Source organism: Cyrtonyx montezumae, unplaced genomic scaffold, assembly GCF_038088225.1.
Source record: "Cyrtonyx montezumae isolate F1298 unplaced genomic scaffold, pur_monq_1.0 scaffold_9, whole genome shotgun sequence".
In the NCBI taxonomy this organism is placed as follows: Eukaryota; Metazoa; Chordata; class Aves; order Galliformes; family Odontophoridae; genus Cyrtonyx; species Cyrtonyx montezumae.
In genome coordinates this window covers 7,561,536-8,050,000 of record NW_027072100.1, presented here as the reverse complement: position 1 = coordinate 8,050,000, position 488,465 = coordinate 7,561,536, and the positions used below count along the sequence as shown (strand labels likewise).

The 488,465-nt window shown below is 40.5% G+C and overlaps 1 protein-coding gene across 1 annotated transcript; it reads right to left on the bottom strand.

Annotated features, from left to right (window-relative positions):
- Positions 1-4,450: 4,450 nt before the first annotated feature.
- CDH4 (cadherin 4) lies at positions 4,451-413,502 on the bottom strand. The gene is made up of 16 exons (XM_065754409.1): positions 413,449-413,502; positions 411,553-411,664; positions 164,585-164,808; positions 149,757-149,933; positions 91,435-91,590; positions 84,787-84,931; positions 71,185-71,357; positions 40,278-40,415; positions 22,936-23,121; positions 18,177-18,430; positions 16,137-16,279; positions 12,273-12,506; positions 11,242-11,475; positions 7,458-7,597; positions 6,219-6,383; positions 4,451-4,690 (listed from the first exon to the last, which is right to left on the bottom strand). Exons 1-16 carry the CDS (start codon positions 413,500-413,502, stop codon positions 4,484-4,486), a joined length of 2,742 nt encoding a protein of 913 aa, XP_065610481.1. The 3' UTR covers positions 4,451-4,483.
- Positions 413,503-488,465: the final 74,963 nt, after the last annotated feature.

Genomic DNA, 488,465 nt, shown 5'->3' with positions numbered 1-488,465 from the left:
CGGCGCGCCAGTTCAGCTTTGATACACATTAAATCTGCAAAGCTGTTATCAGTTTGGAAACCAAGATTGCAGTGGCACTGAAAACACATTGAAAACATTGACTTTCTTCCCTTTCCCTCCCCCCCCCCCTTTTTTTTTTTCCTTTTCATTTTTTCCCCCCCTCCTTTGATTTTTGGTACAAAAATGGTACAAACAACAATACAAAAGATTTGTGCTGCTGACGGTTACAAAATAGGGGTTTTGAGCTCGGATGCAAACTGCTTCTTGCGTGAACACAGCAGAACAGCAGAAGTCTTCCACTGCCACACAGCTCCTGCACCGGCACCAGGAACATGCAAACTCATAACGAAAAGTGCTCCAGTGATACACCTACACGTCGCCGTGGCTTTTTGTCACCTGTTTGATGCTCTGCTTCAAGCACTAACTACATTATGTACACATCGTGGTGAGCGGCTGCAGATGGGTCTGTGTTGCTCGGGGTGGTTTGGACTTTTTCCCTGTCAGGGCTGTGTGGGGGCAGCTCTCTGCTCTGCTGCTGCCTTAAGCACACACAGCCATCAGCACACAGCATCCCCCCCCAACCACCCCCATTCTTTTCACCACGAAGAGCGCCAAAAGACATTGCAATAAAACCCTGTGTTCTACCTTAGTGTGTTTTCTTTGAGACTACACAAAGCTGCAGTCTTGGTGGGTCGTGTTGCACAGACCCTGCACAGAGCTTCGCGAGCCTCCAACGCTTGCAGCATGCAGCTGCAGCCCATGTAGGTGGATTCAAACCCTGCAAGGCCATTGGTGTGCCCACCTCCACCCTGCAGCCAGCAATGGCATCACCTGGTCTAGCAAAAACAAGAAAACACAAAACCAGAACCCAAACTATCACAGCACGGAGGACACCCAGAACAGACCTGCCCCTAATTACCCCTCCCTGTATTTGTCCCCATCCCCTGGACACTGCTGGGAGCTGCAGTGGTGGCTCCTGGCAGTGGTATGAGGTGTGGGGGAAAGATGTGAAAATGGCATTTTGGGATGGGCTGTTCTCTGCTAGTCCAAAAGCAGTGCTCCTTCCCCCAGCACGTCGTGGCATGGAAAAAGTGGGGGCTCCAGTGTGTCAGCACCACTTAGTTAGCTTCTTAAATTTAATGCTTGCATGTATTTAATCAGAGAGTAAGCCTGTGTGGCCTTTAAGAATATAGTCAGGGAATGTTGGTGTTTTCCTACCTCCGCTGCAGTCACCTCCAGTGAGGATGGCAATGCCACATCTATGAGATCCTTAATCATAGAATCACCAAGGTTGGAAAGGACCTCTAATATCCCCAACCTGAACCCCAGCCCACCCCACTGTGCCCACTGACCACATCCCTCAGTGTCACATCTCCACGGCTCTGGAACACCTCCAGGGACATGACCACCACCTCCCTGGGCAGCTGTGCCACTGTATCACTGCTCTTTCTGAGAAGAAAGTTTTCCCACTGCCCAACATGAAAGGTATGAGTTGTTATCTTAGCTGGGTTATAAAGCAGAAGCAATATTAACACACCAAACGATTTGCAAAAAGGGACAGCCTGATCTGGTGGGGGTCAACCAACCCATGGAAGGGGGTGGAATGGATGGGCTTTAAGGTCCCTTCCAACCCCACCTGTCCTGTGATTCTTGGGTTTTCTTGCTGCCTTACCTTCTGCCTGTTCCACCAGAGGGAAGGGGCCGTGTGTGGCACTGCAGGGTGGTGGTGGAGCAGAAGGTGGTCCTATGGAGGGAGGCTGAGCAGAACCGAGTCGAAAGATAATCAACTAGTTTGATTTATAGGCTTATGGGGTTGGAGTGGCTGGATTGCTAACGCTGCAGAAAAATATCCGCTGATTTCTTAAAAAAAAGTTTCCAATGGTTTATTTTTAATCACTCAAACAGTTTCGTTTGACTTAGGTTGCATAAATGTTCTTAAAAACCTGAACCGCTCAGATGAGCTGAGGGCTGATGACATCTCCTGCCTGACCAAGAACGAAGGGGCTCTCTGCTGTACAGCCCTGGATGGGGACCCCAAGTTATGGTGGCTGTGGGTGCTGGGCACAGAATGCTGCTGTGCGAAGGGCACTGATGGCGTTTTCATTACTCACTGCTGTGAGCGGGCAGTTTCCACAGGGCTGCAAACTCCGCTTGGTGAAATACTGGCACCAAGGAAGGAAAGGAACCCCTGGGTTAAGAGCAGCGGGTGATGGGGAATGCAGGAAGCGAGCGGTGCAGGTTGCTGGGGGGAGGGTGGCCAGGAGGCTGCTGGGTGACTGTGCAGGGTGTGTGAGCTCTGGGACAGAAATGGGAAAGGCGTTGGGTGCCAGTGCTGCTCATGGGATCAGGTGCACGCTGCTCGCTGCATGCGTCCTCCAGCGTTCGTGTGGAACAGGGAAAGGGCAAACGGACCGAGCGACCAAGGGGAAAGGAAAGGTCACATCCTGGGGGTCAATAACGGACCGGTTTACGTGCGAGTCCCCTCGGGCAGACTTTTACCACCTTCCACTTCATACAAGACACATTTCAAATGCTCGTTAATTTACAGAAATTGCATTTTATAGAAAATATGATACAGTGAAATATAAAATGCACTAGGAGCATTTCAAAAATCTATAGAGACGATCTTGCAGCCCAGTCTGTACCCTCTGAAACAAGGCCCACCCGCTGGCACAAGCTCTCTGCTTCTCATTCTCGCGCTCTCTCGGTGCATGCGCTCGCTCCCCCCGCCCCCCCCGGTTAACTCTTCGCATTCAACTTGAGAATTAATCAAGATATCAAAAAAGCGTGATTATCCCCTGGATAATCACCTTCCGGTACTGTGCACATTCTTGGATTTAAATGAAAATAGATCTAAGCACTTTTACAATTTTTAGCGAACCCACTGCAAAATCGTCTGCAGAATATAAAACACAGGTAATCCAAGGTTCCATAGCACATTAATTAAGTGGCTCATAATCCATTAAATGTGGTTTATATTACACATCCATGCAGTCTAAATCATTTTACAAACATTAGACAGAAACCCACTAGTCCAAATCAGTAAAGGAAAAATGTAATAAAAAAAGCTAATAACTATTTGTTATTGGTTAAACTGATCCTACATATAAACTAGGTAGTATGCTACCATTTATAATACTGATGTGGAGTTACGCCTGGATGCTGCAAAACCTCTCGCTTGCTTGGCAATGCTCGAGCACATTAACCACAAGATACTGAACAGGCCCTCGGTGCACTTCTCCAGAAAAAAGAAAGAAAACATTTACTACAGATAGCAGTGCCTACCCATCGAATAGAACAGACACACATTAGCTGAGTTACATGATGGTGTTGAGCTTTGGCTACGGATGCTCCAAGGCATTCACATCGGACTAGGCGAGCTCCACCCACACGGATGGCAGCGGTGCCCCCACCCCACGCGTGCCCTCCCCGAGGTGGGGGAGCACCCGGGGCCGTGGGACGGCACCACGCAACCCCGCCGGTATTTACATTGTTCGTGGGAGCCAAAACACGCCGATAGCATAAAAACAAACAAATGGGCCTTTGGTCAATTCACCATTTACTTGTAGGGTGTAGGCAAGGGCTGTTGGAGAGTTCTGCCGTGATAACCAAAGGCTTTATCAATGCTATAGTTCTATGCAGCTACATTGAGTGTGACCAGGTTACAGCAGAGCCCCTAGTCGGTATTTTGCATCTGATAACACTGAATTATATACAACATGACGACTGGTTCACCACCTGCTGAGGCTTAAAGATGGCTGTTAAGATTTCCACTCAAAGCATAACCCCCTCCCACCCCCCCCCCCCCCAGCCTCTCCACCCCAGAGTGTGTAACCCCCTTAAAAAAAATAAAAGAAAAATAAAATAAAAGGCAAAAAAAGAAACAATCTCCACAGTTCCTTTTTGTTAACTCCTTCCCAGCTAGAACTGGCTTAGGGTCACAGGGAGTGCTGCCCAGGATGGTTGTGTGTTTGTTTTCATCACTCCTGAGATTGAAGGGAATCTGATACATGCACCAAAAGGCACTTTCAAATATATATATATATATTTTAAAAACAGTGCTTCTGTTCTAAGAAATTCAAGTTAAGACAGAGTGCCTTTCACTCTCTTTAGTCATAAAGCAGATAAACGAGCAATATCCCAGCTGACATTAAAAACAAAAACCAAAACCAAAAAACCTGCAGCAGAGACAAGTGTTCATGCGAGACAGCTCAATATCCTAAAAAAAAAAAAAAAAAAAAAAAAAAAAGAAGGAACTGAAAAGGAAAGAAAAGGAAAAGAAAAAAAGAAACCTCCTAAATCACCACTAAAAATAACAATACAGTCAGCAGGGGATATTAATTAAAAAAGCTGCCACATCTGTACAGTTCTTGCTTCTGCATCGGCTCTTCTCGTTAATGTTGTCTGTGGGTTTGTTTTTAATTGTTTTTGTTTTCTTTTCTTCTTCTACTTTTCTTCTTTTTTTTAAATAAGTGAGGTCAGTTCAATCCTCCTCGCCTCCTCCGTACATGTCCGCCAGCTTCTTGAAGCGGGGCCCCCAGTCGTTCAGGTAGTCGTAGTCCTGATCCCCGGAGCTGGAGGAGTTGAGGGAGCTGACGGAGCCGGCGGTGGAGCCGCTGCCCTCATAGTCAAAGACCAGCAGCGAGTCGTACGGAGGGGCCGTGGGGTCGTTGTCCGCCGCACGCAGGCCCTGGAGGGGCACATGTATGTGTTAGTGTGTGCCAGGGCAATGGGGAAGGGTGTAAGGAGGTGTGGGTGCCCACAGCTAAGCTAAGCTTTCCTGCTGCACAGAAGTAGGGAAAGAGGAGTGGAATAGAGTTCTCCAGGCTCAGAGTGGGCAGATGGAGTGCATCCCATTGCACAAACCAGCAGGGCATAAAATCACAGAATCACTGAGGTAGGAAGGAGCACTCAGATCATCTAGTCCAGCAATCAGCCCATGGCTGTGATTGCTCTAGACCGCATCCCTCAGTGCTACATCTCCCCCTTTCTTGAACACCTCCAGGGATGGTGACCCCACCACTCCCTCTGCCAGTGCCTGACTGCTCTTTCAGAGAAGAAATGTTTCCTAACACCCAACCTGACCCCCCCATGGCAAAGCTTGAGGCCATCACCTCTCGTCCTATCACTGTTACCTGTGAGCAGAAGCTGATCTCCACCTCTCCCCAACCTCCTTACAGTAGCTGTAGAGGCATGATGTCTCCTCTGAGCCTCCCCTTCTCCAACCCCGTTCCCTCATATGCAAAAGAAAGCCTTCCTGTGCACAACTGTGTGTGCATGTGATTGTGAAGGACAGGAGGAGCAAAGCAAGAAGGAATTTTAAAGGCAAGAATGAAAAAAAGCACAGCAGGAAATTGATATAATAACAAATAAATCGCTGTAACATTTATTCTTTTGACTCATGAAATGGATGGTGGTTTTTTGTCTCAGAGGAAATAGTGCATTGATTGGCTTGTAACCAGTCAATCGTTCATTTTAAAACTAAAAAATGAGATACTAAATGCTAAATGAATTGGTTTGTACAAGTAGGTAAAGGAACAATAATCTAGCATAAAATAAAGGAAGATCTGATCAGAGATGAATGTTTGTGCTCTGCAAACTCTTTGAGGCCTAAACCAGACAAAGCTCACAAGAAGATGCAAACTGGTGAAATAATTAGAAGTCCAGGAGCCACAAATTGTGCTATGACATTATGCAGAGCATTCGGCTTCCTGGCCACATTGCTGATGTTTACACTGACAGCAACTGCACCACTCAAAGCAATGAAAAACAGGGCAGGATCAGGTCACAGAATCATTAAGGTTGGAAAAAGTCATCAAGTCCAACCCCAGCGCACTCCACTGTTCCCACTAAACTATGCCCCTCAGTGCTACATCTCCAAATTTCTTGACCACCACCTCAGGCAGTGACTTCAGCACTTCCCTGTGCAATGCCTTCCAGAGTGCTGAAAAGTGTGGCATTTTTGATATCCACAGACCAGAAATCCTGTTTGTTTATTTATTTATTTTTTGTACTTTGGCTTTCTGTAGCCATGGTACCTTTCTTAGGCCAAATTCTGCTTCCTTTGCTCATGGGAATTGTTCCCCTGGTTCTATTTAGACTCCTCGTGTGAGGAATAGCATCACTTGCTCATTAATACAGCCAGGAAAGCAGTGCACAAGCTGGTGCAGGCTGCTTAAGCTTTTAATATGTGATACAGGACACCCTGAAGAAGATACCTCATTTATGAAGTCACCAATATCCCCAGGATGGGGGATTACTGGTCTTATAGGATACTGTGGTTCAGCACCAATCGGTCTCTCATCCACCCTTCGGACTCCAGGTGCCTTGTTCAGCACGTGATCCATGGTCTCTGGCTGCTGGAGCTGGCTTAAGTCGTAATCCTGTGACAAATGGAAAGGCACGAAGTGAAACCAAGGGCTTTTCCTTCAGATCAGTTACTCTCCCAACATTGCAGGAACATACAGTGAAGCCAAAGGGTTTAATCCTTTCTCAGCCAGAGTTCAATGCCACATCTTGCCCCTGGATATGTAGCATCTCTAACTCTCTAAATTACAAGCAAACCTAACCTCTGAGTAGCTCATAAAGTTGACTTCCTAAGAGTGTATCTTAAAGCATAAGTTCAATCAAATATTTAAATGCTGCTTGAATATTTAACACAGTGTCCAAATCTTTGGGATAAAAAAATCAGCTTTGGTTTGCATATGCATAGATGTGTGTGTTACTTTTGGGTGAAATTCATAATATAATGGAAAGGCAGAGTGTTGGTTGATGTGTTATTCCAATTACATTTGTACAGAAGTAAAAACATTAAAATGGGTACTGCATTTATGCATGTAGGTCTTTTAAAGTAATTATGTTCTTTCTGCTTGTGAAAAATCCCAGCAGAATAAGTTTCTTTCAAGGAATGAGAACCAGGTAATATTTCATTAAAAATGTATTCATGGAGGTAATGGTGTTTTGCTGCTCTTCCTCTGCTGTTATTTTTAACGAATCCTTTCTAAAATATTTAGCCTACAGTGCAGTTGCCTGAAACCAGATACTCAGCTAGTTTGGATGTTTATAAGAGTACTTTGTTCTGCTGGTAAAACTATTCTTGTGCTCAGATGGGGATGATTGAATATCCAGGAGCAATATTTATAAATAACTTGTCAGTGATGAGAAGAAAGAAATGTGTGAGGGTTTTTTTTTTTGTGTTGAGTAAGAACTTCGCAAGTTTTGGACTAAGTTCCTGACCCGGCTCCCTGCTATGTGGTGCAGAGTCACATCACTATCTGAGAGTGTCACAGGCCCTTCACTTCCATTAGCTGGGAATCAAACAGCATCCAAAGCATGAGAGGCAAGGAAGCCAACAGAGCTGCCTGGGTACAAACGAACAGGAAGACAACCCACAGCAATGAGTGCATTACCACGAGGGATGGGGATGCTGCTGTTTCTGAGCTCTTGGCTCCTCTCACCTGATCTTCTTCTCCACCTCCCTCCTCGTCGTACTTCAGGATGTTGTCCCTCACGTCGTCCTCGGGGTCGATGAGGAGCTGCTTGGTGTGCCGCTCCTTCTCCCGCCGCTTCATCCACACCACGAACAGCAGCACCATGGCTGTAACAGCAGAGGGGCCGGGTGAGCAGCACTGCACCTGGCACAGCGGGGTCCTGGCACCTCCTCACCCCTCACCTGCACTGAGGGCCTGTCCTGCTTTATGCAACCACGTGAGGGGAAATCAGTGCCACTGCTATAGAAGTAGTCCCATTTTACAAAGACAAAGCTCTTGCTGATGTCAAAGGCTAGTGATGTTTCCAATTGTCTCCTGTGCAAGGATACTCTGCACGTGTCAGCATGTGCTGAGCAAATGCTCAATTAATTGCTTACAATGTAGATTACAGACTGCAATGAGTTTGAGGGAGAAACTTCACTGGCTGCTAGTAAGGGGAATAAAATGTAATCCTACTGCATGCTGTCATTTGTAAGGGAGAGGTCAGTGGGAGTTGTGAATACTGTGACAGGCCTCCAATCCAAATGACTCTTTGAACTCCATCATGAATGTGGATGAAGATGATGTTTATCAGAAGTAAAACACACAATCAAAGGGAAAGCAAGAGGCAAGTATGAAAAAAGCACCTTTAACGAAGAGATTTGATCTAAATCCTGAATTTTTCTACAAAAGGCATAAAATAAAGGCAAAGGAGAGAGGGTCACAAAGCTGCTGAGAAGCCAACAGGTTCAGACCAACGAACATCTGTGCATGAGTGGTGTTCTGATGTCAGTGCAGGCTGTGAGCCCATGCCCTGGCTCACAATTCTGCTGAGTTGTCTACAGTTTGCTAAGGAAGTTTGTTTTGGGGATGCTGGGTAACACTGGGTCATGTAATCCAATTTGGATTCACTCATATTCTTCCTTGGTAAGTAAGATAAGTTTTCTAAACTTCTAAAATCACATCAGATGGACATTAGCACGTGCATTTGGCATATGCCAAAGGGGGAGATGAACAATGGAGGTGGGAGCATGTGGCCCAGCTCCACCTCACCTGGGTTGACCTCAGACATACAGACATCCCAAGTAGGATGGATGATCCCAAGCTTTCGAAGTGCTTTTAGCTGTACAAGGAGAACAAACAGCTGCTGTTTCCCACCAGCTTGTGTTCTGCATGGCTTTCCTTCCCTTTGCCATGCAGACCACAGGGGCTGGGGTGGGCAGCCCAGCCAGCAGGTCTGCGGCAGAGAGAGATGGGTCAGGAGGATATGTGCTTTCCCTCCCAGCACCAAAGTGTTTATACCCAACAGGAATTCAGTGAAGTGAGCAGAAGAGGATGGACAGCTAATTACTGCCATTGTGTGCCAATTGGCTGCCATCCTTGCCTGCCAGCTAACAGAATTGTTTTCAGATAGTGCTTATCCTGCATCTATTCAAGAGAGAAAAATGAAAAGGAAAGAAAATGTAGCTCTTATCTGCAATATAAAACCTCAGCTGTTTAGCAGACTATTGAAGTCCTTTTCTCGTCTTCCCTTTTCAAGTCTCTCACAACAAGATACCTGCCTAGTCCACAAAGACAATATTATAATGGTTACCAGTATTTTTTTTTCCTTTTTTTTTTAAATGTGACTTTTTCATGCACTTGTGGAAAAAACTGTACCATTAACGCCTTTACAGGTACCTTGAAAAAAAACCCAAGACCTTCAAAGTGTCAATAGCGGACTAGTGCACTCTCCTTCCTTTTATTCACTCTGTAGAAATGGGAAGTGCTATTACTGCTGTTAGACCCATTTTCACTCTGCATGCAGTTTTTCTTGAAATCTATTGTCTTCACTCTTCACAATTTTTTATTGCGTTGCTTTTCTCCTAAATGTGTTATTTGTGCAGCTAATACGTCGGGCATTAGGAAGAAGAAAAACCCTTTCAGCAAAGGTAAAGACAGAAACTTCCTTCAGCTGAGCATCCTCAGATCTGTCCCCTCACTGCTTCTTTCTTTTCAAGCCATCAAACTTTGACCCTCTGACTGTAAAACGGACAAATAGAGCACACACACAAAAAAATCCATCTGCCTTTTTGTGGGCTTCTGATCAGAGGTCATGATATAAAATAGATACAAAGGAGGCAAAACACTTAGAAGGATGTAGCCAAAAAACTCTGCTCATTGCAAATTACATTTTTCATCACTGATGCAGTGCTTTGCAGCTCTCGAAGATAAAAAAAAGTCAATTAGAATTACAGTGAATTTAAAAATAAGCTTTTGTAATAAAACCCACAATTTAAAAAGGGATAATGTATCTGAAAACGAAAAGAGGAATCTCTTAAATCAAACGTCCTTCAGCTGCTGTTAATTTCAGTCAATAGGATTTTCGACTGTTTAAATTGTATTTTAGCACTGGATTTAAATGTGAGCAGCAAAAGGATGTCATGTGTTTTATCACCTCCGGGACCTGTGGTGCAAACTTCTCCTGTGTCTCCATCCTCTATGAACTCAGTGTCAGGAGCTGATCTTCAGTGGGGTGGTGAAGCCCACAGGTGCATTCACAGCAAATGTGTGTAGTGAAGGGGACAGCATCAAACGTTTCACTGCTGGGACCACACGTCCAAGGAAGGTCAGAACGTGTGCATCGTAGCTGTGCATGGGGATGTTTGCAACTTCTTGGATGTGCTGGATGAGGAATGGGGATGGCACAGCCAGTGTCTCTGCTGCTCCCTCTCTGAACTGACAGGGCAAATCAATTACATAGCCATGTATTGCGTTGCTGGCCCAGGAGGTGGATATTTGCCCAGAGATGACCCATTCTCTTAATGTACCATATCATAACTGCATTGGGTGACATTTGTAGCATACGTTGCTCTATCTGTTCCCTGTTTAAACACATTGGGGGTAAAAATTAAATGTGATTTAGCACCATAATTCCCATTAGCTTTAATGGGAGCCCCGTGGTTTCATCCTGTGTTTCTTGATGAATATTTACCCCATTGTTCATTTCGGCACTCATTTTTATCTATCCCTACTGTGCCAACTCCTGCTTGAAGTTATAATGATATCATTTTTATTTTAAAATGTGCACACACATGGTTATTGGCAATGCTTGTGAAAATCCGGGACTAATGGCACTGCTGGGCAAATGAGATGGCTGTGGCTCTGTGTTGTCTTACCCAAGCCCGAGTGCTTCCCCCAAACGGGAGATCTTTCCTCTGCAAACACTCAAAGCCAACCTTGTTTCTCCAGTCCATTGCAATTTTACAAGCAGTGAGAATAAATGCCAATGTTTTCTTCTCTTTGGATTGAACAACTGGAAAATTGCAGCTGTGCACTGGCTCTGGCAGGGGCCAGGCAGACTCTCATAACCAGTGCATTTGTAACCGGCAACCAGTACATCCACAGCCAGACAGGTGCAGGCAGTGACCCCAGAGCTCTGTCATAGGATTTGAGACAAGTCATCCAACTTCTTTTCCGTGAAACATGGAGAATCATGTATCATCCTCACGACCTACAGGATGTTGTCAGGTGTAATGAGTATTTGTAAAGCTACTGGAAGCTGTATAAAGGAATGCCTGAAGTGTGCAGCACATGCTTGCTCTGCTGACATTGCAGTAAAGGAGATTTGAATGCACACACACGAGTCACCACCCACAGCCCAAAGCTCACGGCTCAGTTCTTTGCACAGAGCTTGTATGGCTCATTAAAAAATAAAGCATTTAATGGGACAAAGGGGAGCGGGATGGGAAACGTGACATCCCTCGGTGGTGTCATCCCCTGTGGTACTCACTTAGTAAGATAATGATGCAGATCAGGATGGCAATGATGGCTCCCGTGCCCAGTCCTGCAGCAGCCACTGCCCCAATGGTGGTGCAGTCTCCGTTCTCATCACACGGGCACACCTTCACCTTGATGATGGATGTGTTGTACAAGGGGGGGTTTCCTGAGTCCGTCACAATGATTGGCACATCATACACACCGGCTTCCAGGTACATGATCCGTAAACTAAGCTGGGCGTAATCACCTGGTGAGACCAACGGAGACAAATGTGTGGCAGACATGGGCAGCCGTGCTCACATAGGTTGGAACTGGCTTCTCTGCTTGCCCACCCCTCTTCGGGGATTTGGGAAGCCTGAACCCCATCCATGATTTGCTCATTTGTGTTTCTCCTTCTCAAATTCCCTCCCATTGTGTATCAGAGCTGTGGGACTGAACCTCAAACCACACGGGCACAGGTCTCTCAGTGATGGGGACCAGCTCTGAAGGCAAAACCAGCCTTCGGGCTCCACGATGTTTTCAATCCTCTGCTGAAACTACTACTAATCAGAGGAGCAATTAGGGCCAATTGTGGTTGCATGCTGCAATATAAAAATCCTTCACATACTGGTAATCTTCACACTTACCTAGCCCTCCTGGTTCTATGGTAAATTAAAAGGCTGCCTTTATGCAATTATGGTCAGAGAAATGAACATTGATCCTGATTGTGGCTCATGACAATTACACTGGAACATAAGGAAGACTGATAATAGCTTTTTTCCCCTTGGCCATTATGGATGATTTATACTCTGTTCAGTACTGATAACCATTCATAATTATGAACTGCATTAAAAAAAGCCAAGTGCCAAGGCTCTTAGAGTTATGCTGCAGGTCTGATACAAATCATTTCTGATTAACTATCTTGTCTATAATGTCAGCCATAATGTGCTTTAAAAAATAAAAATCAGATAAAAAAAGTAGGAAAGTTTCAAAGTTTGAAACTGCACGTGGCCCCATTAGCGAATCAAGAGTCCAAATGTCCTTAGGATTGCCTGCCCCATTTACCATTCAGTCGTGTTATGGTCCAGTTCTTCCTCACTGCAGATGGCACACTTGGCAGCTCGAAGACAAAGGGCCCAACGTTTGGATCGATGTCAGCATCTGCGGCTGTTATATTGATGACATTCAGGTTTGGCTTTTCACAGATCTGTGCTTCCTTTGGCAGGAGCTCAGGAGCATTATCGTTGATGTCGATTAGGTAGATCTGCAGAGTGCCAGTGCCGCTGGCCGGGGGTATACCTGAGCCGAACAAGAACCGACAACCATCACTTGGGAAGCAGAAGATATGATACCATAGACCATCCCCACTCTGCCTCCTAATTTCAATAAACCTGGATTTTCTCACTCCCTCCTTGGACCTTACTGGAGACATACGGCACGTTCACGGTCCCTTGCTTTAAGAGGCATTATTAAAACTTCCCCAAGCCTCATAATGGTGCTGTTTTTTTGCTCCTGCAGAACACGGAGGTTCAGCTTTGCAGATTTGTAGCCTACAGCAATGTCTTTAGTCAAATTCTAAAAATACAAGGAGGTGACACAAGGCTGCTAGTGCAAATTTTGATAACTGCTGTTCTGAAGAGGAAAAATCATCTGAAATGATAGCTAAAAGGAGGAGGAAGATGAGGGTCTGGAAAGAAAAAATAAATAAATGGAGTCATCCTTTGGCTAGCATTTACAGTAGCACTGGCTATCCAGATTGTAGATTTGCAGACTATTACATTGCTCTAAAGAAAGCCCAGTTCTAACCCACTCCACAGTCAGTCCAAGCTTTAGGAAAAGGTCCTTGCTCAAAGCCTACAGTGAGAGCCAACCACCACCAAATGTGCAGGGCTGCTCATAATCCACGTGTCCCAACATACACTTCTTCAGCCTCTCCCCATTTGTCCCAGCCATCAGGGGTGCCACAGCACAGCAGCCTTGGTCCTCCAGCCTCTTGTTGCTGATGAGCCACATGTATCTTCCTGTGACCAGCTACAGAAAGCAATGCCCTCCCTGGCAGGAAGGACCAGTTTCTCCAAAAACAGCACAGTATTTTTAATTTCTCTCCTCATGCAACAGCTCTGCTCAGGTTTGCCCACTGCTTTCCTTCTCAGGTAGCTTTGCTTCAACAATTCTTTATTAAATTCAAATTCTGGACATAAAGCTACACAAACCTTCCCCTCACTAGCCTTCCAAGTATTGTTTCTGCATCCATGTGCTTTCCTGCCTATATTCTTTCCCATTTCTGCTTTATTTTATTTTATTTTATTTTATTTTATTTTATTTTATTTTATTTTATTTTATTTTATTTTATTTTATTTTATTTTATTTTATTTTATTTTATTTTATTTTATTTTATTTTATTTTATTTTATTTTATTTTATTTTATTTTATTTTATTTTAATTTTATTTTGTCTTTTTAAGGGAACCTTAAACTCTGGAGGAGCCTTGGAAATCCTTTCATTTTTCCTTCGTAAGTTCTTCAGGGATCGATCGCACCCTTTCATCTTTTAGGCACCGAGTAGGTCTCCCTCTAAAACAATGTCTTTGATCAGCCTTGAAAGTTTCTGGAGAGACAGACAGCTCATTGGGATACCAGCACTGAACATGAAAATAGAATTCTGGGACCAAGCAGAGTGATTTCACTGTTTTCATGTTACCTAGAGTATTTTCCGGGATGAATGCAGGGTCTACACACCTCCACAACTTCTGAGGCAGGCTGAATGCAAACTAGCTGCTCTGAGAGACACTGCCTTGCATATAGCTGAAATAATCTGCAATTGCTTCACGGACAAATGCAGTTTTGTGTGGGAATAGGGATATTACTGTGCTCAGGTTCCTGGTGTTTTTGGTTCTTTGTGCACCTGAGTGCAGTTTAGTGGTAGGCTCAGGAAAAATGGAAATTGAAATGTTCATTTCCGAGTATTGCAAACCATGCAACATTTCATCTAAATTCAGCTGTCTTAGGTGGAGAGAGTAGAGGTTGTGTGCAGAGCAGGTACTGATGCACTACAAAGGATCCTCAGACTTTATGCCCAGGAGATGTAAACTAGCACAGCACTGCTGACTTTAGTGGAGAAATTGATCCATTGCCTGAAGTTAAGATTGAAATAGCAATAAGAGTATTAAAAAAAAGAAAAAGAAAAAGAGGGGAACATACAACTGCTGCATCTACATTTAACTGCTGTATTCCAAGGAGTATTTGGCTGAACTACGTCTTTATAATATACTGAAGACAGCAAAAAGAAATTAAGGAAACAAGATGTTGCTGCTTCATGAAAGAATGAGAAATTCCCACCAAAAACCCCAACCCAGAGACTTTCTTTGATGAGTACATGATGCCAGAGAAGCTGGAACTTGGGGAAATGTGAAGAGTCTATTAGTCTAGATGGAACTTTTGATGTTATCCTAAGCACTCTAGACAGAATTTTAAATAAGGTGTTGCTTTATGTGCATTTTAACATCTGCAATATACCAGTGATAGATTAATTTTTCAGAATAAAGAGATTTATCTAGGTCCTTACTTTCTGAGCTTCTGAATGATGGATGTGGAAGTTCTGATGCATTGCAGCATCAGCACTGAAACAAAGGAGAGGGGTTAAGTTCAGATCACATTGTACTAAGTGCCCTGGATTTGCAAGGTGAGATGGAGAAGATTAGTTTGATGGGTTCAAGCTGTATCACTGCTTTTGTGAATAGCCTCAGCCAGCTCATTTTGCCCTGGGAATCTTCCAAATAAACATGGCCAGAACTCCTTGGGCTGTTTTGGATTCCACTGCCCCTCCCTGAACAGAGGGGAAGCTTGGGATGTGTCAGTGCAGGTGGGCCTACCTCTGATGGCACAAAGGAGGGGCAAAATTGGCTGCTTGGTACTTCTGCTTAGCATTCAAACTCTTCAAGTTTGACTTGTCCCTCTGACCCAGGATGCAATGACTGAAGTGAAACTGGAAAACCCACAGCAAGAAAGTTTTCCTTAGCCCTGCAAACATCACCATATCTACTTATAACAGACATGGCACTGTTCAGTGTTAAGGGACAAGAGCTAATACAGAAACCATCCTGAGAGCTCCTACCGTGTCTAAGCAATACACCAAGACTAGACTGAATTCTGTTGCTGATGTGCAGGTTTGGTGTGAGCAACCAGCACCCTGCAGGGGGAAGGTGAGGGTGGGAGAGGGGAAGAAGGCTTTTGCTTGCCCAGGGAAGCTGCTGTGGCAGCAATGGACCCAGCCTTGAGTGAGGCTGGCACTGAGGTTCACAGTGCTTATTTGGCTGAAAGCACTGTGTAATCTTTAATGAGTAGAGGAGGGCAAGCCTCGACTTCTCTGTGAGAAGATCTGTGCGGGCTTCAGTGACTTTGATAATAAAGTACACCAGGATCCAGATGCTCTGCTGGTGGCTGGACATTTCAGAAGTCATAATGGACACAGAGATTAGCTCTGATGACGGACAGACACCTTTCTTGAAGGCCATTCCAATTCAGTGGATTTTTAATACCTTTCTGCCATCCCCTGCAATTATTTCTAGTTTCCTGATGGAAGGCTTCCTGGATGCTCTGATCAGTGCCTTTGGGACAATTACCAGGACCGGTGTGTTCAACAGCCCTTGGAGATCACATCCCTTTGATATTTTTTTAAGTTCAGGCTACACTGCTACAGTGAACTCCCCAAATCGATTTTCCATTTGCCCTCCCTTTCCCTTAATAACACTCTCTGTATACTGTGCACATTTAATTTACTCCAGCAATTTCCCATCCCACTTTCACATTTTTGACCATAAAAACCTGGGAAAAAGATAACTTATACTGACAACTCTGTCAGGGCATCATTTCTCTTAATGCATCACATTAGAGTCTTATTGAAGCATGAACAATGTGAAGCCTGGGCTCACCATTGTCAGCCGCCAAGAATGTGGCCTCGTAGACATTATTCTTAATGTAGTCTGACTCTCGATCAAGGACAGCAGCAGTAGTGATCTGACCATTTGTGGCATTAATGTTCAGCCAGTTTGCAGGATCTGACAGCTTAGAGTATCTACAGAGAAAGGAAATAAATACATGGCAGCCTTTTCACTGACATATCCTTAATATTGCTTGAAATAAGGTTTTTCTGGACCCCTGACCCACGATTCAAAGGACCTCTGGATAAGCAGTTTTGTTTACAAACAAAATACTAATTGAGTAGCTGGTTTTTGACCTCTATAATTATTCAATTTTTCTATTTCTTTCCTTCTTAAGATTTTTTTTTCTTCCATTAAGTGCCACTTAATGTCAGCTTCCTGCTACTGGGAGCAGTTTAGTCCAAGGATTCTGCAGCCAAGAGGAAATGGGGTATGCAATGACTGCTGCATATGTATGCCTGATCTAGGGGCAGATTCCTGCTCTCTCCTGTTATGTAGCCTTTCCTAAACAAGCTCATGCTCAGGCAGATTCCTGAGCATTGGGTAAACTCAGCCCCAGTCTGTTCAGGTCTTGTATGGCCAGCTATGAACATGGTTTGCTCTGGGCAAAGATTTTCCATGTTCTCCAGACTTTTTCACCTGCTTGTTTTCTTGCTTCTATTCTCCTCCTAGCTATGGATTTCTGCCTCTGTTTTATAGGGCTTGAGCTGTGGTTAAACTGGAAGCTAATAAATGGCCATCCTATAAAACACTGAAATGAGCCAACAAAAGCTGAGCTTATTTCATGGGGAGCTCAGACCTGCTGACAGTTTGATATCAATTTTTTTTGTCTTGAGATACAGGAGAACTTCTGGCTACTGGTGAATATCCTTTTCTAGAAATGGGCTGTCTGAAGCTGCAACTCAAAGCAAAACCTGAGCTGTGTGAATCCATGTGAGCAGGAAAGCAACGGTACAGTTGCACAAGCTGCTGCCAAATGAAAGAATTACTTTTTATGGAGCTAGACCCTTTGGGATGCTTTCATTTCTTTTTAATATCATTGCTGTGAGTCTCTTGCCCTTGCACAGCTAAATGACCAGGGATCCAGCCTGGCCTTGTGAATGCATCTGTGGCTAATGAGGATAACCTGAGGTGTGACATTGGCCATGCCAAGCTGTGCCTGCTTGGAGATGCTCCCGCTTCCTTATCTTGTATTTGTAAAACCTCACTTTATTAAAAACTATTTAGAGAGAGGCTTTGAAAACAGTGTGCAAGGCTACAGCAGCTGAATCAGCTCTCTGAGAACTGCTCACCATGGATTCGTAAGCTTAGCTTTTAGGGTATCTTTTTTCCTAATTTACCATTGTCAGTGGTCAAGGAAGAAAAGATACCTTTGGATGGCTAGAGGACCTTAACAACACCCCACTGCTTCCTTGGCATCAGGATACCCTGACAAAAAGGCAGCAAGAGAGATTGTGCCTGTGCTGGGAAGCAAAGTGCTCTGGGATTCACGGAATGTGTGACCTGGGAGCCCTAGGTGTTGTTTCTGGGGATGAAGGGAGCGAGCATTCAGCCACAAACAAACTGCTCTCTCCTCTGAAGAACCAGCACTGCTACGTGTGTCTGGGAAACAAAGGCCCTTCAAAGGCCAATATTTCAAAATGAATAGAAGAAAAACTGGCTTGTTAGTTTGGAGGGTCTCTCTCCTTAGCAGCTGCAATACCTGTCTAAAGAAACAAGAACAAGGCAGTGAATAAGCAATAATTCCCTAGACCAGACAGTGCTGCACCAGGTGAAATACTGCACTCTTCCTGACACAAAATATCAGTGCCAATGGAGGTTTCAATGACCTCTGCTGTGGTCACAGCGTGCTTATGCTTTGCCAAGAATGCCACAGTCCTCAAAGACTGGGAGCAAAAAAGAAACTTCTGTGGGATCTCCCAGCTCATGGGGTGTCCTGCAAGCACAAGACCTGCAAGAACCCACCAGGTCTTGCACTGCTACTACATCCCCTGTGTGTACCCGCGCTCCCGCGGCTGCCTGCTCTCCCACCTTACTGCCTGCTGCATGAAGCGATCCGGATCTACAGCTGAAAAGGTCGTGAGGACTGTCCCTGTGGGCACGCCTTCCTCCAGCCTGATTAGCTTGTGGTTGGTTGGGAAGTACGGCGCTTCGTTGACATCCGTAACTGAAATGGTGACTCCTGCTGTTGACTGGAAGGACATCTGGATTCCGCTGGCCAAGGGGGCTTGGTTGGACACCATCACCGTCAGCATGAATGCCCTGTTCATCTCATAGTCGACTGCCTGAAACAAACAAGCAAGCAAGAATAGAGCCAAGCAGGGAATAAATCCCACCTTCTGGCTGAAAGCTGCAAGATTTAAAAGGCAGATGATATCAAAGTCATTGCCTATCTCATTTCCTTCCGAGCACAGTTTTTCTGAAGGGGTAAATTCAGACCAGCTTCAGTCCAGCGAGGATTTGGTCTTCCAGTGTTTTGAGGGCCAAATAGTTAAAAAAAACAACCCACAAAGTAAAAATTGCAGCAACCAGGGAGGATTTGCCCTGTGTTTGGTTCCAGTGCTAAGCAGTTTCCAAAACAGAAGCTGCTGGTGTTAGTTTAGCACTGAATGAACAAACTCACCAAGGGTTTGCTGTAAATGCAACAGGCAGAGCCTGCTCCGAACCGTTCTATCAGCACTCACAGCCGTGTCTGAGTAGCCAGGGCAGGATCCATGAGTCCGAAGTGATCTCACCTTTCCTCTTTAGTAACATCATAAGCAAAGGTTGAGCCACAAGGAACAGTGCCTGGTCAGCTCTGGAGGTTGACTGTGCTCGTACAGATGTTTTTTGGGATGCTGAAAATTGCTGTGTAAATGTATATGAAGACACTGTGTCAGAGGAGTCAGAAGGAATGAAGAGCCTTTGCTCTGACCAAACTGCAACAATATGATAGTTTCTTAACCATCTCACTAATTATTATGAGGGAAGTCACTAATCATCTGCCAGAGAGTCTTCAGTTATGCAAGATCACACCTCTGCTTGTTAAACAATGCTTGCTGCTGTTTATGATTGTAGAAACGTGACCATTCTTGCTCACAGCTCGTGGCACACCCTCACTGGTGTAAAATGCCACAGCTCCATTGACTTTGGTACAGCCATTCAGATTTACATCAGCCAGAGCTGGTTTCTGTGGTCTGTTTAAAATACAGCATTGTCAGGAGAGAAATCAAATCATAGGAGACTACAACAGAGAAACAAATTTCAGGGGCAAAAGGTAAAAGAGTGGAATCTCTATTCGATTGCAGCGCAAATGCTCCTACTGCTAAATGGTTTCCTGACAGGCAGGGACAACATTTAATAAATAAAAGGAAGCACAAAGATTCCCAGCACGCCCACTAGCACTGACTCATGGACTTCTGCCGCATTCAAAATAGATGGATGGTAAAAGTCCTCATTTAAACACTATTTGAGGCCTTGAAACAATTTGACTAATCAATTTCCCCAATTCCTTACACGTACCTGCAATTCATGTTCCTCCATTCTGTACTTTTTCATGTCCTGTCTGTTTGCTAACCTTGTCCTGGACAAGCTCCCAGTCCCTGTGGGAACTCCCAGCACTGGGGGAGCTGATGCAGGATTGGGTTCCCTGCTTGATGGTGCACTGGACACATGTTGACCCCACACACATCTATTGGATGTGAGTTTTTTAAATCTTACTCTTTTTTTTTTCCCTTAGAAAGTGTTGAGCTGCTCATTCTCCTGCTGTCTCTTTCCTGAGAGCTCCAAAACCAGGGATGCAGAAACGCAGCACGGGGACAGGATTCACCCTGTAACACCCACCCCATGGGCTGTCTTGGAATGTCTCTGAAACATCTGCCTGCAGTTGCTGCACCTTCCCCTCCTTCATGAGCACCTCCTGCCTACACACAGCAGAGCTAAGCCAAGGGCTTGCCACACGTCCCCCTTTACTCAAAATACTTCTAACTAAAGAGAACAAATTTGCCTTATGTTATTGTTGAGGCAAATAATAACTGCAACTTCAGAAGCATCTCCATTATAAATTCACAGCTCTGATCCATGCAGAGTTTATAATAACATTTCACTCAGCCAGCTGCCACGGGGCAGCCACCGCTGCTCCTGGAGATTGTCTTCAGACTCTGCGACGTCTCAGCTGTGTGAGAAGTTACTCTCTTTCCTTGATCAAGGCTTCCTTTGAAGATTATGGTCTAGTTATGGAAATGGCTTGGAAAAGCATGGACACAAAAAGGAAATGTTATGCTTTTGGTGATTGGACTGGAGCAGCAGATGCAGCTTTGCCGAGAGCAGCTGCAAAATGGCCATTGTGAGCCCTGCCTGAACTCCAAAGGGCTTCTGGTTTGGATTCTCTACAACATCCCCTTCTCTGCACGGCCTGTGATTGCTATAGCCCAGATGCCCTTTCCTTGCAGTGGTGGGGAGTTATGTACAACCAGCCTAAAGAGCCACATGAAAAATCTAGCCGTGTAGGGTCTGTATATAAAAGGTTCATTACTTGAATTCATTTGTTACCCGTGTTTCCAACCTTTACCAGGGATCAAACCAGCAAGAGTCTGATCCTACACTACGAAGAACAAGTGCTAACTGGCCACCCAGTTTGGTGCGCATACATTCCCCCTAACTTTTAAGCATATTCATTTATTAACCAAGAACAAAATATTTCAAAGAAGGTGGAATCCTAAGAGCCTTCTCTTCCTCACCATGAAAATTTAATCACAAGCAATTTCACTCATTCTCCTTGCTGAAAATACACCAAAAAGCCTCGCAGACTTGATAAGGGTAAGAAACTCTGGGCGCCCAGGAGGATAAGGTGAGGTTATATATGGAAGACATTCAATGCAATTTCAAGCTTTGAGCTCAGCTTGACAAGATAGGATTTTCATGTGTTTCTTTGCATTGTGATCACTGTGGGTTACACAGCAGTGGAAAGTCAACACCAGCATCTATGGTGTCTTGACAAATCTGCCCCGCTTTTTGCTTGCATGTTCTGAATAAAGGATGGTTCATTATGCAAAATTCCTTGTGTAGCAGCGATGATCTTGAAAATCCCCTGTTCTTCATTCTGACGTGGCTTTAAACTACAGCCACAACACTTCACTAGATTAAGAATAAGAGGTCTTCCCTGCTTTCAGTCAGAGTGTTGGCATTTGAATTTCAGACTGGCTGTCAATATCAACACAAGTTAAATAGTTCCATTTTACTTTGTTGAATGTTTTCTGTTCAGGCAGAAGATGTAGACATATACATGTATGTGTACTAAAATTCATGAACGTGTCCATACACGTGTGTGTCTAGAGCTACTGCTAAGCTTAAAAAGGTTGAGCAGTATTGCACCAGGTAAGGCTGTCAAATGTCATTACAGAGCAATAAAGGGTGATAAACACAAGGACCCTGCTGAAATATCATCGACCAGGTAAGATGATGCCTTCCTGAAAGTTTCAGCAAAGTGGCATCTGCAGACACACACACATAGTCCAGGGCCAGAGAACAGGACAAACTCGCCAGCTCACATGCTCCTACCAGCATTAACTCATTGCCATTCCTCTGGTGTCATTTTTTCTAATATCGAAACCATAAGTACTAAGAATGACTGCAACTCATTAGCTACAAGGGAGTGGGGCTCTTTTTTTTTTTTTTCAACACAGAGGTATTCCTTAATCAGCTTGCTCTTTAAACACTGGTGCTCCATCCTAAGTACTTGATTAAAACTTTCTGTTAGAGCAAGCCAGACCTCTCAGAAGTCTTTGTTCATCCCCGCACATATTATCCATTTCAGATGCAGTGTGTGCAGTGCAAGCTCCCACAGATCACAGCAGCCTATTCACGATGCCTTCACTTTCGTGGCAGTCAGTGGGAGCATCCATAGGCATCTTTTCTGGGAAGAGATTCAGTGAATGCTGAATGAATGAACCCAGTAGTTTCTGACTGTGTGTAATTACTGCAGGAGCATTCATTGCCTGGGCTGCTGGTCTCAGGAAGTGGGGAGTTAACTCTTGAGCAGTGATAGAGGCATAATCTCTGGAGGCAAGAAGGGAAACAGAATTTGACACTTGTTGTAAAGACCTGCAGGGTTTGGGCTCTCCTAATGTTGAAGGCAATGTATGTAGGAAAGAAGAAGTAGTGAATATTTACAGTCTTATTTCTTGGAGTCATTGGACAAGATCCTCTGGTGATCTAACACATGGGGCAGCCTTCACTTAGGATGTTCACACTGTGTGTTTATTGCTTGATGGTAGGAAAAGGAAAATTTGTCCAACTATTTACTGCTGAGTAACTCAGAGAAAAATCTCTCTTCTTTCCTTCTGTTATGAGGAAATACATTCCTTCTGAAATCTCTCCTGCACTCCTTGCAGATCAGTTATCTGATCCCCTGCAGTGAAATGTCACCCCCTATTCACAGGTAGCTGCGAGTTTTCTTGCTCAGAAAGAAGGTGCAGCCCCTGTCTGAGGCACCAGGCAGGGCAGGACTGGGCAGCCCTGGCACCAGCCCCGCTCCCAGAGCTCTAAAGGATCAGGTCAGAATCTGATGCGGGCAACTGCCCTCAGCATGTGAGTTTATGAGAGCTTACAGTAGGAGCAACCCAGAATTACTGGCATAGCTTGAAGGAAAAGTATTCAGGACACTTACACAGAGAGTGGGGAAACAACAGATTGAAGCACTCATACTCCCAGGTAGAGAAGGCATGAAATAACTGCAGTCTTCGGGCAATCCTTTTGGCCTTAGTGATCTTAAAAGGTGAGAAATATGGCTTTACTTTGGCTTCCCACTTACCTTCACCACGGTTACCATGCCCTCATTGGTGACGGGGTCTGTCCGGATGGTGAAGTGGCCGGAGGGGTCCCCGCTGATGATGCGGTAGATGGCATTCCAGTTGGGGGAGTGAGGCTGGTCCCGGTCCATCACTGTCAGATTTGCAACCACAACCTCCACTCTGTTCTCAGGAACTTCCCCCGAATACTGCAAATAAAAGACATAAACAGTCACAGAGGGGGCTTATTATTGGTTCTTATGGCTATGTCCTCTCTTCCTTTAAGCAGCACACAGACACAGACCTCAGTCCCGTGGAGAGGACCGTGGGGTTGCGTCTTGAGAGTGACTCATCACTTTCTCAAATCTGCTGTTCATATTTCCCCAAGTCCTTTGAAGTCCGGATTCACCTTATGTCCCAAATGAGAGCAAAGTCACTCTCACACAGCCACTGCCCACATTTGAGCAAGTGCTTGAGGAAAACCAGAAATGTTCCTGATACTCTCATTCACCAGAACAATCAGAGAGTTAATGTCAACAGCAGGTAAAAATGGCAGATTAAAGTGTGTCGTTATGTCCCTTTAAAATAAGGTATTTTGCCTCCCTCAAATTTCAGGGATAGCATTTTATTGCATCTTCAGATAATTTCTTTTCTTTCTTTCCTTCTCTTGATTTGTATCATTATTTAAAGTGTTTTTTGTGATTTTGCCACTACCCTTCCTGGTGCTTAATGCTCTCATTTAGCACTGATTTTCATGGAGCATGTCCAGTTCAGGCATATCCTGATGCATTAGCTGCATTCTCTCTGCTTTCCAGGCCTTGATTTATCACATGGCTGATCAGGGATCCTGGCCTCTGAAAACTTCCAGTATTTGGAGCTCAGAAGCTGCCAGTAAGACACATTCCCAAATTTTCAAATGTGTTCATCTCTCAACATTGCCTATTATCAGCACTTGCAAATCAACACTCTGATTGACATATGGCAAATTAAACACTGGAGAAATGATAGGAGCGGCTGGCTCTGAGTCTGCGAGTGAAAACCTGGCCTCAAACTGCAGGAGCAGAGCACTCTGAGAATCTGGCCTTTGGTGTGCACAAATGCCAGGTTATGTAAATGATAATAAATCACTCATTTGTTAGCACAAGAGTCCCTTTTCAGTACTAACCCATACCCATCCATCAGTGCCCTTCAGCGTGCTTATGTTTACTGTATATTATTCCACTACTGCCAGCAAAAATATTCAATCTGCCCTATGCTAATGTAGATTCAAATTTGCTCTTTAGTAGTATCTTGAATGGCATTTTGCTCTCTCCTGGTATGCACCTGTCCTAAACAAGTTTTCATTAGTGAATGCAGATGCTATCTCTTTTCAGCCATGCCGAGTGGTGGGGAAGAACAGTGGGAAGCTGAGAGAGAATTTTAGTTCCAGCACATGCTATAGGTCTTTATTTCCTACGATTTCACTGGTTCTTTACGCATTCTCTTGCTCAATTTGAAATCTCTGTAGCACACGGCTTAAACAGGGGAAATATCATATGGAAATTTATCAAAAGCCTCTTGAAAAATCCATTAGATTATGTCATACGTACACTCCTATTACCAATTTTGTCTGAAATCTGCTCAAAAGAACTCAAGGAGATTACTTTAGCGGGATCGTCTCTTACTAAATCCACGCTAGTTATCGCCTATTACATTACATTAGTGTTGTATGGCATGCCAGCAATGACAAACTGATAAGCTCCCACTTGCTTGGAGGAGATGACAGCACTGCTAACACCACGAGATCATATTTGTTGCAATTTCAAAGGATTTAAGCATGCTGTGCATCTGTTGCCAATCTCTGACCTTGGACCACCATTTTTGCCCACTACCAGTAGGCATATGCCATGCAAAACCAAACAGGATTAAGAGAGAGCTAACTGTACTTAAGGCATTGAAGAGGACCAGTCTTGCAGGCTGCCTAACACCTTTAGTAGATCATAATCCAGGTGTTGCATCCAATGAGTTTGGCTGCCTGGGCAAATACCACATAACTGCCTATGGATTTTGCAGCAACTTTTCTAAGAGCCATCACAACATCTGTTTTTGGCCTGCAGCAATATAGTTTACAATAAGGCATATTTTTTTTAAATCAGAGGTATATCAAAAATCCTAAGTACACAAGCATATCTCAATGTAAAGCCTGAAGGACAATCATAATCCTCCATAAAGCTTTCTATCAGGGTAAAACTCAAAGTGCTCTGCATATACTGAGCAATCCAGGAGCTGACTCAGTTGCTGATGCCTACTAGGGCATGTCTGGGAAACAATTTAGTCCAGTGCAGCTCTAAGGGTAGATATTGCCTGTATGTTCATATAGGCACATACTTTCCCGATGAGAGCAATACCTACACTTGAATCAAAAGACTCATCCGTAGCTATGCAGGTTAAGAGGCAAATATTAGAAGGTTTCACCTCAAAGAAAAGAACAACTTTTATATGTTTTGGATCAGCAGCTACAGGGAATCAGAAATGTAGCTCATCCTTCCTTCTTCTTACACTCTCCCACTATCATTAGTGTAAGTAAATGCTGTAACATGTGTTGCCACAATTGTCTTACCTTTAATAAAATTAAGTAATGACATTATGTGGCATCTGCTAAAGGAATGACAGCAGCTCAGAGCTACACACACTTCTTTAGTATCATTCCCTTCCTACTCTGGAGTAATTCTGGGTAGTGAACAATGCTATCTTTCAGTATGCTGCTTTACAGCATTCCCACTGCTGTACATTTTCTTTCATAAGATTACAATTGATTTTCAAATAAGGAGAAGCATATCTGCTCAAACAAGGTAAAACAATGGGCAACATGAGAGCTGCTAGAGTAAACATAAGATTGATAAAACACTGCTTGACCTATACTTGTAGCATTTACTCGTATTCCCCTGTAATTCATTTAGCTTCACTTTCAATTGTTGCATTTGAAGTCCTTAATTTCCAGAGTGCTTTTTTGAAACCATTCAGAAAGACTTCTATGGCTGATTGTTATACACTTTGCTTCCCTTCTGAGATAAGAATTTGTTCTGAACTTGTCATGTTTTTAAATTCTTAAATTCTGTATGGTCTTTTTTCCCCCTTCTCTCCATTAAAGCATGTGCTAGCAAAAGTCCTTTTCTCATTCCTCTAGAGCTGACCTGTCTGAAGTCATGTCTTGCTGAAAAGGTAATAATTCATTGTGATTTCCTGGTTGCATCAGATTCTACTAAAATTGTTTAATCCCAGAGTTTGTCTTTTGTCTCATCCAGTGCTTGACAGCATATAAACACGCAGACAAATATCACTCAGGAGGAGACAAGGATTGATGTGGGGGGACAAATGATGAATTCACACACTGACTTGACTTTGTGCTATAAATCTGGAGTCTGGGCTGTGAAGCCATGCACAGCAGAGTAAAACCAATTAGCTCATTGAAGCCACTCCTAGGGAGGTGTTCAATTGAAATAGATGAATATGGAGATAATTATTCAGGCTTTCTTCTAAATGGAATTCCTTTTTTCTAGTGTGCATGCCTTTTCCTAGCTGTTTTCAATAAAAAGCTGTGAAAGCCTTTTAAGTGAAAGTGTAGCCAGGGAACCCAGTGCCCAGAGTTGCCTGTCAGGCTGAGTTTGCCACCAAATACTATGCAGCATAATCCCATTGCAAGCCAAATGTTTACCTTTTCTACATGCTATTTAACAAAGATGCTTGAATGCACACAAATTAATAAACAACTACAGTCTAGTTGCAGCAATCTATGTGAAATGGGAAAAAAAAAGCAAAAATCTTCTAATAAATCATTAATTGTGACATGCCTGCCCAACTGCAGTGCGGAAAGAAGCAAATGCCATCCTAATTGATCTCTTCTTATTCCATCTTCATAGGCCTGCATTTTTTTGTTGCTGTTGTTGTGGGGGCTGAGAAAGCCCAGAGGTGTAAAATACCTCTAGATTGTACTCTGTATATCTGTCAATGTGATATTTAGATCAATAATCCTCTTTTTTTCCCCTTACTCCTACTACTGGTAATTTAGCTTTCCTTTCTAGAAGCCTAATTGCTGTTTTCTTAAGCCTCACTATCAGTTCTCCAACCTTTAATTTCCAATATTGTTCACTGTGTGGATGATAGTCCGAGGTCTGCAGGTTGTCCTGCTGCACAGTCACACCTGGATATCAGTTTCTATGACAGCAATACACTGAACCCCATGTTCTTGCTCCACCTTTGCTGTTGTGCATCAGAGACCACGAATGTGCTTGAATCTCTGAGTTGTGAAGAAAATGACTTGATACACAGTCATCCACATTTTGCATACAAATCAGATTTTGAAATGTGAATTTCTTAATCCCTTTTCATTAAAGAACTACTCTTGTGTGTTGCTGAATGACGATCATCTAAGCTCTGATGTCTGCGTGTTGTTTGGAAGCAGCCCACTGTGCCCAGCTCTACTTTACCCAGGCAGCAGCCCCTGCACTGCACCATCCCTGTGCTCACTTGGGTCTACTCCACAACCAATCCATGCACGCATTGACTACTTCAGATTCTTACATGCCATGTGGCAAATGCTTCCCCAAACATCGTCTATAAAGCCTGATGCACTCCTGCCAGCTCGCAGCTCTGCTCCGCTGGTGTGAGGCCCAGCTGTCACGGAGCTTGCTGTGAAACAAACTGCTTGGGCTGCAGGCATGGCTCATCGTGGGCTATCCGGCTTCATCTGGCCAAGTGCATGCAATCAGCTCACCAATTTGAGGAGGTTCTGCCTCCACGGTCAGCAGATTGTGCCACTGAAATGCCCCCCACTCCTGCAGAGCTCTCAGAGCTGTGGGCAATACCCCTTCTTTCAGAAGCAGCAGACGAAAACCCTCTCATTTCAGCATCTCTGCCCTGAGGAAGGAACGTACAGATCTAGCTTTCACCTTGGTTCAAAGACTCTTACAGTCCTCACCAGGAGTTCAGAGACACATAATAGTAAAAATATATTAAAATAACAACAAAAAGAAGTTTACAGGTCTGACAATGAGCACTAATTTTTTTCATTATCAGATGTTACGTTCCTGTGACGGTCTGGAAAGATACCACAAAAATGATGACACATGACACTTTGCTGCAAGATAGCCTTTTGCAGATAAATATGTCTTGTGAAATGAGGCTCAAAGTTGGCATAGAAATTCAGATGTTTTATAAAAATGCATTACAACACAAAGGAGCTTTTTACAACGTTCTTATGAAAGGTTTAAAAAGAGATTAAAATTAAGTCCTTGGAACGGCATATAGCCTTGTCAAAGAAAAAAAAATTCTACATTAACCCCATGTAGGAAAGTTGTACTTTATCTCTATTTCAAAGGCTATAAAGAACCACTTTAATCAACCTACTTGACTTTGGGGACTTGCACGTCTCACTGAAACTCATGAAATCTGGCATAGTGTGGCTTCCAGAACACAAAAGCCTTTAATCTGTAACCCGGCACTCTTGTACATTCAAATCCTGATACTATCTCCTTGTTAGGAAGAAAAATTGTGAATTTATCCAAAATGGGATCTCATCTCATCTAAATGATGAAGCCTTTGCAACAGTGACCTTTAACAATTGTTATACTCAGCAATAAAAGATTTTATCATCTCAGGAGCCAATGGAAACAGTGTATGTTAAAAGTCTGATCTGATACACAGCCTTTCATTTCCAAGTTTTAGACAAGGATACTTTGAACATTTCATTTGCTCTCCAGTCTAACACACCTTTGTTTCTTGCCTACAGAATGAGCAGCAGGAAAAGGTAGCTTATACCTTTCTACAGACTGCTTGATTGTCAGCTGCAATTAGTAACAGTATCTTTAAAAAAAAAGGCACAGATTTTAAAACAGCCGGAGGTGCCTGCAAAAGCTTCATTCTTAAAAAAAACCCCCCCACACAAAAACCTCTTTATATATTTATGTGCATTTATATAATGGATATACATCAGCGCTTCACAGCAGCTGACAGCTCTGTGCTTCCCTTTAGCTGCAGCAATACAGGTATCCGAGCCCCTGGGTTGGGGCAGACCCTGAGAGCATCACTAATTGCTGGTACTTAACAAATCCATTAGGTCAGCCCAGACCAGTGTTCCAGCCCCCCCAGCACGCTGTGACATCGCCCTCTGGGCTCCAGTGAGGGAAAAGCTTGAGGAAGGGATGCCGACAGTGATGCAGGGATGAGCTGCATCACCTGCACCGCTGTCCCCCAGGCTCTGCACTGCGTTGGCCTCAGCTGAGGGAGCTGCACGTCCTTCTCCAACTGCAGGCCACCAGGAGCACCCAGGCTTTGGTGCTCACGTAGAGATGTGCACTTCTGAAGAGACATTATGGTCACTCATATCTGCATTTTCTGCTTGTGTAAATACTATAAATAATAACTCTTCTTTAAAAGCAGGTGACATTAGTTCATCTGTCAGAATGTCAGACCTCAGACTTCTTTCTCTTTCTTCAAAGTCTGAAGTAGAAAATAGCCACAGTGCTTCAAACACAACCTCAGAAACGTATTTTTCCCAATTTACACGTAAACCAAACTGACAAAAATGATGTGACAGCATCCAGCTCCTAAGTGAGCAAAATGGACTTCAAAGGTCTGACTCTCTATTTCTTGGTGAAGTGTATATAGAAGAGAATATTTCTATTCAGGCCTCTGTAATAAAGTTTCATACTGAAGGGCCTTGAGCTGATAAATCTGGTTTAGAATGTCTTCATAACCGCCCACTTGACATAATGAGTTTTTGATTAATTTTTTTTTCATGTTTTAAGGCATATAAAAGCTGCTCATGTGCTTTTGGGATACAAAGATGGGTATTTGGGAAAGAGAGAATTTTAAGAGTATGGAAACTGATTTTTTATGCATGCCGTAATCGTAGTATTGAGATTTGACCCAAGTTTCCTGCGTAGCATCTGTCTGCATGCTGACTTCTGCCCAAACCTTCTCAGCACTGCAATTGAGATCTCTGTTGTTTCCAGACAAGTCTTGGAATTAGCACACTAAGGGATTTCCTTACTCTTTAATGACTGTCGTTGAACTCCACTATCAGGTGCTGGAAAGCCCACGAGGTCTGGTCATAAACAAGAAAGCAAAGGAAACCTGTGTTCCCGAGTCTAGGTTCTGGTGGAGTCACTGCAACCTGGCAGGAACAACAGAAATATGCATGCCCACCTGCTTAAAGCAATTCAGAGCACAGAATGATGACTAAATTAAGTGCTGTGTGATTCATCGGACTTGCCACGAGGAAGAGAGGGGAGCTGGATTTTGTTCAGTACGGAAAAGACAAAGTGCATGTAGCAGAGAAAAGGAATGTGGCGAGAGATGGGAGGATATGAGGCCAAAGAGGGAGCCCACATGTACACCTAGGAAGGAAAACATTACTGTTATTTTATTGTCAATTAAAGCAAATTCCTACACAAAGCCAAAGAGTTTGAAAAAGTCTCTGATGAACAAAAATTATGTGGAACCTTGAAACCTCTCAAACTTCCTCTCTGTTTTTATTTCTGTCTGCAGTCTGTGTTCTGACCCTTCCTTTTGCAGCTGGGAAGTGTTAAGGCATCCTGGGCACTTAGAAATGTCTGATAAGAGAAAACTCACAGCACTGCCAAATCCTTTGCTAAATCTCTCTCTCCCTTTTTTTCCCAGTATGTCACTAAAGATTTCATAACCAAAATGTGCTTAACGAAATTCCAGATATATATCCTCTTAAAATGACAACGCTTGGAAGCAACTGTTTTTAAGGCTACAGAATATTGATGAATTAAAAACCTGCCGACCTGAAGGAGCTAGCCAACTTTAGAAGAGGATTTATCTCAGTTCCTCGCAATAACAGAGTTGCAAAATGCATTTAAATTTCTCAGGCTAGCATCAGTTCCTGAGACACTGTGTGCTTTGAAGATAATGACATAATCCATTGCAAATAGGCATTTGCTGGGACACCCAGCAGAGGTGAGATGTACCTGCAAGGCTGTCCTGAGCACTGCTTGGTGCTGGCTGTGCACCCAGCACTGAGCTGTGCACTCCAATACCAGCTCTGAGCTGGGAGCAGAACTGGGGCACTGGGTTTGCATCCAAAAGCAGGAGGAGATCTGTCTGTGCTACACCCCATTGCATGCACACAGCTCGCTTGTGCTACAGCAGGATCAAACCTTCAAGTATTATGCATTGCCACAGTGCTGCTGATGGGCACATGTGCCACTTGTCCTGTAAGACAGGAGAGCACAGTGCTGCACGTTGCAGGAGAGCAGAGTGTAGGAGATATGTGCTGTGATTCCTGGGTTTCCATCAGCTCTGTGCTGGGTGTAGGCACTGTGAGGCATTCAGGGCAGCAGCCCCCAGGTGCTGCTGGAGTTCTAATTGGCTGCGATTGCACTCTCTCATACAGAGAGCAGAGGTGGCATTATTCTTGATTTTACACCAAGCAGTACATGTGTCCAATTTGAGAGAGACCAATAGAGCATTTTTTTTTTAATATTCTTTTTTTTTTTTTTTTTGGTGACAGAAAATTGAAATCTGTAATGAAACTATCGTTCCCATTTTTTAACTCACTGGTCTTTGGCAATTTAAACTCCAAGGTCTGAAAAATTCATTACTACCAACTTCCATCAAGGGTGTTCCTGAAACTAAAATTACTTAATCAACTCAATTTAGCTTCTTGTGTAGACCTAATTCAGAAAAACTTTATCTTCTTGAATTGTTATTGCAATTAATTTCCCCCCCCTTCTTTTTCTACAGCAGACGACATTTCAGTAATTAGATATTTTATAAAAATGAGTTATTCATTCAGGGTAGCTTCACTTTTATATTTGATTAATCATATTACCACCGAGGTCTGGAGTTTGTCTCGAAGGAAAGTTTAATGACCTCATTTTAATTCTTCTTTTAACCACCAGGCAGGTATCAATGAAGAGAAATAAAATTATCTTCTTTTTTTTTCCTTTCCTTTTTTTTTTTTTTTTCAATCTTAAGATTACATCTGATGTTTTTTCTTTCTTTCTTTCTTTTTTTTTTTTTTTTCTGTGACTGACCCATTTACAAGGAAGATTCTTATCTGATTCCAATTAGATTTAGGACAGAATCAGGCTAAACAGAGCCTTGAACTACGCCTTAAGAACTAATGCTGAGTGTAATGGAGAGGAACTAGAACTGTTTCACCAAATGGTAGTTGGTTTAAAGTACAGTAGATGATTAATTTGGTGATAATTTGAAAATGAATGTACTGAAAGGATATAAACAAAACAAAAACCACTGTAAGTTGAGGTTTTGATTAAAGGAGTCTATTAGTAAGAGAATTCTATCAAGGAGACCACATTCTCTTAATAAATGCATATATACACAGAGTGTAATAGAGTAATTCACACAACCACAATTTGTCTGGGAGTAGGGATCTGGGTTTTATAGATGACTGTATTATATCAGTATCTATCTATACTTCATCTCCACCTACACGTGTATTTATTTTTGTGTATTTGTGTGCATACATCTTTGTATCTCTCTCCCCATCCTGTAAAATACTCTAAGCAGTCCTGAAGGTATTTCATCCCTTCTGCCCTATGCTACACTGATGAAATGACAGAAGAGGCAGATGCTCTTGTCATTAAGACATGGTGAATTACTGTTTCATTTTATTCATTTTAGATGAAAGAAGTGATAAAATAAAGAGTACAAGGGAGTATCAGTATGTCTCGTTTCTGACAACATAGCATTTGAAGGGCCCCTGGGCACCTCCAGATGCTGTACCTGGGAATAACATAGGCACTACCAGCCCCCAGCCCTCAGCTCCTGGCACCCCTGGACACACTACAGGCTCTCATTCCTAACAGTCGCAGCTTGCACACGTGCAGAAATCTGAGCATGATTGAAGGACTGAAGTCCCACCAGAACAAACTACCCAGTTTCCTCAGACTACCCAAAGAACATGTACCAAGCTGCAAAACCTGCACCCTGGGGGGATGCTCCCGCTCAACCCATCTCATAGGCACCGATGGACAGGCTCCCACTTCCATGGGGACCCCCATCCCAAGGGCAGTTCCTGTCAGAGGGCAGCTCATGATGGGCATGATCTTCATCATGGTGTAACTACCTCCCTAACTAAGGCCAACCTGTGTGTTTGCAGCAGCAAAGCCTCCCAACATTCACACGGTGAGTGGGGACCAAGGCTGAGACCAGATGGGAAGAAAGAACAATTTCTGTGCTGCTGCTGTCCTCGTTTTCTACAGTTACCTCCTGACCCTACATCTGCATTCTAATTCATTGTCTGTGACAATAAGCAGTGACTTTCATCAGGACCTGCAATGTAATGAGAGGCAGAAAGCCCATTTCCAAGTATAAACACTGAATTGTTATTTTGTAAAACTGAACTGATTTGTAGTTTCTAGACTTCACTGACTATATATATTTAATTGAAACGCACATAGAATTAGGTAGGTGCTCATGTACCCAAATGCTGCTGGGCATATTGGATTCACTTGAATACAATAACTTATTTCAGTTAGAAGATGACAGTTCTATAACAGCCCGAGCTTTACTGTGTAGTTCAGCTGAGCTTCATTTTGATTGGAAAATAGCGAGCGAACGCAGTCACTGGGGATTTTCCATGAAAGCACAATTGATTTTTAACAATAAATCCTGTCTGCAGGACTGCACTGAACTCCTGGGTTTGTTTTTAAGCTGCAAAGCAACGCGATCCTGTAAAATTTTCTCACCACAGTATTAGGTCTTTCCCCTTGCCAGCTCTGACCTGCGCTGTTCACCTTGATTTCTGGCTCCTGAGACAACTGCCTCTAAATTATGCCATGGGCATTCTGATGATCTTAAAGTACTGTGGCATGCGAGCCCATCTATATTCAAACGTCGCTGCAGACTGAATGGCACAGGTGTAACATTGGGCACTGTGAGAGCTGAACAGGCAAAGGCACTGAGTTCCTGTGCTGGGACATGGGGTGCGTGGTGCTCGGGGTTTAAGTTCAGGTCTCTTCCAGGTCTGGACATGTGCCCAGGCCATGGGAGGCAGTTAGCTACCCATGCCTGCTGATTTTCCCAGCATTAGCTGTAAGGTGTCTGCTCAGGACAGTCCTGCAGAAGTATCCTGGTCCATTCTTCTGTCTGTGGGAAAGTGCAGAAATCCCTTTCCTGATGGATTCTCCCTTCATTGCATAACATTAATTAGTAAAAGACCGGCATGTACACAGAAGTGATTTCTCGTACTGCTCATGTCCTGAACACTTCCTGGTGCATCTGGTTATAAATGTGCTTAGGAAACCCCAAACTGTTTGCAGACTTACTTGGCTTCCTGTTTTGGTTTCCTGTGGCCATTAAAGATAATTTCTTCAAATTAGGCCTATTTGCATTTTTGCATCATAGTCATTTGAAAATCAGTATTTTTTCAGCTGGAATGAAAAGCTGAGGGTTTTCTCTGGCACTTGCTATTTCTGAAATCCCTGCCAAAGACAGATCCCAGCAGGACTCAGTGCAGGGAGCTGGACCCTGGGTACAGAGTTTGTGCAATTCTTGGCCACCTGCAAAGAGGTCACCACTATTTTACAGCTCAAGTCAGCAATGTCTGCTGGACAGTGTTGCTCTTTCACTGATTGATGTGTGGCTGTATTTTGACTTCAGTGTTAACATGAGAGCAAATGCACATAAAGGAAGAAATAGAATTTTGGCTTGCACTTGTTATCATTTCTGGAATTTTGGAAAGTTTGCAGAGTAGGAGGACTCTTGTTCAAGATATCTGGATGACTACATACAACTCTGGTCAAAAGAAAGAAATGTGAGCAGAGCCTGGCACGCAGCAGTCACTGAGATAACCACTGGAATGGAAAGCTGTAATGCAAAAAGGGGCTGGAGGTTGTCTGGTTTAGCTTCACAAAATGGTGTATCAGGGTGAAGATGAGAGAAAATGGTGTGGAAACATCAAAATGGGAGAAGGAAGAACTATTTATGGTGAAGCACACCTGCAATGAACTGAGAACCTGCTTCAAATTTCAAATCATTTTCCAGAGTGGGTTCATTAGCATTTTCCACAGGGCTCCAAGGAGCCAAAATAGCAGCAGAGACAAAGGTCAGAAATTCTTGGCAGTGCAGTGCCAAAACCAGAACTTCTTTAGCCAGGGACTCTCTCAGTGTCATTTTGCCCGTGAAGCACCGAGCTCACTGCTGACTGATTCCATCCTGGGTAAGCCAGGCTCCAAGATCTGACGCTAGTAATTAAATAGCCCAGTTCAAAACCATCAAGGACTGCTTTTCCTGATGCACTCACAAGTGCTTGTTCCTCCACTGATTAGCCAAATCCACTTTGCAAACAGATTAACCTTACCCAGCAACACGTCCCCTTCTGCTAGCAGACAAGCCTTCTTGGCTCTTCTGCTTTCACAGCCAGCTCTGGCCCTTCCCAGGCCACAGGGCTCAGCACTGCCTGACACACTCTGCTACTAAACATTCAGAGCTGTTCCCAACAGGAGATGAGCCCGAAAGGCGGAGCGGCAGCGGAGGCAGTTCTAGAGCCCACGCTTTAAAATATGCTCCACTGGGTTCATTCTCGGAAGAGGAGATTCTCAAAGCTGTGCCAAAGGGCAAATTTTAAAGTAGCTTTAAATAAGACCTCCTAAGGCTCAGGAGCTTAAAGAACTTGAATAGCCCAGTTTCTTTTTTTTTCCTTTTATTCTTTTTTTTTTTTTTTTAAAGGAGAGGTTGATTGCCAGCCAGGTTTTCCCAAAAATCCACCAGCTCAACTAATCACAAGCACTTCAGCCCTGTGAAATAATATTTCCCTTCCACGGGCCACTATAAAAACAAGTTCTGCACAGTAGGCAAATTTAAAATAACTTTTAATTAACATTTAAGACACAGAAGTCTGATCATGCAAATTCATCTGCGTCTCCTCTCTGTGCCTGATTGTTCCTGATTGAATACGATAAAAATAGACTTTGTAAGAGTCAAGTGTAGGCATGAGTTTCTTCTACTTCTCCTCCCCCCTGATTATGCATTTCCTTAGATAAAGTGGAAACCCTCAGATGCCGATTAGTGGTACAGTGGGTCAGGCCGGAAAGGGCATCCAGCTTGATAGAAGCATGAAAGGCATTCCTTCCACAAGCCAAAAAATGCCTCCACCTTGCATAAAATCTCACCTGAGAGTATCCAGCACTGTTCTGTCTCAGCTGAGACTTAATCTTTGGAACACCAACACTAATTTCAGTGTGCCTCCTCTGTATCTGAGGTGAACATCTGCCCAGAGGCTCCGTCACAGATCTGTACTAACGTGGAAAAAATGCAACTTGCCTGCACACGGGAGATAAATATTCTAAGGGTGGCAGAGGAATTTCCACACCATTACGAAGTGCCCGAGAACATGACCCTGCTATGAGCAGCAGGGACACTGGATAACAGATGGCACACAGATACTGCTAGTAGCAGATATCTTGTAGCAGTTAGGGAGCAAGTTCCCCAGAGGAACTTCCTACAAGGTCTTGGTGCAATGCAAAGTCCAGTTTAAATTTCACCATGTCATACCTGCTGATGATTAGGCAGGTGCAAACATACCAAGAATGCTACAGGAATGAATTAGCACAGCCAATCACTCCAAAAGGAAAACTTGGGCATGGTAGACAAAACTTTTCCAAGGGATTTGCCCTGGAGCCACAGGAGCAGGCTGGTCAGGCACGTCGCAGAGAACTCCTGCTGCTGCTCTGTGGCAGAGGGAAGAATTGAATCCCTCCATTTATTTTTGCAAGCAGCAATGTCACATGAAGAACACAACAAAAAGAGCCGGCTGCTGAAGTCCCTTAGCTAGCCAGAAGTGTTCCCTGGGTCACGGTCCTGCACTACATCATTAAAATTGTCCAAAATAGCTGTCTATGATGTTTACAGCATCATAGGATACTCCACTCTTCTGGCACAGATCTGACTGTTTCCCACTTTCAGGCAGTATCTCATGAGATATTTCCCCCCGTTAGCTGCTCTCTGATGCTTCTCAGCATGGCCAAACAGCATCACAGATTGAGGATGCATTCACCTTCATAAAACCCAGAGCTGGAAAGGACTTGGAGAGGTCACCTGATCCTTGCTACACCACAGTGCATCAGTTTGATGCTGGTAGTCCTGGGCATGCAGAGCTGGCCATGGCTCCACTGATGGGAGTTGGAGGGCTTAGTGTTAACAGCAGACTCCAATTGAGAAATATTTCCCTCAGAGACTGATCTTTTTCCCACCTTCTAACTTCAAAATCCTGCGTATGAGAAGGTAGAGATTCTTCTTCCCCTGTTACTGTGCGGGATCTTTCCCTGGCCTTTCAGCTGATGTAGTAAAGGATATGAAAAATGCATTTGATCCACTTTCACAAAAGCACACATCCATTTGGTGTTTTAACCAGGTGTCTTCAATTTGTACATTTAAGGATCTTCAGTGTGATTCTGTTGCTCCTCTTTCACTTCACTAGTGCTGCACTGTGACCACAGCCCACCTGGCTTTTGGGTGGTCCTTAACCAAAACACCTGGGCAACCCATGCCATCCTTGTGTCTGGACTTCAGCCTCCTCAGCCCCAACCCGTGCTGTGCCCAACTTCTGACGTGATCCGAATTTCCTGACCATTGCTGGGGCTGCATTTTCCTCTCCTGTCCCGTTGTTAAGTTTTACACAGCAACATTAATTCCTGCTGCTGAATACATGAGCTGTGACACCAGCATGTTGCGGAGCCCTCCTGAGCAACATTCTTATCCAGGAACGATTCAGCCTAAACCCACCCTGGCTGAATGACAGGTAATTTAGGAGTGCTATAGGGTTGGCCTTTGTGTGCTTCAGGGCTGAATATAGTTGCTCCAGTTCCGTTCAGCTGGCAACTTTCCAAGGGCAAGCCGCTATTTCAGGTATTCGGTCTATTTTGTTTTTCACGACAGCGTTTTAATACAGGAGTATTATAAATTAAAAATACTGTATCTCTCCAAACAGTCTCCAGTCTTAAAAGAGACCATGGGCTTTCTCACCTTCTGAGAGCTGTAGATTACCTGGAGAGAGATTTTTGCCTTTTTTCAAGGTGTTAAAATGCAGATCAGACTATCTGAGGACAGCGAAGCGATTCAGCTTCATTTTAAGGAGACTGATTAACCCGATGCTCTTCTCTGTGCCAGTCAGGGAAAAATCACATCGTGTTTCCATACTCCCATGAAATTCATCCTGGCTATTCCGGGTAGAATATCAAAGACAATATTTTCCATAAAATCAGAAACTATTATTGTAAAATGTCCTTGATTTTCAAATATTTATCAAGTCCCTTGTGCTGCTGTACAGAGCCCTTTGGCCCTTTGAAGAACTCTTTCTTCAGTGATTGAAATTAGAGAAATAATGGTACACAATAGCCATGCTAAGAGAAAGAGTAGCATTTTCTCACCCATTTAAGCCAGTCCTATGTGCAATTCTCTTGATGATCTTCATTCCTTCTAATTCTAACACACACTGAAATATAAAATACTTAGAATTCACCTGAAAGCAAGTTTCCCGTATCTTTCCTTCCATCAGATTCAGCTTTGGAAAATCTTTAAAATTCCCCCTTTCAGATACAGACAACAGCCTGAGTGAAGCCCTGCAGACGACACTACCTGAAATTTCATCTATCTTTCTTCCAGAGCCAAGGACCAGGCAACTTGGGTCATCTGGAACAACCTGTGCTTAAATGATGTGGCCACTAGATGTCATTCCTTTTTCACTCAAATGAAGGTGAAGGAGCTATTTACCTGATGGAATAACCTCCCTTTCAAACAGTAGCAAGATGGGGCTCAGGTAAGGTTGTACTGGAAGTCCTGTTGCCCAGGAGATGCCCAACTTTGTAAGACAGCCACTCAAAGCTTTCCCAGGGGAAACAATCCCATGCTGGCAAGAGAAAGGAACACGTGGCCCAAGCTTTGCAGCACATTTTTGTGGCTCTCCACAACCATATGTGTAATGTGTAAGGAGATATTTAATGACAGCTTTACACTACAAAGCTCAGTGTGTTCACTATGATGGATAGGAAGCACATGTGTTGTTGGAAAACCCAAGCTCTACCCACTGAAACAGCAACACAAGCTGCAGGCTGGTGGCCCATTTCTGACTCAGGAGAAATCTAGTGCTGCCCTTTTTCTGAGAATCCACAACACAGTCACTTCCACATCACTGGGAGATGAGTACACAGCACCCAAGAGCTCAGGGCACAGAATCACAGAACTGCTGGGGTCCTCATGGTGAGATGAAGGCAGGATCCCACTGCTGGCACGGAGCCCGTGGTGGCATCAATTGGGCTTCGCATGACTCTCTGGGGTTCTGCTGCATATTCACAGTCTGTAAGGGTGTAACTAAGGGGAAACTCTGGCACTACATGAATAAATATTTGCATATCCTTAAGATGCGATGAAAATTCAGAATAATATAAATAACGTACACATTCCTGAAAGAACATTCAGTGACATGAGCACAATGCAGTTTTGACTTTCTGTATTTTTAGTGATCTGGTATCAGTTCTAGACAAATCATTTGCTCTCCCTGGTTTACCCCGATATGAATATAGACAGTGGCTACACAGTGTTTTCTCATTTATTACCATGTAGAGCTCAACACTCCTTTGCAGTTATTATGCATGTTTTAGATGTCCTACCTCTATGGATTATGAAGGCTGGAAAGAACAAGACTGCATTATGTCTCCTTCTGTCTTTTCAATTTTATCTTAATCAGCTCTACTAATTTGTCATTTGCAGTGTCTTTATTTTTCCTCTTTCTCCCGAGTAATGAAGACTTGGAGCACACAAGAATGAAACAGAGAAATACTGTACTAATAGAAGTAACATCTTAAACTGATTAAAAGCAGATGTAGTAAAGTATGTCTACACATTTACTGCCGGCACACACAAACACATCTGTTAAAGCTATCAGTACAATACAAATTTCCTGGATAACTGTTACCATTTAGAATATTTACTACTTCTTTGAAATGGTATCCAGGCTACTAAACCCAAAATATCTCTTACTGCTCAGGATTTCACTCATAAGTAATAATAACTCTGAGATGTCTACAGCCAATTGCTGTGAAACAACTGTATCCTCTTTGGTGCAATCAGACATCATCTGTTTGCCACATTATTTCAGCTCCTTTAGTACCTCAGTGAAATTGGTTGCCAAATAGTTTTCCTACCTTATGGATCATTTGTTATTTTCCTTATCCCAACTTTTTCCTTCCCCCCCCCCCCCCAAAATTCTTTATTCCATGGATCTATCAAGTTTGTCCTATCTGCCAAACCAGCAAAGAGAGCCGACTGGCACAAACATCCCCGAATCACAAACACACTGTGTGTCCGAGCACTGCTGTGCTGATGTATTGCTACTTACAGTGCTGGTAGTGAATTCAGGGGGGTTGTCATTCACATCTGTCACTGTAATGATTGCAGTCGCCGTGTTTGAGAGACCGTAGTTAAGATTTCCTTCCATATCTGTGGCTTGAACGATGACTATATACTGCTGAACTTTCTGGAGAGAAAAACAAAACACAGAAGAGAATAAAAAAGGCATCCTGTTAAATGCCTTGGTTTATTTTCCATATACAAGTTCAGTCTTAAGGCTGACTACGAAGTTAGTCGGACTTGAAATGTTAGTAAGAAGACATAAAATTTTCTATTGGATTTTCAAAGCGGTTTCTGCATAGATTAGTGGTTATCACCTGTTTTATAGGAAAATAAAAAATCTTGTAGACAGAAATCCTTAGTTGAGACAGAGAATTTTGTTAATTTTTACACATTTTCTGCAACATTAGTTTGTGTCTTCTGAAAACCAGTAAAAGCTTGCCTTTTTTTTTTTTTCATCTAAAACATCACCAAACACATTAATAATCCCCAAACTGACAGCAGCATTGCCTAGTGGCACTCCAACTGGTTCTGCTCACACAGTTCAATGCCTTCTGACACTTAAAATATCTTCCTTGTTTCAATTCGTAATAAAATCTTCGTTAAAAATTCTCAATTACTTTGAAGAAAGAAAATATCTTGCAGAGCAAACCATCTTGCAGAGCTACCCACATCACGCTCAGGGCATACAGAGCACTTAATCATCGAATCAACTGGGTTGGAAAAGCCATTCAAGATCACCCAGTCCAACCATTAGCCTGACTGAGTCCCACCACTAACCATGACTTTCAATACCACATCTCTTAAATACCTCCAAGGATGGGAACTACACTTCCTGTTCCCGTGTGAGCTGGGACACAGGGACCAAGTTCTGGCAGAGCAATGGAGAGCCCGAAGGGTATGGAAATGGAAGCACAGTGATACACTGGAAAAGCTTTGCAAAAAGCCAAGTGGAGGGACTTTAATGGGAGGAGAGAGCAGCCCAGAGCAGCCATGTGCTGGATGGCTGCCTGCTGCTGGAGTCCAGCACTGCTACTCGAGTGCTGCCCTTTTCCTTTGCTGATGTTACAGCTTGTGCAAAATGTCAGATGCTCTTTGAAACTTCACATGGTGAAAATTAGGTCAGTTAGGACTACTTACTCCCGTAACAGTGTTTCTTGAGCTGCTGTAACTGCTTTAATTCTGTAATTCTTCTGAGCTACTAAAATAACAGAAACCTGAATTCTAGCTTAATCTTGACTCTAGCACTCTTAATTGACAGATATTAATCTGCTAAATTGACAAGACATCACACATAAGGATTCATCAGCACCTTACAACTGGAATATTTTATGGAAATGTACTTTCATTATCTCATGCTGCCCATAATAAAACATGAGGGAGAAACTCTACCTAGCCCTTATTTTTTCCTCATGAAAATATTGCCATTCATTACTCCATTTGTAAAGCACCAATAACTGTAAGGCTAAAATATCCTATGAAAGAATCTGTCTTATTAATCTCAGATTTACAATCAAGCTTTATTATTTAACTAAATACTGTTCACTTGCATTGCAGCACGGTGTTAATAAAATACCCAGGACAAATTCAGAACACTACATTAAAGAAACTTACCAGAGATTGTATCAGTCTAGAGAATACAAAGCCAAAAATGATAGTGCCCAGAACTGAGTTGGACTTGAATCTTTAAGGTCTTTTCCAACCTGAGCAATTCTATGAGTCTATGAGTCTGAGGTACAAATGCAGCATCCCCCAAGAACTGGCTCATATGGATGGGGAGAGGGAAGGAAAGCACTGGATGGACGCTCTGTCCCAGGACTGGTGGCAGCTGCAGCAGTGGGGACCCAGCCAGAGGACAACTGCTGCAAGCTTCACCAAAGCTGCACTCATTTCCATCAGCTGAAAACGTGGCTGTTGTGTTTGGAGTAGAAGAGTGTTCTGACCTGGAGAAAGATGTTGGCTGGCATGTGAGGATGTGTCAAACATGAAAACATGTAACTGAGAGTCGGCTGAGATTTGTCAGCCCTTTAGGCACTCGGTTGCTATCCATACCCATTTTCATCTGAATGCCTCTGGTGTGGGCAGATAAGGATGGCATACTCAAGCACCTAGTTTAAATTTATAACTAATTCAATCTTCAGTGAGATTGGTCCCAGCAGATAAGAAATTACTGATTTTTGTTTTGTTTTCTTTTTCTGTAGCTAACCTTTTTGCTTTTGTGCATTAAGCTGATTTTATTGAACTATTCAATCAATTTCAATTTCAACATGTCTTTCCAATTTGTCACCACATCTCCAGAGGCATCTGTTTGTTGTCCTACTGTTATTATTACTGTTGCAACTATTAAAAAATAGGCAGTCGCATGCCCCCTAGCATATGAGACATTTTCTTGATGGGGTTTTGATCACACAGAATAATTCTGATCTTCTCTTTCTTCACAGAAGTGACATTTTAAAAAGAACAGGATAAAAAAAATACAGCATTGGGGTTTCACCAGATGGCCTTAACCCAGAGAAGTAAAATAGTTTCTGAATGCTTGCTCTGATGGTGATGCTGTGGAACCAAAGATATGAACATCTCCCCTGAGGGGCTAGACTAAAAATCCACCCCACTGAAGTCACTGGAAGGCCCAGTGGCTGGTATTTTTAATAAATCTAGCAAATCTTCATGCTAGAGGAAAGTAAATGTGCTATTTCTACATAAATCAAGGAAAAAAAAAATGCTGATCCTGATAAGTGCGGAGCTTTTAGTCTGACCTAAAAACTAAGAAGAGCTTTTGAAGGAAAAAATTATGAAGGAAAGAATAATTTAAGCAATTGCAGCAGATCTAATCTGTCTGCTCTTCTGTCAATCATCTGATACAGTGCTACAAAGAAATACATCAGCTAAATTTCAGAGGTTGGGAATCAGTTGGAGAATTGGTTAAGGTGGTTAAAGGACTTGGTTAAAGTTAGGCTTTGTACATGGAGGTGGAACAGCTTGAAAGACAGGTAGACAGATAATCAAATAACAGAAACAAGAAGAGATCTAACAGTGCAAAACAGAACATAAAGCAGCAACGGACCAAAACTCTGGGGGCAGCTAGTTCAAGGACACAACCATTGAGGATGGGCTCATGTCCTGACCCCAGATTGTGCAGCAGGGACAAACACCTTCGGCACACGCACTGTGCACGGTGTAGGCCATGCAGATACAGCAATATTCACTCCTTGGGCCAAGCTCTGAGGGCTCATCTGGATGCTGTGTATAATCCAGGTCACTTGTATGAGCAGCCTGGACCCGACCAGGTGCTGGGAGTGAAGAGCCCATCACCAGAGAAGAGCCCGGAAGAGCCTGGCTTGTTTGGTCTAGCAAATGAAGGCTGCTAGCAGATATGATTGCTGTCTATAAATACCTCAGGAGGATAAACACTGGGAAGGCAAAAGAGCAATTTAAACTAAAGGACAATGTTGACACAAGAACAAATGGGTGTAAGCTGGCCAGGAATAAATTTAAGCTGGAAATTAGTAGGTCCTTCACTGCTAAAGCTGTGGGATGCTGGAGCAACTGTCTAGCACAAGGTCTGGGGAGAAAAAATGTTCAAAAGAGTACATTAAATCAGGTGTAAAGCCTTTTGGGTCTAGGTAGAAATTACGACAAATTGATCTAAAGCCAAAACTGGTTCTCTCTGTATTCTCTATGTTCAAACAACTTTTGAAGATAAAAAAGCCCACCAAACCCCACCCCTTTCACAAGGTTTTAGTGTGATGATGGTTTCAGACTTCATAGTGATCTGTATCACCAGACCAGCACTTACACAGGCATGGAGAAAGGAAGAGATGCCCCCTCCAAGTGCAGCTTTGGGCTGCCTCTGCCTGTTGGGGTGCCAGACAGCCCTGCAGGCACTGCCTCACACCCTTGGCACACACACAGCCCTACTGAGACAGGTTTTGAACAAATCGTATTAAAAAAAACAACAACAACATCTAAAGAGCAAAATAGTTTTTAAATGAAATCGTAGCAACAAAGTGCTATCTGTGAACCCAATTTTCACATGTGCGTGCCCAATAATTTTAGGAATACGGCTGCTCCTGGATTACTCATGCAATTAATATAAATCATACATGTGCTGGGTAACTGTGGATGCCAAAGTCCAAAAATGTGGTAATTATGTGATTAAATTAATCTTCATTACGGACAAAAGGTTTGTAAAATTAGGACCTGCATTTTCAAAGCTCTGTACAAATATTGTCCAATTAATTACCACTTCCTGGGAAATGTATGACTCACTACATTTAGCATCCTGTCTAAAGCAAATAAGTTTACCAGGATGTTGCCGTGGGGTTTATTGAGAAGGAATACAGTGGTGAAGGAGATGGAAAATCTGATGTTGGAAAAAAGTCCTATTTCCTCTCATGGTTATCCCTACCTTTTCTTTATATACTTTTCCAACTCCCTTGCCTTTTGCAATGCCAGTGAGAACATAGGATGTTCCTCTGGCTCCCTTTCTAAATCAATTCTTTACATGCTGGTGAAATTTTGATGTTCACTTCTTTGGTATACGACAGTAGCCCGTGAACACAGTAATAAATACTGCACCACAGCCAGGAAAGTCTATTTGAAAAGAAATACCCCAGACAGTCACATGACTCTGGCAGAAGTGCTTTATCCGAAAAGATCGAATGAACATCATTTAAACAAAGCTCACAGGCAGAACCTTGAGAGCATCTGCAATGCTCCCTATGGTTAAATATAAATGCAGATTTCCAGAAGCAGCCCCTGTGCTGGGGGCTTCAAGGAGGCAGCTTTGCTGATGCTGTCTGCAGCTCTGTCTTGGTGTCCAAGTCTTTGATGGAGCTTGACCTTTTCTTTTTCCACATGCAGCATAACACAGTGGCAGGTATGCAGCACCCTCAGCAGACTTCAAGCCCCGTGAGTCTTAATACACACTCTGAACCAAAAAGATGCACTTTGCTTCATCCCAATATCTCTATACAGGTCCAGTCACCCTCAGAGGTGCTCCATGCTACTAGGACAGGTGCAGAGGATCCCACTTCTAAAATGGGCCACTGAGATCACTAAGATCCCCAAGTCCAACCCCAACCAATCCTGCTGTGTCCACGTTTCTCAGTGCCAAATCTCCATGGTATTGGAACACCCCCAGGGACAGTGATCCCACCTCCACCTGGGCAGCCTCTGAAACTGCATCACCCCTCTTTCTGAGAAGGCTTTAACCCACTCAAAACCAGCAGTCACACAATCAGTCCTTCCAGCTTGGCCCAGGTTGAGCATTGAATTTTAAGCGTAAATGTGCCCTGTTTCAAATCAGTAGCTATTTTCTTTTCCGCGTGGCTGCTTCAGAAAGCGAAACAATGCCTGGTGGTGTGTACAGCAGCCAGCAACAGCTACCCCTTCACGTTCATACAGAAGCAGAAGGAAGCATTTAAGTTACCTGAAAGAACTATGATCACAGCGAGGTTATAAAATCACAGAGAGCTGGAAGACCCTCTGGGAGTTCGCTCTGCTTGGCCTCCCAGCAGTGTCAGACCAAGCAGTTCAACTCCTGCTGCCCCTGGCTGCTCTTTTTGTGCTCCTCAGGCAGTGGGAAGTGAGAGCAGAACCCCTCCTTAAGCACACTCCAGGTACAGTGCTGCCGTGATGGTCACCATCGGCCCCCTGCATCCACAGCCCTGGGCCAGGAGAGATGTGAGCTGGATGGAACTGCTCACCTCCCTTGTGTTACTGTGGGAGCCGTGATCCTGCTGAAGAGCCGGCTCCAAGAGTGGTGTTATTGAGTGAGAATCTCATCTCTGAAAGTGATCTGCTAGTTGTCAGGGATACCAAGCGAAGCTTGGAAATATCAACTCCAAACACTAAAAAGAACCAAAACAAAAACAGGGAACTGCAGCAGGGGACATCCAAATAGCTGAAAATGGTAGCACAGAGGGTTGGTCCCAGTGGATCATTTTCCTTATTTTCTTAATGTTTTGCACTACCAATACTGTGTGTAGGAAAGACTCTATTAAACAAGAACAGAGATACTTTTGAGTGTAATTCATCTGAGTTATACTTCACAATTTTTAATTTTTATTTTTGAGTGATGTTTCCTCCTGGTAGACCAGACACTGAGCCTGGGATCTCAAGGCTTTGGAAAACACCCAGGCTGAAACCCCATGGTGCTGGGACACGTTAAGAACAGCAATGCAGACAATCCTGGACAAGGAGAGGGACTTACTGGAAACTGCATACACTAAAACGTCCACAGACACAGATGCACTGTGCAGAGAGTTTGCCACACTGTCCCCAGTTGCCCTCCCTATAAGGTAATGGTGAGTTCTCAGGTACGTGGTATCTGAGATTGGTACGAATGCAGGAGCTGTTTAACCCCACACTCATTTTAGATTTGGAGTTGCAAAGGGTGAATATGACAAGAGGTCACATCCTTTTTATCTGATATTTGACCACAGGCAGAATGTCAGAACCTGAATGTAGAAAAAACTTCAATCCACCCAATTCTTACATCCTATCTGAAATACTTCTTTAAAGTCGATCTAATTCTTTGAAGTTCACTCAAAATCTAAATTGTACCACTACTCTGAAGATCGTGACATTATTTTCCAGTTTTGGAAGGTTTTATAATATGGACATAATATTTGTTGGGATTCTTCTCTTTTTTGGGATTCTTTCTCTTTTTTTTTTTTCACTCAGCCTTGGAAAATTAGACTCCAAGCCTGGAGCAAACAGAAAATAGGGACTGGGCTGTTTTCAGAAGATAAGTATGAAAACAACAATAACAGCAAAAGAAGTACCCACTGTTCTGGAACATTTTTTTTTTCATTCTTGAAATGTTTTATTTACTGATGCTGGCACTGATGGACCTAATCCGTTTCCATGCCTCAAGCAATTCCATAAAGGCACCCAGGTTGAGTCTATTGAAGCTATTCAGACACTACAGACTTACCTCAAAATTATTATCAGAATTATTACCAAAACTGTTATCAGAAAACCCACTGTAAGAGTATCTGTAGTCCTTAGACAGTATTGAATTTCCTGAATAGGAAGACTGTCAGTAAATGAGCTTCTCATATGGTTCTTATTTAATGCGTAAATTAGAATCACACAATCATTAGAAATGGGTTATATCTCATTCTTCAGTGATCAAAATGACAGATCAGACACAAGACCACAAGGAAGTAGGAGAAGAATAAGGAAAATAAATTACATGCTGCTGATTGTCGGCACTGATAGCCATGCGAGGGGGTGACAGTGAGCTGGTACGAGCTACAAATAAATTCCATTAAATAAAAAAAAAAGAAGAGATGACTAATATCTTGGATAATGTATTTTGATTATGACTACCACCACTGAGTTGGTGCCAAAAAAGAGGTGGGCTGTGATTAAGGCTGCAGGCTGAAGCATGGGTTTTTTTGCATTTTCCCAAACACTCCCCCAGCGACCTTTAGTGGGTCATTTAATTTTTTTTCCTGTGCCTCCAAGGAATTGAAAATAACACTTCAAAATAAAATGAAAACACTGTCTTATCTCACAGCGATATTGTGGGAATAAAATCCTTTCGTTTGCGGGAGCACTCGGGCTCTGAGAGGTGGAGAGCTGCAGAAGGACCCATTGCAGTGCCCTTCTGCTGGAGGGAAGCATCCGTGCACCACTGCGGGAGCGTTCCTCTGGACCTCAGCATCAACAAGAAGCAACTCAGACCAAGCAGACACTGCTTTCAATTCACGTCGATGTTTTGCAGGCTTTGTGCCCCAGAGATGTCAGGTCATCTTGCAAAGCACTTAAAAGGAGACCTGAGGAATAAACCTTCCATCTTTTGGCTGAGGCAATTTTTGTAAAACCATGAAATTACATCCAGCTTCTCTTGGACAGGAAGAGACAAGCAATAGTTCAATGTCTAGGTGGTCACAGAGCGACTGTCGCTGCTGAGAGGTGCCCTTTGGAAAATCTGCCAGCATTAAATTGATGCTGCTTGCAGTTTGTGTCTGCCACTTTTTGACAAAAGGAACAAGAGTTGAGAGAGGGGAAAAAGAAAACCACCAAAAACGCCAGGCAGACCACAGGGATGGGAAAGCAAACAACAGTCCAAGAAAATGAAAAAACAAGCTTCTTTGGACTGGTGCAAAACCCAATTCTTCCCATAGCGTATCGTCTTGGTGGTTACCCAAAGGCCAGGCTCATGGAAAAAAAAGAACACCTCGTTATGTCCATTGGACTTTTCTAAATTGCAAAACCTTTACTGTCAAATGCTGCCAGAGCAATTTAATAAACAGGGAGAATGCCTTAATGTATTCTGAAACCGAAAAACCACCCATCATTAGCCCCACATGCTGTTTTCCTACTTCCTCTGCTTTAAGCCATTTAGCTGTTGCAGCTGCTTTTCTTGTAAGCCTGACTTCTGTTTTTATCAGCCTGATTTGTTTTCTGGTCTATGGCTTGATTAAAAAGGAAGAAAAGCCTCTCACAATCCAGGTAAAACTGACTTCTCTAAGCTCTTTTGGACTGGAAGCATGAAAAAGATCATCAAGACGATCAGTGTAGGTCAATAAATAATAATATTGCTCATGATTTATACTTGGTCTCATTTTTTTGCGCAGACAGCCTCAAAATTCCATGCTCATGGCGCTGCTCCTATAGTCAGACCCCTTTATTCTGAGGTCTTCTAAATCCTATCAATGCGTCAATTAAACAAAATGAAACCAATGTGATATATATTCAATGTAATATATTCAAACTATTTTCTCTACTCCTGTCTGTTTAGACCTGGCAGAATGGTGGCAGACAGGAGACAAACCTTGAGAGTCTGTATGGTGTCAGCTCTGTATGGTCTGGATAAAATAAGTGCATTTGGTGCTATTCATTATTCACTGCTGAGAATTATTCCATCACTTTTAAGAAAAAGCTCAGCTAAGTTCTTTCTAGCTGCATATCATATATGCCTTCACCCCTATGAATTGAAAGGAACATCCAAATAATGGAGGAACAGGTTATAGTTGGAAAAGCAGCTGATTTAATTAAATTTGGCAGAATGAAAGGTTAGTGGAAAACAGTCAAATAACTGCAAAGAGATTAATGCGAGATGTTCCCTATTGTATTTCCCTTAAGAGCTGTTCTACACAGTATGGGTGGGGTCATATTTTGTCGATTCGCTGAGAGAATGTGACAGAATTACTGGAAAAGAAACTCGGTTTGGTTGTGAAGTTGGAAATACTAACGGGGGTTCTGTCAAAGACGGTTCTGGCTTTGCTTCACTGGCTTTTAAGAGGGCTATGCTCTCCCAAGTACTGTGACAAATACCTCAGATGCCATCAGCTGGGCTGGGTAAGTTAGTGGAGGCACAACTGGAAGACCGTCATGAGAACTACACCTGGGAGAAACACAGATCAATACGTCCACTGTCTATGGAACTGGCTCAAGGGATGGACTGCCGCAGGACACGCAGCTAAGAGTCCCCTCTGCCCACACCACTCCTCTCCTCCACGAATCTAACCCCCAAATCCACAGAAATATGACAACCACACTTGTAAAGCAGCAATTCTAGAGCTGCTTTGTATCGCAGTGATCCGGCAGCCCCTGCTCCGACCGCAGCATGGGTGATCCTTGAGCTAATCTGCAGGCCCTGCTGGGGAGGGAAATGTCAACTCTTGTGTGAAAACAGGTGCAAAGGAGGAGATCTGCAATGCCGTGGGAAAACAGACCAAAGCTTATCCTGTGAGTAGAAGAATGCTCCATGACATGAAACAATGATGTCTGAATGCGAACAAGATTTGATCTTGTTCAGTATGTATATATTAATAACATCAAAGACATAACACATGGGGAATGAAAATCTGCATCGATTCAGTGCTTTGTGGTTGCACTGTATCCTGGAGGAGAAAAAGGGATACAATCCATACTGAATCTGATGGACAAAATCATACAAGAGAGCAAAATATGGTAATAAACTCCGGGATAACTTAACAAATGCAACGTAACTACAATCACTTCAATGTTACAAATCACTCACTGAACAAGATCTAAGATTAATGGAGGATAAAATGTTATACTATGGAAGCAAGGCATTTAGGCAGTTTTTTAGAAGCTAATTATCCTAATGTTTATCTGTAGATCTACCAGATAAATACAAAAGATTTTTTTTTTAATTAAACACCACACTAATGGATTAGAATGAAGCCATGTTGTACTCTTACAAATGGAAGGCCACCAAATAAAGGAAATTTTTGCAGAGAGCAGTCAGCAGTGCAGTGCTCACCATGGAGCCTGCTGATGTTTGCAGCACTCTGGGGTGCAACACTAGGGGAATGAGAAGCAGATAGACCCCAGAAAAATACCAGTGACTACATTTGACAGTCAGAGGTTTGCAATGGAATGTGTCTGCAGGGAATTTGAGACAACAGCTTTTGATGACGATGTCTGCAACTTTTGTGGTTTGGGTTCAGCTGTGTGCAGAGCTTGCTGCTTCAAGGAGTAACGACCTGTACAACTCAATGCATTACCTGCTCGGAAGGCTTCAGACAAGATTAAAAAAAAACTGGGGAAGCGAGGAACAGGAACAAACAGCTCCATGATGAACTAAGAAACTGCTGATAAGTGAAACGGTTGCAAAACTGGGCTGGCAGAGTGCCACTGTGAGTGTTCTCTGCAATGTGCAGGAGTTTTCCTTTCCGTATTGGGGCTGTCATCCTTAATCGGATCCCCCAGAGCAGTGTCACTGTCTGTCCAGGTGAAACTACAAAAAAGCAATCGTTATCATCCTGGAAACAACACTCCATGTCAGCCATAGGAGGAGAAGGTGTTTTGTTAAGAAACGACTCCAGAAGTGTTTTGATATACACTAAGTATGAAAGGTAAAGCCTGTATTTATTAATTTGATATGAGAAGGAGCAGACCAAGAAGGATTTTCTATAATCCCTGAAGGTCCCAGCTGTAAAAGAGACCTTTGCCAGGGTAACGTGGGCCCTTTCCGTGACTGAATATATGAGGACGGTGCAGTGGCCATGAGCCACTTCTGTAACTGAAGGCAGAATTTAATTTTCTCAGATCACAGCCTTAATCAAACAGCATTTAATTTCTATGCTTTTTTTTTCATGTAAGGGATGCATGGGATTTATGCAAGTGTCAAAGGCTTTTAAGTGACCAGAAACACGTTCCATCTCAGCAGGGGAAAACTTAAAATGGAGTCAGCTCCGTAGAGACCCCATTGCCAACCAACCAGATTTGTGCAATGTGGAATAAACTTCACCTTGCCACAAGGTATGACAGAGGAACTTGCCAGCCATCTTCATGTGATAAAATGTAATTTTTGCAGTTACGTAACTGGAGAAATGTAGCAGATTTTTGGCTATTTGCTGCAAGAGGGAGTTTCAGCATTTCAGTTCTCTCCAGTTCTGGCTCCGTTTCCTCTTAAAAAATGTATGGAAGAGCTGAATTTCATGCAAGAAGCAAAATGACCCTGAATTCAGTAGCATACATTATAAGATATTCAAAAATAACAGACTGAAATGAAAAATCGCACTGCATAATTCTGCCAAGATAATTAACCCATGACCTGATCATCTATGACGCTGCACTGACAAGCTTACTGCTATACTGTAAATAATGCTGGCATATTTTATTTTCTTTGCAGGCACAAATATTGACAAATTCATCCTCATTAAACTTCTGTGAACTGGGAATTATCCCCACTTCTCAAACAAGGAACAGACAGAGGAACTAAAGCTATTTTTTCAGAGGCATTCATCAGTTTGGGGAGCCCAGCTTGAGATGCTGAATATGGTTTTAAGCTTTCTTCACACGCAGAAGCAGAACTATATTGATCAAATCCATACTGGCAATGTTACTTCCTCTCTCCTCACCCTCAGCTGAGACTTGTTTCTATGTGCAAGAAACGTCCTTTTGCTGAGATGCACCAACTTCCTGAGTGGAATTACTTATGGCAGAAAGAGATTTTTTGCCATTGTAACTAGATCCACTGTAAAATTTTGGCAGCAGTTCATCCCTTTACACTCCTAACTAGAACTAGCCCAGCAACAATAAAGTGCAGACTAAGGATATATATGAATTCTATTCTGAGACAGGCAGGGGTATGGATCTATAGTGCTTTAGCCGTGTCTCAGGGCCTGCTCCCACCTCCACCCACAGCCCTCCTCAGGCTATCACATGTTAACTGCAAATGATAGTCCCTATTCTATTCCTGATACTTTCTGAAAATTAGAAAGGACACAGTACTATGTGGCAACAAGAACTCCTCCAAATGAAGTGTTTTTGCTTTGGTTATGATGTGCTCCACCATTGGGGCTCCACGTGGAGCTGGTGAGACCGTTCTTTCCAGGCAGGATGTGCAGGGAGGACCTGGCCCCTGGTCTCTCCTAAGAAGGAGCTCAAGGAGGAGCTGTGATAAGTATGTGTCAAGTGTTTTGCGAGATGGATTAACTGTCTATGGGGAATAAGGTGAAACTGTGAAATGTATGTAATTTTATTGCATTTGTGTCCCAGAGGTGAAGAGGTTTTATCTCATCCCACCAACTGCAGTGTTTACCTTATTCTCGGTTAATGGAAGCTGTATGGATTTTTTATTTCCTTTTTCTTGTAGCAAATGTCAGAACAGTCCAGGTTTAGAAACATTATTATCTGACAGCAGAAACAAAGTGCTAACTCAAACCTGCTGCAACAGGTCCTTACGTTGAATCCTCTGGGTCCCTGACTAAACCATTAGCCCACAGAGCCATTGATTCAGATGATAGATGTTGCACCAGATGAAATCAGTCCTGTCGCTGGGAAGGGGCAGGTGTGGAGCCACAGCACCCATCACAGGGATGATATTCTCACTGCTTCAAACAGAGCAGAGCATCCTAGGCTGTGGATACTGCTGGCAGAGCTGAGGGTACGATCGAGGGAGGGCAATTACCCAGTTAATACCATGCTGCCTGATGAGTGAGCCCAAGGAGAGGGCATGCTGTCACTGCCCTGGATAGGCATGGGGAGGATGCAGGAGCATCTCCTTGGGTAGTTTTCTTGTTGGCTTTTCTGGGTACACAGCAGTGAGCCTGCTGTGTGCAGCTGCACCGGGGCAGGTTTCTGCTTTTGGGGCCGTGTGTACAGCATGGGGAAGGATCATGCCTTGGTGGTTTTACAGAAGAGAAAGGAGCAAACAAACAAAATCAACAGATGGAAATCCTCAGACGGAAGGGGACATACTGGTTATTTATTTAAAGTGCTGCTGAGGTCTAACACAAATTTTCAAGAAGCATTCCATTTAGAATTAGGAGTGGTTTATTTAGCCCATGTTTTCTGTTTGTTTTCAATAATTTCTCATAGCAAAGCACATTTGCTACCAGCGCTCATTCTGAGCATCTTCGATTGTATATTCCCCAGCACTATCCTGGTTGCTACGGAGACAACAGAGATTCCACAAACAACAGCAAAGCTCTTCAGGTGTGGAAGAAATGCACAAAGGAGAGAACCATCCTGTGGAAATGAGATATTCCTGCCCTTGTACACAAGTGTGGAAGATGGGTGAGGGCTATAGGACATACGATGTGCTGGGTCCTGCTTCTCCCTTGCCTCCATGGCACCGAGCTGCTTTTCAGACTGCACAAAGAGCCACGTACCATATCATTCTAGACTCAGTGCCAAAGAACATTTTCTACCTGGATTTGAATAATGTGAATATATTAATTAAAGTTGATAATGGCTGATAATGATTTCCATCAGCAGTAGAATGATGCTATATTTATCGTTATCTCTGAGATTCTCGTACCTAGCTAATTTATACAGAGAAGACTTGAAGTAACGTGACTTGCCATCTTAACAACTTTTCTGATAACACCTTTAAAGTAGCAGAACATTGTTTCCTCAGACAAACGAGTCTGTTTCTTGTTATTTGATGGAAAGCAAAGAGAGGAAATCAAAACCCCAACGTTTTGCTTTGATCTGGTTACCCTTGAAAAGGAGCTAATTTTGAGATGCCACAGCATTGGCAAAGATCTATTTGAGAACCATCTCGCATTTGTATTTATTACAGACATAGAATGCAGACACAAGTAGGGCTATAAGGAGAGGGAGGGCTGGAACAGCCTCCTTCTAAGATACAACAGGAGATACCTCAGAGCCTGGGAGCCCTGCACACACCTTCCCTGGCCTGAGCAGCAGTAGTTGGGCACAGCTCTGTGCACACCCATGGCTTGGGTTTGGTGGTACACACAGCTAACCCTGGCCTTCAGGAAAGCATTAACTCCCTTCAGGCTATGCTCAGGAGTCTGTCAGAAGGGGAGCCTTGGCAGCAAGAAGTAAGAAACTTCTTGTAAAAGCAAGAAAGTGAGAAGTAGGAACAGAGCTGGAAGATGTCTTCTGCAGCTCAGCCTTTGGATTGGGATGGTGGGGAATGCCTGGGATCTTCCCTTGAGGAGGAAAAGAGAAGAAGCACCCAAAGCCAAAGCTCCTCCAGTGGTGAATCCCAAAGGCCTAAAGCCCAGCAGGGCAGAATTCATGGCACAACCCTTCAAGGAGGAAATGTACAGAAACACAGTCAGACACTGCACATCAGCCAGGAATTGTGCTCCCATGGCCCCGGAACTTTAAAAACAGCTGAACCACCCAGACTTGGGATTTTTTTCCCCCTTATTTATTTATTTATTCAATACCAAGTCATGGGTTATACACCTGCAGCTGAAAATTCTGGGAAAAAAAAAAAAAGAAGAAATACGCATTTGCTACAAAACACATCCTGGTTATATAATGTGCATTCATAAAATATGAAGAACAGCTTCACTTTTAGCTAGTAAAGGCAAGACTCAGCAGCATGAGTAACTGATAAGCACAGGTCAGAAGAGCTCGCAACATTAACTACGAAGAAAACATTTTCAGAATTTCAGACTTCCTCAAAGCTGATGACATCACTGCTCATTGTCTCATCAGACCCAGCCTCAGAGAACAACAACAGAAATCTTCTTAAATATTTGTTGTTAAGGTAAATCTAAAATGATTGTCTAGCACAATGTTAATTACATTGTACAGCAATCAAAACAGAGACACTGAGTCTAATGAATCCCTACTCTCACCTTTGGAACAGAACTGGAGTGTCTTGTTCACCTCCTTATTAGTCCATAAATATTCTAATTAGGAAGCGACTCCAGATGAATAGGATTAGCAATAAGGACATTTTAGACTAGGTACACAAGAGATACTCAAAACTCTCATGTCTTATCTAAGGCTCTCCTGACATTTATAATCATGTAGAAACGCTAAATTTACATAGCTCTGCCTAATTAGACATGGTTGCAATTATGTTGTGGGCTTTCTTTTTATCCTGCCCAAGTATGACTTACACTGTCAAAACAGGAAGCAGGAACTGAATAGAAGTGCAGTAAGAAATAAAGGTAATTTCTGTTTTAATTCTTTTTCTTCCCAATTTGAAATTCACACTACAAACCCACTTTTTAGATCCCAGGCAAGAGCTGGCTATTATGGATCTAAGTCCAGATCACTGCTGCTTTAAATGCACAAATGAGGTTTAATCAGTACAGCTTCAAGAGCGGGCACTAAAGCAGGCCAAATTCTGTGAAAGGTCACACGTGCACTGCATGGAGTCAGTGGGCTGCTCCTGCTCTTGATGAGAGGAGGAAACAAAGCTCCTTGAAACTCTCCCCCTGCCTATGTATTTTGCTGACCACTTTGTGCTTTTCAGATTGAGTCCCTCTGTCCAGACAGAAAGAGCTGCAGTCTGACATTGCTGAAGGAATTCTGCCTTCCGTGGTCTTCAGTAAGATGGTGAGAAGCAGGTAATCCATCAGACTGTATTTTCTGAGCAGCAACCGCTGGCATTATTGGGCAGGAAGCTGATAAATGATGTGTACATTGTAGTAACTGAATTTCAATATATTGTCTTTGGTGTCTACAATCACACATAGAGTTCTTTTACCTTAGTTCAGACATAATTCAAAGTAAGTGCTATGCACACAGTTCAACATGGACGTGAGAACTCATAGTTATCGGCAGACATCTCCTGCATGGAGGAGATGGCCATACACGCGTATGGACTGCCAGGACGGGGCTGTTAGGAAGTTTCTAGGGCAAACAGCCGCAAATCCATTTTATTGACTGTTGAAGGTCTAATTCTCTCTGCTCCTAGAGACGTTGTTTATCAGAAAAGCTGCACCTTATTTGACTCATGTCACGTTTCAAGCTCCACGCAAATGATGCCAGCAGTGACAGAGCCCCGGGAAGCCGGGCATTCTGGTGGCAAAGGTCAGTGGCCCTAAGCACAGCACCACGAAAGAATACTGTTTTTAATAAAGACTCAGGAGGAATAAGAATACAACCAAAGAATGTATTGAGAATCTCTGAGCTTAGCTGCTGGGAATGTCAGAGAGGTGAAGAAAAGACAGTTCTGCTTGTGCAGGTGTGCAAAAGCAAAAATTAATCAATTAAGAAACCAAATTACCTCCTTTTGCTAACTGAAGAGAAGCGTATCATACAGTAAATCGATCCATGCGAGCACACTCAAACCGTTCAATGGTTTAACAGGTCAGCAGCATCCACCACATCCAGGGTCAACCCAAAACCTGCTGAAGCCCGACTGCAGTCTTCCAATGAATTCTGAAGTCATGCTCCACTGAAATGGACAGATCTGACATGTTTCTGAATATCTGTATGAAATAAGGGCAGCTGTCTGCTTCTAAAAGGATGTAACCCTATATTCTCTTTGGGTAGGATATCAGCCCGATGCCTGCTTTCTTATCAAGTTTTCTAACCAGGACTTGCATCAGTCATGATGGGTGGATCTGAAAGCTCATGATGACAGCCCAAGGAGTTGAAACAAAATCAATAACCATACCAACACCACTCCCATCCCCTGCTCTGCTATATTTAAGATCAATCAATATGCATAAGTGACTAGCGCCAGGCACATCTGCACTAGTCTAGCACATAATCAACTTTGTCTTGTCTCATTTTAATATAATTTTCCACCATATTAGCAGTCTTTATGATATCCTGTCTTTTCAAATAGACATAATTCAGAATCACTACATAGCTCAATTGGACTATTTCAGTTGCATGCAGACCCACACACACAAATCCACTCTTAGGTGACGGCCTCTCCTCACTGCCGTGGTTGGGATTATAGATGCAGTCAATGGGTTTGCAAGGAGGTGACACCCGAGGCCCCAGCCAGCTGCCATCAATACCTCTGGCAGAGCAACCCACGTGTAGGTGTATATGCATATCCTTAACAGACTGGGAAATGAAATGAACAAACCTATCAAAGAGCACGCTGAAGCACCCTTTAAAAACTGCACGCACTTTTAATGACTTGGGTGAGGGTTGCTGTTGCATGAATTCGTTTAACGTTAATGTCCCTTGTTTGCTGTAAATTTCACACTGAGAAATTACCAGGGCAATTCTAATGGAGCTGAAGCCTACAGCTGCTCTCTATGATAAAGGAGGAAGTAATTATGAATTCCTCTGGGAAGCCACAGAAAGTCAAAGATCTTCCTCGGAAGCGTTCCCTGAGGAGCTGCTCGGCAGCAGGCTGCCAGGCGCACAGTCACTCCGCGGAGCTGGGCACGGAGTGGGATGCCCATGCTGGCAGCCACCACACCATCAGCTGCTGTTCAGTCTGAAGGCACTGAGAGCTGGAGCCTGCAGCAGCCCCTGCCATGAAGCATTCCAACCACGGCAGAGCGTGGGAGACGTACTGTGTTCCAAGTTCAGGTGATACCACGGATCTAAATGCTAATGCAAGATGAGAAAAACAAACACTGAGCTCAGGGAGCTCATGGCTGAAGTCTGACAGATGTTTGCATCATGAGGGGATGCCAAAGTACATGAGCTGTCCCACTTAGAATGGCATTTCTAGGTAGGTTGCTCTGAATGTAATGCCTTCTAATTATTTCCATGGAAAATACAACGCATACTAAGAGCACAATAACACTGTTGGATAAAGCAAATTCTCAGCCACAAAATGCTATTTTTCAACATAGCCACCATTAGCTGTGCATTTTTGTCAGCGATGAACAGGAGCCCGCATGCTGCACTTGTACAAATCTGCACAAGCAAAGGTGATTCACTTTTAGTGTCACCACCCACCGCTTCACTGTGCTCACATTCACTGTTTGGTCCCCATAAATGTTCAGCAAGTGTCAATGAATGTCATTGGATTGCATGTTTTCCACACGGAGGAGTTCAGTTCCACACCTTTGCTTCATACGCATTTTCATGTCGGACACCATTGTGTCAGAGTGCCCCACTGCAGCCATCCATCACATGACAACAACGTGTAATGGAATATTGGTGAGAAGGTTCAACCTCCACTGCCATCCCACCAGCATCTGCCTCTGAACTCATGGGGAAACATAATTAAACAGCAGGTATTAATTTTGGAGCAGCCAAAATATATCCCTCCGAATCCAGAGCTTATAACCTTTGCCAGACTTGACATGAAAAATGGAAAAAGGGCAAGAACACTGCCTGCAGAAACTCCTGTCACTGTGCACAGAAGACAGAGTGCTTCATCCCCTTTGCTCAGCAGCAGCACCCCTGCACTCTGAAGGCACAGCGGGGGAGCACAGCCCCAGCCTGCACCCGGCCCCCTGCACTGCCCCGAGCACAGCCCCAGCTCACAGTCAGATCGTGCTTCTGAGATGATAAAGCAGCTCATTCCCAGTACGGAAAGAGGAGAAACATAAGAAACAAAATCACTAATGGAACAGACAGGCAGAATTTATGCTGTCGCTGCCCGTGCGTCACTCACAGTAACGCAGCTCAGTGTACTTCAGGCTTGTTTGCTGAGAACAAATATAATTCTTATTTATAATGCAACAAAGGATAAAGCGGGTTGCAGGTTTTCTGGTTCTGATAAGTGTCTCTGTGATTATTTCTTCAATAAAAGCCATCGTGTCTTTCAGATTATTCTTTCATGTTTCATTCTCGTTCAGAACAGAGAAGTTGCAGAGGAGCCTCTCCGTACCCTGAGTCACTTAGTTTATTTTCTCATTTGCAAAACCCGGGGGCCCACTGGAGAACACTTCAGGGGTACTTAAGAACTTCTGAGCTCTGGGTTGAGCTGCGTGGACGGGGCTTGTGGTGGAACGTAAGCACCGCACGGCTCTGGGAGGCGTCAGCGGTTATCAGGTAATTGCCTCCTGCGAGATGACGACGCGCCAGCAGCAGGCGGGGGGTGTTATCACGGCGGATCATGACACGGCACTCTCCTCGAATAGCAATCATCAGGCTTTCTGAATCAACAGTGAAGCACGATGCTGCTGGGAAGGCTGTCGGTGGCCCCCCAGCACATCAGCATGCTCCAGGCACGGCTGGCTGGGCTGAGAGGGGGTGAGAGATGTTAAATGAAACGTAACCACCTGCTCGGACTTTCTACTTACTTTTAAATTTCTCTTGCAAAAAATCTATCCTGTTATTTACCGTATCTTCTTTTAAGGTATCTCTCACCCTATCATTTAGAAGCACAAAACGCAGTGAGATTGGGATTTTCCGTGTCAAAGTGTCCCATTGAAATTCAGACACCTCCTTCTCACAGTCTGTGCAACGCTGTGAAGTAAACAGGGCCCGGACCTCATTGCACAAAATCCCCCAACAAACTGTGTGTTTATGCAATGGTGTACGTATTTAGGGCTGCTCCAGAGAGGTACAGCTGGTTAGACTTGAAAATAACTGCCTGTGTGAAAACACAAACAATAATTTATGGAACTTGAAATGAATTTTCGCAAGATGTTTTGATACATTTTCCCTGAGTGCTCCCCTGCACATCTAGTCATTAACTACGCTGTTTACCTTACCTTATTTCCTACGGACTCTGTAAGAAAGCACCAGGTCTGTGCTCCTCTCTCAGCACGCTGCAGTACAGCATCTGGGGTCAGCATAATAATGCAAAATCCACTTCTCAAACCTGTCAGTCAGCCTTTGAAGATGCTATACTGCAGGCGATGGCCACTCTGAGTTACATTAATAGGTTCTTATGGTGAACAGCGGAATTAGCTCTCAGTGGAACATCCCTAAATACTCTTCCTGATACGGCAGGATGACAGCAGTGGCAGAGACCATACAGAGACCTGAAGAGGCTCAAGGATGAAAGCAGGTGGAGAACACTGCAACAGTTTTTCATCGGAAGTCAGTAATGGTGAAAGTGCTCCCAAGGAAAGGCATTCAAAATCTCTTACTTGAAGTTTATTCTTACACTGCAAAACAGTCCCTTGTTTAATGGTTTGAGACAACTTTTTTAAAAATTGATCTTTCAAAATGCCAAACATCATTTTAGAAGGCCAATATCAATGTGACATTTTTGCTGCTATTAAAGAAAAGTCTGTTGGTTTTTTTTTTCTTTCCAGATTTTCTTCTGATCGGTAATTGTGATTTTTTAGATTCATTATTTTGACTTGATCTGGGGGCAGGAAACTCTCGTGGGGCATTTCATGCCTCCTCAGGATTATCTGCATAGATGGCTGCTGCTGCAGCAACCTGCACTGATAAGGATGTAGCTGAAATTTTCTCTAGCTCGCTCTTTCAGGTTGGATATAAGGAGAACTTCTTCTCAGAGGAAGCAGTGATGCAGAGGCACAGCTGCCCAGAGGGGTGGTGGGGTCACTGTCCCTGGAGGTGTTCACGAGCCATGGAGATGTGGCACTGAGGGACGAGGTCAGTGAGCATGGCGGGGTGGGCTGAGGTTGGATGTGGGAATCTCAGAGATCTTTTCCAACCATAAGGATTTCAAGATTCTAATATTCTCTCCAGCTTGTGTGCTCACAGAAACACTGCTGTGACAAAAGCAGCTCCAGGTGGGCCATCTAAAAAAGATCCACCCAATGTCCTGAGGTTTCCCTGGTCTACAGGCTGTTTTACCAGCACTAGTAATGCTAGCTCACAGAATTCAGCTTAGATACGTTGGTGTGAGCTTCAGCCAGGGTCGGGATTGCTTTGTAAACTGATGATACATTGAAGCCATGTGTTCATTCAGCACTTCTCCAGCCCGTGCTGGAGGATGCTGCCTTCACTTCTCATCTCTAGGGCAGATTTTTGGTTAGTGAGGAATCCCGGGTAATCTTTTATGTTTTTCCCTTAATGCTGAAAGATGTATCCATTCAAGCCACATCTAGCTGCTGATTTGCAAGCAAATGCTGTTCATTACCTGTTCTGCCAAACATCATGTCTTGTGGTATCAAACATCTAGGGGGAAAAATGCACATAATTGACAAATCTAATAATGCATTTCCTATCACACTCCTCTTGCACTGCCATGGCCACGAAAAGATGGAATCAGCCAAGATGAAAGCGCTTTCAGGGCTGAAGTTTAATGGCGAAAATAATTGCAGAAACGTACACATCTCCAAAACAAACCACTTTCCAGAATGAATAATGCGTCGAGTAGCCTCTCATCTACTACTTCAGTTCACCTCAGTACAAGCTCTCCTGCAAGCAAAACACATCCAACATTCTGTAGGATGTTTCAGACCCTGTGGATCTTTACAGCTGAGACATCTCCTCTCTGCTGCAGACACACTGCAGGGTTTGTAGACCTAAACAAAGAAGGATGCATTTCTGTTCCTCTTATCTCTTTAAAATTCTCCTTGAGAAAGCGAAGGCAGAGCTTTCTAAGTGAGTATTTTATTTTGCACACGTTTGCTTGGGTGATGTCAAATCCTCTCCTTGGAAAAGCAAGGATCTACCAGAAAAGCGATACCAATTCTGCAGAAATTGACTTACAAACCTTGCCTCCCACCAGTCTATCCCTGGCTGAGCATCTGTCCAAACTTTCAACCATTGAGATGAGATTCTTCCTTTTAAACTGAGTTCCATGTTGGTATGGATATGAAACTGCAACCTATTTATTTTTCATAAAGCTGTACAATTAAGACTGTAAAGGCCAACTTACTGAATGCCTGGGTAATATGAGTCACCGCGTTTTATTCAATTAGTCCCCCTTCTAAATTTTAGCCATTAGATATAAGGTCACTCAGTATGTGACCTGTTTACTTTAACTGAAAACGACATTTATTTTTCCAGAGAGTCATTCAAAACAGAAAGCACTTTAAGCATAAGAAATGAACTGCTTGAATAAAACATAATTGTACTGACACATACTCTACTTAATGAGGATTTCTTACATTAAATCCCCACTGATTTTAAAAATTGTAATAAAAGAACAACAAGGAAAAGGAAAATATTTAGCCTAAAAAATAGAGTGAGATTACTATGACAAGAGAACAATGTCTCGCAGCTCTGCTACTACCAGCTCCTAGGTTCTTTAGTGTGAAGTTCTGGGAAAAGCAACACACATCTCGCATGTGACACTGGGTTGGCATTATTCAAGAGATCCTCCTGCAGTCTGTAATCAGTGGAGAATATTCCAAAGTGTGGTACCTGACGTTGTGTGCGATGACTTGTAGTCTAGTGATGCTCTGAACAAGAACAGTTGCTCTCCCCTTCAAAGAACTATCTTCTGCACCATTTTTGGATACTAATTTGTACAGAACTCAATGAATTTTGCAGCATTAACGGTGCAGAATAACAAGCTCCCACATTTGTATCCCCTTTTCACACATTTTGGTCTTTATGGAAATATATTACTACCCCAACAACTACATGCCCTGTGATCCTGACACTATTGCAAATCTCTGATGAGTTGCACTACAGGCACTAGATACACTACTGCTTTAATTCTGGCTTACAGAGCACACAGTGGTCTCTCCTTGGTTTATACTGATAACTTTCCATTTAAAGGGTACTTTCAGAACACAGGACTCTGTCTTCTGATGGTGGTGTGCCTCTGCATTTAAGCTTTCTTTTTCTTATGCCCTGTTAAGAAAAGTAGCTGCTGCAGACTGAAACATCCTGTTACTCATTCATTCTCTAAAAAATGCATCAATGCTAATATTTTAATAAGAAATGTAGTCAAAGATGCTCATAGGAATGGGTTATGTTACTAAAGAAATACTACTGTAAGTAGAAAGAAAGAGTTAACAAAGTCTCTCTTTAAAATGCTAATAACAGACAATGGTCTGTGGATAAGTTAATTAGCGGAGCCAGCTTGTGTTTAATTATTTCACTTGACCTGGTGCAGATTTAGACAATAATCCCTTTAGAGAGGGGAATGGGCTGCTGGAAAGTATGTGATGTATCAGAAAAAAAACCTTTAAATCTGCCTGAGCTGAGAAGGTAGTCTTCTATCTAAAATTGGAAAGATACACTAGTCTCCACTGTACGACAAGCTCAAATGGAAAACGAAATGCAGGTCTGAACCAGAGAGATTATGCTAAGGACCCGGTGAGCTTTCCACTCCGATACTTAATTTTTTTTTTCTCTTCCCATTCAGCTGGGATTTTACTATTGAATAATGTATAAGCCAACCCACTGTAGAAAGAGGTGGGATTTTATGAGCAACTTGAAACAAGTGCAACCAGACTGTACCAGAACTCTCACAACATACTAAAATGTGTGTGAAGAAAGAAAAGGGTTTGTAGACTGATTAGTATACGTGGAATTTTCATACAGGAGAGGCTCTGAAGATTTCCACATTTAAAAAGAAAAGAAACCAAACCTGATTAAGTTGGGTATCAGTCCTATTCTTGCTCAGACTCTATAATCAAATCCAATTAAATTCAAAGGTTTTTTTTATCTGAGTAGGTCAACCCCAAATCATGTAGCTTTTCAATTTGATAACAGCTCTTCAGCAGCATGCCCAAATATGAATAAGAAGTCATTACAGTTTAGAAAGTGAATCAGCACCATCTCCTGCAGGAGCTGTAGCATCCTCGTGCCAGCAATACCTGAAGGAAGCCAGGCAGATAGAAGAGGGTCTAAGCCAAATGAAAAAAAAAAAAAGAAAAAAAAAAAAGAAGCCAAAACCAAAACTGAACTGGGACCTACTTTGGCAGTAAATAGTTTCATACACGATGTGTGAGTGTCAGTCAAAGGGTAGGACTCATTCTTAGTGGAATTCACTCCACGGGAGATGTTAACTGGTTGTAGGTTAACTTCATAAACTCGCTCTGTCTGTTCTGTGGCTGGAGCATCCTCCTGTATGTATGAACGATCAGAAAGGACGTGGTGCACTGGGACCTGAGATGAAAAACTTCATAGAACAACTAGACTGATGAAAGCAGCATTGTTGTTCCATTTGATTTTCTTTATTAAAAATGTAACGTGATGGGGAATTAAATGCTGGGACAAGAGCAAGATAACTGCACGCCACCTGTCAGGTGTTCACTGCAGAGAAAAATGCTGCAGGGCCGAGGTGGCGTCCCCATCAGCACCTCTGATAGCCACAAGCCATAAAGCTCTTCATCACAGAATCGTGACAGATGAAGCCCCCTCAGCCTCTGCAAATGTGAAACCAACCTCTGAAGCTGATGGCATGTCCAAAAAATGATGGGTCCTTCCTTGACCCTCACGAACCACTGTGATGTTCTCCTCCCATGAAGGGCAGGAGCCAGGTGGGGAAGTTTCACTGCGGCCCTGTCACGAATAGAGCACTTCAGCAAAGCCAACAGCAAGGCAAAGAACTGCTGGAGATGAGTTCAAAACCAACATCAATAAAATGTTAGAACAGAGAGGGTTTGTAGGACTGTTGTCCTGGCAACGTGTTGGCCATGATTGTCTGAATCCCAAAGAATTCATGGCACACAGCTGAAATAACAGCAAGAGTGTGATAAGGTTTCATGGAAACCATCAGCTTGAGCAGCTCCCTTAACCAAATAGGTGCTGGCTGGTCATACTATTGCAGGATGTGCAAACTGCTCCTTCCCCAAAAGCAGAGGTGTGAGGACCAACAGCTATCGGTCAGGGGCCAGCAATGCAAGCTGCCATGAAGTGTGCTCTGTCTGTCCAGGCACCGTGATTAATTGTGGGTTCTCTGCTCTGTCCTACTTCCTTCATTAGTGTTTATCTTCGTTTGTCAATGTTAATAACTTCCTAAAGCCCTAGTAACAACAGGGCCATTAGAGTTCAAGCACAGGGAGGAGAGTGGTGTAGAGGAGAAACCAGAGCTAGGCTGAGCTCCTGCTTACACAAACCCAGATCCACACTGTGCCAGCAGGTCAGCACCGTTTGTCCAGCCCATTGCATTTATGTCCTGATCAATCTGTAGCTGCTTTTTTTTTTAAAGCTCTTTTCTTCCTTCTCCAACCCCCCCCCCCACCTTTTTTTTTTTTTTGGTGTGACACTTGCTCATGTTTTTATCTTCCAGACCCTCAGCTCTATCAGTTTCAATGTTCTACTTAGCTAACAGTACAACCTAGCTATCAGTTTTATTATCAAGAAAAAAACAATAAAAAATAATAAGCCATGAAACAACTCTGGGGCCAAGCGTGCAGAGCAGACCCAAGCTCTTCCCATCTGCTAACTTCTGCTATGTCAAATTACTATGAGTGGCCCTCCACTGGGTGCACAATACATTTCCAAAGGCACTAAATGGTGTTAACAAAATGAACCTTCTTTACTGATGAATGGGAGTGCTCCTTTCCATAATTTGCTGAAAAAGGTCATTCTTGCCTATAATGAGAAAACGAAATGCATGCTGGTGTGATGAAGCAAGCTCAAATCAGTTCTACGTATGATACAGAAACATATACCAGAATCAAACATAAATCTACCAGCTAAATTCTGCTTATGGCTAATCAGCTCATCCTTTGACAGGATATGCTGCTGTGGAAATGGGATAATTTTATAACTGAATAATTTAACCAGTTTTATCTTTAAGTGATAATTTCAGGCAAATTAATACATGAAGTCTTATTATTTATATTTTTTTTTATTACATGGACCTGAAAATCTGCTGTGTTTCAAGAATAGCACAGCACTCAGTGATTAGGGATATTTATCAATGGCTTTCGAACCCCAGAATGTCTTTGTGCTTCACCCATCCCTGTGACGACATGTGGACCCTGTGTGGCTTCTCAGTAGCAGAGAGGTAAGAAAGGACAAGAGGGGCAAGTAAAGGTTTCTAATCAGCTGGGCACAATGTAGTATTTTACCTGCTTACCTCTGTCAAGACTCTGGTAGTGTACGTCTGGCTACTTCCAATCACTATTTGAATACTGTGAGAAGTGAAAAAGCTGCTTTCCCATGGAAATAAAAGCCTTGGACAAACACCTGGGAAGTGTGCAAGTCTACAGTCTAACTATGGAGGTCTGTCGTCCACCTTCATAGAAATGGACTGTCCAGTCAGGAATATTTCCTGGTGCAGCAAGCAAGGCTCAGCCTTACCCATTTGCTGCAGTTGGAGATATCATAGAATCATTAAAGTTGGAAAGACTGCTAGGATCATGAAGTCGAACGGTCAGCCCAGCCCACCATGCCACTAAGCCATGTCATTCCATGTGACATATACTCTTTTCTTGAACACACCCAGGGATGGTGCCTCCACCATCTCCCTGAGTGGCCCATGCCAATGCCTGACTGCTCTTTCCAAGAAGAAATAGTTCCTACAGATGATAAAACCAATCATTTATCAGGCTTTGGAGGAGGAGGGTACACATTTTTTTATTCTTTAATATAATGTTTCAAAATTCTGCTCTAACACGAATGTGTATTTGCACCAAGACCACAGTGTTGGGAAAGAAATCAACAGTCTCTACCAATAAAGAGAATTTTCCTTCTCCCCCATCCAAATCCTGATGCTTCATCCATAAATAAAATAAGGTACTAACTCAGTTGCTGGCAAGCTCTCCCTTTTATCTTCCGCTCACTTAAGGAAGGCTAGCAACATCACATTTTTGGAAAGCCAAGTGTAGTAATCATAGAATTGGATTTCATGTATTTTTAAAAACATTTGCAGCAGCAGAGCTCAAATCATTTTTAAAAGAAATATAAACATTCAGAAATTCTGAGGAAGCAGCTCAGGGCTCCCGACTGCCTTCATTCCTTTAGCACCAGCCGAACATGCTGAGAAGGGTGTCCTTTCAAAGGAAGGCTCAGAAAGTTAGCAACATTACGCTACAAGCACCGCAGAGCTGAAACACTTATTATCTCAAATAAGCCTGGATGACATTTGAGATATCTCGACGTTTATTGGCCTGCCAGCAGAGCATGGAATCAACCAGCCCCTTTTCTCTCATATAATTTTTTTTTCCCCTTTCTTTTTCTCCTTGCTTGCTCTGTGTTCATAAAATATTTAATGGAAACTCTTTAGAGATGATATTGCACATACTATAGCCCCAGTGCAGGTTTGCGGTACTACTGAGACAGATATTCTGCCCCCAGAGAAATCAGAAGAGCTGACGGAGCTGCATCTGCACCGCAGGCTCACAGGTGGCTGCCAGACCCCAGCACGAGCAGGGGTGGACAAACTGAGCAAACATGCACGCAGCTCTGGTCCCTTTGCCATTGTTATAAGGAGAGATGCTCCTTTTCAGAACTGAAAAGAGGATTACCGGTGTTCTGACTGTTTCTGAGCCCCAGCTGGGGACAGTCAACCCTTTTTTTACCTCTTGTTATTTTCTTCCGAGTGGAGAAAAAAAGAGCAATGACATCTGGAATCCAGATAAACTGCTCAATTGAGCTATCAGTTGGTTAGTAGTTCTAACTATTTCTGCAGCAGCCCGCCATAAATTAAATAGCATGGTTTCCTCCACCACTGAACTTTGCTGCAACCTGCCCATCTCCCATGTTCACAGCCATCCCTATTAATCTTGTACTCCAATCAGGATTTCATCTTTCCTCCCTAGGTTTCCTAAATCAGCTACAATTTTAGTTTGTTTTCTTGACATTTTCCCATATTCGAGCAAGTATCTACTTTTAACATTCTCACTCAGTCTGGGTGTTTGAATTGAACCTCTAGCATACACTAAATCCCTATCATTTTCCCCGTTAGTTCAGAGGCAGATGTTTCTTTGTTCCACCTTTGGCATTTTTCACCCTCAGGTAGCCAGCAGCTTAAATGAGACTACTGCCAACCTGTCCTCTTTTAATAATTTTTATGAAGTGCAGTCCAATTATCTTTATCTTCCTTGGGGATCCATTCAGTGGTAATGAGTGGATGGACACAGAGCATTGTAACCATATTTACATCCAGATGAATGGGAACCAGGTAAGATAAATTTAAAGCCATCCATATTTTAATCCCTCAGCTTTTCATTTTGCTATACTGCTTGTCAGACACATTTTGAGGGATCAGCACAACTTTACAGGCTGAGTTTTTAATTTCCTTCTTGGTTTGTGGAAATGAGGGTTTAGAACAGCAGTAAATGACATGAATTTGTCTTTAAATAGGTCTCTTGCAGGTTAACAGAAACACTTCTCACAACACAAAGCAAGATAGAAAGCTTAGTCCAGCTTCTTGGACATCTCTTGAATTGGACATAATGGAAGAAACCAATAAATAACAAATCCTTAAGTGGAGATGCTGAGAGCACTAGGTTAGAGAGCAAACAGAAGAGATGCTGAGCTAGAAACACTGATTTTGAAGCAAGTTTTCTCCCTTTTGAAAGACAAAGGTTGGATCTGGAATACAGAGCTGTCCTCCAGACAGCTCTGACAGTTCCTTTCACTCCAGCTTCAATACACCTCTGCACCACAGTAGCAAGGTAGAAGGATTGGACGTAGACTGCAAACTTGGTTTTCTTTCAACACAGCTTAAAATAACAGTTATAGGCACTGATAAACGTGTCAATAAGCATTTGGAGAAATAACTGGTATCCAGGGAATTTATCTTGTCTGTAGTAGTTTCAGCTGAATAGGTCAGATTTGTTAACATTTTAATTTACACAAAGCTGCATTCCAAATACTGCTCTTCATCTCCTTTTCCTAATAACAAGAAAATGTCAGTAGCTAAACCAAATTTACTCCTAATAGCTTTCTCAAGATTTGAGGAAAAACAAACAAAAAAACAAAACAAAACAAAAAAACAATCTGTGATACAGTTATGGGAGAGTTTAAAACATTTTTCAATTTAGACCTAATATAATTTTATGTTAATAAAATAGAAACTTTTTGTCAATTCCAGATGTAAACCTGAAAGGCAGTAGAGAGCACAGGGAACGAGCATGCCCCATAGCTGCGGGGCAGCCCCAGGACTGCACCCAGAGCAGCTTGTTCTGCTCGTTCACGCTGTCCCTTGCTCACCCTGGCATCAGTTGTGGGATGTTCAGCACCAGATTTCCATACACAAAGTGCCACCTCGCTGTCATTTCCCAGACCTGCTGCAACACAGGGACTAACATGAAGCGTACAGTTATCCTGCAAGCTTTAATATCTTTCAGATGCAAGGAGATAAATCTGAAAACATATCATCATCCTGGCTTACCCTTTCCCCCTATTTATCACCTGCCTTTTTTTTTCCCCAGCTTATTTTCTGAGATTAAAACCTCTCAACCTGCTATCACAACCCATGTCTCTAAAATTAATATAAACCTATGACCTTTCTTTATCTGTAAAGCCCTACATTAAAGTGCTCACCCCTACTGATGTCAGGGGGACAATAAACGTTCTGTCATTCCCATAAAGCTGTAGTATTTCTGCTAGAATTCAGATCCCTCCTCTGAGTCTCCTGCTGCTGTCCCCTTGAGGGCCATCGCTCCACAGTCTTTGCGCAGCTCCAGAGCAACAAAGCATCCCCAAGCAGGCAAGGAAATAGGCACAAGTCATTGAGTTCTCTCTGTTGATGTAAGGGAAGTTTGTGAAGATTGTGCAATGAATGTTGATGAAGGCACATTTTCATGACATTAATGATGTGCACAGCAATGCACCCCAGCCATCACCTGTCACAGCACTGCAGAAGGGTTGATGGGGCTGACCTGGCAGGAAAGAAACGCCCAATGTGCTGGATGGTGTCAGCTCTCTGAGCTGCAGTCAGCACTTGGTCCTTGCCATCGGTTGTGATTGAGGAAAGGAGAGAATGTGAACCCAATTCCCAATCCCTTCTCTCAGAAAGGCACCCTTGAAACTCTCAAGAATGGATTTTGACAGACTTCTTGTTTCTGGGGACTGCCTGAACTCAGACATCTGAGCTGAAGGTTACACAAGCCCTCACTTCTGTATTGGCTGCATCAGCATACCATCAGTGGTGATCCCTTCAATGAACAAATGGCCCCTCCTATTACTTACAGATTGATAAAAAAAAAAACAACCTCCCAGTTGCAGTGGACAGGTGACCCTCCATAAACTGTACAATCCAAGGGGGGAAAATGTAGAATTTAAGTTCTTCTTTCACTTCACACCCATGAGCTGCTGCCTTCTCCTTCATGGTCATTCCAACCCATCACTGATGCTATGCTGATTTTTGTTTAATGTTTAATGTTCAGTGCTCTCTCCTTGAGTTATGCTCAGAATCAAAGAAGGTAGAGCTATAAGAATCATACTACATAGCTCATGCTAACAGAGCATGTTTCTGTCCTTTGAAATCATATTTTTTCTATATTTGGAAAAGCTGTACCTTGTAAAATGCCAAGAAGATGAGGTATTAAAAACAGAGCTGCACACAAAACCAAAATCACAAGGTTGATAACATACACCAGAAGACATTTTCCTAGTCTGGAAATGATACAAGAATGCCATCATGAAACATGCCAAGTATGCGGAATACAGGCTGTGTAACTGTTTCCAAAGATAATATACAGAGAGCTAAGCAAGATAGGTCTAGAAAGGGCTATAGACATACACCACTTTATCTTTTCCATGACAGAAGGAAGATAAATGCCAATTTATTCATCTCCCTGTTCCTTCTGGATTTGCTACGTCTTTGAGTTGTGCACTGTTACACACAGTAAATACCAGCATCCTGAGCTGGAAGACTCTCTCAGCATTGTCCACTGTGGATTAAGACAACCATAGACATCATGTCTCACAGTCACCACAGAAGCAAAGACCATGAACTCCACACTGCAACTCCAACTTCTGTTGAGTTTGAATTCAAGATACGATAGGAAACTCGGAGTGGTGATTTTCAAACTCACCTCCCTGTCGAGGCCAGCAGCCACAGTGACGATATCTCCCGTCTCGCTGTTAATGGTGAACATGTTCTGCGATGGGCTCTGAGGGGTCTGAGTCACGATACGATATCTCACCATCCCGTTCGCCGTGGTGCTGTCATCAGCGTCGTTTGCCGTCACTGTCATCACATAGGTACCTTGGAACAAGAGAAGACAGAATGTCAGGATTATCTCATTGCACAGCTGACTGCGGTGCCATTGACTCAGGGGTTTGCGTTTTACTCAGAAATGCATGGAGACCACGTCCCATTTCAGTCTAGACAAGGTGAGGAATATGAAAATAGCAACAGTGCTGAGACGATCCGTAAGGAGACTGATTAGATGTAGCTGATATACAGAAGGTACATGGGGATATCAATGATTAACTTCTAATTCTTTCTGTGATTGTGAGTCTTAGGGTAGCGTTTTTTTGTCCTTCAATTTCATATAGATTCTCCTAGGTGATTTTTTTTCCCGTCTACCAATCATTGCATTCACAGGCATTCAAAAGTATTTCCAGAGTTTAATAGTAGAAAGCCTGTCAGAGTTCTCAGCAGCTTGAGAAGGACCCCATCAACATACTCAGGACCCCATCAATACACCCAGTGCAGCAAGCAACCTTCTGCTGCCTCCTGGATTGGGAGAAACGTCCACCCTTCCAGCTCTTTCCAGACAAAAAAAAACGTTTCTGCTGAGCAAATGGAACAGATGCTGCCCAGCAGGATGGAAGATCAATGATTTGGTATGTGTGGCCAGTGATGTATTGAGTCATTGGTTTGTTTCTTGCTAATCATCAGTGTCTTCATTTGCCTTGCAAAAAAAAAAAAAATTCATCCCTCCTTTCTAGATACAGTTGGGAGTGCATTGATGCACTGACAGACTCATTATCACTGGAGTTTGGCAGCAGGGTGTTTTGTTAAAGTGGGAAATTATCATTATGAGGGTAAAAGATGCTACTTGATTGGATGGACTCCTACAGCTGCATGGTCCTGTGACCACCCCAGAGCTCGTAGGGCCCAGCTTTACGCTTGTTATATTGGTTGGAGAGAAAGACTGAAAGGGCAGACGCATGCTGCTTGCAAAAAGCATCTGCAAGTGTATGAATCTAACATAGGAGACCTGAAGAGGAGGAGTGGGAGGCAAAGAGAGAGAGTGAAGCCAGACATAGCCTCGTTTAATGACAATCAGAAACCAACAGCGTCAATGTAAAGATGGAATGTACCGCATGTACACTGCTCACTGGAGAGCCCTAAACAGGAGGAGACAACATAAGAGCCTGCCAAACTCGAGGAGATACAAAGTTGTCCCCACAAGAACCTGGGCTCAAGGCACAGCTATGCGTTTTGCAACAATGAGCTGAGCTCATTCAGCCTGCTCCCTTAGATGAGAGCCACTTGCAAACTGAAGACCATGCAGCTACATCAGCATTACATCATGTCTGATCTAACAAGCCCAGCTTGGTCACAAAATTAACCGCTTTCCAGCTTGGGGAGAGCCCTAAGAGCTAGGGATCTTGTATCTGTTTGCAAGAGAGTTAAAAGAGCTACCCCATGCTGTAGATCAGCAGGTCTAATCAATGGCTGCAGTGTGCTCAAATCTGTAGCTTAGTCAAGTGTCCTGAAGACATTCAGTATGTGGGCAATTCCCCCAGCATCTTCCCCACCTTTGGGAAAACAACACTTTTCAGCATTAGCAAGAAGTGGTTTCCTAAGTTTGTATTTTTGCAGTGTGGAAAATTCTATGCTGAACTTTTTCCATCCGGCTCAATCAGGCTCTTTTTGTTCTCTGTGGTGATATATATCCCTGAGAGTTTTTTTAGTTCAATAAGAATTATAGATTAAAAAATAAATGAATGTGTAAGGCAAATTCTAATGATGAATACATTCCTATCTTTCTCCACTAATCCCGATTCACATTCATGAAATGAAAACAAACTATTCAACAACTTTAACAGCGTCCCAATCGATGAACTTTGGGAGACAGAAGGAACACTGAATTGAAACAAGGCTGTACAAGCAAAGGTTTTTCTCCTTTCTCCTTTCTCTTCCAGCATTCTTTTTTTATTTTTGCTTTTTTGCAAAGCAGTTATCATGAGCCAACTGATACAAATAAAGAAGCCATCCCTTAGATAGGTACAGGTGAAATGAACAGGAGAAATTTAAATAGGAAATATGCTGAATGAAGAGATGTTTGATTTGAGATCTATGTTATCTTAATGCATTCTATACAGAAAATATCTCTGAACAGAATGTCAAAACCTGGGCCTAATGAAAGCAGAAGTGGAAGAGGAAAACAGAATCTATTTTAGGATATGTACAGTCTTGGGATGTACTCCAAACAACAGGTGATATTCTGTGATTCTGTTTTAGTGCAGCTCAGAAAGAAAAGTTATCGGTTTTTTGGGGGGTTCAGTTGAACACGTCCCACTGTTCTGGAAGGATCCCTCAATCTGCACCACAGTTCCAAAACAAATAAGGACATGAGGGAGATGGTGGGTTCCCAGCCTGGCAAAGGGGTTGCAGCTGTGGTGGACATGGCGTGACTTGATGGTAGCTCTGCTATGAACGAGGCACACATATATATATTGGGTGTCCTTTACTCTTTCCCTGACCTTCTTTTCTGACATGTTGCATTTGGACTGAACGCATCTGCTCTAAAACAAATGAGTCTTTCAGCAGCATTTGACCTACATCTTCATAAAGGGAGAAGAGACTGGACAAATGTCTCTAAAGTCATGAACTGAGCACCAGGGAGCTGTATTTCAAGTGGCAATCTGCTTCCTCTTTATCTCATATCTTTAATTTCCCTTATGAAACTCAACCACAGAGAAAATAAAGAGAGGAATTGGCATTAATTACTAACTTGTAACTTAATAAAGCATCCTCTGCAAAGGGCCTGCATGGCTGCAGCACTCTGCAGGGCATGATGGAAATCCAGCAGCTCTTCCTTCCCCGGCTCTCCACTTCTCCCCAGGGCAGGTTGTCTGACCACAGTCTGCTGGAAACCAGTTGCAATTGACTCCTTCCTTTCTGCAGACTGCATGGCGGCTGGGAAGAGCTGATCCATCCATTCCTGTTTCTGCACACAGGCATTTCCCACCTGGCCATGCTGACCCAGGGGCGGCAGCCTGCTGGCATCTCCTCATGCTTTTGCCCAGAGCCATTCCTGAGGAGTGCTCCCAGGGGGCCCGCTGCTTTAACCTGCACTCACTGCCAATATTCTGCTCAGATTTCTGTACATTTGCTCTGTCTTTAAGCAAGATGTATCCTCTACATACTAGTGTGCTGCAGTGAGTGGCATAAACATATATCTGTGTGCAAGAATATTCAGCAGAGTGCTGCTGATATATACTGCTACAGTGCCGAACATCTTCTGGGTGCTATAAAACATCTCCCACTACAGTGAGGTGGTTGGTGATGATTTACCCACTATGAAGTAAATAATGACATGTTTCTATATCCTATGCATGGAGATATATCTTCATATACTTCACATTAAAATAAAGGAAATACACCCTCATAGCCAGCCTCTATTACTGCACAAATGAGGCAAACAAACAGCGGCAGACCGTACATTTCCACACACTTGAAGACTGAGATTCATACTGTTAGTATTTAAATGAAAGAAGTCCTAAGCAATGCACAGAATGCCTGACCCAGCTGTATAGTGTGTGTGTGTGCTCTTGTAGAAATCAAAGCATTAACCACATCATCTTTAAATCCTTGTACCCTGCCCAAGTAGAGACTGGCAGCAGTTACCAGGAACACTGGGCCAAGTCTTCCAGGTCCTAGTGAGCATTGAGCCTTGGCGATGGGACCAAAAGAGAGGTGTACAAATGGGGAGAGAGGGTCTGTGTGTGGAAGAAGTATCAGCTTTATTTTCAGCTCTGAAGGAGCAGACATGCTAGCATCCTCCCTACAAGCAAGCTGACAAAATTAAATGAATGCATGAAGTGCCAGAACTCAGGAATGTGCCCCAGTCTGTGCTGTGTATCAAATAATAAACACCCAGTCCAGACGGTGTTTGATGTAACTGTATTAACTCCCACACCTGGCCTGCTAACTCAGGTAGATAACCTGTTGAAAGGGAAGCATTTCTCATCAAATCAGGTGCATGGTATGTTAAATGAAATACCTAACCTAGTACGTCATGTCACTATTAAATCAAATTTGTTGCATGTTGAACAGCTCTTCTGAGGAGCAGATTGAATTATCATGCACAGCTAGTGATGACAAGATTACTGTGCATTAGCTTTTCATTAACTAATGTGCCATGTTCATATATCACCTGAGTTAAAATTAATGTATGGTAGGATGAAGGAAATCTATCAATAAAATGCAGGACCCCAAGAATCTGAACTTCACAACACATTTGCTTTTATTTTTCATAGACTGACATCTCCTAGATATTTTGTCAAATGAGATACTTTTGTTTCAATCTAACAATAGACAAGAAACAAGAGAGATGCTTGAAAGCACCCCTAATGGGAAACATTCCCATTAGATTAATCAAGCTTTCTACGGGGTAGGCAAAATAATACCTTACAGAATGCAGGGCAAGGGAAGCAAACAGATTGTTTTTACCAGTATGCTCAGTTTTATCGATCTCAAAATTAATTGCACCTGCTTGTAAAAGACTGAAAAAGGATTTTATGTTCACTGTATCTCATTTGATCTGTGTATGTTTGTAAGTTAAAAAGGGAGGAAAACAAGGAAGATAGCTGCCCTGCGTCCATATGAGCAATGCAGCTGTAAAAAAAATGTCTCCCCAGAATCACTCTGGAATCTGAGAAATCAGGGTGATTTAGTTTCTAGCCTAGCTGCTCCCAAAGCATAACAAAGTCTGCTGATTCCCACCACTGTGCCTGCAATCTCTGCTCTCCCATCTATGCAACTGCATTTCTCCATAAAGTCAGGGCTCTCCTGGTTTTAAGGCATTCAGAGAATGTCTCAGTGCAGTTGTGCTTCCAAAGTCTTTGTTACAACTGCTTTGTAATTACCATTTTTCTAAGCTGGTTTGATATCCATTAGTTAGATTTAATGCATGTTAAAAGAAAGAGCTAATGGGCACTTACCAGGAATCCAAATAAAAAAAAAGACAAAAAACTCTTTCACTTCACTCTTTATACTGCATAGTACTATAAAAATACATAATCCTCTCTGTCTACCCCTGTGATATAAACAGAAAACTTAAAAATTCATCCATTTGGTTTACTGATAATGCTGATTCTCTGTTGAGCTTTATCTTACAATTTATGTTTTTAATGGCTGGTAAATGGTTGCAGAATCATTAAAGGTTGGTTAACCTTCTCAGTCTAATTTTGACCTACAAGATACTTAATTTAATCATTCCCCCATAGAAAAGGATTGAATCATTATGCGCAGACATGTGGTGATGGCCATATTACATTAGATCTTCATTAACCCAAGTTAATAATGGCTTTGTACTAATGGAAACCTCCCCTTCCTCCTAATTTTTTTTTTTCCTATATCTGAAAGCTCTCTTAGTGAATACTCTGCATCCGATACTAGATAGCAGGAAGACAGTAATTGTTGACGAGAAGATTAAATACTGAATAGCAGTGTAAAATTTACAACACTACCTAAAAATACAGTTTTCAATTCAAAAGAATTTCCTGACAACGGTTCCTCCCCCACTGAGGATGGGATCTCATGGCACTACTCACAGTGGAGCACTTCACCCATTGTGTGACTGCACGTTGTGACAGCACAGCACCAAAATGGTGAGTAGGGCAATGGGATCCTCAGCAAGTCCTCCAAGCACAACGCTGCACATAACAACTTACACACGGCTTCCCAACAGGAGATTCTCTTACTAATATGCAGTCCAAAGTGCACTTGTGCAACGTGTATTTTTAACTGATAAAAAGCAAACAAACAAACAGCAAACTAGGTTCTTCTTTTCTCAGTGAAGGACAGAGACTGCCTCAACATATGCATCTCAGGAACAAGCAGCACTCTATTACCAAACAGCACAGAGCTCCTCATGGCAGAATTTTCCTTGTCATAAGAATGGATTTTAGGACAGTATTTGGAGAACTGCTGTAGTGTCAAAGAATAAAACATCTCTGCAAACAAACCTGCATCCTCAAGTGGAAACAAATATGTTCAGTAGGTGATTTGAAGCACTTTCACATATTTATTGTTAAAGGCTTCAAGTGAAAAACGAGGAGCTGACTCATCAAAGGTGCTCAGTGGAGTCATTTATAGGTAAACAGGAATGTGTGCAATGTATGCAAGACATCAGGATGACATGTGCCTGAAACACTATTGCGGATGTAATTAATTGCAAATATACTTAAATTAATCTGCATCCCACACACTCTGGATATAAAACTAAATGGAAACAGCACTTTCCTTTTAAATGATATTCCTTCAGTCATAACGGATGCTGCTGTCATTCTCTTTCACCATTATTTTTGCAATCACTGGCAATTTTTGACCTTTCAAGCAGCTAACCTAATTCATAAAGGATGCCACTTCCTAATTAGTGGAGACATCAGATCCTCAGCCTCAAACAATTCAAGAGTTGGCCTAATGAGAGTAAAGAGAACAAGAGGGGCTGCAGAGATGGCTGAGAGAACTGGAGCATCTGCTGTCATCCGGCACTGGAGTAAAACCTTCTTATCGTTAAAAAGAAAGCAAGTATCTCAAGAGAGAAGATGGAGAGATGCACCAAATGCAGCATGCACACGGGCACAGCCAGATAGGCAAACAGCTCCTGCACTGCAGCACAGCGAGACCCCGCACACTGCAGAGAGTAACAGAAGTGAACCTTCACAACGGGCAAAAGCACACTGAGCCTCTGAGCACACAGCTCTGATTGCATAAATCAATGAGCCTCCTCTCAGCTGAGCTCCTGCAGAACCCTCTCAATTCCTGCAGGCCAATTCAAAAATTGGAGTAAGCACAACTTGGGACGAGATATCCCGACTGGCAGCAGCAAGCTGTGCTGGGTCACACACCCAGATGAAGGCTCAGGCAAGCAGCAAGGAAGCACTCATCCTGCAGTTACACAAGGCCTGATGTAAAAAATCTCCAGCCCTGAGATTTTGACTGAGAGTAAGAGCCGCACAGATTCCTAACATGGTTTCTCAGCAGGCTAAGCTGTGGTGAACTTTTGCAGGCTGGTGGAAATCAGGCTTGTGTTCAACACATTGAAAGCAGAAATGGTGTACACGTACATCTGTGCCTACACTCCCAGACAACTGAATGCCTAAAGCACTGAAACTGTGTTTTGGTATTAACACAGGCTAGATGGCTTTGCCTCTTGCAATTCCTCATCACTTACCATTCTTGTTCCTATTCTCTTGCATGCAGTGCATCTGTAGATCGTTTGCTTAGTGGTAATATATATATTGCTGGACAGGGCTCTGAGCACTTGATGGAACTGCTCATTGCAGAGAGGTTGGACTGGATGGCCTTTGTGGGTCCCTTCTAACTCCAACTGTTCTATGATTCTGTATTATAATATAATATAAAATAAATACAGAAAACACACATATATATAATACTGTATTATTTTAACTGCTGGTTAAAAAGTAGTGGAGAGTGGACTCCTGGAGTGCTGTAACTCCCTTCAAGAGTGATCTCAGAACATGATTTCCACCTTTTTTCCCTTATATCATTCTGGCCATTTTTTTTCTGGAGGGTAAAACCACTGGCATTTCATTCTCACTTACATCCCTATAATTCACTTCCTTGCTACTGGGACTAGATGCTTCTGAAAAGGAAATTAAGAAGAGCACAGATTTCATAACGACTCACCTCGAAACAAAGTGGGAAGCACCACTGTGTGTGTGCAGAAAAACAATTTCTTAAAATTGTGCTTGGCTGAGCAAAAGAACTTAAAGAAAGAATATTGCGTGTCCCAAGTCTGCGTGCAATGTGAGAGAGCAGAGCTGGGATGGACAAAGGTGTGTTTTTAATGCACATGAAGTGCAAGGATTGGACTAGCGGGGAACAAGGCGGCACTGCATCGATGCATATGCTCGGGTGATGAGCCCAGAAATGATGCATCCAAGCTGTGAGGAGCTCTGGGAAGACTCGAAGAAACTCTGGCACTTACAAGTTTTTCTGTGCATGGTCTCTCTAGCATATGGCATTTGCATTATTTCTAGCTTTTAGTGCCATCAGCAGGAAAGCGCACCTGGCCCCGTGTGATGCCCACCACTGACAGTGCTCTACAAACGTGCCCAGGTGCTTTGCTCAGCCAGGGCTGTCCTCAGTACAGTGCACTAACAACTATCTCCATGCTGGTAAAAGAATATTAAACATTATATTGATGAGCAGCGCAATGACATCGCTGTAATGGCGCGCAATAGAAGAAAGGGGTCTTCACTCGTTGCCCCATTCATTTCTAAAACCACAGCTGCAACTCTGATCTCAGGCCCTGGTGCTTTCCTTTCCTCTCACACCACCCAGTAGCACCTGCCCTGGTTTTTCACTGGAAACAACCTGAAGGACACCCCCCACCTCTGTGCTAATTAGCAGGATGGGGAAGGGGAGGGAGCTACAGATGTAGAATCCAGATTCTTCCCATGAATATATATATATATATATACATGTGCAACTTTATGCTTTAAAAGATTAATTTCACAAGCTTTAAATTGCAGTTTAATTTGAAAACTAATTCAGCCTCATAATTGGCTTTCTGTTCAAATCACTGAGGCTAAAGATTTAAATTCTTAATATTCAGATGACTTTCAAGTTTCTGGCCCCATCTGTGCATTAGCCCATGGTGTTAATCTCTAAGGGAATCTCTGCTAGCATAGATATAAAATAAACAAACTGGGACACTAATAGAATAATTGACTTTTAAAACCTTTTTTTTTTTTTTTTAATATACTGCTTATTTTTATGAGATTTCTTTAACACAATTTGCCACATATAGATTTGGCTCCAAGCGATTTCATTTTTCACGTGGCATGCTTTCAACAGTTATTGTATCAGAGTTCCATGAAATCAGGAGCAGACGGGGAAATTTTAAATTACGACATTTTTCATGTAGGAAATACCAACTTCCCTTTATTTTGGGAGACTGTCTGTCTTTAACATACCTTCACACCACCAGAACAAACCCTCCTGCCCACACAATGCCAAGAGATAGACAGAGTATGCAAAAATCAAAGCTTATGGACTTTTGCTATTGACTTGGAAGGGACCAAGATGCATCCGTGGAGTCAGTGAACTGGAAAGGACGAATGGGAATGGAAAAGGCCAATCTGACAGGAACAAATGGTTTTGGAGAGACGTGTTAATTTTTGACAATCTCTCTGTTAAAACAAAATAGATACAACCCAGAGCAAAGCACTCGAGTCACTGTGGACCTTTTCACATTGACCTTTTCAGAACCGAATGCTTCACTTAAGTAAGACATCCCCACCCCACCGTAAGGTACATTTTGTGTTGGCTGCATACTGCATCAAAACTGAGCTTCTGCAGTGACCAGAGTAATTTTTTTCCATCACATTTTGTTTTGTGATTACATTCCTTCTTTTTTTTTTCCCTCTAAAATTTAAACACTCCCATCCTAAATCACTCTAAAACTGGAGGAATTGCTGTAAAGCATTGCTCCCCTCCCCTGGGACACCCGTGGGAGGCTGCAGGCTGGGTGTACTGCTGCAGTGTGGGGCTCTTGGCAGGCAGTAATTGGGGTCGAACAGAGGGAAAAACCCACCCCAACCCTGTGCAGAGCCACGGGCTTTGAAAGGGCAGCAGGAACCCGGGCTGTGCGAGTCGTCTCGCTTTATCAGTGCTTGAAAGGCAGCTTGGGTAGCTCCGGGAGAACTTTGCTGATTAAGGCTGCCAGAGGGACCAGGGGGATTTCAGCTCTAGCTTGCAGCTGCATTTTTAAAACTTGGCTGTGTTCTTCATATAGAGGCAAAGTTCAAAGAGGCAGAACATTATTCAATATGAGTAAAACACGGCCTTTTAAGATACACTTTCAAACAGTGGCTCGTTAAATCAAAACAACTTGTGGGGGAAAGAGAGAAAGGAAGGAAGATGTTCATGTGAAAAAGAGAATCCTGCATTGCTATTCCTGCTCTGCATTTTTGGAAGAGCCCGCATTTACACATTTAAGCTGTCCAGCTGCATGACCTTAGGCTGGATAAACCAGAAACACATTAACATGTTTCACAGGGTATCAAAAAAGGAAAAAGAAATGCAATGCAGTGTAAGAGCCAGCACGCACTGAAGGATTTACACGGGGCAGGCTGCGACACGTGCGTTCACACTACAGAGGATTTTTTTTTCGAGAACACTGTGCTCTGGTGTCAGACACTACTTCAATTAAGTTATTATAATCTTAACCAGCACCAACAACCTATTATAATTAATAATCCTTGATGATTTCTTTTCTATTCCTGTCAAGGGTTGCTTCAAGGTGACTCGTACGCCGCAGAGCTCCTGGGAGCTTGGGAGGCTGAGAGCTGAGCAGCTCTGGGTCACAAGCCCTGCTGCTGCCCCCAGTACTGCACACTGCTACCAGAGCTTCAGCTCTTGGACAGTCCCCTGAGAAGACTGTTTGTCTTCTAGGCTAAAGCAAACCTGCTCCTTCCGTGGGAGGCAAAGCACCCAGCAGCACTGTGCCAGAGGTTGGAGTGCACCATCCTTTCTGCATTCCCATTTTCTTGGTTCCTTTCACCTTATTCAACGCAGACACAGCAGTTTACATCTCACACCTTACTTGGTCACCCTCCCAGACCTGCAATAGCCAAGGCATGCTTTGCAGACATCCCACAGCATCCCAGCTGCATGAGCGGACCAGGCTGCATGATTCTCTGGAGACACTGTCCTGCCCACAAGACCCTGCACCAGATGCCTCTGCTTTGCCCCATGATGGCACTGCAGAGCCTCTCTTGCTCCCCTTCAATGTGATTGGCTCCAGTAATCCTGCCAAGGAGCCTTACATGGGCTTTTCCTCCAGCTCAAGGTCACCGTGCCCTGCTCAGTCTGTGTTCAACAGCATATCTGTGATGGTCTTGCTCTGGGAAATGTTCATGGGTAGAGTTCGAGCTCCATATGTCCCTTTTCCTTTTTATAAAATCTGGGCAAAATTCCTACCGACTTCAAGCAGACATTGGCTGCTCACACTAGCTGCCCACAGAGTCAGCATTTATTTGGGACATTAAGATTCTAGTTACTTTTCTCATAAAAGGTGCTCACATTTATAAAGAACACTGCACACACTATGGCAATCGAGGAATACTGCATTTTCAATCACAACCATTATAAATAGGCATATGGAGGATGTGAGAAATAACAATCACACAGGATGTCCAGGAAAGCATTTTCAGTCTACAGGCGTAGTTCAATACCAACCAATAGTGGAAAATGAGTGCTGAACTCCTATATCATATAGTAAGATTTTTTGGTTTGCTTGAAGCAGATCTCCACTTTATACGTGGATATACTCACATAAGCACATATATATATAGAGAGAGGCATATGTAACACTGTTGAATCAATATTGAACAAGTTTTGCTGTTCACTCTAGGAGTACCCACTGTCATTTGTCAGCCATTGCCACAGATCATCACAAATTCTAGCTGTCTATTTTTCCTTTTGCAAAGACTTGTGTTGTACCTCCTTAGTTGTTGTAATATTTTGAATCATCTTGAACCATAAGAAAACTTCCCAGTCTCTGCAAGATCTATGTTGAGCTAAATATATTGCTTAGACTTGTCTCTGCACAGAGCAGGGATACATATCTTTGAGGTAAATGAGGAGCATGCAGACTTCCACAGACAGTATCTGACCTCTCTATCATTTTCTCAAAGACATAACATCATGTTTATTGCCAGGTACATGGAATGAAGGCCTTGGATATCCAAATTCCCAGGTGGATTTACAAAAGCAAGAAACAGAAATTCAATACTAATATAAACCTTTAAAAGAATACTGATTAAACGGGAAAGGAGAGGAAAAAACAAATACATCAAAGACAAATGTAATTGCTTTTGAATAAAAACAGATTGCTTTCTACCTACCTGCCTTAAAGGCAAACACTCCAGTCTGGGATACAGAATACCACAATCACTGCTGGAAGCAGAGGCATAACCATTTTGTAGGCAAAGGTGTCCTATTCTGATTTAATAGCTCAAAGGCTTATCTGGATTTCAAACAAGAAGAGGATGCAATTTGCTGCTTCTTTCACACAAATGAGCACAGCTAGTTAAAACATCTGGGAACACTTTGAATATTGATTTGTCCTAGAGTAAGATGTAAGGAATTTGACTTGCTGTGGAAATGTATTAATCTTCCAACCTTCATATGCTGCAAAGTGGCCTTCAAAGGAAAGGAGGAGAAGCCCTCCTGGAAGATGCCATCACAATGAGCCTCCTGGGGACTGCTGGTGTCACCTTGCAAGAGCAGGGTGTGCATCAACACCTGGCACCCCAAAGCACTCCAGGAAGGACACTGCACCTGTATGTTCCTCAGAAGTACTGTCACACACAGTCCCCAGCACGTGTCACCATCACAGCCTATTCCTCACAGTGCTGAAAGACGATCAATCACGGCTGTGATGCACCTTGTTAGAAGCAGAGGCCGCCGGAGACTTCTCTGTGACACCTCGGGCAGTGGAGGAGCCATGACAGATGTTTGCAGACACAAAACAGAGCCACGTGGTGCCTAACCCCCAGCTCAGGATCTGTTTACCTTGGAAAAAGCCTCACCCTGATTTCAGGTGACTTACAAAAGTACTGGTGACAGTACTCATAGCAATTACGTTCAGCAACAAGCTAAAGCAAATCTGGTTACCACATCGGAAACTGCATAGTCCTGCTGCACTTAAGCAGCAGCTTGACAGTGCCATGGAAAAGAAGACATTCGTGACCCTGACAGCTGCATTTTTCCAAAGATATAAACATGTTATATAACAATCACCACTTGCACGCTGTGTATAGCTTGTACTCAAAGTTTTCACTTGCCGTTTTTCAGAACATCTGCCTCTGATTTTTCCAGATTCTACCCTCTGTACAGAATACCCGTGTGGACAGGGGAAAACCTGGCAATGCCAGCGGGATGCTGGGAGCCAGACCAGGGGACCTTTACAGGTCCCTTCCAGCTCAGACAGCTCTGCAATTCCACAGTTCCCACCAGCGGGGCTGCCTTGGGTCCCAAACAGCACAGTAGTTCCAAGATACTGAGCTTGTAAACGACTAGATTAAACACCAAGGAGTCAAGACATTTGGGCACAGGGTCAGGGAGAGGCTGGATTTGCTTTCTGTACTTCGTAGCTGGAATAATGGCACTGCACACCTGCAACAAGCATACGAGAAAGGCAATACAAAGCATTACTTCACAAAGCTGACGTTTTTGCAAAATCCGCCTCTAAGAAGAGACTGCCAGGATCTAACTCTAACCCAAGTTTGCTCTTTCTCTGCACCAGGAGAAAAAGATATCAGCTGAATTGTTCTCATCTCCATCAGTCTTCAACAAAAGAGCCAGCAAAAGAAAAGCTCTCCTCCATTCCCCATATTTCAAGAGGAGGCAAAGCCACCAAGGCAAGATTAACGTTTGAAAGCTTGTGATAACTTTAAGAGTTTTTTTTAAACTGTACCTGGTTTAGAGCCTTCATCAACAGATCCATTATAGACTTGGTTTATAAACTCCGGTCTGTTGTCATTCATATCAATCACATAGATGTAAAGGTCAATAGGATTCTCCACCTTGTTTCCATTCATATCCACTGCATGAGCCCGGAGCTGGGAATAAGCACAATGAAAGCATAATATCAGCAATTGGATTTGTTGCAGAATGAGAAACCACACTTTGCAAGAATTGACTTTGCCTCATAAATACTTTCTCACAATTGAACTGAGCGGGTATCTAATTCCAGGAGAAAGCAGTGATGTGGTTTCCATCTGAACTCTAGACATGCATGGTTTTTCAAAGCTTAACGTAATATTGAAATAATATTTTAAAATATTGTCAGTGGAAACACTTTGACTCTGGTGCGGTGACGCTATCTCCTTCACTGCTAACAGACTGCTCTGTTTTAATTTTTAAGATGTGCTCAACCTTGTCTGACAATCTGAAGAGCAAATTTTGCTGAACTCCAAACACAGGGAGGAAATGAGATTGACTTGAGAGGCTTTTTATGGGAAACTGCAGCCTTTCATACCCACAGTAACAGGGATTAATAAGTGCAGAGATTCCAGAAGGGCATTAGTATTGTTTATTCTTTGTTTAATCACAGTCTTTAGGGGCAGCAACCTCTACCGACCCCATCGCTCTATGCGCCAAAAGACACAGGGACAGTCCCTTTCCTTCAAATGCTGGGAGCCCCATGGCACTTAAGGATGAAATATTTTCTCAGGCTTAACTAAAATATCAGTGATGAAGCATTACAATAACCAGAGCCACAGCGTTAAGTCCTCAGCTAAAGTGGAACCGCAGCTTTATCTTATTAGCAATAACCATCAGTAATAATGCTGGAAAACAAGAGCATCTGTTTTCTGAACAAAAGGGACAGCTACAGCATGTCAAAATGAGTAATTAATAAAACAAAGCAATCAACATTAGACTGGAACAATCAGTAATCAGGTGAAGAAAATGGATAGCTTGCTCATTCAAGGGAACAGATGGCTACTCTAAATGGTGCACGTGCCAAACGTCGCTGTCGGCCTCTGGAAAAAGGAGACAAGAGGAGAAGGAGTCCTGGTCTAGGAGCCTGCTTTGGCAGGGGGGTTGGACTAGATGATCTCTAGAGGCCCCTTCCAGCCCCTACAGTGCTGTGATCCTGTGATTATGAGCAAGAGCTCTGCAGTGCTGGTCTGTGGGTGGGCACTGGAGGTACTTTGGCAAGGTGCTGCAGTCCTTGCCACCCCTCCTTGTATGGATACCAGATATGGACAGGGGGCCCTAAAACCTGCTCACAGCGAGCACACTGCATGCTCCATCCCCTCGTGCCAGGTAAGCAGTGGGGGCTGTGCTCCCCACCCCATGCATCGGGTGCTGTGGGTGTGTGAGCTCCTGAGCACAGAGGTCTCCAGCTCCTCTGATGCGTGACAAATACATGCACTAATTGTATTAGCACTGGCTCCTGACTCTCGCTTTCCCTGTGCTCATGACTGGTACCACTTTCTCCTTCATGTGTGGTGTTCAGAAGTCCAGAGCTTAACAAAAGAAACTACACGCTGTTATGATAGACTGGATTAACATTTAATCAAGCAAAGAGAACAAACTGCCACGTGAAATAGGCTGAACGAAGAACATTTTTTAAAGGAAGTTAAGCAGCACTTTTTCTTTAGTGATTGAAGAAGTCTGGCTTTGCTTTCAATGCAGGATGTACCGTTTGTATTTCTCAATTTGTAATGGTCTTAATATCTGCATTCCTTGCCTGAATATAAACTGCTTTGACTCCCACCTGTTGAGCTATCCTTCATCGTGTCAGATGTAGCAATTCAATAACTTTACAAGTCAGAGGTCAGATTGCCTTTGAAAAAAAGTAATTTGGAGCTAAAATTAAAGTTATTATCTTCAAACTGAGGCAGTACTGGGCTGCCTTTTGCTGTATTTCCAGGAGAGGAAATGGCTCCATTCAGAGATAAACCAGAGAGCAAGGCTGATATCTTTCCCCTCGGATCTGACTTTCCCCTTGCAAATTTTTAATTACATTTGATAGCTTTTGTTTGAAACCTCCAGGAGTTAGGAATTTCTCAGCAATGCGTGTCCATCTGCTTGTTGCAGTCACTGAGCACACATATCCATGATTGGGGTGCTGCTGCCTGCGCTCAAGGGAAAGAAGACTCAATGGGACAGAGGATCCTCACCTGCCTGTGGTGAGCAGCACAGCACCAGGACAGGGCTGAGCTGTGGGAGGAGGGCTGTCCTGGGGGACACAGGCATTCTCCTGTCCTTCTAAGAGTTTTCTCTCCGCACAGCTTTTTAACAGCTGTTTGTGGTCACACCTCTGTATCCTTTCACAACACACTGCTCCTCTGTGGTCTGTGTCTACTGCAGAAGTGGGACAAGGGATGTTTGAGACAGTGTGGAACCTAAGCTCAACTCAATGGGAGTTCTTCCTCATTAGAGATCAGTCCTCACTAGAGACCACACCCAGAGGATGGAGTTAAAGGAAATGGACTCAATAGGGCAACCTGTCCACCGGGAAACTCACTGTACCTCCAAGGCAGATCAGATACTGCATACCTTAATTCCTCTCTCTCTCCAGCCCTACTCCTTGTGCTCATCCCACATCCTCAAGCCAGAGAACTACACTTTGTTCTGGAGTCATTCTTCAGATGCCAAAACAGGGCTCATTTGTGCAAGGCACAGTAAGAGTGTGCTGTAATGCTCAGCAGATCAGGCGTGCCAAGTAGGTGATCTGGGGGGAGGATGGAATGGAAAGCAGATGAACACAAGTGCTCCTCCATAGTGAGTGGCAGTTGGCGAGGCACAAATGATGATGACTGCTCTCAAGTCAGGAACAGACATCACTGAGAGCTGGAAAAAACAGTACTGGAAAGGGCAGTGAGCACAGCTGGACTGCAAGACACACACCAGACACAGCATGCACGAGTGTAGATGTGAAGCTGGTGGCTTGCTGGAGTCACATCAGAGGATCATTTATAAAGTTAGTCTGAAATATTTATATCGTCCCTAAGAGGGAGACCATGTCAGGAGTAGAGTATAAATGATAACTGAAATGCATTGCAGAGAATTCTTATAAATCAATTCAAGTATAGCCAGCTAAATCTTTAGCCACTTCCACCAAAGAGGGGGCTCCATGTTCCTTAACAAATACTGTTTGAAAGTCTGACAATCATATTACTATCATATTCAGCAGCAGCTACCACAGGTCTCTAAGGGATTTTCACTGACAGTTTGCCATGTAAACGTGGCTGTTGGCATACAAATGATTCAGTATCACGATTATTGATTACACTGGAGGCTGGTGGTATCTGAAGGTAGTTAGTCAAAGTCAACACAGTGAATTGTGTTAAATATGAGTATTACTTATGCACTAATACTACTAATACAAATATACATTATCAATCAGTGACAGAGACTCTAAGCAATAAGCATACAACGTCATGCCTAATTTGTATGCTCTTAATTGTGATTAAAAGTGCAAATTAGGGTGTTGTGACACAAATGGCTGGCATTACTCACTAGAACTCAGTTAAATATATTGGAATTAGCTCTTGCATCCCTGAATTTTGACTCATCCATTTTGTCTCCTTGCACTACAAATAACTTCTTCTCAGACTGCAACTAACCTGTCCTGCTCCAGCCATTCCAGACATTATGTCACGAGTCTCATTCTGAAGGCACACACGTGTGTCTGGGTCAGGGTGAGGACTTGCTTCTGAGTTCCTCTATAATGCACATTACTTGTGTATCAGAAGCAATGACAACTTATGGGCATGCAGATGTTGCTGTTGGCTTTTAAACACCAAATATGAAATGCCTCGGAAAACAAACTGTCGATTTACTATCCCTACGACCAACCAACTGTAGCTTCATGCAAAAGTGCTGTCTGGATCAGGAAAGCCATTTGGAGTCACTAGTTCTGTCAGCAGTGCAAGCAAGGCTGTGGGAATACAGTTACATAAGGAGACTGCACGCTGAGACTCACTTGGCAGCAGTAACCACGAAGGGCTGACTGCGGGAGGTGCAGCAACAACCAGAGACCACTGCAAGCAAATCAGCAGAAGGGGATAGGCTGGGGCACACATCAGGAGCGTGCACTGAAGCTGCGCTTCCTCACGTGTAGCTCCCAGCACACATCCCTGACCATGTTTGGAGCTGGCATTGCATCTGGGAAGTCTGCAAGGTCCCTGGAGAGCTTGTTCATCTCATAGAGCCAGCGCTGCAGCTGCGCTCTGGAGTCACCTGGCAGACACGGTGAGCCCCAGAGGCACAGCCATCTCTGCATGCAACACACAGAGCATGTCCTCCTGGAAAGCTCATGAAAAACTATGGGGAAGTTCTGCTCCAGAACTAATGAGAAAGCACCCATTTCACCTTAGGGAAAAGGTTCAGACGAATGGCTCGCTAAGTGTGGGGAGAGTTAAAGTAGTAGTATTTTAAAAATGGTCATCCCAAAGCAATACAGATAATAAGAAAATACGTGTCGTGAATGTAGGAGTTAATGAAAAAGAACTCTTCACATGTAGCCTCGCAAACACTTGGATTTTTTTTTTTTAATAATTAGATTTTAGATTAGCTGGAAATGAAAGCACCAAGAACAATGCTCAGCAGTGACAGAAGCACCGAGCAAACTTTGTTCTGCTCAGGAGTGCAGAATGCTGGGCTCGTGCAGCCCTGCTCCTGGCCCCGTCCTGCATGGGGGTCGGGCCCAGAGCATCCAACAGAGCTCAGGAAAACCCTGCAGCAGGTGTCAGACTGACTCAAAGATGGTCAACCCTGAGTCACTGCTTTCCGGCACTCGGTACAAGGACTTCGCCTCTCACTGAGGCAGCAAAAATTCACTGACTTCTCCAAAACCTGGAACAGCCAAAGCTTGGGACTGGATCTTCATTCTGGAGGATGGCCAAATATTTCCAGCTTCCAGGATGGTCCATTCCTATTGCACATTTCTGTACCAGTGCTCGGGTCACTGCTTTGGAAAAGATGTATTTACGAACACTTTGTAAAGGATTATTAAATGAACAATTGATGATTCAATAAATCATCAGTCAGCTTCTACTGAGGCTAAAGGATCTAAAGATTGTTTACAGCCGTGACTGAAATGATCTCTATCATCTTCCACTGCTCTGCTAACAAAGATTTTCTATCACTCACTATTCTTGTCCGTAAGCTCTCATAACATATTTATCAGCTATCTGCTCTCCATAAACTGTATGTTCCTATAACCTTCAGAGAGTGAATCTGTTTACTTGTGCCTGGAGCTGCCAGGTCAAGGTTTCTGTAAGGAACGGGGAGGACTGGAATTCCTGTGGTGTGCACCATTCACAGAGGTGACAGTTCAGTCTGCTGAGTTCCCTGAAACCTGCAGGTTAAGTTTGTTATTAGGGCACTGCACAATTTTTTACTGCAAACAAATCTTTTTCAGCACATTTTTTGACTGAGAGTGTCCATTACTAGACACCACACGGACTCCATCAAAAGCATTAACGTGTGCATTGTGTTATAAACAACACAATTTTATAACAACCTGGCACTGCTGAAACAATATCAACAGCGATGAGATGACACACACACCATCCTCTCAAACACTCCTTTCCCAAAATGATCTCTCATCATATTTTCATAGGCACAACAAACAAAATAATTGTTTGTGTTCACATAGAAAAAATAATTTTCCTTCAGACTCCTCTTTACCCGGGGGAAATCTCCTTTTCCACCCAACTGGAGAGGTAATCTATTTCTTTATCCTCCCACCCCAGTCCCGAAGCTGTGTCAACATGGTTAACTGGACACCTGATAAAGCTGACAGAATGTGCGTCTCCGGCAGAGCAGTTGGGAATGGTGTCAGTGCAAGTGACCCGTACCACGTCACCGACATCACAGCATCCCTGGGAAGGGCTATTATGATGCCCACAGATGTGACTAATGCTGATACAAAGCAATCCATGAAACAACCTATTACAGCCTCCCTGGGAGACAACGAAAGCGTAGATGCAGAAAGTGTTGAAATTTTGCAGAGCCATCATGTGAGGTGCCACGCTTTTATAAAGCAATTTGTGGGGCTGTATCCTCTGTGCGATTACACCATGCAATATACAGTGTGATTTATATCAAAACATAACGACCAATTACACTCAAAACATAGTGCAGGTAGAGCATTTTATGAACTAGGGTAGTGAAAGGCAGCACTTTTGAGAGTAATTAATCTTAATTAATTCCCTCATATTTAATATTAGCCTATCTGCATATTTAAAAACCTATCTGACACACCCCCATCATACTGCCTGAACATCTCCTAGTAATTTAAAATGAAAAATGACTATGCCAATTATTGCATGTTTAGCTGCAGTAATGATTCCTAAATTAGCAGTTTCCCAAGACATGCTAATGCTGCGGATGGTTTCGCGTGGTGTTGAGGGGTTCAGTCCACGGATAGATTTGCATGGATTTAATAAGCAGTGTGCAGTTGCACCACTTTATAGAAATGAGGGTCTCTGTGCTGGAAAAAGACATTGGTTTAATGCTGTTTCGCATTGGTGTGGCTGATAGAGCCTGCAAACCTAGATAAACTCCCAGCTGTCTTTTTTTTCCCTCTGCATCTCATGCTTACATGGTAGGAAGCTCTTTCCTCTCTGTCCATCGGGCGGGTCACATACATCCTCCCAGACACGGGGTCAATGCTGAAGACTTCCATTGGTGGCTGGTCAGCTCCCACTCCAGTGATGCTGTACCTGATATGGATCTCTTTGTCCTTATCGGAACGAATCTGGATGGAATAACAGAGACAGCAATCAATAAGCTTTGGACAAAAGCCATATGGATGTTTAAACAACTCTAAAGATCTGAGCCTGGAAGCTGCATAAATGTAAAACCACTGTCAATTTTGACAAGGAGCTCAAGTTGTATGCCGAAGATTTGGGAAAAAGCCAGGAAAAGTTTCTTCCACATATTTTCAGTTATTTTTTCTCCTCTTTTATTCATGCTGATTCTCTAGGAATCATTGAAATTCTGACTTTTTGCCTTAGATGTGGAAGAATCTGTATGCACAAAAAATGCCATTTACTTGTTATTGAAACTGTAAGCTCCTGAAAGTGCCCAGATTGTTCAGCTATAGCAAACATCTCACAGCCATTCACCACTTCCAGAAATGCTCCCTGCTGTCCCCTCCATCCTGTTCTCAGTCCTTGTAACCATGCATACGAATGCTCCCATGACATTTGGAGAGCTGAGCTGCTTGCTCCTGCCTTGTCCAGCCCTGCAGGATGGAGGAGGGAGGCTGGGAATGCCTGGTGGGATGTTACCATTTGCCTATTTGCCCATTTACTCAGGAAAGGTGCGTTTGGCACATTGCTTTTGAAGCTCCTTTCCTCCCATACCTTGAGAAACACATAACAAATCAAATACTGCATGACGAATTACATGTACCTTGGATACAGAGACAAGAAAATAAAAAAGGGAGGTTAATATGTTGTCCTAGCAACCCTGACTATCTCTTTAAACCCAAATTTAATTTTATGATCAAATGCTGAAAGAAGTTCTTGCAACACCATGACTATTCCTGAAATAAAGTGCAAGGTACAAATAAATTACCACCCCCCCGCACCACCACAAACCATTCTGGCAGCATAAAGCAGTGCATTTTTTCTTGAACGGGTCTACAAATACAACAAGGTAGTGAGAAGATAATAGAAATCTTGTGAGTGAGTGCACGTCAGCATCTCAGCTCTGGCAGCTGCTGAGGGGGGCTCAGCAGGGGGAAGAAGGCCTCTGAGTGACCCCAGAGTGGCGAGCAGAGGTGCCTTCCCCAGTAGCAAGGGGTTGGGACGGGCGATGGTTTGCTCTCTCACTCTTTCTACACATCCCTCATCGCTATTTCCTCCTCTCCTGACACAGTGTGCTGAGCATTGGTGCAGAATGACACCAGATCCCCAACAGGCATCTCCTTTGATGCCTTTGTCCCCATCATTACCAAGCTTGTACTCTGGTTTCTTCACGCTGCCGCCACCGAGCAGCCTGCTGCTGCCAACAGCTAATGATGTCAGTTATTGCTCGGCACCACGAGGATTGATTCGTGCTGCACCCACACTGCTGGAGCTGAAGGTCAGGGAATACAGACAGTTTCATCTGTCTTTCTCTACAGGATTCGCTGCTTGTTTAGGCTATTAGCACCAAGAAAAACTGATAGGGCTTGCACTGGTGTCATCACTTAGAACAGGTACTGGGGACACAGAGGAAGTGTCCTCACGCTGCACACTGCCATTTATGCAGGTCTGTGTGTGCCCAGTGGGTATTTGTAATAGGGACCCAGGTAGTCGGGCAGGAATCCAGTTTTCATTAGCAAATCCATGGGCAAAAAAGAGTATATTAAACTTAAGCTTTGCTTGCACAACTGTGGTTTTAATGACAGCAATTGTCCCTCTGCTCAGGAACTGAAGTCTGTAGTGCCCATGTTTAGAAACTCAGCTCTTACTCCATCAGGTAGGCAGGGCTGGAAATGGAGTTCATGTGAATGTCTGTGCAAATGAATAACGCAAGTTGGGAGTTCAGGCTCTAGCTCAATACACATGTGTTTGTACCTAGGCTCAAGGAAAGTGAAAATGCAGGAAGCCACATTAGAGGCTTTGAGTCAGTGTGGGGTTTCCACCTCTGAAATTAAGAAGAAAGAACAGAAAAGGGTAACTCAGGGCATGTAGTTGTGTGTCTGTTCCCATTAATGTGCCTGCATCACGGTGTCTGCACGTTTGCTGCCCCATTGAAGCACAGAAGCCGGGAGGGGCTCCTCAGGCACAGCCCCAACCTGAAACCCAATTCAGCTCAACTGCAGCTATGGCTAGAGCACAGGCACCAAATAGTGAACCAGCCTCCCTCCAAGAACTGAAATGGAAGCAATTTTAACCTGAATCACGGAGGAGGAGGAGAGTCTGCCAGTTCTTCGTGGACATTTTTATGCTCTATTTCCTGTTGCATATACTACCCTGATCCCATTGTGATAGAAGCATTAGAAATGCATAGAGAGAGACAGAGACATGGAAAAGGAGGCTGGATTTAAATATTCAGTGCTAAAGGCACTATATTTTATTTTCAGGAAACACAGATAAACAGAAGCTCTCTAAGAAAGCCATGTACAGTTTAATAAAGTGCGTGCTATAGGATGTCCTTGCAGCACTTTATTAGCATTAATCGGGTCTAAGTTGTCTGTATGTAAATCACTGCAGATCTGTGAGATGAAATGTATCATAAGATCCACACAACTTACCCAATTATGCTATGAAAAATCCATGAGATGACTGTACTACTATACTGAACAAAACAAAGATTGGGAAATACATTGCAAATATTCAGCAATGACTCATTACTCGTTGCTAATTCCCAACATACAACAATGGTTTGCCTTCTACCTGTACTTAGTTCCATTTCCATTAAGAATACAAGGATGTGAAATGTTCAGAGAGCACGTACAAACAGCACTTGCCATAGAAAGTTGCAAAGACCATTGACAATGAAGCATACTACCAGGGAGATATTCATCGCAAAAAGGCACATACTTATTTTGGAACGTGTAATTTTGGTGCTTTTAATGAGATTAAAAAAGAAAAAAAAAATATATTTTTTTTAACAGTAATCCTGTAACATTTTGACCAAAAGTTTCATTTGCATAATTCCCAGGGTGCAATTTAGTAAATCTTGTTGAGAAGTTAAGAACATTATCTGAATACAATGTAAGGTTTACTTCTTTTGTTGGAACCGTTACTGAAGCAGTTTACCATAATAATAATAATAATAATAATAATAAATAATAAATCTTTATTCCCAAGGAACTCACTAGTTCAGGAGAAAAAAAAATTACTGGCTGGGGGAATTTACAAGCTCAGGAGAGAGTTGGTTTTTCATTCATTTATGCCTGGGAAGTGAGAAGATGGTAACATATCCATAATATAACACTCTGACTGCAGAACATACGCATGAATTTTATTCATTTACCTTTCATTTTATAATGCAGTCAGTAGCTGTGCGGGTTTCTGGGTTATAAAGCAGATGGCAGAAGGACAGTTTTCCTTCGCTGTAGTTACATGTTTTTTTGCTCAGGGAACCCTCAGTGCTTTGAGGTCCAGCGCCAGGCATGGCACAGCACCGGGACTCCTGATGGGAGCAGGATGAGTGATGATGCTTGGTGAATGTCATCATAGAAATTTGCTTGTAAAGCAGCTTTTACTCTCTAAAAGAGCCCTTTGGGATGGAGCTCAGATTGAATTGCTACACTGGTGAAGGAAAATGCCCCAGACGAGAAAGAAAGGCAATTTATGGTGGATGATGCAATGTCCTGATTTTATTGCATCTCAGGAACACAGCTGAGACTTCCCATGCAAGAACCTTGGGATGCAGAGTATGCACCTACACTGATGGATATAGACAGACCACAGCCCCACAGCAGCACAGGGGCTGTGAGGTCTGAGGTCCCAGACTGATGTCCCAGCCAAAATTGAGCCCAGGGGCAGCGGTCAAACTTTGCAACTTGGAACCAGAATGCATGGAGTCTGACTCAGCTCTTACTTCTACAGAGTAATCCCAGAAACAGGAGAAATCAGCATGATTTCACAGATGGGTATTTTCCACTAGAGGTTCAGATATAATAACTAATGTGTGTGAAAATGAGCATTGTAGATCTCGAGATAAGACAGAGCTAAGCCTTCAGAACTGCCTTTCTGCTTTGTAGCAATGTCACATTTAGATGGGCTTGAAAAGCAGCCAGCTTGTGACACAGGATTGCATCCCTCCTTTGCAGATAAAATCTTAGGGTTTGTGCACCTCTGCCAGGATTTAACGTGGAGCTAAACTGTTCTCACAAGTTTTACTGGCAAGCACAATTTCCACTGATGAGCTCCTCAGAGGTACCAGATTTTATCCCTCTGTTTGGCTCCTGCTGATCCTTAGCCACCCTGTGCTCCAGCACTGCCACCCCCCACTGCAGGCTGTGGAATGCACAAACCCTCTCATCCCACTGAGTGACAGGGAGAACTGCAAAGAATGTGGGGCACTGAGAACTGCATGGTCAGCATATTGGAGGGCTCCAGTGAGTCTGTAAATTGCACAGGTTTTAGAGCATGACATTGCCAGGGAAAAGTGGCACAGCAGAGGTTGCTTAGAGTAGTTAATGGAGATAGCAGGTTGGATATTAGGAAAAATTTCTTCTCGTGGAAGTCATCATCATGTTCAGGAACTGTGGAGATGTGGCACAGAGGGACATGGGCAGTGGGTATACTGGGCTGGGTGGGACTTGGGGATCTTAGAGGTCTTTTCCAACCTCAGTGATTCTGTGATTCTATGACTCTATGCCTGGAAGGCTAGGAAAGCAGATGTAGGGAAATGCTGAACAAGGGAGGATACTGAGACTACAGAGAGAAGACATGGGCAGCTCCAACAGCACTCCTGTATGTAACAAAACTACTTGTAGAGGATAGGAATAATCTCATATTTATTCCTCAGTTCTGGCCTCCCACAGCCTTTCTACACTTCTCAAACCACTGCTAGTGGAAGGTTGGGGCCAAATTTAAGTAAAACAGCGAAAGTGAGAACTTGCATACAACTGCAGTGAAGAGGATGATGTATTTTAAAGACAAAGCAACTTTAGTTGGGTTTCATTTTTCACAGCCTCTGGCAACAAGCAAACTAACCTTCTTATATGGTCTCCACACCTACAAATGCATGACTCTCTTGGAGTTTCAGGAGCTGTGAATTAATTAAGCAGCACATGATCATGTGTGGATTAGTAAACTCAAACCCGAGGTTGACATTTCTATTGCAACATGGGAAGAGCCAAGGCACAATCTAAATACAATGCTCAAGTAATTGAAGATTCACCCAATCATTTCCACATAAGAGCAGGGACCCAGGACAGCGCTGCTGGCTTCTCTTCTCAGTTTATGGGAATTAACACTCAGCCTCCTGAGTATCTATTCATCAGACAGTCAAACCCCACACAGAAGTACCTTGGTGACTTGCAATGCCTTCTGGTGTATACAGAAATTCAGATTACAGTGTATTAACTAGGTCCCTTCTTAAATCACCAGTGAGTTTCAGCGAGCTGTGCAGTCTAGGTTCTGCCTGTCATCCAGGGATGGTATACGTCTGCAGCTCAGAATGTGCCTAGAGAACCAGAGCAGGCAATTCATACAATCTGCTGCATTTTCTACCTACAGAGCAAGCAAAAAAGTTTATTTCCTCTAAAGTTCCTCAATTCACTCTATAAAGATATTGTGTTAAGAATATCTCTCAAAAAGATTTAATTTCCCAAATCTCCCATAAAATATACTATGCAACATTTGCACTAACATGACCCAGGGAGACTTGGGCCTGATTTTTTTGTTTTATAAAATCCATTATAATTATTAATGACCACATAAAATAATGTAAATGATAAGCAATAAGTGTCTTTTATTATTAAGCTCTTAGCTATTTTCTCCATTAAGAAAACCAAATTAAAATAATTGAAAACTATAATCTGTCATGCATTCAAAATGCTCCATAGAAATTCAGACAGGCAAACATATTCAACATCTTTAAATGAGCACACTTAAGAGTCAGTCTAAGCATTCCAGGATTGGCTCATTAATTTTAGTGGAAATATTTTAATTCAGCTACTCTTACTGCTTATTGAAATCTCTGTTAAGGACCGACTTATTTATTTTTAACCAAATCTGCAATATGGTTAAGAGTCATTTGTACAAAAGTTCTTAACTCTTATTTCACAGTTGTTTTAAAAGTCAATAAATAGACACATCTCTACCCCTGTTTTTCCAAACATATTACTGCATATTGCTTACTGAATCACATATGGTTTCAGTGAATATGTGCAAAAGTAAAACAGACAGGGAAAAATTAAGATAGATTTGGAGACCCAACCAGGTTGAAGCAATATTTATTAACACCTGTCTCCTTTTATCAGACCTGCCAATGATCCCAAGCTTCTTCCCAGAAAGATAAAAAAGACATGAAATGATTCTCTGAACTACTTCAGCTGTCTTCAGAGCAAATCATCCATTCTGCACCTTGAAAAGAGGATGACATGGCAAGAGCAGTTACCATGTTTGGCTAATGGGAAAACTTCCATTTACTGCAGCACTGGGCTTAATAGCAGCCTGGAAGTCCACTGCCAGACAGAACTACTGTCAATTGAGCTAAATTTCCCCTGCTGGCACTATTTGCAAACAAAGTTAGGTAGGAAAAGGAGTCTATTGGCAAAGAAAGAAAGGATGGAAGTGCCGTACACATTTACAATTGTGGGTTTCCTCCTTCCCTCATCTGAACATGCCACGTTCTAGAAACTTTGTGTCTGATCTAACATAGCTAAAGGAATGTGACAGCAGAAGAATTCCAGAAGAAGAGGCATCCTCTTATCCTGAACACTTAAGCATACATCAAATTTCATGGAAGAAGTAGTTTTCTGCTTCTTTATGTTATAGGGACAGACCCAGGGACTACGTTTAGACTCGATGCCCACTTTTTCCATGGCTGAAAAGCACTCTGATAAATGCTATTCTTCAGGAGCTTCAATCAGCATTTAGCTACTATCATTATTATTATCCAAGAGCTTAAATTTCTTCCTCTGCTTTTATAGTATACAAATCCAAAGCCAAACTATAAAAATGCTTGCTTTGTCCTAACAACTGAATGTCTTTCATGCTAAGATGTATTTTCCTCTAGTGGAAACTTGCACAAAGTGACTGATCATGCTTTTTTTTTTTTTTTTTTTTTAATAATAACACAGGGTAAAACTAGTATGTCAGATATATTAAGGCTCCCATAGAACTGCATAATTATAGAATGGCTTAGGTTGGAAGGGACCTTGAATGTAACCCATTTCCAGCTCCCTGGCATGGGCAGGGTTGCCACCCACCAGATCAGGCTGCCTGACCTGGTCTTGAACACCTCCAGGGATGGGACATCCACAACTTCTCTGGGTAGCTCGTTCAACCTTTCGCTTCAAGTGTTGATGTACCTGATGACACAGCCTGCATTAGTAAAAGAAATGAAGCTAGAAAACGAGGGCTGCACTCCCCCTGCATGACCTCATGAGTACTTGGAGATGCAGAGGCACAAACAGCTTGGCTGCAGAGAGCTTCCAGCCGCTCAAAGGTCCTCTGGCTTGCAGGTGGCTGCCTCCATCCAAGGGCTGCTTGCCAGGGCAGCAGCTCCCTTCAGGCTGACTATGTCTATGTGGATGTGTTCCTCCAGAGCTCTCCCTATGCACATTGTAGCTTTGATAATCTTTGCTCCCTCTCTCTCTCTCTCTCTCTCTCTCTCCCCCTTCAAGGTTTTTGAATTGTTTATCAGTGTTTTTCTCCTGTGTGTGGAGGAAGATGCAAAACCAAGCAGATGGAGAACAAGAGAATATAAATCTGGCTCAATAAGGAGACCAGAATGCAGGAAAGAAGAATTTCTGCCTGCATTGCTGACCAGTAACCATGTGTAACCCCAGGCGTGAGCATGGGATGAAAACGAACTTGTCAGGCTCCCAGGCCAATTGAAAAATGCCATTATCCTGCTTGGATCAAAAGCAAAACAGTGATCCTCAGATGAGACACCACAAGCAAAGAATATCTGATACACAGCACTGCAACTGGGATCCGGATCTGCAGCATCAAAGCTTTGCTTTCACACACTGCAAGTGCAAAGAATTGGTTCTAGCATGAGTTGCCTGATTGCAGTGGGACCGAGGTCTGCAGGATTTCTGTAACCCTGCAGCTGGGCCAAAGATTCTGAGAGGTGACTTGGGACTGGCAGTGGCTATGGCAATGCCAGCACTGCCAGCTCTCCGTATTTACCAGTGAAAACTCAGTAAATTGCAATTTGATGCATGGTCTTCGTGATTAAATAATTAAGCAATTTTCATTACTCGCTATTATGAAGGTCATGAAGCTAACGTCCATATCAGGAGCTGGCCAGTGCTAATGGATCATCCATATCTAATGATAACTGACAGGGCAGGGTAATTTCCAAAGCAACAAGTGCTTTCCTCTGGGCTCTTTGCAGCCAGCTCTGTTTTCAAGTGCTTCTCTGCAGCAATGCTTCAGTGCAGCAAGGTGAGCGAGAGGCAGAGAGCAGCAACGATGGGAAGAGGAGATTGCTACAGATTAGCAGAATGCTGCCACGTGACCAAGGGCTTATCACTGCCAGAATGTTGATAGCAGGAGCAACAAAACCCGTTTTTACTAGTCCTTCTCTTATCTCTCCTACAAGAGAGCAGATTCTTCAGTGCTGTGACTGAAGGCGTCCCAGCGGAGCTGCTCACGCTGCTATCTGGCGAGTTCTGGCCCCGAAGAACTGAAGCCAGTTCATACTGTGTGAGATGCAGTAGGCTGATACCAAATATCTGGGATTGGAACCAGATGTACAATCCCTCCTCTGCTGTTGAGGATGCTCCATGACAAAGGTCAAAGAAAATACCTCTGAGAATTCTGCTTATCCCTATAATGGAGGATTCGTGTCAGAAAAGAGAAGATCATCCTATAGAACCTACTAACGAAGGGCACAGTTATCCTAACACAGGGTACCAACCTGCAGCTGACCCTGCTGTTGCCTGCTATGGCTGTGCCTAAACGGTCAAGAGAAACAAATCACAGCAGCACGACTTTGTTCCAGTTTCTTCATAAATTCTGTTTGTCCCTATGCCTTACGCAGCACTGCCACAAAGGCAGCCTGGCAGAGAGAATCCAGCACCCTTCTGGGTAAAGCTGAGTAGTAGGCAGAGTGCTCAGCACAGGAGACAAACAAGAGTAGCTAATACTGACCTTCCCAGGAGTAACCTGATCACTGCAACTAATGATCGAAGCCCTCAGCTAGTATAAATCAGTGCAGACTCGCTGGCTTCAAGCAGAAGCATGCTAATTTATTTCAGCTGCAAACCTGGTCCGTGACATTTAAAAATTAAGCTGCACAGCAGAAGAACAAGGGAAAAATGGTCTTCGCACAATCTCACACAGCAATTTAACACAAGCAGCGTTCCTCTTGGTAAAGCAGTGAGCTTGGGCACAGGAAAAAAGCATTGATTGGGGAACAAACACACTTGTGTCCTCATGAAAAGAGTTTTTCCCAGACTCAAGGGATATAATTGGTCTTAGTATGACCTTTGTTCTGTAATGAGCGCTGGCTTTCCCCCACTGATTAGTTTTTCTGACCTTATATAAGCATGCACTGAATTTACATTCTGCACGGCACCTACAGATATCACTGATCACGGAGAAGCGGTGCAGTGGCATGATTGTGAATGCTGCTCTCAGCATAAAATTAAGCTTTTAGACCTGTCTGCAAATAGCTAACAATAGGAAACCACAATAAAACTCTCTAGTGTGTATATTTTGGTGAACAAAATCTGCTGAGGCTCATTTTGTGACACTACTTTGGGACGCTTGCAGAGCAGGATTTAAAGCTCTGCAGTTTTCAAAGTCTTTCTAATAAGTTTAATTATAGGAACAGCAAACCCATTGGTTTGTTCTGCGGGGCAGATTACTCCACACAGTGTATACAGAAGGCATTTCAATGGTCAGTAAATGGACCCATCAAAGCTGAGAAGGCTGAAAATGAATTTCTTCTTATGCACTATAGGAGTAACAGCAATGGGCACCACTGCAGGCTTAGTCTGTCATTTATTCTGCATTGAATGAAGCCAGTGTGAGGTGATCCTGCTCCTAAGGCTCTTACTCTCGTATGTTATGCGTCGCTCAGATGAAATGCCAGATCTTCCAGACCTTTTCCTTCATTGCCAACTTCTGTCCAAAACTGGATATACACTGCATCCCAGCATGGGCGTCCTGAGGCTTAAACAGCCATTTCCCCAAATCTGCTTCATGGGAGCTTGCCATCGAGGAAATTTCAGGCCGAGCTGAACTCTGCTCACTTGGAACGTTTTCACAGCACTGAATTTTTGGCAAACATTCCTCTTTCATTAACTGTACTTCTGTCAGGGTGAGAGCTGAGCCCCCTGCTTACTTTGACTTGAATTCATGTTAGCCTTCTCCATGTAACTTATTGATGCGATCCATGTCCGCACGCTTTTAATGCATGGGGCAGACAGACCTGTTGGAGGACACGGCGCTGCATGGAGCTTTTATGAGAAGCTCTACAGCCAGCTCATGTGGCACGGAGCCTTCCTCTGTCTCCTTGCCTTCTGTGGCACACTCCGAGTTTCTGAAATTAACCCCCAAAGCCAGCAACAGCCCTCACCAGTGCTTGGTAGGTAGTCTTTTTAACTGCAGATATTCCAGCAGACGTACTGAATTTGTGTAATGCATATATATTTTTGCAGTGTTATTAATTGATAATTTAATTTCCGATCTGGAGAATTACATGCAATTCCTTTGCCATCAGTTAAATGACAACTTTAGAGCAGAAAAGTTTAGGTAAGCAGATTGTCAGTGCTTATGGCTGTAAGACATAATTATGTACAGCCAACTGTGTAACGCGCTTGAAAAAATTATAAGCCTGGGCACAGAAATTAAAATTATTTCAAGATGAAGTTGTACAAATACAGCTGCAAAAAGCTGCAAAATCCTATTAATGTATTCCAACTGTAGTGGGTAGTGCAGTGGGGTTCCAATCCCCAGTGCCATGCCAAAGGAAGTTTAACTACAGCACACAACGAATCAAAGGACGGATGCTTACATCCAAACATGGCTCCAGAAAACTATTTCAGCTATTATTTATGTTCTCGTAAACTTCTGGGCATCAGCTGGTAGCTTGGCATGATGACTCCCCAGCATGACAGGGCAAACATTAAACACTAAATTACCATATGTCAGCTTAGGGTAGTTAATAATTCTACCACATCTTGGACAACTTGAAGGCTTTTCTGAAACTGCTGTCAAATCGAATCTTTCCTTCGATCAATAAAGCAGCACAATGAAATATGCTATTGTGGTGTCTGAAAGAATAGATTAGCAAACTACAGTAAATGCAGCTGGCAGGGACTAACTCCATTTCTTAACCAGAGACCCCAAGCGTGAGCATGACTACTCCCAGTGGTTCCAACAGCACGCCCCACATGAAGAATCAGCACATGGCTGCACATCACCTCGGTATTTCTCTGCTGTGTGCACTGCTGGTGTGTCAGCAGCCCCTCCTTGAATGGCCCCACAGCTGCATGTTACCCACAGATCTCACAGGCTGCTGTTAATTATGGGAGCAATGTTTGTTCCACACTGCTGGCTCTATCAATCTCAGCCTGAGGAGTAAAACAGAATGACTGCAAGCATAGAGAACTGGTCCGACCTTCCGTTTGTTTTCCAAGCTGTGTAATAGAGATATCTCTGGCAATTCAGAGAAGGCCCAGTAGTAAACTTTGGCAATAGCCAGATAAGGTAGAAATTCACTTCAAGGGGTAACGTGAACCCCAAATCACATTTCTGTTGCTGCTTTTAGTCAAGTGAATATACAACTAATACAGTACTACAGTAAAACCAGTTGGAAAAAAATGTTAGCTTGTGTGTTGGGCAGCACCAATGGCACATCTCAAGAAATTCAGCACTGGCAAGTTGGGGCCCAGCATTCAGCACAGTTGTCTTCCTTCCTGCCAAAGCACCTTCAACAAAGCTGAAGGTTTTGAGCATTTGAGTGCTCACTACGTATCTCACTATGAACCTTCAGAAGATCTGTCCCTGGCATCCCACAGTGGGGCCACAGGTCTCTTAGTAGCCTCCGAGTCTGCTAAGTGAGCTCTAAAAGGGGTTTTTACTTGACACAAGCTGAAAACAAAGGCATTGCATTATAAACATTTTTCCTGAGCAGCACCTAGCCTGGTCCTCTCTCATGAAACTGTTCCAATTTCTTATCTTGAAGGAAAAACAAAATCTGAGCTCTTATGGCATTTCTGCATTTCCTGTGCTCTTTGGTCACTTTGCTACATCCACTGTCTTGGCTGATATTATAGCCATAATTATGTCCTGCAGACCTTACAGAGCTTTCCCACACAGTGCATGACTCTTCTTCAAGCCTTGTGGAGGACTGGTAAGAGTACAAGTGGACCTGAAACCTGGCAGTCCCCAGCAGACATTGACTAAGTACGTGGTTACAGCTCCTTGGCACATTGACCCTTTCTTGCAAAAAAAAAAAAAAAAAAAAGGCTTGTCAAGCCATCAGCAGAATGTAAAGGAAAGCTATTTCTTTTAGAACACTTCTTGAGCATTTTGAATTTTAAAATCTGAATCACGGCTTCTGACTCTCCTTTGCAGGTGGATGCAGACACAGGAGTTGCTCTCAGGCTGCAGGACTCTGAGGAAGGGAGGTGAATGTTGCTGGTGGCAGGAAATTGCCTTCATAACACTTTCAATTTAAACAAGTCACTAATAGCGAAGGGAATAGGTCCTGTGGGAAATGGGAGGGCTGGAAGCAATCCACCAGTGCAAAAACTGTGAACTGCTGATTTCCAGCATTTAATTGGGATAGAATTACAGGTGGTCATCATCAATCAGTTCTAGACATGCTCAAAAGGTGGTAGCGAAAAGGAACAAACAGATTATTACTATTTCATGCCATATCTGTCTTCTTTCGGAAGAAATTAAAAGGAAACAGTCCATCACATCCCAAAGTCATGCAGCTGCTCTGTAAGCCATGCCTTGCTCTTCAATCCAGCATAAATCAGCACAGCTTCAGCAGCTTTGCACCGACTGGCAAGCTGACCCAGTATTTTGGTGGTGATTAGAGTGAGATATCTCTTCATGTTTATTTCTAGGCGAGCTCAAAGTTGGCTCTTGTGCTTTTCAGAAGCTGGATGTATGCAGGGAAAGATGTTTTTCAAACTCTAAATCTTCAGGGCTTTTTTTTTCTTTGCTTTTTTTTTTTCTTCCTTCTTTTTAATAAGAAGCAGGAGGAAGATTTCCTGACCCTCTGAACTATCCTTGGGTTTGAATACGCGATATGGTAAACAGAAGAAGAAAGCTCTAATGTGAAACTTCTTAAACTGCCAAGAATGAAGGACAGCAAATGGGATGCAAGCCAAGGAACATGACAATTAGCACAGAGAAAGTTTTCAGGGTTTATTCCATCAGTCAGCACTTAAGGAGGCTTTGAAGGGGAAAAAGCATCCTTTTATACATTAATCCACCACTTCTGCACTTTCCCCCTATTCCATGGATTTAGTGCTTAGCTGCTAAATATCTATATGCAGAGCTTTATTAAGAGGAGTTGGTTTATTTTTTGAAAGCTCCACATTTATTAGTTTATAGAGAGAAAAAGGTAAAACCATTTTGACCACAGCAATATCCTGAGTTTAAATGACAATTTACACTTCCCCAGCTAATAGCACTTAACTCCAGGGGTGAGCAAGCTAGCATTTCTTGCATTGAATTACTGTTCACCATCTTACTGAAAAGTCAGACTGCACTACCATGACAAAGGAACTCGGTGAAAGGAAAGAGAGAATCGCCCACATTTTACCCCCTTCCCATCCTGTCTTGGCAGACTTCACGTCTGAAGGGGCACCTTACTGTTCCAAGATAAAATATTTTCTTTTTTCTTGAAAAAGAAAAAGTTCTCTCAAGCAAGAAGTTGGGCAACAGCAGGGGACAATGCCATGCCAGTATTAATTAGCAAATTCCAAATGAATCATAGTTTGTGCTTAGCAGGGTATGCTTGAAAAGCATGTGAACTTTTCAAACGCTGTGTTGCACATAATGCTTGTAGCTTTTATTTTATCTTTTATTTTTAATAAGACTAACAAATGAAGAGTTGCTTTAGAAGGGCATCTTATTCATTCTCTCCATGGCCCCATTCCAAGGCATTTGTGTTCTTGCACATCTCTTTATTTGGAGGATGCCGCCCTCTTAGCTCATCCCTTCTGGTTTGAGGCCACTACCGGGGAGGCTGCATTTCCCTTTAATTAAGGAGTGCCATGTGTGGTTGTCCACACTGTGCCCTGAACCTCCTGGCAGGGAACGCGCTGTGACAGGCCACGCTTGTCATTTCTGCAGCTCTTTGATTCCGAGTCCCCAGGACTCCAGAATTTGCCTTCCCCACAGAGCAGTGCTCCTGCTGCCTGCTGCTCCTGAGCCAGGGCTCCCACTGCTTGGCAGGATGGGGCTTTCATGCACCCCGATCCCCACTGCTGCATGGGAGACAGAGCTGGGTACTGGCTACATATGGCAGCAAGCACAGTGACAGGCTCTGATCTTAATTTCAGGATTATTTAGGTTGTGATTGAGCTAGGGCACCTGCCTGTGCAAAGCTCATCAATTCTCTTTGATTTGGAAGACTCTGTGCATCTGTGTCAGACTGTGAACTTCAATTTCAATGCAGAGCTTCATTGCTGTTTTTCCTCTCTTTCACTTCAATATTGAGTTTAAAAGACACGGGAGTTGAGAAAAGAAATTTGTACAATCTAGGAAATGCCAGCATTTCAGCTCCTTCCTTCAGAGTGATTGATGGCAGATGAACAGTGGAAGCATGGGCTGATGGTCTGAGCCGAGCTGCCCCAGAGGCCAGCTGGGTGGGCAGGACATAGCCAGACCAAGCCACAGCTCAGCAGGAGCAGCTGGTGACTCAGCTTCCTGGGAAGGATGCTAGAGATCCTGGCATCCTACCTGAGCAGCCCTGCAGGGTATTAGGGGGGTCGAGCAGTGGGATGGGCTGAGCAGGGTAGCAGTGGTGTCCCCATCTCTGCAGGTATTTAAAGCTGGGTGTGGACATGGCCATAAGGCACATGTTTTAGTGATGGGACTCAGTGGATCAGGTTGATTTTTGGACTGGATGAGCTTGACGGTCCTTTACAACCCATGACTCTACTACAGGAGACCAATGCCTCCTTTCATAGGTGAACCACTTTTGAGGTGGATAGAGGAAAGGAAAGAGATGGTATTACTTAATGGATTATGGTCTAACTCCCCAAAATACTCCATGAAAAAAAAAGCATTATTTTCATTCTTTCTAGGTACGTATATTTCTTAAACTGCCTGAAGAAAGATTATTTTTACAAACTGCTACCAATTCCGTGTACTTGTCTGCTTGGAGGAGGAAGTAAAAAGGGAAAACAAGGAGAATAGAGTCCTCTCTCCATTCCTGTGTCCAGGATAAGCCTGCTGCTTGCAGAAAACAGTCTGTGAAAGGATTCAGCCACTCACACTGAACTCTCACAGCACAGGTTTCTTTTAACTCAAACCTGTCCACCATTATTTTAGCAAGAGTGGTGAGAATTGAGAGATTCATGTCTCCTTCTGCATTACCCTGGCAAACAGAAATGACTGTGCACAGAAAAGCTGGAGGCTACTGCAACCTGAAGAACAACTACAAGGTCCACTGGGATCCAGAATGCTCAGAGCTATTCTAATCAAATTACTATAGATTAGGAACAAACCAGAGTCTATTGAAGTTAATGGACAGATTTCCACTGACTTCAAAGGGCCCTGGAAGAGCCTGTAATACGGAAAACAAGCAGGTATCAAAATGAAGGAAACGTATTTTTGTCTAACCCTAATTACATGAGATGAAAGAACTGTTTCAGCTGGAACTACTCAAAAAATATTCCGAGACAAACATAAAACATCTTGAATGGTCAAAATCCAGCAAAGTGACCAGTGAATGAGGAAACAGTCTGATAACAACAAATGTGGTCAGCTGTGGGTACCAGAGCTCTAAGAACAGAAACTGTAGCAACTGTAGCTCTACTGACAGTCATGGAGGACCTTTACTAACTTAAATAGGAAAAAAAAAAAGCCAAACAAGAACAGAAACACTTTGCAATTTTGTGCATGTACAGATGTACACAAGAATTCAGTTTTACTTTCCACTCAGGATTATTTTCTTTGAGAAAAAGGAAATTTGGTTCTTGCTTTTTCCCCCCTTGGAAAAATGCTAGTATTTAATTCCTGGCCACAAATACATCATTTGTCTTTGTATCTTCACAAGACCTCATCATCTTCCCTGATGGATGAAGATTAAATCATGACACAAACAATTTCTTTAAAGTAGCTTCTCTCTTATTACTTAGCACTTTTTTGTTTTTGTCTTTAAAGTTATATATTTATGTTACAGCTACATATCTATTAAACCCCACAAATCTGAAGGCCTAAGATGTACAAGAGAAATTCATTCTTTTTAAATTTTGTAAGGAAAAAAATTAGCCCTGAAGATTGGGGGTTGTGATTTTACTGACCCGCAGAATATTAGGTTCTTCTCAGTGTTGGTGTAATTAAGCACTGAGTCTGTGGAAGACAGGTTTCTTCCCCTATTAAAGAAGTTAGATTGAGAAAGCACTTTAAAGAGCTTGTAGGGACCAGAAGCATCAAATAGTCCTCGACCCCGGAGTTATACTTCCCCAGCTTTCATTCATTCAAGAGGGTTAGCAGATAAACAGATAAATCCCACTTCAAGTCTCCTGTGCTGGACTGAAATGGCAGCAGAGGCGGTACCAGATTTTTTTGATCGCACAAGAGTTGAGCAAAAACGAGTTGAGCAAAAAATAGTTAAAAGAAGAGAGATCCTGGGTTAAAATGCTCCATCCTATCTATTGATTTTTTTTTGTCAACACTCAATGGGACTTTTTTGTTCAAAGTGTATCAGAATAAGTACCAGAATCTGCCCACACATATATATTTTTAATATCTGGATGAAGATCCCAGCACTCCCATCAGCATCAGAAATATACACACATCCAGCAAACACCTAGCATCCAGAGCCCCTGCTGACAGGTCTTTGTTTGGCAAAGCTGTCCTTCATACAAAGCCTCTGAGGAGCACAATTGGAAAGCACAGCAGTAAATGCTGGCAGCTCTCACGCCAGCCATGCACAAGCAGGGGAGATGCCATTTGCCCCTTTCCTCCATGTGGCTCCCAGCTGAATGGCCACCTCAGCATCACCTCCATGCAGCAGCAGCACTGGCCAAATCACAGTGCTTCAGATAACCATGACTGCGATTGAAAGGTATGGTTCAAATATCTCTTAATGTCCTATTATCTGTGGATCACTGACAGGGTTGATTATAACGGTTTGACATGACTCCAAAGGAGCTGTTACGGTCTATTGTATCAATAGGTACCTAGGGAGCCTTTAATCCAGATACACGTGTAATAACAGAATACTAAAAACATTCTTCTTTTTCCTTAAAAGTTGCTATTGCTGAAGCGGTAGAAAGAAGTGAAAGTAATGTACACTGAAAAAATAAAAGCCCTGTCATTTTTTTCACATGACAAGAACACAAAAAAGTCTAAAACCCAAGATTGTTTCCCCTTTCAGTTGTAATATAAAAATGATCCAAAATGTTTATGCCAGGAGACAATTTGGAATGACTTGTTTTCCTGCTGAGCTATAATCTTGGTCAGCAGGAATGCGACTGATGTGACTCAAACTGTACTGCTGCTACTCTGTGAAGGCAAGAAGGGGCAAGCTGTCATAATTCTCAAATTAACAGAAACGTTTTCTGTGTGCACAATGTGTGAAAGTATGAAAATAAGCATGGGGGAAAACTGTTTGTTTCCCTTGGAAACTGGTAGATGCTTTTGATCAAGAAAAGTCTACCTCCGTATTGGGTTCTCCTGAGGTTCCTGGATACTGAAGGAGCAGGGCGGTGTGGAAGTGCTCATACAGAGATGCTGTTTTAGGAACAGAATGGAAATAAGACCTAGAATAGGCAATTATCACCTCTGAAGTCATAAGCTCTTGTTTCTGTTTATTTTCTTCCAGAGTAGGTGCCTTCAAAACACTTATTTGTTGAGGGAGGTTTACGAGTTGCCATACAACCAAAACACAGAGACATTCCAATTTGAGTTTCTGGAAAATGCTGTTAAAATGATTTGCTTAAAAAAGAACAATGTTTACAAGAAAGGAGCTAGAAGATCTTCTGAAAACATTCAATTGCTTATTCTTTAAGAAATATCTTTTTGCAGGTAACGAGGTAGCTTTCAGAAAAGGGCACAAGGTACACAAACAACCACTCTCTCTGATGAGAACGGCAACTGCTGAACCCTATTTCTATTTAGTCCTGACAGAAACACATTCACAAGAAGTTTTGCAAGAGAATAAACATATTCATTATACTAGCTATTAAATCCTCACTTATGCAAGGGTCTTAAGCATTAAGGTTATAAGCATCAATATCTCCTGAGCACTTTGGTTCCTGGGTCCTCAGGGAAAGAAGGCTGGGTCAAAGCCACCCAAGGAGTAACCAACAATTCACAGTGTGTTTCCAAACACTACTTAAATAAGGACTTCTGTTCAAGTTATTAATGCCTTTAATATGGATTCTCATCTCCTCTTTTTATTGCTTTGTGTGTCTTTCTGGTTATTTAGAGAGTTCTGAGAAGAGCTGGTCAGCACTTCAGGGCTCCCACTGCTCAGCAGCGACAGATGCTGACCGTAAAGTTAAAGCCAACACACACAAATCCCAGCAACCCAGAATCCTTTCTTCTTCTCTCAGGGGAGGAAAGCCAAAAACATCAATACCTCCCTGTCCTGCTCGCCCAGCTTCCTACCAGAAAGCAGCACCAATTCCAGTACTGAGTTAATTCAGAACATGGGAGCACCAGGTTTCTGCAACTATTAAGCACTATATTGCCTGGACCAAACGTGCTGTGCCATCAGTGCCCAGAGGCTGTGAGAGAAGCCCAGGAGAATATCTCACATCTTCAAAAGATGAAATTGGGGCAGTGTGTGCCCCCTTCCCCTGACACAGCACTGCCCTTTCCTCGGGGCAACAGCTGGCCTCGACAGCCCGTGCGTTTGATGGTGCGGATGTCACACACATGGGAAAAGGGTCACGGTTTCCAAATCATCTGGTAGAGTAATGGGAGGAGACAGCTCCCCGGCAGTGAGAGCCAGAGCATCTCAGTGCTCTGACATTCTGTCCAGGCACCGGCACAATCACAAGAAAACCAGACAGCTCCCATGCCCCGCAACATCTGGTCATCTCCATCAGGCGGCAGTGGTGGCAGATTGTGCCAAATGCAGCTGGGCTGCTTTCTTGTTTGATTCATCTTCCACGTCTCCGTTTTGAAATAATTCAAAGCACAGATCAGCTGGTGAATTTTTATTGATCGTGGAAGCTGGGACCACTGAGCACAGGACAGATACAGTATGGGGGTAAAAATCTTCAGTCCTGTCTTCTAATACACACGCACATTCTACTCCCAGGTTCCCTCAGTAACCACTTATCCTGACATGCCAAATGTTTATGTAATGTTTTTCACATTAATAACACAGCAAGAAAATAAAGAGCCAGATAGTTCATGCTCATCAGCAAATTATCTGCTAGGCATACAAGGGTAGCAAGAGACCTAACCAACTGGAGTCTGAAATCAGGTCTCAGGGGATGCTTAAGATTATCGCCCAACAGGATGCCCAAGTTTTTATCTTATGTAGTGGCTTTCCTAATATCAAAATGCTACTAATGAATTTTATGGTTGGATGAAAGAACTTTTATATAGTCACTTGCAACTAGATTAAGTGTATCAAGATGTTTTCTTCGATATTGTCATGTCAGTTCATATCAAGTGACTCTTCCATGCTTTCATGTCTGGTAATTCCCAAGAAATTCATGGCTACAATCTAAAATAAATGTGTGACTTTCAATTCAGTAAGAACTGAATAATAGGAATTTTAAATTGCTGGGATAAAACTGCTAGCTACTTCATAACACTCACGCTGCTTCCAGATTTAATACCTGCCTTTTCAAACACTATCAATTCACTTAATATGTCAGTAGGGAATAACATTACTTTATTTTATTTTCCTTTCCAAGGATCGTGAACCATTTTCTCTGACAGAAATGTACCAATTACCCACATGCCAATTGTCCCAGCCACGCTCTGATCTTGCAGCGTGGACGTTCAGTTCAGAAGCACACAAAGCTTTCTGATGCTACAAAAGAAACACTGTGGGCTAAATTCAGGGCTGATGTAAGCAGGCAAATTTCTGCTGACATCAAGGGATCTGCGCTGCCAAACGCTGGTTCTGAATTTCGCCCTCTGCCCTAAGAATGTGACAAATGCAGATGGAAGTCGGAACAAAACCTTTCATGCGAAAAATACCTAATTTAAGGAATTAGCAGAGCAAAGCCATAAAAAGGAGGTTAGAAATAAGAGGCTATATTGTTGCACTTACACTGCGATAGACAAGTTGTGTCATACCTCTGCCAGGAGGGGCACTCGAGGATGAGGAATTGCCACTGGGGCCAGGAGAATGATGTGAATGCTTCTCCTTTGCCCTCCTGGGACCACTTGGCAGGATGAGTGCAGCAGGAAGAAGGGAACCAGCCTTAAGGGAAGGCCTTGGTCAGGGAAACATCAGGGGTCAGGTGTGCACAGTGACACAGCTTGGCTGCTCTGCGTGGAGCACTTGATGCAATGCCTACAGGAGCCAGCGCCAGAACGGGAAGCCGTGGATCTCAGCCTGCCCTCACTAATTGGTCCTGCTGAGAATTTGGGTATATTAGCCAGGGCAGAGTGCCATACTAATGAAGCTGTACTGCTCCTGGGCAGCTTGGAAGGGCAGTGCCCTGAGCCTGCAGACCTCCAGGCTGCCCTCAGCCATCTCTTCCTGGTGCTATCCTGCGGCGAGCTGACGTACCTGCGGCCGTGCCACACGTGCTGCTGGTGGAGCAAGCACTGACCAGGTAAACGAGCTTGATAGTTCTGAAGCTGCACTCCCTGACTGTCCCAGAGCTACAGAGTGACTGTACCTCTTGCAGCCTCCCATGGAGGAGATGGCACTGTGCTGCAACTCTGAGCACTGGCAAAGCTGGGAACCATGCACCAGGTCACAGCCGATTTCTTTCTCTAAATAAACTGTCCCACTGTTTCAGCACTGGGTGCAGTGATTTTTTAAGAGTATATCTGCATGTACATTATCTATGCAGTTCTCAGCAATGCTTGGTAGATCTCATTCTGCATTGATTGGGACATGCTGGGAGACATGCCAAACATAGTTAGCAGAGAATATCACATTCTACTTGGAAGCATTTAACCTGAATTCTTAACGTCTTTCAGCAACAAACTCACCTGTCCTGCTCTTTTGAGAACTATTAATGAAACTCCAGTTTAGGATTTCACTTCTGTATCACTTATGCACATTATGAACATATGTGCCATTTCCATCGGGGACTGATGATTCGAGTGTGATATCCTAAGCACTGGGGGAAAGAATTTCAGCCCAAAGAAATAAATAGGGCTTTGTAGATTTCAAACCTATTTAAGATTTTCAAATTTTCAAGCCAAAAGTGGTCTTGCTTCTGAGAAGTGAGCACTGCATGATATTCCTCAAGGGCAAGAAATGATGGAGTCCTCACATTGAAGGATACTGTCAAAGCTTTGAGCTTTTGCTCCAGGAAGGTGTCCTTTATCTGGCCGCCCATTCCTATAATCTCTGCAAGGATAGCTGCTGCTCCTCCATAACAGTTGGTTCAACCAGCAGAAAAAATCAAATACAATACAGCAGGCTTCTTTAGGAAGCAGGGAGAAAACTGTGTCACACTAGAACTATTCCTCTGTTTTCCAAATATTCAGCAACATGACTCAGCTGAGAGATGTGAACATCTCTCCAAAACACCATGTTATTGACCACAGGAATAGCTCGTGCTGAGGGTAGATGTGACACCATATGTAAGGCTGCTACAACATCAAGCTTATGGAGCAAAACTGTAATGCAGGTCTAATTCTGAGCCAGACCATTCAGATTTGTGTGATAACAGGACAGGAAAAAAGAAAGGCAAAAGAATTGGGAAAGCAATCCCTCAAAGCAGCACAATAAAGGAGAATGATCTCGCTGTATCTGCAGACTGTACTGTAAAACCTCTGAGCCAGTAGGAAGGATATTAATGAGCATCAGACAAATCTAATAGGAGGTATCAAAAGCAGACACCAAATGGGATGCAAATGATGAAAGAGAAGAAAATGTGCAGTAAGAGAATAAGGATGCTAAAAAATGGTGTTTTATATCTCTCTGACCTCAAGAAAGAATTTAATTTGCACTGACCTGCAGGAAGCGATCATAAATTTGATTTTAAATAAGCAGGCTGTAGCATCAGTGCACATGTCTGTGGTGAGCTGCTTGCCTTCCCCGTGCAGTGGCAGAGATAGGGGACCAAGCAGCAGCTCCTCCTGGAATCCTGCAGGTGCTCCTGGCAGAGTCAGGGCCAGGCCACCAAAGCCCCAGAGCTGCAGGAGCCAGCACTGTGTCACAGCCAGTTTGTTCTCCCACACCCAGCTTGCTCCTGGCGTAGTCCAGGTTGCTTTGGTATTGATTCAAATCAGTGAGAACTGGACTGTTCCCCCAAAGGGGTTGAGCGTTAAATAAGAAGAAATGTTCAAAAGACCCGATCTTCCTCATTTTTCATTCTTATTCCCAAAGATCCAACAGGAAAGAGCTCAAGGCCTCCTCTGCATTCCTCCCTTTTACTGCTATCCCTCAAAAATATTTTGAGAAAGGGAAGTTATCCTTGCCTGGCTTTGACACGTTGGGCAGCCAAGCATGTCCGTGCAAGCCAGGCTGGTGACCCGGCCATGTGGCTCCCTTGGAGCTGCACCGAGCCCATGGCCAGCAGCCAGCCTTGGACGGGGCCAGGTTTGTTTTATTGGTCTTCATTTTGTTTTCATTTTAATGCGACGGTAAAAATTTTATCTGATAATCTAAACAAGGTAATAATTTTGCACCATAAAAATGCCTGTCTTCTGTTGTTACTGCCACTGTCGTATATTGGAGAGTAATATTTGCAACATTATACAAAATTGTTATTCTATTAAAATGATAAAATGGCAGTGGTTTTATTACATGAGTGATTTTCCAGGCACTGAGATGCCCTTTACTGCAGACAAGAATAATAAACACATTATTCACCAACACATTAGGGAACAATCCTGTGATTTCAGAAAACAGTTGTAACAAACAAGTAAGTTATTGCAGTGACACTCAGGAAACACAGCCCCCAAATCTTACCTGCTGTAACTAAATGCTGCTAATGGCCAGGGACTCACTCTGCTTTGCATTTCAGCAATGTTTTCCCAAGAAGTTGGCAAATCATAAGAAAGACACTGAGAACTGTTTGTTCACTTTTTTGCAATCCCATCTAATCCAGGCCTTGGGATTTTAACCCTTTCTTCCTGACTGAAGTCTTAAGGATTTGCCATCTGTGTCTGCTGCATCCAAGAGGATCAAGAAGGGGAAAGGATTAAATTAATTAACGAATTCTAATCCTAAAACAGCGCTGGCAGTGTTATGGCGCTTTGAATTCTGATGAGGATTTAAAGTAATGCTGACTACTCCCCCATCAAAGAGGAGGAACACAACACCCTGTTGTGGTCGCCCTGTATGGTGCTCGCAGAGGGAAGGGGTCTCTCACAGGGAGCACTGGGTTATCTGAGGAGCACTCTGAGCCCCTCCTGCAGCTCACAGCTATGTCAGACTGTCACTTGAGGACGCTATCGAAACTACAGATATTGTTGTACATCCTCTGAGCTAAAAAGTAATCCTAAATCAGGTAATACAGCCTGATATATCTGATCAGCAAACAGACCTATGTCTTGATTCCCTTCTCTTCGTTACACCAAACACACTGGTGCCATCGTCACCCAGGGAACCTTTGTGCTGGGGAGCAACTTCAAATTTCCTGATGCTGCTGTGAATTTGGAAAGGAGACATATGGAAACCAGGTGACATATTTCACAAACTGACAAACAGATTTCACGTGGTTTTAGAGCACACGTACTCCAAGGAGTGTCCAAAGCAACTTGATGGGTCCTGATGGCTAACATTTGTTCTGAATCCTCATGCAGAAGAACTGAGACAGTCATTCATCTGTCTCGTGTTTCTGTTCAGGTGCACACTTCCCAGCCACGCTAGAAGGACAGACGCTGCTACTTTTTAAGGGAAGGAGAAATAAAGGGAGGCAGGGAGACTACTCAAGCGGATCAGAGGTTTGGATGCTCTCCCCCCGAGAGCCCCTGTGGGTAATGTAGATGTGCTGGCAACAGCAACCACTCCTTGAAGCATGGGGTCTTTATGGAAGCCATACACTGCACTGCAAATGAAATCCGTTTTCTTAGTAGTCTCCATAGTGGAATAACAAATATCAGAATTCATAGTACCCAGAGACCAGTGCCTAGGTTTTGATACTCAAGCTCTTGCAAGAGTCATGCGCAAACAAACTCTTCAAAACAAATGCATATTTGGCAGTTTGTGCAACAGTGAAAGCCACCTGGGGGGATTAAGGGCTGATGTACTATCAGGTGAAAAAAATGAGTAGCCCTGAAACAGAACTGGAGCTCCAACATTTGTATATTGATCCTCAATAAAGTTGTGCTGCAAGTAGATTCTGAAGGACACCACTCCTTATGTTTAAGCCTTTTAAGTTGGTGGAGGCTTGAAGAGATTTGGCTGCTTACATGTTGCAAATCCCGTTTTTAAAATCAGACGCTGTGTTTCAGCAGCAAAGTTTGTAGCATACAGGGTACTCAACTCCATTGCTAATACCCAATCTATTGAAGACAATGCACAGCTCTGAGGTCTTGTTAAAAACAAAGCTTGTAGTATTTCACTGGTATTTTGAAGCCTGCTTAAGAGGAAATATTGCACAGTGTGATGCATTTATAGGTATTCCTCCATCTCTGCACCCCTAAAGACGTAAGGGGCTATGAAGTTTTCTGAACCTTAACCTAATCTTAATCTATCATCTTAAACCAAAAGCATATTTGTCCTTCTTTTTCAAGAGGGCCTGCATCAGAATGGGAACATGGAGCTGCCAGTGCACTTGAAAACATCATTTCAGAAACTAAAGAAAAACTTCAGTGACAGAAATCCAAGTCCCATTCAAATCAGCTTGTGTCCTTTGAGACATACTGCTAGCCTAGCAGGAATAAAAAAAAAACAAAACAACTTTTCCTTCTGTACATTGTGCCTTAGAATACTGTTATCTTTAAGACATTTTGTTCACTTCTTGAGAAAGCCTTATCAGGGACGCGCAGTATGTTACAAAGACTAAGTCACCATGCACCCAAAATGTGTGTATGTGTGTGGGTGTACATCCACTGGCAGAACTAAAATAGATTTAAAAATACTTCCACATAGCTAAACAAAGCTGGAAGATGGGCTGGTAATTATATGTGCATTCCAAGTAGACTACACACAGTGGGGGTTCTAAAGCATTCATATAAATTATACCAATCAGCATGGAAAGGAGGAAAAAAAACCTCTGAGGACATCAAATACGACACTTCCCTATAACTGATACACATGAAACAGTGGCAAATAAGGCAAAACAGTGCCTTAGAAAACAGGGACCTAAAATGAGTTCCATCTACAGCTTTGCTGCCTCTGTAAGCGCATATGATTGTCTTAAGGATGTATTTTGAGGGCATGCGATAAATCAACAAATTAGGATGCCCCATGGAATGTGAACTGACATGGAGATTTTCTTCTGGAGGAAAAGAGAAATATGTATCGTGCATGTTCTGGACTACTGCATATTGAGCAGATTTGTTTGTTGGTTTGTGAGCGTGTCTGGTTAAATGCTGAGGTTTAACAGCTTCTGGGGTGTGATAAGAAAACTGGTTTGTGAAACCCCATGCAACCAGTGCATGAACAATGCAGGAAATGATGGTTCTGGAGTGCCTGACCTACATGCCAGGGAAGCCAGCACGACAATGCTTTGCCAAGGGATCTCCAGTCATGGTGCCTTGGGACAGGGGAATTAGAGAAAGAATTAGGATAATCTTTCCAGGCAGAATATTTAAAGTCTGCTATAGTTATGTTCGATCGATCCCCAAAAGATTGCCAAGAAGTGTGTATCTTAAAACTGCTGCTAATTAGGAGGTTTTAAGACACTGTTATAAAATACCTTCTGCTTGGTTTGTAAGGGAAACCATTTAGACTAGTAGTATAGAGAACAAAACAGTCATAAAAAGTTATTTGTAGCTTCTATTATATTACCATTACACTGTATTATCACCAGCATAGTTACATACCTAACATAAAACTACTTAATGAAACATTTGAACTTCCAGGAGACCTACCAGTAACCTGTTTATTTTTAGCCCTGGGATGACATCTGTTGTTTGCTGCAACGCAAACAACAATAATTACATACAGAGATGCTAATGAGGAAGAAAAGTAATATTTAGTGTTGCTGTGTGTTCATGATGATGCATGCATACACACAGAGTATGGGATGAGTAATGTAGAAGGTGTTTTTTATTCTTATTTTTTTATTTTCCTTAAAAATAAACTTGATCCATGCTGTTTGGGATGCCTTTGAAGTTTGCATTCAAAGCAGTGACAGATTAGCAAGAACACTGCTTAAATGATGCATGCAACAAACCCAGCGTTCTTTTCATCGGTGTAAGAGTAGAAGAAGCTTTAGAAAGTTTTCCTGATCAGTTTGTGCTCTGTGTCTTACAGCAGTTTTAAAACATCTATTTGGAATACATCGCACTTAAGTGTATGTTGCAACCAAATATTGCTGAGGTCTTTTCTTTTTAGCCAGTAAAGATGGCTAATCTTGCCTGGCCAAATTACATGACCTTCAGCTATTCCTTTAAGAGAAGCTAATGGAAGCTCATCCCAGGCAATTACTGGAGATGCCAACATGAAAGGTTAAAATAAATAAAGTTGTTCCCTCATTTTTTTCATGCTTTTGCTCCCCTTTGCCATTATTTGCACTTTTCTCCTTGCTGCTTGATTGTCTTGATTTCATCAGCAAGCCATAGGCTTCTGCTATTCTAGTTTGCCATCAAAATTCAAGTTTTGAAGGATGCTTATAGTTTTTGTTATTCATGCTACGTAAAATACTATTTACAACAACCAGATGTGAGAAAACATTCAGAAATAATATAGGTTGCCCCAAGAATTGATTTGTGTGGGGGTTTTGTAGATGATTTATTCTATTGTCTGTTTGTTTTCTTGCACTGGCTCACAGAAATTGCTTTCTTAAGACTTCTGTAAATGGAAAGAAATTGCAGGTTTAGGTAAACAGAATTAGTCTTGATCATAATTCAATTATAATGCTCCATCTCTAACAAGCAATGAGGGTGCAGACAGCAGGTCTGACTTGACTTTCCATTTGAAATCTCAGCTACTCTGATGTCTTTATGTCTCTTTTTTACATGTTTTCTCATGATAATTTAGGATTAGCAGCTCTGAGAATCAAAACCTAGAACAAAGTTTCTTGAGCTTAAATTTAATTCTGGCTTGATTCTCATCCAATGCCTTTGTACATTCGCCAACTGTGCCAAAAAAACATCACTGGGTGATCTTTTAGGCCTCACAGTTGCTTTTTTTTTTTTTTCAGTTGAAAAACGAAGAAGATTAAGAACTGTGTGTCCTCAGCACATTTCAAAATATTTGAGTAGGAGTTTAATATTGTAGGATTTATCCCTTTTCAGATCCACTAAAGCAACTGTGTTTTAATAGTGAACCATGGAAATCATCTGGTATATAAGAATGACTGGGCCAGCTCTTGGCCACGAAGCCCCAGTGTGACTGACAGGTGTTTTACTCAGTTGTGCACCACTTGGCTCTAGAGACCACAAGAGGAAGCCGCTCAAACACTGAAAAGCAGTGTGCAGAGATACAAGATATTGGTCAGCTCAAATGCAATGATTTACCCATTGCTGGGCCATAGCCATAAATATTGGGCGAATCTCTGCCTTCATCCCCAACGCTGGAGCGTCCTGCCTCCCTCCTGGCTGCCTCTGGTTCTTGCTGTCTCTCCCAGGAGTGACATCAGCATTAGAAATGTCACTGTGGGCAACAGCTTATCCCACTTTCACAGTGAAATACTCCTTATAGAGTGCCTGTGTGCAAATAATGAGGGTGCAGTACATTCCCACTCTTAACTGCCCACTCCCATTTGATCTCTGAAGCTTTTAGCTACAATATGGGAAATAAATACTGAGAATAGCAATCCCATCCCCTCTGAGAAATGACTGACCTGCTGCAAGGTATGGACCATGCTGCTTCTCTGGATGCTTCAGTGTACTTATGTCTCCATACTCACCCAGGAGCAACACATTCTGCAGCATGAGGCAGGGGGATGGGTTAAGACAAATACTGAGCAACTTGATCCACATGCATCTGCAGATGGAAAGAGGATTTGGGCAGTAGGTGGGATTCTGTCTGGGAGAACCTATTTCGAGTTGGATCAAGGCTGACTCTGTCCCCAGTGGTCATGCCCTTTAGCTCATAGCATAGCACAGAAGAAGGTAAAAAAGCAGAAGCTGCTGGGTTTGCTAACAGAAGACATTGCTAGATACTAGGGAGAGGCCTTGGGAGAGAAATGGTGGAATTCAGAGGGAACAGTAGCTTTCTATGAAAAGGATTAATGCGAGAAAGCCATAGGTTTAAAATAGCCTAATTGACCCAAGCATAATGTAGTTCACAGTCACATGGTGAAAGTCAGGCGGTATTTGAATGCCTCCTCATCATTTAATATAACATTTCTGGTAATAGAATATTTAAATCCTGTTTTATCAAAATCTCATCACTCAAATGTAGGAGTCTTTTCCATTGCTGGAACATACAGTGTTATAAATTCATGAAGGTCATAATTATGAGCAGCTTCAACACAGTAAATGTGTTTGGCAAAGATATTATGCCCTCTCTCAGCAAGATTTGAGCAACTCTCACACAGATTCAGAGTTACAGGGGTTTTGCCTCTCACACACCTTGTGAGCAGCAGACTGCTTCATCTAACCTGGGGTTCCCATTAGAATGGAAATGGCTGATAGCAAGGGGCCACCCCAAAACCACTGCCATCACTTTCCCATTGAGCATGGCACAGAGGAATACTGATCCTTTCTCAAGAAACCAGAAAAGTAGCACATTCAAATCCTCATTTAATTTAGCTCAGATCCATGCCCACCCTGGGATGCAGGGTCTGTTCAGAGTCTCCCGCTCTGGACATACTCAAAACCCACCGGGATGCTTTTGCCTGTGCAACCTGCTCTAGAGAACCCGCTTTAGCACATTGGATTATCTCCAGAGGACCCTCCCAACCCCTGTGACTCTGTGATTCCGTGATGCTCTGCTCAAAGCCAGACATCCGAGCATGACTGGAGATGCTCCTGCTACAGGTCCGGCAGCAACCAGGGATGTTTGTACACTGTAACTGATGGAAACAGCAAGTGCACGTCACAGTGCACCAGTTCCTCTCTGGAACACCTGGGCAATCTAAAAGAAGATTCACTTGGAGCTTTTGGGCTGCTCTTGATTTACATTTTAAGAAAGTAGATGAAGCTGCTGTGACAGTGCTGGCTCTGAGCAGAGTCTGCTGAATGATGAATCCATTGATGGAGCTGGACAGAACCAGTGATGCTCCCACTACTATCATTTAGTTATTTCAAAGGCCTGGGAAAGCACTCTGGTTTCTGACGCTGCCATAATGAAAGATAAAAAAAAAAAACCAAACAACAAACAAGCGTGCACTATGGCACATTTTAATACACAGGTGTTGTTTGTTTTAAATAGAATAGTATGACCCAAACCAAAATGCAGTCAGTTCCTCTGAGTGTACTGACGTGTAGCACAATGTTCAGCCCACGCTCAGGGAAACAAGTTCAACCACCAGTTACACACACAGCATAGCCCCTGTATTTTGTGGGCACACAAGAAGAAAAATATATCTTTGCACACTGAGAAGCTAGTGCCTACTCTTTAACGGAACACAACATGATAAATTAGACATCCTCATAATCTATTTTACCCAATGTTCCCTTACAATCACCGAGTATGTGATTAAGAGCCCAATGGCAAATTCCAACAATTTTCCAATTTTACAGCCACCCTAAGACTAAGATCAGTGGCGTTTCTCACCTGAGTGCAGCGCAGTTGGACTGGGACCAACGCGCATACTTCTTGTATACGGTTTGACTCTTGGTTATCACAAAGAATTCCTTTTAATTGAAAAGGCTGATTGCTAAATAAGCCAGGTACGGTGGGATTAGATTGATTTTCTCACTAAAGCAGGTAGTAAGCTTGGTATGGTACAAAGTCAGAGGTGACCTCCCTTTCCATTCAGATCTTAACTTTTGCACACAAGTATCAGGTACATAACTTTTCTACTTCTACAGTCAATGGTAAAATCTGTCATGAAACACAATGGGAAATCGCATTTAAGATCTGCACAAGTAAAAGGCAGCACACATAAAAGCTCTTGTACTAGTTTTTTTTTCTTCTTTTCTTCATGGTCATGACTCCTAGGTTGCTTTCCAGCAGGATACAGCCTTAAAAGCCTTTTGTTCACATTCTTTATTCTCTTCCTACTTGCAAACATTTAGCATGAATCAAAGCCAACCAGTTACACAAAGAACAGAACCAAAATGCTCAGATGCAAATAAAGGTCTGGGGTAGATAGTTTCTAAAACAATCAAAGCAAGCTTCTCAGTTCTGAAATACAAAATTCTAGAAGGGAAAGCAAAGCCTTTGGTATCTTCGCTACAGAAGCTAGGCAAGGGGACAAAAGCTGACAAGTAAATATTAAACCATACAGAGCCCTTGGTTAATATTTATGTTCATGCTCTACATAGTCTAATGTAATCGATCAGATCTGCACTTTAGAGGCAAAAGTCTGAACACGCTTTCCACAACTTGTATCTGAGTTGAAAGATGAGATTTTGTTGAAATTAAAAACATTCCAGCGTTGAAGCATCTTGTTTAGAGAAAAGCATTCACAAGACTGAACTCTTTGGTCACTTCTCACATTAGAGACAGAGAGAGGAAAATTCAATCTATCAACAATAAAACCCCCAAACGACAAGACCTCTCTGATAAAAAACAAACAAACAAACAAAAACACAATGCTTTCACACAACTCAGATTCCCAAAAGTTAAGATGTCTAAAGCATTGTATTTTCTTCCCATTAACAGAATCACAATCATGCTGAGGTGGAATTTGGGAGTGCAGGAATGCAGCAGTGCATGGAGCTGTGAGGGAAGGGCATGGTGGGGTGGCTGAGCATGAAGAGAGCTGTGCACACAGACCACAGCACATCCTTCATCACTTCTGAGCCACTGAAGTGGGCCTGAGCATGGAGCTTGGACAGTCACAGTCTCAGAGCTCAGTGGAGGATAGCGTGGGGGGGATGAAGTGAGTTGGAAGGGACCAGGAAAGATGGAGGAGGTCTCAATTAAACCCACTCTTTGTAAACCACTGCATCCAGCCAGCCCTAAAAATAAGCAATGCAATTTTATTATGTTACCAAAGTGGCTTTTGGAAGGCTTTTATATTGATAAACTTACTGGAATAAAATTCCAAAGAAAGAAGTGCAAGTTGTTGTACTAACAAGACAAAAACCAACATGACCCACTGAGTTTTAGAAGCTGAAATCAATCGAAGTCTTTCTATTGACTTCAGCGAGAGCTGCATCAGGATTTAAAGAGCTTACAGCTCTGAAGTTGGTCTGTGTTGCAGTTCAGAATTTTTCTTTTGTTTCACATCACATTAAAGATTCAGCATCTCTTTTCCTAATGCTCTGAAATATAGTATGATCTATAAGAGAACAGAAAACAGAACTAAAAGGGAAAAAAAGAAAAACCCTCCTACACCTCATTAAGATCTAAAGTTTGTCCTTAATGTGCCTATGAACTCAAAATGAGTGTCTAAATGGAGACATTTTTTTCTGCTACAGGGTAAAGTGATTATAAATGTCTCTTTGTGCAAAAGCTTAGTGGTATTTTATGCAGCTGGCACTGCAGAGTTTGAAACAAATCCAAGAAAACAGATTGTATCTTTAAGGTTAGAAATCAAACTTTCCATTGCTAAAGTGCACATTTCCTGGTAACGGGCTAAGCTCTGACACCAGAAGCTATGCAAACGGCATCTCTGCTGCTACGCTAAGTGAAGTGCATTGCTGTCTTTATTCCCTATTGCCTTTTTATCTATTCATTCCACTTTTGAACTATCGTTAAATGGACATTACACAGAAATTTTTTTGCAGTTTTCTATTATTTGCATTTCTGACGTTTTTTTCCCCTGAACATTCAGAAGTCTGCTCTACATCTTTTCCCTTAAGCCTTTTAGCCTACATTTCCCTTTACACCAGCAGATCTCATAGGTGCCTTCATCAGCCAGCAAAAGCAGTAAGCTTCAGTTTACAGGTAGAAATATCCTACACTGCTAAACCTTTGCAGCAATAAACCTCACACAAGAATAGAGAAAGCCCACATCCACATACTGCCATTCTTCCCAGCCTTCAGAAGGCATTTCAATGCCAAGCCCATATTTTATGTTTGCTCTTTCTAGCGGACTGAATCAACGCTTCTAAAAGCCTAAAGAAACCCTTCATAACCATATCACGAAGTCCCACTTTGCCTTCACTTCCAGCCTGTGCTGAAGAGGAGGGATGCTCAGCAGGGCTCCTGGGCTGAAGCTCCCTCACCACCCGGGGATTTGCAGGTTAAAAACAGCCCCAAGGTTGGTTTGCCTCCCACACAATCCTCCAAGCCATGGAGGGGGCTGCTTTCCACATGATGAACTACCCAGCGACTGGCAGCTGTGTTCTAATTTGAGCTCCCGACTAGTCCTAATGAATAACTTCATGTACAGCACAAGGAAGGATTGGTCTCCTATTCCTATCTAGAGGCAGATGAGAAAAATCCTATTTTTGGCTACAATTGCTGTTTGATCTGCCACAAGCAGCCCGGCTTCTAATAAAACTCCACACTCAATTGCGCTCAGTGGGGACACCGCAGTGAGGAGCGAAGGCCATGGAAGATGCAGGTGTGGAGAATGGCAAACGAATCTGTGAACCAGCGGGACTGATGACCCTCACTTTGATCCGACGTGGTTTGTGGCCAGTAATTCCTGCTGGTAGTGTACAGTACTGGCTTTGAGCTAGCTCCGTGCTACTTCTGCAGATGAGGCGAATCTATTCTTTCCAAGATCTGTGATTGCTGCTGGGGAACTCGGCCTATCATCTCATGTCTAGAACTTGCTTGTGTATCCATTACGGGTACAAAATACATCCTCGGTGTAGGAACACAGAAAGATTCCGCTTTTTCAGCAGTTCCCATCGGTATTCCTTAATACCTGTAAGAGTGTGGGTTCAGATGACATGTCACATCAGTGCACAGCCCTGTGACTCACATCAGCACGGTCAGTGCGCTCTTACATTACTGCACAGACCGGACCTGGTTGATACACAGCATCTCTGTGCAGCGCCAACCTCAGGTCCATAAATTCAAGTTTCCCTGTGAACCGCTAGGGGAAAAACCAAGCAGCTTATGTTTACAGTTTACCCAGGCAGGTGGAAGGTGAGTGCAAGTACACTGTATCTCCTCCCTGCTGGCATAACTCAGAACTGTGGTCTCTTGTCACAGATACCTGCTCAAACATGACCTCGACTTGGTCTCTGGCAGCCAAGTGCCACTAATAGCTGGTAGACAAACAGGCATATTTACTTGATGTTTACCTTCCTCCTTAACTCCGTCGCACAGGCTGATGCCACAGAATCAGGCACACCGATTAGTTCTGCTGACTGCTGTAACCCTGTGGCCTTCATTAAAGGAAAGCTTTTTAAGGGAACTGTAGCCATTCTGTTTTCAATCCTCAGCCCTTTGTGGAAGCAGGACTGAAAGCACCTCGGTGGTAAATCTACCACTCCCAGAGGTAAAATGCAAAGAGCACAGAACGGTGCTTACCAGCAAAGAGAGGAAGCGATTAAAGGACAGAGAGAGAACAGAAGACAGAGTGTTGCCTTTAAGAAGGGATGCTGGGGATAAATATTGAAATTCTTCATTTTCAAAGAAGCGCCTTTGTTTTGTTTTCTCCTTCAAGGAAATCAACAGTGCTACTCCCAGAAGCCATGACATGAATTAGACTGTTATCATCGGGCAGTCTGAGACTGTTCCCTGCTTACTGGGAGCAGGGATTTCACCATTACCTCTAATACACTGCAAACATTGGATCCTCCTGTCACATTCACTATTTGCATAAGCCGATACTCGCAGAAAAAAAAAAAAGGGAAAAAAAAGGAAAGAGTTCTGGGGGGTAGCAAAGATTAAAGGAAGACTGTCAGTCTGGCTCTGCTCGTTTGTATTTTCACTCAGATGAGTGGAGTGTGTATAAATAATGCCTTTGATTGCTTCAAAGATGGGGCTGTGTCACCATAGTGTTTGAATCGCAGCACTTTCTCTTTGTATTGCTTCTGTCAGTCGGGAACAATATAGAACTTTTTTGTTAAAGAAGCCTTTAATTTCATGTAGTAATTACCTATTTGATCAGACAAAAGGTGCTGTGAATGAAAGTCATTTACTTGTTTGATGTGACTGAGACTGAGTGTCACTACAGCTGCGAGACTGGCAGAGAAAACACTGGTGGCTGATTAGATAAGCAGTCCTGTGCAGAAAAAAGAGGTGAAAATGGAAATGAGGGGGAAAATCAAGTCCTACCTATCCTAAATACATAGAAAATGAAAACTCTGAGAACATAATTAATATAATTACCAAAAGATGCAACTCCTATATAGCTTCATTGAGGTCAACTTTTCAGCCACTGAGCTGAATGTCCTCCTTTCTCCCCCTGCTTCATCAGACAAGGCTGATTTACAAAGCCACTAACGATCTGGTTGGAACTTGCTGAACACCTGCTGCTGTGTCACACGTGCATTCACACAGCCACAGAAATCATGCTGCAAGGACATGAAGGAGCATCATCTGCTTAAGCCAATCTACACTATTCAGATATTTCTTCCTGTTTGAAATCAGAGATGTCATCTGTCTTGCCAAGATTTGGTACTTGCTGGGTCACAGCAGTAGTTCCAGGATGTGGTGGAGATGATGTGGGTTTGAGAAAACTGACTCTGCTGGTCTTCCCCAGATGAATTCTATCTAAAAATGTAGAAATCCATTAGACTGAGCTGGGCGTTCAGCTCACCTAGATCTAAGCCATGAGAACATCCCTGGTTTTGGCTCTAGCATGGACACAGCTGCAGGTGGGAGAGGGGCTTGGATCCACATGTGCAAACACATGCTCTACCCCACATATATAACCCATTCACCTCTGAGCACATCCCTAACCTCCCTGAGGAGTAGCTACCAGGATTTTAGGGAGAGAAGGTTCATCTTCTTGATGGGAAACTGACAAACTAGAGCTGGCACATTGAATTAAGTCCCCTTATATCTCTGTTTATGCAACCAAACCTCCACCCCACAGAGCAGCAGCATCTCCAACCCTCCCTGTTACACACAGGAGCAGGCACAGGGCTTGTGGCTCCAGCTCCCCCAAACCTTTTTTCCTCCTTCTTCATTCCCTGTGAGAGCAGTGAATGAAGGTATTGCAATTTCCAGTGGCTCTCTAGTGGTAAGTGTAAAGGCTGGTAAGTAGCAGGCTGCCTCATCCCACTAGCTGCTGGCCTCTGCACTAGCTGGCTAGTGCTGAACATGTTTAAAACATCGACTGGAAATATTTTATTCTCTTGGATAACATATCAAACACCACAGCAATGAAACTTTCAAGGATTTCAAGACTGTGCCTGCAGCTACTTGAGAGGTCTGGTGGACTCCTTCAGCAGCACAGCCCCAGAAACCCCAGGATGGTTTTTTTTCTGTGTCTTTTAAGTGACTCAACACAAGTGACTCATGTAGCATGGAGGCTGAAAACCTTGACTTCTCTTTCTGCACACTCCCATGCAAGGCAGAAGGTAGAAATTCAAAAGGAAAGCCCTCAACTGGCTGACCTCAATTTACTGCTGTTCGGTGCATCCCAAATGTGGAAGGCTACTGATGTGATATGTGCAGTGCTGAGGAAGGTTGGAGACCCAAAAAAGGATTCCCACAACCTCAGGTAACAGAAGGAGGCCACGTCCTCATCTCCATGCATGTCAGGAAGGCAAAAAATGGGAACTGGTGCCTGCTCCTGTCCCACCTCCAGGTGGGGCTGCTCAAAGCACTCCTTTGTCCTATGCAATGGACACTGTCCCCACTGCCTCACTCACCCCCTCTCCTCCAACAGCAGCTGCTGGACCCCCTGCACCAACAGCTCTGTCTCCATGTTTTCTGTCCACAGCCTCAGCTGGGATTGCTTTTGAGGAGCTGCAACACCATCTCCCAAGGAATTGCTCCAGAGCTGGAGCCATTCTCACAGAGGCAAAGCCAACACTACAGGAGAAAGTTCTCTAAAAAAAAAAAAAAAAAAAAAAAGCAAAAGGACCCTTTATTTCTCTTTAAAGCTTGCTCTCAAAACCTAATTTCACAGTGTGATCAGTTACCGCGGTAGAATTACTTGCCTTCTTATTTGAATAGCATAAAAATGAACATATTAACAAATCATACTCATAAAATTCACTGGACAACACAATGGAAAAAATTACACTGCACAAAGAACTAGGTTACAGGAGTTACATCAGCATTTGAATCAGATGTAATATGCATCAACCCAGAGAGCCTGTATATAGAATTAAAGAAATCATTTAATTTTAAAGTAATATTTTATTCAATGCATCCCTCGGTGCATGTAACTGCTAAATGAAATGCACCGCATGCTCTACAAACACATCATCACCTTGTAAATGAAATACCCACGATATTAAAACTGATATAACATTTATTAAAGCCATTATACAAAGAACAAGGTTGGATACTTGAACAGCTGAATGCAAGCACTAGTTCTGGCCTTTCAAATGCGCACACACAAAACGGTTTGTAGCTCTGAAACAATGAATGGGGAAGGCTTTCTGAAAGGGGTGAAAGAAAGAAAACTAGCTTTCTCTCCCTGAGCAACAAAATGAGCTGCAGCACCAGCAGAGAGCTGAGCAGGACCAGAGGGGCCCCAGGAGCAGCATTCCTGCCCCAGCACAGGGCACCAGGGCGCTGCCTGGTTCCACAGGAGGTCACTGTAAGAGCACGTTACATCCTCCACAAAGCTGAGCTCGCCGGTTTGATGTTGTTTCTTCCCTCTAGACTAATAGTCAAGTTTAATAGTAACATGTTTCAGGATCAGAATGTGACCTGTTTTCTCAGGAAGGCAGAGACTGGAGCGCAGAGAGGATTTGGTCTCTGCCTTACAGATGTCCTGTGATGGCCAAGGGATGTAATGATAATCCCTGGAGTGAAAGTAAAGGAATTATTTATCTGAGAGTCCCAGGGTGGGCAGGGGAGGGCTGAGCAAGGCTGCATGCAGGGGGAGCATCGTGTTGAACCCCAGCAGCTGATGCCAGCTTCTCAGGAGCTGTGTGTTCCCAGGCATCCCCCTGCACCCCTGCAGAGAACTCTTGCTGGCTATTCTCTCCATGTATTTTCAAGACTTCTGGCAAGTTTTTCAATCCAGGCACCTTTACCATCTTCTTCTTTTCAAAATGAAGTGTTGTAATACTAATTAATCTGTAGGGGATAGGTCTGGCTGCTTTAAAAGCACAGCTCTATTGTGTATGTTTGAAGCATACTTTTAAAGGAAAATCTTAGAATTCTACTTTATACTATCACTTCATTCTAGCCTATGACATTTTCAGCTCTGCACAAAGGATGCCTCCCCACAGAATGCAAGCAGTTCAGCTGAGTTACACATTATAAAATCCTTCTATTTGTCACTGCCTTCGAGCCTCTTCAAAACCAATTCTGGTTAGGATACATAAATGTAAGATGCTCTTGTTTCCTAATGAAACACTTTGAAATGCACTGTAGGAGAAGCTTGATTTTACCCTTCCACAGACACAAAGAGGAGTTCTCGCCTTTCAATGTTCTATCCTGAAAGATGAATTCCCACAAACCACACAGAGCTCAGGCTGTGAGAAATATAAACTCTCTTCCCCATCCCTTTCAACAAGCTTCAGTCTAGAGCACAAAGAAACGAAGCATACATTCAACAAAAAGTGATTAAGAGGGGAAAATCCTTTTAAATACTAATATCCACTGAAGTTAATCTCCAATCATACCCAAAGTGGGGGTAGGCTCTAAAGAAAAAAAGAGAAACCTTACAACTACTGTATCTAAATATACTTACTACTGTCAGCCTCACATCTTTCCCCAGCTGAAGTCACAGAAACCCATACATACTACAAAAAAGTTATTAGAACACCTACAGCTCAAGTTGTGAATTCCATGCATAGGTATGATATGCTGTGCTCCATTTACGAGGATGCCTGAACTTAGTTGTTGGAAAAGGCAAAATGGATGCAAACCTCATCGTGGTCACTGCTAAAACTAAGGTAAACCCAGCATCTCTGCATCTAAAATAAACCAGGGGGACAGAATGAGACTAAACAGTTTGTAGGGACTTCACACCCAGATTTGCACCAGTCTACATACACAGCTGGCAGCAGCTGAAAAGGAGAGGTGGGCATTCTGTGATGAAGCCTGCTTGCTGTGAGCTCGTGTCTGACAAATAGCTGTGCTTGTGTTCGAGCTGCCTGTCTGGCAGTTACCGTGCACTGCATCGGCCGTGATGCTTTGCCTGGGAGCTTCCAACTTCTGTTTCATTTTTTTTGAAAAGCCAACCAAACAGCACATGTTGGTGCCAACTTCCTAGCAGTTTTATACAGCCCCACATGGGACCACACACGGGTGGTAAGGCCGATTCCCAGCCACCCCCGCTTCTGCACTTCTAAGTGAAACCAAACAACTGAATTGAAACTTTTGAGATCAGAAGTTTAAACACTTCATGCAAAAAAGCATCACATGCTTTGACTTTGAAATATCTGAGCATTGGGAAATGACACTGTGTGAACTGACTTTTCCAATAGCACTGCTGTGAACTGCTCACTGCTGAGTCACACACCATGTCCTGGAGTGCTGTAGACCTTCAGGTCAGACATTTCTAACCTGATCAAGAGAACACCATGACATTTCATATGGTGATGTGCTGATAAAAGCTCTCCCACGCTTCATTATGTAAACAGGTATAACTGTTGATTAATGAATTCAAGTGGAGAAAAAAAATAAATATCAGCAGGAGTGGAAAGTTGGCCACAAATCTCCTCTGAGTCATGTTCAGTTGAGTGAATGAAGCTGTATTAGCACCCACTGCCACATGGGGTTGCAGCAGCCACCAAAGGCTACCGATGTTTTCCCAATATCCACTCTTCTCTTTCTGTTTCTCAGTACTGAGAGTTTTTAAGGCACTTCTGCTTGACAGCCACGCAGATGATATCATTACACATGCACAACAGCATTGCACATCAGGCACAAAACAAGGAGGGGAGGTCAGGCAGCACTCTGCCGACGGCACATGCCCGAGCGTTGCCATTTTCTCCTCACCTCCTGCCATCCAAACACGACAACATGTTCAAAACACAGTGAAGCTGCGAACGCAGCAAGCTGTTCAAACACGTCTTGGCTGCAGATAAATCTTACAGAAATTAAAGAGCATTTTCCGATTCAAGTGGAGGTTTCAGCATTTGCACGCGTGACGGAGCGGGACAGACTCTTTGGGGTGGCAGGGAATACTTGTGTTTAGGTGGGCAGTAAAGTGTTCAGAGTTAAGTAAGAGAACTGTAAGTGTGCTGGGTAGAACAAGGAAAAATGACTCCCTCTCTCATATTCCAGGTTGCTGATGTTCCTGTTTAGTTTAGTTACAGTTTTACCTATCATGAGGATTTCAGAAGTGCAATTAAAGCTTTGTCATTGACATCAAAAGCAGCAGAGTTGGTTTAGTCCCCGGTTTCTGCACATTAAGTACTACACTCTCACCAAGATGAAAGTGGTTACATTTCCACCAGATATGGATGGAAACCTTGGGTTGAACGCATCTTACATTTCAGGAGCAAAACCCCACTCCATTGTAAAGAATTCAAAGTGACTCTTCACTTTATCTGCAGAAAAGTAATGAGAAGCAGAAGAAAACGTACATAAAAATCAGAATTGTAATTTCAGACAGAACACTCAAATCCTGAACACTGAGGCCTCAACTCATTATGAAAAGTATAATGCTAATGACAATCATGTGGAACGTGAACACTCAAAATGAGTTTCAGTTTGGCTTAATTTTATTTTTAAAACTAGATTTGATGGGAATTTTATATCAGCTCCTCTATCACCTTAACACCACCAGAGCAAGCACAAAACAGGTGAGGCAGAGGGGGGATTACACTACAAGATTTGGGAGGCTTAGCTCTGTTCTCAGATGCACCTTGGATTTTCTTACTGACTTCTGCCAAGTCATTTAACCATTCTCAGCATCAACAGTGTTTGAGTCCACCATTCAGCTGTGAATTGAAATTGGAGACCATGTATTACATATCTGAGAATGAAAGCCAGGTAGCTAAAGCTGCAGATATATTCACAATTGAATCTGCAAGTGAGAACTGCAGTCATAAGAAGACATGTTGGTCCTCAACCTTGTCAGAAAATGTACTGCTTAATTCCTATCTATTTCTCATGTTACATTTTGCCAGGTGTCAGCCATAATTCATCTGCAATTGGTTCTGTACACTTGTATTACGAATATGCTATGCACCGTTTACTACTCAAGAGCAGTAACAGCTATTGGGATTTATACAACATTTTAGCATTTCTAGCGCTTCAAAGAGCATAAGAAAAGGAGATAACTCACCAGGACAGCAAGCCAACCTATCCATTACAAAATAAATAAATCAGTTTTAAGGTTCAGACTTCAAAAGGGAAACAGGAGATGCCCTACGACAATCTCTGTGGGCAGGAGCTTCCGCAGAGCCCGAGCTGAGCGGCTGCTGCTGCAGCATCCCTGGCTGACACATCACGGTCTTTGCCCAGCGTAGATTAATGAACAGCAGGAATGGAAATGCTAATAATTAAGAAAAGGTTAAAATGTTCACACTGTGTGAGAACGATGCATAAAAGGATACAACTGCTAAAAAAAAAAAAAAGTAAATCACTGCAGCAATGCTGGTTTTTTTTTTTTCAGATACCCGATTCCAACTGGGAATATATTAAGAATAAGAAGAAAGGAAATCTCAAAGAAGAAAACCAATGCAAAACAGTCAGTGAAAGCCAGGCAGCTCTGTGGCGTGGAGGCACTATATTCATTATAAACTAAAGCTCTATTCTGAACCAAAAGCCATTTGAAAAACAAATTCAGAGAAACATCCAGACATGACAAATCCAGAAATTACTGTCTGAAAATTATTTCCCAAAAAAAACCCAAACCCAAAATATCAGACACTTTGCTGTACAAACAGTTTGTGCTCAGAGCACTTGTCCCTTGAAACTTTCCTATTGTAGCACTAATGCAGACAAAGAAACACAGGGCCAAATTTCCAAGGCATGCACTTAGTATTCCTGCCTACTCCAGGGCCACATTAAACACCCAAGTGATCAGCTCTGCATCCATCTAACCAGTCACATGTTCACTGAGCCACATTTCCCTGCCCATCACGCTGCCTCTGTGCAGAGTTTCACACCCAAGCTTCCACAAGACCTTGCATGCAGAGTTTGAAAGTTTGCTCTCAGATCTTCATTTATTTAATTATTTAAGGCTTAGGAACTTACAGCTTGTGTAGGTTAAGGGTGGCCCAGCTCCATAATTTAACAGGGATGCACTTGCCAAAGCCTCTCTTGTTAAGGAGGAGCATCAGTCCTGCTGCCACATACCAGACCTTCCTCTTTCCTTTGCAGCTTGCACAGAGATCAAGGTCTCAGAGAATGTGTGATAAATGCTTCTTTACACCCCACAGGTCAGGAGACCTTTCTGTTGCTTCAGAGCAAACACTTAAAGAGCAACAGCAATAGCCCGGGGGCTCAGCTGCCTTTAGCGGTACATGACCAGGACTGACACACAACCTCTTCTCAAGGGTCTCAGCTCCGGACACGCTGGGAAATCAGAGTGGGTTTGTAGTTGCTTTTTTTTTTTTTTTTTTTTAAATGTGGTGGGTGTTTTTTTCTAGTCAATTTCAGAGTACATTTGAAAACAGAGAGAAGAGAAAATTTCCCAATACAGACAACCTGCAAGCCACCAGGTCAAAGCCCCAGCCTCAATCTCTCTCAGCAGGTCAAGACCTTTCAGCTACAAGAAAGAGAACAAGCCACGGATCCTCAGCTCAGATCCTGGAGTGAAGCCCTCCAGCTCTCAGTGATTCCTCCCAGCAAGCTGCACTGGCAGCCCAGACTCCCTCCCCCTGTGCTCACCGGGGCTGGCAGTTTTACACCCTCAGGCACAGCCATGTCCTGACGCGGTCCTCTCCATCCTCCACATCTCTATCAGTGCTTCCAGATGCACAATTTACACAGATGATTGTACCAAATCCGTTCCAGACAGTCACATATATTCATTTTTCTTACATGTACATAATTCATTGTAAACGACTGCCACAACTTTAGTAGATATCACTCACTGCACATTCTAGCAGATTTCCCATCTTCTATAACAGATACGAGCACCTTAGACCTTGGTAAAGGATGTGAATTCACCTGAATCTCAGTTTACCCATAGGTCAAATTGGTATACTCATCTGCTGCAGTCTTCAGAATTTCTTTGTCAGAGAGTTATTATCAAGTGTAAATTGCAAATAGGGAACTACATTGCTCCTTCTGTTAACAGCACCTCTGGCAGGCTGTAGAGATTCTCTGAAGTCTCAACAAGAAGATGTTACAAGGAAGTAAGCAGAAATATGGTACAGCCTCCTCCATTACGCACTACGTAGATAACTTCCAAATCCAAATTGCAGCATCACATAACCCAACAAATGTATCAACTCTATCACAGTGTCTACTGCAGCTGTCCAAAGAACTAATAAATCAAGGTAGCTTACTTCAGTAAAAGGATATTAAAGATAATTTTACTCTGTATTCCAAAATTTGGCAGTCACCTTCACTTCTTGCTAACCATGACCTGCTTTTTGCAACGCAAGGTAAGGGAGGAACTCCCTATCAGTAGTCAAAAGGTAGCATAAAGAACAGCAATGGTTCTTCTTGTAACAAGTACACCGGGGTTATATTATCTTTTGTTGACTACCACTTTCAAGTACTTGCCTGAGTTTATATGCTTATCTGAAAATTTTATTTTTACAGAGTTAATTTCCATTTTCATAGCAATTATTGTTTGCAAACCACCAGACTTGAACACAGCAGCCAGCATGTGAGGAGGTTTCTTTGAAGATAATATTAGCATTGTAGCAGAGAACACCTAAATGGAAAGCAGTGCCAGCAGAATACAGATAGTTCCCACCTGTCCAAGGGATTCTGTTAGCAACTGATTTTCTAATGGCCACAAATTCAGCCTCCCTTTGCTAGCTGTAGTTACACTACTGAAACCCAAGGTCTGATTTTTCCTTTTTCTTTTACCCCTTCCCTTACTCTGAACAGAATTCATTTTTAATGTCTACTGCGGAAGGCCAATGAGATACAAAAACCCCAAACATTTCACTACTCATGCACTCTTATTCATAATATCACATCAAATTGCTGAAGTAGTACCATATGGCGCTTGAGCACCAAGCCAGAACAAGTTGTTCAGCTTGTCATAATCTCAAAAGCTGCATGAAACTTAAATAATTTCTCTATGAAGTGGAAGATCTTTGGGTTTAATAAAACTCATCAGAATTGGCTTCTGCATTTTCACCCTATTATTTTGCATGTTTTCTGTGATTCACATTCCATTTCCCTGTGCAAGCTATCAGTTTAAGTGGCTACAACTACAGGGCTGAAAGGCTCTAAAAGCATCCTGTCCACACTTTCTTCTTGATCATTCATCAAGAAATTGAATGGATAAACATCTTTCTCAATCAGATAGATATATAATTATAAATAAAGCACAACCAGAAGGACTGAATGAAAAGATTAATGAAATCTCCCTCACTTGGATTAAATCCTTAAAGCAATACACTCAGCTGCAAAATGTCCACACTTCCTCCCACACTGTCCCATAAGGCGGCACTGCAACCTTTCAAAAATACTGTAGCTGTGACATTTAACTGGTACATGACTCCAAGGAGAGAAAACAATGGGAATTTCTCAAGATTTCATCACAGATTGCACTGTATTTACGTTCTCAATTCCCAGAGTCATCTGAAGTCCACTTGGTTTTTATTATTATTATTATATTGCTCATATGACTGAAACAAAAAGTTTGGAATGAAGTAAGAATGGAGACAAAGTGCAAGAAGTAGAGACTTGGGGTGAGCTTACAGCTTCCTGGGACTGTGCCCGACTCCTGAGCTGAGCAGTGGAATTGATCTCATCTGAGAGAGAGAACACACATGGGGAAACATTACCGGGCTCACACAACAGAACTGCTCAAAGGGAAGGCTTATTTTAGCAGCTACTTGATCAATTGAATAAAAAGGACAACACCAATCAAGCAGAATTTCCTAGATGCTTCACATATGGGATTGGGACAGCAAAGAACTACTGCTGAGAACCATGAACTGGCACATGTAGCACAGAGACTGCTACTATACAACCCTTTGCTTAAAAATAAAATATAATTGGGTCTACTCTTCTGGAGCTAGCATGCATTGGGAGTTTCCAGAAAAATATTTCTATAGTGGTTACATATGTGATTGTTCTTTTCTTTTTTTTTTTCCTAGCTATACAGAGAAAAAGCAACTTGTCACCAGCCCAAAGGGAAAAGCACTTGGCTGCTTGGGAAAAGACAGGACTTGTTACATCTGTGGCTTCACAGAAGGAAGGAACAGCTCTTTAAAAAAGCAAGACATGCAGAGAATAACTAAGCTAAACAAGTGGAAGGAATTGATCCACTTCTTCTGATGGAGAGCTATGAAAAATAACAAACCACTCCATTCCGGTGCACATGAGAACAGCTACCAGTGGGCAGCAGACGCCTGGAGTCCTGGCCTTGAAAGCAGTGGTGACAGGCTGCAAACTGGTGTCCCTGCTCCTGCACAGCCCCAGATCAAGGTTCACTCCTGGATCCTTCCATATTCCTATGCTTCCTTTCAATAGCTTCTACCTCTAAGGCTCTAAGTGTAAAAAGTCGAGAATAACCTTTCCCACGTTGTTTTCCTTTATCCTAAGGCTGCACCTCCTGACAGAGCAGAGAAGGGAAAAACGGTCCCGAGAGTCAGAAATCCACATATGAAAGGGATTTGGGCATAAGGAAGGATGTGCTTAGGCACACAGACATTGGATTCCCACTGGCTATAAGGTTAGCTACATCACCACGGATCGATGGTGCTTTGCCTAGTCCTCCCCTGCAGACTGCCCGAAGCATAGATGCAGCTTCCCCCACCACACTGCACCTAACATGAAGAAATACAGGAATGTGTTTGTCTTCGCATCCCCTGCAAGGCACTGCTGCATTTTGGTGCCTATCTCAGAGATGGTCTGGGCAGGTGGGCACTGACTGAAGTCCAGCAAGCCACCTCCATATTGCCATTGCTGGCTGGATGCTTGGGAACAAGCCACACTCAGGGTAGGGGTTTGGAGGCGGCTACAGAAGCTGGAAAGCATATTCTGCGTGAAGAACTATAGGAAGGCTGCAGTAAAAGGGGTCTGGAGAGCTGGTGCTTATGGCCCCTCAGCAGCCAACCTTCTCAACAGCCTGGCCCCAGCTTCTCTCCTAAGTACAGCATCTCCAAGATTCAAGCTTTAAAAAAATAAAATAAAATAAAAAAACAACAGTAATAAATTAAAAAGAAAAATCAGGATAGGGTATAAAGGAGATAGAATTAAATATTGGCTGTGAGCTGCTTTGCCATGCCTCGACATGGGGCTTCTATCAGCACAGCTGAAGGCAAGGCAAGAGCACTCCATAGAAACGCAGATCTCGCTGGGCTTGCAGCAGGTGTACTGGCTTCAAGAGCCCTGACTACACAACATTTTATGTTATTTTAAATGACGTGTTGAAAGCACCTTATCCCAGAGAAGAAAAAGGGAAATGAAAAAGCTGTTGTGTGTAATTAGCAGCTCCTTTTGATGAATCCTTTCCAACACTACCACCTTTATGAGAATACTTTGTTTCTTGAGGAACAGTTTTGATGTAGCCAACATGGGCAGAACTTCAGAATAGGATTATGAGAGGGAAGATGAACTATCAATTACAACATCAATTAAATTGGGCCAGAAAACACCCCCTAGTCTGGGTTAACTCCTCATGTGCCAGAAACATAGTGAAGACTGATGCAAAACGAAGCTCAGGCTTTGCTTGCTTCAGGACCATACCATTCAGCAGTGATTCTGCTTTTTCAGTGCTCTGTACTTATGAATACCCTCTATCCAATTAATACCCCATTAAGCTGCACGCCTGCAGTGACTTTATCCTCAGCCCACTGTATGGTAGCTTTTAACTCCATAATACCCTAGCATTATTACAATATTAGACTACAAGGGATTGATCCAAAGCTCACTGAGGTTAATGAGGGCTCATTAAATTTTGAATTAGGCCCTCACTGCTTAGCAAATACAAAGTGAAGTGAAACAGAACGTGTCAGTTGAGATGACAGAGGGCGTAGTAAAGTTTAAGCCATAATACTGAATGCTGATCATGACAAAGCTGGGCAATAACAAGGAACGTGTGTGGAAAGCAGCTGTGGGAGAGCATTATGTGTGTTGCACCCTGTATTAAGCAGCTTAGATTTCTGCCTATATAAATAGATATTGTCTGATTTGACTGTGATGTGATTGTCATCATAAGCTCAGACAACACAATATTGACATTACAGCTTTCCTGTAGATTTTAGTCTTGAATTTCACTTGACGAGTATGATACTAGAGACCTGAAATCAGTATGACTCCTTCCCTAATTACTGATTAATCAAGAGCTGAGGTTGCTTACATAAAGAGTCGTGGGGAGAAGGAGGAAGTCTCATTAGGAACAAGAGGGTGAAAAAAAAAAGCAGAAAGAGGGGAGGGGGACACTAACAACTGGATAGATACAGCAAGAGAAGAGCTGATTTCCTAATAGCATGTTACACCTGAATGGTATATTTTGTACTCATGTCTAATTAAAAATAAAAACAAAAAACAAGAAAACACTTTAATATTTACAGATACTGTGGGTTATGATTCAAAAGAATAATAGAAAGTTTTTTGGTCTTTTAACATCTTCCGAAATACATATACGCTGTGTCACTCTGTCCCTTAGGTGCTCAAAAGAACAGCAGCTGTTTCATAAATTTTGAATTGCTTTTTCCTTTAGCAAATACAAATCTGCTCCAGAAACATAAAACTGTCTGAAAAAGATTCGGCAAGCCCAGACAGTTGCTGGAAATGCTTCCTCCGATATTTAAACTCCTCTCTTAACAGGAGTTTCCCTGTAAAAACAGATGCTAACGAATAGAGTTTTTGCCATCAAGCTGAATGTGAATGCTTTGGTGCAGTATATATTTTTTTCCTATGGATACATTAGAGGGTACATTTTCCATCTCTGAAAGAAAACTGCCACCTTGCTGCTTCTCAATTCTGTGCTTTCAAATAATAAATAACTGCTATAATCTTCTGCTAAAGATCTATGTGCTGATGATGTCTGCTGCTTTTACTCTAATTTCTTTTTTGTTAGATGCAGCTGAATGTTATTTACTGGTAAGTAAACTGTGTCATCGTTTCACTGCAAACCACACCACTGAAAGCATTAAGATGGCCAAACATTTCAAAAACACAGAAAAGAGCCATGGAATAAGCAACACCACTTTTTAGTGTGGATCCTTCATGTTAATTTCTTCACATTAATCCCCTTCCAGGGCTGTTACTTCCAAAATACCCCCAGGTACCTTACAGTGCTTTCAGGAACATTGGCTCTTAGCCACAATTCCAACAGTGGTTCGGAGTCCAGCAGATGGGCCATTCCTGCTGAATTCCTCCAATGTGGCACAGCAGCAAGCTGCATCTGTACCACTTTCCCTAGCTGCAGCCAGTTACTCTAAGGGGAAAGCACTGGTTCTGCCTCCAACCTTCCCACAATGTGACATGTGTCTCTCTGTTCTCAGACAGAAGCAACAACCCTGCCCAGTATTTCTTCTTTAAACCACCGTGCTTCTTATGACAATAAAATCAGCTACTTTGCTTAAATAAACGTTACAGCTCACGAAGCCTTGAAGCACAAATCAAACAAGTCAACTGCAAAACATCCTGAAAGGGCGGTAAAACCAAGGACAGGTGCAAACTCCTCCTCAGGACATTTAGTGGTTTGATTAAAATCAACAGAGATTGCCAGTGAAGAAAGGAGTCCGGAAGGTGAACCATCACTGTAATGCCTGCCAACACTATGGCATTTAATGCTCTGTTAATATTTCCAGCACAAACTTTCAGTTTTGGGAACTTATAACTCAAGTCATGGAGGGTTGGTCCTGGTTTCCAAAACCTGACATCCAAAGTAGAATTGGTCAGGTGAAGGCCTGCATGGGGTGGCCCACATAATTTGGTTTGCTGTGATGCAATTGAACATTAGGTATAATTTTATTTTCTACTATATAGAAGCATAGAATCATTAAGGTTGGGAAAAACACACTAAGATCACAGAATCCTCAAGAGCTGGAGAGGACTTTTAAAGGTCACCTGGTCCAATGCCCCTGCAATAAGCAGCGACAAAGATCCTTAAGTCCAACCTCAACCCACCCCACCGGACAAACTGACAACACTCCTCAGTGCTACATCTCCACAGTTCCCGAACACCTCCAAGGATGGTGACCTCACCACCTTCTTACATGCAATGTATATTTGCAATGCTGTAATACAATGGGAAGTGCAGCAATAACAGCAGAGCATCGAAGTCCCAATCTGAAACAGGTGAGGATGTGGTCAAATGCAACAGCTGTGAGCACAGAAACAAAAAAAGGATAAAAACTGCTTACTTTTGGAAAATCTTGAGTACACATGGATCTCCAGCAAGATACCTTTGCCTCCACTGCCAGCCCTGACATGAGGTCTGGGAAGGGGTGGATCCTGGCTCCAGCCCTTCTGGTCACTCAGGTACATTGCATGTACCTGAGCTCCCCTGGGTTGGCCCTGCTTTCCCATCAGATGCTCAATCACTGGTTCAAGCCATGACTTAGCATTTCTGCTACAATATTATATATAAAACTTTGGTCAGAGCAACTTTGCTTTCTTCCCAGTCCTCTCTAGCAGCACTCTGCACATTCACTCACCTTGAAGTCCCTTACTAGCATTTCTCCCTCAACCTCAATGAAACACAAGCAGTCCTGCATCTTCCTGGAGCCCTTTTCCCCCTAGGCACCCTCAGTGTGGGTCAGTCTAATCCAGGTTCATCTGTTTCCTACTGCTACACTTGTGGCCAGCTCTGTCCCTCTGCAATGCTGTGTTCAGTCTGAAAAGCAAGCACATGAGCTTTCAGAGGATGCACGAGTTCCTGGCATTTCACAGGACTAAGAGAAATTCATCTCTCCCTAACCAGTACCAACACTAGAGGTCTACTGGCTTGCTTTTCAGGCTCCTGGCTTGGTGTCTGTTAGACAAAAAGGAATATGGTTGAAGTGAACATGCAAAGGCTTGGACGTGTGTACAGCTGGAATCACGATCTGTACACTTGCAGAGAAATGTAAATGACAACAGAACTGTAAGGAAAACCATAAGCATGGCCAGAGAGGTTGGTACTGCAAGATGTTAAATGATTGGTCTTAATCCAGTGAGGCACTGCTCACATCCTTGGCTTTCTGTCACTAAATAGATTCAGAAGAGCCACTGGAACTATGTGAAGGCTCAAATTTAGGCACGTACTTAAAATCTCTGCTGAACATTGGCCAAAATGTTCAGTACCATCTGCAGATACCCAAACTGCCTTGGGCAAAATGTTTCCCTTAATGTAATCCAAGGTTTTGCTTGTTTGTTTTAAATTGTCTAACTGTTTGGATAGGAGGAAAATGCCCTTTAAATTAAGGAATTTGGCAACAAATAGGAATTTTATTCAAATATGGTAATTATTAAAAATATGGTAAGAGCTATGGAAAAAACAAACAGCAAGGAGATGAGGCTTTAAACAAAACCGTGGTAAACTGCTGCACATCCACTCTTTGCTGCCCACAAAGTAACCATGGCTGATGCCTCTCATCAGTCTGCATTAGATGCAGCGGGAAAGGATTGAGATGGTGACACCTTTCTGTCTGAAAATCTCAGCAGTTATAAATAAAACAATTAACTGCAGCAGTGAGAGCTTAAAATTAGCTCCAGAGTAAATTCTCAAAAATCTTCAAAGCATTCATCTGAAATTCCAGGGTGCTGAATTTAGTTCTTTGGAGGTGCAGACTAGCAGGAACATATGCAAGAGTAAGGGAAGAAAAAGTGTGGATGCTTTTTTTGCTTTCTATCATTCCAGCTTAATACAGAGAATTTCAGCTGCAGCCTAGCTGTCAAGGTTATATCTGCACCCCTACTCTGCAAATCCAAACTCACACCCACACAGCCCCACTATGTTTTTGGGACTCCATTTCAATTCATCAAGGAAGCCAAGTCCCACAGTAACCTATTACTAATGTGGGTGATGAGTTTTAAATAATGAAATGTTGCAGAAAAGAGGCAGATTGCAAGTTCTTTGTTCATGTCTTAGTTTTTTCTTCATTATTATTATTTTTCTTTGGAAAAGGCAAGAGGAAAAAAAAAAACCCAAATCTTCTTATCAAATTAACCCACTGTTTTTACAGCATACCCTGTCTTTACAGATTTTCAATAGCTTTCATGAGCTGTGTACATTAGCTCTGACTACGCTTTTGCTCTACACTAATGACAGCCATACCAAGCAGCTATTACAGTTATCTCACTTTCTGTAGAGGATGGGGATGTAACAATATGCTGCAATATGTGCAGTGGGGCATTACAGCTAAATACTCTTTGGAGTATTGACAAACTATTTAGCAGTATGCCCGGGATGGCAGTTCAAGATGAGGGGTATTTATCTTTCTGAGACTTCCACGCTTCCTGTGTTTTCTGTTCCCAAGGTGAACTCAAAGCAGGAGCTAAAAGGTAAGGGATGGGCCAGGGTGGTGGTGAAGATCTGTCCCTATATGGAAAAGTATCTAAGCAAAGACTGTATGGACCTAACTTATTATTTATTAGAAGTAACACAAGGCATTAGGGCCACAAATAGCTATTAGGATATCCCTATCTGCTGCACTCTGGAGGTTCAAAACCACTGCCTAACAGGATAACACATTGCGCATGAGGTCAGAGCAGAGGTCTGTTACTGGGATACCCTCTCCTTTTGACTGACCGTGCCCAAATTTTTACTGTCCTTTACTCTCCATAACATCTCTGATTTTAGGCATGCAAATGTAGTAGCTAAAATTTGCCTTGACTTTGAAGGAACACATGTAAGCACCAAGCTGAACAGGATTGGTATCAACATTAGGTAATCATCTATTTATGTATCCAAGCTTTAGGACACAAAGTGCCAAGCACAAACGCTGATCCTGTAATGATGGTACCTGGATCCTGACTTGATTTTAACCCACACTATAAACCATCAAATGAAAAATACCATCCCAGGGCTTAAATCTGGAAACTTATCAATGAATTTTGACACTTCTGAAATTTTGTGCTGACACTTCTGGATCTGAATGGGAGCGGAGTCTCATTGCTGCCAACAGCTTCAGAGAATCTCAGGTTTTATGTCGTGTGGAAATTAAAAATCAGTTGGTTTTCTTTTTCATGCCACTGAGACTATATTTCATGGTAATTTCCAAATAACTTCCAAATCATATGACATTTTAATATTTACTGTTGTTTTCTTTAGTGATATATTGGAGCGTTTTCCCACTCATGTCACCATTCCCAAAGACTTTTGGAAAATGGCAAAATCTCAGTGCAATATTTTTAGCTCAGCTGGGCAATGGGAGTTCCTTGATATTTGTCTGCAAAGTGTCAATCACCTTAAAATCCCAAACTCACTTTTGACAGTTCTCCTTGAGTAAGTAACAAGGCTGAGCTGGCAAAATGAAATTCTTCAGTAAAGTACTGACAAATTCAGAACCACAAGGCACCAAACTCCCCCTCAGCCTGGATTTGAATGCATAAATAAATAAGCTTCTTGCATTTACTTCTGCTAGAAAATTGTATTATTCCATTTTGCAATTATGGAAAAATGCAGAGTAGAGGCAAGATTTACGGCCTGAGTTTTTGCTGCAAGACTTATGTCAGTAGAAAGGCATTTGTGCTCTTGGGAATCAAAGTTAGATTCACCCATTTGTGGCAGGTGTTTTAAGCACTCAGCCTAACAATCTACCCACGCATGGCACTACAGCAATTCAACGACTAAATTAAATCTCTGAATATTAAATTAATGATGGAAATCTAAAATATTAATATATTCTAATTGAATATTCTCCGATAAATTATCTAGGCATTCTCAGCAATTTGATTTTACTTTCATTTCTTAAGGAACTTTCAGCTGCATAAATACAGCTATTAAAGCAATTCAAAAAGGGAACATTTTCTGCTCAGACAAGAGAACTCTAAACACAAAGAATCTAAAAATTTCTTTCATATGATTGATTAAATCATAGAGCCCAAGACAGCTGAATCATTAAATGACTGCTTTCCTTCAGTCCCTCTGGCTTTAGCAAGGACAATATAAATTCCCCATGGGTCTGAATACAAGGAAATACAATATGTATAATTACAGTATAGGCTTGAATGCTGTTGTAAGAGATTTTCAAATGGAGCATTTATGCTGTAGCTGCACTTTTCAATCCACAATGCTGTGTGTGTGTGTGTGCATGTAAAGCCCATAAAGCACCAGGCATCTGCTTTCTCCGACCTAGATTCCCAAATGGAATACGCTGGTGTAGCCCCACCAGCTTTGGCAGAGATGCACAAATTTACATCAGGATCTGGCTTGGTATTTCTGTGAAATGATGGGAGAGTTAAGAATGACATCCAGTCTTCATACACCAGGGAGAATGTAAACAAAAGAATGTAGTCTGAAGAAAATATATAGCATGTTCAGTATTTATGAATCTGCTCTAAGCTGCCTACTTATAAGAAATGTCAAGAGAGCATTTCTCTTTCTCCCTTGTTCCAGAGTGTGATGATCCTGCCATGGTGATGCACACACATGGAGGACAGATCCATACCAGAGCTGAGACTGCAGCAACACCTGCTTGTGCTTCATTAAATATTTTCCTGCTAATATTTCTCTGTTTGGTTTTGGGCTGGTTTGTGCCATGCAATCTACCATCCTTCAACCACCCCTCAAAGAAAGGCAGAGCAGCACAGTCTGTGCAATGCCCCATGACTCCACCCTTGTCTTGCTCCTTCTCATTTCTCTGTGGGTGCCACAATGCAGACGAAAGCATCTAATTTCCAAATTTCAGCTGGTGACACTCTCAGGGATACCAAAGACAAGATGTACAGAGTGCCAGAATCACGGTGGGTTTTTCTTGTTGTTTGTGGTTAGAGAGGCAAAAGAAACACCTGTTCCCATGAAGAAGAAGATCTAGGCCTGTTTGTAGTCAAAGCTGTCCATGCGTCTCTCAGGAAAAGTGAGGTCTGATGTCCTTTGGGAAGCATTTGCGAGGCCTTTTCTCAACAAACCTTCTCTCACCACAGACAGATGCCATCTGTCTTGCAGCTGGGAGTTAATGGATTCTGAACTGCCAATTTCACAGCAGTAAGCAACGTGGTTGATAGAGGAGGCATGAGGGATCTCCTACAATAAAACTATTTAAAACAGTGCAAAGGTGCATGCTGAAATATCTGCGATGAGCAAAAGAAACAGCAATATTGAGGGCTGACAGTCTGTGCCAGCTGGGATTTCTCAGCTCAGCGTACACCTTGTGTGAACGTCCAGCACCAGGATTTTAGACTTCTGGAGAACTGTCTGACTACTTCTATTCCCTGTGCCAGGACAGCCTATAGCCCCCTAACAGGATGCACAGCTCCTGACTGTGGTATGAATTCTCTTCATACGGAGTATCCAATTTCGCCATATAACTTAACGTGTGCTAAATCCATTCATGAGTCCACTTTGGGGTTTTCTGGCACTTCTGAAAGACCTCTCTGCTCCATTAACATGCACTGCACTGTATGAAACACAACCAATCAACGGCACCACTGCCAAGAAACAACACAAGAGTCCTCAGGTATATTATATTCCAACTTTCCAAAGCACTTCAGGACTGTCTGATTAAATTTACATAAGATGCATCCTTCCTTCTTGTTCCCTGTTATACACATTAGATTGTTTCTAGTATTCTTGTGTCTGAGATTACCAGTGCTGGATAGGAGCAAGCATGCTGTGCTTGTAGCATGCAATCAAGGCAGTTTGTAAGAGCACCAAGATCCTGTCTCAGTCATCTGCAGTAGATTTTCATGCCGGTGTAATGCGAATGAACAAGTTGTTTATAGTAAGAGATCTCAGGGGCAAAATTTAATTTTTAATTGTTTAATACATGCAAGCTGGGAAAATTAGGGTCAATGCAGATCAAGTTGGAGACAGGCAGCTTCCAAGAGCTCTAGAAAAGCCCTGGAGGTGAAGATGGAAGCCTAGGAGCATTTGTGAAGTGAATGCTATTGCAGTGGTTGATAGAGGAGTCCATCACCTAAGCCTGCCATGAACAAAAGCTGCTCCTCCACAGCACTCTCTGTCTTGTAAATGAATGGCTTTCATACAGCTCTGTGAGATGGGCAAAGACTTCAGCCTGTAAAACTACCTCAGTATTTCCATCAGAAGAAGCTAGAGACTTGCATGAGGACCACAAACTGAGATACCTCTTGAAGTTAAAAAAGAGGATGAAATACAAGATTAGCTAATAGATAATTAGATAATAGATAATTAAGAATTAGCTACACATGTGGCTAAAAAGAGCATGAGTCAATGAGAAAAGAAAAGGTACTCAGCGAAGAAGCGACTATTAAGTTATTTTATCTTAGATGATCAGTGTGCTGTATGAGTCATTTGCTCAGGGAAGGAGGGGGATTCATATTGTTTTTGTATTTTTAATAGGCATTCTTACGGACCTCATGGTTATAATAATGAGAGTACCTGACAATTAGTAATGAAATTATCCTCACTACAGTAAAATATTTCACAGCATGTGAAATGTTATTCCTAATACAAAGGTGGAAGTTAGGCACAAGGAAATTAAACCCACGATTTTCATAAATGTTTGCAAAATAAATATGCATATATCAATAAAATTTGATAACTTTTTTTTCATCTTGAAGACAAACCAAAATTTGCAAAACATTATTGTAGCTAATAAAAAATTATTTTCACCTTATGCACATACGATATTTATTTATCCCATCTGATGAATTGATCCATTATTTGTATCTACAAATAGAAAATTTTCAGTATCTGAAACTCAGAAATTCCTTTTTTATATATACTATTTTTCTTAAACATATTTTCTTGTTAGTGTGGTTGATGCATATGAGCAGACACGGGTGTTCTTTTGAAAGAAAAAAAAAAAAACCCTGTAATTAACAGAGGATTTTTTGGCAGAGATAATGTTGTGACTTATTTTTTTTTCCATTTTTTAAAAAAGATTTTAATTTAATGTATTTTATCAGAATGAAATGCTTTAATGAGCACAGAATTACGTCTGATCCCAGCTGAACCAGATAGGGCTGCATTCCGAGGTGTAGAGCTCCCATCAAGCTGCATTCACCTTTGCTATGATTTAAACTTCATTCAGGCACAGCCTTGCTAAAAATACTGACAAGTAACTAATCAACTTCCACAAAATGGAATTTTTACCTTCACAATAGGAAGCAGGAGTAGGAGGGAACCCGAAAGATTTGCCTATGCATTTCAAATTAGTGTGACCTATAAAAAATGCAACCACTGAGTGGTACGATGAAAATGTACTCCTGGCAGGGCTTTTTTGTTTACTTTTCATGCCATCTTCTTTTCCTTCCATGTAACCAGAACCAGACATGGTAACAGAAGGACGGATTTCTGTTAGTTATACCTATAAGGTGTAAATACAGCAAGGCCCTCCAGACCACGCAACGCCCGGTGTCCAGGAGCTAGCATTAAGTTTGAACACTTTATATAAACCAGCAGAAAAAACTGTGACAGACTTCTTTCCATACAAATCTGTGCTGTAACTTCACATGTGCACATCGAGCTCCAGTTTGTGAGCAGATGGACAAAAAAATATTCAGTGCCCAGTGAGCAAAAGCATGGGAAATCAGATCAAAACTGTTACCTAGATCTAGGAGACAGCAGAATGCTCCAGGGCAATCTGAAGATTATGTGGATGGAAATAACCAGATAGTGCTGGTCTCTGAAATGTCGATTTGTCCTATTCTGGATAATTAAGGAGCGAAGCTTACCAGGGAAAGCTGTAACTCCTGCTAGGAATCACCCAGCCTTCAAGTTTAGGGGCCAGCAAATGGACCAGTTGCTGCAGATGAGCAGAAACTCGAACCAAGCCTGAAACATCAGGGGTTCTCATGCTTAATCAAGTTGCACCATTTGTACAAAGCTATGATCTTCCCTGTCATTACAATACTTTCTGTGTGTCAGAAGCAAGGGAAAGCAGCACTTTGTGAATCATTTTTCTTTCCTACTGCATTTTTTATTTATTTTTCAGTATATCCACTAGCATCTATATTTAAAAACCACATTGGAACGTATGTCTGCGACAATCTGGGAGCCCTGCATTTCCAACAGCTAGGTTATCTTTCCAAGGTTACTGGCAGTTTAAGTGATGAATACCAATTCTCCCATACCTATACAAAATTTAACATTTGTCATTCTCATTAATACTGGAGTACTGCATTCCTGAGGTCTCCTGTTTCATCCCCAGTGCCACAGAGATTTCAGCCCTTATAAATCAATATGTTTGCCACTGTACAGTGGTGCCAAGTTGTCCTCTCTCTGTCTCTGTCCCCAAAGAAATCAGTAGGGAGTGTGGCAGGGCTTAAGTTCATTTTGCAAGTAGCCCTTTTATTTTTCACAGGTATACAGGAATTAATCTAAACTATTAATACCTTATTAAAGCCATTTTTTACGCGTTCAGTAATTCTCTTCAGATATTTCTGCAACATGTTAGGGTAAAACCTTAATGGGTCACTCCATACTCAGCACGGCTGAACTCAGAGATTCATTGGCAGATTCCTTTCTATAGGACAGACACAGAAACATTTGTCACCTAATACTTTTTCATTCCTTGTCATATTCCCCTAATTACACAAAGAAATGTCACCAACAACTCAAGTGTACCTATTACTCAGTGAATGGAGCACATGCCCCTTCAGTCACTACAAGGATCCTTGCAAAGTTCAACTGAACTTCTGAAGGACTCAGCCAGCTCCTTCTGCACTCCCAGACACTGGCTGTGCAGGAAACTACAAGCTAATCCATGAGAAACAAATCATGACAACAATTCATTTGAATCCAAGCACTGTTTCAAGGTGCCGAGGTGAACCTCCTGACAAGGGGTGCCAGCTGCACACCACTGTTCCTCAAAATGCGGTCTGAAATTCTACATTTGTCACAATTTTCTTCCAAGGGAAGAGTTGAAAAACTCAACCAGGAAATTCTTTTTTTACATCCAATCTTCCTACCACTCCAAAAACTATAACTAGAGGAATATCAGCATGTAATTGTATGTGGCGAACACATATCAACAGCAATAATACACAACCATGTCTGTCAAAGCCCTTTTCCCCTTCTTTTTCTATCATCCAGTAACCATCACAGAAAGTCACACGGGCAAACCTGATCTCAGTGATCATCCTTGTAAAGAAAGAAGCCAGCAACATGCAGAGGACGAGGGATCCATCTGCGACGGCAGGCAGCCAGCCTCCTCCAGCCCTGCCACGCATCTGTGCTGGGCTCAGGGCGGGAGGGGAAGGACGTGGCACCCCGTGGTGCTGGGTGTCACCAAGCCCAGCTTTACACCTGCAGCCGTTTGCTGGATGACAGCATGGGCAAAGTGCCATCTTGGCTGCAATGCCGGCGTCTCCCGGGGGACTGGCTGGAAGGAGGCGATTAGGCTGCTATTCAGTCAGGGGAGTGAAACGGGGACAATTTGCTTCAGAAAAACAGTGCTTCAGCAGCATGTAAAAGGAAACTTCTGCACGAGGAAGAGCAGAGACCTTGCGTGTCAAGCCAGCCTTCATCTGCCACGAGCTTGGCCTACACCTTATGACTTCCCTTGACCCACTGCAACATTACCACGATCGCCATCCCTATGTATTTCAACTTACCCGAACCAGTTGCTGCGGAAAGGGGCCCCTTGAATTTTCTGGCACGTTGATGGGGGGGATGACCCAGTCTCGCTTCTGCCTCCGGAGCCCTTTTGCACTCTGGTACTGGCGCCAGGGGAGCAGGGTGTCACTTTGCTGCTGTGCCAGGTCCGCAGGTCCGCTCTTCCTTCCCTTTGGCTGTTTTGGAAGCAAGAAAGCAAACCCAGTTAGCTTCTGCCTCATTTCTGAGGAACTTTCCCAACAGCAGTGCTTCCCTGCTTGCAAATGGTCACATGGAACTGTGAAAATTATTGTTATTAACATGATATATTCCTGCATCACAAAGACACAATATGCTTTACTGTCAACTCAGCTGCCACTTCATTTTCACAGATATATGGAGCTGTCAGTCTCAAATCAAGATGCCTCCCAGAATATATCGTCTTCATTACACCAGCTGCAGGGAGCTTTAGTGGCACATTGGGGTAAAGAAGTTCCTGCAAATTTCTAATAAATGCAACCTACCAGAACACAGAGAAAAAAAAAAAAAAAAAGAAAATTCCTTTACTATTTTACGGGTTTGGGATTATAGTATGAAGTTACCCTGGCTCCTTTGTGTTAGCAGGGTTACAGCAACCTGTGGGATGTGGTTCTGCAGGCGCATCTGACCAAACCAAACACACAAGGACCAGAGGGAGAGTTGGCTGCAAAGGCAAATTAGCTCAACTTAGTACTTCACGAGGAGTGATCTCTTCATAAGAGCTGGATTTTGAATACAAATCTCAAATATGTATCTCTCTGTGTAGCCTGGGAAGTATAATTTATCTCAGCCAAACAGTTTTCATGATTTGAAGTGCTTGTGAGTCATTCTTGATTTTTTTTTTAAACTATTGATTCTGCCCATGGAAAACTTTGGTGCTGGTCACCCTGATCTGAGAGAGGCTTGTTTCTTGGCATTGCCTCCCAGCTTAGAAGGACTCTATCCTGTAACTGTGCTGGGATAAACATTCCCACTTTCTCACATGCCCATAAATTAGTGTGACTGACCCAACTTGCCTGCCATCCATGTTTCCCTCTCCATCCCTTATGCCTTGAAAAGCTCCTTGAATGGATATGCTTCTTTAAAGAAGCAGACGCCCTCCTTCAAAACCCAAGAACAACATAGAGCACTAAGGAAAAACAGCAAAGTTTTTTTTGAGGTCCTTACAATTTTAAGCTATGCTAAGTTTTAGTTTTACTCCAAACATACAAACTCAAATAACCTAGACGTACTTGCAAGCAGTTATTTATAGGCACTGAATTCAGCAAGAATCACTGCTTTGAAATTTGTAGTTTGATGTAAGTCCGTCTAGTACTGCATTTCAGTTCTCGACCTGGAAGTGCAATGAGGCAAACAGCTACCTGAAAACTAACAGCGTCTGCAGCTCAGTGGTGGCTGTGAAGCTGTGTGGCCTTTCTGGATGCTGAGAGCTGGACATGGCAGTGAGGAGGCCATTCTCACAGCTGGGCTGTGGCCCTGATTGCTGGTACCTGCAGAGCACAAACAGCCGCTGGCTGCAGCTATTGGAGGCACTTGTGCACAAATGCAGTTATCTTTACTGCAGACCTTAAAAATGAGTTGCTTTGAACAGAGCTGAGTTTTTAGAGAGCAGACAAATGTAGTATTTTTCAGTCACATACGTAGCCACGTTTCTCAAACTCTTTCATGCTAATTCACACCACCAAGGTGAATGGTGCTTTGTTCTGTACACCTTCTCCATGCTGCTACAAGATCACTATGCTACTTGTCAATATTTAGATGTTGTTCTACAAATACTCACTAAAGTGTGCACTGCACAAAGAAAGAGCATCACGCTATGGCAGTGGGAGACTTTTTCAGGGTATTCAGGATGTACTAGGGGCTGTTGAACTCATCCTTCCTATGGGATGAAGTATGCTGCGTTCAATAGTTTTCATCTAAAAAGGGCTTTATCACCAGAAAGGTATCCTTTCTGAAAGCTGATGGAAACCATTTTAACTCAAGAAGATACCCAGAAATAAATGTCAATGTGAAATAGGACTACCAGACAAGAGCTACAGAAAAGTGGATATCCTTCTTCTTTTAAATTGGCTTGTGATTCCCAAATGGGGTTCCTTGGAGAGCAGGTATTTGGATCAGTTTATATAATTGGCAAGTAAGCATGGGGACAGATTATGAAAGGATGGTCAAATAATTTGTGCACTGCTGAGTTTACACAGTGGAATGAGTCTGAACTAAAGACAGACTTGAGAATTAACACGAATCCCAAAGCTCCATGTATACTGAAATAATTAGTGTCAGCTCAGCAAAGCAGTACCAGCCTTTTTAGTCTTTATGAAATATTTGCTGGCAGGTGACTAGACAGTGACTAGCTTGCTTGTCACTCTTGATGATGTTTTCCTACATTAGAATAAATCATCAACATGACTCTGAATCTGGTATGTAGAATTTCAAAAGCGCCTTACAACAACAGTTTTTTTCTTTTTTAAACAACAGCTCTTTTTTATCTTCATTTGTTGACGATGCATTCTCATGACCTTAATTTCTCTGGTGTTGTTTAAATACGTTGTACATGTTTTCTGCTGTTTAAAAGCTGCGAGACAAATGCAGTAACAAAGTCTGGTGAGTATACAAATGCCAGAACTATTTAGATCTCCAACTAAAACATCCAGGAGAATCCCTGGAATAACAGCAACAACTAACCACGAGCCCCACAGTATTCCCCTGTACTTCTCAGTTTGTGAGTACCTAAAGTTCAACTCAAAAGCAGAATGTGACACCAAGATAAATTAATTATAAAGTACAGCTTCAAATTCTGTTTCTGCTGAATAACAGTTTTCACTGAGATAACAACTGTTGCCTCTCTCATGGCCTCACTGGCCATATGCTTTCCAGATTCTCAGGCAGAGATCTTCGAAAGACAAAATATTCCTCTACCTTTTGTAGTGTCATCAGAACACAATCTGTCCACAGTTCTTATCACAATCAATCTTGCACCTCTTGTTCTACTGCTTTGCAGTAGGTTCCTTCCATTGCTTTAGCGAGGTGCTTTCACTCTGTTACTCACAGAGAAATGACAACAAGAATTCCAGCAAAATAAAAGTCCACAAATTCCCAAGTCTCCACCTAGTGCCTTAATTACTGGGTTTCAGGAATTATGAGATGCTCCAACACACTTTGCACTGAGAAGGGCCATGTTCTGTGCTGGGATCTGCTCCCACTATGCTGTGCCAGCAGCAGGGCAGCAGCGACAATGAAGCATTGCTCTGTTTGTGTCTGGCTGCAGATCCTGCTGCAGCACAGTGCAGTCCACCCCTCAGAGCAGAAAAGGGAGCTGAAGCTGTGCACTGACACAATACTTAGAGGATGTGCTTGCACAAGTGGATTTTTCTAAGCATGAAGCCATCCTCTCTGCACCAACAAACACCACTGACATTATTTATGAAATGCCTCCAACATAACTTAATATGCAGCACCTCTCACATATAGGCACAGGGAAGACAACATCTGCAGCTCCTGAATTTCCAGGTGAGTTGTAGCCCATGCTATCTCAACATCAGATTCACTAGACTTGAGATTAGAAGTAGTGTCCTTGCATGTCAGGAAATCATCCATCCAGACAGCGCTGCATGATTTGTCTGCTCTCCAGCATTTAACTTTTGTTTTAGGCAGAAAAAAAACCAAACAGAAGCCAATAAAGCAAATCTTCAATTCAAACATCATATGCTTTGATCAGCTGAAGAGTCACACCGTCTCCTTCAGACACGGGCCAGGAAGACTATGTTGTTCACCATGATTACTGGGCCCTAGCCCAAATATTTTCAAATGCTGCCTACAAACCAACACAGTTAGGCCTACCTAATGTGTTTAGAACAACAGATTTTGTTTTACATCACCTTAGAGATATCTCATTATCAAGGCTACACAGGGTACAAAATCCAAGCTGCAGCACCGCAGCCCATTCTGCAGCAGAAGAGGAAACACATGCCAAACGGAAAATTACATCTACTTTCTGTTCTGCAAATGACATGGTGATATCCAAAGTTTGCTACAACATGATCAAACACCAAATGTGGAAGATGTGGGCATGGTCTTTAGCAATACAGTGACAATTAAACAAGGATATGATTCCATAATATAAAATAGGCAATTTAGTAATCACGTGTGTCTGTTAGTTTAGGCTAGACAAAAAACAGCTAAGCTATTTGAATATCTTCATTCAAGGAGAAAAAGTGATTATAAAGAACGGGGTGAAGAAAAATAACAGGAGAAAAGACTGTGCTGAGATATAAACTTCTTTTGGATTTGGATTCAGTATGATTTAATGCCTTAGTATTCATGTTAAGGCAAAATATTTTAAAGTTTGCTAATGAAGCAAGGCAAGGCGTGCATGGCTAGCTGTTTTATTTGAAGCTTACATTCTGCAAACCTGGGATCATCATTCTGCTTGGTTTCTGATGGGCTTGTTGTCCATATACACAAATGCACAGCAGAGATGCAGGTAAATCTTGATAAAGCCATTGCATTTTCTGCTAATGCAATGTTTCTTTTATGGAAGGTACATCCACAATATTTACTGTGAGCAGTTGTTGAGCAAGGAAAAGAGCCCCTCAGAGCCCCTGAGTTTGATCAAAGCCCCTCAAAGCCCCTCTGTTTGATCAGGAAATTGTTAACATGCTGAAGATTAACTTCAGGGCAGGGCTGCCATTCACCTGTTTGTTAGGAAGGCTATCAGTTAAAACCAACTCAAGACATACAGAAGTAAACTCAAAACCCATTACTGAAATGGCAGGTCAAGCTCTCAGAAATAAATGTGAGGTTGCAGGCAGCACGGCTTTTGCAAGGACTGTGCAAAGATCTTTCCTCTCAAAGGCTGCTCCACAGAAGGCATCAGAAGTGCTTCCCTAAAGTCTATGCCAGTGACTTCAGTAGCATCCTACAGGAGTAATTTCAAACCCTTTACAGTCTAGTGTTGCATTTAATGATGGTAAATGCAACCGGCTGCATTTAGAAGAGGATGTGTTTCTAAACCTCTAGGGACTGCTGGACTTGAAAGCTGAATGGATTTAGCAAAGTTTTCTCAGAACAGGTGAGGCTGCACAGTGCTCCAGGTGACTCCAGCTGTGCCATGGCACTGAGAGCTCATGGAGACTCCCAGTCTGCATTCAGCACTGGCAATAAATAGTAAGGCAGAACGGCCATCTAGTTGTAAGCCTCTGCGCCTCCAGTCCATGGCTTCAGACATTTGATTTTGGGAAGATTCAAGCTCAATTCCTCCTCACAAAAGAGATGAAAAAGAATTCACAGAAGGATGTGTGGGCTCCCTACAACCCCCAAACCCTACTACTTCTGCTAGTGAAAAGAAGGCTGCTAGACACTGGATTTCCACTAGCCCACAAATAAAACCAGTGAGTGTGAAGAAATACCAGCTTTCACCTTCCGCTACACTTAGCAGTAGCCAGTCCCGCCAGCTGGCACGGCTCCCCTCCCAGCCAACCTGCCTCTGATATCCGTCAGCCTCTGGCTACAGAGACATCTGGAAGTTATTATCCAGCAGAGCGTATCACAAACCCATTTACATAATATAATATCATATTTTGTGTTCCTGCTTAGCTGAACGTTTTGGATCACTCTAATGTTTGGGTAAATAAGCCACCATTCTCTGCATATAAATAACAGTGTGTCTTTGGGTACGTTTGTTAGAGATTATTAATTTTATAGGGCTCAACCTGCAAAATGGATGAATGTTCTGGATTCAGCACTAAGATATATTATTCTTCCATCTGCAATAAAAGCTAACTGTAATAGAAGGTGAGGTAATAAACCTTTTCTTTCCCAAATATCAATGTTACTTATGATTTAACTTGTTTTATTTATATGCTAGTCATATTATTAGAGAAAGTTTAGCACTTTACACTACACATTTTTCAGCAAAGAAATACTTAACTTGCTTTGTTTTAAGCATCACTTCTGGTCTTTAACTTGGTTTTAATTCACTTTTATCAATCCAAGGGGATATAAAGACGTTGTTATCCCACTGTTCAATCATATTCACCTTCATCTCCCTTATCAATAAACATTTTGAAAACTCCTATTTTCTACCACAAAAAATCGATTTAAAATATATAATCTGAAGCATTTTCACTTGTTTCCATGGTAGCTGGGAAAAGGACAGGAGAAAACGGTATTTACCAAACAGAAAATAAGACAAAGAAAATATAGCTTAGTTCTTTAACAAAGGGAACACAAGAGCACTGCTAAATAAACATTTGCATGAATTCTGTTCTAAGGAGACAACATTTTGCTGACATTAGGGATGGCAGTGGAGGATGAATGAGCCCTTTTTTCCCCAAAATACATCGTTTTCCCAGTTTTTGATCTTATAGCAGAAAGAGATACTTCATTTTGTGTTTTCACGCAGAATAATGAAAGGGTTGCAGAACAAAAGGCAAATTTATTTATTTTAGGGTAATTGATTCTTTGTATTTAGGTCATTGCTGAATTTGCCAAAGTTAAAGAAAGGAAAATATAGTTTTAAGAAGAGGAGACATCTTATTTTAGTCTTTCTTTTACTGCAGTCTGTCTCTGTGAAGGTATTCCTTACGAACCATGTGCGTCGGGGGTCCATAATCTGTTTTTCTCCTCATCCACCTTCTTGAATCCTGTTATGACTATCTCTATTAGCACTATTTACTAATAGTTGTAAACACTGTGGTAAATTTAATCACAGAGAGCTTCATATCAAGTCCCACTGCCATCAAGGCATAAATTGCTATTCATGAATGATTTGTGTCAAAGTGTTCTGAAAACTAGTGTTTTAGCAGCAAGATGTTCCAACGCGCGGAATACTTCAGCAGGGGCATTAAATTAATGTGTTTGCAGAGAAGCCACTAATTGACAATGAGATGTGATTTTGGCAGTAGACTTCCACTTTAAAGATAATGAATAGTGCTCAGATACAGAAAAGAACCCCCTCTGCTACTAAAACTATACTAATAATCTCTGGTATCAACAGGGATAGAGGGAACCAATCCTGATAGGATGTTTCAAGTGCCAGATCAAGCTGTTTGATCATCATGACTTACAAAAGCAAACAGTGGAATCTCAGCATTTGTGACCTTTCTCAAACCTGGTTCCATACAGTCAGGAATGTTATGTTTGGTTAGGAACTCATTAAACAAAATTACCTCTCCATTTATAGAAACCATACAATTACAGTATAAAACATTTTAATTAAATCAGCTAGTTAAGCAAGAATTCATTACTTTTTTTTTTTTGTTTTGTTTAATCAGTTAGCAGTGGGGCTGCATAGAGCAGTTCACATTAGAGTCAATTAGTAAGAAAAATTGTCAGACTTGGCAAGTGCATGAGCTTCCAGAATATATCAGCTGACAGGGAAGGAAAAGTTTGACTAAAATCTAACAGAGTTATGACCCTCAGAGGAGGAGAGCCATGTAAAATGCACACCCATGCATTGAGCATGCCAGACATCATGCTCTCCCAAGAAGTCCCTGTCAAAGCTGAGCATCTGCTCATATGTGCACTGTTCCTTCATTTCTGAAAGATGATGCATGCATGCAAATTCAGGGGTGTGAGGTACCTGGCTGGCTTTGCAGATTCTGGGAAATTTTATCCAATGTAACTAATAAAGCTCAACTGGAGCGACTGAGGAACCAAAATGTTCTTCAGCACTGTAGGGCTTTAAAGGATAGAAAAAGCTGAGGAAGGACACCAGGTGAAACCAGGAAATTTTCAAACACAGAGACCACAACACTCCCATTTTTAAGTTGAGCAGGAAAAGGTTTTTTTTTTTTCCACAGGGCCTTTACTGGGCAACTAGTGAAGTGCTAGAGTCTGGACCCAGAGAAACAATTCATTCACTAGCTTATGGCAAAACCCATAAGGTTACCATAGAAGACTCTTATTCAGTACAACAAATGCTGCTTAATCTTTTTGATCAGAAAAATCTCATGAGGTTGGAGGTGCAGACAAGGACTTCACAGACACAGACAGCCTCCAACAAAGCTTATGCTTGTGTCATGAGCTAGTGTAGCTTTTTGTGTGGCTTCTCACCAGGTGACCCCATTTACATCAGAACACATTGTTTTCCCAGTACCATTTAAGCAAGATCGAGAAATCACCTTAACTCATCAACACCTTTCATTTGCCCAAAACTTTGATATATCACCACTATTTTAAGTTGAAATCTGGTAAATGTCACCAGAGCACTTCATATTCTGCATCAGCAGAATACAGAGGCCTGCAGGCAATTAACACTCATGTTCATTACTGAACAGCTGTGAAATGCAAAAGGTATGTCTAAGGCAGGAGGAGTTCTGGCTGGTGTGAAGAGGCAGAGCCACACTGAAGCTTATTCCTCGTCACCACATCACACTGATGATTAGAGGTACTGCCTGTGCTGTGTGCTGCCTTCAGTTTTTTAAATGATGCTCTTTCTCTTCCATTCTCTGGGAGAATCAGATACCCAAGCAGGTACATAAGCAATCCTTCTGCCTTTGGTGGAATCTTTTATTGTTTCAAACACACAATTTTCAAACACCGGTGATACCTTTCTTGTCATTGCCAGGCTCTGAATATTATGAGAGCCTTCGATGAACAGAGGATGACATCATTCACTGAGCACAGCTCGAGTACTTTTCTCACTTTAAAGCTTGAACATCTTATCCCAACATGAAAAGTTCTGATGAGGCTGTTTCCTTGTAAAGCTCCCCACATCCAACCTGAGCAATTCTATGATCAACTTGACCTTTTCACATTCCCTTTGTGAGATCTAATCTTGCAATGCTTCTTAGGTAGGCTTGTTTAAGAAACATCTAAATTACTGTTGTTCTCTGCCTTCTAGTGTTTACAAAAAGAGGCTTCTATCTTCAACTTAATGTCATTCTCGTAATTGGAAGAAGCCATACACAATGCCTTCAGAACTACAAGTACTTCTCAAGAGTATGGTTATTAAATTACAGATTATTAAGTACTCTTTCGCTTCCTATCTGTTCAGATACCTATAAGATAGGAATAAAGGTAGTGGATCTTGGCACATATTATAAATTTTAAGAAGAAAACCTGCAGCTTGATATTAGCTCTCTCATTCTAGAAGTACCTTGCTGGGAAAAAAAAAATGCATGAAATATCTGGGCTGGAAAACCTCTTCTACCCTGACAGAACATCTAATGACTAATTTTATGGGCAACATTTTAAGTTTGCTCCAAAGTCCATTTCTGCTACTTCCAGAACAGGCTGATATAACTGTCCTTCATTACAGAAAGAAGTAGGAGCAAATCTACACCTTAACAAGCTGTGAAACATTCTCATCTCATTTTTTTTTTCTAAAGCCGTGATGTTCAAAAGATAAATGAATTATAATAATCATAATGAATTAAATGTAACAATATTCCTTCTCTTCATAATGTTTGCAAGTTAAAAGATGACAAGAGACTTCAGAGATCACAAGCACCACTGCTATGTAGCACAAAGCAAAATAATTCATTCTGGTACTTCTCCTCAGCACTAGCATAAGAGTTCATGCTTTCAAGTTATCCTTTGGTGACTTCAAGAGGCTCTTGAGAAAAGGCTGTTCTTCTCTTATTCCCTAGCACCAGAGCGTACCTAAGCATATGCTTAAATGTGAACACATTCAATTTATCACCACTTCCATGATGAAATTTAGGTGGGTACTTAGAAGCATTGCTGGACAGAGACAGTGTTTTAAATCCCACCACTAACCCATTGGCAATGACAGCTGGCTCAGCCCACTGCTATGCTGGATGCTCAGGTCTGCTGGTCCTCCTCACTGCTTCGGCTGGCAGTACTGAGGAGAAGAACACAAAGCAGCTGTGCTACCAGCTGACAAAGGCGTTCTTAAAAGGGTGTGCCTGCACAAAGGCAGTTTTGTCTCTTATACAAACTTATGTTTACACACAAAGCCAGTGAATTACCACAGCAAAGAAGAGATTTTTTTTAGGAGACCGAGTCCAAAACATTTTCTGTAGCAGCAGTCAGACTTGAGCAGTTAGCAGCAAAGGACATGAAACCAGAGGTCAGGAGTTTTGATCTTGTGAGGGCATGGCAGACATCACAGGCAGTCAGTGCACGGCAGTCTGAGGGCTTTGTTTTTATCAGAAAAGACTTATTTCTGTGTAGGTAGTTCAATCCTTGTGACTTCTTTTTGTTTGAAGGAAGGCAGATCTGGAGTGAATTTCACTTCAGGATGATCTTTCTAGTATGGCTTTGAGCCTGACCCTTAGTAAGATGCTGACTACTTAAGAACTAAATGCAGTGAGTGCAGTGCTTGGAAACTTCACATAGTGGGCTGATTTTCCAAGGCAATGAGCACCTGTATGTCATATCTTATCTTGGTTTTGGTGCAAGACAACGTGATTGAGTGCACCTGAAAATCAGGTCAGGAAAGTTCACATGTTGTCACAAACAGCACTTCCAGCTCATGCGATGATTAAATGCTAGATGTTCAAATTCACTTAAGCATGAAGTCAGACAAGTTCACCTGATGTGCCTTCATTAGACTTCCACAATTACAAGATCAGTCTCACTGGTAACAGTTATATCATATTAATTTATTAATTTACCCACAGAAGTGCTCAAACAGGGCAGCCCTAGGGCACCTGCTGGACAGCATAATGAGCTGGTTCTGAAATAATATCTACATATGGCAACAAAAAAGGTAGGATGACAAATACAATCCTTTTTCTTCAGCCCCTCTGTGGGGATAACACAGCTCGAAGGCAAACTTCATCACCTCAATGCCATGCATCATAGCGTGTCGCAGTACAGGGGAAGGAGGGAAGGGAAACAACTGAGGCTGCTTTTTCCCCCCCATCTCTTTCATGCACACCCACTTGAAAGAGTAAGGGGAAATGGAAGGACAGCTCCTGCTTAAGTGGTCATTTTCTTCCATCAAGGGAAGGATATGTCTTCATCGCTTCCAGCCCTGTGCAGGGCATCCTGGCTAGTGCAATAACAGAGGTCATAAACATGATCGGTGCTGAATAAGCCTTTCCTTGCCTGGAGACCTTTGTATTTGTGATCAGCAATAAAAGGCTGTATTGGAATTTAAAATCCCAGCTAGGTAAAATGCCAGAGATGATTATTTAAAGGCTTTAAATCAAAAAAACTGGCTGTAAGAATCACATTCATATTGTATGGCTGTGGATTCCTACCTGAGTAATGAAAAAAGCACCAAATAAGACAAGACAATAAAACACAACCTGGTCTTAAGCAAGCATTGTTTTTTTGACAGTGTTTCTCAGTGTTTTAAATGCTAGCTGCATACCCATATATTTGCAGGACTTTAATTGCACAGTTTCTAGTTATTCAACAGTACAGAAATTTACATACATCCATGGTCAAAATTTGAGAAACCAGAACTAGGTTTTCACACGCATGATTCAAGTAAAACTATATTTTTTCCTAAGGTAAGTCACTAGTAGAAGAGATGGCCAGCATCCTACACATGCTGAGTGTATGCTGCACCTCCAGGCTCTTTTCCTATGTTTCTATAATCCTGATATTAAATCACAGACTGATTGAGAGAGAAATGGGAGAACTACTAAATAAAAAAAAAAAAATTCCAGAAAACTAACCACACAAATACTTAGATACGAGCAAGCACTAAAAACTAAAGTTCAAAAAGAGTGGGCCAGAACTTCAGATGGGACAAATCAGTACTGGGAGCAAAGGATGCCAATTAGCAAGGAGTGATGAGTAGAGTCTGAACACAGGGATAGTGCAGAAAGCGAAGCACAACGTGCTATGTGTGCATTTGTGCACTTAGAAAGACTTGAACTTCTGCAAATAAGAAGCAGAGGGCACTCTCAAGACTGAGGTCTCAGCAATGTCACTGTTTGCAAACATAATCTTTGGACTTGCAGTTAAATCGATGTCCAATTGTTATACATAACAGCCTGCACTCTTAGGAAAGAAGACACTGCACTGCTAATTTCAGGTAAGTAAAGCCTGGCTTTACTTTTTCTTCTGGAGCATTATCCCACTCAAGTTTATCTTTCATAAATGCTGACAGAAGACACAATGACTTAATACTGTTTCATAAACAACTTTTTTCATTTCTTTCTTTCTTTCTCTTCTTTATTCCAAATTATACCCACAGGTCTGATTGATACTTTAAATTGCAACAACAGACAGCTAGATGAGAACACTGTAAGAATCTTTATCTTAAGTATTTATTGTTATGCTAGAATATCTCTCAGTTTCCTCTGGGGTAATTCGTCACTCCTTGTGGGAAATATGTGACCTCATTTGCATTTTCTAATTGAATTGCTATCATGTTTCCTGCAAGATAGAACAAAAAAAAAAAGTTCCTAGAGTTACTAACACCACTTGTGTAAACCAGAAATAAGTTTACCTCAATGTTTCCTGGGGAGGACGGGGAACACGTATGCTTCAGGTATCGTAAAATGCACATTTTAAATATTTACCTACTTTGCCATCATTTCATCCTCCTAGCATTAAACTTTACGGTAGTCATTATATTTTTTTATTACAGCAGTTGCGAGTGAAATTTTGCAAGTCTTCCCAGGTTATTCAGTTATAAAATGTGCTAATTGCATTAGATAAGGCCAACATTAAGAAGGAGGGAAAGCTGTTATTGTGTTGGACCGCTCACCATCAAAACATCAGCTTACACCAAGAGAAAATGCACAGCTGTGGGATGTGAGGCACGAGTGCAGACACCAAAAACACTGATTTTGCAATGAAAGCACACAAGGGGATGCCCATCCTGACAGCAGCCATCCTGAACTGATTCACCACCCACCCTGAGGACACACAGGTCATCAGCAAAGCTCTCCAAATCTGTCATGTGAATTTCCATTCCTATGTACTGCAATAATAAAGGACCACAAACACAAAGAAAGATGTTTTGGAGGGTTGTATCCTCTGCACCCCCCAGGAAGCAGACCACTGCCTCCACTCTGCAGGCAGGGTATAGGTTTGCTACCTACATCAACTTCTCCTGTAACATTCATTCTTTATTAACTTCTGCCAAATGTCTGATAACAGCCATTCCAGACAGGATAATTATGTTTTCATGAAGCTTTAATTCTTGGGTAACTGTGAACTGAATTCAGATTTGCCCTTTCAGTGATGACTCAGGAAGGAAAGAGGGGCTTCATCTCTCATGTCACCTCCTCCCTTCTCTCTAATAGTCTCTATATCCATAGTCTGAATTTACCACAACAGACAGAGAAGTCTTTAAAACAATCATGTAGTTTTGATTGAGTCATATTGTACCTTACAAAAACATATGTGAAATCTGTCTCCAGTAAAAGCCATGAAGTGTAGTATATTAGGGTCACGGCCTGAAACACATTGTACTGGATATTGTTGTGTTGTTTTCTTTTTAACATAAACACTGCTATTTTTGAAATGAACTCATAACTGTATTTATTTCTTTAGTAAATAAAGGATTATTTTGCTTGCAAAAAGCACAAGCATTTAAATAAAATAGAACTCAGATGCCTACTGTAGGGACTCACAATAAAACTCCTTGTGACCTTGTCATTAGTCATGTTTTTTATATTTTCCCAGCCTCAAACCATACACTAATAAGGCTTTTAGAAAGAAGGGATATGAATTTTAAAAAGCTTAACTCTCTTTATTTTGAACCAGAGTTCAGCTTACATTAACATCAGATGAATTTCCAATCAAATATTTTACTAGAGCACCGATGTGTACTTAGTTTTCTTTCTGCTACACCAAGAAGGAATTTAAAGCTGTATATAAGACACCTTACTTTGTTCCTTCAATATTTAATTACTTCTAGAAGAAAGCAGTATTTCTTTGGTTAGAAAATGGCAAATACAGCTGACATAACATACAGGGCTTAATTATATCTCGCACAAGCCAGAATCTTACTGAAGAGCAGCAGAAATGTATTTATACGACTCTAAGCCATGCAAAACCTCAGGGGTCAGCCCACTGGGTGACTACTAAATTTAAGACTCTCTGAGTCTTTTCCATCATCTCTCACACGTGATACAAGTCTTCAGATGCTGCGGTACTCTTAAACCAAAGCACAGAAAGCTTCTCTCCCTCTTCCCCCTCCTCCTTTGCCCTCTGCACCCAAGCTCTGCAGAAAGAGGAGAGGCCAGGCTTGCTGTGACAGCCACCGCAGTGCATTAATCCAATCTACAGCCATGGCCAATTGGCCCTGCCTGTCCATTCCCAGCTGACACCCACTTTCATCCTTGCTCTACAAGGTCTTCAAGACTCAGCAACAAATCGGGTCCTTGGCCAATTTCCTGCCAATTTTATCCTAAACATATCCTCAAACCTAGCAACGTGCTTAAATATAACCAGGAAATGAAGAATTCCTTTGTTGTTGTTGTATTGTTTTTTAAATGTAGAGAGTATATCCACACTTAGTGTTGCACGGGATCAGTCCAGACTTGAACCAACAAGGAAGAACTGCCTCTGCTGAGGATGATATGAAAGAGGTGGGCCAGAGACAGCTGCACTAAGAGCAGATCAGAGGGATTTTTGTGGGTATGTGAACCGTCCCTCAGTTCACTGGCACAGCACAGCCCATGGCTGTATTTAACCGAAGCAGTATTTTTGCATTGCTGGGCAGGGAAAGATTCCTGTTTTTAAGCTACATGCATGAGACTAACAAAGAAAGGAAGCATCAGTAAACTATTTGCCAGAAATTTGCAATTGCTTATGGCAGCTTCCAAGCAGACAAATCCTCTGGAAGAACAGACCAGATAGCACCAGACCAGATCAATCCTACGTTCCATCCTACGACTCAAAGAATGAAATAAGAGAACTGAAAGCATCATACCTTGTGTCCATTGTGCTGCAACTTCTCTCCCACCAGAAACCTGACGATCGCCTCCCACCTGCCCAGGGTCTGCGGATCCCAGGCGGTCACCATCAGGATCAACTGCTTCGAGGCCATTTGCACCTGGTGGACAGCATACATGGTCCCATCTGCTCTCACCTTGAAGTCCAGGCTGTTGGTTTCATACCGAACTCCCTTGTTACCAGCACAGTTATTAAATTTTACTAGAACAGAGAGCAAGAGATGGAAGAAAGTGTGAGATTGGCGTGATAAGGAAAGCAATCAAATACAAGTTTCAGACGTTTAATTTTCACTGATGTCTTCTATATCTCTAATAACCATCAAGGAAATGATTTAACTGTTTCTTCGACCTTTCAGGAGTGCTCTTGTGCTTAATCTCCATTCCCTGGAGAAGCTGTAAGCCATTTTTAAAGTATTTGATACAGTTTCATTAGATCTCAAACACAGCTGTTCCCCATTTCTACAAGTGGATTTCTCCCTTGTCACCATTATCTTTTAAATTCGACTGGAGTCTATTACCCACACTGTGGGTATTTTTTTGCACAAAATGTTCTCCATTTCCCTAACCCTTCAATAACCTACTTACCAGATAGCCTATTTGCACACTCTTAACTGAAATTTAAAAGCCCATAACAATTCCATTATCAGAAATAAAGAAACAAAAAAATTAAACAAAGAAGGAAAATTTAAACCATTTTGGGGAACGCATCTGCTGCTAAAAGCAGATCCCCACAACCAGAGCTGCAGTCCCACTGGATAACCACTCATGTTACAGCAAAGAAGAACTGCAAACCTTCACATCACAAATTACAACTTGTCGTTTAAAAGCTTGCACCATCGGATCCAAGCTCCCCAGTGGCTGATATTTTTATTTCTGGCATTTTTCGGTCAAACTCATTTGCAATCTAGTTTGAAAACTGTTTTTATTGGCATTATGAGGCATGTCACATACATTAGGTTGAAAAAACCCCCACCAACAATGCAACCCAAACTATTAGATGACAAAATTGACAAATCTGATAGAAACTGAACCTGCAGCTAATCACGTAGGAAACAAAACACTTTCTGCCATTCAAGTAATCCACAGGGTGGAACACATGTGGTGAAAGAAAACATACTGTACCCATAAAAATATCTCAAGTGAGTGTGAATGGATACAGAGCCTTCTAGCTAGGTCCATTACTAGGTTTCTTGAATGCTGTGGCTTCTGAGCGCTTCACAATACTCCTTGTCTGCTCTGAAAAAGCCAAATCTGCCAGCCCAAGTGTGTTAGGGCTTCAGCAGATGCTTTGCACAGGACAGACAGTAAGGTGGTTGCAGTGGGAGAAGGAGTTCAATCCTGGCCAGGGGAACTTCTGGGGCCAGTTTGACACCAACCATCTCATTGAACATCTCCTGACCACAGGACACCCTTCCTCCTCCTTCAAAGGTGCAACCCTCTCTCACCAGGATGCTGTACCCATGCCACATCCACACATTCACAGAGGCTTTGCAGGCTGCATACGGAGTTAAACCACATCATCAGTACGTTTCTATGTGCGTGTGGTAGGAACTGTTAGCTAATGCCGCAGTAAATTATTAAGCACAAACAGTAAATGTCAGACATTGATTTACAAAAAAGAAGACAGATAAAGTTACCTAGTACATAAAAAAGTGTGTGTAATGCTTTTAAGCAATTTCATTGTTACAGTCTACAGGACTAGGTTCTCCTTAAATCTGGAGGCTGGGGAAAACAAAGTCCTTCTATTTTGCTTTGGAAAGCAGGGGTTTGCTGTCTTTACCTTTCACTGTAGCTCAGCCTGCAATAAATAACATCCATGCCTATCTCATCAGAAATGCTTTAGTCCAGACATTTGACCAGTAATCTCTGCTTTCTATCTCCAGAACCATAACAAATGCTTTTCAGTGTAATAGGAAGCAGCATAGAATGAAACGTTGGCCACAATTTTTCTAAGGGACAGGATATTACTTAATTGCTACTTTGACCACAGATTGAAGCTCTGGGCACCCTTGCTTTTAGTTACCGTGTGTCACAGCAAGGTGATGATATTCAGCAGTCTGGAGTGGGAGATTTCTGTCTTATGATGGTGAAACTTCCATCAGGCTCAATAAATAAATAAGAAAGCAAGTCGGTGCTCAATACTGGGGTCAGCTAGCACAAAACAGAAGGCCAAAACTTCTTATCTCCCACAACAAAGTGTTCTAAATGGTGTACTGGGGATAATCCCTGCCATCACTGATCTGACTGCAGGAACAATCCCAGGTCAGCGCTCAGATCCACACCAGGCTTTGCTCACTGACAGTAAAGACACAGCCAACAAGCCCACACACTGACTTCGTTTTTTTAAGCTACTCTGTAAAATAACAAGTCATGAAAGCACCAAATGAGGCTGAACACAGACAGTTTGCTGGCACCTGCAAGAACTGATGCTGCATACCTGGAATGACTTCAGGGACACAGAGGGTGGCTGGTGCCACCAGGGAGATGTCCCAGTGCCCTGTGACGTTCCTCCATCTCCCAGGAACTCCTGCAAATCTCCCTTGCATTCACATCCATAACAAGTAGGTGCGAACACATTGAGTGCTTTGTTGCTAGTACTTATTTGTTCTCATTTCTGCACCATCAGCTGGTGTATTATAGAAATCTTCTGCTATATAACGGCAGTGTAAAAGGCAACTTCCATCCATACCTCCTGAAGTTCTGATGCATCATATACAAAAAGATATTTGAAGAAGAGAGAAACCAGTGATAACAACTGCACATTAATAAGAATTCAGAGCCTACCTTGATTTTATTGAGACTAAATGGAAGCCCTACAGTGTAGTAAGAGTCTGAGAGAAAAAAAATCTCTTCCTATATGTGTATGCAGTGATTTCAGGACTCAAAGTACTTAAACATCTGCTTAAGACACAGCGCGTTGCTCCAATATGCTGCTCTGTGTCATATGTCACCGTGTCGACTTTTATGCTCCATTATCTAAATATGGCTACCTCTTAGACAAAGTCCCTCTGTGCCTTGCTAATTACTTCCATTAGTTTAAAACAAACTTGACTAGAGACAGAGAAAATCCTGAGAGAAATTATGTCTAATTTTTTAAACAAGCACCGTCTCTGCTCCACACTGCGCTCTCAGGTAGCACAGGTAGAGGGATGCAGCAATGAATCACACAGCCAGCTCTGCTGAAGAGTCCTCAGGAGCTGCGAGCAGAGAAAGCTTTCAAGGACATCCAAATTCCATCACGCTCAGTCACAGCCAGAAACTGCATGGTGCACAACAGCCTGAGCAGCAGCAGTGCTAGGGGTACCCCAGGAGCTGGCTGCCCACCGCTGTGTGGTTTTAAGGCCTCATGCACCTACGACCATGTCTACACTAGGAGGTGACAGCGTGCCCCAGCAGCAGAAACTGAGGCCCCAGTGTCCACACCACAGGCTCAGGGTTTGCTCCTGCTTCAGAGGCTTGGCCCCACCCCAACCCCAGCCTCAGCCCTACAAGCCATGAGGCATGAATGTGAACTAACAAACTGATTCCACCTGAGATCTTCATTTACCCCTGTGACTGCCAGGTGATGTTCAAAACTCAGCACCACCAGTAAAGCCTGTACCTTGGGAGCACAGCATGCAGAACACACAATCACTCTCTGTCTTGTGGAAAGCCATACAACAAACAGCACAACTGCTAACCGTCCTCCCTGCTAAGTCCTCTGCTCTCCCACGGCTTGTGGCCAGGAAGCTGTGAGAGATGCCCACAAACAGATCTCAAAGCAAACATTCTCCTATAACCAGTGCTAATAAAGAAGCGAGCCTGGCTTTGCAGATGATTTCAGCCTCACAGGGAAGGCAATTCAGAAACTCATCAGGGCCTGAATACTGGGGATGAGGGTGTTTAGCTGCTGTTAGGTATTGCTGCTGCTATTGCTCCAGGCACCATTCGTACACAGCACAGAAAACACATCTGCAACGCAGTATGGATGAACAGCTCACATTTTTATCCACACGGCTGCAATGGCTGACATTAGTAATCCTGTGCTTGTTCTCCTTGCTTCCCTGTGAAATGATTCTTTGGAATGCTATATGATTACAGATAATTATTTCTTAAACACACTTATACAGATACATACACTGACACTTTTCTATGTGTATACATATGTTTGCATATCTACATATTTAATATTTTACCAGATACATATGTATCATTGGAAAAAAAACTAATTGTACTTCTGTAACAAATACCATAGCTCAAGAAAAGGAGATCCCCTCTGTATTTTCAAGTCCTGCCTCTTCCCTCTCCTCTTTGCTCTCACAGAGACAGAAATTAAAATTTCATCCACTCAGAAAATCTTTTCTCTTTTTCTTTTATTCCTTTAGAAAGATGTAAATCTATGCAATTTGCAGTTGATGCAACTCTTGACTTTAAAATAATTTAATAAATAAACAAGCATTGGCTCTGTTTACAAGACTTAGATCTCTCTGTGGACACAAATCCATCTTTCTCTGACCAGTTTGAAGTCTATAGAACACTGCATGAATTTAACATTCAAAAGCGGGAGCATCAGTAATTAGGATTTCAGATAAACAGCAGAGCCACACATCTATCATTTTTACAGGATGGTAAAAAAAATAAAACTTTTTTAAATATACTCTGGAAAAATGTTCAGTGATGCTTATCGAAAGCTTATGCTGAAAACAGCATCAAATGCCTGATGAAAAGAAAACCAAGAAGGCACCCTCATTAGCAGGCTTTTAGGTTTAACCCTTTACCCTCATCATTTTTAATTGCTTCTCTATGAAAGGAAGAAATACAACAATTTGATATATGCTGAAATAGGTATTGAGCGATGGGAAAAAAAAGCTGCAGGAGTCCGCATCAAACTGCTGGGCACCTGAGGAAAAAAACTAGGATCTTTCTTCAAAAAAGACACATGGTAAAAAAAAAAAAGAAATTCAACAAGTTTTGCATTGTTCTCTTTTATTATTTAGCTTGTTAAGCTAGCTGGACAGAGTCAAATGATCAAGTGAGGATCTTGAAAGATGTACGAATACACTGAACTTTCTTGCCCTCCAAATGCCTGAGAAACGCATTGAATTTAATAGGACTATAAATGGTATAAACCAAAGAACTGACTTTAAGCCTTATCCTTCTGGATTCTCCGCTAGCTTCTCCTAGTCCATTAAAAAGTGCCCCCTCTGGCAAGCTGCACAGGGCCAGAGAAGCAAAAGGGATAATACTTATTTATTAAGATATACTCCCTGGCACACCATCATCCCACAGCTCAGGACACAAGTCCCTTCAGGACTCTGTTTTTCACCATGGTTTTGATTAGTAGCACGGCAAAGTTGCTTCATTCCTGATAAACTTCAAAGCAGCAGATGTATTCCACTATTTACTGTAGCATCTCCTCTCCTCCTCAGGTTGTCTCTCTACACTCGGCATGACCGTGACAAACCCGAACCATAAGTCCACCCTTGTCAACGTTGCTAATAGGAGGATGGCTTAACTGTCACCTCTGGGAGTTTTGGATGTCTGGGCAAACATCAGTGTCCTGGGGCCTGCGTGAAAGCATGCCTTTCATTCCATCTTCTACTGCATTGGTACTTCTAGCCCAATGCTCCCAACACCAGCATCCAGCCTCATTAGCAGGTTGGTGGCAGCATTTACCCATGCGTTATCACGACAAAAACAGTACTTTCTTAGTGGATGGGAACCTGCCATCTGAGAACAGGCATCAAACCACTCAGTTAACCAAAAATACATGCAAATATATATAAGCAATATATATATGTAAGAAAAGATGAGAACTGAACCCTGAAATTCAGGTTCTCGGTTTCTCATTCAAACTGTTGGATTGTACTCCCTCAATCATCCGTGTATAAATTAACCAAATGGATTAACATTTTATATTGGAAAATGGACTTTGACATGCACTTCAAAAAGCAAGTTTCCAAAATTACCACTGGGTTAAAAAAAGATTAAGAATGTCACACAGCTTATTGCTGAAATTGCTTCATAAAACAGAGTCCTTTGGAGAAATACGAACGCTTTGGTGGAATTCCAGGAATAAATATTTTATTTACAGAAGTCTAATACTGAGATGAAGGGAAAAGGATACTCTTTCTCTTGTGCTAAAAGGACAAACGTAAACAGGTACAGCAAGCCTTTCGACTACTACTTGGGAGATGTTGCTGCTCTGGTGTTTTGTGGAAACAAAGCCTAATTTGAGCCACTTCACTCACAAGCAATACAACATATAAGTCCTGAGAGCTATTCTATCTCACTCCCACTTACAGTGAATCCAGTACTCTCACACGATGCACAACTATATTTGCTACTCGGTTAATAAAATACTCTGAGCCCTTCTCCTTCTGTACAGAAAGAACAATGCATAAACACAAGAAAACAATAGCTGTAAAGCCCGATAAAAACAATGTGTAATTTTCAACCTGCCATTCCTAATTTTATGGGTTACATTTTCCAACCACGTCCCCATAAAAAATATTACTCTAATAAACTCTTAGTGTCTTTATTTAATATTTATAGTACTGTGGGAGTACCAAACTCTCCTGGTAAAATGGTAAAAGCAGCAATTCAAACAGCTTCTTCAGAGTCTAATAAACATATCCCCAGTGATCAAGTGTAACGGTACACAGTTTAAGAAAATGCTTTGATACAGAAAAACATTGGAAATAAAGAGATGTGTGTTGGTTGTTATACAATTGTATATAAAAAAATATGCATGCCCACACCCTTCATAAAGCACTGATTGTTTTTAAGTAAGTGTTCACAGAATAAAAATCAACAACAAATGAATGAGTTATGAGAATTAACAAACTGACCAACATCTATGGCTGCTGAAGATATTCAGCATGATTTACCATTTTCTTTATGTTACTTTTCAGCAATCAATAATAAGGAAATCTGCTGCAATTTTATCTGTTTTCCATATCTCGGGTCAGTGTTAAACATCACAACCAATTTTCCAGAGGATTATATATGATCTCTGAGCTATGCCTGCTAACATTTGCCTTACTGGAATAATAATAAGTTACCATAATAATTTACTAAGTGTAATTATGTTCAACAAAATCTTTCTTTCTTTATCTTGTAATCTACAGTTACACTGAATTGTTCTACATGGAATACACAATAATACAAAATTCACGGCATTCTCAACCCATTGTATACTTGTTAGAAGTAACTCCACGTGCTAGTCAACTTCTGAAACAGCCAACGAGCAGTAGTAGGGTCCATCTCCAGAAGTGAGACAGAGTACATAAAAAAAAGTTTCTCATTTATATTTTGAATTCCTCCATTTTAAATTCCAGATCCCAACCCCTCCTCGATCAAATTATCCACGCAGGATTTGGACCCATGCTATTAAACTTCTAACTACCTCACAATCATTTGCAACTTGTTGTGCTTGTTGCAACCGGTAACGCCTCCAACAGGTTTTATGGGCAAACCTGCAAGCCCCTCCACGAACAGTAAGTTACTGAAAAAAGTATGTCTGTGGGTTTGTTACAGCTACACAGAAAATTCTTCTTTTTGTTTCCAGAGCCACCAAAACGCTTTCAAAGCCATTTCCAGTTTTACATTCATTTTTAACAGCTCTTGCTTACATAGGGTTTCTGTTTCCTTGGCCAGATAAAATGAAAAGGAACAATAACTTCCAGCACATTGAAGTCAGAATCCTTAGAAAGTCATTTTGTCACCTGTACAGTCAGCCAGTAGCAATGAGGACTTGAGAGTACATTAAAAAAAGATCTAAATCCCATTCAAACAAAACAAAACCAGCCCTACAGTAAACAAACTCCAATTCCCAGACAATGCCTGCCTCCTTCATACTCCCACCAGTGCTATTTTTCATTTACTTGAAGCCAATTCAACTAAAATATATGTTTTTAAAGAGAAAAAAAAAATGTGTATTTCACTTTTGGTATTGGAATTGGAGGGGAGTAGAGACCCCCTGGAGAGAAGGACTGTAGAACATGATAGAAAAGATGAATCACTGTGGCAACAGCCAGCCAGCCATTAATTTTCAGCAAGGCAGGAGTTGGTCCAATTAAAGCAGGCTCCTTTCTCTACATTAACATGCTTTATTCAGGATTTTTTTTATGAAGCTAAAACATCAGCTAGAGACCCCAAAGGCTTTTCTATTTAGGATCAATCAATCTACCTTGCTGCACTGTAAAACACACACTGTCAGCTCTGAGGCTAGCTCAAAAAGGAGCAACAGTGGAAAAATTTGATAAATCGACATGTTCTCGCAGTTAGTAGAGGGATTCATCCTACACTGTCACTTATTTTTATCTGATTAGAAACCACAGTTAGTAAATGGAATACTGCCTTCTATTCTCTTCTTGGTATTTAGAATTAGGCTGGGGGGGGAGTCATCTGATCCCTAGTTTTAAAAACCCAAGCCAGAAGCTTACCACAAAGGGAGATGCTATCCAGATTTCAAGAGGTAGTGAATTCACGCTGGATTTTCCCCAGTACAGGAACCCGAACCTGCATCCATTAGCACCCCACGTTAGGGAGGGTATTCACTGCTTCCCACGTACTTATGCTCAAAATTTTACCCTGGAGGTGCAACCTCACTTCTGGGTTTCCAGCACCAATATTGGCAGCGATTGCTTTACCTGTGATTTGCTTACTAATTGAAGAGCTTCTTACTTTCCCTCTGCACTATCAAGACATTTAAAAAGGAACCAGGGGCTGACACTGGTGGCCAGTCAGAAGGACACTTGCAAGGATCTTAAGTCCTTAACAAGGAGAGGGAAAGGCAGCCCCCAGGCTGGGATAACTCAGAGGATTACCACACTTGCTATGATATTTGCTGCAGAAAGGGCTGCTGACTTCCATTATTGTTTTCAATAGACACTTCTATCTTCCACTAAGAACCTCATCATAGCAGTTTCATTACAACAGCCCTCTTCCACTCTTAAACATAAGGTAGAATGAAAGCCACTGGGATCAGCTGCTGTAGCTTTTGTTTGGAATGTAAAGGCAAATAAAGAGAAACCTGGTTAAGTTAATCTTGAAAATACCTACAACACAACACTTCCTGGCAAATGCTAACTTCACATGAGCAACCATTTCTGCTCTTTGCTCTTCTTTAAATTCCACATGTAACACAATAGGAAGCGCAGCGATGACAGCAAAATAGCAAGGCCCCAGGCTGCAGCAAGTGAGGATCTGCTCAAATGCAACAGCTGTGGACACAGAAATGAAGAAAAGAAACTGCTTACTTTTGGAAGGCCTCAGGTACACAGGGATCTCCAGTGAGGTACCTTTGCCTCCACTGCCGAGGTGGGCAGGTCTGGGAAGGGGTGGATCCAGGTTGCACCCCTTCCAGCCACTCAGGTGCAGAGCTCCCCTGATTGTCCCTGCCTTTCCACCAGGTGCTCAATTGCTGGTTCAAGCCATGATGTAGCATTTCCACTACACCATGCATCCATAGATAGTACTGAGATTCACTATGGCACTAATGAGATCATTTTGCAATTAAAGGCTAAGTAGAAACAAACCTCTCACCATTCTACAGGAGAGTTTAGGTTCTCTGATTAAACATCAGTAAACAAACCTGTTTCTGTATTGGTCCTGTTGCACAGCCTCTCTATGATTAACTCTCCAAATAAGATGGACTGATTGACCCCATGGACTAATCAATGAGTTTCTCGGCTTCAGAGCAAAGTGCAAGTTGTGGGAGTTACCTGCAGTACTATGCATTTTAATTATTATTGCTACATCACTAAGTACATAAATCCCAGGGCACTTTACTTGGAGGATTTAACTTTAGCACTAATGATTTTCATAGCACTCTCATGTTTGTGAAACTGCCTATGTGGGAACAGATTTTCAACATCACTACAAATTTCTTGAAAAAAAGCAACAGATTTTATGGCAGCTTACTTATAAAGGGAAGATCTTAGTTCATCATGGGGCAACCTCTAGGTTCACTCAGCCTCCTGGTGCAGGAGCATCCCAGGGAGAAGATATGGGGTGGCTGAGGCTGGGAAGTGTTGCACTGAGCACTTCTGAGAGTTCTGGGTAGCAGAGCCCCAGCCCTGCCCTTATCAGAAACATCCAACATTTGAAGCAGAAGTGGGAGGTGGGCAGTGCACAATATCTGTGCAACTGCAGGCAGCTCTACCTGCTCCCTCCAGCCCCATCTACAGCTCTGAGGATTCTTCCCTTGTCCCAGATCCATCCTTTTCAACTTGCCTGAACTGTATTTGAAAATCACAGGGAGATGCAGGAAGATTTCAGGGAGGAAAAAAAAAAAAAAAGTGAACGTAGACCATTTACAGCCTGAGAATGTGAAAGAAATGCTCTGGCCTCAGCTGTGTCAGATAGCCTCCAGCCCTTCTCTTTTCCTGCCCTTCAAAACAAAACCTCAACACCTAGAAACAGAAGCTGCACTTGTCAGGAGAAAGAAATAATAAATCAGACACACCAGTAAAGGCACCAAACTCCTCACTGTTGGCTTGTGAGTAAACAGTGACAACTTTGGGCTTGGTTGTTCTCATCTTCCTGAGCCCAGCTGAGGAGAAAACATGCACTGATCCAGGGAGGTCAATCATAATATAGTAAAGGAATAGATGGTTCAGGCAACACTATAATTGAATGCTTTTATTCTATTTTTTATCTATGAGAATATACATCCAGCCTACAAAAGTCTAGGTTTCAAGATAAATTAATATTATTTGGACTTAAATGGCGCGGGCTTTTCTGCTCTGACATTTGGACAAATTCAGGCAGCTCTATCTACAGATACAGAGGCTCTCGGTTCTGTTTCTGGCACTTGGTCAGAAGGAGCTGGAGAAGAAGTGCCCACTGAATCTGTAGGAAATTCACCCATGGGTGCTTCAGATGGAGGCACACAGATGAAATCTATCATTTTTCCATTCTCTCTTCCCATTTACCCCTTTTGCCCCTTCTTACTGCATAAGTCTTCCCCTCAAGAAAGGCAGTGCTTCCCTCCCCTGAGGAACAACTGCAGGACTCAAACGACCCTAAAGTTAACAGAGTGCTTTTGGCAGGACTTGGTAACATCAATTAAAACAAAGAGAGACTAAAGGCACTAAATTAGAGGATGTGACGAATGCAGCACAAAGCACTGCCGATCCCAGAAGGTATCAAATTTAGTGTTAAAGTAAAGAAACAATAGGGAAGTCCAAGACATTTCAGAGTGTAGTGAATCAAATTAAATTGCCTGAAATTCCACATGGAATACATTTGACAAATTTCTTTCCCCCTCTTCAGCTTTCTGTTTGAGATGAACTGTCGTCTGGCAGCTTCAAACGTCTGGCACAGCTTCAGCTTCAGTTTGCTGGGGCTGAATCCAAACACGAACCTGAACTTTACCAGTTCTGCTCTTTTTGTAAACATACTTGCTGTGGCTGCCAAATGCTTTCCAAAAGCACACAAAACCCAGAATCCAAAAGGAAAACATTGTCTTGCTGCAATAAAATTAGCATTTTACCCCCTGTTGGTAGGACCTGCTTCGCAAAGCAGGAGGTCGGGGGTGAGAGCCCACTTTGCCCTGTGTATCCCGGGGATTTTGAATGGGACTGCAGGGAGCAGGGACTTCCCATGGGATGGATGCACACAGAGGGCAGGAGCCCATCCCATGGTGCCGCAGCCCCCAGTGCTGCTTTGTCCCAAGGGCTGCAGGCAGCTTCTAATGCACCAATTAACAGCAGGATTCCTCAGGCAGGCTAGCTAAGACAAGCCATAAAATGCCATTATACACGTGTCACTGACAGCGAGGACCAGTTTAGATTACCTCTGTGAGTAGTCTCAGGAACAAATTCATTTTAAGGTAGGGAACTTCAGGCAGGGGAAGAGACAGATATAAAGAGGGTTATGATCAAATTACTCCTGAGCGCAGATAGCATCAGCCTTGATATATCTTTTTTTTTTTTTTTTTTTCTGTTTTGCTTTAAAACAAAACTGTTTTTGCAAAACACTTACAGCAGTGGCACAGTTCTTTGAGGCAGAATGCAATCCCTCACCGGCAGCATCCCATCACCTCTTGCAGGAAATATATTATTTCCTCCTCCATTCTTCTTAAACTACCAAGCTGCATAAGCACTAGAGTTGCAGAATGCTGAAAGGAGGTGTCTTTAGGATGAAGAGTAGCAAACCTCAGAGGTGGGCTCATTCTGGCATGAGGCAGTCAGACAGATGCTGTTGTAAAAGCGTATTTCACTGTCCACAAAACATCAGCTTCATCTCTGAGGGCCACATGGAGCTTCCACCACTGCCCCGAACAGATAACATCTGGTTCTTATGCACTCTGATTTATTGAGTGTCCTCTCTCTCTCTGGATTTTAATTACAACTAGATCTTGTAACTATTACATCTGTATTTGGTTTATCCATCTAGATGTTTTTCTAAGCTATTAACTCCAAACTGAAATCTGTGTGCAGCTCCTTCTAAAAATAGTGAAAAAAAGCCCAACACAACAATATGCATGTGGACTTTGTTAAGGAAAACCCTCTACTGAATACAGAAAAAGTATTGAAGCCAATGCTTTTCAAGCAAGTGCTACTTGATTTCCTGAATAGGAAGGGATCAGAGAAATTGCTTTTTCTTTCAGTAAAAACACAAAGAAAATGTTATACAAAACTGGCTGCTGCTCCTAGCATTAAGCAGCATGTTAATGAACAAAACTCACTTATTGCTGCAGCACTCTGCTCACAGGAGATGTCTGAGGGATGCTGAGTCACTACCAATGGTCAGGTGTGAACATTTTAAAGAACCTATAGAAGGTGGCACTTTCTTCGTAGAAGAGACAGATACCGACTGTGCTTGAAGAGTAAAACATCCTTTTGCCCCCAGGAAAGAGTCATGCAGTAACGGATGAGGTAGTTAGAAGCCTTCATATGGAGAGGTTTTTGTTTGATTTTTTTTTCTGATGAAACTCTTGATCTTTCTGTGTATAAGTTGATTTAGAAGTGACTTTTTAATTTGTATGGCTGAGTAACTGCTACCACAAAATAATACGCAGCGCAATAAATAAATATCACTTGTGAACTTCAGATCTCTCTGCCACTGCATCATCCATCAAAACTAATTCTCTAAAAACAAAGGATGTGACAAAACCAACCAACTTTTTCTCTTATCTTACAAAAAAGCATGAATTCTATTTCTGGAAATGTCATAATGTTCCTAGGAAATGATCGAGTCTGTTGCAAACACTTAGCAGTCCTGCAGAAAAGCCACGAAGAACAGCATCCCTCCTCCCTGCACTCATGGAGGGGCTGAGCAGCTCAGCTCCCTGCTGCTTATTTTTCCAAGGGGATTACTAGAGGAGATGCTCTCCAATGAATGGTCTTTCAGGGCAGTTTTCTTAGTGCTGCCCATCACTGCGTTATCCGGTCCCATTTCATTTCCACTCAGTTGTGAGAGCTCTAAGATGACTTCAAAAAGTCAGGCCATTCGAGGGCAAAGAAGTCAGCCATGAGGTATGCTGTTTTATTTCTTTCTTATTGATTGGTTGAAAAAGATATATTGACTGTTGATTTATTTTAAAGGTTAAGTGGGTATGATGAATGGTATCAAAGAAATCCCTGCTAAACCTTAATTCTCGTCCTCCCCCTCCTTTTTTTTTTTGAACTATACAGACATTAGTAGCCTAAAGATATAATTAGCCTAATTCACTGATCGGTACCAGTGTGTGATGAAGAAATTTGAGTTGGAGACCCATCCTCTTTCTTACAGCTGTGAAGGGATCAGCTGGCACCGACCCCAAGAGGACATTGCGTTGGCTCCTACGTCCTGTTACCAACACTGGGAGTAACACTTCAACACTTTACAGTCACACATTTCCAGTTTTTTCAGATCCAGGCCTCTGTAAGGACTGCCAGCAACTGCTGTCAGTAATGTCTAGCTCAATGTAAACACTTCATTAGTAATGTGATGAAATTACGTCTTAAGGTTTACTCTAACTACTAAAATAAATCTTTTCACAGAATGCATACACATTCATTTATTCTGCAATTATATGACCGCAAGTTTAATTTTTACTATTTAATTATTCATTGTGTATCAGGTCTCAATTGAAGCTAATATGCAAAGATGAGGAAGAATGGGAACTTGTTTATCTCATTTTGTTTTTCCCAATTAACTCAAGTTGTTCATTAATCACATTACTTTTCTATTATGTGATAAGAAAAAAATAAATAACAAAAAAACCCAACCAGCAGCAAACATCCAAACAAGAAAAAACAAAAACAAAACAACTCTTGATAGACAAGCAAAATACTCCACAAAATGTACGTCTGCGAATAGACTCCATTAAAACAATTATAGGACTCATATATAGGGATGGCTCAAACTATTGACTTTTCTTACAAGTGAAATTTTTCTTCTTTTTTTTTTGCTTTTAATAGCACAAATGAATTGACCTAATAACATATTATACTATGGAAACTGGCACAGGTTTCACAAAGAATTTTGCCTTCTGTTCCATACTTGCTGTGGCAATAAATGCTGCATCAACTAGCAATTTCATCTCTATTACCAGGTGCTATATCTGAATTAATTAAAAATAAAACCCCTAATTCCCCAAAAGGTTTACTAAAAGAAACCATTTTCTACATTTGTATAATAAAAGACATGTGAAAGGTTGGAATAAGAAACAAGAAGTATATTATTCAGTCCATAAAATCATACAATTTTAATGACATTTCTGACCTTTAAATCAAACAGTATGAACAATGCACTCAGACCATGGGGCAAATATATATACAACAAAAACAAACAAACTAACAACAACAACAAAAACTAAGAAGAAGCCAAGCAAAGAAAGGAGGGGATACACAGGAGGAATGCTCTGATGCTCCAATAGGACCAAATTTCCACTTGGTAAAAAAAAAAACAACCCACCAAACAGCACCAGCCACTTCCAGGGCACTGCCTGAAGAAGGTTCCTACCACTCACCTCGGTGTTCTTTCAGTAATTCTAATGTCCAATTTCTGATAAGAACTAGAGATATATTACTGCTTGAAATGTGGTTGACAAAATAGAATGTTACTTTATTTTCCTCCTGCCACTGACTTTCCCTGATGCATTTCCAACTACATCTTACTCCTTTCTTCAAGCCAGCCTCCCTGACTCTCATTTCATAGCACCTGTGTGCAGGCACACACGCAAAGTGTGGGACTCTCCAGGTTGAGCCTGGCTGCCATGAACCTGTTTTCTGCCTCACAGGCTGCTCCCTGGCAGAAACATTCCCCAGAATATGGTGATCTGTGTACTCTCATGGTGGAAATGAGGTCACAGAATTGCACAAAGATAAGAAGGTGGGATGTGCAGCAGGACATGCTTTTCTTCCCGCTCTCCTCTGTGTGCCCATGGCAGGCCCTACCCACTGCAGGTTGGCTTGATATCCTTGTGTTCCAAAGATCCTGAAGCATTAAAATGAAAAGGTTGAGGGTAGGAATGTAACCGTTGGGGGAAGATCCTGCCAAATAGTAGTTTCAGAAAGAAAAATACAGGCTGTCTTGCTTTAAACCTTTGTCATATGTTTACACAACTCTCCTCCTTGGATATTTGTGCTACATGATGCCCCCATGGAGCGCTGATATTATATGCTAGCTCCTTACCCTGTTATTTCTGGCTGCTTAAGCAGCAAAGGACCAATATCCCATTCAGCTATGCTCCGTTAGTGCACCAGAAATCAGCGAGCTATCGCTCTGCAGCTCACTTCCTGCACCTCCTGTCCTTGTGCAGCACTGCTGGCTTTTGACAATGATTGACGACTTGTACCCATTGCTTTTACTAGGAATGGAATGGATAAATTTCTTCATGAGCAAACCCTTATCTTGCTAACTCTGAGAGCTTTAAGGGTAGAAAGCTTATCCTTCGGAACAGTGTTTCTCTTTTAAAACACCTCCTCCTTTCTGCTCTGATTTATTGTTCATTTATCTTTACTGGAAAGCTGATATTTCTGCGTTACAAACTAGAGATGTCTCAGGCTCTAGTTATGGAAAAGCCAGCCATGGAAACCCAAGAAATGAAAAGCCAACACTCCCACCAGTACCTCAGCTGTTTTTAGCCCGTAGCTGATGAGCTGTCAATTATACACAATTTCACATTTAATTTCATTTTCATTTACGTCACAATGGACTGAGCAGTGGTGTAGATATCCATCCACCAGTTTCCAGTGACCATCAATAATTAATAGCCTCTGCTCACCCTATAACCTTGTTTAGCAAGTTGACATTGACATCTTCCGGGCAGACTTGCTCTCAAGAGAGTATTTCCCCCTAAAGTAATTCACACCTGAAATGTAGAGCACACACACGATCATTCTTTTAATGATGGCTTACTTCCGTTCCATACATCAACTCTCTGTTCCTGTGCACAGGAAAAGCACTTGGGTCACTGATTTAAAGGGGAGCTCTAGCTGCACACAGCCAAATGTCTTAGACGTGGAGAGAATTCGACTAAGGGATTATTAAATTGTATTCAGCTATCACTCCACATCCTGCTGAAGAGCCAACAAAGTACTCATGCCCTCTCCAACCTCGCACCCTCACATTTGGTGGTGACAGTCCTGAAAACCTTCGTTCTTTGGGGCATTATATGCTATTCTCTGGCTTTTAAGCTGATGTCTGAAGGGAAGAATGAAAGGTGAACACCTTCAGCAGGGCCAAAGAGTTTTTGACAAGTCACACAACTTGGTATGCATAATACCATCACTTCATCTTTTGAAACGCTACCCAGTCTACCAGGGAACAGAAGTGTCATTTGAGCCCTAGCAGAATTAAGGCATCCAAAGCTGGTAGGCAGCTGCACAGCAATCTCTTGACCAGGTTTTTTCTCCAGTAGTTGTCAACATAGGCAAATTTCTTGTCAAGTGAGGGCCAAAGGATGATCAAAAGCCTGCAAAGAGTGAACCAAGTAAAGAGAAAAAGCACTCAACCTATTCTTGCATACTGCTAGCTCCAAGCCCTGAAAGTTAAGCTAAACAGTATTCAGTGATTTATTCTGCTTAGCTCTAGCTTGATGCAATACTAAAATATTCTCTTCCATCTAAGCAGCAAGGCAGGGTGTGGGGAAGAGAGGTGAAATCACGTCTGTTTACATCACCTTTTAATTTAGCTGATTTTGGCTGAAAGGATTACATTAGAGATTATTCCTTAAGAGGTTACTTTAAAGCAAGGATTTTTTTTTTAATAAATTGAAAACTTCAGGGCCTCCTAATACACGTGAATATTTTGCTGAGCTTCTGCCCAGGATAAAAATTATAATTCTTGAAGCAACAAAACTCTGTTTCTTCTAGTAATGAACAGTAAAAGCTTATCTGGGGGGGGAATAGTGATTAGATTGCAACTGTGAGTTCCATACAAATGTAAAGCCATTTTGCTTGAGACAATATTAAGATGCTAGTATGAAAGGTTTGATCATTAATTTTGGCTAACGTTACACATTAATGTTGCTACATTCTTACTTTTTTTTCTTCCCTGGTTTTAGACAGCCTTAATCATGCTTGCAGCTGGTTCTAATTGCTGAATTGTACCACTCTCCACCTTCTCTAAAATGCTTGGGGGAAAAGAAATAGTGAAGATTAATGATAGACATGTAATTAGAAGAAAATGTAAAGATCTTGTATTAATCATTCAGAAATAATTTGATAAATATGAAATTCTGAAGAGCTCTCAGAATAAAAGATGATAAAATGAGTACTGTAGCACAAAGCTAAGCAAATTTATATGTAGCACACTCCTTGCAACTGGAAAGAGAGAGCTCACATGAGCACACGCAAGCTTGTGGGTATGCTAGGGAGGCTTTATTAACATAATGGAATTCAGCATGGAAGACCATCTGTTTTAATTGAGCAAGCTTATTCGTACAATGCTTTGCTCCACTAATCTTGTTTAGATTAATGTTAATATTCTATTAAAAGGTAGTTTATCATCTCACAATACTGAGTTAAACTGTTCACACCCTTAGAAATATTCTCAGCTCTTATGGAGGCAGAGAGTTCACTCATTACCAGTCTATTGATCATCTTACAGCACAACTATTAAGGCTGATATTTTGGTTAAAATTAACCAGAGGCCTTTTTTTTTTTTTTTTTTTTTTTCCAGTAGGGTAAAGGCACAGATAAAAACCATTTATATAATTAATTTAAAATACAAAAAAACACAGTCCGCAATACGATTCTCAATTATGATTTCAGATAAATACCAAATAATGCTTTGGCTAATAATACCTTTCAGGGTGTAACAAAGCATAAGTATTAGACTGGGATGGGTTTCTCCAGAGAGCTATTTTTTCTTTCCTTCCTGTGACAAGTCTTCCTACTGTAACACTTTACCTACCCCTTGCTTTTGCTTTTAATGAGAAAGTAGGAAGTTGTTAGTTGGAAACATGCCTGTCATTAAAAAAGCAGACGCAAGGCAAGTCAAAGAAAATGAAGCAAACCACATTTCACATACAGATTCTAAATCCCAAAACCGTAGGAGGCATCAGTAATCCTGAAGCTTTAACTTTTATTTTATTTATTTATTTATTTATTTATTTTGTAAATATGGCAGGATCTGAAAATGAGCGCTGTGTCCTCCCTGCCTGGTAAATATTGTACCTAAATGATCTGACAATTCTTCTTAGAAGGTCCAGCCTCAAACCCTCTGGGAGGACTCTTCCTCTTGGCCATCCTTTTCACCTTGCTGTTGTCTGTCTTTGAGCACCCCTGGGCCCCTCTCCATTGCACCAAGCAGCAGCTCAGTGCCCCTCAGCCTGCCGTACTCCTGCCACCAGAGCCATCTTCAGCCAGAGAGTCCTGCACCTTTTCCCTTGTCTGCTCCATCATTTTGGAACCAGAGCAATGCTACCTCCACATTTATCTTCAGTCACTTCCTTCAAACCAGCGACAGGACAAGAGGGAATGGCCCCAAGTTGTGCCAGGGGAGGTTCAGGTTGGGTATTAGGAAAAATTTCATCTACGAAAGAGTGGTCAGGCACCGGAGGTGGAGGGGTCACCATCCCTGGAGGCATTCAAGAAACGTTTAGGTGTTTAGTAGGGAAATATTGGTCATAGGTGGATGGTTGGGCTGGATAATCTTAGAGGTCTTTTCCAACATTGGTGATTCTATGACTATGATTCTAAACATATCCTTTGCCAAAAATCTCTGCAGTAGTCAGGCAGCTGCTGTTCTGGATGGCTGCCTCTCACACAGAAATTGTCTCTGTTTCCGAGGACATGCCCTATCTGTACATCTCAATTCATTAAACATGCTTTGTCCAACATCAAAATGGCAAACCCACAAGAGCCAGGATCAGTTATTTTTTCTGTTCCTTTTGTACAATAATGTTTACAACTGCAGTTACTAAAAATCACTGTGGTACAAACATTTTAAAATGATGAAAGTGACAAAAGTAACTGCTTCTCCCAAAATTTCAAGCATAACTTGAAGGAGTCACTTAGAATTTTTATTTCCTAAGGGAACATTTTGTAATTACATTTTGGACATATGAACAAGAAAGATGAAGGTTACCAAGAGAAGATGAAATATACGTGAAGAAATTCTTCACATGCCATTCTTAAAACAATAATCTCACAATGCAATAATTCAAGTGAGATTTCTTCCCCGAATACCAAACATGCCAGCTGTTAATTAAAAGTCAGAAGAGCTTCTTCGTCCTACAAAAGGATCACCATTCCCTCTCTGCAGAATCAGGAACCTGAGAAGAAGGTAAATGGTTCATCCAAGAAAACCCAGATGGCAGTGTCCAAACTGAAATAATCCAAGCCACACTGGACACTTTGCTCTTACGTTGGGTTGTAGAAAGCTCCCAGTTTTAGCCTGGCTAAAGTTTTAAGTTTCTCAATAACTAAATCAGAAAATAGTCTCTGCACTGAGCTTTTGAAAATCCCATATGGGCTGACTCCAACATGCACTAATTATGTGGATTATGTAGGACACAAAGGCATTTTCTCATTAAAGAACCACGCTCCGAGATGAAATCCTCTCCCAAATTGGTGTACCCTGGTGAAAATGAGACCAACTGAGGACATCTGTGTAGGAGCCACGATTTTTCACAAGAATGTTGGATGAGACTTAAACAAACTCCTTAATTTGCAAGTGGAATTGTTAATGCCTCCATCGACAAGACAAGACGCATTTCTATCTCTAATGAGCGACATACATCTCCAGCTAACAAGCCATACAACCTCTGAGCAAATGTTGACGACTTCACAGGGGAGATACACAAGCCAGAGATTACTCTGGAAAAGCTGATAGTGATCAGGGTTAGAAACCACAGATTTCTTGAATATTTGTCAAATGCCCATTCAACACTCCAGGCTCTGTCTAACATGCAAAAAATTACAAGGGACAGAACAAAATTAAAATAACCTGACATACATCTCTGCCCCCATCTGTTTTCACAGTTTGTCGTCCTTCCTGAAGAACTTTCCTGTGCTGAGCACCTGATCCCACAGCCCATCCCTTATACAGAACAGGTCTGCCTCATGGCAACTCATCTTGTGGGACATTTTCCACGTTTTGGGGACAAGCATCCTAGCACAGATTGGAGAGCTCTGGACGGCACAGGGTCACCTGGCCCCACACACTTTGCTTCTCTGAACCTAGGAAGTGTGGGAGAGGCAGCCTGGGAGCGTGAAAATGCTGAGGCAGAGTGAGATTGCATGGGAAGTGTGAACAGACAGGGACAACACTCTAAAAGAATCACAGCTACCAGACAATTAACTTCCAGGCTTCCTAGAGGTGGTCTCTGCATAGGCTTTTTTTTTTTTTTTCTTTATTCCCTTTCCAGCTGTATTCAATTTTAACAGCTTTACAATCTCACTTTTTCTTCAGGTCAAAGTCACCCAATGCAGTGCTTTTCCATCACGGTGTGCAAGGATCTGCCTGATGGGCTCGTTACTTGAGAGAAGTCTCACAACCAATGATGTGGGCAAGCCTCTCGCCTCCCCTTCCTAGGCTGCCTTCTTCCATTTCCCTGTACAGACAGCAGGGAAAGCTGCTCTTCTGCAGCTGGCATTGCTGGGGGCTGCTCCTCTCTCCCTGGATGAGGTGCCAGGTGGATGTGTGTACATACATAGAAGGCACAAACCTGAATACTGCATTGAGTCAGGGCTTATTTTGTCATTAATGCAATGCTGAATGTGACTTGCATTTTTTCCCCTTAAAAGAGACAAGCAATGCATTCAGAAACCCATGACTAAGTTGCATGGGCTATTAGCCAATGCACTGTACCTACACATGACAAATTATGCATTCACCCATTGTTTGAAAGTTTTGAATTCACTGTTGGTGGTAAACTTTTTACTAGAACACACAGATGGTCCTGCCTGATCTTGTTAATGAAAAACTCTCACACAGCTACAAAAACAGACGTGATCATCTGTTTTTCAACATTCTGAAAAAAATCTACAGAGGTGTAAGGTGCTATACAAATGAGAATAATTAGCTTGTGCCATCTGTGGACATTAAAAAAAAAGAGTATCTGTATTTCTGTTTTATAATGATAAGTATTATATCTCCAGCAAAGTAAGCACTTAATAACTTTTCAATTTATTGTGACCTTGTGCTCCAATTTACTTAAGGAACTATAATACTAGCTGTGCCTCACACCTTTTCCACCTTATAATTAGCAAGTAATAAAAAATGCTATTAAAAAGTAATAAGTCTGAAGCTCTCTGACAATTCACTGATTAATTCTGAAGATTTTAAAGCACATTGGAACATACTTAGCCGAAACATCAATTTTATCCACTTCTCAGTACCAGAATGCTGGTGCATGATCAAGTCTTGCAACCCACCAACAGCAGCAGGAATGGAAGCCAGGTACATGGCTCCAAGACAGAGCAGTACTTCATTTTCAGCAGTTACTTTCCACTTTGAGTTTAGAACTGTATTCTGCCATTGCATATACAGTGTTGTATGCCTGGGGGTCTTCAGGAAGGCACGACACTGCAGCAGTTTGGGAATGGATGCTGCTGGCATCCATTGAGGAATACTTTAAACCGATGAGTGCCTTAGAGCAACAACAGTAAAAACTTATCAGATCTGGATTTCACCTGATTCTATATAACATCCCCTGGAGACAGTCAAATGCTGTGGGGACACAGAGCACACATTCTTAAGTTTCCAGAAGAAGGGGGTCACCACCCTGCTCCTGAACCCCATCTGGGTTCTCACTGGCAGCATGGGAGAGAGATTACTGAAGCAAATTCCGGCCATATGCAGGAAAAACTAAAGTGCTTTTAAAATTCTGTATAAGCCTACATTTGTTGTCATCTTCTGTGAAGTGGGTACTGAAGCACTGAAATACTAATATTTTTCATGTGGCAATGGGTTGATGGTTGGACTAGATGATCTTAGAGGTCTTTTCCAATTTTAATTATTCTATGATTGTATATTAAAGGAAAACAAATACTGTGCAGTGGGCAAATGTCAACTCTGTGCAATGCCAAACTGGAACACTGTTGCTTTAAAGCCAAGGAGAGCACGCACTGCTGCCATTTCCAGTCCTGGTGCTTTCCCACTCAAAAAACTATATTATTCACATGCAGAAGGAAAGCAAGTCACTTTGAGCCTCCAAACAACTCTATGAATGCAGCACCTTTCTCATCAGCATCTCCTCTAGAGAGATTCACCCATTACAAAGGGTTAAGTTCAATAACGATAACTGAGGGGGAGGCTGAACTAGCAACATCAAGTCCTCTGCATTCAACCTTGGCCACTTCTCAGCCTTCTCATGGGCACAGCTGGGGTCACTCAGTCCCTGCCTGGTCAGCCCAAGGGCTTGAGATATTGAGACCTTATCAAACACTTCCTTGGCTGATCCATTTTTATTTTTGTTCCTAGCATACTCCCTCCTTTCTCTCTTCTGATTGCTTTCGTTTGTGAGATGTGAAAGTACAGCCCTGTTTGTTGAAGTCTTTAGAGTACCTGCCTTCAATATCACCACTGTACTTGTTTAAGTTGCAGCACCTCCTAATTAATTTATCTTAAAATGTCTTCTCCCAGACTCCCACTGGATAGAAAGTGGCACAGCTTTACTTTCAGATGACTTCGAAGAGTCTGCATGCTCTGCTATTTCATAAGCGTACTCTGAAGTCAAATCAATTCACAAAGTCATCTTCATAAAATGGGAAATGATAAGAAAAGAGTGAGTTCTACTACACAAATTACTACCAATTCACTATGGTGCTTTAATGTCCTTCCTGTTCTTCAAAGATGTCACTGAGTGCACCCAGCAAGTAAAATGCCCATATGAAATTAAGAACTAAAAGTAAATGCTTGTTCCTATATTGTAAAGAACCTCATAAATGTCAGAAGTTTTCATTTCACGCACACAACAGCTTGTAGAGACACCAGGAAACATTTGGTTCTAATGGCAAACCAATGTTCACTTCAGCACTGTGCTGCCCATTAGCATCCAGTGATGTTTTCCCAGAGGTCTAACAGCCAGACATGAGCCTACAAGGACAGAACAGGAGCAGGAGTTTCATTTCTGTGTTGTTCCAAGTGCCAAGGAGGCGAATGATTCATGTACTTTTCAAAGAACATATTTTTTCCTAATACCCAGCCTAATATCCCACTCACTCCTGCTAATTCACAGCATTTTAGAGTGTATGAGTACTTCATAGTGTACCAATTGCATTGAGATAAGCTTGGCTGAATACTGTTACTCTACATGAGTTTTTAACCTGGATACCCCTATTATAACAAGGTATCCATGCATACCATGTATCAAGGAATGCAGTAAAAGTCCGATGCAAACAGACAGCGTCAGACTTTGCAGAAAGCAGCACCCCAGCAGTCCTCGCTGAAACACAAACAAGTAAGGGCATCATAATAAAGATGCTCTATTCCCATTACAGCCCATGCAGACAGTTCAGCCCCCAGTGACTCAAACCTTGCCATAAACCTGGTAACTTCATTAGGTGTTTCCATCACTAAACACCTGGCTTTGGCTGTGAGAATACCTGAGAACCTGACCCCAGCTTCCCCTGGCAATGGAGGCTGAGCCTTCTGCAGCACCCAGGCATTATCCCAGGAGCAGAGGGAGGAGATGCTCATGCGGGACTTCAGCCTGCTCCCAGGCAGGGTCCCCTTCTGAGGAGAAGCCTCAATTAGCATATTTTGCAGCCTTGGAAATGTTAGCAAGATTCTATTTATTTATTTATTTATTTAGCTTTAAATGAGTCAAATCGAAATTAAGGGATTTCCATGTGCAATATGGAACACACACACTTTTGCATGAGGGATTTGTGTTTTGTAAATTATCCCCTTTAGCCATATCACTAGTCATTAACCTAATTTAAATTTCAATAAGAAGATTCTCAGCTTTTATCATTAGAATTAACTAGCTCCTCACTGTGAAGATACAATCAGGAGGCTGAGGTGAAGGGATATCACCAAGTACCTCTGATTAAATCCACTTTTATTCAGCAGCTCCTTGTACTCCCCTGCAGTGCTACAAAAGCAACTCCCAAGTGACTTCCCCTCGCTGACGGATAAGGTGTCAAAGCATCCCTTTTGCAGTGTCTCAAAGGCCACTCACTGCCTGCTGTTCCTGCTAACCGCTGTCTGTCATGTATTGCTAAGATTTATAAAGACACTGCTGGGATCATCTCACAAGTGCCTTTCTACCCTGTGTTCAAATGCAGAAGGTCATTCCGGGAATTACCTGTGCAAGCAGCAAAGGTAATGCTCAGGAAGAGATCTCCTCTCTCTATGCCAGCTGTTATCTGTACTGTGAAGCTACCTCCGATCACAGCAGTGGGATCAGAGTGTGCGGTGACCCATGGCTGCAGGTGGTTCCCCAGGTGATGGGACAGAACTGCAGTCAGGACCCAGCGGGACAGGCATCCTGCACTAAAACTAGCTGCAGAAACAATCCTGGTAACGTTGTGTGTGGGGATGCAGACTTAACCCAGACAAACTCATGCAGCTCCAAGCAGGGATTCATGGGGGGACTTTATCTAGCTGAATTCTGGCAAGTTCAAGAAGCGTCTGGACAGCACTTTCAGATCATAGAATCATAGAACAGCCTGGGTTGAAAAGGACATCAAGCATCACGAAGCTTCAACCCTCCTGCCATGGGCAGGGTTGCCAGCTACTAGACCAGGCTGCCCAGAGCCACATCCAGCTTTGTCTTGAATGCCTTCAAGGATGGGGCATCCACAAGCTCTCTGGGCAGCCTGTTTCAGTTCATCACCACCTTCTAAGTGAAAAACTTCCTCCTAACATCTAACCTAAATCTCCCCTGTCTTAGTTTAAAACCGTTCCCCCTTGTACAATCACTATCAACCCATGTAAAGAGTCATTTCCCCTCCTGTTTATACATTCCCGTCAAGTATTGGAAGGCCACAATGAGATCACCCCGGAGCCCTCTCTTCTCCAAGCTAAAGAAGCCCAGTTCCCTCAACCTTTCCTCATAGGAGAGGTGCTCCAGCCCTCTGATCATTTCAGTGGCCCTCCTCTGGTCCCGTTCCAAGAACTCTGCATCTTTCTTGTCCTGGGGCCCCCAGGCCTGAACGCAGTACTCCACATGGAGCCTCACAAGAGCTGAGTAGAGGGGGACAATCACCTCTCTCTTGCTTTTGGCCATCCCTTTTTTAACGCAGCCCAGAATGTAGGATTTGGTTTCTGAGTGGTCCTGTGTGGAGCCAGGAGTTGGACTGTATTGTCTGCATGGGTCCTTTCCAACTGAAAATATCAGAGAATCATAGAACGGCTTGGGTTGGAAAGGATCCCAAGGATCATCAAGTTCCAACACTTCCAACCTCCCTGCCATAGGCAGGGCCACCATCCTTGAGATATAGCACTAGACCAGGCTGCCCAGGGCCCCATCCAACCTGGTCTTGAACCAGGGATGGGGAATCCACAGCCTCCCTGGGCAGCCTGTGCCAGCACTTCACCACTCTCTCTGTGAAGAGCTTCCTCCCGACACCATCCTTCCTTGTGCCTAAAAACATTCCCCTTCTCTTATCACTGTCTACCCATGTAAAAAGTTGATTCCCTTCTCATTTATAATCCCCTTTTAAATACTGGTAGGCTGCAGTGATGTCTCCCCACAACCTTTGCTTCTCCAGGGCTGATATTCTATGATTCTATGAAATTACACATTTTAACTATAACAAACCAAGACAGAGAAAATTCGAGCTCCTCCACTGAGCCCTGCTGCTGGGCAGGCTCCTGTCCTGCATCTTGGGTCCACCAGGTGAGGAATTGCAGCAATTTCAAAGCTGATTTACCACAGAGCATGTTCTCAATTCTTCCTCCCAGAAGTAGCTTTAGAAACAGGAGCCAGCAACAGCCAACAGAAAGACAAATGAGTGTGGAGCTGCAAATACTGTCATCAGAAGAATCTGGGAAGACTTCTCAGAGGCTTCATCTAAAAAAAAAATTCCTCTCTACAAAAGGACATTTCAGAACTAACTGAAGTGGCTCAGATTTTATGGGTCTTGGTGATGCCGTGGAAAATTAACAGGATCGTGTGTTTCACAGAAAACAGCAAGAAAGGACGTTGAAAAGAGATGTTGTTTTAATTGGATTTCTTTGTTCCCCTGTTATCTTCAGCACCTCGACAATGCCTGTAGTACTCAAAGTCTTCTGGGACTCAAGAAAGCTCAATTTCTTTGATTGTATTCTCATTTGAAACTTAGATGAGAAATATTTGTATGTAAGAAAAACCATAAATACGAGAGTATACAAAGGACAACCCATATTAACTGATGTAGGGCAAACATGCTCCACGTCACCGGCAACAGATGTAACCCAAGAATTCTAAATTCCAATCAAATGGAACTGAAGATTAATTGCCAAATCCATCACAGCACTTTGGGGAAAAGTGGTAAACTGTACATAAACATTCAGGGACTTTTGCAAACTCCCATAGCCTATAATTAGATTTACTGAATGCTATCAAATCCGAAGCTCCAATGCAAACATAGACAATTTTTGTTGTTTTAAGATGTGTACGCAGATACATGAAATGTGTCTAATTACCAGCAGTTGTTTTGCTTCCCTGCTTAATTTCAACAGCACAAATCCATTTGCTGCAAGAGCTTCATGTACACTGGAATAATTAACTGCAAAATCTGAATGTCTACAAAGTTGAAAAGTAAAACACAAAAATGGAAATACTCATAAGCACTCAATAAAGCCATTTTGCTAGAAAAATCAGGGTAGGGATCATGGTGCCTACACCTGTATTATCATTTACATTCAGCTTCATTAAATTCTCATCTTTACTTTTCTCCTTACGGAGAAGCAAACAAAATCCCTTAATCCTGCACTTTCATTCAGGTGAAAAGGACCACGTTTTGCATGAAGCCCTTATGGGTTTGGCTACACTCCGTGCCTGCAGCACTCTCTGACACCACAGAACCAAACCAGGTCATTTCTAGCCACAAGAACTTTGGGAAGTGTCCTCATTTTCTTCCAAATCCCTAAACCTTTATTTTATTTTTTTTAATGGACAGTTTTTAAGATTTTAAAAGGAAAGTCACTTGGCCATGTGCACCTACATTACGCATACACTCTGCCCAAATAAGATACAGACAACAGGGATGCTTCACTGCAGATGATATCCTATGCTCTGCTATTTATGTGCTTTTCTATCAGAGAGGAATTGAACCTACTGGTGTTTTTCCTTGCAAAACAGATGCACAGTAAAATTTCATGAATACTGAGAATACACCCAGGGCTAAAATGAAGCAAGACTTTCTGTTTCTCATACACAGTCCATGTCTGCACTCATGTGCTTGAATAAATACATTAGTATTTTCAGCAAATGCAAAATTACACATATTTTAAGACAGAAGACAGAGTGTTCACACTTTGAAGATGCACATGCAGTAGACGTTTTAGTAATGAAACTATAGATGGCAACCTTTAGTGTTCACTATCCTGTGCAAAACATTTAATGGACATGAGAAACAAGTACACTAATCCATTTGTTAGTCGATGCAATTTTAGAATTAACTAGAACACTTCACTGTTATTATTTTTGGTACCTGTGTTTAATATAAGAAGCATAAATCATATAATTAAAGTTCTGACATAAGAAATGATTATGTTCAAATGCAGCCCCCCATGCCACAAGAAAATATGTGATGTTTCCATATTTCTGTCTTTAGCAATAATTTCTTACGCTTCAGAAACACAGCAAAGAATATGGTAGTCAAGTTTTTTTATGCAAGTGAGCTAAAATAAATTCCTGGGCCTTGCCTTCATATAATTAGCTAAGCATTTTACCTTTCAGTCAAGCTTTCCTCAGGGCACACAGAAGTTTGCTACTGCATTGTATCAAGCATCTGCTTCTAGGACTCCAAAACTGATAGGTGTTTTAAGAAATTTCATGCTCCACCTGTTGTTTGGTGGCATTATCTGGGATTCAGAAGACAACATAAGGACTGCAGTAACTGGATGGCATCAAGGACAAGACTTCTGCTCTTTCTTTGATTCTTTGAAGCAGCAGTAACCTGATTTTTCTAAAATCCTAATTCCAGCTGTGTTTCTACATCATTCCCTTCCCCATCTACGCACACTTCTTTGAAAAGAATTAGCATTGCCAGTTTGAAGTGTTTACTAGTGATAGTTACACAAGATAAACTTTATAAAGCATGATTTCAAATTGCATGAATAAGCTTAATGTAATCCCATAGAATTCATCATAAATTCAACCCCAAGGGAATTAGAAGCCTAACTCACCTTGACTTTCCATTGTATTTTGAGTCTAATTGGCTTAGCATTCTTTGAAATTTCTAGCTTTAATTATTTGTTACATTAGTCCTTAAAGTTACAGCTGAGTAAGAAAAGTGAATAAAAATCTACTTGTCTCATTTTCTATGCAGGGTAACAACTGCTGGTATCCAAAGCACATGGTCTGTGTGTGCAGGAAGGCCATGACTCAGTGCCTCAAAAGAAAACAAACAGCCCAACACGATGAGTTGGCATCCACATGTGAACCAATGGACTGTAATTTCTGAATTACATATATTAAGGGACACTGATGATGAACACTATAGACAAGAGTAATGACTTCCTCAGCTTTCTCATCTTGCTTACTAACCTCCTTCATGCTTTTTTTTTGCTGTTTGTGTAGTTGACACTGAAACGGTCTATTTTTTAGAAAGAATGAAAACAGTATGTGCCACTAACTTCTTGCTGCTGAACAAGAGAGAATGCTCAAAGTGCAGAAATCAACGAGCTTCATGATTCTCTTTGCTTACAGTCCTTTTACATCTTGTACAGCTTCCACCACTGCTCAGCATCCAGACTGCCTAGAGGTCAAAATAAAAAGATACTTGGAGGAAGAAAGGGGAAGAGGGCAGCCTGTAATCACTGCATGTGTTCCCTCCACTGCCAGTGGGAAGGATTTCCAGGCAGGTCTCTCCTTTGCTGTCAGTAAAACCTTTTCATTAAATCTGCACCAGTTTTATACTTGCATCTAGATTTAAAAGGGTGTGTCCCATGTCCAGGGGAGTGAGGATAAGCAGGTGCTACTCCACTGACATCTAGAGAAGTTAAAAGTTTCCATCCTCCTACCATCTACAAACTTCACCATAGATGTGAAACTTTACATTTGCCCACATCATAAAAAGCTTTGTAGGAAACATCATGACATTGTCTCATTTTTTTCCCCCACCAAAAATGGCAAAGCTACACATCAAATAATTTCTAAACAGATGGGATGTAGGGTGAAGGACAGGAAAAGCTCATATTGTAAATATGTTGTTGTATGTGCTACACCTTCTTCCACTATGTTCCCAATTTGTTAATTAAATATTAGGATAGGATTGCAAAAAAATGATACTAGGAGAAAGTATTTTCCTATATCATCCATGCCCTGTCCCTGGAGACTTTCAAAGTGAAGCTGGATCAGGCACTGGACAATCTAATCTAGCTGTGGGAGGAGCTGCAGGTGAGTTGGACTAGATGGCCCTAGTGGTTCCTTCCAACTCTAAGGATTCTATGATTCTGTGATCTACCTGTGAGAGCCAGTCTGGATCAGCTGGGATGGAAACTGGTGCTGTGTCAGCTCCCACTGGTGGGGACAGCCAACATGGAACCTCAGCTGGCTCTGGTGGGCACACTTCCAGCTCAGCTGGAGCTGACTGGCAACTTCAAGGGTGGTTTCATTTGCTCATAGAGTGCTAAGCAGAAAAATAATATGAATAAGCTATGCATAAATGAAGTGCTTTGTAATCAGAAAGGGGAAATAAAAAGAAGAATACACTCAAAGGTGTTTGCTCCCTTGGTTACTATAGCAAATAGCCAGGGCACGTGTCCATAAATGCAGCTGGAACCTAATTTCAGCCATGTTTTAAATAGTAACACATTCGGTGCTTTCACTGACTATTTCCAATTCACATTCCAGTGAACTGAACTATCTCCTCCTGTTTCCCTCCAGAAGCAGAGTTCCCCTAGACCCAGGTCTCCAGAAATCTCTACAGGGATCTGTGAGGCACAGACCTAGGGCAGAGTTATTGTTATGGAGGACAGGATTTTTCACATTTGTCCTTAATGCTGGCAATTCAGACAGCCTATCTTTTTGTACAAGCAGTTCTACAGACCAAGGTGAAATGCGATTGTGAAATGCTTTAGAATTATGCGTTAGAAAGAACCTTTGCATACAAATTATTGCCATTATTATTAGTCTTTAAGGTAGGTTTCACCCTGCAGAGATGCTAACATAATAAATCTGAAGACCATTTTACAATGTAAACAGTTTGTGGGATCATGCAGCATTCAAGCTCTCACTTTGACTGCTAGGATGGTAAAAGTCCGGGAGAAAAGGAGAATAAAGCTGAAGTTCTAATGAATGCAAGTTAACTTCACACCTCCTCCCAGTCTCACTGCTCCCCATGCACAGCAGCTAACTTTGGAGGCTAGGTTTGTTTCCACTGTAGTACGTGCTATGAAGCTGGGACATCAGATTTTGTCATCATTATGATGGAGAACACTGTTCCTGAGACAGAGGAATAGATAGAATTATTTTCAAATATTCTGTGAAATTTGAAATCTCCTAGCTGCTATTTCATAATGCGACGTTTCAAATAGCACTCTTTCTTCCAGAGGCCTATGATTTCCACACTCACCCAAATGAGACCTTCTATGTTTCCATTTTCTATTGGAGATATTCCCACTCGGTGTTTATTTCACCACACTGCATGTGGAAAGCTAATGTTACATGTTTGACCTGTTCTGGGTAACACTATAGGGAATTAAAGATCCCAAAATAGTCAGATGTTTTTTCCTTAATGGGCAAACCAGGGAAAAGCAGGGCTGTTGGTAGCCCCAGTGCAGCCCACACCACCAGTAAGGGGCTTCTACCTGGGGGATGGTGATGGTGAAGCAGATCATCAGTGCAGTCCTACGTAACATAGAACTGAGAGAACAGACTGCACACGGGCAGGGCGGGAGATTTGATGGGCATAATTTTTTTTCTTAATTCTTATATAAAATAAACACAGATGTCTTCTCATTCTTAAATTCCACAATTTCATGTTCTCTATACTCTGTGTGGGTTTCCATGTGTGCCTGGATACTTCTTCTGTAAACCCACAAGAGCTCAGAACTCCTGAGAGAATACACTTCACTGATCCTAATATATACAGTTAAAAATACAGGTTCTAGTAATATTGGCATCAGAGAGCGTCTGTTTACTTTGAGTTAATCAAGACTAACATTTTATCTTCCGTCTGGCTAAAACACCCACCTGTACGAGGCACTTCGCTTCAGCTGCAGAGATGAAATCTTTAAGTGACAAAATACGAGGCAGATGCCAATTTTTTGACAGGGTTGTATCAGGTTAATACGCGATCGGGACTGACTGCCTACCCAGCCAGGCCCACCGCAGCACCCTGCAATAATCTGGGTGCATGTGCTACACGCACACAGAACCATATTGCTGTATAGTGTGCTCATGCAGACAGATCAGTGTGGGCACCTTTGGGTAATGTAAAAAAAACACTGAGTCATCTCTGGAACCTCCCTCCAACTATTTATTGCAACAACAGCTATGGCACGACGTAAAGGAAGACCAATGGGGAACTCTTGAGCCCTGTTCATGCATTTTCCATCAAGTGGTCATTACTAGGCTTACAGAAAGCCGTTAGTTACTCTGGTAGGTGCCCACTGTACATCATTAATAAGGGCAATCTGGTTGTAGGATTTCAAAGTCTTCGATTTCTGCTCTCAGAAAACACGTCTGTTTTGATCTTCCTATGCAGCCAACCAGTAAAAATGTTGCACATATTTTCTGCACCTATCCAAAGAAATTTATCTTTCACACCCTACTTCATGCCATATGTTGGGAGCTGAAGGAATGAAGGATTTAGCTGTCAGTCTCTGAAGGCAGCACAGGCCCTCTTCCAACTGCACACAGCGTCAGATCTGAAAGTATGACATTTCACTTTAGCTTCTGTCAGCACTATCTGCGGTGTATCACTGGTGCACTGTTGAAAATATTCTTGATAGGCAGCTCATATGCGCTGGATAAAGTGCTCATTAATCTTTCCTTTAAAGTACTGAGGAGTTGGGTGGTGAATTTCTTAAGTGAATGCGCTCTGCTTGGCGCAGGATGGATATTTCCACTGCATTCCCTCGCCAACAAAGGCAGTCCTCAAGAAGACGCCTGCAAAGCTATTTCAGCTCACTTTAGGTTTCTCTCACGGAAGCCCTCCTTCCCCATCTGGCTCCGTGGTGCCAGCACGGCACAGCCACTGCTGCAAGGCAATGGGTGCCCACTGGGTGCCCATGGGAAGGGCTTTCCTCCTCGCACAGCCTGCGGTACCAGCTCACAGCACACAGGACTCCCTTTCCCATCGACTCACTGGTGTTAAATTTTAGAACACTTTCAAATCATCTAAAGACATCAGTGCAATGGGGTGTTTGTGCCCACTGCTCCTCATCCCAGCACCAGAACGCCTCGGTGTTCAGTAGGGATATCTCAGGCTGCAGGAACCTGCTTCTTTGTCAAACGCTTTAAAAATGTTTCCACAAAACAAGAACACTTCATGAAACATTTAATGAATATATGGATTTTTGCTTGTTTTTAATCCCCCTCCTATTAATAAAAGATATTTTTTTAAAGATTCACTATTTATTTTTCTCTCTCTGCAATCGAATGCAGCAGAAACAGACAGTAGGTTTAGGCATTTGCAACAGCAACAAGAGAACAATAAAATGAAACAGAATAATATATTTTTAGCCTGCCCTCCACCTAAAAATTCCTCAGAAGAAAATGCATGATGTGAAATTCATACTGACAAAGAACTATCAATCACTCCTGGGCATGGCTCTCCAATTTGTTTTTATTGTTTTACCATTTAATGCTTGCATTAGCATTCATATGAGAGAACCCGGCTACATAAAAGAACACAGTAAATACTTTGCTAATAGCTGAACTGCTTCATTTTATAATAAAGTCAAACCCATGTTTTGGATGGAGTCTTCCAGTGCAACTCTATTAGGAACAAAAAGCCAAATTAGAAAACGAAACACCAAAGAGACCAACTACTCTTTTTATGAAATTTACTCACATCAAAATAATCAAATGACATTTATTTCAGCCTTATTGGTCTTTGAAGTCTGCAATGAGTCCTGCAGTAGGCAGACATACAGATTAAACCCTGGCATAGCCACTGACCAGGCACCACACCTGAAGAAGACATCAGCGTGCTGTGATCAGCTGCAGCACCGCCTGATGAAGCCCCAGACCTCATCAAACAAAGCTGGTAGGAAAGGGTCTGCAGCAACCCAGGGCTTCCTGAGGTCCAGCAGGGCAGATGCAGGAAGTTTATCTTTGATTCATTCATGTTTTCATGTGAATGAATCCAAGAACTTACCCAGAAATGTTCCTCAGACCCCATTCGTGGGTGCAAAACAAGCCCAGGCTCACCACCTCCCTGTCACTAATGCCTATCCTTTATTTTCCCATGGTAAAGTAAGTGTTGGTTTATAATCCATTTATATTTATTAGCCTTTAAAAATGCACCCCATGATTTCAGGTATGCACCCCATGATTTTAGGTAAAATCCTAAACCGTGTACATCTCACAATAACACCATCCATCCCCAGACTCTAACAGCTTCACATTAAGCACTCTCTGCCAATACCTTAACATATATATCCTTCAGAGCCCATCTGCTTTGGCAGAACCTGGTGAAGAAGAACTTCTGGCAGTGCCTATGTACCATGCCCTCCAGCACATGAAGGATTTGGGGAACAAACTGCAGGTCCTCCAACAAAAATGATCTCCAAGTCTTTGCTGTAAGGCAGTATTCATTCCTACCTCCCCTTAAAAATTTCTGGGTCCTAAAACCATATGGCAAGAATAACCATCAGGCTACTAATGCTGTTGTGAGTGCACGAATCAAAGGGGAAATATGCATGTCAGAAAAAGGCCTGCCTCGAGAATTCTCCTGCAGGGGACTTGGAAATGATCCAGAGACACTCCCACATCCATTGCTCAGCACTAGCTTCAGGAGGGATGGATACGAGGTCTGAAGTCCAGTGTCTACTCAGCAACACTGCTCAGAATGGAGATTCTCAGTGCTTGCAGCACCTGGCTGGAGTCGTGGAGAAGGAGGCAGCAGGAACACAAAGTGAGCAGGAGCACACCAGTTAGAAAGAATGCTTTAAACAACAGAAAACAACTGCTAAGTCAATGACTAATTACCACCCAAATGACAGTACTGTCCCTATCTGCCATGCCCCAGCAGGCAAGAAGCCCAGACCAACCACTGGGTGTAAACAGGAGGCAAAGAGTGAGTCTACAGTTCATGTGCCTCTGATCCATTAATTCTATAAAATGTCTGGAATTGGAGTTTTTGACAAATAAGGCTTGACTTAGCCTGAGAGAAAGTAATAAGGAAATGTATAAAATGCCTTTTAAGTAAAGCCTATTGAAGCTTTAGACCTCCATATTACATCTTCAAACACTCCATCTTATAAAGGTCAAGCATCCAAACAAGACCTTGACTGATGAACACGTTCAATGACAGATTCTCACACACACACAGTGTGTGCCAAAGTGACTGCTCTGTGCATCAGGTGCCCATCACACAAAGAGATTCCCAAAATGATTGCAGCCTATAGATGCACAGCTGGGCAGGGATTTCTACCTGCAGGTCTGCACACATGCCTTAACAAAAAGCAGAGCTGAAGAAAATAAGCTCAGCAGAGAATGTTTTGCCTGTGGCATCTAGCGCTGGGTCTACCCAAACAGCAGGCTACAGTGGGAGACAGATCTCACCCCCCAAGGACAAACTCAATGGGTGGTTCTTTAGGGAGGCACCTACATGGTGTTTGCATGTCTGGTGGGTCTAACGTGCCTGAGACAATTTAACTGTGCCACACAGAACAAGCAACTCTCTGCTGTGTCAACGCACACTGCGTCACTTATCAGCACACCCCTTTTCGGAGGAGAAGAACTGAAGTATTTGCAGGAAAGCAGCTTATGTGTCCGGCCACTTGAGACTTCTCCCTTTAAAATACCATGAAACAAGCATGCTATTATGAGAATTAAGGACATTCCTCAACAGAGCCAGCTGGAAATCATGAGAGGACGTGACTTCATCTCAAATGAGACTTCACATGTCTCTCTGACCCGCTGCACATCTGGATAAACCCAGCGTGAAGGCTCACCTCCAGAGAAACGTCACTCCTGCTGGAGCTACGGATGGGCGACAGCATGACGACAGGAGGAGAAACACTCCAGAAAGCTGTGACAGGCTCCTGGCAGTGCTTTCCAAAGGGAGAGCCCCGAAGGCAGGGACGTCGCCGCGATTCGGGGATGCTCGGGAATGTTTCATGAGGCTGTGCTAGATACTGGCTTCTGTTGTTGATTCACTACGACTTGACTTAGTAGACACATTTGGAAGTGTTAGAGTTTCCTCTGTGAAATTTAGCTCACAGAGAAGGCTCTCTTCTGACACATTACAAATTTCAATCAAAAAGTTATAGCTTGATGGAAGTGCCACGTAGAGTTTCCTATTAATCTTCCGATGGCTGGCATCCTGACGTGCTATATAGGACAGTCAGCTACGTTTATTTCCCCAAGGAAGTATCTGCACTACTTCAACAGGTAAAACTGGCTTGAAAAATCCTAAAAGAGCCTGAAGTATGCCAGTCCAGTGATGAAGTTTGCCATAAAGTCTTTTGATTTTAGAAACAAAACATTTTAGAAGGATTATTTAAGTAATTTTTAGTTGAAAATTTTCAGGTGCACAATCTCATGAGCAATTTTTTTTTTTTTTTCTGGTGTGAAATTCCATAATTTCCCCCACAGCAAAATTTCCAGTTCTACTCAGCTCCTGCCTAAGGCTCAGTCTGTCCTTGGTTCAGTGGGAATATTGAATTTCAGCACATTCCCACTAACAAATAATTGCATATATATTCCGAAAGGTGTACTGGCGATACCAATTTCTAACTCAGTACACGCCTACTTATAAGGGATAGTATCCTTCCACACTTTACACAATTAAATGAGGAAATATAAAAAAACCTCATCATTAATTATTCAATATTTGCACCCTGCTCATGGGGAAGCCAGCACTCACATAGTCAGCAGGAATGGGGCCACTGGGCACCCAAGACCATCCTGGATCTGCCAGCAATTGCCCCAAGGCACCAGGGAACCACTTCTCTCCCACCCTAGTGATATTGACCTGCTCCTCAGCAGTGATTTAGAGATGTGGGGCTAAGGCGTGATCCCTCATCATGGCAAGGTGCCCAATAACCCATCCCAGCAACTGTTAAGTTCAGACAGAAGGCAGTGTGGACACACAGAAGGCAAAATGCACATACATCCACAGTATTTATCCCCCCTTAAGCTCCAAGTGCTGCACCATTTTGGGTACTCCCCTACCCTCGCTTTTCATTATGACTAACCACAAACGTAGCAGTCAATACAGTACAGACCCACTGTTTTAAAGTGTGTGGTATTATTTGTCATTTCTGTCGTGTTTGATGTGAATTTCTTCCCACAATGCTGTGGATACATTAATGGTGTTGAAAGTTGTGGCTTTAACAGCAATACAGTATCCAAATAATGCTTTTGTTTTCAAGCATTTTCATCTCAAGACTACCATCTCAGGCAATTAAGCATTTCAGCATCCCCATGTAACAAGTAATTATTGTCAGCTCCATGTAACAGACGGAGGATCTGTTGCTGACTACACCAGAAATGGAATGCTGGGAATTACGGCCCAGGATCTGACCCAGGAGCTGCCTCTTCCAACATGCTGCATGGCACCAGGGCCAGAGGTTGATGAGGAGGAAGGTGGTGGGGAAACCGGAATAACTAACTAACTCTAGACATTCCATACCAGTTCAGTCCCAAGGTGCCTTCTGTTAATCAAGGATGGTACCTCAAAACTGAGTGCTTCTCAGTCATTTCAATGCCATATTTCCCTCTGAAGATCCTCAATAAATTCTTAGTGTCAGTGACATCTGGTGGCAATGAAGTCTTTGCTACAGCATATGGTAAACGCCAGCTTGAGAGGGACAGAAAGCTTTGCACAAAGGTCTACCCAAGTTAAAATATATAAGCTTATTCCAGAAACAAAACCTACATGCAATTTTTCAAATTTCTGGTCCTTTGCATCCCTTGAATGCCTGGGCTTGTGAAGTCCTATGAATCATCCCAAGAGCTTTCCAGCTCAGTATGTAAATTTGGCAGAAAATACATTTAAGCAAATTGTTTGAGTTCATAAGGACTCAAACAATTTTGTTTTTTCTTTTTTTTTCTTTCCATTCTGTCTTTTGTAGAATTAAAAAGGGATTAGTGCATGTCCAGCTATCTAAACGGAATACATTTAGGAAAAAAATGTTGACAAAGGAGAATGTGTATTTTTATAGCTCTGAAATCCATGCAGAAAATAAGTACTTCTAAGATAAGTACCACAACTTCATAACTTCAGAAAGTATTTGATGAAACAAAATCAATTTTCTTTAGCTGCATTTCATTCCCTTCCATTCTAATACTTGCTTTTTACAATTTCTTCTGTCCTTTTGTGGGTTTTGGTCTAGTTAGTACAAAAAGCACTGAGAAGTCTAACTTGATACAGAGTCTGCTCAAGGAAGTGGGAATCCTCCTTACTCCCAGCAAATCTGAGGTCACGTTCTTTGACAGCCTTAAACAGACGGGTACTTCTGCATCATAGCTGTTTCTAAACCACTTGTGATGTTCAGCTTATTTCCACATCTTTGCACATATCAGAACCTGCTATCACTGGGAATTCTGATCTCAGTGCTGTCATTAAACTTATTTCTTTACAGGTTACTTGCATGGAGTTGTAAGAGTTGGAAAGGGGGAGCAAGCCAGTCTAGAGCGAGTATGTTCAAATGGCTACAAAGGGCACAACAAAGGACAAAAATATGCAGGAGTTTTTATTGTAATGAATGCAGAGTCTTGAACTAGAGGTAGAAAAAGCAGACAACAATCCTCCTTCTACAGCCTGAGAAGAAATCATTCAGCAAAGGCAGAAATCCTAACAGGCAACCTGCAAGGCACTGAATAATGCCAACTGTGTCTCTGTCTCTCCAGCCTGGAAAGCTGAATGGCCTGCTTGGATGGAGAGATCTCAGGAACTGGAAATCCCACTGAAATATGTTACAGCGAAACCTCTACACATCTCCATTTCTCACTGCAATTGTGTGTCACAAAGCAAACAGGAGTGTTCTGGGAAAAATGTTGACAGAACACATTTTTGTTACTTCTTAAAGCATTTGTTCAGGCTCCTGTTTACTCTCGTGATAATTGTTTCCCATTTATACAAGTAATTAAAAAGCAATTGTGCTATTTTACATGTCTTACCATTCATTTACTTTTCCATGGAAAATCTGAAAATATGCAAAATGAAAGCACTTGAGCCTAGGTTTCAATGGTCTAAAGTCCACTTGAGCTCCTGCACCTAACGCTTCCAATTAGCAGGGTTGTCTGCAGCCCCAGCACCTGGAGGTGGGGAGGCAGAAAGCCCAAAGCCATCCAAATGCAGGCCTCTGTGAGAGCACCTTCAGGCACAAAGATGCCCTTATCTCCAAGGGCTTAAAGAAGCAGAAGGGTTTGTGAACCAGGTTATTGATGATTTCTGTCATAAACAGAAATCTTGTTGAAGAAAACCTGAAGAATGAGATTTTTCCTCTGATGAACAGTTAACTAAAATGGATAAGGAAGGTGAGTGTTTTTGTGAGTGCTGAGGAAGGTGACTAATCTGTGTTTACCAGCAGACACAAAAGAATGTGAGCTTCTCCCTTAAGTGGTTCCTAGCTCACAATGGGCTGAAGATGAAATACAGATAACAGAAATCTGGAAATCCCACACCTTCAGAAAGCCAAAACTCTGCAGACAGTTGTCACTAAGTATTGGGTTTGTTTCTGTGCCAGATGGTCTATTCTGGATGCTTTTATGCTTAAATAATATGGATATGGCAGCAACTGTAAAAGTCACAAATCCCCACAGCTGGATGACAGGCCTCTGCATCTGTGTGATCCACAGCTACTACAAGAAGATGGGCTGTTGGCACCTGTGGCCTTAGGAATTGTGTTCTTTAACATCAGAATGGGGAGAACACGAGCATGGCACATCAACCAGAGCAGCTCTGGAAATGTGCAAGACCAAGGAACCTGCACGTGCACTGGCTGCTGATAGAACACTGCATGCACATTAACTGCTCTTTTCTTATCCATTTTGATCAAAAAAGACACAGCAAGGATGGCACTTCATTTGGTCCTAGAAAATAATAAGGATTTATCCAGTGTATCTAAGCCAAGGATGAACTCAGAGTACATATGAGAGAAAAGCAGTGTCATCTCCTGAAGGCTGTTGATCCTGTGAAGTCATCCGTGAAGCCTTCCAGGAACAATTCAAGCTCCACAGCTGATGCAAACAAGGATGCAAGTCAATTGGCTCAGTCATCTTCAAAAAGGCAAATCACTGTAATTCCCTCTCAAGGCAAAACAGTTTCAAACTCATCCTGAAAGTTAGGCACCTAAGCACAAGTGGCCTTATTTCCAACAGGAGCAGGCACTGAAGCTCTCAAGCAGATGAATGGAAGTTGTGATTGCTCACCATTGCTGACAATCAGGTGGCTTGTAGTTAAGTGTCTGCATCTGCAAAAGAAAGAAGCTGGCTCAAAGGCTTCATTTTTCACCGCAAGCACAAGCTGGGGTATTTGAGTGCAGCCAACAGTCTGAACGCCTTCCTTGCAAAATCTTGCAACCTCCAGCAAAAATGCTAAAAGCATGGCATAGGTAATGCTCCTATTTGCAATTCGCAGTTGTACCTTCCTAAATATTTTAAATGTTTAACATCACTTGCAGGCATAGGTACCCAAGGAGTGTGTGCCTTCCGCACTGCGGGTTCCCAAGGGATCCCAGCATCAGGCAGCTCTGTACTTATACTGATGGGAATACTGCTGACTGAAGCCCATTTGTTGTGAAGGATAGCCAAGAATTAAAATTTCTTTAAATAAATTCTATCTTGGATTCATTAGCATGGAGCTCACTTAGGCTGTGTATTGCTACATGTGAGGTGGGGCTGTGACTTGTCAAAAACGCTTAAGAAATCTTTCCTCCATATAGACCACTTATTTTAAGCAGCAGCTCCTCAGTAAAATTCCGAGAAGGATCACTTCACACCAAGAAAACAGAATCAGCACTTCCTATGCTGAGATCCTGCCCTTCACGCAGGGAAACAAGGGTCCATAAATCTACAATAGTGGATCTGTGGAGCTGAAATAGGATTTATTTGGATGCCTTCCACACACTGCAGCTATATTTCATAACCGGTTACAGAACTTACTAAATTTTGACTCAGCTGCTCTTGAAAATACACATTTTTCATTGGGGGTGTAATTAACTCTGCACCTTCTACCTACTTAAAAAAAAATCAGACTGACTACACTACAAGCAAGACAGGAAATCTGCTGCTACTCTACTTTACCTGTTGAAAAGGTGTTTAATGTTATAAGAAAGAAGACGACTCAGAAATATTAAAAAAACAACCTAGGCCCTTTATTTGCATTCTTGCCCATATCTCAGTTATCATCTTCTCTCTCTGTTCACTGTCAGTTTTTCTGCTTCTACACAATTAAGATGAGGAAGCTTTATTCTGAGAATAGGAAATGTCCTGTCTAAATCAAGTTAAAGAAGATGGAAACAAAAATTTCTCTTTTAAAAGTCTTTCTGGAAAAAAAGAAAAAAGTCCTTTCATCACCTACAGCACAATACCTTGGTTCAAAGCCTGACCTCAAGGAAAGCAAGAAAGAAGAAAGTGAATATTGAGAGGGGTGTCAGCTACTATACCTAGGAGAGAAGCAATGAAATTAATGAAGAGAAATTAAGGCTGCACATTAAGACAAGAGGAGGAATTCCTCGTAGAGAGGTTTCCTTCTCTTAATGCAGCCCAACACTTCAATGTATGCTTTTGCCCTAAGGAAAGATCTGCCATATCTAAATGTGTGTAGTAGGTGCTTCACTTCCTACAGCTTTCAAAGGAATCAGATGCCCATACTGCCTTTTATGCCTTTGGAAGCTTTTGCCGTAGACCCAAACTAATCCTTATTCATTTCCCTTGGTCCATTTCCAGACCGAAAATTAAGAACTTGAGTGCTTTGCATAGGATTATGGGATGATGCTGTAGATGCAAGGCTGAAGTCTCACCATGCAGACTGTTTCAAAGCACCAGTGCCCTGGTAACTCACAAGAGTGGCCAAACAATCCTGCTAGGTAGGCTAGAAGAAGCCATTCCACAACTCTTTTCTGTTTTTTATTGTCAGAAATTCAGCTACGCAGAGACAAACAAGTAGTTTCAAAACAAAGCTGTTCCTTCTGTACAAACTCAAGTTTTTCCTAAAGGGAGCCTTTTTTGTGCCCAGAGTACAGTAGTTAGTCACGTAACTATCAGCCACCATTTTAATTTTCCTTTTTGCCTCATCAAGTACTTACTGAGCAGAAGGTACTACCTATGATAAATGCTACCTGTCAAGACTTTACTTTGATCATGCTTCAGGAAGGAAGGATTTCCAAATCATTTGCTTGGAAATTTTTAATTCTTAAGTGGGTTGTTTGTTTGCCTCAAAGGAAGCACTAACCTATTTTACATTGTCAAAAGTCTATTTTTAAACAAAGTTTTCCTTTGTACTTTAAACATTTCCTAAAAATACTTCTTAGGTTCATTTTGTAAAATTAAAACGAAGCCGATGCTTAAACTACTGTCTGACTCAGCAGCTCTGTCACCGTGCTTACCTACTGCCTACGGAGGGATTGAATCTGGCCAATGGCACTGTTCACCTGAATTAGAGAGTTGAGTAAATGCTGTCATTTGCCATGGCACTGATGTCCCTCTAACTATGTCAAATCACCAACAGGAGAGATTCCTCGTTTTGCTTAAAATTCGTTTAAAAACCCACGAGTAGAGTACAAGCATTACAGTCCTCTCACTTGCCCTTCCTGTGGTTGATATTTGGTGTCAAAAACAAAAGAAGGAGGCTTGGTGTGGGAGGTGGTTGAAAAGGTCACCTCTATAGCTTACAGGAAGGATTTGCCTTGCTTCACTAAGCCCCAGACACTGCACTTCAATTTTGCTGGTTAAATTTGACTTTGCAGGACGGGGCGGGAGGGGGCAATTTATGGGATGTGGTCACCAGAAGCTGCAGCGCCATGCATCACTGTGAGCAGCCACAGCTCTCGGCTTGGTGCTGCGCAGGGTCACTGTGCAGGAGACCAGCTCCAGCAGCCTGCATTTCTGGTAAAATAAAAGATCTGGAAATACATTGATACTCCAAGCTGTCACGCTGCAGGACTGGTTGCTTTGCTATGGAAAAAGACAAGAAAGCAGAAGGGATTCTATCGGAATACAAGTATCACCTGTTAACAGAGGGATCCTAGCACTAATACTTTCTATTTTAATCAGTAGCAAAAGCAATTGCAGCAGAATGGTCCTCCTGGCAATGGAGACTTGCTTTCAGCATTTGGAGCATGCTCTCCTCCATTGCTTCATGTCACGTCAAAGAGAATTATTCAGAGGAAGTACAGGAGCTAGACCCCTTTGTTTTGCACTTGCTGTTCTCAGACTTTAGAATTCCATTAAAATTCTTTCATGTTAAAGAAAGAAAAATCTTGGAGGAAAGCAAAAATAAAGCTCTTTCCCCTATTTTATTTACAGACACTGCTAAGCCTCCTTAAGCTACTTTTGACTTGCTGTCTCATAGCCTAGCAAAGCAGATGTGAAGAAGGCAGATATCGAAGAGTACAGCACGCACAGCAGGGCTGCCAACTGTCCATACATTTAGGAACAGTTTGTAGAACTACAGGAGTTTTGTGAAAATTCTTATTCTTTCAGTAAAAACTGGCAAGCCATCCTGCATCTTGGCCAAAAAAAAAAACCCAAAAACCTACAGAAAGTTATGATTTGAGAACATACTGGTCTACTTCCACCTGGAAAAAAACCCACCCCAAAACACAAGCTTCTTGTTGCTGGATTATAGAATTTCTGTATGGAGCTCTCCCAAACTCCTCTGGTGTGGGAATAGATCACAGGGTCACTGATGTTTAAAAGCAATTGGCAAATGAATTCTGCGGGATGCGGAATATTGCACGACAGAACAGGAATGCAGTTTAGTTAACCGCAAAAATAGAAATACTTTGTTTCAGAAATAACTTACTGACACTGGAGTTTTAAAAATAACCACCTAAAATTGCTTTTATGATTAATCACATGGGATATTTCCCTTCCTGCCCCCAAACCGGCTGGGTGGCTATTCAAATGCAAATCTGCGCTAACAGCTATCAGCTTTATTTCCACAGATCAACTGGAATGAGCAAAACCACTGCTTCCAAAGGTAAAGGCCGCCGTGCTGACGCTATTTGCATAACCAGCTTAACGCGTGGAATTGCAGAGGCATCCCCGAGGTCGGACACTGCGTGCTCTGTGCTCACACCTGCTCCAGCACCTATAAACCTGCTGCTGCCGGTGCTGCTCCAGCAGGTGAAGCCGTGCACCTGGATGCACAACACATAGGAACTGCAGCGTGCAGCCCAGTGCAAGTACAGCTACCTGGTCAGCTTGCTGCCCAAATACGTTTAAAATATCAAGCCCCAAGCTCCCTTGCTCTAAAGTTACATCTTAAATTCATCTTTTTTTTTTTTTTTTTTTTTTTTTTGCCTCTCTCCAACTTTATAGATTGCCAAGGTTTGATTTAGAAGACTGCAGCAAGAACATTACTGGAGAGAAGCCTTGCCGGCGGATTTTTATTGTAACGGAGCTGAATTTGCTCCAGCTGGCTTTCTGTGAAGGCAAAGAGGACAGCCAAAGATTTTATATTCAAGATTAAGCAGAATTCTGAAGGCAGGAGGCATGTCTGCCTACAGCACCATCCCAGGAGGTTCCACATCTCCCAATGTGGTTAAAAAAAGTCAAGTAGAAGCTACACAATAAACGCCAGTTCTTCTCTCTGACTTTCCTGCTCCTAGAGCTGGAAGTAAAACGTTTTTAGGGTTCATGCTATTTGTTAGGCTTCAAAATAATTGTGAGTGCTTATGCCAGGGATTCACCAGCCCAAATGTATGGAAGAGAGACGGTAAATTTGAACATCAGTATGAGTGAAGTCAACGGTAATGTTCCTTAGCACCAGGGATGTCAGAAATGGTGTGTGCATACAGACACCCACCCGAGGAAAAGAGGGAGTGAGAGCATACACATCTACCCAGAAAATCATTCTGGTGGGAAGAAGAAAAAAATTGCCTTCTATCAAGCTGAGATTAAGTGAATTTCTCCCACTGCTGAATGACTTGGGAACTCTATTCACTTTAATGTACTATGAGCTGTCATTCCCATCTCCACACAAAGACACTGACTTTCTCAAGAGCAGCTTGAAAAAAGTATTCAACATTTTCTGTACTTTCACATATTTTTCTGTATTTTTTTTTCCATTAAAACGATACTGCTGCAAGTTAGCAGGAATAACGCAGACCTCTCATCTCCCCGTAGTTTTCTGTTTGTATATATTATTTATAGGGAGAGCCCGCTCCAACCCTTGCACTTAGACTACCTAACACTTGCTATTATAAAATATTATTGTGACCTTTTTTGAGTTCTTAACACTGTCATTATTTGCAGCTAGCCTCAGAAATTCAGAAAAAGCCCTGAAGGGTTTTCCTTGGTCCATGAAACTCGTTTCAGATTTGACGGGTAATGATTTGAAAATCTCCATTTTGTTCTCTGCCTTTGTCAGCACTGTCTTGGCAGCCACCAAAAGAGCCCTGGACACACTGGAGCACTGCACCCAAGGCAACAGCGTGAAGTGCAAGGGCAGCAGCACGCTTCCCAGCCTGAAGGGGTGAACGTTGTGTGCTCCTGCTCTGGCTGGGGACATGGCTCGTGCAATGCGGCGTAGCTGTGATGTAGTACCGGCTCTAGTCCATCATAAGTGAGATCTCTGGCACAGCTGTAAGATGCCTTGGGGCTGCTAACCTCTGTCTTTACACTCTTTTGAACACTCAACCAGACTGCCCTTTGCATGGCTTCACATAACACACGTTTACACAGAGCCTGGCAGGTTGGCATTGAGCTTGTTCCCATTAGTGCAATGGACAGAGCAGGCAGAGCACCAGTTGTGGTTTGGCTGCATACACTCACAACCCGCAGACTCATGTCCCATTAGTAGGACAGCAGCTCCAGATCCTGGTGTGCCCCTGGACCAGGAAGGACACACTGAAGCCACTAGGCAGCTGGCTTTACCTACAACCAGAGCACTTTCAGCTCCAGTAATCCCTTCACATTGCAGTAGGGACAAGGTGACAAATCTGATTATATTAAAGGCCATTTTTTCACCCCGCTTTCCAAAATTTACAAGTCTACCATATGCTTTTTATAGAAGACTAGCTTGTCTCTTCTAAGGGAACCACTGTTTCAGTTTTAATGGATTCGATGCTTTCATGCATGCATTCATGTCTGCTGAGAAGTCAGCTCCTGTATATTCATGGGCAAACAGCTGTTTTGCCAAGACCCAGTGCTGTGTGCCTGACATCCGACGGACTGCAGAAGGTCACCTTTCCAAGTGGGCCCTTCCCAATTAACACTCAGATTTTAAAAGATAGTCAGGCATCCACTGATCATGTCAAATTAGTATTAGAAATACACACACACACACACACACACACACACACACACACACACACATATATTTATATACACATAGGGAGAAAGACAGACAGACATATAGACAGACAGACAAATTATGCAGTGAATTTGGCCATTCCACTGTTTAATTTTATTCTACTGAGTCAGAATTATTTTTCTTTTTTTTAATTTCAGAGGAGACACACTGTACACTTTGCCAGTAAGAGAGAATTCATACAAGGTACTGCAAAGAGCTACTTACTGAAACCGGATACAATCTGTAGGTAATTCACATTAAATTATATCTCTCGTTCCACTGTGTATTGCAGAACTGAATCTATGCCCATTAGAATGACAATGTTGTATCTGCATAGAGTCTGTGGTTTTTATGCAATAAGCACATTCTTCCCACATACGACCAGTGGAGAAACAGATTTCCTAAGCGAAGGGTCACATTTTGATACCATTAATGGGACCCTGCCACAAAATAGGACGCAATATAAATTAACTAGTAAATTACACTGAAAACAAAAACACCACATACAATGGGGAAAAGGGTGGTGTTATCTCCTTTGTAATCTTCTAAGAAGGGTAAAGTTACAGATCCGTTCTAATTTATTTTTTTTCCTCCTGCTGTGTGGGTGTCAGGATATCACAGGTTTTTCTTCACCCTAAGAAGTACGACTCTGCTGACGCTTCCCTCGTACTATAACAAAAAATGAAGTAGGTGGTGTATGCTGCCTTCCAGAAGTGCAAAGTCCCACTCTTCTTTGTGATAAATGCAAATGTGGAATGCAGGAAACAGAAGAGTTTATCCTGGAGAAGGGATGGGTTTGTACTCTTCAGCATCAGGCTGCACACACTTGCATCACATCTGTGTTAGCACATGCACTGAGACCAAGGAATGACCATGCAGGAATCCAAAAATAAGCACAAACAGCAGCAGAAACCATGTGTTGTACTAATTCAGGGGAAAATTCTGGGACATGGAGGTGTGATGCTATTTAAAGGATTTCCAAAAACGTCAAAATGTTAGCGGATTTTTTTTTTTTTCTTTTTTGCACCTGCAAAGTGAAGGTTTGCAAATATACAGTTTTCAGCACTCACGGAGGCTGTGCTGAGATGTAGGTAAACATTTTAAGTCTGGGTCAACGCTGACTTTTTTTGCTTTCTTACATAAAGAAGGAGGAAGCAGAACAGCAGCTTATCAGAAGGCTTTTATAGAAACCCAAAAAAGGGAAAGCATAAGTAAAAACCTAGAGGTGCCTTGTGCTTAATGGAACAGCCCTTCCTGCAGCTAACAGCAAAACCATTAAGTCACTTTAGCAGTCCTCTCTGAGGAATACTCTCTCCTGGAAAGCAGAAGGGAGCTGCTTACTGCAGGTGGGTGGCAGCATGCCCACAGGTAGGTGTTGCAGAGGGGATTGCTGGGGAGTCCCCAGAAGTCCTGCCCTGATCCCTGGGGAGAAAGGAGGTAGGCAGAATCACAGTGGGAACGTGGGGAGGAACACTGCTCGCGGCCCCACTGTATGTGCCTGCGAAAGCTGCTCCACATGCCTCCAAATCCCACCGACGGCTGTCACAGCAGTGAAACATCTTCGAGATGATTCTTTTCCTCAAATATATAAAAGATCAAATAAAAATCCTAATTACGGTACGTGTATACAGGCTAGCTCGCAGACAGCCAATCCCTCTGCTAATGACTGCAGCATTTTACCATTTGCATTCAAAGGAATGCAGTCTTTGGAGAGCTTCTTAGAAACACTGAGCACTTGGTGTGCCTGAAATTCTTCCTCGTGAGACTTTGTCACTTAGAAGAAATATATAAAATGTTCATTTCCAAAGCAAGGCCCCAAATGAAAATTTTGCCCCAAACACCAACCTTCATAATTTGCATGTAGTTGAGCAGTTTCATTTTTTTGTTGATTTGAACATTATTTACAGTACAATGATGTCGAGTTTTAATTGAATGTTTAAATAAATGCTTTCTAGCATATGAATGCTTGATGTTGGCAATAGGATGAGGCAACTTTGCTGTAGATAATTATGTCCTACTTTGGTTTGGACTTTTATTTCAATCAAAATGCAACCAAAGGAATAGGAATACAATTTCAGCTAGAACTGTATGTTTACTCATATATAATTAATATGGCCCATACCTAATTTGCATTCCAAACTCTTGGAAGGAATCTGTTTGAGGAGGAAATAACCAGTGTAATTGGCCTAAAAAGACAAGCTGAATCCTGACCACCATCCCATCCTTGTCAGAAAGAGTCCCTCTCCTCTGCTGTAATGGATGTTTAGTTTTCTTGCCAGCACTTGTGGAAAAGGGGCATTCTGGATGGGAAAAAAAGACAATTCCTACAAGGCAATCAAGTAACAGGAATAAATTCCCTTATGCTTGAATGCTAATCACTTATATGTGAATAATAAGCATGCCCCATGAGTCTAAATGATCCACTCATGTTTGTAAATGAGCTATCCACAGAGATTATTCCCACATAAACTTCTAAAGACCCAGTCTTGGTGCTTCCAAAGTCAACAGTAACATCTCCGTAAGCCTCTTCCAGTTTGCCGGACCCACGACAAAACATTACACTCCTACCACTACGGGTCAACACTTCTCCAGCTTCACAGCCCGTGCCGGTTTCTCTACACTGTGGATGCTCAAATGCACACCACTGGAATCAACAATTTCAGGAATTCCTTTCAATTTGCACACACACACATGCACACGTACATGCTGCTCTCACCAACGATTTTGGGAGCTGCTGTATCCATGCCAATACCTGCCGCATACAACAGTAATACATACAGATACGTGCTGCACAGCAGAGCATAGGAGAACTTCCAAACTGATTACCAGCAGTCAAATTCACAAAGGTGCTTTCTTGCTTAAGAAACTATTACTGCCAAATGTGTAACACTTAAAACCGACGTAGTGCCGCGTAGTACCAAGTGCACCATCACCCCGCCTGCTGGAGCTCTGCAGATAATTAGAAGCCACTCTAAGTTACATAAGAAGATTATTTTTTTAAGCAGCAGCGCTTTAAAGGTTTCAGCTTCCTTCTACAGCACTTGGCGATTTGTTTTGCTTCTTAGAAATGTTTTATTTTAATAAGTGCAGTTTTTTATGGGTTCTACTGCTTTAATGTAAAACACATGAATATGAATGTGCAGTATTTACAGGAGATATCCCGCCTGCATTCTGCTCTATTTTGTCATATTGTCTGCAGTAGATATGTAATTTTTATTTTCCCTTCAGCGGTGAGGTAATTTGCCCATGTTATTTGCTCTGTGGGCATCCTCATAACACGTTCTGAATTTATTTCATGATGTCTCTTGAAAGCACAGTGAATCCAAGACATGCCGAATCAAACTAATGAAGTAACCCCTGTGCTAACAACCTTCCCTGTCTCAACTCTGTTCGAAGCAGAAAGGATGGAAGACTGATAGACAAATATTAAAGATATAATTCTTTTGGACTTGGTCCACATGTTCACGAGATAATGAGACCTTAACAAAGATGTAGATACTCACATGAAATATTAGATCTGACGTTTCATTTGAGGTGAAAATTGCCAGTCTTCCTAATGACGTCTTTTCTTACCAGGTATAAAGAAAAAGGGACTGAACTGTAAAAACTTGCTTTTTTTTCCTCAGCGCTGATTTTGATCTTACCATGCCAATTTTCAGTGAAGAATTTTAAAATGAATACAGTGAAAAGACTGGGAAAAAGAAAAAAAAGAAGATAGAAAGCTGCTGGTTATTCACCAAGAGACTCTTTAATTTTAAAGAAATCACCACCAGGACCAAACCTGGCTGATATTACCATTATTTCCTGATCTGTGGCTAGCTCAGGCCCCTAAGACTTAAAATAGGAAGTAGAGAGGCTGAATGTAAAGTGAGAATGTGCCTCTTCCAAGTTAATGCTGTTTATTTTGAAATATTGAGGGAGTTAAAACCAGTTTACATCAACCTGGACATTTTCATTCCTCAAGTTGCATCTTCAGCTCAGTTTGTGACCTTACAATGCAACGTGTCAAAAGTAAGAGGCATCTGAATCTTTTATTCCAGCTGTAGCATTGCGTCCTGAATACATTTTTACATTTTGTTCGTGCTCCAATGTCAGAATCCATTCCACACTGGTCACTCAAACAGAGCTGCCAAAAGTTATTTTCATTAAAGCCTTTCAGTGTGTTGGTAGGAGAAGGAGGTCAGGGCTGAGATACCTTCTTTTTTATTTGGTTGCTTTTTCCGGATTTTTATTCAGAAGAGAGGAAAAAATATCAAGAATATATTAAAAAGGAAAACCTTTCCAGACAATTCTGAAGAAGAATGGAACTCCACGGCAGATATTCACACCATAAAGATAAAAGTGATGCTCAACCATAAAACTCTACTTTATGTATTTACTCTTCAAGACAAGACAAGATTTGTAAAACAATAACTGTAGCTTTACATGACTCTGTAGCTTTAACCCATCAAACATGAGGTTCCCTACTGTAAATGTTGGTGGTGAGACACCTCCATGACTGGAGCTTTTTCTAATCTGTAGCTAGAAGGCAGCCCTTAGAGTCTCTCCAATATCATTCTTGAGGCTTGGTCTCCTAATCAGTATGCACTCTGGCGCAATCCAGATGGGATGCTAGTAGCATGATTGATTTTAGCTAGTATAACTGCAATTATTGGCTATATTCTTCCTTTCTTCTCTTTCACATACATTCCAGGAAAATTCTGAAACATGGATAGACTCATACTTATACAAGACAAGAAATGTGGCAGATCTTAATTCTAGGACCAGGCTGTCAAGAGTATTTGATCATATCGTAAAGGCATGATCAACTTTCCTCAATGAAAATACCTGTGTCAGAAGTTACACATTATGTCCTGGAGATCCCTGCATTTTCCAAAGACATATCATTGAGCAAAAAGGACAACATGAGGTGGACTGAAGTCTCTTGTTGAAACTGCAGCAGCACACCTCAAGAAAGCAATTTGCAAGGTCGCAGCTCTATTACACTTATTTTAGAGGTTGAAGTCACTTTCCTGAAATTACCACAACCCTGAAATTATTTTTTAGAACAATCACTCCTCATTGAGTTGCCCCTGTCAACGCTGGCTTTTTCATTCAAATATTGAGCTCGCTGTAAACTAGTATAATATTGAAGGATTCCGAGGAAAAGAAGAAAAAAAAGGGGAAAAAAGGAAAGAATGACACATGGCAGCAGACTGTGCCAGTTAAAAATGTAATCTTTGCACAGGAAAACAACACGGCCTTAACATTATACACTGAAAGGTCATGGACATATGCAGTGCTAAATGACCCCAGTGAATCACAAAACAACCTTGCTCTCCTTAGCTACACATGCTTCATGAAAGATGAATAAACATAAGCTGGTTTGCTATCTCGTATGTGTGCTCAGAGTAATCTTGAGGTATTATTGTGAATCCTTCCAGACTGTCTAAGCCCCTACAAAGGACATGTTGTAAAAGGCATTCATCATCTGCTAAGAAGCTACATCTGGGACATTCAGGCTCCTAGGTAGTCCCTAACACCATTTAGCAGGGAGAAATGGCAATCAGCAAGATAATCAACTTGTACCACCCAGGAGAGAAATCACCCAATCCCTCTCTTGGACATTCCTGTCTTCTTAAGGAGATTAAAATCCAGAGTTGATTTTTAAGCAAAGCTACAGGCTAAAGAAGGATAAAAACAGTTTTTTAATTCTTCCAGAATATTAAAACACAATCCGGAATGATCAATATCAGTAAGCATCAGGAACAGTTTTATTGGTTATGAAAAACTGGACTGTTTATGATGAATTGAAGAGGTTAAAGAAAACAAAACAAAAATCAGTGTTTATTTTTAGTATCATTCCCTTGACTGCCATAAACAGTACCATTTTCATGGTTACAAAATACTCAGGCATGTGCTCCGATTCATTCAGAACAGGCCACTGGTTCGGTCCAAGACAGCAGTTGAGCACGTGCTTAAAAAAAGGCTTTAAGTAGGTCCCAAAGGGTGCCCACTATAAGCAGCAACACTGTCCCTTCCACTACCTTAACATTTGAACAGAAGTTTCTACTTGAGATGAGAATTTCTTCTGCGCAGATATAACGATAAATATAGAGTTCTCAATAACTGCTGCTGTTTCTTAATTATTTTTGCTGCTGTTACCATGCTGGAAGGATTCCACCACGTTTCATGGCCTCCTGCAGAGGAATTGTTTATCTTAAGTTATAAATTTTTGTTGAGAAGAGCAGTATCGATCTATGAGCAAACAGCAATTTTATTTACTCAATAACCATAAGAACAGGCTTGCAGAAGTAATTTTAATTACTAAGTCTATGTTCAGCAATTACTTGTTACATACAAATTTCATTTCTTTTGTTAATTTTAATAAAAAGTCCATTCCAGGCCTGCTGTGTTCCTCTTCTACAAAAGCATTTAAAAGATTACTCTTAATTATGGGTTTCAATATAAAATGTGATGAGAAAAAAACACACAACAAAAACACCAACAATGATGGATGGACTGCACGGCTCTCTGCTGATTTCTCAGCAGGCGCAAGCCCTGTGGCATTAAAAATACAGAATGCAGATGACTTTCTACAGTTACTGAGGGAAACAAATACTTTCATCTAAAAGTACACTCATACAATATCCATGTCATCCAGTGCAACTGCTACAGGACAGATCTGCCAAATGTCCTATCTGCAATCAAGCACTATTTGGATATCTTTTCTTGGTTAGGCTTTCAAAGCTCTTTTTGCTGGCCCAAAGACTCATCCCAGAGCCTTGTGATGAGCGAATTATGTCCTTGATCAAACTCATTTCAACAGGTGTTAGGAGCAATCTGGTTCTGGAGTTTTGTAAATCCCACTGGGCCCCCTCATGCCTCCTCAGGGAACTGAATCCCTTCAGCTAGCCGGATGAACACCACACATCTGCACGTCCAGGCTGTAGGGATACAGTGAAACACAGCACACTTCTGGATTTTACACATGCAAACATGGTAGCAATCAGCACCAATGGATCCTTGCACTGATAGGAGGAGAGGTAATGACCCCATGTTGCATCAGGGGAGGATCAAGTTGAGTATTAGAACAATTCTATTGCAGAAAGAGAGGTGATGCAGTGACACAGGCTGTCCAGGGAGGTGGTGGGGGAGTCACTGTCCCTGGAGGTGTTCCAGAGCCGTGGGGATGTGGCACTGAGGGTCAGTGGGTGCAGGGGGGTTGGGTGGGGTTGGAACTGGGGCTCGTAGAGCTCTTTTTCAATCTTAATGATTCTGTGATTCCTCTGCACTCTTCATGGAGAACTACCTATCAGCAAACATTAATGAAGAAGATATGATAGGGATGGAGCTACAAGAACACGATCTGGTCTGAAAGTTATTGTTGCTACTGCTATGTCTTCATAGAAGCACAGGAAGCACTGGATGTGTGAACTTCAAGGACAGCTCAGGACAGAAGCTCTCAGTTTTCCTTTTCAAATGTTCCTGTGTCCTCAGCCCAGTTCATCTGCGGGGCTTTGAATGACTCTGCTCACTGGGAGATGCTGCATTAGTCCCTTCTCATGCCAGATCTCTTCTAGCTCAGCAGCCACACTGCCTGCTTGGATTAACCACCTGCTCCTATTCGTGCTCATCCTTTCCTTCCCCTCCCTGCCACTCTCCTCCAGTTCATTTCAGTCTGAATCTCCTTATAGCCTCTTTTTCCCAGTGTCCCAGTACAACCATACTCATCCACATCGACTCTGAGTGGCAAAGTCTCACTCACTGTTGGGAATGCTAACAACAGATTGTTTCATAATTAATTAAAAGGCAAAACCTGGGCACTCTTGATCACTGCTGATGGGAATTATGTTGTCCAACTTCAGTATATCTACACAGGGAAACCAAGGCTCGAGTTAAATACGAGTTACTTCACTGCAAACTAAACATACAGTTTAGAATTTGTGCTTATTTTAAGAAACTTTTTAAAAGCACTGCTTCAATGGTGAGTAGTGTAGACATTTGGGAGTAGATTATATCTGGTTAAATTAGCTAATATTTGCCTTCAAGACAAGGTTACATAATATTATTGCTTTCACTTTCAGTCACTGTGGATGTGCAACAGGGAGCAGACATTCATGGTATACAGCTGCCCTAACAGAAACCAGGGGAAAAGGGCTCTCTTTTTAACGGCACCCACAAAAATTCAAAGATCGATTCAATGCACATCTAATTACTTCAGTGCCCACTGGCCCTCACGTATCTGGAGAAAAAGGGGACGTGACACACAGTACTTCGCACACATACTCCTGTTTCACTCAGTGTGGGCTAGATCCTGTTTTTGGTAAAGCTGACATAACTGTGTATGAAGTTACTCTATATTAATGTTAACACAATTATATTGAGTCCACCATGTATGATGAAAACTGCTGCGTGAGATGAGGCCAATGGCCCAGGGCCCCAGCTCAGTCTCAGCAGAGCATAGTGCAAGGATGTCACTCATTACTCTCTTAATTAGAGATTGCTCCAATGAATGAGGGCTTATGGGCTTCACTAATCCAGCTCTGTCCATCCTTCTTTCCTGCATCACCCAGCCTCCCATTAGCAAGGTGCACAACATGCTCTTTCTACCTCATTTGCTGCATTTTCAATGGCCATGCTCAGTTCACACTAGCTGAGCAGCAGTGAAAGACTGACAGGGTTTTAAATAGACACATGTAAGGCCATGCCCTATTTTTTTTTTTTTAAGGAAGAAATTGGGGAGAAGGGATATGTTCCATGAAGAAATTCAGCACATTTTTATTATTCTGAAAAGCTGACAGAGGAGCAATGTTTTCAAAAGGAATCAACTTTTGAAAGGAAAAGAGTACTGAAATATTTAACCTTTTGCAAGGCGAAAGATCCCTATATCACAGCTTTCTTATACACTCTCACTTGACCGAATTACTGAAACAAATAAAGGTTTATTCTCCCAACGTTGGGTTTAACTAAACCAACAGAACTTTGGGCTAATAGTTTTTAAATGCTTCTTTTATTCTATTCAAGATACTTTATTAAAGTACGAATTAATCTTATGCTACATATTAGAGCATTGTACCTAGTGACAGTATAGTAAAGGATCTGTCAAGCTTTTCATTACAAAACCCTATTCTAAGCTGGAAAAAAAAAAATCCCTCTGGGCTGAACCTTGGTGTACAAGAAACTTGAAAGAAATCCATTTTGTGGTTTTTGAATTCTCGGAGTGCAACGAAAATTGATTAAAATATTTAAGAGACTATTTTGTGCTTATGTACCTCAAGAAAACAAAATTCACATTTTTAAACAAAATTTTGCTTGCTTATTTATCTCTATCAAAAGACATGCAGCCTTGCTTTAGAAAAATACAAATGTCTCCACAAAAATTAGAGATCTCCCCATCTTCCCATGTATATTTTCTGTATATGAGAATGTGTATGAAGGCTATTGTGCTATTCCCTAAAACTCAGATGGGCGTCTGGTCTTTCCTGGATACATCAAGAATGTGCTCAAGTGGGTAAAATGAAATGATTAAAAAAAAAATAACAACAACAAAAAAACAACACATGAAAGAAAATAATAGAAAAGGAAGAGTGAAGATGACAGCAAATCTGGAAGCCATATGAAAGCAGATTTCTGCCTTTGAAGGACAGAGGGATATTTACAGCATGAGCTGGATGTCAGCAGCTGTTTCCCTGCTGCTCTCGCAGTTTGAAGAGAGCTGACCAGGGCTTTTCCAGGGGCTCTATCTCACTGCAGGGTGTGCAGCAGCCAGCTGCCCCGTGTGCAACTCCCAGCCACCTGGGACTCTGCTCAGGTCATTTCTGGTGGCCTCCATCTGTACACAAGAATCTGCTGGGCTCCTGACTCTGCCTGAAGCTGCTGTGCTTCACTTGGGTTACAGAGAAATGAACAGACCAACTCCTGCTGTCAGTGGTGCAGAGCAAGTGCAGGGTTTCATATGATCCCCTTTCTCTTTTAGGGATTAAACACTTCCCCTCTCTCTCCTCTTTGCTTGGGCTCTTTTTAACTTTCTGCTGCCCCAAGCTGCCTGACTCCTGCCCCACACCGAACCCAGCCCAGACACAGCAGTTACTTCTACCCTGAAGCTGGGAAGTGCTCGCTCGATGGGCAGACTCTGGATGGCTGACATTGCCTCTGGGCAGCATCCCAGCTCCAGCCCAACACTGACATGCTGCTGCTGAACTCCACTGGAGCTAATCCGTAAAATGACCAGCTAGCAATTGAACCAGGATGTCAAAAGTCAGTTCTTTATCTTTACAATCCAAAATCTTTATTAAGTTCTCACTCAACCAAAACTTGGCAGAATCAATGGGGCAAATCTCAAAGTGCTTACTTGGTTTTTATACTGTTAGGACTAAAGCAAATATCTATTGACTCAAGCAGGAGCTTATTTGAGACAGGTCTCAAAAAACAGTGAAAATCCTGTGAGGTGTTCAAAAGCCATTGGAATTTTTTTTCCAGTACCCTCTCCTCTATGCACTGAGGAAATCAGGATGTGTTCTCATCAACAGGAAATCTTTAGCAATGTGGTCTTGCCAAAAAGCTTTTGTAAACCTCTTAGTTCTTCCTTCAGCATGCTGTTTCTTCCAGCACAGTTGTCCACCCATGTAACACCTTCTTTTCACCCCTTCCTACAGCATGAACAAACATTCTTCGCATTCCCTAGCAGGTTTTGGGGTAGGAGCAGAAAGGCTTGAGATGCTCCTTGTAAGGTAGCTCTGTAGCTGTGACGGTGCTCGTTTCTTCTTTCTGTGCCAGATTTCCAGAGCTTCTCTCCCTCAATCACCCTGTCTGCCTCAGAGTTTTACTGTGCAGCACGACAGCTGGAGGTTTTGTTTAGTTTAATTCCCTCTTCCCCTCCCTTTCCCCCTCCCTTCGCAGCCAGTAAGGTTTCTTGTCTGTGACTATGATTTTGAACCTTTTAACTTTCCCATTTTTTCAAGTCATTCAATATAGTTAAGGACCAGTGCTGTCAAACTAGATTTACTGGTAAAAAAAAAAAACACATTGATATTGATTGCACGGTAGTTCCATGATGGAGCAGATGATGAAGAGTCATGATGGAGATGGCAAAGAAATGCACCTCCTGACCTTACAGGCTGTGACCTGGCTCCCATATTTTAAAGCACAGCTCCTAACCCCTTCAAAACAGCCCAGACCAGCACTGTGTGTTCCACTTCGTGCAACTGGTTATCTCCTGCTATGCATCTTTGCCTCTACATTAGCAAAGTGCCAGCAGCAGTTCAATTACAGTTCCCCACCTTGTTCAGTTCACTCAAAGGACAAAAGCGTCTCTCATCATCTTACAGCTTTATTTTACTGCTCTGAACAGGCTTGCAAGGTTTGGAGCTGCTGAAATGGAATCTATTCTCAATAATCACAAAATGTGCCCGTTGCAATTTAATAATCTGATACAATGGGAGTATTTGCGTACACCCACTGAAATAAAATGGGAGCAAAATCATCTCCTGATATCATTACAGGGCTGATGGAAGTCAGTCTTGAATTTAGAGGATGTTTTATGCAGATAACTCTACTAAGTACATAAGGAATTTAGGCATATAATATCAACAGTTTTCTGGGAAGAGTTCATACTGAAATGAAGCAGCTCATGTATCTCAGTAGTGCTCTTCGCACTCTCCACTTTAATTCTCCAACAGAAAGGTGAATAATAGAATTATTCAGACAATCCTTCCCAACCCCTCCCTTGCTCCCCAAATCAATACAAATTTTGATTTGCCTTGAATTCTCCCTCTCATGTACAAAGAACACATCATTCGGACTCTCAGAGGTACGCACACTCCGTACAATATGCAGCATTAGCACCTTGCGATGCCTTTGATTTGTCATTCTTTCAGTATTGCAGGAGCTGCCTGGATGCTCTCTCCAGTATAGCCCAGACACTAGGAGCTCTCACAGTACCAGCCTCCATCTCCACACTGATATTAAGAAACACTGAAAAGACAATCATTACTCTTTGTCTGCTTACTAATGTATTCTGTGGCTGAAAAACTCATTCCAGCACAAAGTTTTCCATCCAGTACGGATGCAAAGAACGACTTGCAGGTTACACAAAAGGAAAATGCTTTAATCTTTGGATTGTTTAGCATTTGTACATATATGATTTGAGAGATAATTGCTTTTTTTGATTAAAAAAACAAAGGAGAAAATGAGCCATGCTATGGCATTGCTCAGTTTATGAACAACCTGGACCAGGAGAGGCAGTAAATTTCTCAGTGTCCCAGTCCCAGGATCCTGTATCAGGATACAGAGCTATTCTCCTGGCTCGCACTGTCAGCGAGACCAGATGGGTCTGATTAGTTCCAACCCAGAAATACAAATGGTTGACAGTCTGTACGAGACAACAGGGAACAGAGAATTCAGTGAAGTGAAATGCTAGAAACCTCCAACTGCACACAGCTATTCGCTGCTGCTCTGCTTACAATAAAGGAAACGCCAGGAAACAAGCATGCCTGGCCCTTATTCAATGAGCATGCTGAGCTAAAAGTAGAATGGCAATCCAGTTACTGCATGATTTCCTTTGTCTAATACCTCAGTTACTTAAATATAGTTTAAATGTGAAATCCTGATGCTATACAGACTGTAGCGATGGGAGGAGTCTCTGATCAGTGATATGGGCATAATGGCATTCTCTGCTGTAGATGGAGCTGAAAGACCTTTCAGTATCAAGCAGGGGTTTTTTTTTCTGTCGGTTTGCTTATCTTAGCAATGAACTAAATCTGTAAAAATGCACACTTCCCATTTACAGCATCAGAGAACTAAAAGATGAAATCTGCTCAAGCTGACATTGGTAGCATGGCATCCTTCAGATTGCTGCAGTTCTGAGATCCTTCGCTATCGTGGGGGAATTACAAAAAGTAAATGATAAACTCTTAATAATTGCAGAATACTTATGTTGTTTCATAAGCCTAAATTACTTTTAGAGTGTTGCACAGGAAGAAGGGCCCATCTGTCTATGAATACAGACACATGAATATTACGAGACAGCAGTGACTGCAGTGGGCTGGATCCTTGCTTAGGATTCAGGATATCAGAATATAGGTCTCAATTCCCCACTCTTCCAATCAGTCATTTCCTCTCTGTGCTGTCTATATTCCTGGAGATGTACTGAAGATCAGTGCTCAGTATTGGAGATCACGTAAATCCCTTGGAGAGAGAAATATAATCATCTATTTCACATACACTCGCAAAGTAAAAAAAAAAAAAAAAAAAAAAAAGGAAAGAAAAGAAAAGAAAAAAAGCTGCCTCAAGGACAGCCTGGTAGGCTCTGTCTAGTTAATTTGGAAAACACTTTAAAGACTCTGATAAGCTCATTAGTACCAATGACTGGATATATGCATTCATAACCCTACAAATACAGGAGGGCAACATCACAGATAAGTATCTTTCTTTCTAATAATGTGTTCCTATGCACCACGGATTACAGGATGTTGAGTCTCCTTTTGCTGTCACTCACTTCCTGACAGCGAGGCATAAATGGTCTGGTTGTTGTTTCATTTATTCTTCTCTGGTAGAAATGGGAATCCAGTTAGAGGAATGCACGGCTTCCACTGTCAAATCACCCTCCATTTTCTAAGTATGTCTGTGTAATTTCTACAGCGCAGTTGTTTCTTTGATAAAAATGAGGAAATCTGGCACAGAGTAACCGTTTTTCTTATTTTTCCCCCGTGAACTTTCATCTTCAGTAATTACACATTGTATTAGTGGGATTCTCCTATTAATCTCTGGCACACCATGAAATGGCACTAATGGTCACGATTGGTGGGAATGGTGGTGATGGGCTGATGACTGGACTTATTTTTTTTAGAGGTCTTTTCCAAGATTAATGACTTTATGAGTCTGTGAATTCTGGCATTTTTAGCATGATCACCCCCTGAAATTTGTCAGCCATCCAGGAGGTTTTGCACAAATCCTACTGAATTCCATGACAATATCTCCACTACCTTCATGAGCACAGGACATAAGTCTTGCAAAATGCTGTTAGTGTTTTGAGGGGCTCCAGCCTCGGGAAAAATGTGACATCATTTCATTGCTCATTAAAAGCAAAGAATTTTTTAGCATTCCTTGCTGTCAAGAAAACTTGAAAAAGTCAGATCTCTGATATCTCAAAAAAGGAGATACAAATATAAACAACGCTAGATGTGTTGGGTCCCTTCACATCACTCTCTGTTTTGGAGATCTGATGTTTGTTTTTGAAAAGGCTGCATCTGGCAATACTGCAATACATTATCTCCCATGCAAAACCACATCAAAGTAATAATTACAGTATTTACCCACTTCACAAGGGTGTTGTGAGAATGATGCAAATGTTTCCACAGTGTTTTGAATATGTAAAGTACTATATGTTTTAAATATTATTCCTATTTGCATACCACAATGGAAACAAGCTGGATCCTGGATCTCAATTAAAGAAGAAAAAAAAATAACCCCCTCAAAATCCCAAAGCTAACTACCACAAGTGCACATTAAGGACGCCCACACTGGTAGTAGTAATGGTTATGTGAATGGTGCATAAAGCTTCAAATGATCAGAGAAGGTCTTCGGGAACAATGGATATGTCCAGCTGCATGTCCTATGTAATTACTTAAATCACCTCATTTCTGTGTTCTTGAAGTGCAAGGAATCTGTCACTCCATCAGTGCCATATCCAGTGCCCAAATAATTGTGCTTACACAAATACATAGAACTCGGCCATTTATCTCTGAGAAGACAACAATGATTTTAAGATCAAGGACTTGCATCCAGAGCATCATTCAGGGAAATATCTTGTTGGGAATCATTTAAGATGCAGAAATGGTCCTTCTGGGTGACATTCTTCCTTTTTAAATAATTAGGAGTGATTTTAAGTGGCCTGCACTTTATTGGCTGGCACTGTTATTATTCCATCAAATGGTATCAGAAGCTGCTTTAACCCTACTGCCCTGCAGGAAGACAAGTCTAGTTCTGCTCTCAACACAAATGAAAGGCAATCACACATCAGCAGTCAGATGACGGATTTATTCACCCAGGGACTTCCTCCTGCTCTGATGTGTGCTTTGTTAGAAACCACATGAATGTACCTAATGCCAAAAAGTTTTTCAATTTCTCTTATGCATATTGCAAACCGATTCTTAAGTTGTTTCCTACTTAAATCATAATTAGGTTTCAATCAGACTGAAGGTCAGAGTTAAAAAAAAAAAAAAAAAAAAAAAAGCAAGCCAAACCAAACCCAGAACCACGGCTGCAAACTTTTATACCTCCCAGCTCCCAGTTTGCCCAGAATCATCTGGGCTACCAGGCAGAGAAGCAGTTTGGCACCTGCCTCCGCAACAGTCTCATGGTGATAAAACCATTCATCACACGCTGTTCCTCCCGGCTGCTGGGATTTCCCAGAACACGCTCAGCCCATGTTTCTGCCCCAGGCATGGCCTCCATCAGCCACTCTCTGAGCAGTGTGGGCTGTGGATGCTTCCTCAAGGCTGCATGTGGATCTCGGCACACCAGACCCAATGACATATTTTGCAGAACAGGAGAAAGATAGAAGGGAGAAAGGAAACAGTTGTTCCAAGAAGCTACTAGTAACATACCATGGCACTGTGTGCTGGAGAGAAAATCTGCCACCTGCACCTAAATTCAATTACATGGGAAACAACAACAGCCTAACAGTCATTTCTCATTGCTTCTGGAGTGAACAAATGTAACAGGCTGTATCTGGACAGATACAGGTGCTATGTCCCCACATGAAGAAACACACTGTGTCTAAAATAGGTTTATCTTTAACCCTGGAGCTGACCATGAATTACCTTTGGTTATGATACAAATTCAATCCCACACCTAAAGATAAGCGAGGACGGATTTTGTGGTTGACCTCTACACAGTCACCCACAGTCTAATACTCGTCCTATGCAAACCTCGCTACACTTAGCCTGCAAAGAGAAAGATGGAATAATTAAATTTAATTCAGGAATCTGGAATGAGGAACAGAGGAATAAATCTTAATAGGAAGATGGGATTAATATCTTAGCATAAATAATAGTCTCTGGAATTGTATGTTGATGATTCAAGAGTTCTGCTATAAATAATTAACATCAATAAAAGAGAGATAACATCAAATCCAGTTGGAACATCGGTTAATTTGAGCATAAAGTGAAGGACTTCACTCAAACTAAAGGACACCTATAAGTAACTGTTCTACTTGACGGGAATCAGCATCACGTATTTGCTACACATTCACATGCATTTCAAATTGCTCTGCAAGGTTACAAAGGAATAGATAAGGCATCTTGCATGAGGAAGCGCAGAAACGCTGACAGCGGATGAAGCTTGAGTGCCTACAGTGCACAACAGAACACCAGTGCAGAACAAAAGTCTTCTGGAGGATCCCTGCATCCAACAGCGAAAGAGAAACAACACTTCTTTGCTTCTAATTTACAAATAAATAAATAAATCCATATCAGCTTGTAGAGGATTGTGACAAAAAGGCAGTGCACACCTGAGTCCACCCGTCAGGACCTTCTGACTGCCTCCTCCAGCCCCTCTTCATGGCTCTCACCTCAATAGGACAAACAGAATGGAGCAACCACACTACAAAATAGCACTTGCTTTTGAAGGTCGCAACAATAAACATTAAATAAAGAACAGAGCAAGGAAGTCCAAGCACCAGGTGAGGCACAAGGAATTGCACACCTTATCTCATCTCACAGAGTCAAAAATCACACCCAGGTTTCCAACTCCTTGTGAGATGAACCTTCTCCCTCTCTCTGGTTTTGAATGTGATCAGCAATGGGATCAATATTAATAATGTATTTGCAAGACTTATTAATTTTCAATGGTGCTCTTCACCCCAGGGAGGTTTCCAAAGCACTTTCAAAATTATTTATATATGAAAGTCATTTTTCCCAAAGAAATGCAGCCATCCCTGTGATAGAATGTGGCAGCTGTGCAGCACTGCAAAGCTACAGCAAAAATAGTCGAGGCCACAAACGAAGGAGACAGCACTGAGTAGAAACTGTGGGAAGTATTTAGGTAACAGGCTGCGAGATTTAATTACACCAGTTGGAATCTGGCCAGTAGGCATGAACAAATGTTTTCAGTGTGTTGTTTAAATATTTTATTTTATTTTTTAATAAATGTCATTGCGAAAATCATGAAAAATGGAAGAAGATTCTCCTTCTAGACAGTGCATTTCCAGAAAGTGAAATAAGTTCCCATTTTGTTCTCAAAATACGCTACAAAAAAAAAAAATAAATAAATAAAAAAAGAGTTGTTTTGCTATTGAGACTTCCTTGAAAAAAGGCACTTATGTTTATCTGTAAGACGCAGAACAGAATCATCAGAAATCCTGGCACCACTATCACTGCCTGCACTGATCAGTAATGATCTAATTTTCCTTTCTTTAAGCATAGTAAGAACCTCCAGATTCCTTTGTCTTCAACAGATCAAGAGCTGGACCCTACGCCCTTACTTCACCCAGTAACTTAACTTACAAAACCTTCGTTCTGCAAGTTCTCCCAATGCCATTTTGTGTTAATGAACTGCTATTTAGTATGTCAGAGTGCAACCTGTCTGTCCTGACCCCACCCAACTGTGTCCACTCACACGTGTGCAAGCACAGCAACAGTCAGTAAGCGTCGTTTGATACCATAATGAGCACTGTGGTGTCCTCCAAGCTTCACTCAGCTGCCTCACTCAGCTTACGAAGATTTCAAAGACTGAACCACGGCATGGTTTGAGTTGGACAGGACTTCGAACTCATTTTAGCACCATGAGAACAGGCTTTTAAAAACGTGGATGTGTGCATATACTACTAAACATGCATTCCACAGGATAACTTGGTTTTGACTGATATTGTACTGTTACTGTAAGTTGTCTTGTGCAAATGCAAATAGCAAACTTTCACAAACAAGGTAACGTGAAAAATATGGCTTTTGAAGGCAGATAACTATTATTTTTATTTTACTTTCACTACAATTTATTGTGGCCCATTTTGTCACGCTGTTCAGTGTTAAGACTGCACAGAACACTGATAATATACACAAGTTATTTTGGAAATCAGAAATAACAACTCTTGCTGTAAGAAGCACTATGAAACATTTTAGTGGTGACTCCTTGGCAACAGAATGTCACATTTTTGATGAGTACGATGGCCTATTAGTATGTGTCCACACTATTTCAAAGTTAGGTGTCCTTCATAAAAAAATCTATTGTTTAAAGTATAGATGGAGGAGATTTCTTTCCAGGATCCATCACGTCTGAATGTCCTCATCTAATATTTTGCAGCTCTCCTGCTGGATGTGTGTGAAAGACTCCAAAGCCAGAGGCATGCCCAGGCACTTCAATCAGCCTTGTTTCATGCTTGTATTTTCACCTAAGCTTTCAGTTAGAAGGACAAGCCTGGATTTAGGGGATGTCAGCAGAGCATAAAAAGAAGTTTCCGCCAACAGGAGTTGCAGAAAGAGTAGACTGTGAGCAGCAGGTGACACAGCTGTATTATCACTCATCTTCTCCCCTCCACAGCATCTCTCATTGTTGCTGCCTATCGTACCACCTTTTGCCCATCTCAATTCTGCTCCAAAAGAGCTAGCAGAAGATGTGATGCAAATGACCCAAGCCCCACTTTAGTCAAAGTGCCACATAGGAATTCCTGCTGTGCTGAGGAGAGCTGCCCTGTATCCATCCAGGTGATGCTTTGTCCAAACACAGCCCTGTTATAAAAACACATTGCTGCCTCTCCCTTCACTTCCCCTAAAATGGTTGGTTATTTCATCCCATTTAGACCTGAACTGTGAAACATTAAGAACATATTAGTTAAAATGCAGAAAAGTCTCTGAAAATAGACCAACTCTGTAGCCACAGCTTCCACTGTTCTTCATGCATTAATCAATGGTTCATATTTAATTAATTAGCACCAAGTTCACTTGGTGATGAAAGTAGAATTTCCATGAATAGGAAAATAAATTAATGTAAAAGCCCAGCTACCAGACTGCTCTGAAGACTCTCTCCCACTGACTTACATGTGAAAATGGATGTTTCTTCCTTACATTATTAGACTTTCTGAGCTTTTTTTAAAGTTTATTTACTCAGAGGGAAATAGAAGGCAGTTTTTCTCCAGCTGGGTATGAAATAACTAAATCTTACTGCAGAAAAGCCACCTGTCCATGATAGCAGCATCACAGACTGCATGAGTTGGATGAACCAACACTATCAGCAGCCTATGCGTCACCATGCTACCCATCAGCACTGACTTAAGAGCACACTCAGGATGTATGCAGCCTAACTTCTCAAGACAGTACTTGAGCCTGAAAGTACAGAATATTTACCAATTAAAAAGCCAACCCAAAGCATTTATTTACAGCCAGAAATTTAATAAACTGCTTATATACTACAGAGTAAACACCTCTTCTGCTTCTGAGCAAAGTATGTTTAATATTCAGGATCAATCTGCAATGTTATCATGTCCTCTTCATTAGAGCATCAGTTTTGTTAATTAGCATTTACTCATGTGAGTAGTCCCCTTGACTTTAATTGATCCATTTTCATGAATAAGTAGTACATAATTTTATAGTTAAAGAATTCAGTTCCTAGTGAATGCAACCAGCCACCGTTCTCAAAGTTTAATTCTTAGCATAATATGGAAATAAAAATGAGTACAACACTTTTCATCAGATAGAAGGGAAATGTGTATAAGGCAACAGGAGGAACAAGCGTGAGTCCAAGACAAGATACGTGGCTAGCAAATCCATTTTGCTTGCTCCCTTAGCACAGAAAAAGAACCTGCAAAGATTCTAGGAAGTACAAAATATATGTCAGGAGATAAAGTACTATCTGTTATAATAGCAGCTCCTTTGCTACTAGTGCTGTGTTTTCTAGAGGGCTGAGTAGCATCTGCCCTTCAAATCTGGGGAGTTAGTGGAGCATAAGAAGATCTGCTGAGAACTGAAGTTTTAGAAAAGAAGCAGTATGAGCTCCATCTGCTTCCCAGGAACTTGTTCTCAAGCTCTCACTTCGTGTATCAGCTTTGTGCTTCCCACTGAACCTCCTTGTTTATATTCCTTTTTACTTTCTATGCTAAAGGCTCCAAGGTGACTAAACAGTAATTTTTATAATGTTTCTGTAGCACAAAACAGTTTAACAAAAACCTGAAGAAGCTGAAATTGGAGGTTTTCTTAGTGATGGTAATTAAAGACAGTATCCGGAAAAGATGTTCTTTCAAAAACTCCTTATTGCACTTTAAAAGTATCAGATAATGGATTTAAACAGAAATCTGAGTATGGGTCACTGCTCTGGGCTGAAAGAGGGGGTGGGGGCACTGCATTACCTCTGTAAAAATGCAGCTGGAGATGGCAGCTGTCCACATACCATCAGAGGCTTTATGTCTTGAGTTTTACCCTTAGTTCAGGGTTTGAGGACACAGAGCATAAGATCACCAATAAATCTTTAACTTTATAAACCAAAAAGAAGACTCTTTAAATAATTCAGACAGAATTAATACGTTTTGGGAAGCTAGCCAATTTACTAAGCTAATTGCTGTGTGCATTTTTTTAGAGGCTATCTTTGGGAAGGTGGCTTTAATCACCAGGTGCCTTCGGAGTTTTCTCATGTGACTGATTAGAGCTGTACATCTAATGGGCTTCAGAGACCAAATGGGAAGAGTGGGTCTTCCAGATGCACCACTCCCTCTGATTACTTTGCAGTCTTGCTGTTCTCTAATTTTCATACACAGGATAATGTTCTTCTAACAATGTTCAGCAAATGTTTGAAGGGACAGAAATGAGTTTATATGAAATTGAAAAATACAGGCCTTAGCCAGAGCCTATACCAAGCGATCTGATTAACCTGATAAAATATCACCCATTTCTTTTCTAGGAAGGCATCTGCTTCCAAAGAGACTGACAGCTTTGGCAAAACAGCTGATATAACAGCTGAAACAGTATAAAGATTATGGTCAGCATGTGAAGCCTTTCCCAAACGCAACAGGATTCCTGACGCTTTAGAACTATTCCAAATCCCTATGAAGAGGGGGGGAAAGGAGAAAGCAATCTAGCACCTCTTTGAAGGCTCACTACCAAGTTATGCCCTTTAGTTAGGGAAAGCAAACAGGCAATAGCAGACGGGACCAGCAAAACTGCTTCCGGTGACACAGACAGATAACCTCCCAGTTCTGTTTCAGACCAAAACATTATGCTTTGACATATTAACTATAACACGTTGTTTAGCAGCTTGTGTTATTAACTGCTTTGAAGATGAAAAGAACCCAAAAAGCAGATTTGAGTACTTCTGAACACAATTAGAAAGATATCTTTCGAAAATACAACTTCCTCAAATTATTAGAAAACTTCGCAACGTGACATTGTGGGGGCTCTGGGAGCTGTAGGCTACGGAACGAAGGGTACAAGGTAGAGTTAGTGAACCACAGTTAGCAAGAGCAGCTCTTTACCAGGGAAGGCTGGCAACAGTCTGCCATCAAATTGACAGCAATTAGCAAATATAGCCTGATGCACATGCTCCTATAGGTGACAAAGCCCCATTACATTCCTTCTAAGGAAGGATGCTGTCAACGGCCAGTTCCCCACTGCATGGGAGGCACCACATTCCTTGGCCATGCCAGCATTTTGCAAGTTCTCAACTTGCAATATAGGTAGAATGGGAGGCTTCTGTGACCTCAGTAACTGCATCATGTGTGAGACACAATAAAACTATTATTTATTACTATTTAACTATATCATGATGAAACGACTGTCCCCTGTCTTTCAAGATCTGAACATATCAATTAACATACTCTTTTTATTTTACTACACAACACTGGTAGCCACAAGGAACAAAAGTATTCACTGAGAGAGAAAAAAAATAGTGAACCACAGCAAATTATATATGCAGCCAATGAGAGATTAATCAATGGGACATAAGATATTAAATTACCACATGAGTTAATGTAGCCAGCGGTTATTTGGCTTACTACCAGAGTGGGATATCACAGAATGCACATTATATAATTTAGACACTTTATAGTCTGGATCATAACTGTATTGATTATGTCAGCTAGGAGTAAGGTAGGTAGATAATAAATCAATGTTGATCTAACATATTTAATTCATTGGTTTTGATGAACTCCATGAATCATTTCCAAATCTTATAGACTGCAGTATTTTCACTTGGGTATGTGCTGATGTGCTGACCTACCTATTTTTTTTTCTGATGGCAATAGCCACTCTTGCTGTTTTCTTCTTTTAATTCTTCACTATCCGTGGAGCCAGACTTGATGGTGTTGATGGGGAGAGGGAGGATGGGCAGACTGCAGATGTTGCAATCAAATTTAAGCTGATGCTGATTTACTTATCAGAATGTCTGAGAAAATGTTTCAGTAGGAAGTAAAGTGGATGACCAAAGACAGCATGAAATTTGGATTACAACTGAGTACACAAAAGGAAGTGGCAGCTGCAGTAGTGAAAGTAGAATTCCAGTTCGCTGAAGCATGGGAGAGGGAAAAATTGAGCTTGCAAAAGTGATTCTCCTACTGAGATGCTAAAGACAGATCTCGTGGCATGTGAAGACCTCCTGAAACATTCAACCCTTACAGAACGAAGCTTTTAGTTTCAGTGTTGTTTTTACATATCTCAGGATGGGATATATTGTTTTAATGAAAATTAGATGGAACGTTCCCTATCTGTAATGTCCAGGAATGAAAACCATGCAGAAAAAGAAAAGCCAACAGTGATTACTTGTGGTACCTTGGCAAAATTTTCAGTTCTACTCACGTTCTATTTTAGCTTCTCCAGGAATCATTTTATTAGTTGGAGAACTCTCCATTTGACGTAGAGGATAATCAGTTTAAAACGAAGGGAAGCAGAGAGATGCCAAATTCTGCATGGAGAATTTCAAATATCTATTAGGCCAGGAAACTGAAAAATGAAATGCTGAAACATCCGATTTATATTGGATTCAAGCTATCATAAGGATGGGGAAAAAGTGAGAGTGTCAATTAATGCAACTCCTGCTGTATTAGAGAGACCAAGATTGATCAGTAACAAGAAGAAGCGATGGGGTTTTAAACACCCACTGTTATCTCCCTAATGTTAGTTAATATAGGAAATAAACAAAAGGGTGATTTGTTTCTACTCTTCTCCTTCACCATTTTCCACCATTTTCTTTTCTAACATAAGAAACATTTGCATGGCTTTTGCCCCTGGATTGTTATAGCAGGACTTTATGATATGATTCTAAGAAGAGCAGGCAATTAGTATTAATTGACTTTTTTTTTTTTGTCTGAATAATATTTTAATGGGCAGAATACATTAGTGAATAAAAACAACTGATCAGACATTTAATAATTTGGCAAGCTGTAACACAAGTAGCAGAAGGTATCAGAAAAATCCTGAACCAATACACAGTCATGAAAGGCAAACCAAGAAGCTGCTCACAAAGTACATGGTCATGTCAGTAGCCCAAATGCTATACGGCCTCTTCCTCCTTTCAAAGTGCGCCAGCACTACAGCAAGTATCTACAGTCCTATTCACAATGGTGTCAGAGGAAAGTCATGAGAAGAGCTGACAGAATGCGGTGAAGAAGATGCAGTTCCAACAGCTGAGCAGGTGGAGGAGGCAATCATGGTGGTTTTCATTAAAAACACACAAAGAAACTAAAGATAACTTGATTGTGCTTGCTCACAACCACATGAGTATACAGAAGTTACAACACACGGTGGTATGAAATCCAATACCATTCCAGTACCTGCTACAGGATATTCAGCAGGCTATAGGTTATAGCGACCATGGACAAGCCCACACATACATTGCAACACCAATTCTGAATTATTTTCTTAGAAGCAAGTTATCAAAAAACAACAACAAAAAATACACAGTCTCTGTTCCTATCCTGGAAATAACAGTATATTTACTACATTTATTAGCTTCAACATCAGTGTTTTTACCTCTAATTCCTCTCCACAGCTTGTAGGGATTTTCATTCATTTTTCTCTTTCACATTTTCCCCTCCCCCCACTGCATGTGAGAGGAAGTATGAAAAAGGAGAGCTGCTACTGGACTCTTCTGATCTGGTTTTGCTGATGTTCACCAAAGATAAATTGTAATTAAGCAGAATCTCTCTGGCAATTTCAAGAATACAACAGTTTATATAGTATAGAGTGCAGGGTTTGAATGCATACACATCCCCAGCGATGGCTGGTGCTATGGGCAGTCTTGCACACACCTTTCTGCCTCAGTTCCTCTGAGTGTAAAATAACTGCAATGACACTGACTTCCTGAAATGCCTAATTGCCTCAGTATTGACTCATGAGTAATATTATTGGAAGAGCTTAACAAAATCATTATTAGTTTTGGAGATGTCAGCTTTAGGTTGGTAAGGTGACTCAGTAACAAAAAGTCAGTTTTCCTCCTCAAAATGTTACACAGAATTGTTACCTGAAATACTTATGTGTCAACCTTCAAAAGAACTAACCTTCCTGGAGCTCCAATTTCTAGCACATTTTTAGACATTTGGAAACAGCTACATTTCTAAGTTTCTCCCACAGTGTACCCCAACATTTTGGGAATGGTTCTTGTGAAGCTCCCGCAGCTCCATGGAGGTGTTGGGAACAGGGATTCAGCTCCTGAGAATCCATCCAGCCTTTGCTAACAGCAGCTGAGCATTTCCAGATGGAAAAAAGGATAGCACATGCCAAATTTCTCCACTCTATCTCTAGGAAACAACCTGGACAAGCAACACAACAAAGCTATGGAGCTTTCTTCTAGCCTCCTCCTTCTCCATCTGTTTTCATCCCCCATAAAGATCCAAGGAGGGAAAGCAGTAATGACAAAAACTAAACCTCTTGAAAAGATTCAGTGGAGGCCCTCAGGCAAAATAGCTTCTTCACCCACAATGTCTGCAGGGTCTTATTTCAATAAGACACTGTTTTTATCCTGGAAGGGGAATGTAGTCTGAGGAAAGGAACCAGCATTTAGCCACTTACTGGGTGTACAGGATGTGTGCATCCATGCAAATGTGTAAATCTGATGCTGTCAGCAAAATCTTGCTGCCTTCTGACAGCCACTGTGTGCAGCCTTCAAACCTGCTCCAGTTGCTCCTCACACCTGTCAGCCTGAAAGATAACATGGACTGGTCTTCCCTTTTTTCACCACAGAAATATAGAAGAGGTACTGTTCTGTCATTTGGAAATGAGGTTTTGGGATTCTCTGGTACAGTCTCTCTGAGGGCTTATTTTAAACATTTTTTGGCTTCCAGCTCACTTAAAACCACAACAAATAAAACTAAATGATGGTGTTAATTTTGTCTGCTGCTTCCTGTAATGCTGCAGTCTTCAGTCTTGTGCTGCTGTCCACCCTCCAGCTGCATGCACAGCAGAGTTGGAGCACTAAGGCAGAGCTGACTTTACACGATGCCTCAGCTAATGACAATCTGTCAATTTATTTTCCTCTACTGTTCACTCCTGCTCTCCACAGGGGGTAAGAAAAAAATGTTCCCAAAGCTTTTTTTTTTTTTTTTTCTTTTTCTGCATATGTATGCCTATATAATTATCAAAGTATCACTTAATGTTCACTAAGACAGATCGCGTCGCTGAACAATTCATTTTCTAACACGGCAGCTGGGTATGACCAGGCCTTTTGGCAGTAATTGAATCCAGTCTACTGCTGTCAAAACAGAGAATTTATGAATAATAAATTGATTGTAGCCAGCAAAGCTAAGTCTGAGAGATAGCAGGTTATGTCAAGGAATAAGAAGAAATTTAAAAACACAGTAGAGATTAATTTAGAATCAAACCTGCAATGCTTCCACGGTGGACAATAAAAGCAAATAAAACTGTCATTCTTATATGACATAATCTATAGTGTCACAAAGTGCATGAGCTCAGAGACAGAAATAAGGGAAGCAATATGTACGTGTATCCAAAACGATAGTGCAGATATAAGATGCAACATATGAACACAACACAGTGTTGTGTTGTCACAATCCTGCTGGTTTTAGGTTAAGCTGCCAGGGCTTGTAGGAAGACATCATGTGCTTTATTAGACTAACCAATATGCAGAATGAAAGCTAGGAAGTATGCTGGCATGTATTTGGGAGACACCTGAACTTTTGTCAGTTACATTTCATGGTTTCTGTAACACCAAAAGGTGAGAATTCAGATACAAAGAAACTCCACCCAGCAAAGAAATACCAAGAATGAATGGCCGCAGACTGACAGCAAAAAATAAGCTGTAGGGTGTGACTTTCTTTACAGTGAAGGCACTTATGAGATGGAACAAAAGGTCAAAAGGAGAAGCACACTCCACATCTTGCTGCTTTCAAATCACGACTAGCTGGCTTCCTGGTAAGAGCATTTTAGCTGCACAGATGTTACTGAAGCAACAGAGTTACTGGGTAAAATCCCACAGCCTGTGATCTACAGAAAGCCACTGGATGCCCTACCAGTCCGTTCTGGCCTCAATCTGCACTAACCTCGGCACGTCCATGTGCCACCCAGGGCTTGGCGAGCCCAGGCTCCAGCCACAATTCATTCAGAAGAGGAGCTGATTAAGACAGCTCGGTTGGTTAAAAGAGGATACTCTAGCAATTTCTAATCTCTCCTGTTATTCCTGTTGTCTGGGAAAATGATTTAGTCTTAGGCTTTCTCTTGTTTCTGGCTATGATTATAGACTTAATCCCACTAAGCCTCAGTAAATGGTTACAATATATGTTTCGGGATTCCTCGCAAATTCAGAATTGGTCTCACTTGATGATGTTCAGCATTTCATCTGTAGTGGCTGAGAGTTTACTAAGTGAACGCTACAAGCCCATATCTTCCCAAGCCTCCAGCTTTTGACACTTGTTTTGTACACAGTAACCATCACCTGCAGGTCAGACCACAGGAATGGCATGCAAGGACTGATGGCAGCAGATGGTCTTCTATCTTAGTGGTTCCCAGGGAGCCAATGGGCTCTACAGTAATCATTAGTAACACATTATGCTGATTTCATTAGAAATTGTCCTCTAGGAATGTAAAGTTAACGCAGGATCAAGACCTCACTATAAACGTTGGCCATTAACAGCTAGTCAATTACTCTACTTTTAAATAAAGTGAGCAATCACAACTGAACTCAATTTATACAAGCCACATGCAAGAAGTTCCATTACTGCTTTCAATTCATCCTTCTTCTAAAGCAAAGTTCAAATAATCCAAAGTAGAAAAAATATTGGTATTATTTGAAGCCACCCTCTCTGATGAAGTAACTTAGAAGTGATCATTTCCAACTCAGACTGTTTACAGTGATGGCCACTAGAATAAGGGGAAAATAAGGCAGGGCTGAGGTGTTCAGAATGTCCTGATAGCACAGAGGTTTCCAGCCTGGCACTACAGTCACTTTTGTGAAGCTCTGCAGAAACCTATCAAGCTCTACTTAGTAGCTGTAAGTATTAGGAAAAACCTCCACCATTTGCTGTAATTGAAGCGTGAAATTTTCAGGAAGGAAATGATTCCCAGGACAGGACCGAGTCCAGCAACAGAAGATATGGCAATTGCATAAATGATGGTAAAACTTCTGAGCCATACTTCACAGAATACGTAGCTGAAAACATCTGCAGATACTGAAATACTCAGGTCAGTTCCAAGGGTGAAAGTCACAGCTTCAGGACAAGAAAAATAGCAGAGGCATTCTGCAAACCTCCGTTGACTTGAGAAGAATAAAACTGTAAACAAACAAACAAATTAAAAAACAAAAAAGAAAAAAAGAGGAAAGAAACCTGTCTAGACATCTGTATGGACATTTGTGACCTCTTCCCATAGTTGATCTTATTATTCTTTTTGGATAGTATTGTGTATTCTGTCATCTTCAATAAGACACACTCATATGACATCAAGAAAAGCTGCCTTCTCCACAGCCTCACAGAATACTGAGTAGCTTTCAGGCTTATGTTTTTCCAGAATTGGTGGCCTCTTCTTCTCACCCAAATCTCTTTGCCAACCATTCTCCCACCTCACCTATGAGGCCTGGAGAGAAACAGAACAGCATGGATGGAGGACGGAATCAAACTTTCTATCAGTTTCTGTTTAACCTCTGCCATCCCTCTCTTCCTCTCCTTACACCTCCCAGCATTAGGATGAGGTGGTGACAAAGGACTCTATATCCCCTGGAAGACCTCTGTAACTTCAGTACATACTCTCTCACACTCAGATGTTCATGTAGCCAGGGCAGAGCATCTTTCTTGGAGTGGAAGGGAGCAAGAGGAGCAGGAGAGAAGTTGGAAATGCTAATGACTACTTCTAGAAAAAAAAAAAAAAAAAAGGCAGTTTTGACTCCCCCTTCAAACTCCATCTCCACATATTTACCATTACTAATACATTCTGGTATTACAGCACTGCACTGTACCACCCTGTAACAAAGACCTTGCAAAGTCTCTAATGTCCTGAAGTGGCTGTACCTTGTAACAATAGTTTCATGGGTAAAATGTTGGCCTTACTTAATTGAATGGCAAAATTTCTGCCGTAATGAAGCCAGCTCTAGACTAGCATTAGCTGGTCCCTATCCTGTCCTTGTTTTCATGTCCTCTAAATGCACGTGCACTTTTTAGATGCTATAAAACTTATGCGATCACCATGTTCCTTCTGCAGAGAATATGGCACAATAAAAACAGTCATTTTCAAGGAAACATTTTAAGGAAGTTCCATTCTTCTCAGAACTAGTGAAAAAGCAGTTAAACATGTTTTAGTGTAGTGTAATTTTCATCACAACTCACCGCCTTTAGGTTGTACAGCTCTAGATGCTACCAGTCAAATTTTACCCTCTCACACTACAGCAAATCTAGGCTAAATCCACTGATTTAGTTGGTATTATGTGAGCTTTGTGCTTGCTTCCCAGAGCATGAAAAACGTTATTTGTAGGAAAATGAAGTTATTGTATTTCTCTCTCCATTAACATTGATGTGTTTCCTATAACAGATACTGGATGTAGTCACTCTATGCACTACCAGTGATGAGAGAAATACAGCAGAAGATTGGATCCTAATTGTTAAATGATCTTTCTGATTGTCAGAAAATTAATGGCACACTGCGGGCCATGTAGTGCATGCCTCGGAAATCTCAGTGCAAGTTCCCAACCCATTTAAATAATTCCAGTTTATATATTTAATTTGCTTTTAATGCAGACATTTAATTTGTTTTGCCTTTTTATTTTTTTAAGAAAAGCACCATGTATTAGGAATCTTTATGCATGCACATGCACACACAATTTCAAAGAAAATGCTATTTTGAAGCAAATTATATGAAATGTAAAATTAACAAAATGCAAATAATATAAACAATCTAAATTAAATATTAAAACAATCTGAATGACTGAATTTTATTTTCATAAGAAGCTAAACTATAAACCATTCTTACCAATGCAACACCCAGCTGTTTGGTGTTTAGCATTGGAATAACATTATTCTAGTGCAGCTGCTGTTATTGTTTGCTGTATTTCTGCCAACTTGTGGGAGCCAGAGATGTTCATCTCACAAAGAGGGACAGCTCTGATGAAAGCTCCAGTTTGACAGATGCTCCCATCAACAACTTTGTTACTCTGATTGACTACATGGTATTTTAGGAAAATTAACCTGTCCAAAAAAATTCTTTATTGCTATGCTTGTGGCACAGATGGAAATATGAACTTGACAATTCCGGGTACTAGCTTAGCAATTAACTGAGATGTTTCAATAGACTAATGAACTTTCATTCAAAGCATGCTCTCTGTCAGGAGAAGAGACAGGCTGTTGTTTGAGAAAGTGTTATAGAATGTCAAATAGATCTCGACAGCGATGTTACTGTGAAATCTGAAATATTAGAAAGGCACAGAAAGAAAGTCATTTAACACCTTTATAATCCTGGGAGACCTGAGATGAATCCTTATTATCAAAGTCTGAAATTCTATTGCATTTTACAGTCATCTTGCAGTAATTCACACTCTGTATAATAACAGTTCTCCAGTCACTAAGGCTGTTCAGTTTTGAATGGTCACAATCTATTAGAAGAGTAAAAGAAAGAATCAAGCCATTGTTCTTCTAATTCATGAAGATATTGACATACAATAAAAAATTATCTGAGGCTAGGTAACTACTACAGGGAAACTCATGTATCTGAAACAGTAAGTAAAGAGAACTATGCATAATTAATAAGAGCAGATAAATATTAAGGAGATAATTTTGTTTTGGGGGAAATGAATGCAAGGTTGTAAGGTAACTGGAGGAAACATAAATGACTTCAAAATACACACTTGACAAACCAAATCGATTTGCTCAACTAGCACCCATATAAATATAATAGCAGGAAAAATCAGATCCTTGTTGGCTTATTCCAACATCTGTACAAAACCTACTTTACAATCCAGTCACAGTCATTCTGCAGCCCTCAAAATGCATGAAATGGCCATGATACCCCAACCACCAGCTGAAAGGACCTTCCAGTCACCAGAAAGCTTCTGACTAGTGCAGGACTTCAATCTGAGCAGCATACTTTACCCACTCCAGACTAATGTGTATTAGTAGGAATGGAAACAAGCTAAGCATGACAGAAATTAACAATTTCCTGGATCAAAACTGAAAATCCACCTGTTCTCCTGGTAGGGCATCTCTATTACTTCACTACATACGCATCCACATATAGTATGCATTAGGCATGCCCCAGATATCAATAATTTGAAAGCTCTATTAGTATTATCTTTGTCAATAACATCGGAACTATTTTTACTCTGTCCTTTAAAAGAACGTATTATTGTGGTAAATATATTTCACTGTATATATTTAACATGCACAATATATTTCTAATTTTTGATAGTCACATTATTTGTCTTCTACCAGGGAGGAGTTAAATTTGTTCTATTATATAGAAGTCACATACCTAACCTTGAGTGAAAGCCTGCACTGTGACAAAATACAACCCACTTTTCCTACATACCTTGTAAACAGCTTGACTCTCATCATAAAATATTAAAGCCTAATATTGCAGTCAGTTCCTTCTGAGTATCAAGACTTGGAGTAGCCCCAAGCATGTCAAACACACACTGGAAACACTACATTTTTAAAGAAAGGCAATGTATTAACTGATATACTGCAGTGTTTAGTCTAAAAAACCTTTAAACAGTTCTTAGAGGTCTTTAAACCATTAACTATTTAATGAGTTAATAGCTCTAAAATGACCGCTAACATTTAAATTTGTCTTTTTAAAAAGACAGTAAATAAATTAAAAAAAGAAATGAAAATATGGCACTGCTTCTATATTTAACCCTACAATAAGCAAATTGCTTCTCCTATTTAAACCAACTGCAATATTCCCACCGGTTTCAAAGTAATTCCACACATTAGCTTGTAACTTGGACAACTGCCATACCACAGTGGTTCTTTGAGCTGACAAATTAATAAACCAGGTAAGATGGGCAAGCAGCCCTGACCTCTGTCTCCACTTCACTTTGCAGGCATACCCCAGGCAGGGTTTCACCTCCTGCTGCCATGTGCTCAGTGCTCCAGCCCTGTGAGGCCAGAGCACAGCCTAACCCCTTGTCCGTAGAAACCACTGGATAAAATATTTATCCTGATTTCTTTCTCAAACTGTTAAATGCTGCTTATCTCTATTTCTCTAGAGATTATGCTCCTAGCCACAGGTAGCATAATTAATTATGCAGACTATTATTGCCCACAGCATACCTATTTCTTACATTTAATGAACAGAGCAAGTTGCTCAGCAATGACAAGTGGGTATACACATTTCCAGTGTTGCAGTTCTTGTTAAGGGCAAAATCACAAAAAACAGGCTAATTTTCTTGAGCAGAACTGGGAATGCATTCTATCCAAAGCGCACGCCTCTCAACATGTCCTGTTTCACCCCATTTCCAAACACCAATTTACAAACACTTCTTAGTCTCTGGAGACATTGCCCAAATCCCAGGGAGGCAAGAAGGCCAATATCTCTTTTAAGCACCTGCACATGGCACACATCAACACATCCTTCACCCAAAACGCTTGTCCTGGCGCAGCTGGATTGAATGATGAGAGCCACAGTTTGGTGTCAAGAAGGAAAGCAATTTGGGAAACACAGCAGGAGGAATTACTTCAGCCAGAAAAGCTGAGGCAGGTTGAGTCCCTTGAGAGAAACAGCAGTCTTGTTAGTAACAAGTTGGAAACCAAGTGATAGCCTTGTAAGAAGAAGAAAATAATGGGGATCTCTTTGTTTAAAGGTGATATTATAGGAAAAAGCTCTGAGGAGTACTGAAATGGGACCTCTGGCATACCAATGCATCATGCTGAGATCAGTGCAGAGTTTCTGCCTCAACATATATATATATACACATTTATATACATTTATATTCTCTGGCCTGAGAGCACAGTGCTGTGCTGCACCTCACTGAAACCACTTTGCCCACAAAGGCTTGGCTGTCGAATGGGGAGAACTGGGCAGACAACCTATGGACTACACAGATCAATCCCTTTTCTTATCCTGGCCCAAGAAACTCTGCCAAATTTTAGTACTAGTAAAATTGTGTGAAATTCCCTTTTAACTTGAGGATAAGGTTTCCAGCTCTTTAAAAGAGACTGCTGATATCAGGTAATGGACAGGCACTGCTGAAAGAAACGTTGCAGTGAAAGGCCAAGAAAAGTCTTGTTTGCAGGGAAGTGGAGTTAAAAGACTTGCCTTGGTAACTGTAATCAAACAGCCAGATTAAAGGCAGGACTGGATTTCCTGAAGTCCGCAAAAATTCTCAGGATGGCCCCACTCATGACCCGAGAAGACAATGAAGAGTGGCTGCTTTTTCTTCTTGAAAGGCTTTCCTATTTCTCCCTGTTTTATTCGTATCATTTGGAAGATGAAAGACATGACTGTCATGCACCTGGCATTTCCTGCAGCACTGGGCGCATCCGTGTGGAGGGAAATTGAGGTCCATAATGTGGAAGGAAAAGTAAGCAGAGCGGGCTGGAGAGGTACCACCAACACAGTGGAGAAATGGCAGGTAAATAACCACGATCTTAAGTGAGGACAGGTCCTGCACGTGCTTTGTGTTGACTGGAAAAGAAGAATGCGTTACGTGAATGAGGAATGTATCTACAGAACTATAATACAAGAGCATAGAAACCGATATATGCATATTTAAACTCACAGCCGTAAGGTTTTTTTTTTTTTTAAGTTGCTGTTCTGCCTTGAGCTCGGCGAACATTTTTGTTGATTTCAGCAATTAAATACCTGGTATTTTTTTCATTCACTCTCCACATTCTTTATTCAGTGTAAAAGCAACTCCTTTAACACTTTGGTCCAATTGAAGACAGAGTAAATTCACCACCAGCATTTCAACAGCAAGATCAAGGAACACCCTACCAACCTGTTCATGGTTTGGAAATAAAGCAGACAAAGTTTGGGTGAAGTGGTGAGCTTCAGCCTGACTTGCAATTTATGATAAACAAGTGAATAAGCATTCTTGAGTTTTTATTAAGGTTTTGGAAGATATCTCACCAATTTCACCTTTGCTAACTGTTTATCATGTTTCATTTTTTGGTGTGAACAGTGTACTGTGTAGACTACCATGAGCCTTTCTTTCCAGATAAATCTGATAATACAGTCACCTTGTAGAAGGAACAAAAGCAGCCACTACTTAAAGCCAAGCTTTAAACAACCTTCCTGTTTTTCACAGCATTTTTTTTTTCAATTTCCTCAAAATTTTAAATTTACTTTGGGTGAAATAGTAAATACTGCCCCAGTGCTTGTTGCTGTTAACAAAAGTTAACTTTTGTTAAAGGCGCAAATGTTTGTGTTTGCTCTTGCTCTAGAGCTGGGAGTTGGAGACTGCATCCTGCCCATCAAATGTGATCATCACCAAAAGGCAACATGCTCCACCTTCCTAATAAAATGATGCACTGTGCCTCATACTACATTAGTATATTTTTCATGTAGGCACCATTTTCTTCTTATTATTATGCTCTGCATTGTGCTTAGCACCATAGGACTCTATCCCTATGTGGTAGCATAAAACAGTAAGCATAAAATACTAACAGTAATTATCAGCAGAAAATAATTAGATGAACAAGACTGTGACCTCCCAGTGATAAAGCACAATAAAAGGCATGCACATAAAGCATTCAGGCACTTAAAAGCATCAGTACCAAGAGAAGTAGTGCTGGTGATTGAGACAAGGCAAGCGAGCACAAACAGAAATACTGTTACGCACTCCAGGAAGATTTTCACTCATTTCAGACATCTGTCTGTGCTCCTCTACAAAGCAGAAAGATGAGCTCACCTGGAAGTTGGTGAATCATCTACAGAAGGAGCATCACTCTGCACTGACTGCAGGACACCTGGAGAGAACTGACTGAGGTACCTCATTTGGAGACCTACACGAAGGTATTTAAGCACTCCCCTCTGATAGATGGTAAATGGGGCATGGACTTCACGACAGGCGCTTCGTTAAGGAAGATGTGTTTTATGACACTGAATGCGAAACGCATTGCTCTGAGCTTACTTCTCTTTGTCGATGAGTTAACTTGGTGTTATTTGAGAGCTTTCTTAGCAGTTCAGAAGATGACACATCAGGAAACGATGTGCACCTTACAGAGCACTTAATGCTAAAAATCAGAGGCATTCAGAAACAGAGGCTTTTCAGAGTCGATGATAAGGCACAGCAGCCACACGAGTCCTGCCCAGATTTGCTGCCTATGTCAATCAACACAGTTCCACTGATTACAATCACAGTTAATATTAGACTTGAGCTGAGAATCCGTCTCATGGTTTCTTTTGTTCAAAGGTCTCTGTATACTTATTTCTCTTTTTTTTTTTTCTGTAAGGCAACATGAAAATACTAATAGAAAAGAAGCATCCCCACGAAGGTGATAATGAGATGGTAAATCTAGTGATTCTCCTGGTGTTCCTATAAGCAACAAAGAAGGAGCTGTTTGAAGCAGAGGTTTCCATCGAAAACACAGAGGGTGATCTCTTAAATACTGCATTTATTCAATAAAAATATTTTATAGAAGTTGCATAGGCTACATTCTTGCAAAGGCTCCCCTCAAATCCTCAGGGTAATGAGTCGACGGTCACAGCTACAGCTGCAAGCTCTGGGATCACATTGCATCTGTGCTATGGACAGAAGGTCCGGGAGGTTTGGCTCCAGCAGTTTACATCTCTGGGGCAGATGACAGATGTGTCTGTGCCACTGAAAAACAGCTACCTCCATCTCCACTGACCCAGCTATATATTTACTACTTTCTTTTCTCCTTTTATAATTAGAATGTTTATGCACAGCTCAGTGCCTTAACAGCCTTCCCTTGCCATTATTGATGGTATTTGTATCCTTACTAATGCTTGTAATGGGGAATTATCAAAAATGTCATAAAAAATCAAATGATTCTGTCACAAAATGACAGAATTTTAATGGCACCCACTGTACTAAGCCAAGTATGCTGTGAGCAAAATGTATATTTACTGAAAAGTTTGTTTAGTTTGGAAGCCTTGGGTTTTGTCCAGCATTACTGGCTGCATGCACCAAGTAAATCCCTGTCCATAGATTACAACACAATTTCCCCTCATTAGTGTAAAGTGAGTGACATTTTGAACTTTTGTGGGAAGACACATTTCAGGAAATAAGACGCTGGTGTCTGGAAGCTAACTGCCAGGTCATTACTGCAGCAGTGCTGTGCGATAACTCAATAGTGGCTATGAAAATTGACCTATGAGAGCATCCGGGGGAACGGTCCCTTCCCGCTAGTATCACCACAGCTTAAAAAATATGCTAGATAACTTAGTAGCCAGAGGACAGAAATCGTTAACCTGACACGCTCTCTCAAGGAGGTACTTGTCTGTCCCCATCAGAACCCAGAGAAGGCAGTAATGAACCTCTCCACAGAGGCAGAAAAACCATCTCCCTTTTCCACCTCCTGAAGATGGGCAAGAGATTGAGACTGCTTAGGTCTGCAGGCTCTGCTTTGGAAGCAGCAGCTGGCTCACCTGCTTCCAGCCCCTCAGAGGCATCATTCCCTTCAAGAGCTGGAAGGGGAAGAAGCTCACTCCGTACTCCCACTTCAAGAAGCTCATAGATACAACGTGTGGGAAAGATTGCTGCTACTCCACTGCTTCCCCAGAGCCCCTTAGCTGCTATAACTCAGCTGAGCACCATCTACTGAAACAATCGTTTGTTTACATTAAATCTTACTTCAAACATGATAATGGTATCATTTCATATTTATACAGTGCTATTCATCCCAGAGGATCCCAAAATGTTGCAGCTACTTATGGGCAGCAGCTGTTTAATAGTGGATAGTATGACTGCACAGCAGTGCAGGGCAGAAGCAGAGAAGAGCTCTGCATCCAACAGAAGCTAATGGGGAATTCAGGCAGGTGAAACAGAATTACCCAAATTGCAATTTAGCCAAGACGCCTGGGGCTAACATCTCTCTGCTCACAAAATGATGCCCTTAACAATTCAGAGGGCATTCATCTGTTGACAAATAGAGAGAAATGTCTTTGGATATTCATGCAGCTTGCTTAACTCAAAAGAAAATTGAAAATTATAATAAAACCTGTTCCGCATTCTTCATTCATTAAAACTGTGTCTGTGCCATGTTATTTCTGGGCATATTAGCATCTGCTGGGAAGAGCTCATTAAATGACCATTAGGCTGGTCTCCATCCCTTCCAAGATAGAGCAGAAGCTGAAAGTCTGTCCTTCTTTTGTGGCATCACATATGTAAATGGAAACAAGGCATTTTGGCAAGAAAGACGATACAAGGACAGAGTCTTTTGTTGAAAATAACTGTGAAATGAAAGAAAGTGCAGGAGAAAAGGCTGTGGAATAGCAAGCTTAGGAAGAAGGACTGCCACAGTCACTGAGGAATGACTGCTGTCACCTACAAAAAAATAACAGGGACAACCTTGGCCACTGATCTATAGACTTGCCACACATTCAAGGAGATCTGGCCTGTCAATAAGTCAGCAGAACATACAGAGTCAGGATGGCCCTTAGAGCAAGGGTGTTGGATGAAACATTGCCTAATCCCAGAGCTTCCACAGACACTTCTGGAACTAAAAGTGAATCCACAGCAAACTGGACAAGGCTGTGTAACAAGGGAGCAATGCCTGCACAGCACAATGGGAGAAGAGGAAGTTGTGGGAACAGTAAGTTGAAGAAAGAATGAGAAAGTCAAATTTGACATAGGAAGCACAAAAACCCAAAGCAATTCTCAGGTTCTCATGCTTTCCACAGTCCAGATCAGCCCTGAGACAACCTAGAGTTGATGCATTTACATTGCTTTTCTTCTCTAAAAAAAAATGATTTCTCAATCCCACCAGCAGATCACAAAACATAAAAGCTAGAATTACGAGTCACAAAAATAATGTTGCAATTGGATAAATGAAAAGAATAGTTGGAAAGCACCTCATACTTCATGAAGCAAATAAAAAAGCTGAAGGCTAAAAATTGTGTTTGGGCATTTTTATCTTATGGAAGGCTCTTCCTGTGCACCAGAGCAGTTTTTATGGCTCTCAGTAAACACCATTACCTCTTCTATCTTCCCACTTGCCTCTCTTACCCATTTTACCTTTTTGATTTCCCAGAAATATTTATTATTAAAGAACAACATAAACTGCCATACAGAATCGGGGCACTATAATCTTCTTCCTTGTTATCAGATCTGTGACATTCCTTCAAAAGACCTAATTTGGACCGAAGTTCAACCTAGTCTGCTGTTGGAAGCCATTCAAAAATCTAGCAACTGTCCTCATGACCATTAATTCAAATTTGCAGGTTTACCAGAGTGGGAGATTACATCTTCCCCTGATGGTATGACTCTTCTGTGCTTCAGCCTACATACTCAGAGAACCACTGGAGCATCTCTCTGCCTGTATGTGTCTTTGTGCAACCCCGCACCCCCCTCCCAGGTGCTTTCAGAAGATTTTGGTTCATTTCAGCTGAAAGACAGAGATCTCAAGAACTTCTCATTCCACAACAAGCAGGCATCTGGGGAGAGGAAAGCCGTGGTGTGAGCGTGACTCCTGCTGGATTACACCAGCCCCAGGACAGGGCCACATGAAGGCTGAGCCACAGAACCTGCTCCCAGGGGCAGGGAACCAGGCATTAGCAATGCACCTGCTTAGAACTATTGCTAATCTTCCCTGTCACAACTCCTCTGGCCAAATAGGTTTTGGAAACTTCCCAAGGATACTGTGTGTCAGTGAGCTCCGCAGACTAATTAGAGGCTGTGGAAAAGCTTTTCCTTCGGGGTGCCTTCAGTTCCACTGATGATCCCCCCCTTCCTTGCGACCCAGAAGGAATTATATACAGTACATCTCAGACAGTAATTACTATCACCTTCTCCTCTTAATTGATCTGGCTCCAGTGAGCAATAAGAAATTAAAATAATTAGCAGATATGCCCAGTGCTTCTACAGTCCTACCTACACTTTGTAGTCTATTTACACTAGAATCACCTGGGCCTGTTGCTTCAATGGCAGTGCTGCACTGCTCTGGCTTGCTGAGCCATTTCACCAGCCAAGCCTGAAGATGTTTCCCAACCCACATGCAAAGCCCAGCCGTAGCTGTTGCAGGCAACCACCTGAGCCCTGGTAAAACAGCCCTTTCTCAAACTCATTTGGAAAAATCCTGAATCTCATTGCTTTCCTGTCCCCTGGAGAGACAGAGGATTATGAGCAGGTCCTCATGCTGCCAACATTTATACATTTGCTCCACTTTCAGTGGAGATAGAGAAACACATGCATGCAAGTTGTGAAGAGAGTCTAAGATCTTGGAATAAAAATAGCATATTTAAGGGATTAATTTCATTTTTGTTCCTAGTGATTTCTGCATTGCATTAATTAATGTTCTATCTTGACTGCTGAGCATGGACAGATTTATTTTTTTTCTAATAGGAAAAGAGAGCTTTGAGCACCATGTGGTTTTTCCCAAGCACTTGTTCCTCCAGTAGCTAAATGTGGAGATATCACTTAAAGCAAATCATGCCCTCTCTCTGCCCCTAGCAAATAGACAGTCATTTTTTATTATCTTTTTTTCTTCTATGAACAAATACTCTGTATCCATCTCCCTCCTTTCAAGAAACAGGGAAAAGCCAGACCCCAGCAAAGTTCAATCTTCGTACCCTCGCACTCTGTAAATTTAGTCAACAGCATTAATCCACACTGAACAATTCTACACAGTACAACAACAAGCTGGTTACACAGACAGGGATGCATTTGGAATTTAAATTAGTTCCTGTTATTCTTGTTCTCTTGAAGCCCTTACAGTGCTGAAGAAGCTTGTCTAATATTTCTTAAAAAGTGAAAAAAAATCAATTTAAAATATATTTTAACTATTCTGCTAGTACTATTATCTGTACTCCTGAAGGAGAGATTGCTTCTTGATTCCCCCACTTCCACAATTAAAGGCAGTCAAAGACACACATTACCCTGGTTGTCTTGACAATGCTTTGTGATTAAAAGACTCAAATACCTTCAGCTTACAGTACATTTAGAAATATAATGAAAACAAAGAATAATTCAGTATTCTGCAAATTTGTCATCTCTTCAGTCCTTCTACTTCAAAATTCTTTTATTAACGTGGTTTATTATTTTTGTTGCAATTCTTCTAATGAGGTCAATTCATACACTCATTGTGCAAGGAGCTGTACAAACACAACAAAAATAATGACAGAGTGTGCCAGTTATTTAAGCTGCATTCACACAAATGTACACTCCCATCCTGAACTTGAAATAGTGTCTAATGGCTGTGCTAATGTCTACCAGGAAAAGGGTGAATTATTTGTGCACATTTCTTTAAGTTGGATAAAGTCATATATAATTCCTCCTGCAGAACATTCATTGAATTAAAATACATTATTTCCTCAGTTCCTTTTCTGCAACACATCAAGGGATTATTCAAAAGTAACCCCCCGGCAACCTTTCAAGGGAGGCTCAGCTTACATTGTGTCTTCTTAAGAAGCACCAGGTTGAGTATGTTAATGTGGACCAGACACCACTACTTCTGCCTTCAAAGCACACCTACTAAAGTGCTTATTAGAGAACTTTCCAATCCATCTCCAATAATTTCTATTCCTAGCTCTATTCTATTGCTTAGTATAACTTGAAAGTACTAGGAAAGCCTTTTCAATAACCAGTGTGAACTGGACACATGAACAAATATGTCACTGGACATGCAAAGGTGTCAGCAGGTCCCTCTTTTCCCTAGATCCATAACAGAAATCAAAGCAAAGACTGAAATGAATGTGTTGAATCTGAATGATATGAAATAATACAAAGAGATTTCCAGAAAAAGGATAAACTCAATTGTTACAGTCCCTCACCTTAGACAAAATGTCAATTAAACTCTGGCCCTACAGCACTTTCCTCCAAAACAAAAAACGTAATCTAACGTAGACTGAATATTTCCATAGTAAAAGCTGAATCTTGTTTTGTGCACTGAATTGACCATCACAAAGGAATGCCTTTGTTTTCCAAGTTCTAAATATTAAATGGTATTTTCTCTGAAATATCAGCTTGGGAAAAAATCCTCTGCTCTCATTTGAGCTAAGAATTTTCTTGGTCTTTTCTCCTGGGTTCTGAGAGCTTCTTTACACATTTTATTGTGAAGAAGGATGGAAGAATTATGGTAATTTAATGTTTATTCTTCTTTGTGAACTACTCTCAGCTTTCCTGTATAAATAACTAAATGCTCTTATTAGTCCCAACATACAGAGAAATACATTCTATTCAAGACTGTCTCAGTGTGAGATCTGCACAAAAAAAAAACAACCTCTGCCTCTTGCCCTTATTTTTCCAGAGTTTGATATTTGTCTCTGGTTTTTTCTTACCTTCTGTTGTGACAGCAGCATTCCTTCAGATATCCAGAACAGAGAAGGACCGTGGTCTTATTGGGACAGCAGTCTTCTATCTTGTGACCAGCCTACCCAGTTAGATTTATTTCAAGAGCGCATGTCTATCAGCAGATGGGATCTGTTTAGCAGGCTCCACTGATGCCAAGAGAACAAAGAGCAGTGCCAGGAGCAGCACTGCTGCTGTTCCCATTAACTACTACCTGGGACAAACATCTCCAAGTGCAAGGATCTTGACACTGGGATGCTGGCTCCACTCAAACAGACATCACATGGCCAAACCTGCGTCAGTAGCATGGGGACTGTACAATGCATTTGTATTGCACACCACTCTTTTTAAGTTGAACTGAAAACTTCAGGAAAGACTGTGTTTTCTGGAGGAAAATTCCCACCTCCAAAGTATCTGAGTAAGTTAAACTACATTTTTCCCCCTAAATCTGAAATTTCCACACGCTTCAAGCTAAGGCACTAAAGGTGCATAAGACATGCAAGTTCCTCATAAAGTCAAGGAAGAGAAAAGCGACATTTCAAATTGTAGTCACATTGGACTTCCCAGTGGAAATAACTCTCACATCTCACTAATGAGGCAGAGAGCTGAGAAACAACTACATTCCTCACTCAAGTGAAAGAGAATGTAAATGTAAAGTACAGCATTTGCCTTGTCATTAGCTCTAGAGAAGCTAGCAAAGAAGGGCAGAGATCAAGTCAAACTGAATTTCACCACTGGCTCTACATCACAGAATCATAGAATGGTTTGGGTTGGAAGGGACTTGTAAAATCAGCCAGTTCCAACCCCTCTGCTGCAGGCATGGATACCTCTCTCTAGACCTGGCTGCTCAAAGCCTTTTGCCTGAAGGGAATCACATCTGTGCTGTCATTTTGTGATAGGTAAAATGATGGCAGTGATATTAATTAGCTACCTGAGATAACTATGCTAAGGTATGCATTTTTAGCCCCACAGTATGACACATCTCTCTAGAACTACAGAAGCAGAAGTGTTTGAGTTTCTACAGCCTTTCCACAGCATGGCCGTGTTTATCAGTACTCAAAGCACAAATCAGCAAGCTTAGTTCTTTATTCTCCTATTGATTTCAATAGAACTTCTGAGCACAGAGTGTCTTCGGGAGCAGTTTACATGCATAGGTCTTGGAGTAGCACATCACTGGTGAATAGAAATAAATACATAGTAAAAAAATAGCTGCAAAACACATTGGGGATATTCTTTATCAGAACTGAAAATTCACAGTCTCAAAAGAAGAAATCAGGAAAATAGTGTATTTTTTTCTTTTGTGAAGTATGGAGTTTAGCAGGCATTAATCATAAATACATAATATTATACTTGCATCTTTATAAACACATGATTTTCTGTCCTTTTAAAACCATTTTTAGATGGTAAAGAAGACTACACAAATGACTTGTTGATTGCACTGTGAATCTAAGAACTTCCTAATTATTGCTGCCATCTACTCATAATTTCAGAAGCTAAGTTACTGCAAAAAAAATGAAGTCAAAACCTGACACTAATAATTGGATCTTTTGAGTTATTTTTTTCCCTCTCAACATAACAACTGTTTGTATGCATTACTACTTCTTTTCTATTTGCTTTTCAATAGTTCTAGAAACTAATGTAAATATTGTCAGAGCGAACTCTAAGAATAGGAGTCATTTTTCAGCAAAGAATGTGAACATCAGGAAAAGGAATCACAAATGCCAATACACATGCCAACACCTTGCTGTATTTTAAGCACTGGAGGTGAGGAGGCTGGGGAAGAATCCTGTGCCTGCTCTATTGCAGATGAACTAGGGAGCTGCTTGCTTGCCCACAGCTAATTGCTAAGCAGCAGAAGAAAGCAGGAGACTGCACAACTCAGCCATACACTCTCTGGACAGCACACCTATTTATGATATGTCCCTCCTGGCACAATGGCTGTGGCCAACAGATTAAGACATGCCATCTGTGGGCTGTGGGGTTGGAAAAACCCATAAGTAACAAGGAGCAATCTCTTCATATGGACTTCAGCCCTTTGGGACATGAAGCACATAGGCATGTTTGGAGGTCAAGGCCCTGTTCATTGCAGTGGAGATGCAGAGATAATGATGAATACTTACTGTTTGTCAGGCAAAGAGTTATTTAATATATGCCAGATGAGAACAGTAAGAAACATGCATCTTGCTTCATTAATCAATGAAATGATCCTTTTCTTCATTATAAATCACTTCTGAATGGAAATCATGCACAAAGAAATGTGGCAGCATTTTTCCCACTCATGTTGAAGAGAATAAGCTCCAAAATCTGCTTTTTGTGTGTTATGTTCTTTTGGAGACACTTGACTATGCAATAAAATCTTTTCAAAGGGACATCATTCCACATACTACAGTGGAGAATTTGTACTGATGCTCAGAAGGTGCTAGAGAAAACTCCCACAGCTGGGCTTCTACCCAATGAAGTTAAATGCTCGATCCCTCTAACAACAGCAGCTCCTTGAGCATTTCATTGAGGCTGGATCACTGCAAGGGTGAATGCTGTGAACTCCAAGTCTTCATGCTGATCAAAATATAACTCGTACAGAAAGGGCTGGATGAACCTCAAGCGCACAGCTGCTCATTTTACAGTTTTATTTTTTACATTCTGAAAGTTTATGTGATCTAATTAGCCACTTTATTTCACAAAAATACATTTTGGCACTGTTGAAGTTGGAGCAGATCTAATGCAGAGGGTTTGTCTTCAAGGGAGGCAGACGAGCACATGGAAAATGAGCATCATAGTTCTGATCTGATTCTGATTACCATGGGGAAGCAGCACTTCACTTGCATGAAGATTGCTGCACTGATTTTAAGTTTTTAAATACTATGCCTTTGCTCAAACACAGCTAAGGAAAAAAATAATGGCCATGCCCACCAGAATCATCTAAATATTATTCAGTCTTAATGAAAAGGCTGAGAATGTCAGAGGCAGGCCAAGGACTGTGTGCTTGCCTCGGGTTATCAGCAGGTCTGACCCCAGCCCCATTACAAGCACATGGGAAGGTACTGCAGAGCTGCCCACTGCCCTACAGCAGCTCCTCAGCCTCTGATTTTATCTGGTTACAGGAGAATGTGGATTATGTGACCGCTCATTTCCGAGTTCTGTTACAGGGGTTATCTGACGTGTGGGTTTTACCAGAGAAAACGTAGCAATTAAGTTCCTGTATCTGTAGCTGTGGCAGCACAGGCACCCCAGGGAAGACATCCTGGCCATGAATATATCCAAGCTATCTGGATAAACAAAAACATATAGTCTCCAGAGCCAAATGTCAACCAGACACTTTCAGAAAACACCGAGATAAAATATCTACCTGCGCTTGGAGAGCTGACATAGTCTACATACTACTTGACCCAGCCCAGCACTTCAGCAGGACCCCAAAGGCACACTCGCTTTTGAGAAAAAACTTTCCTCGTGGCCAGTGGATAGAAACCTATACTTCCTCCCTCACATTATAGTTATGTCTTGGGGGAAAGCCATTCAAACGAATGTGCTTCAACTGAGCCATTGGAAAGATGTGGAAAAGAGGACAGAGTTGTGTTAATATCTCATTTGCTGTTATCATACCACCATTTGTGACAGAATCGAAGTATTAAAGCATAAGTTCATCACAGAACAGCCACATGCTTAAAACATGAAGTCCACTTAAATTTAAATCCTTCCCTATAATCTGAAGTCCTAGATTTATCACGAACATGGAAGGAGTGAATCTTCCAGTTCTCTTCTTTCAAGACCACATCTGGATAACAGCACAGTCATCCCCTGGATGTGGAGTCCCAAGAAAAATATATTATCAGCAGCGCTCACTGCTATATTTATGGCACTGAAATCATAATTAGAGTGACCAGAAGCAATCCATTACACTACAGAACATCTCACAAATGTTACAGCAATCAGCACTTTGTTTAAAACACTTGTGAATGCAAACATGTTTCACCCACATGCTCAGGAAGAAAACCTCATCCTTGCTCTCATCCAAGTCATGGGAAACATCATCTAGCTCTGATTGACTGTGATGCATACAGAAACAAAATACGTGTTTTACTGTTAGCTGAAATTTTATGGTATCCCAGGTTGGACCAAGCCTACTGTGTTCTACAGTTACCCACATATGATGAAATACAGCTCTTAGAATGCAATTGGCTGGTTATGGTACCATTTTATGTTAAAAACAAAACAAAACAATGTGGCACAGATGATAAATGATGGAGCTGTCAAAAAAATAAAACCTATCTACTTGTAGACAAAGAAAGGGATCTGATCTTTTGCTATCATTTGACTAGCTTTCACAAAATGCTTGCCAAAGTTGTGTCACTGCGCTGGCCCTTAAGAGTCAGCTTCCTTGGAAAGCACATTAAATTCACGTTTATTAAATGCATTCCCTGCTATGACCAAAACATTAAATACATTTCTCATCACTAATTTACATATTAACCATTTATTCAAGAGTTCCTTAAATGAGCATAATGGCACATGAATGTTGGTGTATAGCAGTGTACATGAAAAATATCTATGGTGTCTCTGCATTTATTATGAGACTCAGTGATGTGTTAAAATGCTTTTGACACTAAAAAAACTTCTGCAGGCCAAGGAGGTTGTAACTCGTAGCACCCTCAAACCCCATGGGTTGCTCATGCTTTACAAGGTTAACAATCAATTCAGAATTTCTTGCCCCCTTTCAAGCTAAGTTTTTCGACAAAACTTTGAGAAAGACAATGCAAATGAGCATTTTTTAAGAGGTCAAGGATACTTTAAATATTGAACAAGCAAAACAATCCTGATTTAAATTTATGCTGGGCCAGTGATTTTTTTATTGAAATCTTTAAGTTATTTGATGTACACTGTAAGTGGTGATGGGTTACCTCATACTCCTCTCATGCTGACTGTTGGGAAATGGTTGCAGAATGGGGCCAGTTTCCCAGCAGAGATGGGACATTAAACACATAATTAATTGCATGGGGTGATGTGCCAGAAGCTCAACTGTCAGTTCCTACACATACCAATTCTAGCTACTAATTGGATTTTTTACCTGATAAGAACAATTTTCAGTAGTAAGTCTCATAGAAATCCTTGTGCACCAGTACATATTTAAATATGTATGGAAGGACACAGCAGTGTAAACCCAATCCTACAAAAACAACACCAGTGACATTGTATGAAGATCTATTGTGTTATAATTTAGGATAGGTGCTTAATCACAATTGCTTTGATTTATCAAGCTTTACCTGTTTCTAAACGAGTAGTGATATGTAACACAATTTTCAGTCCAGTTATAGAAACCTTGATCATTTACCCCATTAAATCAGAAGTAGAAACACAGGCTGCTAGCAGGAGCATGTTCTGCTTCTTATATGCAATTCTGTGACAGCAAAACACACCATAAAAATGCATTTGCTGTTTCAGCTGACATATAACACAATATTCCAAAAGAAAATATTAGCCTTGCCACTGCTACAGCTAGTGATATGTCCTCTCAAATTTAGTACACACGATAGGCTAGAGGATAGAAACATCCCAAAGATAGCAGAGGAATTTATAAGTCGATGATCTGCGTATGAGGAATGCAGACTGCTGATGCAAGCTGCAGTCTTACTGATAAAAAAAATGGATTTCCCATAGCATTGCCAATAGCGCTGGGAACTAATTGGCCTGAGTTTACTCCTGCTGACTGTCCTGTGTTCATTTGGACTTGCTCTGGAGGACCCAATCAATCACAAGCACAAGATGCAGCTGACCCGTAGGCAGCCACAATTAAAACAGAGTTCCTACTTACTGAAAGGTAGAAAGTGAATTTAACCCAATCTAAGCCAATGAGAGAGGGCTTGAAACCACCTGCAATCCCTAAGACAGTATATCATTTCAGACAAGCCTTTTACTCTTAAGGGAAGCTTTCATTGCCCACGACCCTTAGGAAAGCATACAGAGCCTGTTAGCAGACAGTTGCTCTCCTGGATGAAGTATGAATGAGGTAGGATCCTTCCAGCTCTGAACCCTGAGGATCAGGCCCACAGTTCTCAAGGAACTTGCTGACTTGCTTTAATGAATGTTCTGTCTAAAACTAATTGCATGCTTGCTCATTTTTGGGCACTTGACAATTTATTTTGACTGTGCTACAGAAAAGCAACCCACAAGAAAAATGCCCTTGGAATATGCCATGGGATGTGAACTTAGAAACAGGTCCTGAGCATCCTTAGAAATGCAGGCACAGGCACACATGCACTGTGAATCTGCTGCTACACAGGTGTTTAATGGAGAGAGAATTTTACAGAGGTTTGAAGAGATGGAGAAGAGGCAATCCCAATAATATGGACAGCACCTCATCTAGGACTTAAACTTCCAGCTACTGCAGAGTTTCCACATCTCTGCTTCCAAGAGCTTGTTCTGGGATACAATGATGATGGCTACAGTCATACCATGCCTTGCTACAGCGTGAGCCTGAAGTGTTCTTGCATGTCATTCTTTTTTTGTCAAGCAACAAGCGTTTCCTTATCTCACTAAGGCACAGTTTAAAACTTGCCCTCTTCATATGGTGCAATTTCATTTTTAGGAATTTATCATAGAATTTGGCTCGGTGGTTTGTGAATGTACAGTACAAATGTGAGGCAGAAACCAAAGTGCTTTAGCATCACTGCTGCCTCCAGACAAAAAGCTGTGCTGGAAAATGCAGGTCACAGGGAAGTGAGAAGCAGTTACGTGGAAAAGGATGTCATTAACAAATAAAAAAAATGCTCATAGTGGCTTATGATTGCAAACTCCGTATTTTTGTAGGCCTCGTTTTAAAAATACATGTATATATAACAAATGATTTTAAAGGGGTGCTGAATTTCAAAACTCTCATTGCTACCTACTAAGCCAAGGACTCCCAAAATCTCCTACTCTCTAACATGCTTTTCAGACCATGCAGTTTTATCCTTCACAGAATAGCATTGCTTTCTCAAAAGCAATGAGTTACAGGACCGGCAATTTGTATTTCAAGCTGATTACATTACCAGCCAACTTTAAATCTCTGCATATTCTTGTCCGAATCCTCTGCTTGACATATAGGAAAGCAATACACATCTGGGTCAGTGTAAAGGAAACAGCCCTGCCATCAGGAACAAATTGAAAAGTCCCTCTTGGATGCAGGAGGAATTAGCTTCGGGTGACCACGCTTAACACAGTTCTGTTACTTAAACAACTGATCACGGAAAGCGTTCAAACCAAATTTAGGAAAATCAAAATGGGTATTTAATGGTTAAAGCTGAAAGATGCTAATATGCATGGATATACTAGCCTCATCTCTGGCAAGTTTACACATTTTCTCAGCACTGAAGACCTTTCTCCTCTGTAACTGTCTAGAATAAGATTGTTTTCTGTAAACTCTAAACGTTTTTTTTTTTGTTGGTGGTGGTGCTCTGCTTTGTTTTTTCTTCTTTTTTTTTTTAGCATCCTGGGCATGTCCACTTTTTAGATCACTTATAGAAGTACCCAGCATTTCCCACTCACAAGGTTATAAGAAGGAAGTAATTAGTGTTTAGATAAAACAGAACAAGATGACAGCAATTCAATTGTTGCCCAAATCATAAGTTTTTCAACTCAATTAAGCATTCTTTCTCTGGTTTTGGTGACAGTTTCTGTTGGGGAGAGAGCTGTGGGTAATTGGGAAATGACTACAAACAAAACACTTATTAAAAGCAAAATCATTTTACAGTCAACTTTCTGGAATCTGCTACTTTTTCTGCAAAGTTAACATCTCAGCTGGAAAAAATGTGGAACACCATACACTGAAAGAGACAAATCATTTCAATTTTTCAGTGTTGTATTTCAATCATGATCTGGAACACAAGGAGTAAATTTCATTTAGAGTCTAGCTTCTTTGGGAAAAAAGAGGTGGCACTGCCCCAGTTCCTACCTTTGGCTCTTTCCGAGCACAGGATTTTAAGCAGTACTTGCTCAGAAAAAGATGGAGTTTTTCTTCTTCTTTTAATTTTATTGATACCATTACATCAAATCTCAGAGCAAAATGATCCAATACACTAAAAATAATGTCTTGGAAAAGGGGTCAGGACTGAAATATTTGCACCACAGTTTATTACTTCCTCCAGTTTCCAGCTCTTTTAGCCCAACTCTTGAGAATACCCAACACAATGAAGAGTTAAATTCTGATCAATTTTTGGTGAAATCCAGACAGAACTGAGCATTTATGTCACTGGTAATGAGGTTATTTAGAGTAGTTTTCATCACTTGTGTATAAAAAAGCTAAAATGCTTGGTTTTGACTTTACCACTCCAGTGTTTATGGTTTCACACAAGCTGTGATGGTGCTCACTGAGTGTACTCAGAGGGAAGGGGAAGGAAGAGCATGAGGGAAAGATGTATGCTAAGCAACTTAGGTTGCAAAGACCTTGGGAGGTCATCTGGCCTAATCCTCCAACCTAATCAGGGAAACATGAGTGAGGGAATAAAATGAGAAGATGTTTTTTAAGTTTTAAGTAACTAGAAAGATAAACAGAGAAAGGGGGATGATGATTGACTGAGAGGCAGTTTTAAAGCTTTCCCAGGTAAGGAAACAGCTGAAAGAATGCAAAGACAGTGAGGAATGTAGTTCTCACCACCTGAACATGAAGAACTTGCACACAGAACAAATTGGCTGTGAGGGGATAACTAAACAGACAGAAATGTTAAGGGAAGTTTACCATTTTAATGCAGATGTGTACTTCTGTGATGGGATAAACTGCACTAATGGTAAAGCATCTCCCCTGCAAGAGATGTGTGCCGTTCAATGAAATAAATACCACCAGAGTCAATCTCATCCAAGTAGCTGTCATCCTTTCAGTAAATAATTAACATGAGCTGGAGTATCTCAGAGTATCACTCTGGGAAGTAGATGGTGTTTGGGCTGTTCTTGGTGGTAAGCAATGACACCCTCAGCCAATCGCAGCAAGGACACATGCCCATTCCATGATATTTGCTTGTCCACATGGCACACACACATCCTTCAAGGAATGGCTCCGATCCACCTGGCACCCAGGAACGTAGGAAACAGTGTCATAACATTTTTGAGTTTAAAGTGCAGTCACAACGTGTCAAACTGAGGTAACAGATGGGGATCCAAACATTGCTAAGTGCTACCTAGCAAGGCAACATATGCAGTGCCTGGAAAACACAACAGCATCTAATGGATGACAAAGACTTGCACCAATATTCAGATTGCTTGCTTAATCGCGACAAAACTGTGCATCAGTGAGGAACAACAGCAAGAAGGGTAAGAAAGAAAACAGTGCTGGGAGGAGAAGAGCAAGTCACCCAGGTGTCTCTCAGTGACAGAAGACTCTTTACAGTTCCCATCTTTTTCCCTTTCTGCTTCAACAGTTTTTGGCAGGCAGACAGAGACAACCTGTGAGGTAACGCTGCATTGAGAACTTTGGAAAAGTAGGCTTGTACTCAAGAATATAAGATAAAAAGTAAAGTAGACTTACGGAATATATGCATCTCCTTGAAAGTTAAATATGTGCTGTGCTTTTGGGATGGGGGTGGGGATCATTATTATTACTATGAAGAGAAAAATCACTGCAGAATGCTGACCACCAAGCTTGAAAATTCTTCTCTCCAGTAAGAAGGCAAAAACACTTTTTACTGATGCAACTTTCCTTCTAAACTCATGTAATTTAATCAGAGATGTTCACAGCTAGAATTGCTACATGCTGGAAATCCTTCTTAGCAATATAGAAGCTACCACTTTACCACTCCACAGATAATTTTCTCATTAAATTATATACTACAGCTAGAAAAAAAGCTCTGTTATATTTACAAGTATACAGTACAACCAGTGATTGTAAAAATATGCATAATGCATAGCTAGCTTCCCCAAGTAATTAATGTGATTATGCATGCAAAGCAGGTAACTGCAATAATTGGGTTGCTATGCAAGCTGTGCAAATGCATGCACAATTCTGCACACCTCATATTTTGGGAGGTTTGCCCACTTGGGGAGAGTCTGAAGTTCTGTTTTTCTATCATGGCCTCGAAAACAAAAATAAGATTATTTCCTTTGCCATAAACTGACCTAAGCACCAATGCTATTTCCCCCATATAGTTAAACGTTAAAAACCTTTAATTAAAGACTATAAATCAGAGGGAATCACTTCTGGCCAAAGCAGGCTTACAATACAGGATGCATTTGTAGCTGAAAACCTGCATGAGAACAAAGCCATAACGGTGCCATTCACAACTATTAACTGGTACATTGGAGCATTCATTTTATTGCTTTGTCAAACCAGCAATGGTACCACTTTCCTTCTGAAAACATATCCAGACTATTCAGTCTTTAATTCAAGTGTTGATGACAGCAAATGATGGCCTCTGCTTCCCTGCAGTCCCACCCGAAGCAAGCAATTCTTTTCCCTGAAATGCCTGAAGCATACCTGAGTTTTGAAATTAATTCTTGTCTGCATTGTATTTCCTTTCATCTCAAGCTATTAGGTGGGGATTTTTATACGTATACACAGTTATGTTGGGGATAGGAATTACTAGGGATTCCCTTAAGAGGGCTGTGCTATTACAGAGCAAAAGAGCTCTTGTGGACCAAAGCTGGGATACAGTGCTGCAAGTGTGTCTTCTACAGGGCACTGCAATACACATCACTTAGTTCTTCCTTCTCCCTCTGTGCTCTGCCTGCTGTCATGCATCCCCTTCGCAGTGATGGGTATCCATACATTGCTGGCATAATAATATATTTACAGATTATGCACACAGAAAGCTAGAGGAGAGTAAATGCAATCATATTTACCAATAAACTCAAGGACTATGCATAAATCCCAACTACAATAGAAATTATAATCAGACAGAGTAATGAAAAAGGGTTGGATTACTTGGATTTGAAAGACATGACTCAGATTCAATTCAACCATGTTTCCAAAGCTTTTGTTACCACCTTCTACAAACATTCAAGCATTCAGGTTTTGTAGCTAACATCAAGGAATAAGACAGCAACAGATCTTTGAGCTTGTAAATAATTTCCAACTGCACATTCAATTCTAAATTTCAGTTTATACTGTGCTGGGCAATTGTATAACAGTCAAATACAGAAAGGGAAACTAAAGCATAGGATAATACAGAAATCCAATAACACAAAATTGGCAGTAACTACAATCCAAAAAGAAAGCAAAAACTCAGGATGATGCTTCCAAGATCTTTACAAATTAATACAAATATGGAATCACTCTAAGGATTTCTTGTTCAAATCTTTAACAAAGAATTCCTGAAAGGAAAATATTTGAATTATTTACTCAGCACTGATCAAGTGAATTGACAATGAAGTAATGAAAGTGAGTACTCAGAAATACTTCTTTAAAACCTGAGCTCAGATAGTGGAATATTGGAAAATAATAGTAATTAATATCTTTGTAACTGTTAGGTATGCATAAACAAGAATGCCAGCTCCGTCCATCCCTGCTAGCACAATATGGGTTTACATGTGGTCTCAAGAAGCAATGGGCAGATCCCAAGCAGTTTGGCTGCTCAGTTCAGATAAGCACCCAGAAGCGTGGGTACTTATCCAAAGCTTACTCAACCTACCTGAACCTTTTGGGCTGGCAAAACAGAGCTGGCAGCCTTGACACAACAGGCGTTTGCCTAACATTTCTGGCACTTGCTGCTTCCAGTTGGGCTAGAGATACTGCAGGAATCATGTCTCTCTTTGGACATTTCATATTGTTGTTGTGGCAGGAGGCTGGAAGTATGGGGATGCACAACATGGAAAATGAAAGAGAGAAGCATTTTAAAGAATTCAAGGCAGAGTTTGGAGCAGATGGCCTGCAGCCAGGAGCTGCCTTCTGCACAGCACTGCAGCCACGTAACCATCTATTTATTTACTTATTTTAGCCCTTTTAATCCTTATCATACAAGCCCTACAACATGAAATCTGAGAGCCAAACTGTGCTTCTCAGTCCAGATTTCAGTGTGCACACTTCTGTGCTCAAACTGGTGCGAGCCAGGAATTGAACTGGTGAGAAATGTATCTGTCTGTAACAGGGAGAGGTGACCTTTTCAGCAAAGCATCTGAAAAATCTTCTTATGTAAGACCAGTGTTTGTCTCAATATTGCCTATGATGATTCTGCTGCATCACCCAGCATTTGCAAAGCACCTGTTTACTGACCATAGAGTACATAAAGAGAACTGCTCCTTGGCTAGGCTGTGACTTGACGTTAATGGCATGATGCAGTGAAGGCTTTCAAATAGCATGTGAACAACAAGAGCCATTTCACACCTATGGATTTTTCAGGTCATGCCTGGACAAGAAAGTATTCCTGTACAACCAGCGAGGTGATCCTGGGAGGATTGGGGAAATCACCTGAGAAGCTGAAGTAACACTTGAAACTAAATCAATATAACAAAAAATAAAAAATAAACCAATGATTTGAAGGTGCTGTGAGGATGACAGACTTTCCCCGGGAGATGGAAGACAAGATTTTCTGGCTGGGAGAGCCCTAACACAAGCAGCATGCATGACCAAACCCATCGGCCAGGCATGACGGCCAGGAGCTCGCAAGCTCTGATCGGAGATCTGTCACCATCCGCTGCACAGCCTTGGGCAAGTTACTTAACCTCCTTGTGTCTCAGTTTCACCATCTGTAGGACTGGGCTAGCACTCATTTGGCCAGCAGATCGGGGCATTCAGATGCTTAATTAAGGATAGCTGGAGTGATTAAGTGCCAGCTGCTCAGGCTGTGGTGGTGAGACTCACTGCCCATCATGAAGGCCCAGCACCAGGTGCTCCAGCCAGGCATGGTGCCCATGAAGGAGGCCAGGCAGGATACCACAATACATAGGTCAGCATCTCTCAGCTCCCATGTGCTGGCCTGGCAACAGCTTCCCATTACTGTTAGACTTGCCCCACTGGGGCTGGGAGCAGAGCCACACTGTGTCTCTGGGCACCGTAACAATAGAAATGAGAGGATGACTCTGCCATGGCAAGCCAGAGCCAGCCACATCGTGCTCCTCCTGTGGGCTACAAGTGGTGATGAAGAAGAAAGGCCACAGTGGACACAAGTCCAGAGAGGTCTGACTGCAGCCTTGTTCTAGCTGAGAGTGACTGTGGGAGCTGCTTGGTCAGCTCCACACAGGAGATGAACCATGGGCCATGTCTTAACAAACAGCTCAAGCCCCAGATGGGAAGGCTCCAGCATGGAAACCTTTCCCAGTTCTGCTTATCCCACCATATATTGCTGAATCCTTCCTTTCTCAGAAGTCTCCCCTCTTCTGCTCACTTCATCTCCCTTCAGCACTTTGATTCTGTCATACCATCTTTGAACCTCCCTCTTCCCTCTCTTTCCAGGACATTTTTAGTAAGATTTTAGTGATCATCAGAATATTCAGAAAAACACTTTTAGGCTTTCTTCTGAGACAGTCTATTTGGAAGAGCTCTTCAGATTCTCTGCAGTATTTCCAGGACTACTCAGTCTAAAGAGGACCTGTACATATATGCAGGCAATAAGTGCACTTTGGAAAAAATGTTGAAAAACTATGAGTGACTGCACAACTTGCAACAGGACACATTACACGGGAAGCAAAACTATTTCACACATTATCAGTAATCACTGCATTACTGAACAATGAAAACCAGAAATCATAGTAAAATGGTACAGTTATAAAAACACAAGCCAGTTTCACTTCAAAGACTAGAACTAGATGTAAGGAAATAAGTTTCTTTATCAATACAACATTTATTTTATCAACTTCCTTGGAGTATTCCAGTTCCTTCCTGTGACCTGTTCATTGTGAAGACGATCAGAAATACCCCCTTACTCAGGTCAGCTCTGTAAAAACCATAGTGCTTTGATTTAGAAAGTCTCCAGTATACTTGTCCACCACACCCAGAATGTCCAGCCTAGGAATACTCACATATTTGAGTCTTCTTCGTCACCAATATGAAATAAGACAATGGTACTGAGAACATAGTAGCAGCACTGCATTTTTGGACACGTGCTTGGGGTTCTGAGTTTGGTAGAGTAGGGTCTCTCCTGCCAACTCCCTCCTCCAGGTGATCCAACTTTACTGGGGGAGGTGATCCATCCTAGGGCAGAACTCACCTTGTGGGGAAGCATGAATTCTGCAGACAGTGCCAGACTAACTGAATCTTTCTACACAAGGCCACATACTTCGCTACTGAATCCAAACTCCAGCAGGAGACAGCAAAAATTTTACCAGAGGAGACATCAGCAGAGAATTGCAGTATTTGGCTCCCACAAACAACTGTATTTCTTTCTCTGTCCTGTGACCAAAGTGATGAAATAGCATTTAAACTCAATTAGCTCTGTTTTACACACTGACATTTGTGGTATCACAGATTTAATACGGAAATAACTGAATAAATGTTTAGGAAATTATGTACCCTAACCGATGCTGAGTGCTGAAGGATTCATATTTCAGGTGTTTGGCTTCCATAAGTTTAGGCATGCCACAGCCAAAGTCTGTTTTCTGCTTGAAGATAACCAGAAAAGTCTCTGTGCTTTGTAATCATAGCAATTCAAGGGGCTAGAATAAGTCAAATAATCTTTCCTCTGTTTGCAATAATTTCCAATGACCAAGTGCCTCAGCATGTTTGCACAACTGAGGATCACCACACCTTTCACTCTGCAGAAGTAATTCAAGACTTGCAGTGACATAGCTCTGCTCAGCCTGGCCCAAGCAATGCAAGGAAACACACCAACGGGTTTTAAAACACCACATCACATAACAGCCCCTTCTTACAGCATGATGCATATCACTGGATTACAGGAGGCTGTTCGCATTAGGAAGCATAATTCAAAACAACAAAAGGTGGCAAAATTGAGCCCAGATTGATGAGGAAGATTTACCTTTAAACTGACAATGTCTCCCAGCAGTGAGACAGGGAGGGCAGGCATCATTTGGTTTCCTGCAGCACCACATTAAGTGACAGTGATCGGGATTCCAGTCAGGGCTGGAAGCTTTATTTCCCCTTGAGTTTCTCCAGGTCACCCCTGACTGTTCAAGAACTGCTTTGCCATTCGGACTGCATGGGGCAGATGGCCCCTGATCAGAGGCGTGTGCTGGTGCCCACGGTCAGTGTGCTGCAGACAAACAGCCAAAGCTGGCTGGGACTGCCACTGCCACTCAGTGACTGCTATGGGCAGGTGACGCACTGGGTAGTGCAATTGAACATGTCCAGACCTCTCTGCAGTACAGCCACAGCTTGCATGATATATAATTTATACCCCTGTGATTCTGCTGCCTGGTGCTACAATATCACTTCTGCCTTTGGGTCATTCACTATAGACTTCTGAGGGAAACGGAGGGCACCCAGAGGTGGCAGAAAAGAATGATTAAAAAGCAGACTGTCCCAGCTCTGCAAAAGCAGAGTTCCTGCAGCTGTGGGTAAGCCAGCTTCTATTTTTCAAACTGCAGATCAAAGCAGCAAGATTTAAAGTGTCAAAAGCTGGCGTTCTTGGACAACAGTAGCTGGTATTTTAGGGCAGGGTACGGTGGTCGTTTCCAAGCTTGTTCCTATATTCTTTCTCCTAATGTTGTTCAAAGGTAAGTTTTTGCATAGACAGCATAGAGTTTACATGCACATAAACTTGTAATCAGCCCAGTCTTTACAGGGCTGGACTTGCTGGTTGCTGCTCATTTTCACTAAAACAAGAGAACCAAGTCTTCCTCAGCAATGTGCCTGTGTTGGTTTCAGTATGGGGTACTCTATCTTCATTTTGTTGGGGTTTGCTTGTTATGGGAGGACAAAAATTAAAATGTCATGTTATCATAAGTGCCTAGACCAAAACAAGCCTTTGCTGGTAAAGACAATGAAGGAAATGAAGCTGAGCTTTGCTCTATCTAATGCAGGAGGCATTTTAAACATTGCTTATATGCTATGGTATTGTAAAATCTATTCTAAAGATGAGAACCCACAGCATAGTATAATATACACATATCTCCCAGGAAGATGTGCCCTCCAATTTCTGCCCATATAAAACAGACGAAAAGAAGAAAAAGCAAGAAGATGGAAGCAAGTTGCTGAAGGAAACCAGTGGCATTGCTAGCAGAGCCACAACTACAGTCTCTTGACTCCAGCCTTACTGCGTACAAACTCATCTGCACAGTAACAACAACAACAACAACAAGCTGTTTGTCCTCCATTTCAGGGAGCGGAAAAATAAAGGAAAATGTATCGAGTTATTTTGCATATTCTAGGAGGAATATATTATTTCTTCTGATTATAATATCCTATAAAGAATGGGTACATGTTGCTTAGATACAGTACTACATATACAGACATCCCAGTGGATTTCATTTAAGAATTACACAACTGTAATAAGTTTAGGGACACTTTAAAGTCCTGTTTATTTGATTCCATTTAAATCTACTTTCATATATGCTTTAATTTGTACATCCATTTAATTATGCACTTCTGTGACACAGTTTTAAGTCAGACATCAATCCTGCAAACGCTTACATGCACGGTTACCTTAATGCACACAGAGCCTCTCTGCGGATTTATGCATGTCAAATTGGAAAGGATCAGGGTTTCACAGTTTCCTATCTTTCAGTGACGTTTGCCTCATTCATTCCTATATATTTTTTTATATTCTTTTAACTGATTTATTTCTGCATTCATGTATTTGTTTCCAAACTAACACATCATTTGAATTTAAAAGAGAAGAACTCTTCAGAAATTTAACACAATGAAAAGTGAAGAGTCAGACTTCCAAAAGAAAACCCAGAAGTTATGTTCATGCCAGAGAAGTACATTTAGAAAAAAATAAAAACCAAAACACATCTAACCTGTCTTGGGAACAGCTTTTTATTTTATGGTCACAGCTTAAAATCTGTTTGGAATTACTGTGATAGTGATATGGCTGATTGGATATTCTTTTTACCACCTCAGCTAAGGAAAAATATTCAAGAATGTTCAGACAAGTCAAAAGAAAAAAATAAGGTAATACAATGTAGAAGAACTATAACATTATATATAATATTAATATTATAACTTACATCATTACTACAGTACTGCTCGGTTTAGAGCACAAGTCTGAAATAAAACTCAGTCTTTCTGAGGCTGGAACCAATAGAAAAGAGCATCTGCTGATAAACCGTTTCCCCAACAACTAGCAACCACTGTGCAAGATCCTCTTCCCCTGCAAACAAACATCTCCTTTAAACTACATTTAAGACTCCAAATGTTTTCTAATATTTGGCACTGTGCCTTCAAGCAGTTGTACAGTGTAATCCACGGCACTGGGTCAGCAGAATTTCTTGGGAAAAATACTTTAATAGAAAACACTACAATAGGAGGGGAAGGACACACCTGGCTTGAAGTTTTGAGAACAAGAACAATTTGCTAGGATATTCTCAATTTAGGCTTTGCCTGTACAAGTTTCCTCTCCCTTGCAATCTTGGTGATACAGAAAACCTTCCACGTTCATCTCTTTTTGTGTCAGTTATGAAATAACCCTCATCTTCCTCAACACGTGGCAATGCTACCTGCACAGGGCTTCCTTCTCTTCCCAGCCCAGCTGGCTTGTTACACAGCAGCAGCTAACAGCGTGTTTCATCCCAGTGATTACCCAGATACTTCCACTACCTCAGCAACAAATAACTGAAAACCCATCTCGCAATGGGCAGCCCTAAGCAGATTTAATTTGTGCAAGAAGCCTCAGATAGAGACTTCCTACACACTCGAAATACTTACTGAAATAACCAGCACTAGTAACTGCAGACCGGGGGGTCCAAAGCGGTCTCACCAGGTCCTATGGCTTTGTGCTGCACTGACACAGAGCTGCACTGATGGTTCGGTCCCACCATTGGGCTCTTGAGCCCAGGAATCAGCAAGAAACAAATTACCCCTTTCCCAGAACTTCTACCTTTAGCTGGCTGCAGAATTGAAAAATGAATCATTACATATTTCTCTTCCATATGCTGAAGAGAAGGTTTTCAAGCAGAAGTATTGCATTATTTGCATGTCAGAGGAGAGGCCTTTTAGTGTACTACCAAGCAGCAGCCAGAGCTGCTGATGTATACTACTTGCCTGAACTACTACTTCAGCTATTTATTGTTTATACCTTGAACTAGTGCAGGTAACCCATTGAAGTAGGATTTGCTTTTGTTTCCTGATCTCAAAAAGAGATTTCAAAGTGATTGCGTTCTCCTGATGCAAATGCTTTTGCATACAATGTGTTTTCCCTGAGTATTTACAAATGTTTTTCTTATTCATGAGCCACCTTGTAAGCAGGAACTTGTTTGAACAAGTATTCCTGGAAAATGAAAAGTTACAAACATGATGGTTGATTAATCTCTTTTCAAATGCAATATTCAAAGAGTTCCCCCTTCAAAGCTGTTTGGAGAACTAATTCATTCCTGTTTGCATTGTGCTGCAAAGGTGCAAGCCCTCATCTAAGTACCCGGTGTTATTACACCACCAGGGTCTGAGAATGCACGTGGCCCCTCTTAGAAACATCCATGCTTGCACTCCTGAGAGAAAGCAAGAGCAGCTGGAGAAAAGCCAGTCAAAAATCTATACCGTGTACTTTTTCACCCAAATATTGCTTTTAATGTATAATCAATCTTTATGGTCTATTGCTGCAGGGAAGGTGTAAATAGAATCAAGTTTTCATACAATTGTAAGTTGCATGAATCTTTTAAAAACACGATTACAGTGTTCTTCATTTCAAACCAATATCGATTATTCCTTAAGTTACATATAAATTGCTTCTAGACTCAGACATTTCATGTCATATGAATATATTTATTAACAGGAAATATTCCTTCTACACGCGAACAATGCTTTTCCACTTGCTGGGCTCATCTTGTAAAAGAATGGTTATTCCCTTCCAATTCCCATATATTATTTTAAATACATTGAAGCCTATCTGCCTGTCCTATTTACTCATTATCATTGTTCTGTGCAGAACTTTAGAAGAGAAAAATATTTCGTGACATCTGTGTCTCGTGTCTCGACCAAAAGGCCAATGTTTTCAGCAATGCTGTTTCCCCTCTTTGAAGACACAAAGGCTAATGTGCTCAAAAGAGGCAGAATTCAAGTTTCTACACTGAGGGAAGAAGACACTCCTGGATGTACCAAATCGTGCAGGATCCAAATCAGAGGGGCTGCTCAGGACTGGCAGCAGAGTTCTGCCAGTGGCGCTGGAAATCAGCTTTCCTGCTGAGCTGAACCAGGAAAGTAAGCAAAGCACCTCTTCCTTCATCTATAAAGATAAAAGCTGTTTGCTTTCCACTTCTTAAATATACTTAAAATAAAAAGAAATTCACAACACAGTGATATTTATGTTCTCAATAGATTGCATATAAGACACAGGGCAAAGAGCATGGAAAGCAGCAAGTCACTTGGATAGAAATTAGGAATTCAGCAGTTTTCTCCTCAGTTGGATACTCAGCCAGAGAGGTGCAGCTTGCTGCTTCTCATCTGGCATTCTGCTGCTGTAGCTTTATAGGAGGCCAATGCAAGAGTCTGTTTGATCATCAGTTATTAGAGTGTATTTCTGGAAAAGGAAATACAAAGTTTCCTTTGCAATAAAATGCTTTGTATTATCTTTCATAGTTTTATGCCACAAAATGCTACTTACATTTTCGCTGAGCATTTAATGCTTTTTAAGTTTACATTTCAGTTGTGATGATTAACTTAAAGATGCAAAGTAAACTATATGTGCTTTTTGTGCCCCTAAGGGCATTTATTCCTTAGAAGATTACTGCAAAGATATTTTTACATTGCAAGAAAGTGAGTATAATGTATATTACAGCTCATTTTCCAGCACTGGATTGCATCATAAATATGCTTTAAGCTGCCAGTTTTAAAATGATAGTGGAAAATTAAAACAATCATAACCTACATTATTTAAGCTGAATTTTATAGCCAAGTAAGAATCGGAATGAAATAAAAGCACAGTATTTGTCTATGAAAATTTGGTAGGAATATTACAAAAAATAAAAAAATAAAAACCACCTGATTTTGTTTTTTTAAGGATAAAATCTACTTAGAAAAAAAAAAAATAGATGAAAACATTTGCCATCTGTTGAAAACATGGAACTGGTTTCCTATTACAAGCAGTAATCTTCAAGCCAGGGATTAATATCTGTAGCAGCATCACCTCCTGCAAGTCCAAGTGCAACGGCTCTGAGTTCTGTTTGTCTGTGGACACTGTGGGCTCCAGCACTCTGCCTTTGCCCCAGGACCACTGACTGCTGAGGAATATCTCTTCACATTTCTGTGAGTTGGGGGCCAGAGAGTGTGGAAACACACTCTGTCATCAAGTCTTTCACTCAGAGAAATAAAGAATATCCTGATTGAGAAAAGGCAGAAATTGGCAGGATCTGGTCTCCTTTGCTTTTTTCTCTTGAACATTATTGGTCTTAATTCACCTGAAAACCAAATTGGCTGTGGCTAACACTACTATCAGACAACACATTGCTTTTCACTTATACACTGACACTGGTATCAAAGAAGAGATCAGAAATGAGGACTTTGAGTCTTGAGACACTGAGCTTAGGGCTGTGTCCACAAGCATGATTTAATGTTGGAAAAGTTGATTGTCATAGCAACAAAACAGAAGAATGAGGCAAAAATTTCTTTCTTTCTCTTTTTTTTCTTCAGTTTTTTCATCTACATGTCCTCAATAACCCACTATATATTTAGCCTTTTTTTTTCCCCCACATCAATTTTCAACGTTCGAATTATCTGTGTCAAACCACCAGATTTATTTTCACCCTCAGGTATAAATGGAATCAGACAGCGGACGTAACAGCAGTGTGAAGCATTACAGAAGATCATCAGATCATCACTAATACAAAATACTTGAAGAAAGTGCAGAGGATCCCTTGTTGATCCCTGAAAGCAGTTATTAGGAAAGAATCAAACTGCTAACACTCCCTAAGCATGGGGTAGAGACCACCACCAAAGACAAGCTCAACTGTTTAGCTGATGGAAGATAGCAGTTAGTCCCTCTGAAATGTTCCTAACGAGTACGATGCTCATCTCTTTCAATCAGAAGTTTCCATTCACTACACAGTCTTGTCACAGCACAAACACTACTTTTTATAGTAGACACTTCCAAACATTTGTCTGCTTGGATTTTTATTTCTGTATTGGAGTTGTTTTCTTTCTTCTTTCCACAGCACTTCTTACTCCACATCACTAGCAACGATTAACAGTGTACAGTTATTGAGTATGTCATAATATCAACATCTAATTTTTAAAATGATCCTATTTGCTGTTTCACGAGGCATGCATCTTCTTTCCTTAGTCACGATGCTATGTTGTTCTAACAATTAAAATTAATACCATATCGCTCATAATTAAATTCATCATATTTAAGTTAGCTCACTGACGCTGAGCCTGATTTGGTATTCCTCAAGACTCAATCTGACATAATGTTCTGGAATGAAAACATATCTCTGAGTCTGTACCTTGCTTGATATTTAACCAGTACAGTCTGAACCTTCACCTTGACTTAGAAAACTGGCTCTGTTTGTAAACTGAACACAAATCCAAACCACTGGAGCATCTCAAGTTTATATTTAATCATTATTATAAATATCTGTTTGCTTGGTGAACGTGAGCCCCAAAATATTTTTATGTACTGTTCTTTCCAGTCTTTAAAGTATTTCCTAAATTGATGTATAATTGAGTGAATGCTCAGTATAGTTTCCACTTTAAAGGTTCTCTTGCAATCTGGGTCATTTCAATGGAAGTCATTATAGTTGTTAAGCCTCCTCTCACATTTTTGTATTTATCTCAAAGTCCCTAAGCAAAAAGTACATAAGGAAAAAAACAGAGTGGAAAACAACTTTATGTTAAAATGCCGAATATTTCATTAGTATATCTCTGGATAGGGTAAACAGAGTGGAGAGAAGGGAGAACTCAGCTTGAATGAAGAAAACACTTCAAGGAGGGGAGGAAGGGTAAAGTAATCTTTTGCATGCAGATTGCCACGATGTGACATATGGAAAATATATGCACATCTCAGAAACCAGAAAAATCTTGAATATTTCAGATGCATAATAACAACTTCTTGTCTCCATGCTTATCCACAGCCTGTTATATTATGGGTACAATCGTCAGATGCTGTCATCAAGGTCAGTCCGGTCCATCAAAGCCATTAGGCTTTGAATAACTGTTTATTTCATAGAAGATAATGCTAGATTCTATTTAAGCAGATCCTCAGCTAACAGGCATTATGATCTTAGTGCAAGTACATGCAGAAGTAGTGTGGACAATAGAGGCAGTTACTTGACAGAGATATGAATGACCTGAACAGAGACGTTAAAATAAGCAGTGAGACATCTATAATTAATTCACAATTCACCACAATAATAGTAATTATGGTGAATAATATGGTTTTATGGAGAATATAATACATGCTTCTATAGGAAATCAATTGAAATTCGCTAATTAATGAGTTGTGAAAAGTGTTTCTGCCACTACCAGTAGAATTTAAAAGTCTGATTTCAATCTTCACCTCAGTGACACATTTTCTGAAAGCAGGAGTTTAGACAGATTTGAAGTCAATTTTATCTGCACAAGATACAGAGCTGAGTTTCTCAGCTAAGTAGCCTACAGGGCAAGGACCAGAGTTTTGTCTGGTATTTCAGAGACCATACACCATTCTTCCACAAAGCTTCTCTCTCATCTCCTAGCTAGACTGAAGGATTTAAGAAAGCCCTTGCATTCAAATCAAATATCAGTCCAACTGTTATTGTTCCTTCGCTTATCACAGATGAAATCCAACTGATAAAGAAGGATACACGATGCTTCTCTATCAATACACGTGCAGCAGACAGCAGCCTTGTTTGAGGCCATCCATGAGCAGCAGAGCAACAGAGGCTGGAAAGCCCTCAGTTATGAATCATGAGAAGAACAAAACACTACTGCAAAGCCATAGGTGATTTTTAGTCACACTTTCAGTCCACAAAGTCAAATTCAGTGGCTTATTTGAACAAGGAGACTCATATTCTTGCCACATGAACATGTAAGAACAGCAAATGTCCCCTAACAGGGCAGGAGATTTGATCATGCTGCAGGCAATGAAGAAGTATCTCTCAGTAGACAGAAGCCAAACATTTCCACATTCACCTACAGCCCTCAGTATGATTGATGTTCACCACAGTGCTCTCAGACTGATGCTCTTATGTCCTTCATGGACGGCACCCTCAGGCCACCATGGCTCCGAGCAGTGCCTTGTTCTCAGTGCAGAAGTTCCTGCTGTCCAGCAGCTGCATGAGAAGTCCATGTCCGTGCAGTATTTCTCTTTAGGAGATGCAGAATCAAGTTCATTGTGCAACATTTACATTTAAGCACTGATGCCCAGAGAGCTGTGCAGAGTGGAGGTGAAACAAAACCCTTCCGTGAAGGGGCTGATGCCCAGGCACCTGCACCTCTCCCCAAATGGAAAGTGGTGAAGAACTCAAGGGTGCAAACAGTGCAGCACATGAACCCAAACTGACCTGTGTCATCCTACAACAGACAACCACAGTTTGCAAACATATTCCTGTAAAGGACATGCTCAATAGGACAGCTTACCAATTTAGTGCCTTTATTAAGCAGGCCCCTTCCTTCTAAAATCCCATCCCCGATTCTCTTTTCAACTGTGTGTACGTCTGGATCAAAGAAAAGATGGATTTCAGTGTATTTTAAAAAATGCTGAGCTTGGAAACTGTTCCTAAAAATTACTAATTGCGTCTAGTTAAAATAGCTGAATCACATTTTCATGTAAGTGGGGAAGCAGTTCTCTTTCCCACCCCTACAAGCTGCAGGAACAAGACAATATTCCCACCTCCAAACCTAAACCAGAGCAATGTCTATGCAGTGAACAATGAAGAAGCTGCTTTGGTTAATCACTTCTTCGTGTCCACAGAGAGATTTACTAAAATAAAATCACAGCATTTTGCTATGCCTGCTGAACTGTGCTAGCCCCCCCGCTTAAAGCCTGGAAAGGGGGGCGAGGAGCAAAGCTAACTTCATCTCTTCCCTGCCAAAATGTTCCAGCCCTCTACTGCTGATGTTCCTGGACTTTTCTTTCAGGCCAAAGGACGGGTTTGCTGCTCTCCACCTTGTGTGAAGATGACAGCTCACTGCCAGGTACTGCCCTGACCAAGGATGCTGACACCTGAAAAAGGATCCCCAAAACCCACTTTTCTCCTCAGTGACACACTGGCCCATGGTCATAACTGTGACTGAACGGCACTATTTTAGACTTTCTTTGTTGATTCCTTATCAGGTCTCCGTTTCCACTGCAACATCCTTTCCCACTGCACAGAGCTGCTATAGGAATAAAGACATTACCTGCCCCATGGCCACTCGAAAGGGCGTCCAGCCCCATTTGTTGGCACCAACAAAGAAGATCACGGACCGGCTTAGGTTGGAAAGGACCTTAAGATCATACAGTTCCAACTTTCCTGCATGGGCTGGCTGCTCCCACCAGCTCAGGCTGCTCTGGGCCCATCCAACCTGGCTTTGAACACCTCCAGGGATGGAGAACACCCTTCTCTAGGCTGCCTGTGTCAGAGTTCACCGCCCTCAGAATAAACAATTTCTTCCCAACACCTAACCTAAATTTCATCTGTTTTAGTTTAAATCCTTTGTCCAATGCATGACTCTGTGGCAGGGGCACCTCCAGCTGCATCACTGGGGGAAGATATGGAGCTGACAGATATGGCTGTTTCCACAGCCTGTGAGCCCAGCATACTGCCCTCCAGCCAGACTTAGCACTCAGTTTTATTGTCAGGTTTTCTCAGCACGCTGCTAGAAGAAAAGTTGCCTCACAACCTTTTTTGGGACAGGCACACTTATCATACTCAAGGCTTGGCCTGCAAGCAGTATGTAAATCACTTAACCAGCTCAGCTGACATATATATAATGACTTACTCAGAGTTGGAGGAGGGGAAAAAAAGTTAGATTACATGGGGGACAAAGAACGAATACAATTATACAGGACAGAGCAGTGATGCAGTGGCACAGATTGTCCAGGGAGCTGTGAGGTCACTGACCCTAGAGATGTTGAGGAATCATGGAGTTGTGGCACTGAGGGACAGGGACAGTGGGCAAGGTGGGGTGGGTTGGGATTGGATTCAGGGATCTCAGAGATCTTTTCCAACCTTAAGGATCCTATGACTTTCCATAAGTGCCTTAAGTGGAGAGAAGCATTTTCATTACATTGCAAGTGCTAAAGTTGGGGTTAAAACTGTGGGGTGGTGGCTGATACCCACGTGCATGAGAATAGCTACTGTAAGCAAGAGAATGGTTTCGGGACAACAAAGTTTTGTTTATTGGACAGAGTGATACAATTGTCTGCAAATGCCAAGGCAAAACTTATGGCAAGCTCCTGAGCCAGCTGTCAGCTCTGAGCAGCACAAAATGAAGGCTGACACAGAACAAGCACAGAGCTCCCCATGTCTTCCTGCCAGCAGCGTGGGACTGGAGGCTGCACTATGCAGATTTCGCTATTAGTGTGATTGATCTAATATTGGATGACTCCGTACCCAAGTGCTTGTGTGAAATAATAAGCCTGGCTACCGAGCAATTATTAAATACAAGGAATTGTTAAATCCTTGCATTGTACATATTCTAAAGGAAATTAATCATTTTGAACTCTGGAGAATACAGTTTTATAAGAAGAGAAGAAATAGCAAATACACAATAGGGTATTTAAATGCTAATACATTCAAACAGTTTAAAGCATAGCATACATTTTAATATTGGTTTACTGAATACTAATTATGCTCTGCTAAGTAGCGGTAAGTAGCATTTATTATGATTTGTTCAAAGTATTGATCCAGAATGTGACAAGCACAATTTCCCTTACAGTATATATCCTTAAAAAACAAAAATTATCAGATTACCAAGTCTTCTCAAACCATGTTTTCCTTTGAGTTTTCTGTTGCATCTCTCAGTGGCAGCTAAATATGCTACAGCTCAGTACTATTTCAGCTCAGTGGTGTGAGGCAAAGACAGATTGTTATTTACGATCTGAAATTTATTCTCCTCTGCTACTCGAGGCTGACAACTTTGCATGTGTTCGCATCTGGTCACACAGCAGACTATACAGGCTGGAGAGCCCTAAACAAATAGCTGTGCCCGTGTTTTGTCAGCAGAAGTAACACTTCCAAAACAAATGGCTCATCCCACATCTGGATGGGCCTGAGCTCCCCAGCAGGCTGCACCGGGCACTGAGCGATGCGCAGCGGTGATGACCCAGCATGTGCAGTTAAATCAGGCAGGCAGATACTCAGCCCAACTTTTAAGAAAATAATGACTGTGCACTTCAGTTTCCTCCATAATGAATGCAGATTAGCTGCACTTCTGCAGCCTGAAAGTACAGTTCTTGCCATTCAATTATGGCAGCACTGAATTAGTGGGTATGGTGGGGATGGGTTGATCACTGGACTACATGACTTCAGAGGTCTTTTCCAACCTTAATGATTCCATGATTCTATGAAGGTGGCTGGAACAGGTACCAGCACAGAATTCGTCCCCAGCCTGTACTACAAGGCCATCTGGACACACCAAGCAACAACTGGCACAAACCCAAAGCCATTCATTCTTAATAAATGTTTTTATAGCAATCTTCAATTTGATTAACATACAATACCTGCTGCATTAAAGAAGCACATAAGAAATTCAATTTAAAGCTTTTCTATTTTCTTTTATCCGTTACATCAAAGATATCAAAAAAGTAGTGGTTTTATTTTTTCATGAGTTTCAGAAACACAACGTGAATAGAACTGACTTAACGGGAACATGAATGCAAAAGTAAATTCAACTCCATTAACTTTTACAGTTTTGCTGCAGAAATTGTTTCTCTTGATATTTTAATTCTTTCTGCTGATCTCAGAGAGAAGCAAGGTCAGAACCTTTGCTGACATTCCCCAGCCTGCACAGGATCACTTAGCATAATTCAAGTAGTTGTAAAAAAAAAAAAAAAGAAATTAGTACTGTGCACCATGATAAATGGTTTTTGTTTGTCTTCCCAATGTAACAGGATTAGAGTAAGAGAAAGTACCCTTTCTGAGTTCAGCTGAAATAAACACGACAAAAGGCCAATCTGTGCTTCCAAGATTACTTATAATCACACAGCGTTTAAGAAATTATTTCAGTGTAGCATTGTTCTGCCATAATGTAAGTAGGCCATTCACTAAAATATCTTTGCTGCTGTTTTGCAGCAACAAATCAGACATTTTACAATTTATTTTTATCACTAAAATTAAAGAGAATAGAGCTGTGTTTACACTGTCATAAGGGCAATTTATTCCAGCTGTGAAAGTTACAAAAGGATCTGACACTGATGAAACTGTCATTTCCTTCACCTGTTAAAACTTACTGCTAGAAACTCAACAATCAGAAAAAAAATCCACTTTTGTCTCAAACACCTTAATGCTAAAGAAGCAGGTTATAAATAGGTCTCTATCAGTGTACTTATCCTGATTAGCAGCTGAAAAATCACCCTGTTGTTTTTCTCTGGCAAGCTTTCAGTTTGAAACCACACCTTATAAACTCTAAGGGTATCGGGGTATTGTGTAAGCGACAAGTTCTTCAGTCAAATCCCCTTCCCACACCCCCAACTTCTTTTTTGGAAGAGAAGTTATCCACGGCAGATGATGCACAGAGACAAAACAGCTTTCAAGAGCCTGGTGGAAAGCTTTCCCTGAGCATCCAGCCTGATTCTGACTGCAAACAACTGGAAGGTGGTGTGATAATGCTGAGCCATTTGGTTCCTCTGCTACTGGAATGTTGCCAAAGCAATTAAAGGTTGCTGACTTGGCCACGACACGGAGGAGATATAAAATAATTTTACACCCCATCATATGTGGTAATGGGTACATGCACCCATAGATGAGGGAGCAACGGCTATACAGCATGGATTAAATTAACCGATTGAACATTAACTGAGAGCAAATGGCTTTCAGATGAGAGGCAGAGCCCTGCCACCAGCCTGCTCTGAAGCCAGGGTACATGGCACAGATGTCCCACCCCAGCTCAAGATTTCTTAGTTCCCCAGTCGGACTCGAGGTTCTGCCCCACTACATGACCAGGCTGGGCAGTGATGACTGCCAGCACACAAAGGGATGCACCTTCAAAACACAGGGCACACAGTTCACTGCAGCTCTGGGACAGCAATACAACTGCACCAGCAGGCAGCCCCTACATTGTGCTTAATGCAATTATCAGTATATGAAAGGGGTGGGGGGGAAGAGAAGTAAATGAGGAGTTGCCACAGCAACTGCTGCCTCTTAGGAATATGAAATATATAGGATCACCCTCATGGAGGGCTATTGTTTTGTATTCTGAATGGTCAGCAAAGTCACTGCTGGGCACTGCAGGATGCTGGTGACTTTGCTGGCAGTGCTGTGCTCTAACATCTTGTGCTGCTTCCACAGAGGGCCTCAATTTCCAAGAAGAAAAAACTGAAGGTGAGCTCTGAGCAGCACGGTCACAGTTGCCCTAGGGGCCAGAGCCTGCTGATGGTCACCACATAAGGACCCATGGGTTTTTCCATTTGTCCGTGATTTTCTTTGCTTTCAAACATGCATTGCTTTTGCCTCCTGTCACCCATTCTACCCATAGTTGAACATGCACGGATTCAAAACATTTTACAGCAATACCCATAAAACACTTTGGTATTAACAGGACAAAAGCACATGTCAAAACACATTGAGCTGTATAGCAATGGAATGAAGCATGTGATTAAAGTTAAGCGTAAGGCACACTGCAGATGTGTCCCTGACTCACATCCCAGCTCCATTAACAAATCACAGGACACCAGCTTTGGTGGAGGCGACATTTTCTAGGCTCTTTTTATGAATAGACGCAAGAGGAAGGAAGTGACATTTAAGGATTTGGTAGTACTAAGAGTAGTAGTAGCATGACTAGCAGTAGTAATGAAAATAAATACATTAAAACAAAACACCTAAATTTCATGTAGCTGGCTCTCTAAGCCTAAATTCTGTTCAGGAGTACAGGAATTTGTTCAGTTTCTCCCCTTTACTGAGGCTGACATCAGCAGAGCTGTGCCTTTCTACTCCATTTTTGACAGGATTTTTTCTCCTATACAACTTAGACTTCCCTATGTTTGCCTCCTGCACAGCATTCTGAAGAGATGCACTGCTAATTCTGCCAGTGGAAACTACAGGACAGCAGGAATGTCTGAGCAAATTTCAAGTGTGTCTCTCATACCTCAGAGTGCAGCACAGATCAGCCCAGCTTTAGGCAGAGATGCTCAGTTACAGAAACGTGTGCACATAACATCAGCAGCTGCCACTCCCATCACAACATCGGCAATGGTTTCTGAAGGCCTTATCAATGCACTGTATCCACTCCTAAAAACAGCTTGCAAAAATGAGCTCATATCAGGTCAGATTAAATGCTTTCTCCACCAGAAATTTTTAGCTTGCTTCCCCTCATCTTTCATTTCAATCTTGAAAACAAAAGAGAGAGAGAGCAAAAACTTATAAAGCCTGTGAATGCAGAGAATGATCTCTAGAAAATCAACTCGGAAATCAACTGGTCACACAGCTACAGCTGTAAGCAGGATCCCCAACTCTGGGCTCCATCATGAATAACTTTTCACTCAAGTATACTTTTCCCATCTTGCCATCTGTGCAGTTGAACACAAGAACCTGATGGATGCACGCTGCCCTGGAGCTTCCTGTAAAGGGCCACAGGACACAGCACTGGGGAATGGCTCAGGAAGGGAACAGGGCACATCCACCTTTCCTTCAGTGGGACAGAGCTCACAGTGACTGCTAGCAGAATGGCACTAGGGAGGATCTTTTTGGTGCTTACACAGCCACGAGGTCTTTTTGATGTCAAACGCACACAGTGTCTGATGATGGCAAAAGCAGGTGCAGGGAGAAGTTGTCAGGATTTTATCACTTGAATGAAAGGCACTTCAAGGGAAAAGGAAATGTTCAAGTCATAAAAAAGCCTATTTCGCACATGTGCTTTAAAATTACAATAATCCATTTGATGCCAAAGAGAAGAAAGAAAAAAGGAATCAAAGAACAATAAGGATGCTACTGCTTATAATTTTATTCTATTCTCTACGTGTTCTGTAGCCCTCTTTCTTCCTATTCTATCATGAATCCTCCACATCTGCACAAGCCCTCCAGGCACAGACTGGTTCCAGCCAGTGAGGCTGTCTGGGGCTTTTCACAGCTGAAGATCCATGAAGAAGGACCGAAACATCCTCAAGTTTGCACACTTGAACAACACTAGAGATAAGAACAAACTTTAAAATCCTGGATAATCCTCACTTTACTAATAAGCAATTTTATCTAAATCCTTCTTTAAAAAACTGTGCTTCCCTGAGTGATGCTAGGGGAAGGAAGTTGCCACGTCCAATTTCCAGCTCTATTCAGCACGTATTAACCTCAGCCCCTGCCAAAATGCAAAGGCTCTTGGCTCCTCCTCATCTCTGCAGCCAGGAGCTTCGTCCTCATCCTCTCCTGTGAGAATCACAGGTTTTGCTCTCTGCAGGCTCAACACCCTTGGATGGTGAAGAAGTGCAATTACGCTTTTATGGCCGTGAAGCTGCAACAGAGGATGATGAAGCACTGGATTTGCAAAGAGACTTGCATTTTGGGACCCTCAGCAGTGACTCAGCAACTCTCAGCTTCAGGCATCCAGAGCAGAACCCATGATACATGCCAAAAGCCTGCACCTCCATGCAACTCCTTCAAAGAGAAAGGTTTCCTCCTCATACAGGGTTTTGGGGCTAATCACAGAACCATTCAGGTTGGAAAAGAGCTCTAAGATCCCCAAGTCGAACTTCAGCCCATCCCACTGTGCCCACTGACCACATCCCTCAGTGCCATATCTCCACGGCTCCAGAACACCTCCAGGGACTATGACATCCCTGGGCAGCCTGTGTTGCTGCAACATCACTCTCTTGGATAGGAAACTTTTCTTAAAATCCAACCTGAACGTATTCACTCCAGGTGTGAGTTGATCGGAGTTTCTGGAGGAAGCAAAACTTCATCCAAAATCTGACAATTCACTGATTGATGTTCCAAACATTTTACTGAATGCAGAACACTTCCTGAGGGAAACCCCTGGCTTCCAAGCCAGTGTCACCCTATGGGTGGACACACACCAAAGAAAGGTGTTTTCTTCTCCCTCTTCAACCAAATGAAGTCTTCTGGGAGGTTTTCTTCACAACATCTCAGGAATATAGTGACCTGCAAACACGCCAATCCTGTAACAGCTCATAATCACACCCCAAGTCCATGCAAGCAATGCATTTTTTGTTAATAGAAGGAATTTGAATAACATACTCACAAGTTATTAATGAAGAAATTAGCACAAGAAGGATCTATATAGAGATGTACATCTTAATGCTCTTAATAGGTACATGCGTTTGCAATGACAGTTACAATCACAGTACAATGCAGGCACACACTTCTAACTTATTAAATCTTAATGACACCCAGAGGGAACTACCTTTAGGAACACTTAAAAAAACAAAAGGCACCACACAAGTCCTTTACAGAAAAGCAAGCAAAGGCCTTCTCAAAGGCGAGTTAGGAGAGCTATGGAATAGTTATAGTGAGTTTATTTATGGTGCAGAGCTATGCAGTGACCTGCAACATCCTGCCTGGTGTAGCCGCAGATGTAATGAACTTGTTCGGATGTTAGTTGGAGTACAATCACAGCCTGAATATATTTTCATTGGAAAAACTCTGCCTAGCTTCAGTTTTTATTTTGTGCCCTGTTTAGAAGATTAACTGTGAACCACAAAATTGTATTCCAGCTGGCTCTGCTTTAAGAAGCCAATCCAGCAGCAGTGTGGGACTCCTGACTTACCCAGTTCCTCCTGAAGCATGCTGTACTGCCTCTCCACTCTCAGAGCCTTCCCTGAGTACTTCAAATATGTCACAGGATGTGCACACATAGGTCAGGTAACTGTGTGTGCCAACATGGGTGGCAGGGGCACTGTGCTGGGAATGGCAGCACAGCAGGGAGCAGGTGTGCAAAGTTCTGCCTGGCTATCCTTGTTACCAGCTCTGAGCTACAGGTGAATTGTAATTGTATAGCACAGGGTGAAAGAAAACAACTTGTACTGAAAATAAATCAAGTACAATTAAATTATCTCTATGCTGAAATCTTCAGTTAAAAGAAAAAAAAAGAATAAAAGAAAAAAAAGGGCTGGGGGGTGGGAAATACTTCCTTTTCTCCATAGGGAATGAGGGAAAACATTGAGTGGGATTTATAAGCAATGAGTTGAGATCTACTCCTGAATAAATTCAACCACAGAGCAGAAACATTTGAAGCCCTTTCTATTAAAACATATTTGTGTCTCAGTTTGTGAATTAAACGAAGCAAACTGTACTTGCATTTGAAGTTCTGCGTTAAAAATGTGTACTAACTTTTCCAATAATCAATGGCTGTAAAACATGTGTGCCAGGTATTTCAATGGCTCTTCTCTGCTTGAAGATGGTTCAGATCCATCATGCGATATTATTTCCAGGCCCAGTGTTCCACCCTGAACTACTCAGGCATTGTGAGTCAGCTTCCTCTAAAATCATCTCAGTGACTTAAAATAAGACACAATCCATACATGACTCTTGGGATAGTTCTAAACAGCTTTTTATCTCACATGCATGTCTCACCTACTTTCAGGCTGCTTTTTTTTTTTTTTTTCCTAACACAAGCCAAGAAATGTACTATTAAAAATACATTAAATATGAAAACAGCAATTTTGTTCACACTTAGCTAGTTTCAGTCCACCATCTCCCTGGGCAACCCGTTCCTGTGCTATTACATGGCCAAAAAGAAAAGCAAGCAAACAAAAACCCACTTAAACCTAGCCCCAAACAACAACAAAACCTCCATCACTCCTCAAAAACAAAAAGACATCCACCACCAATTCTTCAAATCAAATGAATAAGAAAATGCCAAGAGCTCAGCATGCATATGGAGCAAGTGGATGCACAACAGTTCTATGGGGACTTCACTCGTTTTTAAAGTCAAATTCTCTCCATCTTTTTGAACCTGTGCTGCTATCCTTCCAAATATCAGCATAAACAATGTGAAAAACTACTCAGAATTTTATCTCAATCTGAGCCTTAAGCCAAGACAGTCTCATGTCAGTTTGGTTTGCTTGAAGCCCGAGGAGCTTTGCCTCAAAACATTCCAGCAAAGTAACCACACCACAGCCTGTTGAACAGCAATGTTTGAAAGAGGGGAAAAGAAAGGAAAAGAACCCACTCTTCCACTCACCAGTGTTCGCTGAGGAAGGCTGCACAGAATTGTCACAATAAGTTAATACGACAGTATAAAAGCCAATACTCACCCAGGGATTATACAATAAATAGACTCCATTAAACTACTCTGTAAACTCTCCTGTGAGAAATTTCTCTTTGATCTAGAACTTAATAGGAATTATTTAATTATAATGAGATGGTAATAAAACAGCATCACCTGAATAAGCTATTTTATTACCTGTTTTATAATTAGCTCTTCATTATCATTCTTTCAGATATTTCAAGCTCATAATGTAAAAGGCACATATAGGAATATCTGGAGCAGACATGCATTTGTATATGTGTTAAGGACTTCTTTGTATGGTAGCCAGCACAGATTGATACTGTACATCAACTGTGATTACCCTGATGGGAGACTCCCTAAAGCAACCTTGTCACAGAGGCAATGGGACAGGTCAGCACCGTCTCCATGCACACCAAGTAGTGGAGAGCAGGATGGGTCTCACATTGAGTTCTCTCTCCTTTTATCTAAATTTTACCTTTTAAATTCGGCCTTTTTTGTCTTCTCTATCCCTGTGCCCAAAGCTCAAACTCCTATACCACACGAGACCCTGAAACTGCAAATACATCAAGTAAGCTTGAGGAAAAATGAATGGCTTGTTATCAAAGCCCATGGCAGAGTGCAACTGGACAACCCTTAGTGAAGCTTTCCAAAGCTTCCCAGGACAGGCAGGGTCACACCAGGCAAAGCATTTGCCAGAGGGCCTTGTTTCCTTTGGCCAAAGTTGCAGGCAACTTAGAAATGTCTCATAATGAAAAGCCCTGAGAATCCTTAACTGAAAGCAAGGGGATAGCATGTGCATACAGTGAACTACTTAAAATGTAATGTGATATAATCAGATTCTGCATTTCTGGAAAGGGTTTTTGACCACCCAGATGTATAACCAAGCCCTTCCAGAGCATCCTACGATGTTTAATCTTCACACACCCTGTGCAGCTGCACATCTCTCAAACGAGGCCGTAAAATAGTGTCCCGCTGTTGTTTTCCTGCACTTTAAAACTTTATTTAAAGATGTCAAATCTTGCTATCACTACAAATTTCCTGTCTCTGGTCACACGTCCCTCCAAAGTATTTTCACACATACCCAACGTAAGTCAGGATAAGGGGAATAATTTGGAAAATACACTTTGGTATTGCTATTAACTTCCTTTACTGCAATGTTAACCCCACCAGACTTGTTGTTATGGCTCTCTTTGAGACCTCAAAAATGTACTGACGGGTGACTTGACAAGCCTTGAAACACCGCCTTGCTTTAACAGGAAAGTAATGCCAGGAACCAAAGCCCTGGCTTTCTGCATGAGAAGTGCTCAGTAAGTTTCTCTCTCATAAGAACGTAATTGGATTAAAACACATCATTTGGTAATTTTGCAGTTAGCCGGTGAAATAAGCATGTAAGTAGTTTCAATTTTGTAGAAAAATAGTCATCTTAATGCAGTTGTACAATTTGGTAAAAAATTAATTTTAGGAAATTCTGAAAGACTGCTCTATTTCAAAGCATGCCAAGTATGGAATTAAAAAAAAACAAAAAAAAACAAAACAAAAAAAAAAAAGAAGTGGTATAAAATTCTGTCAATGTCTTGATTTGTGACTTACCAAGCTCTTGATATTCAGCTCTCCCAGAGTGATTATGGGCTGGGGCCAAGAAGGGGCACGTGTGATAAATATCTCCCTTTTGTGCCTACATAAAATGCTCTTAGAACATGAATAAAGAAATAGATAAACAATCTGTGGTGACAAATTAGCAATTAAAATTTCTAGGCTATCTAACCTCCTCTGCACGTACTCTGAACAAACACTAATAAAGTGTTCAGCACTACAATGTAGCTGTTTTGGTAGCTAAATAGTAATGGAGCAGATGCTTAATATCAGCCTTTAAGCCTCAAAATGTACAAATAGAATTAACTGCCAGCCCATATTTGGAGGTTGGGTTCTTCTTCAAAAAAAAGCGTCTTTGAAATTTTGAGTGCGGGGAAGATTCTTCTTTGGGGGGAAGAGTTGTGTGTTATTTTTAACGTAATTACAGCCTTCTTCTCAGTGTAAGTATCACCTCCACCGATGTTCCTCCCACCTCCATCCATAGTTACTGACTTCTTATTTATATTCCTCTTGTTACATGAAAAAAGTCAAATCTCAGCAACCCCTGACAGTCTTTTTTAAATGGACAACTGCGCTATTCAGCTCTTAACAATGCAAGCAATTTGAGGTTATCACTCTGTTTGCATGTGTTTTCATTGTGCTGAGCACAATGAAATCCTGATCTTAATTACTGGCTATCATCATAAAAATACCACTATTCCTACTGGCGGCACTGAGTCAGAAGCATTGTTTTATACGCGATTATGAGAAGGTGAACCTCGCCCGTCTCACTTCCCCGATCAAGCTGAGCGAAGTAATGCTGAAAATAAAATAGCCTCTTAAAATAAAATCAGTTTTCATAGTCTAAAGTGCTGCTGGAAATAGGACAATATGAGCTATTCATTCCTGATGCTGTTTCTGCGAGCACAGTCTATGGTTTATAATTAACAGACCCACAATACTTTTCCCTCGCCTCTTCTTTTCTGAGCTCTCCTCTGTTTATGACTGTGTCGATTCCTGGTGGAAGAATCTGCGCTGCTGCTCTGCTGGAAGCCCCCTCTGATACAAGCTCTGATCCTGTAGCAGGGCAGGAGGAGCTGCACCAGATCCCTGCTTTACATCCCCGGCATCCCATGGGGCACAGGGTATGCAGGCTCTGCTCTCCCCTTGTCTCAGACCCAGAGCTGCAGGATGCTCCAAGCACACAGCAGTTAGCATTCAGCCCGTGCACATCAGTGAGTTCAGGGAGATGTTCCACATCCCTGTCCGGTCACACCTCTCCAGGGAGGAGGAAAAAATAACATAATGATCAGGATGGGAAGAATTGCTCCATCTCATACATCACCCTGAAGTCTATCAATTTCTTCTCTTTCATCTGCAAAATGCAGAGAGCGAAGCACACACCTAAGTTTGGCTGACACTACTCCTGCTCTGTAAATAAGCATTCTGTATCAATATTTACTTCCCTCTCCAGCAGGCAAAGGACCATTGTTGGAATTCAAATCTTCCTTGCTCCCTTTCAGAAGTCTCAGCTCCCCTGGAAAATCAATCAGCCAGAGCAGTCACTGCTGAGTGCTTTGTAATAGCTTTGCCCAAGCGCTGGGCGAGCAGTGAGGTTATCAACTCAAAGCTGGGGACTGTGAATGCAGCCCAGTGCTGCAAACGCTTCTTACACTTATCACCCACTATTTTGTGCAGCTATCAGCTCATGTTTGGGGTATTTAGCTAGGCTCAGGTGAGCAATGGACAAAGGCTCCTGCACACAAGCAATGGAGCATCCATCCCTCAGCTGTTGGTGACAGGAGGCATCTGTGAGCACGCCCAAAGCCACATAGAATCACGAAGGTTGGAAGAGACCTTGGAGTTAATCTAGGCCAACCATCAACCCATCAGCACCATGCCCACACTGGGTTGGGAGGAAGAGGTGGAAGATAGCTCCTGGCTTTCAGAAGTCCCACTACTGTGGTTTTTCTGTCTGTGTGTGTTTTCCCCTCAAATACAATCTCTGAGTGAAGCTTTGCCCCTGACTGAGGGTGAAGGGAGAGTCATTCAATTAATAAAAATAAATTACTTTCCAGAGAGTTAAATAAAAGCTAATAAAAATGGCATAGCAACACACATGGCAGATTTGCGCTAACCACTTCACTCCAGGATAGAAACACCTGGGCATGATATTAAAAAGATCAAATTAAACTTTAATGGCCGCAACAGTAGGTGACAGAGCAGCGCTTTCCCTTATAACATCTTTCGACGATAAAGCACATCCTTAATTTCCACCTGATTCTACTTCTCAACAAGCCCATCTTGGAAACCAAATGCTATTTTCTGCACTTCATTGTGTACCTCAGGGAAGAAGGCTGACACCAAAAATTCTCTTTTGGAAGCACTGCTGACTGGATTCCAAAGCTGCTGTTTCTAAATAATGGAAATACTTTATTTTTGCAAAGTAACACGCTGCCACAGCTGAAGTTGTGCTGTAGTAATGTAATATAATGGGAACACAACACCGTGTAAGGAGCCTATTGTTTAAACACTATGAACAGTTTGACATCTTTCATCATTGCCAACACAAAGCAAGAATTCTTTCATTAGAAAAAAAGTCACAAAAGAAGTAGAAAACAGTAAGATTCCATACTATGTAAATGATAACTTGGGACAAATGGCTTAATGCCTAACAACAACAGCAGGCACTGTAAATTTAGCTGCTGGGGTGAAGGGTGTTTTGCTTATTTCTGCAACATCATTATTACTTTAACCTTATTTACACACATGCACAACATACTCAGTGGAATCATGTTATTCTTAACGTTGTGCAGGAAGTACTGTTCCCCACTCCCTGGAAATGGGATTTTTCCACCCACACCACACCAGCATCATCCCCAAGGACAGCATGCAGGTGGCTCTGGGATAAGTTGCAGTGCTGGCAGCCAGCAAATGGAAATTGCGGGATTTTAGGACTCCCATGACCTGCTCCATGCTGGGACACAAAACATGTGCTTTCATTCCCCAGGCGCAAGCATAACCTTCAGACTTAGAAATGCCAGATATCCAGGCATAACTACTTATGAGGGACAAGAAAAGAAAAGAAAAGAAGGAAGAATAAAAGCCCGCTACTTGCCTTCCTTTATAGAAAAAGAGAAATAAAATGTAATTATGGTCCATTTACTTGTAATTGCAAATAACGATTTTACTTTTTTTTTTTTAATTATTATTATTACTATTTTAACTCGTGACAGAAAAAAGAAATGCACTGACCTGTAGCAGCCAGGCAGACTTGCCTGACTCAGCTGAACCACTGTAGCTGCAGTGTCCATGAAATTTCAGTCCCAGTGACATCTCTACCTAAAGCACGCAGCTCAATTATATCAGCATGATAAATATCTAAAGTGCAAGAAAATACTACAACAACTGGCATTTGCAGGCAAATGGGCTGGGAAGACAGAAATTACTGCAATTACTATTCATTGATACATGGAACAATGCTTCAGGTTTGGGGTTTGGGGCTGACAGAGACAGCAACCTGAGTTAACTGATCAGGACTTCAATTTCAAAAAACACCTTGCAGCTGAGACAGAACCGGAATATAAAGGTATTATTTACTGCATATTGAGATAATGATGTACTATTGTTATGAATCATCATGTAGCTACCACTGCTTCCAATGCTTTGCTTTGTTACTGCAATATAGATACTGATGGCAAGGCTTCAGATTTATCTGCAAAACCACACTGACTGCAGTAGGAGTCTTTTATCCATAAGAATTTTTTTTGTGAAATGATGTGTGTGGGTAGAGCAGTGGCAGGAAGAGAGGAGTGAACAGAGGGAGCACAAAAAGAAGAAATCGGAGTCATCTCACTTCATGCTTCTTTCCCACTGTCACCACACGTTGCACTGAAACTGCTGCACAGCATTCATATATGACCAGTGCTGCAACCCATGGCATGAGCCAGTGGCCAGTCTTGCCTGTGACATTATAGGTTAATACTACAAAAGCATGGGGATTTGTAAAGTAAGGGGTGAAATATGCTCATAACTAGTCTTTCCTCAGCAACACAAGAAATGGGTTTGTGCAATTAATAAGAAACTATGCAAAATGGTAAGTGGAGATTGCTGTAAAATCTTTGCATTAACAGATTGATTGCAATGAAACAGAACTCCAGTCAAGCAAGCCTCAGGGCCTTCCACACAGGCCAGCGCTGTGAGAGGAGCATGGAGATGGAGTTTGGGGCCAAGCTGCAGGCAGAGCCACAAGTGCAGAGCTCAGTGCTGCCTTCACCTTTTGAGACTACCTTGTGTTCACATAGGCAAACGCAAATAGGTACTTTGAGGCCATACCTGTAGAGGAAGTATCTTCATATATTTCTCCATTAACCTTTTTATCATGGACAATGAACAGTCAATTGAAGTGACTGAACCTCATCTGTACAGCCTTAATCCAGACATTTCGAGCACTAAAACCAACCCTACCCACCAACGAGTCCACACACAGTTCCTTTACGTTAAGTGACACACTATCACAACAGCCACAGCCTCCCCAGTGACAGAGCTCTGCTGCATGAAAAGTCTGGGATCACTCAGACTTGCACTACACGAAGCACAGGCAAGTCAGCAGCTGTGAAGGGCATTATTTGGTTTTCCCAGTCCCAGAAGTCAAGTGTTGCAGCCTGAAATCAAGATAAAACATGCTGTATCTACTTTGCTGCAGGCTGCTTATCAGCAGCGTAGAGATATTCCAGAGACTCATTATATAAAATATACATGAGAGATGTGAAAATACTTCCTTCCAATTTATTGTAGTATCAATGTCCTCAGGTGATAGATTCTGTCTCTGCGAATACTACTAAGAAAATTGGCATATGACTCCTTGGAAAGTATTTTTTTCCAGGTGAGATCCACCTCAATTAACACAGTGAGTACAAGGGAGATGAAGCACATCAGGGTCATTCAGAAATTGCTTGGATTTCATTTCAAATACTCATCACCATGGGGGAATTCACCCACTTCAGAGGGTCTGACACAAGCATGCACAGCAATTCAGCATCCGTGGACACCAGGGTCTTTCACTGAAGTTAAACTTTTGCGTCCAATTTGAAGCATAACTGAGAGACCACCATTCCACAGGAACTTTCAGGTCATATTTTTTGTATGTCTAAATATTACTGAATGCATTCTTAGAACGGTATTTGAAGGGCAATATTTGAATGTTAACTATAGAACTAACATACCCTTCCAGTTCATACAAATTAAATGTTCAGCTGCTGCACCAGTACATTCAGAATTTACTTTAATGCAGTGCTGATAATGGGTATTCCTTTTTTTCTTTAAACTAAAAATAGGATTCCTATTTTTCTTCAAACTTTCCAGCTCTGCCCAACTTGCCCTAAGCCAAGCATGTCTTCTTTTCACTGCTCCTCAGGTCTAACAGTACAACAGACAGAAAGGGACAAGTACTCTTCCCTATTTGATTAAAATTAATGTTACTTTTGAACATGACACAGAGGTATTATTACTTAAGGTAGTCTTCAAGGAAAGAGAAAATCCCATCAGCTTTATTTTGTCAATCGTTGCTGAAGTCTGTAATTCCTATTAATGCCTTCTGCCCATGGTACTTCTGGAAACAGCGCTGAAACTGGAACAGGTCCCCGAGTAGCACGGAATAGTCCTGGTCACAGAAGACAGTCTGAGTACACGGAAGTACTGCATGTCCTCATTTTCTCTCTCATTTATAAAACAGCTTCAAGAGGCCCTGTCCAGAACTCAATCAACTGATCAGGGAAAAAAGAAAGCTTCCATTCACTAAGGAGAGATGTGAATCAGAACTTAAAGCATATGCACAAAGACACAGAGGGAGGTTGCAGTGCTTTTTGTTTTTTTTTTCCCTTTTTAATATTTTTACATATATGTGTAAATATATATATATTATATAGATACACATATAGCACATAAGGTATGTATAACAGTATATTTTGCATAAATGTTGTAGGCAGGCAAGAAGAATTCCAGCACAGAATGTCAGCAAATGCCCCTCACACCCATACTAGTGCATGTACTGGGTAGAAACGTATTGCCTTCAATGTTCTCAAAATAAGAACCATAGATTGTCCTGAGTTGGAAGAGCCTTTCTAGGACCATCGGAATCCAAACCCTGGCTCCACACGTCACCACCCAAAATCCAAACCCTACATCTGAGAGCAGCATCCAAAACACTCCTTGAGCTCCATCATCTTGGCGGTGCCCACTGCCCTGGGTAGCCTGTCTCACACCCCCTCTTGGGAAAGAATCTTTTCCTTTTTTTACAGTGATTTCCTGCCTCATTCATCTTTCGAATTCTTAGTAGTGCTGTATTGTCAGAAATGTAAGAAAAATGAAAGCTACAGGTGTTCCTTAAAAACCAGTAATAATGCATCACAGAGAATGTAGAGAAGTTCATGAAATAATGATGCCACAAGGGCTCACAGCAGCACATGAATCGAGTACGATCAATTCTAATCTACTGCAGGTGTGACTGTCTCACTTATTTAATAAAAGCAAGATAGGTATGAGAAAGCAAACATGTTTTCCATTAAATGGGAAATAGAAACTGGCATCTTGTGCTGGGCTGTGCTTCCAGGTAGAGACGTGTCTTTCCATCAGCTGGAATCTCCATGAAAACTAACCAGTATTGTCATTCTGACAGCAAGCACAACAACTTTTTTTTTCCAGACTTATGAAAGAACGAGCAATTATATTTAATTTTCATACAAACTAATGTATGCTGAACATCTGCTTTCATAGTTCACCAAAGCAATGTTATCAGAGTACTTTTTTGTGCAATATAAATCATTAAAAGAAAGAAATGCTGTTACAACACAAAACTTTGTATCTATATACTGCATGTGGAACATTTCAGCTGTTACAACTTGACTCATGTTAACGCTATTTCTACTCTATTATCCTATTCCTCAGCTGTTTTGAGCCATAGCATCTCTTGGTTGGCCAGGATGAGCTTTTGCCAACTGACTGCCCCCGGCTGAAAGCTCGAGCTAGAGCAGGTCAGCTGGCTCCAAGGTCAGGGTGAACCCAATGTGTTTGTGGGATAAAACAATGACAATCTTGTATTTGAAAAGAAGCATTATCTGCATAGTTGTGATTAGGGAGTAGCAATTGAATAGAGTGGGCTTTGATCGTGAGATAAGCTTTTTTCTAGCCCTGTGAAAACTGTAATCTCCGTTCCCACGCAAACAGCAAAAAAGTGTATTTGTATTTAACTGTTCAATATTTCATGTGTAACAGGTCATGGCTCCTGGGGAAAACAGGTGACTGACATGAAAGATGAAATAGATCAGGGCAAGGCAAGAAGTCACACAGAGCAGGCAGAAGGGTCCCTGAGATGAGGACATGACTTAAATGAAGAATGGTGTCCATAGGTCCAGAAGGGAGTGCAAGAAAAAATAAATGCACAGAACAGCACTTGACTGAAGTCTGCAGCACGCATCTGTGAAGCCCCCATCGGTGCAGCCCTTCCTCACCTCCGCCAGCGCCTGTCTGCATGGAGCTACTCAACCCCTCCACCGCTGTCTGTGATTTCATTACCGTAAGTGAGGGAGCTAAATACTCACAGCTGCAAATGGACTCAGTGGGAGCTGCAATTTGGTTGTGCAAAGTGCTGTACATGGCTAAGTAGCCCAAAAAAAGCAAGCCGGGTCCAAGGTATCTCAAATTGGATGCCCAAAATTAATGAGTAAGTTTGGTTTTAATTTCTCATTGGTCAATTCAATCCTACGAAGCAGGGAAGAACTGGAACTCCCTTACCTCACAAGGAGTTTTAATTCAAGAAAAGAAATTCCCAAATGCTCATGAACCAGTCAAATACTAAAATGATGAGCATTACAGAGGAGCCCAAAAGGAAATTAATAATTCTGCCTTCAGAACATGGTTTGAATTACGAGCAGAAATAAGGCATAGGGGACAAATTGATTAATGAAAAGAAAACAACACGTTGAAAAGCCTCTCATTAACTAAGCTGTTTACTCTCTGTGCACTGAATCAGGCCAGGTCCTGTGCAAAAATAGCATGAGATCACATAAGAAAATACTGTAATGCATATGCACACAGGTGTGAGTAAAGAGTACAGAGATCCTTATTTTGAGGATTTCTTAAGGTTTGTGTGCCTAGCCCAGTTGCCTACATGGAATTCTTTACTGTAGGTATATTTGTGTGTAACAATTTACTAGGAAATGTATTCTGTGAATCCTGAAAGGGCTGAATATTTCCAGCAGATAAATCAATCGGCTAACCTCATGAAGGCCGGTGTCACTGAAAAGTGTATTTGGCACAATTTATACATACACAATGCTTTAAATATCCAAGTGTATTCCTGGTCCTTCCTGATCAGCCAATTCAAATAGCTCCCTATACAGCTCCTTTGAATGGACGCTAGCGTAAGGGCAAAATTCTTACGTGATATGGAAGACAACAGGGTCTATCCAACTCAGGAGATGCCCGTTTAATGTACATTTTGCAAAACGTGACTGCACAGTGCTATATGTGCCATTAAAGACATTCAGCATTACTGACTTTTGAACTTGGTAATTTTCCTCTTAGTATGGTCATAGCATTATACATTTAAAATGGAAATGCATTTCAAAGAATAGCCCAAAGGTTATGGAATATATCACCAAGCTAATCACAGTGAAGTAATAAAGCAGGCAGTATTAAACCCTCAGTGATAACTGCCCCAGGTATTTAAAGGGAGAGCAGCATTTTCCTATACCGTAGTCAGAGGACAAGTCAGTGCGATATATAAAGAAACAATAAAGCAGAATATCCATTTCCCCTCACAATTTAAGAACGTTGTACCAAAAGATGCAGACCCCTCTTCATTCAGTGCTGTGTAACAACTTTATATATATTTACCTATTCGTTTCCAAGTGTGTTTTCATTCAGTGGTATTTCAAATAGCTGCTCAGCAGCATGTACTGGGCTCACCCAGATGTCATTCTTCCTTATGTCAAGATGAGGGGCCAGGTGAGTTCTGCTGTGTTTTCTGAGGTTCTGTCAGAGCTGAAGGACATTCAGTTGTGAACTAAATTCATGCTACATTCAAACCCCCAGTGTAGTTCTGAGATATTTGGTACTGTGTGGCCATCACCACTCCAGCGCCAGCCTTTAAGGTCCACTGAAACATGCATCTGAACACTAGAAACGAACTACTAGAGCTGGATCTAAAGAGACTCATTTCTGCTTCTTGGTGCTGTAGCACATTGTATGTAGATCAGTGCAGACAGATCCATGCATGTTCCCAGCACAGGGGCTGAGGGATCCCTCCAGTCAAATCACACTGAGCTGAGCCCTGGAGGAGCCCAACAACCACAGGCACCATGACCTGAAACAAAACAAGTGGAAGACAGGCACACAGATGTGGAACATTCCCAAACTTCCAGGAAAGGAACGATCACAGCCTTGAATAGTCCTGCAAGTACACTCAGAAAGTGACTGAAAAGTGGAGCAAACATCCCCGTGCACATTTAGCTCTCTAAACACAAAGAATTCCAACTTACTGGAGGGGAAATGTTCCTTGATAGTGTTGGTTACCAACAACAGCTGCCCAAAAAAACTAGCTAATGCTTTCTAAAAGTAGCAGTTGTCTCTGAAAAAGGAGATTGGGCAAAATTCCTCCGTTACGGTCAAGAGTGTAAGCCACTTTCATCTGGATTCTAGTGGGAAGTGAAAATAAAGCAAATCTCCTTAAAAAACAGAACTGCAAAGTGCTAATGTAATGCCGCATTATCTGAAAGATGGTTATTATAATCAAGGCAGCTCTGTTTTATTCTGCAGTCACCTAATGAGAGAGGCACTGGCAACCACTATTCCAGATCTTACAGTACGAAAATCCCCACAACCATTCATTTTTTTTTAACCTGTTTTATGTCTGTGCAGATGACACAGGAATATCACATAAATATCAGCTTTATTGGTTTTGCTTCTGAAATGCCAAATGGGCAGCTCTTGTGAAGAGGAAATTTTAAAAGTAATTATTTTTGCTGACATTACCTGGAGTTTTTCCTGTTGTGATTGGAAACTGCCTTGGACTTACTGCTTCTGTAGGGGCTGTACGTGAAGCTGTTCTGCACTTAAGCAGACAAAGGCATTTGTCTCCTTAAACAAGGCATTATAATCATTCCTTTTGTAGCCTACTAAAATAAGATTCCAGAAAAACTCCACTCCAAATAAGGATAAACAACACGATGGCTCGATCACAGCATTCTGCCAGAACAATCACACTTATAATCTTAGCACTGACAGTATATTTAGCAATCACAGTTACAATTACTTTGGTCTCATTTCACAATATCCTCAGGATGATGATTCTGACAATGTTACAGAGAAATCAGGAACTGTTGCCAGAGACACAGCCACAAACTGGCAGTGCAGACCAAGGAACAAGAAAAGCAAACAGAAGCCTTTGATAGAGAAAAAAAACATCCTTGAACAGAACCTATAGTTTTAGCACACTTGTTTGAGAGAGCTTTTTCCTGAGATGCAACTGAAAGAATGCTAGGAAGAATGTGGAAGGCTTTCTGCAGGACTTCTTGCCTAGGAAACACTACTCTGGTACAGAAGTTAGAGGTAAGGTCATAGGGTGATACAGAGCTAATACTAACCTATTTTACTGTTACGTTAATATTTCTGTGACTTGGCTGTTTCATAGACTTTCTGATTTTTTTGTTATACCGTGTTCTTACACTTGAGAAAAAGTATTCTCACGACTAAATTGTACAGAAACATCAAGGGTGTGTTAAAGGCCTGTTACACTATGAGGCTCAGAACGATGGCCCATCTTTTTCACATTACTGAAATGAACCCAAGTATCCCTCTACTCTGTTTTCTCATCTCACTGTAAAAGTGATAGCTATTATTAAAAAAAAAATACAGAAAAAGAAACAAGAAAAGGAAAAGTGAAGACCTTGCACCCACAGACACCTACCAGCCTTTTCCTCTACAAAACAAAGCTGTGAGGCTAATTTAGAAGCGGCGATTCCAGCAGGTTCTGCTAGTGCTCAGTTCTTATTTTTTTGACATATATATTTGCCACTAGTAAAAACTGCAGCGTCCAAGCGATCTCATGTCTAATTTCTGCCCTTTCAAATAAAAGCTCTTTCCAGCCTGGTAGCCTGATGAGAACTTTAGAGCATGATTCGTTAAATCAGATCAGTGCAATGACTCTTACTGATGTAAAAGTCATTCAGAGATGATATTTAAAACAATTTAAAAAATGAAAACAGCCTGGCATCTAATATTTCTTAAGCAGTAAGTAAAACATAAATAACAAATTCTGAGAAACATAACCAAAAGGAAGCACCTTCTTTTACATTAGAAATACTCTGAGCTGCTGTCTGTGTTGTTTCATCATTTTTTCCATTAAATCAGACACTTCTTCTAAATCAAGCCCTTGGGGAGATAGAGACAAAAGTGATGAGAATGCAATGTGTGAATATAAAAGTGGAGCATGTGTTTTATAACCAACTCCGTTCAGAGATCAAGGGAAATGTCACTGTTTATAGCCATCAGTAAAGAATCAATGTAATTATATTTGTAGTATCAGTTCAGGTCATTATTCCAATACCTACACCATAATGCCACAATTACAATTTACATCTGCACAGAACAAGTGCATTTCCCTGGTAACCTGACCTTAAAACCAAACCAAACCAAACCAAACCAAACCAAACCCTCTTCTTCCCCCTTCTCCTCATACAATCCTTCATTATTTTGATCTTGAAGGAAGGTGCAGTTCAGCCTTAAATTTGTCAGAAAATACTTTTAGGAGTGCTTCTGGGTTTGTCTGAAACATAGAGATTTGGGTTCAGAAGTGAGACCAGAGCAGGTCTTTACGGGTTTGAGACCAGGGACACACCTCTGTCCCAGAGGAAGGAGACAAAGTACTCCCCAGTTTTGAGCGTCTCACTCCAGAATGTTTTAGAGCACTGCACCAGGATACTTTTTTCTGTGCTAACCCAGGCATTTTCTGAAGGGTTGAATTTCAGGCAAGTGAGACATTGGTGAACCATTCAAAAACCAATTTCTGCCACTACTAACACCAAAACAAAGTGCTTTTCAAAGCTGATGGTGTACAAGCAAACCAATGTGACAGTCCCTAAGTCTCCCTCCATGGCTCAAAAAACTGTGGAGGTTAAAATTAAAGACTTGTACACTTTCTTTTTTTTTTTTTTTTTTTGGTATTGTCAAGGATCCTCTGAGATGAGCAAGTACCAAACACATCTTTTAATGCTATTGTTTCAGCCTGTCTGCACGCAATTAACAGTTAATGTGACTTTGTACTCATCTTGGCAATAGTGCCTCTATTTAAAAAAAGACAAAAGCAATAAAAGCAGCATGTTGCATTTCTATACCTGGTAGGAACATCACCCAGAGTAAACCATCTCACAATTACTGCCTCTAACTGGACCTCTTAATAGAAGGAAGAAAAGGATTTTGTCTCTGAGACACAGACATGGCGACCCCTGTTCCTTAGCAATGGGACAGCGTTGCAGAGTGCACAGAATCAGGAAAACAACTTGAATCTAAAGTAAAAAAATCTTTTCCACAAACAAATCCTTTAAGAGCCCACCAACACCCATTAGTCATGCAGAAAATTTAGAAGCAGATAGAAGTGTTCTTAAATCTCAGAAAACACTGTCAATCTGTGACAGACTTTACCAAAACAGAAGGGCATAGGAGCTCTACTTGCTCGATAGGCATCCAAGTTGTCAGTACTCAGAGATACTCCCAGCTGGTTAAGAATGTAGACACTTACCTACAGAGAAAAAACAAACAAAAAAACAACATTAGGCTGAGCTAAAATTTTTGGAAAAGCTCTGCTTTTTGAATCTTGAAATTTCATTGGACATACATTATAGATTGTAATTATATAGATCACATAGCACAAATACTTTTTATATTAAGGTTTCACTGTTGATCAGATATCAAGGATTAATATACTGCTAAAGGATGATTTTCAGAAAAGGTAACCATTTTCTAAAAGTTCAGCAGAATAACCATCACAGCTTTCAGCAATGCTTTGTAAACACTCCTAACCTGAGGTTTATTAACTCCTTGTTCCCCAGCACAATGAGCCTGAAGTCTGGACTTTAAGAAATTCATGTATACCTGCCAACTTTAACTTTAATAGATGAGGTTCCAATTCAGAGAGAAATTTATATCACTCGGTTTAAAACATCAGTTCCACATCATCTGAAAGTCTTGTCCTAAGAATGGAGTTCTTTATGCTCAGGAACAGCACCAACAGCTTAATGTTATGAGGTACTGAATAAAATGTAGGGGGAAAAATAAAGGAAAGAAGAACAGGGATGTTTTTTGAAGACAGAAAATGTATGAAACAATATGAATTATTTGCCCAATCTGTTTATTTCTTCTCCTGCTTGGAAAGAGCTCCCTCATGATGGGGGCTTGAAAGGAAGGTCTCAGTAGCTGTGGTTTCCAGACACTAATCTTCCTATTCAGGACAGAATTTAAGCACAGACTTAAGACCCAATGACATCAGCTGGACTTCAGCTATGTAAAGTTAAACATCTGTGTAAGCACCGCCCAGCAGGACAGCCAAACATTTGTAGAGCTCTCATGTATTTCTCCTCCGAACAAGCTAATATTTCTATATTTCTAAGTTTTTTTGTTTGTTTGTTTTATTATTATTATTATTTTAAATCCAATACTATTTTTATCCTTCTAAGCCTTTGGGACAAATGCTTTACAGACTTTCTAGTCTTGCAGAGTGCAATTTATAAAGATTAAAGATTAACATTTATAGAAAAATGCCTTTCCCTAATACTGTAGAGATGCCATAAAAAGTAATACTTTTCATTATAATACCACTTTATGGTACACGAGAGCTTTAGTACCCCACAGGTCTTTTTCTTCTCAGTATCCAGAGGGGAAAGAATAGATTGCAAAAAGTAGATGCTTCTTTCTTTCTTTTTCCAGATCAGCAAATATTATATTCAGTCCCTTCAAGGTGAGCTTTGTTGTGAAGAGAGATAAGGCCCAAAGCAGAGCCAAGGTTTGAAGAAAATTAGTCATTGTATATGCATTTTTATCTGTTTTGACAATGTAGAATTTTAATGAAGGAATGCTACAAGGATTCTGCACTGAAACAAGCAGTTTAATTCTTTCTGTAATTCAGAAAGCAAGTTTAAGTAATGACTTTATAATTTTTAATTATCATGGAAGAATCCTTTTTCTGTTCTTTTTCTTTACTGCTCCAGTGTATCTCAGAAATTTAATTTTCATTTTCAACTCAGGCAATAATATTTTTCATTATTTTGCAAATAATAATAAAGAAACAACAAACACATTACAATGAACAAATTAGAGATGGCACAGAATGGCATCATCTAGAAAATACTTGTTTCTGATTTGAACTGAAGTAACTTCTAAGTCTTGTAATACCCGTAACGAGTGTGTCTCAGCCTTTACTCTGATGTCAGCTATCCACTCACTGTCAGTGCCTTCAGCTGCAGGGCCATCTCCATGCTCATCCTTCATGCTGCACTACAGGGGATCCATGACCACTGTACCTCTCTTGCACCTCAGCAAAAACACAAAAAGCTGGGAATTCCAGCTGCTCTGGGGATGGCTGACCAGGCACAGGAAGATCATCAAGTGACTCATTGGGTTTATGGCATAATCAATGGGACAAGAATTTGTTCCGATTTAGGCTTACATCAGTTGCTGAGTGGCAAATACAAACTACCCTGATACTGAAGTCAGTGGGAGTTGTGTGGTTTTGATTTCAGACATGGGCTCAGATCAGCTGTTTGAAATGTACCTACCCAATGAGTCCTGTTAACGTTGGCAATTTGGCAGCAGAAAATCTACAACATACATCTCTTCATCTCTGCCCATACAGAAGTTAGAGTTTGGTACAAACATTCAATAATCTCCCATCTAATTACCAGCAATGTGCATCCTTACTTTTATATAAATGTGGCACTTGCCATCAAAATGCCACAGCCATAAAAAATAGATTTGCCTCCAATACATACGACCTATTACCACCACAGCTCAGGTTATTTCCTCAGAAGAAAATGAAAAGTTCAATTTGAAACTCACGTAACAGCCGGTTCAGACAGAAAGCAACTCCATAAAGGGGAAAAAGAATAACGACACATTTGTGAAGAAGTTGCAAAAAATTCAAATGCAAGATTTATCCACAGCTTTGCTACTCCAATCCTCTTAGAGACTTTATAAAATAATGCCCTGTGCCAACTGGAAAAAAAAAAAAAGGATTCCACCCAACGCCCTGTGCAAAACCAAATGAAATTCACTTTATATAAGAAAGGCAAGTTTAACAGAAACTAGCAGGCCTAGAGGATCTGTAACTCACTAGGAACAGCCCTTACATCCCTAAGGAAAAGTCTGGTGATATACTACACAGAGCTACGAAATGTTTAGACATAGGAAGTGGAGACTGGAACCAGCTGAATATTTTCAGATCCAAAAAATGTTTTTTTTTTTCCCTCCATTTCATTTGAACACTTTGATTGGGTTCGATAGTTGCCTCTTCTTAGCAGCCTGCCCCACTGGCACTTCTGTGTCAGATCAAAACTCAGATCTTTGCTGTTTATAAAAACAACTCCAGTACCACATTTGAGCTTTTTCTTCTTCAACGGAGCTCAACCATAGACTCAGAAGCGAAAAAACAAACACATCCTGGTCCAGCAGAGAAGCTGCTGTGCATGACGTGTTATTGAGACAAACCCCAGCAGGACGAAGCAGCTGTGTGGAACACAGTGGGCTCAGCCTGAAGCAGGGGCAATAAACATCGGACTGAAGTTCACAGTCCAACAGCATCACCAGTGGTGCTGAACACCTCCTCCCAGATGTGCCCAGCCTGATTCGAGCTTGTCAGTCTGCAGACTTGCATAAGGATTGCAGCATCCAGGATTACCCCTGAGATGAGTGGAATGCTCAACAATTTGGGGTGGATTGCTAAAGCGTTGAGGCAAAGTTAGGTGGGCAGGGATGGGGAAGCTTTTGCAGTCAGAGCACACAGAGCAGATCAGCTGTATGTGAAAGACAATCTCCTCGCAAAAGCTTATATGACTGCTTTATGTAAGTACAATATGGAAAATACTAGCTGCATTTTCAACTTTTAATGCATCCCATGTTCACAGGGTACCTTATTTTCGCTAAAAGGGAGTTTCTAGGCAATGTTGCTGTCTGTACACCTTAAAATGTACAACTGTTTTTAACTACAGCAATGAATTGGATAATGGATTTTAAGTCAGACTGCTTCTAGCTGCTGGGATAAAATAGGTCAAGAGAGCAGAATACTCAGAGAATAACTCCCACTGATTGGAGTAATGACTAAAGCCACTGTTTGCACCCCGTGTTTTTCAAGCTGTCCTTCCATTAAATCACACAGCCCAGACAAGTGCAAAAACAGCATGTGATGCATCCATAAAGATGTTCTGGCATCCGAAGTTGGAGATAAAAGCACAGGGGAAAGCAAAACTTTCAGGCATCACATTCTCAGCCAAAAAAAAAAAAAAAAAGAGAATCACCTAATCACCTTTATAATGAAATTAATTGATGGGGACCAAGAAGGGGTTGGGATCAAGTCAATCCATATAACTGCTCCTGTTCCTGAATGGTTGTGGAACACAATTCAAAAGATAAGGACATATAGACATGTATGGATTACACAGGAAAATATGACCCTATATAGGAAAACACAATCCTGCCAGGAAACAAAGCACAAATTAACCCATTACCTGAAGCTCAGTAACAATGGGAAAACAGACAGAAAAACATCAGTTTAAAATCCTGCTCCTTAAATCCACATTGTGTAACTTGGACTCCAGGGATAAGTGTCCAACTTGGAAGATCTTTGCTCCCAAGAGGACAATTGTTTGCATGTACCATTTGATCTTCTGAGGAAGGTAATAAATGAGCTCAGCTACATTCAACTACTTTGAGGGAATGGGTATTTTACATATGATGCCTGCTTCATTTATCCCTGCATCAGAAACAGGCTTATGGTCAGAACTGGGTCAGGTTGGCTACAGTTAAGAGGTAAGAAGATAAAGGGTGATAGGAGGGAAGAATGAAAAGCTGAGTTTCAATTGTGCACTGGTGTCATGTGCTGTCCAAGTAGATGACAGTTACAAGACCACAATTTTCTACCTCAACAACATCAGATTTTTTTTTTTGCCTCAAGAAATATTAATTTTTCAACATCCCATTTAAAAAGAAGGCAACAAGGGGGCGAAAACCCATCTGTCAGTCTCAAAAATCACAGCATTTTTTAGCACTAGACTTTGGAAGATGTCCTCATGACAAACTTGCACACAGAACAGATCACTTTTCTAATAGCACACTGACATTCTCTAAGAGCAGCAACAACAGATCCCCGAGAGATAAGTCTATAGAAACGAGCCAAATTATAATGGGACTTTGTATAGCAGGCAAACATAGCATACCATTGCTTTAACCTTGCCCTGAGGCATTTCACAGGGAGATTAAAAAAAAAAAAAAAGAGTCTGAATTCAAGTATTACACAGTTTTTCCTAAGAGAAAAGAGAAGCAGATAATTTCCCTGGTTCTTCCCAAACCAGCAATATCAGGCAGTATTAATTAGCAAGGCAAACTTAACCGGGGATCTCCTACAAGAAAGACAGAGTGGTTGTGCCAACAGACATGGTATATGGCAGCTGTGCTCAAGATGGAGGTGCTGGCTCACCCTGCACCTACATGACTCAATGAAGGATGAGCAGGGATAAACTCAGTCACTTGTTAGATTATTCATCACACATTAGTTTTTCTCTTGTCCGAGTAGAAAGAAATAAGAGTGCAATATTGTAGAGCTATGTTAGCAAATAAGGGGGGCAGATATGGAATGGAGAGAAAGCGGGCACTCCTGTAGGTCAACCAGCAACCTCCTGTGGCTTTGGGTCTGGAAAGAATTAATCCCGGCTGTAATAGAAAATCTAGTAGGACATCTGTATTGGCAGAGCTGAATCTCTTAATAAAAAATGTAAACTGGTTATTTCTCCTAAAAGAACTGTGAATACCTGTTCTCTTCCAAATGCAAAATGCTCATTTACTAAGATCAGATGGCTAATTTTCAGTTGGTACTTAGGTCTTGTTCTATGCTATCCTCCAAATCATATTGACAGTTGAGTAATCAACCATGAGAATGGCATTTACTCCCCAGTACTTCCTAAGCAAAGCACAGTGTTTATCTTTCTTTTTTTTAATTGGTAGAGGGAAACTCATCTCTATGGATAAAGATCATCCTGTCTAGACAACCCTCATAAAGTCTCTGCTACGCACCACTTCATTACATGCACAGATGCATAAAGCCTGTGAGAATACTACACAGGTACAATGCTACAACACTCAGCTCACATTCATCAGAGATTAATGCCAAGCAAGGTTCTGCAGCACATGGTCAAAATCACACGGCTTTGTGCTCAGAGAAATAAATGCCTGTGTTGTCTAGGATTACAGCAACATCATCTAGTTTTACAAGTGCTCAACTGGGACCTTCTGAACCTCGGTTCCCGGAGCACAAATACTTTTAATACAAGGCACATGCACAGTGATGTACTCAGGGTTCCTCCTTAATGGGTCTCAAATAGAAATGTGTCATTCTGAAAAGGAAGTCATGCAATTAGATGTTTGTATTAACGACCAAGCCACAGGGCATCCAACAATGCTGGGAGCAGGCAGGACACTGGCTGTTGTCACATTTGCCAAGACTAAAAAATGCAGATCAGACTGTGCATCCAAAACTTCAAGCTATCAACAGATGCCAAGTAAAAAGGCTTGGAAAGGATAAGCCAAATTCATTTTCACACTATACCACTATTCAGAGAAGTCAGAATAACATTTGGTGACCACTGGATATAAATACACCTGCAGGAACTTGTGACTGTCAACACTAAAATTCAAAAAATGGGCCCAAGTGCACGTCAGCAAGGGTGCAAAAAGAAAATGTAAAGTGTAAAAATCATTAAACGTGAACCTTCCCACTCTCACAAATCTAAACCTTAGAATCAAACCAATCCTTCCTATACCACTTTTCAGTGTGGAAGAGGAGAACAAAACTTTAAAACTACGCTGCTGAGACATGCATTCCCTGAGTCCACAGGTGCTCACTTCACTGCTATAGAATAAAATTCATGCCAAAGTCATCATATCAAAAATGAATCTTGACAGTTTACCCTCTATAGCTGAACCACTCTTTGGGAAACAGTTACAACTTCAAAGAACCAGTCTGTGAAAAAAACATTTGCAAATACGATAGTACTAGCATAGATACGTGCAATTATTTCTTAAAAACAGGGCTTCCTACTGCAGGGATTGCCCCTGCAGAAGTTCCAAAAAATATCTGCCCTTTAAAAATACGAAGAATTCAAAACTGCAATACCTCATAACGTACCACAATCCTCCTCAACAGTTATTTTATGTATAGACAGGCTTTGACGCAATAGGATTTAAAAGGTCAATATTAACAAGAAAAATTAAATCTCATTCATAGTGATACTTAAAACAATGAGAACTCAAGATTATTTTTGTTATGTTTTGTGCTACTTCAGAGCATGCTAAGGAAAGGGAGAAAGGAGAAGGTCGAGATGGTGGACACAGCCAGTATTGCTCCACATCCCTCAGCTCAGACACAGAACCAAACTCCTCACTTTGCTGTTAAATCTCCTGTGACACTTCTAACTCAAGGGCTGTCAGCTCTGAACGTCTTGGCCAAATCCCAACTGGATAATTAGATTGTGCAAAATTGCTTATTTATTTCTGGTGTTTTAATTGGATAAACATACAGATTTTCTTTTTTGGGAATCATGAATACTGCTGAGCGCTTTTCAGTAACTTCAGCCAGTTTACTGCAAAGTTGGCTCATGCTGCTCTGGGTCAAACCAATTCCATTATGTTGTAGCTCTACTATGACAAACTGTAGACAGATTTCTATCAGCAGCAACAGAACAACTTAGAGGAACAAAGGATTCCATCCTACTTCAAAATTAGATCATAAAGCACTTACAAATCAAATTTTCTCCCTCAGTGCTTATTAATGATTTTGAAACTGCTCTATCCTCAAACCTAGCAGCAAATTAATTCATAGTGTACCACTTGCAAATTTCCTGCAAAATCCCATTATAGCATAGCCTTCGTTTTATAAAAGAGAATGCAATATATCAAATAATGTTTTTTCTCAGATATATCTACCATGCTCAAGAACTATGTTTATATCATCTCCGACAATCAACTCAACACTATTACTATTACTAAGCATTTCCATACAGACAAAATTCTGAAGAAATGCCTTTAGTCACGCAGACGTGTACTCACACAGTTTTAACGGGTGTGAAGCTTAGAGGCATAGACAGGAACCCAAGTTTCCACTCAGCTGCTGCAGTCTCTGAAAGATGAGTCAGAATCCTCTGGAAACTCTGTGGACTATGTAAAGAACTTGAGCTCCCAATAGACTCCTAAATTAGATGCCTGTTTTGAGATGCTGTCAGTATCTCATGTTTTCTATTGGATTAATTGGAAAATGTGTCTAAAGCTACTAGATCTTGTAGGAAAAAAGCTTCATTCTCAACTGCTAAATTCTACAGATTTACTTTTTTTTTAATATGTAATCAGACAACTAAAGGGGCAGCTTCTGCATAAATATTTTTGTAACTTTGACAATTACTTGAAAGTAGAAAATGAAATGCTCATCTTGACTGTAGGCTTATTTTCTTATTCATAACACATTATTTCATTAAATATCTTCAGAAATCAAAAACGGATCCTTTGTGAAATCGTAGTTTCATACAATTAAACAGTAGATTCTGATGTACACAGCAAGCACATCAGACAGGCAATTAATTGCCTTTATACAGCACAGAGTACTCTGTTCTAAATGTCTGTACTGAGAAGACTGAACTTAGCATTTCCACTAAGCATTACTAAACCTATTATAAATACAACAGAGCAGAGAATTTTCACTCTCTCTCCTTACCCCCCAAATATCCCACAGAGCATATATTTAGCCTACAATGGATAAAAAACCATAAATGTTGAATCATCACCACATTCTGGATGGTCTTTTAACCTAATCAGCCTAAACTAGGAACAGTGCAGCTGAGAAGTGTGTATTAATGTAGTGGAGGCATCATCATGCATATCAGGTCCCGCGGATAAAAGGGCTCAGAGGCACATCGTTCTACAGGAAATGAAGCATCGATGATGAACATCAGTTTCTCATTTTAAATATTAAAACAGGCCATGGGACTTTGCCCTTTCAAAGTGGTACTGAAGAGACAATTTGAAAGGTTAATTAAATGGCTGAGGTGTAAGGGGGACATTGCTCAGGATCTGTACAAGGTCTGTCCACAGAAAGCTGGCACTTCCAGTTTGAAGGCAGCAATAGAGGGCAGGACCAAAGGCCACGTCAGCTTAAGGACAGACTGGAAAGTTGAGGCAAATCAACTAATGGCATGAATTCAAGGCAAAGAAGTCACAGTACATTAAATCCCAATATAAGAACACTCCCACCAGAAAGCACAGTTGCCCTCCTGAGTTTCAGCTTTAACACTACTTTTCTCCTGAATGTCAACATTCACACACCATTTAATGTGCTTTAACTCATGCTTCATATCCACCAGGAAAATACTTTAACTTTTTGAAACTTCCTAAGCAAACAAACGTTGATTTAACCAATATCTCACGACCGCTGCTTTTGTTCACTACACTTCTGATATCTGTATGTGGATTATTTGGCTGTAAAAGGCACAGCTTGGTGTGAATATTTCAGCTGCTCAGACTTTACAATCACCTGTGTAAGAAATCAAATAAAAAATAGCAGGGCTTATGTTTTACCTGACTTTGATACAAGAGCAGTGGACAGCAGGATATTTTAATCATGAACTTTTAAGAGAGTTCTTTGTATTTGCACCACTGTCTCCATAAAGTTTCCAAGGAGCCCTGCCACTGACTTGTACCAGCATATCACCTTCACAGCACCTGGGAAGGCACATGAACTACAGGTTCTCCTGCCTCCATTAGAATTTGAAGAATAGTAAGTGAATTAAGAAAAAAGAAAAAAAGACTTGATATTCAGAAATTAAATTTTGCATAGAATATCTCAGGATATCATAATTGGCTGATGCCTAAACAGTTAGGGGAACTTATATTAACATTTTGGCTCCTGTGCTCTTATATATCACTTATTAGAACAAGTACCAAGTGACACAAGTAGAAATCTAACATGTCTCAGATGCCAAGTTATTTTTCCTTTTCTCTAATTTTTCCCCTCTTTTTTTAAAGCAAGTTGGTCAAGAAACAGAAATCCACAAGGAGAAGACTTGAGTTTTTCACCTTATCCATTCAGGAGGGAGAAAAAAATCAACATATTTATTGCAAGCTGGAGTTCTAACTATGACATCTTGAAGTGCTCAATAATTCCTCAAAAGCTTTACAGGTGAGAAATATAATCTGCCACACAGACACTAAGATTTTTCTCTACAGTATCATAGGATATAAGAGAAGTTCTTTGAAGCAATAAACAAAAAATGCTCAAGGCACAAAAAAAAATATTTTGAAAAAGAAGAAAAAGAATTAAATGTTGGAAACCATCATAATTACATTTTAAAGAGAGGTTTTGATTGCTTAACCCAAGTCACCTAGGGCATAATGATTTCTAAATTCATAACTCTTCCCATCAGAGAAGAAATGGAAAAGTCTTAATAATCTAAAAAATATTGCAGTATCTTCCTCTGTTTGGAGTGAATCAATGATATTTATAGCCCCGAAGGTATTGAATCTGTTTTGTATCAAAGAACACCAATAATAATGTACAATTCCATTATGGAAGTGCATCTCAGGAAGGTGAACGCTATCTAAGATTAGAAAAAGAAAAAAAAAAAGAGAAAGCTAGAACGAGGCACTCGTGATCCCATGGAAACATGCCAATCTTCTCCTACCAGACAGAATGATTAAATTATCTCAGGTGTTCATAGCTCGCCATAAAACAAGGGATGAAAAATGGGAAGTGGTAACTATCAAGACATTTTATATAGCTTGACAGGAAAACTTATGGCAAACTCCACCAAGAAATGGATCCTGATCAAATTGGTCCTGCTTAAAATTAAAAAAAAAAGGTGAAAATAAGAATAATGAAAAGAAGACAGCAGAGAATTGGCACTGCTTTTGAAACTCAAAGTAATTCAGAGATCCAAGCATTCCCTTGAAGCAGAATGAAGACTGCAGGACTGTCCACAGAGAGAAAGTATCTGGCATAATAACTCCACAGGCTTTCAGTAAAACATTTTTTTTTTTTTGCCTGCAAGTTGAATATTTCTTTCTCTGCTTGCTCCTTGGCTTTTTTCTCTCACCTCTGAAGAGTCTCCTCAGGCATTATCCAGCAGTTACAGAGGGGACCTATGGGAGTCATTAAAGTAATTAGAACTGCTTGAATGTCAGCAGCAGATGATGCCATGGAGGACAACACAGCCCTACCCTACTGTTAATGTGAGATGTTAATTTTGTGAAATCTTTTCTTTTGTGTTCTGGTTTGTTCATTAACTATATAAAGCAGAACTCGAGAGAACAGAGAACTAGAATCTCAGCAAGCAGGATGCCACAACAGGTTTGGTAACCATGACATTGGCATCCAAATGTTTGTAACTTTAAGCAACTCAGCATCTTATTTTAGAGACTTAAAAATATTTTTTGAAGGGCAGCCACATCACCCACTCAAATAATGGATTTTTTTTTCCTTACAAATGTACTTCAGCAGGAGGAAAGTTAGACCACTTTTGTTTCTTCTGAAAAATCAGTGTCACACTTGATTCCTGTTCCTAAGGATGAAAATACTGCATAACCTGAAAACTATCAGAGGCAGAATGCAGATTTCAGACAGTTCTGGGATGAAGCTCAGCACTGAGCCTGATGCCAGCCTGGGACTGGGATTTCCCCTCCTTAATAGAAGAATATTTCAAGTTTACATCAAGGACATGTAGTTTGGCACATCTGAACAGACGGTGCTGCTTATAATATCAGTAATAATAATTATAAAATACTCACTATGGATAAAGACAGTGTTCTTGCCCCAAATTTTCTGGATCAAAGGGTAAAGCGAGCATATGATTGGGAAACAAACATAAGAAATCAGTACTTCTTGAGTTATAAATAACACTGGTGGGTCTTCGATAATAACTGATTATTGTGAGATTGCGAAATGTCATTACTCCCTAAAGGAAAAAAGATCCTGGATAGCAGAAAGACCTAACACTTAAATCTGCATGCAATATGAATTCAGTTTATTTCTCTTTATATTTTTTTTCTGTTCTTAGACAGACATCAGCTTCATGAGACCTGATTTATTGTCCAAATGTATCAAAATAGGAATGTGCTCTTACATTTCAAGGCATTAAATAAGATTTACTCCACAGTAACTTCATTCTGACTTACCGAAGCAGGATTTTCCATGCCCAGCACTTCTTACACAATAGAAAATCTTCTCCAAGAAATGCAGAGCTTAGTGAAAAAGTTACTATTACTAATGTCTTGATACTTACTATTGGCAGCCCAGGCCATCAAATGTAACTAGACTGACTAGAACAGTCTGGAGAAAATAGCAGATTAAGACGTGGAAAGAGGAAAAGATGCAAGTGTCATGCCTTGGACTCACGAGGACTCTCAGGAACACTGTCACAGATCCAGCAGTCAAGGCTGCTCCCTGTCCAGAGCTGGGACAGAAGGTAATGGGATAACGGGGCTTCCTTTCCTATGAGGACAGTCAGTCACTGGAACACATCACCTACAGAGGCTGTGGAGGCTCCAGTGTCACACGCATTGAAAACTCAGCTGGATGCTGTCCTGAGCCCTGTGCTAAGTGATAACTGGTCTCCATGTGTGACCTCCTGCCTAAGCTACCCTATGCCTGTGACCTTCAACAGGCATTCCATCCAACTTCATGAGTATTATCAGTGCAATTTTTAATTACTACATTCTTAGCTGTGTATAGATTTTGAATTCAGTTTAACAGAATGATAAAACACCCTAGATTTTAATAGGTCATCACAGTGACAGTATGATCGATATAATCTCTGATTCATTACTTCACATACTTCTCTTTTCAGAAAATAAATTGTGTCAAAATAAGATTGAAGGTGGTTTGTTGTTTTTTTTAAACCATTTTAACAGTTGTATTAAAAAGATATTTCATAACATTTATTTGAAACAAACAAACAAAAATAGGCTTTTATTATACCACAAGAAAGGAGGAATTCACAGACAACATAAAAAGTAATTTTTCCAGTGCCATAAAAAGGTAGGATTAACTGACATCCCATTTATGAAAAGAATCCTAAAACCACAAATCTTTTACACAGCACACACTTGTAAAGAACTTCACTATGGCCACTCCTGAGCAAGTTGCTGACAGCTGAATGGAAAATTCAGGTTCCTATTTTTAAACGCCCGTACAAATTCCTTGTCTGCACTGCATGTTGGATGCTGTTCAATACCTTTTTGGTATTTGTTTCACAGCTCCATAAAGTTATACAAGATTAAATTCTATGTAAATGGCTGCAAAATTATGCAGCTGGAAGTAGAAGCAAGCTGTGTCCATCACTTCAAATATGTTCAGTCATAGAGATATGTTGCTCAGCACAAGCAGCATTTCTGTTCTGATTTCACCCTCTTCATGGGGACTCTGGAATGGACCAGAACCTAACACAAGATACTACCAATCACACATGAACATCTTGATCCTGTACTAGTTATGCTTAAAGCTGCCTTTTCTCCAAATCCCTCTCCTATTACAGTGGGCTCCAACAAGTTTGACTTTATCCAACTATTTTCTTACTGGTATTATCTAAAAGAGCTCATATAATAATGAATGGGCTGTCCAATATGCGGTCAATAATGGCTCATGTAGACTCTGGCAGTGGGGTTATCACATGAATTTGATAAGTTTTGCAGGAATATGTAAGTTTCATCTGAACTGTCACCAAAGAACAATTTGCAAGGGAATGAGGTCTTTCTGTGAAGGATATTATGAGGGCAGCCTTTATGATATACATTAATGGAGGTCAGAAGAAAGGCTACTGTTCCCATTTATGAACAGAAAGCACCAGATCATTATGATGGCATGTGAATAGTGAAAATAAAGTCATTCCCTGGTTCAGGTAAGATTAGTACATTTTGTCCTATTAAGTCAAGTTCTTTTCACTGTAAAAAGGCATCCTTATGCAGCACTTAAGTGAAGTTTTGCAGGCAGTGCAGAACTAGGTGTACGTAGCACATTGGTTGCAGCAGGAGACTTTTTGCCTAAAAGTCCTTGAGAATAGATAACCCATTCAAAGTGGAAAACTGATGCAACCTGCATAGCACCTTCTGATTGAGATGATATAGTTCTTCAGATTAGAGCAAAGAAATAACTCTAAAAGTAATCGAAAGCTCAAATAACAGTTTTAATTCCTGGCTTGTATTAGGAAATTTTTATATGGCACTCACATGCACAGTGACTGCTCAGCTTTCTTTTGAACTTCTAGACAAAAGCACTGACATCTGCCTTTGAGGTTGTGTTAACCACAGTTAAGTGCATACTTGTTATACATATAATTCTTTCCTAAATTACTTTAAGATAAAAGTAGCAAAGAAATAGCCACACAAAATCAAACATGATTGCTTTCTATTGAGTGGTTGTCAGTTCCACCAGATCAACACCAACCTTGGATCAAAGGCAGTCACACTTGGACACTTTTCCTTTAATAGCAGCATTCATGCCTGGGCAGAGCTGGAAATCTTCCTTTGTTCTGATGCTGCCTTGGTACTTGAATGAGTACTGTGTGCTGTACGCAGTGCCTCCAGCCTCCTACCTTCACTTACTTCCCAATGAACACTTTAGCTAGTAGAGAGGTACAAGCATCTCTGCAAGAAACAGCTAACTCCCTTGCAATGTATGGCAAGTGCAATCTTGTTAGCATTAATGTTTGGGATGAAACAGTTCAAAGGTGCACAATATTTACAAAACATCTTGTAAAAATTCACTACTCTCAATGAATTGCCAGCAGTACTATTTCAAGTCCTATCCTTGCTCAGAGATCAAATTTGAAATTGCTCAGCCATTAGAAGAATCGGGCTTTAAATTCAGAGTGAGTCAACCACCTGATGCAGTAGCTTAAGGTTGCATTATACTGTGAGATTTAAGCATAATGGTGAAAGTAAACAGGTCAAACCCACTGCCTTAAGCTAACACAGTGCAGCTAGCAATGAGCAGCTGAGGACTCTCTTTGAAGAAAAAGGAGAATTATTGCCCTAATTTAGTAGAGTCCCAAATCCAGCAGAGGTACCTGCCAGCACTCTCATCTCAGATGTATCAGGAAGTGAGTAGGAGAGCACACCACTGTATTCCATACATACACATTGTTAACATTTAGATAAAAGTATTACATTTGGAGGCTAGTAAGTTGAGTTTTCCCAAAAAAGAAAAACAAGAAAGGAAGAAAAAACAACCAACCAACCAACCAAAACAAAGCCCATCCCCTGAATGTCCTCCTTGGGCGTATGGCTTTGTGCCCCACAAAAGAACACCTACTACTCTCCTTCAGCCATTGCTCATACCAACATTTAGTGTGTATGACCAAAGTTTCTCTTGGTGTTCACTGGGGATTTGAAGTAGTGTTAAAGAAAAATTCCCAAACGGTCATATTTTAAGACCTGCAGCAAATCCAAAGACTTGTCTAAAATGAGCACCAAATTCTTCATCTCCAGGCTTTAGCTTATTAAATAGGGAAAATGTAAAATGCATGACCTGGATGAAAGAATCGTTCTTTTCGGTTGTGTTCCCAAGCTTTTGAAGTTGGGGACTTTGTTCTTAGCAGAACTACTTTGGTAACAACTCTGTCCCCAGTGGATGAAGAGCTACATCATGAAACTCTACGACCTAGTTTGGTTCCACCGTTCAGCTCTTTTCTAGAGAGACTCGTGATTAAACTCAGAGTCATTAGAGTTATCCCTTACTTCTTTTGATAGATGAGATATTCAAGTCAGCTATAAGATCCTTAGCAAAATTGGTAGGAACATCTTTCAACTCTTGTGCTCAGACTAGTAGATGTATCAAGCACTGCAGTTTCTAGCATTACCCAAACCAATTAACCTTTGACAGCATTATGCACTACAGAGAACTAAATATAATAAAACATTTTAAAAGTATTGTTTAATTCATACTAAGAGTCGTTTCTCAGAGGTAATTACTAACTGATATGCACTGACTCACAGCACATTACTGTGTTGTTCTCTGCTGCTTTCGAAGGTTCACATTTGACTCCCTCAGCTGCAAAAAGCACTACCCATCTCCTGAAACTTGTTTCTCTTAGGTTAGCTAATTCTTCTGCCAATAAATAGCCAGGAAAGTTCACATGGAGATTCAAAAAACAAAAACACCCAATAGCAATAAAAAACTATGTCTTACAGAACTATGTCTTACAAAACACATTTGCATTTTTAGGTTAACAAAGTATATGCATCTTCGCCCTTTCAGAAAACAGAAAGAAAGGTAGATGAATACAGAGGAGCTGTATTTAATACATAATACCCTCTATTTCTGAGCTTGTGTGTAAAGCCAAAGACGCCTAAACAACACAGTACTCATGGGATTTCCTATGTAAGAAAGATGTGCAGCAGTACCATATAAAACATCTTATTAGCACTGGTATGGAAATATTACATTAACAAAAAGAGTGCAACCTATTTAACTATCTACAGGATGAAAATTGTCAGCCTTTAAAAGCATCAGACTCTTTCCAAAAATCTGAAAACATCTGTTGAAAATACTCAAATGTAATAAGGCTGCTCAACAACATTTCATCACAAGGCTAACAACACATGAAGATCAGAAAGCGTATGTTTGGTGTGCTGGATCACACACAACCTATAGAAGTTTGTATGCATGCAGAAAGCTCAACAGAGACTGATTTCAGCCAAGAGCTCATTAAAAAACCCTACACCATACATGTTCTCCAATTTCACTAGTAGCACAAGCACACAATCTAAAATAGATTTGCCAAAAAGAATCACCTTATTTCTACCTGTTAGGAAGTGCACTGGCTAGATCACAGTAATATTTTAGTATCTTCCTGAAGCTCTATTAACTGTGTCTTTAACAAAGAAGGTTATTGTCATGCTTCAGCTCTTTGAGTGAAATATCAAAATGTGCATGTGTGAATTCAATATCGTATTGCAGACGGTTGATCTGAATTTTAAGATTTGTTCCAAAATATGTCCTACATGCACACAGCCACACACAGCACTGCTATGAATTACATAGACACAGTGTCACATGGAGAAATACTCAGCACATAAATAGCAGTTTGGGGTGTGCATGTCTTTTCAAATCAGCCTTTTTAATTATCAGAGAGACAGATTATCCAGTTACAACTGTGTTGTTTATAGCCAAGGAAAAAAAGTCAAAGCTTTAATAAGCAACAGACTATTCACCTTCCTACTCCCCTTTAAAGGAAAGGAAAAAAAAAAAAAAGCTTCCAGCTGACCACCCAGCAGTATCTAATCTAATGGGAAAAGGTGAATCCTATATGACATGCATTTTTTGTTCGAGTAGATAGGAAGCCTGAGGGTGCCAGAAAGGCAGACCAAAATCCTTAACAAACCTATAAACTGAAAAAAGCAACATCTGCCCATGGAAAGATAGGAAAAGCAGGGTCTAATACAGACTGACACATCATAACAAGTGTTTATGTATATTGCCAAAACCATTGCCCTCTGAAATTTCTAAGTAAATTTCAGATTTTTTTTCTTTTAATCACTTTTGCATTCTGTCCTTGTACAAACGTCTTGTCAAACAGCATTATCGTGACTTAAAAAACTTGAAGTTCAGAAGAATGATAGAAAAACTTAAACAACGTGGATGAAACATGGCATTTCTCATTTTAATTTTAAAATAGATTCTACTTTCATGATACAAGGCAGTATGTTCTGTGCCCTCAGAATTTACACCAACTCCCAGGGCCAGAATAAGAAAGCATGTTGAATAATTCCTCTTATCACTTACTACTGAAGTGTAAAGTAAATCTGCTGCTGTTCAATAAAATTCCTCCTTGAAATCACAAGTCTCTCAGTTACTCTTTCTGTCTCAGTGGCATTGAGTATTCCAGGTCACTGCACAGGTTAAGTGAACAACCTCACAAATGCAGAAATAACACAAACTGAGATTGTTCCAATTTCCCCACAGTAGCACTTTAAAAAAGAAAATAATCCAATCTACCCTCTCCTTCCAGATCCACACCCCCTTCCTTTTGCTTATTTTAGGCTTTGGTACTTATGGTCTCCTTAATATTACCAGCTCTCCCTCAAGCATTCATTTTAAAGACGACTTTTCATGCATAGAATCCTCAATCCTGCTTTCCTTTTGGAAAATGCCTTTTCAGAGCTAGACTGACCTCAACAGCCTTTGGTTAAAGCCGCTCTGCTAATGGATTTGCTAAGTTCTGAGACTCAAGATGTACTTGGTTTTCTGGGGTTTTTGGGTTTTGGTTTCTTTCCCCGTCATCCTTTTAGTAGTTCATTAACAAGGCATAACTGCCAATTAAGAATTTTTTTTTCCTCGGGAAGGAACATTCTCTCTGTGAAACCCATTTAATTATAGAAAAATGCATGGCTTAAACATAACAACCTCCTCTCCTGTTAATTCAGCTGTGGCTGAATTTCTCATGCTGCATTTTATACGCTGGTTATGACGTAAAGAAAAGCTGGAAAATACTTTTTCTGATTTTTTAGCATTTACTTGGAAGCTCCTGCAGGTTGGCTCCCTCGTGGCAGCCATACAGCCGGCACAGTGGTGGCCTGCAGCTCCCTCATGGCAATCCCCACCTCCCTCATGGCAGCTGCAGCTCCTCACAGGGAGCACAGGGACAGCAACATGGCACGGAGCTATGTCAGGGGATGGTTAGGGAAAGGCTCTGCCCCATGGGGCAGCAGGCATGGCCCCGAGCTGCCAGAGCTCAGGGAGTGCTGGGACACTGCTCTCAGACACTGGGGTTTGGGTGGGCCTGTGTGGAGCCAGGGAACTGACCCCACGATCCTTGCAGGTCTCTTCCAACTCAGAGTACCCTATGGTTTTACTTATTTGGGGACTGTGCCCACAGGGATCAGAAAGCACAACTCTGAGTGCCATCACTGTTCTAAGAGCATCCATGGGTCCTATAACTGTACTAATTCCCTATGAATAGTTCATTTTTTTTTCTAGAAATAATCTTGTTGGAAGAGAGACTCTCCTTCCTTTACAGGAAGATCAAACCATGGTTTTACTCCAGGATGATGCAGGACGTATGTGAACAGGTACTGAACCTAAACCTAGCACATCCAAAAGCAAGTACTTTGGCACCATATCTCCAAACAGCCACGGTCCCATGGTCCTAAATAAACTTTTTGCACTGAGCAGAAAAGAGGCAGAAAAAAGATGCACTCTTTAAAAGGACGGAAAAATGTTTGGACAACTGTGCACATCTGGCAAAATGCGACCAGATGTAATGGCAAGAAGGCTTTTCAGGTTTGGTTTCTGAGCCTGATTCTGAGCTGGTACAAACTGACCACGTTGTTCTAATGTAGCTCTTTTTATGTCTGCTCCTCTCTTTGTAGTGTGGTCTCAGCAAAAGGTGTAGCGTTCATGGGTTTCTCCCCATGAACAGTGAGCACAGAATTGATAACATAAGATAAGCACAGTAATTAAAACTGATATTTAGAGCTATGAACTCTGGTAAGGAATGCATGCACATCAACAGTTATCAAAATACTGCCTCTAATGAAAAAAGGATGATACAATTTGAATGCATTTATTCATAGGCAGCAGTGTTCATTACTGTTCCCTTTCACTGCATGAGGAAATACAAGGGGCTGACAACAGACACCATACAGTAGTTTAATAAACAGTATTAGATGCAATAACCTTCCTGCTAGGTAATAGATGGAAAATATACATCCTGCTATTGCAGCAGCTGATCATTTCCATAATTTTCCAGCATTCGCCTACTCTGTGGCACTCCCTGTGTAACACGGCTCCTCACTGCTGCACCTGCCAGCAGGTAAGGGGAATTCAAAGTGCCGCTTGGTCAGCGTGACCTCATCCGAAATAAAGCAAACGAGCTGAGCATGCATGGCCCGTGCGTTCCCTGTCAGCCTCCAGTAGCTCCCGAACTCAAGATTCCTACAGAGCAATGCAACACACAAATCACCAGGTGGCCCTATTATGTAGCAGTCATTACCAAAGAAATCCCAGCCTTACATAAGCCCTGGCTTTCATGTAGTGTAACACAGAGCGATTATTTGAATAAAAATGCCCCGTTTCCCATGGAGACAGCTCCCTGCGGCTCACACCTTGTTGGGGACAAAAGAAACGATCTGGAGATGCTGTTAACCTCTGGAAAGAAGGGAGAAACGCTCAGCTGAAGACAGAAAAGAGCACGGTGCTGATGACTAATTGTTTAGCGCAGATTTCATCCCGGATACCAGCACACAGATTCGGACTTCGGGAAATTCATTCAGGGCATTTTACTCAAGGCATGTGGGAGACACGGGCTCAGGGGAGACTTCAGGGCTCCGCGGTGGGATAACTGAGACTGCAATCGAGAAAGGGCAATTTGAGGAAGGACATCCTGCATTTAAATAAAAATAACGCTCATACAGCGTCTTCCCAGTCATTTTATTGACTGTTGAAGCAATTCATTTTAGATTCAGGGAATCAAATTTTGGCTCCGTACAGGTGCATAAAGCCAACAGTTCTCCCTGTACAAGTTCCTATGCTTGGAACACAGTTTCTACATAATTTTAGAAGCATAAGAAAAGAAGTTTCTACTCATACATTCCAATTAAAAAGGAACATACTTTCAAGTGCATTATCTCTCTCCTGTGGACACTAAAATTTACAGCAAAAACAAATGGATTTACAGGCACAATCTATTTTTCAGGAGGAGTAGTGATGTACAAATAAATGCAAGCACCGAAGGATTTCAAAACTGGCACCAGTTCACAGAATTGCAGACATTAACTTTTTATTCTGTTATTTTACCCATTGAAGTTAACGTGCTCACCTTCAGTCCATAAAGCTGAACATCTGCATACGTCCACACTTGGACGGGACTTAGTCAACAGAAACTGCATTAATTAATGTCAAGAAATCTTGAAAAGACAAAATTATGCACAGCGAAGTAATTTTTTCAGGCTGCAAAACCCAACTTTATCCACAAGAAAAAAACACCCCTGGGTATTTTCAGATGTAATACATCGAAGTCACTTGGCACACATTAATAAGGTAAAACAGTTTTCCAACAATCAGTAGGCACGCTGATGCAACGCAAGAGCCACTCTAACTATAACGGAAACCCCAAAGGGCCAGAGATTAAATTCCATTTGCCTTAGGTCAAAAGATCTACCTTAGTCTCTAGTGAGCGCTTGTGTACATCACAAAACCATTGCACAATTCAGCAAAATTGTCAGCCAGAGGAGAAGTCTTCAACACTAGAACACCACAGGGATTATAATTCAGAGGCGAGATGCTTTAGCTCAGCTGCATCAAGGCAGCTCCTTCCTCATTTGCATCTGCCTGTAGCCAGACTGTACAAACCTGCTGCATTCTCAGGCACCTGGCAATTATACCAATACTTAAGAAGAAAACAACAAAACAGCAATCTGTCATTCCAGCCTCCAGTCAAAGGGTCCTTATCTGAACAAAACATGAGATGCGTTCCCCTGGAAGGTCAGGTACCTGAGCAAGCTTCCCAGGTCACATCAGAATTGCACCCTGGATGTCTAAGTCACTACTTTTTTCTCCTGTTAAACTAACATCTTAATTGTACCAAATATTTTAATATAGTCAGATTGGTTTTTAGGTAAATTATCTGTATTTCATAATTTGTCAGTGGCATTTTGTTATTATAAATTGACATGGTTAATTGTCCAACAGCTTTATCTGCATTACCTTCAGTTCCTTCCTTAATATGGACTCAGAACTTGACTAACATTTCCACAGAAGACAGAACCTGAACATCCAACGCAGATGTCAGTGTACTAACATTAGAACTAGCATCACATCAGCAAAAGGAAAAACAAAACAACTGTCAGGAAAAAAATAACCACATTAAAAATCACAATGCCCAGGCAGGATTGAACACTCCCAAGTTTATCAGCATTAGACAACTCAGACGATGCATTATGATGGATGTCTTCATTTTTGCATGTAAATGTTCTTCACCAGAAAAATGCATATGTAAGAAGTGGATGTCAATTTTGATACACGTACTTTGTAAGAACATGATGTGAAAATACACTGTGCTTGCTCTGCCCTGTAACACTAGTTAACTCTTCCATCTCAGCAGGTATGAAAATCAAGCCTTCACTAGAACAAGAGACAGTGGTTCCTTAATTTTTTTCTGCAGTTTCTTGGATTTTTTGCTTGAGTGATGATCCAACCAATGAAGCGCAGTTTTAATAACTGATTTTTACAGTCAGAAAGCACCTCAAGTTCATATTGGCATTTAATTGCCATCAGAAGATGTTCACAGCCACTTATGTCATCCTTCTATTCTCAAAGTAAGTGCATTTGCATGCAAGGATGGAAAAAGAAAACAACCTACCTGAAGTCACAAGGAGAATCAGCACCAAGACCCACTGTGCACGAATCTCTGGTATTCACTAGTATCTAATCATTTATTAATCATTCCTCCATCACTCCAGGCACTGCTCATATTAAATCATACCCTTGATTGTTAATGCTGACTAAGGGCTAGAGCCTACTGGAGGGATTTGGTTCTTCACTTCTGGTAGCCACCTACATTGCACCTTTACTTCAGAAACTCAGATGAAAATGTTTAAACACGGGCAAAGCTCCATATGCATTTTCTGGTTCACTTTGACTGTATGCACACCAACCACTCAGTGTTAGTTTTTAAGGAAATGATCCCTAAAGTTTGTTCACTTTTTGCTTTCTGTGGCATAACACGAAAGCCACTTCCATACCCATTACTTTGTCTCTTCGTATCATCACCTTAAACATTGCTCGTTCTCTCCTGTAAGCTCCAGAGGACATACTCCCATGCACTGCTGCATGCAGACCTCTAATGACTCATGGTGTGGCCAGTGAAGTCCAACCCAGCTGGGAGCTTATAGAGCTGACTACATTGCTGCACACAAGGGCGGAGTAGTATGCACTGAATCCAGCACCAAGCTTTGTCAGCTAAAAGGTGGAGTCAACATCTGTTTGTAAAGAGATAAGTGTGCCTCGTCCTGCACTCAGCCTCTTTTCATCTAGGTCATATATGAATTGTGCCCACAGTGATATTAGAGCAGAACTAATAGATATTGGTTTAGTGAGCATGGTAGTGATGTGTTGATGGTTAAACCTGATGATCTTAGAGGTCTTTTCCAATCTTAATGATTCTATGATTCTAAATTTAAGTAACTCACTCACTTTCAGGGAAGGGTGACATCTTTGCATTTGTAAAAGAAGAGAAAAAATCTAGAAGTTAGGATTCAACGGATACAATTCAAATTGCCCTAGACTGGGAAAACAAAGCTTTGGCCAAGCAACCCAAAAGTAAATAAAATGGAAGAGAATAGTCTTTATGTAAAGAGCTGCTCATGGTCTCCACCTCTGTTAATGAAATAGGGGGAAAGAAAGGAAGCATAAAAAAGTCTCTGTCAAAGAGCAGCTTGTCCTATATAATAAGGATAAGCGGAAACTGGTATAATAGGATATTAAAAGCTTTAATTATTTCCTTTTCTTCCAGTCAGATGGCATCTACCTGCAGCAAAATGAGAGAGACCTTTGTTATAGCCATCCTTTCCTCTCTGCATGTATCTGCTCCTGTGCCAAAGCTCTCCGAGGAGTGAGCTGCTAGACAACAGGGTTGCTTGCTCCTGCCATTCATTGAGCCATGAACACCAGCACTGCAATGGAGCAATTGAGCAGTGTGCACGAATTCCAGCCTCAAAATTCTCTAGTCCTCTTAATAAGCCATTAATAACAAGGACTCCACCCATTTCATTTGTAGCAAAAAGCAATCAGGGATCAGGATATTTCCATTTGAACTCAGTGGCTTCTAGGCAAGTCATCACCTGATTTCTCCTGTACTTAAACTAATAGGAATCTGAAAGCTTGTGTTTCTCAACAGTTTTATTGTACATACCACCAAGAAAGCAGCTTTAGATGCCACAGTCTTTTTATACAAACTATTCAACAGTCTTTTCCTCCAAAGACTTTGTTGTCAGGTTTATTACTTTTTTAATTTTGGAGTTCATTCTCACGACATGTTACTCAAAGAGAATATGCAACTAAAATCTTCTCCTAGCAGCAGAAATCACAGCACATTCAATTTAAAAAATAACAACAGCAACAAGACTTTAACAATATCTGTGATTAAATCAATTTGTTTTGCCCTTTTAAAAATACTTCTGAACTTTTCTGAAAATGTACTGCATATATTTGTTTCCAAACCAACATAACAAATACAAATGGAAATGAAATAGTGCTACACATTGCAAGAGATAATGCACAGAAAAAAACCCGCGTAATTAACTGTATCTAGGTGGACAGTAAATGGAAAATAACTCCACCCTGTATTTATGCTTTCAACTTTTGACTTTCTCTTTTAAGCATTCTCCCACAAGAAACTAAGACTATCCATAAAAACAACAATCATTTCTGCTGTTCCAGAACCCAGACTGCCCGCTGCAATCTCGTCTAAGGAGAGGATTAAAAGAACATCAAATCGCCCACAAAAGACAAGATATTTTGAACTGCAGTTAACTGCAGCAACAGGTAGTGTTTTAAGTCTTAGAAAGAAACTCTTCAGCAGTGGCTAAAAACCGAGTGAATGAGTAAAGCGGCCAAAAAGACAAAACCATTCTACCAGAAGTTTCTTCAAAGCAATCAATTTTATCAACAATTATTTTAACTCAGACCACAAAAACCCACTCATTGACCCATGGGGCTGGCCATGTAGGCATTGGCAGAAGATTGCAAAGCCACTTAAAGCAGTTTTAGTTGCAGGAGCAGGGCTCTGTTCCACATGCTCAGGGTGTCACAGGGCAAGGGGCAACTGCTAACCTCCCCATGGAGGAGTGAGGAAGGGAAAGATGGAAAGTAAATGGATAAATTTAAGAAGAGCAGAGAGCTCAAGAAAAGCAAAGTGAAAAAGCTTGCTTACTTTATAAATGGACACTATTTCTCCAAACCCCATGTACACCTGCTATTTTATTTTATTTTTCTCCCATAAAACCACAGTTTATGAAATCGTTCAAACATACACAATGTTAGCAATACCTGCACTCACTTCAGCTTTCTGATGAGTATCTGTGACCTTGGAAGGAAGGAAAGCAGCACAACTTGTCTTTCAAACAAAGCAGGGTCATGGAACTTTGCTCTTTTCCTATTCCTTTGATAATTACTCCTCAAACATGAGCCCAGTGCTGGCAGTGCTGGGATTCACTAACATGCATCATTGGAAATGTCACCAAAAAGGCCTGATATTGTCCATCCATTTTTCACCAAAGTCTGTATTATTTTTCAGGATTCCTTTACAGTTCCAGAATTATTGGTGAGTTTGATATGCAGTAACAGCATAAAAATCAAAATTGGAAGGTAAAGAGAACAGAGATATCAGAGCTTTCACAACTATTTAAGATTATTTCTGCTCGACTCTATGTAGTACATTTATCTCGCTAACAAAAAAGACTTAGAAAGCAGGAATGACTAACACATCACTGCCTACTCTGAATATTGTTCCTCAGCCTGACGGAGTGGGATCAGACAGACAGGACTGTAGGCATCTCAGTCAGACAGCCAAAAAATTCAGTCACCTCAACTGCCAAGAGACATTACAGAATATCTTTGCTATAAATCAAATGAATGCAAGTCTTCAGATATTTTTTATTTTAATAACTTTGCCAGCAGTGTCTTCTTTTGAAATTAATATATCTGCTCTAGTGGTTTTCAGTTTTCCTTGTAAAATAATGACAGCTAATAGGAAAGCACTGTCATGTACTCTGACTAAAGGTAATGTATATGTGACAGCTGTGTGATCATCAGTAGGAAACTATTTCCAAAAGACAAAAGGAATAATTAAAATGAGCCTGCAGTCCTAGCTCTGGATTTAAATGTTTAAATGTTTTAATTTGAAAGAACAATGGCTCCTTGAAGCTCTTTCACAACCCGTGCTGACAGCTTGTCACTTCTTAACCAGTGTTAAATAACAGTTGTGCATGTCTGAACGCTAGATTATGGCTGATGATCCTTAAAAGAGTACTGATACTTCCAAGAGAGCCCAAGAAACCAGAGCTTTGCTACCTTTCAGTAAGGTTGAAAATTAAGCTAACAAGAAATTCAGTGAGCCTGTCCAAGAGGAACACTAGCAAGCGGGGAAGGGCATGTTCCTTTCCTGAAACACTGCTTCAAAGTCCCACCACTGAGGACCAAAATTGCCCATCAGAAAACTAATACAAGTCTCCTGTCTCCTATTTTCCTCAAACTCAGCAATCATTCTCCCATCAAAACCAGTGGCTTCAGTGCCACAGGCACCAGCATGCTTCAAACAGAGCTGTGTTACTGCTGTCTTTTCTGAAGTCTGTTGAGAGAGACGTTTACCTATGGCATTATCTGTCATTATCTGCGTAAAGCAGAGGTCACATAGTCCCAGCCACAAAACAAAGGTTTGTGCATGGCTGCTTTACCACCTCCCTACAAGACAAAAGTCAACACATGGAGGATCAGTACCCACTCACAACCATATGCTGATAGACTACACTGCCCCATGAGAAAACACTGAATAAATAACGGGGAAGATAGTGTGATTGCATTTCAGTGACATTAGTGTCACTGGAAGAGTTGTGACTCCAAATGCTTCTGAATCCTGCTTCCACTTCTCGCCTTGCATCCTTTTATGATAATGCAAAAGAAGAAAAGAACAACACAGGTTTTTAATATAGCAGATGCTTATTAGAAAAAGGTCAGACATTCAAATAGAGACTGAATTTTCAAGCGGAAAGGCAATGCATCCAGCTAAAACAACATGAGTATTTCTATCACCGCTGAATTGTCTTTTAACCATACTGCTAAAAGGGACTTCTTCGTTTCAGATGATATGATTCCTAAAAGAAAACACAGCTGTAAATATTTTCTTTAAAGACATGCTTTTTTTTTTATTTGACAGATTTAATGATGACTAAAATAAATCCATCACAGCAAAGAGGGGAAAATACCAATCAAAGTATTTTCCTGTGATTTGGGATTTTGGCTTCATTTAGCTGTTTTAATTTTTCTAGTGTGCTTGAATTATTTATTTCCTTTCCCCTTCAGGGCATGCATATCATCTTTCAAAACCAGTAAAAATTGGAAAACCAAACTTTTTTGTTTCTCATTCAGCTAAATGGGTTGGTCATGAGAATACTGAAATCAAGGTCCAGCAGAAAATTGTTTCTCTACTCAGTGATCCTAGTGTTATTTCCAACTCAGGATCTAACCCATTAAATTTATGGTATTTCATTTATTTGTTTGTATATTATTATTTTTTTTTGAAAGGTGGAACTTAAGATCTTGTCATAAATATTCCCTAAAATATTCCCTAAAAAAATGAGCAAAAAATCTATTCTGGAGCTTTGTGGCATACAGTCTCCTAATATACAGGGGAACTGAGAAAGACAGAATGCCACAACAACATAATGCTTCAGCCCTGACTTCATCAGACAAACTATAGCCATGCAATTCTGCAGCATGTACCTGCAGGGTCATGTTTCTCATGACCTTTCCATAGGGAAAGCCTGAAGCAGACCAACTCCAGCATGGCCTTGCATCAGTGCATGGAATATGAGAGCTCAGGGTTCTCTTCCTGAGGAGAGAACAGGATTGAGATTTTAACCCATCCAGCCACTGGGTTGCATACTGGGTTGCAGCAGTCAAGTTTCACTCAACAGATCCTTTGAACCATACTGCTGTCAGACTCACTGGCATGCTTATCACGTTTGCATGTTTATCCTTGATAAAATCTTTGAGATGCAGACTGTCTGCTTAGTTATATTTTAATTTTTAATTTTAAGGTCATCAAGATTCAGCAATAACAGGCATCAATACACTCTTCCCTGAAGCGTTTGCTGTTTCTCTTACTTTCCAATTCCAAGAAGGAGAACTTGGAGCTTGCTGCAGCATCAAAGTTTCTTTCAAAAGACCTGGTCTACCGTGCTTACAGTCTTGAAATGGGCCTTAGACTAATATACTGCTGTTACAAGAGCATCTGAGGAATGTTGTGTTCATAAACAACAAAAATATCATCAACTCTCTTGAACTCTACAGGAAGATTCTCACTTACTCTGGGTTAAGATTTAACCCAGAATATTTTTGCACTAACTCATTTTATTTCTCTGGTTTTGCACATGTATCGATCAGCTCCCAGGCAAGTATTTCCCCTAGCTTACAGCAGAGGATAACTCAGTCCAATAAACATTCTTGAGATGTTATTGAAATACAGATACTCAGATCTGCAATAAATTTTGCATAGGAGGTTATATACAGTAATCAGAAAGCAGCAGCAATGGAAAGCCAAGCTACTCTTACACCAAGGGTGCTGCTTCGCAACTTTTCAAGCGTTCAATAAAATATAAAAGTCTTCCAAGGAGTACTCTATGTATATAACAATTTCCTTTACAGTAAAATGCATCTTATCGATTTATAATGTACTTTCAAGGAGAACAAAACACAGTCTATAAAACTAAAATTTAGGAGAAAGCATAACTGTCTGCTATAAAAGAAAATCCAGACCAATACTGAGAAGGATACAGATTCTCATCATTTCTGATGGATGGATCATGTTCTACAATGATGTTTGCTCCACATAAATATGAAATAAATGCAAAAAAAAAAAAAAGCAACTTTAAACTAAAAAAGTAAACAGTACTTCAAATGTAATGCATAATTTAAAGAAAGTTTATTATTTAGGACGTAGAAAGCTGCCAAAGTGCTACTTGTTTTTTTCCTCTCTAAAAATACTAGTGAATAGATTCTGAGTCTTAAATAGGAATATGAGGAAACTAAGTTATTTGCTTTTCAGTTAAAACTGAATTTCTTTAACAATTTAGAACTGCAGTCAAGACTCCAGCACGTTCATAATGGGTTTTCTTTTTACTGACATTAAACTTCTATTTCAGTAATTTTTTTTATCTTGGTAAAACATTTTGCAAGTAAAGAGCAAGGAAGGGCAAGGAAGTTCCTAACTGGACAAGGCTGGGGGAAGGCAACTTTTTTTTTTTTACATTTACAATCATGATATAAAGAATTTTCAAAGAACATTATGGTTCAAAAGACATTAAACACAGTCTCTAAAAGTCTTGTCCTGTTACTGCTGTATGCATGCACTTCACAATGAAGACTTCCTGTAGGAATTTTCTAGCTGGTACAGTTCAAGATGTAAAAGACTCAATTGCTGAATTTAGAAGCACAAAACATTAAGATAAGAAAAGACCTCTGAGATCATCAGATCCAACCCCAACCCACCCCATCATGCCCACTTACCGTGTCCCACAGTGCCGCTGTTCTTGAATACCCCCAGGGATAGTGACCTCACTACCACTCTAAGCAGCCTCTGCCAATGCATCACTGCTCTATCTGAGAAGATATTTTTCCTAATATCCAGCCTGAAATTTGCTGAGAACTCAGTATGTACAGACCTGATTGGGTGTGCTTTTAATATTTATATGCTCTATATTATCAGTCCATTCATTCTTGACATATTTATGATGCTATATATCCTGGAAGACGGAGAACTCTGCAAAAGCTGTTGTTCAGTTTACCTCTGTTATCCTTGAGAAACAGCACCACATCTGCTATGTGTGGCAAAGCACTCTTAGGTGGACCTTTTGATTTTAAGAATTTACAAGTCAAGAGTACACCAATCCACCAGCATGGCTTAAATCATCAGATTAAGAACACATTATCTTATACTTGCTGAAGCAGTTCTTTTTCCTAAATAGTTGGAAAATGTCACCAAAATTGAGTCTATGAGAAAAAGAAACTGGGGTCATCTGGTTCCTTCTGACAGACAAAGAAAATTAAGTGAACACTACACTGGAAGTAGGACACCTCTAAGGTTACACGGTTTCTAGGATACATAGCAATTTTCTCCCCTCCTAGCCTCCACTTAAGGTTCCCAGCTTACATCCACAGGATTCTCTTCACTGAAAGTTTCAGTTTTCTAAAGGCGAATAGCCTTAGCAGGGGCTAGAAAGGTACAGCATGCAAAGGAAGAAAGAAACCTCCGAAATCCAACATGCAAGACTGGGCCAACCTCCAAGCAGATGCCAACAGAAATTGGCCCAAAAGTCAACTCTGTCCTTGAAATGATCATAGCAGCTTACCCTTGTAATAAAACGAAAAGAGGGACGAGCGTGAATGAATTCCACTCACTGCTTTCAGATTATTTTCATTTAAAACATACATTTTTACCGTCAAATACCCTATAAACAACAGCATGAATTTCACATTTGATAACATCTACAATTAGACTTTGAAACTCACACTGCTGTCAGTTGTCCAACGTGGCACAAATTTTGTCTGAAAAGAACAATGTGGCAATGGGTGCTTTGGGGTCAAAAGAGATGCAGTGCTATTACTTTTCATCCATGCTTTGCCTTTGTGCCAGTCACAAGTTTTGCTACTCCTCCAGCACAATTTGCCATCCATTTTTTTGATTCCTAGTGACTTATTTTGTCTATTAAACAGCTCTCCCATGGATCCTGATATTCAATTAACTTTCTGTTCACTGAGTAAACTTCACGGTATCTTTTACAGCCCATTGCACTGTGCCTTAAGGTGGAAGGGAATTAAATGAAGACCCTAACTTTTAGCTATAAATATTTATTTTACATTGCAAATGAAATTTCACTGCCAGTTCTTCCACATGTAAGTAGCTAGTTGATATAGGGAACTGTGTTTCTGTGATTGATTCTGTAGTCGATATAGGGAACTGTGTTGTGAATGTTCTGTGTTTCAGAATGCATGTATGTACAATGTGTGCTGGTCCAACAGCCAATTCCAACAGCAGGTACTACATGCAAAACAATACAAGCAGTAAATTAATTACAGTACATTTTTCCAAATAGTCAAATACTCAGTGGAGGAAGCACTCTATTTGAATAATTAAACTACCTTTTTCCTCCTTTCCCTGTAAAGCTTGCTCCCGTGTTGTCAGCCTGGACCCCTGTTCACATGTTATATTCACTATCCAATTTTTTATTTTTTTTTTTAGTACTAACAGTGGCCCATAACTTTAAATATTGCTATTCAGAGTAAGGGTATTTTCCCTGATTAATTACTAGGGAGAGATGATACCTCTGGGAATCAAATACATCGTGTGCTTAATTCCAGAATAGACAGTTCTTGTCAATAATGTATCCAAGCAGCTTAAAACTTCAATAGCCTGGTTCTTATATACTGTAAGTGGTGCTGAATATTCAGTTTTATTTCTGTTTCACTGCCAGTAGAAAATAAAGAACACACTTTTAGCTAAATGAGAACTGAAGTGCATTGGAAGAGTGCTATAAATTATACGCAGGCCTCCAAATAAAATTCAATTTTCAGGTAATGTGAAGGTGTAATGCGTCTGGAGAAGCTGTTTTGCATATCACACAAGACAGCAGGCAATAAGGAGCAGGGAATGACTAAAACCTGATCTGTCACATGCAACTCTTTGATTGTTCCCCCTACTTTACCTACTCTAATCGCACTGTTGCAGTGTTGATTCAGAACACGGCGGCCCATGAAAAATGTCACCGTTCTGTCGATGTTGCGGATCCGCTGGCAATTTCAGCAAGCACTGGATGCACATAAAGGGTGATAAGGCACTACATCCTGCCATGCTCAGCAGGTTTTCCATTTCCTCCTGCAATTACACATCAAACTGTTTTAGCTTCACAAGCTTCGGCACTATAAATGGCCTTAAGGCAGAAGTCTGCTTCGCACACTGATGAGTCTATCTTCAAAGCAGAGTGCAAACTCAGGTTTTGGGGAGAGGGTTTTTGGTTGCTTTTTTTTTTTTTTTTAAATGCTCTTTTTCCAGAGCTTTTAAGAGTTTACTTAGAGATTATTCCTATCATTATCTCCATGTACTCCAATTAACAGGCAGTTTTATATCAACATTAACTGGAGCTGCCTCTAAGAGGAGATGAAAGCTACTCACACGCTAAGAGCGAGCCACTGCCTGTGCAGGATGACTGTTTATAGCAAAAAATCTTTACATAGTGGTCTTTTTGTTTTGCTTTGTTTTGTTTTGCTATGAGGATACCTGGAACTCAGGCTGATAATGGGCAGGACAGCATCATTTTCAGATGCTCAAAACCTTACTGTACACAATGGTAACACTGCCAAAAGCATATCTTTCTTCTGTGGCTCCATTTAAAATAGCTCAGGCATTTTGGTAAAGCTATTTCAAACAGTTCAATTTCACAGATGTAACACACCTTCCCCTCCTTCTGCATTTTTAAGTGAGTGAACAGAGCTCCTTATCTACCCAGGGAGAACTGCATGCAGCCAGCACAGCCGCACCTGCGGGGTGCTGCACACCTGGCAGCAGCTGCCAGGCAGCCACTTCTGTTCTCTGCTTAACAATTTTGTCTCTTTAGCATACAGACCCAAGGAGATAGGAGGGTAGTACCAACAAGATTGCTCTAAGTGACGCTGTCAGAACACCATCCTCTGATTTCACACTTGCTCACACTTGGAGACTATAAATGCAGCTTGTACTTTTCTCATAGGCTGAAATCTTTGCAACTGGCAAAATGCACCTTAATTTCCAAAATGAAAGCTGAAGGTTGGGATTAATGTTAAGAAAGAACAAAGAAATATTAAATAAAATTACTACTCTGCACATTGGAGTAGATTGGCTCATGCTCAGACATCTTGTTTTTATTCACATTTTACATAAAAAGGGTGAACCCCAGAGTGAGCCAAACAGCTACAGGGACATCTCTGTACACATGTGCATGCAAAGAAGACTATGAGGACTGATCTCTTTTCCTTAACCTGCAAACAAATCCCACCCAGAAATTCCAGCTTTGAGCTGCTCCAACTTCCCACACCAGTCCTTAGAAATGAGATGAGGCAGAGGCCACATCTTCATACCTGGACACAACCAACGCTTGGAGCTTCAGAGCCCTAGGGAAATCTCCATCAAACTCAGTACCACCAACCATGCACACGGTTGCTCCCATGGCTTGCTCAGTAGCAATGGGAGATGCACAGCACTCGTGCAGTTGTTGCCATCTGTTTCTCCCACAAGTGAAGACTGAAGGCTAATAGAAGTCACTGCCACAGCACCTGCAGTCCTTCCCCTCTGCCCACCCCACCAGACAGCCGCACAGCAGGGATGGGAGCTACCTGAATTACACCCTTTGCCAACAGATGTCAACTGCAAGAGAAAAGATGAGTCACCGGAGTAGTCTGACATAATAAATGGCTTATGTCCCCTCCACCCTGCGAGATAGTGTGACAAAAGGACTGTTGAAGGAAAAGAGAAAGACGGAAGCAGCGGCATTTAGCCACTGAAAATGAACAGGAACAAACAGTTCCTTGCATGTTGTAACTGACAGCTTGTTCTGCGCCTCTCCAATGACCCTATCCATGAACAACATGGACCTTTTCATACATGCCTCAGGCTGTGTTAGCATTCATCCCAACCTCCAAAAAGCTCAGCTGTCATTGCTGCCTAAAACGGCCATTGGTTTCTTTATTAAAAAAAAAAAAAAGAAAAGTAATACAAAATATTCTGAACTAATGATGTTTAACATGCTCCTAATTTCTGATTGAATCAATTATCAAAGCAGTTTCAAGTGTGCCAGCCCTCCCAAGCAGGACGGCGCGGCATCTATTTTAGAAGTCTGCAAGCAGCAGAGACCTTTCAAGAAGGACTCAATAGCTCAGGGCAGCACACTGAGCACAGCACAGCAATAACTCCAAGAACTCACTTGGGACTCCAAGCTGCTCCCAGCCATGCACACAAAGAACAGCACACATGCAGGGCTCGAGAGCCACTGCCACCGCCAGCCTGGCCGAGCTCAGCGCCAGCCAGCAGGGAGATGCCAGCACGGAGGGCAGAGAGGGCACTCAGTACCTTAATAAAACTCTATGCAGCTTTAATACTGATGTGTTGGTAAGTAAATCAGGGCCAGCCTTGTGAAACAAAGTGCCCGAATGGGAAACCAACAGCTGGCATAGCATGAAGTGTAGGTAAATGTAAGGAAGATGCCACATATATGTTACTATTCATCTACCTCCTGGATTGTGACCTATGCCAGGGCAAGTACAGCATCTGCCCTGAACCTTTATTTTCACTGCAACCAACGTCTTTGTCTCTACCATTACCATCCTATGAAAAGACATTTTGCAAGCTTTATATTTCTTCTAAATTCAGACATGTTTGACTTTGCTCTCTGCTCAACTTAACCACCTGCTGCTCATGATAAAATGCCTATTTTTCTCTTGGCATCTTCTCTTAGGTGGCATTGTCACAACACTTGCTGTAACTCTTAAGTACTGCTTTAGATAAGAAAACTGCTCCAAAATTCCAAAAAGAAACAAATGTTAAAGCATATTTGGGGTTTCCTGGTGTTTTTGGTTTTTTTGGGGGGTGGGGAGAGGTGGAAGCTGCGGAGTTGCAGGGTTATTTATTTAATTAATCTTAACTAGAGATATTGAATTGTCCTTGCCTTTAGGGTACAAAGAACAAATGAAGAAAAATGGACTAAGTTATGTGAGAAAACAGGTACAGGTGATGGACACCATCGTGAAATAAAGATCATGTTGTTACTGACAAAAGGAGATATTCCAATAAATTTAATACCTAGTGGACATTTCTACCTGAAGTCTGATGGCAAATATCTTATGACTCTCAGCATGAAATAACTATTCAGAAAGGCCTCATGGCATTTTACTATGAACTCCCCTAACCAACACCAAAAAGAAGCCAGGCCTGTTGCCACCCTGAATCTTTCTTGAACATGAGCTGGAGCCATCCTTGCGTGGAGATTTCAGCATCAGCTCGCACCTGTGTTTTCACAGGTGACCTTTGCTGATCAAAGGAAAAGACGAAGCCTGGAAGTCTAATTGTGAACAGGAGTACAAACAGGCTGCAGCCAATCATAAGGGGCCTCCAGTAGATTTACAACTTTTCATCTGTGAATAACCTTTTCCTCCTCATGGCAAACGATGTGGTTGAGAGGCATGGATCTCACCTCCTGCTGTCAACTACTTTAGGTGGGGATGCTGGTCAAGGTGGTATCCATCAGTGTTGAGCATCCTTCTGGCTGCAGCTTCTCAGGAAAGCCCTGTTTCAAAGAGTCTTTAATGGACTTTTAAATACAGCTGAGGAAAACCTAACCACGCTCACTCACTTAACCAAAAAAATGATGAGCATTTTAAAGAAAAACACATTCCACATCCACATTAGTAAGTGACTTTGGTAAGTATTTTGCTCAATTTATTCAAATGTAAGCTTTCTACAATCCATCTGCAGTGTATCTTCCCTGAACAATTATGTCAAACAGAAAAAAAGTGAGGAGAGGGAAGAAGAAAGATAGCATGCCACAGCATCTGAGCAGGATGCAGAGTAATGGAAATTGCACCTCTGTGAAAACAGAGAGACAACTACCATGGATTCTGCAGAAGAAAATGATTTTCTTCTAATATACTAGAATTATCTGAAATTCAAATATGTTTATGGAGTAGTTTCTTTAAAGCTTAAATTGCAAGGGATGATGTTCAAGCCATTTCTGTTATCCTGACACAGTTGACAAATGCACCATTGAATGATTTTATCACTATATAAACTCATCATAACCATCAGTACACCACTAGTCCTATATGAAAAGCACTTTATAAAATGCCCTGCGTGAAATTTAAAATTGGATACACTTTCTATCTGACAGCTATCCTGCACTAAGCTCACCTTTTAGCTACAGCAAAAACTGGATGAACATCCAGGTAGTAGCCTAGGACGCCCGCATCACCAGCAGCTAAGCAGATGGAGTTCACAGAAGCTAAATAACACTATTAGCAGCATCTCAGTTCATGCGGTGTATTTCCTCCAAGTACGACGTGATCCCGGGATGCCACATCAGCCGTTTATATAAATCCTGACAGGCAGTGAGGACTGGTGTGAAGTGACAGGTGAAAATGAAAATTAATGCAGGTGGTTTTCCACTTTGAATGTATGTTTTGCAGGGAAGTTACACAGCACTTAATTCTGCTTAAGTGTTTTGCTCAGTAAACCTAGCAAAAATATGAGTACACAAACATCTTTATGTTTCGCCTCCTTGGCAGTCCATATTTTCTGTGCACTGGTTTATTTGTAAATGATCCGTATGCACACCATTTCCAGAGTTTGCATAAAGGCATACTCCAATAGCAAGCCATAAAAAAAAAATCACTCAGAGTGGTGAAGGGCAAGAGAAGGAAAGTTGGCATATGACATAATTCAAAGAGCTCACTCCAAATCCAAACCTGAAATAAATAACAAAAATTGAGTGCACAAGCAGACAGAACCCTCATGCTCAAAAAGTGATCAGGGTTACTATTTAGCACTTTTTCTACTGAAATGAAAATATTAAAGCCTTAAAACTATCTTTTTTTTTTTGTTTCCAAAAGCTTTGCAATGAGAAATCAATGACATGGGGAATGTCTGGACGTCTGCAGACATGAGCAGCTGTGCTAGCCAGCAGAGCCAGCCCGTGCTTCTCCCCTGCAGGACTACACCACCTTCCTGGGAAACAACTGCTTTGTACACAAAAACATCCAACCCACCTAAAGGCTATAAATGATGAAACAAGGAATCGAGATTCAGGTTTTGGTGCATGAGTCAGGCTACAGATCCAATTTGCATCATGTGAGCAAACAAAACTTCAGCAAACTGAAGCCTGGAGAAACAATGATACCTTTAACACGCACATTTCTTGCTGTTTAATCAAAATTGTTTTCTTTTATGTTTTTGTGTATGTTTGATGCAATTACTGGAGAAGTTTTTAGCTTGTTATGCAGTTTGTCAGAATAGATGATCTAACATTGCCTTCTGGCTTTAAAATCTATGAACCTTTGATATATTTCTCAGGAGCTGATGGAACATCACCATTACTTTTGAAATGCCTAGACATACACTTCTCCAGTAAGTTATTGCTCCTATTTCATTTACTTAGTGCTCTACCTTCCCAACAATACAAGTTAAACTTTATACAGTAGAGACACATAAGGATATCTTCTCTTGGATTACCTCATTTATCTCATACCCATACTCCATGAAGAGCACAGGTCAATGTCAGAAGCAGGGTGACAGCCCTCTGAAGCTTCTAACAGCACTGCAGTGTCCCTGCCAGCATGAAACAGATTACAAAGCTTTTCTTCCTCACTTTGAAGACCATAATTTTGTAAAGGGGCAATTCTCCAGTCTATCTTCTGTTTGGAGTTTCTTCCACTGGAGTTTACCAATTCACTGATAAGTTTTAATTTATTATTACTATATTTTGCACAGAGCAGTTCTCAAACAGATCCTTCCTTTTATTCTGTTTTAGGAGACTGATTTTCAAGTTGAATGACTGTGATCAAAAGACATTGCATAGCTAAAAATCTTTCCTGGGTGAAACTGAGAAAGTCAAAAAGGATGGACATAAACAAGAGATGGAAAGAAGCTGCCTTTACAATGGTATGAGAAAAAAGATCTGCCATAGGTGTGGGCACAAATCCGGGACAAAGGCAAAACTTCCCTCACTAGTATGAACATCTACAGCGTTGGTTTTAATGCCAAGGCAAGTGCGGTAAATTCAGCACTTCACACTGCACTTCCTTCCTCTTAAAAGAATATTCTTCCTAAAAAGATGATCCAGATTGTGGGAAAAGCTACACATATTTCAATAGATCTTTCTCTTTTCATGATAAAAGCGAGCTCCAGCAGCTCTCCCATGGAATTCATAGCAAAATAAAATTTGCAACCTGGCACCAGAGTCTGATGAGCATATACAATCCTTTCTGAAAGGCCCAGGAGGAATCTATTGTTTTGAGGCTTAATTTTCAATTTGCATCTTTAAAAAGGTATGATTTCATCCAAATTCACTGGTCTACTCATTTATATTTATCTGTAAGAGACCACATTTTAGTTCCTTTGAAAAGAAACACAGTAAAAAAATTTATGTTCAAAATTATTCTAAGAGCACTTCTCATATTTCTTGTTTTATTGCAATCTGCTTGGACTGAGATGTGACTAATTTGTTTTGGAGGGCCTGATTCTGCAGGCACTCGATAGTCAGTAATCCCTCTGTGTTCTGTATGTAAAGCAGCAAAAAGAAGAGGAGGTCAAGTGGCATAAATCAGCAATTTCATTGCAGTCAATAGCTTTAGGCTGATTTACACCAACAGAGGATAAAGTCCTATATGTCAGAATGAAAAACACTGAGATATTTTGCCCCATACTAAACAAGCCTCTCCTTAATGATGAGCTGAACACTAACTGCAACTGGAATCAATTAAAATTCATCGCAAAGCACTTAGTACCTTGCTTCAAACCAAACAAAAAGTTGTGCCTTGCAGCTTACAATATCTTAGGAATGTTCAAGCCAGCTCCTTTCAGACAAGACTCTTGACTGCATTTATATAATGAACAACATAAGAACTGTAAATGCACTGTTAGCTAGTGGTAAAGCCTTCAGGATACACAATGATTTTGAAAGAGAGCAATTAAATGGCTAGTTATTTTGAACCCATGTCCCCATTTAAACTATTTTCCTCATAGTCCATCTGCCAGAGAGCCTTTAAGGCAGGCGAGAAGATGCAATACCAATCACAGAAAGCTTCTATTACACTAACATTTTCAAAAGACCTGCACTGTTGACTATCATGAGTCTCATTAAGAAAATGCAAGTTGCTCCACTATCCTTAAATATATTAATTTCATGGGCATTGTGTACATAAACGAAACTGAGCTCTTACAACAAATGCAACTAAGAAAACCTGGTAGGAAGGGTGGGGGAAGTCTTTACATTTCTCTCAGCAGAAATGGAGTTTCTCTCTAACTCAAGACTACCAGATGGCAAAACCAATTCCTTGAGGAAGATGAATTTTAGGGTTGATATTTTTACCATACAAGTTCAATAAATAAAGACTGCTAAGATATTTGTGCAACTCAAAGGAGGAGATTCTCGCATAAAAAAAATAAATCACATACTAATACAATCTACAGTATGTGAAGAAAGAGGAGACGTTACCAAGGAAAATACATTATCCCACACAACGTCCACTTTTTTCACCATAACATGAAAATTAGGCTGTATCAGCTATTTGCATCAAAGCTCAAAACACTCTAGCAGTGCTCTGGGATGAAATACTGACTTGAAGCGCCAGAAAATTTGATAACTTGGGTCGAGGCAGGATTATAGCATATGGATTTAATGTTCTTAGAAAGATTCATGAATGTGATTTCAAACTGATTTCCATTTGGAAACCTTCCCATCTCACCTTTCTTATTTCCTCTGCAACACTCTTTCCAATACATTCACTGGCAATTCCTCTCCAAAGGCAAAGAAAATCAAAAGGTCAGAGTCTTAATTTGTACAAATCATAATGTGCACAACTAAAAATTTACTGCTGACCTCCAGACTCCAATAATTGATTCTCTCACCTCACTTCAAAGCAGTAAAAGCAAACAAACAAAAGAAAACCACAGAGAATTTGCTTAGTGGTTATGAGAATCACTGCTACTAGGAGCAGCACAAGCCCTGCAACATTTGTTTTTGTTCTTGTAAATCCTGGCGATAAGGCTTGTGGAACGTTTTCCTTTAAAGCAAACACACAGAAACATTTGCAAAGTGCGGTACAAAAAGCTGGGAAATGTGAAATTATGATAACCCTGAAGTCCTTGAAAGCAAGGAACCAGTAATGAACTTTAAAACATAAAACTCTCCTTCAGCCCATTGCACAAACACCTGGAGGCTGACCAAAGAGTTCTGATTGTGTTTTTGTGTGTCTGGTTGGTTGTTTCCCTCCATCCTGAGGTTGGCACAACACTGAGATAGTACGTTATAATTTGGCCAAATCAATCCTTTGGCCTAAAAGATATTGAAGAGAATAAAACAAGTTAGATTAATGCTAGTTTTCACATACCTGACTTTTCCAGTCAGTGTTATCTTTGGGAGACATTCCACACTGCGACCTTCAAGTAGATCTCTAATGTAAGAGCATTAAGTAAGTGAGAATTGAACTAACAGTGCTGAAACGTTCAGCAAAAGCTATCACTGAGGCTGCTCCATCTGCTTTTACTTATTTAGGAAACAGCAGGTTTCACATATTTGAGATGAAACAAATGAGAAAACATTACAGCAACATAACTTCCTTCAACTGAAAATAACCACTTAACAGATTTTAAAACAGATTTCTAATACATGTAGGAAGGGTTCCCTGATTTGTTTTTTTTTTTTTTTAATTGGCTCAGTAAAGTACAAAGATGTTTTATTTCTCACAGGTTTACTTCTGTAACACTTATTTGTTTAACGGTTTTGCAGTGGAAACAGTGCTGCCAGCTCATGCTGTTTCTTCCTACATAATGCTGCTAGAATCTGTCCTTCCCAAAAAAATGCCTTGATGGTACAGAGCAGATACAGACACTAAACGCTATCTGTAAGCAATGCCAGTGAGCAAGTCCCCAAACTCATACCCACTGCTGCACTCTGATCTCTTACTTCTCTCATCCATCCAGAAGCTGCTTGCCCACACTGCTGACTGCGTGAGCTTCACTTGCAGTGATTTCTGGACTCTCTGCCATGGCACTCCATGTGCTGCAGATCCCCATCTCACCCACAGCACCGGCCACCTCTCCCACTTTCCTCCTGCACGTGGCAGATGTGGCATGCATTGTGCCCCCCATACCTTCTGTGAGCCATCAGCCGCAGAGCAGTCAGTTTCACTGGGGAAACCATTCTGGATTCTGGGGGCTCTGTAAGCTCATTTCTGCCCTTGAATCTCAAACAAAAGTCCCTTCTTTCAAATTTTGAAAGACAATCGCTTCTCTGTTGCTTCATTCAGTCTCTGCCAGCATTGCTTCATTAGCCAAAGCACTCAGTCCATATATCTGGGACTTGGAAGGTTTTGCTCCAATAGGACGACTTCATAAAAACCAAGATACTGCCAGTCCTGTGCTACCTAAAGGAATTCTTACCTTCCCAGGTTTTCTCAAGCTCTCTTCCCATTCTCAGTACCAGCTCCTCAAAGCTATCTCAAGTACTTGATTACTAAATATTTACATTCTTATTTTATTTTTTAGGGAAAGAAAAAGCACTACTGGCACTCCTACCAACAGAAGAAGAATACATTTTTACATTAATTGTGCTAGAACCCAGAAAGCTCTGATCCAGGACCCATTCAGGCTGGGTGCTGCACAGCCATGGACAGAGCCCTGTGGTGCTGAGCTGCACTGCACGCACTTGAGCTCTTTGCTGAATTGGGTCTTTTCACTTCAGCTGAACAAATAAGCCGTCCCACTCAAAGAAATTTCACACATCTCTGATATATTGCACACCACGGACTTTCTGAAGGATTGCAATCTCTTGACTACACCTGCAGTTTTCTTTCCTAAATGTGCTATATATACTTAAAGTACTGGAGAGATAATAAATTCACAGTGAAACTAAAAAAAAAAAAAAAGGAGGAAAAACATAAAGCAAAAAATTCTCCTTGAAGTCATCCCACACCTGACAGCATTACCATTTCGCTGTGCAATCATCATCATCAAGAATCATCATGTAGCTTTTTGCAGCCATCATAATTACAATTAAGTTTCAAAGAATTACCTCCAAGCCAGGTGCTATGTACAGTTTTAATGTCACTGGTCATTTCTGAAGTGCAAATAAGACCAGAAATTTGTCTGATGTTCAATATGACAGCAGCCCACCATTGTGACAGTGTGCTAACTGTGAAAATTAAATAAATTAGCTGCATCTTCAAAAGATGGCATTGTTAAGGATTCTCTACATCTGAGGTGTTATTACTTATAGGGGGGAGGGGGGGCGGAAATCTTACTTCAGAAAGTGACATTGAATTCTCTTATTTTTCCTTTTCTACAGAATACAGTCAGCAAGATTGAATCAGGAGAGAGAGTAAAACCACAAACATTCTCTCATTTTCAGGCTGCCAGTTTAGAACAACCTGGTATTTGTCCCAGCTCTGGAAGAACTGTGGTCAATAATAGCTGAAGTTACTACAACCCTACCAGGTAAGTCTATGGTGGTTGTCAATCATTTAAATATTTCAATTTAAAAATAATAAAAAAAAAAAGCATAAACTTCTTCACATTCTTTAAAAGGTTACATGATGGAGTTTCCAGATTTTATGTAATTAAAAAGCAAAACCAGTAACTGTGATTGCTAAAGAGAACACAAACATTGTACACGTGGGGAAAAGAATCCCAAAAGTTTATCCATATATTCAAACATAAAAACATATTTCCTGGTAAGATATTTAATCGGTGCTTGTTAATGTACTAAATTCCTGCCTGTCCAGCTTATCAAGCTTGCAGTGAAAAATGTTACAGGAAAACAAAATCAGAGCTGGAAAAAATGAAGTGATAGACATATGCACCTGTAGCCTTGCATTTAATTTTAACCCAGCCCTTCCGCTTCAAATCCTGGGATCCTGACTATCTGAACCCAAAAATGCCAGGAGTGCAATCACACTTCATTAATGCTACAGTTGACATGAACTAGATTAATTTCAAAAAAAGCAAGCAGAAATAATTTGCTGACTTAAACGCATCAAAACCAATTGAAAAGTTGAATATTTAACCCATAAGGAGAGTGCTATTTCAGAACCCACCCTACGTTACATGGACTTATTTATGAAAATAAATTAACACCTGAAACATTTGGTTTTACAGTTTTCACTTCTTGTTAAGTTGAAGAACAATAAGCATGGAATGGTTTTCCCAGAAGGGTTCAGATCTTTTATTTTGATCAAGATGAAACAAATACCTCAGTGTCTTGTGATGAGCGTGCAGTCAAACCATAACTGTCATTAAACACTTTTCAAAATTCCTCACTAAATGTAAATGTGATAGAATCAATCCTTTGACCATTTCTGTGCAGCTATCTGCTTGCAATACAAGCTCTTAATACAAAAGCCAGCAGCAAAATCACGCATCTCTCCTCCTTTGGAAAAGCTTCAGTTCTCTAAACTCTCTTCAGCAAATTAAAAGAGAATAACAGCAGATAGCTTCACAATACTTAATTTCCCACACATTATCATCCACTTCCACACTTCTCAGATTTCCTGCAAGCTATTTCAGGTCTTTGAGGTCCTCAGGAGTTCAAAAATCAAATGGTCAAACAGCAGCTTTTATTAGCTGGCCACAAAAGAGCTACATCTCCCACCTCCCTGCATATATAAAGACAATACAGCATCATTCAATTCTGTTTTGTTGTTTTTCTACATAACTTAGTAAGTTAAACATATATTTATCTCCCCCTTGAAATCACTAGCTGAAGGCTAAAGCTCATGTTTATTTGTGCAAACAGGAGATGCATCTCCCTACAACTGACAAACATGTTTGAGGTTCAGAAAATGCATTAGTAACAAGAAAAGGGCAATCGGTTGATAAATGAAATATTCTGCGTAACTCCCTTAATTGCTGAACACATTTTGCTCAGAGAACATGACATTAAATGGATACAGTGGCAAAAGATGAACTGTACATTATTTTTCCTTTCCCACACAGTGGCAAAGTTCACAGTTCTAGAAAAATATTTCAGTCACCCTTTTGGCAAACAGAGGGCTGTAACACAAATCCCGTGCAACTTCTTGGACAGTATGGATCATTACACTGAGTCAAAAGGGACCATGTTAATTCAGCACTCCTCATTACTGGACAAACTGGGTTTTCACTGAATTTACTTCATAATCACAATGTTTGCAAACGAGCACGTGGATAAAAGTCCAGTGATCTTTCTGCTGGACTACAATTTAGAAATATTTGACAAGAAACACGGAAAGCAAAATCTTCCCTCCATCCTCCCACATCCACTCTGTCCCATCTATCACAGCCCTCAGTGCCCTGTGCCAGTGAAACCATGGGAAAAGTGCTTCACCACCCTACAAGTACAGAACCAGCAAGAACAACAAAAAATGGCCTTTCTACATCAAAAACAGCTGAAAGATTTTAGAGAGCTTTTGCAGCAGATGTATAATGGAGTAAGCAGCAAAATCCACTCGAACCCTGAAAAACAGCCTTGCAGGTTTGATCATCTCTGGCTAGAAAGAGCTTCCACAGCCTTGCACACAAATCCCAGTGGCGGCCCATAGTCACATCATTCACAGTCCCAAATCTCTCAGAGATTTGCTTCCAAGTACATAAAACAGTTTTTACTTCCAGCAAAGAGCTTTGGTTCTATGAAACCCAACAAGGCACATACAAAGCATCACTGCAAATGTACCCTCAGAAAAATACTTGCAAAAAACCATGGCATTTCCAGTATGCACCCAGATTTCACATGGCTTTATAGCTCTTAGTTCCTCACTGAAATATGGTTACAGAAGACACTTACAGAGAAGAAAAATCCTCTCAGATTGAAACAATAATATTACAGAGACACCAACTCTGGCCCATGGGTTTGGCTGTGCAACTCTAACAGTAAATTTTCACTCCCAATAGAAAACTACTCAATGTCACTTTTCTCTGAGCTATGCAACTGTATAATGGATATTTTTCAGGACTTTATCTGATGCAACCAGACTGCTCAGATCCGCATGTTATCAGAAAGATCAGTAATAGCTTACATTTAATAATGATGCCCAGAATAAACAGACTTTCACAAATGTAACAGCAGCAGCTGCTACTGACCTTAATGAAAAAAAAAACCAACTATTTGATTTGGTAACAAAAATGGGAAAATATGGGCAAAGAAAGGCCACAGTTAAACAGTCCAAAGGCAAGTATTTTTGTAAGACAAGCGATAGTTTAATTTACTGGCCGTGGTAAGTTTTATAGTGAAACAAACTGCAATCTAATTACTTGCTGCAAAACAAGAGCTTGATTTGATTTTAGGAGAGGTTCTCTCTAATTCTCTGTTATTGTTTTGTCACTGTAAACTTAGAAATTGCTACAGGGCCAGTAAGTTTAATTTTCAAATCAATCCTTGATTTACACACACACTCTGACTGGTGTGCATCTGTAATGTGTAAACAGTACGTCCCCAAGCAAAATTGTTATACAAACATAATTGGAAAGCTATCTATCTACCTCAATTCCAAGCACATAGATTTTGGGGTTTAAAAATAATACCTGAAGAAAGCCCTCAACCACCTGCATAAAGAGAAATCAGTACTGAAAACTCAAGTCTGGAAAATACAAAGCAGCTGGCACAGGAAATGCAAACCAGTAAATAAGCAAATCTGAGATGGAAGCCAGGTTTCTAGAATGCCTATAAAAACAGGAATCCAAAGCCATACTGGAAAGAAGAACCACTTTGCATATGTGATAGGAAGTTTTCTGCTAACAGCAATCTTTTGTAAATGATGTTAATCATTTAGAAATGCTTCAGTTTATGACCCCTCTAATATTAATTTGAAAGTCATCAAAGAGGAGCACATCAATTTTGCCGTGAGAAGATGCTCTTACGAAGTTGTTCTTTGAGCACACCTCACAAGAATCTCATGCAACATCAGCTACTTTATTTCACACTGCTTTACTCAGTTGCCCTCACACGTGCAGTCTGAGAATCTGAAACATGACATAGTTTGAGATTTCTTGAAGGAAAACTGTAAGGGCAGCAGCAAAGCCTTTGGAATTTATCTCAGAAGTGTCCAGAGGAAAGCCAGGCTTACGTTGGTGCTTGTAAAGAAATCCCCTGGCTCAGACAGCACTGGAGTGCATCAGGCGAGTACAGAGAGGGAAGCACAGCACCCTGTTTGCAAACACTGCAGCCCCGTATCCAACACGTCCACAGCGAGCAAAGGGAGCCCTGAGAATGAGCTGAGATCTCAGAACAGTTTGTTGTATCTCAGTATAGCAGTGGCACTGGACACACAGAGCATTTTTAAATGGCAAAGAAAGGCCACGCACACATCGTCACCTTCTGATTCCCAGAGGTCTCAAAACACATCATTTATCTCACCTCTTACTTCGCTTCCAGTAACATTCCTTGTGAATTCTGAATCACATCACATCATAATGACATTCTCCACAAGAGAGAGAACATTCTGCCTCCATCCAACACCAAATGCGGCAGAAGTACATTCAGCACTTGCTATGCTTAATGAGACAGGTTACAAACCAGAGGGACGCAACCAAACCATGATTTGGAGATAAGATCTCCTCTCTGGGTTTGAAATGCCGTATTATTTCTAGAAGTCTTTTCACATCCCCAAACTCCAGCAATGATATGGCATAAAAGGAAGAACAGTTTTAGACACCAAAGTGAGCAGGTACACAACAGCAAAAGAATCAAAAGGCACAGGAGCTCAAAAGCAAGCAAGCTGCAGCAAAGTGCTGCTAAGAAAAATCACAATAGCACAACAAAATTTCATATAAGTTGACTTGAAAGAATGAGAGCACAGCTCAAAAATGTGAACAGTTCAGGTTTTATGCTGGGTAACCAGTGAAACTTGACATTTCTTCTTGGAAGGATTCTTCTAGTAACCCCCATACAAGTAAATCTTGGTTAGAAGATAATAAGTATTTATTAATTATGTATAAAAAACGTCTAGCACTGCTGATGAGGTCATAAATAATGATAAATATAAATTAAATGAAAGCACCCCAGCTTATTAGATAACCTGATAAAAAGAACTTTTCAATGGAGGTTCACCAAGAAACTGCTCTGTAGAGAACAACAAGAAAACAAACAGTAGACACCGTTACCTAATGTTGTCAGCAAGCTGGAAGAAGCTTTTTCCTTATGCCATTGTTTTATTAATGCTATCAGTAGCATGAAAACAGCAGGTTAGATGTGAACCAAAAAAAGCTCAAATTTTGATAGAACTGACAGCATTAATTTCTAAGATTATTCTCTGTGCCTAGAAGCCCAGAAATGTTCTTCCATTGAACAATTAGATCATGGCAAACAAAGAGACATAGTAAAATGTGAATGGGATAAACGGCTGAGAGTGGTCCACCTGACATGTCAGAAGGACAGCTTATTGAAGTCATTCGCTGCCTTCTGCCTTTCGGAAATGAATGGGAAATAGGGAGCTTCTGCTGAATGATGAGACAGTCTGAGACTCTTTGAAAATGTCAAATCTAACAGCACGAGGAAATGCCTTTTGAATCGGAAGACGAGAACTCAGGGGAGTTAAATTAACAACATAGCACAACATTTTACCAAGTAATAGCACTATATTTTTTCTTTTATGGAGCACTGCTCGGGGCAATATTTAATCTCTTGAGTTTAATGAACTTTTAAAACTACTCAATAAATACTCAAGGCCATGACAAGTACAATCATAAGATAAATTTAGCCCCACTCCAGTGGACTATATCACTTTTTGTTATTAAAAAATGTTAATTTTAATATACTAGGGGACTTCATTTTTATAAAATAAGGTGTCAGAGTTTCCAAATTCATACCACAATGGTTAGTTTTCATTAAAGATGTTAAGTATGGTGTCATATTTAATAAAAATACATGGTGAGCCCTTCTTTCTAAGCTAATAATAGGACTTGGGATAAATAGTGCTATCTATAAAACGTTCCAGCTCTCAGCAAAGCTTCCCTTACTCAGTATAGAGGTTAAGATTTTGGGAAATTGTTTAATGAATTGAATTCACATAACTGAAGGTTCTTTAATGGGGTATGACTATATATTAATATATTTTGCATATAAAATATAGCTAGAAAAAAGCACATAGGGGCTACATTTGTGTAAACACAAGAATACACTGACATTCAGAAAATACAGAATTCCTTCCTGTTAGCATGCAGGCAGAAGAATGCAAAAATTGTAGTGTCTAGCAGACAGAAAATAGAAGGCACTCAAATGGAGGTTATGAATGTCGGCCATCAATTACCTAATTTCAAAAGGTTTCTAGTTATCACTGTAAAGAAATCTGTCTGCAGTCATTCCACAGCATCTAACAACTGTGTGCCTACACCATCTCTAAGTATCCAAATGAGAAGTCACAAAAAAAAAAGTAATGGGAGTTCACGATCAATGACACAACAATCTCAAAAGAAGAACACAATGCACACATGCCATTACACTGACACACACACCATTTAAGAGAGCACCTCCAAGGACACCTTCCACATTGCCTTCATTCATAAATACATGACTTCTTAAATGTGTTCAGAATTGACTACGATTTTGTATATATGCTCTCTGAGTTATCAGACATGAAGTACTAAGTAGTCTTCCCATTTATTTTTCATTACCTCCCTGAAAAATGGAAGAAAATCAACAGCTGCAAATCTTTTTGAAATATATTTCTGAAAATCTGTATATTGATTTAACCTCTTTCATGCCACATTTTTTTTCCAAATCCCAGAAGCACTCTTTAGTAAAATATCACCATTAGCTTCAAAAACCAGGCAGGATGTACTATTAGAGTTATCCAAGGATTCTTCTCATGAGAAGTATCTAACTCCATAGACACCAAATAATTTGCTGTGTGCATTAGCTTGGCACATATAAGAAAAACCCCAAAATATTTAATCTTTCTTAAACCAAACGCATAGGGCTTAAAAAACAAACAAACAAAAAAAAAACTATACATATATGTTTAAAGTCAACGTGCCTTTTTTTCATATAAAATATCTGCATGAGCACCTTATTAAACTGACATAATTTCCTTTGCTTAGAAAAGAAAAGGAGTGGTGCCTCAGTTAAGTACACAGCCATACCGATGATTTCTACTGAAGGCATCTCCATGGAAAGCATTCAGAGTTTTAGAGAACCCATTTCACTGCTTCCTAAATTTTTTCTCAGCCTGATAAAAAAAGCTATAACTGTTTTCATGGGACACAGGAGGTTATCATTCCTGCCCACTATAGGGAATGACAGAAGTGTCACGCCTAATCAGTCACCACCAAAAACTGTTGTTATTTCCAACAGTGCTCCGTCAACAAGCCAGTTGGGCAACATGCCTGCACCTGGGCCTTCTTCATCAGTTGTTCTTGTCAGATTTAATGTGTTCTGCAGGTACCAAAGCAAAGCGTTTATAGCTTCCATTTTCTCTTTAATAAACCTTCTCTGTACTTTCTCCCATTTTAAGTGATGCAGGTACCTGTCTATTTGTATGAACTGCTCTGCCAGAAGCACTTCCCTCATGAAGTAATCTGCTGGAGAGAAACTCTGTGGAAAAGGCTCAGGGGGTCCTGGTGGACAACAGGCTGGCCATAAGCCAGCAGCGTGCCCTTGTGGTCAAGAAGGCCAAAGGGATCCTGTAGTACATTAAAAAGAACACGACCAGCAGGCCACAGCCCAAAAAAGGCAAGGAACACATAGATGGTTCCCAGTGGAGGGCCACAAAGATGATTAAGGGCCTGGAGCATCTCCCATATGAAGAAAGGCTGAGTAACCAATGTCTTTTCAGCCTGGAAAAATGAAGACTGAGGGGGAATTTAATTAATGCTCATAAACTTCTACAGGAAAGTGGGAGGCAAAAGGTTGAGTTCAGGCTCTTCTCAGTGGTGTGTAGTGATATAATATAAGGAATAATGGCCTAAATCTTGAACACAGGAAGTTCTATAATAACATGCAGAAGAACTGCTTTATGGTAAGGGTGATGGAGCACTGGGTGTCCAGAGAGGTTATGGAATCTTCTTCTACGGAGATATTCAAGACTTGTCTGGACGCCCACCTGTGTGACCTATTGTAGGGTACCTGCTTTAGCAATGGGGTTGGACTCCATCGCTTGAGGTCCTTCCAACCCCTACAATTCTGTGATTCTGTGAAAGAAATTAGATACAAAATGAGAGTAAAGATTAGGAACCTGCTATCATTACAACTGTGCAACTATTCAGAAAATTTCAACAAGGAAACTATAATTTGTGACTTCCTATCAAATATAGAACTCAATCCAAGAATAAATATATTCATCATTTTGCATTTCCTGAGATTAACTAAACAAATTCCTTAGTTGTGGGCTGCAATGTTTACTCTTCAACAGATTCATCACTGGGAAATAAATATTCATGTTACCTACATGCAATATGCTGGACTAATTTAGATTTCACCAACCAGGTTCAACTGGATAACTTTTTAACTACCTCCAAGACTGTTCGAGAACAAAAACTGGTGTTTTCACTACATTAAATCCATTTCTTCCATCTTTAAACAGAGGTTACCAGTCTCATAGGAGTAATGGGACACAGACACTGACATCATAAATCAATAAAGGGAAATCATATCTGTCAGTCCATCTTTAGATCACAGGACTTCTTTCTTGTTTCCCCTAGCTGACCTCTGCAACAAAGCTGTCAGCTCGGAAGAGCTTAATATCTTGAGAAGATAACCCCTTTAAATTTCTCTCCTGAGTCACTGACATCCTGACAGCTAAGAAAAAAAAAAAACATGTCTAAATTTGGGATTGTTGATAATTCTTTCAGCTTGCTCAGTACTATTCTGATGTTGCATGCATCTGCCCAGGGTAAACTCCCAAAGAGCCTGATTCCATAAACTGTCAGGAGTCCAAGAACTTTGCTAATGCCTCTTGGGACCAGGCTGCCTATAAATTAGGATTAGTTTGTGAGCAGAAGAGTTTTAACTACGTTTGGTCTTTTAAATGCATGAGTAACAATCAGACTAGAAAACATAGCTTTCAGCTGATCTGCACTTCTCTGTCCCCAAGCCTTAATAATAACACAATAGTGTGTCCAGAAGTTCCACTGTCCTTTCCCAATGGGAAAGAAGTGTAGTCCCTTGTATGAGATGGGAGACTCCACCATAATGATGTATCTCACTTCATCATGTGAATGCTCAAGGATCAGGTTGCACTTCTCACTCCTTTTTACTAGGAACATCATGGCAAGTGATGCAGTAATTCTTAGTACATACAGTTAAGAAGCATGAAAAATATTTACACATGGATGATAGTAACTACTGCAGATTAAAGATGATAACTGAAGATTGGTAAACAATCATTTATTTCTTGGAAAGCCATTGCATATGATGTCAAACATTCAATACATTCATTTTTGTCTTCAAGAACATTCCATCTCAAATCAGTTTTTTTCATTATCTGAGGCTCATTCAAACAATTTTCTCTACAACCATTCCTCAGCAAAATACAGCTTCTATCTCCTCCCTCAGCTGAGCTATTTCCAGTCACCTTTTACATGGCTGCAATTTCAATCAATGAGTGGGTGAAAGAGAACCTGAACTGAAAAAAACTCCAGGGAAGAAAGCAACAATCAATTGAAAAGACATTATTTATTAAACTATATTAAGTGAATATATATAATTTGCAAGTTCAATTGCAAATTCAGCAAGAGCTGACATCTGCCCTTCGCTTTGTTAACAGTGAAGTAGAAAACCCTCATCTGCCACCCTAATATTGGCATTTGGCAATTTGTATGTTTTTAGAAAAAAGACATACAATGCTCAAATCCGATTAGACCTCTCAAAAGAGTGGCAGAATTTTATTTGAATTGCCAGTCACTGTGCAATGGGTATTACTGCCTGTCTTCGCTGTGTACAGAAAGCAATATGAAGGTCTTGGGAGGAGAAGTCAGTGGGGGCTGCAGGGCGTGTACACCTTTTTCTTTAAAATTCAATGCATTTCTGACAAAGTGCAGAAAAATGTCACATGCTTTGTGGATCTAAGAACAGCTGAATAACATGACTGCTAGCCTGTGATGTTTGGCTTTGCATGCAAAGACAGGGATGGGCAGATTATTATATCTTCATCAAGCAATAAGGCAATATACACTTAAGCATAGGAGTGGGATTAAGCAGAAACAATAATTCTTAACATGCGAGCACCATTCACTCAACCATTGAGGCAGTAATAAAGGTATTAATTTGATGGTAAACATTAAAATATGTACAGTAAGATGGATTTTTGAACGGCGCAGTGTGGTATAACCTTAATACAGTACAAAAAAAAATCATTCATTACAATGAATAAATAGCTTAATGAGATTTGAAACATCCAGTACTCTCTGTGTAAGCAAGTGATGAAGTGAAGGCTGATATCAGCACCACAGAACATAAATTATGCAGAAGTAATATTTTTAATGTCATCTACTCACTGGCATTGTTGCTTTTGTTAAATATTCAAGTGTACATCTTTCTTGGACAATATCAAGTTAATCGGTAAGAAAGCCTACAGCAGTCACCTACTACAGAACCTGATTTGCATAAAAGTAAGTAGAACATAAATATACACACAGTATGATTTCCTTTAATTGATTAACTTCTGTAATGACATTACCAGATGGTTAATGTCTCTTTTCCATATATTTCCGGGGATGGGATGGCGGGGAGGAGTGGTTACTGTTATTGGTATTTTTCTTCTAAAAGTTCAGCTGTCACATTAAACATGGTATTCTACGTCAAACAGCAGGAGTATGTATTACACCATGTTGAACTGCAGGGGTATAAGACAAACTGCTGGAGCACACTTTTCTCCCCTATTAATTTAAACAACTTATTAACAAATCAAGCCATTTCCCCTAAATTATGCACCTCGCCATGTAATTAGTTAAGTAAAACTACTTAAAGCACATTTTTCTTCCTATTTTAAACTGTGCTGTTAGAGCAACCACACAGTAAAGCAGAAAGAAAACCAATTATTCGAACAATGATTTTTTTAAAGGCTACACACAAGATCCAGGTGGCATAGAAAAGGCAGTGGATTTTGTTTAATGATCACTTAATTCTTTGCTGTGTACAGACATAGCTCTGAATTTTGGATTAATTTCAATAAATATAAAAATCTTTATTCTAACTGTTCCAAAGCACTTGTTATTTACATTTGGAAGTGCAGGATTACTCATGCATGGCTGCCTGTCAATTAATCCAGTATCACCCTGTGGATTTTCCCATTTGTAATTGGAAAATAGAGCTTTTCTGCTTCTCTGCAGAAACAGCAGCCATTTAACTACAGGTGGTTGCAGTGGCAACGCACATTTATCCAATGTTTATATATAAAATAAAAACCCCATTTCCTCCAGAGATAGCTAAAGCATTTTGGAGGTTATTTTCCTTCCTCTGCTATTAAAGTAAGTTTTACAGATGACAGAACAGCAGAAATCAGAATAGCAGCAATAGGGGAAAAAAAAATTAACAATCTTGAAGGAATCATCATAATTTCTTGCAATAGGACAAAACACATTGGGGAATATTAAAAGAGGATTTCAGGATTACTTTGCAGTTTCCATCAGGGATGCCATATTTTGCCATTTACATGCTGCTGTATTTGTTCTTCTAGAAGCTCTTAATTCCTTCTTTCAACTTAGAAAAATGATGTGGGAGAATGCTTATGAGACAGACAGCACTGGGTGTTGATTGCCCCTGACCCAGGCTGGCTATTTACTGTGATGCTGGCAACACCAGCAGGCCACCAACCTCACAGGGTCCTGAGCAACATCTAGGGCAGCAGTGCTGACTGTGTTTGCACTGTGGTCTTAAACACCAGGTTAATTTCATACCAACGCACAGGAAAACACATTGACAAAATAATGCATTGCTTGGATCAAGTAGGAGTTATGAGAGACAGTGTCCAACTCAAAAAGCAAGCTTCTATTCCCTACAGTGTCCCAGAAAACTTGGTGCTTTACCAGGTTCAGAGTCAAGCAAATTTTACAGCAGCTTATCAGCTTTGAAGTGACCATAAAAAAAAGATAGATGAATGTGCCTGACTACATGCTTCAGCAGCTATCAATTTTCAAAATCTAATACAAGTAATTATTCAACAGTAAGGGCAATGAAAAGGTCTGTATCCTATAAAGTCAGGACACATACCAAACAGCAAGATATTTTTTACAGCAATGACAGTACAGGTTTGAGAAAATAAATGGTCTATTAAAAGGAAAAGAACAAACCTTCATGCTCTGATTCTGAAATAGTTAATTTGGTTAATGAAACAATGACTAGACTAGATCAACAAAATAATAACTCCAGGACAATCTGTTGTATAGTAAGTTATCTACAGTAACTAAATCTCTTAGAGGACAAAAATGTGAAGTCAAAGAGAAAGCTGTCATTGTATTTGTGGCAAAACATCACTGTTAAAATGTAGCACTGAATTATGTTCAAAACAATCAATGCAATCAGAGCTTCTGGAGCTTATTTGTCATCCTGTTTTCACCACTCAATACATGTTGTTTTAACCTCAGACTACTCTGAAAATCTGAGCACAAAAAATAACGACACTCGAAATCCACATCTGACTCAGTGCAGCAACTCCTGCTACAGGTGAAGCAACAATTTTATTGTGAGCTAAGCTGAGAATTCAGAGATTTAACTTGGGTATTTGATGTTGTAAGGAAAACTGCAGCACTCCATGCTGGATTACTCCCCTTTATGCAACGTTAACTGGAAGAACCACATCTGACTTCGCTCTCTATGCCAAAAATTCTAATAGGCATAACCACACAATGCCAGTCTCTGTGGGAGATGGGGAGGAGCATTTATTGGCCTTCTGTATGAGAACTAGAGAAAGTTAAACACAAAATAAAGGGACAGGCAGGAAAAAATAATTAGACATGGACTGCGCAAAACCAGGAGGCAAGTCCCTGAGGAAAGCCATGGAAAATGCTTTTTCCCCAGCAGTAGCGGGGCAGGAACTGTAGGGATCATATAGGGAAATTGAACTTGGCAGTTCCTGGCACAGGTGACCTTTACTCCCCCGCCGTACAAATAGGAGGGAGGGACATCCTATAGGAATGGAACAACACGAAAAGACTTTCCTTTACCTTTGTCAGAAGTTAAACAGTTTTCTCTTTAGGCCAAAACAGCACAATAAACACAGAGAGCTTGAGAAAGAACGGGATTGTTGGGTTGGTTTATCCATTCATGTGGCACAGCTCTTTAATAACAGCCAGAGCAGATCTGCACAACACTGACCAATGCAAATACCTTCAATGTGGCCTTTGGTTTCGTGACAAATCCCATAAGCAGTAATCACATGCTTAATCAGATATTCTACTTCAGATACGCAGTGCTTGTCCCAGTGTAACAGTTCCAACCAATATCCAGGTAATTAAGATAGCTATATTTCTACACAAAGTACACACTGTTCTCCTGAAAGGAGATATATTTGTCCTTAAATGTTCACATTCGAGAGCTTTTAATTCCAATTCAACTTTGTAAGCAGCTGCTTAAGACCCCTGAAAAAAGCTCCCACTGTAAGATGACAAAAATATAAGTATTATGATGAAATACCTTTCCTTATCCCAACAGCTGGCTTCAACTAATTTTCAGTCACTGAACAAGGTAGTGCAGGTGTGGAACGTTTGTGGGAAACTTGGTGGTGTGCAGATAAATGGAAATACCAGCTTCCTGCAGCTAACAATCACACAGAGCAGCGTCTGCGCTGGCTGCCACAACGACCGTCAAAACAGACACGGCGGGATGCACTCAGAATGCAGGTGGAGTACACGTGGAGGCTTTTTCTTTCCATAACCATTTTCAAGATACATCAGCTGCTGCCTTAGGAGCCCAAATATTGTCTATCTTCAGCCACACATTCCAGCTTTCAATTGGAAGAAAGTGCATTTCAAATGCAACTGATCTAGATTTTATTTTTCCCCAAATGATATTTCTTCGAGAACAGAATAAGGAAACCATGTTTCCTTTGCTGTGCTTGGGCAGTTTGATGGTGTGGCTTGTCACGATTCACTCTCAGTCAACTTAATTATTTTTAATTTTCTTGTACTAAAACCACAAGTAGATAAAAATAAAAAATTACAGTAACTGAACATAATTCATGAGTGAAAAGTTCATAGAGACAAAAGCAGATTCAAGAAAGCTTCATTAATTGTGGACAGGAAAGAGAGGGAAAGATTCATAAGTATTTTTGTAAATAATTCTAAAAGTTGCATAGAAAACTAGACCAGCAGCACTGTCATTTGACTTTCTTGTTTCAAAATGTCATAAACTTTGAACACGCAGAGATAAACTGCAATTGTGCTATGACAAAACATCAGTCACACAATGCAAAGCAGAATATAACAATTGCAATGTGTAATTTGGAAAATACAATATAATAGACCTCAGAACTATTTTGTATTTCACTTCATTTTTGTATTCAGAAGTGAAAGGGCCTATCTGAAACCAGGTTACAAAAGCAAACACAGGTTTTTCTTGCAAAAAATAGGTACAATTAAAAGAGACAATCTTTTCTAAGAAGGCAAATTCAAATTTACACTCTATATTGGTTAAGGTCAAAATAAAAGCCAATTTTCCCATTCACCAGCACCAACACATGCTTCAAAATGCACAGTCAGGAAAAGTTCTCTATTAAGGACAGATGCTAGTGGCACACGTCAACTGACCCACGTGTGCTAACCTTTCTGCCCCCAGATCTGCTAAGTCCTTCCTCCCCAGCATCACTGTAAAGTTACTCCCTTAGATGCATGATCCTGTCTTCACTAGGTAATATTCTACAAGCACATGCATAACAAATAATTAAGCTTGCAAGTTCTTCTGCTCAAACTTGTGGCTTTTCTCCAGTTTGGTGAAATGAGAGTTCTGTAAAACTCTTCCTGGAATTAAGTCCCATATTTCAGGAAATACCAGAGAGCTCAGTAAATAGGGCAGTCATCTCACAACTTGTATGGAAACCACGGTAACTTTATTTCTAAAGAAGTAATGCTATGGGGAATGACAGTCCTCTAATAAGTGAGCTGATTGTCAGCTGACAGCAGTCATTAATATACTTCAGAACAGTATTTTCTTTACAGTTTGAATGCTGCAATACCTCACTGTCCCCAAAACACAGCAGGATGAGAATGGTGAAGAAAAGGGATATGGGATACACAAGAATACAACATGGTGAAAGCTTTGGTCACACAGCATTTTCATCATCAGCAAGACACTCCTTTCTTCCCAATTTTTTGATGTAGAAACAGTACAGCATGAAAGAACGAAGTCCATTTACTCGTGATTATGCAGAGGTAGATCACCAACACCCAGATTTGGCAGATCCTCAATCAGGTGCTTCTACAGCACCTACTTCAAGATGACTAACAGCAGAGATCTTTCCAGACCCTTCTTAAAGAAAAATCTGATCGATGCAAAGGCACACACTTAAGCACATCCCAGACCACCTTTTTTTATTCATTTAATTTGTATTCTTTCTTTCAGAAGCACAGAGACTGCAAATGAAGTTCTGATACCACTGTGATGGACTTGTGCTGAGCATGACTGGAAGTCTACTTCAGAACCCTTATCCAAATACTTTTGGGGAAAAATAACAGGCCATCCCAGGCAGGAGTTCCTTTTCTTCACTATTAAGGAAACAAGTGGATCTAGGAATTCTAGATGTTTGACCAAGAGCTCAGACAAGAGTTTCTTGCAGATGGTAGAAATCTTTCCTTTGCTAGAAGATTTTGCTCTCATGCTCATCCGTAACCCTCACAGGATCTATTATTGCCTTTGACATTTCTTCCTCTTGCCAGCAAAATCTGGTACGGGTTGCTAAAGCTGGCCGGTTGGTTGAAAATTTAACAGAAAGACAGTAGGGGATCAGAGGTCTCAGGCTTTGCTTCCTTAGGACAGGCTGAAAAGATCTTGATGCCTCAGAATTTCAGATAAATCCTTCCACAACCCAATGAAAATAAAACTTAAAATATTTGTAGGATATTTTTAGGACAATACAGTGGGTTTGAACATGATCTTTAAATTTATTTGTATGTCAGTATTTACAGATACAAAAGTGTATAAATTTTGAATTTTCTCCTCCTAACACACACACACCTTTCCTTAAGAAGGATGATTTGGCTCTAAGGAACAATGCAGGGGAGAAGAAGAGCTCAATCCGTTTGATCTTGTATTTTTAATTAAGTTTCCCTTATTTCTACCACTCTTTCTTCTCAATGGGAAATAGATGAACACATTTTTCTCTACTTGTTAATTTCTAAATCTGAATGAATATCTAATAGAAAAACCATAAAAGCTGTTTTGGCTCTCGGGGCAGGGGTAGTACAGCAGCAAGCTGTTTATTTGGAATTTCTAATGCAAAAAAAGACATTAAAAAAACAACCTGAAGAATAGATGTGCCCACTTCATTTACAAGCACAAATGCTTAAATTGCACACACAGCCCAGCCATACATATCCGGACATTTTTCACAAACTCAATTAAATGCTCCAGTGCTTTTCAATATTTTTCTACTTGTCAATATAACGAGATGCATGCATACCGAAAGCTTGGCCTTTAAATCAGCCTTTTTATCTAGTCCCATTACTCTAGTGAGTGTTGTATTTTGTGACATAGTAACGCAGTACTACAGAAATGGCCATGATGAGCCTCATCGTGCATCTCAATCTTTCAAGATATTAAGCTTCATTTCAGACTGGAATCTTAACAGTTTTTTTCCCCCAGTTCCTAAAACTGTAGAGCCAAGAAAATATTAAGACTCCTCTGAGAAGCAAATAACATACATGAATTACAGAGTTTCAAGTAAAAAAATTACACTGAGTAGCATCAGTGGGTAGCATTTGTTGTTCTGTTTTTTGTATTCAACAGAACTAGTTTTCTAATTTCAAGTGCAATCAAGCTTCAGACTTTGACATTCCACTCTCCACTTGCGCTTATGAAAAAGAATAAAATTCTGAGAGGTATTTTTCCCCGCCTTCATAGTTTCTGAATTATCAGTAACTTTCTGCTGTGGGCCCCATTGTATTCTTCATCCAAACTAAAGCTATTGGCATGTTGCACAAAAGCTCTTTTTTTTTTTTTCAGAAATAGGAAATCTAAAATGGAAAGGAACTAGGTCTATACTATGAGATTATTAAGGAAACATTTATCTTTAAACCACCTCAATTCCCAGTTCACTGCTGTACTGTAACGCTAGGCTCATTGCTTTCTCTCTGCCTACAGCGCAATAGGTTGTGAGAATACCAAGGGGACTAAAGTAAATTCTTTGTTATGTCTACACAAAGTAGTAAATGAAGCATGCAGCTCAAATCTCTCTTGCAGTGGCCAGATCCTTAGTGCCTTTCCTTTCAGAGCGGGGGATTTAATGCTATTTTCTTTCCCATATGCTTCATCTTTCAGCTTTAGCATAAAAAGGAAAAAATAAAATCTAAAGGCTCCGTTTTGCACTAACTGCTCCCTTCAGATTCCAAGGCATGTCCTGATGAAAGCTAGGTTGTGATGGAGTGAAATCAAAAGAGGAAGAAATTTCACCCTGTGAGATGATACTTAAAAGGGGGGGGAAAAAAGGCCTCGGAAAAGGAAGTTCTTTACTGAGTAATTAGCCATAATCTTAGATAAGACAACAGATCAAACAAGTACTCTTAAAAGAGTTGCAGTGGGAAAGAAAGAATTTCTGCAAAGGTTTATGAAGAATGCAAAAAAAAAAAAATATTCAAAAGGAGAAACATTAGCAAACTTTTCCACTGAAATTAAATCATGCAGTTGTCTCTCCGCTCCAGATCAGGTTTCAAAATGGATCTAGGAGAGCTCCAGAGAAAAAAGCTCAGTGAACAAATGTTCCCCCTTCCTCCCCACGTGCTGAGCTAGGGAGCAGTTTGTTTCAGGGGAGATTTCCAGTGCTGCTTTGGGGCCACTCGCCTAGGCTGCACACCAGCAGCTCTGAGAGTGCTGTTCCTCAGCTCCGGGTCCACAGCCCATTTCTCTGCCATCTCATCAATGCGTTATAAAATGCAATGCTAAAAACCATAAATAGCAATGAATTCTACATCTTCCCTCCACCACAGCAGCACAGGCAGAAAGATTTCCAGGAAATCTTCTGCAGTCTCCATTGTACCTGCAACCTTCATCACCTAAAGGCCTGAGCACACCTGAAGAGGCTGACTTCCACAAGTGGCTGCTATGAACTAACAGTGACAGGCATCCTGGACATGTGCATCTAGAAGCTCCAAAACAACTTAGCAGTTGGTTTTTCAGACTGATATCTCAACTTCTTGGCCTTAATAAAGCCTTAAAAACTACAGCCCAAACTCACCATCATGAAAACTCCCACATTAGCTGCACCCATCCTCAGATACTCCATCTGAGTTATTTCCCAGACCCAAAGTAGCCACACAGTTCATGAGCTAACACTTATCAGCTCACCAGATGCTTCACTGAGATGATAAATTTGGTTTTATAGATCTGATGGCTCTCATCAAAAACCAAGTATAAATATTTTAATGAGACTTTTTGTCACGTTGTGAAAACTTAATTAAGGGCTTGTTACATATGAGTAAGCACTATCTAAATAAAGCTGACTTCTTGCCCTGTGCTTGCTACCAGCCCAAGATAGGGAACCTAGCCCCACTCCAAACCCACGCATGGCTCGTTCTCCTCTCAAATAAGAAAATGGAGAGAGTGTGTCTAACAAATCCGCAATGGCTCTCATCCCACAATGAGTTTATTTAGACTGCTGAATTTGGGACATACATTCCAAGACAAAGTCATTATGGCTGAGTGCCTTTGGGCCAGCTGAAGCTGTTGTACAGAAGGGATCCAGAGCTCTCCATGGTCAGTGGCAAACCAAAGCAGGCTCCATGTGCAGCAGAAGGGTTGGAGTTTTTCACTTCCCCTCCAAAGTACAATTTTCATTAGTCAAAATATTTTACACAAATGTATTTCAGCTTGTACTTTTTTTGTTAATTAAAAAATGTGGAGAAAATAAATTTGTCTGTTTGCCTTTAATTTTTATAACAACTGATTTGAACATTGATTTTCTGTCAATTTCCTTTTCTGCAAAGAGAGAAGGTTAAAAAAAGACAAAAAGTAAAAAATAATAATAAATTGTTCCACTCAAACATTCATAGGAATGAATACTTCAGTGATAGACACAGTAACACTTTCATGCATTAGTTAAATACAGCTATTGGACTTTATATGGGAATGAACGAGTGACATTCTATGGAAAAGAAGCTGAAAGAACAAAAAAGTCTACTTAGCCCTTTTGACCCTAATGCCTGTGAATCCATCAGCTTTATTTTGCATCCAGCAGAACTGGCTCAGTGCTGCCTCTTCCACCTCAATCACACTATCTGCGCTTTTCAGCCAGATTAAATGCTGGTTGTTCTGACTCTTCAGTTTTTTGCACCATCACCTTACTGGCGACACCCTGAGACATCCAAAAAAAATCCCAGGGAACAGGCACGTGTTTATTCAGAGGGCAAGCCTTTTCTTCTTAACATATTTCCAAAAATGTATTTTCACAGATAAAAACAAAATGAAAAACTGTTACTGTGATTATTTCTCCATTTCCTGTTTCATATATTTTAACTCCTGACTTCAAAAGGACTACAAGCCAAACTATTACATTTGAGTTTAATTACATGCCTGACCTCCTTTCTAAATGTTCTGCCCTTTCAAGCAGGGTACTATTAAGTTTTCAGAGGTGATTCAGAGTTCAAGGCCAGAAGCCATAGCCTGACCCTTTGTGCATCAGTTCAGATTCACTTCCCAGCCCTTACTTCTCTGCATGCCCTTCTCTATCACACAGGAAAGTGGTGATACAGTGACACAGGCCACGAATCACAACGCAGTCTCAAAAATCAAACCAAAAGAAGAATGTTTTAATTTGTTCTCCCCCTCCCCCCACACACACAGGTCTCAGCATGTTATCTATTTCATAGATTTATCATTACTAGTTTCAGCCGTTACCTCAAATGCCTCTACTTCTAGAATCTCTCATCAACAGATTGTCATTCAAAGCAAATTAATTATTCAAATGTTAAAGACGAGGAATAACATGCAACTTACTAGTTCAAAATAAGCACTCTTCCCTCTCTATGATTAAATGGCATTAGGAAACCTAAGATATTCTCCTTACTCCAGATAATGAAATACTTAAAAGTTATGATCTCAACCATGGAGCGATGGAATGAAAGCAGCCTGTGTGTTGTTCATCAGTGCTGTGGCACATCTTAGCAGATGCAAGACAGAACTGTGCTAGCGACAGAACATGTCTGTTCCAAGTTTGAATTACATAACTGGAAGATATCATTTAGCATTTACAACTGCATTTTACATTTTTTGCAATCAATACAAATTCATGTAAAGCTGCAGCACTTTACTGTTTGCGACTTCCTCTCAGGCAGGCTACAAATACTTAAAAGACAAAATGCTTTGTAAAGGAGCTGACATTTCACGTACCTGCTGAAAGTATGAAAAAATCAATATGGAGAAGCAAGCGATCTAAAACTGAGCTCAGAATGGGTAGGAAAAGAGATCTACTGTGAAAATAAGCAAACAGACACTCCCCCCAAAAACATGAAAATAAGATCAGAAAGTTTTCTCTCCATATTTGTAGCATTTATACATTTAAAGTCAATGTGGTTGATGTTTTTAATTTCTCCTACAAAGTACAATCTTAAGTGTGTAAAAATATTTTCCACAAAGCTGGTGCTTTATTAAGAAAAATGCAGATAAGGTATATTTGTCTATTTGCCTTTGATTTTAATAACAACTTCATTTTGCATAGGGAAAAAAATCTTGTTCAACTCAAGCATTCATGGGAATGAATACTTCAGTGATAGACACGGGCATTATTGTAATGCATTTATGCATTAGTTAAGTACAGTTATTAGACCTCATACAGGAATGAATGGGTGACATTCCATGATGAGGTACAAAGGAATTTTGGAAAAAAAAGTCTAGTTAGCAATTTTGACCCTAATATCTATGAATGCATCAACTTAATTTTGCATCCACTTGACTTGCTAGCTTCCTCCATGTTTATGGGAAGCCAACTATACGTATCAAGGTCTTCATTGCTGCAAGGTTAGTCAACTTTAAATCAATCAATGCACCTCCAACTGGTTGCAGTTCAGCCAGAAACGCTGATGCTAGCACATATCACATTCGCTATTGACAACAAAAATTAAGAACTTAACTCACTACTCCCTATTCACTTTTAAATGAGCTGAGTTTAAATTTTATGTAAAGGATGCCTCATTGACTCAGAGCCTCAGAAATTCTCAATTACCCCCACATACCATGAGAGCCAGAGCTGAATAGGCCCCAGACTGTCTCAGAAATGTGTGGGAAGAAAAAAAGCCACAACTTCCTCCATAATGCACTGAGACAGTCAGGATTATTTTTAAATTAAATAAGGCATACTTAAATAGTGAAAAAACATTTACCTTCAAAATCCAGAATTTTAAAAGAGCACAAACCTTGGAGTTAGATCCCATTTTACAGAGCTGTAATTGAGTAACAACTTTTCCTAGATGAAAAGACTGGGCAAACTCTTTTCAAGGCTGTTTGAAGGTAAGAATTATTTTGCATGAAAGCAACAATTAATTAGCACTCAGCAAGGCTCCCTCTACTTTATGCTGTGAAGTAAAAGCAGGTCACTTCTGTGGCCCCCCACACCTGTTACAGGTCACAGACCCTTACCTGAACACTGTATCTTATTTGCAGTTTCAGAACCTCAAGGTTAAAGCTTGTTTTCCTTCCAAATAGAAGAGATGTAAATATTGCATGTTGAGTATTACTGCACCCAGAGATAGGAGGAGAGATGTTTTGCTTGAGAATTACTATGTTAAAAATCACTGCTACCAAATTTGCACATAGTTTGCTGTAAGTTACACAAGTACACTCCAGACCCCACAGCTGGAGCAGGTCAGCTCAGCTTTTTTTAGGCTACAGACAAAGCCTACTTGTTCCTCTTCATATCCTTTAGCCCTCTTACAAGGGCAAAATTAACACACCTTTTTCTCGCTATTTTTTAATTTTGAGTTTGGACTCAGGTCCATTTGATTTATACAGAAAGCGTTGACTTACTATTCTTCATACAGGATGTTTCAGAAATTTAAATTAATTGCATATTCCCCAAGTAAGAACATCAGTGGAGCAAGAAAACACTGTGCCTTCAATCAGCGTGAGTGCAAGGAGAAAAATACAACAATAAAAAATTAGCTCTCCTATGCTCAAAATAGCCCTTGGACAAACACAAGGCCACGCAAGCCTGGTCATCCAGCCAGCCAATTTCATTGTCACACGGCTGTCACTGGCTGCAAGGGCCATCACGCTGACACCGCTTGCTGCTCTCACTTAAAGATGATGAATTCTTCCCTTTCTTCACTGAAAGGGACAGGCAGCAGTCTCCATTTGATTAGTTAAGACTGCTGGCTGGCAGATTTGTATTATTTGTATATCAGTATTGATGCTGCTCCACATTTAGTGTAAATGTGATTATCATTAGGGCACTCAGAGCCATCAAATGAGAGTACTTTGAGGAACGTCAACTCCTCAGTAGAAATAAATGCACACAGGCAGACAGACTCGGAGTAAGTTCTCGTGCTCATTTTCCTCTCTCTCCCATCAAACTTGTCCCACTCACACTTCTTTCAGCAAAAGAAAAACAAGCTGGGAATGAAGAAGCCCCTGTGAAGAGATGTGGGCTGCCACGAGACCTTCCCCTTGGCCTCCTCTGCCCAGGGCCAAGCAAGCAGAGGGACCTCAGGTGCCCCAACACACCTTGCCCCGCAGACCCTTTGCCACCTTTGTTTCCCTGAAGTCTTCAGTGAGACCCACCTCACAGACAGCCTCAATCAATCTCAATTACTGCAGAAATAAATGTTCCAAAAGCAATTAGGCGTACCCATGGGGAGGGGAAAGAAGGTTCGGAACAAACAGAACTAGCAGTGCCTTCACACCTAACTTCTCATGGCTAATGCCACCGGAGGCAAACCACTCTACCAGGAGAGCAGGGCAGGAGAATGAGAAAACAGACAGAAACCAACTCAAAATAAAGGCCCTAAGCTTCCTCACTAACACTTAGGGAAATAACTGCAAACAGATGATTTCCAGCTACAAAGAGAAAAGGATTACTCTGAAAAGCAAGAATTTAATAAAGCCACTAGAGCTTTTTTCATTGCACTATTAGTTAAGAATTCTGAATACATAAATGAGAATTATTTGACTGACAAGCTCTTTATCAATCGTATAATCAGCTTTCTATTGTTGGAATAAGTCATTTATTTCAACAGTAGAAACATTTATTTAAGCTGTAGAAATATAACCCTATTTATTTCCAATATGCAAGAGTAACCTTTGGTAGTATAACCGAATTTAAAGAGAAAGGCAATTTCTTATCTGCAGAAAGCAGCAACAACACCAGCAAAGGACAATGGTCTGCATTTTCAGTAATACATACACTCACCTCCTATTTTCAAATTTGAATTTCTACCCTCAGAGCAATATTAATGTCTATAACAAAACTAAGTTTCTGGTAATCTAATTTTACCATATATTATTTAAGTAGCAGGGCATTTATTATTTATCTATTAATCCATCCTTTTTTACCTCCTTCGTGTTAATAATCTCAGTGTGCTTACATCTTTCAAGGGCAAGGCAGCTTCATCACCAGCTGTCATCACTTACAATTATTTCTCCTAGTAAGCTATGTCAGAAAAGCTAGACAGAGAACATACTTTTGCATACAGTCACATGCTGGCTCCTATTTGACAGGACATGATCATATTTTTGGGTACTATAATTAATAGATAACAGCTTTAAAAGTCTCACTAAATATTCATTATTAGAGAGAAAATTAAAAAGGTCTAATCCATTTTAAATGTCTCTGACAACTGCCATTAAAGCATGTGATTTGTCATAGATATTTATATTTAGCCAGCACAGAGACTGATCGTAGGAGTTTCTTCCTCTGTCTATGAGCGAAAGAAGTGTCAAATATATTACAAAACCACATTACACTCTTAACCCTTCTCCAAATACAGGTGTGTGTGTACATGCATTGAGTGACAGGGGTGAGCCTCCTGCAAGTGAAGCACACTGGTGTCAATCTTCAAGGTTACACATTTTATATATTTATATATACATATATTTGCTGTGCACAAGGGCAGTAGGCCAAATGGAGCAGCAACACAAGAACCCACCTGGGACCCCAGACCACTACTGACAGCTCACCAAGAACGAGCCCTTCGCAGCTCAAGCAAAGTGAAAGGGAGGGGAGCTGAACACGTCTGTTCCTCCTTGGAAAAAAGTGAATTTCCTGAAGGGCTGAGAAATGTCAATCCTATCCCTAAACAATATGAATCACGTGTGCGTTTTCATAAAAAGCAATACTTTTTCCCTGCTGCTCAATATAGGTTTCAAAAGCCTAGGGATTAAGAGTTATTTAGAATTAAGACACTGTTTGTTTCAAGTAATGCTCTTTGCTTAGCCTTACTATTGCTCGCTTTCAAGTTCGAGGAAGCAACAAACAGGAAATCCACTGTACCAAAGCAACATACGCAGCTTTTTTGGATATATATTTTTCAAGTATTATATCTTCATTTTTATTCCTTTCCTCTTGAAATTACTTGGAAGTTATGCTGCAAATCTCAAGTGAAGCATATAGCTACTGTAAATTCAGGAGGCCCAGGGTGCCTGGTTTAAGTAGTTTAAGTAGCATGGACTGCTCTTACAATCAATGTGTTCTCAGAAAGCTAAAACTCACAATTTTTCAGACTGAAATGCACAACTGGCAGTAATCCATAATCCTGACACAGTACCACGGGTGCCAAAGGGCCTCCAGTGAGTGCTGCCTTTGCATTTTTAAAAGTGTTTTATGAGCTGGAGACCCTAGAATTAAGTATCTTTACTGTGCAAGCAACCTGCCATCGACTAATGCTATAGGAAAACCAAGCCAAACAAAACAAACAAACAAAGAAAAAAAACCAAACCAGCGAAGCACAGAACAAAAACTCTCTAACCTATAAGTAAAGTCTCCTTATCCCCAAATCCCCCGCTCCAAGGACTCGGGTGTTAAAAGCTAAGAGATCTCAGCTTCAAACCCATTACCATACCATTTGCTCTTTTTAATCTGTCACTGAGTTGGTTTTGCTGCAAATGAACATTTAAAAAAAAAAAAAGCAGGACAAACAGATGATCCTACCACACGCACTGCTGATTTCTTACAAGTGTGCAGGTTTCCCATTAACGCTGCTGTAGAATTAAGCAATAAGGAGATATTTACAGTCAAGGCGAGAGATGGACTATGCTATAGTGAACTACATCCCCAATCAATTTCCTAATTGCTAGACTGCAGCATTTACTAACCTGATTTGATAATTACTTCTTTCCCTGATCTAAATTAAAGCATAAAACAGCCCATTGGTTATTTAACTGAGAAAGCTGCCGATGCACTTCCATTTATTGTCAGGGCAGGATATTTTGTTTATTTCCACAAAATACGGAGGTAGGGAGCTCCCTCTGCACAACTATCATCCCCACTGCATTTCACTCAACGAAGGAAAGAGGAAAGCAAAAAGGGCAAGCCTGGAGCAGCCTAAGCAGGATTCTTCCTCTCCAAATGTTGCCATAAAAAAGAAAAATCAAACATTAGTTTTTGAGGAAAGTTACTGCTGTGATCTTGAATGGAGAAAAACAGAGCTGGTCACAGCTGGTATTTCATTAACATTTCACAAGGAACTGTGCTCTGGAAGGATTCCTCCAGGTAAGTTCTGCAGATATTCTCTTTCTTAAATAAGCTTAAAAAAAAGAAAAAAAAAAAAAGAGTCGCACTGTATCAAGTATTTCTCCTAGACAGAAAAACTTCAAAGTAGTACACTGACACCTTACACATGTTTTTCCAAGCTTTATAACCTTAATATATATAAAAAAATCCAAACAAAACAACAAAAAACCATCAGACAAACAAGAGCAAGCAGCGTCTCAGCTCTCATCACACGACTGCATTAAAAACAAGCTACCCCACACGGCCATGCTATGCAGACTGATGTACCACCAAGGAGCCCACCTTTTTTTACATGTTATTTTTTTAAAATGGAGGAAGCGTTGTCTGACCTTTCTTTTCTCACCCAGGTTTTACTCCCTCAGACAAGACGGATGTCCTGGCTTTCTTCATTCTTGTCATTGTTAGAGCACAAAGCATACATACAACCTTTGTCTGTGATCCACATTCTTGTTGTATGCATTAACAATGGATGTGAACCTTAGAGGCAACCAACAAACAAAGCAAGAAAGACTAAGTGAGCAGAAGCTGCTCGTTCTATCAATCTAGGAAGCTGTATGATGCATCCATGCCAAAACCTGTGAAACAGCTTCCATCTGTACTGCTGAGCAGGGTGTTGCCACATCAGACATCTTGAGGCCCCATCCAACTTCAACTACCTTTAAATGACAAGGTCCTTGTAAACGGAGTGCAGCTGCTCAGCATACCTCTGGAATATTTTTCCCCCCTCTACTTTTTATTTTTTTCCAAGAAAAAACACCTTGAAAGGGGCCACCACATCAAGAAAGCTGGAATTCAAAATACTTGTTACTTTAAGTATCATCTTATGACTCTAGATATCAAAACCTCAAAGTACACCTGATGAATCTGTAGTTTCCCAGGTAACATACAAAATGACCATTGAATCTCATAAAATAAATTTTATATATAACAATTAACCAGCAACACTTGTAAATGAAAGCCTCACAGCACAAACTCAGTTCTTCCAGCTTTGCCTCCTTTTCTCATGTCTTCCATCTGTTGGTTTCCACATATCATATCTTACAGCTGGATTACTGCTTCTTTAATCCAGGGATGGTATGTTTTTCAGTGGGAAAGAAGTGTTCATGCTCAACAATGAGGCTCTAAGGCACTATTTCAAAATGAATTCTTGTTACTTAAGATAGCATCAACATATCAAACCTGGAGAAAACTTATTAAAATTCTGTACCCATTACTGATATTAAAAAGCGTCATCCATCCATCCCACTGAGGTTAAATGTCTGTCCTTCTCTGCTTCAGAATTCTTCTAATATCCCTTAATGATTCAGACTGGAAGAATCATATAGCACGTTAACTTGGAAAAGAAGAAATGAGAAACACCTAAAGACAAGAATAATTAAAAATAATTTAAAAAACTACAACTGAATAAAATCTAAGATGAGTAAGGAAATATCAGTCCCAAAGTAGAATTTATGGGTAGTCTAACAGCTGGCATGCAATGTTTCTACCCATTATGATTTTTAATGTCCTATTTATGATGAAAACAGAGAAGTTAGAAGTAGGCTAGAACAATTAAGCCAAAGATCCATCCCCTTGCCAACTGACAGATATAAACTGTTTAAGAAGCAGCATTTCAACACAGAATGGAGATACCCTCTGTCCTGACCTGCAAGTCCAGTTCCATGACAATTTTACTTCCTAGTATTGTAAGGCACAGTTAATATTACATAAGAAATACCTCCTGAAAAGCACATGATGAGAAATTTCAACTGTTATCTCCATTTCAGGGATGCATATTCAGAGGAACTTTAAAGTAGAAAGCTCAAGGTTTTCTGAAATGACTGGTAATCATGCCAGCCAGAAAAGTGATGTTCTGTGTATAGCAAAACTGAGTTTCTAACAACTAAACTTATCATAAACTTATAAAGAGCAGTAACTCTAAACTAAGATGGCTACCTGAACACTTTGGTCTGCCCCAGCCTTCAGCACAGCTTTAGGAGCTATTCCTCAAGAAGGAGCACAGCCCTTCCCGTAAGGAGGTGACAGTTACATTGCAGGTGATACAAATGCTCCAAGACCTGACAATCTAACAAGCTCCTGCAGGTGACAAGGAGTTACAGATGTTATACAACCCCTGCTAATCACTAGTTCCAATGTCTGACAGCCTTTTCACAATACTTTCAAAAAAACAATGGGTTGATCCCAAACGAGTCACATAATTAAATTACTAAGCACATTATACACTTGGGTCACCTAGAATCTTCCTTTGAGGGACAGGAGTCATTTGACAAGCTTTATGATGTCATTTTAAGAATGATACAGCTGCTTGCAACAGGACATTTCAGATGAGAGAAAGCAGCATTTAAATACAGAGCTATTCTGCCCATGCTGATGGCTGGCTAAGAGACCATCCTGGGATGAGAAGAAAAAAAAAGTGCAAAAGCCACAGACTTCTAATATTCATCTCCTAATCATTCTCACCTGTTAGGACAAAAGTTTCAGGTGTAAATTACATTGTTAAACCAGCAGCTGGCTCTGAAAGATTCAGGGGCACCTCCAGCTGCAGAGATAATGGAACACCCTCCTGGACTCTCTCACAAAGTCAGTTTTTAACAATTAAAACTCAAGCACCTTTCCTCCAGGATCCTCTCAGATGGTTCCCCCTCAGATCCAGACCAGACCCAGCACTGCACCCAGCAACGGAATTCTGGGAGATATCCAGAAAAATTAACATGCTGAAAAAGCTGACAGTCACAAACATAAAATACAGGCAGCTCAAGCAGGTATCCAAATACATGACAACCCCTCTCTGACACACTTGTGGAGTCAGCAGCATGCAATGTGACATTAGGGCTTTCAAGTCAATAGGGAGCAGGATGCCTGACTGAAAACAGTAATTTTTGTTTCATTGCACTGTCTCGCCTCGCTAGGAGCTCGATATTCTGCAATTAGCACCAAGAGAAACACTCCTGCAACATAAGCAACGCAGCAGTGCGTAGCTGCAGGCAGGGGATAGAGCTCAGGGCACAGGGCTCTGCATAGGCTTCACTATTCACGCATCAAAACTGTATTCCAGATGTGGTCGAGTTATTCCACCTTAATAATATAAAAACAAAACAGGAGGAGAATGGTTGAGATAAGATCTTAAGACTGGTCTAACTTCACTTTCTGAAGTACATCTTTTGCTTCGTGATTTAAGTGAATTTCAGAGCAAATCCTGTAGGAAAGCTGCACAGAGTGCAGCCTCAGAAGCACTAATGCACAGCAGTAATGGTGAGGGCACAACCACGGGGTCGATGAGCAGACAGGGACATTCCTCAAGAGGCTTACACTTGGAAACAGAAAAATACAGTCGCTCCATCTTCACTAAAGTTGCCCTTCTTTTTTCTAAGATTACCTAATTAAATCAATGCAAATACCCACAAAGCCAGACTTATTTCAGTGGAAGATGCAGTTACATTTCATTTAAATTAAATTGGAAAAGAAACTACTGTCAAATTGATTACATATATGTATTTCTTTATTTAAATTAAACTTCAGATAAACTGATGGAACAATCAATCTTAAGTATAAAAAAAAAGAAATGCGTCATATTTACACACAAAACCAGTTCTGCTCAGTTCTAAACTAAGGAATTCCTTGAATTGAACATCTGGCTTTGTGCATGGTTACCAGCAATTTTGATTTCAGAATTTTTGAGCACCCTGGGGTAGACACTGTAATCCACAGACAATCACACTTCTAGACTATTGGTTCCAGCTGTTTGCCCTACCTGGCAATCTCCCTGAGGTGCTGTTTTCTCATGATACCAGTAATCACTTTTCATGGGTTTACATAAAAGGTGCAATATATCATCAAATCAAAAGGAGGTTATTGCTCCCTTATTATGTGGAATACGTGGCTTAATCCTAAAAACAGAAAGCCAAATAAAAATGTGCATTTTTACATCACATTTGACCTAATATTTTCTCTTATTCAGTATATAAAACCAATTTGTTAATGGGCAGCTGCAACACTTCGACATTATCAAATCATGGAAATATATTCACATCTTTGGAACCCACGCTAGTCCATTACTGCTGACTTCTCAAGTTACAGTCAGGCTGAACAATACCAAGCCCAGACTTGTTAAGGCATTTTACCTTATTAGCTTCACTCAGCAACAACATCACTCATCCTGTTTATTAAAATATAGATTGTACTTACATTCTGCTAAAAGCTAAGAGAGATTTGCCACCACAAAAAATTCTGCTTGTCTACAGTTTCCCTGTCATGAACAAACAACACAACCAAGGCACACGAGATGGCTCACCCCTCTGCCCTGCTGTCAGCAGCAGCTTTGGCCAGAGCAGCTGTCAGCTCACAAGAGCTCAGTGACCGTCCTACAAAACGGACCAAGGGATTCCCAGCATACCTTTGAGCAAAAATCAACCACTGTAAGCCATTTCCAGCTTGTTCCAACTGGAAAGTTGGATTTTGTTGCAGTATTTAGTATATAAAGGAAACAGAATACTAGGAAACATCAAGCAAGATCTATGTTAAAAATACTAGTGATCTATAGATGGGCAGCCCTCTGCCACCAGGTCATAGTCACTCAAATACACATAACAGGGCTGCTAAGAAGACAGCCTCTGTCTCGAGCAGGCTGACATGGGGGGCAGCCAAAGTTGTTGGCTACTCATCTGAGAATGAAGAGCTGGAGCCAGCAGGAATGCCAGTCTGAGACCCTGAGCTGCTGAAGTGCGGAAAGGAATTGGTACCACACACACATCCTTCCCACTACAGCAGCATAAATAAGGACAGTTCAGTATTATGCACCATAGTTTCACACCATATTTCCCTCAATAGCCCATACTAGAAATTTTCATCATGTTCATACAGGTCTATAAACATTTTATTTTTACACACTTCCCCAAACACCAACCTGGGAGCCATGCAGAACACGCAGCAGCAGTCAATGTGCTGCCCAGGCACAGCATGCAGCAGCTGTGCCCATTTTTGCTGCTCAGCAGTTCAGCCCCTTTAGCACACCAACCCACACACACTGTGGGGATGGGCTGCCCACTGAGCAGGTCTCCACACCAAATTATTCTCTCAATGATGACTCTGCAGCAACATCTATCACTTCATTTTAACTGACCTATCCAGCATTTTGACACTGCACAAGGCATCACCTAATTAATACACTGCCCTTTCTTGTAGAGTAGTTTACTGCTGCCATTCCATTAATCTATGGTTTATGGGAAATAATTTATTGCTCACACTCTTAGAATCTCAATTTCATCGTTCAAGACACGTTATGACTGCTACTTGCTTATCATACTAAGTGAGAAAAGCAGATAGTTCAACTTGCAAAGTTCCACAGTATAAATAGATTTTCACTGACCAGATTAACACCAAATATATGGTTCAACAACATGAAGAATGTTATGTCTCCAAAAACATGAGACATTCCATGAAAACACTGTTCTTTACCAGAAGTACCTATGAGCACCTCCAGTTTAATAACTCCAAACACAGCACTACTTTCCAATAGTGTTTTTGAAACAATCCTTGTAATAACATCCTGCAGTGTTTGTATAGGTCTTTTCTGCTATCAGAATAATCTATTAAGCCTTTCATTATGACAGAGATCATCATTAATGCCTGTAAACACTGATAAAATTTATGTAGATACTGGAAGCTCTGATCACTTGGTACGAGTGAGCTCGGAGTTAAGAGGCAGCTTTCCACTGCAGCTCCTCAGATGGGAGTTCATCTCTGGACATCTTAATAAAGACGCACATCCCATAGGGGAAGTGCCAGAAATACCAGTTACAGTAAACTATTATCAGACACAGAAGAGGCAATTTACCTGATGGAGACAAGCAGAACGGGAAGAATTCCATATGGAGTACATGCTTCAGGCTAAGGAAATTTGCTGAGCAATTTGAACAAAGAAGATCAAATAATGTGGATTTTATAATTCCGTGTTTTCTAATGATCCAGTCAAAATCAATAAGGAGTGCTGCAGCTGACAACAGCAGAGCCAAGGTTTTCTTCATGTTATATAGATACAGATAGAATAATAATACAGACTTTAACTGTTCTAGGGTTTTCTCAGCTACAAATATTTATTAAGAACAGGCTAAAATCTTCTTTGACAAAGACAGCACGTAATTCCTGAGTAACACCAACATTCATACAATGCAACTAGCTCCTAGATTGACAGAGTCCAGTAACTGTATTGTAGCAATGTCTTCTGTGATTTTCCCATGTCACACAGGTCGTATCGATCAGTGGCTCCCATAAGGGCAACCAGAACACACAGAACTCCAAGACCTCTGCCTAAAGACAGCTATGGGAGCTCCGGAGGATAGCAACAGACATCATAAGTGTCAGTCCTAAATCCTAGACAGTTCTGACTCCTCAAAGCCTATCACACTTCCCTTTCTCCTGCTGCTGAAAAGAAGGCACAAAGTTTCGTGGCCATCAGGCACATTACAAGGTCTTTTTTAAGATATTTGAAAGTAGCAGGGGAGGGGAAATAAGCACAAATAAAAATCACTCTCCATATTTGGTGTCAGTCTTTACTGTCAGCATAGCTACGACTCTTCAAAACAGCAAAAGCTCCACAAATGTTATTAGCAAAAATTTCACACTTTTTAATGGATATTTACAGATTGAAGCAATCTTTAATTACTTCTGCTATTTGCATCTGATGGTTTCAGGAAACATTGAATTCAGACATTAGACTACCAAGGACCACTGGATATAGTCCAATAAGAAACCGAGATCAGACAAGTTAAATTAGCCATCTGTCCTAAATAAACACAAATCAGAACTACTTTTTAAACATTATTTCAACCCAATCTTTGCTGAAAGAAGAACTTTATAAAAGGAGGCAATTGTGACAAGGCAGACTCTAAAGGGAGTTTACATCTGTCCATTTTGTTCAGTATCTCAGAGCTTCAATGCTGACTGCTCTAGCTGCCCTAGTTATGGCACAAGAAGGCCACACGATAACAGCCAGATTTTAGCGTTTAAATTGTCATAAGAATGAAATAATGAATTACATTTGTACCAGTTACTGTTCTAGTTAAAATTATTACCAGGAGAGTGGATTCATAATGTGCTGGATCCTGTTCTCATTACAATCCATTCTCACGAGAACTTATAATCAGAATTTTAATGTCTCATCCATTCTGTGAAAGATAGCTGTAAAAAAAAAAGTATATTAATTTGACCTTTTCAAAATTTTGTTATCTGATTTGGTGCCTATTCTTATTTGCTCATATCTACAGTTCCTATATTTGCTCATATCTGTAAGTTACTAGAAAATTGGAGTATGTCAGTAAGTCAGAGGACTTGTTCATTCATTTCTTCCTCCCAGGGCATGGAGTACAATCTTACAACACTCTCTCAAAACCGTGTGCAGGCCAAACAGAGTCACAGCCTTAAGCAACCATTGCAATTAGAGAAGAATTTCATCAGCATTAAAGAACCAGGGATATTCTAAAGAAATTATCTTCAGAGAATAAAACAAAACACATTAATATTGGACAGTGCACATGGCAAGCAAGCCCTTCCAGTAAACACTCCCTAGGGATGACGTAAATCCAATGACATTTTAAAATGAAATTAGTTTCTCTGGAGAATCCTCCCTCTATTGACTGCACTAGAAATCTCTACGACCAACTTAAATTGCACTGTAAGGATGGTTCTTGTTCTCCTCTTGTCTTTGTTTGTGGAAGTGCAAAAGGAAGCCGAGCTATAGAAAACTCCCAAGGACCTGGTGTTAATCTGGTACACCTCTATGCACAGACAGCTCTACCAATCTGCACCTGAGGATCTGGTGGGAAGCAAGTAGGAAACACACAAAGAAGGCAATGGAGCTCTAAGAGCAGCCCCTGGGGCCTGGTCCCTTCCAGGAACTATGTGGCATGTCAGCAACTATTACACCAATCTTCCACCCACCAAAATATTCTTTGGTGACTTCATCTGAAATAATCTTAATTTCTTAGCATACAAGAAGGTTGGCAGAAAGTAGATTTTTCAGATGATAAATTTCATCTTCATTTCATAACCCGTACTGTACAGACAGAGTCACTGTTCTGTCTGAAAATCTGACATTATGCTACACAGCTTTGTTTTTAGTAATAATAGTCATGAGGAGCACTGGTCCAGAGAGACAATATTCAGACATTCTTTTAGGCAAGCTGTTGATGTGCTTTAACAAATTTTGGGTGCTTTATCTATCACCAGATCCTAGCAATCATTTTTTCATTGGGGTCACAACACTGAACAGAACACTGAACAAAATGCTGTCACCTTTCAATCACTCATTTTACTAAATACTCCATGGGGTTCCACTTGGCCAATGTACTATTAAAAGTACATATGGTTCATTATGTGTGCACTATCCAGGAAACTTTGTATAATTTCATAAATTCAATTGCTGTTCCATAGCATATACTGTGAACTAACAGGACAGGAGATTCTTTTCAGTATCATGTCAAACCACATCAGGACAACCGATCCATTAAGGATTCCCAAATCAACCTCATACAAGATCAGTACTCTTCTCCTCCAGGGAAGAAACTGAAACACAAAACATTTTTTTTTTTTTTAACGCTTTTCATCTCTTTTTTTCTGCCTTGGGAATAAAGGCTTCTCCTGTACAACTACATATAATATGGATAAATGCACATGAGAGGTACTAGGGCAGAAATACACATGTATCTGTGCACCTCCACACACACACACATTCCTCTAGACCTTGACACAATTTCAGATAGGATCAGATTGACAGAGTAACACTTTAACAAGTCAGTGATCTTCAGCTATTACACCACTGATGGATTTTGGTTCCTAGTTGCTTGGGTACTTGTGAATACAATACCCCAATACCTACATCATTAAGTGGCAGAGTTCTTTGCACAAAGCCTGGCTGCATCTCCATCCATATCAATCACACAGCTGACAAGAGGCACTGAGCCCCAAGCAAGGACAGTCAGCAAGATGTGTCTTCCCACCTCCACTGATTTGCCATCCGGTTTGAACCATAGGCCTTGTCTTACACAAAGCATTGTTCAGCAACATGGATCTTCCAGATACACAATATTTGATTTCCTACATACTTCAGATACTGGATTTGTGAACCTCCTCCTCCCTATGTGGCAGTGCTACAGCTAAAAAAACTTTTTTGACATGTCCCAGTGACTTATACAAAGCTTTAACCCCAACTCAGCTTCCTCAATTCAGATGAAATTCACTTGCCCTACTTCTAAGGACACATCAGCATGGTTTGGTGTCTTTCATGTAGGTAACAAAAAAACCTGGAAGTTGTTTGAAGTATTATTGTAGAACGATTATGCTAGTGTTATTGTATTGCTAATCTGACAAAGGTAACAGCACGCAGTGTTGTTACAGTAAGATGTGACCTTGAAGTGTTAGTGAAGAGCCATCGGGGACCAGGGACACCGAGGTGGTACGTTTCTGGCTTCCAAGGGAAGGAGCACATTTGCAGCCCTGCTCTTACAGCAGCCCCTACAGTTCAGTGCGTGCAGCGGAACTGATGGCTGTCTCCATAGAGACCTCGTGTCCTGCTTCTGAAAACTGGAAGAAAATGGGAGCTATGACAACAGACAAACCTGTGGGATGAGAAGGCGTAAACAAGTCAGCAGGAAGCCCACAGTAGTACACTGGGGCCAAGCCTTGTGTTTTCGTTGCTATCTGCTATTAACATAAACAGATAACTATGGAATTCAGGAAGTAAGCTGAGTGTAAGCAGCACCAACAGTACCAGAATTTTCCCTATCACGTGACTGTGATTCACAGATATCTTGGCCCCACGCAATCAGGCTGACAGGAAAATACTTTGATTGCCCTTTTGTAAAACCACACTCCTGGTCCTGTAGTGCCACCACTGTCATCTTGCCATAGAACAGAGGTTGAGACAAACATAAACTACTAGACTCAAGATCATTTCAGCTGAAAAAATTAAGGCTATGTTATTAGCTGATGAAGATGAGAATCTGGATTTACTAAGCCTGCCTTCTTTAAGAGAACTTAAACAAGTCTGAAGACCCAGATAGAAAACACTCCTGCCTCCCATGTACCAGCTATTCCTACACACCTCGCTGGACTGAGGAAACTTTTCCACCTAAGGGCAGAAAAAATACTTAACGTTTTTTAATAGAAAACGTTCCTGACTAAAGAGCACCCTTGGTATTTGTAAAACATTTTTCAGAAGTAATTTGCTGTAAGGATGAGGAAGAAGTCAGCTCCTCACTGTTTCATTAGAAAGCACCCAGAAGGTCGTTACCTCCAGCATATTGGGATAAATCTCCTAGGCAGCAGGGGACGTGACAACAGGCAGCTGCTCTTCAAGTCCTGGGAGAACTGGAGCTTGTAATCCACTGCTGAGCAGTATTTAGTAGACATCACCTGGATGCAGGGACTCTGAAGCATGGCACTATATCTGTATCAGCCTCATTTCTTGAGTAGAACTACTATATATGATTATATATGTACAGTATGACCCCTTTTCCTACAGAGGAAGAACCACAGCACCATGACTTAGCTGTGCACTCCCACAGTAATGCAGCCTCCTTCAATAAAGTACTCTGTACACAAAATGCTTTTCTGGAAATACAAAGCCTCTTTGAGAAGAGCAGAATTCCATTCTTAATACTATTTCTACATAAATATCAGGGCTTGATATTTTCTCCTTAGGTGTTCTGCTATTTCACTGGCTTCATTCAAAAAAAAATAAATAAATAGCATTTCAATGCCGTTTCAGTAAATCACTCATTGTCAGTTTAGTGGATTATCATCCACTGACTCTTCCTAGTGTAATGATGCAAAAGTTGCACGGGTTTTGAAGCAACATATTGTCCAGAACATTGCATGCAGAAACATTTTGTACTCATTCCACTGACAGTAATTAAATTTGCTGTTCTCATCCAGGACACAATCTTCCCCCTACATTTCTAACAGGATCTTTGATCGCACAGATAGATTGGGATGGTATCTTCACTACTACATACTACAATAGCGATAGAAAAGGACAAATACTGAGGTGAGGTTTGCATATAATAAACAATATAACATCTAAATACAGATTTATCCAATTAGATTCTAAGATGTCTTTTTGTAGGTACAGACTACAATGCAAGGTACTGTTATACCAAATTTTGGGATGGGAACCAAATCAGTTGGTAAAATAAATAATAATCTTTTCCATTTTACCAGTAAGAAGAACAAGGCTGGATACCATACTACAAGGCACACTATAGTTCCTTTTTTCTTTTTTTTTTTTTTAAACCCAGACATTTAAGTTAATATTTACAAGAATTGCTTTCTAAATGCTTTTATCAAAAGGCTTTCATACAGAGAAACATGAAAAAAAAGCTGATCCATAAACGGGCATTTCCAGACTTCTTTAATGACAGTGGCATTTGATGGTAGCCCCATGGAGCCACATACAAGTTTATCTACAAAATAACACAATGAGATAAGGAAGCTTTATCATCTCTGTCATGGAAGAATTGCACATAAGAACTCCTGGAGTCATACATGTAACTTATAGCCATATGAAAAGGGGGAGTTCAGGGCAAATCTAAGACTCCCACTCAGAAGTAAGAAAGAAGTAAGATAGTGTGTAGCCAGGGACAGCCACAACAAATAGGGGAGGAATTCATTGCATCAGATCTAAGTCATACTCTGGAATGGAAACCAAAATGCAAATGGTAGATGATCCATGACACAGACTCGTTTTTCATGGGTTCACTGGTAAGAAGCTGTTGAAGCAGACAAAGCACAGCAAGGAAATTTATATTTTCAAGAGGAGTGCTTCTGCCCATTCAAATACTGCCAACAGAGGGAGGTCTTTCAGAGCAAGCAGCTCCCTCCCTTCCTATGCTTTGTTATTAAGTCATGTTAATAGGCTTCATTCCCACTCAGCTATCCAGAGGGCCTGAAAACCATACAATTAGCAATAAGCACCCTGCATTGTAAATAAGCACAACCAAAAAGCTGTAAATAGTTTCAAGTCTGTTCCAAAGTCCATCAGAACTAACAGAAGATTCTCATTGACAGCAGCAGGCATTTGATCAATCCCTTTTCGCGCTGGTGAACAATCAGGGAAGATACTTAATTTATATATTCATGTTTAATTTTATTTGTTAACAAGATCAACTACTATCAAATATTGCAATTACTGACACGGTTACCATAGCAAACCATTACAGCCAGATAAGTCTGCTGTACCTTTTATAAGCACGGTGATTTTCTCCAAACATGCAACATTTTTCAATAAAAGTGAGAACTCTCCTCACTCCTCCAAATAATATTATTAATAATAAAAAAATCTAACAGCTGAGAAGCTGAATTTATCTTCCTACCTCCTGCTCTTCTCCCCCTTCCACCTAACAGTCAAGTTTGTTTTGTTACTAGAGAAATGATTTAGGAGAATGAAATACCTTTCCTAGCAGTACACAGCAATCATGTTGAGCCTTATAATTTGCTAATTATCAGCTCCCATAATGAAGCCTACCTGCCCCCTCAATAAATAAGATTCCTTCCACGCTTCCTTTCAGCAGATTTTCAGGAAAAAAATTAGCAGCAGCAATAAATTCTGAGGATTTCTTTATAGAAAGTGAACAACCACCCATTTAATGTATACACTTACATTAGAACATCACTCAGTTGCTGCCAAATAGCATGGGATGTATTCCGTAAACTAAAGTTTACTTAAACGAGTGATTTAGTCTGGATACAAACTTTGCAAAGGCTGTGCAGTGCCATGGACAGCCCTCAGCACCCAAGGTGTACTATAGGCTCAACCCCTGCTTCCTGCTGCACTGACCCTGATGAAAGCATCCTGCACACCTTGCTGAGAGCCCTGGGGTTAACTCACACAACACACAGGTACAGCTGAAGTGATCTCCCCCCAAATCATCCCAACTACTACAAAAATCACAGGACCTGAAACGCTTCAAAAACTCAAAATGATCTGCATTAACATTTTGCTAAGGTACCTGTGGGATAAGATACTGCCTGTTCAGCCCAGTTCCATGACTAATTGGCATGGAAGGACCCACAGACACACACCCCAGGAAAGAGAGAAGAGGAGAAGGGAAAAGGTAAGAAGATGGGTCTAAGAACAGAACAGCAGCTACAAGCTAAGTGAGAAAACTAATTTACTGAATGTGATAGTGGAATGCGAGATGACACAGTATAATACAATCTAATCAGGATTTAAACCAATAAATAAAATGAGAGAGTACCCAAAACTGAAGGCCTTACTCAAATGCTGAAGGCAAGATGGCTAGGGAGCACTGCAGAGATGAGCAGTAAAAGAAGGGGACAATCTCATGACTCATGAGCATTTTTATCTTTCCTTCTAAACAGAAAACAGGAACAGAATAGTGAAAGTCCTCTGGGAGATGTAGCTCTTCTTCTCTTCTGAGAACCAGGTACCTGGAAATATTGACAACCCACAGACCTGGAGTGTTAACTCTTTAACTCCCGGTACATTACATGATATTTTGATGTGGAACAACAAAAAAATCATAAAACCATGACAGATACCATCACCACGGAAAAAAAAAAAAAAAAAACTAATCCTCTCAACTTATGCTTCTCATCCCTCAGCCTTTAAGCAACATAACACTCATAATATTTCTAAAGCCAACACAAGTATTTCAGTACAGTATTGCAGACTGACAGATGAAAATCTCTCAGAGGTCTTTAAAAGGAGGAAGCTCCAGGTGTAGGTCTGAACAATTTGTGATATGTGTATTGAAGAGCTTTGGGACACACCAGCATCTGAGAAACTTCCAGCTCTTTCTGCAGTTCACCTAAGAAGGTAACGTGTGCTTCACAGCACATCAAATGATACTGAAAGATATTACAGACCAATGCAACCACTTACTTAGAACATCTTCAGAGAACTGCAAACCTATGTGTGCCACTGAGGAGACCAGAGTGGTGTCATTTCTTAGGTTAACGAATGGCTCGCATCTTAATAGCAAAGACTCATCTCACAAAACGTATGCCTGTTGATTGGCAATAACTGCCACCACAACAGCAAGATTTACTGCATTTCACATTATAACTGAAAGTGAATTGACTTCTTATAAAAAAAAACACACTAGAAGTCAGAAAAAATAATCTTCAATAAAGAACAAATAATTTCACCAGAGCTTTTGTAAAAATTAAAAAAAATAGAGAAAAAGCATTTGTCTCATCAATCCTGCAACTGCATTTTCGTTTCAATCAATCACCACATTACTGGGCTATTCCATTTTCCACTGTAAAGCATATATTTACTTATCATAGATACCTATAGAAAGGGGAATCAGCATTTACTTCTCAAAGGGTTCCTCTTCCTTGAAACTGAGAAAGTCAGTATTGAGTTAATGAGGGGCAAGAACTCTGAGAATAATATTCCCTTTGGTAAGGGAGAAGGACAAAGTTTGATGGCATGGCTCACTTTGCCACATCCCTCACATGCAAGTGCTTCACTTCAGGAGAACGAGTATATGAATGGAGCGTTTCTACAAGCTGGTGCAAAGCAAAAACAATCATCTCCATCTACTCAAATGAGAAAATTTTGTGTTCTTACACTTTGTACCAACTATCTTTAAAATCAGCCTTGCTTCTGGTCGCAGGTTCACACCATTTGATCTCTCGGTACAACTCCCCACTGCTCTATGTTGAAAACGTGCCTAGTACTTATACACCAAAGTACAGAACAGGCATACAACTGAAAACTCTTTACTCAGTAGAAAAGAAGGTGTAACATCAACAATTAAGTATCTAGAATATATTTTATGAGATTCACACACAATAACTTTAGGACAATCACTGCTTAAATCCACAATGTCTTGCTTTGTTTTTTAACATATTATTTTAATACATTTCTCTCAGCAGACCAGACCTCTCGCATAGAGGAAAAGAAACAGAAACTAAGGGGGGTAAAAACTCAGACAAGATAACAGCTAATATACAAATGTAGCAAAGCTCCACACAAAATAATAGAAGATAGAAAATAAACAATGGTAGCATGTGTGTGGAGGCAGCTCAAGGGCAGCTTTAGTTAATGCCTCAGCAAGTTACACGGGTTTTACATGACTATTTACTTTACAGCTCAATAAAGCTTGAATAGCAACAGTACAGCAGCAGCTCCTCCACCACATGCCAGCCAGGCTTTACCCCTGAGATGGAGACCACTGTATCCAGTGAAGCTTTTTTTTCTTTTGCATGCTTCATAACAGTGGAAAAAGTAGCAGTATGTTCACACTTAAAATATCATCTGCTTGGTATGAGTGCTGCTTCAAAAGAAAATAAACCAATCATAACATTCTCCACAGAGATGCAAGTACGCTATTTTCACCAGAAGAATAGCACAGGCCTTCACAAATTGCTACCAAAAAAAAAAAAGCACAGCTTTAACGCTCCACATAGGTCACGTATAGCAACCTAGGAACAGTTAAAGCTAAATTTTAAGGTACCATGGCTCTAGAGGGAAAAAAAAAGCCACATGGAATATGGATGTACTCACCAGTTAGGAAAGTCCCTGCTCCTGTGAGAGGCATAGAACAACTCCTCAGCTCCCTGCTACACACACTAGCTCTTAGCACCTACTACCTCCTTAGGAAAATATCACTGCTCACAAGAACCATCCCCTCTGCACACCTGGGGCAGGTTCTGCCAACACACATGAAAGGAGTGCAGGAGCAGCTACGAGCAGTTACCCCCACAGCTGCAATGAACTTCTGAGATTGTGTCAGCCCCAGGTGTGCAGCAATACCGAGCCTTATAGCAAGGCTTTTGTGCTCTTACACACCTGCTCAGAGGAAGCTGACCCTGTTCACTGCAGGGAAGTTGGGCTGGATGACCTTTAGAGGTCCCTTCTGACCCAAACAATTCCATGAAGCTAGTATGTACAAGGATCTAGAAGCCTAAGGAATGTTAGAATTAACCAAAAATTGGCTTGAGGAGTGAAAAGAGTCTTCAACAATTTTGGAATTTCCATTATTAAATTGTACCCCCAACCAATTTATCAAGCCATCAAGCAACTACACTCCAGGTGGACAAAATCACTAAAAATGTTCTGTTTCTTTAAGCATTTGAAACTTAAGTAACGTGCTCTTCTCTTCTTACAGAAATATGAAACATGGCTTAATTTGGAAGAATAAAAAGTTCATTCACGTGCCAGTATTTTGTTCTGATAACCTTTTAATTAACCACACACAGCACTGTACTTGGCATGATAAAATAAGTGCTGTGAACACTTCCCTAACTATTCCCCTTATCCTATGAAATAAAATCCAACGCAAAATCAGATGAGAAAATAATAACATTGAAATTTCAGATTTATGAACAATACCAGACCCCAAGAGACCAGACCCCAAAGCGATGATATGCCAGTAGATGGCAATCTTTAGATACAGTAAAAATGGGTCATTAACAAATGTAAAATTTGAAATTAAAACTGCGTGACATAAAAAATACTTCATTTGAGGACAGAAATTATCCACAGCTTATACAAAATTAGTCAAGTTTCAAAGAGAAAAATAGGATAAAAGAAATTTTATTCATTTTTGAATAAAAAATTTATAACCAAGTTAAAAAAAAATAGGAGACAGACATACAGCTGAAAACTGCCTTCTTTTTTTCTGAACAAGTAACATATGTCAGGTTTTCACTAAAATTCATGGTCCTAGTTTTCTCATGAGTTCCCCACATGGCTGTAAGTACAGCCAGGTAAAACCCAAATGCAGCTCCCATCCTACAAATACATGTGACAGGAATGTGAGCATGCAACTGCTCCTACCTTGTGCAAGAGTGCCCGTGAGCTGTTCATATGCTCAGGCTACATGAGGAGAAAAATGCTGCGTGGCCTTTGGGAAAAGGAACAACAATACAGTAGCTAAGGAGCACAAAAAACTGCTTTGTTTGAGCAGACATGGCTTACCACCTGCAGCTGGGTAACCTTATGGAAGAGGACAAGGAGGATTACACTGATGAAGATAAGTTGCACTATTTCATTTTTATTGGGAAAGTAAAGAAAACATAATACTTAGCTTTTAAACCAGTCAACTTATCAGCCTCTCCATCTCAAAATATGTGCACAATGCATTAACAGATATGCAAAAAAGTACAGTGCTCTATATATTTAATTTCTGTTCTTCAAAAGAGCTACATTTCAAATGTTGCTGTTGATTCTTGATTACTTAAGACCCTGGGACATCACAGAATGTGATCACAATTCTAACAGAAGAACCCAGTAGCACTTTCAGTATTGATGCTGATCCCAGCTCAACATGCAGGCAGAGCTCTGGTAGCAAATACACCGTACTATTATCTCCATCGATAAAAAGAAAACTTTGCAATACCTTCAACAAGGGTATTTTTCCTATTTGACAACAACTTTTGTTATAAATATTTTTATGATGTGAGTTAAAAATTCAAATATTGGTTATATTACAGAATTTAAATCCAGGTTCAGTACTTGGATGAGTTTAAAACCAAGTCAGCTCCCACATGTGCACAAACATACTTCTTCAGCTTCCTCAAGCCCCATTTTTTTCCTACTCTTCTACCTGAACGTGCCCAGACATGAAATCCCATTGCCTTTCAGAAGCATCACTTCCACCTTACTTCATGTTGGTGTCCTGTGGGAGAGGAACGGGGCTCCACAGGTGGGACTGCAGCAAAAGCTCTTCAAGGTTCAAACACTGCAGAATCCCCCAAGCGTGGTATAAACCTGAATGAAGATCTGGTGATTACATTCTCAGAGTTCCTACTAAAGTATAATACTATAAAGTGGAATTACATTCAAAATTGTATTTGTAAAAGAAGTTTCAAATTCACAGCCTGTGATCCTCTAAAGGATAATATATATATATATATATATGTATGCATATATGTATATATCAGGGAAAAAGTTAAAAAAAAAAATACAAGAAAAAAAATTTAGACATAGCTCAGATACAAAAACCCTTCCAAGTTGCTACCAGAACTCTCCAAAGGAAACTTGGCCTCAAGAGAATAGAAGTGGGATGGTTTATCAGCTTTCAGGAGAATGGCAGAAATGAAAGCTAAAACAAAATCCATAACAGCTGGAGCACTTTTCCTCAAAATTAAAATTAAAAAGCTTGACAGTGTCATGGAAATAAAAGATCTCAGAAAAAAAAAAAGTGATGCAAAGAATGTTACTTAAAGTAAGGTTTATGAAGTTTGAGAATAATTACAGATAATATGTATTTATTACCCCTCTAGGACCAATCTGTGGCACAGATTTTCATATCTGAAGCCAAATGCACAGATACTTATCATATCTGTAGTTATCTTTGCTCTCAACTCCCACTCATCTCCCTAGTGACACATTTACTCTTTCCATTTGTGATATATCAATATTCTTCATTTTATTTATTTCAGCATTCTCCTTCTAAAAAGAGAAGGAAGCTTATTTTCATCTTTGATAGAAAACCCCGCATTTCATAAAACACCTAAATTCAGAGAGTGAAAGCTTGCACCCAGATTGCCATGCTACAGTGGCTACTTAATGCCTGATCCATTTTGAAATCAGAAAATTAAAGACATAACTCTAAAGACGACCAACAGTCAGAGGAAGGAACATGTTTTCTGCTCTTTTGAGGACACGTTGCCCAGCACACAGTAGAGCAAATTAAGAATTGTGACACTGAAGTGTTATACAATGCACTGGGCTCCATACATGAGTGCTGTAGCTAGATGTTGAATTTGTTCAAGTCACAGGATCAGCCCCAGAGAGAAATGACCCAGCTGTACTCCACCCACAACTTGAAGATCCAGCAGCAGGCATGTTCTGCACCCACACAGCACCCACCTTGCAGGGATGCTCAAGAGTACAGTGGGTTATGGCAGAGGGCTGCCATAAGGATCCTGACCAGAGGTTTTTCTGCCTCTCCTCCCCAAACTTCCATTCAAAGTGCATCAAGCAGTTAACTCACTGCTCTGTGAAGATATGGATGGGCAGCTTTACTACCAGAGCTGGGGATCAGAGAGCTGGGCAGACAAAACCTCACACAACCTTGCTGCTTCCTTCTGCTAATAGCATCCTAAATTCTTATGACAAAGTTAACAAAATCTCCCCAAATGTGTTAATTTCACTGCTGAACAATTTCTTTTTATCACTATATATTTTTTTAAAGTTAACTTGATCAAAACACACCATCATTTAAACACGTCCAGGCTGTCTAAATCTCATATCAATTACCCTGCAGTACCTGTACACCTTTTCAACATTTTAAAGAGAAACATCACCACCACCTTCACTACCCTCATTCTTTCTGAAAAACATTCTTATCTCCACATCTCAGAATGGCACCTAAGATCGTTGGAAATGAATAATTAAAGAGAAAGAAATCTAATCCTGTTTGAAACTTAGAAAAAGTCGAAGCAGCTGAGAATTTGACCCCAAGCTCAGGCAGCAGATCCCTCTGCATCGTCCCTGACCCGGGGTGACCCTTCCAGCTCCCCCCTCTGCTCTCCAGGGAAACCTCCAGTGCAGAACCCACTCCATCACACAGAGAAGAGAAGTCAGGCAGGATTCCTGTGCGCAATTCAAATAACCAAACCTTTTATTTTTGTAACGTCTGCTTCAAAAAGCAGGGCTATTCTCCTATATATTTTATTTCACTCACTGAAAACAACAGGTGTGATAAAGGTGGCAAAATCTATCCCAGGGGAAAAAAAAAAAAAGGAAGAAAAACAGAGGGAAAAAAAAATTGGAAGAGTTATTCTTGACGAATTAATGGAAAGGAACTATTTTTTTTTATATACAGCATTAAGTGATTAAAACCTTGTCCATCACTTTGCTTAGTTTAGTGATTAAAACCTTGTCCATCACTTTGCTTAGTTTAATTTTAGCAAGGCCTACTTGCAGGTTCTTTGAAATGCACAATTAATTGATAGTGGTGTGGTTACATCGGTGCAGAAATGAATGAAAGATGTGAAGAATTACCTTCCCCACATGAAATACAGTCAGAATGGGCCACGACCACAATGCCCAGTTCTCTCTCCCCTCCAGTGGAGCTCTTTGATCCGCACACTTAGTTGCACAATCAGCCACAGATATCACTTGCAGTAAAATTCTTACTGGTCTGCAATCATTTTGACTTGTGCAAGATCTTTTTTGTCAATTGGATCTGACAGAAAAATTAAAATAATCCTCTTTTACCTCCGCATTATCCTTTAAGTACTTAAGTTTTAATTATATCTCAGTCTACCTGAAGTCATTCTGGGCAACTTCCAATAATGTGCGTAAGCAGTTGAATACAGTGTAAAAGTGCATGTAATTTCCAAGTCCCCAGTTGTTAATGAAATCCCAAACATTCAGATTTTAATTGAACTAGATAAAGATTAAGAAGCTTAGCAGCAGCTGGCATTGCGAATTAGTTCTCAGCAGATTTTTATGTTGTACTCTAAATCATTGCTTTTGTAATCTTCCTAAATTGTCCTTTATCTTGCTAATGCAGATATGATTCTCAGAAAGCATTAGGCTTCCACTGTTCCCACTGCCTGTAAAATCTTGAACTGTAAAATCTTAATGGTCTTTTTTAATAAGTATTATGATCTATATGTATAATGTGCATTCAATAAAATCTTACTGTAATTAGAAGAAAAGTTTTTAGTTTTTCTATGTGACCTGTTTTGCAGATTAGATTTATTAAATAGCATAAACTGTTGGAGCCGCATTAAAATCTATTTAGAGCTGCCTGGCATCAGATGAAAAAACAGTTCTAGACCTAATGCTTGGGGCACGACTCTCCAGGAGGTCATTAGGAAGGAAACTTCTCCTTCTGGTTCAGAGCATTTGGCATAAACATCATTCTGTGCTTAAATGCCTGACAATATATAATCAGCAGTGATCAAACAGTATCTCACTTGCAAAGATTTTGCAGGACTCAGTAAAAGTATTCCAGTAATGCATGATGAGTTAATTGCTTGCTCCTACTCAGTATCCTACCTCTTCCTCCTCTGCAGGGCACAGGGCTGCAGCACCCACCACAGCAGCACTACAGGTGCAGTCAGTACACGCATGGTAAGAGCAGTTATACATATGCATCTCAGCGGAGGGTGTTTGCTTATTCACGCTAACATAAATCAAATGGAGTTCCTGTCTTCATGTGAAACAGGTTGTGGGAGGGAGAAAAAAAAGAATCATCCAAAAATTAAGGACCACATAAGTCTGTTTTTCCCTGTCATGAGAAAAACAAAATCTAGTTATTTTCCTAGCTAAATTATATTCATCCTTTGAGTTCGTTGACAAATGCAGTTACATAAAAAGTATAAAGGCATAATACAGCCAACTGTATAGGCATTAGAGTTTAAGAAACGTAACAATTCCACTAAGGTGTTTTAATATCACGAACCCAATTTTTTCCTAATAAGGGACAAGTTGGGCAGAACAGCAGATGTGAATGTCAGAAGAGATTAAATATCTTCACTTGCAGTCTTTTTCTTTTCTTCACATTAAGAGCAGCGGTGTCCAGACTTAACTGAAGAAATGTCAGTGCATTCTGTTGCTTCAGCTTCTTCCCAGCTGCATTCTCATTTTTAACCTCACGTATTGAGCGACGAGATCGCACTGATGCCTGCTGCCAAATAGCCAGTGTGCTCCAGTACAGAGATGGCTGCAATTCAGTGATGAGTGAAGTGATCATTAGTCTATACCTCTCTTCAAATAATTATGTTTGGTTCAGCAAGCTTTGAGATCTTTGAATGAAAGCTGCTATAAGTAGTGCTAAGCAATTTTCTCTCCCTCAAAGTAAAATGAAGCTGCTAGCTTTTCGTGTCTCTTTAGGCCCCTTATTACTTGCCATTTCCCCTTAGCAATCTTCTCATTCCAAATAGTGACATTCTGGCAGCTTGGCTATTTTCAGAAACTATTATCCAAGTCTGAAATTGTGAACTTTTTGGTGGTATTTTTTCAAGCAAACATTTTGCTACCTAAACTTCAGCAAACTTGCAAGTAGATTCAGAGAAACAACTCTGCCTACCTTTTTTTGGCCATAAAACAAAGAGTTAATTTCATAATGTTGCCTTCTCATTTAAGCCATTTCCTGAAGTGCTGCTCTAGATCTAAGAGTGACTTTGGTAGTTCAGCCTCAATTTTCTGAGCTTCTTAGAAAAACTCGACAATTTTTTTCCTAACATTAAATAACCCATTTTCTGGGTGTTCAAGTTCATGAGGGTTTTTAGATGCTTGCTGCTGATTCCAAGATGCTCTAAATTGAGCATTCACAGGAAAGTCTTAAGAATTTCACCCTTCAATTTATTCCCATGAGAGCCCTGGGACCCAGCTCCAAAATTGCTTTCAAGGCTAGAGCTGGCTGGAAGATTTATTCTTGCTTCAAGATACCCAGTAAGAGGGGTAAGAGCATTAAGGCACTTCTATCCATCCAGGTTTTTTAATGCAAAATGCATTATACAAATGTAGTTGACAGCAAAAGGAATTTTGTTATGGAGTTTAGTAGTTTACAGTCTGTTACAATCCTGATTCTCAATCGTTCCCCTTTTCCAGCCTTAAACTCAAGTTTCTTCAGTTTACCAACATGCTGCCAGAAGAAAAACAACAGAACTGGAAATATTTGATGAAGGACAAATCTGAAACACTGAATTTTCATAAACTGACAGGAAAGCATGCAAGAGACTGGTCATTCAACAAATAACCATCTTACTGCATGGAAATCTGCATGGTGAGAACTACAAGCAAATTCTAATTATGTGGACTCCTGTTTAACAGAATAGTGAGCTACACAATTAGTAACTCAATCACTTTAAGACAAACACACTACATAAAATAATGTGCACTGCACAGCATATTCATGCTAATGATACTTTTCATGCTTTATTAATTAGCTTGGTGCTTTATCAAAGTTTGGTAACCTAAACCGTAGTAATCTGTGCTCTCTGTTGACTGGAGTATTTCTTTCTCGATTCAAACTACATGTGAGAGTAGAAAAGTTCTAGTTCTCACATAGCTTTAAGTCCAACCTGTAGCAATGCTGATTGCACAGGACAATCGATCAATAAAATTAATGTGTTTCAGTCCTTGCCTTCTAACATTCCCACAGTATCCCTAATTGATCTCTGCTGGTTAATCGTCAGCCCAGTTGCTCACTGACATGAAAGTGACTGGCCAGCACTGGAAGGTGTTGTGGCCACGTCTACTGAAAAGTGATTCAAGCAGCTGGAGAAGTTATTTTTTCAGATGTATAACAAGTGCTAAAACATATTTCTACTACTCAAACCATAAGGCAAAGGATGTTTCACTGTCTACCAGAGTTAATAGGATTACCAATCCAAGTGTCACTTGCATGTATTAAAAATGCTTCCTGAAATTCCACATTTAGGCACATTAGTCAGGGAGAAAAAAAAACAAAAACACAAAAATACAAAGAAACAAATGGACCAGGGCCTGAGATGCAGAAAAGAATACTTGGATGGGAAGGCAGAAAGAAGTCAGGTGGATCAGTGCCAGGACAGGTACTTCCCAGCATAGCTCCCAGAGCAGGAACAGGATGAAGCAGAGAAGCTGTTGCATTTATCACTGATATGCAAAACAGAAAAGATATCCAGGATAACAATTCTGTGCTACAGCCACTTCAGAGGACAGAAACAAGGCCCAGTGACTATATCACATTAAAGTTCCTCAGCTGCATCAGAGGAATTTACTAATGAAAATGATTTTATTATAAGAGCTCTCATAAGCCTAAGTAAAAATCATAGGTTTCAGTGAGACCCCACAGAGAAGCAGAAAATTACATTTTAAAACACTGCATAAATGTGAAGGATTTATATGCAACATTGGGGCCCTTAACACGGGGTCTCCTACGCACAGAGGCCACAGCACATGGCTCTGGAAGAGAACCTCTCCTGGAAGAGGGGGTTGTTACAGTTATTGATTGTTTCAGTTATTGATTAAATTGATTTAAACGTATATATATTTTTACTTATGAACTAGCCAGTAAATTCATCTGTGGCTTTAATGCAGCTAAAAAAAATTTCCAACTCACAGTGACAGTTTTTGTTACTAGAATGGTGTCAGGAATGAACAGCATGCTTTTCTTAAAGCTAGAGACTATACGCTTAGCTGACTATTAGAATAGCACTTATTAAAGACACAAACTTCAAAAGATATTCAGAAGAGACTCATCACTAGCAGGAGCTATTGCTCGATTTATTTGAGTGAAGACAAACACTTTATCCACCACCCAGACTACAAAATCCAGGTGCTCACGGGAAGCAAACACAGACTTGTTATTTTTTTTTTAAACATTAAATGAAAAAAAAAGACATGCTTTCCATTCCTACTTTGCTCTCCCTTCTAGAACGTGAAAACAATTTACCTGCTTTCAGTCTCTGGCTACGACAACTGTGTTTTCACTTCATATAAATACGAGTGAATAATCTCGGTCACGGCTACTGAGATAAAAGCTAAGAGAATTCATTTGTTGTTCTGCACAGCCACAAGATGTTGGTGACACCACTAATGCCAGGAATGCCACTGCATGCTGAAAATACAATCAACCTCATTTGCAGACCCTACACAACAGCTTCCCAAATCCACTTTACTCATTTTTGTAATAATCAGACCAGATTTCTGGACAAATATATAATGTCATGAGAACAGATCTATACTGACAACCAAGGCCAACTGCATAATGCTTGTCTAAGTGGCAATGAGATTCATTAATTAGGTTCTTGCTTTAGAGTGTTGTTCCCCTGCAGCTATAATCTACTCAAGGGTGTTTTCAATAGTATTGAATGGATGAAGCAATTACTAAGCAAAAATCCACTAACCAGTGGCCAGTGTCAGACTCCTCAGGCCATACTTTCAAAGCCTATATGTTTACTTGCATGACTGATTGAATTTGGAGGAAAAAAAGCAAAGCAAAGAAAAAACCCCCAGTGAGACAGCTTGTGTGTTCATGTTTAGGGGCGTGATCTCCAAAAGAAAGCTTCCAGCTCACAGACAATACTGCAGACTCAATTAAGATGAGAAAAGCTAGCTACAGGATACCTGGCTGCCCAACCGCACGTGCAAATCAGGTGCTCTGGGATCTAAAGGCACATACTTACTCTCACAAATAATGGCAAGCAAAGAGCACTAGCTACAGTTTTTTGCCCTCTTTACTGACAGCAATATAAGCAACTCATAAAATTCATAAGATCTAGAGTCCAGCTGATTATTTCCTGTTCTGCTGCTTCACTTGCATGCTACTTACTGCTTTAGCCCACTAATATCATTTTTATAAAGTGACATATCCCCAAACATTGATGTTAAATAAACACAGCCCAAATATTTTGGCTTTACTGTAAACATGTGGAAAGATTTTCTTCCTGTGAATTTTGGTTGTTTTTTCTTTTTTTTTTTTTCCCCTTTCTGCTACTGAAGTTGGAATAAATGTAGAAGTGTTTTCAGGCAGAGATTCTTTGAAAGACGAGAGTGTCTGTAACTCTAACTGATCTTCCACCTGGCATTAAGTCTTCAACAACTGTCAAGAAATAGCTTAAAGATTGGAGATATTTGACTGGATGCAGGTGAGTAACAGGTGGGCCTCTATAATTTAGCTTCATCTTTACTTGTTGATGGTTACCTGCTATTCGCAGCCACTTGCAACCAAAGAGGGGGGAACACCAGGTTTTCTTGTGGTTTTATTTAGTTGTTACTGTTTTGGATTGTTGTTTTTTGTTTATTTATTTATTTAAATCTTCTGAACCAGACACAGTGTTGTTGAAAAGCTTTAAGCACCCATGTGTTTGTTATTAGAAAGTTGCAATGCATAAGTGCCATCCCGTAACTCTAATCCTTAAATAAAACTTCTAGCCACTGCCCTTGACCTCCAAATTCAGCGAAGACCATATATGGCAGAAAAACATGCATGCATAAACTACGTAATTTCTTCTCCCAGAAATAGAAAAAATTCAGTCTGCAAGAGTTTCCCTTAAGGCCACGGCAACTCAACTGCTGAAATGAAGTTAACATCACAAAGTAAACTCACTCTGAAACCCAGCAGACACTCAACTAAGTTCCCTTGAATTATTTTTCTTTTGTTGGTCTCTGGTTTCAGACACGCCTTGGAGCAGAACTGCACATGCTTCGCTACCAAACATTCATCTAGCTGGGCAAGAAAAGGAAGAAGGAAAAAAACCTAAAATTGAACTTGCTAAATCCTTTGAGACAAATTTCAAAGGTCAGTCCTAACAGCCAAGCTTTGGCCAGTCCAATGCTACTGAAGTGTGGCCAATCCTTAAATAATCTGTGAAGAATGAAGAGAACAATACATTCCAAGTTTTTATGGGACAGTAGGTCTACTCCTACTTCTTCCAGCTGCCATCATCTACTTACCTAAAAACCAAAAGTGACCTTAGACACTGCAACAGGAATGGACTCAGTGACATACATGAAACACTACTTCAAAGTAATCCTCACAGAAAATGCACACACAACTGGTGAACTGTAACTCAGAATAAATTAGCTACAGACAAACGCAGGTGAGGGATACACATAGTGGGAAGCTGTTGATGCTAATGGGGTTTCCAAGTTTGATAAAAGTATGTCTAGGCAGGTGATCAGATGGGCTATCATTCTGATGCTTTGTTCTTTAAAGTAGGCAGTGCTGCTTTCTATAATGAGCCAGAACATTCACATTTGAACTGCACGTGTATGAAGCAATCCTTTCATTCCCTTATATAGGGGTAGAATGAAAAGAAACAAAGGAATCAGCTGGTTCCTGAATAAGATTTTCAGCTCAAGTTATTAAGCTGAGAACGGAGCAAGATGTACATCAGTGGCTGACAGTACATGAATGCCTGCACTGACTTTCCAGTTATCTTGCATCATGGTTACAGTAGGCTTCTTTATGTCTCCTTGGCAATGTATGGGTTTCCTTTTCAATACTGCTAAGAGTGATCCTGAGCCTTCTCCATACATCTGCCCAGTGCTGTGAGTTGGCCCTGGCTTTCTGCCCCCACCTCTATGCATCATGGGCTCCTGCTGCCTCCCACATGGCCACACACATACATACACTAGCCATCTCCCTGCTATTATATGTTTTCCATTTACATTCCTTCAGCACTAAAGAATCCTTTTAATTAATCAAAGCTAACAGTTGTCATCTTTTTCCTTTCTCACAACCCTTTCCTGAAAAGGTCCTTTAAAAATCACAGCAAAAGTTTCTGGACTGATGTTCTTATCAACTTGCTCTAACTCAGTTCCTGAGCAGGAGGATAGACCAGTTACCCAACCACATCTCTTATATGTTTTATTAATCACCCAGCTCAAGATACAAGTTAGAAGATCCCACACCTGGCCAGGATTCCACTGCTGATGCTTTATAAAGTCAGGTCAGGAAAACTAAGATCTCCACCTCAAAGATTCTTTGCATTTTAATTTAAGATACAGTAGTAGCTATAGAGGAAGACAAGAACACAGCAAACCAATGAAGCTGGTATGTGTAGGCACATTAAACAAACAAATATGTACTGTTAACATTTAAGACATCTCTTTCTGTTTTACCTGAAAGTCATCACATGCATCTGAAAGTGATCAGGATCACTGATGAAAGATGTTTGTCAATACTTCACCACCACCTATACAAAAGGCTTCATGCTACAACAGAGAACAAATCTGTATTTTAGGAAATGGTTGCCAGAAGGAATCATAGCTGCTCTTCTATCAACTTTGATTATGGAGACTTAAGAAATGTATTCTCACTTCAATTTCACTTGAGATATCTTTATTTTTTTAAATAGTGAATAAAGATACAAGCAAATAATCTAATTAGCACCAACAAGTTTCTTGAAACTTCCAGCAAATTTTAGAAATCTGTTACCCAAAATGAAGATGATTATCAGACCCCAAACTTCTAGTTTTCCTCTTCCATTCGTACAAGGAAGTGACCTACACCTCCCACATGGAAGGCACAGGTGCTCCCAAAGCCCATGTGCAGCAACACCCCTGCTCCTCTCACTGGCCTCTTGAGTGTACCAGGGTCAGGGAGTTATATTTGGCCAAGATACATCTGTTGGCAGGAAGCTCAATGGTCAAAGTGTATTTGGTTTCACAAGGTAGTTTCCTCCAATGGTAAGCTCCCCAGCTGTTAGAAAATAACCTCAGGGCTCTCACTCAACTTTGAGTATTTTGCTTTTTTGTCCAACTCCTGTTATTCCCTTTTCTAGTATAGAGTGAAGGGACAATAATCACCAAGATGGGGTGCAACAACCCCAGCAGATCAGCAGGACTTCACGACAAAAAGCTTCTTACATGCGGCTAAGCATGTCAAAAAGAATAATGACAAACTTTACCAGGGAACAAAAGACATCATCATTGCAATGCTGTCAGCCTGGAGCATGGGGTGACAGTGCCCTCACAGCACTGAGCACTTGTGACAACTGAAGTCTGAAAACATCTCACAGACAGCTGAAATACTGATTTGTATTGAAGCAATATATTGAATTACTACCGATCACATACACACAATGATTGGAATAACATTTGTGTTTTGTTGCTGGACTTTTAGTTTTGTTTTTGGTCAAGAGCCATAGAAATTTGATTCTGTATTTGATTAAAGGCCACACAATTATAACCTGCAGAAGCTGGAAAGATTATTCATCTAATATCTTCTCTGGAAGACTGTTTCTCCAGTGCTAATAAGGGAATTTAATCAGATGGACAAAACTTGACAGCAATCCTTTTCCAATACATTTAGTATTGAAATAGGTCTGAGTCCTCCAAGATGTACAAAGGAAATCCATTACTCAAGATAATGGAGAAAAAGATCTGAAATTCTGACTTTCCAAGATGTAAGCTCTTGTTTTTCCAATATCACTTGTGGCATACATCACAGCCACAAACAATTACACCAACAGCTCTGACAAACCCTCTGTTACAAACACATCATGTGCTATAAAATGTTAGCCGACCTGACTTTGCCTTCAGCAAAAGAAGTCTCAGAGATCACCTGGAGAGCAGCCCAGGGGTGCTTCCATCAGGTACACCAGGACCTAAACATCCCAGGGGCACCCAGAGCCACAAGATGGGGTGGCCACACATGAGGGCACAGCACAAACACGGAGCAACACAGCCACTTTTGGGTATTCAAAATAGAAAAGGATGTGTGCACACATGAAATATGCAGCAAATAAATGCACAAAGGCTTGTACTTTCCAAAATTGTGTAGGGAACAATCCTGCCAGCAGGCTGATGAAACACTTGAGATAAAGTAGTGTAATCAATAGCACCGCTGTACCTTTAAAAACAAGTCCAACACGATCAATTTGCATTGCAGTGAACTACAGTAACAGAAATCTGCAACTACAATGCACTAACTTAACGACAATTTATCAAGTATTCACATTTCAACTACTGTTGTTCATGACAGAATGAAGACTATATAAAAAATAATGTCATGAGTCAACATGGCATTCGACTGAAGAGAAAAGACCCATATCATTAAAATTTTAAGTAAGCCTTCATTAAATAAAATACATGGAATTAGCTCCTTCAAAAGAATTTAATTAGTTAACACATGCAGGTTAAATTCACAACCTGCCATTGTGTTTTTTTAAGCCAGTCATTTTCTTAAAGCTTTGTCATAAGAAGGATTTTTTCCGTTGTTATTATTTCCATAATACTGATTGAAACTGCCATTCCTTTATGAAAAGGACAAAGTATCCCTTGCAAACAGCAAGAAACATTTCCATTGCCTCATTAAGGCAATTTCAATCATTTTATGTGCCTTCATCAAGTCTGAGGTATGCTTCAGCATTTCACAGAAAGAAACCTCAGCAGCTGCAGAGACGGGGAGGGACAACAGATCCTTAAGCAGAAAAGAGGAATTACCACTTATCTTGCTGGAAATGAAACCTCTGGGAAGCCCCATCTGCAGTCTCAGTCATTACAAATCACAACAATTATGTGAGCTCTCAGCCCATAAATAAAATTTCAATGCCTACAAAGAGCTGCAATACTGTAATGTCCACAATACAAAAACATTGCCAGCTCATTTTGAGAAGCTTCGGGCTACTTGTAGCACCAGGAGAAGATGAATCAATAAAATGTTATCAGTAAAACAGTTTGATTCCTGTGCCTTTAAGCACACGGCCACTTCTATACTTCAATCCCCTCAGGTCAATATAATTTTGCACAGTTAGCCAATTCTCAGCAGGGAAATGATACTGGTGGATATTTCAGATATTCTAGACCACTTATTTCTACATGGGGGATTAAGAAAAAGAAAATCAAACTTGGATCTTTTGCACAGCCTAGCATGCTAAGGGTGTCTTACCTCAGCTCCGGTAAAGTCAGCTGCACTGAACAGCTCACTAGTACAATCCTTTGTGACCTATTCACCCAGTGCTGAAAAAGAAGCTTGGAAAGTAAAGCAAGTGAAACCTGGATTTGGGCTTTCACCTAAAGTAAATCTGAGGCATAAAATAAGATGTCACTTCTCCCTACTTCAGAAAAATAGGCCCATTTAAACAAATTCAGAAATAAATTCTGCTAGGTTTCTCACATGAAAGAAGTACAAATGCCACCAATGCAGACTGCAAGCCTATCTCCAAGGTTGAGGAAGCAATAATTGCTATCTACAACCAACTCTCGTATTCTGGAGAGGGAACGTTCACAAAGAAGCTCTCTCAGACACAAGTCCACTTTCCTTGATTTAATTTGACAACATCCTAATGAAACAGTATAATCCTATTATGGGACCAGTCATGGGCACCACGGAGCAACAGACAACTAACTTCAGCAAGACAGGATCATTTCCACAAAATGGAAAAATATCTCATTTTGCTACCACTTACATCTCCTCTATTTCCTCCTTTTTTTCCTTATCACTTGCCCTACACACAAGAGGCTAAGAAACACCAGTCCAGTAAAAAAATATCTGATTCCTGAAGTCAGTAATTAAACATCTCTTTTTGAATAACTAAAATGCCCATCAAACACAATCTACTGTCCTGCTGTTGCTCTTTTAAAACAATCATTTCCTTAAATACGTAAATAATGTCAGAAATAAGAGGGGCAGCAAATACAGTGTAATTCCCTTACCATGCATCTCTTATTAGGAAATAACACCAATGGATTTCTAGTATTAGATTTTAATAGTTAAAATGTTTGCAGGAAAGGTCTAATTGTTAAAAAACAAAGCACACATTTACAAGAAGACAAAGCTGCACTAAACATTTCTTGTTTTGTTACTCCACCATAAGTTGTAACTTTCTTCTGAAAAAGTTCTATCTTTGCAAATTCTCAGATTGTATAACTTCAGTGATCTTTTTGTACTCTGCTTTGCTTCTAAATAATGAACAAAACTGTCAAGGATATATACAGGAGGAGGAAGCCTTTATATTTTAATAGAAGACAATGCTCAGGAAAATCCAATGGCATCAATCCTTCTTTTATTATTATTCTTTCAAACTTTCAAAATCAAATAACTTTCCTGAGCTTGACTAGAGACTCCTGAATAGAAATTCCACCAAGGAAAGAAGTTTTAGATTAACAGCACAATATATTCAGAAATCAATAGATAAACCCTTTGCTCAGCCATTCTCCTGATATTGAGAGGCCGCAGCTAGGTCTTGGAAAACAGGACAAACTGCTCTGACACAACTTTCCTATCTGTCAGTTTTTGCTTGGGAATTGAAAGCAGCAATATGAACCTTGCTTTTGTACCACACTCAGGGAATTATTGTAATGAAAAATACTCTGAATGAGTAATACTTTTAAATTGTACAAATACATCAGTCAGCATTGGAGAAGGTAAATCAGAGCAACAACTGCACCCCACTGAAGAAAACCAGACTGTTTCTGCTATAAGCTGTGCATGAACCCCAGCTGGAGAGCAGAGCAGAGCTAGCTGTGCTTTTCAAATACAGATAGCCCGCAGTGGTCAGTGAGCAGAAAACTTCTTTACCTACATGCTGTAGTCACAGACATCCCATGTCCCAGCTTCCTCAGATACGTGCCATGCAGTGATCACAAAGTGCCCCACTCCCTGAGTTCAATTCCAGCTCCATACAGAACAGACAATAAATAACCCATGCAGGATTTTCCCCACAAAGGGAAAAGGATTTCCAGGTCCCAACATTTCAATAAATCATCCAAAAAGCTCTCATGGCACAGTTCCCCAAGCTCAAGCAGAATACCTTCATGGATACTACGGTTGTGTTATATTCATTAAAAAACTTACGGTATTTATTATCCTGTAATTCAGTAAGGCAAATCTAAAGAAACGTTGCCATGACAAACAAATACAGTGGAGTTTTTATACCAACCTCATCCCCATGATATCCCTTTATTCAATTAACAGAACCTTATTTTATTATGTATCAGCTAGAAAATCAAAATATTTTCAGTACTGCTGGCATTAGCCTTGCAAATAGACAGATGAATCTAAAAATCCTTTTCAGTGAAGCAGAAGAGCTTTGCATGCAGCCAGACCTCTCAGATGCCATGGACTGGGATACCATGTTATAAGACTGTAAAACCATGGCCTGTGGCTGCAGTCCAGCCTGCAGAGTAATTTAATCTAGCTCACAAAGAAATGAGGAAAATGGCCTCTGCTGTGCTGAATCAGCAGTGCTGGAAGCCGTGCCACCCTCTATCATTTAGTAAGAGAAAGCTTTGTTCGTAGTGCCAACTCTGTGTAGAGCAACTATTGGGTAAAAGAAAAGACCAGCAGGAATATTATGTGCCAGATTTTCGGTAGATGTAAGTCAGAATACTTCCAATGACTTGGAGTTGCACTGATTTACATCATTTCAGGATTATAAGGATTTACATCCACTGCAAGTTTCTCTTCTTTTTTTGTCTTTTAATTAAAAGAACAACACAGACTTGGCAGTATTATGAGTCTTCAACAGACCAAGATTTGGGAAAGAAAAAGTTTTGTAAAGCTCAAGAAAAGGAAATAAGCCTTTTATTAGTTTAAAAGGACTAAATTAAAATTCACAAGGCTTACATAAATTCTGAGCTATACATGAGTAATATACATAAACACAGGCTTCCTCCCTTCAGAGCTAATTTAACATAACAATGGCAAAAAATTAAACAAAAATTAAAAAAGCAATAGAATGAAAGCTTTGTCCATTCAATCTCATTATGTATCATGAAAATCTATCAGCACAGATGTTATCCCTGTTTATGAGTCACAACTCAGGGCCAAAAGAAATGCCATGTATTACTTCATTTTACTTTTTCCTCCTAACCGTAAGTGCCAAAAAAGTGACTGCCATGGGAATTAGGAAAAAGCACATGACTGCAAAGAAGCAGGGGGTATTGCTTGTCAGGAAGCAAGCCAACTGGGGCAGAGTTTGGATTGCTGTGATTTCTAAATAAACTCATAACTACTACAGAAGGTCTCAGTGATCTCAGAGCAGCTTCTGTTGCTTATTTGCTCACCTGTCAAGGAAAAGCTTGGCAATAAAATAAAAAAGCTCTCTGCCCAAGACTGAGTGTGACTTATGAATGCACACATATATCATTTATGTCCTCAGCAGAACCACTGGTGACCATGATGGGGAAAAAACAGAAGTAAAGTGAGAATCAGTCTGGTACATGAGCTCCTGAGGTAGGCAACAGCTGTATGCTAAAGACTGAAAGCAAACAGACCCCTTAGGCATAGCCACATGAAAAATGGCATGCAGTTGCTTTTCAGGCTATTTCTGTGGCACAATGACCCATTCCAAAGCCAGCTGAGCCTTCAGAAATGCTTCAGATCAGTCTTATAAGACAAACAAAAAACAGAATGCTGCTTTCTAGTGCAAGAAGGCCAATAAAGATTGGCCTTAAAATTAAAAAAAAATTAAAAAAATTATTTCAAAGCCACATAACTAGATAAGAGCTTAAAACTAAACAAGTCTACATTCAAGAAACATGGCTTCATTCCACCATATCTTTTTCAGCATTCACCTCCCAGCAGGTGAGCATTAAGCCTCCTGCTTCCAATGAGTCCTATTTAAGTGTTCTGCAAAGGCTCCTGCAACTTTAGAAGCATTAAATTTTATATCTCCTGAGCTATTTACTAGCTGGGAAGGTACTTAAATGACATTCATCAGATACTAACTTTCTTGGAGTGCATGTTACTGATTTGGGTAGATACCCTTGAGCTTGGTTTTATTTAAGACAGCTCTCCGTAGAACACTAGGTACTTGGAGTGGGCACCACCTATGCATTCCTCTTGGAGATGCAGGTACCTATATCAGAGTCAGAAACCATTCACAAGGGACCCCCAATGCAGAAATCTTGTTTTCTTTCCAAATCTCAGCAATACTCATCACTTCTTAAGATGTCCAAGCACACCAGGAACCACAGCCCAGCAGCTGTGAGGAGGCCTGCTGGCACTCTGCATTACACCTTATTTGCTTTTGTTTTAAGAAGCAATGCCAGTCTGGAGATGTTACATTCTCCTTCTTACAGTCGCATTGTCAAAGGGTGATCCTGCTGCATTAACAGAACTTTTCTTTGCCATCATGTCTCCCAAGACAATGAAACTCATATTATGAGGGTAAAACCAGCTGTGCTACTACTGCTCAATTCCAATGCTATTTAATGGGACACAACCAACATTATACCACAATTCACAGTAGAAAAAGAAAATAAAGCTTTGCTTTATTGAAAATATGAAGAAAAATTATTCCAGACAAATGCATTGTCTGCATTAAGCTTTGCTAAAGCACTGCAGTGAATTCACCGCTCACTGAAATTCCTGCACAGACTCAGGCAATAGGAATTCACGCATCAGCTCAGCATTCGACTCATGAAACCTCTACTTTATACCTAACACAAACCCCAACGTTTCTGACTGCCCCATACAGTCCTTCTATTGGAGTTTGTAGTCAGAAGGAATCACATTAGAACATCTTGCTTATCACTGGTAATAGCAACAAATATTTTAACTTACAATTACTCTTATGTTTCAGACTCCAGGCAAACACAACAAAAATCTTTCAGTAAACTTTGCACAGAGATCATCAATCCACTACCCAGTTATTTGAACAAGCAGCTACAGTGATCTCTAGGTCACTAAAATTCTCCTGGTGAGGGTTTAAACATAGTATTAAGCATCCCTGGGTGAAGTCCAAATATTATCAATTGTCATCATCCTTGAAGAATTTATCACATGAAATCTTACTATGATCTATGCTTTCTCCAGACAACCATACACATTTTTCTCCACCCCCAGACACCAAAAAACTTAAAGGACGTGGAATAAACTGACACAATCTCCATGAAAAGAATACTTTAAAGAAAACAAACTTCAGTAGATAAGCAAAACTGTTGCGTAACTTTGTAAACCTTCTGTTTTCAAGGAAGCTGTGCAAGCAGACAGCAATAATCAGCCTCCTCCAAGACAAGCATACAGAACCTGAAATGATGACTTCCTTTGATTCCTCAAAGAACTTGAGCTAGGGGGAAATACTCTGTATACGTGTTTCCATCTGGTGATCCACTGGCCTTATTCTCTTCCCCCCCCTGAAGTGAGATGCTCCAGAACCAGACCTTGCCAGCAGAGGGAGTTTCCACCCCTGACATACAGATCAACAATGAAGTCACTAAAAAAAATAAATGAATAAAATCAGAGTTGTGACAAGAGAAATTCAACAATGCCACTAAATAGTAAAATATTTAAGTGTGGGCTGGGCCTTCCAACAAGCTTTATGAAGAACACTGTTTAGATTTAGCTGTGTTCCTACAGATCCCAAACAGACAACTTCAAGACATGAAAGACTCAGAAGTCTTTGTCATCTTAGTTATTTCAATAACTATATCCAGAGCACAAGTTTTGATGGTTCATGGCCAAAGCAGAAGGAGCTATCACATGAGCTCTCCAACGGTCTGTTCTAAACTACTTTTGTTCAATGCTTTCATTAACAGTGCAGATAAAGGAAAGCAGCATATGTTTGTTACATCTGTGAATGACATGGAAGCAGGGCACAACTGCAGCTCTATTGAAGGTCAAGAGCAAGATTCCAAAAAAATCCTAAGTAGTCATAGATCACAATCATTAAATAGAAAAGAAAAAAAAAAGGCAATTCAAGGGAAGAAGAGCAAGGTAACCCAATTCAATAGGATTAATCAACAGTACACATATAAAATAACTGGGTAGGCAGGAGTTCTTCAAAAAACTGATGTGGGAGGTTATAGTGGATCACAAGCTGAATATGAGTCAACAGTGTCACACTATCAAAAAAAAAAAATAGCCAATCCTCACATATAGGCTAAATGAACTGGAGTATTGTCCAGGTGAAGTAACCCTCCTGCCTAGACAGCACTGCCAGCCTTGGCTCGGTCACATTGCCCCAGGGCACTGTGCTGAGCAAGATGCTATGGGCTCAGAGGAGGCACAACACATGGGAAGACACAAATGAGTGACTCAGCCAACAGAAGCCAAGAAAACATTTTAATTGTGTTGGAAAAAAACAACACTAACAGCAAGGAGCAACTGTTTTCTGATGAATAAGACAAACAGCAACAGGTTTAAATTGCAAGAGACCTTCAGCTTAAGAATAAAAGAAGAGGAAAGGCAGACATTGCTTGGCTGTGATCCCCAGGACTGGACCTGCAAAAGCAGCTATGGACAACGTGCTCACAGAGCAGGGGGCATAAGGCTTCTTGCATTCCTCCAGCCTGTTCTGCTCTTTATCCACAAAGCAACCATGGAACAGATAGCAATGAGCGTTAGAGGTTCATAGCACCACAGACAGCTCTCTGAAATCAACAAGACTTCCCCAGAAAAATAAAAAGCCCTGTGTCCAGAAGGGACTGCAGGGCAGGGCTGATTTATAGGGAGTCGTCTGTTAATGGCTACCTTGACCTTACCAGGAAGAAACAGGTTATTAAGTTTTATGCTTTAGATTAGCTCCCATTTGCAGTTATTCAAGTGCAACTATTTCTTTATTTTCTGACATCTTTTCAAGCTCACTTGTTGATATTTTATCTTCAGAAACCAAGAATCCAAATATCATGCAGCTTCTCCTGCCTCACAATGAGTAAAACACATTTGCTTCACTGACCTACCTTCGACCATTCCCTAGACTGAGTGAGGGAGCTGATACACAGTTTTCTAAGGAACAATTTCTGTAATCTTGACTATTTATCTTTGGATAATTGCTATATTCATAATTATTTTAAAGACAATTTTGTTTAACAAGGATTGGAATTGCTACTAGACAAAGTCAGTCTAACAAAATTTGAGACTGAAAGCGCTTTTTGTGACTAATCTACAAACTGCTACAAAACTGTGATTTATAATAGGCATAGTAATAGCCTTAATAATTGCAGTGCTGCTGGGTATCCATGAAACACACAGATTGGCTCATTTCAAAGCAGAAAGGACATTTTTTTTCTGCTTCATGGGTGGCCCATACGTATCTTCAGGGTCCTTGGAGGAGCTTCCAACATTCCCACTGCGCGTTCCACATACCGGCTGCTATTACCATGCTAATGTTAATAGGCTGTAGTATATATGACCCTCTGAGCAGCAGCATAACTAGCAGACTACTGAATTACTGCCACTGGCTCTCTATTACAAAATGCTGGCAAGTGGGCAAAGCAAAAATAATTAAAATTTTGTATTAGAAGGGAGCAGAAAGCAGGAATCTAAACAGGCTGGCAGAGAGAGTCTGGAGCCTGGGGTCATAAGGCACAGGGCAGCAAGAGCGACTGCAAATCTCCGTTTCCAATGACAGTGCAGCCCATATGCCAGAAAATTTGCTGCTCCTCTCTCCCTCTGTGCAATTACAATTCAAAATTAATAAATAAATTAGCGACAATGAATGTAAGCAAGAAGAATCACAAAGCCTGTGGCAAAAAGAAATCTTGTTCTACCCAACTATTTTTTATGTTGCAGGAAAACTCACTTGGGGAAGATTCTGCTGAAAGAAGTGAGGCAGCCAGTACTAATGACAAATATTTTGGGAAAACAGAAACTCCATATGTTCCACATTTATTCTACTAAAAATAAAGAGGAAATCAAGAGCTTTTTGAATTTAAGTGTAACATTTCCTTATGCCGGGAGACAAACTATGCCTGAGTTAAGTCTGGACATTAATGGAAGCAAACAGCAGAATAGTGGTCCCTGGTGTTTCAATTATAGTCTCTTTAGAAGTTATGCTTCCAAGAAGTTACAGAAATACCGCTTTCCTACAAGGATCTTTTTTTGTTAATATTTCTGGCAGACTGTTGCCATGTTTTTATTTAAAGTTATTTAATCTCCGCTTGCAGAAAATCTCTGTTCACCACAAATTTTTCATCACTTACCACTCACAGAATCCTGAGAGAATCCCACCACCAGGCAGCTGAGAGTGCCACAGCCCGCCGGGCTCTGAGCATCTCCAGGCACAGACAACTCCACAACCCTTGAGGAGCTAGCTCCCATATTTGATAACCCTCACACCAAAGAAGTTAATTCTCATGGCTAAATAGAATTTCTTATATTTCAGTTAGTGCCTGTTTCCTTTCCCCATTTCTCTGTGCATGGCTGAGCACTGCCTAGCCCCATCATCCCATGAAGCATTTACACATAATGCTAACATCTCCATGAGACCTCTCCAGGATAAACAGCCCCAGATCCCTCAGACTCTCCCTTCATAAATTCTAATAAAAATGTGTTTAAACAAAATATTGAAATAACACTGTATTCTGGGCAATAACAACTGATGACACCAAAGGCCAACAGCACTTCTGATCTTAGCCTGAAAAAGCAAAACCTTGGAGGGGTTCATTTAAGCACCAAAAGGAAAACTGAACCTGAAATAAGATGTTCTTCATGTCCTTCAACTAGCACACAGAAGGTTTACATGCACCACAAATAGGTATGGATTGAGTCCATCCATCCAGCATGAATTCCCATCGCAGCATTCAAATGCAGGCTCTAGGAGAAATTAAGATGAGTCCCTACTAAAGGCTCCTCCTAATTTCCTTGTCAAACTATTCCAAACCTGGAGTCCCAAAACACAAATAGTGGCCATTATTTTCAACCACTGCCTTCTCATCTTTGTTCCTACTGCTACATTTACACAAATGTACAAAGTAGGGCTTTTTGTTCTGCTCACTTTTACGGGAATGGAATTAATTCTGAATATAATTCTACTCTCAAGTGGAAGAGAAACAGCCTTCTTCCCCTGTGTTACTCAAATTCATTCTATTATACAGTAAAAAATATTAAAAATTAGATTTCTAATTAAATCCTATCCTCTGTACTTTGAATCTCTTCTTACCCTTTAAATGAGACTTTTAAGTACAATCTAAATCACGCCAGCATTCTATGGGCTGTGCACATAGTCCAAGCCACTGCAGAACTAAGCACTTCACAATCTTCAGTCTGCAGTGAAATAAGGTATCTCTAGAAAAATATTATGCTCGTTTTCCAAGAGAAAATTAAGGAAAGAGGAGGCTTGCACATGAATATCAATGGAATTAGGCTATAAGCACTGGCATTAGGTTAATGAAAATTAAGCAATATTTCACTGCTGGAATAAATATTTTTCATTTACCACGTGAAAAACAGAACTTCCAAAATGCTTTCAACATCTGCTCAGTGAGATCAGAGCTCGTGAGCTCTGTCAGCAGCAGGCAAACACAGAAGTAACTCTGAAATTAACAATTTCTAACCTTAACAGACCTCACTTTATTGGTTTGGACTCCAAACAACAGGTACTTCACAATAAGCAACTCATTTACACTGATCCAGGCATGGCTTAATTCCTACCACCCTAAGCAGAAAGAAAAGAAAAAAAATATTCATTAGAAATAGTTTCATTTTGTTCCTTAATATCTATATATTTATTAGGGTGCCTAATTTGAAATAACTCCATTTTCCAAGAGACAATTTTTTCCCTCACCTACTTAAAAAAAAAAAAAGAAAAAAAAGACGCTCTGAGCCTGTTTTTGGAGAAGCAGATTTATTCAGATAAAAATCAGTTGCTTTCCCAGAATGCAGAAAGAAGTAATTTTACTTGGGTTTGAGGAATTTGGTTCAAAGCTCTGAACTAGAAAGCAATATATACAGTTATTAAACAGTGTAAGGGGATTAACTCTACAGTGCTATTGACTACTCGGGTCTCATTAAATAGCATTTTATTTAGATAAAAACATCAACTTCAACATCAAATTTCTGTGCCCAAAGTTAGATATGAAAAACGTTGAAAATGAACATGCATCAGGAGTTACCCCAATCTACAGGGGCTCTCCCCTGCAGCTCATGACTGAAACCAAGCATTTGAATTGCATCAAGAGGATCCATTTTTGGAGAAGTTGTCCTGTGGAATGGGAGAAGACACAAGCACATACAAGCTTAACGCAGAGAACTGATGTCTCCCGGCCTTTATTTACTCCAAGAAAGGAATGAAGAAAGGTTATGGGTAGAGTTCTGAGTTCCCTACTTTCAGATTTTATTATGAAACTGTGAAGCTAATTATGTGTACAATAACTACAGTGGCTGCTTTTCATGCAGAATCACTGAGCAGAAAATAACGAAAGCAGGAAGGGAAAGGCTCCTTCCGAGCCCCAAGCAGCTCGCAGAATGTGCTGGGTCTGTCGGCAGGATGCAGCAAGGCAACACACCAAGCAACCCTACAAAAGGCCAACAGAACCCCAGAACAAACCCAGCATTCCTCATGATTCTTGCTTCCTAAAAATGACCAGAAAGCCCCTGAGGGTGCTCAGAATTTGGAGTCAGTGGCAGACAGGTACCTATGGATTCTCTGGACTCTACCCATAAGAGAAGTGGGAAAACATACACACGAAAGGGCAGATGTTACCATTAGCCAATGCATGTACTGCAGATGCATGTTCCCTGTCAGTAGCCCCACTGGAACCCTGGGCACTTGCTAGGTTATCTGCTACTGCAGCAAAACCATCAGCATCTCTTCTACATCCTCACCTGCATCAGCCTTTCTGTCAGGAACAATCACCACATATGCAGCAGTATTCTGTGGCCAGGTGACTGTTTTCAAGTAGAACTGCCAGCACACTGCCATATCACAATCCACAAGACGTGTTCAGTTTCCTGTGTTGTCTTAACCACAAGAATGCAGAACAAAAGCAGGTACAGTACATATCCCTACAGTTACTGCCACGGGAATTACTAGCAACCAGCCTCAAAACACAGCTTTCAAAGGTCTGTTCAGGTTCCGCCACCTCCCATTATTTGTTTTTTAATTGAATGTTTGTTTGCAGGCTGCTATAGGAAGACCAGGGGGCTTGCTCTATCCCTTCTGTTTTCTAAACATTCACAGCCTTCCTAAGTCCTACTGTTGGAGGCGGTGAGGGCTGAACAGTGGAGGTTCTGAAGCTTCTGAAGGGAGAACAAAAGGCTTCAGCCACAAAGAACATTCTGCTTTTAAGACACAGCTGAGAAATGGCCTCCATGAAGAATTCATTTGAAAAAACAAAAACAAAAACAGTCATTTCAGTAAAATGTGCATGTTTTACTTGTTTGCAAACAAGAGGCATGACAGCGAAAACCATAGCATACAAACAGTTATGTTTTGATGCATTTGCCTGAAGTTTGGCTACCTTTGCTTTCACACACGTGCTGAAAGCAGCACAAGCTGGTGCAGCTCATTGGGACTGCTGCACGGAAATAAACTGTGCTTCCACACGCTCCCACCCGAATGCAGCTGCCCACACAAGCAGAGCTATCCTGCTACATTGGAACAGGCACTATTTAAGATGGGCAACAGAAACATGAATCACTGACGATGAAGAGAAGCAAAGAAAAACAAAGAAAAAAAAGGGCCGTATGCCTCCACTGCTTATGCTGTCTCCTGGCTGTTGGGAAGGCTAAGAGACACACAGCAGTAATGGGAGTTAGCTGCACCTCTGGAAGGTGATCACAGATAACCGTGATGGCACTAGGCTGGAAAAGCAGTGCAATTAACACTCACTGCCAGTTGCCACAGTCTCACCAGTGCCAATAAAATTCAAACTTCTCATTTTTAAAGATCTCATTTTTTGAATCTTTGAAGACCTTAAAAAAAAAAAAAAACAACCCAGCATCAGGGGTGTCAGTTCACCTCATACAACCATCCTGATACCATCTTCAGCATCCTGCTCCTCATGGCTCATTCCCTGCAAAGCCACCTGCCCATCACTCCCATTCACTCAAGCCTCAGCTCTGGGACAGATGCACAAGTCAGTCCCAAGATACAGTCAGTGCAGCACTGCATGTCATTGCTCCCCACCTCCAGGGAGCGATGCTCTCACCACTTCAAATTCACATTAATAGTTAACAAAGAGGAAAAAAGATACCTGAGCAGTAATCATTTTCTGTCATATAGCAGCTTTGTGATTTTTCCTAAGGCTAAGGAAGAAAACAACCAACTATTTTAAACATTATCATGCATCAGTGATCAACACTAAGTTTATTATCCGCCAAACAAAAACAAAAATAAACTGATTTTACTCCACTAACTATTGTTAGGAGACACAAGGATGGCATTTCTGAAGAAGGTACAGGCTCCATGCATCAACTCAGCTAACATCCCATCATCAGGATACAGTGCTTGGCATTGATGTGTAGTGTGTGGTATTTGTGGCCCTATTGGGGAAAACTATTTTAAGTCTAATTAACATGAAATTTTTAGAATGCAAATGCTTTTCATTTATACATAAAACAAAATGCCATGACATTTCTCCCATCCATTTATCATAAACAAGTTAATTACTGTGTAACAAATAGCTCCTGCTAGAATCTGTATGTTTTGAGGATGTTAAAGAGCTGACTCAGGCAAATAAGATGAACCACAACATAGTGTTTAATAGCTTATGGCATACTTATAATAAAACAATGACTCTGTAAAAGCTCTTGTTGTCAAATGAGGACTAGGCTATTTCCATTGGAATAAGTCAATTATAAGCAGCCACGATCTGTTTAACTCCATTCAAACTTAGAGTACTTCAGGCACTTCACTCACTGTGCTGCTACATTTAGAACTGGTTACTACCAAGCTTAAAATGGAAACCAGTCGTAGGACTGCAGTGTATCCTCCAACCACACAGCAGCTCAACTTCTCCACAGCAGAAGCTGACCAACTGCACCATATCCATGCTAACATTGATTCAGCCAAAGATGAGCCCATTCTTGGGCACTGCAAATTGTCCTGGGCTCCTCTTCCCTCTTTCCCAAGGAGGGAATGGTTCTTACACAGCACACAGATCTGGGGGTTTATCTGTGGGAATCCCTTGAGAGCTATTTTAACTATATATACACCTTTTCCCCAAACCCATGAAATATGGCCACTGGGTGAATCTCTACCTGCTTTTTGTATTTTGCAATGCAAACAGCCCCACTTGGCCTGAAGATGAATTACTGAATGCTGGTAAGATGGTGGTAGCTGGCAGCAAAGCTTTGCGTGGTAAGATGGTGTGAAACAGTACATATGTCAATCTATCAAACATGTTAATGTAAGCAATCTGAACCCATTTTTGGTCTGATCTATTGTACAATACTTCACCCAGATGGAAGAATGAGATAAACATTTTATGCCTCAGACATATCAAGTGTTAGGAAGTAAAATTAAACCTAAACTGGAAAACTACCAACTTTACATGCTAGAATATATATACGAACAACACAAGCACAAAGGATTTTATGCAGCAGATTTTCTCCCCCATTATCCTACAAGTTAATGAGATATATTTGTTTCCTCTGATAAACAGCAGCATGCATTTGGCTGCTGATTAGAAGGTGTAAAGATGATAGCTCACTTATTAGCAAACACAGCATTTGCGCTTCTTTTTTTTTTCCTTCCTTCCTCCTTCAGTTGACAAAATTCATACAAATCATGTCATTAGGGACAATATTACTAGGACACAGATCTTACAGTGCTGTGATATCTGGGGCCAGTTCAGCCCCAATTGAGCAGCTGTTTCACCATGATTGGGGTAAAACTACAACTTGACCCTAAGGAGAAAGACAGTGTTCGTTAAATATATTTTTTCATTCAAATCAACTTGACAGCCTAAGTATAATTTCACATTTAAAGGCGGTCACTTGCAACTGAAATGAAATGACAGCTACTCTGCTGCCTTCAGTCACTGCTGAGCAGACCTGCTCCATCCCTACCGCCCACCTACACAAACATGCACTGCAGCTATCAAGCACTGAACACCAAAAAACAGTCCTCCAAGAAAAGAGTATTAATGACATGATCTTCTCATCTTTGGAGGACACTGTGTATCAGATGACTCTCAAAGTGTGAAAGTACTCAGTTTACAGACTGACCTGGAAGACACTGCAACTGATAGTTTTGGAAAAATTGCCACTAAACATGTAAACATTTGGTACCACGCCTCTAATATTTACTGCTTTGTTATATTCTTGGGTTTGTCTGCGTCCAGCCCTCTAGCTGGCTATCTTTCAAACAACAAATAAATTCCCCAACATCTCCCAGCTGATGCCAGACCAGTCGAGAGAATTCCTGAACAGCAAAACAAAGACAATCGGGCTTAGAAACAGAACTGATTGCCAAATCATGTAGAGAGAAAACATCCAGCCCTGGATTCTGCTGAAGCCAGAATGAATACAAGTCTCCATCTCTCTAGAAATCAAAGTAACAGAGCAGGTGGTGGCTGTGCAGGAAGACAAACGCCAGCTTTCTGGCATAGGAGTGTGCATGCGAGTAAATGCACTCAGGAAAAAGTAGCAGAGGGTTTGCAATCCCTTGTGCAGAGTATCGGAACCTGTTGTGCTCTCGATTCCTACAGCATACTGTGCTTTTAGAATTGCTGTAGCATCCACTAGTGGCTGGCGATTTAACTTAAGGAGGGGGCTGGGATTTTGATCTTCAAGAAAAACAGCTATTTTCTACATCATGCAGATATAAAGTTTAATTATTTTTAACTTGAAAGGGAGACTGATCAATACACAGGAAAATCTATTGTTATTTGGATTACGAAGATGTCTCAGAGTTTACAATCACAGAAGTGGTTATAATCCTCCAATTACTATAAAGCTAATTGGTAGTTTCTTTCTGCCTGTGTTTTCATGTTGTCAGTGGGGCAGTAATGAAAATGAATGCCACATTTGTGAACAGAATGTCTGTAGGCTTGTTTACCACATTTCCAACAACAACGTCTGCTTTATCACGCATTTCAAAGCAGAGATAATTTAAGGATCCCTGAGTTTCATACATAAAAATACTTTCTAAAATATCAAGCGTAGAGTCCCTTCAGACAGGGTGGGAGTGGGAGACTTAAAAGTGAAGCACTGACCTCTCAGTGTACAGGCAAGAGATCCACCTGAAGCAGACAGCACGTGAACTTGGAGTGATTCATCTGTATTCAAAACCGCGCTCACGTAAACCACTTAGTGTTTCATCCTCCTACAAACATAATTCTGCAGACAATTTCACCATCACAACCAGCATCTGTAAGTCTCCTTTCACCTCCCAAAGTACAGTTATTGCAGTGCCTATTAAGCATTTTATTCCACTTACCTTTGAGTAGCTTCTGCCCTTCCAGGATATTCTGGGAGACGAACACCGTGTAGTCTTCTTCTGAAAAGCCAGGCTTGCATGTGGCTCTAACTGTAAGATCCCCATTGAGTGCCTGCAAAATCAAAGAAGCAAGACACACACCATGACTTTTGAGGTTTGGTACAATGCTTTGTGCACAGGGATGAGGAGCTTAGCACACGCAAACCTGAACAGTAAAGCAGCGCGCAAGTAGAAACCATCTATGCTTTAGTGCCTGTCTGTTGGAATGGATCCATACTGTAGCTGCAAAAATAAAACGGGCCAGAAACTAGTTGCCTGACTACAATAGAAAGCATTGTTTGTAGGAAGGCTGGATACAGGGCACTGTCAGAAGAGGGGAGGAAACAAAGAGCAGCAATTCATCAAGCCAGTAGTGCTCATGCTGGAGCCACGCAAAGGCCTGATGTTGCAACACTCAGATCGCTGAGTCTTGCTGCTGAGAACCGGGGCAAACCCCAGGATGGGAAGATAACCCCAGAGCTCTCAGCTGCCCCAGGAGCTTGCAGCCCACGACAGCCCTCTCCTTCCCTGCGCCAGCCTTGCAGCCACTGCCTCCGTGCCAGCAGGCTCTGCCCGTGCCCCAGCTTTAGGGAAAGCGGAGGGATGGCCAACAGAAACTAACAGTGCAATCTAATAGCGCAGCCCCGCACACAACCTGCCGGCATCCAGGGGCAGCACCCGGCTCAGCGCTCAGCTGCTCCGTCCCAACTTCGTGCTGTGCGATAAGAAGCGCTCCTTGCTACGGGGCAGGTCAGCACAGCTGGACGGACAGAGCGTGCCTTCTCAGCAGGGAGGGTCCCAAAGCACGCTCGCTGAAAGCACGTTGAACGGGCTATTTGCACGCAGTGACTGCCCGAGGATCGATGCACAAAGCAAGTGCTAGTGACAAGGAATTTTATTTCTGGTGCTCCTTAGCTAGCCACGGCCCGGCTGAGCGGTGCGGGCTGCACCCCGGTCCAGCAGCGGTGCAGCCAAGGGACCGGAGCATCACTTCCCCGGGAAAGCGCGGCTGCGGGCACACACACCTGACTCCGCGCTTCCCCCAGCACCCGCGGGCAGTGCTGCATCACAGACAGACGGAAGAAAGGGTCCTCTCGGTGCAGCTTAGCAAGCAGAACGCAAGGCAGCGGACTCCGCGAGAAGCCCCGCTCTGGAGGCGGAGGGCAGCGGCCGCACGGGAAGCGCGAGAAAGCCGCGGCTCCGCGGGCTCTGCCCGGGGCTGGCAAGACGCTGCAGCGATTAGGAAACATTTCAAAGGGACCCGCTGTACGTAACACCCCGTCGCTACAGCCGCAGGCTCAGACGTGGGACATTCCCCGCGTGGCACCGCAGCACGAGGGCGGACAGCGGCGGCGGCGTCAGCGGGAGCCAAGCCGGCCCCGAGCAGCACCGAGCGCTGCGGCCACGCGCGGGCACTGGCGGTGCGCTGCGGGCAGCGCTTGAGCCAAGAGGAAAATCCGTATATATTAGAAAGGAAAAAAAAAATAAAAGAAAAAGCAGTCAACTTTTCCTCCCGTCAGAACCCAGCACGGCTCGGACCCTCGGGATGGTTGCGGGCGGACGGAATAAAAGTTGGAGCCGGCGGAGCTGGGCAGCGGTGCCGCCGGGACCCCGCGAAGTTTGCCAGGCGGTCCGCGAGGGGAAGCGGGGACGAGATCCAAGACGGCGCATTTAAAAAGAACGATAATTAAGAGTAATCGCAATCAAAGGAGAAAACGGAAAAGCCGCAGAGAGCCGCGGGAACGCGGCTCCGCTCCCGCACCCGAAGTTACCGCAGCTGGCGGGGAGCGGGAACAGCACGGAGGGGCACCGGGATACTGCCCCCTCCCATCCGCCCGTCGGTGCCGCCCCACTTACCGCCGCCGAGCCCCAGACGAGCAGCACCAGCAGCAGCCGCGAGCCGGTCCTCATCGCCCCGGCGGCGCCCGCCCGCCGGGCCGTGGCGGTGCACTCGGCCGCCCCGTGCCGCGCTCCGTCCGCGCCGCGCGGGGACAACGACAGCAGCCGCGCGCTCTCTCTCGCGCCCCGCTCCCAACGCCGCCGCTCGGTGCCCGCTCTGGGCTGCAGGTGAAGCGCCCGCCGCGCGCCGCCGCCAACAGGCCCCGCCCCCTCGCCCCGCGGCACGCGGGAACGCGCCGCCTTAAAGGGCCAGCACCGCCCCGCCGCCACGCGGGGCTGAGGGATCGGCGCGGAGCTGTGCTGTGCGTGGGGGGGAAGAAGAAGCTGACAGGAAAGCTAGCGTAGTGAGGTGAAGAAATCAACATCTTCAAGGGAAGAGTGCAGCCAGCGAGGGGGAAAGTTGCCAAAATATGAATCCGCTGAGGAAAATGTGGCGTAACCCAGTGGGAAATGTCACGTCTCCAGGGGGAGAGTACGTTTCTCAAGGGGGTGACACAGCCGCTGGGACAAAAGGCAACAGGTCGGAGAGAAAATCTCACAGGTCTCGAAGAAAAAAATGTGATTGGGATGTTCTGCGAGGAAAACCTTTGAGAGAAGGGTGCGTGGGGGAGCAGCACGTCTGCAGGAAGAGATGGTGTATCAATAAAGGATGGTCCAGATTGGGGTAAAAAATAAAAATAAATAAAGGGAAATGGCAGAAAAATGAACGGGCTCCCCAGCAGCGTGAGTGTACCGGTGTGCACAGAGCAGGTGTGCACAGTGCCGGTGTGCCAGGCCTGGTCCTGCACACAGCAGTAGAGGGCACGGTTAACGCTGCGAAGTGGGAGGTTTCCCGCTGGAAGAGTCAAACAGGCCCAGCACTGAACAGCCAGCCCCTCGGTGTCTGCGTGCTACTCAGAGAGCGATTTCCAGTGCTAAGTTTGGCTCCAGTTCTTCCCATCCAGCCTGAACCTGGCATCCAAATGCGATCTTTTCCCTTTCTGAATGCAGCTCGACTCCACAGATAAGCGTTCTCAGGCATGTGTATTTTGTGCATATAAATCCAACATCGATTTGCATAAATAGATGCATACTATCTGATGTACGTGCAAAATCAGACATTGCGGCAGAAAAATCTATCCATTAAACTACTCTGTTGGATTCGCACGTTTTCTAAGGAATGAGGCACATAAATCCACTGACTGCATCTTTTGCTATTGAGTAGATTTAATGGCATTGTGTTAACACCTAGAGATGTTAGCGACGAACTGAGACCTCATTGTATTAAGCTCTGTAGGCACATATAATGAAAAGATTGTTCCTACCCCACCAATTTACAGCCTCGGTGGATTATAGGGTTTATTTTGTTTTTAAACAAGTATTTCTGAGCGTGTTATGTAACGTCAAGTAAATCCCATCGTTGCCTTGAATTTAGTGTATACCCCCTTTTTATGAAACACTTGAACAAAAGTAAAAAATAATTAGGTGTCACTACGGTAGCAAAAATAAATCCTTATATATATATACATACATACATATAATCTAAATGCGTTCCTTTTATTTTTATCCTAAATTCCAAAGTTTGCAGTAGATCGTTCCAGGCTGAAGGGCAGCTGCTGTTGCTATGTGAATAGAACTACTCCAGAGACTTCTGGGGATGTTTTGGATTTGTGCTACCGAAGTGTGAACGTTTCCTTCTGCAAACCTGTGGCCAGCAATTTTGACTCTTGCTGGACGACAGCCGTTGCTATGCATGTGTTCACTCTCTTTGATAACTTTGTTAATATGACAAGTTCTACAAGTATTGTCAAAATAAGTCTGACACCACAACAGATTGTGAAGAAAAGGCAGAGCAGTAGTGAAAAAAGATAGAATTCTTCAACATGTTTACAGTGGATTTCTAATCTGATGGCAAAAATCTGATTTTTTTCCCAAACTAGTTTGCCATCCCTCTTTCCTAAGCTGCAGTTCCTGACTGTGCTTAGGGAATGACTGCAAATATAGTCAGTTATTCTTCCTCAGAATGTTTCCCAGTTGTGTTCCTATTAACACTAACCTATGTGAGACACTAGGTAGCCCCCCAGAGTAAGGCGTTCCCAGAAAGATCAGATAATCTGAGAAGGAGAATACAGATTCCTTCTTCAGTCAGTGGAAATCACTGGTTTACAGTTGTGCAGGTTTCCACTCTACCATCTTCCCTCAGACTTTGCCAATGACCACATCTTTGTAAGACTTAAAGCTTTGCTAACAGATTAGCTACTATTTCAGCCACCTCCTTGTTTAGAAGCAAAAAATGTGAAGTGTTCATAAAATGATGTCCTTCAGGACTTTAAGGAAAACTAAAATATGCCATTTACATTTTTGCTGCTACTGAACTTTCACAAATTATAGTGTTTTTGTGTATTGCTCTGAGCCTGGACTGAACATGTGTTAGCTGGGAAGCTTCAGCATCTTCCTTCACTTTGTCTCTGCTGGGAGACTGGTTGTGAATTGATATTCATGCATAAAAAGGAAATGGAAAGCTTTACCATCTAACATACAAACACTATGATACTTGGATTTGGCTGAATGTAGACATTTAGGAGACTCTACATGCACATTAAATCAACTTGCTAAACACCTCAAGAGCAAAACTGCTGATCCTAAGAGCCAACTTACTGTACAACACAACACTCAAGAGAATAAAAGGCTCATAGATGAGACATCTACAGAACTGACTGTGCCAAGATAATGAGGTGAACAGAGTACACGAGGGATTTTGCTTTCCTTGATGCACACGTGTAATTCCTGTTGACAGCACTGGGAGTTACACGTACATATCAAGGGGACAATAGAACTGTTACTAGAGGAGATGAGTATCAGATGTGAGCTGTGTTTTCATGGGGAGAGAAAGGGAGAGGGAGGTGTGATCACTGAGGGACAGTACAACACACAATAAAATTGTCAAGCAGCCATCAAGTACATGAAAGCATGGGAATAACAAATTAAACGGACAGGAAGTGAGAAAACAGTCTCAAGAGACTCTTCTCTTCCTAGCTTAGGGCTGATGTCTGAATTCCTCATCTGGGAAATATTCCTGTTGGTTTAATCTGAATGGTTCTCTGATAAGCACACGTTACACTGGTTTCAACTAAATAGTTACAGCACAGATGCTAAGGAAAATAAATGTATTAATTTAAAAATCTGAAAAACAAGGAAAAAATGGCACTAATATTATGTGGAGGACAAAATTTAAGTTTTGTCTGTATTACATAATGATTCTTGTTCCTTAAGTAGAAGATATAATATATATTATATTATATATAATGCAGCACTGCCCACTTCTGAACTGATGAATCAAAGAGTCATTATTACTAATTTTGCTTTTATGTCAAAAAGAATAACAAAGAATGTGGGAATATGGGAAAGTCTATTTAAAGCAGAAGCCGTGGAAAAGGATGCACAGCATGAGAAAGGAAGGATAAGAACCAAGGATACTTCCAGAAGACAAAAAGAACAAGTTCAAATAAGCTGTGTGATGGCAGACCCCAGCTGGAGGAAGAAGTGTGTGGCTGGGAACGACTCACGACCCTGGTTGGATAAGTACCTGTATGCACGGTTAAGGACTGCTTTGGGGAGTATGTTGATGGCATGTAAAGGCAGGTGGGAAAGTTACAAGAGAAAACTTGTGAAAGGCTATAAGGGATGTTAAAATCTGTAATAAATTATCTGGATTGTCCACATTTGTGTATGTGCCTCAGATGCAAAAGGAATGCAAGTAAACAGACACTGAGAAACAATGATGCTTCTGGCTTGACAGATAATGGCAAATTATGAATTTGCACAAGCAGTTCAAAACCCAAGCGAATGAAAAATGCCTTCAGATTTACTTCACATCTGGGATCTTTTTAGGATGTACAGGGCAGATGGGACAGGATGAAAGAAAAAGCTATGGAGAAAATACTTGTCAGGAAAGGGTGGACCTATCAGATCTAGACAGAAGCCAACGTAGGAAACAAAGAAACTGCTGAGTAGAAAGAGAATAACCACAGAGGGAAAATAAGTAACAGTAAAAGGCAGACTTTGCTACACTTACATAATTCTTTAAAGAAACAGCGTATCAGCGGAGCTAAAGGAATGGTTGGGCGCAGTTCAAGATTCTGGATTTCATATGATTTGGCCCTAGTACAAAATCTAAAGACAAAATTATGAGTCACCAAGGAGAAACTGATTTGAAGAAAGAATTCACAGGAAAAAGCACAGAACAGGGACAGAATATTCATCAATTCTGTACTCACCTGCATGCGCTACCTGTGTATGGATGGTGAGAAAGATGCAGCTATCTTTCTGGCTAAAGAGACCTTTTGAAGTCATGTTTTCAATCCTGCTAGACGTGGTGCGATGCCAAGGAATTTGAACTTTCTCTCTTTTATGCTATCTACTCAACAGGACATTGCGGTTCCTGTTGCTTCTCATTCTGAGTTGCTAATGTGAATGGCAATGAGGAAAAAATAACTTTAGAGGCCCTATACCAAACCTTCCTGCTCAGTTAATTACACTGACCAGGGGAAGCCAACTTTAGTGTAGTCTGACCTCCAATTATGAGACACACTGTGGTGTCCCCAGTGTGGGGAGTTGCAGGCATTGATGGCAGCTTGCCAGCAATGGCTATATTAAAATCAATTTTAAAATCCCAGTTCAAAGTCTGTTTCACCATAGGTGAGGTAATACACCATAAACTAATGTAATTCTCAGTATAGAATTACAAAATACAATTGACGTATTCAGAACAGTAAAATTTCTGCCACGTTTTTTCTTAAATTCATCTACTGTATTATTGCCAAAACTAAAGACCAAGGAAAAAGTAGACTGAGAAGTTTAATAGATTTGTATCACTGCAGTCAGTTGCAACTTAAAGTGGTGGTACTAGACAACAAGCACAAAAAGCAAGAATTTGTGTTGTTCTCAGCCATGTTTACACTTGATTTAGCAAGATACCAGAGGAAGCAGGCAGGATCTAACCTATGAAGCCCTACAGTTCTGTAAGTTCTACTCACTGCACAAAGAAAATTCCAAATGTGCATCAGTGTAATTAAACCTGGTGTTCCCAGGTCCTCACAAGGACTGCAGAAGTTTTTCAGACCTGTAGCTTGTTCTGTTTTTGTCGCTCGTAGCAGTAATTCTCATCACTTCACCATCTGCTTTTCCTCTCCAGGCCCCCACCCCCTTTTTTTTTTTTTTTTTTTTTTTTTTTTTGGTGGAGATAACTATGTCAACATTAAGAAGTTCATATGCATAAAATTTATTCCAGTCCAGATCTCAAAGTCACTCTGGTCTCTGATATAAGCAGCAATATTTGTAAATAAACAGTTTTATCTAGCAAAATCACATGATCCAGATTAGTCTTTCTTTTCTTTTCTTATTTGGTGAACATGCTTTTCTTCTTAATCGCAAAAAAGAAAAAGATTGTTGTCTTCTGCACAGACTGATAAAGATAAATAGAAGTTACATTCTGAGCACTCTCTGCCGTTTGTGGCACTTGGCTTGTTTGTATGCTTCCCAAGTAGTTCCTGCTCCTGAATATATCCTACAGTTTTAGCACACCAGCAGATACTCTAAATTGTGTGTGAGCATGCTAAATGCTGAGGCAGAACTCCTCAGAGAAAACCAGTTACCATTTTAAAAATAAGTCATTTTCTGGAGCTGTCAGCATTTTGGGTCAAAAACCACCTGGGAGACAAAGCACTTCACAGGACACAGCTTTGACAGTGTATGGACTTCGACAGCAGAACTGCAAAAATGAGAAAAGTTAGAAAGAGAGGACAGAGAGAAAAAGATGTGTAGGAGATTGCTTTATGACCAAATATCACACACTCAAAGAGGTTCAGCACATTTCCAATTTAAAAAGGTGGTGATCAATTACAGTTTGTCTTTATACAACTTCAGTCACACTCAAGACGTGTGTGAAACTTATTTGAATGCCTGAATCAAAAGTTTATCTATAAAGGAGGGTAATGACAAATGCAAGATTTCTACTGGTCATGGAATCACAGAATCACAGAATGGATTCAGATTGCATTGGAAGGGTCCTTAAAAATCATCTAGTTCCAACCCCAGTAATGTTACATACCTAAATTTAATAAAGCCCAGCAATAAAAGAAAGGGAACTACTTAGGAATTACATATACATAACCAACTGAATAATATGGACTGACTATGAGCAAATAATAATAATTTAAGAAGTTCCCCACTTGCATGCACATACAGGAAGAATAGGCTCACATGGGTTAAAACTTTGATGAGTACCTCTGGTAGGTGAACTCAGCTGTTCATCTGATACATGCTATTTCTGGATGTTGGTGGGGTTGTTACACCAGCAGTTCTGAGTTCTGATTGCAGACTAACTGATGCTTTGCCAGCATCTAGAAATATCTGAACTCTAAAGATTAATTATTTGAGCTCACGTATCCATCAAACAAAGTATTCCGTGTCTTTCCTATTAGCACTGGCCAATGGATCCTGTGGTCTCACATCACCTGATCTGCTCCCACTTCCATAAATGGGACTGTAATTTTGTTTAGGATATTTCTAGCTTTGGTGCTAGAAGTATTCATACATCCAAGACAAATTAAATCTAAGGCAAAGATTGGCTCTGATAGACAGAGGACGTGCATGAGGTTTTGGTGTCTTTGAAAGAGAGAAATGCTGTAGGAGTTATTCCTGCACCATCTTCTGTTAATGTGCTGCAGGCAGCTCATGGTTTAACAAAGTGGTATGGTTTCATTGTTTCTGGTTGTGCAAATCCATCTGTAGGAAACGGTGATATCACCTGACAGGCTCTAGGAAGGAGCACAGGATTTAGAGGGACACTTTTGTTGTAACATTTTAACAACCAATACAAATTCCACCTGCTACAATTTAAGGGCTGAGCTGGGGAACGCACGCACCGGCTCTCCGGGCGTTTCAACAGAGTGGTCATTCACACAGCTGATCCTCTATTTTAGGAGATATTTATCTAATAACCTTGCTGTGACAACCTCAGCAGGATGCAGACATTATGTTAATCCATATGAAAGATATCGCATTATATTGTATACTGTCAGACGACTCAATTATTTTAGTCCAGACCTAACATAAGCTTCTGTTTAGTAAACATGTTGAGAGTCAAACTTCTACATATATAATATATATATGAAGTGCTTAATTTGCGTGCAAAATTGCCATAAGTATGTATGCAAATAGGAAAACATGCACAGATGACTAATTAAGTGCATTTATGTGAGAAATTACCAAATGCACGCATGGATTCTCAGTAATTGTACACACAGCTCAGATGTGCAATTGCATATGCATTTTCACACATAACTGATTGAAAAATCTTGTTTCTCAATACTGTATTGGAATAACTGATGCACATGAGCAGGCATAGGACGACCGGTAGGGCTTGTGATAGAAACAGGAAAGGCTTGTGATGCGTGTTATAAAATGAATGCAATTTGCCATCTCTACCACTACTGTTTTCTGATTTGCTTATAATCATAACATACACATTTATGATTTGAAAATAGCCATTTCTAAAAGTACTGTGAAGAAACGTTCAGCAAAATATGATTTGCATCATGGAACAAGATGTGGTATCATTAGACTTCCACCTGATGTTTGGGCCCTCTACTGCCCATCCAGTATGTGTTTTGGAAATAAAAAGTAAATCTTATTTCATGTGTCTCAATCACATCCCTTTTCTTCTCTTCACAGAAGGGTTTCCAGTATGACAGCATGGCATCCCTTGGGAAATTTCAGTACATTTTGTAGAAAATGTTGGGTTCTGTTTTAATGTTCCAGGCACTGACATTGCTGTAGGTTTCTTCATCCCTAAACCCTGATTTGTTTTCTTTGTATCCCCAAAATTAGAAAGCTCATGCAAATGTTGTTAAAATTCAACACAGTAAACAAACTTGTGCAAGTATCATATGATAAACATTCCTGACCTCAGTCACCTGTGTGGAAAAACCTCTTACCTGTATCGTTTTGATACTCTGGCTACTGAATACAGGGATGTATTCTCTTTGTGATATTTTCCTTTTTTTTTTTTTTTTTTTTTTTTATTCTGTGCAATGTATTCATAATCAAGCAAAACAGCATTCAGAGTAACAGCTTTTTGTTTATATGAAACATATAAGAGCTGATATTTATGGCAACCGTGGCCATATGCAAAAGATACCTGTCCAGCTTTGTGGGCAGGGTCAAACCAGGAACACACATGGGGAACGGAAAGAAAGAGAGAATGGAACGTGCTCTGATTGTTCTGCTCAGATACAAAGTGCAGCTGTGCTGAAGGGAGGCTCAGCAGCGTTTTGAAATCTGAGGCTCCGACTGCAAAAATCCAGAGAGGGGGAAAAAGGTACACACTGCTTTGCTTTGGCTTCCTTTCTTTTCACTCACTCGCAACAAAGTTCCTCAGATTAGATTTCCGGAGTATTTGAAGTAGCCTTTCTGCCACTAAGTGGTGCTATATACAGTACAGCTTCTTCATGATCCCACATTTACAAGGAGGAATAAACCAGAGCACTGTCAAGCTGATTAGAAAGATGTAGACACTTAAAAAGTGCCCATTATTCTGGTTTAATCCTCCTGTGGCACTGGATAAACCAGGAGGAAGAACAGGCCAATCCTGATGATTAAAGAAATCCAAAGATTGAGCCCAGGCATGCAGCATCTGAAATGGAGGATTACAGGAAACAATTCTAATTTTTAAAAGCTTTATCTGGCTTATTTTGGTTCCTTTTTAATTATTAGTATTTTCATCTCCATGCTTATGGGTGTGTTTAAACCTGAAATACTCAGCCAGTAATACTGGAGAGACAAACTGGTTTTAATTAATATTTGCAATGACTCCCAAACTAGTAATCTTATTTTTAAAACAGATGCCCTACTTTATATCAGTGTACAAGAAAAAAAGTAGAATGTGCTCCTTCTGGAGTATGTAGATGTCTACATGTATACTTAACCCCTCCCAACCACCAGAAAAGGTGCAATTTAAAAATAGGATGTAAATGTGGGGGGAGAATGCAAGCTTGCAAATTTGGCTATCCTCAGTCCCAAGAGAAGTGTAAATACAGCAGACAGAGGAGCTATTCTGACATTTTGACACCTGTGCAATCTTTTGCCCCAAGCAACAATACACATCGTCTCTCAGTCACGGACGCTGCAGTACGTTGTGAGAACTGATCAGTGGAAAAATAACAATGCTATCCTGAGAACGGAGAGACTGAGGCTGGGAAACACCACCTACCTTATAGAAGGGACAGTTTATACAACCTCAATGCATGAAGCAGCTTTCTCCTTTCATCTGCTACTGGTCTGCTCTAGAAAACAAAGAAATGATGTGAACAAAGGACAAAGCACTGAAAAATCACTCAGGTTCCAGGATCCCACCAGGTCCCAGGCGCAGCCTGACATCTGCAGCTGGGCCTATCTGGTCAGACCAAAGGACCCTGAAATGCTGTCTCATGATGTAGACTGATGAATATCTGGCTACACAAGCTTGTCTGCTGAGTCAAATGCCTTTAAAAAGGAGGTGAAACTTCTGGGGAGAGGATTTGCTCCTTCTGCAGACTGTATTTGTGTGCAGGGTTACAGATTTTACACTGTCTTCCCAAAGACACTAGATTTAAGCAGGAAGGATATCAAAGCTGTACAGGAACTGATTACTGCTATACATTTTGTTGAAACAAACCAAGGCTTTTCTCATTCTTTGGTAGAACTATGCAGAAGGTGACAGTGTTAACTCACAGCACTGACTCCTCTATATTTTTCATTTTTGCTCCATGACATTATTTTTAGCCACTGTGCATTAGCTCTGCTTCTGAAAAAATATTGAAGGTAGAGGTTTCAGGTTCTTCTTGGAAATAACAAATGATTTATTGATGGAAATACACTGATACAAATATATCCATAAAATTAATGTTCCTCCTCCACTGTTTTTAAATGAAGTTAGAGACAGATGCTAGAGACAGATGTGAATTTCTCAGGAGAAGAAGAAATATCACAGGTAAATCAGTTTTATACCAGAAAATCTGGGGAAAAAAAAATGAGTAGAAGAGATGAAAAATAAGTAATATTCTAACAGAAGAATTAACTCTTTTCAATTGTTCAGGAAATAACAACACCTAAATTAACTTTAAAGAGTCATCTAAATTATGAAATAATTTCTGAGCCCCAAAGGTAGCTAGAAGTAATCACATACTGAGAACAAGAAGCTGGCCAAAACGTCCTCCTGAAAGAGCATAAGAAACTTAAAATTAAAGTGTCACAAACAGGGCCAGCTGCAGATCCAGAAGCAATGTGATTCTTCTGACATTTACTTATTTCCCATGCACCTCTAAAAAATATTAAATGCACCAGGAATTTGCATAAAACAACAATAGGTAAATGTTAGATGATCCTAGAAATGATTTTCCACCCACACTAAATTTTTCAGATACTAAAGTAATAAGCTATCCCAAACAAGGAAATACTTGAAATCTCAAAAATTAAAACAACAACAAAAGAAAAACAAATATCAGAACTAGTCAAAATATTGTTCCAAAATTTCCTTTACATGTGTTAAATATCCATTTACCTACTTTCAGGGAAAAATATATTTATATTCATCTAGATTTTTTTTCCTGGAAGGTTTTTGATTATCAGAAGGTTCATCGTCACAAAGCAGATCCTCAGCACATCTGCATTTGTCCTGGGGCTTCCCAAGATACTATTGGTATATGTGAACACGAATGTCTTTCATATGATGCAGACTTTTAAAGTACTTAACAAGAGTAAGAATTAATTTTCCTAAGGCTAGCACTGTGTTGTGGCACTCACGCACACACCTCACTTGTGTTTGTGGTTTCATTACTGTTCACGTACATCCTTTTCAGGTGTTTTGATTAGAATAAATCACACAATCAGTGAATGTATCAAGCTGATGAAGTCTTACTATTATACTGCTAAGCGGGTACTACAAATTCATTAGCAGTGACCTCAGATCCTCAGCTGAATTGATACTGACTTTCTCATATTAATTTTCTTTATATTCTGTTGCTTGTAAATCTGGTCTTGGATTGTGCTATGTGCAGTTAGCACTCAGAATACGTTAAGGTCAAGGAGTGACAAAGCTCAGTTTTTGGCTTCTGGAGCTTTGTCCTGGTTGTTCAGCAGCCTCTGACCTAGTGGAGACATCCTCAGATGAAAGCAAATGTTCTGAAATAATCGCCCCACCTATTTAGCTGACTTGTACTCAGAAATTAATCTAGACTCCCTTCCCACATGTATGATCACCTTGTTCCTGGTTCTACCTTTGGTAAGTTTCAAGTTACATTTTGAATCATTTAAGAGTCACATTCTATGCACTAGGACACTAGACAGTGAGCACAGTCCTATAGCTTTTAACAGTAGTTGCCCAGCTGCTAATCCCAAATGCAGTCCTGAAGTCCCTTAACTAATAAGGAGATGCTGTACTTAAGAATAATTTCATGCTGTTGGTACTTATGTTTGAAAATCGTAGCCAACATTAATGGCCAATAGATGTATGCTGTACCCCATGCAATCACCATTTCTGCAGATACTATCTGAAAATCAATTCAAAACAATGGTTCAGAAGCTAGAAGAATGTGCTCCTCTATGAAAGTCTAAGTTACTGCTACTCAGGCTGAGGCCAGGTCATCTTGCTACCTAAATCTATTATATTTTATTCATTTTTCCAGCTTCTTGCAGTTGATACTAATAAGTCCTGAACATGCTTGATACTCTGGAACTACGGCTTTTTACTACCAAGAGACCAACATTCTACTTCTCAGTGCTGGTTTCACTCACTAAAAATTTATTTAAAATTTAAACATAATTCCTACAGTGGTAGAAATGAATGAGTTACTTGAAAGCTAGAACTTGAATTTTCAAGAAGCTTTCTGATAAAGAAAAATAGTAGTAGATTTGGAATATAATTGAAGCACCAGGTAGGTTTTCCCACTTTAAGACATGTACATCTTAGATGTATAATAATCTGCACAGTACAGACCACAGTATTATACAAATACTGTTTAACATTTGAAATAAAGTATGAAATATCATTTATGCCAAATATCATAAACAACCCTATATCATTTCATCATCTGATTTTATGGAGAGCGGAGACAATGGCACTCCCTCACAGAAACCATAAAGAAGTTAAAAAGTAAAATCAATATCATAAGAGGAACATATAACTGAAATTATTTAGCTGAATCCCTAGGACATGAAATGGAAATGTTTCTGTTGAGCCTACTGCCAAAGGCTTGAAATTGCAGTATACTATCATGCAGTATGGACTGTATTAATTATCTAATTTAGACATTTATATGGTCATAAGACAAGCGGGGACCTGGAGAGAAATCCCTAATTAAGACTTCGGAGTTTCATAAGGGGCTGTTACTGCACGGTGATAAAATATTATTTTTGTCTTATCTTATGAAAGTGTCAGGGCAGATTATGTTAAATGCTATCTACACGCACAATCAGATGACATATCTCTGGCAAGGCCCACACATAACTTCCTGCAAATGCATAGTTTTTATTTTACGTTATAGTGTTAAAAGGAGAACAGAAGTTTAATAACCAGAACAACAGAAAATCCACCTCAGCTGTGACTGGTGTGCCACAGCATCCATATTTTCCTTGGGACTTGGGGACAGAGTATTTGCTCTGTGATGACAGTTGTAACAGCTGGAAGCCTGCTCCTGCTCACAGCATCTGGAACCATTCCGTTGGCTCTGTATTGCTGAACTCTCCAGACATTTCCTTTCTGGTCCCTGACATGCTTCTTATGCAATAAACTATTGGTAGGTGGATTAAAGCCATCAGAAATTCAATTATACCAAAGAAATCCCTATTGGATTGCCCAATTTAACCTTCAGTGCCTCTACAAAGAGAGGAGAACAGAGCAGAGAACCAGCCATTCAAAGCACTGCATTTCATTCCATTCAGATAAAAGCCTCATTTCTCGGTATTTTGAGTTTGTTGTGAATGCAGAAATACCAGCTTGGAAGGTCTTTTTGTCTTGACAAACTTCCTGGAAAAAGTCAGATCTGCTATATTTTTCGCGTTCAGACTTCCAGTCCTTATTCTCAGCTGCAGGACTGACTTGAAAAAAAATAGTGTTCATTTGAGGATCATTAGTTATTTTTACTTCTCACAGAAGTCAAACTGGTGAGCTCCACTGACAAAGTGAAAGAAAGTAAAAGGGAACAAATGGGAAAACCTTATTTTTTATTTCATCCTCTTAACCTAATGGTATCAACACTGTTGATATAGCAAAACTTTTGCTTTGTCCTCCAGGACCAGAACTTAACATTACTGGAAAAGTAAATGTTCATAAAGTTTTAAATATATGTGTGTGTATATTTATAAATAAATACAAATATATATAAATGTTTTACCAATACATAATATCTATCTATCTATATGTATATATAGAATAACTCTGAAATTTCATTTTGGGATTATTCAAAGCCACACTGTAAAAATACCATGACCTCCCACCTGGATATTATCTTTTTCATTTTCTGTTATTTACAAGTTTGCATAATACAAGCTGACAAGTGCTATAGCTGAGGAGAAGAGGCGAGAAACAAGGACCAAAGGTCTTTGCTAAGCAGCAGAATGAAAGGTAGCTTGGCATAATTTTGCAGGAGGGATTCAATTTCACAGATCTCCACACAAGAAATGGGGATATTAACGAAGGTTGGCAACCAGCAAACTCCATAACAGTCCTATTCAATTAAAAGTGCATGAAGTATTAGTGCGTTTTACCCCAGTTTATGTTTAATGGGCTGTGTGGACTGGAGTCCCTGTTACACACAAAGCGTACACGTACTCCTGTGCTCAAGCCCCATGTTTGCTAGTGTACACCCATTACCAAACAGCACTTCATTAACAGGCAGTATGTTTCTAAATATTTCCAGAAACACTGACTTGGGCTGAAGCAAAAGATTAAGGAGTCTTGAGTTCAAGCATTCACACTGCACCAGCAACCCTGAGATCTGCCCTCACAGCTCAGCTTCTCTATGAGAAAATGATTGCAGCTGCAAGGCAGTGCCAGGACACAAGAGTTATGCCCCAAACTTGAGGAAAACCTCAACATCAACAACTGGCAAAAAGCAGAATAGTATTTATATCTAATTCCCAGATTTTAAGAGGGAAATTAAGCATATTTAACCTGCCTGTGTAAATAGGGGGATGGAATGAGCATGACCCAACAAAGCCTACATGGTTTTGATTAATGGAGTGCCCCAAAATAAAAAAGCCCTGCTGCTGAAAACCTAAAGAGAAATGCAAACATGTAACAGCACTTTCAGATTTTTTAATCATAAAATCACTCCTGAACTTGCTTGATATGAAACTTCATTACAGACTGAGATGTTAATATAGAGTTCCAACTGCATCATAAATTACTGGTTCCTTCAATGATGCATGGGCCTGTCCTACTGCGGCTGTCTGCAATTTTAATATTTTCTTAAGAAATGAAGAAATGAAGAATTAGCAAATAATGACATGATACTGAAATTACTGCTCCAGGGATCACAGGTTATTAATTGGCTAAAAAGAGTAAAGACATTACTCAGTTCACTCTGAAAATGATGCAGCTTGTCTTCTTTTGTCTGGGAACAAATCCCAAAAGCTTATTCTTGAATAGATTCATTAATAGCCAATTCAACTGACCTAACTTTCTGCAACATGACAGGACTGACAGTCAATGAAGGAATTACTAGACGTAACCGGCAATTTTACCATCAGAAACATTCTTCTGTAAACTACCAGCACCTCGTAACAACTTAAAAATGGTATTTGCTGTTTGAAAGAATAAACACTTGTAATATTTACTGACAGAGATTCTTATTTGGAGCTTACTATTTAACAACAAAAGCAGAAAAAACAGTAGTCTATGTATATGGTGAGAGAAATCAGGGAAACTGTGAGGGCACTGTAGTTCCTGTTTAAGGAAAAATATTTGAAATAGTCACTCTTAGCCACACAATGTTTGGAATTAAAGAAAGAACTGCTAGAAATTCGGTGGTCTTCAGGAATAATAATCCAGTTCAGCAGTCCAACTTAATGGTTCTTGTAGATTTCAGTGTGATTGGACCGAGGTATAATTTCCTTTGCTTCATTGCTAATCAAAGCATTATAAACAACTGCAGAGCAAATCTGTCACATATGAATCAACACTGTCTTAGGAAACATTTCACTTCACATGCTAGCATGTCTTTTACTGAATCTGAAAGTCCATGTTGTACACTGCTTGCCAAGGATTAACTTTCTGCTATCAGCACCAAGTGACAGCAGGGGACAATCCTGGAAGCGTGCTGCAGCAATTTAAAATATAGTTTGCATTTCCTTGAAATCTGTGCACTTCTCTGCTGCAAAAGAAACCCAGTCACTTGCACTGAAGTTGGCAACATTTTTTTTTGATAAATAACTGCTTCTATGCTAAAACATTTTTGTCATATAGTGAAAGGTGTGACAATCTGAAGATTCAGAGTTTGAAGGCACAATTAATAAACATTTCCAAAGATTTTTTTTTTTACCATTTTCAACAGCACAATGAACCTCACTGTCCAACCAAACAGCCAACCAAACCTTTACTTGCCAAGAGGCAACAATACTGAGCAATATTGTGCAGAAGTCTATAATTTTCTCTACAATAACCTCAGTTTGCTTTATTTTTTTTTATTTCTTCTGGCCATGAGACACATCAGAAGTTTTCATAGGCAATCCGTTGCCCAGAACTAATTGCCTGAAAATCACAATAATGGAAGAATTTCATTGTGTTCAACATTACACAACTTTTCTGCAAAGGGGAAGAAAATACAGGCTAATTATTAATTGTAGAAAACATTCAGAACTCATGAAACGTGGTGAAACAAACCATTAGATCCAATTATGCCATTACTGTTAACACTGTTATGCAATCTTTAATAAACACACATTTGAAAGCTCAATTTTGTATTGGGCTGTGGTTCAAAAAACAGAGACACATTGATCCCAAGCAGTAACAGAGAAGTGCTAGACTACAGCTGACTGACAGTACCTCCCACAGCAGTCTGAGTTTACCTTAAAGAGCTTCTATTCAGTTCTACTTTAAGTCAGACTTCAATTAACTATGGTAATGCAGCAAGGCCACAAACCAACACTGTATGCCTGCAGACACAAGACACCCTTAAGTGTATATATAATCACATATATGAAAGTTTAAAAGAAAATACCAACCTCCTTCTGTTACAACAACTATACCAGCCAGGACTGCTATAAAATGCAAATATTGAAATAGCAGCTACGTATTAAACCTGTCTGTGAATAGTACTACTGCTTTTCCTCACTTACCTAGTGATAAGATGAGAGCTAATGGCTTTAAGTTGTGCCAGAGGAAGTTCAGTTTAGATATTATGGAAAAAAGTAACCCCCAAAAGAGTGGTGATGCAGTGACACAGGCTGCCCGGGGAGTGGTGGGGTCACTGTGCCTGGAGGTGGTTCAGAACCACGGAGAGGTGGCACTGAGGGATGTGGTCAGTGAGCATGGTGGGGTGGGCTGGGGTTGGACTTGGGGTTCTTAGAGGTTTTGTCCAAGCTGAAATGGTTCTGTGATTCTACAAATCAGTGACTACAAACTTGCACTTAGTACAGAACTATAATTATAGGAATTAAGATAATATAATGAAAAGTAGAATTGGACAGTGCCCTCTGTCCATTACAGGGATCAGAATTTAATGTACAGAGAGAAAAAATTAAAATGTGCTTTGTTAGGAAAGTTACAATTAAGATAAATTTATTGTCTCTGCTTAACTATTTTTTTTATATTTATTCATTCTAGCAAAAATTATCTCCTGGATTTAAAGTTTCAGCTTCTAAAGTCGCAGAATAAATGTAATTTAAATATTTGATGCAAGCTTCTAAAACGCTACTAAAATTATTCAGTTTATTTAAAACTGGACCCTGCTTAACACAAAGGGAGGTATCAGATTCCATAACAAAATATTTTGGTTCCCCTGAAATGTTTGTATTTAATATGAAATATGAAAGACTAACCTTTATATTTGTTTCTCTCTGGTATAAACAGAATGTATAATGAGCAGCTGTGTGATATGAGCTGAATGTCATTCCAAAGGCAACATGCTCACAGCTCACTAGTGGCTTTACCCCTCTTAATCGTCATCTTATATGTGATACATTCTTTCCCTTCCTCATGGATGCTCATTATGTATCTGTTACTCTTCCATCCTTATTCGAACCCAGCAAAGTGAACTTCTAGAAAGAAGAAAAAACTTCTAGAAATATCTACAAAATAATCTACCAAGCACTACCAAAGAAGTGAACGTTATTTGTTGAAAAGCCTTGCGCTCCTGAACTGCTTGTCAGTCTGCTGGCTCCTCAGAGATGTGTTTCCCTATTAGTGCACATTTCCCCAGTTAAAGATTTAAAGTTTTTCCCCCAGTGTCACAATAAAAAAAAAAAGGAAATGAAGCAGGTGGTGTCATTTGAAAAGTCCAAGTGTTATTAATGAAATTTCTGCACTTGAAGAATGATCATTTCTGATTAAAATGAAAAAAAAATGACAAGCCACTTACAGCCTTTGCTCTCCAAACATCCCACACTGAATACACAATATGTTTTTCTATATAATGCAAGAACCATATTTCAATATTAATTATATACAGGGCTCTTGTGGGTCACATGCTAATTACAGCTATTTAGAATTTATCATGCTGCTTCCAATAATGTGCTGTCATTGTGTCCTGTTGTTTTTCCTTGCCTCAGGCATAAGGAAGCTACAATAAACCTGAAAATATTGGCAAGAAGCATTCATTTTAAAACATACAGGGAAAAGCTACACTAAGGGCCCAGTCCAATGCTCATAGAAATCAACATATTAACCTCCAGGGAAAATGCTTTGAACCTGTTGAACATCTACACTTCTATGTGATAGCCATGTGCCACTCATACAATATAACGAAATGGTTATGCTATAACCCTCTGTAAATTACCTAGGAAATATTCAGCCTGATACCAGTAAGGATATCCATAGAAGAATTTAAATTTGCTGGTTCTGGGATTATTAGACTTGTATTAAGTAATTGCTTGAGGAAAGGAGAGTCAAATCCTGTTTCCAGATATCAAAAATGTGACACTTTCATATGAAAATTTTGTGATCACTGTACCTACGCATCATTTGGACAAAAAATATGCTCCTCAAGCTTCCCGTTCTTGTAAATTGTTATTTCTACATTACTAGTACTAGAACAATGACACAAATTAGACAGGTTCAGTGGCAAAATCCAAAATGCAACAGAATACCTCATCCAAATTTCCTTTTAACCCATCTCCTGCTGTTGTCAGTCATTTAACTTTCCATGCCCTATGGCTCAGAGACCCACTGCAGCTACTCTAAGCATACCACCTCTTCTCATTACTTTGAAGGTGCCTGTCAGCAGCCCAAATCCTAGAAATAAAACTCACAAGGTACAAACACGAAATGGCATTTACGTGTCTGTATCTTACAATGTTTCTCTTATCTGTAAGAGAATGTTGGTAGGTGGAGAAGAAAAATGTTAACATTTAGTCTGCTGTGTTTTTCACTTACAGGTCTCAGTGGAAAGAAAGCTGATAATCAGGAACAAAAAATGAATTATCTGAAGCCAAATGTAACTTTATTTTGTTGGACTGAAGTACAGTCACTTCAGTAACCGTTCTAGCTTCATGACAAATTCTTGAAGCTCATTGCTATGTGATCTCTTTCAGCATCCCACATAGCAGAGGTGCTCAGGACAAAAAGCAGTACATATGCTTTACTCTGTGTTAGCACAAATGTTCAGAGTCATATACAGATGAACTAAGCATGAGGGCAGTTTTTTTTTTTAATGTTTAAGATTATAACTCAGATCACTCCATTTTGAGTAAAATCATAACAGTGGAAAAGCAAGATAAAAATCTGAGACTTCACCTTTACTTGCCTACATAAGTAGCAGGAAACATTAAATCAGTAAATAACCACATACAAGAATCCAAAGATACTACTCCTGAGATCTAAAGGCACAAGACCACCTACTCCTATAAAGCATTTCACCTGCACTCCTGCAAAACATCATCTCTGTAGGATCCCTATTGCAATTAGCTCTGCCACACGAAACTGCAGTAGCAGCACTAAATTCTGCTTTGGTAACTATTGAGCAAGGGAGGGTTCCCCTCTGGGTCTGTCTGCTTCTGTTCTCCTGTGTGGTTTCTTGTTTAACCCAGAAGATTTTGTTCAGTGGGAGAGCAGATGTAGCATTCCCACCTGCAAACAAAGGAAGGAATGCTGTTACTGCAATAATGACCTAGAATTAGACTGCTGAATACCTCAGTTTGTAACTGATCTTACAAGGATTGCAAGGCCTGGACTGTATTTTATAGGAGAAATTCTGCAATCCAAGGTGCAGCACACAAATTTCCATGTTCTGATGAGGTGAGCAAGAATTCAGGCTCAAAAATGAGAAAGGAGAAGCAAAAGCCAGCAAGATACTTCACAATGAAGAAGTATGAAAAATGTGGTTATTTTAATATAAGCAGAGCATGAGTTTTAACTACTGTTCATTAGAGAGGCAGAGAGGTTTGTAGGACAAAGCAATATCCCAAGTCTGGTATAATTACTGGCCCATCCCTGTCTGCGTATGCAGGTTGAATAACCCAAAAGAATAGCATCCAAAGAAAATAATGAGGTAGATGGTATATTTTGCTTAGCTTATCTGGGTGGTAAACAAACAACCAGTAAATAAAGAAAGGCTCACCTGTCATTGATGGTCAAGGCTCACCCAGGACTCAACAAGGAAGGGATCTCCAACATGAGATCCTTCCCCAGTTGTGATCAGCCCTTAAATGGGGTCTGGGAGAGGTGCAGTCAGACAGCACCCCTTCCGGTCACACAGGTACATTGCCTTCACCTGTGCTCCTGTGGCTGACTCAGCACTCACCTCAGGGGATCCATCAGTGGTTCAGGCTGTGATTCAACAGTTCCCATACAGTGTATGGTGTCAAGCAAATGAACTATGCCTTGAGAAGAAACTCACAATAAGATAATTAGACGTTAATTAGGTTAAAAATTTTCCAGTGGTAGGGCATTTACTTTTCCTTAGTGGAAGAGTTCTTACATTAAGGTGGTGTTCTGGAGCCTTTTGGAATACAGAGTACAGTTCTGCCTGGGGAGATGCATGGCTTTTCTGGGGCCTTGAGAAGCTAATGTAAGACCTGATATCAGTCTGTTTTAAAAATACCTTTTTGGAAAAAGAAGACAGGTGCAATCAACTGATAATATTATGGAGGAAAAAAAAGAAAAAGAAAAAGCACATTTTTCAAATGGATGATTAAGGAACACTAATTTGCCACAACAGATGAAATACTGTTCCGCTTAGATACTTCTGGATTTTTACCAGTATGCATTTGTCTCAGAGTTTTCATTTATGAAGATCAGACACCTGAAAAGCAGAGAATGTCTTAATTTCTGCTTTTTTTTTTTTTTTCCTGAAACAATAAATATTCCTTATATTATCTGAGTGAATCTTTAAAGTCTGAGAGAGATTTTAGATATTATTTTTCCTTCAAAGGAAAGCTATTGCTTTATATAAAGGCAAAAACAAATAAACAAACAACAACATCTGAAGAGAGTTCAAGCAAAACAAACTTAGCTTGAAGTGTTACTGGGAGAATAGAAATTTCCTCTGCTAGAAATCTTTCCTAAAGGTAATGCCAACTCTTTGTATCCTGTTTCAAATGTTACATTAAAAAAAAAAAGCCTTTTCTTATAGAATAATTAACAAAGAATTATACATATTTTTACAGGGTAGGATATAGGAAGAATAGAATGGTTTCTGGTAGGAAAAAAAAAAGGCAAACAAGCCAACCACCCAGCCCAGTCTTCCTGTACACTGTAGAAACTTTGTCCTGTACCTGTCAATATAGGACACCATGCCTCCAGATTGGCAGAGCCAAAAAAAGACACAAAGTTCATTAATTTGAAATGAGAGGGAGAAAAAGATTCCTTCAAACAGTGAGTAACAAATAGACAGGACTGCTGTCAGCCTTTGGAAATTGTTTTCAAACCTCCCGCTGTGAAAATATAAATTCAAAGTTACAGACAATACCTAACATCAAAAACTGGAGTATTTTAGTTTGGTTCAAAGTGTCAAGACTTGAATGCAGCCAAGATGCTCGTGGTCTTTTCTTCACTCAAAACTGTGTCAATCTGGAGCAAAGTTATTTCAGTTATCAGAGAATAGACTTGAGTTATTGATGGAAAACCTTCTTTTAGACCAAGGGCCTCCAACCTTTTGGCTTGCCTTAGCTACACTGAGAGAAGAGAAACTGTCTTAGGCTGCATATAAAATATATAACATAGTTAATATGTATAAATAACAAAACTTGTATTTCCATGCTATTAAAACAAAAAGAGGAGGGTAGCAAAAACATAAAACTGGTGGGATATTTAATCTTGGTTTTGTGAAACATGAATCAAATACATGTAGCAAAACTAATTGAAGACATATCATAAATTATTAGATACCTCTTGTGAGATTTTGAAATTGAGAAAATTACTAAATTGGTCAACACTGCATGAGTATTGTGAATATTTTTTCTGCAGTGAATGTGCTAATTTATTAAAGTATTTACAAAACAACACAAGCCCAAGTTTTACAATTAAATAAGAAATCTAACATGTCTGATAAATAACAAAAAACCCTGTATCTTCACAGGCACACACATGTGCAGGCAGACTGAAATATTATTGGCAATCACTGTGTTTTACTCACCAAGAGGCACAAGCACATGTAGCATGTAAATCACGTGGGTTGCACTTTGACTATGTGTGTGGTGGGCATGAGAGGTGGACTTAGCACTGCTTTGCACCTTCCCCTCCACAGCATTACATCATCACCTGCACAATCCACGTAGAAGCTATACGTAACTGACTCATGAAAAATATTGCTAAATATCACATCAAAATGTTGAAAGTCAGTGATCTTGTAGGGCTACATTACTAGGTGCCAAGGGCTGCATGTGGCCTATAGGCCGTGGGTTGGACACTCCTTCTTTAGATCAATCTTACAGTATGGGAACATGAAGAAACTAGATTCTCATCTGCATCTGGGTTATGCTAAACTGCACAAAACAAGGAAGAATCCTTGAAATTTTGTACAAATATGGTCAAGCTATCACACCTACGGCTGTGTTAACTGTGGGTTAACTGAAATACAGCTCTGTTCTGCATAGTGCTGGCTTAAATAATCCTTTCCTCACCCATTCATAGATGGGATTCCTCATTCTACAATAAATCCATGCTACTATGTTTGTTCACATTAATAAAACAGTTTGGCTGCATGTAGCCACACTAACTTCAAAATGGGACAATGATTGATTAACACTTTAATTTTCCAAAGTGCAATCTTCCATTTTTCTACTAAATTTGAACTACTTCCATACAAGCCAGCACAGAGTTAAGTATGAGTAAACATTTTCAGAATACATCTTCCACCCTGAGGATCAACACTTGATTTTGATATAAAATGTTATTAACTTCAGCTCCTAGTACAAAAGGTCTTGATCAATAATTGTTTCTACCTGTCTATCTCTCTTTCTGTATATCTTCTAAGACACTTCTGGGCTGCTGCCAACACATTTTTGTTTGTAAGCACATAACACTGTATCATACACCTCAAATCTGTGTGGGTTTATCTTATCTTTTCATTAGCTAGAAGATGGGCTTTTTTATCTACATAGATTAAATTAGCTTAAGGTCACCCTGAGAAGGGAAAAGAAAAAACAATGGAAAAAAAAAAAAAAAGGGAGAGAGAGACAGAGAAAGAAACAAAAGCAAAGAGAAAGAAAAAAAAAAGAAGAAACAAGAAGAATATGGAAAACAGAAACTAAAAATAAAGAAAAAAGAAAATTGAAAGGACAAAGAAAGAAAAAAGAATAAAATAAAACAGTAGGAAATGAAAACACGTTTCAACATAAGACAAAACTTATCATTGCAACTTGACATCTCTTCAAATCTTATTTACTGATTTTGGAAATTCAGAAACAGAATGAATAAAATCAGACAGTTTTATAAGGGATCCTTTGAACACCTGCCCATATGCTATCTCTTGGCAGTTCTTCACAAGTACACTGTCACCAGTTGGCCGTGTTATTTGAAAGACCAAATAGTATGGTCAGATGATCTTAAATACCTCACTTCCATGTTTAAATCTTGAAGGAGTAAAATCACTGCATGTTTTTCCCTCTTACTGATCACAATGGAAATACTATCAGGTATGAAAACAGCACAGAATGTTCTGTTTTGAAATGGGCTATTATTAAGGCTTTGTAGGGCTCGTAAGTGTAACAAAATAGCTACAGGGAAAAAATATCACTTAAAAAAAAAAACACATCAACCTAATTAATTAGTAAACACAAAGCAAAGGGGGTGACAAGTAACTCTTGGAATTCCCTGATAACTACATTCTATCAATGGGAATATTTATCATATCATTTCTAGTATTGTTTTGAAAGAAGTCATGGGGCTCTGAATCAGGAACAGAATTGGAGAGAACTAAGAGAAAAATGGCTACCAGCATCTGGAAAATAGGAAAACAGTGCTGGCTGACAGTTCACAGGCATTGTAAATCAGCAAAAGCTTAGCTTCAGAAGGGAATAGACATTCTGACATCTTGGTAGATATCATCACCAACTCAACATTTCATTCATTCAAGTCAAACTTGCAAGTAACACTTCTTGCTGAATTCCTTTACTTGTTAAGAGCTCCAAACTAAATGTACTTTCATTACTCATTGTGGATTACCTTAGTGACAACACACCGCAGGATGTATATTTGCTGACAGCTATGATTAAAAAATAAATATAACTTTCAGTGAGTTGTGAATATATTTTAAATCAGCCATCTTTTGGTAGTGAAAAGCTGTCAGCAAGCTGTCCACAGGCAGAGAGAACTCGAGACACTCAGCCATCTACACACCTTTAAACTTACAGCTTGAAAGGCCTGAGCTGGATCTCCAAAAAAAAAAAAAAAAATCTCATGCAACAGATCAAACATTTTCCAATTCATAACATCTCTTTCCTGATACAGGATATATTTGCCATAATTAAATTCTAGCTGATTTCTGGGTGAATTATATCCTGCTAGGAATCTGCATTCAGAAAATTAGTAAAATATTAAAAATTCTTCAGGGTAGAACAAAAATCAAAGGGGTTTTTGAACATTTGGAAGAGGGTATAGAAGAACAGGAGTGGCAAATAAGAAAAAGAAGAAAAAGCAGCATGCCTGGAGGTAGTGGGAGAAACGACTCTTCTCTCTGTTCTGGTTGATAAGTGAACACTCTCAACTACAGCATTCATTCTACTCATTTAATGTTTGAGGCAACTTTCTGAGACAAAACATAACACAAAGCTTTGAAATCTTCATTGCTCAGAGTCAGCCTCTACTACACCAGAAAGGGCAAAGAGGTTCCTCATAAAATGTTGCTATCAAGTCACAAATATCAGCAGCTGGTTAATTGGGTGGGAGAGGTTAAGGGATCAAGGCTCACACAGGAATCCTACTGCATAGCAAGAGTGGGTGTTTCCTGTGTATGGTGTCTTACTCACAGAGTAGACCGTGTTTGTTCAAAGAAATGAAATTTGCTTCTGTAGCAGGAGTCTTTCATGTCCTGTATGAATCTTCAACCTATTCACTCTAACTCAAGCTACAGTGGATTTAACTGGCACACAGCCCTGAAGAAAGTATCTAGCACTGATACGCTTTCAAGAGCATATATTTAAGACCATTTTGCTTAATGCATTACATTTAAAAGAAGTTCAGCAAAGTACATGATTTATATTAGATTCTCTTTCTCATCATCTATGTTGTTCCACAAGTTCTGTGCTAAAGATGGAATTTTGGAGGCAGAGAGAGTGGGAGGTTGTGAGAAGATTATTTAAAAAAATAAATTAATTAGAACTGAATTTTTTCAGCATTGTGAGTCAGATTTGACTAATATCTTGGTCTGCATTAGAAAACAAAGTGGGGATTAAGTGACAATACACAAAACTTTCAAGATATAGAAGGCTGTGCATGGACCATTTCTCAGAAATGAAGATTTTCATTTCTAATGAAGGGAGATGTAGGTCTTTTTCCTGCTTAGCCCACAGCAAGGTTTCGGGAAGCACAGTCTCCCATCTTTCAGGTGAATATCTGACTACTGGTCTGTGAGATATATTAATGAGGTAAGGAGTATTAGAGAAAAAGAGTTTACATGAAGAGAAAGAGAAGTAAACAATGTCATTTTGAGTTGAAGTATTCAATCGATCTGAATCAAATATGAATCCAATTTCTGGTTTTGTTTGTTTCTGTGCAGGCAAGGCATTTTTACTTCCTCTTCTCCCTTAAATTTATATCTTTAACTTTCTTTGCAAGGTAAGCTTATTAATTTCAACAAATGGATTTCTCATTTATGATCTTAAGTGGGAGTCATCTCACCTAACTTTGTATGCCTATAATTGAGAAAATATCTTTGAATTTAATTCTCACAAGATCACTTTTATGGAGTCATTAATCTAAGCTTTTCTGCTGTCCAAATAGATGAATCACAAGTAGATGGCCTATTGTCCTCCACAGGCTATCAGGGGTGATGAGCAGGGAGTGCATTTACATGGTAGATATTAGTATTTGTTAACATAAATCCTATCCTCAACAGGGTACTTTTTTTCCACCTAAAACTGATATTAAAAGCAAACATAAAACCCTTTCATAATCCTGTAGCTTTGCTTTGATACCAGGATACTCTAGAAAACAGACAAATGAATAACTAGTTATTCCAGCCAATCTTTTGATTTCATAAATACAAATTAAAAATACTTATCTACTGTACAAAGATTTGGCATGTTTAAATAACTATTATCATTTAAATATATTCCAGTGATGTAGGAATCATTATTCTAACAGATAGAATAGGCATTAAACCCACAGGGGAGTCATTAAAAGATGACTATTTCTCTCTGTTTGACCGAAGCAGTAGTTGTAATGTATTTATTCAGGATTTAGCAAATGGAATTCAATTAGAACTGAAATGGTGTTAAATTGAGTAATTCCTATTGTATTTGTCTGATAGACAGGAGTGGCATGACCTGAAAAGTTAAAAGGAGCAGTATTCAGCCAGAACCTCTGTGTTCAATAGCACTTGTTGACAGAACATCACTAAACAGATATATATCCTACTTAACTACTTAATTACTCAATTAACAGTTGTAGTAAAAATAAGGATTGAATAACATATATTGACACTATGTGGTTATGTCACACCTTAATGGGAATAATCAGTTATAATCATAGTGGATGAATAGGGTTTAAGTTCACTGCATTATGATCACATTTGAGTTAAAATCTGTTTTAATTCCATTCTGTGGAAGTATTATTTAGTATTTTGTTTCTCTGGAACAGTTTTAATTTAGAGATTAGATTTTAAAGTACACATCAAATACTGTTTTAGCTTTGGAGTATGGTATGCGGGCGTATGTGTTTAACACTTTCTACAAAAGTGTGTACATCTACACACATAAAGCGTAGAAAGCCACAAGGGCATGTGCAATGCATATAGCATGAAGAGGGTGAAATGCTGAAGACACTGTACATAAAGCAAGATGTTACACATTATGTGGTGTATAAGTATCATAGAATAGAGCAGGTATGCAACTTCCTATTTTTGTAAATTCCCTATTTTTGTAAACACGAACAGATGGGGCTGAGGTGGCATTTCCTGTGATTATCCATGGGGAATGCAGCCTGATGCCATTGAACACCAGACAAAGCCACTTACCACTGTAGCTACACCCATTAGTACATTTGCTTGGCTGTCCGTTGTGCTGTGCATCCTTCACACACACAAAATCAGCCTAGAAATGACATCTGTCATATCTTGAGTATACAAGAAAGAAGGAAAACATGTGAGAATAGTGTAGTGAATTTACAAACCTTGTCAAGGAAATAGCCATGCTAACAATCCTCTCAGGTGCTTTAGCCACTGCCTAGGATCTTCTTCAGTAAAACACTGTGTTAAATTAATAATCCCAGTAAAGGACTTCACATAAATTTGCTATATCTATATTTAAAGTGCAACAGTTTTCATGTTTCAATTCCAAAACACAGAACGACTTCAGATTGGGAAAGTAATTATGTTTCATTTTTCTACTGTTCCTATGGCTCAGATAACTCTAGTTTTAAGCATCTGTATGTTTTCATTCGGATTAGTACTGCCAGTAATTGCCAGATTTCGAAGTCAACAAGGTACTAAAGCATATGTACCACCCAAGCATTTGTTTTACTGCTGGTGACTGAAAAGGATTGGAATAGTTGATGAAAAAGAAGTAAAATTTCAGGAGATTCCTCACCCATATCATGTTGAGGTTTTTGTTCTAATTAGCATGCAAGTAATAAATTTTCATAGGAACAGACGTTGCTCAATCAGGTCAGTAGAATTAACAGTTGAATAAAGCTAGATTTTATTTGTTCTTTTAGAAATGTAGATGTGAATGTTGACACTAACAAGAATTTTTCAGAGTGTTTCTGTGAGCAATTTTTAGAGAACCAGATCCAAATCTCCCATTTTAGAAAATGTGTCCATTGCTTGCCTAATTAGGTTGCAATGACTCTATTACTGAAAATTGCTTTTGATGAGTAAACACTGAATGTTCATTATTAAAGTATGAGATTTATAAAAGGCATTCTATAACTTTAACCTCAAGTATTTCCATATGATTTGGATATATAAAGAAAATGAACCTTTTAGGAAGAAGAGCTATGCCTTTGCTGCTCTCTAAAACATTCAGATGTTCAGAAAAGGAGGCAAACATATGATAAAAATCCCGCTGGACACCACAGTCCTCTTTGGAGCACTGGAAAGCAGATGGTGTCTTTAAAAAACAAGACAGGATCAGCCTTATCGAAACAGAAATGCAACCATTTTCCAGGAATGATCACTGGCAACTGATAAACAAGTTCACATAATAAACTTCTGCTAACTCAATAAACATATTAAAGAGCTTAGAATAAAAACAATCAAATAAATAAATAAATAAAACCTGCAAAATTTCTAGGGAGAGTTTCAATAAAATATATTTTCATACCTCTTAAAACCTTTACATCAATTCAGAGCTATTTCCAAATTACAAAATGAAACAATATAAGCTCCAGGAAGTGAAATTGTCATCTAGAAATTTAAGAAAATGAAACAATAGTGTTGTAAAGTTCTTAAATTACAATTAAATCTGGAAGTATAAAAGAAAAACAAAAACATTAAGAAATTTTGCATACATAAAATGAACATTCATTATTCTTAAGTCCATAAGAGTTAAGAACATAGAGCAGTTCCCAGGTTGGTGAACACTACATGTGGCAATCATGCACCTTGTCTGTAATGTCATTCAACTCAGAAAGCAAGAGAACTACTATTATATTGTATGTGTGGAGTCAGCATGTCATTTCTTTTTGTTCCAACATACAGTGAAAAATGATAACTATATTTTCATAGTTTTATTGAAAATATATGAGAATGTGGACTTCACTAAATCAGGACGAGGCTCATGAAGTTAGGTTTCGTAGCTGGATTTTATAAGGGAGAGCAAAGATAGAGCAACTATATAATGCAAATTTTAAAGATGTTAAAGACATTTCCGCTTACACATTCAGAAAGAAAGAAGCTATAACTGCTTCCCTGTGAAAGTCATCTTATCACAGAGGGAATTTTCATTCCTTCTCTTCTATGTGCAGCTTGGGATAATTGACCAGTAGCATTATAGCAGAAGGTGACTGTTCCTCCAGAATGTGAGATATGGACCAATACAGAAGATCTCCCAAATAAAACACTCCACTGATACACTCTGTCACAGTTCTGATGCAACTATTATAGTTTATATAGAAAAAAAGAATCTGTATTCTTAATTCAAAACAAAATGTTATTATTCATGTCACAAACTGAGATATTCATCTCTCTGTATCAGTCATTGAAACATCCCCAGCACTTGAAATCAATGGAAGAAGGATTACAACATGATGCAACACCTTTAAGAAGTATTTACCGTGTTTACAGATGTGTTAGAAAAGAGAAGCTTTCAACTTGTGTGAAGTGCTCAGTTATTCCAAGAGCAGTTACATAGGAGTGCACACTTCAAACAGGTATTTACCAGCCTGGACCATAGGCAATTCACACAAATGCAAAACAGCAAAGGTGAAAAGGGAAGAAAGAAGAGAGAACTGACTTCTTACTGAAACTTCCTGACTGCCACATTCCAATTCTGCAGAAGTAATTTAAACTGAAAATCATTTCCATTCAGAACCTTTCAGAGGCCTTTCACAGAGCTTGTTTTAGCTTCTTTCAGAACAATTCTGTGTTTGGTTCATTTACCTCTCCCTGCTTTCTTTTAAATCACAGTCAAACTTAGATAATAAAAGTTGAAAATAGAGAGATAAAGACTTTCTGCTACATTTTTCTTATTCGAGTTAGAAGCTAATTCTGTTTTCTTAGTTCAGGTAATATTCTAGTTGTATCACAAGCTGCCACAGAGGAATGAAAAATTGATTTTCTTCTTGTAAAGTATAGTGTACATGAACACCTATAATCTTTATACATTTATAGTGATTTAAAAAAAATAAATTTTAAAGTCCACCTAGTACATAAGTGTGCTAAAACCATAAAATATTCTACAGTCTACACTGACGTTAGACTACTTTGAGACTACAGTACTTGCAGATCCAAAATCTAAATATATATATACTCCTATATGTACAAGTTGGTGCTGCTCTGCTCAACCGTGTGCACTGGAACTGCTTAGAAGTGCAGTAGATACTGAATATCATAGGACATTTTCTCTAGAAGGTTAAGAACACTCAAGAACACCTGTAAAGACTAAATATTGACATATGTTGCTGGTGTAACCTGTGGTAGTGTTTTTTTTTTTTCTTTCTTTTTTTTTCTTAGTGTTTGTTTCTTTTTCTTTTTTTTTTTTTTCTTTTCTTTTCAGACTTATTAGGTCTGAATTTTCCCACTTAAAGAGCTACTCATGTTTGTGAGAATGTGGATTTCCAGATTCATAGCCAAGCATGTGAGGTACTCATGGAAGAATTGCTATATCTTTCCTTTTACCTTATTACTCCCCTGTTCATTGGGTTTCCATTTTAGCTTATCAAAACTTGAGTCATGAATATTACCAACTCTTCGAGTTCATTGTTAAACTTCATATTCAAAAGCCATCAAGACATTATTTATCAGCTTAATTATGGTACAGAGAACAACAGAGTCTTATTTTCTTTCCTAGCAAGTAGTTGGAGAAAGTTAAAAAAATTATATTACTACAATTGAAAAATATGTCATAGTAAAATATGGCAACAGGGGGTTTGTTTTGTGTATTGTAGAAGTGAATGCAGTGGTATTTACTGTGTCAGTCTGCCACTTCAACACATGGTGCATTAGAGCATGAACAGCAATATACTTCATCGTTGGTTTTGCAGAGCTGAGCTGGGAACACCACTCAATCCTGCTCCAACATGCTCCAAAAGGCCGCAGTTACGCACGGGGGGTTGTACATGCTAGACAGACAAAATGGGTTTAGGGCTTGTCTTCAGGGGCAAATTTACCATTAACTGCAGGAGCATAATTGTGCTGCAGGAGTTAGAGCTGCATAACTTCCCATACGGAGAATCCTACTCTGCAATCAGTGCCTTCACTTTTTGGAGTTTATGTTACTTTGAAAGGTATAATTATACCAATATATTTACACTGATGAATTTCTCTTTGTAGGCAAGTCTTTACATAATGCCAAGCTCATTTATTTCTAAATAAAGTATCACAACTTTAAAAGCTCTCATTGTTTCATTTACTTGTTTGCCATTTACCTTCCTTTTGATGTTGATGTTGCTTGGCACATTGTTCAATTAATTGTTAGATGCAACAATTATTTCTCTTAACTGCTCTTAGAAATGCAATCTATTTTCTTTTGTTAACTTCTGAGTGTCAAAGTTATTAACTATCCAATCAACCTGTGTTGTAACTACGATACATTTCATGGCTGTATGATATATACTTGCACCAAATGTAAAAGACAAACCCTGAACCTCTTTCCCAGAGACCAATCGTTCTGCTCACTGGTTAGAACTCTATGTAGCTCTTTGTTATTCTGAATCCACAGCTAAATCCATTTAAATAATTTGCTGAAGGTAAATATACAATCATTGGGTTCTGCCATTTTTTTCATATATTATCAAGCAAGGATCCAAATTCGTGACAGAAAACCTTCCAAGTATATATAAAAAAGAACTTTGAATAATTTGTTTATAAACTATCTGTGAAGATAGTTTGCACTGCAACTGGTGACACAGATTGCCTCTGGCAGTAGTTTCTTTTTGTTCACATTTGTTTCAGGAAATAAAGACGGTAATATAAAAATCAGAGCTTGAATCAGAGCTTTCCAAGCCTTTGTAAGCTACTTTATCTTCAGGTCACTACAGTAGATCGAATATTGTAAAAGGCTGATTGTTGCAAAAGATGCAAGGGGGACTGAACAGTTTATTAAAGGTCTGCAGTTTCTAAATGGAAGGTGAATATGCTGCAAATTAAGACAAAAATGAAGCAAAAAGTCCAAGGTTTTGAAATAAATTTGAAGAAATGAATGCAATCTGACCCAACTAGATCACACTTCTTCATTTTTTTTTCTACTTAAGCGAACTATCGGTAAGATGAATGTGTACTACAGTAATTAGTTCACGTACGCTAATTTGATTTTACCAATCTTAAATACTCTAAGCAAAGCCCCATAACTATCTTAAGGTTATTGTTAAATGACTGACCTACCACAATTAAAATGCTTCCTTACTTGTCTTCAACATCAGGGCAGACTGATCAAGTGAATGGTCAATGAAAGAAGAGCAGCATCACTTCTCTAGTAGAAGAGTTTAGTGTATTATAATCATGGATCAAATATCTGAAGTATCTTTTTACAAGTAGTGAAAGTAAGGTGAAAAATGCCAGAAGTGTTCATAGAAATGGCAACCCAATAAGTCCAAGGTCTGTATCTCTTAGCTGCTTTTCTAATACTAAACATCCAAAATACATGTGTTACAATAGCAGGCAGATGGGGAAGAAAGGAGGGAAGATGACAAAGACAGAAAAAAAGACAATTGTCAGCCCTGTCCAAAAAAACACTTCTGAAAAAAAAAAACAACCCCTCAGTCCATTGCTTCTTTATCAAGTGTGGCAGTTTCTTCAGCTAACATAAGCATATTTGTCCCTAATATTTTTTCCCTCACACTTTGTCCCTCTTTCTTCTGTACACTTAATTGGCCTTTACACTTAAGCCCACCCCTGTTTTTCCAGATGTAATACATACAGCTTTGCTATTTACCAGTTCTCAGGACTTCATGGAGTGCTAAGTTCCCCAAGAGCAAAGCAGTTACATTTAGAAGCAACCAGGAACTAAGTCTGCTCTTTTCTACACTGAGAGACAAAAAGGTCAACCCAGATTGTGCTGGAATATTCAATTTCATAGTGACTAAATTGTGTTGGCCATCTCTGTTGAAAGTAGCTGTGGCCTAAGATTAGCATGTCTTCTCTTACAGCAAGATAAGGTAAAAGAGAAAAGCATAAAAAAGGAAAACAATATACACCTTCAGCACCCAAATGTGATTTCATGGGATTTCCCCAACTGCCTAATCAATTCTGTACTGTGGGCTTGACCTGCAATAAGAACAGTACAGGAACTTTTGTTAACAGAAGTGGCAATACAATTGCTTGTTTGTAACCAGATGTCAAGAGGAAGCTTCATTGCGACAACGCAGAGCCAGTGACTGTCAGCCAAGTATTTACTGATTTTTACTGCAAAAACTGCTCTCCATGTCTCAAAAGGTACTCAAGTACCCTGGAGGAGTAACCCTAGTTTTTGGGAAGCCCATTTCTGTGTGACCTGGCCTTCCCCACCACTATTTGGATCATTCAATAAAAAGAAATGTCATATCCATATTACAACTTCAGCAAGATGAGAAGTAACATCTTATGATTTACTGCTTTCCATAGCAGTGTAGCATAACACAAGTGCCATTCACCTCTGGCATATATACTGTAATATTCACCCCACAGTGAATATGAATACATGACCTTTTCTACACATTAGATAGTAGGAGCTCTTGAGTGCTACTGCACTCTATCAAAATAAAATCATCTCCCCATAGAAAGGGGACACTGTAAATTAATATGGAAATGAAGTTGCTCAGCAGCTTACACAAATAAGGATATGATGACCAAAGCACTGCTTCCCGAGGAGACAGCAAGGCAAAGTAATAGCTCCTTTGCATTTGAAGCATCATTGTAATCAAACAGTAACAGCTGCTATTAATGTGACTTGTCAGGTGTTCTTCAAAAGCTCAGAAAACCTGCAACAGGTTTTGTTGTGAATTTATTTATAACACTCTAGTCTGTCCTGTTTTGCTTCTTATTTGCTATTGTACATGTTCCAACCTCAAACAGTTTGATGTTTCACAAGTAAGCCTAACAATTCTAAACTAGCTAAGTTTATGACCATAAAATAATCCTACTTTTCCTCCCTTGAGTTAAAAAAAACCAAACAATCCAATAAAACCAAGCACAAACCTAGCTCCATGTATGAAATCCCACTGGTGAATTCTTATCCAAATTAACTGCAGTTTGTTGAGGTTTGCATCCTCTGGGTTGCATGCGCTGTATACTCAGCACTTCCCACTAATTCTGTTTGGACATTCTTGGACAAAAACTGAAAGTGGAGTTGCTCACACTGCATATTGAAATCTCAAATAAAGTCCTTCCATATTTTCAATCTAATACACAAAAAACACAACTTGCTAACCATTTATATAATTTGACTTAATAATATTCTTGACTCTAATGAGATTAGATGTGGCAGTAATTAAATCACTTTGAACTGCTGGTGGATTTGACCACAGCTTCCTTTCAATATTGTGTTTAAGGGAGAAAATGGCAATTGCTGAAAGCCAACAGATCTCTAGGAACGTGATCTAAAGGTCACAGAGTTACATGGAAAACATCTACTGACCTTAACAAACTCTGGATCTAGCGGTAGGTTCCTGTCTTCACAGAACAGCTCACCACTGCTCTTCTGGTGTAGATTTTTTTTCTGTTTACTCTGCTTTAACTTGCACTTGCCCTTTGAAATCTACTTTGAGTGCTGGATTTCAGAGCAAACAGCTCTCACAGCTGACTGACTGGTAGAATGATTTACACAGCTTCCTATGGCAATATACAGTGATGATATTTATAGCCAGACAGGGTCAACAAAGATATGGGCATGTAGCTAAACTTAACAGCCCTGATTAATGGCATGTGTCATTAAGGAAGACTAGACAGTGTCATTAATATCAGTTAATAACAACACAGAATATTTTTAGGAAAAAGGTGAGGTTAGGAATCATTTGGAAGAGATCTGTCTTTATTTCTGTCTGCACAACTTTCAATGCATCATTTTGCAAACCCCGTTCAGCTGGACAGCCTAAATTTAAGTCAGGAGAACGCAGCTGCAATGGCTTAGGGGTTGACCATATGAAGCTCAGTGTGGGTGCTCATGCTGTGCCTGCAGGGTATGCAGGCATTGCAGCAATCTAATAGACATCCATGGCATGGATAGAAAAAGCTCAGTATTCCAGGGTTCAGACCAAATTTCTATTATCTATGACTGACAAAATTTTTTTGAAAGAGCTCATCTTCCAGACAGACACCTGCAAAAGGGCCATGCTTCTGAAAAGGCATGCTCATCCAAATTTGGTGCAGTTGAAAAAAATTTACCAGGTATTCAAACTCCTTGAAAATTCAAGTCCTCATTTTGGAGCCTAAGCAGAAATATAAAGTCCATCTTTGATAAATGTGTCTCCTCTATCTTTCCTTCCAATATACGTGAATGCACTTAAGTGAATAATCTACCATAGTAGCCCTCAACCACCAAGAGTGCATAATATCTGACACTAATCAGGTTTAATGTGATGGGTACAAATGTCCTAGGGTACAGTGAAGCTGTGTTAGTCTCAGTGTCATGAACTGGCCCATATTTTCAGGAAATCAAGGTAGACTAGAACTGTTCAAATGATAATCTCATGCTTTTCAAGTGTAATGAAGAAATAATAAAGTAGAAAAACTCATTTGTCATCTATTCTCAAGTGAAGAGTACTTGGTCTGGGGCTAATTGTACATTAGTGAAAACAAATGATCTTCTTTATTGGTGAATGATAGAGAAATCTGTACCTTGCCCCCCACAGTTTTGTCAACTAATATCCAGACAATGTTGCATATATTCTATGCAGGTCTTTCCCTTTCCCTTTCCCTTTCCCTTTCCCGTGCTTCAGTACTTCAATAGTCCAATACTGTGTAAATTATAGTTTGCAAATTAACAACAGGAATTTGCACAGTAATTTATAAAACAATGGTTTTCTCCTATCCCGTGGAGAGAAGGAAGATGGAACAGAGAAGGAAGGCTGAAGGCCACATGCCAATGTAACCACAGAGGCTGAATGCTACACTGCAGTTATCAATTTTGTGTACTACAGCACATGGAGGTTAAATATCACTGAAGCAAGGTGGTATAAAAGCTGCCCAATATAAGGAGCTCCAGGCAAAACCTGTCTCCTGCTTTGTTCATGTTGTTCAAATGTATTTTATAAATAACAGGAAATATGTCAACAATTTATGACTCTGTATACAATCAGAAATTTGAAAGAAAATCCAAACCCTGGCTACTGTCACTGTTTTAAACAAAGACACATGGAAGGAAAGGCAATGACTCTTGTTTATAAAGATTTATGTGACAGGAGAACCAAGGAGAGAAGGCAAGAGAAAGGACTGCATATGGCTTAAAAGAACTGGCAGACTAAGAAAAACCTAAAGAGCAATTTGGGGCCAATTAATGACTGGAAACAGACAGAAGTGATAAGCAAAAGAACTTTTTGGTGGCTACCATGAACTCTGAATATTCTTTATGAAAAAGAAAAACAAACAGGGCTGTATTAATATAGCTTACATTAATCTATTTTTCTTTCTAAGTGAAATTATCTGTAAGATTCTGAATCTAGATTAATCATTTAGGTCAAGTAAAGAGCAGTGTCTGTGTAGCTCACCACTACTTTGACATATGACCTCTGAGCCACAACAAAATTGTTATTTAAGGCATGAATTATGTATAAATGTGAATACACATACATATATATGCATACATATGTGTATACAGGACTGTGATTTATTCATTATTATTAGGCAATCTAGCTGAAACAAGTGGAAGCCAGTACTGGAGGATATACTTACACTGTCAGAGTTAAAGCTGATGTATGTTATTTATGAAACGTGTTCTGACAAAGAATGTTGGCTTTGTTGATCCTATTTGAATGAATTCTTCTCTTATCTGTCAAGTATAACACACAGCAACCCATTACTTCTTTGAGGGAGTAAAAATCCCATGTGAAAAACACACACAACTTCTTATTAATTATAAAAACATACAAGGCATGGTCAGATGAAAACATAAGCCTTGATATATATATGCTTTTATTTGGAATCATACAACAAAATGTGTATAGTATGTGTGTGCAGTCACATACACAGAAAAGTATTTGAAATTTTTAAATCAAGAGAGTTTATTTATTTATTTATTTATTTGTCGGGGCTGAAGAAAACAAAGAAACAACTGATAGAAAAAAATTGAAAGCAGCAAAGACAAAAAAGCAAAGATACTCCTTTTATTCATTGGAAAACAGAAATTCAGATGCATCTTGTCACAGAATCAGTTTTATACCTAATGCTTCATTTTTTCTCCTCATAGTTAGAGACTACTATAGAAACTAATAGGGGTGGGCAGCAGTCTGGTTTTCTGTTGTAGGTGTCATTCTGAGATTTTGACAGGCTTTAGTTTTTTGTAATGAAGCAAAAGGAAACTAGAAAAGAGGTTTATTGGGAAAGAGTATCTGATTTGTGGGTAGCTGAAAAGTGTCATTCAGGTTTCAGGGATTTACATTTTAGAACAGTGTAACCCATTGTCATTTTTTCACAAACAGAATGATCAGAGCTTGTTTTTCTGTGAAACATGTTATTTTGATAAATGAGAAAAAAGGAAAAACATTTCACTGAAATATTTTTTGTTGTTTAGAATTTAAATTTTATGTTACGCAGGGACTCTGGCTCAAAGCATTGACATAAAACATTACAAACATGAAGGAAGCTACATGACAGCATTAATTCTGGATTTACTCCAAAATAGCTAAGAGTAACATTTACCCCTGGAATTTTAATTAAAAAAGATGTGCACAAGGTAGAAAATACCCTCAGAATCACCAAAAGAATGAAGAACAAATAGCAGAATAGGGCTTATAAATAGTGCAGAATGACAGTACAAACAAACATGATAAAATGCCTCCTTGAACATTATTCTTTCTAACAATAACAGTCTTTCCCACAGCCTCCCAAAGAAAGAGCTCCTGGCAGTGTGCATGTGGAAATCCAAATATTTTCTGTATTCACTTACATATTTTTAATGACAAAATCAAAGTGAGCTATATAGATCTAGGATGAGAATACACAAGATTAATCAGAATTATAGTATCTGAAAGAATTAAGCAACTCCAAGCTCTCACCCCTATTCCTACTGGCAAGTATAGAGAACAATTTGTAGGTCAACTAGACTTTATGCAGCAGACTGTGAAAGCTCTACAGCAACCATGACACAAAAGTTCAGCAATGATGAGATGACATTTTTCAGCTAGGGTTGAAAATAAGTGCTATGTGGGTGTTGGAAACAACACATTCAACTATGACTTCCTTAATTACTTGTTGTATTGAAAGCCATTTGCGAACAAACAAAAATGCATGAATTATATCTCTATGGTTTGTAATGTCCTGTTTCAAGTCCATTCAGTAGTAGCAAAAAGCAGTTTTTCTAGTGATTCATGTCGCAGATGTGTTGTAAATGAAGCCAGATCTTATTAACACAACCATTTCCCTATTCTTTTCTTACAGACTTTGATCTCAAGAGGTCTTTTTGCACTACAGCTAGTATTTATTCTGCATAAATTCCATTCAATTTAATAAATAAATATATTTAAATAAACATAAAGAAACAGAAAAGTTTTCTTTAAAATAAACTGAAGGCAAAGATTACTGAGAATGGAAGCATTCTGGATTGCTATGTGTTTTAAAGCTATGATGGTCTACAAGTGCTTTAAAAAAACTCAACCAACCAACCAAACGTAGTGTAAAGATGGCATCTATTTCTTTTTGTCACAGATGTTTATTGCCTCCTGACACAAAGATTTTTGCAAATGGAGAGCTTCAGTGACAGGTTGATCAGATCACTTCTGTCCTCACCGATCTTGAACTCTGAAATTTGCTTCACTTTTTCTTACATTACTGAATGCAGTGGACAAATCCCTAACACTTAAAATACCATTTTACACCCAGAGAAAATTTTATCAATGGGTTTCAAATTCAAAAATATTTAATTTGCATCCTGGGACAAAATGTAACTTTCATTTTAAAGACATAATAATCAGTTCAAATCATATCTGATGAAACTGGGGAAATGGAGCAAATCAGTGGACTACATGTGCAACTAAAGATGGTGATCTCCTGGAAAAGTCCAGCTCAGGGCCACAAAGATGATAAAGGGTCTGGAGCACCTCCCTTGTGAGGAAAGGCTGAGACCTGGGTCTGTTCAACCTTGAGAAAAGAAGACTCAGAGGGGATCTGATCCATGTCTATAAATGTCTGAGGAGCAGGAGGCAAAGGGATGAGGGGACTCAGTGCTGCGTGGCAATAGGACGAGGGGAAATGGCCGCAAACTGAAGCATAGAAAGTTCTGCACAAATGTGCGTAAGAACTTCTTCACAGTGAGGGTGACAGAGCACTGGCACAGGCTGCACAGAGAGGTGGTGGAGTCTCCTCGGGAGACGTTTAAGATTCACCTGGATCCCAACCTGTGCAACCTAGAGGGCTGTTTTGGCAGTGGGGTTGGACTAGATTATCTCTAGAGGTCCCTTCCAACCCCTACAATTCTGTGATTGTGATTCTGTGAACTAAAATACAGCTGACCATCCAGCGCCAGCTGTGGATATAAATAGCAATTATCACCTCTGTATTGAATGAACAGGTAGCAAAAGTAAATAAAAAAAACCCTCTAGGTTTGCTTTTCCTGCCATTTTGTCAACAACAACATAAATGCAATAAAGTAGTTGCCATGTGTTTAGGAAACACTTTCAACCTTCACTCTAATGTTTGCAATAATAAATATATATATTTTATTTTAAGCACAAACAACATGTTAAATTTCTCTAACAGCACATTTCAAGAGCATCCTTTCTATATATAGTATCTTCACATAGAATGTAGTCAGAGAGAAAGCCAGCTATATTTTTAAAATTTCAGCATGTGTGAAAAACTGATAGGGAGCAAGTGCAAAGCACGAAAAAGACAGATGTGAATTTCTTTTGAAAATATACCAAAAAGTTGAGAAATAAAAATAAATAAATGAATTTTTAGGAACAAATCTGGAGCTGGTGTTTGCTTCGTAAGTTACACTAATAGAAACAACTGCCAATCACCCTTGTTTGCAAGCAAATGTCTTGTAGGGGCTGCAAGAGAGCTAAAATTTTGAAAGGCAATTCAGTGATCGGTGCTACAGGTTACAAGAATATGCTGCATTCATCAAGCAAAGCCGATAAAATGCTCCTGAACTGGTCAGTTATGCTTAACAAAATGTCACTGAATTGCCCCAAAGTCAATACTGTCACCTCACACTCACATTAACACAGCAAAGATCAGAAGCTGTTCTCAAGTTCTAGTATCTCAGTCAATAACACATACATTTTTATTTCACATTCTTGGTTTTAGATCATACAAGCTTCAAAACAGACGGAAGTAGTGACATTATTGGCTATGAACTGTATACCATATATTACTGTGAATGCCATTATCATGTGACAGTACTGAAAGTGCTGTTACAGTGAATAGCAGAGGAAATAAAAACAGCCAATAGATGGAAAAACAGAATGGGACCATGGAGGATTAGCTGGAAATCTCTCATACAGCAGCAGACAATGAAGGGAGCACTTTACGGAGAGATAGGTTGCCTTTCTTTTTGTGTTTCCTGTGGAGCATTTAACCAGCAACTGACATGCTTAGGAGTTCTACTTGCAGTTAAATTTTATGAAAATATATCTGTAAAGACTTGCTTTTTTTTTTTGTAATTGGGTTACCCAAAGATCCATCATGTTATCACTATACTGGTGGTGTCTTGTTGGTAAGCATGTTTTGAAGGGGTGAGCTTTTGGTGCTTGGTCAGTTCTGAGTATATCTGACGTATTTCAAATACCAATTGTGATTTCCAATTCTAAGGTGATTTGAATTTCCTCCAGCCAACCCCTCCCCATTAAAACTCTTGGGAGTAATCTAATCACTGATTAATAATTATAAAAAAGTTACTTTAGAACTATCAACACTTCAAACACTTTCAAATAATCTGATTGGAGTACTTTTACAGATGTCATGACAGAATAATTTATTATGTACTCAGGTAAAATTATCATAAAAGTTTATGGATCAGATCACCGTCTTTTTTTATTTGCATAGGAAACTGGGAGTAACTGGGGGAATCCACACTGCTTTCACTGGGCCGATAGCAGAGCTATCTGTATGGAGAATTCAGAATTAATGCCTCTAGTTTGTATACACCTCAGTGCCTTGGAAAGGAATACTTTTCCCCTTAACTTTGTCCTTTTCTATTTGGAGAATATTGATCTTTACCCACTCTGTTTTTCATGGAGTTCAGCAAACACTGTAACATTTTATTTATCTCCCAGCTTCTAAGTTCCGTTTTTCTCCCAGAGTGGTCAATAAAGGACTTGGCTGTTTTTCTGTGAACCTCATCCAAACCTCTAATTGACCTCACTGGGTTACCCAGTCCCACATCCTTGTGGGCTATCTTCATTCTTAATAGCCATTGTTTTGGCACTGTATCCTCTTAACACTTATACAGGACTGTGGTGCCTTTACCAGAAAAAAATATTTCTCTTCTTCTTAAATAAATAAATAAAGAAAGAGAAATCCCTATGAAAAGAACAGGCTCTGAATTAAGTCCATAAGAGATGCTCCTGAGTGAAAGAAGCATCAGTTTAAAAAGGAATCACTGTAAGGATGTATGGAGGGATTTTCTAATTTCTGGATTGTATGTGATGTAGAGAAATGCACAAGGGACTGCACACTGATACTCAAATGCACACTGCAGTCCCTTGAGACATAGCTGCTTATCTTTCTGTAACAGAAGAATCTGATGGTGTTGATGAAATTCCTGATGTCTCTTCTAGCAAATGTGCAGACAGAGTGATTCCACCTACTGCTTGTAGTGTTAAATGCAGATTACAGCAATGGCAGTGTAGGTTGCCATAAAATGATACAAATTCTGTAGATTTCTTTAAAAAAAGAAATGAGAGAAAAGAAGATATAATGTGGCAAAAGCTTAGTATGGAGATATAAAGTCACACATAGCAAATATATGCATGTCTAAAACCACCATGGGCACTCTAGAGCAGTTTACATTGAGTTGGCAGCTGTTTTGAGTAAAGATCAGTATGAGTAAGTTCATATTTTCTGATGTGCTCCTCTATAGCATGATGCTACTTCACACTTATTTGATACCAGATAAGCAAAAATGCCAAGTTCTAATCAATGAAGAATTATAGCCCGCGAGGCTCCCAACTATAGCCAGAACAGGGACAACCTTCTCATCTGACCCCAAGAGATATACTATAGCAAATACCAAAGTCAGAATAAGAGCTCAATGTAACACTGAATTTCATCCTATAGTAGCATATTTTCATACTGCATAATATTTTAGCAATTCTACTCATCTTTTTTTACTATTGAAAGGCTTGGGTTTTTTTCTTTCTTTCTCGATGCCAGTGATAACTGCATTTATTTTATTTTTTTATTTTTTTTATCCCAGCATGATAATTTTTCAGTAATCTCTCATAAATCTCAGCATGTTCTCAGAAAGTAAATGATGGCATAATTTATCACTATTGAAAATGCATTTTGTGCCATGACAGTATAATTAGACATTCTTTTCACATTCTTTTCAGGAGACATATTAAGTATATACCAATGTATTAAAGCTACTGTAGGGCAGATCCATTTAGTTGATTTATTCCTTGTCTCTGGCTACCTTGCCTTATCATGATACCCATACAATCTTGCATTCTCATTGCAAGAATAAAAAAGCAAAAAACAAAACAAAACAAACAAAAAAAACCTCAGGCAGGGAAGAAACCTAGTATCTCCAGGTTAAGTAATTCAAGTGGGAGCAGGATGCAATTTGGCTGCATTTTTGTACCAATTCAGTACACATTAATTATGCAGTGATCAAAATAATTTCACATGCATAATGCTGACCTCATTCACTAGAGGGCAACAAAACCTCAGCTTAAAAAGCCTCCACCTTCTACTTTCAATGACGGAGCACTTTTAATAAGATGCTGCACGGATTTCATAATGAATACCCTATTAATTTTACATAAGTGCAAAGTTACTTCTGAAAAGCCAGTTAGGCTGCTGAATATACATGACCTTGCCTCTCAACAGGTGCCAGGAAGACACTGTTCAAGTCATAGCCTCCCTTCTCTTCCTTCCCAGCACCTTATCAGTTTGAGTATCATTGTTTGACTCAGGTTGCCCTGCTGAGCTTCATTTAATAAAGCTCTCTTGAACATTCTACAGTTTTTGTAGATCAAAGCATGTGGGCTTATCAAGAGATCATAATGCTACCGATGTTCAAGCTATTTAAACTGTAGTAAAGAAAAGCTCTTAACCATCTGACTGAGCTTTGCTTTTGATCAGCATGTTTTGGGGCATTGCTTTCTGTCTTCTTAGCTGCTTCTTATGACATTAACTTCTCATTTTGACTCAAGAGGATGCATTCCTTCATATAGGTGTCTGCTTAACCAAAGTGCAATTCAAAAACTTTACTTGCATTATTTGAGAACATTTGTTAGGAAGTCTGAAAGAGCTGATGATATCTCTGCCACCAGTCTAGCAGCTAATTAGTTTACTATGGGCCACCATATAAGCTAATTCAATTTTGAGAAGTTCACTCTGCATAATAAAACCCAGTTGCTGGATCTTCTCCTTGAGCTGTAAATAAGAAATAGCTATTACTGTTATGGTCTACTGAGAAAGGGTTTCATACACTGTGAAAAAATGATTACACAGACACAAACCCAACCAATTGAAAAATAATTATGTGAATTTGTCTTTTGTCCTTAATGGCTAATGCAAATAACCATCAGTGAAGTATTTTTACATGCTTTTTATAACACAAGTAAGAATGTACTTATAGAACCATAGACTACCCTGAGCTGGCAGGAACCCCATAGATCATTGAATCCAACTCCTGGATACACACAGGACTACCCAAAATCAAAACCTGTGCCTGCAATCAGTGTCCAAATGCTCCAGCATCTTGGGGACATGTACACTGCCCTGGGCATGGAGCAGAACGTTTCCCTTACTCCCACATGGCCCTCCCCTGACACAAATCCATGCCATTCCCTAAGGCTCCCAGCATTATCCCTCTGTTCCCTGGGTGGAGTTGCAAGCTGCCATGAGTCCTCCCCTCTGCCTGTTCTGGTATGTGCCAAACAAACTGAGGGATCTCAGCTGCTCTTTACATGTCTTACCCTTGAGACTCTTCACCATTACTTGAGGCAAGGTCCCACAAGCACAGAGCATAGTGGGGCAATCCTTCCCTCTGCCTGGCAGCAGTGCTGGGCCTAGTGCACCCAGCAGTACAGTTTCTCTGGGGCTGCTCTCCTGCAGACTTATAGAATTTCGATTAAAATCTGATTATTTTTTTCCACTGCTTTTTAAATAGATGATGAATATTAGGACCAGATGCAAGCATCCATTTTCTAAAGCAACTGACACCCTTGGCCTCATCCTTTAAATGGATGCATTGCAAGAGGTGACCATATATGCATTCTTGTGTTCCAGAAGCACTGCAAAGATTAGGAAGGAGAAGGGGGTCTCAGAAAAAAAAAAAGGGGAGAGAGGTACAAATACATTTTTCTATTACACAGTTGACAGCCCCTTGGGAAAACAAGTCTAAGAAATGTGCAACCTTGAAATGTGTGCATGCTGCAAGGGATATTCTCAATGTGAACCCTGTGTTCTTATTTTCAAAGTCCTTAATCATTTGGCTGTGCTGTAGAAAGGGGTATAACTGAAGCTCCTTAAACAAACTGAAAGGTTTAATTTTATTTCCATCTCCTTGCAGAAATGTGGAGTATTCTATTGCTGCCACACCATCTTGGCAGTGTACTACAGCCTACACATTGCATGCCTAGTTAGCAATATTCTCCTCTCCAAATAGTACAGCATGACATGTCCCCCTTCCCACCGAAGTATTTAACAATTTCCTTTGAAATGCAACTCATTATACAAAAGCAGAACTAAATAAAAAATACTCCAGAGAGCGAACAGATTGCTAGATATAGATTAGATGTGCAGCCTAATCCTTCACAAACATTAAATATTTAACATAATCACACCACAGGTGACAGGAAGATGTCTGCATTGTTTAATTAGACTTAATTAAACATAAGGAAAATCTAATACTAATTCAGAACTCGCTTTTAAATTGATTACAAAACTGCCTTTTTAAAGTACTTTCGTATCCAGAGAAATATATTCTTTCTTTCATTAGCTGGGGAATCCTTGCCATGCAATGCTCAAAACCCATGAAGAGACGATCTGTTGTGTTCAAAAGCCCATGGACAATACAAACTTTACTCTATGGGGTTAAGAACAAAGCCAAAGAACTTGGTGCTTCTAGCAGGCTGCAATGCTGTGATCTTTTGGCCATATTTTGTATAAACCATTACACTCAGGACATAATTTTTTTCTATTACCTCTTTTATGGTCTTATTGTTTACAAGAAAATAGATAGAGCATTTAATTATGAGATGGACTTAATGTTCTATAACAACTCCTGTATGCAATACATTGCCTCTGGAACTCACATAAATGTGACAAAAAAACAAAAAACAAACAAACAAAAAAAAACCACCAAAAACCAGTGTAACAGAGAAGATGCTTTGCAACAGAAGAGTAATATTTAATGCTATGAATCCTTCCCTGATAACATTCTAACATACCTCCCAGTTAAAGCTAAGGTTCAGATCTGCTTTTAAAGGACTGACAAATACAACACACATCAAAGAACAAGAGACAAATTACTTTGTTTCCCAATCATCTTACTTAATGACAGTAAGTGGAATAACTTGATATGTCTCCAACCTAAAAGGAGAATATACATGGACTAGATTAGAGTCTAAAATATTATTTCTTCTACAGACTGGAATTTAGAAAGGATTAAAACAAGTCAAGCCATAATCTTCCAAAAAATAGTCGATTCAGTGAACCCCAGTTTTCCAGAACAGTTACATCATTGTCAGAATCAGTTGCAATGAGCACCAGATTCATTGCAGTATGATGGTAGTACGACATTACGTATTACTGCCATCCCTTAGGTGAAATTATCTATTGATGCAATGTTGAAGCAGCTACAGCTCTAAATGTTTTAAAAATATATTTTTCATCACCTGATGCCATATCCCTCTTCCATCTCCTTCATGTTTTCTGGGTCAGCAACTATTTCTGAGGGAGAGGTGGGGAAGGGATGCAAGTTTTGGAAATACTATATGCAGAATTTTCTTTTCCAGCTGCGTATTGTCTGTAGCCACTTCAGTTTCTTAGTCGTTCAGTTTCACTGTGCTCATCTCACACACACGAAGGAGTGTTTTGCACTATGCAATTGCACTCGTGTAGCTCCTGTATGTGCATCCACAGAGCAAAACTTTAAGTTTTATTTGAAATAAATAAATGAAAAAGGATTCATATTGAAGCATTACTATAACTTTGGTAGACATCTCTCTTATGAAACAGCAAAACACAAGTAAAAGGATTTCTACAATGAATACCTACAATTCGGGTAAGTAACACAAATACTTGATCTGGTCACACACAGGCAAGGACTATTTTTTTGATCTCCGACAGAAGGAATTTAAGAGTTTTTGCCAGGGTAGACTTTGTCATCACGCTTTACTTATCTCCTTGAGTCCTTAGTACACATGCTTGTTTGACATGTTTCTGTCTGCTTTGTTAGATAACACTGCTGATGAAAGCAATAACCTCATTCATGGTGTAGTATCTTATTCACTATTGTCTCAGACAAATTAGGATTTATCTACAGAGAATAATTGGGTAGGGCTCTGGAAATTGCCACACTTATAACAGAGAACAGATAGCAAGCTTACATGAAACAAATTTAAAACAATGGCACAAATCCAGGGCAGTTTCTTTTTAGACATTTTTCACCAGGTACGGGAAAAGAAAAATAGAAATAAAACTATACAAACAGAACAGCAAAAATAAAGAGTGTCAAGGAGAGGAAAAAATCAGTGGAGAACATGGCAATAGGACACTATCAGAAAGACTGAAAATGAATGACTGGCATGATTGTTCCGTATAGAAAACAATCAAATTTATTCTAAACACAGGAGATACAATTTTGTGAGCTGAGAACTATTTTATTCTGTGAGTTGTACAGAAATTGGGAACATTGGCATCTAACAGAAGATACCTGTAGGAACTGAGCAAGACCATGGAGGTGATTAATTCCCAGTTACACAAACTCAGCTCAAGGTTGACATAGTATATATATTTTAGGGCTCTCCTCTGCAGAAGGTACATTGATAAACTAGAGACACCACTGAGGAGAGCAATAAAAATGATGAAGTGGACACATTGCTTGTCCTAGATAGGCAGGTTGAATTAAATGGATATGTGTCATGTGGAGAAACAGTGACAAGAAGGGGAGAGGTTACTAGCATAGAAATAACTGAAGGTTAGTAGTTGATACTCCAACAAGGCTTTAGTGCGTTATAAGGAGTAAAGATAAAAATTCCAGAATATTGTGATTCAGTAATAGTCCCTAAGGGTGCTCAGACCATCTGCAGAAATTCAAAAAGTAAGATAATTCATGAATATATCACTAAATTCTTACAACATGTCCTCATTGTCTGGAGAGAAGAGGCAATAATTCTCCTCAGGGAGAAATTCATCCTCCCCTTCCCCAAGCTTACCATCAAGGCACCTCTATATGAGAAGGCAGTGGGGAGTGGTCTGTTCTCCACCCCTCCCACCCCCAGGCACATGCGCACAGACACTGGGCAACTCCAGTCCTATAGCCACAAGCCCAACAGGTAGTAATGTTTCTGTTAGGTAGTCCAGAAAATTATAGACATAATTTGGATTGAGTTTTAAGCCAGAAAATAGGTAACATCAACATAGTAATAGGAAATTTCCCTGTTATTGGTACAGCAACAGAAGAGGACAGAATTTGTCCAAGCAAAACTCATGCACAATTAAAATGAGAGGGCCCTTACCAGGACACAGCATGTGCCATATAAACATATGCTGACAGCACACATTCTTACTGAAAATAGGATGAATCGTGCCTACACTTAGTCCCAGCAGCACATAACCAAATTAATAGCTATGATAAAACCCCACAACCTTTTAGATTTTCAGTTGTCAATAAAGATATTTTAAGACAAAACCTCAATGCACTAGAATTTATCACAAAAGCCTAATTATCATGATGAGATATTTCATCTGTCGATGAACTTTAAACTGTTGACCTTTGTGCTGGCAGTAGAACCAGGTATATATCCCTGTTCTAATTACTAAATCACAGACATCTAAACACTTGAAAAAGACCCTTTAGCTTTTGGCTGCAGTTCTGAGACAGATGTGATGCTCTGATGCCTTCCAGTAGAAGGCAGCGACGTGCAAACGCATCAGACAGTCAAGTGCAGAGAAGCTGCTTCTTGCCGGCATCCCATGCCAAGTTTAGCAGCTGGTATTTTAACTGCTGCTATGTGATCCATAGTCCTGAGTAGAACAAGAGAAAGTGAGCGACGTTTTACTTCTTCAGGTGCAACTCAGCTACTTATTGGGTACATAATTTCTAAATGGATGATGAAATTTATCAACATCATTGCTGCAAATAAAATGTAATCTAAAACCTTCCAAGGTATAACATATTTCAGAGGATGTTAAACTACCTCCAGTTATTCTGAACTTCCTAAACTTTTAGCATTTTCCAATGCAATGCTTCTGGATCTCGGGGAGAAATATTTGTACATATTCCACAGCATTCCTTCCTTCTTCAAGAAAAAATAGCCCAAAAATATTTAGATACAGAGAGCTCAAGTAAAGTGACTTCTCATGGTTAGTTTTCTCTATGTAACTAAGTGAACTTGAGTAAAGTGCTAGAAGAAGCAATGCTTTCTGAAAATATTTAGCTCCTTAAAATCTTCACGCTTTTTCATATTCAATCTGCAACAAAGATTCGCTGTGATACCACCAAGACAAGAAAGCCTCACCTCACATACCCAACAGGTATCAAAACCCTCCAAAGCAACCAGGTGCAAAGGGGTTGTAAGGCTCCACCACAAGCATGCTGGCTCCAACAGAGATAGGAGAGAGCAAAGTGGTGAGAAGCTTTGTGAAGTCCTATTTTCCAGCACTTCTTTGTGACCAGCCTGGGTCTTTTTCAAAGCAATGTTTTTTATCAGGGTCTTATACAAAGCAATTTTCTATTGTGACCTCGTTTAAGTCAATGGGGCATAAAGGAGCAAAGTAAAGCAAATATATAGGAGCTGTATTTTTAGCAAGTTGAACTCAGACCTCCTTTAGCCAATACAGTTTTGTATTTCAAGTTCAGCTCCATGAGATCCTATCCATGTGAGGACATTCTTTCAAGGAAAGAAAAATTCCCATACCATGTCTTGTACTTACTGCACTGGCAAAAGGTATCCTGCTGCAGATGGCAACTATAACCAAAATTAATTATGAGACAGGTGAAAACACAGAAAGCTTCATGGACCATTTGTAAAACGTGCAATTCATCCCCTTCATACAAAAAAATTCATTAAATTTAGTACCAGCCTTATTCCTGACTGACTTTGACAAACATCATATCCCACTTTATAAAAGCAAAGGCTGGCATTGCTGTACTGCCACGTATTGCCCTGAGCAGCACTTCAGCATTATCAATAACAGTTCACCATAGGTCATGAATGCAGCACTGAAAGACAGCACACATGAAAACATTCTGCTTTGCACAGGACAAATTAAAAATGGAACACCAAGCTATTTTCATTGACTAAATCAACCAACTTGACTAAATCAGAGCAGAGACTTTCTCACTGCCAGCAGAGAAAGGATTCTGGCGGTGTCAGACACCAAGGCTCCTGTTTCTGCAGAGAACTGATGCAAGCTATTGATGCTTAGCAAAATGCAGAGGCTGATTCAAGGTCATAGAACGTGTTGTTCCTCTTGTCCACAGAAAATGATACTCACTTACATTGGGTTCTACTGGCAAGAAAGAAATACTGAGATGTCTCCTTTCACTCCAGGCCTGGGGCCTGCTCAAGGATAACACCACAGTGAGCTTGTTCTCACTAGCCCTTTTTATGACAACTGTATTTCTCTGATCTTCTAGATTTCCTGTGTTAGATAGTTATGGTTTAACAGTCCAAAGTTGTCTACATTCTCTATATTTACAGTGCCATTTGTGCACAGAAAAATGGTTTTCATGCAATCAACAGACACATATGGAAATCTGGAAAGGATAATTGAAAAAATATCTGGAAAAGGTAAACACAAATTTGATATTTGCAAATAAATTTTAGAAATAAAAAAATTAAACCATGACATCCTATTTATTTATAGACAATAGCTTACTAATATTTGTGTGTGTACAGAATATCATTAATACAAATCAGTTCATAATATTTTGGTAATGATATTAGTTTAATTTGAATTTTGTATTATGCAGTAGTATTGAATGTTAGACTTGATTTTTTAAAAGTAATTAATGAGCTAAGTTACCTGAGAGAAAAAACAAAATGATGACTATAATTAGAAATGTTCTATGACTGCTGCTGACTGTTTAGATGTACTTACAGGTAGCATTTCTAATTAATATCCTCTTGATGCTTAGACATCTCTCTGTTCATTCCTCATTAAAAAACTGGGATTTTTGCATTAAGGAATTCCTTAATAGAAAAATAATAGGAAAAGTTACAAGTAATTACATTCTCTGTGCTATTTGTGTTGAGTAGTCCCTAAGAGAAAATGAGCTGCAGGTGTGTAAGTGTAAGATATGCTGGCATTGGTTTCATTTGTTCAGAGAATTCCACCTGGAAAGATCTTTGAATTTAGGTCAAGATTCTTAAAAGACCTGAAAGGAGTTAATGAATTTAAGAAAAACCCGGGCATCTAGCTCCATGAGGGCTGGATGGAAACTGCATTACTTGGGGGGGGAGGAAGAAAAATATTTTTGTTCTGCTCAGAGCTATATGAAATCCCAGTAAGTTGGAAGCAAACTTAGAATTTCTCAAAATGAGCCTAGGACAAAGAAATATCCAACAAAGACTTTAGCTAAAATACAGCCCTACCAACAATGAGGTTGATCAGTATTTTCCCACTCAAAGTACATTTCAAGCCTCTGCTTTGAAACAAAAAATTAAGTCCTTCAAAAAAAAATGAAATCTGTAATGTTACAGCCCTGTTCAGTTACCTTACCTATCAGCCAAAATCCTCTGCTATTCACTACTGATATTAACTGCAATATCCTGCACATGTGGGGAAAACAACACTCAAACATCTGTAAACAGATTTGCCAAATTTCAGAGCTGGCAGCAGAAACTTCAGCTATAACAAGGAGGCTTCTTTCTGGCAATGCCCTGTATGAGACTGAATGTCCTTCTTTCTCTTATACTGTCTGCAGTGCTCAGATATGGATGGCTGTTGCTGATGCTCACATTACCAGTGCAGTTATATTTATGATCCCAAAACTCATTAACTTGCAACCATAACGTGGACTAAGGGAGTAGTCCTGCTGCAGATGCAAACTGTCATACCTTTACTGATTTCACTAAACTGACGCTGTTTTATTTCACATGAGAGTCTCATCATATAATTTGCATTATTATCCTTTGTGAGCAATAGCAGTAAGCAATAAGCTCTAGCAGTAATAAATTCAGCCTCCCACTTTACATCAATGCCAAAAAGGTGAGGAGGAAGCTGAAAAAAAGTATAGTTAAGTCCAAAACTACATGCTTGAAAGAGGAAGGGTAACTTCAGATGATCTGAGGAGTTGGGAGATAATCTTCTTCACCACCAAAATCTCTTCTCCAGACCAGAATTTGGCTCCAAGTATAAAGGATACAAAACCAACCTTCCTTCTTTCTTCAGGAATGGGATTCACATGTATCAGAGTGCCAGAGAGTCAGTCAGAGAGAAGGGTGGGAAAAAGAGAAAGAAAATGAGGGAGCCTCACAAGAGATAGGCTTCAGGAAAGGAGCAATGAATAAATAAAGTCACCCTGTTAGGTTTAAAGTGCTCTTTTGATATTAAGTATCCCATTCTTTCCTGTGGGAAGAAGGAGGAAAGTCACAGCTCCGATGACTTTTTTTACCAATTTACAGAGGTGGGTTTTGCAGCTTAATTATAATTAGTTTTTCTTCATAAGTTACAGTATGTCAAAACTGTTCTCAGCTATGATCAGGGATTCTGGATTTTTGCTACTTTGATCCAGATCAGTATAACTCAGAACTATCTAGACTTTTTCCTAATTTTTTTGAAATATGTTTTCTGCTACAGTAGATGTCAAATCCTGCAGGCAGGTGCATAGATTTATGCTTTTATTGACCATATTTGACCTTGATTTGGCTAGTGAAAACACAGTATTTATATTGTGAAGCCCTTGGCCTCATTTGTGAGATTCTTTCTCTTTTCAGTCACACATAATATGCTTCCTTATTAATCTCAATCACAATGACACTCAGTTTGCAAACAAAGCAAGAAGTTTCTGGCCTTCCAAGCACTGCTATGCTTGGGCACATATAAGTACTCACCCTCTTTTACACATATACCCATGATACATGACTCTGTTCTTTGACAAAAAAATGCTGAAGTTAAAAAATAAGACAAAAAATGGAATGTGTATTCTGTATATTTTAAATAAAAATTAATCAAATCTGATGCGAAAACAGTTTAAGATGTTTCATTTAAAATATACTGCTGAGCAAAATGGTCTCCCTGTCATTCACATACTGTACAATACATGCCCTTTAGAGAAATTAATTAGCTATGTATGACATTTATCTACTGATGTTCATATTATAACATCACGATGCAGATAACTTTGCACCAAACAAAACTAAACTCTCATGCACAGCTGGTGAGTCAATGAAACACACCCGTGATTTACTGCTCTTTGACACTCATCAGCTTCCTGCTAGGAATTAGCTATGCAGCCTAAGCAGCCTGTGCAGTCTTATTAAAGCATCATACTATGGATAACAACAGAACTGATCTTTAATTGTTACATGATTCTTCAACCAGTCCTCCATATCAAGTTGGTGGCATAGAAAACAAAAGGGATACAGGCATATTAACATTAGGGAAAAGAATGACAGACACCTTTTTATGTTGTATCTGCATAAGTCATTCATACACAAATCCTAAGGTCATGTAATACACTCATCAGGAAGTGACTACATTTTTAAGTATTAAATTGCAGACTTAAAATGGGAATGCCTACTTCTGTGTCTGATTATGAGAGAGAGCAAGCTTATGTTTCTTTCACGCCTGTCAATGAAAACTTCACAAACATTAACATGCAACAAAGTCAAATGTGTGACAATCATCTACTATGTCCTTTAATGCCTTCCCTTCCCCATTTATTGATGAAATTAAAAAAGAAAAATATACAAACAAAATAAAATAGGGGGAAGGAGATCTGAGCCACAAAGTGAGACTTGCGATCCAAGGCTCCTTCAAGCACATTCATCCTGGCTTATTATACAGGCTAAAAGTCATGAAATTTGAATAGACTTTCCAAGGTTAAAAGATGTTAGGGTTCAGGCCAGTCTTCAGTAAAAATGTTTCAAAGACATGGAGGGAGGTTATGGAATAGCAGGCAGTGGGTAAAGGAGAAGCTACTGTATTATCCGCTATTGTATTCCCAATCCCTCTCTGTCTATCTCTACCTTTTCTCTTGTAGCCCCTTAACATCCAGGGCTGAATGTGATCAGTGCCAAAGTGCACAATGGCAGCTGCAACTGCAAGTGCCAAGAACTACCAGAATTTCACTCATGGCTTCACAGAGTGCACTGGACTACTCATGCATAGAAGTCTCTGTGAAATTGAATTCTCTTCTTAAATTCACTGCATAAAAAGGAGATTTGTTCCTCAGTTCTCCACATCACATTCTTATCTCCACTGTGCATGAAATCCAGGGAAGCACATTGCTTTATTCAGACAAAAACTACAGCAAACTCTGCTTATGTTATCATTGGGATAGTCATACAAAATAAATAGTCCTAGAGTCCACATTTTAGAGAGCATGCTTTTTTTTAACTGCTAGGTTTAAATCCAGGTCTGTAACGTGAAAACAATGCCAGATGTAGAACATAATCTGCCTCCTTTGAATATTTTGGCATTACAGTAAATGTATACACCTTGTCCTGAATTTTAGATCTAATTTTATGAGTGTCTTTGAGCATAAGGAACTAAAAATTACAGCAGACATTCTGGAGTTATTAAAAATATGGTATAAAAATACAATTTTCTAGGGTATGCCATTAATTTTAACAATGAATAATTTAAATTCTGGATAAATTATATTTATAATCAAAACTAATAAGATGAACCTGGGTGCAAGGCCAAGGTAAAGCCAGTTTGTTAACCTTGTGCTCTTTTGAGCAAGCTGAAATTCAGTCCTGATTATCACAGACCCAAAGAAATGTCTGGAAGAGATACTGGAACAGGTTGCCCCGTGAGGTTGTGGATGTCCCCTCCCTGGAAGCATTCAAGGCCAGGCTGGATGGGGTTTTGAACAACGAGGTCAAGTGGGAGGTGTGCCTGCCTGCAGCTGGGGTATTGGAACTAGATGATCTTAAAGGTCCCTTCCAACCCAAACCATTCTATGGTTCTAAGTCAGCAAGAGAAACTTCTCTTTGAAAATATTTTTCATCTGAGGCAGAGGTGAATTATATCTTCCATAACACCACACAGCTGTGCTAATAACAATTCAATGTAAGCTCCCTACACTGCTCATTTACTAAAGAGCTGCTTTTAGTGAGCATCAAGGTCTGAACAGCAACAAAAAGGGAGCATAAACTTCTTCTGTATTTCAGCTAATAAAACCTAGAAACTGTGCACTGTGATTTTAAGTGGATTTCTAAGATATATTGAAAAGTTCTTGGCGAATAAATGAGGCATGTAGCAAGTTATCCATGACAGCGATAGCCACCAGAACAGATACCACAGCCAGACCTCAGATATTTATAGAGATAGAACTTGAAAGACAAGGCATTCATCTGACACTTTTGTAGGGAAGTCGGAGTAGGATATAAAATAAGTTAATTATGCAGTAATGAAACAAAGCTTTTGTCATTCTCATGACAGCTGATGTCAAAGTGATGAACTTGCCCATAATTTTCCAGAGTCATTACTCTTGCTGTGAGAAAAGTTTTCAGTGAGATAAAAGCACTGCTTGGTTTGTTAATATTTGCAGAATGTTGTCCACGGGATGAACAATGAGCAAAAAAATCAGTGTGGGTATGAGTGCTATCAGATTTGTGCACTCAGTCATGTACTCATAGGCTCCAGGCTTCTTCCTATGCAGAATTAAAAGTGTGAATAACTCCCTAAAAGAAGAAGAACATGGCTAGTACTGTAGCCAGACAAGTCTTATTGCCAGAAGTATTGCTCTTTTATTAGACTAAATGTGAGAAAAGGGGAGTGGAAGGGGTGATGTTCCTGGTATGTAAAAGTCCTTTTTCACATTAGATCTCATAGGCCTTAACACTAGCTTGTTTTTTTTTCTTTTCTGACTACTGGTTGAACTAATAAAAGATACTATCACTTCCTACAAGAGTAGAAATGTATTATCAAAATCTCATATTCTTGGCTCATATTCTGCCGAGCATCATCCCCTAAAAACTCAGTTCATATATGACCAATAACAACTTGTTAGAATTTGGTATCTAGAATCTCTTATCATTCTTTCTGTACTGGTTTTGATCAGTGCAGCAAGATGCTCAGAACTTGCCCTCTCCTATGTGCCAGGGACTACAGCACCATGTAACATCAGATCTGACTGAAAAAATCCCTCTGGCAGAGCCCAAGCAGCACAGGCAAAAGAAGGAAACAGCCACAGTGAAATAAATGCTCAGGGATGGGGAAGAGAGAGAGATTAGGACCTCAGGGGAAAAGGATAGGCTCAGATGTTGATTTCACTGAATAATCGTTCAGCAAAACTTTGCAAACCATTTGGAAACAAGACCTAAATATAAAATAATATGGCACTCTGGAACCAAAGATTTTGGTTTCAAATAGCACTTGTTACCATGCTGGAGGAGCTATTTTTCATACTAGAGTGCAGTATGGATCTGCTATGTATGGGTGCTCTGGGTGAGATAAGTAACATTTCCAGAGGATCCAGTAAGACTTTCACGAGTGCCATTTTATCACTATCATCACCTGTATTAGTTCCCAAAAGCTATAGCCATAGATCACATAACCAAAGTGCAAAGCATTGCACAAAACTCACATGACAAACCTGTGCCTACACCTCACACAGCTTATAACCTCCATTTCAGATAAACTCCTTTTCTCAGCTTTAATCTGTTTTGTAGACATTTTTACAGGACTATGACAAAGGATAGAGAAAAGATACAAGGAACTTTCTGCAACAATACCAGGAGCTATGCTACTGTGGTCCAGAGCCACTGTGAAAGGGTTCAGATTACGAGCTGATTGTACAATACAGCATACATAAAAATCACAGAGGCTATAGAGGGGGATGCTATACCAAGCACATCCATCAGCAACAGAGACCAGAACAAGCAGATTACCAGCAACAGCAGGATATATTGAAACCTATCTGTCCTCGTTGTCACTAAGCCATATGAAGCATTTGCTGTAGAATTATTCTTATATCTCTTCTGTTGATAAGCTACTTAGCAAGGTAGAGTTGAAGCTAATCTGAGTGCTGTACGAGAAACGTGATGTGCTGTTTCAATCTGCCACTGTTTGATATTTGATCACCTCTTTCCAGGCACTTTTTGTAAATTGCAGCTGCTATCTTAAAGCAAAATCCTTTGGCCCATACAAAGGTCATAAAAAGGCCCTGAATACAGAAAAGCCTCCTGAAAGAAGGAAGATAGCACATTTTCTCTTAGTTTGCATCTGAGAGCCAGGGAAGGAATTTTGATAAATTTAAACAAATTCCTTCTCAACTGCACAATGAAGCAATAAGATTCTGCTGTGCTCAAGTTTGATAAATGACTTATTAATACAATTGAATCCCCGACATTAAACTCACTTCTGAAGAAGAATTTCATGTAAATACACCAGGCACTATTCCAATGGCCATATGACAGATATTCCATTGTGCAGCCACTATCTTGCAATTATTTTCTACTGTAAATCTTTTGACAGTTTAAAATAACTCAATCAGAGGTTTTCAACCACTGAGTTTATAATTTCAAGGTTTCCCCCCCCCCCTTCTAATCAGTAGTTTTATAACCTACTGATCTTCCTTCAAAAAGAGCTGGTGATGTTCAGTGTTTATTCCAAACCATTTAAGAAGGCAGCTGTTTATTAAAGTGCCAACTGCAATGATTGATTTCTGATGCTCATGAGTGCATCTGTTTTCTAGTTAATGACATCATTGCAAGCAAACACATATTGCAAGCTGAGGCTCTAATATAGAACTAAAACAGCCAGGCCTTCTCTACTAAAAAAAATAGTACAACAACAACAAGAAAAAAACCTCTATTTCCCTCAGAAAGAAATCTAGTAATATGTCAACTGTTCAAGTTACATTCATGCCAATTGGCATTCTTATATGCAACTGGCATTTTGTCAGAAAGAATCTTTGGGTTAACAGTGTTTATATTAAAATCTCTAAAGAGGACATCTGTTAGCTGAAATTCCAAAAGTAGTGACTGATTTATGATCTACTAAATCACATCTGTACAGGAAGAAAAGGACTGAATAGCAGTGAAACTAACATCTGTCAACTGGCAAATACAGACCACAACAGTGAATGAAAAATTGAAGTATTTCAGGTTGGGTTCTCCTCCTTTTTGAGGTATTTGAGATAAGGAATAAAAATGAATGTACTCCAAGCTCCACTGAAATATGTAAAAGTAATGGCAGTTTAAATCTCATTTCTTAGGACCAAATTCCCAGCAGGTCTTGCTGACCAAACTAGCATGGTCAACCTTCTCCTGTCTTCTAAAGAGTGCACTGCAGCCCATAGCAGCACCCAGAAAGCACTTTTGTTATCTGCTTTAAAAGTTTTAAATAAAAACAAACAAAACAACAACAAAACATCAAAGAATGGAAATAACCAATTCCCTTACAATTCCTTGTATGTATCAAACAGGGACATGGAGCCGAGAGCACAGCCAGCTACTCTTGGAAATCCTTAGGAAATGTTTTATATTTCACAACAAATGCTGCTTGATGTGCTCAGAAAGGCCATGACTCAAAAACCCAGAATTGTGAATGGCTTTAGCTGTACCTCTGTAAGGATGTGCCAGGATCCAGGGGAGTGGATTAGCTCATGAGAGAAGTTCCACCTCCTGCTGCCACGTCCCTGGTGTTGGCCATCTCAGCTTTCTGGTATTACCACTTAAAGTCCCTTAGGTGTCTGTTTCTTAAGTATATGTTTCTTTTGGTACTCATTTGTTTTGTCTTGCTCTGCAATTCTGCATATTGTCAAGAGAGATCTGAACAAGAAGCACAGAATCTTAAAAAACAGCCATTCAAAATGCTACACACTGAAAAAAGTTATTAAAAAAAGTCAGAAAAAAATGCAATCACAGTTTGAGGTCTGAAACTGAGCCTGCACATTTCTTGGCTTTGCTCCTCTTTCTTGGCTCTTGACCTGAGTAACAGAAGATTTTGAATGTTAGAACTATTATTCTATAGCAATGCCTGCTTTCTCCCTGTTATTTCATTGACTATGATTTTTTTTCTCACTTGCATTCTTCAACAGGAGCACCAGGGAACATCTTTGCTTTCTTTAGAGAAAGCAGGAGATGACCTATTCAAAGCCTAATGAGTTCCCTCATTCAGTTTTGAATCTTTGGCTGTAAGACTAACCTTAACCCTTCCCAGACATTTTCATACTTTTTTAAAATTTATTTTCTAACTTTTCTTTCATATAATAACAATGTATATCATATCCATCACGTGCTTCACTCACAAATTTAATCCAGCTACAAAAAGAGTGTGTCATTCCATTTCCTCATATCTCCTTGCATCTTGAAATAATTAGCAAAACATAGTAGAGGCAGTAGAAGGCACTGGAGAGGCACTTGGCTGCAATAATCTTTACCCTGCAGCATGTCAGTGATAGCTTTTTCAGTTTACATTGTAAACCTCTACATCTTAACCTTCAGAGACATCCTATAACACAGTTTGATCCAAAGCTGGCAGAAGCACCAGATGCTTATGGGCACCAGAGAGCCTGGAATCAGCTCTCAATATTGCTCTGCATAATGGTTTGAAATCTGTGGGCACTTTAACCATTGATGGCTCAACAAATGTCATTCACAAGCAAGTGTGGGATAATGAAACTCTTTGTTTCAGAGAGAGATTTTCTGTAGTATTATTAATATTAAACATAACCTGACAATGTGTAAAAACGATCATGCCTCAGAATGAAATGTTTCCACATGGACGACGTGCCTGACATGTCTGAGTCTGACTGCTTATTTTAGCTTTCAAATAGGCCACTAAGGCAAAGGAATTGCTTGAGAAATCTAGCTCTGTGCCTGCAGGAAATTTCAAGACTTGAAATAACCCTTCCCAAAATTACAGAGGAAATATTTCAAAAAGAGAGGAAATAAATATTTTACAGTAGATTTTGATAAATCATACTATCAAATCAATATACTCACTTTGCAATGTTAGATACCATTTCATTATATTAACTAAACAAACTTAAAGAAAAAAAAAGCTTCTTACGGCTTTGGAATGCACATAAAATTTGTGTTTCCTTCTTGTGACTTTTTCAGTTGTTGCTAATTTGCCTTTAGTAAAAGACATTGGAGAAACTCTAAACACTGACATTTTCTACGACAGCTTTGTGCATTATACTGCCCTTATTCCTTGGGTAAGTGCTTTTCTAGGCATTCCTGATGCTGAATTTGATATCCTAAACATTTTCATTAAAATCATTCTTTTGGGCATGCATTATCTCTTCAGGTAGCAAAGCAGCAAGTGAACTTCCAGCTGTGATTGCACACAGTAAGCCATCCAATGCAGTCATGATACACACAGCAATTATGCACTGAACCACACCGAGGCAGACCCCTCTTATAGGTGGTTTGAAGGAACATACTGAATGATTAACAACTGGGGAATCTCTACCAGCAGAAGTGGGACTAGCACTAACGCTGCTTAAACTGTTTGAGAAACTAGTTACAGTTTTTTTCACCTTTAAATTTAACTCTCATCATTTACCACCAAAACTAAGATCCAAAGAGCACAGGTCTATGAGCAATACACACATGTACAGGTTGCCATGGAGCAGAAAGTTGCTTATAAGTAAGTGTATCTGCACAGGATGCTTCTGCACACCAGGTAACAGACATTACACTTATACATGGGTTTACTCAATGGAAAGCAGAAGACTTGAAATACCAGAGGAGAAGAAATGACTTCAGGGGACTGCAGGTACTAAGCTATGGGAAATCATGTCCCATTAATTCCACTGCTCAGAGAACAATTGAGAGTTTCCATTTATTTTTTGTCTCATTCTCAGATGACATATGGCCACACTTTCTAAACATAGCTTTCATTTAAATACTGACTATATGAAGAGAAATCACTTCCATTATTTCAAAGCTTAAGGGAGAATAATTTTGCTGCCCATTTTCCCCTGATTTTGAGGTGGGGAATTGCCAACTGTCCTTAAGCAGCTGACCAGGGCATCCAAACAGATGCATTCAGCATTAGCACATTATACGCTTTCAAGGATGTGACTTGAATAAGAGAATAAGAAAGAATATATTATTTCTGCAGCTGAGCAATTATTAGTAGGTTGTTGTAGCTTTTTATTTATTTATTTATTTTTAATTCCTTGTAAGGAGAACATGAAAGTTCATGATGAGAAGAAAAATGTACAACAAGGTAAACGCATTAGCTTGATCCCTAAAGCACCCAGCACCATATGCACATGTTTGTGAGGGATTCTGCTTCAGTGAACAACTCGAACAGCACATAATTTCTTTGATCCTGTTTGATCCCTGGAGAAACACTTGCAGGTCGCTGTTTAAATGAGGAGAAAATTGGTGATAAGTCAACTTAATTTCAAATGTATTAATCCAAACTGAACCCTACTTTGAGCAAAATCGCAGCATTTAAAAAAGAGTGGAAGAAAATCTCAAGAAGACAAACTCTTGTCTTTAATTTTAGCTAGCATCCAAATTTTAAACTAGGATGATATTATGTTTCTCATTTTTCAGTTCTCCAAATCTCAGCAGTTATACAGAAGATAAAGGCATAATGAGTCACAAACAAATTATTTGCAATTTTTGTAAAGGTAAGTATGATGGAATGTCTGATCCCCCTTTCCTGCATAACTTCGAGATGAAGTACAGCACAGCAAGAGTAACTGTTACTTGTAATTTCAGTGCTTCTGTATTTCTTCTGAAAAGAAATGGTTTAAAGTCAGAGCAAAGCTGGATGCTTGCATTAATACTATAATCTTTAACCTACAAAAATAAATATTTTAATTTAATGACATGCCACATTTTTCTCTCTGTTCTTCCATGTTCTTCCATTTTCCCTCTGTTATTTTCAAATGTAAAACAAACTTGCAATTGTGTCCTACACTGGTACCCAGGGAGGAATATTCACCCCCCTCCAACCCTTCTTTCCAAGGAACTCAATAGTAGTTGTATCTCTGAGTGGCTTTTGCTGACATCACAAAACTACTATACAATTCACCACAATCCAGCTGCGTTCAAGAGAAAATTCACTGCTTTGATATGTCTTCAGATCTTCTCCTTTCCCTATCTTTCTCTGACTTAAGTGGAGAAGAAGTAGAACAAGTTTTTCAGCAAAAATCCAATATTTGTGCATTTTCTTATTGGTATTTTCACAAGAAAATGCACTGAAGGGGCTAATCCTACAAAGCTCTAGCTCTAGTCAAGCATAGGGAGCCTGCCAGAGATGCTCAGCATCTCATAGACTATACTCCAACAAAAACAAAATGACTTCAAGGTCAGAAAAGTGCAGAGAACTTAAATGTCTGCTTGTTCCAGACATCAGCAGTGCAGTGTCTATATTTCACATTATAAGGTGCCACATCATTTTTATAGCAATTTTTGGGAAATACAGAAGAAAACATCAGCAAAAATACAAAGTAAATAAGTTTCAAAGGCAAGAAGCTCCGAATTCCAGTAAATATATGCCAAAACATAGACTGTTTGGACTCCATGGCTTTCTCATTAGCTGGAGGAGAAATTCTCTCTTACACTGATACAGCTGTTACTAAGTTAATGAGTAAGCTCTGGTCCAACTGCCTTACTGAAGCCAGAATTTTTTTATGCCAATATTTGACATGCTGGTACTTAGCAACATCTTAAAAACAATTTTAAGCCAACAAACCAACCAACGCAAAAGAAAAATCCAAACATTACTGTATGATGCACACCTGAAATCCTCAGTTGTCTTGTGTTTCTCGACTTAAATATAAGTTTGACAACCTCTCTGCTGCCTGCCCCTCATTTTAAGCAAAAAAACATAGTGCTTGACACATTTTTTTTCAACCTTTTTTTTTTTTTAACAGCATGTTAAGGGAAATGCTATTCCTATGTTTCTCTAGCTCATAAAAATTGTGAGAACCAATTATCATTTGTGAGATGCTTTGAATACACATTATCTGAGTAGAACTAAGGAGAAGAATGGTAATTATTCATAGCTTTCATTTTCTGACACATTTAAAACAATTTTCTGCGCCTGAACTAAGGCGATCACACCCGAACCTGATCTCCTTCAAACCCCCACTCTCAACATGCAAACATTACCATGCAAATGTGTAAAACAAACTAGACAAGTCTGAGAGTCTTTAGTAAATATGTTGCCTGTTAGATAAGATGAATTACAAAGTTATTTTCTTGAACATTTGCATTTTCAACACTTTCATCGAATTCAAACCATTCAAATTCAGATTCTCCAACATCCGTCAGATAACGTCTACCAAAGCATGCTAAATACTTTAAAAGGCAAAATCTTCATAAAGGAATGAAGAATGTACCTACATATACATTCACATAAATTTCTACGTGTGCATTCATATCCATTCCTACTCACCCACATATGCATAACGTAAACACAGATATATGTAAATATATAAAAACCTGAGTGTTGTAGAGAATTCAGGTATCTATAGTAACAGTGTGCTGTTATTCTAATGGCACTGTTCTTTCTCATAATGGGACCATTAGCAAAACAGTTGCTTGATGTTCCATTGCATATACCAATAACTTTATGCACTATGAGTAGACAACTATACCAATGCATACAGGTACATTGTTTCTGCCAAAAAAAGAAAAAAGAAAAAAACCCTAACCAAATCCATTAGAAAAAAAAATCCATCATTCTATACTTGCTTTCTTTGATTTAGAGTTAAAAAATTTCAAAGCTCTTTCAATTATGGCTTCCTTTATGCTGCAATATAAATAATATATATATATAAAAGGAATGCGTATTGTTGGGTGAAGATAGTAACATGCTATCATGTTCTAGAATTTACCACAAGCAAATTTGGTGATCCTGGAATTCTCTCTTATTCCTGAAGAAATCTGTTTATCACTGGAAGAAAATTCTTCGTATAGATTCTTATATGACAAGGAGATTTGGGATTATTCACAACCACGTATATATATTTTTTTATTTCTTCATTTGTTAATATTTTTCTTGCTACTTCATCCTAAACTATTCCTTCTTTATTCTTCAGTAAATAACACAAAATCAGTGCATGTTTGGACAAATATTCTCAGCTGGCCAGACTGTCAAATCTATCACTGACAAGAATTTATAAGTTGCAGCACCAAGACTTTTCTCTCTTGCTTTTAGTAGTAAAGTAGAAAATCAAGATATAAAAAAGTTTTAAAGTTCCAGAGGTGGAGGCAGAATAAGGCTCTCTGTGGTTCATTTGTACCAACATACATTAATGAAGTGTTTAAGGCTAGGCTCATTTTCACTTTTCTACACTCCAAGGGCTAATACTATCATTTTTCACAGGGAAGGAGTTTCCTGCTGTTCTCAAGCCCTACTGCTGAGGAACAGATCAGCTCATTAGGCATTACAACAGCTATTCTGACATGCAAAGTGTGTCAGCATCCTTTCCTCTCGTGTAGACTTCGAACTTCTGTGACAAGCTGAGATTTGTATGGAAATATTACTACAACTATTTCAAATGTTTTACTTTTTTAAGACATTAAAGTTTGGAAATGATTTTTACTGCAGATGGTGAAATAGAAAGTGTTGTGCACATGATATAATAAACTATTTTCAACAAATAACAGATTTGTTTGTTATTTAGCTGAAATTTGTTATAAGCATTTCACTCCAACTCTGAAATTTCTCTGAAACTTTTAAAGTAATAATTTGCCCTAAGACTATGACTTCCAAAAACATAACAGCACTTTGAGAACAAAAGCCAGTGCATTCAGATATCAGAGTAAGGATATAAACAAACACCTTAGAGAGTGAAGAAAATCAGACTAAGTGCATGCAGTTCACACAGTCTCACTCCAAGGAAAATGGCGCTTAAATGAATTGTGATGTGTATGCTATCCCTTTCAGTCTCAAACTGGTATGTCTGAGGGAATGCCACACTTCTGCCTATAATTTCTAAGTATTGCTCTTACTAACCCACACCATAAATGCAAGCAGATTTTTCAGTAATACAGCTCTTAATTTTAGTGCACTCAATACACTGATCAGCTCTTCTAGCAATGGAAAGCACTAAAACATCTCCAGTTTACATATAATAAAATAAAACCAAAAGAGATCCAGTCCATGTGTGAACAGATGATACAACCTAGCCCAAAATAACAGAGCTTCATTTTGCCACAGGTCTGGGACATGGCAATCAGAGGACAGTCAGCATCAGAACCTAAATCAGCAGCCTTTCAGTGATGGAGTCTATGAACTGACATTAGAATGCTTTCTGGATAATTTGTAGGAAGCCATCTTCTAGTGGTAGGAAATACGTTCTTCTCTATTTCACACTTTGGTTTCCAGGCTGGAATAAGGGTCATATGGCACAATATAGAGGAAAACATCATACCAACCATTGCTAACCATTGGGCTACTCCCTCATGGCTACCACCATAAAGGATTCTTACTGCACATATTTTGCATATTCTTTCAGAGTTTTCCTAATTAATTTTCCAGCTAATAAAGAGTGTAAAGAAGGAAATGCTTTATTAAGAAAAATAACGTAGTGCATGTGTTTAATTTTTTTTTTCAGGAAAAAAAAAGAAGTGACCATGTTGCTGAAGCAAAAATATATAAAGAGCTCTTCTAGCAAAACAAAAAGTGGATGCCTTACTATGAAAACTACATTCTTACAAAGGACATTTTCACCTTGAATCCCACCAACCATCCCTTTCAGTTGGATTTTGTTATTGTTTGTGTACACACAAACAGCAAAGGATGTTTTACACAGCTACAGTTTTATAACAGCTTGCCCTTGGCCTATGCCCACTGGAATGAGCAGAACTAGTAAACAACCTATACAAACACTGCATTTCTTTTGTTACTGGAATTTAAGATGTAATGAGTCATTTTTTTTCTGAGTAATTACAAAGCATTCTATGTTTTCAAACCTTTATGACATATAGCAAAATATGACTTACAGCACAGAAATAATAATAAAAAGCTCTCTAAAAATTTATAGCCTCCTGCATGTTGTAAAAATGCTTGCACATTCATTATATCATCCACTAGAAAATTATTTCCACAGTATGCTTTTAATGAATCTGGCGATGGTTTTAACACCTAGCTTTTTGGGATGCAAAAGTACTATTTTCCCTGCTGATAGACTGAGGCAACTTTTAAGCTTTCATCCATTTAGTGGTCAGAACATTTTCAGACACAAAACTAAATACTGCACTTTCCTTAAAAGGAGAGAAAGAAAATTAAACACATTGTTTGCACATGGTGCTAAATTTAAATTTCTTAAGCATGGATAATGAGAAGTGGAGAGGTACGGAAGGAGGAGAGAAGAAAAGCAACAATGCTGAATCTGGGACATAGACTCATAGAGAACATAAATAACCATGACTGATTTTCACCCAACTTAATACTTTTTTAAGATTGGGATAGACAGCATTAAATATTTGGTCTGCAACCTGAAAATCATAGCATATATCTGGCTTAATCAATAACAACTCAAATCTAATTCTCTTAGAAGTATCTAATATAGGCACAGTTATTTTCATTTCTCTATGTACAAGGGGAGGTAGCTCTGTCAAAAGCAATCTTTGGGTGTCCTTGCAGAGTGAAGGACATCACGATGCAGAAGTGGATCATCTCCAAGTTGTGCTGGGCTCACTGCACTTGTTTGAGTAAGGGAATAGCCAGCTGTCAGTCTTGCTGAACTGAAGTGGAAGAAAAGGAAAGTCAGAAGTCAGAGTGACCTCTCACTGGATCAGTCTAACTCTGATCACAGAGACTCTGATTACCATAATAGAGCTCCCTGAGCAGCAGCCCAGGTTATCAGATTTTGTCTTTCATGCTCCCAGCATCGTGAGCCTGCACTTAGGTGAGGGTCTATGCTGCTCTATGGATATTACCAGCATTGTGGTTACAGCCAGTGTCATACCTAAAGGATAAGGAGTTCTACTGCCTAGAATAATAGAAGTAGACACCAAGTGGCAAAATAACATTGAAATACTGTGTTGATTTTTAGCTGCATTTGCAAAAGTTTTCAATTATTCTTATGTGTCACAATGAAAAAATATTAAGATGCCCAAAGGGTAACTCCTCTGCTAGGTTTTTACTGCATAATGAAGAATTCTGGATTAATAACTTTTCATCAGCTCTAAGATCAGCTTATTTCCTTATACATTTTTCTAAAAGTCTAAACACAGAAAATAGGTACTGTAAGTATCTCTGTGGAGATTAATTGTTATTATGACTTTACTCAGCTCTGCTATGAAATGCAAAGATTTTCTTTGAGCTAGAACAAAAATAGATCATAAGCTTTACATTTGATGTAATTTCAGCCAGGATTTTGTGATATCTCTGAATTGCATGTGGGATATGAAAGTGAGATGTTGTCTGAGAGTAATTTATTGTTGTAAAGATCCTTTTGTGTATCTTCGTTTTGTGTTTCTACACATTTCTTTCTTCTTTTTCTTTTTTTTTTTTCCCAAACTGTTAAATAATGTGGCATCAAGAGCACTGCAGTTGAGCTTTTCAAACAGTGCTATTCCCAAGCCCATGCACATTCATTTGGAAATCTGGTTTAAAATGGAAAAAAAATTCTTGCCCTTTTCCTAAGCAAACTGACATAACTCAGGTCCTATCTCCAGATCAAGATTTTTTTGCAAGTCCATGTCAGATATGCTGAAATGTACACAAGTTTACATTGAGCATACATAGCTTGCAGAAAGCAACAAAGAACTAAGCTTCTGCAAGGGAAACAGCAGTAGCCTGTTTTCCTAAGGCTATCATCTCAAACAAATGATATTTCTCCCCATCAACATTATTAAAGCTACTGTGTCTTGTGATCAATTTATCACTGTCTTTCTCCCTTTCCTCATATCACACATCTTGGTCTAACCAAATTCCAAACATTAAGCATCTCTCATGAGGCAGTGGTTACTGCCATCCTGTCTTTTCCAGCAATACACACATAATTAATAATAATAATAATAAAAAATAACTGTGTGCAGCAGGATGAATTATTCATAAGTGAATACACTAGACTGCTTGACATTATCTTCATCTTCATATATATCCAAGAAGGATGACTATGTCTCTTTCAAAGTAATTTTTCTGTTATATAGAAGACTAAGGTCTTTGATGTGTGCACAGTTGGGTACAGTTAAGTGTGCATAATGCAAAGTGTTACCCAAAGCCCACACAATTTTTGCCAGTTGATAGTTTCCTGAGCAAAATGGAGCTATTGCACATACTACCAAAGGAATTCTGCATGTTTACTGTCCACACTCATTGATTAATTGGTAAAGCTGTATTTGCACACTTTCATTTCATTTCCTCCACATATGTTACTTTGCCTAACAATTTACCTGTGCTATTATATTAAAACTACTACTTTCATTCCTTTCCACAGAACTTTGATTTAGGAAGCTGCCCAAGTGATTTTTTTTTCTGTTACCATTATACTGGGATCATTTTAATGGGATAGAAGAAAATGTCACATAATGTATCTTCCCTTACACTTTAAAAAATAATTATAGTCCAAAAGTGAATCTGAAATGGACTCATGGGAACAAAGTCTCAGTCTCTGTAAAGTGGTACAGATTCATTCATTTCTGCAGAACTAGAGTCTCCAGCTAAGAGTTTGGCATGGAAACTTTAGGTGAATGAATTTGTTTAAAACTGCTATCATTTCCATAGGAAAAGTTTGCCCACTTACCATCCTGATAAACAAACGTGTATATTTAATATCAACATACATGATACTGTGACAGCAGCTATTAACAATTCTGTAAACAAAACACAGTCAACAATTTTATTGCTGATACATAAGCCAGGCTCAAATCAGACTACCCTTCCAAAATCTGCCTTTCACGTTTGCAAAACTTACTTTTGTAAAGTCATGTATATATCATGCTAAAGTGATAGAAATATAATGCTATAAATACAGTGTAAATTCAGATTCGTAAGGTAATTTTTTTAACACCTGAAAATTTATTTTATCATGAATGTTACGAACTTGTCTCTAGAGCATAATTGCAATTCCTGAGCATCTATCCCTGAGTTCTCTGGACTTAAAGATACTTTTTTTTTGTCCTGAAAACCTCCTGAAAAAATTATGGTTGTCTTCCAGGAAGGAAAACATAACTCTAAAAAGCAGAACTGCTAAAGTTGGTTGTAAAGACAACAAAGGTGAAGAATACACTGTGGGATACAGTCCTCTAAAAAGTTAATGAAGTCCTTTTTTAGATCTGCTGGCTGATGGATAAAGCAGACTGGCAACCAGAACAAGTAACCTGATGGTGAATAAGATACAGCCCAGGATTACTGCAGGGCCTGTGGCTCTGATGACAGCTTTCAGCTAATCTCTTCAGTCATAGCATTTAAGCAACATGTATGCCAATACTTGATAACTTAAAGAGTCATTTGCTCTTACTAAACGTTTCTGACTTCCACGGAGTTAAATAGTGAGTTTCTACCTCCTCTGTATAAGGGATATTCAGAGAAATTTAAGTAAAGCAAACCTTGAACAAAGTCAATATGTCTTACTGCCACAAAATGAGATCTATGTAGAGCTCTAGTATCTCTAGACATCTAAGAATAAACCACTATTATCAATAGACAGTAAAAGCAGGCAGAAGTATCTATGTCAAAATACATTCCAGGATATTTAAAACATGCTACTGATATCAGTAAGTGATAGAAGCCAGTGTAGTCCTGTTGATGGCAGCAGTTCCAAGTGAAGATGAAAGCCATATAACACTGCCCACTAACAGACGAGAAGATATGTTATCATTTAGAAATATAACTCAGTAAGTTCCTTGGAGACCTACTTACAGCAATTATTTTTATTTCAGAGATTCTCCTAACATGACTTACCAGAACAAAGTGTTCTGTTTATTAATAATTACTATTGTTACTATAGAAACAAGTAAAACAAACAGAAATTACCTATAATTTTCCTTTGCTGAAGTTCACATACACGATTTTGCTACTGAAGCAAATTCTTAGGAATATTTTAAAAATATGCAATTATCTCTAAAATGTGCTATTAACCTGAAAGCAAATGGCTTTTTATTGCATTTGTTTCTTGTGACCTCTTTGCTTAATAATTCAGGAGAAGGTGACTGCAACCATTTTCATACTAATGGAAGGGGTAAATGCTGTTTGATTTGTGGCTATTTCTGGCAATCTCAAATAATTAACTATCTAAACCAGACAAAGTGAAATAAGATAGAAAGATGCACCTCCCAAGCGTTTTGGAGGCACAGGAAAATATGAGGTTTTGCTTTGCTAAAGCAAGTCACTAGCAAATTGTAACAACTCGGTGTGAAAAAGGACTTTGCATACTTCTCAGAAAGAAAAAAACTCTTCACCAAAGCAATATCTGACTCATTAATAAGTGATAATCAATACATGATGCATTAACATCACCACCAGTTTGATATAACAAATTTAGCCACCAAACCTACTTACTTCTACTTGGCCATCATCAAACCCAACCACAACATTTTGTACAGCTCCCAAAACAGAGATGAACCAGCATAATTGCCAAACAGGCTCAGATCTCTTCGTGCTGAAACATATAATTACAGGGAACACAAATACTAAAAATGGGAAACTGTGCTGCAAAAGGAAAAATCACTGGTAAGGAGAATTTGTGCTCAAGCATTATGAATTTATATATGTAAAACCACATACAGCTGTACAGAGTGGTAACAGAAAGTCCAACAGATATCTTCATTTGCACTGCGTTTCCTTTTCTAACCTTTTCTAACCACGGATGTACATCATGCACATACCATTATCTGCTCTCATATTTATCAACAGTTTTGTGCTTGGAAGTTTGATAATTTCACTTATAATTAAGGTGGTTAAGATACAGTTTAGATTTCATGCAACTACAATTCAATAGGTCATTAAATCCCTTTGCAGCTGTGATGAATAGAAATCCAAGACAGAAACTAACAAAAACCTTAAAGTTGGTTATAAAATTAATAAAATCTTCTGTGGCTACTGATATTTTACAGATCAATCTTGTAACTTCAAAATCAGTTGTTATGATAGGTCTGTCTGTCAGGAAACATGATCTTTGGTACTTCAAGTGTGATTACTGAAGTGAGTTCTATTTTGCATTTCAGAGCTTTTTTTTTTAAGGTAATTACCACAAAGAAGTAGGGGACAAATACAGTTCCCAGGGTAGTTTTACCACTCAGGCTGATATATATCCAGCACAAGCCAGACCTCTGTCGGACAGGAACATTGGGACATTATCACTTCATATGCAATTAGTCGTCTTGACAAGTCTAAACATCTTGATCCACTTCCCCTAGTGGGCAGGGCCAGTATCCCCATGTATGACCTACTGCCAGTCCTAAAGTGACTCAGCCCAAGGACCATGTTTTCCTCCTGTTGTGTCTTCAAGATTGAATTGGAGACAAAGGCCTTAAGTTTATACTTTAGCAGACCAGGAAGGCTAATTCTCAGAGTACTTTTCAAGTTAAAAGAGTAAAACAAATTTAAGTCACGACTATGGTGCATCATTAGAGCTCCAAGCTTTGAAACTGCTATGACATTACTGTTCCTTTGTTGATTGCTTTGATTAAGATCAAAGTTCAAGAGTTGTACTGTTACCCAAAGATTGCTTTTGCTCCTGTTATTTATCTGTATCTTATCTATTTACCTGGATCTGTACTGAAATGCTTAAGAAAAGGTAAGTCTTGACTTCATTCTTGTTAGTATTAATGAAAATCAGGAAAAGAACAGTGAAACAATTAAGCTTGTGTAAGAGAGAAGAAACAACAGCCCACACACTTTTTGTTTCCATTGTTTCTCTGCTTTGTTGTTTACAGAGGGTCTAAAAAGAAACTGCTGGAAAGAGGCAACTTGGTTCAAACTGTTTTCATTGTTATACTGCCTTTCATTGCTCCTACTTTTTAGGCCAAAGACTTTCAGAGTAGTTCTGTCTTCAGTGCCCTTTTTCACTTATCATATAGCTCCACAAGGGAGTTATTATATGCAGTGGATAATTAAGCATCTTTGCTGATGGTAGTCTGACTGTGGCAAGATTCCTACAGTACTAGTCTTATTTTCTGAACAACTTTGTCATTCTCTAATTAGAATCTGGCCTTAAGGTCTCTTTAGAAATATTCTCCTGATCTCAACTTATTATGCAAAACTTTTCTGTGTGTTTTCTGCCATCATACAGCAGCTAATTGCTAATATATATACACACTTTGATAAAAGAAGCTTTCTCTTAAGTGAGAAGTTCTCTTTTCCTAAAAAGAAATGTTGAAAGCTGTTGCACTGAGTAGAAAAGAGAATTTGTGTGTGTGTGTGTGTGTAACAGAATGATATTCTGTTGTTATTGTAGGGGATATCAATTTAATTCTCAGAATTTTGTATGTAGCATTCCAAAATGTTCTAGGTAGGAGCCACTGGAAATAGAAATTTCTACAGTCAAGTTGATCTGTGGTATGAAATGCAAGATCACTCCAAGGTGGTGTCACTGCTTGGAAGACACAGAATAAAATGCAATGAACTGGAACAAGTTTTAGAGCTTGATTACATGAAGATTGTATTCAGTTATACGTCATACACATGAATTTTCCCTGTAAAGCTAAAGCACTTCTCTACTATTCAAAACTAAGCACACAATTAAATGCTTTTCTAGATGCTAGTCAGACTGCTCAGCAACTTGCCGCATTATTGCTCTGCAGAGTAATTAGTTTTTCTTTTGGAAGCCAATTTGTCCACCCTGAGTGAATCCCTTCATGCCTCTGTCTTGTGTTTTCTTCCATTAGTTTTTACCTACATTTTCGTGAGATAAAATGACCATCCTGTTGTCTTTCAAACCCTTTGAACAATTCAAATATTCAGCCCAGGTTAGCGCTGAATCCAAATTCATGGCAGAGTTAAGATCCATAAAATTACCTCAGGATTACTAAGTATGAAATGCATAATCAAACTACTTTTGCCAAACTTGAACAGAAAACGTAAACACAAAGTTACAGCTCAGGAAAATGAAGAAGGAAGCGAGTCAGCTACCATCTCAACTTCACCACAATAAAATGTTTCTGTTCTGCTCTACAAAAATACAAAACAAGAGAATATGAAGAAAAAACATCAGTAATAGGTTTTTATACTTTATAAACAGACAGTTTGAGAGCTACAGCTCTGAAAACAATCTGCCTATGATTGAGAAAACATTTATTAAATCAAACAAGATGCTCTTGGTGGATCCAAAACTACTGAAATGGGAGGAGAAAAGAAGTTAGGCTCTCGGAACTACCGAAACTATTTGAGACAGAAGTATATATATATATATATATATATATATAAATGAAGGCAAAGTGTCCTCTAAATGCTATTTTTCCTTACTGTCTAGCAAACAATTTTTCTTTAAGACAGGCATAAAAATTTATGACAGCCCTACTCTCTCACCCACTAATTATTTCGTAGGATTAAAAAACACACTGTACATTTCTTTGTTCCTCCCATCCTCCATGTTGTAAAACTAAAGAGTTTGACAGTTACAAGTGATATCAATGTATTCACAAGACGAAAAAGAAAAGTTTAGACAAACTCCAAAGCCTTTACTACTAGTAGCTACCTACAAATTCAACCTATCAAAAGCTCAGACAAGGCCCTCAAATGACAGAGAACGATAGAAAAATACTCAAATTCCTGTCCTAGTGAAGTAGGAAAATTTAGCACCTCCCTTCCATATCTCTAGCTACACTTTCCACTGCAAAGATCACATTTGAGAAGCTGGTGAGAGCACACCCTGTCTGACCAGAGCAATGGCAGAGAACCGAGCAGCTCAGAAGACACTCATGGAAATAACAGGAAAAAGGAGTCATGATGCATGTGAGGCATTTTAAGAGATAAAATAGTCCCTCTATCTGATTTTAAAGGAGGGCTTTAATCCTCAAAAGTTGTTGTTTTTACACCTCTAGTTTCTCTGTCTGATTTTATGAGAATGATAAAACAGATGAGAAGCACTCATCTGGCTTTTACCTACAGATTAACTGCTGTGCAGCCAAGGTAACGTAGTAAATGAATGATATCATACTTCCACATCTTTTAGCCTGCTAAAAAGTGTCTCTTGGCTTTCTATGATGTAATTTTAGTACAATATATTTTTCTAGCGAAGCATGTTAAACCTATGGTAACAGTGAACATACTGTCTAAACAAAGAAACATTTTGTCTGCAATACAGCAACTAGTTGAAACACCATATGAAGCACAATATTCCAGCACATTCATTATACATACAAGTACTCTTCACACATATCAAAAATCAGTCCATGACTATGAGGGAAGTATAAAATATCAAGGAAGATTTTTTACTCTTACGTGCTACCTGACGTGATGGAAAGACAAAACAGTTGTTGAAAGGACTGTATGAGACTACATGCCCGGCATAGAAGTACTGAAGACACAGATGAAGACTGTCTAGAGTACATTTCCCTGTTTAAGGCAACAATTGGACAAATTTGGTCACTAAAAAGAGTTTTAAATCCAACAGCCTCTGGAATTAGCAGCTCTAGGAATGCTGCTGTAGAGGCATTCACAGCCAAATGGATACTGTAATACTGAATGACATTTTATATTCATGGCACAATACTGGCACTCAGTTATTTTAAGTTGTCACATTGCTCCATGCAAAGGCAGAGGGAGCCAAAATGATAAAATACCACCTACAGATTCTAAGGCCTATTCTTTCCATCTGTTTATAGGTATTCAAGATGCTATCAGCTCTCATAACATTGCTGGGAGAAATAGCATGACATACCCACAACTCATTGGAGGGACTTCGCAGCCTGTCAAGCTCTGGCTGTCAGTTTGTTGGTTCTCAAATTACTGGAAAGTTAGATGACCTGGATGCAGTTCAAAAGGCAAAATGTAATCATCTACCTTAATAACCAAAGGAAAATCAACAGAGAGGTAGGTAGCAAAATAAATACCATTGAACTCCGTATCTTCAGGTACCAAATGAAAAATTGAAGTCATAATCTGGTTACTGAATGTGACAAGATATCTATCTGTACAGACTTCCCTCAGATGGAGAATAAATAGGTGAAAAGGATCTTTGGAATTTACTTCAGAAGTTTTTAAAATTGGTTATTTTCATTATTGGAATTCTGATAAGTATGCTCACTTGCAGCGAATTCTGAAAATACAAACATTTTTGGGGACACCCAGAGAAAACTTTTTCATTAGCAGTAAAATAAAAACTTATTAAAATAAAAACTTATTAAAATAAAAACTTAGACATTAGCAGTAAAATAAAGAAAAGAAATGGCTTTCAATCTACATTAAAAATGCATCTATTTAAAAGTTCTAGTGATATCTCAGAACAAGTACACGTAAACTTTAATACTTTCATCATTATGAATTGCCAGTTAGTAAAGTGCTATTATACACTATTTTTTATAGACAGGGAAGAGTATACAGGCAGCCTGACTAACTTGTTCAATGTCATAAACAGATCATGTAGTAGAGCTGAGAATTAAACTTTATTCTGGTAAGTCAAATAAATGGCATAGTTTGTGAGTTCTTTAAATAAGAATTATTTAAGAGGGAAAAAGAGGACGCAAGAGAGAAGGAACATTTTATCACTGGAGATAAAGAATTGGAAGTGTTAGCAGAAACAAAACTCAATGCGACTTAATGCAGGCAAGTACTATCAGAGACTTTTAATAAAGAAATTAATCTGGCCACAATGAAACTAAGAGGGAAGAATACTCTTAATACTATATTTAAATGGGAAATCAGATTACATTTTTAATATGTTACAGAAAAGCAGATTTTATTCATTCC

Bases quoted from the DNA above. Each gene is read 5' to 3' on its own strand.
- CDH4 (XM_065754409.1), bottom strand. From the start codon at position 413,502: ATGAGGACCGGCTCGCGGCTGCTGCTGGTGCTGCTCGTCTGGGGCTCG. The intron at 12,507-16,136 runs GTGAGCCCAGGC...TGTTCGGCTCAG, and splicing joins ATTCTTGGCGGCTGACAATG to GTATACCCCCGGCCAGCGGC. The intron at 4,691-6,218 runs GTATCTTCTTCA...GTGCCCCTCCAG, and splicing joins TTGGTGACTTCATAAATGAG to GGCCTGCGTGCGGCGGACAA.